The 569,419-nt window shown below is 38.8% G+C and overlaps 36 protein-coding genes, 5 long non-coding RNA genes, 1 other non-coding gene and 4 pseudogenes across 66 annotated transcripts in view; 22 read left to right on the top strand and 24 right to left on the bottom strand.

Annotated features, from left to right (window-relative positions):
* Positions 1-2,849, bottom strand: part of LOC144660296 (uncharacterized) — a 10,142-nt pseudogene extending 7,293 nt beyond the window's left edge. The window contains exons 1-3 of the transcript XR_013572076.1: positions 2,724-2,849; positions 1,698-1,845; positions 686-906 (exon numbers count right to left, since the gene is read on the bottom strand). The product of XR_013572076.1 is annotated as an uncharacterized LOC144660296 (transcript). The remainder of the gene's footprint in view (positions 1-685; positions 907-1,697; positions 1,846-2,723) is intronic.
* Positions 2,850-3,242: 393 nt separating this feature from the next.
* On the bottom strand, positions 3,243-8,594 carry LOC144661361 (uncharacterized). Its single transcript, XM_078522088.1, has 4 exons — positions 8,475-8,594; positions 6,468-6,627; positions 5,269-5,489; positions 3,243-4,142 (listed from the first exon to the last, which is right to left on the bottom strand). The coding sequence occupies exons 1-4, from the start codon at positions 8,475-8,477 to the stop codon at positions 3,528-3,530; spliced, it is 999 nt and encodes a 332-aa protein (XP_078378214.1). The 5' UTR covers positions 8,478-8,594; the 3' UTR covers positions 3,243-3,527.
* Positions 8,595-10,082: 1,488 nt separating this feature from the next.
* Positions 10,083-21,409, bottom strand: LOC144659784 (uncharacterized). Of its 3 annotated transcripts, none has more exons than XM_078520294.1 (7): positions 21,093-21,409; positions 14,816-15,070; positions 14,276-14,388; positions 13,743-13,892; positions 13,449-13,644; positions 12,806-12,907; positions 10,083-12,572 (listed from the first exon to the last, which is right to left on the bottom strand). In XM_078520294.1, the coding sequence occupies exons 2-7, from the start codon at positions 15,065-15,067 to the stop codon at positions 11,319-11,321; spliced, it is 2,067 nt and encodes a 688-aa protein (XP_078376420.1). In that variant the 5' UTR covers positions 15,068-15,070; positions 21,093-21,409; the 3' UTR covers positions 10,083-11,318. The 3 variants fall into 3 exon arrangements, with proteins under 3 accessions (XP_078376420.1, XP_078376419.1, XP_078376418.1); XM_078520293.1 differs by lacking the exon at positions 21,093-21,409 and adding an exon at positions 17,635-17,976; XM_078520292.1 differs by lacking the exon at positions 21,093-21,409 and adding an exon at positions 16,427-16,577.
* Positions 21,410-24,546: 3,137 nt separating this feature from the next.
* On the bottom strand, positions 24,547-34,417 carry LOC144659396 (uncharacterized). Its single transcript, XM_078519806.1, is given in 4 exon segments — positions 24,547-26,686; positions 27,586-27,690; positions 27,692-31,741; positions 34,254-34,417. Coding segments are annotated over 3 exon segments (4,917 nt in total). The 5' UTR covers positions 31,691-31,741; positions 34,254-34,417; the 3' UTR covers positions 24,547-25,873.
* A 1,056-nt stretch (positions 34,418-35,473) lies between these two features.
* Positions 35,474-46,060, top strand: LOC144660297 (uncharacterized). The gene is made up of 9 exons (XM_078520904.1): positions 35,474-36,162; positions 38,193-38,314; positions 39,643-39,851; positions 41,376-41,476; positions 42,247-42,314; positions 42,971-43,125; positions 43,245-43,317; positions 44,255-44,374; positions 44,613-46,060. The coding sequence occupies exons 1-8, from the start codon at positions 35,698-35,700 to the stop codon at positions 44,367-44,369; spliced, it is 1,308 nt and encodes a 435-aa protein (XP_078377030.1). The 5' UTR covers positions 35,474-35,697; the 3' UTR covers positions 44,370-44,374; positions 44,613-46,060.
* A 2,316-nt stretch (positions 46,061-48,376) lies between these two features.
* On the bottom strand, positions 48,377-52,111 carry LOC144660291 (small ubiquitin-related modifier 1-like). Its single transcript, XM_078520899.1, has 5 exons — positions 52,015-52,111; positions 51,871-51,918; positions 51,282-51,359; positions 49,675-49,746; positions 48,377-48,792 (listed from the first exon to the last, which is right to left on the bottom strand). The coding sequence occupies exons 1-5, from the start codon at positions 52,081-52,083 to the stop codon at positions 48,733-48,735; spliced, it is 327 nt and encodes a 108-aa protein (XP_078377025.1). The 5' UTR covers positions 52,084-52,111; the 3' UTR covers positions 48,377-48,732.
* A 48-nt stretch (positions 52,112-52,159) lies between these two features.
* LOC144660370 (tRNA N(3)-cytidine methyltransferase METTL6-like) lies at positions 52,160-56,981 on the top strand. The gene is made up of 5 exons (XM_078520974.1): positions 52,160-52,375; positions 53,232-53,363; positions 54,096-54,266; positions 55,074-55,215; positions 55,776-56,981. The coding sequence occupies exons 1-5, from the start codon at positions 52,160-52,162 to the stop codon at positions 55,922-55,924; spliced, it is 810 nt and encodes a 269-aa protein (XP_078377100.1). The 3' UTR covers positions 55,925-56,981.
* A 29,904-nt stretch (positions 56,982-86,885) lies between these two features.
* On the top strand, positions 86,886-107,269 carry LOC144660294 (helicase POLQ-like). Its single transcript, XM_078520900.1, has 18 exons — positions 86,886-87,663; positions 92,055-92,233; positions 92,926-93,054; positions 93,991-94,062; positions 94,740-94,812; positions 95,285-95,382; positions 96,602-96,712; positions 97,055-97,203; positions 98,094-98,330; positions 98,790-98,931; positions 99,337-99,441; positions 101,658-101,859; positions 102,650-102,807; positions 103,646-103,744; positions 104,322-104,498; positions 104,963-105,076; positions 105,210-105,344; positions 106,733-107,269. The coding sequence occupies exons 1-18, from the start codon at positions 86,988-86,990 to the stop codon at positions 106,826-106,828; spliced, it is 2,952 nt and encodes a 983-aa protein (XP_078377026.1). The 5' UTR covers positions 86,886-86,987; the 3' UTR covers positions 106,829-107,269.
* Positions 107,270-107,452: 183 nt separating this feature from the next.
* LOC144660299 (uncharacterized) lies at positions 107,453-108,802 on the top strand. The gene has a single exon (XM_078520906.1). The coding sequence runs from the start codon at positions 107,612-107,614 to the stop codon at positions 108,572-108,574; it is 963 nt and encodes a 320-aa protein (XP_078377032.1). The 5' UTR covers positions 107,453-107,611; the 3' UTR covers positions 108,575-108,802.
* Positions 108,803-109,508: 706 nt separating this feature from the next.
* LOC144659394 (cilia- and flagella-associated protein 69-like) lies at positions 109,509-130,715 on the bottom strand. The gene is made up of 33 exons (XM_078519804.1): positions 130,608-130,715; positions 130,470-130,535; positions 129,816-129,881; positions 128,863-128,972; positions 128,223-128,299; positions 126,639-126,740; positions 126,255-126,328; positions 125,011-125,083; positions 124,797-124,878; positions 124,121-124,181; positions 123,139-123,173; positions 122,902-122,967; positions 122,458-122,518; positions 121,938-121,986; positions 120,007-120,050; positions 119,709-119,786; positions 119,206-119,316; positions 118,530-118,635; positions 117,363-117,527; positions 116,622-116,737; positions 115,732-115,850; positions 115,570-115,651; positions 114,730-114,795; positions 113,848-113,974; positions 113,455-113,592; positions 113,294-113,370; positions 112,811-112,945; positions 112,196-112,258; positions 111,917-112,003; positions 111,394-111,458; positions 111,052-111,091; positions 110,487-110,594; positions 109,509-109,814 (listed from the first exon to the last, which is right to left on the bottom strand). Exons 1-33 carry the CDS (start codon positions 130,692-130,694, stop codon positions 109,812-109,814), a joined length of 2,739 nt encoding a protein of 912 aa, XP_078375930.1. The 5' UTR covers positions 130,695-130,715; the 3' UTR covers positions 109,509-109,811.
* A 2,127-nt stretch (positions 130,716-132,842) lies between these two features.
* Positions 132,843-138,079, bottom strand: LOC144659642 (uncharacterized). Of its 2 annotated transcripts, XM_078520130.1 has the most exons (3): positions 136,145-138,079; positions 135,317-135,482; positions 132,843-133,596 (listed from the first exon to the last, which is right to left on the bottom strand). In XM_078520130.1, exons 2-3 carry the CDS (start codon positions 135,463-135,465, stop codon positions 133,335-133,337), a joined length of 411 nt encoding a protein of 136 aa, XP_078376256.1. In that variant the 5' UTR covers positions 135,466-135,482; positions 136,145-138,079; the 3' UTR covers positions 132,843-133,334. The 2 variants fall into 2 exon arrangements, with proteins under 2 accessions (XP_078376256.1, XP_078376255.1); XM_078520129.1 differs by having other exon boundaries at positions 135,317-138,079.
* Positions 138,080-138,360: 281 nt separating this feature from the next.
* LOC144659624 (rap guanine nucleotide exchange factor 4-like) lies at positions 138,361-162,141 on the bottom strand. Of its 2 annotated transcripts, none has more exons than XM_078520095.1 (36): positions 161,944-162,141; positions 159,673-159,724; positions 159,013-159,103; positions 158,176-158,264; positions 157,880-157,950; positions 157,018-157,093; positions 156,875-156,938; positions 156,130-156,194; positions 155,429-155,660; positions 154,491-154,665; positions 153,181-153,295; positions 152,754-152,814; positions 151,226-151,302; positions 150,807-150,874; positions 149,630-149,708; positions 149,034-149,152; positions 148,352-148,443; positions 148,163-148,241; positions 147,283-147,366; positions 146,181-146,262; positions 145,821-145,903; positions 145,060-145,105; positions 144,736-144,820; positions 143,803-143,949; positions 143,330-143,427; positions 142,750-142,875; positions 142,493-142,579; positions 141,522-141,613; positions 141,049-141,139; positions 140,617-140,667; positions 140,357-140,396; positions 140,222-140,269; positions 139,582-139,646; positions 139,033-139,087; positions 138,759-138,813; positions 138,361-138,549 (listed from the first exon to the last, which is right to left on the bottom strand). In XM_078520095.1, the coding sequence occupies exons 1-36, from the start codon at positions 161,976-161,978 to the stop codon at positions 138,477-138,479; spliced, it is 3,048 nt and encodes a 1,015-aa protein (XP_078376221.1). In that variant the 5' UTR covers positions 161,979-162,141; the 3' UTR covers positions 138,361-138,476. The 2 variants fall into 2 exon arrangements, with proteins under 2 accessions (XP_078376221.1, XP_078376222.1); XM_078520096.1 differs by having other exon boundaries at positions 153,211-153,295.
* Positions 162,142-169,234: 7,093 nt separating this feature from the next.
* On the bottom strand, positions 169,235-175,578 carry LOC144660788 (ras-related protein Rab-18-B-like). Its single transcript, XM_078521513.1, has 8 exons — positions 175,352-175,578; positions 174,969-175,024; positions 173,780-173,841; positions 172,152-172,224; positions 171,559-171,677; positions 170,983-171,054; positions 170,816-170,869; positions 169,235-170,280 (listed from the first exon to the last, which is right to left on the bottom strand). The coding sequence occupies exons 1-8, from the start codon at positions 175,417-175,419 to the stop codon at positions 170,167-170,169; spliced, it is 618 nt and encodes a 205-aa protein (XP_078377639.1). The 5' UTR covers positions 175,420-175,578; the 3' UTR covers positions 169,235-170,166.
* A 1,398-nt stretch (positions 175,579-176,976) lies between these two features.
* Positions 176,977-184,448, bottom strand: LOC144660787 (uncharacterized; annotated as a pseudogene). Its single transcript, XR_013572160.1, has 2 exons — positions 183,603-184,448; positions 176,977-183,368 (listed from the first exon to the last, which is right to left on the bottom strand). The product of XR_013572160.1 is annotated as an uncharacterized LOC144660787 (transcript).
* A 922-nt stretch (positions 184,449-185,370) lies between these two features.
* On the top strand, positions 185,371-186,761 carry LOC144660786 (uncharacterized). Its single transcript, XR_013572159.1, has 2 exons — positions 185,371-185,594; positions 186,378-186,761. It is a non-coding gene; the product is annotated as an uncharacterized LOC144660786 (long non-coding RNA).
* Positions 186,762-187,730: 969 nt separating this feature from the next.
* On the bottom strand, positions 187,731-199,173 carry LOC144659633 (aspartyl aminopeptidase-like). 2 transcript variants are annotated; one of them, XM_078520108.1, is made up of 17 exons: positions 199,140-199,173; positions 196,560-196,638; positions 196,100-196,188; positions 195,766-195,879; positions 194,964-195,089; positions 194,399-194,523; positions 193,705-193,804; positions 193,177-193,284; positions 192,453-192,530; positions 191,879-191,959; positions 191,176-191,245; positions 190,806-190,893; positions 190,387-190,426; positions 189,405-189,506; positions 188,849-188,930; positions 188,266-188,351; positions 187,731-188,136 (listed from the first exon to the last, which is right to left on the bottom strand). In XM_078520108.1, exons 1-17 carry the CDS (start codon positions 199,149-199,151, stop codon positions 188,083-188,085), a joined length of 1,434 nt encoding a protein of 477 aa, XP_078376234.1. In that variant the 5' UTR covers positions 199,152-199,173; the 3' UTR covers positions 187,731-188,082. The 2 variants fall into 2 exon arrangements, with proteins under 2 accessions (XP_078376234.1, XP_078376235.1); XM_078520109.1 differs by lacking the exons at positions 187,731-188,136; positions 188,266-188,351; positions 188,849-188,930; positions 189,405-189,506 and adding an exon at positions 189,515-189,940 and having other exon boundaries at positions 190,381-190,426.
* A 915-nt stretch (positions 199,174-200,088) lies between these two features.
* On the bottom strand, positions 200,089-205,723 carry LOC144660667 (MICAL-like protein 2). The gene is made up of 5 exons (XM_078521350.1): positions 205,191-205,723; positions 202,635-202,683; positions 202,303-202,447; positions 201,623-201,661; positions 200,089-201,194 (listed from the first exon to the last, which is right to left on the bottom strand). Exons 1-5 carry the CDS (start codon positions 205,364-205,366, stop codon positions 201,028-201,030), a joined length of 576 nt encoding a protein of 191 aa, XP_078377476.1. The 5' UTR covers positions 205,367-205,723; the 3' UTR covers positions 200,089-201,027.
* A 2,527-nt stretch (positions 205,724-208,250) lies between these two features.
* On the bottom strand, positions 208,251-217,234 carry LOC144659637 (uncharacterized). 3 transcript variants are annotated; one of them, XM_078520118.1, is made up of 5 exons: positions 217,034-217,234; positions 212,579-213,147; positions 211,579-211,826; positions 210,521-210,598; positions 208,251-209,325 (listed from the first exon to the last, which is right to left on the bottom strand). In XM_078520118.1, exons 2-5 carry the CDS (start codon positions 213,064-213,066, stop codon positions 209,009-209,011), a joined length of 1,131 nt encoding a protein of 376 aa, XP_078376244.1. In that variant the 5' UTR covers positions 213,067-213,147; positions 217,034-217,234; the 3' UTR covers positions 208,251-209,008. The 3 variants fall into 3 exon arrangements, with proteins under 3 accessions (XP_078376244.1, XP_078376243.1, XP_078376242.1); XM_078520117.1 differs by lacking the exon at positions 217,034-217,234 and adding an exon at positions 213,927-214,053 and having other exon boundaries at positions 210,521-210,595; XM_078520116.1 differs by lacking the exon at positions 217,034-217,234 and adding an exon at positions 213,927-214,049.
* An 8,208-nt stretch (positions 217,235-225,442) lies between these two features.
* LOC144659623 (uncharacterized) lies at positions 225,443-254,951 on the bottom strand. 2 transcript variants are annotated; one of them, XM_078520094.1, is made up of 10 exons: positions 254,879-254,951; positions 241,402-241,976; positions 238,269-238,516; positions 236,633-237,018; positions 231,572-232,329; positions 230,897-231,146; positions 228,416-229,219; positions 227,829-227,865; positions 226,856-226,942; positions 225,443-225,862 (listed from the first exon to the last, which is right to left on the bottom strand). In XM_078520094.1, the coding sequence occupies exons 2-10, from the start codon at positions 241,893-241,895 to the stop codon at positions 225,576-225,578; spliced, it is 3,351 nt and encodes a 1,116-aa protein (XP_078376220.1). In that variant the 5' UTR covers positions 241,896-241,976; positions 254,879-254,951; the 3' UTR covers positions 225,443-225,575. The 2 variants fall into 2 exon arrangements, with proteins under 2 accessions (XP_078376220.1, XP_078376219.1); XM_078520093.1 differs by having other exon boundaries at positions 254,794-254,945.
* LOC144659419 (uncharacterized) lies at positions 243,614-246,470 on the top strand. The gene is made up of 4 exons (XM_078519845.1): positions 243,614-244,118; positions 244,390-244,769; positions 245,172-245,370; positions 246,239-246,470. The coding sequence occupies exons 1-4, from the start codon at positions 243,839-243,841 to the stop codon at positions 246,346-246,348; spliced, it is 969 nt and encodes a 322-aa protein (XP_078375971.1). The 5' UTR covers positions 243,614-243,838; the 3' UTR covers positions 246,349-246,470.
* Positions 251,823-253,402, top strand: LOC144661059 (uncharacterized). Its single transcript, XM_078521767.1, has 2 exons — positions 251,823-253,220; positions 253,304-253,402. Exons 1-2 carry the CDS (start codon positions 251,823-251,825, stop codon positions 253,400-253,402), a joined length of 1,497 nt encoding a protein of 498 aa, XP_078377893.1.
* Positions 254,952-261,673: 6,722 nt separating the features above from the next.
* Positions 261,674-272,889, bottom strand: LOC144659635 (gamma-aminobutyric acid receptor subunit rho-1-like). 2 transcript variants are annotated; one of them, XM_078520112.1, is made up of 9 exons: positions 272,678-272,889; positions 267,910-268,036; positions 267,370-267,458; positions 266,257-266,324; positions 265,316-265,542; positions 264,918-265,000; positions 264,362-264,493; positions 263,209-263,528; positions 261,674-262,123 (listed from the first exon to the last, which is right to left on the bottom strand). In XM_078520112.1, the coding sequence occupies exons 2-9, from the start codon at positions 268,002-268,004 to the stop codon at positions 261,842-261,844; spliced, it is 1,296 nt and encodes a 431-aa protein (XP_078376238.1). In that variant the 5' UTR covers positions 268,005-268,036; positions 272,678-272,889; the 3' UTR covers positions 261,674-261,841. The 2 variants fall into 2 exon arrangements, with proteins under 2 accessions (XP_078376238.1, XP_078376239.1); XM_078520113.1 differs by lacking the exon at positions 272,678-272,889 and adding an exon at positions 268,256-268,463.
* A 2,184-nt stretch (positions 272,890-275,073) lies between these two features.
* On the bottom strand, positions 275,074-312,559 carry LOC144659638 (uncharacterized). 2 transcript variants are annotated; one of them, XM_078520122.1, is made up of 2 exons: positions 312,464-312,559; positions 275,074-276,449 (listed from the first exon to the last, which is right to left on the bottom strand). In XM_078520122.1, the coding sequence occupies exon 2, from the start codon at positions 276,446-276,448 to the stop codon at positions 275,408-275,410; it is 1,041 nt and encodes a 346-aa protein (XP_078376248.1). In that variant the 5' UTR covers position 276,449; positions 312,464-312,559; the 3' UTR covers positions 275,074-275,407. The 2 variants fall into 2 exon arrangements, with proteins under 2 accessions (XP_078376248.1, XP_078376247.1); XM_078520121.1 differs by lacking the exon at positions 312,464-312,559 and adding an exon at positions 279,026-279,165.
* LOC144661503 (uncharacterized) lies at positions 307,041-310,520 on the top strand. The gene is made up of 3 exons (XR_013572294.1): positions 307,041-307,305; positions 309,260-309,532; positions 310,386-310,520. It is a non-coding gene; the product is annotated as an uncharacterized LOC144661503 (long non-coding RNA).
* Positions 312,560-322,896: 10,337 nt separating the features above from the next.
* Positions 322,897-331,715, top strand: LOC144659884 (uncharacterized). Of its 2 annotated transcripts, none has more exons than XR_013571983.1 (3): positions 322,897-322,992; positions 330,297-330,537; positions 331,322-331,715. It is a non-coding gene; the product is annotated as an uncharacterized LOC144659884 (long non-coding RNA). The 2 variants fall into 2 exon arrangements; XR_013571982.1 differs by having other exon boundaries at positions 330,297-330,543.
* Trnas-gcu (transfer RNA serine (anticodon GCU)) lies at positions 328,754-328,826 on the top strand. Its single transcript has one exon. It is a non-coding gene; the product is annotated as a tRNA-Ser (tRNA).
* A 1,970-nt stretch (positions 331,716-333,685) lies between the features above and the next one.
* On the top strand, positions 333,686-353,303 carry LOC144659626 (beta-lactamase-like protein 2). Of its 2 annotated transcripts, none has more exons than XM_078520099.1 (12): positions 333,686-333,978; positions 338,025-338,435; positions 341,707-341,847; positions 342,343-342,486; positions 343,545-343,666; positions 344,143-344,295; positions 344,849-344,977; positions 348,737-348,839; positions 349,744-349,822; positions 350,655-350,792; positions 351,305-351,408; positions 352,062-353,302. In XM_078520099.1, exons 1-12 carry the CDS (start codon positions 333,892-333,894, stop codon positions 352,404-352,406), a joined length of 1,956 nt encoding a protein of 651 aa, XP_078376225.1. In that variant the 5' UTR covers positions 333,686-333,891; the 3' UTR covers positions 352,407-353,302. The 2 variants fall into 2 exon arrangements, with proteins under 2 accessions (XP_078376225.1, XP_078376224.1); XM_078520098.1 differs by lacking the exon at positions 333,686-333,978 and adding an exon at positions 336,402-336,497 and having other exon boundaries at positions 352,062-353,303.
* Positions 353,304-356,566: 3,263 nt separating this feature from the next.
* On the top strand, positions 356,567-372,474 carry LOC144659628 (putative beta-lactamase-like 1). Of its 2 annotated transcripts, none has more exons than XM_078520101.1 (12): positions 356,567-356,711; positions 362,720-363,084; positions 365,182-365,319; positions 365,708-365,851; positions 366,373-366,494; positions 367,409-367,561; positions 368,216-368,350; positions 368,980-369,097; positions 369,287-369,362; positions 369,940-370,080; positions 370,674-370,786; positions 371,004-372,474. In XM_078520101.1, the coding sequence occupies exons 2-12, from the start codon at positions 362,749-362,751 to the stop codon at positions 371,352-371,354; spliced, it is 1,827 nt and encodes a 608-aa protein (XP_078376227.1). In that variant the 5' UTR covers positions 356,567-356,711; positions 362,720-362,748; the 3' UTR covers positions 371,355-372,474. The 2 variants fall into 2 exon arrangements, with proteins under 2 accessions (XP_078376227.1, XP_078376226.1); XM_078520100.1 differs by lacking the exon at positions 356,567-356,711 and adding an exon at positions 359,167-359,367.
* Positions 372,475-378,603: 6,129 nt separating this feature from the next.
* Positions 378,604-394,563, bottom strand: LOC144659636 (uncharacterized). Of its 2 annotated transcripts, none has more exons than XM_078520114.1 (8): positions 394,276-394,563; positions 387,911-387,999; positions 385,102-385,263; positions 383,886-384,229; positions 382,545-382,794; positions 381,853-382,023; positions 381,153-381,323; positions 378,604-378,813 (listed from the first exon to the last, which is right to left on the bottom strand). In XM_078520114.1, exons 1-8 carry the CDS (start codon positions 394,323-394,325, stop codon positions 378,770-378,772), a joined length of 1,281 nt encoding a protein of 426 aa, XP_078376240.1. In that variant the 5' UTR covers positions 394,326-394,563; the 3' UTR covers positions 378,604-378,769. The 2 variants fall into 2 exon arrangements, with proteins under 2 accessions (XP_078376240.1, XP_078376241.1); XM_078520115.1 differs by lacking the exon at positions 394,276-394,563 and adding an exon at positions 388,804-388,858.
* Positions 394,564-402,918: 8,355 nt separating this feature from the next.
* Positions 402,919-413,674, top strand: LOC144659625 (zygotic DNA replication licensing factor mcm6-B-like). Its single transcript, XM_078520097.1, has 22 exons — positions 402,919-403,032; positions 403,712-403,855; positions 403,998-404,108; positions 404,191-404,353; positions 404,508-404,647; positions 405,025-405,137; positions 405,379-405,442; positions 405,597-405,678; positions 406,254-406,404; positions 407,038-407,179; positions 407,646-407,787; positions 408,291-408,398; positions 408,595-408,675; positions 409,045-409,119; positions 409,231-409,311; positions 409,425-409,472; positions 409,666-409,729; positions 409,817-409,911; positions 410,001-410,109; positions 410,535-410,726; positions 412,262-412,404; positions 413,161-413,674. Exons 1-22 carry the CDS (start codon positions 402,941-402,943, stop codon positions 413,275-413,277), a joined length of 2,457 nt encoding a protein of 818 aa, XP_078376223.1. The 5' UTR covers positions 402,919-402,940; the 3' UTR covers positions 413,278-413,674.
* Positions 413,675-414,756: 1,082 nt separating this feature from the next.
* On the bottom strand, positions 414,757-416,429 carry LOC144659644 (uncharacterized). The gene is made up of 2 exons (XR_013571938.1): positions 416,225-416,429; positions 414,757-415,322 (listed from the first exon to the last, which is right to left on the bottom strand). It is a non-coding gene; the product is annotated as an uncharacterized LOC144659644 (long non-coding RNA).
* A 225-nt stretch (positions 416,430-416,654) lies between these two features.
* Positions 416,655-420,239, top strand: LOC144659629 (uncharacterized). The gene is made up of 2 exons (XM_078520102.1): positions 416,655-417,990; positions 418,659-420,239. Exons 1-2 carry the CDS (start codon positions 416,934-416,936, stop codon positions 419,294-419,296), a joined length of 1,695 nt encoding a protein of 564 aa, XP_078376228.1. The 5' UTR covers positions 416,655-416,933; the 3' UTR covers positions 419,297-420,239.
* Positions 420,240-421,742: 1,503 nt separating this feature from the next.
* Positions 421,743-441,661, bottom strand: LOC144659630 (transcription factor CP2-like). 3 transcript variants are annotated; one of them, XM_078520106.1, is made up of 20 exons: positions 441,358-441,661; positions 438,867-438,959; positions 438,594-438,646; positions 438,518-438,551; positions 435,915-436,003; positions 435,687-435,757; positions 434,649-434,754; positions 434,096-434,202; positions 433,821-433,860; positions 432,557-432,666; positions 432,099-432,167; positions 430,734-430,775; positions 429,924-429,973; positions 429,293-429,470; positions 428,054-428,147; positions 427,488-427,578; positions 426,917-427,087; positions 424,866-424,905; positions 424,564-424,615; positions 421,743-423,239 (listed from the first exon to the last, which is right to left on the bottom strand). In XM_078520106.1, exons 1-20 carry the CDS (start codon positions 441,480-441,482, stop codon positions 423,205-423,207), a joined length of 1,650 nt encoding a protein of 549 aa, XP_078376232.1. In that variant the 5' UTR covers positions 441,483-441,661; the 3' UTR covers positions 421,743-423,204. The 3 variants fall into 3 exon arrangements, with proteins under 3 accessions (XP_078376232.1, XP_078376230.1, XP_078376231.1); XM_078520104.1 differs by having other exon boundaries at positions 438,518-438,646; XM_078520105.1 differs by having other exon boundaries at positions 421,743-423,236; positions 438,518-438,646.
* Positions 441,662-446,553: 4,892 nt separating this feature from the next.
* On the top strand, positions 446,554-451,244 carry LOC144659634 (thiamine transporter 2-like). The gene is made up of 3 exons (XM_078520111.1): positions 446,554-447,649; positions 449,781-449,922; positions 450,882-451,244. The coding sequence occupies exons 1-3, from the start codon at positions 446,616-446,618 to the stop codon at positions 451,104-451,106; spliced, it is 1,401 nt and encodes a 466-aa protein (XP_078376237.1). The 5' UTR covers positions 446,554-446,615; the 3' UTR covers positions 451,107-451,244.
* A 9,950-nt stretch (positions 451,245-461,194) lies between these two features.
* LOC144659641 (cilia- and flagella-associated protein 410-like) lies at positions 461,195-489,287 on the bottom strand. Of its 4 annotated transcripts, none has more exons than XM_078520125.1 (10): positions 489,139-489,287; positions 488,998-489,016; positions 488,749-488,795; positions 488,587-488,624; positions 464,044-464,229; positions 463,219-463,322; positions 462,997-463,054; positions 462,599-462,650; positions 462,331-462,454; positions 461,195-461,958 (listed from the first exon to the last, which is right to left on the bottom strand). In XM_078520125.1, exons 1-10 carry the CDS (start codon positions 489,216-489,218, stop codon positions 461,788-461,790), a joined length of 879 nt encoding a protein of 292 aa, XP_078376251.1. In that variant the 5' UTR covers positions 489,219-489,287; the 3' UTR covers positions 461,195-461,787. The 4 variants fall into 4 exon arrangements, with proteins under 4 accessions (XP_078376251.1, XP_078376254.1, XP_078376252.1 ...); XM_078520128.1 differs by having other exon boundaries at positions 462,599-462,647; XM_078520126.1 differs by lacking the exons at positions 461,195-461,958; positions 462,331-462,454; positions 462,599-462,650; ... (1 more) ...; positions 463,219-463,322; positions 464,044-464,229 and adding exons at positions 483,905-484,668; positions 485,005-485,128; positions 485,274-485,325; ... (1 more) ...; positions 485,891-485,994; positions 486,714-486,899.
* Positions 475,345-482,500, top strand: LOC144659631 (uncharacterized; annotated as a pseudogene). Its single transcript, XR_013571937.1, has 2 exons — positions 475,345-475,689; positions 481,072-482,500. The product of XR_013571937.1 is annotated as an uncharacterized LOC144659631 (transcript).
* Positions 482,401-483,757, top strand: LOC144659640 (uncharacterized). Its single transcript, XM_078520124.1, has one exon. The coding sequence runs from the start codon at positions 482,520-482,522 to the stop codon at positions 483,543-483,545; it is 1,026 nt and encodes a 341-aa protein (XP_078376250.1). The 5' UTR covers positions 482,401-482,519; the 3' UTR covers positions 483,546-483,757.
* A 146-nt stretch (positions 489,288-489,433) lies between the features above and the next one.
* LOC144659639 (ataxin-7-like protein 3) lies at positions 489,434-498,298 on the top strand. Its single transcript, XM_078520123.1, has 17 exons — positions 489,434-489,755; positions 490,888-491,015; positions 491,248-491,261; positions 491,658-491,826; positions 492,049-492,140; positions 492,273-492,295; positions 492,663-492,702; positions 492,976-493,043; positions 493,489-493,528; positions 493,708-493,733; positions 494,037-494,080; positions 494,367-494,428; positions 495,298-495,343; positions 495,446-495,474; positions 495,746-495,800; positions 497,188-497,243; positions 497,788-498,298. The coding sequence occupies exons 1-17, from the start codon at positions 489,693-489,695 to the stop codon at positions 497,856-497,858; spliced, it is 1,026 nt and encodes a 341-aa protein (XP_078376249.1). The 5' UTR covers positions 489,434-489,692; the 3' UTR covers positions 497,859-498,298.
* An 834-nt stretch (positions 498,299-499,132) lies between these two features.
* Positions 499,133-501,963, bottom strand: LOC144660013 (uncharacterized). Its single transcript, XM_078520555.1, has 3 exons — positions 501,716-501,963; positions 501,193-501,297; positions 499,133-499,777 (listed from the first exon to the last, which is right to left on the bottom strand). Exons 1-3 carry the CDS (start codon positions 501,746-501,748, stop codon positions 499,676-499,678), a joined length of 240 nt encoding a protein of 79 aa, XP_078376681.1. The 5' UTR covers positions 501,749-501,963; the 3' UTR covers positions 499,133-499,675.
* Positions 501,964-504,602: 2,639 nt separating this feature from the next.
* Positions 504,603-520,165, top strand: LOC144659632 (WD repeat-containing protein 37-like). The gene is made up of 15 exons (XM_078520107.1): positions 504,603-504,915; positions 507,962-508,084; positions 509,321-509,379; positions 509,557-509,698; positions 510,394-510,465; positions 510,829-510,873; positions 512,640-512,695; positions 513,584-513,641; positions 514,758-514,832; positions 515,417-515,533; positions 516,860-517,001; positions 517,466-517,535; positions 518,054-518,118; positions 518,228-518,342; positions 519,502-520,165. Exons 1-15 carry the CDS (start codon positions 504,696-504,698, stop codon positions 519,628-519,630), a joined length of 1,488 nt encoding a protein of 495 aa, XP_078376233.1. The 5' UTR covers positions 504,603-504,695; the 3' UTR covers positions 519,631-520,165.
* A 904-nt stretch (positions 520,166-521,069) lies between these two features.
* On the bottom strand, positions 521,070-549,141 carry LOC144661585 (IQ calmodulin-binding motif-containing protein 1-like). Its single transcript, XM_078522386.1, has 13 exons — positions 548,795-549,141; positions 547,392-547,484; positions 546,285-546,481; positions 545,207-545,300; positions 544,762-544,861; positions 544,352-544,447; positions 542,883-542,960; positions 542,008-542,116; positions 527,034-527,435; positions 523,117-523,239; positions 522,682-522,726; positions 522,147-522,258; positions 521,070-521,445 (listed from the first exon to the last, which is right to left on the bottom strand). The coding sequence occupies exons 1-13, from the start codon at positions 548,907-548,909 to the stop codon at positions 521,231-521,233; spliced, it is 1,779 nt and encodes a 592-aa protein (XP_078378512.1). The 5' UTR covers positions 548,910-549,141; the 3' UTR covers positions 521,070-521,230.
* LOC144661582 (IQ calmodulin-binding motif-containing protein 1-like) lies at positions 528,469-535,874 on the bottom strand. The gene is given in 8 exon segments (XM_078522385.1): positions 528,469-528,528; positions 529,158-529,252; positions 529,576-529,675; positions 530,054-530,147; positions 531,143-531,254; positions 531,256-531,337; positions 532,296-532,388; positions 535,533-535,874. Coding segments are annotated over 8 exon segments (708 nt in total). The 5' UTR covers positions 535,648-535,874; the 3' UTR covers positions 528,469-528,511.
* LOC144661583 (chromobox protein homolog 5-like) lies at positions 535,963-539,306 on the top strand (annotated as a pseudogene). Its single transcript, XR_013572313.1, has 2 exons — positions 535,963-536,369; positions 539,069-539,306. The product of XR_013572313.1 is annotated as a chromobox protein homolog 5-like (transcript).
* A 107-nt stretch (positions 549,142-549,248) lies between the features above and the next one.
* LOC144659616 (chromobox protein homolog 5-like) lies at positions 549,249-553,521 on the top strand. Its single transcript, XM_078520086.1, has 3 exons — positions 549,249-549,649; positions 550,995-551,210; positions 552,794-553,521. Exons 1-3 carry the CDS (start codon positions 549,333-549,335, stop codon positions 552,918-552,920), a joined length of 660 nt encoding a protein of 219 aa, XP_078376212.1. The 5' UTR covers positions 549,249-549,332; the 3' UTR covers positions 552,921-553,521.
* A 3,865-nt stretch (positions 553,522-557,386) lies between these two features.
* LOC144659645 (mitochondrial import receptor subunit TOM7 homolog) lies at positions 557,387-560,328 on the bottom strand. Its single transcript, XM_078520131.1, has 3 exons — positions 560,123-560,328; positions 559,941-559,989; positions 557,387-557,618 (listed from the first exon to the last, which is right to left on the bottom strand). Exons 1-3 carry the CDS (start codon positions 560,223-560,225, stop codon positions 557,603-557,605), a joined length of 168 nt encoding a protein of 55 aa, XP_078376257.1. The 5' UTR covers positions 560,226-560,328; the 3' UTR covers positions 557,387-557,602.
* Positions 560,329-563,713: 3,385 nt separating this feature from the next.
* The window catches only part of LOC144659943 (uncharacterized), a 10,867-nt gene continuing 5,161 nt past the window's right edge, over positions 563,714-569,419 (top strand). The window contains exon 1 of one of the 2 annotated variants that reach the window (XR_013571995.1): positions 563,714-563,813. This is a non-coding gene — a long non-coding RNA (uncharacterized LOC144659943). Of the gene's footprint in view, positions 563,814-568,971; positions 569,103-569,419 lie in introns of those variants that run through there. The other variant, XR_013571996.1, reaches the window with a different exon arrangement.

Raw genomic sequence — 569,419 nt, 5'->3', positions numbered from 1 at the left:
GAGCAGGACTTGCATGCACTTGCGTTGACTTGCGTACACTTTAGTCGAGATCTGTTTTGCACGTAAGTCAACGCAAGTTTTTTCACCGTTAGGCCACCTAACGCAAACCAACGCAAGTCTTGCTTTTACTTCAAGCACTGAATTGCAGCGCACGAGTAACCTTGATAGTCCGTTTGGCCAGCCAACGCAAGCCTGTACGCAAGTTCAACTGGCGACTCCTTGCATCCACTTGCGTTACCGTTTGGCCAGGGCTTAACTCCTCCGGATTCAATACAATACACTTGATTTCTTTACAATCAGCTTTGGCTCTTTCTGAAGTCACTGAAAAATCTTGCAATTCAAGATTCTTCCAAAGGGTCTTGCTAAACAGCAGGCTACTGATCTGATTCGTCCCCAGTCGTCTCTTCTGCGTGTTCAGCAGTCGACTCAAGACGGACTCAAAAGACGACTGAGGGATACTGATGATTTGGTAAACTGACGTTGACAGACGTAGCTGTCAAAACGTGTTTTCAAAACTAGGAAGTGTCCTTCTTAAAATCCAAAATTGAGGTTCCAAGATGGTAGATTTTGAAATCGATGACGTCATAGACTGTGGGGTAACTCTCCTTCTTTTTCCTCTCCCTCCCCCACGAAACCCACAAAATCTAATACAGTGGTTTAATTTCAGAAGCTCGTATGTACTTACATGTGGGCTCAGTAGATTTCGTTGGAGGCAGTAGATGTACTCCATTTGTCGCTTTGTTACGTCATCGTCTACTCTGCCCGAAGTGTTTAACACCGGAAACTGAATGATAAGATGCAATCGAGCACTTCCTGTTGTGACGAACCTGCTTGGTTTGATGAGAGCTTGAGTGTTGTAAAGCCTTCGTTTGATGACCTTGGTTGCTGTGTTGTTTGAAGGTCTCCCTAGAAATAATCCATTTTAGTTTGATAATTGAAACATTTGTTAAAAGTCATAGTTACTCTTTTTATCTTTATTAAAAACACGCCTTTAGTAAAAACGCGCCTTCCAGTACGCCTCGAAAAAAGCTATTCAATCGACTGTTAAAACTGTTTGTGTGTTTGTAATAGTATGGTATTTTCGAAGCTTGGTTCAAAAACCTCATTCAAAATGGTCTGATCGTTCATGGTAAAATTCAACCAACCGACGTAGCTTACGCCGCCTTTTCCCGCCCTTGACACGGTTGCAGGCTTTTGTTTTGAGTTCTGATTGGATCATTGCGTTAGTTGTGATTGGTCAGATATTTTAATGACAGCAATAAGAACTCGCTCTAAGAGTGAAACTAATATATTTTGGGTGATTATTTCGTGGTTGTAATCCTTAAGTATCTCGCTGCCGTGACATTGAAGTTTATGTTGAAAAAAAGGTTGACCTCAAAAAAGGGTTGTAATGGAAATGGTCACTGTAGCGTGCATAGCAGGCGCCTGTGTAGTTTTACGCGCGTATTTGGAAAAAGCGAAAGACGCGAGACGGCCACGCGAGGGAAAATATAAAGAAGGCGCCTTCTCACTTTTTCCCTCGCGTAGCCGTACGCGTCTCGCGCCTTTCGTGTTTCCCAAACGCGCGCTTTAAAGCTATACAGGCGCCTGCTACGCAAGCTATGATCACTGCTACATATGAAACTTCACAGTCCCTATACTCATGACATGCATGAGAGGAACAAAAGGGTCCGAGTATGAAAATGACGCAATCTTACCTTCAAGCGTTCGTTTCGAAACATTATGTTCATCCAGTGAACATTTTGAAACAGAATGCCTCAACCAGTCGAAGAGCAGAAGAAGTGATATTATTCCCAACAGAAGTGAAACACGAGGTCTGGTTCTCACACATCGCAATGGTCTGTACTGAAAAGAAAAGAACGATTTGGAAGTCCTTGGGTTATACAGGAATATCTTGAAAGTCTTTGAGTGGCCGTTTTTATGCTAGAGACGATAAAGTCGTCTAGACTTGCTAAACGTCTAGGACGTTAAAGGTGTCTGTTAAAAAACGGGAGGCATTTAGTAGACGGCTTTTCAGAATAAAATAAATAAAAATTAAAAAAAAGACTGGGTTCTTCACTCGGAGGACACTGGACAAGAAGATGTTGAAGCCATCAGACGTTAAAGGCGTCTGTCTTATTTACCGTTTTTATACTAGACAGCTTTAACGTCTCAGACGACTTTAACGTTTCTAGCATAAAAAAAAACGTATAAAAACGGCCTTGCGATCTTCGAAAGGGTTTGGGCCAATTTTGAAATTTTCGCAGGTCATCGGGCAATCTTCGGAAATCTCAACTCGGACTAATTTCGCTCCCAACAAGGAAAATGGAACGAAAAATGTCCCCTGTACTCCCTGTGGAAACCAGGGGACATGTTATTATGTTACATGTATGTTTCTCGCACATTGCATTCCTTTGCAGGTATTAGCTGAGGAAAGTGCATCGATTTAACCTGCCATCAGGTGTCTTTTTTTTCGCCGCGGGAGAAAAGAAGAAAAAGAACGCCTGGTTGCAGGTTACATCGATTTTGTCACATTGGCTTAAAGAAACATTACTTTATATTATTTTGATATATATATTTTTGTTTTTCATATCAGCTATTTTTTTCAATGCTTATGCGTTGAATAGCCAGTAAAAATCTTCATGGCAGGGTTTGCCGGGTGATATATTTATTACATTCTATGGTAAATAATTATTCATCTTGGTATAAGCAATTAGTTTGGTCGAATCAACAAAAGCACATACCTTTCGTAAAACTTGCATTCTGTCCGACCACAGTCATCATTCATTGTGTTCAATTGACCTTCTCCTCGCCTCCATCCATAGTTGATGACTGATAAATAAACTCCAAAATATGGTCTCCCCGAAAATCACGAATTTCGTTTATAAATGTTCGATCAAGATCAAAACACGGACTGGTTTTAACGGTTGGTGAAGTTTTGCGGGTTGTTTCATTGTGTGCTTGTTTGTGTTCCGTTTGACTGATTTAAGTCCAGATAAAATTCCTTATTCGTAAAGAAAATAAAAAAAAAACATGATCCTTAAATTAAGCCGCTGTTCTTCTCTGAAGAGTCGGTCAAAAAAATATCAAGAAAAAAGAGCCGAATTGCCAATAAACTTGAAAATTTAAAGAAAAGAATTAGCGAAGAACGTAAAGTGGCTAAATCAAAGGCAGAAGTTGACTTTCTAACAGCAAACTGGTCATGCTCATTTAACTTTATTAACTTTATCTTCAATTAACCTGAAGATTTCAGTTCTAATATTACAAGTAAATTATCTTAAGGGTTAGGGTTTTTGTAAGCTGGAACGCGCCTTTTTACCCAAAAGCTATAAAATGATCATGCAACAAGGTGCGGCATAAATGTGTTGCTGTTACAGCGTAAACTCAATGTCCTTAATTTAGAGCAGGCCTGGATAGGCGCTATATAAATATTTATTATTATTATTATTATTATTATTATTATTATTATTATTATTATTATTATTTATTTAATTTCTGGTTGGAAATCGACATATTTACTGTATATTACTAAGCCACAACTGATTTCATTACAAATCAGAAAACCGTGGCCTGGGAAAGCCTTGTGTGATATTAAGATAGTTATAAAGTCGTTGACCTTGAATTGTTCGTTCCTTCATGTTTCTTGTCTTGCTGCAGTGATTGTGGACAATATGAAGAATTCTACATGGATTCTTTATTCTAAATCCGCCGTAATTTTGAAAGTAAAAAAACAAAACTCTTTCAATGCCCAAAATGTTCGGTCGATAGTCGATCTTGTCTAACAATTGAGAGGGAACTGGCACGAGAAGCCTGAACAGAAATGCATCATGGGAGCCCATGTATCTTGCCTTCGGGCCACAGAAATCTCTGGCATTACACAGACGGACGTTTTCGGGAGATTCATGCCTGGTCAATGCGTACATTGTTTTCTTGTTCAAAATGCTTTCGTCCAGTTGCTCAAATCCCTTATCCACATAACAATCTGCATTCATTATCATTACGTTTCTATGCAACAACTTGTTCGAGGCGTACTGGAAGGCGTCTTTGTAGCGCATGCGTCGACCGAGGAAATGAAAATTTAATTTCCAGTCCTCGCGCAAATAATGGGTCTTGATAATGTCAGGATCCTTGTCGTTTTCAAAGAGAATATGAATTCTTTCAACCTGGAAAAGAGTTAACAAAAGTTGGCTTAGGTACATGTTGTAGTTTAAAATGAATTTCAAGTTAAACTGTTTTCAAATTAGTTTGATTTGAATTTTTCTTTGTTCAAGGATTATACTAATAAATCCAGAACTAAGGGAGGCCAGGAGCCCATAACCTGGAGCGTGCAACTTCCGTTTATTTGTGCAACGACATTTTCACAAGTAATGCTATTTTTATATTGTTATAAAAACCACAGGCCATAACATCAAATGGGATCATTTTGAAATCCTTGCGTCAGGCAAAACTGACCTCCACTGCAAGATTAAAGAGACCTTATACATTCATGAACTACAACCTTCTTTAAATGCCAATGTCGGCAGTGAGAGGTTGTTACTTTATTAACCTAATGTGAATATTAAGTTACTGCAGAAGATCAATTGTCTCAGTCTCGGTTCCAGACCCCTTTTATAACAATATATAAGTAGTTGCCAAAAATTTTAACGGTCATACTTTTGAAAATGTATGTAGCTTAGCATACGAAACGTCAAGTTTATAAAAATGCGATTTTTCATAATGTTTATCACCGCTGTTTGTGTTATATTTTTAATCAAGTTACGATGGCCTAAAACCAAGAGTCTATATAATGCTATTTTGTAGCTAAGACTTTCCCGCGAAAATTGCTACTTCCGAAGAAGTCAGCCATTAATTTGCGAGGAAATACTGAAATTGTTGCTTAACATGCAGTCAGAACACTCTTCGCAAGTATCCGCTATGTTAACTTCCCAGGTGGACGAAGTGCTGTAGTAACGTATCAACAGTCTATTACAAAAAGAAGCCAATTCCCGGGAAAATACGACATTACAATCGACAACTGACGCACACAGCTTAAAGAAACATGTTGATATGTTTAACATACCTTAAGTAATAATGAAAATAGGCTGTATAATAAGTGGTAACCAACAACTGAATAAGTCAATGCAGTAACTAAGATAACAGATTCGGGTGTGTGTGTGTGTGTGTGTGTGTGTGTGTGTGTGTATTGTGTGTGTGTGGGGGGGGGGGGGGGGAGGAAGGCCTTGTACACTCATTCGTCAGTCCCACCAGCCTCAAAATGCTGTTAATGTTCAGACTTAGATGTGTACTTACGTGCGGACTCAGTAGATTTCGTTGGAGGCAGTAGATGTACTCCATTTGTCGCTTTGTTACGTCATCGTCTGCTTTACTGGAAGTGTTTATCACCGGAAACTGAATGATAAGATGCAATCGAGCACTTCCTGTTGTGACGTGCCTGTTTGGTTTGTTGAGAGCTTGAGTTTCATATAGTCGTCGTTTGTTGACCTCAATGGTTGTTTTGTTTGAAGGTCTCCCTAGAAATAATACATTTTAGTGTGATTATGAAAAAATTGTCGATAGCTATGACTAATTTTTATCTTCTTTTTTAAATAATTAAAAAATTAGAGAGACTTCGCCTTGTATATAAATCCAATCTTGGCCAAGGAAAAACATGGTACTCAATAAAGTGGAGCTGTAAAGTGTTACTGTGAGCTTTTAAGTTGCGTCACGGTTTTCTGTTGCTGTCAATAAACAAAGCCAAAGCAGCTCTATCTGTCAAGCAAGGGAAAGCGCGTAAACGAGGTTACCCTTGGTTTCTTTCCTTGAAATCGACCTGCTAGCCGACACAGGGTTTTTGATCGAAGTTCACAATAAGGTCGATTTCAAGGAAAGAAACCAAGGGTAACATAGCTTATGCGCTTTCCCTTGCTCGACACGGGTTGCACGATTTCGCTTCGACTTCTGATTGGACCACTGCGTTATTTATGTTATTGTGATCGGTCAGATATAACTGCTTTGACTTTAGTTAATGACAGCAACAGAAATCCGTGACGCAACTTAAAAGCGTACATTTTGGAAATACAATTTTTAGCTGACATATTTTAGATGGTCATTTTGCGTTGTAATGGTAAAGTATTTTGCTGCTTTGACATTGGACAGACTGTTCTAACTTCGTGTTGAATAAAAGGTAAGCTCATAAAAGACACTGGTTTGTACGACACCCTTCAAAGTAACATGCTCCTTGGGCAGGATTTGTTATACATATCGTGTTTGCAAACAATTTATTTTGTCTTTCTAGGCCCTTCAAACAGTTTTTTTTTTCAATATTTGTCATACCCCCTCCAAAAAATAGTGGCCCGTCCCTTAAGATGTAGCCGAATACAAGTAAAAATACATCAGCTGGCCCTAGGAATAATCGCTGTTAAACACACAGGGCTTCCCTGTCTCCATGATATACGTAAGAGGCATAAGGGTCACAAAAGGTTCTGGGTGCTCAAATGAATCAATCTTACCTTCGAGCATTCGCGTTGAAATATTATCAATATGTTCATCCGGTGAATAGGTTTGCTTTAGAATAAAATGCCTCAACCAGTCACAGAGCAGCAAAAGAGATACAATTCCCAACAGTAGTGCAACACGAGATTTGGTTCCCACACATCGCAATGGTCTGTACTGGATGGAAGAAAATATAGAGTAATGACAATCACATAGAGCAGTTTTCAATTGAGTGTCGTAAAACCAAAACCAAAGTAATTACTCCGGCCAATCACAAAGGACACAGACAAACCAGTGAACCAATCAAAACTCGAAGCAAATACATGTAGCCGGCACGAAGCGCGGGAAAACGTGCGCGAGCGAGTCACGATTGGTTTTGGTTTTAGTTCTGATTGGCTAAGAAAGTGGCGCGAGATTTTCAAGCCAATCACTAAGCGTAGCAATGCAAAACCAAAGCAAACGCAATTAACTTTCGACACTCAAGTGAAAACCGCTCTAACCCAGACAAAACACGCCTTAAATAGGCAATCGAAGCAAGTTTTCGTTGATGTGTCTTGGCTACCATATTTTTGGCAATGGTACATGAGCTCGTATACCATTGCCTGTTAACCAATCAAAACTCAGGAATTGCAATATATGCCAATACACCATTGCTAGTTTTTAATAACGCAAGATGACGGATAATAATACCTTTCTGACCATATATGGGCATCTTGACAATTTGATGATAACAATCGTTAGTAGAAACTCAACTGTGTTCTATTGAAAATCCGCGAATCTGATTGGTTCTCCCACTGTTTTTTCTTTTCGCTGATAGAAAACAATCGCGCGCTCGTTGCTCATTTAAAGATTAATTTTTCTTCATTTTTGGCTTGTAAGTACGTAAAATTGTAAGTTTGGACTACAGTCCTTTAAGAGTTTCTACTAAAACAATTAGACTACTTGTCCTCGTTTTCTATGAGCGATAGTCAACTGATTTGCTCATAAAAAACTCGGGCTCGTAGTCTAATTGTTAATTATCAGTGATTTATGCATCTCAGCTTTTACGCTGCATGCTTCTCGCCACCCTATATCACCATAGGACTACCAAGCATAATACTTTCTTCTTTTTATATAAGAACGTCCAATTTTCGGCCGAGGCTGAACGTTCTTAACTTTTTCGAAGATTTGAGCCTAAAATACAAAGCGGTATTGCAGTAAATTCTTCCTTTACCGATATGTACATGTTTCACGTCACCAGTGAGTGATGACGATGTTGGTTACAGGTCAGGATTTGAATAAAGATTCATTCATTAGTACATATATTTGTCACTCACAACAAATAGCAAAAAATATATAAAATTCGTTTTTAACCAAATTTCAGCCTTGGGTACGTTCTTAGGATGTTCTTAAATTTTGGTCTTTTTTCACCCTTGACGTTCTTATGAAAAAGATTCTTATAAAAAAAGAGTGTATTTGCATATTATGACACTTTTAAAATATGAGTTTGTATTAAAAAAAAATTACTAAACAATGTCTGGTGTTGTTTTCGATTATTACCTTCGCGCCTAGTCAAAATATGCTACCATGTATTATGTGACTAGTGTAATCAAAGATTAGAGGAGTGTGTAATTCGACTGACTTGAGGTCGTTGCGCCCGGAATCCTACCCTGAGGGTCTGAATGGGGTTTACCGACTTGTGACAAAGGGCGAAAAATATAGCTGACAACCGAAAAAGTAGATTAATCTTAACTGACTACCGACACGAGGACCCTTCAATTCATACCCGACTAGCGACAAAGGGGGAGAAATGTAACTGATAACTGACAAAGTAATTAAATTTCAACTGACTACCGACATGTGGACCCTCTTACCCCATTTAGACCCTCTAGGATGTATTATATAAAAGTAAGGAAGTAGAATACGCGAGCCTCCAGCATTCGACTCTCTTCGGCAATTGCTCGAATTTTACCACAAAAACTCATTCTGTCGTCCTCGCGGTTCGATAATGTAACAAAATTTATGTGAAATAAAATCGCACATACCATTTTTCTTGAAGAACTTAGGCCACGATCACATTAATCCGGATAAACTTGAAAACGCATCTTTTTTACCTCCAGTTTGGCCAAACGTCTACCCTTAAACGGCGTTAGTCATGTGATCTCTGGTACATTTCTTTCGCTTGTCTCTAAGCAACGTGAAATCACCAAATTCTGCGTTTTGTGAATTTCAACTTTTTATTTGGAATTGATAAAATAGAAATACGTATTTTTTGATCGACTTTTTACCCTCGGCGTCGACGAAAACCTGAAACGCCCTCATTTGAATTTAGTGCGTGCTCGATTAATGTACGCATGCTCTACCATTCATCTAGGGCCGATGCCGCGTTCCGTTCAATCTTGTCCCCAGAGGCCGCGATCCTTCTGGTGTGCGCCAGGGATCGGGACCTCGTGGCTATTCTGAAAAGCCGCCATTGCGCCACAAAGGCGTCTGAATATGATTGACTGTTGAAAAACTTGTTTGTTTTACCACAATCTCCGGCGCACGCCCACAATCAAACCCTGGTTCCGGTTTGGATTCGTTCAGAGCCGTTGAGTTTCCCGACCGCTGGTCAAGGGGAACGCAGGTTCTGGGGACGAGATTGCGTTCCGTTTTCAAATTTACCGGTATCCGGATTAGTGTAGACTGTCCACAGCCTCTCGACTTTTCAACGCAAAAAAGCAAAAGGAAGCGAGCGCGAAGCGCGAGCGCGCGGAGGGAGGGGGGCGGGAAGCGAGCGAAGCGAGCAATTTTCGCTCCCCGCCCCCCACCCCCTTGCTTCTTCCGTTTTGCGCTGGCGTCCAGTTTTCTCGCCGTTCTCACCGCGCGCTCATCGATCGAAAAAACACGAAAAAATAGAGGGCTGTGGACAGTCTAGATTAGTGTGGACGGTGAAATTATTGAAAACGATACGAAAATGATAGTGTGTGGACGGAAAACATTTTTATTCATTTTCGGGATTTATCCGGATTAGTGTGGACGGGGCCTTAGCAGCTCCGAAAAATCACATCCCACTTTTAAATTGCCGCCATGATACGTGAAAAACATTTTAGCCCCACATTAGCGCGGTCGGCACTGGGCACCGGGTTGAAAAATACACCTAGGAGGAAAGGGCAAATGCAATTACTGACGTTTGAATGAATGAATTAGTCAGAAATTACTATTCTGCCGGCACGATTGAGAGGTTCGCGGGTTGTTATGGGATGTCTAGGTATATATAGGTTTTGGCGGGAGATTTAGGTCATTCTTCGTCGTCAGTCCTCGTCTTCGCTTGCTTTTCTTTTTCTTTAAAGTGTTGTTTGTTCAGCTTTTGTAATTAATACTTAGAACGAACTGTTGTTTTTTGCTAGATTCAAGATTGTAATCAAGATGCATTTTGCATCAGATGACTGTATTAGGATACATTTTGCATCAGATGACTGACTGACGCATCCTCAATAAACTCTTTACATTGAATGTCTCGTGTTAGTGTAGTCAGAATGCTAATTTTGTACGGGACTGTTCTGGTTACGCCTCCGGGGCTCCCCCTACCACCTCGTGCGGAAAAATCACAAAATTGCCCTCTGTTAGAACCATCAAAATCAAGCAACTTCAACAATCACAGGGAACCAACCTTTACTAACTCTGTGCAGAGACTTATTTTGTTATAATTAATATATCTGTTCTATACATGGTAAATATTTGTTGGTAATATAATTTTAATTATAATATTGCTATATCCTGTTTCATGAAATGAAAATTTTCTCATTTCTAAGAATTGCAAAATTTGGAAACTCGTTTGGAACGATTTTTTTACTTTCACTTTCGCTGACAAGCCACATTTATTAATAAGACTAGAGCAGTCAACCATGTCGATCGTCATTTCTCGCTGTTAAACTCGGCGAAAACGGCTACAGAAAGATATTAAACAGAACTAGACTACAGTAAGACTGAATACACTACAGGTATAAACGATAGTGTATTTGTGCGCTCAATCTTGGTGCGCTATAAATGATTGCATGGATCTAATGGAAAAAATTCTACTTTAACTTCAAAAAGTTGTAAATAAAGTGACTAAAAAACTTCGCCTGTTGTTTTTTCTGAATTTTTATCCCTCATGGAAGGCTTCTGGAGATTGTTTCAATGGGCGAGTTCTTACTCAACCGTTGAACTCACTACTATAGCGTACTGACCGTTGAGTTTAAACTTTCTCAAAAGTGCCCCAGGGTCCTCCAAGGACTAGCCTACGAACAGGCTCTCTTAAAATCGGCCAGCGGCGCGAGCCGAAAAAAATCCTGAGACGTGCGAGCGCGTTCTTCCTACCCAGACCGCGCTCGGCTAACATAGCCTGCGTAGCTGGCAGTTTTGTTTGGCCACTCGCAGCTTCGCCGCTTGCTTGTGTGCGCTTTTTAAAAACCCCAACCAAACCGCCAGCTACGCAGGCTAGGCTAGCACTGCTCGTCGACTGCTGTACCCCAGTAGGAAGGCTCGTTCCCGGGTTACCTAGGAGAGATGATACACTGTTAAAGGACCACAGGTGAGGCTTAAAACACTTTTACCATTTTTCTTATTCACATTTTTGAAGAAAACTGTTGAAATGCTTTTGATCGAATTTTAGATCCATACAAACTCATAATTATTTTAGCACTCTGATAGTACACTTTGGTTACCTGTGAAAATAATTAAGTACAATCTATTGACCATTGAATCTTTAACGTTCTGAGTGACTTAGCTTCTTTCATTTGATAACAATAGTGAGCTCGCGGGCTTGTAAATTGGATCATATATATTGAAGGTTACCTTCACAATTTGATTTTGATAAAACGTCCTTCCTCTATATTTGATTAAATTTTTTATGTTTCTTTTCAGTTTCATTGATCTTCTTCATCTGTCGTTTTGTCGCCACGTACTTCCAACATCGAACGAGTCAATCGTGTTCCCGAAGACGATTCGCTTAAGGTTCGGAAGTGTTCGACATCTACGCTCGGATCCGACTGCGATCGGGTAATTGAATAAAAGTCTGTTAAAGGAGACATCGGTGAAGTTCGGTAATCTCCGGTGGAGATCGAGGGGAAGATCATTCGTCCACTTTCGCTGGAATCATGTTGTAATTCTTGCCATCTAGCAACATCCTCTGTTAATCTTGAAGGAGCCTCCACGAGCGACTCTTCCTCGGGGGGTTCGATCGATACCCCCTCGGTAGGCCCCCGCTCTTTTCGCCGAAAAGCCATTTTGTGACTTGGCGACGATTTGCCCCGAAACTTTGTGGTTGAGTGTCTGGCTTTCCCTCTCACTGAGCTGACCAGCTTTTCCGCGGGCTCACCATCGGGTTCCTTTCTTGGAGACATTTTCTTTCTCTCTTTGGATGAAACAACTTTTCTACTTCGCTTAGATCGCATCTTCTTTGTATCAGCCACTCGTTTCTGTCGTGATGTCTTTGATTGTAAAGACCTTTGTTCTCCTACGTCACTTCCGCTTTTAACTGAAGGCGGATTAAAGGAAACTTTTTTAGCCGGCGGGCCCCCGGGTTCGAATTGAGAAACGCTCGCGAAAGGCACAACCCGAGGTTCCTTGTAGGCCTGGGAAAGGGTCTGTACTACGTCACGATCACGTGACGTATAGGTATGTGGTAGTTTCCAGGAGAATGAAGGCTCGGTTACTTCACCTTTGTCCTTATAAGGAGTAAAAGGAGTGATAGGCACTATTCGATAGTACTCTTCGGGAGCTGGGGAGAGCTGCACAGTTTTAACCGGAGGCGACTGGGAACGTTCCACGTGCCTCCTGTCGCTCTCCTGTTCATCAGCGGACGACTCAAATTCTGATTCGTCCGTCGGAACATCAACTGCAGATTCCTCTTTTTCTTCCTCGCCTTCCTCTTCACTTGTGTCATCGCGGCGTTCACCGGAAGGGCCTGGGCCTGAGAAGTAGGCAAAATCAGGGGATTTGACGGGGCTTGTTGGCGCTGATACAAACCTGTACCCCTCTGTGCTGGAAGCCCCGGGTGAGAAAATTGATTCCCAGTGCATAGCGGACTCAGAAGGCAAATACTCTCCTTTATATGCACCTGACTTCACGGCTCTGCGAAGTACATCCCACATTCTTTGAGAACTCACTTTCCTTGAAACCTGCAAGAAATGCACAAGGGGGAGTGAACTTCTAATAGGTGTCATTTGTGATGATTGGCAGTTTAACGTATTCTAAACTAATGCTAGCCTGCGAGGAGCTTTCTCCCCTTAACTCTGGGACAATGTATATTTACCATGTTAAACATTGCACTACATATTTAACATAGTGTTTTCCACTGGTGGTTTGGCATTTTGGAACAATGGGAGTTTTCTGAAAATGATTTAAGTCTAACCTTCTTTTCTTTTGTTATAGACTCAGGTTTCTTTTCACCCTCCTCTTGTTCCTCTTCATCGACAGGATGCAAACGTTTCCTCCTGCCCAGTGTTCGGTAGATCTGTATGAAAATAATAAAAAGCAAGCAAGAGTGCAGCATTTGAGTTAGATTGCTGTCGTAAAATCATGTCCACAGTAAATAACATTTGGCCAATCACAGTAAATGAAAGCGCGGAAACACGTGCAGCCCCCACCAAGAGCGGAGCCAAGCGCGGGAAAACATGCAACCTGCGCCAAGCGCGGGAAAACGTTCTTTTCCCGCTAAGCACGGGAAAACATGCAACCCCCAAGTGCCAGCAAAACATACAACCCCCACAAAGCGCGCGAAAACGTGTAGGTAGGTTGGTAGGTAGGTAAAAGTGTGCACGCCAAATCACGATATTGATACTGGTTTTGCTCTGACTGGTTAAAGAGAAAAACAGTTTGTTCTGATTGGTTAAAGATTCCTTCAATAAAGCTGCTCTAACATAACTTCATAACAGGTTCACGACAATTTCTGGCAGCACTGGGCGCAGATAATCAAAGAGAGAAATAGGAAACGAAAAGGCCTGCAAAACAAAGAAAAGAAATACGCAGAAAGAAAATACAAAATTAGTTCCCACCTCTTGATGGCTGATGATATTTCGACAGAGAAACACTTCTCGAGTAAAATCAATTCCTTGCGCACTTAATTCTGCAAGAGCCAGAAACACATCGCCGATAGAAGACCGTCGAGAATAGCTGTCATAGCGACAGATGTGCAAGTTAAGCGTCTGCTGTGCCAAGTCTAACTGGGACAGCGGAAACTCGTACACTTCCCTGGGGAAAAAGAGTAAGATATTTCGTGAATACGCTTTTTTGTTTTCCAGAAGTCTCAAACATGATACGGGTGAAAGGTCGGCTCGTTCATCACATACCTGAAACTGACGTTAATTGTAGTTTCGTAAGGTTCAAAAGTATGGCTCTGTAGATTCAGCGGTAGGAGATGAACATCAACGTATGTACTTGTGGCTTCTCGGTCCATGGGAATGTCCTCGGCTCTGATTAGCCGCACGATCAACATAGAACTGCAAAATAGAACATTTCGAATTAAATCACGTGGGGGTTTCCGGCGAGAGGGGTGCTACCTTTTCCTTTCTACCTTCTTTTTCTCTCCTCTCAAGGAGGGTACCGCTATTTGGGGCGTCACGCAAGGCCTTCGAGAACATTGCGTGACGTTCCAAGTAACCGCTGCGAAGGAGAATGCCTGCGCGTCGAACACATCCAATCTCGGTCCCGTTTTCAAAGTGGAGTTGAATAGAAAAAGCCGTCAAATTGGGAATGTTCGGATGTACCACCAAGTTTTCCGAACTAACATTATAAGAGAAATGTAAGACAATCAATAAGGAGAGTTAATATTTTGACCTTGGGAATGAAAATGCTATTTGATTTACAAAGGCATCTTTCTTACCGGTGTTGATCGTATCTTAGAGCAAAGTAGAGTCTTCCTAAGTCCAAATGATCATCGCTTTGTGATTCCTCTTCCTCCTCATCGGAGAATAATTCATCTGATGACAGTAAACTCTACAAAAGGAAAACAACGATATGTGAAATTTGATAGAAGTCTAGCTGAAATAAGATCAGTCAGTCAGTCAATCAGTCAGTTAGCTAGATCAGTAAGTCATTTTGTTTGTCTGACAGTCGATCATTCAGTCAGACAGACAGAAGATGGGTCAGCCAGTCAGTCAGCCAGCCAGCCAGCCAGTAAGTCAGTCAATTAGTCAGTCATAAGTCAGCCAGTCAGTCAGTCAGTCAGCCAGTCAGTCAGTCAGTCAGTCAGTCAGTCAGTCAGTCAGTCAGTCAGTCAGTCAGTCAGTCAGCCAGTCAGTCAGTCAGTCAGTTAGTCAGTCAGTTAGTCAGTCAGTCAGTCAGTCAGTCAGTCAGTCAGTCAGTGGGTGGGTCGAAAGGAAAAACTGCAGTGACTGCAGTGAGTCAGTGAAAGGTCTCGTACCCTTGGGAAGTCAGGTCGTGGCTGTACAGGAGTGATGGTAATTTTCGGCATAGTCTCCTGTGCATAAGCCGTGGCCACTTTCTTCCGAGCATTCTCAGCTTCCTCGTCCAGATATTTGTACGGAACCCCCTCACGGTCTCCTTCATCTTCCTTCTTCTTCTTCCTCGATAGTGTCCAGGAAGTAGCCACGTACACACCCAGTGCTACCAGGCAAAGTAGGAGCACCGTGATAATGACCTCTAGCTTCTCCATAATCTGCAATAGTAACAAAAACGCATACCGTAAAATTCCGGTCAAAGCCCTGAGCTTATACAACTTCGTAAGCTGAGTGGCTAATCTCCGGGAGGGCTTATAAGCGGAATAAAAACACGTTTCGAAACGAGCCACGGGAGTGTTGATCAAAATACGTTTTAAAGTTAAAAACGCATAATAACGCAACATTTAGCCCTGTTTAGTACTGTCATCCGGCACAGGGGGGCTTATATTCGGGGGCTTATAATCGGATTTATTTTTTTGTTTCCAGGTAGATGGGCCTATAACCGGGGGGCATATAAGCAGGGGGGGGGGGGGGCTTATAACCGGAATTTTACGGTTTAAACAATTTGCAATCAACGCATCAAGGTGGCGCGGGTGCCTCGCATTTCACGCGCGCGTCCTTTGATCCGCGCTCGAAGACTACTCTATCCACCGGAGTTATAAAGCATCATCGAAGGATAATAAATCCGTGCCCGGCAGGGTTGTTTTTCACGTGACCCTACCTTGGCATATCCTGAATTGTGCAAGTGATAAAGCGAGGCCGGGAACAGCTTGCGCTACGATCGACTGACAGCGTATCGCGATCGAGGATTGCGTGTTGCGTGTCGCGTGTGTCGTGTTTTCACGTTTCAGTGCCTCACAAAAATGACAAAAATAGAAATTTTGTGGATGATTGCATTTTGTGTAGTTGCGCGATTACTTGCAGAAATTTAGGAATACAATATATCCTGAACGGACTGTTAAGAAACCTTATAAAATCTAACGGTTCTGTGTGACATTTGAAATTTATAGTATTTAACCTTTCATGGACTTTCATAGGATTTAACACCCTGTTTAGGAAATGAGGTTGTATTATAGCATTTGTAATTAATTATTATTATCATTATTTGGAATAGTCAAAGGGGAATTCGAATGGTTTCAAATAATCGAATGTAACCAGAACTATTTTCTGTAATTGTTGTTAGATCATTTTTTTACTGAATTTCCCACGCGAGTTGCTTAAAACGACACACGTATGCACTGTAAAGTTTCTAGACTTGACTAGACTAATATTCGTCTTATTTAATAGATCAAATATTTAACTTCAAAGATTACTTCCCCATTTTCCGGTCATCATTAAATAAATGTCATATGCCTACCAAGTTGGAAAAATTTAATCCCGATTATTGATTTTCCTTGTGCGAAAACATCGTCCTCATGAAAACCCGAAGAATAATTCTTTATGTTCAGTCAGATCGCTCGACCGTGGAATCAACAAACAACAAGAACTGAACCGGCGCGTGGGTCCGTAGGCTTTAGCTACTGTTTATATTAATTTTTTTGCAAACGTAATGGTGAAAAAGAGCAGTTATTTACCTCCATGCTTAATCATCCCGACTTGAAGATCTTTCACCTTGAAAATGTATACTTAAAAGCAGCAATTTGGAGAGCAATCAGCGGACATCTTTCCTTTCTATTTTTAATTTTCAACCCGACGCGACACACGACCTTCTCTATAGCAAAGCCTAACGCTACGCACAGTACGACGCTACTTATAAATTGCTATGGAAACGTCAACCAAAATTACCCGCATGTCAAGGAGATATCACCTTACTAAATACCATCACGCTTCACTGGGTTCACCAAATTACTGATAACCAAGGCTAAAATGTGCTTTGTAAATTTATTTCGTAAGTTGCCGTGAAAGTGCCGAGAAACCATTATTTTCCATTGATCTTCTTCTAAAAAATTATCGTCGCGTGTCTAAAAATTTATACTTAAAGTTGCCATAAAAGCAAAACATCAATTATCTCTATCGTTCATGCGTGCAGGCGTCTGACAGACACTTTAAATAACCATGCTAATGTAAATTGAGATATCTACACCCGAGTATGGAATCTTCATGAGTTAACATTTAAAAAGCAAGATCTGTGCTCTATCAATTTCAACTGCGGATTGCTTTATGAACAAGAAAAATAATTCACTTAAATTGACGAAAAAAAAGTACACTGGAAACTTGAACAGAAATCAAATTATAAATGCTGAATACTGGGTTTTATGTCACGATGTCAGTTGTAATATAAAACACCAATAAACGAATTTAAAGAGCTGTTTATAATACTGGGGGTTTGAAATAAAACGAAAAACATAACACTGGCCTTATTTTTCATTGCAAATTCAAGATCTACATGTATTTCGATAGTGAAGTTCTATTCCTTAGACAGCCAAGGTGCGTGACTCTTTCGACAGAAAGTTGAACAACTGCCATCTCACTAGTTTGACAAATTTGTACATTTAAATGATTTATCCACTGATTTTATTTCCTCACAAGAGCTCAAGTACTGTCTGTTATGCTTCCTTCTTTAATAACTGCACATAAACTTGAAAGTTGGCCGTCCCGTTTGAAACAACCTCATCGCTTCAAAAAATTTAAAGCGTGTTGTTTTGACCTTTAAAGCTTTTCACTGAGAAGAGCTGTATTTACGTTTCTTACAGGCAAGTAGAGATATGAAATTAATATAAACAACGCCGAAACCAGGGAACCTGAAAGCAAAATAGCATACAACAACAAACGCTAAACTTACCTTTTTCGAGCAAGTGAACAGAAAAGTGCGTTTACAGCAGGCGAAGCCATTGTGCGCGTTCGCGGCCGGATTTTCTCTGTGGTCACAAATGTCAAAATATCGATGAAGTAAAGAAATCCGTCTTAAAACTTCATCTGGGATAAAACTTATTACACCGAGGGTAAAACAGAAAGCTTCTTTCTCAAACGCTGTCTTTCCATTGCTAACATTTCATTTCAATTATTGCGGAGAAGTTGACTAAATTTAGCAACTCATATGGCAATTATTTCAAGGCATCTTGCCCTCGAAATTAAGATCAACTGCCATTTCACACATACCGTACTACCCCAGCCCATATTGATTTCATGATTCCGGAGGCGTCGGTGATGAATGAAAGATAAGTGAGCATTTTATAACGCCCAGGCACTAACAGAGATTCCACGCATTTCACAATGACCTCTGTTAGTTCGAAAGGCGAGTTCAGCGGCACTAGATACTCAATTTTTCCCGTCGGATCGTCTTTTTAAGAGTTTTGTTTGTTTGTTCAATTTTTGTTGGCTTATTTCTTCTTTTTGAAGCATTTTGTTGGTTTGCCTTTTAAAAGCATTTGTTAGCTTAAATCTTCTTTTTTGAGGCATTTTCCTGGCTTAGTTGTCAAACAATTTTGATAGTTATTCCTACAAACGTTTATCATTTTCGCAATGCTTAGATTGTTATGTAGTATTTCCAAAGCTAAACGTTACAATTCCTTTTCAGTTTCCTTTTGAAGAGGAAATATTTCGAAAGTGCTCCGGTGTTATCATCATACGGCGTGTCTTGAAGCTGGCAGATCTTCTCGCTACATACCATACCGAAATGAGAAAAGATTTGAGTACGAGATTCAATAAACGCCAGAGATCTAGAGCAGCGTCAGTAAGCCGATTAATTTGGGAGAGGTTTTTTATTGATCGGCTTTGTAGCTACTAGTGAATTCTAACTTAATGATAATCTGTCTTTCTGTAGCTTTTAATAATGGCTCAGCGACGCGGGGTAAGGGGCTGAAATTAAGATAATTTTCATGTTGTTTACCTCAGTCTACACTACGGCAGTCGACTTGGGTCCGTTTGGCAAGAGACCATGTTGTTTTCGCCTGTCGGTAGACTTTTGGTGCAAAGTAATATGAAGTATCTAGTAAGTGGTGACCGACGACATTCCTGATAAGCTTGGATAAATTCTGCCCGCATAATTCGGCAGCGCATATCTACCACTTTCGAGCAGAATTTGAGTAAGATTTTGGTACAATTTGGAAAAATCAGTAACACAAAAAATATGCGAAAAATTAAAAAAAGGAAAAGTTGAAATTTTTGCGAGCATTGCCGGCAGGCAGAATACGCCATTTACGAGCAGAATTTATCTAAGCCCGGCTTAAACCAGACAACTCTGGGGGTAGTCCTCGACATGTTTTGTTTTTTACTGGACAATTAAACAAATTTTTTTTTTCAACTGCCTTTTTCGAAAACTTCCCCAAAACGGTGTCTGTTGAAGAAACTAACCAATCAGAATCGTGACTCCCTTGCACGCGTTTTTCCCGCGCTTCGCGCCGGCTTCACATTTTTAAAAAAAAAAAAAAAATCAAAATAATAAACCCAAACCACCTAACCGTCCATTTATTGCTTCGGGTTTTGGGATTCACTGCACATCGGTACATCTGTCAAGGGAATTCTTTGGTGTAACAACGCTCAGTTGAAAATATCTATTATATCGGCGAATTTAGTAGAATGATGAACAGATGTTGCAACCAGTAATTAACCAGTTCAGCTTGAATTAATTTTCATGAGCACACGGACGCGAAAGATAAAACTTTTATTCCCTTGAGCGTTATTTGGACTTGCGCCGAGGCCTATATTTCCCCATCTATGTTATATAATGCATTCAGGACGGCCTGCTTTTTGAATGCCGGAGATTAATCAAAATTGTATTTGTAAGGACATTTTATTTTAAGAGCAGAAACGTGGGATGATAAAACATGAAAAAAAAATCATACAGGAACTTAATTGCATCATTTTCTTAGCGCGAGAAATTTTTCGAGAGATTTGTGAAAAGTACTTCAGAACTGCGTGATCAAAATGACGGTTAATGGCATTTCGGATATTACAGGCAAGTGTAAACCAGTCGAGAGCAAAAAAAAAAAAAATATCACGAAAATCCCCATTATACTAGTTAGGTCAATAGTATTACATATTGGCTTAACCATATCGTAGGCGTTTTTTCGCGAGTAAAGCAAATGTTGAATTAGACTTCCCTCGGTGACGCGTTTTTATGCACTGACGCAAATAACTCTTGTGACAACATTGGTCTCAAAAACTATAGCAGATGTTAACTTTACTGATTCTTTCCTGTCAGAGAAAATAAAAGCAAGCGATGACAAAACAAGTAGTTTTCTCTCCATGTAATATTTTTTTTGTTGTTTTCTCTTAATATATAAGTTTTCTTTAGTCAACGCAGGGGCCAAAAAAAAATTTAAAAAAAATGCACTGACCTGCGTTTTCAAGTGATCTTCGCGACAAAGAAAATCACTTAAAAAATTAAGATATCTACAGCGGAGAAATGCTAAGTATTTTGTTTTCTTTTGATTGATATTGGCAGAAGAACAGTTCTTATTAATAGTTATTGGGTTATAAATGGCTTTACGCGAGTTTAAAAGAATTCTCGACGGTTCTCCAGGGGGTGGAATATAAAAAATGCGTTATTGTGTTGTCTTTGAAGCATAACGAATGAAATGTAAATGAGTATAACAATTGGAAGACAGATATGACTGAATGACAGAAGACCGGTGGATCTCTATACGCGTATTGCAATGAAAAAATAAAACAAAATATTCACTTCATTAGGGGAATCGAAAGATCAGCAATTCTTAACGCCTTCTAATAGTGCAGATAACACCTTAAAGACAAAAAGAGTTCATTACCCACTCAGATTGCTTCATTGCTTTTCAAACTGAAATCGATCATCGATTAAATTCTTTAAATATAATTTGTGGATTTTCAAAATTGCCTAGAAATTTCTTGGCGCGCAAACAACCAGAGAAAGAGTTTTCTAAACAAAAATTCAATGGCGAAGCAAGTGATTTATTGACATCTTCAGTCACACTCACCATTCAAACAATTCAATGAATGAACGAAGAGTCGATTTAATAACTTCTGAACAGTACAATATAGTTAATCCTGTATTTCGACGGTAAAATATTCGCAACATTTTTGGCAGCAAAGAGTTACAAATGGGAAAATTTCATTCGGGGGGAGACAAGATTAATACCGTCGAAAATTACAGAGAAAACCGGCTTTGTAGCTAGAACGTAAATTTTGTTTGCATAAGTTTGAATAATAAACTTTGAAAAGAAAGAAATGTCCAATTGTCGTTGAACTTTCGCTTCGTACACAATAACACCGCTTTGTACAAAATATATATTCGGCATGAAAGACAAAAAAAATTGAACTTACCTTTATTTTTTAAATTTTTCTTTTGTCCATCTCTCGCTTGAGTCGTGTGACTTCTCGAAGTTTCCGCTTCAGTCAGCTGTGCGATTGAGCTTCGGCGGGCTGTTGACTGATTCACCCACTCGCCGGAAAAGTCGAATTCAACGAGGAAATGACCTTACCGCTTTAGTAAATATTTCACTTCATAACTGGACACAAAACGCCAACAATTTTTCTGCTTAAAAACGCTGAATTGCAGCCCTTTTCCCGAGAGCGAGGGACAAAATTTAAAGCGGTTTCGCTTCATTTGATTTTGGCCCTGAGTCGTTAACGGTCAAATGTTCAGCTGGAATTATGTTGTTGACGATAATATATTCTTTTGTCTGCACTTGAGCATTGTTCACATTTTGTTTAATCTCGTGCGATATCGGGCGGAGACCAAGCGTGAAGCCATTGTTTACGTCCACGAGTCGAGGCAAGACGAGAAATCAGCTGTTTGAAAGTCAGTCTTGAAATTTTAATAAACGCCGAGTGAAACGACATCAAAATTTTCAGCCGCGAGCCGCGCCCTTGATTTATTTTTCAAAAAAATTGAAGAAATTGCTGTTTTCTAAGTGTGAATTTTTCGCAAACTTCTCAATTATTCAGTTGTGGTCCACATGTAATAGATATCAAGAAGAGTACATAGATTAAAAGTTAGCAGTAATTTAAAAGTAACACCAGTTTCTATAGCGGACAAGTGTGCGAAAAAATAAAGAAGAATTGAAGTGGTTTTGACACATCAAAAATTCAGTCGATTTGTTTTACATTGAAAGTAGGTATAAAATCCGAGTGAAATCCCAATCAAAAGTAATATTTTAAATCGCCTTTTCTTTGTATCTTATATTCTTGATCCTGTCACTTTATTACCACATATTGAAGAGATTTTTCCGGTATAAATTACACGCGTTTCCCTTCAAATTTGAATTTTCTTTTATCGTGTTGTTGTGATATTAGTTCGATCAAGGGCCGGCAAACCTGCGCAACTGGTGGCTGCGACACGCTTGAGCCCGCGACAAGCCGGCCGCTGGCGCGCGGATTATTCTTTATGCCATGCGCTTAGGAAATTAAGGTGGAAAGCAATCTCGTTCCCAGAGCCTGCGTTCCCTTTGAGATTGGGTAGACAGTTGTGAAAAAGATACATAGAGAGGTGGAACAAATGAAAAGGAAACTTGCCATTTTTATACGATTAAACTTTTATACAAACAAAAAATAGATTAAATAATGAATATATGAAGTCATATAATTGAATTAGAACTGCGGGTGAAGAATAAATGAAGAGAAGATCTTTGCAGTTATGAACAGTGGAGCGCAGTGGAGCGCTTGGTTAGAGCGCTGCACCGGTATCGCAGAGGTCAGGGTTCGAGTCCCGGCAAGCCTGATTTTTTCAGGCCTTCTTTTCACAACTGCTTAAGTTGTGTTCATAACTGCGTAGATCTTCTCTTTATTAAAAAAATAGATTGAAAGTAACACGTAACACCGAACTGCTTAGCTGTCTTGTTAGCTTAATAATCCACTCATCACACGTTATGCAAGTTAAATTAAAACCTTTTCAGCGGCCTGTTCCTCACTGGATTTTTTGAAAGTAAATAAAACACTGAGCTATTTTCAGTGAAAGTTGAGGGATGCAGTCTAACTGTCTTACTAGGGACTTTAAGATACCTGGACGGCTGACCTCGAGGACGGTAGAATTTCGCGAGGAGGACTGGGCTGATGTCGACGTTCTTGGCGGGAACTTCCAACGTTAAGAGCCGGCGTGTGTGAACGGAGGACGGCTTCGTTAGTGGATCAATAATTCCTTAGACCAAAACATTCGAAGAAAAACATTTGGCGCTTTTACCTCAAAGTGTGGGACCAGAGAGCACTATTTTCATTCACAGGGTACAAATTCCAAGTGAAATTTTTGTAGAAACACAAGCAAGAAAGTTCATGATTTCACGCACGTGGCTTCGCCATCAGCGTATATATATATTTGCAACCGTAAATAAAACTTGACTTCACAACTTTTTATCAGTACCAAACCAAGAATACCATAAAGGACCACCTAACAAAGAAGCAGAATTAAAAAAATAATGAGATTTTTAAACGAAATCATACAAAAAGCACTCCCGTTCACTGGTGGACGGCAAAACTCTACTTCTCACGTCCTCGACAACAGCTGGACGGAGCTGGGCAATGTGCGTGGAGCGGGCATGCGCAATATAGGCTACACGCGAAAAATTACTTCCGGTCAGCCGTCCTCGAGGTCAGCCGTCCAGGTATCTTAAAGTCCCTACTCGCTTTCAAAAACCTCGAAGAAATGAAAACTTCTACAATATGAAATATTTACTTACAGTATTATCATTAGCAAAAGTGCAAACGAAAGTTATTTTTCCGAGTTATTTTTAAGCGAGGTTCACGATTGTAGTTTACAGACAGTAAAATAATTCATTTCGTAAGCACTTCAAAACCAGTTGACTGCGGCAGATTAGAACGGTCTTTCTATGATTGTCGACAGTTATTATGTTTCTTGTAAGCTTCTTTATTGGTAGAAATCTCGTGCAGCATGCTATATGTTCCAAGAGCAAACACATTGTTTTTCATCCAATCAGAAGTAAGACCAAACCCCATCACGTGGCATGGATAACGCGCATTTTCCCGCGCGTGGCGCAGGTTCAATGCTTAACTTCTACTTAAAATTATTTCTCTCCCCCGCCCCATTTTTTAATAAAAAAAAAAAAAAATAAAAAAAATTCCAAAACCCCAAATAATCCCCCCAACTGTATTCTCATTACTTCTATTGGCTCATTCATTTATATTTGTTGTGATGGTTAGACGTATGTATGTAGATGAGCAATAAATTCGCTTTCTGCCGGTAATAAATTGGTCTTGCGACGATCAACTTGGAAACCGCTCTACTCTGCTTGTCAGCATTTGCAGAATCTATTTAAATGTCAGTTACAAAAATAAATGATTAAACTAAAACTACTCTGCTATAGACTACTAAATAAAAACAAAATATGAAATATACTCTTTTTTTTCTTCAAATATAATTGGTGTTGATTTCTCGGTGAGGTTTGAAACCTCGCAAGATCGAGAAAGTGAAAAAACAAAATCACTCGATAAAAACACGATATAATAATATAAACACGCATACGCATTTTAAGATTGCAGATAAATTTGTATTGCAGCTTTGTGTAACTTGGTATGATACTGGGATTGATTTATATAGTCTCGATATATTCGAGACACACACTAAAAATAGATACTTTTTTTAGGGTTTTTTTTTAAAGAAATATTTCCCCGAAGTTCACCATACTTGCTCGAGAAACTCTTTACTTCTTGGAAAATATAACGGACGAATAGGTGAACCTTGTATACTATAATTGATATTGCAATACTGTATGTTTTTATAGCCATGAAATAAAGCTTGTTGTTGCTGCGATAGTCTTTTTTTGCATGACTAAATGACTATTGAAATGATAACCTGTGTACTCTGGTTTTTGCGTTCTATGAGTGCTTAAAAATTATTATCCAATTTGTTCTTATCAAACAAAAGATATTTTCTTTTCGTCCAATCACAACACACTAATAACGTACACGATTTTTCCCGCGTTAGACTGTAACGCCATTTTGGCGCGAATTCTATATAGTTACACGCGGCTTCGCATGAAAGATCTGGGACCTCACGCGAGCTTAACAGCACTTCGCACGAAAAACGTGAGAAAAAAAAACTGGTTTGCAGTTAGCCCGTGCTTGCCACTGGTTGCTGTGGTTTATAAATTGACATATTCTACCTAACGGAAGTGCTCCTAAGAATAACCTAATGTATTATGCGCGAAATTCTGCTTGGTATCAAAATAGTAACTTTAGTTGCCCGCAACGTTTCCTTTTTGATAATTTTGTGAGAAAGAAATGCTTCGGAATCTGTGGTTTCTTTATCATTGACAAACTCTGAACTGGATTCTCTTCCTTTCGTATCTGTTGTATAATAATTTTTTCGCGTTTCTTATTTTATTATTTGGCATTTCTATCGAAAGTGATTTAATTAGCGACATTCTTGATAAATGTGACCAAATTCTGCCTGAAAATTTCTAATACAGCCGGTACAAACGGCCGAAAATGACGAACTCTTCTCGCATTTCTCCGACAGAAATTATCCACTACCGATTAAATGTTTTTCGCGCACCAAAGTGCACTTTTTGCTGCCACTTTAATTGTCTCTGCGACTGCTATGTATGTTACTTTAAATTTTTTATATGGGTTACTTTTATAAATCTTTTTTTTTATCTTACTTAATTATTTTACTTTAAAATATCTTTACTTTACTATTTAAAATGTTCTGAATGTAAAAAAATTTTAAACTTACTTTGTAACTAAGTAGGCTTGGAAAAATTCTGCTTGTAAATTTGCTTATTCCGGTTGCCGGCAGTACTCGGTAAACATTGCCTAGTTTTCTTGAATTCTGTATACTGACTGTTGTCAGTCTCCTATTCTGCTCGGTAAAATGTCAACATTATTCGTCCTCATTAGCCAAATTATTGTTGTTTGTTTGTTCGTTTGATTGCCGTTTTTTTGCTTATTATGTTTGAATTTTGTTTAAAATTCTGCCGGCAGAATTTCTCCAAGCCAATCACATGGACGATTACGTGACTAACGTGACGACTAGCATCACACGCGTCACGAACACACAGGCGTGACTCGTGTGATGCTTGCACTTGGAGTGACATTGTCACGCTAGTCACACAAACGTCCTCACTACGAAAGGGTTACTTTCAATACTCAGTTTATTTCCACGTGACAGTCTTCATGCTGTCCAGAGCCTTGTCGTAAGGAACCTTCTTTTCCTGCGCTGTCACGTACATCTTCTCCTCTATTTTCATAATTCCCAGCTCAGCAACGGCTACAGAAACGGGTCCTTTCTTTCCTTTAGGCTCGCATCCTTTCTCAAAAGTAATTTTAGTACCAGATAACCTCCCCTTGATGTGTTTAGGCAATGCAATCGAGGCTCCTCTGGCCATCTTTATTCCTCTGGGGCCCACCTCTGTTATGACCCCTTGAATGGGCCTGCGTAGGTAAACATGGAACTCGCCCAGTTCTTGATCCCACAGCCATTTCCGTATAACCGGTTTTGTAGGCAGTACTTTGTCTAGAAGCTCAGCCCATTGCTCGCCAAACTCGCCTACGCTTTTGACATCGTCGACAGCTCGTGTTCGTTCGCCGTCGGACTGGGCTCGGATAACTTCGGGATCCCGCGATTCAGGTTCGTAAAATGGCGGTTCTTCCGTATCGACATCTGGTTCTAGCTCCAGTAACGGGACATCCACGTTACCCAATGAGACATCGACTTGTGTGGGGTTGTTAAATTGTCCATTTAGACTACCCTCTAGGACTCTCAAGCAGTGCAGTAAGCCAGTCCAGTCACATGCCCTGACAGCCGAACGCCAGAGAGGAAGCTGAAGGATGAATGAAAACGAAAACGCAGAGTAATGGATGTAACCTTCTAGTACAAGCAGCAGGTTTGTTCCATTACACTCCATGCTGTTGATGTCCCATAGTTTCCACTCGTCACGATTCTCAGGCGGCGAATAAAACGTATCCTGCAGAAAATAAAGAAAAAAAATGTACCACTTTCCTTATTCAGTCAGAGGTTCGCTATTTACCATTCATTCTCTTCCAAAAATTCATAAAAGAATAGACCTTGTCACGGTTTTGGACGCCATCTTGACGGGTAGGCAACGCCGTTAGAATTTACAGTGTTTGTATGTGTCCATATACGTAACAGCAAAGAAGTAATCCGTTAAAGCGTCATTGCTTGTGGGTAGTAAGATTTGTATACATGTATCCTTAGGGCACTGACTAACTTTGCGAAGTTTGGAAGTATTTTCACTAATAAAACATGATAAAAAAAGCACTTTTCAAGTGTCCGTTAATGATTTCAAAGTGTCCGTTGTCCGTCTTAGAGAGGTGTCCGTCTTATAGGGAGTTTTGTTACAGTAAAATGACTGAAAAACAACAGGGACCATCGCCAGGTGTCCGTTAAGAGAGAGTTGACTGTAGACAAATGTGCCGAAAATTCAGATTATTTACAAATTACAATCCTTTCCTTAATATCTTACTTTACGATTCAAGAGTTGTCCAGAATTCAATTTTTGTAAAAATTATCTGCCATCGGATTCCAACACAAACACTGTAAAATCTGACGGCGTTGCCCATCCGTTAAGATGGCGTCCAAAACCGTGAAAGATTTATAAGGAAGCACAGAAGAATCGCGATAGAGTGTTTTTGTCTCAAAACTATCGGTCTATCGGTCTGCCCTTAAAAATCTGATTTGTTTTAACATCAAATTTACGCGGGACAACTATCACTTGATATTTCCTCGTTGAAAACACTCTACCGTTTAAATAGTCGATGATGACACAACTGATCAAGTTCACTGATTCGCAATTGGCGATGAAAGGCTTCTACTAATTCTCATTTTCATGCAAATTCTTCTTACCCATTCATCAGCTACATAGTACGGAGGTGGAGCAGGAGTAACGGCTCTGCCAATGTCATAGAACTCTGTCGGCTCTGTCTGTTCGGCGGCCTCCAGGTTACTGGCAGGAGTCTTTGAATGAGATCCTCGGCGATTCGTCCAAGGGAGGCTGGTCTTCAGATCTGGGCTCCGCTGTAGCCTGAGGAAGCGAGGGAGGGGTGGTCACGGTTGGCTCACTTCTGCCCACGTCTAAAACGACGTCCGTTACCTCACTGTATGGGGGAGGGGGGACGGGAGGCACACCATAAGGTCCCATGATATTAGGAAACAGATCATCATACGCAGGAGGAGGGGGAAGGGGAGCCGAAGTACTAAGCCCTGCCTCAGGCATGACCTCTGGGGGTGGTGGAGCTGTAGGTATTTCAAGGTGAGACCATACTGACGGGGAGACCCCGCGGTCAGCTTTTTGCGCTTCGTAGACGTTCGATACCAGTCTTTTCCACTGTGCGCGCCCTTTGGACCAGGAGTTAATCATGTAGTTTTCTTGAACCAGTTTTGCTTCTAACGCCAGCAGCTGTTGGCGGAATGTCCTTCTTTGGTTTTCCACGGGTGTTCTTCGATTTCTCAGGTACATTGACACAATAAAGGCTACAAGAACAACGACTAGACAACCGCCAAGGAAAATGACAAGGGGAACCATGGAATCTGGATCATTTAGCGTCTTAGCCACGAGAGCCGATGCTGCCGCCACACCCCCGCAGATAAACGTCACAGCTCGCCAGATGACTAGCACCAGGGAATTGGATAAATGGAAGCCAAAAATCCTTTTAAAAACCAACGTGAAAATGATCGCTCCAACGTTCGCTAGGAGTAGAATGGTCAGCACGACCATTGGTTTTGCCTGGGCTAAAACAACGACTCCGACCATTAAAGCTTTGGCAAAATTCAGAAAAATGTTATACACGGGTGAAAATTTCAGATCCTGGTTTGGGTGCTCTACATCACCATATTTGGTTCCAAATATGATGGCAGTTGTCGAGTACCATACCAATCCCAGCAACCCTAGCAAGGCGATTGATTTGTGGCTCCCTTCCCAGCATTCCATGCTGGGGTCTTCATAGAGAACAGCGGGCAAGCAGTCACTTGAATAATTCGCGCCCGCAGTGGTATTGATCGCAGGGCAGTCGTTCGACTTGCAGGCTACAAATGTCAAGAAACTTTCCACAATCGTCACAAACATAGTGTTGGCGAACAGGGACAGAAAGAGGGTCCAACCCACGTGCTTTGCGCATGATCCCTTGGGCTGATATTCCAGGACGCTTTCCAAGATCACGGGCGCGCCGCAGCAGAAGAACCATATCACGAATATACAAAATGTCAGCCAGAGCTTCACGTTGAACGAGGCAAAGTTCAACAGCAGGTATTGTGAGGCAGTGTTGAGGGTGTCGGCGCCAGGCATGGGGATGTCACTCAGGATAAACACCAACGCTAGCAGCTGGAGAAACTCCACGATTTCAAACACAATCACGTGAACGTTTGTCCAATTGAAGCGAATGTAGTCGTAGGGCGTTGGTTGAATTAAGAGTCCCTCGTCCCGCTCTTGTCTATTGTGCACGGGATCTTTATTCTTGAGCAAAACAACTACCATCATGACCAAAGCCATGAGCAGAACGATGGCAAAAGCTCCGATTACAATCGTCAGGGTGCTCGGTTCCAATTTTCCACTGATGTAAAACGGAATGAGGAAGGGAAATGCCATGAAAATCACGTACAAGATAGCTGTCATAAAAATGGCGCAGTCCTTTGAACACAAGAACTTCATGATTGTCAGGAACAAGTCAGCTGGCATTAGGAGGCCAAACAGCAGGGCTGTGAAGAGGAAGCGCACACTTTCCCAGCTAAACACACAGCGAAGGAGCTCCACAAGGTCTTCTAAAATCATTGGCGGGTATTTCCTGACAGACTCGCGCACAGCTCTCCAACTCTGTTTGAATACAATGTCTCTTGTTATGTCGGTGATCAGAAATGGCGCACGATACACAAAAATCAAGACCAGCAAGATTTGACATATGGTGATGAAATCGTACAGGTATTCCTTACAGGAATTAAACACTATATTCCTACGGTCATACCAGCGTCGGCAAAGGTTCTTCAGCAACGAGGGCCCACGGTATATCAGAGCCAGGTTCAGCAGTATGAGCAGTGAGAGTACAAATCTTCCACTCGGGAGACATTTGATCAGCGCTTGTTGTGTTTCCTTGCGAGTGCGGGTTTTGAGGCCGCATTCCTCACTCCACAGCGGTACTTTAGGAATGGTGTACTTTTCAATGGCGCGAATCTGCTCAGACACGTGACTCTCGTACCGGATCATCTCATTTCTAAATTTCGAGAGGTTGTTGTTATGAGTGGACACATTGGGGTGGAGTAAAAAATTCAACTCACATCTATACAGGCGGAGAAGTTTGTTGACGCGCTTCTTCTCCCACCATTTTACCATGTTTATCAGATGACTGAATCCTTCTTCAAGTTCGTACTTTCTCACCTTGCCACGAATCCATTCTAATTCCTCTAAGTATTCTTCACTGACCACCGTAAGATGTTCCCTGAGTTTTGACTCTTGCAACCGATTTTTTAAACATGTTGAAAAAATACCCTCCATTTCTCTTCGCGCTTGGAAGCGTTTTTCCAAAATGTCTGGGACCCACTGCATGTAGTGCCTTAGAATGCGGTTCTTTTTATGTTCCTCGTCCTCTAGTAAATGGACCCAGCTCTGAATGGGCCTGAGGCACATCAACACCACAAACAAGATAATGAAGAAGATATCCACAACCAACATGGCGGCTTCAAAGTACACTGTAATAGCAAACTCCATAAAAAAGTTCCCGGTTTGGATAAGCTTGGACAAAAGTTTAGGGAAGCGAAACATTGTTATTAATAGAATGAAACAAAGAAAAATGGCTGGTATGTCAACCAACAAAAATGCAACGTTTTTACAAATGGACTTTCGAATCTTCCAAGATCTTTCCTCCCTGGGCCTTGAATAATACTTTCTGACATCGCAAATTAAAGGGTAGATCCTCCAAATGGTTACTATGACAACCACACATAACAGGAAGCAGCCAAAGTCAATCAAAAGCATTCCCAGCTGGCAGACACAGTTTTGTCGAATTTTCCACTGATCACTTTTCCAGTCTCTGATGAAGTTAGGAACTCTCCATAAAGTTACAAACACAATCAGCACACAGAGAATGCAGGGAATATCCACAAAAATCAACAGCACTTGCTCGGCAATTTTTTCACGTACCTTCCATTGGGTCTTTTTTACATGGTAAAGTTCGTAGATCAAAAATGGTGCTCTCCATGTAATGATCGCTAGAGCAAATAGAAGCAGGCAAACAAAGTCAACAAAAATGAGTGCAAATTCTGGAAAAACTTCAAATCTCCACCAATTCCATTTTTCGTCATCTTTTTTCAACTCTTTCACTCTCTTGCCCAGAAATGGAGCACGCCATGTTATCATGACTAATAGGCCAATCAAAATGCAGGGGATATCAACCAAGAGCTGTAAAAACTGTATAATACAAACTTTTCTCCAGCCAAAGTCCTGCCACTTATAATCTTTCTTCCGGAGTTTCTTTACAAAAATGCAACATCTCCATGAGAAGAAACAAATAATAGCCAATGGTACACAGAGGATGTCGCAGATGAGGCGAAAAAAATTCTTCCCGATTATTGCATGGAGCTGAAAAGCGGCAAAGCCATAGATTCCATGATCTTCACTTTTTAAATCTTCCATGTCAACTTCTTCTTTGATTTCACGGATGACTGGTATTAGAATAAAACCGCCGGTGAACAAGATCATAAACAACGCCATGAGAATAAATGGAATGTCAACGAGAAAAAATATGAAATGGATGAAACCGACGCATCTCCATTTCCACCATTCGTCCATGTCAATGAACTGAAGCACCATATAAGGCAATCGGATGATGGTCAGACAGGCAAGGACGTTGAATATTAATCCAAACAAATCTGCTAACCGTTTGGCGACAAAGAGTGCAAAAACACCCAGGCTCCAACATGTTTTCTGAACAACATAAGCTATGCAATCCACGATTTCAGACATCTTGGGAAAAGTATTGAGTTTCCAAGATTAACCAGTGTTGTTTAAATGCACCTGTGTTTATGAGAAATAAATAAATATATCAGCATAACCTAATGTTATGTATTATGCTGCTATGTTGATGGCAGGTATGCAAGATTTCTTTTAAATATTTTTGTATACTTAAATGACATGAAATTGAAGGTAATATGCAAAATGCATAAATCTGAAATGTGCTGAGCAGTATGCTCAAATCAAGGGGCCAAAAGGCAGGGGGGGGGGGGTAGTGAGTTAATGTGGCGGCCACTTTTGGGGGAATTTCCCCTGGGGGGGGGGTACTTGACCTATGTTTGGGTATAGTGGTGCCGCTGGGGGTTTGAAACCCTGACCCTGTTTAGGACAATAAAAACTTAGAATACCTACCCTGTGTAGGACAACACCCCCTATTTTAAGATCCTATTTAGAACAAAGGAAAACATTGACAACCATTTACGCTTAATTTTGATTGCGTCCCATACACGATGTTCGACGCATTGGAATGCGAACACCGATCCCAGCAAATAAAAATATGCTTTTCATTGAAGCGAAAGCTAAGACAATGTAAATACTCGACGACAGTCTTGCAGCCATACCCTGTCTAGGAAAGGTTCAGGCCCTTCAGGACAAAGGAGGTTAAAATTATATACCCTGTTTAGGGCCGGAGTCGTCAAAAAACCATACCCTATCCAGCGGCACGTCCCTGTATAGGCCCTATAGGGGAGTGCCCCCACCCGGGGAATTTCCATATGAATGGGGCGGGGATGCTCATCATCTTGCTTAGGTTAAGACGTGTAAATTTTGGATGTTTGGTCTCACTAAGGATGTTCCAGGAAAAAGCCAATAATTTTAGCTTTCAAGGTCTCCTTTAGGGGTTCTTTTCAAAATATTTGACGAGCATCCCTGCCCCTTTCACATGGAAGTCCCCTCGGGTGCCACTGTACTCACTTTGCCCCCCACACTCCCAAATCAATTGGTATGGGCCTGCAGGTTTTTGGCATAAGCTATGTTAAGGCAGCCATTTTGCTGCACCATGACCTGACTTATTCCCAGTTGACTCTTACGGAAGAATTTTAAGATGTGAGTTGGTCTTGAACAAATCTGAAAAATTTTTCTCCTATGGGAAATGAAGTTTTTTCTACTACAAACAATTTTGTAACTCCAATGCGTATTGGCCAAGTCTTGCTTTTAAAAATGAGGTTGAATAGGCCATTTCCGATATATTAATATTCTAACTTGGCTCTGAGGCTTGGGGGAATAAAACAAAAGAAATGATTTATTCATCAATCAACCTCAATGTGATATCTTTTGTTTTATTCCCCCAAGCCTCGAAGCCAAGTTAGAATTTTAATATATCGGAAATGGCCAATTATAAGGGTCTCGGCCGGAATCTCAAATTTTGAATCTCCATCTAGGAGTCTCAGAATTGTGCTATAAATGTCCAATGGAAGCTGAACGTTTAAAATTAAAGCTTTTTGTTCATCTTATAGTCAAACTGAGCCAATCTATTGCAAAGGACAAGTCAAGTGAGTTGTAAGACAAAATTTGAATGTGAAGAAAGTGCTCAATTTATCACAAGTTTTTTGGTTTCTTGTGTCTATATATTTTGATTTATTTTTGGTTTTGGAAAATATAGCTGAAACGTTTTGAGTTATGAAGGTTAGCTGAGATTACGAAGCTTTACGAGTCTCGGCTTGGAAATCGATTTAACCGTAAAGTCTCGGTCTCAAATTTTTAAACAAGGGTCTCGCCTCGCGAAGTCTTGGATTGACCCCCGGGGGGGACTCGCATATGAAAGTGACGGGGATGCTCGTCGTCTCGCTTAGGGGTGTAAATTTCGGACTTTTGGTCTCGCTTAGGGTGTTCCGGGAAAAAACGCCCAAAACGCCAATATTTTTAGCCAAAATGGTCTCGTTTAGGGTTACACACGAAGAAATATACAAATATAAACTCCATTCTTAGTTTTTTGGTATCTTTTAGGGGTCAAGAAAGGCTTGAGCCACACCCAGATTGGTCTCTTTTAGGGGTTCTTTTCAAAATTTCTGACGAGCATCCCCGTCCGTTTCATATGGGAGTCCCCCCCCCCCCCGGGGATTGACCATTCTATTCCCCTAACAAGGGGCGGGGTTGGCAGATAAATAGCAAGCTCTTATAACCTAAAATCAATGATATGTAAACCACTAATCAAACAAAATAAACTATTCATAAATTTTGCTGTCTAAAATCCTCAGGTCGCCAAATAATGCAGGAGGATTTTCACATATAAGGACGTGTAAAGTAATGGCCGTATTTCTAAGAAATAAACAAGTAATATCTTGCGTGATAAATGTCAAATGAATTCAAACATTCTTCAGAAATCGCCTTGTTGTCTATCTTATTTCTCGTGTTGGTATCATGCACTTGTTACGATTGAACTGCAATTCCCTCACATTTTCAAAGCTCTTTTCAGACTTTTCGTGAAATTGTTCACGTAGTTCAGTGTAAAATCACCTGCACTATCGAATCCCGCACTCCACAGCAAACATTACTTCACAACTTCAAGCTTACTTACCTCAAATATATGCTTCTCTCGTGAGGATAAAAGAAATCCAAATTGTAGAGAAACCTTTTGCCTCCAACCAAACCGGAAAATCAACGATATTTGACTAACTGGGCCTGAACAGAAAGCGGAAAATTTTGCAATTGCAGCTGGGCGAGCACTGAGCTCAAGGACGAGCTCAAGTATTCTATTTTGTTAATTTTGGAACGATGCCGCTGACCGGTAAAGGCCCCTACTCAATTTCCGGTCCCAATCGTCCCAAAGGAGTCCCCAAAGGATCAAAGGATCACAGAGCAGAGAAGCTAGAAGAACTGTAGCCTGTTCCAGGCGTTCGGTTAGTTGGGAAGCGCGAAAAACGGCGCGAAAAACGCGTTTCTTGCGCCGCTTCCCAACTAACCGAACGCCTGGAACAGGCTAGAAGAACTGTGGAAACTCATCTACCCGGGGGGGGGGGGGGACATTTTTGCTCCTTTTGGCAATGTGTTTCCGGTGTGATCCTAAGATAGGGTACCTAAATTATATCAGCTAAAATAAACACCCAGGTAAACGAAAAATAGAAATAAAGTAAAGCGGTTTTATAAAGATTAGTGTTTTACCGTGCATGCGCGGTTGGCGGTTACAGTATTTGGGTCGTCACGGAACGCTTCTCCTCTCCTTGAATAGGGTGTCATTTCAACCTCGTTCCCAGGGCTTTTTCCTTGGTAATTTGGGAACGAGGTTGGGTGTCATTTTTCGGTTTAATTTTGGGCCTCAAAACGGGTATCAATTTGCGGCAGACCCCAATCCGAAATTTATAGGAGTACCATCCCCCCCCCCCCCCCCGGGCTCATCTAAAATAATACCAGGAATTTAGCTGTAAAATATGCTTGGTTACATTTCTTCTATCGGTAGTTTAAGCAAACAAAAATCACAGTCATTGTTTGGAAATCATCGGTTTTGTTTAGTCATAAAACTCCATTTTCAACCGGTTTCAAGCGTCAATCACGCAAGTGTAAAACTGTATCCGTTGGAAACTGTTGTCCCCTACAGGGTGCATGCAAAGAAATGGAAAAAAGAAAACTAGTGTTTGTCCTTCGGGCGATTTACAGATCAAGCTTTACCGGTGGCGTGTTTTTCTTCCAATTGCATTAGTCCCTCTACCCCAAAGTATTGCTTTTGTTCCGCTCCTACCCCTCCATGGAAATTCCGTCATTTGTCGCAAGCTTTTCGTCAGCTTGCTGTATTCGAAATCGAGACAGACGTGAGCTCAACTTACACAAGCATGCAATCGCATCGTACGTTAAGATCTTTACATCTGCCCTCAAAATAAGGGAATTTAGCGGCTTTCACAATTCGTAAATTTATTTTCACCGGAAACGGCTTTTATTCTCCACTTCGAGCCTCACTTGCATGTTTGTTCGCCATGTTGATGTCACATGGATCAGCCAGGCGGCCGTGATGGCCGCTGTTGTTGCGAATGAAACGAAACAGTTTTAGAGCCGTGTTCGAGAGAACGTGGACAAAAATCTCCCAAATGGTTATGACTACGGATTTACCGTGCAGCGGAAACATGGATCAGAACCAATTCAAATCCGATGCGCCTTTTGTCGGAAATAAGTCGCCGCCGAGCGCTGGAAGCTCAAGATCGGAACGGCAGTTTACCCGCGTTTTGCGATCGAAATCTTCAACTGCTGTGAAGAATAGCAATAGCAACAGCGAGATACAGAAGGAACAGCTTCAGCCAAGCGCTAGTGGCCCGCTAACGAAGTCACCGGAGCCAGAAATCGCTCAGGATGGCAGCAATCATAAAACGGACGCTTTCGGCCAAGTGACACACTTACGTCAGCTTTTGTTACTGCATTTGGAGCTTATTCAGCAACAACAAGAAGAGTTACAGAAAAAGGAGCGAGAGATTAATCAGCTAAAATTAGACAAGGAACAGGTAGGAACATGTTTTGGACGATTTATTGCATTGTATCTGAGTTTTGCTTTCTTATTATTTTTCGCATTGCATAAAACACCCAAACAGGGATGCATAAATTTATTTTTGGAGAGGTCAGCGGCAGCCATGAAAATTTCAAACATGGCGCCCATTATAAGTCACGTGGAATAAATGATTTGTTAATCTTCGAAAATTAGCATATGGCGAGCGAAATTTGTTGCACGGAAACTGTGTTTGGAAGAGGCATTTTCTATTGAATTTATTCAGTATTTATAAGCTCTTAGAATATAAAATAGAAATTCTACTTTGTTCCTATCATTTCGACCACATGTTGTAGTTTAAATAAAATCTGTAATTTTATACAGTAATATTTGGAACAAAACTTGCTGTATTAAAAGCACTATATTTTAATGAAAAAGTCACTGTCACCAGGCAATGCTTTGTATCCTGGATGATGGAAAAAGAACAAATTGGTCTGAAAACAATAAATGATCTTGAACTTCCAATGTTATATTGTGCCCCGACCTATCTGACTTCGCAATTTGTCAAAAGGCAACAAATATCAAGCAGAACCACAAGAAATTCACAACAACTGAATATTCCCCTGTGCAAAACCACTGCTGGCCAGAAGTCATTTTATTACAGAATAGTAAAGCTATGGAACTCTTTAGACAAAGACTTAAAACTATGCAAGAGTCATACAATTTTTAAGAAAGCTCTGAAGACAAAGCTTCTCAGCGAGTTTTTAAATTAATTTTTTTTTTCTTATTTCCTTTATTTTTCTTTCTATTTCTTTTTATTTTGTTTTTATAATATATAACTAGTGTACACATTTTAAATTTTACATTTTATTCAACTTCATGTATTGTTCACTGAAAAACCTCTTTAGGAGTGTTCAATAAAATTTTATCTTATCTTATCTTATAATACATTCTGTGTCAACTTTGCTTTTAACATGCTTTCTGTGGGTTGCATGGTGGCCTTAGTACCCCCACAGGCTTACCATCCTATGTTTGTGAGGACACAGCATGCCCATATGAATATTCAAATTTCTTCACTAATTGCTATTGTTTATATATTTAAGCTTTCTAAAATTGGCTTTTACGACTCGTATTTGTAATAAAATAAAGTAGAAACATTTTCGCATTGTTTAGGTTTGTTTTTATGCCGTTTTCTTGGCGATTTGTAGAGCGCGAGAGATGTTTTGGGAGTTTAAATTTTCGACTTGTGTACTGAATACAAATATTTACACAAGGCATGCAACTTCCACATCGAAATATCCGGTACCGCCTCTGGAATGTAGGCGAAAAATCAAATTTCCTTGACTCGCTTTTATCAGAGATCCTGGTCCTCGAAAGAACAGTCTTCGAACTATAGTCTGGCCTAATTTGAGTGTGATCAGTTTGCCCCGTTGCTCTTTTAAACAAGCTGGAATATCAAATTAGGTCGTAAATTTGCCGATTTACAATGATCTGTACCACCTCTTTGGACAATTTGTGCAATATTCGCTGAAATTGGTCAAAATTACTACCTATGCTCTCCCCAGAAAGCAAAACTTGTTTCACTGCAAAAGTCCTCTGGGGTACCCCAAAGAAATATTGCTCGGAAATCACGACGTCAAAGCTGAAGACAACGTGAACTGGAAATTTAATTTGCACCTCGATTTCTTATTTTTTGTATTATATAAAAGTTTTCTGACACTCAGATTCGATAGTTTGCTCAACAAAATTCAAGTTCCCAGGCTGTGTTCTCGCTGGGGACCAATGTGAACAAACTTTTTTCGCAAGTACCCATGCTGTAATTTGGGCATGGTGCCTGTGCTGGAGTACAAGATCGAGAGCTTTTACTCAGGCACTTAAGGGTACTTTGATTTTCTGTGTCTGAACAACGTACTATTTTTTGCCGGTGCTCAGGTATCAGTGCTTGGGCCCTAAGTGTGAACACGGCTTTGCAGTTAACTCCTGTTTAAGGAATCCCAAGGTGATATTACTTCTGCACATTTGTACAATTCATGGTTTTAATTTTTGCAGATGGAATCTCGGATGCACCGTTTAGAGAGAAGAATGGCTGTCAAGAGAAGGAGAGATGTCAATGAGGGTTATGATGAAGTTCTTGAAGAAAAACAGGATGTAAAATCAGCGACACCTAAAAAGTAAGCGTATCAAACAGCAGGTCACACTACAGGTTAAGTTTTTAAGGTGATTTGTCAGAAATAAAAGTTGTTGAATGACTTCTGTTCTCCACCAAACAGTTTTTTGTAAAATACAATAAAAAAGATAGGTCACAATGCTCGCAACAAAGATATGATGGGCCAATCTTACCCCATTTACAGTGTATGCCTGTTCTGGTACTAATCACATGCGTTATTTTGTCGGTCCTCATTAAATTTTGCGGTAAATCTTAAGTGTCTTTTGAGCTGGCTAGAATTGAGAGTGCAATTAAAAGAGATGTCAGATTGTTAACTTAGGTGTCTTTGTTTTGATGTGTACTCGCATGATCGAAAACATAATTTATTTTAAAGAAAACCCCCAGAAAATAAGATGTAGTCACAGGGATCCATATACACAGTCGTCCGGTCGTCCGAGACAACTAAAAAATCGTACGGACGACCAAAACATTACGAAAACTCGTCCGCTGGACGACTTAAGTTTGACTTAATGAAATAAAAAACATTTATTAAATTTTCTTTTGAGTTACTTGCGTTCTGACCACTTGTCGTTCATTCGTAACTTTTAGAAAACAGAGAATAATTTGCAACTTTCTGTCACGATAAAATCATATTTTTGGCCGCCATCTTGGATGATGCGGTATTTTCCATGAATGAAATCATTGCAGGCTCAATTTTCAAGCTGCCAACTGCTGATATTTTGTACTGCAGCTGCATCCGTGAAAACATGAGGCGATCGCATCAGCTGATGTTGTGATCAAAATGCACTGTTTATCTTGGTGTGACACCGCCAGGAAAGAAAAAAGTAATGTTAATGCTTCAGAAAAGCAAACCAATAAGACAAGAAGGGCGAAAGCGTTCTTTTCTTCCGCTTTCATTTGTGCCTGCATCGTCCACTTCCACCAGCTCCACATCACAAGCCGCTTGGGGGCACGATGTTTAGTGAAATTTTATAGGTCAGCAGCCAAAGTAGACATTAGTAGAAAGTCTCATTAACAAATACTTGAGCATCAAACTTTATTATAACTGACACGTTGTCTCATAAATTTCATGACAATTGTATACAGTGTTACATGTAATAACCATAATAAAGTCAACTTTTCATTAACTTGTTGTACGGTCACCATTCTTCACTTTTGAACGGGCAAGTAAAATTTTGCCAGGGCAAGTATGTCGTCTTAAATACTTGCCCGGCTGACGACTTGGAGAAAAAATGAATATGGATCCCTGTAGTCATGTTCTGTTTTCTAATCTATACCGAGATTATTTGTTATTCTAAATTCTGTTTTACTGAATGTCTTGTATTTTTACAGTCGTCGTCTGTCAGTGGAGCAAATGATGCGAGCCAAAAGAGTTCCAGCAACTTCTGCAGTGACCATGACATCACACATGTGTGAAGATGTCAGCTACGACACTCACATACGAACAGAGAAGCTTTACCTGCATGGCGACTTGCCTGATCTTTTGAATAAAACTGTTGAGAGAGTGATGACTGTTGATAATGCTCAAACACATGTGCAAGGTAACAAAATAACTAATGCCACCTTACAAGGGGATTAGTTTAGAAATCAACTGTTGTGCCATTTAACCGTGCAAGTAAAAACATTGACAGAGATTTTTCAATTTTTTTTTCTATATAAGCACTGGTAGAAATTTATTTTTCTCCATCAGACATGGGCAGTGTATTAGCTGTCTTCTAATAAATGTTCATAGAGCAGGTTTCAATTGAGTGTCGTAAAACCAAAACCAAAGTAATTACTCCGGCCAATCACAAAGGACACAGACAAACCAGTGAACCAATCAAAACTCCAAGCAAATACATGTAGCCGGCACGAAGCGCGGGAAAATGTGCGCGAGCGAGTCACGATTGGTTTTGGTTTTAGTTCTGATTGGCTGAGAAAGTGGCGCGAGATTTTTAAGCCAATCACTAAGCGTAGCAATGCAAAACCAAAGCAAACGCAATTTACTTTCGACACTCAAGTGAAAACCGCTCTAACCAAGTTTAAAGTAATCATTTGCAGATAAAGGACTGAGCCATTTAGAACGTGAGGAAAAATGGAGGAGCCACAAAAAACTATGTCACGGGAATAGTAATTGCCTTAGAATTTATTGCAGTTTTCAGAGAAATGCGAACTCTGGAATTCAAAATCCAACTAACAATTGCATTTTTCACTGCCGTTAATCATAATTATGGTGACAGCCAACGAACCATGAAAAACAGAAACAAACAAAATGGATCGAAAACTACCAAATGAATCACAACTGACAGACTTGACCTTTTGACCCGAATGAAGTGAACTTCTGTTTCCCAAAAGGTCCGCTAAGATGATTGACGGCAGCAAAAAGCGTAAACTGTTGGTTGAGAATAGAATTTCAGAGTTTGCATTTCACTGAAAACCGCAATAATGAGCCAGTTTTTGTATAACTCTAGTTTTTCAAGATTCAGACTTAACACTGTAGTCAGTGCCGAAAGATGTTTGTAAAAATAAACAATTATTGGGTGTCATGTCTCTGGATGATTTATTACATGAATAATTATTAATTTAAAATGTGTTGTTACGTGTATCAACTGAAGTACTGTAGTTTTAAAAGTTTTAAAGCAAATATTTTCTTAACAAAATAGCACTACATGTACATTTACATTGTACTTTTATCATGATTTGTGCAACCCTATAATGCTGTTGAGTTAGTGTATTTTAGCTGATGTGAAGCTTATAAATTACATTTTATAAATTACATATTTCAAATGCCTGCCAGATAGAAACTGCACTCACTGTCCAAAGCTAGTTTGGTAATTTAAAGCGTTGTTATTACCAATGACAAGCAGAAATAAATAATTCAAAATACAATAAACAATACCCACTAAAGTACACAATGGTTGCCTAAATGCCATGAACAATCCCCAATGAAATTGAGTTTGACGTAAAATTCTGTAGTTTTGAAGCAGCTATAAGTTTTGCGGATCTAATTATGTCCTCGTGACTATATCCTCTTTACCCCCAGAGTCTCAGAAGCAATTTATTGAAATGCCAATATTAATTTTTAGTTCCCACATGGCAAATAAATGAAATAGCTGCAGCCGTTAAGCCAGCAAGCACAAAGTCAGTAAAAACATCAGGTGTTGCGTCCTGCCATGAGAACATTGAGGTATGATTCAGTTTTGCTCTTGAATTTGTTAGCTGTTAAAGTAACAGGAAGTGGTCATAACAAGCTTTCTCCAAACAGACATGATTCTGTGTACAGGGTTGGGGGCTGGGAGGGGAGGTATGCAAGCTAACAATATATCTGATGACACTAATGGACAAAACCTATTTACTTGAAAATTTAAGATGAGACTTGAATATTCTGTTTGCATGGAACTTGTACTGCTAAGTAAAGTGGTTTAAAGTTTTCTCAGTTTATACACCCAATAGAGCCAAGACATCATATTTTAAGGTGGGGGATCAAGGGGGGGGGGGGGGGGTTGCATGTGCATATAGAGACCACCTTTTCAGATGTTGAATAGTGGGTCCTGCCTGCGTACAAAGATTGTACGCAGATTGAAAATCAGGAAATTCAGTGAAAATTATTTTCTGGTTAGGAAAATGTCGGAGATAGTGTGCAAGATCTATTTCAAAATATTTTTTGTTTTTGATGAACATGTACTGTACGCAAAGACGTTGCCAGAGTACAGACAACTCCCTCTATAACAGACACCTTCAGGCCACATTTTGGTGTCCATAATGTAGGATGTCTGTAGTAGCGGGAGCTTTTTTCAGTAGTTCTTATTTGCCGGGACTTCAAATCCTGTCCGTAATAACAAGGTGTCTGTAATAGTGAGGTGTCTGCAAGGCGGGAGTTGACTGTATTCATGTAAAACTTCAGATAGATGTATATTTCAAAGGCTTAGTTTTTTTTTACTGGTTCATGTTTAACAGAGTACTGATGATGACGTATTTGCTAAACGGCACATGAAACAGGAATTGGAGGAGAAGAGGAGAAAACGGTAAGAAAAAAGAATTTTTTATTCAGCTTTGAACTGAGAAACTTTGAAGCATCAGTGTGCAAAAATGTTAGTGTCTTCTAGCCTGTGGCAAGTGGATTTTGTGGTTGGGCTACAATCTTGGACAAAACTGTTGAAACACTTAGCAAATTTCCACTTATTTAGGTAACAGAGTTCAGTTTTGCAACCCTCCCCCCATTTCAATGTTGTTAATGCTGTAGTGTTTTCAAAACAAAGCCTGTCGAACCACAAGAAACCCCAAGAAACAACATTGAGTAGAGGGAGAGGGGGATAAAATATTTTTACCCACTTGCAGGTTAGGACATTAACTGAAAAACGTGTGAAGTGTGTTTGTTTTATTTAGTATTTTCCAAGATTGTAGCGGACTAGGCCAGTAAAAATGACTTTTGGGCTAGTACATCCTGGCTACAGCTTGCCTGAAGGGCAAACTCTTTGCATCCTGAAGCATCCATCTACTCTCACTTTATTTTATTTTCATTCAGCCATCTTTGATATTATTTTTTTTAGCAGCTATTGACTTTGTCAAAAACGTCTGTGAGATTTGCCTAAAAGAGGCACCTACTGTCAGATTTCAAGCCTTTATCTATTTTGCTGGTATTTTAGTCAAAATAACTAATTAGCCATTTGTTATTATCCAGATGGGACATACAACACATGCGTGCAATTCAGGCGCATCAAAGTCTTGAAAAGAAACATAAAGATCGAGAGGAAGCAAGACTGAAAGGGAAAAGGTCTGGATGTACAGACCAGGATGCAAAAGATATAGAATCCTTCCTTCCACCTCCTGAAGATGGTAGGGAATAACAAAGCTTATATAGACTTGGTTTTTCTTGTTTTTTTTTTTTTCATCCAGGTTAATAAATAAATGTATAATACTCATACTTATCCCATTGTTAAAATGTTTTGTTGTAGTAATGGCAGTAGAGGTTTCCGATACAGTCCCAGTAGTAGCTTTTGGATTTCCCGTTCCACTGTTTCAAGACAGGTAAGTTGCAGATCAAAAACTACCTTAAATTATGTTTTGATGCCCTCTTGAGCTCAAGTTATTTTGCATTGACAATCATGCAAACTTTGATCCTTGCAATTTTGCACTGTGATATGTTAATAACTGAGACACAAACATTATGCTTTGGTCAAGTTTTGGAAGTAACGACTCTTGTTACTTTCCGATTTAGTGGCGTTGTCTTATCGCCACTTTTGGCAGGTAATAATAATTTTTTTTTTTGGGGGGGGGGGGGGTGGGGGTCACTACTTTTGGGTAGCTAAAACGCATACCAAATGTGGGCTGTTCCATCTTAACAAAGGAAAATGTATTCAATAATAATATGTAGAAAATGGAAAGGATAAATCCTGTTGAAAAGAATAAGGGTTACATCAAAACATAGTAATATATTGCCTGTGGAAAAAAGGGCCATCTGAAACAAATTAATATCATTTTGATTGATTCTCACACACACTACTGGGAGCCATGCCAAGCCCATCAATGCAAAAAACAAACAAAAAACAAAAAACTAACACTGGCCTTAAGTCATGCCAAGCAATGGCGGATGGCAAAAAACAAACTGAACCTTACACTGAGCCATGTGACCTTGTACCCCCCCACACACTTGAACCGAGACTCCCAGCAGTGTGTGAGAAAAATGTTTTCTGCTTCATTTGTTCCTCAGCCAATAAAAAAACTGCACTACTCATACAAAGTCAAGTTACTTTTCAGGTTGATACTTTTTTTTTTTTTTTTTTTTTTTTTTGGGGGGGGGGGGTGGTCCTTTAGGGGGTGTTACTTTCAGAACTTAATGGTAGTTTGTATTCAAGTTTTCAGCCGTAGTATAAAGATGACAAATAAATAGCTAAAGTAAAAAAAAACATTGCAATTGATATTGCTTTTCTTTTTCATTTCAATTAACTGTTTTTCTTGTGTACAGGGAATTTGAGATCCCATGGTTTAGTCTCGACAAGAGAGAACTCATTGAGAGGAAAGGGAAAGTTAAACCTGGAAGGGGTCGAGGGAAAACTCGCGGCAGACGGAAGGCCTATTAGAAAGGGTGAGATCAGCTGGCTTTGTTCTTTTTGTTGTAGTTTCATAACAATACTCCATTGTATAAGCCTTGTTTTTTATATGTTTATTTTTACTCTTGCCCCGCCTCGATTAGTTTTGTAACTAGTAGCGGTGGCAAGCACTTTTGTAAATTCTATACTAAAAAAAAAAAACGTTGAAGTTGAAAATTGTGGTTTAATGTGAGTATGTAATTGTCACCTGTCACTCTTCTCTTATTCTTGCAGGAAGAAATTTTGTGCTTGATGCTAGAATCCTGGCTTAACAGTGGATAGAGGCAATTTTAATTTTTTTTTTTAATGCTTGTGGAAGATGCTACTAAGAAAACTAATAATTAATTTACAGAAGTGAAAACTATTTTAATTTTTAAAAGCAGATTTTACACCAGTTAGCCATGAAGATATGTCAAGTTTTAAATTCAACTGCATGAATAGGGACATCCCAAAGGCCTGTTCATGGCATGTTGTATTTTTTTTAATGCCTCAGTTAAAATTAGTTTTGCCTTAGCTTAACACGGGTAAAGATTTTATCTTTGTCATACTAAAACCCTCCTTGTTGTAAATGGACATCCAGTCTTGAAGTTCAACAGTTTTTTTAGCTTTTGTGAATAGATGCTAATGTTAAAGGGGTTATGTCACGCAATTTTAGGCAATTTCGGCACTGACAAACTGTTCATAGAGTTAACTGAAATATCACAATAACAGCTTAAAACTGTGGAATAACTCAAAAGAAACACATAAAGAGCATAGAGGGGCACGGATGGGCAAAATTCGAGAAGGTTAATAAAAACGGATTGCGTTAAGTAAACTTGAAAAAAATTTGTTATCTCAATTTTTATGAAAGTGTAATTTACAATGCTCGAAGAACATACTCGTTTGTTATGTGGCCCTGATTTTGCCAATAAAAGACTTTGCTCTGCCAATTTAAAGTTTAGAGCACTTAATTGATGAAAATAAATAGAATTGCCTAAAATACCGACCTTAGCCTGCGTAGCAAGGGTTCCAGTGCGAGCGGAGTTTCTGTGTGTAGATTCTGGCGAAAAGCGAAAGATTCTGGCCACGCGAGAATTGGGGCGAGAGAACTTCGCTTGCACAGGAACGCTTGCTACGCAGGCTATACTGACCTAGTCCCTTTAATTGAACAATATTTCATACAATTTGTGATGTTGTACCCACGTTAAACAGGCTATTTAACTGTCAAGACCTTGATGTTATGCACAAACTCTTCTCACTGGTCGTCATGACACACTTCAAGATTTTGGTGTTTTCTTGTAATAATATTGATGGTTTACTACATTCTTGTAACCTGCAACATGACTTTATAGTGATATTTTAAAGGAGAATTGTGTTTGATCACTCAAGGCTTGAAGGGTTAAGGAAAATCGATGTTGTGTTAAGTTATTTACATTATGCATAATTTTGTGATGTAAACACTCCAATGCAAACTTTTTATTCAGGAGGGAGGGGGTAGGAAGTGGCACCAAGAGGAGAGGGTTAGAAAAATATTGTACAGATCCTGGGAGAGAGCTAAGTCCGTTTTGTCTAAATTTGTTCACAGCTTTCAACTAACACAGAGGTTAGGAGTAACTATCTTTAGAAATCCCAGTAACTCATTCTGTGAAATTGTGAATACAATCTGATTTGATAAAATAAAAAAAGAAAAGAAAACTTGACAATGTTGCATATTTCATCTTTACTTGTGAAATCACAATTGTCAACAACTTGAGCAGCTTGATCCTTGAAAGGGGGCAAGGGGGAGGGGTACTCCCCAAAAAACTGTGATTTGCCTTCATCTCACCTGTCATGTCATCTGTTTTTCATCTTTCAAAGGTGAAGAGCATAAGCCATCAATGGAATGAGTGAGCGAAGTCAGTCATTTTGATACCTCATTACCATTCGATAGAATGACTTGACTTAACTCACTCCATTCTGATATCAAACCGCAATTAATGATAATTATTTATGCATTTAACAGTAAAGATGCCGACAGAAAGGTCCTTTTTTCGCATTCAGGACATGTCAATCGGAAACAATTTATTCTCCAACCTCATTCCCAGGGTCTCTCTTCCAGGGAACGAGGTTGGGATCAAAGGTTATTACACTTTATTCTGGTGGTAAAAAAAAATCACTAAAAAGCCTGAGAGCACAAGCTATCAGTGACCCATTCATGCAACTTCCATGAAAAAAGAAAAAAAAGACATTCAGAGGCAAATGAAGTGAGATTGTGACTTGCCATGTGACGTGTCGGCACACTGGAAAAACACAAGTTCCTCAGCGCATTTTTGTTTTGCGTCACGTCATCTGTTTTTCATCTTTTTGAGACGAGCAGAAACGGAAAGCGCTCAGGCGCATCTTTCTCTCAAATTTCATCGGCTGCCCAAAAATAACGCTTTTTGCTGCCCGGTACATACCGGTATAAAATGTGTGTTGACAGAAAAGTAATTGAAAACCCAATTCAGCGCATCCCAGACAGTAAAAACATATTCAAAGGTTACACTTAAGTTTGGTGGTGAAAAAATTGAATTTGCGCTACGAAGCCAGATAGCACAAAGCATCTGTGAACTATTGATGCAACTCACATGAAAAAAAATTCAAAGGCAAATGAAGTGAGACTGTTACATTATTGAACGCTTATTTAAAGAAAAGAAGGAAAGGATGGCACTTCATCGAATTACCATGAGGTTGCTTGAAGAGCCTTTGATTTAATCTTGATCAAACCACTAGAAGCAGGCAGACTTGCATGATTTTGAAACACATGGAAATACTGTAAAATTCCGGTTATAAGCCCCCCCCCCGCTTATAAGCCCATCATCCTGGAAACAAAAAAATACATCCGATTTTAAGCCCCCCCGGATATAAGCCCCCCTCTACCGGACGACAGTACTAAATAGGGCTAAATGTTGCTTTATTATGCGTTTTTAACTAAAAAACGTATTTCCATCAACACTCCCGTGGCTCATTTCGAAACGTATATTTCATTCCGCTTATAAGCCCTCCCGGATATAACCCCCTTCGCTTATAAGCCCACTGAAAACCCCTTACGAAGTTGTATAAGCCCAGGGCTTATAACCGGAATTCTACGGTATATGAATTAGGGTAAAACTCAATGTTAATCTTTTTCTAAAGCTTTCACAAAAACTGTGATTTTTTAAAATTCGTAGATTTTTTTTTAGTATTTTTTCAGGGCTGCAATTGATCAGTGCACTACACAATCCCAAAATTTCATGTTCATTGAAAACTTTTAAGGTTGTTTATATTAATTTTAAAATGTAGTAAACATTGAAGTGATGTCATACTTTTGGACAATTTTGTGCTCTGGAATTCCTATTGTTTTAAGCTTAGCACAACATCAAATTCTTGTGCACTAGGCATGAATTGACCATGCTTGGTTGCCCTCCAAAAACGTTCTGAAATGTGAAAAGTTTTCAAGAAAACAACGGAAAAACTGTAACGCACCAGCTTTTCAAGTTTGGTCTTGGCTTGGATGGAAAGAAAATGCTTGTTGTCTTAAATGCTTCTTTTAAGTCACAAAAGAGAAAGTATAATTGCGGTACCTTTTAGTGAAATTAAATAAAGATTGTGTTGCAGTCACCTTCAGAAATGTGTTACTTCTACTCATTGTTTCTGCTATATTGAGAACTTTATATTTTGGAAAGAACTCGGAGGGTGGTGATTCACTTTTGTTATGTTTAACTTGACTTCTGTTCATGTGACATTTATTTCTGTAGTTAGTTCCCAGTCTCATTCGGCTCTATTGCCTAATGACATTTTAAAAGCAATGACGTCATCGCTTAAAAATCATTCAAACAACAAAAAATAGAATAGAGGCAAAGTCATTCAGTGAAATTTGACCAACACACATCTGGGGTACCAGGCTTCTATAGTTTTAAGCTGTGTTCTGTAAAATAATAATGCCCAATAGATTTCCATTTTGCATATACAATGGTTATATAAAGAATGACACTGTACGGATCAAAGAAAATTAAAGTGGATCATTTAAAAGTACATCTTTAATGGGATCAGCTGGACTTTACAAACAATGCACTGATAATTTTATTTTACTGAAAACTAAACAATAAGTTGAATCAAAATGACTGGACGGGAGAAAATGCCATAAACTATTCACACAATAATAGTAATACTACGTCCTTTGTGCACAGTAGCGATACAAACAAATATAAAATGCCCTGTTTCTCCACAAAGGCTTCTTATAAAAGCAATGATTTGCATATACAGAATAATCTAAGGAGCCTACGTCAAACAAAACACAATATATGATATCCTTTGTTTCAAAGGAGAACATAATAAACTAAGATGGATGTAAACGTTTATAGATCTGGAATAAAATTCATCGGCCTCCTGTCTGCTCTTGATACACTTCAATTACATCATCATCTTCCATTTCAAGCTAAAAAGGAAACGTAAATTGATTTATTTACAAAATTAATCCTCCATTTCTATGTTCTCTTGAACATTCCTATAGTGATCATCGGAGTGAGTAGCTTTGAAAAGAGCTGATGTTGTTGACTAACGTTTCGACAACATGAGTGGAAGTCATCTTCAGAGTCAACTGAAAAGTTGTTGTCAGTCGATAATGTTATAAGTCTGGTCCGTTGAAGCTGATTGGTCAGTTTTGCCATGATGTTATTGGCTGTAAAACTCATGTCAAGTTTGTCAACAGTAATCGGTCAGTTTAGATCCATCTACTGTTAGTCAAAAGTCGTTCTGTTTGTGGTACATTTGTCGGTTTTGTTTACTTTGTGAATAAGATGTTTGTTAGGTGCTAATAGTTGTTGATATCTGTTGATAGGCGTTTGTCCTAGGTTTTGTACCAGCTTTCCAGAGTCTGTCGGCAAAACTGACTAATCAGCTTCAACAGACCAGACAAATATCATAACTGACTGACAACAACTTTTTACTTGACTATGAAGATGAATTCTGCTAAGGTTGTTGAAATGTCAGTCACCAACAACAGTTCTTTTCAGAACTACTCTCACCTGGACGATCACACTATACAAATTTACTGATACTCCTGGGTTCAAACCATTTACTATATTTATACTCTGACACAGGTCATAGCCATGTAATCTTATTTTTAAGATGAAGATAAAACCCAAGTCACAGGTGAGGGTTCTATCAACCAAATGCAAAGGAGCGATGATGTTAAGACAACATTTTTTGAGTGTGCATAAAAAAAAAAGTTCATGAATATTGTTAATGTAATATCTATTCTATGACAAAGATACCAGTGAGAATATTAGAAAAGGCAAATTATTTGTTTATTACTTACATCTTTTGGTGTTTGGTCATCATTTATTCTTTGTCCGTCAAAGAGGAATCGAAGTGAATTAAGAGGAACACCCTACATGTTAAAAAGGTCAATACTTTAACATGGATTTATATAATAACAGTGGAGTTACCTGTGTTTTACTAACTTTGGTGTGTTGATACCAGAAATAATTATTTTACTTTGTGGCATTAGATCAAGTTAAGGTACAGGTATCTAGATGTTTTGGAAAGTTGTTGTGATTTTAAACCTGACGAAACACTGCTAAAAACTTCAAACATTTTTCAAACACAAGATTGATTCGACGGTAATGGAAATGTCGTATAGCGCATTTCTCAAAGCTCAATGTGCTTCACAATTACCTTATTATAGGAAATTAACGCTTCATGAAATTAACATGATTTTCAAAAATTTGCGTTAATTTAAGTCGCGTTAATTTTTGTTAATGTTAATTTCCGCGCTGTTAATTAAGTGAAGCGTTAATTTCCATGACCTTAATTTCCACTATTTTGGCCCCAATTTCTCGATACAGTCTAGACATCTTGACTCTTAGGAAAAGGCATAATTTCATCAGGGCGGAAATCTGCCGGATCGCTAAAACTGTGAAGAACGCTCGAGGTGGTCGGATTCCTTTGTATAATTTAAAGCAAACTAGTTGTTCCTGTTGTCTCAACAAGTTCTTTTTTCCTTTGTGTTTGTCGCGTAATTTCCTTCATTTTGAAATGTTACCCCCTCTTTCGCGTTAATTTCCTTTATTTGGAAGTAATTTTCCCTTCAATTCGCGTTGATTTAAGTCGGATTAATTAACACAAGTTACCTTAATTAACACAAGCGTTAATTTCCTATAATAAGGTAAAGTCACGAGATGGGACTGGACATCAGCATATCAGGTGCCTTTGGCAGCTGCTATCCGTCCATGTATATGATCTCACCCCACCACCCCCCAACCCATTACTTCAGACAAAGTCCAGATCACAACACCAGGAAACTACGTCCCCTACTCTTTGCGATAAGTGTGCGGGTTCTTTAATGTCCCCTGCTGACCATAACACTGAAGATGCAGGAGACAGGAACCTACAGATTATCGTCCTTATTCAAGAAGACTAGAACATCTAACCATTTGCAGATGTCATTCGGAGCATGTTCTGCTAAGTTATTTTAAGACCCTGAGTGTTGGTCCAGACTGGGAGTCAACCCTTGACCTCCCGCATGACAGTCTGAAGCTCTACCAACTGAGCTAACCGGTCGGCAGTTCAACTTCTACCTGTGGTTTAATTAATTTGGGAGTAATTTTATAAATACCACCTTCTATTTACTCTTTGTATCAATGTGTGGTTCCAGAAAGTATCCATACCCTTTCCATGGTGGGTCATTGTAAATTCTGAGGTGTTTCTGGGGGGTGGTCTTAAAGACCAAAAATGTTAAAGGAAAGTTTGAACCTAAACTGGAATTTCCAGATGGAAAGAGTTGTCAAACCAATAAACCCTCTGTGGGGGGAGTGTGGATATTTTCTGGAACATCACAATTACAAGAATAAATCACAAAAACAGTAGCTAATGATAATATCAAATGACACTGGCGATTTCAATCTGTCAAATCACGACTTTTACCTGGCGATCGCAGTAGGCCTGTTTGAGTTTTTTTAATTGTGTGGTTTTCTTGATCTTGAAATGTACTTCGGTGTTGTCCTGTGTTGCGAGAAGAGAAAATCGATGAGTAAATGCAGTTTGAAAACATCAGCAAAACTGAAAGCCGGACAAATCACAGATCAGACAAAGCACGTGCAGCATTTCCCGCCATTAACATAATACCCGCACAGAAAGTCAACAAAACAGCAGCGAAATCGAAACATTTCGAGAAAAAAACGAAAAATGTTGGCCACAAGCCGCGAAATATGCGTCACATTTCCAGGAAAAGGCAAGATTACGAAAGAGTAACTGCCTCTTTGAAGAAGGCGAAGAAAAGGGTTTGAAAATCTATGCTAACTATTTCGCTCTGGATGCGGTCTCAAGCTTTTCTTGGGTCCAAAATCTTCTATGACGCTTAAGTTCTATCGAATTAAAATTGTTTTGCGATTTACCAAAGGCATCACAAAGAACTTCTTACTGGAAAGGTTGAAATGTAAATTCCTTCTCGAGAGCATGAAATAAAGCCGCGATTTGGACGCTGAGCACGCAACGACGAAATCAATGAGCTTACCTGACCCATCACTTTCAAGTTGATGTGCTCCGACTCAGGTTTCACCTCCTAATAAGAAAATCAATTTATGCAACTCATAAGAGGTTCAAGTAGAGCAGAGAGTGAAGAAAAAGTTATATCACAACGAGGAATTTGTTTAATTACCTTGTTTTCCTCCGACATTTTGACTTTCCTTTCGAGAGTACAAGCAAAAGAGAGCCTGCAAGGTATCATGGGATACTAACTTCCGATTCGCAAAGGCTTGTGGGAAATATTTTTCTTGGTCAGCGGTTGTTATCATTAGTACATAATGGCGGACGAAGTCAGCTTTCGTGTTCTCAGCGAAGATGAAACGAAAAAACTTGACGACAATAGCAAAATTGTGTCGGATTTCAAGCAGAATAAGTTAGAGAAAGACGCTCAAAAGAACTGGGATTTATTTTATAAGAGAAACACCACAAACTTCTTCAAGGACAGGCACTGGACTACTGCAGAATTTAAAGAGTTGTTGTTTGACAGGAATGAAGTAAGTTTATTTAGCTAAACAAAGAGATTATGTCTACTCACGGATCAATGACTGAAAATTTGAAGTCTCTATAGTTTGGCCAATGTGTACCCAGAGCTGATGCCCCCCGCCCCCTCCCCCCTAGTCTCATCCCCTGTGCCCGCATTTCATTTGGTCAGCATAAACGCACCAATAAATTATGTGGACTCAGGACAAGTCTGATACTGACCAAAAGGAGTCTGGGCTCTAGTGATGAGTTTAAACACCCCCTTGAAAAGCAGTTGTTCCGGTGTGCAAGAGTAACATGGGCTATGGGTGTGAGATTGTGGTTTGACCAAAACCTGTACACACACACACTGAGCCAATTGCCTGTAGAAGTGCAGTCATGGACAGCAGCTGTTTTTCCTCATGAGGATTAATGCTAAAGCCACGGGAAAGGGTCTCGTAAAAATTCATTGACTTCTTGTCATGAAATGCTGTTTACTTCCAAAGGTAGCCCTTAAGTCTCCTTTGCAGCTGTTGTTTGGGCTCATCACACAATGCTCCCTCCCCCACCAACGGCTTCTTAAACCCAAACCGCATTCCTTTCTATAGTTAAGCAGCTTCAAATTTGCAGACTGCACTGATCAAAAGTTTTAGCTTATCGCGACCCTAGTGTGGGAAAAGTCATTGAATTTGACACGCACTGGACATCAAAATAAGGGATCAGATTTAATGAAACAAACATTAAATCCTCTGAATCCTCTTAATGTCCTCTGTCCTTGTGCCCTTGGGTTTACATCTAAAGTAAACAGCACTACAAAATTGATGATTTTTAATGAGACATGTTCACCTGACTATGCAGTAATCTAACAAATCTGTTGTATATTCCATCAAGCCAGAGTCACCAAAAGTCTTACTGGAGGCTGGATGTGGTGTGGGAAATCTTTTCTATCCACTGCTTGAGGAAATCCCAAACCTCTTTATTCATGCCTGTGATTTCTCAAAAAGAGCTGTTCAGTTTGTAAAGGTAGGTTGATTGCCTGTGGAAACTATGAGTAATGTATCTCTAAACATAGAAAAATAGAATGTGTTATGTGCTATGTATGAATAAAGATAGCTTTTACCACTAGCACTACCACTACTGCTGCCACTTGGTCTATGGGTGAAATCTTTTCCAAGATTCCTTTCTTTTAATTCCCATTACAGACTTGCCTGTGATCTTAGATTATTATTATCTTAAAATTAAAAGAATTGAGTCATAGTAGCGTACCGCTCACAGGGGTTTCATTAAGGGCCAGCCACTGGGCAAACCTTGTTCCCAGTGTCTTTCTCTCCCCGCCCCCCAGAGTGAAAAAAGAGAGGGGGTGGGGAGAGGGAGACCCTGGGAACGAGGTTGCCACAGGGCAAATTGACCAGCTGTGAACCATCCTCAGTTTTCCAAAGAGGGTCAGGCTTTGCTGATACTTTGCCTGGGTGCAAAACCCTGATGCCCACCTGCTCCAGATCTTATTGAATCCCCTGCAGTCTGATGTATCAAATTTTACCATGACTTTCTGCCAAAAGTTGCAAATTTTCCAAGGTTCACTTCTCTTTAAATTACTATAAGAGACTTGAGACAAAGAAAACAAGACTGATTATATACTTTGAAGTTTGATATATCAAAGGTGGACTGATGGAAGAGGTGGGTAGCAACATGTCAACTCAGGAGAAGAACTGGAGGAAAATGATTTTATACATTTTTTATTTGTTTTCTGTGTAGGAACATCCTGCTTTCAGTGAAGAAAAAGTGAATGCTTTTCAATGTGATTTAACAGTGGACACCTTAGAGTCACATATACCACAATGTAGTGTGGACATTGCAACTTTGGTCTTTGTCCTTTCTGCTATCCATCCTGACAAAATGGTGGCTGTTCTTCAACATATTATAAAGGTAAGCAGAGCCAGACATACATTTTTTCTTTTTTTTTTTTACGGTGGTGAGGGGTGGTGGGTGGGCTGTGGCACTCCTTTTTTCTTCCGAGCCAAATTTAGCCAAAACCAAAAATCCCAAATTTATGTTTTATTATCATAACCAATTGAAGGGCTCGGTGCAAAAACGGCGGGAGTGATTTTTGTCAAAAATGAATCTTGCCAAAACAACTCCAAAATGGCGTGCGGGTTTGTTTACATAAGTGAAACATTGTTATGGATTTATTTTCGCCGGCTTCTGTTCCGTTTCTGAGAATTAACATATGCAAAAACCTAGGATTTTCTAGTCTGCATCTTAAATAGCTTCTTTGTTTTAATAGAACAAAGGAATAGCCAAGCTTTCATTTTTGGTCACAAATGTTCCCAGAATGTGTAATGTGTATTTCTGTTCCTCCACCCCTCTCCGCCAAAAAGGTGCAATGAGTTGAATCTGAATTAAATATAAGTAGTTACTAAAAAAAATGATGGAGTTAAGTAGTTATAATGTGAGCAAAGCAAGTTACAGAATCTATATCATTGTAAAAATATAGTTAAATAAATATTTAAATATCTTGTTCATTGAATAATCAAATGGCAGCCTTGTTTCCAGGCTGTAATATAGGTGGATTAAATTAACAAATGCCCAAATCAAAGGTTACAATAAGTATACAGTATATTGATCAGTGTATAGTTTATCGATCAACAGTACATCGATCATCTTTGCAGTGATCTTTGTATGATACATGTATGTGAAATAACTATCAGTATCAACTTTTCTTTTCCATATCAGGTTCTCAAGCCAGGTGGATTATTGTTCTTCCGTGATTATGGACTGTATGACCATGCAATGTTGAGATTTAATCCTGCAAATAAACTTTCAGACAACTTTTATGTTCGACAAGATGGGACCAGAGCTTATTACTTTTCAAAAGGCGAGTTGGGCCAACTTGATTTTCTATCTTTCTTCTGACCAAAATGGGTCCTTCTTCATTCTGTTTTCCATCCATTACAGATAACATTAGTTCAAAGAGTTGTTCTCCAATAGAACAAACATATTAGCATGGAAATCACAAGCAAAATTTTATACTAATTACTCAAAGATATCCAAGATTGACATGATTATTTTAGGTAATTCTATTTATTTTAGTTAATTAAGAGCTCTATACTTAAAATTGGCAGAGCAAAAGTCTTTCACTGGCAAAATCACGGCCACATAAGAAACAACTACAATGATTTTTGAGCATTATAAATGACACTTTCATTCAAATTGAGATAAACTTGAAAAAAGTCGGCCCGACGTTTTTCAAGTTTACCAGAACCCAATCCATTTTAATCTTCTCAAATTTTGCCCATCCATGCCCCTCTTAGGCCTTTAGATAATTGTTAAGACTCTGGTATTGGAGAAAAGAAAATCAAGTTTGAGATACCAAGAAGTTTCTGATTTTTTAAAGTTATTCATTTATTATATTGTATTTTATTTCCTTTGTTTCAGATCTTGTGGAGACACTATTTCATCAAGCTGGATTTCAAACAATAGTCAATGAATATGCACACAGGAGAACTGTAAATAAAAAGGAAGGAGTTGATGTTCCAAGGATATTTGTGCAAGCTAAATTTATGAAACCAGAAAACACCTCCTAATTTTAATCTCGCCAATTCACGTCTGAACATTTGGGGAATGCGAAAAAACTTCCAGGAGAGGCCCATCAAGTAGCTTTCCATCAGAGTCAGTGGAGAAGAATCACTGAGGTCCTGTGTGCCTCCTCCTCCTTCTAACCATCATCATCATCATCATCATCATCATCATTTATTAGCCACTTTAACATTGAAATATTACAGTAGTACTAATTATGGTAAGGCGAGGAGACCTCCAAGAAACCACCAGGTTTAAATGGGAGGCCACCTCAGTTATCAATTTGTTAGAAATTAAGTTTTGGATGCGTGGCTAGGTCCATTTAGACTCAATTCAGGAACTATAAGAATAAATGATGATAATGATGATAATGACTATGACGATGCCAAGCCGATAATTAACTAAGTCGGCAGCAGTAAGTTGAAGACCTGTAGTGATTGTTGCCATGGAGACCTCATCAACAGCAGAATTCAATATCTTCGAGGAACTCATAACACTGTTTGTGCACTAAATCTCTACTCAGAGTTTTTTTTTTTCACTTTATTGTAGTACTTCCAAAAGGTATAATGTATTTTATAGCTATCTCAGTAGCCGTTGGTGTTTTTAATCAGTGTCACTGGATAGTCGCTTAGGCTGTCCCCTTTTTTTCTTTGATACAGATAACCGTCGTCCAACTGACTTCTATTTTTTGTGTTCCCCCCCCCCCCAAAAAAAAAAAAAAAATCATGGATAATGTATCTTAGAATTTACAGCCTGTGTCCCCCATTAGCTGTATAGCTAAAAACACTGACACGTAAATAAAGTTTTCATTCATTCATTCATTCTTTTATGGCTGGCAGATCACAAAGAAGCGTTGGTGGTTCGTCTTTGATTCGCTTTTCTCAGCTGAGTTTAACCACAACATCGGTCTTTTCTTCGTCAATTGCCGCCATGTTGATTTTGTACCCGAGGGGGGCCTCCCAAATGAAAGGGGTGGGGACGCACGTTGTCTCGCTTAGGGGTGTAAATTTTGGATTTCTGGCAAAATGCCAATATTTTTAGCCGTCAAGGTCTCGTTTAGAGTAACACACGATAAAATATACAAATATAAATATAAAAATTGGTATCTTTTAGGGTTCCAAGAAAGATTGAGCCATGGCCAGGTGGTCTATTTTAGAGGGTTTTTTCAAAATTTCCGATGAGCTTTCCCCCCTTTCATATGGGAGTCTCCCCCCCCCCCCCCCCCCCCCCGCGAGATTTTGTAACCACAACTCGTTGTTTCCAGCCTACGCAATGATGTTTGGGTACCTGGCCTCCTAGTTCCAGTAGATTGCCCCTAATTTTTAAGGATCTTTTTTTAATCTCACCGATCGATCCAGAATTAGAAAACGCATTCGACGGCCTTACATTAGTATTCTAGACGCAAACTTGTCTTATTTTTTAGACAAGTTTGCGTCTCTTTACGCAAGATAGTACAGTGTGACCAATGCCGTTAAAAATATTTATAAAAAACTAGCCATGGTATATTGCAATTCCTGAGTTTTGGTTGGTTTACAGCCCGTGGTTTATGAGCTCATTGTTGAAGTATATTTTAAGTCATGTTGAAATATATTAACTGTGACATTAAAATAGGTTTCGCTTTTGGAATACTTTAATAATATTATGGTTCTCTCGTGCACGCGGAAATATTTAGTCTCAAATATATATTTATCCTCATAATGTAGCTTAGGACCTAGTAGCTTTACAATTCTTTTCTGCTGCTTAAAGTAATTGGATCAAATTCATTCTAGTTTCGAAGCATTCTGTTCAGCAACTGAAGTGATTGGTACCAAACATTCTGATTTCGGGATAACGTTTAAAGATAGTTTTAGTTGAGCGAAAGTTAAACGTTCAGTTTGGGTGACAACTCACTTAAATTTTACTCTGAACTCGGCGCACGTTTTCATCTATCAAAGATACCGCTATTTCAATCTATAGTTTTTGCGAACCTCAAAGGAATGTAGCTTTTGACCAATCACAGCGCAGTATAGATTTAATGCGAGCGTACTTAATCGCCAGTTTTTTTATGTAAGTTCCAAGGGCGGATCCGGGATGTATCTTAGGAGGGGATGCACTACTAAGAAATGGTTTAAAAAGGGGGGGGGGGGGGAAAAAGGGGGGGGGGGATTTTTTTTTTCACATTTTCCCTCCCCCCCCCCATAAAAAACCGCCAAATAAATAACTATCGAACCTTTAAAAAAAAAAGAGAGCCTAAGGTGTCCCCCGCGACCTTAACTGACTGATGACGTAAAAAATTTTAAAAGCGAATACTAAGACGCAGATCATCTCAAGGAGGGATGCACACCCCCTGCAAATAGGCCTTTCTCGATTATGCTAGTAAAACTGGCATTTAATGCTACTAGAAATTCTCGCATAAAGCCAAAAAAATGCTAAAATAATGCCTGATTTCTTTAAAAAATGCCACTTGAATTCCAAAAAATGCTTTGTTTTATTTCAAACAAAACATACAAACTCTTGCATTATATGCTCATATCGACAACAGGTGATACTTAATAATTGTTTCTTTATAAAAAAAATTAAAAAATAAAAAAAAAAAAAAAAAATATTTAAAAAAAAAATAAAAACACACACACAGAAGTAACACAACACAAGTACACAAGTAACATAACGCACAAAAGTCGAAACGGACAGAAAACAATCAAATTAAGTAATCAAAATTGTGAAACTTTAGGATTATTTATTCTTCTGAGTTCTAAGTGCTGAAATCTGGATCACAGTCATGAAAAATGACAGAAAATGCTATCAATTCTTTTTTAAGAAAAAAGCGAAACAAATGCTCGTTTTCCCAAAAAATGCCGAAAAAAATGCTAGCATAATCGAGAAAGGCCTACCTGCAAAATCCCCCTAGATCCGTCCCTGAGTTCAAGAGTTACTGCTGGTAACGGCTAAGTAAAGGAGAGCGGACGGTTGGTAACGGCTTGGAAAGAAGAGTTGTCTGTCGGCAACGGTTGAGTACGAGCTAAAGAATACAAGACGTTAAAGACTGACTGAGCTAATTCCCCCAGTTGCAGCACTTTTGCCTTGCACAATCATATACCATGTTGACTACAAATATGGTACGTGTACGAGTCAGCGAAAGAACAACCAGGGAGCTCATATACAGTTGGATTTTCCCTAAGTTTTTTAGATGTTTGAACGGTGTTTGTTAGGTGTTTGTTAGATGAACTTGTCTTTGTGGAAAGATCGTAGGGGACAATTACTCCCTTTTGATATACAGTAGCTTGGAATTTATAATGCTGATTAATGATTCAAGTACATGCTTTTCTCGCGACATTGATCGAATTCTCCCTTATTGCTTCTTATTGAATACAAAAAAGTCTTAACAAAATATTCTGATTAAACAAAGCACGTTTAGAAGCTGCAATGAATGTTAATCGCCTATAAAACGAAGTCTCAAAGGACACGCCGATCATTTTGCTGTTGTTCATCGTTGTTTGATGTGAACTGAGCTGAGTCCTTCATCTTCTTCCATGTGCTCCCGCTTCTGGTAAGCCAACGTTTCGTTTTCTATTTTCTTTTTAAGAGTTGTTTCTTCGTCTAGTTTTTATAGCTTTTTTAGCTTAACGTTTTGTTTAGCTTTTGTTTCAATTTGGGCGCTTTAACGGTTAACCATTCTGCTGTGAAATGTTTCATGGCGTGATTATCGGTGACGCTATAAAGAAATCGTTGTTCAATCAGCTAGTTTAGATGTTGAAATACTCATTGAATCAGAGATAAAATTTTTCTTCGCGAGCAATCCATTTGATTAGAGTGTTTCCGTTACGAATGGCTGTTGGGTAAATGTTTACAATGCTACTACACATGATACTTTTTCGTTCGTAGTTCACTTGCTTTCAAGTGCTGCAGTGCACATTTCTCTTCCTTGAAAAGGTCGGTCTAGAATTTCCGCGTTGGAAAGAATATAGATCCTGTGTTCAATTTCTTAAAAATGTGTCTAAACAACGCCAGTCATTCCCATAACTTGAACATTTTTTTCCCGCAGGCTGAACAAGACTTTCTATTAAACAGCGAGCAAGGTGTAATGCAATTGACCTGAATTGACTGAAGTAGGCGTGCCTTCACGAAACATTCCTTTGTTCCGAGTTCACACTGGTAAATTTGCTTACAACTCCCTACAACATCTCGTTTCGTTGGATTTCGGGTAAAGGGAAAATAGTTTGCCATTGATTTGTTTAAATATAGAATTTAAAAACTAAAACGGTACTTTGGAAGTCGGTTTCTTTGAAATTCTATCATATGCACGGTTTCTACCGTTTTGAGGTTGATAAGTCAGTTACGCTACAGTAAAAACCCGCGTGTAAGACCTAGGGATTTGAGACCTTCTGGCGAATTTGCTTTTTTTCCCCACACCTGTTTTGCCCTCTGGTGGTTCTTCCGCGGGTTTTCGTTTACGGCGGTTCTTCAACAAACTAAGAAAAGATAATTATATCTTGATGTTCCAGCGAACTGTCCAAATTCTTAGAAATAAGATTTCTATCGATATCAGTGAATAATAGTAAAAAGTGCTGCTTTATGAAGTCACTACAAGGTGCCTCTATAATAGTTTTCTAGTGAACTTCTGAGAAATTGATCAAGTAAACTACCCAAGAGAAAATAAAGAGTTCAATATTTTTTTATATATTGATACTGCAGCTCTAACTTTTTGTTCTTCAGGTTAAAGAACACAGACACAGAAATGTTAAATGATGGTACAATACAGCCATTTTGGATTACAGTGTAAAGCTCTTGGACTTCGGCGCAAGTGCAGTTCACTATAAGTGCTAACTGCATCAAGGTTTTGTTATTTCTTCTGTCGTTTACCCGACAAAGGTTCAGTTTCAGTCCAAGAGTGCTCATTTAAATCTGATACATTTTCGACTGTCTTCTAAAGAAAATAGTTAGCTTTAGGGCATTCTTCTAGTACTGAAGTTCAACTGACCATCAAATTATTAGAAATCACATAGAAGCTCATAGAAATAGTAAAGCAATCTGTATTGACAATTTTCTACTACGACCGTAAAATTGAAAGAGGTTAACATCCAGTTCATCATCTTCATCGAAACTTTAATCTATTGTTATTTCTAACGACTTACTATTAGAGAACTATTCGAATGATGTATTGGTCGGTAAATCAAATGGTAAATGATATTCCCGCTTTCTTTCTTGAGCACAGATATTTTGAAAGAAGTGCAGCTATTTTGGATCGCAGTGTGTGGCTCTTGGACTCTAACGGCAGTTGACACTTACAAACATCTTATTTCAGGTAATTATATATATAACTGGGTACGTCAAAGTTTTATTTCTTAGACTATGTTATGTACGGTTTCAGTAGGGCCGTAGCCAGACTTTTGGCAAGCGAAGCAAGATCTACGATCACCAAGCACGAACTGGTAGAGGGGTCTGGGGGCTTGGTCCCGCAAGATCTGAAGCTCTAGACTGCATTCAGCATTTTCATACTAGAATTTCTTCGAAAGTATCTCGTTCAATTGGGAATATTTTCCCAACTAAACGGTTTGTTTTTAATTGGGTTCTAGACGGGCAAGCCTCGTCTTGCCTCTTCTACCTACGCCCTGAAGAATCATCAAAACTCGTGCCACAATGAATCTTGAAAATTAAAAAGAAAATTCTATAGTAGGACGTTTGCATGTCTTGATCTAATACCAGCTTCTCCGAACTAACACCAAGAGAAGTGTATGACAATCACAATTACTATTTTGGGAATCAACGTAAAAATGTCGAACATTATTCTTTTTATAATTTAAAGAATTGCATCCTATATTCAAAGGCGTATTTATCAGTAGAACAGAATCATACACAGAAATTAGCTTAATTTAATAACGTTTCCGCCTTTTCCCTCCAGGTTGACCAGCTTACAGATAACATGTTAGGAGATAGTGCAGCCATTTTGTTATCATGTTGTAGTCTACTATGGACTCTGGCGCGAGTTGGCTATTGGTCACAATTGGAAATATCTCATTTCAAGATAAGTTTTTCGTTTTTTCTGCTTTTGTTTTGTTGTTTGTCATGTTTTTATTTTGTTGTTTATCATTTAAGAGTTTTAGCCATAGAGTGCTCATAACCTAATGTCTTCCTACCATATAAATTGATTGCCAAGTATCTCAAAATAAAATCATTAACGGTAGAGTATTGCTTTGCCATCGGAAATTCTCTCAACTAACATTGAAAGATATGTGAACAATTGAGTGCAAAACATTTTTTTTTCTCAAGACGCAGACGAGAACACACGAGAATAAAAATTAATTAAAAATAAAAAACGCACACGAAAACTTAACAGAATCCGGGTATCCCGGGAAAATTTAATTCTGCTTGCTGTTATCGCAAGCACTTGCATTGCTTAATTTTCTTACTTGCGGCTCGTTTTGTTGACATTTATTCTCAGAGGAGGCCTGAAGTGTTCATAAATCTTTTATAGAAGTGAAGAACTCCAACATCAATTTTTTAAAAAGGCGCCCCCCCCCCCCCCCCCCAAAAAAAAAAACCTTAGGGGCAACAACACGCCCACCAAACCATCACAAAAATGCATTCTCACTAAAAATGCATACATGATCTTAAGCGCCACGCTTACGTGTCACCCTTGCTGCTACCGAAGGACGCAGTCGACCCAACTTGGCAAGATAGCGTGGTTAAGAGAGTCTCCCTGTGAATGCAATATTAAAAAGTTTACACCGGCGAGATTGATCGATGGATGTTGGAAAGAATCTAGGACCACGACCGAAATACCCGCTTCGTTCCAGATTTCAATATTTCCACTGATACACTTAGTAAACTGGTACACATTTCCATTAGACCCCACCCAAACAACATCAACATACATACTGGAATTGAGATCCAAAAGCATGGACCGCCACCGATACGTCAGTTGACCGCTGTGGGAAAAGACCTCTTGCCGGGACAGTGAGGATTGAAATCAGCCAATCACAGCCGACCATTGTACTTTGTATGTTGACACGTCAGATTACCACCTCATCGCCTGAGGTATAGCAGTAAGCAGTCGAAACTTCACGATCTACATCTCAAGTGACTTCATCGCGAGATAAACGATAATACCTTATTGTTATTATTATTATTATTATTATTATTATTATTATTATTATTATAGTACCTTACCACTATGAACAACAATAAAGTTTTTCACGAAACTCTAACTTGTTGGCTCTCAATACTTAAGGCCTATTAAGGATCATGCCGCCCTCGGTATTCTATGGCTAGCCCAACGCCGCTGAAAATCGTTTACTGTAAACCAGTAAACCATTTATCAGTCAAATACAAATGACGTCAATTGCATAATATGTTGCCATGGCAACGTCAAAAGAAGGGTCAAAGATACCCTATTTTGGCGTTTAAGGTTAATAACATAACTAAAACGCTGTGAAAGTTTTGTCTTTTTTATCATATTTAAATGCAAAAATATAAATCTTAAATTTCAAGAACCATTTTAACAAGTTGTAAGTGGGTCAAGAGTCACCTGAAATTTTTGAAATAGAAACGTAGCTCTGAACCCTCCCCAAAGATTTTTTAAAATTCGCGATACTGTTTCCTTTGACAGAAAAATATCAAAACAAGAACTTTCAGCGACAATTTTTACAGTACAAGTTTTACAAGTTTTAAAGTACTTCCCGGTTTGGCAATGGGTAACTTAAAGTTCTGTCTGTCCTGGTATAAACCCTCTGAGTTCATTCAATTTCAAACGAGATTTTGGATGGGATTTTAGAAAGCGTTGCGAAATGAGCTGATACTCGAAACAACTTGTTAACACTACACTGTACTGAATTATCAAAATACACATTTCATTTGGGGACGTCTAAGCGTGAAAAAACAAAAGATAGATAATTTCAGGCAAATTTTGGGAAATTAAAACGAATTTCACCTGAAAACACCTTCGTTGGTGAATGAAAGTGAATAAAACATGCATCGAGCTTTCACTAACTGCACTTGTTTTATTATTTCATTTTCGTATTGCAAAGTTTTTTAAAGATCTGTGTGGATATGCCAGAAGGGGGGGGGGGGTTGACCGGATATTTTATTTTTTTGGTGGGGGGGGGGGGGGGGGGGGGGGGGGGTGATACTGTTAGAATTTAGCTTTCACCCGCTCCCATCTGCTAAGAAAAAATAACAAACATATGTTAAATTTTTTCTCAAATTCTACATACAATAGACCAAGAGAAAATAAACTTTGCATTGCTTGTTTTCCATGAAATCTGAGGGCGTACGACTTTTTTCTAGACAGCGAAGGTATGGAGTAACTGATCTTACATACAGTTCGTTATTTTTGAGAGTCAACGCGAAACCAACAATTCTATTGTTTATTGACCCATAAACGGGATCAATGCACTTCTAAGAATTTGACTAAACAGGTAAAAATATCGTAAGTTTATGATATTTTCTTTTTTTCCAGGTTGATCTCAGATAATTTGTAGCCATGGAGTACAGCCATTTTGAATTGCAGTGGTTAGCTTCTGGACGTATGGCCGCACTAGTTGACATTGGAAACAGATTCATGCAAGATAAGTTCATTATATTATATCTTGTCTTTTTGTTCTTGCTTTACCTTAGAATGTTTCAGTCTAAGAGTGATCAAAATCTTAAATCCCCTTACCGTATAGATATATTGTCAAGTATCTTGTAATGAAAATTCATTAACTAGGATTAAGATTGACAAGAAATAAAATACAAACAGTGGCCAAGGAACAAGAGTATTTAGGAAAGATTGTCTTGATATACTGTACTAGGAAAAAGTTATAAAGTTACAAGAGTTATATAAAGCAATCTGTAAGGTTCGTGAAATAAATGAAATGTTCTTCGTAGTGTACAAGCAATTAAAGCTATTATTTCTGTGGTCTGAAAGAAAAATAATCCGGGTTTAAACAACGGGATTCTAACCCATCGTGACCTCTACGAAACCGGTGCGTTGCTCTGCCAACTGAGTTATGAAGCTTTTTTACTCGAGTTGTTTAATTAATTTGAAAATGTCAAATATTATTCGCATGGTCAGTAAAACATTAAAGTGCCATTCGTGTGTCATATTACAGTAAACGGGAATTAAAAAATAGTTCCAAAACGTTCTACTAAACAAAGGAAAATAGACTAAGTAAATGATCTTTCCTTTTTTCTCCAGGTTGAACGCAGCGAGATATTTTGAAAAACTGTGCAGCCAATTTGGATTGTGGTGATAAGCTCTTGGACTCGAGCACAAGTTGACTTTGAAACACCTAATGTAAGTTATTAAGTTTATTATCATATTTTGTCTTTTCGTTCTGGTTCTGTCCTATGCCATGAAAAGAAACAATGGAATTCGAACCCATACCTTCCGCGACACCGCTGCGTCGCTCTACCGTGAACGTTTTTTTGTTTTTGTTTTTTTTCCTTGTTTTTTTTTTCTTTGTCCTTTTGGAGCCGATACATTAATGTATATTTAAAATTACCGCTTCGCGAATTAATATTTCGAATTCGTAAATTTAAAACTGAAAAACAGCATTTGCATGGTCAGCAAAATATTATAGTGCTGTTTGTATGTCGTATTGTTCGGGTAAACATAAACAAGAACCCGCCTAAAATCGTTCGACATTCGAGTTAACAAAGGAAAATAGCCTAAGGGAATGATGTTTTCTTACAGTTTTTCTTATATCTCCAGGTTGAAGGCAGTTGTTTGAAAGAATGTGCAGCAATTTTGGATTGTAGTGATCGTGATTAGCTCCTGGATTCTGCCGAATGATGACATTGGAAACATCAGAGATAAGTTCATCATAGTTATCTTGTCTTTTTGTCCTGTCGTTTACCATTAAAAGTTTCAGTCCAAGAGTGATCGAAATCTAATATCTTCTTTCCATATCGATAAATTGTCAATTACCGTAGAATTCCGGTTATAAGCCCTGGGCTTATACAACTTCGTAAGGGTTTTTGGGTGGGCTTATAAGCGGAGGGGCTTATATTCGGGAGGGCTTATAAGCGGAAGGAAAAAAACGTTTCGAAACGAGCCTCGGGAGTGTTGATCGAAATACGTTTTTAAGTTAAAAACGCACAAAAAAGCAACATTTAGCCCTGTTCAGTACTGTCATCCCGTAGAGGGGGGCTTATATCCGGGGGGGGGGGGCTTATAACCGGATGTATTTTTTTGTTTCCAGGTTGATGGGCCTATAACCGGGGGGCTTATAAGCGGGGGGGCTTATAACCGGAATTTTACGGTATCTCATGAAGGAAACCGATTGTTTTGAGGTGCATGCAACAAAAGTGATATCAGTTGTAAGTAGGCTAAGGGTCGAGAATTAAAATTTCGAGTTGGTTAATTTTGAGATCAACGTGAAACTGTCAAATAATGTTTTCTTCTAAATATCAGTGCAAAATTTATGTTCGTTACACGTATTGATTAATATACCACAACCAACTGACGTTTTCGTAAAAATTCGACTGAACATGAAACTGCACCGAGATAAGTGGTCGCAATAAAATTCTTGATTACCTACTTTAAGGGAATAAGTAGAAGTTTACAAATAAGAAGAAAGTGGTGGTGTTTCCCTGAAAACAATTTGTGCAAAAAAGTTGTGACAAAAATTAAGTTAATGGTGACGATTAATTCCAATTTATACCCTGTTTAATACAGTGATATTCTTAAATCTTTACAAGAGGCCGCAAAACAAATCAGTTTTGAGGCGTTAGTAACTAAAATTTACAGTAAATAATACTTATTTTGCTTTCCAAAAATCTAGTATCGAGATAAGAAAAGTTTATTTTCTGTTTAAAATATTTCTTCATTATTCAAAAGAGGTTAAGACAAAAAACGATGATATCGAGGGGATATTGTTTTGATGTAGTTCTAAATTGTCAGGTCAAACCTTTAGCTGGTCAATATGGTAATTTAATAGTATGGAGAATTGATATTTAAGATCACTGAGTACTGAAAGGAAAAAGCCTGCCGGTTGCGTACGTTTAGTTTGATTGCAGGGCATAGAGTAGGAAGATGAACGCAATGCAATAGTATTCTTCATCGCTTGCAATTCAATTTATTCTAATTTGAAACTTGCATCATTGAGTAGAATAAGTTCACTATGATAGATCTGCAACATTGAGCAAACAATCCAAAAGAAATACAAACGTAAACATTCCATCAAATATAACTTCAAGTCCAAAAGTGATCAAAAGCTAATATCTCTTTAACTTATCGATACACTGTCATGTAAATTCTAAAAAAACCTAGCAACATTAAATGAGACATTTCGGGCAGTTAGCAATCAAGCGAAATTGTTAAATATAGAGTTGCTTCTAACTTTTATACCGAATTTACAGTACTTATATATATTTGTGTTTCGCATTTGATTGATAAATTAGAAATTAACCTTTTCATCAATAGTCGGCTAAGGGAAAGTTCATTTAATATGATAGGGGGAGGGTAGGGTAGAGGCGTGGCATGAAGACGCGTCATCCAAGCCCTCCCCCCCCCCACACACACACACACTACTGAAATTCCAGGGGGCCCCATTCCCTGAATAGCACATGCAATCACAATCTCCACAATCCAAAACATTGCCCACGATATAGTAAACAGAAGTTTTAGTTACAAATTAAAATCATCAAGCACCTTGAAACATGTTTTACAACTGAGATCGATACCTAATTGCAGATATATAGTTCAGGAGGGCCGAAAGCCTTCATGAATGATTCAAACACTTACACCTAAAAACTGGGCAAATAATGAACTGAATAGGAAAATCAGTTCTTTACATCGCTTCATTAGTTATAAATACAAAATACTAGGTGGTCTTTTTGGTTGGGATACAGCTGCTGCTGAAGAAAGGAAAAGAATGGAGAGAAAAAAAATATGAAGAAGAAAAACGTCAAACACTGCAGAAAGATATGGGGAAAGAGCAGGCATGCAAAATCAATGGTAAAGACCTTGCAAAATGCAGTCTTGTCAGCAGACCTAACCACAAATTGTACGGTAAAAAGTAAAGATGACAAGAATCAATCTCCACCCAAGGTTTCACATCAAGACCCTGGAATATCTCATCGAAACAGATGTGATAGACGACATTCAGCAAACCACAGAATACTCAGACTTGCTATGGGCAAGGAAACCGTGGTAAATGGCACAAAAAGACAATTAGACGATATCACTGATCAAGAGTCACACTCCTGAAAATGACGCTGGTGATGCCAATGATGTAAATGTCAAAAGATCAGGAGGATGTCATTGAAACTTCTGTTAGAAATGATTAAATAAAACGTCAAAGATCAACTTTCAAATATATTTCTTGTATTTAGGTTATGGACTGGAAATTTGTAAGTTATGATTATAGAAGAAAAAAAAATTAAGTGTGAATATCAAAAGAAAAAAATTCTACACCCCCTTGAGGCCAAATAAATTTCCACACCCCCCCCCCAATATATATGCGTATCCCCCTCAAGGTCTTCATATCTCTCCCACCCACCCCCTCCCTCCACTTTTCATATTAAATGAACTTTTCATTCACGATATTTTTTTTTTTACAAAATGCTAGTCATTGGTTTGAAGAAATTTTCAATTCAAGCGTGGGAAAATAGATAAACATGCTTATGCTTCATTTGTGAAACCAATTATTTTCTTAAAGAGAAAGGCGAACTTGACAAAAGATGAACATAGTTACAAACCATTTGCATGGGAGTATTGTTGATTTTTTTTGAGTGTCAACGTTAATTTCCGTGCCGTTAATTAAGTGGAGCGTTAATATCTCAGTGACGTTAGTTTCCATTATTTTGGCCCCAATTTCTCGTTACAGTTCAGATGTTCTTGACTCCAAGGAAAAGCATAATCTTATCTGTCACCATCATTGATACTGTGAAGAACGCTCAAAGTGGGAAAAGTACCACGAACATTGTTTTCGTTTAAGATTATACGCCTACAACTGTTGAAATAAACTTTTTCCTGTTGTGTACGTCGCGTTAATTTCCTTCATTTTGGAATGTTACCCCCTCTTTCGCGTTAATTTTCTTTATTGGGAAGTAATTTTTTCTTCAATTTGCGTTAATTTAAGACGCTTAATTTCAAATACCTTAATTAACAAGAGCGTTACATTTCCTATAATAAGGTATACAACAATGCTGACTAAAAGTGCAAGAAATTAATAACGGAAAAAGAACTTTCAGCTTTTCTAAACTAGATTTTCTGATTACAATAGGCTAGTAGCTTATATTGATAGTAAAATGCAAATATTAAGGCGAGATGTAAAGTCTATTTTCCCCTTACAGTGTCAATATACAGTAGCCAAAAACAGGTTATTAGACAATTTTCAGTTTTATCAAATATGAGGAAATATGTAAATCGCAAAAACGTACTAGTCAAATATGACGTACTTACTGAACAATACTTGCGTTCAATCATGTACATAAGTCATTAACTGGGAAATATTTTACTGATGTAGGATTAAATTCATTAATCTAAGATTTGATTAATATTCAGAAAATATGGCAAATACAATAATATGGAGAATTGCTATTATATAAGGGTAAGATTTGTACTGATTGGAAAGCAACCGCGCTAAGTTTTGTCTGTTATGTGATCAGACTTGTGAAAATTTGTTTGAGTGAGTTGAAAGGCGTAGAGTAGGTAGAATAACTCAATACATCCACATTGAAACTCTATAGTCTTGTTTATCGCTTGTAACTTATGTGTGTGCAATGTTGTTTAAACTTCTAATATATATTGTTTTTTAAACAATTTCAAGTAATCTTCCGCCTGATTTTTATCCAAACTTTGTTTCTGGCCTCTAAAAAAGGAGGAATTAGATTTTGATCACTCTAACTTGGGTATAGAAATTGTTATCTTTCTTCACAACAAAATTATGTACTTTTCAGTAAAAAAAAAACATCAGTTTTCCTAAAGGTTGAAGCCAAAAGTCGTATTTTTCAATTATGAAAGCAGACAAGAGCAAAAATGAAACGAAATTTTACGAAAAAACACAGCAGGACAATCGCCCGATTTGTAGGTTACATTTAAGTTTAATTCGTACACTACTTACCTTTTTTCTCTGTTATATGTTAATATATTGCTAATGTTTTGATCCTCCTTGCAGGTACTCAGAGAGTGAACAATCAAGAAAATGAACAACAACACGCGCCTGAGTGAATTAACGAGAAGTAGAAGAGCATTTGCAAACGTATTTTTATTCATGGAGGGACTGTTTACTTCTCATTGTATAATTCCAGCAATAATAATGATGCAAACACTGACTGTAAAAAAAGGATCGTTTTAAATTTTTGACATGTACCTTATAGAAATAGTTTAATATTTTTATTACTTGTCAATGTAAAAAACAAAGAAGAAGATGGAAAAATAAACAGAAATATAATTTAATGATAGCGAAATGAAATGTTATTTTTTACATTAAAAAAGGTTAGCTACAAGCAACTGATTAATATGGCTTTGTAAACGTTACGCCGTTACGGAGAAAATAGTTTATTGTACACTGAGTCATCCTTAATCCTCATTGTTATTAGTAATCACCACACAATAAATGAGTCAATATAAATAAAGTCAACTACACGAATGTAAAGAAGATACTAAGAGCAGATTAAAGGCTTGACCCAAATGCTCTAAAATTTTTTTCCATAGAGTGATTTCACTAAACCCGTGAAATAGTTATTACACTTTTTGATAATATTAGACACTTATTCCATTGTTTTCTTTTGTTTATTTTTGACCATTAGTACTGACTGGTAGATAGTGTTTCACGGGTTAAAGAAATCACTCTAACGTTACATAACTAAGACACACACAAAAAAGGATATAAAATATGCCACTTCACTTGAAAGGTGAATGCGGTGAAACTTGTGTCGCTGTCCATTACTTTTACATTTCAATTTTATTTACTCCCATGAGCAATTCCCTCTTGCTCATAGAAGGTTTAACCAGAAGGGATATATATGTTGTGGTTTAAATTTATCTTTGGTTTAAAATTTTTCAAACAAGTTTTATTTTTATTTTTCATTGTCTCATATTCATTATCATATCTAAAACAAAGGGAAGTAAAAATCAAACTGCTTTGAAAAAATTAAACAAGGAAAAATAAACCACAAATATACACCCACTGTGGGAGAAAGTATTGCTCCATCTGAAAATCTAGCGATTAAAGAAAAATAACTCTCGCCCGCAATCTTCCACGTTACCTGGAATGAGGATTATAAAGGGGGGGGGGGGGGGGGTTACTCCTGTCCACAATTCTTACTTTCCCCGAGGAGGAAAGTTTAACTTCCATCAACAATCTTCATTCTACAAGAGGAAAAAAAATGTGGGAGGACCTTTAAGTCCAACAATCCTCCACTATCCCAGAGGAATCGACAAAGGAAAGAAGTGTAACACCGCAATCTCAAATTTTTGAAATGTAATAGGAGTAAAATCGTTCCCAACCTCTGAGACTGTGAAGGACTTTGGATTGGAGTAGAACACACTCCCCCCATCCTTTCTTCTAAGCGAATGGAGGACTGTGGATGAAGTTTAAATTCCAACACTTTTCTCTCGTGGAATAACTGGATAAGAGGAAAATTATCTCTTCTAATCATCACTTCCAGGAGGGTGGATGATTGTGTAATGAGTTGTTACTTTAATTAACATTCGTCTCCCTGTGAGCCTTAAAGGGGATGAAAATGATAGACAGAATAATCAACCACTCCCACAAAGAAAGTATATATCTACAGATGTTAAACCTTCTAAAAAAGAGACTGATTGCCATATGGAGTAAACAAAATTCAAATGCAAAAGAAAAAAATGAAAAAAGCCAATATCACAAAAGACACCATTGTTTCACATTTGTGTTACTTGAATATATGAATAAATTAACCAGGGAAGGGTGAGTGGGAGTACCTCCCCCTCGCTCTCTCCTTCTCCGAGTGGAGGGGGAGAAGGGTGAGTGGGAGTACCTCCCCCTCGCTCTCTCCTTCTCCGAGTGGAGGGGGAGAAGGGTGAGTGGGAGTACCTCCCCCTCGCTCTCTCCTTCTCCGAGTGGAGGGGGAGAAGGGTGAGTGGGAGTACCTCCCCCTCGCTCTCTCCTTCTCCGAGTGGAGGGGGAGAAGGGTGAGTGGGAGTACCTCCCCCTCGCTCTCTCCTTCTCCGAGTGGAGGGGGAGAAGGGTGAGTGGGAGTACCTCCCCCTCGCTCTCTCCTTCTCCGAGTGGAGGGGGAGAAGGGTGAGTGGGAGTACCTCCCCCTCGCTCTCTCCTTCTCCGAGTGGAGGGGGAGAAGGGTGAGTGGGAGTACCTCCCCCTCGCTCTCTCCTTCTCCGAGTGGAGGGGGAGAAGGGTGAGTGGGAGTACCTCCCCCTCGCTCTCTCCTTCTCCGAGTGGAGGGGGAGAAGGGTGAGTGGGAGTACCTCCCCCTCGCTCTCTCCTTCTCCGAGTGGAGGGGGAGAAGGGTGAGTGGGAGTACCTCCCCCTCGCTCTCTCCTTCTCCGAGTGGAGGGGGAGAAGGGTGAGTGGGAGTACCTCCCCCTCGCTCTCTCCTTCTCCGAGTGGAGGGGGAGAAGGGTGAGTGGGAGTACCTCCCCCTCGCTCTCTCCTTCTCCGAGTGGAGGGGGAGAAGGGTGAGTGGGAGTACCTCCCCCTCGCTCTCTCCTTCTCCGAGTGGAGGGGGAGAAGGGTGAGTGGGAGTACCTCCCCCTCGCTCTCTCCTTCTCCGAGTGGAGGGGGAGAAGGGTGAGTGGGAGTACCTCCCCCTCGCTCTCTCCTTCTCCGAGTGGAGGGGGAGAAGGGTGAGTGGGAGTACCTCCCCCTCGCTCTCTCCTTCTCCGAGTGGAGGGGGAGAAGGGTGAGTGGGAGTACCTCCCCCTCGCTCTCTCCTTCTCCGAGTGGAGGGGGAGAAGGGTGAGTGGGAGTACCTCCCCCTCGCTCTCTCCTTCTCCGAGTGGAGGGGGAGAAGGGTGAGTGGGAGTACCTCCCCCTCGCTCTCTCCTTCTCCGAGTGGAGGGGGAGAAGGGTGAGTGGGAGTACCTCCCCCTCGCTCTCTCCTTCTCCGAGTGGAGGGGGAGAAGGGTGAGTGGGAGTACCTCCCCCTCGCTCTCTCCTTCTCCGAGTGGAGGGGGAGAAGGGTGAGTGGGAGTACCTCCCCCTCGCTCTCTCCTTCTCCGAGTGGAGGGGGAGAAGGGTGAGTGGGAGTACCTCCCCCTCGCTCTCTCCTTCTCCGAGTGGAGGGGGAGAAGGGTGAGTGGGAGCCGTTGTTCCTCCCACCATTTTCTTTTAAGTTTCTCAAATGTAGTAATCGAGAAACATTTTTTAAAATACTAAAGAATAACACTACGACACAATGTTTTGACGGAGCTCTCTTTTTAGAATGCTTGACCATTTTGTTCTTATTCTATGTTAAATTATGAGTTTTTTTTTTTTAGTAGGAAGGTTTGAAGAGCGTTTCATGGGTATTCCTTTATTTGCTCCTTTCACCTTCTTTTCACTAGTTAAATTTTAAATTCTTCTTTAATTTTTTATTGCCTTAATCAACTGAAAACCAGTTTTTCGTCTTGATTAGTTGTTGTCCTTTGTAGATTCCGCCATTTAGAGTGCTTGGTAAATAAGCAAAAGTATTCAACCCTGACAAATAACAGTTACTTCTTTTATTCTAAAATCTTGATACGTTCTTCATGCTCCATTGTGTAAGTTTGTGATGCTTCTCTATTCATTTCCTTGCAAAATCCCTCTCATCTTTGCGTTCCTATATCAAGGACAATTTTGACATATTAGAAGGCGTGTTTTTTAAAGTAGTAAATTATTATAACTGATAAATAGAAAACTTAAACTGCAAAACTGACAAATTTGGATGTTTCTTGTTTTTTTTTTTAACAAAAAAATTAAGGTTACAAATGTTTGAAGTAAATTGCGCTGGTGTAACTCGCATCGAGCTCTTCTTTCCATTCAAAATACTGTTAAACAATCTAATATCCTGTAAAAAAATTTAACTGGACTCAAATAATTGTCGCTTTTTAACGAAAGAGCGTTTGGTATTAAACTGCACCTAACTTTTGACTTGACTTGAATTGACTTTTAAAGAAAAACTCAGGCATATTAATGTCAATTTCTAAACTAGCTTTTGTGGTGAACGTTTTGAAAACATATATCAAGCTACTTTCTACTGAGATTTTTATAATGGCGCATAAAAATAACATCAGTTTTAAATTCTTATACAAGTGAGCTCATGAATCAAAATCGTTCTCAGGATCGCTAGAATTAAAATAAGCAAAACGTTCGTGACGAGTAAGGATAATTTGTATGGTTGAGGCAAAGTCATACTTTCTAAAAATACAAAAACGTATATACTGAAAGGAATCCACTCGGAAGTCGAGTAATATTTATTAAAGTTGGACAAAAATCAAGTACCAGAATAATTTAAATCCTATTACGTCATTTCCTACCCTTAAAAGGTAAAGATGTAAATTATTATCCATGATAACACCAAAATAATCCTTATCAGAGTCTGAGAAAATAAATTTCAAAGTTCACAAGGTATAGGCAAAATCTCACGTGTAGCCATTTTGTAAATTCGTCTTAAGCGATTCAGTGGAATTAAGCGGAACTTCGAAACTTGTTTTCGATGTTTGGTGTTGTTAGAAAAGATTTCTTTTGATAAGATATTTGACGCAGTAACAAAAAGGTTGGCAATAAGGTGGAAAAAATTCTGGTACAACAATTTCTTATCAGAGTCTGAGAAAATGATATTCAAAGTTCACAAGCTATGGGCAAAAACTCATATCTTTTAAGCGATTCATGGGAATTTAGTGGAACTTCGAAATTTGTTTTCGATGTTTGGTGTTGTTAAAAAAGATTTCTTTCGATAAGATATTTTTGAAGCAGTAACACAAAAGCTTGCTATATTGTAAATAGTTTTGGAACATAATTTTGTCCAATAACTACTCGAAGTCCTGGCGGATTTCCTCTAAAATTTGATACCACAAAATGTGTCATTTTAAACAGAATAACTGTTGGACTATTAAAAATGTTTCTCAAGGTATGATAACAGTTAAGAGAAATTAAAGTTTTTCGCCGGACAATAGTGTTTCTCGAAAATAAACTCCCTTCTATTTATGTTTTCCAAAAATGTTTTGTGGTGCCTACAAAGGTGGATTACTGTAGTGTTCAAAATTGTCCGTTATCAACTTTCATTTGATAAACAGGATATACAAAACAACAATCTTGTGTTTAGGTATAATTGTATTCTCAGCCTATGGAGTTTTAAATTTTTATCCTAACTGAGCCTAATCGCTCAAAGTGTTTTAAACATTGGTTATCATTTGACAGAATAATTTTTGTTCAACATTTTTTGACTTTGAGATGTGTTAAATAAGCAAACAAACAAACGATTTGTAACGACAGAATAAAAACAGAAAACAGATTATTTGTAAATTTCAGTCAAAGTTATGTGATTTTTTTGATATTTACTTTATTTATTGCTAAACAAAACGAATTTACACATCCAGTTTCCAAATTAAAGATCTGAAAAGGATAAACGTACCGACGGCAAATGCTCTGGACTGAGCTGTAAGTCGAACTCTGAATTTTTTTTCTGCCATCAAAAACCTAAAAATACGAAGTCCTAAAATTTATCTCCGCTACAATTTCTACTTAATAATAAGAATTAGCTAAAAAACGCCTTCCGAACGTATGATTAATTTCGGTTCAGCCCTTTCATACGCAAATCATTTTTATAAGAAAGTTACAAATTCTGTCGTTTTCAAACAAGCAAGTTGGTCTCACACATTTCGACACATTGAGCATGCATTGAGCGCCTGTATGAGTTCCTTTGATTGAATTCTTGAATTCAGAACAATCGCAAAACCTTGTTTTTGCAAACAATTTTCAAAGACTTTCCTGAACAAGTTAGTTCAGTTTTGTTTTTGTTCTTGGTTTGGTTCGCACAATAGAAACGTCACACGCATGGCCCTCAAATGTTAAATGTTTCAAATCCTAGCTCAAAATATTTATTCTCCTGACTGATTGTTATACATTTATTTCAATGTGATTTGTGAGATTTTGGTAAAACAACAAGACAATTATTCGATCTTCCTGGTGCTTATTACCTCACCAGATTTGGTAGAAAAGTTAACTGAAGATTTACTGTTAATAGAGCAGTTTTCAATTGAGTGTCATAAAACCAAAACCAAAGTAATTACTCTGGCCAATCACAAAGGACACAGACAATCCAGTGAACCAATCAAAACTTGAAGAAAATACATGTAGCCGGCACGAAGCGCGGGAAAACGTGCGCGAGCGAGTCACGATTGGTTTTGGTTTTACTCCTGATTGGCTGAGAAAATGGCGCGAGATTTTTAAGCCAATCACTAAGCGTAGTAATGCAAAACCAAAGCAAACGCAGATTACTTTCGACACTCAAGTGAAAACCGCTCTAACGATACTATTTGTACAAGATATAAAAAAACAACGATACTTTTATTTTCTCTTACTTTTGGTTTTGAAATATATCCTTCTAAAAACGAACGACCAAAAGTCTTGATTAGTCAAAGTATCGAGGTGTCTGTAATATTTCATATTTGTTGTTCAACAAATTTTCAGCAATCTGTAAGTGACGAGTTGACATTCAATGCAATTGTACAGTCCAGGGACTTTTTAAAGCACTGTTGCAGTTTTAAATCATACATTTTGAGTTACAAGGAATAGGTTGAAATGAGATTTTTTCCGTTTGAATTTCCTTAAAACTCGTTTGGTCGAAGATATCAGGCTCTAGCTCTAAGTCTTAAAATTTTTTCTCTTGTTCGTTTATCAATCAATTCGTCATTCGACTATAAACATTCAAATTATTCAAAGAAATGTGAACATAATATTCAGCAGTGTCATGTCGAGGCCCGAAAATCATGAGCTGGATCTTAGCCACTTCCGAATCTACAGGTTGCCTTACTATTCTCTTAGTGTTGGTTCTGCCAGTAATTTGGTGATAATCTAGACAATACTCTCCAGTAATGATATTCTTTACGCAATACTGTACAACTATTGCTTTTCAATATGAGAAAGAGTACATTCTTATAATTCCCCACCAAAACTGCACAGAAGAAGGAAGAAAACTATGCACTTATCGTCAAAAAACGAAGTTGCCAACAGTCAACTTGCTTCAGAATCCAACAGCTATACCAATGTTGCTTTGAACCATAATGGTTGCACTTCGGAACCCTTGCATTCTCTTTTACTTGCATCCCTGTTCCACCTGGAGAAACAAAGGAAACGTCAATATAACTTACGCTATTTGTTTTTTTCATTGAGCATATTTGCTGTGTTGGTTAAATCTGGTAATTTAAAAAATACGCTAGGTATTGACCTCGAACAAACGTGCTCTGACCGTGTCTCATTAATCAGAGAGAAGTTATCAATTAGGCGTTTTTAAAAATACAAGACTGTATTTTAGTTTGTTTTCTCTTCTTTTGGCATCCTTTTAGTCTGCCTGTATCATCAGATCAGTTTTTTATTAAGTTTTGCCAAATACTCGCTAATATATATATTAGTTCTATGGATCTAAATGATCCAACCATCGAACGATCACTTTACCTGAAATTGTAATTGTTTGTAACGCGAAGAGGCCGGCGAGAATGGAATAACAACGCCCCATTTTCTTGCTGATTCATTGGCACCAACACTGAACATGACCGCTCCGTATGCAAATTCCTTTGGAAGCACTTCTACTGCTCTGCTAAACGTGAAATAAAAAACACAAGAAAACATTAAGGTATTTGTATTCTAAACCAGTCAAAAGTTGTTATTTCTCAGGTCTGGGACGGAAAAAAGACGTCAAAGGAGTTTGGTTTGACGCAAGCTTACTGCCAAGTATAGAAAACTGAAAACTACCCTCAAATTCGATACGATACAAATTGCAAACGAGAAACAGTCCGCGCTTGGCCTAACAGTATAAAACAATGACTACTCACGGTTAAAACGTGTTGGAAACTCAGTATTTTAACATTTACGCTTCAACAATTTCCGCGGCGTGGCCGACGCGTAACTTCACTGCTAGGCTATATTAGACCGTTTTAAAGGCAAAACTTAAAGGCTATCGTAATTTCGAAAACTAAAGCTACATAAAAACTAAAGAAATAACACTGAAACAAAGAAGGGAAGTTATGTGGACTTATCTGAAAGAAACAGACGCAGGAAGATGTTCGTCAGTTGCTTCACACAACAGCGATGAACCAACACTAAAATTATGGGTGTGTTCGGAACGCTAAAACTCTTATACCACATTAATATTCATTCGAATATACCACGAGAAAATTGTGCTTGCACAAAATCTTTTTTGAAATGTTTAACATTTTTGTGTATTGGATGTAAGTTCAACAATGCCGAGCGAAAGCTCGAACTCCAATCTTTACCGCAGAATGCTTTTTTTTTCTTTTGTTTTAAAGGCTCGATTACACGAGCAATTTTTATATGAGAATTTTTATTTGCTCGTGTATACGAAATAAATGGCCAATTTTTATATGACAAATACATTTGTTTTGACAAACTGGCGTGTTAGCTTTTATGTGGCAAATAAAAGTTGTCACATACGAAAATTCCTCGAGTAGAGGCTCGTCTCATTATTAAAATGTGGCAAATATCTGAATATTGCATCAGCTAGCTTGCGAATGCAGACATATTTCCGGCTGTCGTTTCTGATGGAACGAAAATGGAATGGCCTAAAAGCTATTGATTTCGTGATGGAAAATTAAAGAAAAAGAACCCGCTTACACGGGGTCTTTTCAGTTGGTCATCCATCCAAGTATCAACCCCACCGAACAGGGCTTAGCTTCGGCGATCGGACGAGAACCGGTGCCTTCCTTGTGATATCTGGATGAGACAAATAGCCAAGAGTCGTGCAAATAGAGAACGATAAGAGAGCCGATTTACGCACTCTTTCTAGCCTAGGCTTTGGTAGATTGTTCTCCTAAAAGTGGCATATTATGCTACTAGCAGTGCTCAAAATTTTGCCAAATTATGCAAAAATTATGCCTGAATTCCCAAATTATGCTTATGATTTGCGAAATTATGGTCACAAAATGACGTAGATTCTGTACATAGAGGTGCGCAATAACGACACCAAATTATGATGTTTTTCAAATAAACTGTTGTTGCAAATTTATTTGTGTTTTATGGCAGTTTGTCACGGCCGTCAGCTGTGCAAATTAGCTGCTCGCATCTCTGAACCGTTTGTAAAATGCCTCCAACGACTTAACAATCACAATTGTATAGCTAAAACACGCATTGCAAGAACAAACTACCTAAATTTCATTTATTTCTGTAGAAAGTACACCATATTTACTAAATTTTATGAATTTATGCTCCAAAAAGTGCTAAAAATTGCTAATTATGCCGTGGCAGTGCTCGTTTCACAAATTATGCTTTTTAGCTCCAATTATGCCAAAAATTATGCTAGCACAATCTACCAAAGCCTATTCTAGCCCTTTGTCTCGTCTGGGACTAATACCACAAGCTGAGGATTCAAAGGCAGCGGTATGTTTTCTTTTATGACAAATAAAACATATCGTAACGTCAATTCTCACAAGGCCATTATGTCTTTACCCGTTACGCGTCTTACTTCAACAACAAGAACATTGAGAAGCTTGAGAAGCTTAAAATCGGGCGCTTTGCCTTGAAAGGCAGGGTTCAGTACAGCAGAAACCACGAAGCAGTTACTTAAGTTAAGCACTCAGTCCGACTGTGTTTGTGTAAGTCACAGGGCTTGCATGAGCTGTATTAGTGTGCATAATATAATATCTAGAACGTTGTCGAGATTGCATTATTACTTAAAGACATGATGGTTTCAATTTATAAATGTATCTCACACAATACAAATAAACGATTGAAGTAGACGAATAGACAATGTAAAGTTTTAAGACTTAGCAAAGTGCAGTGTATTGGTAATACTGTAAGGTGCGGTTTCACCTGAAGGTCGTGTGCTTTTCGGTATTTTCCAGGCATTGCACTTTGATGGGACAGTACTACAACTGCATGTTTACCGGGGAACTACTATTGTCAAGAAAATGATCACAACTTGTTGATGAATGATTGAACATTTGTTTCATACCATTACTGTAATAGCAATTGATGAAGGCTTTTAGTCCTGAACCAAAGTATAAGGACTGGGAAATACTGAAACCCATTATCAGCCACCTTAAACGGAAATATCTTGTTGGTGTTTCAAGGAATCCAAGGAAACTTCACTCATCCCATGTATCTATGTATTGCGGTATTTTGTAATTTTTTGAGTGAGTTTTGGGGATGTTTGGCAGGTGATAGTTTTTTTAAAAGAATTAGTAAAATTTAGACAACTAAGAAATATTGAAAATTTAATGTGAATTTAACATTGGAATTTAAAGTTAGAAATTGGCAGACGGACACCAAACAGCCCCGTGACATCCTGGAGTGTTTTTGCATGGGGGTCAACTGTGTGATGATGTTTCCATTTTTTTCTTCAATCCCCACTGATAAAGAACTGTTGTTGGTGTTATGTTGGTGTTATCACATGTCAAGCCTTTAACAAGGTATGAAAGAACACAAGGATTTAAATTATTCTGGTGCTCAATTTTTGTGTAACTAAAATTAATGTTACTCAAATTCCTGATGGATTCTGTCTTAAACTGTTACGAGCTTAGTATTTCCAAATTATTGCATGTCAATGTAAGGCAAGACAAGACATGCCTTGGTTCTTATGTAATTCTCTTAAAAACACATAAGATATTGACTATAATTTTGTCTGTGCTATGGCAATTCACAGTGGGGTGGTCTTGATGTGTCTTTAACTTGTAGACTGGACTGGACTAGTAAAACGCGGACTAGTAAAACGCGGACTTGTAAAACGCCTCTAGACACTTCGAATTCCTTGGCCACAATCATCTTACGGCTCTCTTCAATACATAATGTCTCAAAAAAACAGTAACCTCAGAAAGAAGTCAGAAGCAAATAAGGTCGAAAGACCGAATTTGAACATATAACGGCAAATGTTCTAATGTCACGAACGTAGGAGTCGTGTAGGCCCGTCACCTTTATTTACCACATACTGCCCCCAAATTAAAACAGTACCCTCAGAAAGAAGTCAGAAGCAAATAAGGTCGAAAGACCGAATTTAAACATTTAACGGCAAATATTCTAATGTCACGAACGTAGGAGTCGTGTAGGCCCGTCACCTTTATTTACGATTGACTGTTGATTTCTGGACGGGCCCCGTTCTACCTCGTGCGAGCAATAAAAACGACTGCACTCAACAGACGTCAAGTAGTGGAAAGAAAGAAACATATGCACACAACTCATAGCATCAATCCCGTTGTTTTAGTAGGGGTTTGCAGAACGAACATGTGCTATACTGCAAAAACATCTCCACGCTAAAACAGACCATAGAGTGCTCAAAAAAGCTAGAAATATGCCGTCGAAGAAACACACAAGAGCTTCAAACACAAATTGTTTCGCTCGCTAAACCGTTTAGTTTTATCCGATTTACAAGCGCTTGTTTTACAAGTCCGCGCTCTACAAGTCCGTGCTTAACAAGCCCTCGTTTTACAAGTCCGCGTTTTACAAGTCCGCGTTTTACTAGTCCGCGTTTTACTAGTCCGCCTTTTACAAGTCCGCGTTTTACCTGAGTCCGCGTTTTACTAGTCCGCGTTTTACAAGTCCGCGTTTTACTAGTCCGCGTTATACTAGTCCGCGTTTTACAATTCCGCGTTTTACTAGTCCGCGTTTTACTAGTCCAGTCCAGTCCTCAAAATACAGTATGCCAAAACTCCCCGCCCTCTAAAGATAAGTCCTTGACGGTTCTTGTCGTTTTTCGGTGCCTATATATTCATCTTCGGCATCTTTCTCATCCACCTCTCGTTCTGTCCTGTGTCTGTCATCACACGAAAGAAAAGCTGATTCTCAAAAAATCTGCCACAAAAGGAAATTGACAAAAACAATATGAAAACCATATATCGAAAGTTTCTTATTCTAAAATTTTATCATACGTCTTAATTCAGAGCTACAAAGAAGTTCCTCCTTTTGAGTTATTGATACTGTTCTTACAGTACCTCTTTCCACTAGCGAAATTTTACAAAATTCCTTCGCGGCGAAAAGGTAGCGCGAATCCAGAACAGACTCCAATCGAGAGTGGGTTAATTCTAGATTACTATTAATTAACTATTACAACATTCATTTTTAAAATAGTTTCCCAAGCCGACTAAGCTAACTAAACGTCGAGTGTATCTTTCAGTAAACAAAACATGCCGTTGTGACGCCGGAAATCCAGCTCACGCATACTATACCCCGTGACTCACGCAAACCTCCGACTTACGTGCTACTACAGTCATTCCTTTCTAAACATTTTTTTTTGACCACCACCGTACCTTTCTACCCAAAAAACTCATGAAACCGCCCGGTTTTAACCTGTTTTAACCTTTCAAAAATTAGAGCGTTCGAAACTAAATAAGATCCGTAATCACAAACAACATACAGCCGTTTACCAGCACTCTTTAAAACTCCTGAAACCCTTCAAAATCAGGCAAAATAAATCTTTGAAATAACCTTTATCAAAGTTTCTAATTTTTTATTCAGTTCTATAAAATGCCTTTCATACACTACTGTCAAACAAAAATCTCAATTTCCTCAAAGTTTCAAGACAAAAGAATAACAAATACTCGTGCACAATGTAATTTGATTAAGCCAATATTATCACGTCTAAAAATACTTCAAGCAATTCAGTGAAAACCCGTTTTTTTTTTCGTATCAACGAAAACCACTTTCGAATAATCAATACATGAAAATAACAATAAGATCAAAAGGAAGAAAGGAACCTTTCTAATTATTTGAAGACTTTCAAAGCCGTGATATTATGCATCCAATCCGCGATAAAATTTAATTACAACAAAATCCAAGTTCTCATTTTGAATTCCATTTTTTTCAGTTGATACCTTTATCCAACTTGTGAAAAATTCCATTCAAGTTCCTATTAATACTGTACATTCCCAATGTTTTGCTCAGGTCTTCAGAAGCGTCTTACTAACCAAATCTAAAATAATTCCAAAACATGCTGTACAAACATTCTACTCTTTGTGACAAACGACTTGACGACCAATTGTTCAGAAATGAAAATCGACACAGTTCTTGCTAAATAAAAAAAAAGTTTTACGGCGGAGTCAGGCTCAAAAAATATACCGCAAGATCACACCCCCATTCATAGTCAGAAACCAGCAAACCATCTAGTTTGCTAAAAAAAAAACACTGCGTGACATCAATGACGTTACCTTTTTCATTTACAAAAATAACTTTAACTTGTCAAAGTAAGTGCAATTTCACAATGGTGAATATCAGTACAGTATGGGGCCCAGTTCTCGGCCACTTTGTGTTTAACGCGTTTTTTCACACTCCAGTTGAATCAAAAGAAAAAGGTATTTCCTTCAAACGATAGACTGATTCATGTGCTTTAAGTATCTTGAGTTTGATCGTTCAATTCGATATAGAAAGCTCACACGTCGAGTTTACGCGGAGGTAGGTGAATTTGCATTCCCAAAAAAGTTGTTTGTTTACGGCTCCAAATTCATGGATGTAGTTAAATTCGTATTTTATCCAAAAGCCCCCACCATACGAGCTAATTTTTGGCATGTGAAACGTAGAATAATTCAGCTTTCTGCTTTAGTTAACTTTCGTTGAACCGTTGTATTTTTTGGTCTTAATTTACTTAGAAATTTTTTCTTGCGACGTTTGCGTATTTGCCAGTTCTCGGCCACCCTGCTCGCTATCACAGCTTATGCATCAGTCAATTGAAACCCCGGCCCCCCGACCCCCGGGACTTACCGGGGAATTTAACATTTACCAAGTGTTAAAACCCGGCTTATTTCCCCAACCTAGGGGCCTAGACGTCTGTTAAAAACCCCGCATAGCGGGGGCATCCGAATCGACTTTCAGGAAAAAAAACGAACAAAAATCTTGATTTCGTGGCCGAAGTTGAAATATCTTTTTCTTTCATTTATTGCCCATGTATAGTTACGAGGTCGGAAAGAAACCTGATGTAGTTTTTTTCCGCCAAAAACTTATAAAAAAAATTGTTTTTCGTGGTCAGGGACACAAAGTTGTCAAATTTAAAACCCGAAATTAGCCATTATGAACACGCCTGCCGGAAGACCCATAATATCGGAGTGTGATTGCCCTACAGAACGTATTTCAGCTTTTGTTGACCATCTACTTAAGCCGATAGCACAGCGACAAGCTTCGTGCGACAGACTTTAATAACTTCATTGAGAAGATTACAGTGCCATGCCCAAACAGCCTAAAAAAAGCTTTCCTTTTCTCATTAACACTGTATGCGAAGCATACGGAGAATTTCATCAAGGAAACCCTCCCGTACAGGGCATTTGCCATAGAAGAGGCAAGATCTTGCTAGGGGGAACTGGGGGCATGCCCTTCAGAAAATTTTAAGGTATTTCTTGAGAGAAATAAATCTTTTTTAACTTGGGATCATTTCCCCAACAAAAAAATTTGTTATTAAAATTGGGTTAAAATCTAGACGAGGTAAGTGCCTCGTCTTGCCTCTGGCTAGCTACGGCCCTGCCGTACTCGGTAAGAGAGTTGCTCAGTGTGATCTTTCAAGAAAGCTCGTTCCAATTCAATGGAAAAGATTATCTTTAAGCACATCAAACAGCCATGGGCACGACAATCGCCGCAGTTTCCGCTGTCATCTTCACGGCCAAAATAGAAAACGAAATACTCAGACAAGTAGCAATAAGCCTATCCTTTGGAAACGATTTATTGACGACGGACGCAAGAAGTGACAAAATAGAAGAATTTCTTCTAAAGGTGAACAGCTTTCACCCTATGATATGATTCACGGCTGAAATCTCAGAAACAGAAACTACTTTCTTGGAGACGATAGTGTACAAAGATGGCAGATTTCAAGTACAATGAGTCTATTTTTATCGTGTGAACATATTAAATACAAACCCAGGCGTCGCGAAAGGTTTTAAATATCAAGGAAGAAGCGTGGAGACTTTTCAGAAGGGATTCCTCAGAACGAACATTTTGAGAAAAACATTTAGTCCGTTATGTTAAATCCCGGCTGCCGTCCCCGCTTTAAGTGATCGCGTGCTGTTAAATCACCGCTCCATGGCCCCGGTCTACTGACATTTTGTTAAAACCACCGCCCACCGGGGCCAACGCGCCGTTAAAAGTGCGTTAAATCCCGGCTTTCGACGCGTTAAATCCCCGCTAAGTCCCGGGGGTCGGGGGGCCGGGGTTTCAATTGACTAATGCATTAGCGCTTGGTTTTTAATATAATTTCATCTGCTGCTGCCAGAATGAAAGAAATAAATGTTTTAAAAATAAAGTTCAATCTTATCTCTAAGTTTTGAGCTGACTCTTGTCTTGTCTATTATTTCTACAACACCTAAATCTTTCAAGACCTTTTCACTGCAAAATAAACCATCTAAATGCACGGGTCACACAATGCGGTTTTGCCAGAACCTGCACATAGGCAACTAGGCGCGTTAAAATCCTTCTTTTCTAAAGTAAAACAAAGCATCATAAAAATAATTTGGGATCGATATAGTATAAATAGGTTTACAGAGTGATTTTATGACTGTGAAAATTAATTGAGCATTTTTTACAGATAATTACGGACAAGCTTTTTAGTGGCCGAGAACTGGGCCAAGGTTGCCGAGAACTGGGCCCACAAATGGAGCTTTAATTTTTATTATTGCTCGGGCAAATTAATTTTTGACCGGTCGATAGCTTTACACCAAAAAGCTGAATAATGTAGCTAGCTCTGGGAGAAATTTCAAGTTCCTGCAGTTCTTCTGAGGTAAGAAATACAAGTTTACGTCAAAAGTGGCCGAGAACTGGGCCAAGGTGGCCGAGAACTGGGCCCACAAATGGAGCTTTTATTTTTATTATTGCTCGGGCAAATTAATTTTTGACCGGTCGATAGCTTTACAACAAAAAGCTGAATAATGTAGCTAGCTCTGGGAGAAATTTCAAGTTCCTGCGGTTCTTCTGAGGTAAGAAATACAAGTTTACGTCAAAAGTGGCCGAGAACTGGGCCAAGGTGGCCGAGAACTGGGCCCACAAATGGAGCTTTTATTTTTATTATTGCTCGGGCAAATTAATTTTTGACCGGTCGATAGCTTTACACCAAAAAGCTGAATAATATAGCTAGCTCTGGGAGAAATTTTAAGTTCCTGCGATTCTTCTGAGGTAAGAAATACAAATTTACGTCAAAAGTGGCCGAGAACTGGGCCCCATACTGTACTTTGCCCCGTAAGCTTTTTTCTCTGTCCTTCCGCCGAAGCAAAAAAACACAACCTGATTACACATTAACCCAAAAGTCGACCAAGTGTGCCTGCAACGATTTCCTGTCAAAACTAAAATGAAAATCATTGCGGTATGCGTCACCCGTAGCGGTTTTGTAGCAACCCCGAGCTATCCCCGTCTTTTTGGCCGCGCCAGGAGACTACGCTCTAGGACGACCAAAGGGTAAACCTTAAATCGGCCACGCCCGATTAATTATGGTTGATTTCCACTGACGGGTAATATAATTTTTTATGTGCGTGAACAAAATTAAAGACAATGTATGAACTACTTGCGTACACGTTTGCGCAAGTCGTTCATACATTGCGTCAGTGGAAATCCACCTTTAATCTCAATTTTTTGACCTCTTGCTATCAAAAGAAAAATCTTTTAATTATATTTTTTCTGTCTATGCGCAATTCTCATCCCACGAAAACGAAAAAAGTTTCATTTTTGATTTACAATTGGGAATTTTTTGATGTTTAAACTATTTTTATTTTAAATTTCCCATTTTCAGTTTTCCCATTTAAATTTCCTTTTCCCGGCCCCAAACCACTCCATTCCCCATTCCCAATTTCTCATTTCCCCCATTCCTCCTTTTAATCTTAACATCCGATCCTCCCCGGCGGGCCTGGTAAAGATGATGGTGAAAGACTGTCTAGGGCCCGGTGGGGTTAAGATTTGAGCGCCTGACCAGAAAACATGGCGGCCCTCAGACTTCATTGCGCGCAAATTATGAAGAGGGATTTTCAAAAGCTGTAAACGACAGAAAATCATATGATGGGTATTAACCTTAGAAGAAATGAATACTGTCAAAAGGGAAGCGTATTTCCTGCCAATGAACGACCAGAAACGGCGACGCGAAGGTGCACCATCTGTGAAAAAGGTCAACTTCAGACGCAATAGCAACTGCGTGTTGACAGCAGAAGCAGACCATGCAAAAGGCAACGAAAATCAGAAAACCTCTGGTTTGAAAGTAAAAAGAAGTAGGAGGTCAAAACGAAGGAGTTCGCTAAGCAGCTGTAGCGAAAGTGAAGCGGGTGGCGATGGAAAAAATCGCGAATCCTCGAAACATGGCAAACAGCCCAATGAAAAATTATGCGAGAAGTCTTTGACTGGTGTGGTTGTTTCAGAGCGAAAGACCTACTGTAGTACTCCTGTCAGAAGAGGAAATGACATACCAGATTGTGTTGCCCACGTTTCGGCGAGTATTCAGGTTGAGCAGGCGTTTGAACGACAAAACTCGCCCTTTGGAGCTGGAATAAGAAGTATAGTGGAGAACTCCAGCTTTTTTGGCGACGATAGTGCTTTAGCTGACTTAAATCTAAGTGAAATCATTACTTCGTCAGCTGCATCCGTTCCTGCTCAACGTGATAATTGTACTAGTTCTATGAAAGAAGAATCAAGTCAGTTTTATTGTTTGCCACTTCAAGTCAAAGAGCTGATACAGAAGTACAAAGGAATAGAAAGTTTGTATGGTAAGAGTTGAAAGGCTTGTTGTCTGGTAGTTTTCAATAGGGACCTTCAGATGAGTACGAGTATGACTTTCGAATTTCAATCCAGTTATGTTTCCAGAGCCCTTACTCCTCCATAGCTGTTGCTGACCCAGATTGGTGCGAAATGTGATAATCGAAAGCAGAAGTACTAGATTTGAATAGCGGTACCTGTACTCAATCTCGTACTCATACTCCAATCTGAAGGTCCCTAATGTGTACGAGAGGCACTGCCAGGTAGTCCGGCGGCATAGCTGAAAAATTGTGTCATTTTTGTTACCAATCTCATATTTTGCAGATCAATAGAGATATGCATGGTGATAAACTTCTGCTATAGAACCACTCTCAGTTCTTACCGTATTGCCCATAAATGGCTTTCAAGTATTTCCTCGCTGAGACCCCCCGCGAAGATATACGTCATCTTTTAGTAACTCAGGAATGACTCAATCATTTGCGCAAAAAAGTGATTTTCACAAACTTTCGTATTAATTTAAACATTTACTTCTAAAAAAATAAATTTTGTTGTAGTAATGAGCATCCATACAAACAAATACAAAAACTAGTGGATAATTATGCGTGCAAAAATTGAATGCAAATTTGTTACTTGCTGTTGATTGTCTTCCCTTGCCCGTGTTTGGCAATATTATTTTCCCAGTGGCATATTAGCACAGGCAAAAGGGAAAATTGTTAACCGGATTTTCAGTGACCAGCTGGTATTACTGGGTCGTTATTTAAACTTTTAAGCTCAGCTATGTCTTCCAGTAAAAAAAAAATATGAAGAGATCATCAGACCAAAATGCTGAAGCAAATGCGTATTTTGCCAAGAACATACAAGCGAGAATAGTGAAGCCCAGCAAACTCGAAACGGAGCAACTGTGGTGCTGAATATTTCACCCTTGAAAAGGATTTGCAGAGTTTTATGAGACTAAAGAACTTCACATGTAATTAGCAGAGCCAGATGCAGAAGAGAGAATTGCTGAGACGCGTTGGAGGCACAATGCCTCATGGGCTAAGTCATTCCACGTACCATATTGCAAGAACTTAATTTTGCGAAAATGGAAAGGACATATTTCGATACGCCGGACTTATATTATTCGCACTTCGGCCGAAAAATACGTTAAAACATAAAAATACAATAAAAATCTTTAAAAAGTAATTTTTCGCGGGTCACGGGATCTTTAATTTCGCGATTTTCGAAAACCGCGAAAATCAGGTCCTGCGAACATTCGTAAAAATAAAGTAGTAAAATACTTAAAGTCTTTATTTTAACGAGGGTAGCACTAAAATAGCATAAAAAAATGCCAACAAACCAGTGTCCCTCTAAAATTATTTACAATGAAATATAAAAAATACACTAGAATTCAAATTGAAAATTACTACCAAATTGAAAACGCTGGATTAGAAAAGAAAGCTAAGTGTAGGAAATGCATCGCAGCAACCAGATAATATTGAAAAGCGCACAAAATGTGGTATTGCTAGTACGACTGTAGGACAGAAAATCTGTTTCTTTTAGTGGGGACAAGCCACTTAGGGGAAACGAATATTTCATGCAAGCACCACAGAGCTAGTACTCCTCAAGTGTTAAAAGTGTACAAGCTCTCTACTGCCTTTTTTTAGATTGCACTGATTCCAAGGCGATGATAAGTCACACTATAACTGTTATTGGCATAGCCGTAGAGTACGTAAGTCCGGGACAAACTGTGGTTATTGCTTGCGATCAGCCGCTCTTTGCTTTAGCAAAAACAGTCGAGTGGGCTCAGAAGGATCGTACATGGGAAGATAAGCTGGGAGTCATGCTTGGTGGTTTCCACATCTAGTAGGCGGCACTAAAGGCTTTCGGGACCTCGCTCGCTGGCAGTGGATGAGTTGAAGTTTTGTCACAAGCTTAGATCACTACAGCAGGAAGAGAGCGGCTTCTCAACTGTGCACATATTACGCGCACTAGGTACACTCACAACGAAACTGCAGCAAGTTTGTTTTTTCTTCAGAAACAGGAATGCAGGAAGTATGTGACATCTGTTCAAAAGGGAGAAGAAGCTGATTCAATTTCCACGTGGAGAAGTAAGAAAGAAACCACCATCCCTATACAATTTGAACTCATCAATGAGGACGGCGGGGCGATAGGCCTGACAGAGAATCCAAGTGTGTTGCTAAGGTGGATGGTATCTGGAACCTGAACTAGCGAGGTTGGTCCTCAGTTAGTGATGAAGACAAGCACCCACATGCTGCCCCATCACAAGTACTTTCAATGCATGCAAGTAAAACAAGGTTCAAGGATCAATACTGAAATAGAGGGGCTGGGCAATATTTTGAGGAGACCAGTCAATTTGAGCTAGGAAAGGAACAGCTGAAATTCAAGTCCCGTTCCGAACAGATTGTCTATTATTTTCCAGAGGCGGTATTGGTTGCCAGAATCGCGGAGGCAACCTCGATAATCAACATCTTTATCTGATAGAGGAACCAAGGTATCGCACCCAAAAGAATGGGACTGGACGTTCAGAGAGGAAAAATGGCGACCGATCATGGTGCACACTGCCTGACGCTGCAATGTCCTGTCAAGAGCTCATCCTATGTGGTTGCAAGACCAGCTGTAGCAACAATAGATGCAAGTGCTGTAGAGCTAATTTGCCTTGCACTTCACTGTGTCTGTGGGTATGTCATGGAATATGTTAAGATAATAGTTTCAAGACAGCATTTTGATCTAGAAAGACACAATATCTATAGCTATGTGTATGTCACTCAGCAGTTATCAAGGTTGCCATATTAACACATGGCAAATTTCAACATTGTACCTCTAAAGAGAAGTGTTAAACACAACCGCACATGTACAACACAACAACAAAACACAACACTTAATTAGCACCCGAAATTAAATTTAAATTTCAATACAAGAAGAATGAAAATAAATTAAGTGCATGGCTGCCCCAAAAAACCACCATTGGCTAATGAGATTGGGCGGTCATCCTTAGTGTTTAATACAATAAGTTCTAAAATCAGTGTGTCGGGTACTTAGGACTCACATAACAAAATACAGCAACACACAGACACACAGACAAAGAATAAGAAGTTTACTTATTATAATTAAGTGAAAATAAGCTGGAAAATGGAGTATAATTATGGACAGATTAACTAACAGAAGAAAGGAATTAAAGTGTGAATGATGAGTGTTTTGTTGTTCAATTTCCTGATCTGAACTTGCAAACAATGCATGACTTGCATAAAATAAGATTCGGTTACCATGGCGATGGCATTTTATTCCGTTGTACATCCCGGCAGGGCCGCTTCTGACCATCCCTATACGCCGACATATCCATATCTCCCGTTAAACATGAAGAAAATCGCTTTCCACATGTAGCTTATTTAAATGCAGTTTCCATGGAAACAGCGTCTCTGTCGAGGTGGTTCTATAGCTTAAAATGTTAACTTCGATAGTCTCTCTCTGTGTGCCAAATTTCAGGCTGGTAACAAGAAGTGCACAATTCAGCCGAAATTTTTAGCTATGCCGCCGGACTAAGGCCTGGCTCATCTCCAGTTATTTCTTTTGTACAAATATGTTTTACAGAAAAAGGGGGTGAAATGCGACTGCACAAAGCAGGGATGATCAGTGATATGATCGTGCTTGCACTTTCCGCTGTAATATACAATAGGACAAAAAAGGATGGCTGAAGAGAAGTCAGCTGCCTGCAGGGTTAATGCTGACACATACACAAATAAATCGACGGCAGCTCTGCGCGATAAAATGACATATCTTTGTGATTTTTGAGATGGCAATGTTGCACAGCTAGTTGGAAGAAATTCTATGTCGGGTGGAAGGCATATGTGGAAGGCAATCTATGTTGGGTGGGAGGCATGGAAGGGAGAGAGAGAGAGGGGGGGGGGGGGGTTTCAAACCAAAAAGAACCTTCTGTAGGAGGGGTATGGATATGTTCTTAAACAACTTATATTACAAACTGACTGTTTTAAGCTATTCAAAACAATTACCTGCCTTTTTACCTTCAATCAGCTCCCTTTGACATTGAATTAGTATTAGATCGGAGATGAATTAAGATAACCAATAATTTATCACAGAAAAAAATATGAATGCCTATATGAGCAACTCAATTCAGTGGCAGCAATGTCAATTTCAATTTAAGAACCAATCAGTGGCCTGAAAAGTGAGGCGGCAAATCACAGAGTATTGACATCTGTCTCATAAGCAAAACAGTAAGAGGATTGTGCCACCTTCTGTGATGAAAAATCTACCTAATTCAAGTACCTTGGAGCCAGGGATTCACCTTTCATATGCATAAACCTTTTTTAGAAACCTATTAGCTCAGAAGGTAATGAATCATGCTATCAGAGTTATAACCCTCCAAACATGTTTTCTTTTCCTGTAGAGTGGCAGACAGACTGCCTAAATCTGTCAGCTATCAAGGAGAGAAGAAACTTGATTTACTCTCTTCCAACAAGTGGAGGCAAAACATTGGTCGCAGAAATTCTTATCTTCAAAGAGCTGCTGCTACAAGAAAAGGATGTCTTGTTTATCCTTCCATTTGTGTCCATTGTACAGGAAAAGGTAATGGGCATTTTTTGTCTTCAGTTGATTACTGGTGAATTGATAGGAAAACCTGATAAAATGCTGTTGGTAGGGGAAGAGGAGGGTAGGTTAGGGAAGCCTTTAATGGACTAGCATCCCATCTAAGAGAACCCTTGGCCCTGGTTGTTCAAAGGGCGGATAACGCTATCCACCGGATAAATCACTATCCAGTGCATAGCATAGTTTGTATTGTCAATACTTATCGATTGAATGGCGATTTTTATAGTTGGTGGATAGCGTTTTCCACCACAAACTGAGCTATAAGCTTAAACCTAACAAGTCACCTTGGCTTGTAAAAAAGACTTAAGCCTTGAGTTGGCTGTTTCTCAGCAGTTTAGACAAAGATGCTATGTCACAGACTACCCATCTTGAAAAAACTGGACATTTTTTCAAGTTTGTAATCTGTTTTAATCTTTCTCTTTTGAAACCATCCTTGTTTAGTTTCAGCTATTTGTTACTCTGTTGGTGTATTTCTACAATAGAAAACTATTATTTTGAGGTTTCCGTCAGTTTGAAAGTAATCAGAAAAATGAAATACTGTAACATAGCTCCTTTAAAAGTGGAGCTGGAAGAGCTCCCAAGCCTTAAAAAAAAAAACAAATGAAATGATTTGTCCCAAAAAGCCGCAAACTAATGTGCGTTTTGATGATTAATTCACTGTTATTAAACAGGTTAAATCTTTGACTCAATTTGCTGTCGAGCTGGGCTTCTTAGTAGAGGAGTATGCTGCTAGCCGAGGACAAATTCCACCACGCAACAGACGCAAGAAGAAATCTGTGTATATTGCAACAATAGAAAAGGTTGGAACAGGATTGTTTTTTGTTTTTGATATTTAAATCTTGTGAACAATAGATGAGCTTGGGGTTGGTGCATCAAGGTTGATGGAACTGAGCAAAATTCTGGCATAGCAAGGAGGTATCCTCGGCAACCAAAAGGGAGGAATCCATAACAACTAAATAGGATGAGAGAGGTGGGGGCAAATATTGTAGCGGTGAGCCGGCAGAATATTACTGAAGGGATAAGTGACGATACTTATGCTATTTATCAGATTTTAATACTGAAACAGAAGTTTTATCCTTTTAATGAAGCTGACTGACGTGAAAAAAGTAAACTGTACCATTTATATAGTAACAAAATGAGGGATTGAGGGTAAAATATAATTTGACTTATACAGAGAAGACTTTAAAGTCTTGAGTGGCACACTTGTTTAATCATAGGTGTTACTATAACAACCCTCCAAGTTAAGACCATTTTAGTCGCCATGGCGACTAAAATTTTGGAGCTGGCAACTAGATTTGAACCAAGGTCGCCAGCCTGGCGACTAAAATTGAGAGGAATGATTGAAAGGATCAGCTTAATTTGGTGACTAAGGTGTTTCACTGGCGACCAAAACTTGAGTAGTTGGTGGCCAAATGGCCACTAAGGAAAAAAAATAAACTTGGAGGGTTGTATAAAAACCAGGGCTTGGGACTTAAGTTTTAACTAACTGGTTTATTGGCAGGTTAGTACCATGTCAGATTTTACTAGCCAAAAGTAATTTTTCACTAGTCAGATATATTGATTTCTATCAAGAAGTTTTAATTTTTCTGAGTTTTTCACAAGCCAAAGTGGCTTGTAAGAATGCTAAACCTTGTAGCCAAAACATAAATTTAAGAAGTCTTTGGCTAGTTGGCTACCCTTTATCTCGAGCCCTGATAACACATGTTATTGTAATAACGGATGTGTATTCTCAACAGGCAAATGCACTGGTTAACAGCCTCATTGGAGAAAACAGAATTTCAACATTGGGACTTGTGGTGGTAGATGAGGTATCACACTCAACAATTTTTTCTATAGACTTGCTGTCTGCTAACAGAATCTCCAGCTCTGAACATCTGTTGTCAGCTAGAGAATAATAATTTTATTGTGATGTTCACTGCCATTTGTTACCTAATATGTAGAAAGCGAGATACCTAGATACTCTGATTAGCACCAATAAAATAATCATTTTTGAATTATTTTTTTTTGTGGAAAGTTCATGACAATGATTAGATTTAGCATCCTTGTTCCAAATAAGCTGCCCCATTTTGAATGTGTACTTTTTGTTAATAAGTGCCCCTGTTCTATCTCTCATCCAGGAAGTGCCCGCACTACTTTGTTTTATTTACAATGCCATCTACAGTGTACGTTCAGCCATAGTCCATGATCTTTCATCCGAATTGCTCCCATATGAAAGAACTGGTCTTATTCTAAGTACCTTCACTGTTTTTTTCCTTGTGATGGCAAATTTTGTCCTCAATGAAAGACCTCTCTTTCATTTTACACATTCAGTTGTTTACATCAAAAAAGAAATACAGTAAGCTCTGTCTCCAATACATGCCCTCTCTTGAGCTGTCTATATAAAAGAAGTTCCCTAGGCACTAAATCAAATCATTTGCTAGTTGCATGTCGTTACTATAGTCAGTGTTCCCTCGTCTAACATGGTTTGTTTGTTGTATCTGTCCAGCTGCATATGTTAGGAGAAGCAGGAAGGGGTGCTACATTAGAGATGTGTTTGGCCAAGCTCATGTTTGTCTCTTGTAAGTACTGTCGCACAATGCATTAGATCATTTATGAATAGTATGTGTTTCAGCAATCTAAGGAGAGGCTGTGAATGCAGTTCAGGTTGTTTCTTCATTTTTTTCACAACAAAAAGAATTACTCTGCCTGGGACAGTCTGGCATGTTGACAAAAATAGTGGTGTTAATTTATATTTAATACCAGTTACAAACAGTGCTTTTTGGGTGCAGCCTATAGGTAGCATTGCGAACCCTCGTACTATAGATAATTAATAAATTAATTTAAAATGGGGGAGGGGGGGGGGGTGCTCAATAATGGAGCTTTTAGGGTGTTAAAGAATATGTCTAAGTCATTTATTTCAGTGTAGGATTTTTATATTGACTTCTTTATGGTCTTTACTACACATTGTACTCTTTTAAAAGGTGCTGCTGGAAAAGCAGTCAGTTTGTGTAAATTTGATTTTTGTTGTAGTGATGTTTTTTGCATTTTCAGCCACTACTCAGATAATTGGAATGAGTGCCACTTTAAGCAACATTGCAGACTTAAAGACATTTTTAAAGGCTGAAGTGTATTCAAATGATTTCAGACCGGTAGGTGTACAGTTTTATTAGGTCCTGAAATTATAATAAGCAGACACACTTGGGAACAGACTTAGGAGGGGTGTTTAGAGGAGGCTAAAAATGTACATCAGTATATCTGTGTTAAAACATACTTGTTTGGCCTTGACCAGTATCAGTGTCTACTAAGGGGGGTCTGAGTGTCTGTTTGCCTTTGGAGGAAATGACTAAGCATTTGTTTGTGGTCAGGACCACAACTTATTGTTCTTATTCTAGTGCCTTTTGGAATGAAATTTTCAACTGGCTGCAACAGTGTGTCACTGGAATTAGTGTTGATTTGTCAGAAGTAGTCAATGTTATACTTGGTTTGCCTGATCTCGAGGAACATTTTATGGCTGTAAACCACATAGTTCTTGTGGCAAAACAAACAATTGTACTTTGTAGGAAGAGATCTACTAATCCCAGTTTGAATGTCTTCCATGCTCTACTAAGGAAAACTATTAAAATAGAAGAATTTATTGCTAAGCAGAAAAATAAATTGCACCTCCATTTAGTTAAATGGGAAAATTTTTTAGATAAACTTATTTAAAGTAAATGTATGCAACGTCTGCCATTTTTCGTTTTTTTTTTGAATTTATTTTTTTTTGTTTTTTTTGTTTGTTTTGTTTTTGTTATTTTTGTTATTTTTTTGTTATTTATTTATTTATTTATTTATTTATTTTTTTTAGCATAACTGTTTCCAGAGTAATTGTAGTAGTATTTCAAAATTAAAAATTGTAACTGTAGTGCACCCGCAACTATGTATTTTTTCAAAGTGTAATTGTACTTCAAACTTCTGTATCTGTATCTATATCTGTGCTTGTAACTGTATATTTAATTTAATAAAGTATTAAATTATAAAAAAAAAAAAAAAAAGGACCACAACTACTCAGACAAGTGACTGATTAGAACAGGTGTCCCATTATGGGACTAGATGTTGGTCAGTGGAGATTTAACTGCAATTATCGAGAGTCAGTCAATGTTTTATTCATCGGACTTATGGTTGATAAGCTCAAAAATGGTAAGCCTTCTTTAGGGCCCTTTCCGAGTTATACTTTGTAAGGAGTTTTGAGATGGCTTATTGTACAAGAAGAGAACTTATCTTGGAGGATGGGGTTTTACTATTCCAAATTTCCTTCAATGTATGACATCACCCTCCTGAGTTGCAAAACCATGATGTCTTTGGCTTATTGTTTAATTTGTTTTTATTCAGGTTGAACTGAAGGAATTTGTGAAAGTGGGTCATGATATTTACAAAGTTCCTAAACCAACAGATCCCGAGGAAGAATCTGGCAGAGTTGTCAGGAGAATTAATAACAAGCCGGTAAGAGAATTGGCTAGGGCGCTCAAGATAAGTTGTGGTGTTAGTTCAGTTTAACCTGAAGAAGTCTTTGATTTAGAAATAAGTTCACCTAAATAGTAAGAGAGCCTGAGAAGCTGCAGTCTTTCTCAAGTTATACTGTTGTAGTAATTATATTTCTTAAGGTTTTGTTGAACTGTTGCTGAACTGCAATTTTGGCATGAAACGTTTATCCATGTTTTTTTACTATTGTACACATTGAACAGATGAAAACTATAAAATTCATGTTTAAGCAGACTATTTTAAGTCAGTTCAAATTGAGATGATGTGTGAAAGTAATGTAAGGGCCATTTCTTTCCTTTTCAGGGCCAAAACAAAGAACTGCTGATGCGGGATCCAGATCAGTTATTAGCTCTGGTTTTGGAGGTTATTCCACAGCACTCCTGCCTAGTTTTTTGTTCTACCAAGAAGAACTGTCAAACCTTGGCATTACTGCTCGTCAATTTTATGCCCAGGTAAAGCATATATAATTTAACTAATCCTCATAACACAGGGCTAGAAACAGGTCTTGTCCAGACGCCTGTGACAGGTTGATTTTTCTTGTTGCGCAAATAACTTTTTATTCTGACTTTCCCTATAGGCAAGGATACAGGCAAGCCGTCTGTTGAACGAAATTATAATTCTGCCGAGCAAGCACAATTTTTGTCTGAAGATCAAACTGTAATTCATGTTTTTGAGTTTTGTTTTAACGGAAGAAACAAAAAAAAACAACAAAAATGTTTAAAAAATAACTAGAGGAAACATAGTTTTCTATTCAAGAACCTCACTTCTTTCATATGGTGAAGGTAATTTTGTAGCACTCTAGGGATCAGTCAATAGTGTCTTTACAGATCCAAATCCAATAAGAGATACTATTATTTAATATGAGCTGTTTCAGAAAAAAACACCCACCCTTGCATACGTCAACAAAGCATTTCGCGTGACTGTGCGATTCAGAACATTCTTAAGGAAATTTCAACAACTTTGCAACGAAATAGAGTTAAATAATAGCTGTACAATGTTCACTGATTTAAGTTAAGTCGGAAGCCCGGAAATATTTTGGAAATTATGATTGTGCAGATACTAAAAAACTCCCAACAAGAAACCGTTTCAGAATCTTTAATAGTTAAGCTTCAACGTTTAGCTCGGGGCTTTTCCACGGCTAAAACTCACTGTAACGTACTGAAGTGATATATTTTTTCACCTAGTTAAACATTTTTTGACTTACAGAAACAGTCCTGCCCATGCATAAGCCACACCTTTTTCCTCAAAAATCGGGGTGCGGCTAATACATGGACTTTTACGCTACTTATTGTCTGTATATGAAAACATTTTTCACCACTGTCATATTTTTGTATTCCTCTAGAGAATTGTGTCAAGTGAAAGCCATGGAGAGACATCAGCTAATGAAGGCGCTGTACAATGAAGCTTGTGGCCTTTGCCCTGTGTTAAAACAGACCATTCCTTTTGGCATTGCGTACCATCACAGTGGGCTGACAATGGACGAGCGGAAGCTTATTGAAGATGGCTACAGTCAGGGCGTGCTTTGCCTTCTGACTTGTACTTCTACTTTGGCAGCGGGGGTTAATTTACCGGCAAAGAGGTTTGTAGCCTGCCTGCATGGCAGTGAGGGAAAGGCGAGTTAAAGAGGCACTTCTGAGTGAGTGTGAACTGCAAGAGAAGAGAGCAATACGTTTTTTTTCTGTTTACAAAGGCGACATAACGCGCCATTGTTAGCCTGCATGCTAAGATGTTTGGCTTTTTTTTATTAAGTCTGTTCAGCTCTAGCTGGTTTACATGCGGGTTCCCTATCCAGGCCGAATTGGAATTTACACATGTTTTTTAGGGGAGAAAAATTGAAAAACCCGAAGAAAAACCTCCGGACCAAGGCGAGAACCAACAACAGACTCAACCCAAATATGGCACCTGGCCGGAATCGAATCCTGGCCACATTTGTGGGAGGCAAGTGTTCTTACCACTGCGCCACCCCACTCCACGTGTAGAATGTTTTAATTTACTTGTAATGCGACCTTAGTAGTAACACTGATATTTTTCTATTCAGGGTCATTATCCGTGCACCGTATGTGGGAAGATCAGTACTCAGTAAGAGTCAGTACAAACAGATGATCGGCAGAGCAGGACGAGCCGGTATTGATACATCAGGAGAAAGTATTCTTATTATCAAAGATGCTGACAAGCCGAAGGTAAGAACTGTGCTGCAGTTCTTGCCTACGTTTATTATTCTCACCTACAAAAGCATGTCTTTAAAACCACAAATGTTTTGTTGTAAGATCAGGTCCAACCGTTTACATTTTCTGATGCCATCTCATGAAAACAAGTCTCTTCTCGCGGGAAATGAGAGGCATCACGCGAGGAACGTGACACATTTCGCACGAGACGGGACGAGGCGTGGCTTGTGAGATATGAGACGCATTGCGAGAACCCGACACGTCTCGATAGAAACGAGGATCTTGAAAGAAACGTGATGCGTTTCAGAGAAACGCGACGGTTTCGAGAAGCTAGGCATCTCGCGAGAGACAAGAAGCATCACCGTGTCCTGCGAGCGGCCGGTACTGTTCTTGGCTAATCTGATTTGTTTGACTCCGCAGATCCAGCACCTGTTTTCAGGCCCCTTGGAGAGCTGTTGCAGTAGTTTGTTGATTGACAACGGCAAAGGATTACGAGCGATGCTCCTCACACTTATTGGACTAAAAGTGAGTACATTTAGAGAAAGGACACTGATCGTAACACTATATTCTCTCAAACAGATTATAGAAGGTGCATAAGGAACAGTAAAGAGAATTTAGACTGTGACGCGATAACGCACAAATCATTCTGTAACATAGATGAGTGATTATCCGTAAATGAAAACGAACGGTTAAGATTTAAAACGGTTCTAAACCCTTGAAAGGTTACACTCACAAGTTGATTTTTGCTCTGTCTTAAAGGGACTGTTTCACGGCTAACTTAAGTTTATTTTTTTACGTTGTGCCAAATACTCGTTATGAAGCTTAATGTTTGCAAAGAAATTACTTTTATGGATCTAAATGACGAAACCGTAACTTCACTACAAACAAATGTGACTCCCGGGTCGTATAATTAAAAGTTACAAGCAAACGTGATTTACTTTGAAAACTGTTCAGCCCAACAGTATTTCAAAAACACATCAGTATTGCAATCCGTTTCAAACTTCGTCACTTCTGGTCATCCGTACCTTTTTATGTATTTGCTGTGTTATTGAAATGTTCCTTTACTGTCAAAGAGGTTATTTTTATATTTCACCGAATTTGATGGTTATTTCCCGTGCTTAAATTTGGCTAAAATCCTTGACACAGTCCCTTTAGCACAAATCGAATGCAAATTACATTTGGAATAACATATCTTTGTGCGTCCCAAAGCCAAGTTGTCATAATTTTATAGCGTTAGGGACTGGTCAAAAAGTACAGGGGGGGGGGGGGGGTGGGCCGGAGCAGAAAGGGGGTGGGTTATCAGTTTTTGAGCCCTCAAAAAGGGGTGGGTTATGAAATTTTGATCTACACGTAGGGGGTGGGTCATCTTATTTATACACTAACTTTAAACTGTTATAGTTCCAAGAACAGCTGTATTCATCAGTATATAAAATTGATAAATTTTTCTGTGTGAGCATTTTTTAATAAATTTTTAGCGGTTTCAGGCATGCCCCCTGACCCCCCTTGATGGTTTGTGATCATAACGTCAGGTTTGCCTGTCTCTCTTCAACCTGCAAAGATTCGCGCTGGGCTTCAAGCCTTTTAATACTAGTAAACTCAATTATTTTGCAAATATGAATGATGGACAGTGGTTGTAGTTTCTGTTATCCATTTCTGTGTAAAAATATGAACTCTTCAATAGTTGTTTATGAAATAATATAACATACTGTTTCAGGTTTCGCATGTTTGTGTCTAAAATTTCCCATGGACTTTACACAGAAATATGTGGAAAACTTACAACAGACTAGTATAAGAAGTGATAAATTCATTCTTCTTTGCTGTGTTAAGAAAAGGGTAAAGACGTACATGGAACAGCAGTGTCCATCAGGGAAAATCAGGGTGTTATATGTAGGGAATTGCACTTTAAAAACTTATGCCAAATCAAAAACCTCCAACCCTTAACGGATAATAAAGAAACGATTGGTTCCTTAGCAAAAGGGGTGGGTCATGTAATTTTTAACCCCCTACCAGGGGTGGGTCAATCAGTTTTGAGCCAGGAGGAAGGGGTGGGTCACAAATTTTCGAACCATCACTTTTCCAATTGCTCCGGCCCACCCCCCCCCCCCCCCCCCCCCCCCCCTGGTACTTATTGACCAGTCCCTTAAATAAGGATTTGATGTCGTCTTCGGGGCCGTAGCCAGGCTTTTGACATAGACGAGGCAAAAGTTTTGAGTGTCAAAGGCACAAGCCATTAGCGAGGTCTGGAAAGAAAATTTTGAAATGTAGAAGCTCTGGGACAACGTTTTAAGCCTTTTTCACGAGGTATTTCTTTAGAAAAATCAATCAGGTTCAACTGGGGATTATTTTCCCACCTAAACGTTTTTTTAACTTGGCTTAAAATCTAGACGAGACAAGCGCCTCGTCTTGCCTCTTGCTAGTTACGGCCCTGGGCCCGGTTGCATAAAAATACTTAAGATTACGGGCGATTTTCTGCAACAGCTCTCTGCGTTCCGGTGAATGATTTCAAAGCGTTTTGGTTTTTCCAGTGCTCTTTAGTACATTTTCTCCCGATTTATCCTTATAAGCACGAGAGAAAACCCCTCAGAGCACAGGGAATGGCTGCAGAAAATCTCACGTAATCTTAAGTATTTTTATGCAACCGGGCCCTGGTCTTGTGATCGAATTAGATCATTATAAGATCTCTGTAAGGTGCCCTATCATAGAATTAACAGTAAACATTAAGCCATACGTTCTTTTGGCAGCTTTGCACGACAAGTGAAGAACTTAGGCAGTTTATGCAGAACACATTACTGGCCGTGCAATCGAAGTCGCAGTCAGTAGACATCATCGAACAGATGGAGGCATCACTGGACTCTCTGCAAAAGCTGGGACATGTTAATATTTCTGGCCCTACTGAGAGCAGAAAGATAGAAGTCACTCATCTTGGACGGGCTACTTTTAAAGGTTTGGACAAACAAGCAAAAGCCAAGTATTTTAATGAACGGGTCCGTAATTAAAGTTAAAGAAGTGATCGTCATATTCTTCCAGGTTCGAGTCTGATAACTTTAAAAACGAAAAACAACAACAAGAAAATTAATTGACGATGACAAGTAACCTCGAAGGGGAAGCTATGAATTTGAATTTTTGTTTTCCGCCATTAACTGAAGCATTCAGTTTGCCTTTCGTAGTCGGAACTACCTTACAGCTGAATATAGTTGAGTATCTAAAGGCAACGTTTCCGGATTGAAACATGGAAAATTCAATGTCCTGGTTAACGTTCCATAAAAACGAACAGTAAGCTAGGTTTTGCAATGGAAAGCTAAGAAATTACCGTGTACCCAGATGTACAACGTACGCCCAGTGCCACTGCACTGAGTTCAGTCTACAGGTTTAAACTTGGTTGAACCGAAACATTAGGGACCTTCAGATTTGAGTGTAGGTACGACTTTTCAAACCTAGTCTTATGCTTTCGATTATCACATTTCGCACCAATCTCATACCTATAGTCTACTTTTCCACTGGTCAGCAACAGGGAGGAGTGAGGGCCCTGGGAACGGAACTGGATCTGAATTCGAAAGTCGTGCTCGTTCTCCGATCTGTAGGTCCCTATTACTAATTGGAGTACAAGACCGCCTTTCAAACTTTTTATTTTTTGTGCTTATATTTTTTTTACTTCAAATAGTCTTGGCCTCAAAATGTTTGACTGTACACATGTACTCTTATATCGTTGTTAAAATATCTTTCATCGTGGTAGGGTGCATTGATGTCGATAGCAGTCCCATGATCTACAGCGAGCTTGCAAGAGCGCAGGAGAACCTTGTTCTGGCTAATGAACTGCATCTGCTCTATCTGGTGACACCGCTGGACTTGAGGGATTCGATTGAGCCTGAGTGGATGACTTACTACAGACAGGTACCTCTCTCCTCCGCAGAGGTCTCTTTCGTGTTTCGGGCTGGGAAATAGGGAGAGGAACAGGGAGAGGTGAAAAGTAAGCGCGCGGAGCCTGGAGAGAATCGAAACGAAAAAAAAGCGCGCGGGGCACACTCCTTCGCCCTTCCCGTCGTCCCCCGCGCTCCCCCTATTTTTCATTTTTCGTGTTTTCGCCTTCCTCCCCCCGTGTTTTTTCGTGTTCCCCCACGAAAGAGGCCTCTGCAGAGGAGAGAGAGACAGGTACACAAATGAATTATATACACTGGCTTTAGAATGTTTTTTGGAAGAACAGATGCTGTCATCTTGTTGTCTTTCTAAACCGTCCCAGCACTCCTAACGCTAAAGCTTAAGCACGAGAAACGTTTGCGTTTTAAAAATACCTTTCGCAATACAGTCAACTCTCGTCTTGCAGACACCCCGCTATTGCGGACACTTGCTATTACGGACAAAATCCAGATCCCCGGCAAAAGAGGTTTGACTGGAAATGACTCCCGCTATTATGGACTCTCGCTAAAACGGACACTAAACGACGCCCCGAGCGTGTCCGCTATAACGAGAGTTGACTGTATATTTGGCAGCTTTTTATTTTTCAGTAATTTACTTTTCTAATATTTTAATTGTTATAAAATCAAAATGTTACTGCAAAAGGTCAGCATCGAGTGCAAATTCCGCAGACGTATTTTAGGATATTGAAGTCAATGTCTTGTGTGCAAGCGGCAACTTATTCCTCTCCGCAATGTCAGTTTGAGTTAGAGTTAAATGTACCTTTCTTTTCAGGCATGAATTGTTTAGTGGTTATGACTTTCATATTTCATGTCAGGTGTCAGCATTACGCGACTCAGAGCAGAAAGTAGCTGAGCTGTTGGGTGCAACAGAAGGGTTTTTATCCATGAGAGCAACTGGACAGCGAAGCAAAAAGGTAACTGGCCTATCTGGAGTGGTTATCGTTCTGAGTTGTCCGATTTGGTTCCTCCATTTACCTCACCTTTTCGCTCCCACCCAGTAAAGAGTAAACTCTCCTCCTCAAATACTAATAATCTCACTCTCTATTACCCTTTTCTTCTAATGGGTCCCTTCTCTAAAAAGCGTGCTCTTTAATGCATCCCCTCTCTTAAAGGCCCTTTTTTAAATAACCCCTCCCCCCTCAACAAACCCCTCTAATGGTGCACTCTCAATTAAGCTCCTTTCTAAAAAACGCCCTCCCCCACTAGCTTTCTTATCATTCAATATACTGTAATAAGCCCCTCTCTAGTAACTCCCGGTCTATTAAATCAGCTCGCAAATGGGTCCATTCTCCATGAACACCCCTCTCAATTTCGTTCCCTCTATTATAAGACCTCTCCCTAAAAACACCTCATAGAAAAAGTGTCCCCTCTAAACAAGTCATTATCCCGAAAGCTCGTTCTTCTCCAAAAAGCCTCCTTATGAACAGTCAAATGAACTCTATTCAAGTAGACACCACTGACCGTGAACGTTTTTGTTGCGCTGTATTTTAGGACAGCAGTGTGGAAGCTACAGTAAGGCGGTTTTATTTGACTCTCATCCTGTACAAGTTGTTGAAAGAGAACACGGTATGGGATGTAGCGGGAGTGTTTAACGTGACACGAGGATTTGTGCAGAATCTATTGACTTCAGCTTCTTCGTTCGCTTCGTGCATGGTGCACTTTACTGGGGTACGTTTGTACAAGTGTACGATCGAGTACTAAATAAGAGTATTTATAAACGCAAGTATATAGTAGGTAAAATCGAAGAAAACGTAATGGTACAAAAGTCCTTTCTTAGTTCTAGTTGGAAGACATGGCGCACAACAGAAAATCTTCAAATCTGGCTCTGAAAACTGATCTGGAATTTTTTGAAACTATGATGCATAAATTCAGTTAAGCAGTAGAACCCTTCAGAAACACTGAACTTATTCCTCACTGGAAGAAGAAAGCTGTTGCTCAATTTACCCTTTTTCTCAAACCTCCCGATATTTTCCCTTCCCTCAGTCGAACACTGCAAATTTTGCCCTCATTTCTCGAACCAATATTTTCGTTTCCCTTGGATGTCGGGAATTGGGATTCGGATTTCCAAGCCGTGATCACGGCTTGGGCGTTGGTGCAAAGTTTTTGACTCGCTCTCGTTTTTTTCCCTTCAGGAGCTGCACGAATTCTGGGGCGTGAATCTGTTGTTAGAAGCCATGGTGAAGAAACTTTCCTACACGGCAAGCTTGGAGCTTGTTCCTCTAATGGAGGTCCCTGGTGTTAAACAAGCGAGTATTGCATTTCTTTCACTGACTGTTACAATGTGCTCCCTCTTGAGTCACGCCTACATCCATTCATGCAAAAGCTGAATGTAATCCCCCATTTATGATTATGTTTATTAATTCGCTTATTTTCCTACAGGCTCGTGCGCGCCAGTTACTCAAAGCAGGCTACAAAAGCCTTAGCAGCCTGGCCTGGGCCGATGCTAATTCACTAGTGACGCAGATTGAACACCTTTCAAGGCGCCAGGCTCATCAGATAGTTTCTGCAGCCAAGGTAAAACTAGTTTATATTGATAACTTAACTTTCTATTTTCCAAGATCTTTTCCATTGAAACTAACATATGTGGTCGTGTTTTTAGGTATTCATTCATTTCTGTAAATCTTTCCAGATGCAAATTTTTTTTTCAGGCTTGCACAGAGAACTAATTATGCGACTGCTTGCTACCGAACACAGCTACATCGCGTAGATTTGTTCTGTAACATATTTTTGTAGCATAAGTTTGTAAAAACATTTGAACCTCTCATTGCCATAGGCAGCGGAGCAGGGGGGGAGGGGACAGGGGGCTGTAGCCCCCCCCAAAACAAAAATTTGGGGTGCTCAGCCCCCCCCCCCCCCCCCCACATTTTAGTGCCAAAAGTATCGTTAGCGCAGCGTGAAATTGACAATCTTTAAAATGCAGGGCTAATCAAACAGCTAGGAACTCATTTTGTCAAACAAAAAAAAAAAACCCCTCCAAAAAAAACAACCCAAAAACCACCATAAAGATCGTCTGAACTGCTAAGTTATGCATTGTCACAAATCAATTATGAATACACCGGACACTGTTCGACATTTTGGAAAATTTTAGTAGGGGGACGCGCCCCCGGGGAATATGCGCTCCGCTTGGAGTACGATCTGGAGTACGATGCCCCCCCCCCCCCCCACGTTTCAAACGCTCCGCCGCCTCTTGTTACGGACATCTCTATATTATGGTCAGTTCCTGCATTTCGTCCCAGAGAAACCTCAATTCACATAACCTCTACTTCTGTAATACTGACAACTCTATAAAACAGACACTCGGCGCGGCCCTTTTGGTGTCAGTATTAAAGAGGTTTGACTGTATCGTCTTGCAAGCTTTAAGATATTTTTGAAGTCTATCACTGCAGTGAATGTTTCAGAACTTTTTGCAAAAATTATGTTATCAGATTTTCCCATAATGTAAACAGCACTTCGCGCCATGTTTGCATTCCTATCAAAGTGGCCGTAAAAGAACCGCTAATTGGTCTGCCTTGATTTAAAACTAAATTCTCATAACTAAATTAAACATAAGTGTACGATAACAAGTATGGAGAATTTATAATTTAAGCTTGGCACTGTAGGAGTGGGCCGACCGGACGACTCGGAGTTCGAGCCCTGACCGAGGTCACTGCATTGTGTCCCCTCTTGGGCAAGACTCTTTACTCTCACAGTGCCTCTCTCCACCCAGGTGTATAAATGGGTACCGGCGAATTTAATGCCGGGGGGTAACCCTGCGATGGACTAGCATCCCATCCAGGGGGAATAGAAATACTGCTAGTAGCTTCATGCTACTGAAACCGGGATAAGCTCCAGTTTGATGGGCCCGGCACTAGGCTCATATGCAGACTTTTTTTTACTGAGGGAGTTCATGTCTTTTTTTAAAGATGCTTTTAGAAGAGAAAGCTGATGCTTTGAGAGAAGAAGCTGAAGAGATGACAACTGCGCCTGAACTACACACAGCAGAACAAACAGAAAAATAATTATTTAACTGCAGAATTGTTTACATTTATTGCACTGCCTAAAGAAAATGAGATGGCAGTGTGTCCATATAATTGTGTACGTACCATTTTAATTAACTTGCCTGACATGGTGAACTTGACATTTGTCTACCCGAAGGAAATTATTGAATATCAAGAATATAAATTATTTCGAGATTGCAAATAACACGTCGTAGTAAACTTCATTAGCTTTTTGTAGTCTCATTTTGTTTTGTTAGCAAAGTAGTGCTTGTGTTTGGGTTGTTAATTCGTGTCCTTAACAATATACTCAAATTCCTGCTCAACTAGTAGCTTGAGGAACAATTGATAAACACACTAAATATGTCTGTGGCCTCCAAAACAATGGAGGCTAGACAATTGATCGTATGGAACACCAAATAATTACCTGCGCTTGTTAGAATGATATTTAAAAAATATATTTAATGTAAACAAAAGTGATGTACAAAGTTGTACAAAAATGCTTACAAGCTGAGCACAGCATCGAAATAAATTGGATTTTGTTTAATGGATTTGAAATTTTAATCTATTAAAGCTATTATGCCGCTAAAAGGTAAAAGAGAAGAAATTGTTTACAAAGAGCTAAATAGTTAATTAAACACCAGGCTTATTGCAGCTTTGCTGTTAAAATCGCAGGTGTGTAGACTGAATTCCCCGTGGACTGATTTTTTGTACAGTAGACTATTTATTTCATTAGTTTAAGCCCTTAATTGGTTTTAATTAAACCAGTGGTGTGCCGACACGATTGACTTGCTCATAGCACACAAGATGTCGAGATATCCGCACCGAGCTTTTGCGGAAAGAAACAAGAGAGTGCAAATGCAAAACTGTATCGAAGACAAGTTTCTGAAACAAAAACTCGACGCTTTTTCACGAGAAAGGCTGTACATTGACAGGGAGCTGCGAAGGATCTCCTTGGCAAAGGAGAGTTTGATGGAAAGCCTTGATCGGTACACAGCGCCTCCTAGTTTGGCGAACAAGCGCTTGAGCCTGCCGTGTTTGATAGAGGGAAGTAGGAATGGTACTAACACGAGCTCAATCAGCGCCCCTAGGAGGCATACAGTTGATTCTGCCCAAGACCTACACACAGTAGCCGAGCACAAGCGCAAGCTTAAGCCACTGAGCTTTGTTCAAGGCCCAACTCCCCGCCTCAAAGAAGGGATTCCAGTCGCCGAGCACAAGCCACTGAGCAGTCAAGACCCAACTACCAGTGTCACAGAAGGGACTTCAGTAGCCGAGCACAAGCACAAGGTAAAGCCACTGAGCAGTCAAGACCCAACCCTCGACATCACAGAACGGACTCCAAAGAAGAGCCCTTGCGGGGAACGAAAAAGCCATTTGCAAAGACCACGGAGTGCTTTCCGAGCAACAAGCCTGGAAAATCAACAGGACGTCCCTGTAATCCGTGTCACTAGCCCAGTAACAGCTTCCTTGATTCAATCAGGTCAAAACAGGTTTACTAATGAGAGACCAGCACTGAACTCGCGCCGGTCCAACATAGATGAGACACTGCTACATCTTCCAAAGTTGCCCGCTAGTCCCGCGAAACGCGAGGTGAATCCCCTGATCCCGCGAAATATCTACGCGGGTCACGCGAGCCCGCGGGATGGAATGCTTGCGACAAACCTGAAAAGCAAGTTCCGTCAGATCGGATCGGTTGTTATGGCGACGGCGATTTTACGAGCTGCGCATGAAAAGAAGAAAACAACTGGCAAAGAAAGAGATAAGTGATCGTTAAGGCTGGTGTCAAAAATTAAATAAAAGCTTATTGACTGAGTTGGAGGGCTGAACGGGCACATATTTGGCTCTTGATCATGGCGTTCGGAACGAACTTTAGTGTATACAGCTAATTCGAGAAAGGTTGTCGGGAAAAAGCACAAAAGTGCACGCGACAAGACTGAGAGGTGGTCTGGGTATTCACTTGAATTTTGCATATTGGCCTAGAGGAAGTGTACAAGTTTTTATACCATGCCATAGAAAATACAACCAATCAGAATACAGGAAAGCCGTTGTATATTCGACGGTATTCAATCCAACCTTCCCATCGTGCGCTGCGATTGCATTCTCGACGAGATTTAGTAAGCGTATTTTCTATGGCATGGTATAAAATAGTTACACAACACTTTCTCGTGGTATACTATGGAATATCCCACTTGTCACTTGTATTTTCTTGCTATACACACTCGCCTAAAGGCTCGTGTGTATACCGAGAAAATACAAGTGACTCGTGGGATATTCCATAGTATACCACTCGAAAGCGTTGCATAACTAGTATGTATTTTTGCATGTGAAGATTTTGTTTTTCCTCTCTGGAGGCCTTTTTCTGTAGCTTTACTTTTACTGTCGCATGTCTTTGAGTATCGAAAATTCTTCTTAAATTCAGCGCAGCTAAAAGTACCTTGTTTTCACATGTCTGAAGAGAAAGAAAACGCGCAAATACGCGTTTGTCATGTCGCCATCTTATTAGTATTCCGCACATGCAGTAGCTCACTACTTCTACCCATACTACCTTTCGGTCTTGTCGCGTTGCACTTTTGTGCTTTTTTCCGACAACCATTCTCGAATTAGCTGTATATCATTTACTGTCAGATGCTATTCAACAGACAGGGAAATTGATGGAAAAGGCAGTGCGCTACATACAGAAGAAAACAACAGGAACACCTAGTCTTCACTACTTGTTTTTAATTTGTACAATATAAATTACATTACAAAGACGTTAACTGCGACACGTTGCATCTTTACAGCGAAGTTTGGCTCAACAGTGGTCGAGAACACCCTCTAGAATGATCTTTATGTACATGTAATATGTAAAACGCTTATAAAAAAAAACTTTCGCAATCCTGATGGCGGAAAAACTAAACTTATTTACAATCTACACTTGTCAATTATATACAATTGTGGATTATGTTCATAATGCTTCCTAATTTCCATGACATGCAAGCCATTGTTGAGGTCGATTCTCTGGCATTCACTGTAAAAGAAAATAGATAATTTTTGTCATAAAAAAATTGCCATTATAAAATTAAAGGTACACGTCCCCAAGACTCGTTGCCAGTCGCCCCCGAGGTGGTTTTGACTAGAACGCATTGCATCACTTTTTCTTCGCCCCTTCCAGCCTGCCCGGCAACCTCCATATCATTTCTCCCCAGTCTTTCCTCGCCTTATAGAGCGAATAAGTAGGGACTGGGAACGAGTCTGACACGTCCCCCCTTCCACGTTTAAACTGACTGTGGGACTTGTGGGACATGTTTGCTGCGTAAATATAAGAGATTTTTATCGACAAAAATAATCCAGATAAAATTGAAAACGTAACACTTTTTCTTCGGTTGGGCGTTCCGTACACGCCAAAACGGCGTTTTTGGCTACCTAAAGCGGATGTTTTTGAAAAAAAAACGCTGACTTCGCAAAGTTGAATTAAGGGAGGGTTGAAGTTATATGCACGCTCAATCATACATTTAAGCGTTTTTGGGGCCGATCTGAGGCCAAACCGAGGGCCGCTTGTTTGTCAGTAGTTTTTACTGTTTGCCGTTACCCTCTTTTAATAAAGTTGATTGAAGTTGATTGATTGAAACCAGACTGGGAAAAGTTGCAAATCGCATTCCTTATAGCTGTACTCGCATGATCTAAAGGTCTAAATACCTACCGCTAGAACAAGAGTCTTTTTGTCCTCGTCGGTTGCCGTCGTATCTATGATCGTTCTTGTTATTTCAAGTGGTGTACTTTCGATTTCCACTCGTCTGCCACAGAACGTCTACGAACAAAGACATCAACACATACATATTAAAGAAACAGTGTCACCATGTTTTTAGTGCTACTTTAAAATGCAATGAAGGTGTTGGTATTAATTGAAAATCCATTAATAGTGGCCTCTGGCCTTGTTAATACGTACTGTACTAGTCTTGAAAATTGTTTAAAAGTGATTTGGCTACGGATAGATTGACAGTAGTGGCCTAAAACTTGAAAAAGTCGGGCCGACGTTTCAAGTTAAACAACGTTAGCCCGAGGAAAGCGACGACCCCCAAAACTGCAAAACTAGACAGTAACGACCTGACTGTTTTCGTTTTAACGGAACATAAATTAAAATACTAAAAAAAGCGATAAACGTTGTGCTTTTCATTAGACCGCCCTTCCGTAGAAGTCATTTTTCCACATAAATAGTCAGTGTGTAGACTTACTAGTGACTAAAAGGAAATTACTAGTTAACTTACCGTTGCGTTAAGATCTTCTTGTAATGTGTCATGATGTGTCCTACAAGTAGACGAAAAATCAGCGGAAACGGTCAACATGTGTTTTTACAAAAGCAACACTCAGGGAGAAAAGAAGGATCGTTATTCGCTTTCGCTAGAAGCATATCACCTAGTTGATATGCTTCTGCCTTTGCTTACTGGTTGTCCTTTTCCAATCAGAAACAAACACGAACACATCAAGTGCTTGTGACGTCACGTTACCTAGCAACGTCCTTGAGGAAAGTCGCGAGCGCAGTCAATGTTCGGTCAAAAATATTTCTATTTTTTGATTATGACAAGCAGTTATATAAAAATATTACCTACCCAGTAAATAGTCTTTCTTCAAGCCTTGAAGCGTCAATGGCGCTTAACTGCTTCCGTTTTGTCGCCTGCAAATATTTAAGAGATAACAAAATAAGACAACTGAGCCCACAAAATGCAACTTTATAACAAGTATAGAAGGAGCCAAAGCCTTAACAAAATTACAACAAATTAGGCTACGGACGCACCGGACACTGTTAAAGACATATTGGGAAATTTGAGTAGGGGATGCCCATCCAGGGGGAGGGCGTATGCGTTTGCCTTGGAGTGCGATGCCCACCTCCCTACAGTTTCAAACCACTCCGCTGCCTCTGACACAATAGTGGAATAACAAAATGGGTAACCACACTAACGGATGAGTGTAAGCCCAGAGAATTCACTTCGCCTGTGAAAGCAACGTACTGCTCGTGTAGCTGTGGGTTAGACCAATAAAATATCGCGCAAGGGCGTTGCACCAGTCTGTAAGGAAAGGTAGTACAGACATTGAATATGGATCTAAAAACACGCCACGATAACCAGCACTCACCGTGAGAACTGTGTAGTCGGATGTTCTGTCGACATAATCACAAAAATCTTTGAATGCCTTTTCCTCCTGCCGGTGATTTTCCTTAATCTGTTATAAGAACAAGACACAGTTCAGAGTCCAAATAAAACCAACATGATCTCTCTTACTGCGCCCACAAAAAGCGAACTGGACAAGGATTAGGTCAAACCTCACAACACCCCTACTTTCACACTAAACATCAAACAACAAATTCCCCCAACCCCCTCCCCTCAAAACATTAATATCCTAACTAGTACTCACAGACTCGTAATACTCTTCTTCTTCGATAAGTTCCTGATTTCGCTGAGCTTGCAACAGCTGATTCTGGAAAAAGAAATGAAAAGAAAAACATATTCAATCATTTGTAACCGAATACGATTAAGACAACTTTTACGTATTGCACACAACATGTAAAACAACCGAATAACCCTTCTGACGTAGGTTTTCGTGTGGATATAGTCGAACCCTTGTATCGAGCATTTGGCATTCGATTAATTGTTTACTTAACTGGGAAGTAAAGTTAGGGTGCGTATTTGTAAACCCTCTTTCTTAATTGGAAGGCGTGGTGGCCGAATGATTAGTGCGCCGGACGCTGGATCGAGTGGTCCGGGTTTGAGACCTGCTGGCCGGGGCATTGTGTTGTGTTCTTGGGCAAGACACTACTCTCATAGTGCCTCTCTCCATCCAGGTGTTTAAATGGGTACTGCGAATTTTTTGCTGGCGGTTATCCTGAAATGGACTAGCACCCGACCCAGGGGGAATTAGAAATACTCTTATACGCTAAATACGACAGAAACTGGGACCAGCTCCGGCCTGATGAGTCACTTCACTTAACAGCAGGCCGTTTCTGCTTTCCCTCCCCTCCCTAAGACTGACCTGAGCAGCTGACACTCCTGCAGCTCTATCGTTCAGTATTCTGCTGATCTCCATCATGTTGTCGACATCTGGAGACACAGGTCTGATGTTCTCCTGTTCAAGTTCGACCTTAATCTCCTGCCACACTTCCAGCATCTAAACATTGAATACAAAAATCATCAAAATACAAAAATACAAAAACTAATTGGCTTTAGAAATCGAGAGAGGTTCGAATTATCGAGAGTTCGAGTTATCAAGGGTAAAATAAGTAAGAATGACCTAATGGGGAATTTAAAAAAGATTCGAGTTAGCGGAAGGTTCGAGTTATCGGGATTCAACTATAGCTAGTGATAGCACTTTGAGGTCTTTAAGTGGAGGCCAAATTGGATTAAAGAGAAACACTTTAAAGTGCTGTGTCCTAATTCGATCTTTGCAGCCTCTATTCATATCGTCACGCAGCCCAAAGAAGCGCGACCTTAACTGTAATGGTCACGCTTTCCTCACCTTAAAGTCGAGATATTTTTCAATGACAGCCACCGTGACATAATCCAGAGTTGATAAACCAGGAACTGCGTTAAAACCTGCAAAGAACATCAAAAAAGAACATTTAAGAAAACTTTTCATAAGTTAAACTAAACCGGGTCATAAAAGCAGTATCAGCTTACCAAGTTTACAAAACATGGAGTATATTTTAGCTCTCATATTTTCAGACACGTCCACGATCGCCTGGCTAGGCCGGTCAGCGGGTAGCGGGATGACACCTTGGCGCTCCTGAACTGTCCCCATGAGAGGCCGCTTGAGGTCTGCAAAGAGTGCAAAATAAACTATCAAATACAAAACCTCATGGATGTATGCTGTTTAGTCCTCAAAAGTTCGTGCAGTTAAAGGGATATCGGCAGCCCCAAGACGGTTGTTAGACCTAAGTGGTGTCTGGGGTTGACCAAAAAAGATAAATCTGCCTAATGGCCCACAACTTCTGGAATTTACCTCCAACTCCGATTTTTGTAGAATAAAGTGACTAGGAGTATTGCTACTCCCCCTGGATGGGTAGTAGTTACCTGTAATTTTGCCAGTTTTATCGCGTGGCACACCCATGTTGGACTCTTCTTTTTTCCACAACTCCACCAACAGTTTGCCGGCTGTAATCTGTTTTGCCCCGCGCCACGCCTGCACATGCGCCAGAGCCTGTCGAACAATAATTCAAGAAAGTGTTCAATAAGTGTTCTTGGAGTGAAACAGACGTTTCGGGAAAACCTTTTCATCAGTGTAAATGTGATGTCTTAAAAGGAACGCTTGATCATACGTTAAATGTCTTGCGTGCGCGTCGTTTAAAAATAAACAGAGCGCGAGATTGCGCGCGCGCTCAGCGCACATGACAAAAATTTAAATGATGATCAGAATATTAGTCTGAGAATACAAATATGAATTTAGAATTTTAAGTCAATGTTCATGCCTCTAGGGGCTAGTGTCTTGTTAAGTCTTGTAACTTAAGTTTCTCTAATCCTAGCCAAGCAATGTTGGTTCCTAGTGAAACAATGTTGGTATCCTCAGGGGCCTTTTCTAACAATAAATGCCATTACCAAAAATCAAGAGATGTTTTTACAGAAGCAAATCAAACCTTTCTAGCAATGAATGCCATTACCACAAACAAGAAATGCTATTTCCCAGAAACAAAAAAACAATAATTCAAGAAAACCCGGTATTAAAGAACACGTGCTTTGCAAGAGCCTTGATCTGAGATTTTTGATGTTTGTGCTGTTCGTTGTGTGATTTTGTGGTGTTCGCTAGGTGTGATGTATGTAGGATGTTTGTTAAATGTAAGTGATGCTCGTTATCTGCACGTTGGTATCTGCGATGTTCGATAAAGAGAAACCTAACGCAGAGGTAATGAAAATACTTCATCGGTGGTGCTAGTTCGTAGACACGGAATTATCTCCTACCTTAGCATTTTCACACAGATCCACCAAACAGCCCAACACAAGATTCTGCATTGTAAGCGGACATATCTGCAGTAGACAATAACATCAAGTTGTTATTTACAGACAGCTGATACAACAAATTACAGTGAAACCTAATTAATTTAACGAGCCTCTGTTCAGTTATAACGAAGAAATCTTGAAGAAACAGCTCGGTATTTTACTCGCTTTTCTTTCGCTTCTCGTTCGGCGAACTAGGGGAAACGAGAGACTGCTTGTAGTCCAACATCAAAAGTCTGTAATTTGTTAACGGAAAAACATCTCAATCTAACATTCGGGCAAGGTTGCACAGGGACGTTCCCTTGGATTTACCGACGTTTTAGCAGTGTAAAGGTAGCCTCAAAGTATGCATGGCCTTCAAAATTGGAAGACAGATTTCACCAAAAAATACACCATAGCACAGTCCTCATATCTCCCGGGATTCCGCTGCAAGATAGTTTCGTAACAGTAGAACCGACTTTTTTATTCCCTCGCAAAACCGATGGGCGCGCACAAGTTTAAAAATCCAGTAACAGGAAGTTTAGACTTTTGAAAAACGTCACACAGCACTACGTAACAAACGAGAAAAGCGCGTGCATAATCAGCTCGTGCATTCTTAGCCAATCAAAGACCAAGTTTATCTGGGAAGCGGAGAAGTCAAAGAAATCACGTGCCGATAAATTTGTACGTGTGGCTCTTTGATTGGCTGAGACGTTTGGGAAGCCAACAGAAAGATGAAAAAACTTCAATCACAAACAATAGTGACTGACATCTAGTGGTTCGGTGCGTTCAACTGCGAGGAGTTTGTATGTTACGGCAACTTACCTCTAATAAATCCATGAGATGAAACACTCCATCGTTCTCAAGAAAAAGCTGTTCGGTCAGATAACATCCGAGCACAGCAGACCTAGAAGAAAAACAAAGACAAAGGCAATAAGACAACAGCGATTGCTTCAATAAACCAAAAGGAATTAATGAGTTCCTTACCACACACAGTCTACAGCGGACAGTAGCAGCTGATGATGTCCTAGCGGGCTGTTGATCTTGTGAGGATCCCTTTTCAGATATTCAACTAACACCTGCACTCCTTGGGCACCAAACAGCTCCTACAACAAGAAAAAAGAATTGACATGTCTATTCTACTCTACTGTACCTTATTGTAACTTATTTTCGCGAAAATGCAACGGGCATATTTCGCGGGACTTAATTTTCGAGATTTGGCCAAAAATACGTTTAAATGCGCGCGTAAAAATACATCGAAAACATTAAAAATAAACTTTCTCGGGTCTTTAGTTTCGGGCGTTTTTGAAAATCGAGACAATAAAGTAACAATAAGGTAGGTTTTGGGGACAACCGCAAGACCATATACATGTATACTTAGTTTGTTACACGGAACTGTGCTGCTGTAAGTTACCATTTTTTTAATGAACTGGCAACAAAAATGCGTGCTCGCTGATCGAGAGCTTGCAGACCAAAATCTGGATCAAATTTTCCATTTTGATAATTATTAGCTCAATAGATTAATTTAGTTAGGTATTTTTATATTTTATTTTTATTTTTTAGCATAGTGATTGTAAAGCGCTATGAAAGATTAGCTAAATAGCGCTATAGAAATGATGATGATGATTATTATTATTATTATTATTATTATTATTTGATTCACTATTTTCAATATTATCATTAAAATAAATCGAGCACTTTTGCCCATTGTCTAGACTCGCATAGGCCGTATAGACAAGACGATATGAAATGTCTAAAACTGCGCAGTAAAACTACACACGTCTCTTGTGGTTCCACTTGGGTTTTGAAATGTCTCTAATTGTGTAAACCATGGAAAAATGCACAGCCCATTTGTTGACTGCGCTACAGTAGTTTACCTTTCTGTGCGTGTCTCCTTCACACAGGGAAGACACAATAAACAACATGTCACACTGCATCTCAACATCTATGCCGTCATTCTCATCTGGGCTGGTGCTGGCATTCAAAAGTATTCCTACAAAATATACAATACATAAATACTGCAATTATCCTGCCGACATATTTAGGTTGCCAGTGGGACTAATCTGAAAGAATAAAGTGTCAAACGTCCTACATGTACAAATTTTGCTCATTGTGGCCAAGAAACCTTACTCTCAACTTTACTGATTTCAATGCTTGATAGGGGCAGTATAATGGGCACTCAAGAAACTTCGGGAAGACTGCGCACAAGAATTTTGGGACTGTCTCGTAATAATCGTGAACTGTGATTGTTGGTTGATCATATTTCACATGGTTATCAGAACAATCCTAGAAAGCTGACGGCTGAAAGCTGGTGCTTAGTCCCCCCCGTAGTTTCTGGAGAGCTGTGGGTAGAGTTTTTCGGGGATACCCAAATTAAATTTAATTTACTAGGAGGTACATGCATAGCCTAAGTCTCCTTCACAGCCGCTATTTGGGTCATCACGTATCGCCTCTACCTGGTGACGACCCCAAAAACGGCTGCAAAAAAAAGGAGTAGTATAACATATGAGTGATGGACTAGCATCTCATCCAGTGGAAGAAGCATTTACAAACTTCTAGTCGCTTTATGTCAAAGAAGCTGTAAAGAGACTTTGCTACACACAAATCACAGAACTTACCAACAATCTGATTAATGGCTCCTTGATCAACAAGATCCTGATTCAAGCCATCATCCCCCACAGACACCATACTTCTGATAAGCCGCAAACAAAATCGCATCTGAGCTCGCTTGTTCCCCCGACCACCAGAGCCATGGAAACTGTTGCCATGACCACCATAATCAGCTATAGGAAAAAGAAAAAGAAAAGAACAAAAAATTGTTTGTGAATGACAAGGAATTCGAAACGATAAATGAATTAACAGGGAAAAGTTATTCAAGCAGTTGAAAACTGCAAGCCAAAGTCAAAACAGAATTTGTTCATTTGACATTATGAGCTGTGAACTAATTTTAAAAATATTAAAATGAACTTCTACATCAAATTTGACACTGCAGCAAGATTCTTGCTACTTAAATATGAGAATATGGGCGAATAAAAAGGTAAAAAGGTAAAGCCTGCTGTCGAGCCAAGTGGCTCATCAGGCCGGAGCTTATCCCGGTTTCTGTAGCATTAAGTGTCTTGCCTAAGAACACAACGCAGTGCCCCGGCCAGGTCTCGAACCCGGACCGCTTGATCCGAAGTCCAGCGCACTAACCATTAGGCCACCGCGCCTCCCACATATGAGCGAATAACTTGGATTAAACACTTTTTCAAGTTTTGTCCCTATTGTAATCCATTTCCATCCTCGCCATCGTTAGTCATCCTCACGTCCTAATCGGTCGACTGTCATTTGTCAATTACATTTCTACAAAATCAAGCCAATATATTTGTGAGGGGGCGAATAGCGGTACATAAATCCGCCGATCTGTTCAACTTTTCGGCCAAATCCGTCAATCCGCCACTATTTTCATTCAAATCCGAATCTGCATCACTTGAAAACTTTGTGTGGGATAGTTTCACTGCATCGGACAGAAGATGTTGTTTTTATGCCAATTTAAGAGAACACCGTTCAATTGCTTGCTTTAGGGACAAAAGTGATCCGAACTTAGATTAGTATCCACAATCTGAACTTCCTGACATGAAGAGTCCGCGATCTGCTGCATTTTTCAAAATCAGCGAATCCACCCAATATTTTGCAAAATCCATAATCCATGCACTTTTTAAGGCCAAATCCGACCTATGTACCCAGCTCTTTTTGGGTTCCTATATGATCTACATGTAGGTGTTTATTAAAACAGACGTTCATACCTTGTCCTACACACCACTCCAGCAGCATCAGAAGTCTGGTGTTACTCTGACAGGTCATGTAATCTTCCAAGCACAGCGGTGCAACAGTACTCAGTGTGTCTAGTGCCTGTACAACAAAACAAATCACAGGAAAATACTTAATCACTTGCCAGTAGCTTCCATACTAAGATGCTTTCTTTCATCAAATATGTGGTTATTGTTCATCATGGTGTAAGTTAGATAGATAGGAAAGATCAATGTTTTTTATCGTTTGTCTCATGATGGGATTTGCTTTGAGGTGTAGAGCGTGACGTTTCAACTGCAATACTGCTAGTCTTTGTAGCTTCATTGGTAAAGACTAGCAGTATTGCAGTTCACACCTGATCCACACCTCAAAGCGATTCCATTGTGAGACAAACGAATAAACGCTCTCCTTTCCTTAGCCTCTTACGCAGACGTTCGTTCTGCTCATCATGCAACCTTTTGGAGGAAAGATTCTGTGACAAGCCAAAAGAACGTCTGCATAGGAGGCTAACCTTCGCTCTTCCCTATGCATTTTTGTGTCTCCTCAGTTAAGGTTGATGGAAAACAAGGAATTTTTCGCAACCACTCAAACATTTATACACATTAAGGACTGAGGATTGAATGTGGCAAAAAAACTGGTCAGGAATCATTTGCAAGGGAGTAGTTGTTTTACCTGTAATTGCAGCTCTTCAAACTGTGCTGGAGACCACTCAAGTGTGGAGGTGTTGTCATTTGCTCGTACAAAAGAAAACAGTGACAGAAGAACCCGACCCTCAGAAAAAATCTGTTGAAATAAGAGAAACTTGCATGATTATACTAGTACTACAATGTTTTCAAAAGGTATACTGTGAAATATCCCACAAGACAATTATTATTAATATGCCAAGCATCCAATTCAAGTCATCTAAGGGGAGCAGGAGTGAAAACAGACTGAGAGCACTCATCTCCCACCAAGGTGGCCTGTGTTAAAATCCAGATGTGGCATCATAACTATGTGGGTTGAGTTTGTGGTTGGTTCTCGTTCTTGCTCCGAGGGATTTTCTTTGAGTTCTCCAGTTTTCCTCCCTCCACAAAAACCAACACTTCTAAATTCCAATTCGATCGGGAATCTGAGGGCCACAGATTTGTGCAACCCTTCGTTAATAAGTATTATAAAAGACATTACAATGTAAGTACCTGATAGCTGGCAGAATCTCCAGTCAGCAACACTAAAATGCTCATCAATAGTTTCTTGAACTCAAAGTCCTCATGGGTCTACCAGAAAACAACACAATTAAAATAAGATAATCATTATTTTGCTATGCACAATTTCATCTTGATACAACAAACTTTATAAACAGTGACAAAAAATTGGTTTGTAATAATGAAGTTATTTTACAAGACAACATTCTAACAATGGTGTTTTTTATATTTACACTTTCTTGACCTAAACAAACAATTCATTCATTGTTAGGCAGTACGATAATTTGCTTACCTGGTACAGTTTAAGATTCCTCACAAGTTCATTATGGCTCTTAACTAAAATAAATAAACAAGTAAATGCTTGCAACTGAATCCTACATAAGTACAGTACTGCTCAAAAGTAAGTTACCACTCTCTTGCAAAATGAGATGAATGCGGCTAAACATGAATTAAATTTATCAGAATAGTTCCAAACTGATCAGGTGGTGCCATTCAATAAGCAATAAAGTTAATATAACTTATCAGACATTACAGGTAGCAGTATTTTGGCAAGACTGTACAGGGTCTCAAAGGGGGGCTCCCTGGAGCCTTGGAGCCCTGAAATTTCTGCTTTGGACCCCGGAGCCCGATCATTTTTCTGACTGGAGCCCTGATCCTTTTTTGGCTGTGGAACCTGGAGCGCAAAGAAATTTTCTGCGGATCCCAGAGCCCAGCGTTTTGAAATTTGATCATTCGCGATCCCAGATTTAATTTTTTCCTGTTTTATGACTGCATTTTGTTTGTTTGTAAATGAGCCATTCGTCCTGCGTATTACACAAGAAGATTCTCCCATTCGGAAACTGCAGTCCCTTTGTGTGTCTATCGTAGTACTAAATTTGATTACGCCAAAACTTGTAGCCACCTCTTGGAAACCATGATTCAAGGTCAGATACTTCTTGACGTTAACTCACGTTTTAACATCACACTCGAGCAATGGCAGGCCTTGTCTGCCCCCAGTTTAATTAAACAGGCGGTTGCAGCAAGCAGATCAGCTTCTTTTAACCCGCTTGATGCACTCATCTCAGATTTAAGCAAAACAACAGCACACGAACAGCAAGGCCAACTTCACCTAGCTTTGACCAAAGATCAACGCCACGTGAAAGATGCCAAGATGATACCTCGAGTTTCGGTCTCATAGAGCATAGAAATCTGATCCGCTCCATGGCCTTAGTAATATTCAAGTTCAGGAAATATTTAATCCACTTTTAATAGTTGGAGACATGAGAACCGGCTTCTTGGGTTTAAAAAACTCATGAAAACTGGTCGGAATTGCGGACGTTTTAATTTGCGGACTCGATTCTGCGTTGTAAAATAATTTTTAGTGCATGCATAGTGGAGCCCGGAGCCCAAAAGCAGATGATATGGAGCCCTGGAGCCCTGACATTTTCATCTTGGAGCCCTGGAGCCCTGCATTTTTTAGCCCGGAGCCCTGGAGCCCTGAACCCCTTTGAGGCCCTGACTGTAGGTCAAGTCAAAATTCAAAAGATGAGTTACCGTACATGTAAAATGTACCCTGATACTAGACACAAAACTGTCCATTAATAAGAGATTTGTTATCCCACATTTCCTATTCCTGTTAAAAATCCTAACTTTCCACTGTTTGTTAATGTTTTGTGCCATTGATCAGAAGAAATAAGGGGACGACACAAAACCTGGTAAATGTTCTTGTGGGGCACAAAATTAATATAAAGAGATATATCTGTACTAGTCTTACACAATATTTGTACTCCACTAACCAAATTTGGATCAGAATACCTTGAAATGTACAACTCTATTTTAAAAAAGTTAGAACAACAGTGCACATAATTTTTTTGAAATCCAAACTAGCACATCACTAAGTTTCCTGCAAGTATCCAAATTTATTGTTGCCAAAGGTACACAATTGCATGCATATATAATACTCTCCTTGCATGATTCATTAAAGGACACGGTAAAGTACACAAATAAGTACTTAAAGGGGCTACGTCACGGACAACACAATTGTGTCATAACCTGTCTTGATCTTCATCAGTCGAAACTACATGTATCCTTGGTTACTTGTGCGTCTTTATAACTCCTTTGTTGTTTTTCTATGTTAGACAACTGTTATTTCTTCAATTTGAAAGTAGTCAAAAAAATGACTTTAAATATGGTGACATTGCTTCTTTAAACATAGAGTAAAACACATTTGGGACTGATTCCTACCCTCAGTGAAGGTTGCCAGTAAAACAATCAGCTTGGTCAAACCAGTTTCCTACAAGGAAAACAATTATAATATTTAAAACAGTACAGGATCTGGACCATAAAAGGGCTACAATACACAACAGCTCCTGGCACCCAACAAATACATTGTGTATAAACTTATACATCACTTGAGTTACCACCATATAAAGTGTGTTTCGATTCTTGTTTAGAACCATCCTCAGTCAACACATTTATGAATGAAGTGATATGCTGTGAATCCTGGCCACTGAAAAAAAATTCAGTGGCCCAGGTGCAACTCGAACCCATGACCTTCGGGTTGCATGACCACTGCTCTACCATCTGAGCCACAGAGTCCTGATGGGAACATGTCATGGCTCTGTAGCTCAGATGGTAGAGCAGTCGTTGCAGTGTGTATATATATGTGGTCTCCTGTTTCTTGTGATAATTATGAAGTTTTTGTGAGATTAACAAGATGAAAGCACAAACTACATGTAACTTTTGAATTGAACTGTATACTTACCATAAATGGAGAGGTTGGACAGAGAGACACAACCAGCGAGGCAATTACCAGCAAATCATTTCTGCAATGAAAGCAGTACAGTCACTCAAACTTGTTATCAACAAAGCAAAATAATTAATCTATGTTTAACTTTAACCAAGTAGACACTTTTTTTGCATTTCCACAGAAACTCTGTGTACATGTATATCTTATACAGAGATCAAGTGTTACAGTAATAAAATTCTTAATTTTCCTATCCAGAAAACAACATAAAAACTCTATTGGGGTACTGCACAGTTTATGAACGTTTAGCTTTCATTTCAACGGGACACGCAATATGGTTCCATTCTCAGACTTACAAGTAAGAACTGTGTTTAGGAATTCACTCTTGGTTTGAATTTTGGGACTGAATCAAAAGAATTCTGTTTCAATCATTTACATGACTTTTTTTGTACATGTACATACCTCAGCTGTTTATCAGCAAGGCTGTAACCTTCTTTGATCTGTCTGACAAAAGCATCTCTCAAAGCACTGCAACAATATTCAAATGCAAAGTGAATCATCTTGAGTTACATTTGCAAATTGCAATAGGTACCAAACAGAAACTACTGAGTACTATTTTGTAATCAAGAAAAGAGCACCATGATGAGAGACCACCCTGTAATTTGACTTACACTAAAATAATTTTGGTGTGAAACCTACCTTACACACTCTTTACAGTTCAGCTGATTAGCAACCTAAAGAAAAAAAATGTTTGTAGTGTTGAGAAACAAATGTAGCATGTAAATTGTACAAGAAAGGGGCAGTACAGCAGGGTACTCGGGATTCCAAGTGACAGGGATGATCAAATAGGGGCAAAAATCAAGACCCAAAAAAATCCTGAGGGCTTCCAACATAACCCAAAAAAATCCCAAGATCAAAAATTGACCCCTAGAAAATCAACAGCTAAACACGTTTGTTTGTACTTTATTTGCAGAACTACGCAGCCAAAGCACTACGGTAACCATGAATCTTCAGTTTGTTTTAAATACCCACAAACATCCCTACTTAAATCCAAAAAAATACTTGTCAAATTTTCCTATCCAAAAATATCCCAGAATCGAAAATTTCAAACCCCCCAAAAATCCTTCATCATCCCTGTCACTTAAAATCCTAAGTACCCCCCCCCCCCTGGGCCGTACAGTTACTTTATTACCAAAACAAGATAAATGTACAGTCTAACCAACATTTTACAAATTGGCCACTACACTACAATAACCACTTTTGTTGTTGAGACCACACACACGCTGATCCATACATTTACTCTGACTTGCTTAAGCCTTGCAACAATGTTTTTGACCACCTCTCAACATTTGCACCTATGTTGTCTCTACGGCACAGAGTAAATCAAAGGGTATTGTTTTCTGTATCTGGCTGTGGTCCTGCATAGGCAGTGCCTCTCTTCATCCAAGAGAATATAAATGGGTACCTGTTAACTGTCAGCTAAGGGCAATCTAACAAAACAGATGGGAGGTACATGTATCCTGCAATGGATGCATTTCATTCAGGGGAGTTCTAAGCAATTAACTTCTGGCCGTTTCGTGCTATGAGGATGAGTTCCAGCATTGCACCATTTTTGTTCGAGTGAAGACTTTCATGTACATGTAACCTTGCTTTACCTCTCCACCCTCTTTTTTCACCTCACCTCTTGTTTAGAACCAAACTCCAGTAAATTCCAGAGAATCTCCACAGTTCGGAAAACAATCCTGTGTAGCAAAATAAGAAAGCAAAAATTAAGGACGGGCAATTATATTTTTGTGCGGAAAAGGGGTTAATGGATGCTGTTCTCTTACTTTTTTTTGTTTATAATGCCCAACCCCCATAAAACTATACGGTTTATCACTGTGCACAATAGAGATGAAAATAGATAATTTTCCATTTTATGTGTAAAATATGTTGTTTCACCATATATGCCAATTATATTGAGATGTTTGAAATAGATGCCCCAGATCACACAATTTCAGTGCATGGGGCTGGAATAGGGGTGGTGAATGTTCCTTCAAAAAATGCGTGTCTGGAAAAATTTTAGCAAATTTCAGGGGTCTCCTCGTCTCGAATGTTTCTTTGACATCTTCTCGGAGTCTCAATTTCTTTTGCCACGCTAAAAAAGTCTTGGGCTCGCAGAAAAGATATCAGTCTCGCTGTCTCCCAAAGTCTCGCATTTACCATTCAACACCCCTTGTAATGAGTTCCCTTTGTTCAGTAAACAGTCTCGCAGTATATATTATAACCAGGAAAGTATGTCCGTGAACAGTAACAGTCATTTATTTTTGTTATCTACCATTTGTTAATAAGTAACTTATTTTTTTGTTAGTTATTACCTGGCGGAGGGGTCTGGGATATTGATCCCACTGCACAACAAACCAGCTGCACTTACTGACAGCATGTCATCACAGTTCAGTGCTACAAAAAAATAATAAACCACAGTTTAGACTGAGCATAGTAAGGGTGCTACACATCCAGCCATCTACATAGAAACTGAGGATCTTCTGTGCTCCTAGCGTCTAACAATCCATTAAACAGTCTTATTAATACCTGATGTTGAATAGCACTGCAGTACTTTCATGATTTCAAGTCGTACACGCAGGTCTTCAACTTGTTCTAAACTCTGTGAATGTAAGAAAATTATGGAATGAGTATACTTGTACAATTTACTGATCAAATAATGACAAGTAATAATGATCTAACACAAGCTCCCTTCATTGAGCAGATTGTATTTCATTGGACTGATGAAACAGCCCCAATGACTGTCATTCAAAAATGCAGACTAGACCTTTTCTTGTTAGTTGTGAAACACTATGTTTACACATGCAAGATTTTCTTAAAGAATCCTAACATCTCTGAACTTAAGGTGGCTCCATAGGGTTCTTGACCGCGCGAAGAATGGGTACGAGCTTGAAATGCCGGCAAATCAAAACAAACATGGCAGCTTCACGCGAGCGTGAAATTTTCGGCGAGAAAACACGAGACTTGCTTCCTGCCAATGAAACAACACCCGTGCTTTCCTGTGTTGAGCAGATAAAAGACTTTACAACACCCTAAAAAGGTGTTTACAACGTCCGCGGTGCTTCTGGCCGCTTTTATAAAGTTCGTACGATTGAAAGCAAAAGAGAAAATAAAGAATAGTCTCCGCGATTGTAAGATACTTCGAGCAGAATTTCAGAGATTCTGCTACATAAAGGATTAAGGTATGTCTCTAACTAACCTTTGGGTTAAGAGATATTCGCACAAAAACCGACAACAACGGGGAACGCTCGTCTTTACACATCAACTTGTATGGTTCGAAAGTTCGCGCATGCTCAAATAGCGATCTTGGACAATTTCTATTCTGATGACTGCTTTTATTTAACTAGTTTAAAAAATAACGCGAAAATGATCTCTTGATGGGTATCACTTGTGCGCGCGCCGTAATATCTCAAAACCCTATGGAGCCACCTTAAATCCAAATTATAAATGCAATGGGAAACTGAAAATTGTTCTTTGACTTGACTTGATAACGACTTCTGTGATAATGACAGTCCCATTTAGTAGTGTAAATAATGTAACTATGTAAGTCAATTATCATGAATTATATTGTAAGTACAAATAATCACATTGTTAGTGTATGTAATAATAAAAGTAGTAGTCTATTATATTATAAGTAAGAGTATCGTGTATGTAAGTAACTATATTGTAAGTACTTAATAACATTTGCCTTGTAAACCTTAATGTGTGTTAAATCAATAATAAAAAATGACACAAACTTTTCACATGCCTTAACAGAAACTAAAGTTTCTTACCTCAACAAGGGCTCTGGCAACTCCACTTCTTTCCACTAAAGCTCTGTTGTAAGATGCTAATGATGCTTGGTAACCTATAAAATGTTAAATAAATATGGTAATATATAACCAGATATTAGGATAGAAGAGTTCTACACGTAGAACTTCTCAAGATTTCATAAACAGAGATAAAATATATACCGGTATATTTTATTAACAAAATATGGTGAATAGGCTAAAAGACATGTACATCAACTGTAATATTGCTGTAATGCAGTCACTTTTCTTTTCTTTTCAAGAGTTTGTCATGGGGTGCAAAAAATTGGGAAATTGTGCAGCATTTTTTAGGGGAAATTATATTGTGTCATTTATCCCAACTGGCACTCAGTGCACGTTAAAGTTTACCTTCAAAACCTTTGCTGTCTGGTGACTGTTCAGTGTAAAATCTTATCAGTGATTCTCCTAACTGTAGTTGAACAGTAATTTTGTTCACCTTCATAGTGTGACCTGCAGAAACAAGTTCAGTAATAATAAAAATAGAACAGTCATTATTTTTCAAAAACTGTACCTTAAAAATAATTTTTTAATATATATTTGTTATTTATGGCTGTGTTCTACAACAGGGCTCAAAAGAAAAGTGTCATCTAGTCCTGCAGGACAATTACTAGACAGTAAGTAAAGATTTTTCTGACAGGCAAGTAACTGAAAAGTTACTTTAAGAAGCTTTTCATCCTCACTTGCCTGATGAGGAAGCCAGGGGCCCAGGCAAGACACCTGCCCACAAAATAGTAAACTAATACAAGCCTAGGCAAGCAAATTAAAATTCAAGAGCTGCTTGTCTGAAGGCATTCTCGTTCCCAGAGCCTCCGTTTCTTTTGGTCACGTGGTCGGCGAAACGAAGGGCTCTGGTAACACTGACTACCGGATGTCGTAAAATCCACGACATCCGGTAGCGCATGCCCTCTGCATAAATGTTCGTCTGCGCCTGCTCAGTAAAAGAAAGGGGAAAGCTGGGGCTGACTGAGACGAGAATAGAAGAAAGCAAATTTTGAAAGCTGGTTTTGGCAATTCAAGTTGTTGATATTTTAACTTACACAATTCGATTCATTTGGAACTGATTGAATTGCATGGCTGATAGATGTGTTGATGTTGTTGTGTCGTCTCTACACGCAATATTATCTGACGACAGATAGAAAAGTTAGAATCCAGAGGAATTGGAGTTATAGTGTACATGGAGTTGTGGATATCATCAGCTGATAACATTCCGACGGTTGATGATACTGTGAAATTTACTTATGGCCATGCGGAGGTATTGTAGAAAATTCAGAACCAAAAAAGCCGCTGATCGACGAGGTATCATTCTATTGAGCAGCGGTAAGAAATATCACATTGAATTTCAAAGTCTTCATGTAGTCATGAACTCCATTTAGTGTGTATATCTTGTATAAGCTAAGTTGATGATGCAAATGTTTGCAATATTTTTAATGCAATAAAAAGTACAACCAAGTTACACCTTGCAAGAGATGTACTTGTCATTCGTTCATAAACGAAGGTCTGCTTCGTGAATACATTATTCCAACAAACTCCCAGTGTTATTCGGTATTTTTCCGGTAACATTTTCAAACTTTCCGCTGCATCTTCAATTGTTTCGATGACCGGAAGTATAACCAAAATTGCGTAGAAGCGTTTCGTTTTTTTACCTAATTACGCATGCAGTTTTTATCAGCCAATCAAAAAAACCATATTTTTTACCGTTACCAGGGCCACTACGTCATGTCATTTAAAAAAAATACGCGTGGCCCTGGGGAAGAGGATGGTCTGAAGGGCAAGCTGGAATTTACTTTTTAAAGCCTTGGACATAGAAAAAAAAAAACAAAGCAATTTAACTACTCATGCACTTTTCACTGCTGTTATGGTGTATTCTAAATCTTTTGGCAACCTTTCAAAGAAAAAGAAAAGATCATACATGTAGTTTACAGTTTGACGTACCTAACTCAGTAAGAAGGTTTATGATAGAATCAGCATGGGTGGAGTCATCTGAAGTTCTTTCCTTTAAGAATGGCTTCCTGTAAATTTAAGAAAGTAATCAACATTTGTTTTCAGTCGTCCCCAATTCAAATCCTCTGTCACGTTTTGCATATAGCCAACTGGTCTGCCTCCTCCCAGTTGGGATTTTTAATCATATTATATTCATTTAGAATATTTGTTTCCTCTGTTTCAGTGGCACGCCTGCAAACTAGCTAACTCGAAGCTAAGTGCATGACCACTATAAACAAAAATGTAAATGTGAAAAAAAAATTTTTAAAAAAAAAAAAAAATTTTTTCAACAAAAATTTTTTTGGGCCCCCCCCCAGAACACAGTGTATGAAAGCCTTTTCTCAACCCACTATTCCATACACTAACATCCTTGCAGAACACCGACATCTACTTTATGTAGGCAGGTCAGCAAGTCCTGTAGAGTGGTTTTCTTACAATTATGTCTTTAAATCATTTCTTTTCAGCTGATTTCCAAACCATTATTTCATGCCAGTTTTAAGCACCCCCCCCCCCCCGACTGTGATATGTGAAAAGGCTGTTTCAAGTATTTTACGACAGATACATGTAAACATACAAGTCATTAGATACTCACCCACAAACTTTAATCAAGTCACATAAAGGTTTCTCATATTGAGGGTTTGTCTCAAGTCTTTCTCTACAAACAGTGATCATGTCGCACACCAAGTCAACATCTTTCATGAGCTGTTATTGGATTGTGTTAAGTCATATCTTACTTGAGTTATTTTGGAAATTACATCTTACATTTTTATAAGTAGAACATATGTACACTAACGAACACTGTCAGTACTACAGAAGCTGGCAATAAAAACAGCGTCATATTTTTTTATGTACATTATTTTGCAACTGTAACCGACTTTTACTTTAAAGGCCAGCTGCATATGGTACAATTTAACGCAATATTAAAAAATTAATGTTTCAGCTCAGTTTTGTTCCCAGATGTCAAAATCAGATAGTATTTCACAAGTTTGGGCAGTAATAACATCTGACTTTAGTCTTGTTGAATACTGTATGGCTTAAGTTTAGTTGCCCACCTCGTTGTCAGCTATATATAAGCATCTGGGCCCAGTTGTTTAAAGGGTGGATAACGTCATCCAGGGATGTCGCTAAGGGCAGGTTGCTGGCTAATTTTACCAGCTGAAAGAGAACTAACAACCGACTAAAAATATCACATGAAAACAAAGACTTAGGTAACTTTTGGAGCTGCATACTTTACCAGCTGGGCTTGTTGATTAGCCAGCCAAGCGATTTCTTAGCTACATCCCTGGCTATCCACTGAATATATAGTTGTCCAGTGGATAACTTACTGTCATACAAAGCTTCCTTCTGGTTCTTTGCTATACACCAGATAGTGATTTATCCGGTGGATAGTGTTATCCACCCTTTGAACAACTTGGGCCAGGTGATACTGTACAGTCTACATCACAGTACATCTGTTTATATGTACATGCATGGATGAAAGGTACAATTTGACAATTTGCAGGCATGAATCTGTGAATGTTTTTTTTTTTTTCAATCAAAGGATACAAATCCATGACAGAAGTACTTGGTAAGCCTGTGGATGGCTCGTACATGGCGATCTACCAGTTCTTTCTAATGATGAACAAATAGATTAACAGTTACAAGTTAATTTTTATTTACTCTCCATGGATATAATACAACATTCTATTCTATTATAATACTCTATATACGTCACCATGCAGTATAATAAAGATGATTGATACAATCAACCATAATGACCATTTAGATCCTGTGACTTGTGCGAGGCAAGCACTCTATGTGCACTAGCAAACTCTAGATTCAATCGCTTGCAAATCAAATCGCCCACTGTGCACCAAGTTTCAGACATTTGAACATACAATAAGGAGCTTTATACGAAAGAAACCCATTTTAGACTGAAAATCACTGTACAACTGGTCATGTACTTTTTCAAAGTATAATTTCCAATCAAGAAGGAATTAGAAATATAATATAAACGAGATATACTATAAAAGGACAGACTTCCATGCACAGTTGAAGATGTACGGTAGAAACAACAAGCTTAGCTTAGGGTTTAAACTAAGTTTATACAGCGAGCAGTTTGAATAGACAATCAGTATTCTAACTTACAACCATAAAAAGCTTAAACTATAAAATACACATATATATCTGATGGTTATAAAATACTAATCCAAGACTTACCGAGTGCTTGTCTGTCAGAAGTTTGTGTGTTTTGAGTACGCTGACTGGAACAAGTTTGCCAGAATGCTGCGGGAAAAAACACGTTACCTCGCGATTCTTTCCACTAAGATAACTACCTTGCATCAAATACTTTCTTACCTTCCCTTCAGGCTTAAAATTTTCAAGATCTTCGTCTGTTATAACGTTATTTACGACGGGAATTTGCCGCGCTGTGGCAGCCGCCATTTTGATTTTCACTTGTCTGCTCGTTTCGCACGGTTGCCTAGCAACCATGGCGATTCACTTTTAGTGGCGGTAGGAACGTCATGTATGGGGAACTATTATGTCCCCAATATATAATTAGCATTCTCTAGTGTCTTGATGTACTCTATATACTCTACTCGCTTGATGTACTCTGATTGCTTTATGTACTCTACTCGCTTTATGTACTCTAGGTGCTTGATGTATACTAGGTGCTTGATATACTCTGGTTGCTTTATGTACTCTAACCGCTGACCAAGGAACCTGAAGACTCTTTTCTTTTCTTATGAAATTCTGCAATAATATCTAGGCTATTTTTTTACCAAGATATTCGGTATTTTTTTTGGCCAAAATTTCCAGGTATAGGGTAATTTCTCGTACAGTGAATATCTCCCTTGAGAATTGTACTCTTGTTTTCGCTTTAACACAAGGACAGTGCTGAATCACAGGGAGCCCATACAAGCGGCGTGACTGTACGTATGTTCGAAATATAAAGAAATGTATGGGAATTTTGAAAGGGTCTTATTATCGTGAACGTATTTAGAGTAATGTCTATGTTAAAGGTCAAAATAAACGTAAACTTACCCCAGCTGATGTCTTTTGTCGTTATGAAGCCTCAGAATGCCGAATTTGGGCGATTTGAAGGGTTTTGCGTTGAATGTTACTTCACGTTATAAGAAGAGAACAAGCTTGTTCTCTTCTTATAACGTGAAGTATATCCTTTTCTCGACCCCCACCCCCGCGATCCCAAACAATCGCACTTCCCTCTCTCTCGCTCGCGCTTCGCGCTCGAACTTCCCTTCTCCCTCCCCTTCGGACGCCGGTCACGCAGGCTACGACATATAGAGTTTCTCTTTTGCAAGGGTAAAGCTTGCAGGCTATATCCACTGACGGAGAACTGGGGAAAACGCACACAGGACTGGGTGTTCAAAGCACGAAAAGATGTAAGGAGGCTCTGTTCGATGGGGTTAGGTTTTACTTAAATTGACTGAAAGCAGGAGCCATAATCGATTGTGGATCCTGCTGAAAGCTGTTACCCCTATTATTTGATTTCAATCATCCTAAAATTGATTTGTTATACCCTATTCCTATAATTATTTAAAAGATTACCCCTTATCCCTAAAATAAATAAATATATTTAGTAATCTCTTATCCCTCGTACACTAAGCCAAGCGCCACCTCCCCCGGGGGGAGGGCGCTACCCCTACTTATATTTCTCAAAATATGTCTTTTACGTGGTTGACCTCTCCTAGTAGCGTTTTTGGGAGAGGAGTTTCGTTGAAAGTCCTTCACCACATTATTTCGCCAAGTACGATCCTGATCGAATGAACGTGAAAAGATCACGAGACTGAATGTCTTGATAAACCAGTTTTATGCTGCGCTAACGATCCTTTCGGCACTGAAATGTGGGGGGCTGAGCCTCTGAAAGTTTTTGTTTGGGGGGAGGCTACAACCCCCCTTGTTCCCCCTGCTCCACCGCCTATGGGAGGTATCCGCATTATGAAGCAACCCTTCAACATGTCGAAGGTTCCGTTAGGAGTGACTCGTTTGAATACTGAATATTGCAGGCTAGCGGGTTTACACTGAATCCTAGAGTCACTCTGGGGTTGACACCAGATGGCCCAAAATTGAGGGGAAACAGTAAAAACGTAATTTATTCGGTAAGTTACAGTAGATCTTAGTAGGGTACGGTAAATCTTTATTTAAACATGCTTGCCCTATAAACTATATAACTAAAAGAAAGCTGATTTCAAAAAGGGCAGGTGGTTACAATAAGAAGATTAAAACTCACTGCTTTCAAATAGTAATAGAGATTGCACAACAACGTAAATAATAGAGGGATTTAATATTAATAACTATAACAGATATAGGCAAAAACGATAAAAAAACACTTTGAAAATCGATATATATACATACATACATACATACATACATACATACTTTATTTAACGTGGAAAGTACACACTTACTGTGCGCGGGCCCGTTGTTTAGTATTACAAGTATTTACATCAAAACAAAGGGTATAAGTTACATAGACTATTTTAAGGTTAAAAAAAAAAAAAAAAACAAACAAAAAAAAAAAAACACCATCTAGCTAAAAGATTCCTAAAAAATAAGGGGGGGGGGGGAATATGATTTAAATTTAAACATATTAAAGGCCGTTTAACGGATCGTTTTGGAGGGATATCTGTCCGAAAAGCCTATATATCGATAAATACCTTCCTTACATATTCGAATAAACTTTGGAGATAAAAGCTGACGTTCTCCATCTTTAGTGAAATGTCTGAAATATCAGATGCTTATGCCTGTCAAGGTCTTGGGTAAGAACAAAAACGATTCTTTTACTTTCATAAACCCAAACAGATCTACACGATGTAGAAAAACAGAACAGTGACAATCCAAGTCTTTTTAATGAAGTTTCCTCGTAAACACCAGGCCGTAGCCAAACTTTTGACATAGACGAAGTAAACTGTTGTGAGTGTTGAAGGCACACTTAAGCTGTTAGCGGGGTTTGGAAGAAAATTTTGAAATCTAGAAGCTCTGGGACACTATATTTTTCAGCATTTTTCCTGAGGTCTTTCTTCATTAAAATCAATCAGGTCCAGCTCGAATAAATAAATATTATTAACCGTTAATTGTTTGCTGAACTTGCGGACATTGTTCGTTCTCTTCCTCGTCCTCTAGGTCGTCTTCAACGTCAGTCGGGGCATCCAAGTGCGGGCAAGTTGCTATCGTCTCTTGCTTCTGTTTGTCCATCTTCCTCTTGTTGTTCTTTACTCTATTTCTGTTCTTTCGTTTCTTCTTCCTTTTCATTCGCTTCTTGTTCTCCTTGAAATCCTGAAATATGCATCCCATTGAAGACTGGTCACAAAGCTCTTTTAACTGCCTGTAGAGAAAATGAAACGGGTTTTAGTATTTTCTCTTGACTGGCCACAAATTAATGCCAGAAAACCAGAAGTTCGTACATTCCCAAACAAATTGGCTATTTGTATCGAGTTAAGGTAATTACTAGGCATTTAGAATTAAACTAAGCTATGCCAGTGTTGATATCGAGTTTGTCACGGCCGTCAGCTGTCCAAATTAGCTGCTCGCATCTCTACCGTTTGTATGCCTCCAACGACTTAACAATCACAATTGTTGCCGCTTGCGCATCCTTTTCATTTTTTCTGTGGTCACCATTTTCTCATTTTTGTTTTGCTCCAAGTGCTTTGCTATTTGCCGTGGCGTGCTCGTTTCACATTTGCTTTTTGCTCCATTCCTTCTGCACAATCTATAAAAGCCTACATGCAGTGGTTGTACAATTTGTCCCTTTCTGCTCCAGCCACAATGTCAAAGCTTTCTTACATTTGAATATTTGACGGCAAACCGGGAACATTTCTTGCATAGGAATTTAAATCAAACACCGGAGGGTGTGTTCGGAAGACAACAAAAATTTCTAAGACAAAGGGAAATCACTTTAATATAGCGAAGTGTTTTCCTTCCCTTGTAAGGTGTAGCTAAGGGCTTTACACTACCAAGTCTAGGGCTTTCCACAAGTTGCTCGGCCTTTTTCCTTCTCCCTTTTTCTCCTTCCACTTTTTTCCTCTCACTTTTCCCTCTCCCTTCCTCTCCTCCTTTCCACTTTCCTCTTTCTTCACATCCTCCACCCCTCCACTCCCTCTCTCCCTCCCTTCTCTCCTCTCTTCTCTCCCCACCTACTCTTTTCTTCTCTCTTCACTACACCCTTCCTTCTTTCCACGGGTCATCCCCTCTTCCCTCCCACTTCTTGTCGTGTCCCCTCTGTCCTTCTTCCGCGCGCCGAGCACTTCTATTCGCCTCCCCACTTCCTCCCCGCTGAGCACACTCCTTCCCCCCCAATCTCTACCCCATCCGCCGCCCCCCTCCATCCTTTCCCTTTTTCTTCATCTCGCTGTCGCTCTCCTCCCCCTGGCGGTGCTCCTCCGCCCCTCCCCCCAACCCTTCGGGCTCCCGGTCTCCCTCGTCCCGCTCTTCATCTCCTCTCCCATTCCCCTCCCCCGCCCTCCCGCTCCCCCCTCCCCTCCGCCTCCCCCCTCCCTCCCCCCTCCCCCTCCCTCCTCCCCCCCGTCTCCGCGGTATCTTTCCCCCCGCTCCAGCTTTCCTTCCCTCCCTCCTCCTCCCCCTCACCTTCTCCACTCTCTCACTGTCACTCCGCCCCGCTTCAGACGTGCGGGTCGCGTCACGCATGTTCGAATTCAACCGTCTAACGCGTCGCCAGGGTGACCGCGGACGGACGCAGGTCACAATCCTGGCTGGGACATCGCTGGCGCGGCCCGGCTCGGCGGATCCCCGGTAGTCCCCCCCCACTTGATGGATTGAACCTCGGGGTACTCGTACGTCATTGATGTTCTCGGTCCTGTTAAACCCCATTTCTCCCTGTGATTGCATCGTGAACCTATTTTGAACTTTGAAGGCAGGGATGGCACGACGCACTTTTGATGAGCAACTTTTGAGAACTTTGGATACGGGCAACTTTTGGGAACTCTCGAGCAACTTGTGGAAAGCCCTAACCAAGTCCATAGTCAAGACTATCCTGTAAGAAATTTTTAACTGAATTTTAAAAAGACGTTTTCCCTCATATTTTATACCTTTTATTCCTGCCACTGAAAATGTTTTTCAGAAGAGATCTATCTGACGCTCGTTTTTCTTTTCGGTTGTTGTTTTCGGCTGTAGAGTATCCCAGGAACACCAAGGCTAAAACGAGGCACAGGAATCCCACACAAATCACGTGATTCATGGCAGTTGTGATCTAAACTAAACAAGTAAAAATCATAAGAATTTCAGTTTTCTGACCCTGTTAGCTCCTAGACGAAAGTTGTCATGGGCACTGTCGACGTACTGGTGGTAAAGTTGAACAGTTATTGCCTTTTTCTCCAGATTAGGACAAAGGAGAAATGATACTGTGACAACTCACAAAAGACCTTCATTGTATCGCCATTGCCTGCATTTATGTCTGAATTTCTCGAAGTCTGTTCATCTATTATTTTAATAAAAGTCGCGCGACTCGTGGCAATCAAGTGTAATTTATTTCCTTCCATGGTCACAAGAAAGTGTTTTTCACGGTCTCTAGTTCTATTAACGATGCAGAAACTAAAGAAAACAACATACAGCGCTATTGCATTCTCTGCGTGGATTTGAATATGAATGTCGTTTCTGTACATGTCCACTATGTCTGTAGTGATATATATTATAAACGTTACAATTTGTAAATAGAACCGTTTTGAGGAAAAATGCCTTCTAAAAACCAGTTTCTGATTTCGCTTTCCCTTGAATTAGATAACATCTAAGAAGATGTCATCGCGCGTGGTGAGCAATGATTCCTTTATGCTACGGCTTAGAAAAGCCTGATATATTTGACTCATATTGGAGATACAATAGACTGGCAGCTTAAACTGTGTTACTCAACTCATTTTTACCTGTTTGTGCCCGTATTTAGTGGATATATCTTCCCCCTCAGATTGAAGTTACAAGGGAAGCCTCGTGTGGTTTATTCTTTCAGTTCAGTTCTAACTTGCAGCTGATTAGAATTTTCACCCGCGTATTTAATAATTAATACATAACGTTAAAGGTCGAATCACTGGGCAAATGAAAATCAAAGTAAAAGATCTATCTAAACAAAAATTTTTGGGTTCAAAATTTTAAAACGTAACAGAACAGGTGGATATGCCAGTATCGCTCTGTAGATCTATAGATTGCATGTAAATACGTATTTTTTTCCGAATGATCATAGGCTCCAAATTCTGGCAACTTCCGTATACCAAATCAAATATATAGCCTTTACATCAGTGATTTGAGTTACTTATCTGACTAATTGAGTTGATTTCCAGGAGATATACTAAATTCCTCATTACACGTATAGTTCTTCTGCCATTCAAGCCAAAGACTTTTTTGCTTTAAACTAAAAACAAGATGTTTTGGTAAACGGACGTTTAATCCAAAACAAGTTCTCCCGAATTTTGAAAGTGTCGTGGTTCTTCCCTTTGAAATAAAATACTCCTTTATAAAATCTGGCATCACATTTTTGAAAAGTACGAAAATAACTGCTGTACAGTTAATCATTATCCATTAAGGTTTGATTTGTGTTCAGGTATGATTCTGAATTGTATTCAAAGAGTAGATACGTTTACGATAAACACCTGAAGATGTTTTGATTATTTTCAAGATAAGCCGTTTTAAGAGCTTAAGCAATTAAAGGCAAGTCTGTATTTTTCAGAGACACTGACCTATTGCGCCTATAGCGCTGTATAGCTCCGTGATAAATAAATTATGCAAACAAATCATGCGCTGCGTAGAAAAATAACCTCAGAACAATTAAACCCAATTTAAAGACTTTTAAAATGGAGACAAACAACTCTTTTTCACATCGCTCATCTCATAAATGAACGTAAGCTCTTCGTATTAAAAATAAAAACGAATAAAAACATAAGACATGGCTAGAAATTAAAGGGCGTGTAAATAAATAAGAGTAGAAAAGTGTAACGTTCTCTTCAGGCAAACAGAGCCCCAGGAATCGAACTGAAAGAGCCATGGAAATTTTCCTAGATTTATGAAACAAAACCTCGCGAGTAATGCTTTCACGTTTATTTATTTTCTCAACACAGCAAATTAAAGCGTGGCGTGGAATACCCAGGGATATATAAATGTGCTTAAAGATAAAATAGCGGAAGGGATTGGGGTTTTCATGTGCATATCAAATAAAAAGGTGCAAGAAATAAACCATAATGTGTCCTTTTTTGGCAGCTGTCAGTATTAAGTCATTTACAGAGCTTTCATCGTAGATTAAGATGAACAAAAATCCCAGGGGGTCGAAAAAGAACTTAAAATATTTTTTTTGAGACTGTATTTTTTGGCGAGGGGAGGGGGGGGGGGGAATGTTAACTGTCACAGTCGGACTCTCTCTCTGTATTTAATCATTTTTCAATTATATCTCCTTCTCCATAAATAATAAATAAATAATAATGAATATATACAAATACATCGATTATAGTAATGTTGATAAATATATACCTGTTAACTTCATTTTACTTTTGAATATAATTTGTCTCTTCTTTTAATTATTTGAATAAGTTTAAGAAACCTTCAATATCATATATAACTTTTTTAAAAATAAGCCTCAATATGGCCTGCGAACACAGCCCTGGTGAACAGTGGTCAAACGCACTGCGCGCGCGCATTTCCCGCCAAAACTGCCTGAACGTCTCAAAAAGTTAAGGTTTGTACGCCGCGTATCCACAGAGAATTTAATAATTTTTATCCACGTAGTTTATCGGCTCGTAATTTGGTTTGCCACTGCCCTTACTGAACGTTTTCTTACAAAAAAATTGCACATTTTCACTTCGAACTCTAACAAACTTTAATGTTTTTTTTTTTTTTTTTTTTTTTTTCATTTTTTCCTTAAATTTTTTTTAAAAAAAAAAAAAAAAAAAACATATTTTAAAAACCCCGGGGGCCAAAAAAACAGCGAGAGCGCAGACGGACTGGAATTCATCTTTAAGGAAAAAAAAATCCAAAGTGGCATTGGATTTTCGCATTTGACCGCTGTGAGCACTGACCAGTTTTGTTGTCTCGCGAAAGCGGCCAAACTGGTCGGGAGCGATGACAGACAGATCAACGTTATAATGTATACAACATATACATGGATAAACTGAATGAACCAAAAAACTACAAAATATTTAAGGGAACTGGGAATTTGTCATAAACAGTTTAGGCTTTCTGTCAGATGACTGTTGGCCTTCATCACCATTTTCTTCATGTTTTTCTTGGCTCTATTCTGTGAGAGAGCTGGGTAAGAGCGCGCTGGTTGTCGATCACGTGTAAGTTTCTGTGGAATAATTTTTAAAATAAATGTAGCATTAACCCGATGTGGCTTTTATCTAGCTCTCAGAAATATGTTACATTGTTGCACGTGTAGTTGTTGACCTACTGTATTGATTAGTTGAGAAGTTTGGAGAACTAACGAAACAGTTGCACGTAATATTGGCCAAGAAGATTGTTAAACATATCGAGGGTTTGTCATCATATTTATCATACCTCACAAAAATGGTGATTTCTTGAGCCATTTTCACTTGAGATGGAGGTTCAGCCTCTGATAAGACAAGAGCAAGAAAAGATTTTGATTGAACTTCCCGTTAAATAGGGCATTAATGATAAAAATCATAAAAATACAGTAAGCTCGAACATAACGCCGTCATGTCGGTTAGATCTAAATAGGAACGTCCAGGAAAATAATCATAAAATTGAATCCAAGAGGGCGACGGTAAGAATCTTCTATTCAAGGCGTAAGATTTAAAGCTAATCTACTTACTGAAAGGTTCCCTGCGACAGTACTGGATGAGTCGAATTGTGGAGGAGATCATTCGCTGAAAATCAAAAACTCCATTAGTATTACTTTTATGGGTTGCAGCATATACCATGAAGATATAAGTGCTTTTTTATTTGTAGTTAGGCACTAACGGATTTCAAAAAGAACAGTAAACAACAGTTAAATGATAAAATGTGAACGATATCGCAAATAGCGAAGCGCGCGAGCTCTAAAAATAGAATGCAAATGAATATAACCGCCACGAGGCTCAGAAAACATCAGCGTGTTCGAAAGAAAAGAAGGAATCTAGGCGAAGTTTTCGTTTACTAAAAGTCTTTTAGGAATACCGGCTGCTTTCGAAAGTCTTTTCCATTTGGAAAATCGTCCGCCATTTAGGTTTGTTTGTCCGAGTCTTGTCTGAGTTATGACGTCACTCGCGCGCTTCGCTATTCGGATCATTGATCCGCACCCGTTTCAAATGTTTTCAGACAAGTGAAAATGAGCTAGTCAGGTCACTGGTTAAGAAACATTAAATGAAAGAAATAAACTTACCATTTTCTCAAAATTCACCAGATTATCAAATTGTGTTTTGTTTCCTATATCTGTAAATGTCATGTCTATATATGAAAAAAAAAAGAAAATAGTCATATCTTCTAGCTGAGAAAAAAAATCCATCCAATTTAAAATCGTGTCCAGCCTACAAAGAAGAAAATAATAAAGATTCTTCAGTTAAATTCAACGAACATAACACATATGACACAGCAAGCACCGCCAAAAGAATCAAACAACTGCACGACAAAAAGGCGCGGAAGGTGCGTCCAATAGACCATATTCGTATCTCGTTTGGCTGGACTGCTTGCATGGGGCTCATGCGGGGGAATATCATTACAACTTCATGTCATTTGCATTTGAAAATCTCCCGCATTGCCTCCATTGCAGCTGCTCCAGTCCGATCCGAGAATCGAATAAGGCCTATTCAGGTCACTGAAAGGCTTGGGATGATAAGGCCAAAATAGCTTTTGCTTATAGTTTGTCTCCACATGTTCTTGGCTCAGGGGAGCCGAAACAAGAGAAGACGCCTTAAGAAAAACCGAGAATACGCTTTACTATATGTGTGATCTATTTGTGAGAAATCGCTATAACAACATTTATATATCTCTAGCTGTGAACAGGTCGTCTAAGATGAACATACCTTTCATCAGTAGTGGCATAAATGGTAAGATGGGAGGTTTCATTTTTCCTGCAAAAAAAGGTAAAACGATTAATCGTCAAAGCTTCCAGTCTCATAATAGCAAGGAAAACGTTGTTCAATTGACAGTGAACTCACCAGCTAAAAGTCGATAAACGCGATGGTTTCTGGATGGCTCCTAAAAATAAAGTGTAGTTTGCGTATTAACATTATCCTTAAACACGCCCTTTCTTAAAAAATCTTATGAATTTTTCAAAAAAAAAAAAAATAACAGGAGAGTTTAAATTTTTAGTCACGCGCGGATACATACGCATGTACAGCTGTCGTCTCTTTGATTGGCTGAAAGCTTGTTTCCCAAAACCAACAGCATGTCAAAAGAAAGCAAAAAGATTTCTTACCAAGGTAGTTTCAAACTCCTCATAGATTTTCCTGAACTTGCCTGGTAATTTCTAAACAGAAAAAAATAGTTTTCATACAACTAAAACAACAACAGCAACGAGCAATAACGAGGGATTGGAAAGGAAGATAATGAGCGCTTTTGAGCTTTTTGTTCTGTCCTTCCTCAGTCTCTCCACCCTCCCCTCTGTCTCGAAGCGCCTATAGCTATCGGACACAAAACGAGAGATAGCGAATTTCATTTCTCGTTAACGTTCTTTACTTATTTTGACCACTTGATCGTCCCATGGATCTGACCAGTAGATAGTGTTTTCTGCGGCTTATTTTGTGTTATTTGCGGTTGCCTTTTTAGATTTGGTGAATGTGTGCTTAGTCCACGTGAGGGAGTTGAGAGTGAAGTTGGATCGTGCTCTGCCCCTCCTCCAAGCACTCACCTCCCATGTTTGTGATAAGCGGCTCACTACAACACTATTGAGTCCCATAACAATAGCAAAGAACGAATACCAGTTATGGTATTCCTTACAGCTGTAACATAAACAGAAAACTACAATCAGTAAAAAATCCTGCCACGACAGAGCTACACATATTATGTACTTCTGGTCAAGTGTAATAAAGTCATGTTCTATGATATATGTATATTAGATGGCTATTTAATATCAGGGGCTTGAACTGTAGATGAGCTGAGAGCTCAATAACAATTTGTTTTGCAATAGAAAGGCGAAGCATAAAAATTTCCAACCACTAACATTCCAAAAGAAAACCGTGTGCATTTTTTTTATTACAGAACTCTTTTTCTCTACAGCTTTCCAAAAACATATAAATAATAAAAAAACAGTGAACACGAACGACCCAGCATGCAATGAATTTCCTGTCTGAAAAACGATCTATCAAGCCAAAAGATACTTACTGCGCGGCAATTTTGATGAACTTTTTCAACAAATAAACTCTTTTGTTAAGTTGCTGTGTAAGTAGAATCTGTGTTTCGACCCACAACTGCACCTGAAAAACGAAGGCAGCTGAAAATAACTATCTATTATTCAAAAATTGAACAAAAAGAGTAACCTGAGTAACTAAACGCTTTCTTCTCCCACTCAAAACTTTCTCTTCTCAACAGTTGTCTTAAATTCGACCTGAAAAATTCCAAACTGATGACGTAGCTGTACAAAGATCCGTGTAGTGTCTCTGATTGGTCGTTTTATGGATTTGAATTCTCGCGCGCAAGGATCCACCAATCAGAGACGGATCTCTGACGTGCTGCGTCATAAGTATTGAATATTTTAGTTTACGAAAATCTGCCAAACGGACTGAAAACTTCCTTAATAGTTGACCAAGTAGGCTGGTATACGTAACGAGTACGACTTTCGATGCGAGACTTTCCAGAAAACGGTGCGTGTGTAATTTTGGTGGGAAAAGGGGTGTAAAATGCGAAAATGCTGAAAAATTGGAAAATTATTTCGAAGCTAAAACAAGTTGTAGCAAAAGGTGAGAATGCTCATACCTTCACGATAACGCAATTAATAGCATAGCTTTTCCCTCAGGCAACTCAACTACGTCCATTTGCGTTGCTCACTAGAGACACAACACGAATCTCTGTAGACTTACGTCTTCAGTATGGGATTTTTCATGTCGAATTTCGGACGTCTCTCGAACAAGAGAGGAATTTTGCGCGTGAAGAGGGAACGTCGAGGATAATTTTTGATTGACTGTCGTCTGAGCGCTATCATTGGTCGAAAAGAGGTCACATGACATGTTCAAGCCAATCAAAATACATTTGCTATTGCTTTAATCTATAGTAGAACAGAGCCGAAGCAATAGTAAAATCGCTACTCGCTGGCAGCAAATAAATACCTCGTGTAAAGTACCACTGAAGTGTCTCACCTCATTGAACCGTTTGAGTAGCAAATCAAGGTTCGCTGTTATCTGGTTGAAGTTCTCTTTCCCAAAAATGTTAAAAATAAATTCGTGCTGCAAAAAATATATCATAGAAGAGATTTAGCATGAAATAAAGTCTGGTCAAACATTTCCCTGCGCCAAATTTATCAGCGTTTTGTCAGGCCTTGCCCCTACAAGATGCCGGAAAGCTTTAATACTCCTGAAACTACATCGCAAAACAATACGAAACGTCAGATACTTACAATATTTACGGCATTAAAGAGCTCGTAGTCATACTGTGAAATGTAATACGCGAGCTCTTTGGAACTTGCTGACTCCAGGAATGTGAGATTACTGCTTGTTGGTCCTTCTTGATCAGGAGTGGGGGTCTGGGACAGAAATGGAACATAAAAGTTTATTTTGAGCATTAAAAAAAAAACCGAGAACATAAAAACGCGGGGAAGGTTATTTAAAAGTTAAAAATTTCTTTAACTTTTTTCTCCCATTATAAAGCTAAAATATCCCCTCAGCTTACAGAGACGACAACGTTTCAACAGATATGCTTGTGATACAGTTTGTGTTGTTTTACAAACAGCCAGACATGCAGCTTATGAGCATAAATTCTTACCGCTTCCAGAGTAATAAAATTGTGTTAACTTTCAGCTGCTTTTCTTGGCCCCTCAGCCAATCAAAGAGTCGCACGTGTAATGTATCTGCACGTGGCTCCTTTGACATCCCCGCCTCTCGGACTAACTTGAATTTCGATTGGCCGAGGAATGGGAAACCATCAAAAAGATATAGTAGCAACTGTAAAGTCGTCTTTGATTGGCTTAAATGTCTTACCAATGAGTCCAAGTGTTCTCGTGGCGCGATGAAGAGTCTTCCGTTAACACTTAATCCTGTCGTGACACAAATTTCGTGTGGCTTGAATGGGACGCGCTCTGAGAAAACGAACATAAAATCAAAACGTACTTTTGATTTTTTCTTCTAAAATGGCGTGAATGTTACATACCGTACAAAGTGTTTTCATAGTACAACAGAATCATCTACTAAATGCTATGAGGGTTGGCCCAATGACCAAAAACGAGCTTATTTACATACTGACAAGTTTGTGTTTAGAGGTAGAAGCTTGTGGGGCAAACGTGAAGCTAAGCAGCTAGCTATAAATTCTGAAGTTCGGGACAACCTGTAACAAATCTAGTTTAAGGCAGGAAACAGAGCTGGCACCCGGGATCTCCAGCAGAGATTACAAGACAAGGTCTCTTCTTAGCTACCCAGCTTCTTAGCATAATTTTATGTACTTTGTTATTACAAACCTCCCGAAGATTTAACCTCACACAGAACGCAGTCATCGCCCAACAGTACACGTTCTTCCGCGGTATTAACAATGGTCTGAGCTGTAGCGTTATATGGTAATGCTACTGTGGTATATGTGTGATCAGCACAGAACACACGGAAAATATCTGAAATAAGAATACAGTGAAATGATTAGCAACCAGTGGAAGCCACAGGCTACCCAAGTGTATGTGGTGTATGTGTGATCAGCACAAAACACACGGAAAATATCTGAAACAAGAATACAGTAAAATGATTAGCAACCAGTGAAAACTAGACTACGAGCAGTCCCTATTTTTTCGCAGAGTGCGCGGTCATTTATTTTTTCGGCGAATGCTCGACGGACTCTGCGAAAAAATAGGGACTGCTCGTAGTCTAGTGAAAACCCCAAAACGCCCAAGTGTACATTGTGAAGGTGGCGGTGTAAATGCAGTAGGCTAGTAAACGTTGTTTGTTTTCGTTGATTACGAGATCTAAACTTCAAATTGGCGGAGAAACAGCTTGTTATTGGCAAAATAACTACCACATAAGCAGTTTCTCACTGCTGCCGGTTTACAAGAGGAGCCTGAAGAGGTAAAATGGGAACTGAGATTTGGGCAAATTTTCACTGGGGAAAAAGGATTTGGGTCACTGGGACTGAAAATCGCAAACAAAAACACAATGGAACGTTAACTTGGATTTGGAAAAGTTTGGGAAAACAATGAGGTGGGAAATGGGATTTAGGCAAAAAAAGGATCCTCTTACGAGGCAACTGAATGACCATTATAATAGGAAAATTTCGTTTTATCTAAAAAACAGTACTAGATATTTCTACCGCTAATTAACTACTCGTTTTCTAAACTATATACCGCCAAAAATAAATTCTGGAAGGCTGCCAATAATATCTTGGGAACTAGGGTGATGAATGCACTTACTTTGGTCGGTTCCTCGGATTGATTTATACTCCGTTAGGCCCTGTGTAATATCGGCGAGCCCCATGCGCCGATGTTGAGAACGGCCCTGTGTAATTAGAATATTTTTTGGTTTGTTTTAGTGTAACGGTCTTTACTTCAATTGCGCTAAGTTAACGTAAGCAAGAGGGCAAAGCTGGTTTGTCGACATTTTAGTCCCCAGAGCAAATTCCGTCCCCGCTCCGGGGTCCAGCGCACTAACGACAAGGCCACCGCGCCTTCCACCATTTGTAGAATAAGTCATTGGCCCACTGCTCCTGTCAACAGTTAAAATGATTATTGAGTTACCTTTGGAGCAGTCAAAGAACCATCTGTAACTACATCATCGGGAAATCTGAGGAGCAGCAAACGAAAAGTCAGTTTTATAAACTCACCGATCATTTGAATGTGAATGCAACGAAGCCTCTGTGAGTAGCGAGATTTTAGTTGACTTTGATAAATATCATTGTAAAATTCATTAATAATGCATGAGGGTGCAAACCAATCCCAGCACAGTATTCAGATCACATGTACACAACTGTAAACCCCAATACAAATCAGACAAAAGAATTAACTTTTGATACAAACTCCTGTTCAGCTAATTAGTATTCATTAACTTTTGATACAGATCTCTACTGATTCGCATAACAATACTTTACATTCAATTTGTTGTTTTCATTTCACAAGTAGAATAAAATATTCGCGTCCGATCTGTATGGCCGTTTACAATGGCTCGCCTAGCGGCTCGCCATTGTAAACGCCCATACAGATCTCCCGCTCATATTTTATCTACTACTAAACGGATTACAAAAACATAAAGACATGAAAAGTAGATAGCTAGGTTTGTAATTAAACCGTGATCCTTTTTAAAGTCCAAACTGAACTCTAGCCTCGCCTCTGCTGAAAGGCCTGGTAATGAAGCAGACAACTGTAAAACAAACTATATATAAACCCCATCCTTGTCCCCAGAGCCCACGATATTTCTGGAACGGAAGCGGTTTAAAGCCTCTCTTCTTTCAAAGCTAGGCACGCGTATTGTAGCGTTACCGGCCCTTGGACTGTGGGAGTACCTTTCATGAAGCTTGAGTATTGCTGTCCTAAGTAGAAAAAACTCATTAAGTAGCTCATCCTGTTCCAACGATCTCATCAGTTTCTGTAAGGAAACAAAAATACCCCGATTCAAAATGTTTCCCATGTTGGCAATGATTCCAGATTTATCTAGTCTGTTGTGACAAGAATGCTGAGTAGCTTGTTTCATGCCATGATTACTAACTGAAGAAAAATCTTTCCCACTCTATTTTTCCAAGCTTATACCATACCAATATTTATTTTCACTGGTATTTTTTTTAAGTTGTTTTAAGTTATTTTGCACTTAGCACTGTTATTTTATTTTCTGTAAGGTTGCTTTGTCGCAATATTTGTATCCTCACCTCAACAAACATGCAAATACTTTTTTCTTCCAAAAATAGATTTCCCGCCAAATAACACCAGCGAAGCGCCATTTGGACGACTCTGAAAAACAACAACTATTCATAAGACGAAATTGTTTGCCGAGTCTTCTAACCCTACAACAGCCTGCGTGGCCGGCGTTCAAAGGGGAAGGAGAAGGGGAGTTTGAGCGCGAAGCGCGAGGTGCGAGGAAAGAGCGAATTAACTCCCCTTCTCCTTCCCCTTTGAACGCCGGCCACGCAGGCTAGCTCTACAAGGGGGCAAGTTAAAGCAAATCCTGTGCTGTGATGAGGTTATCTTGCCCGCTGTGTCCCAAAAGAAAATGATGTTATTTATGAAACTATGTTCTATGAAAGCATAGACCATCGCAACGACTTTAAAAAAAAACAAATCAAGAAAACTTTAAAAAATCTGGAGTCATAAATTTGTTCAGTATCTTTAGGGCAGCCTGTCATGGTTCGCCGTAAAGTTTCAATGTTATTGCAGAAAAAGCAAATCGACTACATTTTCAAGTAGCATAGTCTACATTCTTATAGACTACAGAAATCGAGGCATTAAGGGAAATACTTGGCCGCTGTGAAATAATTTGACTATCGAATCGAATGCTTTTATGGCGTAACTTCTATAGTCTATTGAAAAATGTGGCCGATTTATTAAATTTACCAACACTGAATTTAGGTTAAGCATGAGGCCATTTCCAAGTTAATTCTTTCCAAAAAAAAAAAATCATGCCCTTTTTAAGTTAATTCTTGCCTCGAATTCAAAACGAGGCTCGATGCCAGTAAAAGACCTGTCATACGAGAAAGAGCAGGTTCATTTCCCTGGAAATAAAATAGGCCAATTCCGATCGATATATAAAATTCTAACTTGGCTCCGAGGCTTGGGGGAATAAAACCAAAAAAAATTGATTTATTCATCAAACTCGACGTGATATCTTTTGTTTTATTCTCCCGAGCCGATTGGGGCCAGGCTAGAATTTTAATATATCGGAATTGGCCTATTGAGTTGCATATAAAGGATGTTTAATGTGATCTAAAACAGAGGGAAAAGTGAACCCAGGAATGGTCCATTACTCCATGTCACCTTTTCTTGATAACCACTTTGTGTTCAGTGGTAATATTTCTGTTCTCGTCTTGGCCAATGATCAAAGAGTTTGTTCTGTCATAAGTAAGCCAATGCTAAGGAGAATAACGTTTTTCATCTAGGTTTTTTCCCATACACCATACTTCCTTGAAACAAACAGGCTCAAAATATGAATTCCCCTTACTAATTGGCAGCTACGTATACTCGCTTGACAATGAGCTGATACTGTGCGGAGAAACTACAAGTCGATCACAGTTGGGAATAAAAGTGTTTTTCAGTTATCTCAAGAAATTATCCCACTCCATTGTCTTTTCTCAGACGTGCGTTTTTTCCTTTAAGTTCGTCGAGAATGAGCGGGCAAAATAAAAAAAAAAACAGAAGCGCGAGAGCAAGATATAAACAAAGTGATCGGGCGCGAATGGAAGGGTTGCTCATTTGTGTTACGCTAAAATTCAATAAGGAAGTGGTCGTAATATTAACGAGGTGTACATAACGCGGTGTTTGGTAATATCTGTACATCCCAAAATAATTGCCCTTCTGGCAGAGGAGGGAGGCCTTGCCGGGAAGGACTCCCGGCACCCCCAGGGGAACTCCCATATAAAAAGGACAAGGGTGCTGGTCCTCTCGGTTCGGGAGGGTAAATTGCGAAAATATTTGTAGCTGTCGAAGCCTCGTTTAGATTTGCACGTGAAGAAATGAAAAACGCCGTCATATGTACTGTGTTGGCTATCTGACTGATAAGACAGAAAAATCTTGAGCCACACCCAGATTGGTCTCCTATAGGGGTTTAATTCAATTTTCGGACGAGCAACCCTGTCGCTCATATGGGAGTCCTTCAATGGTAATTTATCGTGACATTGCGAGTATATAAAAAGGATATTTGGAGAGCAGCTCGCGGCATAACGAGTCTGTAGTCATGAATATTGGAAAGGCAACCAGGAAGTCGTTTAAGAATTGATCTGAAAAAAAAAAAAAACACGTCAGCGTAAAAGAACAACTCAAAACAACAGTAAAAAAATTTGATAAAATATAATAAGCAATTCAGAAAAAATATAGATATTGTCTTTACCGTCGAAGTTATTTGTGTTATCCACTCTCGTTTCTAAAAGATATTCCACCATTTTTTCTGGAGTGCCAGCCATAACAGAGTATCTGAAACAACTGTCATTTCATTGTCATTTGTTAGCTACAGTTTATATGAAGACAATTTTAATTTTTTTAAGCCTCGTTCATATTCTTATCGTGCATACTGCTCTAAAGTCAAGCCCGTTCGTGGCTTCTGTAGAAAACTCGCTGGCCAAATGGTTAGCGCGTAGATCTCCGGTTCGAACGTTCCGGGTTCGAGTCCGGCTAACTGAGGACATCTTGTTGTGTTCTTGGGCAAGATGATACTTAACTTTCGCAGTGCTCACTCCACCCAGAAAAAGAGCAAAAAAGTGCTGCAGTATATAGTGGCTACAGAAACTGAGATAAGGCTCCGACCTTATGAGCCACTTGGCTCCACAGCAGGCATTTGTTTTACCTCTGCATGGAATGCTAGTCCGTAGCAAGTTATCTACTCCCCTTCCAGCATTTTCCAACGACTTCTCCATGCACTAACCAGGAGGCCAGCATAAATCGGGTATAAATTGAACTATCCTATGGCTTCGCAGTTTGTACATAATCATAGGGGGAAACCGAGATTATGGGTTAAAATCCGTTTCAATTGAATTATACAATGGGATTTTGAGGGCAACTTAAATAACACTCACTTCTGCGTTTGAGACGCTCGGAGTCCTTCGTTTGCAAATATGGAAGCAATGTTCATCTTTTCTAAGACAAGAACGTCTTGACCATGTTCTTTAAGACGAACTGTGTTCGTGTCAACGTCCTAAGAAAAGAGCGTGAATTAAATTAATAAAGCTTGCGTGCAAGCAAGCAGAATAGCAAGCAGAATTGAATGGATCAATTTAAGTTTATTTGATCATGCATCTGGTCACTTATAAATTGGTCAGTCGGTCTTTTTGTCGATTATTCCCGTCCGTCGGACAGTCAGTCGTTTCTCGGTCGGTGGCCGTTCGTTCGTTCGTTCGTTCATTCATTCATACTTTGTTTTGGTCGGTCGGTCGGTCGGTCGGTCGGTTGGTCGATTGTTTGTTCGACTCGCTTCGCGACGCATATCGGTTCCCATCGTTCGCCGATTCTCCTAAGAGAGGGCGACTTGGTGCAAGTCTAGGTCGTTCGGGTAGTTCAGTAGTCGGTTGTTCGACGTTCGTTTGATCGGTTGGTGGTTTGTTCGTTCGTTCGGTCGTTCGTTCGGTTGGTCAGTTGGGGACAATCAGTCATTACTCCAAGCAATTTTTCCTACCCTGAGGATTCTGTTAAAATCTTCCTTTCCTATCCGCAAGAAATGACAATTGTCCTGAGAAGTTTCTATTGTGGCCGTCCTGTAGAAAACATTTTCAACTGCTCAACTACTTCTGTCATGACTTTAGGATGACAATATTTGAAGAAGTTATTATCGTGCGGCCAGTTATGTACTCTCGGATTGGATGACATCAACAAGGTAAGCCTTTTACTAATAGCTGGTAATAGTTAAAACCTAAACCTATCATCAATTCAAGATTTCGTACTTTTCTTGCAAGTTCCGTTCAGCTATGGGATAGGTTATATCAGTAAGGCTACAATCTTTTTCAAAAAGACTTGACACGGTGGCATCTATTTGCGTGACATGGGAGTGCGCGTGACATTTATTTCCTTCCACCCTCCTCTCCCCCGCACAATGTTGAACTTTGAAGGAATGTTCACTGAAACTTTTTTACGCAACATTGGGATGGGGAGGGGTGGAAAAGGAAGAAGGATCTGTTATATTAGTCTGGACTATACTAGTTATACAACACTTTCTCGTGGTATACTATGGAATATCCCACGAGTCACTTGTATTTTCCCTCCTCGGTATACACACGAGCCTTTAGGCGAGTGTGTATACCAAGAACAATACAAGTGACAAGTGGAGATATTCCATAGTATACCACGAGAAAGTGTTGTATAACTATTTTATACCATGCCATATCAAAAATTCACGCTTACTAAATTTCGTCGAGAATACAGTCGCAGCGCACTATGGGAAGGTTGGGTTGAATACCGTCGAATATACAACGGCTTTCCTGTATTCTGATTGGCTGTATTTTCTATGGCATGGTATAAAAAGGGTTACGAAATAGAGGGTATCCAATTTTGAAGGAGTTTTTGGAGGGGGGGGGGGGAGATGAAAAATATTGAAAAAAATTGTTTGCAGGGCCTGGAAAGACAAAATAAATTGTTTGCAAACACGATATGTATAACAAAAATAGTAAGAATTTCGAAAAAAAAAAAAAAAAAAAAAGTTTGCAGAGGAAAATTTGTCATCACCCCCCCCCCCTCCAAGAAAATAATGGTCCGTCCCTAAGGAGAGTAGATAATAAGATATATACAAGATATATACGAGATAAACGACCTAAAATAAGATAATGGCTTCTGATAATGAATGTACGTTAAACTCTTACCTTAGAGCGTTATTGACAAGAGCAAGTTTTCCAAAGTCATCTCCCTCGTTCAGCTGGCATACCACGCCCTTACGATTGATAAAAATACAGGCAAATATGGTGAGCGCAGTGGAAAATTATCCAAAAAGATATTGCGAGCAATGAGGATTTATAGCACACTCTTTTTAAAAATTGTCCCTTTCAAAAGTGCTTTTGTATCGTCCTTCTAACTACGCACTCCATTTCCGCATAAAAAAGAACTAAAATTTGTTGCATGAAATTGTCTCCACTGTTATTTTCGTGTTAGATACAAATCCTTCATATGAATGATCTCTAATATCTTTCACACATTCAAATGCTTATATCGTAAGAAAAAACAAGCGCGCTCCTTGAGCTCCCACAATAGAATAAGGGCCGCGGGCATTAAATTAAAACGTTACCTTTCCATGAACCACTACATTCACAGAGCCCTTTAGGATAATGAACCATGACATGCCTTCTTCCCCTTCGTTAAACACTGCAAGAAAAAAGGGAAAAAGAAAGGAAATGAAAGAGAAGAGGAGGGAAGAGAGAGAACAAAACAGAACAGAGAAGAGAAAAGAAGTGAAGAGGAGAAACAAGAGAAGAGAAAAGAGAAGAGAAGAGAAGAGAAGAGAAGAGAAGAGAAGAGAAGAGAAGAGAAGAGAAGAGAAGAGAAGAGAAGAGAAGAGAGAAGAGATGAGAAGAGAAGAGAAGAGAAGAGAAGACAAGAGAAGAGAAGAGAAGAGAAGAGAAAGAAGAGAAAAGAAGAGAAGAGAAGAGAAGAGAAGAGAAGAGAGAAGAGAGAAGAGATGAGATGAGATGAGAAGAGAAGAGAAGAGAAGAGAAGAGAAGAGAAGAGAAGAGAAGAGAAGAGAAGAGAAGAGAAAGAAGAGAAGAGAAGACAAGAGAAGAGAAGAGAAGAGAAGAGAAGAGAAGAGAAGAGAAGAGAAGAGACAAGAGAAAAGAGATGAGAAGAGAAGAGAAGAGAAGAGAAGAGAAGAGAAGACAAGAGAAGAGAAGACAAGAGAAAGAAGAGAAGAGAAGAGAAGAGAAGAGAAGAGAAGAGAGAAGAGAGAAGAGATGAGATGAGAAGAGAAGAGAAGAGAAGAGAAAAGAGATGAGAAGAGAAGAGAAGAGAGAAGAGATGAGATGAGAAGAGAAGAGAAGAGAAGAGAAAAGAGATGAGAAGAGAAGAGAAGAGAAGAGAGAAGAGATGAGATGAGAAGAGAAGAGAAGAGAAGAGAAAAGAGATGAGAAGAGAAGAGAGGAGAGAGAAGAGATGAGATGAGAAGAGAAGAGAAGAGAAGAGATGAGAAGAGAAGAGAAGAGAAGAGAAGAGAGAAGAGATGAGAAGAGAAGAGAAGAGAAGAGAAGAGAAGAGAAAAGAAGAGAAGAGAAGAGAAGAGAAGAGAAGAGAGAAGAGATGAGAAGAGAAGAGAAGAGAAGAGAAGAGAAGAGAAGAGAGAAGAGATGAGAAGAGAAGAGAAGAGAAGAGAGAAGAGATGAGAAGAGAAGAAAAGAGAAGAGAAGAGAAGAGAAGAGAAGAGAAGAGAAGAGAAGAGAAGAGAAGAGAAGAGAAGAGAAGAGAAAAGAAGTCAAGATAAGAAAAATCGAAGAGAAGAAATGAGGGGAAAAAAGAGAAAGGAAGGTAAGGGAAGAAAATAATTTATTTGTTTGTTTTTTACGTCAGCAGAAACAAGGTTCTAGTGTGGACAGAGAAAATGAGGACTTTCAAACTGTACTAACGACACAATTAACCGATACTGAACAGTGTCAGTATTTTTTAAAAATCAAAGAGATCTGCTGCAGCCCTTTTGCACGCGTGTAATGTCTGACGACAGCTCGTCTTCACAGAGATGCGTCTTGGGAGATGTCTATGAAAAAGGCTTAAGTCACTGGCTACCTGCCTCCACAGTCAAAGTATATCATTTCTTTCAGGATACTTACTCACAGTTCCTTTTCTGTCATGGGATTCTAAGACAAAAGCAGAAGCTAGTTCTTTTTTAACCTGAAGACAAAGAAAAAAAGTTATCATAATTTAACTTGCCAGTAAATTTTTTCTTCCCGTTCCCACCCTTCTAGTGCTATAGACATTGTGAAAGGAAGGCAACAGCTGACTCTTACAGAATGCTGTTCATCTCCCTAGTAGGGTGATATACTACTTATTTTTGTCACTGTATTTAGAAAATGATTTGCTTAGTAAGATAAAATTTTTAGACATCAACTGGCAAAACCAAGCTCTTGGTATGTGTCTACTTCCTACGTAAGTTGGTTACGGATAGAGCCGCATCGGAAACATGTTTTGCCGTTTACAAAGTATTTTGCGGTTTCTTAACACACTATCTTGCCTATTATGAAAATTAAATACACTCACTAATGAGCTGGTGTTATCAGGAATGCTCACCATAGTCGAAAGATGCTGAAAAGCCTTTATGTGCACAAGTTCATCATAAATTAACGACAAATCATCCTGAGTTCTCTCATTGGAACTGAAATGCAAAGATAACAACAATCTTAGCCCGGGTGGTTGGACACTTGTCACGTGATGCGATATCATTCTACTAAAATCGGTAGATATCGCAGAATATTATTTAAAAAAAGACATATCCAATTACGATCCTATAGTTTGGCAAATTTAGCAAGGACAGATTTTTTTTAGACGGCTTAATAGAAGAATACATGCTTTTCATTTGCTGGCCACGTGCAGTGAAAGAAACTTGAATGAACTGAGTTCAAGGAACGTTACATTCGCGCGACTAAGCGTTGTAGACAGAAACATAGCCAAATTTTTGCCATAGCTAGTTTCTTTTGCGGAATAACCGAGGAAATAAAAATCTACACTGAGAAATCAATGCAGCGATCAGAATAAAAACGCTCTTAACTTTAAAGGCCAGGCCAAACGAAGACAAAAGTGGACGCAAATTTTCAGGACTCAAGTGCACTTGCGTTGAATTGCGATCACTTTGGTCAAGATCAAATTTGCACGCAAGTCAAGGCAAGTTTTTTCATAGCCTGCGTAGCTGGCGGGAGTCGAGTGCGAGTGCTTGCTTCGAGCGGGCGAAACGAAGCCGCGATCCGCGAGCGGCGCAGCTCGACTCCTCCCCAATTCCCTCGCGGCTCCGCGGTTCCCTCTCTTTGCCGTTCGCCGGCCCGTCTAAAAGCAAGCACTCGCACTCGAATCCCGCCAGCTACGCAGGCAAGTTTTTTCACGGTTTGGCCAATGGCCACCCAAAGCAAGTCAACGCAAGTCTTGCTATTTACTTTGAGTATATTGACGCAAGTTCAACCTGCGACTTCTTGCGTCCACTTACGTTACCGTTTGGCCAGGCTTTACAACAGAATATTTTTTTCGTAATTACCGTGTTTCGCCCCCGGCGTTTATTTGACTTCTGCAGTTTATTCGAGCCTGGAGTTTAGCTTGGTTTCATACATTATTTTTGACAGACTTACTCTATTTCCATTACAACTACAGCTTTTTATCCCTCAAATGAATTGTTGAGGGGTTTTAATTTCAACTCTTCCTTTGAAACCCGGCATTTATTCCAGATCCGGCGTTTACTTAAGAAATAATACGGTTTTTAGAGAATTATCCCTTTTTTCGGACAGCACAATAAGCTCCTTGCTTTGTTAGTCGATAAAGTATTCACCCTCTTGTTGTACTTTATAGCTTAGCTGTAAACTCACGGTTTTCGCAGCGCCATTCTGAGCTGAGCATCGGGCCCAGACCTACTGAGCATGATCAATACATCAACAAGGTCCTCTTCACTGTATGTCTCGTCCCCAGGCTTCTGACCTTTATTCGCATCGACTGCAAACTGATAAAGGGTGTCTGTGTCTTTGAATTCGCATTCATGGTCCACTGTGAATGAAACAGAAAAATACCTAAATCTAATAAATTAAGAAAACAATCAGGAAGGACCTTTGTTCCCTCAAAAACGCGAGCTAACTGCCGTTTAACGTTTGTACACGGAAGTGAACGTATTAAATTTCTCGTTCCAGTTTTTGAAGAATTTATTAAGAATTGATTGGGAAAGTTGAAATTGGCTAATTCTGATGGCTTCATTCAATGATTAGAGGAAAGATCAATGATTTAACTGAAGGCTGTTTGTCATAGGTGGTGTTTCAACAGAGGTAGCTGAGGGAATGAGATGGAATTGTGAGAAAATAATGGTTCAACCTGCGACGTAGCGCAGCTCCATCTTAATTACTTAAATATACAACATCTTTCACAGAATGGTCATTACTGTCAATATGACAATATGTCCAAAATACAGAAAAATAAGCAGCAATCATAGATAAGGTTCTAGAAATTGAAAACCAAACATCATGAATTTGAGCGCCTAAGTTGCCCTCCCCTCCCTCCCCACGGATAGGGGTCGCAACTGATGCGCGGGGTGGGGGGGGGGGGGGTACGAGAGCCGGCTTGCCTTCTCTTTGAAACTGTAGCTGATTCTTGCCGTCAGAACAAAACATAACGGAAACAAATAAAAAGGAATGTCGTTTTCATTTAAGAAGCCGTTAGTGTAAGCGTTAGATGACGACCCTGAAATATCGGCTACAGAGCGGCACACCTTACCCCTCCTCCGAGAAAATGTTTTTCGCACTTAGGTACCAGTTCTTACCGTGAATGATTACACCCGCTTCCAGGAGCGCCTGTAGCATAGCATTAGCGTGAAAACGGCCATGAACTATTGGACTGACCTTTGTCAGCCAATCTACTGCTTCTGATCCAATAAAGCTCCTACTCATTAAAACATTATCATGCTTTCGATCACGCATGAGTCTTGGGGATTGATGAAGAAGCATTTTGTTGCGTAGGACCAGGCCGGCCTCCATCAAGGCTTCAGTGGGATACTGTAGGGGAAACAAGATTCTTGTTACGGATAGAGAAAAACAACAACAACAACAGCAGCAGCACGACAACAGCAATGACAGCAACCGGCAATGCAAAAGATCTTATGCATGTTTACGTAAGACTGGCTAGTGGTCGCTAGTTTCACCACCAAGCCTCGCATTTGAAGTGCAAACAAATAAATTTTATCATGAAAAAATTCCCAAAGCAGCATGTGCAGATGAAAATAATAACCACATGAAAACTGCATGAAGGTGCACGTGGCAGAGGGTCGAGAATAATTCGCGCAAACCAGGCTTGATGGTGAATTTTGAGCATGTGACGTTATCATACTAGAGGCAGCAGTTACAGAGGCCTATAACAAAAACAACAACAGTTACAACAAATTCTATAACACATACGACACAACAACAACAACAGAAACGAAGACTGTCATATACTTCGTATATGATGGCATGGTCGTCAACTTACGGCAATCATAGCAAAGAAGTGTTTTTCGTCTGAACTGTTATCATCAGGAGGCTTGCCATTCTTTTCTAAAGTAAAATTAAAACACGATTTAATTCTGAAAATAGTCTATTAAAGATAGTTAAGTATTATCACTCTTGAGCGATTTTCACTTGAGGAACGAAAGTATTACGCTTAGTAAAAGAAGACAAAATCAAAAGTTGAAAGAAGTAAAACCGAAAACAATCGTGACTTTGTTGCACACGTTTTCCCGCGCTTCGCACTGGCTACATGTAGTTGCTCTTTGTGTGATACGCAGTGGCCTAAAGGGTACCAGAATCATCGTGTTGTCAAGAAATAAAATACAAAACGCGCAACAAACATAACACATGGACTATGCATGGTTTGGTTAAGTTTAGTTTATTTTCTTTCTTCTTTTTTCTTTAACCCATGCGTAGTCCACTCGGTGTTATGTTTGTTGCCGCTGTTTGTATTGTATTTCTTGTCACGAAATGGCCAAGGAAGAAGATGTTTTCGTCGAGTTTTGTTCTTGGGCAGGACACTTTACTCTCACAGTGCCTCACTCCGTCCAGGAGTATAGACGTGTACTAGCGAATTGTCAAGACTAGGTTTCTTGCGACGGACTAACAACTTATCCAGACAAGGATAAGGAGGGAGATTTGAAACTGAAAGGGAATTTTTGATACTAGGCAGGACTACGTCCCGGGAAATTTATTCTTGCAAGGCAAAGCGATGCTTAAAACCTTACCTTGTGTTCCAAGGAAGGAAGACGTCGGACTGGCTATAATATCCTCTAGATATCGCTTGTTACGCTGGAAAAAGAAAGTTTGCCATAATAGTTAGTCTTTTTTCTTCATGCCGGTTGTGTAAGGCTTAAAGACTTCTACCTACCTCCCAAATGGTACGGAAATATTTCTTCTCCACTAACAGCAACTCACAAAATTCGCTGGTAATAACTGTGGCGTGCCTTAAGGAGAAAAAGAAATAAAATCAGTGAAAAAACTTGTTAAGTTAAAACTGGACTATAAAAATAGCAGTTTTTTATAAAAACTCCACAGTGCTCATATAGTTTTCACGTAGTTAAAGAGATTGGGTATATGATCTTTGAGGATCATTCAGTCAGGCTTTTTATTTCGTTCCCAGGCTCTGTGTTGAGTCCGCACCAAAATTGATTTATTCAATTAAAGGCTTCCTTAAACGAGAAAACACTGTAGCGGAAACAATTTTCCCAAAATTCTTTTCTTGAACGCATATGGAAGAAAAAACTTTGCCGCAAAGGTTTGTGTATCTGACAAAATTTAGATTTTTTTGGGAAACAAAATTGGCCGTTTTTATACTAGAGACGAGTTACCCGTCTAGACGAGCTTCGGCAAAAATTTGTTGCTCGTCAGGTAACGCGTCTCTAGTATAAAGACGGGCACAAGACGAGTTACCCGTCTAGACGAGCTACTTTTCGAAATTCGTCTTGAAAGACGGACAACGAAAGGAAGCTCGTCTAGACGGGTAACGCGTCTTGTGCCCGTCTTTATACTAGAGACGCATAACCAGACGAGCAACAAAATTTTTGCCGAACTGGCTCGTCTAGACTGGTAACCCGTCTCTAGTATAAAAACGGCCATTTCAGAGCTTTATGTCGATGCTATCAACTCAATCATTTTATTTGCGATCCATTCTACTTTGTCGGTGGGGAGGTAGATGGGTATTTTTAGTGTCAATGATAGGCGCATGACACCCTGAACACGTGATTTTATACCTTGGTGAATCGTCTAGGACTGACTCGCCGAATACCTTTCCAGGTCCCAGACTGCAAATGGTTTCAGCATCCTAGCAAAAAATCAAAAACTGTGAATCACTTCGGTAAAAAACATCGCCAAACAGTAAAAAACATACGTTAGTCCGGCCTGTGCATATTTAGTTCTGGTCCTGCTGGTTGCTGATTCACGCGCGAGACGTAGAAACACTGCTGCGGCGCGCAAATTACAATAAACCACAATTCTAGACAGCAATCGCTACCTATCTCTCTAACCAGGTGTTTTTGTGAATCCATACCTCAGATTTTCCTGTTTTGGAGACTTTAACATCAAGCGTCCCAGTTAGCACTGCATACCAGTAGCAACCAATATCACCCTGACGAAACACTGGGAAAGAAAAATAAAGATGGAAAAATACATAAAACGACTGACCAAGGAGTGTTTTTCAGGATAGTCTAGGCCTGTTACTGGGCCAGGCTTCTTTCGTTTGACTGTAATTACTTAGTCTAAATACTGAAACGCATTACTTTTTTTTGTCTTACTAAGAGCGTCTCAGTTCATTTGACTGTCATTGTCATTTCACTCGGTTGCTTTGCCCCCTTTCTTTAGTCAGATTAAAAAACTCGTTCCGTGTGCTCTTACAAAACAAGCAAACATGATTCTTTAACAAACAATCAGAGCCAATGCCAGTCATAACCTTGGCTTTTCAATAAGCGCGCCGTCCTGCGCTTTGTACCGGTTGTACGTTTTCCCGCGTTTGGTATACGTACGGGTTTCTTGTTCTCTGCGCTTGGCAGCGGTTGCATTTTTCCCGCACTTGGCACTTGTTGCACGTTTTCCCGCGCTTGGCACTAGTTGGATGGTTTTCCGCGCTTGGCACTAGTTGCATGTTTTCCCGCGCTTGGCACTAGTTGCATGTTTTCCCCCGCTTGGCACACTTGTTACGTGTTTTCCCGCGCTTGGCACAGATTTCACGTAATAAACGAATGGCTTTGTTTACGCTTAACGACAGCCATAAGTAAAAAGCCGCTATAAACGTTATTAAGTTGTTGCGACAGTTTAGGGTTCAGTGCTAAGTTCTTGCAATTTGTATTTTTTAGATAACGAATTGTTAAATTATGGTAGCTAGACTTACATGTTATTCCCTCCTCCAAGTCCTGATAACATGCATAATAACAGATCTGCAGAAGAACTGTGCAGTGAAATTGCTCCAGTGCCTTCAGGTCCTGTGAGGAAATAGGCAAAGTGTCAAAAGTGACCGTCATACCGTCACACAACTCTGTGATGACAACCGCAAGAATTTAGCTCGTGTCTCTATCCAACGAACATCTTTCTTACTTTCTACTAAGTATTCATTTCATTTTTTAAACATAAACTTCTGATAATTTTTTCACACATTCTCGCTCATCAAAACTCATTCTGGCAGTCTGCGTGAAATTGTTACATGGCCTAGCTCCCATAACTCTACTGTAGTTTAGTGGCTATCCAGTGCGGGCTATAGGTGCCGAATGTCATTTGTTCGACTCCTGTTGGGAGAACTCAGAATTTCTTAATTAAAGTTATTGTTTATTAGAGTTGTTTCGTTTATTTTCTGCTTAGATTGGTTGTTGTTTGGTTTAGAAAGCTCAGTAAAATTCTGAGCAAACAGATTGGAGCAATTGACTTTTCGGTCAGTCAATCAGTCTGTTGTCAAATAAGATGTTAGTCATGACCGAATTAAGCGTAAGGCGAAAATATGTTGAAAGAAGCCCTCAATCGGGCAAAGATCTGAAAGATCAAATCATACTCCTCATACCTTCAGTCTGGAATAAATAATATCCAGATCTTCTCCTGTTCTGTCTGTAGGTCTAGAAGAAAACACACGAGGTGATACTGATACTTATTTTTATTGTTTCTTATTTTTGCGGTCACTTAATTTCCCGAAAATGGAACGGGCATATTTCGCGGGACCAAGAGAGGACGAGGGGACTTAATTTTCGCGATTTCGCCAAATATTACGTAGTTAACAAAAAAAATACAATAGAAAACGTTTGAAATAAATTTTCGCGGGTCTTTAATTTCGCGAGTTTTTGAAAGTCGCGGAAATTGCGAAAATTATGTCCCGCGAAAATAAGTAAGAATAAGGTAGGTGATTGCATGTGTAACATGAATCTGGACAACAAGTTAATTAATTAACAAGTTAAAAATCATTTATCGAGTAAATATGTCTATCTTATGGGAGGCAAAGCTGCCTAGTCAGTGTGCTGGACCCCAAGTGCTGGAGTCATTGTGTTGTGATCTTAGGAATGGCATTTTTACACTGCGGTTCTTCTCTCCACCTGTAGGCGAAGGCTTAGAGATAACTCTGTGTGGAGCTAGCGTCCCGTCCCGGGTAAAGTCGAAAAACGCCTATTCGTTTCAAGGTCCTGAAACCGGAAGAAAGCACTGGCCTGCTGGGTCACTAGGCTTAAACACAGACTTTTTTCTTTTTAACGGTAGCTAAGGGACGGACCATTATTTTTTTGGAGGGGGAGGGGGGATGAAAAATATTGAAAAAAATTGTTTGCAGGGCCTGGAAAGACAAAATAAATTGTTTGCAAACACGATATGTATAACAAAAAATAGTAAGAATTTCGAAAAAAAAAATGTTTGCAGAGGTGCATAAACTAAAAAAAAAAGTTTGCAGAGGAAAATTTGTCATCCCCCCCCCCCCTTCCAAGAAAATAATGGTCCGTCCCTAAGTCATAGCTTGGGTTTGGGCGGCCTGTGGTTTAAACAGTAATATTTTTTATTCGACTTCAATTTGCACCTTTTCCTTTTATTTTGTGATTTACTTTGCCAGCAATATAAATTGATTGTTTTTTTTGAGAGATTTACTGTGAATCCTGAGTAATTTCACAGACGGTGAGTGTTTTCTATGTCTCTTCATTGTGATAACAAGTTAAACAAGAGATATTTAGCGTACAACGAACCTGTCATGTAATTTGCACAAATTAGCCACGGCCTATTGTTGTTAGTTTCCATACCTTTGTAACTCGGTTAGTCCCAGGCGTTAGTACAATGAAAAAAGTCGGTCAAACTCTACTCGATCACAGCGTTCCTTCACAGAGGTATTATAAATTATGCTTTTTTTCTCGCAACACGTTGAATAAGCCAGTTAAAACACAACACAAGTAACTATCAAAGTAAGCTCAACATTTATCATTTTGGCACATAGCCACTTATTGTTTTCTCGACAAACAACGAATTTCAATTGTCGTTTACAAGATCAATAATGTGACACTACAGTACTGGCTCAGTAGCCCTTCTGGTGCCAAACCGATATATTGAAGTGTTGCCTTGTGTTTCTTACAATATTTTTAAAACTAAAAATTGTCTTTTGGTTGTAATTCCTTTGCACAAAAGTTTAATCTGTCATTTAGAACAAACAAACAAAAATGCAATATACCTTAAACCGCCGCCTGAATCAATTGCTTAAATGGACCATGACAGTTCGTTCAAGAGACACAAAATAAAATTAAATATTCAAGTAAAATTTTGATGATAAATCCCTTTTTGACCTAAGCATGAAGGGTCCATGAATACTCTCGGTTGAAATAGACCTTAGCCTTCTTGCTGAGACCACAAAGATGCAATCACTAAACCTACTACTCTTCATACGAAATTTAAAGTCATTCGACAATTTGGAAGAAATTCAGTCGGTCATTATCGAGTTGGATTAACCGGCATGCGTGAATAACATGCGTTTTTTCGTGTTATAACGATCATAGCAAACTTCAATGGAAGACGCGAACGATTTATCAGACAACATTTCCTTAATTGTCACAAATTGAATTTCGCACATTTCTTTGCATGACTCCGTTTTGTAACAGCTTTCTGTCTGGACTGATCATGAATTCTTTCGAACTACAACAATTAGTTTAACTTTGGCAACTCAGTATTGCATCGGTTTAACAAGAGAAAATTTGCACTATCCACGGCACGATCCACAGCAACGATACTTATGGCTAATGGCCCGTCAAGGAAATGTTGTTATTGCTATGCAGAAGAATTAGCGAAATAGAATATATTAGAACTTTTTACCTACCTCTTTTCAAGGCAAGAAATCCATTCGGCGACCATAGCCAACGCAATGAGAAAACACGCACTCTCTTTCGCTCGGGTCGTTTTTGCAATAATTGTTGCTTTCAATTCATGATATGCAAAAATATCAAACTTTTCCGCTATTAAAGTACCAAAGCGAAATAGACAAAGTGTGAATTTAAAGGCCGCGTATTTGGAAGATTGACCAATCAAATGGATAGATATTGACAGGGTCACAAAGATCATAAGATACGCCGAGCAAGGCAGAATCCTTACAAAAGAACACAATATATGGCGGACAGTTTTGAATTCTAACCTTCATAAATACTGGAATTTTTTGTATCCTTGTTACAGCAACTTTATTTTATAAACCTTTCATCAGACATCAAATTGTTGTTAATTATTTTAACATTAGTTGGTCACGCTAGCTTTTGACTAATCAAGCGTGAAAAGCCCTCATTTGTGTAGCGGAACACGCAGAATAAGCACGCGAACGACAGAAATCAACAAAGAAGAAAAGATGATAGGAACCTGCTCTTTTTCCTTCATCGTTCAAGCGTTTATTTCGCACAGCCATTTCACGGCAATCCCGGGCGATATACATGACTATTTTGCGTGATCCGCGCGAATAAGCCGTGCGGCGCCCCGTTATTCGTGACCGATTCGTTATACAGGCCGTACCGTACTGGGGGTCTTTTAGGGACGGACCATTATTTTCTTGGGAGGTGGGAATGAAAAATTTTCGTCTGCAAACTTTTTTTTTTTTGGTTAAACACCTCTGCAAACATTTTTTCGAAATTATTACTATTTTTTATTATACATATTGTTTTTGCAAACAATTTATTTTGTCTTTCCAGGCCCTGCAAACAATTTTTTTCAATATTTTTCATCCCCCCCCCCCCCCCCCCCCTAGGCCTTTCTCGATTATGCTAGTAAAACTGGCATTTAATGCTACTAGAAATTCTCGCAAAAAGCCAAAAAATGCTAAAATAATGCCTGATTTCCTTAAAAAATGCTTTATTTTATTTCAAACAAAACGTACAAACTTTTACATTATATGCTCATATCAACAACAGGTGATACTTAATAATTGTTTGTTTATAAAAAAAAATAAAAAAAAAATATTTATTTTTTTAAAAATAAAAAAAAATAAAAAAAAACACACACAAGTAACACAACACAAATGCACAAGTAACACAACGCACAAACAGTCGAAACAGACAGAAAACAATCAAATTATGTAATCAAAATTGAGAAACTTTAGGATTATTTATCCTTCTGAGTTCTGAGTGCTGAAAATCTGGATCACAGTCATGAAAAGTGACAGAAAATGCTAGCAATTCTTTTTTGAAGAAAAACCGAAAAAAATGCTCGTTTTCCCAAAAAATGCCGAAAAAGGTTAGCATAATCGAGAAAGGCCTACCCCCCCCCCCCCCCCCTCCAAAAAAATAATGGTCCGTCCCTTACAATACGGATTGAGCGCGGCGCCGGAGTTTCGTACAGAAAAGGTTAAGTGCTCGGATATTATTTGAAACTTTACTCGGTCCAATACCCAGAATACCGTAAAATTCCCTGTTCCGGTTTGATTTTGCGTGTGCGCCGGGGATTGTGGTAAAACGAACAAGTTTTCAACAGCCAATCAGATTCAGACGCCTTTGTGGCGGGCTCGAGCGGGCTTTCAGATTAGCCCAGAGGTTCCGATCCCTGGTGCAGGCCACAGGGATCGCGGTTCCATCGCACTGCCTTAAGGGAATTTCTGTGTTTTCTTCCTCCACCCCCCCCCCCCCCCCCCACAAAAACAACAACAACAACAACAATCATTTCGAAATTCCAATAGTTTCGGAGCAAAGAACCCACATGCGGCTAAGTGACTTTTTTTCTTATGTAGTTTAATATTTCATTTTGTTCATAACACTACCATTACATTTATTTTTGTTTTATTGGTTGATTGTTTGATTGATTGATTTATTCGTTCGTTCGTTCGTTCGTTCGTTCGTTCGTTTGTTCGTTCGCTCGCTCGTTCTTTCGTTCGTTTATTCATTTTTTATTTATTTACCGACAGAATGATATAGTTTTCCAAATGCGACACGTATTTTGTCAAGAGAGTATATCGTAAAAGCCATGTCTATTGATCCCCTTTCTTTTCCCCTCTGTACTGCTTTCCCCTACTATGAAACTTTAACTTTTAAATAACCTCTTAAATACGCCTCCCCCAGTTTTCCAAAGATGATAATGAACCGAAAAAAAAAATTAAGTAACTATAAATAATTTTAGACGATGTTCTGTCAATCAATCACACGTTTTAATGCTTCTTTTTCGGGGCTTACCGAGCATACATCTCGGCCGCCGTCTTGAATCCGTCTTGTACTCAGCAATCAGTTCAGCGTACATTCAAAGTTAGCATATCGCACACTGCAGCTAGCACTTGACCAACCAGCCAAATGGAATTGATCAGTAGCGCTACAAAAGACAGGTGTGCTGTAAAAAGGCTGAGGATTATCTCCAATATCTCGTGCAACTCGTGACGGAAAGATGAGTTGAAGGTGAACTTGATACAGGTAAACAGTATGGCTGCAACAAGAACACAAGCTGCCACGAAGAGAACAACTGAACGGTCGATGTTTAGGTCTTGCTGTACTGCGTGACCAATAGTGTTGGTATAGGACCATTCCAAACTGGAAGTCACAGTTTCCGTCGCTTGGTTCACGCAAGTGTGGTAGGTATGCATCACTGCATCCAGGCAACTGATGTTAGAAGGCGTCACATGAGCCATGATGGGTTCACTGAATAACAAAAGAAATGCGTTGACTTTTCATGCTCTCTCAAAATTATATTCTTTTTAACCCTTAATATGCTAAGTCCGGATTATTCTGGGATTTGGAGGAATGGACATTCAACCATTTCTGACGTCACCAATTTACAGGTCAGCAGATTTTTGTGATGTGCAACTTGTAGAGTTTGGATAGATCTTTCCACAGGAGTGTCCATCTTGAACATTGACTGCATTCCGACAGAGCTAATCAAAAAAACGTGATCAGTTTTTGGTGAAAAATTGGTGCTAAAACAGGCCAATATACCCGCACTTGATCATGGTCTCCTTTCCAAGGTTTTCCATTGATTTAGATCAAAACTTTTCAGGCCAGTAGAAGGCGTGCACAGAGTAAAAGATAGAGAGAATAAGAAAGCAGCGAAAAACGAAAAGGAAATTAAAGGAGCGAGGAAAAAAATCGGAACGGTTCAGCAAAAAACAAAAGTCCAAATTTTGGCTTATGCGCATGCGCCAAGGTAAAATATTGTACATTTTTACATGGAAATTTCACCAAAAACTTACTGCAGTGTCAGAAAGTGCATTTCTAGCAAAGTTTAGAGAAATTTAAAACCGTAGAGCCAAGAAAATCGATTAACGGTTAAAAAAAACGGCGTTTTTTTGGAGTAATTTCAGCATATTAAGGGTTAAAATCTCAGCCTCGGGATTATTCTTAAAATATTCTTAAAAATCCGCAACTTTCAGCCTCGATATTCTTATAAACTGTATTCTTATAAAATAGAAAGAGTAGAGTTTCTGAAAAATGGCGCGTCCGGGTGCGGTAGAGATTTTTGGTGCCTAGTCTAGAATATAGGGTTAAAAATGCAGCTGAACGTGGTCTGATATAGCCAGGGTAAAGGTTTAATTAAGAGTCCAAGCGGCACACCCCAACTGAAATTTCACAAGAACACTTGAAAAGAGGATGTCGCTAAGGATGCAAAAACAAGCGACTTCAGTACATGTGGTTTCAGGAGTAAACAGCAGAAAACTTAAACTGCATGTATGAAACACTTTGGCTATAAATTGTTAGCTCGATCTCCCGATCACGTTTAATGCTACTCAGCTTTAACACATTTATACTGAGGGGGGGCCCAAACCCCCAAGCTAACTGAAAGGAATTGTTATTTAGTTTTCAGTTTTATATAACAGGTTTGTCAGGCGCTGGTGTTATATTTATCTTTCACTGAAGAGGTATTTAACCAAGTTTGCCTGTGACAGGTGGAAAGTGTAGCTAACAAAAAAGTGAGTATGCTGGGAAAAAAGACGTTATTATAACCATCGTACGGATCAATTTAGGTTTCTGGGAAACTGCTCACCTACCCCTCCCCAAACCTAACATTTTGCCCAAAGCGATAAGTAAGGGTTAATGTTAGGTTTGGGGAGGGGGTAGGTGAGCAGTTTCCCAGAAACCTAAATTGATCCCATCTTACTTCTAACCGTGCCAAAATTTACCAAAATTTTTAAATGTGTAGCCCGGCTATACCCAGGCATATGACTAAAAAATTATATTATTTTGGAAATGAGTTTCAATTGTACTGTTATTAAAATGCATCGTATGAATCTCGAGTAAAAATGTACTCTTCGTGATTCGTGAATTGGCACATTTTTGGCGCGAAATGTAAGTGACGTGCAAGACCTGTTTGTTTTCGCGTGAAAGGAGATCGATAGATAACTACGAGTCACAATTTACCATAATTGTGATCCGTGAAACAAAAATCGCTCTTTCATTTTGTGAATGTACGTGGTCAGGATGGGATCTCATCATCCAATCAGGTCTTTTGCAATCATGAAATGAGCTGGCCGGAGAGAGAAATCGATTGAGTGGCGCCGGGCGTTGTTTGTTCACACAAAAAAGTCATCTTTCTTACAAAACCGAATGATTTCTGTATCATCTCCCTACATTGTCAGCTCTTGCTAGAAGTTTTTTTTTTGAAGTTTATGAAACTAGACTGTGGGGGACACAGAAAATGTCCGTCATGAAGAGCGTACATTGATCTAAGGAAGCCGCATGCAGGGACCATCAGCATAGTCCGTAGTAAGACCCTAATAATAGATGTCCACTGGGTTTCACTATATAGCCCCATACCTTATGATCTTGAGTCGGAGTCGCAGGCGGTAGTGTTAATCCAGTGGTCCGTGGGAAGCCCGCAGCAGAAGCGTCGTTCTGTTACACGCAACTGAAACATCAACTCAAGTACCAGCCGCGGGAACTCGTTATGGGCGAAACCTTCGCCAAATAGCTGTCATTTTCATTTTTATCAGTGCTGTTTGCCTTTCTTTGTCTAAAATGTCGAAAAGAAATTGGCTTAAACCCAAATATATTTTCATTTTTAAAAGACTAGCGACGAAAAAAAGGCCGAGTTTTCCTCCGCACGCATACACTAAAAGCAACTGATGTCTATATAGAACATACTGTGCTTTAAAAACCAATTTCAAACTGGAGTCAGCGCTCTCTAATTCTGACTGAATCATTTGTACTGTGCTAAAATATTAATAAAATATCTTATTTAGCCTCAGCAAACACTAACATCATAGATACTATTCAATTTTATTTGACGGAAAAAAGCCTGAAAAGTATTCAAATGCTGGTGTCAGTCGCAGGTTTTTCGACCTTTCGATCACACAGGAATTAGGGAAACATTCAAACTCATTTTATATAATCCCGTAATGCGTCCTGGGAAAATCAACCCTTTTAAATCCCTGCGAAAAAACTTGCCAACTTAATGTATGTTTGACCATTCAAATGAACGCTAATCTCACTATTTTCAAAAATCGACATTTGTGATCGATGGTTTGTGGAAGTTTTGAGCCGAAAGCCAACTAACCCTTCATGCACATAATAGGACCATTCTAACTACAAAGTAATTTTTTTTTTTTTTTTTTTTCACTGCGCTCATTTGTCCATCATAATATAATATGGATAACCAGCAAAAAAAAAAAAAAATAGCAAAAATTTTTGGACAATTCTGTCCAAGGGGAAAAGGCGCAATGAGGTTAACCCTATGTGTAGCATCAACCCGTGAAACAAGGCCAGACCACAACACCAGGAACTCCGTGCCCTAATATTTGCGATAAGTTGTCTGGGTTCTTTAACGTCCCCTGCTGACCATATAACACTAAAGATGCAGGAGACGGGGCCTACGGTTTATCGTCCTTATCCGAGAAGACTAGAACATCTAACAATTTGCAGATGTCATTACAAAGGCAGCACGTTCTCCCCAGTTATTTTAAGACAACACGTGTTGGTACGGCAGTGGGAGTCGAACCCGAGACCTCCTGCACAACAGTCCGGCGCTCTTACAACTGAGCTAACCGGTCGGCGATAAAAAAGGGCGTATAAAATGTGAAATTGTCAGACAATGAATTATGTGTTTTTGCTTCGTCTCCGATTATTTAGCTGCGCCATACAATAAGAGAATTCTACCGTTTAATACAGCCCCTATATCTTTTTTGACCATCACGGGACTACAGAATAAACGCTTGAGCCAAAAATATCCCATTTATTTAATCACCAGCTAGCTACAATAACAACACTTTGGCAAAATTTTAAGAGCGACATAAAAACAAAGAACAAGATTCATGGTAATTAATTATAACTGCCCATTCTGTTTAATTTATTTAATGAAAACTGTCAATTAAACTGAAGAGAAAACATATTTAGCATCAATGAAAATAAGTTAAATTAGGGATAGTGAGAATGACAAAAGTCATTTCAGACAAGACGACTCGATGAAAAACAAAATTCTCCCAAGAAGAATTATAGAAATATTTAAAAATGGTTAGGAGAATTTCAATACTGACCTCGCGAGCTTTATTAAGGATGATTATATTAAAATAGAGATAGTGCAGTCTATTTAAATGATCCACCTTGCTGTTTGCTTGTGTTATTAAATTTTTTGACATCTGGTTTGTTAAGTAAATTACAAGTTTCAATTACAAGTTGTTAAGTAAATTACATTTTTCCAAGGATTTTTCTCTTTTTCTTTCTTTCTTTCTTCTTCTTCTTCAGTATTTTACTAGGGCAAACAAGTTTTATGGTAGAGAACTTATCTCCAAGAATCAAGTGAGCCTGCGATTTTCATTAGAGGTTGCTAAGCAACAGACTCATCCTTGTGGTAACAGGCTAACTTTAAAACTTTGGACTGTTTCGATTTTGTTTTTATTTTTGGCTTCCATTATAAACAGAGCTCTGCAAACAAAACTCAAAACATACAATATTTTTTTTGTGTTTCGTTTCACAATAAGTCTCACTCTTGCACTATATTTTTTGGTGAGCCAATAAAGTGAGTCAAAATACAAAGGACCAGAAAAAAAAAATTATGGATCAATAGTTGTTTCTGGGAAACTGCCCACCTACCCCTCCCCAGACCTAACATTTTGCCCAAAGAAATAAGTCAGTGTTAATGTTAGGTTAGGGGAGGGGTAGGTGGGCAGTTTCCCAGAAACGAACCCCTTCTATGCTTCTGACAGCGAGAATACACACTAAACATTAATGTCTTATAAAAGATTTATTATCCAACATTTCTCTTTCTTGAAATCCTTTTAACCGTGTTTGCACTCCCACACAGTCAAGAGGAATAAGAGTACTACACATAGACCTGATAAACTTGGCTCCCTCAGAACAAATATTTTCAGACATTTGTACTCCTTTTGCACGTTATTTGTTCTCTAATGAGTGGAGATGGACACTACTTTCCCATACCATTTTAAACCTACTGTTCTTTTTTTCACATAATCAGTGACTGATCCTATTTTGTAGTAAAATTTTGCTTTGTTTTCCGGGCTAAAATGGGCCTAAATGCCGAAATAGCATTACTGAATTTCCTTTTGTACTCAAGACCAGAAGAAATGTAGGTGACTGCTTGCAAACAACTAAAAGACATGGCTATTTTTGAAAAGTCATATATTGGTAGTATTTGTACCAGATTTACTTTAGAGTTGTGAACATTATTTTGGTAAATCCAGTACAACAAAGATGTTAATTACAATAAACTTGGTTGCTGCTCTGGAAAACAGCACAAATAATTTTCAGATTTTTTCTTAACTCTGAACAAACCACAATAGAGCATTTTCATTCAAGCCATACTGGTTTACTAAAACAAATTTTAAGATTATTTTTGCATAAAAATAGAGTTCAATTCCTGGAGCAATGGCTTGGTAGACCAACATGGCCGCTGCTCCTTTTTTTGGAACACCAATATGGCTGCTGTGATGCCATATGAAAATGCTTTAAACATGTACCAGTAATTAGAAAATTATAGAAAATTATGTGGGTATTTTTTATAAGGATTGAATTCGCTTGAAGCATGTACTTATTTCCCTGATTACATGTAAATTTCCACAGTTAAAGGCGGTGGGTTGGAAAATCCTAAAAAAATCCTATATTATTTTACAACATTACGATAAATATAATTTCAGTTGTCATGTAAGAGCACACATTCCACTGCAGCCCGAGATGACCTGTGACCCTGCTTCTGTGAGTGTTACCCCTCCTGTGGCACCGTCTTTCTCCCATAAACCAGGTGTTTGGATTATCTGCACATTTGGCAATGAAAACAAAAATCAGTGATGTTATTAATGTCAAGAAAGAGAAGTCAAGTAAAGCACTGATTCCTCACTTGAGTAAATGAAGGAAGACTGGGCATCAGCTGGGAGGTCTATTTCAGAAGTTCAAGCCTAAGCAGGTTTCACTGTAGCCTTGACACAGTCGTTTGTGGGGGCTACTGTGGGGAGGAGTGAAACACGATCGCCCCTAAAAACGACTGCGTGGGAGGCCAGTTTCACTGGTGTGCCCTCCACCCTGTCACTAGCTGAATTTGTTCCCAGTCGTCCCGAGTTCGATTCTTCTGAGTCACACTTTGTATATAGCCAACTGGTCTGCTAATTGGGATTTGAAGTATGTTATGTTCATTTAAAATATTTGTTTCCTCTGTTTCAGTGGCATGCCTGCTAACTAGCTATATCAAAGCTATGTGCATGAACACTATAAACAACAGTTATTTTTTTTACACTGCATGAATATTTTCTGGAACAACATATTGCATTACATTGAAATGTAGTTGAGGTCTACCTTTTCCACAAGTTCTTCAAATGCAAGCTGTACCCCTTCTCGTGTCCTAGCACTGTAGGAGTAAGTGACAGCAATTAGATAAAAAAATCAATAAAAGGGAAAAAATAAAAGTTATAAATAATTATTTCTCTGCCCATTCATTAATCTGGTAATTTATCTTTACTCCTTGCTTCAATAAATAACATGGAATGCCTCCTTGCAAACTGTAATCCCTGTTTTCTGTCAACTTCACGGCCTTCCTAAAATTACAACAGGGAAATCCTAACTAAGGCTGCATCCAAATACTTGTACAAAAAAAGTCACCTTGGGCTAGCCTAGTATATAATTAAATGAAGGACTACTCTTGCACTTGTTTTGCTATATAAACCCAGCGACACAGACAGGACTGAAACGGATGCTGGTCAATGCTATTTAAACAAGAGTTAACCAGGGGCAACACTCTGCCCTAGCCACTTAGTGCGCACTAAAGACAAACAGGGCCTATGATCATTTTGATGATCATTTAAGTCTGGACCATGTTAGTCACGTCCGTTTGACAAGTATGTGACTTGAAGGCCAACACTTCAGCCTGTAAAACAGCAATTAGCACAAGACATAAGAGTTCAGAGCAACCAACTTTCTTGATCCTAAGAAAACCGCAAGGCACAGTGAGGACAAAGTGTCAAAACAAAGACCCAGGTCGCGTTCAAACCTGAAACTCTCCAATAAAATATCAAAACAGTACTTATTAGGCTTAGGTTTACCTTATCTATTTTGTTGCCGACAAGCATTTTTATGATGTCTTTTTTTGTTGAATACGTTTCCACTTCATTGAGCCATTCCTCCAGTTTATCAAAGGTTTCTCTGCTACTTGTATCATACACTAAATAAAAAAAAGAACAGGAAAAATTCAGAGCATTAAATGTAAACCTGATTATTTCTAACTGAGAAATGAACAACACTTCACTTCCCAATATCGAGAAATTTACCACAACTGACACCCTGTATAGAATCAACTTTATTTTAAGAGGGTTGTACATAACAGTCTTTCGACTGACAAACCTGTTGCCCTCGGATTCCAGATCGAATTGGAATTTAGAAGTGTTGGTTTTTGTGGAGGGAGGAAAGCTGGAGAACCCGAAGAAAAACCCTCGGAGCAAGGACGAGAACCAACAACAACTCAACCCACATATGATGCCCGGTTAGGGAATCGAACCCTGGCGACATTGGTTCATTGTGCCATCCCTACTTCCCCAAAGCAGGGATAGCAGGTGAGAAGGGAGATATTGTCATGGCACAGCTCAGAAAGAATAAGATTATTGACAATATAATTAGAAAATTTGCCAAATTGTATTACCTAAAATAACTCCTTGTGCACCTCTGTAGTAGCTTGGAGTTAATGTCCTGAACCGCTCCTGCCCAGCTGTGTCCTAAAAAGTCAACAAAATTGAAGGACTAGTGAACAAATTGTAAAAACTTTGACTACGGTATGTAATATAAGATACATGTAAATATTATACAAAAAGACAAAAAAAAAAATCCAAAATCCAAAAGAAGTCTGGTTGTTAGGTTGTAGCTTAGCTAGACAAAAAAAAATCGATGGATTTGTTAAAACTATGATTTCTTGAATGAAGATGAAGTGTTCAACCTGACACAAGCATGGGACAAAGAAAAAATCTGAGTCCCCAACGGGAATTGAACTTATGGCCTCCCAGATAATGGTTGGGCGCTCTAACCAACTGAGCTACAAGAGACTCGTTGTGAGCTGGGCCATTTACTAAGTTGATATGTGATTTCTTGCTGAAAATTTTAAGTGTACAGGTACACTGTGTATGCGGAATTTGTCAAATGTTATAACATTGCCTTTGATGTTAACTTAAGGTCGCGCAGGACCCTTGAGATCATTATATATGTATTTATTTAAAGAGTATGCACGAACTGCGACGAGTGAAGCCGACAACAAACAAAATATTCATGACAATGTTTTTCTTAAAGTTCTTTGTACAAGTAGTTACACGGTATTGTTCTCAGCTTTGCGTACCGTGCGCTGAAACAAAGCAAATTATCATAATTAGATTCACAGCTGCGAATATAGCACACGTCGGTTGTAAACATTGACTCGGAAGGTCTTCGGAAGCGGAAAATCCTGCAATTTTGTGTCCAAGTTTTCTCCGCCGATATAGAATTTCAGGAGTTGATTCGCGAGGAACATGAACTTGGTGCACTCTTTTGTGTTATGACAAGAGCGAATTTTGAAATTTCGTTCTCAAAATGAAGAAAGCACGTTTCAAAGTTTAGTTTTCACATTTTTACTCTCTTAGAAGCAGATAACTTCTAGCAGTTTTTGAAATCGAAAATTTTGTTCTTGTCATAACACAAAAGAGGTTATGATTCATCACTAGGTTATATAATCATTTAATTTGGTGCGCTGTTGTAGCCAAAAACTTGGACACAAAATCGCATTATCTGCAGTTAAACTTTTAAGAGCCGGTAACATTACAGTAAACGGTCATCTCACAGTTAAGGGCAATCACTATGTAATTCCATCATCCCTTAATATCCTTGATAAATTTCAGGGGAATCGATGTTCAAAATGTAGCGAATTAAAGCTTTACAAGATAGCACCCCGTCAAGAAATTTGGTTAATGAATTTATTAATGAGCAAGGGTCCTGCGCGACCTTAAATGACAGTTTACCCAACCAGTTATATAAATTATCCTCATGCAAACTACTTCAGTACCGGTATATCAGTGAACTGTACTGTGCACTTAAAGTTTAATAAATAAATTTTATGAGTTTAAAGAACATTGAATGCAGGCCGGCTTAAAATTGTAATTTTTTTTGAAGAAGTAACTGAATACTTATAGCCATTTCAGAGATTAGATTATTATAGTGAATATTCTTGGATAAAGTTCCACTTCAATACAACACCCAATTCTTTTGAAAGTACTTGTAACAATATTAACAACAGAAAACAGTTCTTACCCAGATCGCTAATTTTGCCTTGTTTCCATCTACAGTCAGTGTTTTTACTTTGAAGTCAACACCTACAAGTCAGGTAAAATTCCACTTGTTATTTAACCTCCAATCAACTTTTATTACCAACCAGTCACTCAGTGTTCATTGAAATTTTGTGAGCATTAGCCCTAAAACATTCCCATCTGGCCTTGTTTACTAGCCTTTCTTAGTATAGCAATGGTGATCTTAGCGATGGTCGTGGGCTTGAATCCTGCCAAGGTCAAAATAATTTTTCTTTGTCTTGTGTGGTCCCCAAAAATATGCAGTACAGAAAAATGGCACAGTGATAATAATTGTGAGCATTGTGGTAAAAAAGGAGAAAAGAGGAGTACCTCCAGATGATGGTATAATACCATCATCTGGAGGTACTCCTCTTTCCATTTTTTCCCAAAAAATTTTCCTATGGGATTTTCCATTTGATTTTTCACCCAACAAAATTCTCTACACAAAAGGAAAGCAGTCCAGAGTACAACATGGGATTTTACCTTGGTCACTGGTTTAGAATTGTCTGGTTTCAGAAAATACCCACATACCCAACCCCACACAGAAGGTCACTGGAAATTCAGAGGGGGAGGAGTGTTTCTTCCGAAGGAAGAAAGGGGTTCACACAAAGCCCCTTTCTAGACCAGTCTGGAAAACATGTATGTTACACTGAAGATCTTCGGCATGGAGCTCGATAATTTACGCCAACTTCTGGCGTATTTCATAGGGATTTGGCGTAAAACTTTGGCGTATCAAATACGAACTTTCCAGTGTGGTTTCTAGAGGTTCAGAAGAAACATAAAAAAATCAAAAGCAATGACAAAGCACTACAATCCCCAGCTTTGTTCAAGCAGCAAATAATTCTTCGAGACTGAATTAAGATGGCAGATATGATACTTACAGTTGAACCTCACTAATTGGAACTCAGTTATTTGGAATTCCCCGTTATTTTGAACTAAATCCCATTTCCCTTGGATTTTCCCTTCAGTCATTTACTATCAGCTATTTCAAAGTATTTTTTGTTTCCCCTGACATTCTCAGACTCCCACTGATATCTCGACTTCATTCCAACATAGAGAAGACATATGGAGTTCTCTTTAAGGAAATATTCAATTTAGTTTGCCTTGGGATGATAAGATTATCTTCTTCTTTACTACATGAAATGAAACCTTACCTATAGTCGCTCCAATGTCAGGATCAAATGTGTCATCTGTGAATCTCAGAAGCAGGCTACATTTACATGTAAAACGTTATAAATATTAGCCTGATTTAATTGTAATACTTTCGTAATTACATGTATGCACATCCAGTACTGCCAGAGACATAAAGCTCAACTGGTTCACAGCAAAATTATGTCGTCATAATTCATGTACATGATTATATAGTAGAGATGCGGCTGTAAACCCACTGGATAAATACAAAACGACCTTCATTGATTTTCCAACTTATGTTCCTGTTTCTCTGGTAACAGTTACGTTAAAAATAGTTTGTAACAGTTAAAAGTCAGTGGCAAAAGTCTACAAGCGATTTATTTCACAACGTAAGCTTATATTTTACCTGGATTTTCCTACGCCACTTTCTCCAATAATCAAGATCTTTAGTGTGGTAAGAACATCGTTGTCCATCCTTCGTGTAAAGCTGGATCTTTTTAGCAGCTTTTGAACTCCTCAACGGTTAATTTCTTGCTGAATTCGACCGAAATTTCAGCTAAATTTGATCATTTCGTCATTGTTATTTTCTTCGGAAGACACGTCTTTACATTTGCGCGAGAGACCGCTGACAAGTGCACAAAGCATCATGGGTTGTCACACGCATCACAGGCCCGCAGTGCGTGTAGAGAGTAAGGGAGCGTGAGCCATTCTCGTTTGTTTGTAATTTCAATGGACATCCTGAAGTTTTCGTCGAAGACAGAAAAAAGACTAACTGTCATGACAGGTAGTGCTTCTTAGCTTTTTGCAACCCCTGAAGAAGGTTAGTTATGATTAACCAGAATATTGGCAATAAAATTAGTCTTTTTGGTTGTCCGATTAGCCTTACATTTGGGTTTGCGTTAGTCTATATTGCTGATCCTGATGTACGCAAAGATCCGGCATCACCTTGCTGCTGTTTGGCCAAGTGGTCCTTGCTACCTTTTTACTTTTACGTATTGTTGGACCGTAGATCTTCTCAGATCCGATATGCTGCGTTTTCTTAAAGCATTGCGTTTTTTTAAAGCATTGCGCTTAAATATTTGGATATGATTTGCTGTGGCCATCCACATTTTATTTTGCTTTGCGAGACACCATCGTGACACATTGTGTTTTCTTGCTCCCCGAAAACACGTGATGTGACAATGCATGATTCGGGGGACAAGTGAGTTCAAAGTACGGCTTAATATAGTATACGGGTAATTGTGCAATTTATCTGCGCCGGCTCTCGACTGAGCTGGCTTCATTTAATTAGATTTGCTACACCGTGCTGACGAGTCGCAAAGAGGACAAAATAGCTGTCCACGGTTGCAACCCTACTTTATCGGTTCAAGTCGTGTTGGTGTCTCGCAAAGTCTGCTTTTTTAGACGAAGTATCAGCCTTGCTGTATTGTTTGACTTTTGAATCAAGGCTATTTCTGATCTGGTAATGTAATAAAACTTTTAAATATTCCAAACTGAAGCATATCAGTCGCATCGAGCTCCAGGGTTCCGAGTTCCCCAAAAACAGGACACAGGGCTTCACAGAAAACATTTTTAGGACTCCAGTCTCTGCTGCAGCAAAATCGGGCGGCCAAGTAGCAAAACGATGGACAAGTTATTAGGGGAAGGGCCATTAGAAAAGTGATTGGGGAGAGAAGGGGGAAAGGTATTTTCATCCCCAGAGCTGCCTGTTGCTCTTAGCCGTTGGAACCTGGAGCACGAGGAACAAGTGGCTCTGAAGACATTTTGACATGATTTTCAACAAACAGAATATAAAATCTAGCCAATTAAAACACCCATTGTAAAATCCCTCAATACAAAAAAATTTGAAGCGGCTGATTTGATTGGCTAGAATTTGACATTTTTTGTTAAAAAACTAGCCTACGGCCCCGCCTGCTGAGGGTCAGGTTGGCTCTGGGGACAACAATGGGGGTGAGGCGAGAGAAAATTGGGGGCATGAATCTGTATGTCTCGTCTGTCGGCTGTGCGAGATTTCCTTTTGGGTAAACAAGGTATAGCAATCTGCACGGTTTTTTTAATTACAACACATCAGCAAGCTAAAGCCCTATTTACACCAATTACTAATTACATTACGATATTGACCCTAGCTACAATACTATATTCATGTTGATTACAATTCGGTCCTTACACTATCTTTTAAACAATTTAAAATACAACACTTGTATTGCTTACAATACGCAGGGCCGTAACCAGACATTTGCCTAAAACGAGGCAAGATCTTGCTAGGGGGGTTTTGGGTGCATGCCCTTCAGAAAACTTTGAAACCTAGAAGCTCTGAAACTCTTTTTTCAACATTTTTCATAAGGTATCTCTTGAGAAAAATAAATCTTGATCAACGTCAGATTATTTTCCCAACAAAACGTATGTTGTTTTTAATTTTGGGTTAAAATCAAGACGAGGCAAGTGCCTCGTCTTGCCTCTTGCTAGTTACGGCTCTGCTGAATACGGCATTTACATTACTAACAATACTAAGTTTTTTAATTTCTTTATATTTTTAATAATACGTTAAAGAGGCAGTATCACGAAAATCTCTTCGAAAAGTCAAAGTCAAAAGAAATATTCACATTAAAGAAAACTTTAAAATAATGGTCTAGCTTTGTTAAAAATGACTATAACAGTCCACTAAAGTAACAAAAGATGTATTATCATGAGTTATACAGGCATGAGGTTTAAAACGAAATTTGAAAACGTCTGGCAGACGTTTTCAAACTCTGCCCATGTGTCATGGACAAATCGTTAAAAACTAAATACATTTTGCTCTCCCTTGAAATATTCATATGATATCTTCACCTTGGTGTTCTCTTTGCATCTTGTGAATGAGTGAAGCTATTGAGACATAATTTTAGCTTCGTTATGGCGAAAATGCATCAAAATCGCCATAATGATACTGCTCCTTTAAATACATTACATTGTGTAACAGTAACGTAACGTTCTTTTCGCCTATCTAATTAAAAATGTACATTATATTATAAACAGCAATTATATTTCCATTAAAACTAATTGTATATACTGCTTAAATTTTTCCCTCTGGTGTCATCTTGTCTTCGCTTCCCGTTTAAGGATTTCGAAATAAAACAAGACAAAACATCTGATCTCTTCATTACCCTCCCTGCCTCGTCCTCAGGCGCCGGTCGGCCGGACGGCAAAGGCGTTAAGGCGGGAAAACAGGGAGCGCGGGGGTTGATGGTTAGGGAGCGAGCCGTTTTCCTATTTCACGCTGTCCTGCTTCCTCATTCACTGATTTTAAAAGCAAAATTGCTGGCAAATGCCTGACAGGCAGAAGCGAGGCTTTGCAAGCTGGAGTACACGAGGAAAGGTAAAGCAATCGCGTGATCGTACGTCAAATGTTTATAAATGGCTGAAGTGCTGCATCTATAACTGCCCGCCACACATCATAAAATGTATAGATTTATAATGGCGGCCTATTTCAGTTGATTTAGCTTCTCGTTTTCAATCTTAAGTTGCACTTTCGTCTGAAGAATGTTTTACCCAAACTTCTTTCTTGTAAGTGTTTTTTCGGGACACCTTCGTTTATATGAATTTCTTCTAATATTCCTCGCCTCTTCCAATACTTCTTCCCTGAGCCAGCTTAAGCTTTAGAGTAACTAGTTCATGGAAAAATCATAAACACAACACAAGCTTTAGCCTGCGTGGTAGGCAGGAAAAGGGGAAGAAGGAGGGAAAGCCCTGCCCCTGCGATCGCGTTTCGCGCTTCTCGTTTTCTCCTCTCTCTACCATTTGAACGCCTGCAACACAAGCTACACAAGGAGATCCTTTGTCACTACGTCAGCTACTTTCTATTTAAGGATTGATCGATTTAAATTGATTTAAGCTTGTACAAACCCTTTTACGGCAGACCGCAAATTATTTTATTGGACAGGTCACGTGATTTCAGTAAAATGTTTTCTATCTTTCGCAATTTGCACGAAAATTTAACGCTTATTCTTAGATATTTTGAGACATATGTGGTCCATTCCTAGCCACAAAGATTCGTTTCGCTGTTCGATTGATCCCTAAAAGTAGAACTTTACCGACTACTTATCGACACTTCTAGCAATGACTGAAACAATATAGCAAGGTTTGTGATCCAACCAGGACAATTTACAATTTTAGCAACAAAATGTTATAGCACACATACAAAAGTTGGCATTCCTTTTAGCCACTCATACAGACCACAGCTGCCACAAAATAATTTCCAAACTTTTATTGAGTATATTAACGACATAACTTGTTATCCATGCAAGATCCAACATCAGGGTCGAACCCCACCTTATGGCCATCTGTATAATTAAAGCAACTCGCAAATGCAGATAGTCTCTGTGCTTCCTTAAATTGGTGTCCGTATTAGCGGGATTCAATCTCGTCCCCAGGGTCTTCTCGGCGACGAGTTTTCAAAAGCGGTCTTGTCGTGGATATTCTCCGCGCCCAGCCGGCACTGCCCGCCCAGCCGCCATTTTGAAAGCGGAGTAGACCCTGGGAACGAGGTTGAGCGAGGCTTTGATGACAGTATTTTCTACTGAGCACACAGCCACAAACTTGAATCCTAACAACTTGAACATTAACGTACTTGCTTTGAGGTGAATATAGTTATTGGGATTACACAGTCAAAGAATTGTGCAAGTTACACTACGAACATTACGATGTTTCTTTCTTCCAACCGGCGGATGTCCACATTACACCCAATCAGGTCCGAGCTTTTCCAGGCGAATGGTAAGTGCACAATCATAGCACTCTTTTGCTTGCTGCAGGTCACTCAGGTCACTATGTAGGGCGCCTAGATTACTGTAAGTAGTTGCGACAGCAACATGGTCAGGTCCGAGCTTTTCCAGGCGTATGGTAAGTGCATGATCATAGCACTCTTTTGCCTGCTCCAGGTCACCCAGCTTACTGTGTAGAACGCCTAGATTATTGTAAGTAGTTGCGACATCAACATGGTCAGGTCCGAGCTTTTCCAGGCCTATGGTAAGTGCACGATCATAGCACTCTTTTGCTTGCTCCAGGTCACCCAAGTCACTATGTAGAACGCCTAGATTATTGTAAGTAGGTGCGACATCAACATGGTCAGGTCCGAGCTTTTCTAGACGTATGGTAAGTGCACGTTCAAAACACTCTTTTGCCTGCTCCAGGTCATCCAGCTTTCGGTGGAGATTGCCCAGATTATTGTAAGTAGTTGCGACATCAACATGGTCAGGTCCGAGCTTTTCCAGGCCTATGGTAAGTGCACGATCATAGCACTCTTTTGCCTGCTCCAGGTCACCCAGGTCACTATGTAGGGTGCCTAGATTATTGTAAGTAGTTGCGACATCAACATGGTCAGGTCCGAGCTTTTCCAGGCGTACGGTAAGTGCACGATCATAGCACTCTTTTGCCTGCTCCAGGTCATCCAGCTTTCGGTGGAGATTGCCCAGATTATTGTAAGTAGTTGCGACATCAACATGGTCAGGTCCGAGCTTTTCCAGGCCTATGGTAAGTGCACGATCATAGCACTCTTTTGCCTGCTCCAGGTCACCCAGGTCACTATGTAGAACGCCTAGATTATTGTAAGTAGTTGCGACAGCAACATGGTCAGGTCCGAGCTTTTCCAGGCCTATGGTAAGTGCACGATCATAGCACTCTTTTGCCTGCTCCAGGTCACCCAGGTCACTATGTAGGGTGCCTAGATTATTGTAAGTAGTTGCGACATCAACATGGTCAGGTCCGAGCTTTTCCAGGCGTATGGTAAGTGCACGATCATAGCACTCTTTTGCCTGCTCCAGGTCATCCAGCTTTCGGTGGAGATTGCCCCCAGATTATTGTAAGTAGTTGCGACATCAACATGGTCAGGTCCGAGCTTTTCCAGGCCTATGGTAAGTGCACGATCATAGCACTCTTTTGCCTGCTCCAGGTCATCCAGGTCACTATGTAGGGTGCCTAGATTATTGTAAGTAGTTGCGACATCAACATGGTCAGGTCCGAGCTTTTCTAGAAGAATGGTAAGAACACGTTCATAACACTCTTTTGCCTGCTCCAGGTCACCCAGGTCACTATGTAGAATGCCTAGATTATTGTAAGTAGTTGCGACATCAACATGGTCAGGTCCGAGCTTTTTCAGACGAATGGATAGCTCATATTCGAAGTGCTCTCTCGCCTGATGAAACTCACCCAAGTCACGATGGATATCGCCTATGTAAAAGTGGGCGTCCGCCATATCTTCGTCATTATAATCCTCGCTACATTGAACTGATTCTAATGCATGGTCAAAGTACGTCATTGCTGCGTCGAATGCACAGTGTCTTTGACACATTTCGCCAAGTTTTTGGAAGTAACGGGGATAATGCTGAACATTTGTTACACAGCTTTGGGCATCTTGAGAAAGAGCTTGTTTACGAAGCAGATTTTTAATTCGTATTATCAAGGTTTCTAGATGAGAAACAATGTGCTTGCTGTTTACAAAAGAATCTAAGTCGTTCCAATCGACTGATGAGTTATCCTCTATGAACTGGTTGAATGATCTAATGGCTGTATTTACGGATTGAAGTTGTTGACTCATCGGACGATCTTCAATCAACGAATTAATGACATTGTGCACAACCTGATGTACTCGAATGAAGACACCACTCTCCTCTTCTTCAAATAACAACAGTGAGCATCTTTGAATCCTCATACTAATCAGCTCTTTATCTTTAATTTCTTTATCTACGTTGGTGATGTAATTGATCACGATGTCTTGGCGTAACGGTTGTAATGCACACAGAGAGAGGAAGCTGAACGCGTGATCAATGACTTTGTCGGATGAAATCGCCTTTTCTACGGCAAGTGTTATTGCTGCGGTCATCGATTTCTGGTAGCTTGGGTTGGTCTCAGCAAGAATGGTCTCAGTGGTACCTCGTTGGCCTTTGTTAAGCTTCTCTAAGTAGTCGCTCCAGCCAAAATCTGAAGTATTTTTGTTCTGCCGAACCTGTCTGACATAGGTGGCTGCGCTGGCTAAGGCAAGCGGTTGGTGGTCCAACGCCTGCGCAACTTGTTTTTCCATCTCGCTGTCAGTGATACCAGAAAGCATCGCTAATAATTTTCTGGCATCACGAGGATCCATACCTGTACTAACTGAGATGTGTTGAATGGAAGAGCTTGTCAAAGGGATAGACGTCGTGTCTTGTGTTGTTATTAGCAATTGGCCCCTTCCAGACTGCGGCAAATTAACGTGCACACGTGATATGCTTGTAACGTTGTCGACTACCAGTAGCCACGACGTGTAAATCTCGATTTTTGTGCTAATTAACGTCTTCAGGTTGGTGATCTTCTCCTCTGTTGTCAAATCCTTGGAGCTAATGGTATTTGTAACTGCATATTCCGGAGACTTAAGATATCGTGCGAAAGAGATGTACGATTCCAGAAGTGTAGCCGGGCTTTCAGCATTGAGAGTCATTACAAATGACGAAGCAAACGGAATTTTTTGGACTTCATCGTAGAATTGCTTAGCTACGAGGCTGGCCAACTGAGATTTTCCACTTCCTGGATTTCCTGAGATGTACAGGTAACTTAGGCTGTTTTCATTAGCGCTTTTCAGCTGTTTGAGCTGTTTTGTAATTTCAGCCACTTCACAATCGCGTTCGGCGACGTCGTGTGAAGGTTTAGGAGGGAGAATACAAAAAGAGGAAATTTCATTGTGTAACTGATCTTCAAGGACCTGTCGTTGCTCTTCTTTTTCTTGAAGTTTCTTTTCTTTACCTTCAATCTCCTTCCCTTTTTCTTGAAGGTCCTCCTTCTCTTGACTCTGTTTCAGATCATCAACTTTTTTCAAGACACCTCTTAACTCCTCCGTGGGAAAGCTTCTCTGATTACTGATCTGTTGAATTTTTAAGCTAGAAAGTCCGAGTCCTTGAAATGCAGTATGAACTTTACCAATGGCAAGTTGAAAGTCTGGGTCCGAAAGATGGCCTTTTGGCATGTGAGCAAATTCTTCATTACGAAACTTTCTGAGATTATCAACATTGGATTTGACCACTGGATTAAGACTGTGGATACAATCGGAAAAAAGGATGGCGTAAAACAGCATGGTGCAATCCCATTCTGCCCTATCTCCGTTAATCATGGTAGCTAAGAGATGGGCATTTCTTCTCTGGTTCCGGGGAGACTCCCCATTGTAGAAGTCCATTCCATTGCGTGGCTCATCTTTCCATTCTCCTAATGTTGTCTTGAAACGATTGTCCCATTCTTGTTTGAAGATTGTTCGCAGACCCTCGGCTAGTACATCGGTGGTGACGTAACAAATCCGGTTGTAGTTCAGTTGTTCTTCAGAGTATTCCATTGCAGCAGCCATACTCAGCCTTCTATGTTTGACTTCAGTAAATTAAAAAAAGGAAAACTTTCTCATTAGCCAGTTACAAATTTTTTGTGAGTGTTTTCTTAATCAGTCGGGGGAACAAGTTTCAGTTGATGGCGACATCACTTCTCCGAGAAGTCACTGAGCCCGCGGTTTTCGTCCCAGAAGTTGCTAAGCAACATGACGAATTTATACGCGCGACGGCTTTTGGAGTACTCGTTAGCACTCGCGCAAGTTTTTGATTGGATGAAATAATTCGCAAATTCTTTGAGTGCTTCAACGAAGATTTGACAAAACTGGCACTTATTACCCCGACTGTAGTTGCTAGAAAGAGTTTTCTATACTTTATTATTTTAACCTTCCTGTTTATTTTCCAACAATAATTATTACAATTCGACATTTCGACGTATTTTAACTCAACGTCATAGCTAGTGCTAGTGCCATTTTTGGAATGTGAAGTAATGTAACTCATTCGTGAGTCTGTTTGTACGTTAAAACTTGGTTTACATTCTTTGATTAGAAGCATTTTGTAAATGAAGCCCTCAAAATTGTGTTTTGGAGGTCTATGAGCACTGAAATTCATTTCATGTTCCTTCTGATGTGTTCTCCTAGCCTGCAAGCAAGTTCTCTTGACTTCTGGGGCTTTTAAGGTCATCAATCGGATAATTGACTAGCCTGCTTCAGGCGTTCGGTAAGTTGGGGGGGAGCGCAAAAAATGGAATTAGCGTGAAGAACGGCGACACTTTTTCCCTTATTTTTCGCTCTCCGTTTCTCGCGCTGCTCCAAAACTAACCGAACGCCTGGAACAGGCTAGTAATTGACGGTAACGGTAACGATGTTTGTTACGCAATTATCTTTTATTTCTGAATTATTTACTTGAAAACAGTCATCCAGTCATCGGTAACTTCTTTCGACTACCGGGATTCAAATCCCCCGCCCTTGAAGCTCAATAGATTCCATAAAAACAGTCGAAGCACAACAAAAACTACCACCAGGGTAATCTCAGATTATTTTTTGCCCTTTATTTTGGTTGTTCCTCGCAGTGAACTGCAGAAAAACCCTCCAACGTACAACCATTATGTTTTTAAGTGCGCGTTGTCGACAAAATCACCCTCAGACGGGTAGGGGCATTGCGATATTGCCAGTACGCACACAGTACACTGTGGGGAGGAAACCAAGCGACACTGTCCAAGTAGATTTGTCACAATATTTTAAGTGACTATTTATGTACAAAATTACTCTCAATTGAAGGAAACTCGCCAAAATCGCTCAAACCGGTCTGAGGAGGTGGCTTACAACAAAGAATACAAAAGCTTTTCAATTCGTACCTCCTAAAACAAAAACTGTTTCGTTCCCACATAACCTCTCTTCTGGCTGTCAACGTTAGCTTCGGCTGAACCCTCGGCTGCCTGTGCTGAAAGCAACTTTTGTAACTGAATATGAATTGTACCCATGATCAACATTAATTTTAATTTCTCCTAGAACTGTCTTTCGAAATCGATCATGTCACGCAGGCCAAGAGAATACAGGAATTGATCAAAAAAGAGATAATCCAGAAATTTACTGCTATAACTGACATGAGATTTAGCAAAACAAGGCCTTTTGTTATCCATAGCGTCAGTGGATACTTGAATCTTCTTTGAACCTTTGACATTTCGGTATTAATTCCAAAGTCCATAAACAAAGATGAAATTTCTGCCTCAGAAACTTTAACGGAATACTTTTTATTAGAAGCAAGCAGAAAAGCCTTGTTATTGCTAGCTGCACAGGATTATGGCGTTCCAACACCGCCAAAACTCAAACTCTGCCATTTATTTCGTGATAATTTGTGAGCCCAGGAAAGATTGTTGGATGTGAAAAATCATTGTAGTGCTTTGCGTGTCTTGTTCGAAGTTAATACGAACAAAAAAAAAATTGAACTGAGGTCATTGGAGTTGAATTTCTTGTTCTAGAATGTTCTTTTTCCTCGAGAAAGTGCAACTAAAATTAAAAACCTTTTTATTTCAAACTGAAAGCTGTTGTTTAGTCTCCCCACCGCCTCCCCATCCTAGTTTGATACGGCCGTGGAACGAGAGGTTTAAATTAAACTCCAGTGAAATCCAGCCTCGAGCTCGTGAACCGAAGAGGCGAGAGCCGAAAAGAAAAACTCACTTAGGGACTGTAGGTTTTATTTTGTTCTCGTGGATTTGGGAATCGATTTTCCCTGAGTTAAAATCAGAAAAACGGGATGCAAAACATCTCTGGGACCGCTGGACATGTCTGCCACAAACGTCACATGCCATTTCTCTGTATCATTGGAAACGTTACAGTCAACGCGCTTCACGCATGAACGCACAACTTCAAACATTCATAAAATATTTCATTCACCGATTTCATTTTCAGTTAATGAAATCATTCTTCGAAACTTCTATCGAACAATTGTAAATCAAATTGAAAGTATTTAAAAGCCCATGGTAAAATTGAAAATAAGACATCTGACGTTATGGCAATTGATAATTCTTTTTAAATAATTTCGGCTGTGTGCTGTTTTTTTTTTTTTCGCGCGGGAACAAATTACATGTAAATGAGTGACTGTGCCGCATTCCCGGCCGCATTCACGCAGAACTTTTATGCGGTCGTTCGTTTGAATTGTTCTTTTCCAAGCTATTGTGCACTTGAATCGACAAACTAAATCCTGTGCCGCTCTCTTCTTCTACAACACACTTTTGAAAATGCAGTTTCTCCTCTTGGATGGCGCTTACTGGAATTCCCATTCGAACAAACAAAATTTTGAGGCAACAATTCTCCTACTTCGGAGACGATGTCGTGTCTAATTTCTTTGAGCATTTTGCTTAGAAAAGTTGCTGTTCGTTCGACAAACGCAAGAGCGAGGTCATTGCTCTTTATCTTTACTAGAATTTCCGACATTTTCAATTTCTCGGTCGCTTCCGCGCAAAATTTACAAATGAATGATTCGATCATTCGAAACGTGATCTTTATCTTTCAATCTTGCGGTGAAGGCATGTCAATCAAATTGAATCATGAAATGTTCACGTGAATATTGGAACCTTACGTCGCCGAGCGTTCATGCGTGAAGCGCGTTGACTGTAAGTTGACAACCAGGATCGAGAGATCATCGCACCAGACAAGTTCAAAATACATGCAAAAATTCATCAAGGAGAAAGGAACACTGAAGGAATACCATTCAGGAACAAGAATCATGACTGGGGAAATAAACAAAATGTTTGCCGAAGGCTGAAAACAGCATCATCCAAAACAGAATAATTCTCAGGTACCCGGCCATATGCTTATCAGCCACATCTTGAGCGCATTTCAGATTTCCTTCTTTGTGGTAAGGGACCTTGGTGGCGGCACATTGCGACACAACAAAGACCGAGACGGGTAAATGTTTCGGAAAACAGTTAATATAGGAGGCAACACCAATCGCTTCTAAAGTACTTAAATGTACTTTAAATTAAAAATGTATAAAAACTTATGCTTTTCTTTGATGAAATACATTTTACGCATTGCGTACGCCTGGGTCAATACACTGTCAATAGTTAGATTTTTGCGACTCTGTCCTGCAAATTCTGTTTAGTTTGCTTGAAAATCCTGCAACAGAAAACAGCAATCAATGTAAATTATACTCACTGTTTCGAAATCTTCAGGAAGAATCACTCAGCAAGGTAGCAAACGTTATAACGACTCCTTTGCAAGAACAACAAGCAGGAATTCGAATCACTCCCATACAGCCCGTGTTTATCACGTGATGTGTGGCTATTTTGAAATCATTACAAATGACAGCTGATCTGCGTTGACCCGTTAAACTCTTTTAAACAATCCAAAGGTGTTTAATTCTTGTAAACAATTTTATTTAAGGGTTTTACGCGGCGTCATCATGTTTAGTCTTTGCTCATGATTTGCTGGCTGTGTTGTGAATGCTGTGTCATGAGGTTTTGCGTAACTCAAGTGAGCGTGACTCAAGTTTGCGTGATAGAAAAAACTCACGCGATGCCTGGGCACTTTCTTTTCAAAGCTAGTCTGACTGCATCCGTGAGGAAATAGGAGACCACTGCACGCAGGCTATTTAAATCCCAGAGCCAAAAAAATTACCCAAGTAATTTCGCGGGTATTGCGGCTTTTGCGGTTATGCGCGACCTTATCTTGCCATCCTATAATAACAGAGCATCGCCAAGCCCATTGCCAGCCATCCTCGTACCCAGGGTCTTCGTTCCCTTTGACCCGCGGTCAGGAAACGTTCTTCAAGCCTGCGCAGAAGGGACGAAGACTCGAGGTACGAGAATGATTGCCAGCTAGCTACAACTATCTATATGAGTACGCGATTTAGGAATAATAGCCTCCCTCTTTCTTTCCCTCTCTTTTCTGCCCTTCTCCTGAAAATGCAGTAAACATAAGCGAGTCCCATGGGGGAAAGCTTCAATTGTAAAACAGAAAAACACAAAACTCTAGTTAGCAGAATTTGCTCATTTATTTCAATGTATGTCTACTAATTCACAAGTTGTCTGATTCCATCGTCTATTCAAGCATTCCGTCACAAAGAAGCGTTGCGTGACGATCAAATAACGATTGCGAAGGGAACCATGGTCTACGACTGATGTACACGAATTTTCATATCGATTTTTCTCTTGGGAACCTCTAGTAAATTTATTCTGTGCCTTGACAAGTCGTTTTTTTTTTTTACTGTGTAAGTTTTGTTACTTTCCGCTGTTCAACAGCACGACGAACTATCTAAATAGAAAAGAAACACTGTTTAACAGTCTTAATAGTGAAACTCATAAAGGGCCGTTCGTTTGATTCTAGTCAGCTCCTGTCACGGACTCTAGCACTGAAGGAAGTGTCTCGAAGTAATTCTGTGAAGAAAATAGAAAGAAACAGGGATTTGTCAGCTCCGCAACCTTCTATGACAAGAATTCAGCATAAGAGTAGCTTCTTCTAAGCTCGTAACTCGGCTTGACAGTGAAGGAGTTTGAAGTTTTTACCTTGAAAAGTTGAGTCTCTTGGTGAATGATAGAAGAGCAGCACATCTCACGGATGGAGTGCATAGCGAGCTGGGGGCCGCCGATATCTGAAAACAGAATAAACAAAAAAGAATATCAACATACCACCCTTGTTTCTTCAGTTCTAGTATTAAATGATAATTTAAGGGAATCCGGCGAAATTCATCGAGTGCACAAAGTCTCTGAACTTGATCACGAGTTTCCTTTTAGATGACATGGACATCAGTTGTTATTACGCTTCAACGTGAGTAACAATAAAAATTGAAAAAAAGACGTGAAAAAATACCGTCGGTAAGGAGGGTTAACGAGAAAGCTTTATCAGGTCCTCTCTCGAGGAAACAAGGCAATTTTACGCTTTTAAAGGTATTCATCGATTACATTTACTTATTATTGTTTCTAGTTTGTGAAAATGCGTTACCATACAAAATTACAGCGCTCATACATTACAAAGTCTACTTTTTTATGTACCCCAATTGATGTGTGATTTTTATAAGCCCACCTCTACTGGAGCTATGCGAAGGAAAACGTTTACTTAACCACGCACAACATAAACAAAATTACATACCTAGAGTTAAAAGACCAAGCTTGGCAGACAGTATTGGTCCAATAGTCGATCCGCAAGGTGAATCATTACGTACACAAAACTCCTGAAATATAGGAATACTACAAAACATAAACAAACAAACAAACAAATGAATAAACACAAATAATAAAAAAGAGAAAATAACGTTGGTTCACACGACAGCGCAGCGAAAACGATCAATTAAATGCATGCGTAAATTAAACGCACGCTTTCTCCTCTCCTGCGCGAGTGTTTTCTGTCTCTCCTCTCCTAGACAAGGACGTTTCCCCTTATTTACACACGCCCGTTTTTCCTTGTCTGTATACACACGCCTCATTCCTTTCGCAACACATGCCTCACTTCTCTCCAACATTCGCGACACAAGAAAACCTCCGACAACATACGCGCGTCATTTCTCCTACACGCGCGAATCTCTCCTCTCCTACACTGGCGCGTCACCTCTGTCCACGCGCGCGTCACCTCTGTCCACGCCACTACTACTTCACTGTACGCGCGCAAACTATCTATAAACCAAGTTAGTTATCAAACCTAGTTCTACCTGTATTGGCACGTCGCCCTTCTCTGCAATCAGCCTTACTACACTTGAAGACACTGCTGTTGTGGCATATCGTTGATTGCTGTTAATCTTTATTACTGGACCCTGTCAGGAATTGAGAATCAATCATTAAGAACGTACAACATTGGTCCTTTACAAGTACAATCAAATGGGACAGAACTGAGAGTCCGTATTTAAAAGATTTATGAATACTGGTTCCTATTGGACCAAGGCAACTGTACACAATATAGAGGTGTCCGTATTATGGAGGTGTCGGTAAGGACAGGTTAGACAGTATCATATCAATAAAAAAGAAATCTTCCATTTCCTGCAAAACACTTCTTCAACCTTGCGTACGCGCTTGCCTAAATCCCCCGCGGTTTCGTAAATTGTATATTGCTCGTGGGCCCTCGACGAACTTAGAGACGTGTAACAAAGCGGGGTCTCTGAACTGGTGTTACACGTTCAATAAGCAAGCTTTCAGTTGTTAAGTTGTCCCGGCCCATCTAGTTCCATTCTGTTTTCAAATGTGTCAAATACCGTATTTATTCGATTAAGCGCCCAACCTCGAATAAGCGCCCACCTCGAATAAGCGCCCACCCTGAAGGTAGGAAAAGTTAATAAGCGCCCAGCCTCGAATAAGCGCCCACCCCCACCCCCTAAAAAATTGACGTGCACGAGAGGAGTAAAATGAGAGGTGTGAAATTGACTAAGTACTACCAAAAGACTACCCCGGAGACCAAGCTTTCTCAATAATTTACAGAAACTTTCAAGGATCAGTAAAAATTTGGCTTTTGGACATCTTCATGTTCTGTTATAATTTACTTTTTTCTTGCAAAATAAGCGTACTGCTCGCTAAAAATTGTGAAAATTTAATAAGCGCCCAGCCTCCAATTAGCGCCCACCTCGAATAAGCGCCCACTCTCAAGGTCCAAAAATTTAATAAGCGCCCAGGGCGCTTAAACGAATAAATACGGTAAGTCACCTTGTGGAGAGCGGGTTTATGATTTTCTTCATGTTTATCCCTGAAGATGAAAAAAATAAAAAAATAAAAAATAATACTTAAAATAGCTTAGAAAAACAAACAAATAAACAAAAAAGATTTTTTTGTGTGTTCATTAAGTTTTCCCAAAAATGGTGATTTCAAGCACCCAATAGTTTGCGAACAATCATTTTTCACAACTGAATACTGATCAGCATGCTCAGATGTTTACATGATTGTACAGTAGTTCCTTTCAAGGGCAACGTACACACCATCGTGGTCTAGCAGGTCTAGGGACAAAGTCGATGGCTAGGGAACTAATCGGGTGTGCGGATATTCAGTGTACATGTACAATTTGCAATCTTCATTGACACACATATATAAGAAAAGCTGTTGCAAGTTCAGGAGAACAGTGTACATACGAATAGCTTGGATGAACTGCATGGGCCTGGTCTGCACTGAGAAGAAATGATTTGGGAATTGCTTCTTCAAAACTAGTCGAGGTCCCACCTTCATTGTGGAAAACAATTAACATTCACATTATTAATACTTGACTCAAAAAAACCCCGGAGAAAAAACCCTCAAAGCAAGGACGAGAACCAACAACAAACTCAACCCAAATGTAGCCTGTTCCAGGCTCTTGGTACTGAGTTGGGGACTGGAACAGGCTAACCCACATGTGACACTGAGCCTGGTATTTGAACCTGGGTCACATTGTGGGAGGCAAGTACACTCGCCACTGCACCATCCCTGCTTTCATTTGAAGCACAATCCAAACTTGATGTTACTGACCTACTGACAAGCGGCGTAAGACATGCTCTGTTAGCATGGAGCCTGCACCTTGTGCACTCACTGAACCAACCTGTTGTGAAGACAGTTTACTCAAGGTCAGCTTTCTTTGTAAAGAAGCTGTTACCTTCTAATAGAAGAAACCTTGTGATATTCTATAATAAAATTGAACGCTAAAAAATAAGAACGACGTTTCGACCGTTCGACGGTCATTTTCAAGTTAGGTGTTTGAATAAAATTACATGTGTAAATATAGTAAAAGCGCTAAAATATGTACATACAAACAATAGACAATAAGAATAAAAAGGCTAAAAAAGGCTAAAATATAACTTTGTGCGAATGGCATGCATAGTTGTAAAAGATATAATTAAAAACGTAAAGCAAGCGAATAAGACGACGAGAATAAGAACATTAAAATACCAAAAAATATCTAAACAAATAATTTCACGCGGAGCGAGTCACTCTGTTTGTTAAGTTTCGGTTTCAGAAGTCTAATAAAAAGCATTTCAAAAATCAAACAGTCAAGCTTGCTTTGGCACTTCCTTGTGATATTCATTGACTAATTTAAAGTGTGTTTAGTATAAAGCAGAGGGTGACTAGAGGTGGAACACACAATCTGATTTGCTACAGAGGCCCTTAAACTATCTATCACTGGCAGTACCAAAAACAAACAAAAATAGATAGACACATGTTATTTAAACAATACCTCCTCATTGTCATACAAAGCTATAACACGAATGTTAGGATCTGATGCCAAAGATGGACCTTCCAGAGACTGAACAAGACCCTATAAGTAAAAATAATAAAATTTCTATCAAGTGGATTTTACTGGTGAAATAAAGCATGAAGGGCAACCCCCAAAAAATTGTCAACCATAACTTAATATATTTACATGTTTGGATTATTAGCCAATCAGCAGGACCAGCTGTCAGTGTGTTAAATCTCACCATATTATGAGACTATAGTAAAAATGTAAGTTGAAAACTTAAGTCTGACATGCTCACTGGACAATTTCTACTTGCCCAAAAGGACTGAGGCTCAAATGGATAAGGGGGCAAGTGCTAAATTTGATCCCTTTGGCATGTACATTGTACCTTGTACACTGTTGGGACGATCTGATAAAATGTGGCAGGGGGGGGGGGAGAAAACCTGTGATGGACTACCTCACATCCTGCATCAGCAACTAATCTTTACAATCAATTCTTGCTTTAGATATCACAGTTGAGTAGAGGTCTGATAAGCTGCACGGCACACGTAATAACCTAGAATGTACACTCTACCTCAAGAGCACAGAAACAGCTGACTTGATTGTCCAGTCGAGGCGAGAAAATAAACTCTTCCAGTGCACCTCCCAAGGTCTACAAAAATACAAAACATGCAGCAAGGAAAATGATTATGGAAAGAAAAATTTTTATTTATTTTTGTGTAAATCTTGTAACCTTTTGCAAATAAAATATTTATTTTTTTGTACATTTTGTAACCAAGGCCCTATTCTCCCAGAGGAGACTTTCAGATGACATTTTGTAACCAAGGCCCTTTTTCATGAGTTTCTCCTTCCCTTCCAGTGTACTGGAAAAAGATACTGTCAAATTCCCGATTCCCTCTATGGTGCACGCCTGCAGGGAACCATGGTAATTGTATTCATCAAACCATGTGCAAGACTTAGCAACAATGAATACAACTACCGTGATTCCCTGCAGGCACGCGCCATAGGGGGAATCGTTCATTATCGGGCAACTATATAACAAAGTGCTAGGGATAATGACGGTTGTATGCCAGACTAGAATCCCATCTGGCTGGAGGGGGGGATATTCATTTCAAGTTACAGTTCATTCTACAAAACTGGAAGAACTACTAAGCTCAATCATTAAACACCAATGGCTACATCTTCTATACAAAATATCAAGGGGCATTGTCTCGATTTGACTATAATTTCTACTCATTGTAAACGGTAAGACTCGAGTAATCAACACATCTGTCTATAAACATTGTACATGTACTTACGGCAGGTTGGGTGTCTGCCAGGTGCAGATCAAAGTCCAAGATGTTTTGTTTCTCACAGCTGATCTCCTCTGTTAATAATTTCATCAACACCGACTGGTGACAGTCACTCTAAAGGCATAAAGAAATACCCTTCAATCTCCAAGTGATATCTTAATGATGAATGAATGCTTCAAACTTGCTCTTGTGAGGATGAGCCCTTCCCCCCCCCCACAAAGTTGAGCTTTTCAGTCCCTGCCCCCCCCCCCTCTCCCATTGAAAATTATGCTCTAGCTGTTATGCTTACATGTTGGACAGTCATTTTCAATACATTACATTTATTGCAGGTCGTTTGGAAGATTGCATTCAGCTGGCCAGGTAGCTAAATTTTAGAAGCTGTTTTTTTTAGCATTAGCTTTTTGTCAGAGCTGCAGAAAGAACTGTTATCCTTTTACTGCTTTGTTGTAGGGTTAACACATGAAACAGTTTCTTACCTATTATCTTTGTTTGGCTGAAAGTTATTTTTAACATGTGAAGCAAAACAAGACTCACCCTACATTTGGTTTCCTTTGATTTCTTGTCACTGCTATCCTCAGCTGCTGTTGATTTATTTACCAACTCTTCATACACACAAGTTGATAAGATGGGAGCACTGACAAGCAAATAATGTACAAAAGATAATGATATACACAAGCAAAAATCTGAGATTAAAATCTAGCTTGGGCTTTGCAGATCTCTGCACTAAAATCTGTTGTTAACCCCATCCCCACCTCCCACTAAAATTACAATAAAATAACGCTGTATATTAACTCCAAAAAAATTAATATAAATGTACATGATAAGGAGAATGGTGAAAATAAAATTTATTTTATTTAATGAAGAAGCGTTCTCAAGTTGAATACTCGGAAGGTAAATATGTTGTGAGAATTAATTCCCCTCATATGAAAGATTGCAGTCCGATTCTGGGGTAATTTCAGTAGTATGTTTCCTGAGGAGAAGGGGTAACCCTTTTTATACTCCAACTCGTAAAATTCCTACCCTTTTATATACCTCCACCCTGAAAAAGGTACCCCCTCTTGAATAGAGCCTCCCCATATGGCACCGTCTATAAGGAGTATTACCGGTACCTGGGTACATCTGCACTACATGTGTACATAGGGTAGCCTGGATAATTTAAATTAACATGCTACTAATTTCTACACAGATTGATGATGTCATATATAATTTTGGTCAGACTGGAACTCACATGTGGGTTTCTTTATTTGGTGAAAACTTGTCATTAATGTCACGCTGCAGATGGATGGCCAAGTGTGGCACTCGCATGATTGGTCGGTTGACATGAACCAGGTGGTGCTCCAGTTTGTCACCTTTCTGTTAAATTAAACCAAGAAAAAAGAAACTATCAGTTATTAATAATTTATATTATTAATAACTGATAGTTTAATAATTTATATTGTGGCATGGATACCAAACAGTGGATGTTGATACCAAGACACTCTGGAAATGGCAGGGGTATTTTGCAGAAGGCAGAACGCAGAATGCAGAATGATAGAATGGCGGAATGACGTAACGGCAATAGTAAAATGCCCTTACCAACAAATAAAAGCTAACCGCAAGAAAACCCGAAGTGAATGTTAACTTCAAGAAAACGGAAATGAAAGCAAATCACTGACCATCATTCTGTGTTCTGTGTTCTGCAAAATACCCCAGGCCTGCAGCTCTGGAAATGCCATTATTAGGAGCTCACTGGCTCTCTTTTGTTATTTAAACATCTCAGCAACTGTAACAAACATAATCACGGTGTATAATACCTTGATCATAACTCTGCCTGCAAATGTTAAATCCCTGTCAAACCATGTTGCCCAGATTCCTCCTCCGTAACATTCCACGCCAACCTGCTGGTAGCCATTGCTGTTCTTCTTTGAATTGGGTTTCACCTTTCACAGATCAAACAGCAAATAAATTTCAACAACTTTAAGACAAATTACATTCTAATTGTAACAATGTGTAGCTTAAAAACATATTTTGTTTGGGATGTGGTAACTCAATCACTGTTTGTGTAGTTAACACAGCCTGTCATCTAACAAGTTCTGAGCACTGATTTTTTTTCAAAATTACGTGCAATGTTGCTGATATTTTAAAATACAAGCAGGTTTCCTATTTCTCAGAAAAAATTCACATCATCCTAAAACAAAGCATTGTAATAAGACAGGTGCTTCCATATCACCTGCTTTTTTTGTGAAAAAGAAACCAAAGGTAAAAAAAAACTTTTCTAAAGCAAAGGCAAAGTAATTTTATTAAAAGTAAACATGGTAAAAAGTTTCTTCAGCTAACTGACTAATTTTATTAGTATTTAACAAAATGCTATACAACATAAAATATTATAGGACCAATACTTTTTATGCAGTAACATCACTACATATATCTGTATCTACAAAACAAAATTTTATGTCAAAAAATTAAAAGTTAATAATCTACTACACAGATTAATTAAAATATGATACTGTAGTGGTTCATGTACATGTACATGTACCTACAGGTATGTATTGTTAAGTGATCTCTGTGTGCTTCATTTATAATAAGTAACATGCACACGTGCATCTCATAGCATACCTTGAGACATGGACTGTCTGTGTGTGCACCAATAATACTGAAGCCATTACCAGGGGTATACTTTCCACCAACGGCAAATGCAATGATTGTTGATTGGTTTCTGGTCACAAAATACTGAAGATGTAGAGAAAAAAAAATCAAGAAAACATGCACGCTGTGAAGTTGAAATAGAAGTGAACCAGAATATATATGGCATTATTTTGCATTATTTGTTGAAAGTATTATAATATTATAAAACCAATTTTGCGCAAAAAAATTGAAATTCGCAACTGGCTGGTGGCAGGGGACAGACCCTGATTGTGCTGTTAATAAAAGCAGAAATCTTACTTCACACCTTATCAGAAGGTTTAATATTCCAGTGATCTCTTTCTTTAAGCTCCTTGAATCCTGCTAAAGTCAGCACCTTTTTGCACTCGTTCACAACTGAAACAAAATAATGTGAACACAAATGAAAAATGTCTCATCTAGACATCAGGGACAAGTAGTTTCTTTTGATGGGCAAGGAACTTTTCATGAACACTTGCTTGATCTGCAAGGACCCAGTGGAGACAAGTCATGTTATGACTACATTATGATTTTAAAGCAAAAACGTCAACTAAGGTTAGCAAGCACAGTGTAACTGCCCTCAGCAAGCCAAATAAGGGTTGCTTGCCCAAATGCCTAGCTGGAACTAAGGTTTTCCTCAGGCCCTGACTTGTAGGGCACATTGTAGAAGAGATTATCTTAGCAGTATGCTCATGATCTGTTTCACATCATTGATAAAAAGACTATGTACAGATCAATATATACAGTACCATGATATGGAGAAGGCCCATTGTTTACAAAATCAACAAACTTCCTTGCAGCTGATTTTACTACTTCAAGAGAGGAAACCTGCAATTAAACGACACAAATACATGTGCATGACACTCATAACCACCACAAGAATCAACCCGGGATCAACTTAAATTTTACTGCTGTTGTAAGCAGGCACCCGGCACTTTTAATTAATAGTAAATAAGCGACCTCCCATAATTAAAACAGTTGAACATGGTCACAAGATTTTGTTTAGGAGAAGCACATTGTTTAACATGTAGGAGCAAGGGACAGGGATGCTTACCCAGGAATAAATGGGTGGAAACTCTACTGGAGAGAGGAGTTTCCAGTGACTTTCCTTAGGGTGGGTATCGATTTTCCCTGATACCACACAATGCTAGAATGACGCAAGCAGTTCAGAAGGAAGATAAACCACGAATGATCTCAGTGCATTCAGATGGCACATAGTGGGGCCTTACTGGAAAACAGAAGCTCTTATTATCAAACACACATTTGAAGGTAGGTATAAATAAGAAAGGGGTGCTTATTGGACGGAGGGTACCAAATAAAATCATCACTGTTTCAAGTCAATTTATAAGAATGCATTTATCAGTGTAAATCCCATGGGGATTAGATAGATTATTATTAGGAGTCAGGGGGTGTGGAGGGGAGTGCAAGCAAGAGGCTGGGGATGTCTGGGATGATCCCCAAGTCAATCACTTGATTGTGAGAAGCAGCCCTGGAGTGGAGAAATTTGACTTTGACCGAATAAGGCCTGGTACCAAACTTCAGACATAGTTACTTAGCCTCTTCTCGCAACTCAAAGGAAAGGTAAGTTTTCATCATTTTGGTTTTATGGCCATTTTATCTGACACTTCAAACTGCCATCTGGACAGAAACCAAACTTTTTTTGAGTTAGTTTTTTCTTCTAGGAATGTTTATGGGTTACTGAACTTCTGATCTGTTAACAGATATCTGTGTTATAAGTAGATTTAAGATGTTTTGCCTAAGTGTGGGGCTTTTTTGATTGAAATTTGTCAAATCTCCACCCCTGGCCCTTGCCCACCCTCCCCCCTCCCTGTGGGATTTACACTCATAGGTGCATAAACCGATGAAGTCCTGTGACTGTGTCTGTATTTTGCCATGTACGTAATTGTGAAACGAGAAAGACCCTTTTTTCAAACTTGTTTTGGCTGATTTGGGGGAGAAATTTTTAAATATTTGATACATTTTTGTGGATGAATTGGCGGAGCTCTGTTTTCTGTTCCATTTTGGAGGTTGAGAAGAGGTATTATGATGCAACATTTTTCAGAGATTCCAACCCCACTCGATTTGATCGGGAGTCTCCCGATTTGATGCGTTGCCTCCCGCACTCCCGATTTTTACAGGACGTAACAAGTCGATAATTTCGATAGTCGATAAAATTCGATCGGTGTCGATCGAATTCAATACTAATCAATCGACAGATATCGGAAATCGATAAAAGTCAATCACACAATTTCTTGTGATTATCGACTTTGATCGATTTAAATCAATTTTGATCGACTGCGATCGACAAGTATCGGAAATACAAAAAACTGTGGCAAGACTACAGTTGCCGCGCACATCCTAATGAAGCAGGATTGGTTATGCCAAGACTTTATTTTACCGTTTTAACACTGTAATTGGAAGCACGAATAAACCTGAAAAAACAAAAAGAAACTTACCCTTTTCTTTATTAAACTTAATTGCTATACGGACGGAATAATACACTTCCATATAAAATTTGTTCGAGCTGTTACTGGTTTCGATAGTGCTCGATATTTGTCGATAATCGTCAATCGACAAGTTTAATTTGTCGATAAAAGTCGATAATCAGTTGAAAATCTTGTGATTATCGACTTTTATCGATAAATTAAACTTGTCGATTGACGATTATCGACAAATATCGAGCACTATCGACTTATCGACTACGTTTCCGATGATCGACTTTGATCGACTTGTTACGTCCTGATTTTTATCAGATTCTCCCGATTTATCATGAAATTCTGAAAACAAGAGAAAAATTGCTTATTTATCTTTAGTACTTTTTTGCAATCTGATCGAGTGTAACAAAAGTAAAGAAAAACAACAAAAGTTTTTGTGAAAAGAATAAAGACCTTATAGAAAAACTCCTGAAAGAAATGATGTCAAAATGCCGGAAATGTCACTTGAGAGAACCTAAATGTGCAAAAATTTCCCGGTGGAACATGCCCCCAGACCGCTCTCACCTTTAGCGCTAAAAATACTCGCTAATTTCCTTCAAAAAGGGTTGGAATCTCTGATTTTTGGTCTCCTGGATTTCGACTATTTTTTTAGGTTGGTATCTCTGCATTGAAACAATTGAAACAATTTAACTTAAGATTTATTTTCCGCTGCCGGTAACTCGAGACCAATCGAAGCGCGCATCGAATTTCAAGCAATATTCTTCTGCTATCCAACGTCAAAACGTATTCTTTTTCAGTACTAAGCCTTAAGATGAGTGTTTGCTACTCAAACATTAAAATAAGACTATCGATTGAGGATTCGATTGAAAGTGCGATGGAGAAAAAAACACTTACCTGAGCGGCCATTTTGATTTCTCAGCTATGTAACCTTGCCTCTAGAATCCAATCCCTCCCGGGTGCGGTAGATAGCTTGCGAAGTTTTCACTTTCGAATTCATTTTCACTTTCATTCATATACCTCCCAAGTAAAATGAAACTGAAAGTGGATGAAACGCTAATGTTGCGGATAACAATGAATTGTGTGGATAACGGTGCCAAACAGCCCATTACGAGTGTTGTAAGGGGGAATCTGTCAGACCCAGAGTTTTGCCAAAAGCATCGATCCTATAATCACAGGCGTGGATCCAGAAAATTCAGAGGGGGCTGAAGAATTTGTGTAAAAAAATGATCTTTTTGTGGAGATGCTGCTAACAGTATTCTGATTGCAAAAAAACCCACTCGAAAGACGGTTGATTACAAAAAATTTCTTTAAAATATTCATTCCCCCCCCCCCCCCCCCTTCTAAACCACACAACTGAGCCTTGTAATTCCGGAGCTCTTTTAATATTGGTTTCTAGGTCGATCGCCAGTATGTCTTCTTTGTTAAAGACATAATCCGGTTTTCTAGAGACACCATCTGTTTTTTATAACCGGGAGAAATAATCGGCATAAGTTTTTTGTTTCATTTACACTTTGTATTTCCCCTTTCTTACATCACTGTTCTTACTGCCCAGGTGTATTTCGCTTTGTGGGGCTTCGTAAGGACTCGTTAACTTCTTCACTAGACTCTAGACATGATTTCTGGCAAGAGTATGTATACGCATCCCCGTGCTACATTCGTTATCAAAGTCTGTTCATAGTTTATGGCAGTTTAAAGGTTTCTCACGATCACGATCACGCTCATGCACGTTCATGTTCACGTCCACGCTCACGCATGTCAGTGACGGTAATATTCGGCGCTCAAAAACACTAAAGTTGGAAATCCTAAAGAGCAGGAAATAAATCATGAAACGACGAAATCGACGTTTAAAAATCATGTTTATTTTACAACAATATCTGATATACGAAAAAATCTGTGTAACAAAACAAAACGGTGGTCTCATCACAACCATGCATGGCATGGATAGATCGACTATCTTTCTCTTACCACTTTTAAATAAAAGTGATGTATATGTTGAAACACATACTGATAAATTCGCTATTAAAATAGGTTGTCGCCTCTTACTGATCAGTGCCAGTAGTTGACAACTGTATATACTGAACTACACTCTTTTTTGCCTTTTTTTTTATTTATAAGAACGTCGAGGCTGAAAAAAGGCCAAAATTTAAGAACATCCTAAGAACGTGCCCAAGGCTGAAATTTGGTTGAGAACAAATTTTATTTTCCTATGCGACTGGAAATGAATACATCTACATTCAAATTCTGATCATGACCAGTAACTGAATCAACATTGTCATCACTTATTGTTGACGTGGACATGTACATTTAGTGTTAGGAACGAATTTACTACAATACCACTTTAATTTTTTTTTTTAAAAAAAGAACATTTTAAGAACATTTTACCTTATTATAGGAAATTAACGATACATGTTATTAACGCGAATTTCAAAAGTTTCCGTTAATTTTATTGATGTAAACACGTTTACTATAAGCATTTAACCAGAACTTTTCCTTAAATTCGCGTTAATTTTATTACGCGTTAATTTTGTTCGCGTTGTTACAATGCTTCTTTATATTACCATAATTAAGGTAGGCTCAAATCTTCGAAAAAGTTAAGAACGTTCAGCCTCGGCCGAAAATTAGACGTTCGAATTCTTAAATAAACTATTCTTCTTTTTCTGTACAGAATCGAATATATAACATGCACAAAAGCCCCTTCAAAGTGCCTAATGGAAGCATTCAGTCTTTAGTGATCAACTTAAGATGTTTTACGATCACTTGTTTTATTTGCCGCCGAAGATTTTTAGATGTGGTTTTCTTGCTGCAATTCTTCTATCTTAGTTTCCGTCGGGGCTGTTTTACTCACGGGACTCATCTCTCCAGAGCTGTGGCGATTTTTTCGTTTTTCACAAAGCTCGGTGAAGTTATTTTCATCTCTCAAGACATCAAAAAGAGTTCTCCTGGTTTGACCTGAAAATAAGCAAATAAACTATTCATCACAAACGGTAAAATCTCGCTCATTAAATACACCGACAACTCTAAGGGCAGCAGCGAGTGTGAAAACTTCAGATGCGTTTTTACTTGCTCGACGTCGCAACTCAACATTTGAGGTTCTCTAGGGGGTTAGTTCATCAATAACAATTTCTCATCGGATATATACGCGTGGCCGTATTTTCTGGCTGTATGCCGGTTTAAGGTTTGCGGCTAGATGAGTAAGTGTGCAAGTGATCTTAAAATAGACTATTCCGGTAATTGCCTTGGGTAAGCTATCTTGTAAGCGGTGGTTTGGCGGTTTAAGCTTAATCCTTGCTTTTATGATCTCTTTGCACTGATATGGAGTGTTTGGGGGGTGCCAAACATTTCTAGTTGGGCGTTAAATGACTTTGGAGGGCACGTACCCGTTCCTGTCGGAGAAGTGGCAGCTGGACTTGTTGGAGCTGTATAAGAAAGATAACACAACATCTTACACTCTGTATTTTTTACTATCTTACACTCTGTTTGTTAGAATGAATGCATGTATAAACACACGTAGTCTTCGAGCCGTCTTTGTATCCTGCTAGGGTCCAGCGAACAAGCGTGAGCGAAAACTGTGCGCGAAATGTCGCCTTTTTACTCGCGCGAGGTTCTAATCGCGCCGCTATTTCGCTCGCTGTTTGCTCAACGTCGTTGGAAACCACTTTGATTGGTTGGGGCGTTCCAGTCTAGATGCTGATTGGTTATGTTTTTCACAGGTGAAGAGAGCTATACGCGAAGCTGATTGGACGTATCGCTTTTCTCACATGTGAAATATAGGGCAAACATTATTGCACACAGGGCAAAATAACCCTAACCCTCGCAATCTACATACGCATGTAAAGTTAATCCTTCAATAATGTACGCTTTAAAAGTCATCTCTACACGACCTAAATGCATTACCCGGGTCCAAAGTTGGACAAAAAATGATAACCACCCTCCGCAACCTTGAAAGTCGATATTCTTGAAAGTCTAAATTCTTCCAATAGAAACTAAAGCTAATATGTAGTAAACAGGTGGGAGAATTTTTAAGTTGATATAAAACCTCAAAAGGGTCAAAACTCACCAGAAGAAGACCGTTTGTTCATTCGTTTGTAAAGCATTGACACATACGTCATCACACTCATTTCGTCAACGTATTTCATCGATACCAGGTCTTGCGCGTCCAAAAGGGCTGGAACTTTGAGTCTTTCTTCCGCGATTTTGAAAGCCTAACGTATAAAAGACATAAAACAGATCAGAATATCCCAAGAATGACAAAGAGCTAATCCCATCTAATATCTCCTCACAATTTTGATGGATCGTCAAGCCGTCAGGTGATGAGAAAACAGGAGATGATCAACTTTCCGTACTACAAAAGTCTATCACCAGGAAAGGAAGACGTAAAAATCCACTCACCAATTCATTGTTTTTCACAGCATCCTCCTTAGACAGGTCATCAAATTCACTGCAACATTAAAAAAGCCAACAATCTTAAAAAGTATGGGGTGATTTACTTCTGCTGTCGTGTTTCCTACTTGGCTTTAAATTTCCTTATTATATGATATCAGGGGCAGATCTAAAAAATTCAGAAAGGTAGGTCGAAAACATTTCGGTGAGGCAGCAACCTTGCCCCAAACCCACAAAAACCTCTCAAGAGACTGTTTGTTCCACTTTTTTAAAAACAAGTCCAAGGAAAAAAGGGGGCGCCCCCCTCTGTCCCCCGCTAAATCCGCACATGGGAACAATAATATTACAAATTTCTTGGTGTTACTAGTCCCGACGGGACCAACGTCCTCCTAAACTTTCATTACTTTCTCAACTCCATTTCCGACCAACCGGTTAATTTTGATAACACATTCAAATTCAAAGAAAAAAAATGGAACAAGTTTTAATTGTAAAACCCTTTGCGTAAAAAAGAAATCATCGAATTTCAAACTTACCGTAATACTACTTATTTCTTTTCGCGATCTTTGGATTGGGTGGGGGGGAGGGTATTAACAAATTTTAAGAACAGAACTTAGAAAAGAAAAGATGACTAAAGTTTCACAAAAATAATAGTGACAATCAAAAGTAAACATGGTGGACAAAAGCGAAAAGTTGTCGGCGGTTTTCTTGTTCGGTTCATCGTAATGCTTTCCCATCTAGGGAAGGGGGGAGGGGGCTTAAAGGAAAGAAGGGGGGCTTAAATTAATCGGGACGGCTGCAAAAAAACACCATTGGAGGATGAAACTCAGACGAGTTTCGTATTGATATCAATGACACTTTATTGCTCTCGTCCCTAGCTGATGGGTACGCGCTAATGAATATATAATCTTAAATGTCGAAATGACAAATTAACATTCCAACCTGATTTAATCAATCATCGTGTTCTACTTTCGGACTTGATTTGACAGTTCAATAACAATAACAGTTCGATATGACAACGAGTAGGTGCTGACCACAAAGATCGCAGCCTCTGGAGACTAAGCCTGCGAACGCAGACGTATTTCCGGCTGTCGCTCGGAACTGAAAAGTCTGCGTTCTCAGGCTCAGCTGCGGACGAGAATTTGCGCACATTCATTCCGCCGCGCAGTATTTTGACAGCGGATCACGAGAATTTGCGCACATTCATTCCGCCGCGCAGTATTTTGACAGCGGATCAACAACAAACTACTGACGTCACTCTAAACGTTTGTTCGCAAAAATGGAGATTTTTGTTTCATTATATTTCCTTAACTGATAAGGCGATATTAATATTGGCTCCGTTTCAATAGATCATTCCTGCTCACGCATGCTAAAAACCAGACACTAGGAAACAAGGCCGCTCGATGGCCCAAAAAACCTGTAGCTATAGCTTAGTTATGATTTAAGTAAGTTTCCTCGGATCGCCTGTTTTTCGACAATTCAGTATGCTCGTTGCAAGGACCCAAGCACTAAAAGAATATATATAAGGTAGTTTTTAGTTTCACCCTGACCTCATCAACTTTTGATCACATCTGATGTTGTTTATGACCTGTCTGAGGGGTTTTTAAGCTACATTTCAGCGAGTTTTGTTCCGATCAGTTCGCTAGCTCATGTTTATCTTGTGCTTTAAATATTTTAAACCGTGAAAACAGAAAATCGCTGAAATGCGGCTTAAAGGCTAAACAATATCCGCTAATGGACAATATATCAAAGATGTAATACTGCTCTATAATTTTTTTTATCCCCCCTGGACATCTCTTGATATGATTTTAGTGATAAAATTCCATTAGTACAAATATAATCCTTTTTTTTTCGTCTAGAATAGTAAACAACTGCGAACCTATGTGTGTGTCCTCTGATATCATATACAGAAGCCGTAACTTATGCATCGCGACTGTTTCTAACAATTGTTTTTTTTTTTTCAACAGAGAAATAAACTCCGCTTTGTTACGTGCCCAAAACAAAACGTCTCGTTTCGCTTCGTGACCCCTGAAAAGGCCGCTTTGTGAGATATTTATTACTAACACGTTTCGGTTCAATGGATGCTTTATATCCCCGATATTTCGTTCTGCTGCTTAGATGTTACATTAAATTGCATAATAGAATATAGCAATAGTTAGTATATTGTGTCCCTCAAAAATAAATACCAATTTCACTTGGAAATTGTTAGTAACGAATATATATCTTTTAAGTCAAGGAACAGATCACCCAAGTTTTATCGAGTTTTAACTTTTAATATCGCCCGTTATTGTCTACGACGAAATTTAAAGTCAAAATAAACAAAATCGCTATTGAAGCGAATAAGTGGAACAATAAAAAGGTGCTTCGTATAGCCACCGCACGGCCGAACCATGAAATGTTGTTTTTAGGCGAGTGAGCAAATTTTAGTCTCGAATCTGCGTTGAAAAGCATTGTTATCAATTGAGCGGTTCCGATATTTGTTTAGGTAGATGTTGTTCGCGGTTATCAACAAGCACTTTGACTTCACCACAGGACAAGACTAAGCTTAATGCGATTTTAAATACTTACAGGAGTTCAGGACTGAATCGGTGCAGAAGTGCGCAAAATGCGAGCCCGTCTCTCCATGAGGATGTCAGGTCGCAGACATTCACGTCTTTATAGCCTTCTGTTTGTTGTTTACACCACTCTAAGAGCGCTTCTTTCCCTTTCAAACTCCGTTGTCTCGAGATCTGCTTCGTAGACATTATGCTTACCCTCACAAAACAGGGAATACAGTGAAAAAAAATCTGAAGTTTAGTTTGCTCTGTCGCGCTGTCGGCGTGTTGCGTTGCGTTTTGAGAATAATTCGCTTTCGACTGGCTTCCTTATGGAAATGTAACGGAAGTTTGTCATACGCAGGTCTCTTCACATCCCTGAAGTGCGGTTAAAATGATGAAAAATGCGGTTTCCAGCTTGGTCTCCCGCGGCTTAAGTATTATAAACCGCACACGCGTTTTCAAAAGAGCTCTATCATAGTTCATGGAGGTCAGAAAAAGTCATTTATCTCGATCATCATCTTGATCAACCAGGGATGACAGTTAGCAACTTTTGAAGAGACCGCCGCGAATTGTCATGTTGTAGATCCATAAGTTGGTTTCCTCGGGTTAGAGTTTCAAAATGAAAGTTTGCTAACTATGCTGAATGTGCTACAGTTGCAAACACGCAAAATACTGTGCCATAGTAGATATTTGTAAGGACATGATTCAATTTGCCTTTCAAAACCTGTTAATATTGGTAATAGATCCTTTCACCATATTTTTAACATCTGCCTGGAAACTGATGTGACAGATCACTAGGGTGGAAGAATTTGCCGGCTCTGATACAAGATTGTAACTTGGAAAAACTGATTTTTTATGTCGTTATGTCCATGTTGTTATGTTGTTATTTGTGTAAACTAAGCTTTACCAGCAATTTGTCAAACACTCAAGAAGTATTAGTAGTAGTAGTGGAAAAACATGTGTGCGCTTGTCTCCCGGGGGGGGGGGGGGTACTCCGGCTTGTAAATGACGGGGATGATCGAATGGAGGCAAAACTCAGGACCCAAAAATCCATTACCCAAAAAATCCCTGGACCAAAAATAACCCCTAAAAATCCCTTGTCAAATTACTCCTAAATTGCCAGGAGGGGCAATAACATAACACAGAGAACGCTTGTTTTGTTTATACATCATACCATAAATACGCCAAGGCCGCGCCAAGGCACTTTAGTTTTTTTTAATACCCAAAAAAATCCTCTATCTAAATCAAGTCACCCAAAAAAACTTGCCAAATTTTCCAACCCAAAAAAATCTCGGAATCGAAAATTTCAAACCCCAAAAATCCTTCGATCATCCCCGTCATTAACAAGCCGGAGTATTCCCCCTGGGGCTTGTCTGTCGCCCTGTAATGTGCGTCGAAGTGTGCGAAAAAAAGCTGTCATCATGTACTCGTATTTCTGATATTGCTTGCTAAATTAAGCAAAACAACTACGAAATTGATAGCCTGCAGAAAGCTCTCGGCCGCTTTCGGGAGCAATGAGAGGTCGAAGAAATTTTAAGGCAAACCGCCAAGATGTTTACTTGTAGCTTTCGACACTAGTGGCTTGAGGTGAATAAAACACGTGTTTAACGACAGGTTAATTGACTATGAAGGCAATAAAGATAAAAGCCCAGAGGCACAAAAGACCATAAAACGGTTCCTAGAGTCTACAGTAGCTAGAGCTATTTTTTAAGGTCGTCCACGAGGTACGGAGAGTCATGCATAAATAAAACATATTTGACAGTCCACGAACACTTAACGTTTCTCCATATCCCGGGAGCAATATGTTGTCATGTATCCTGGTAGGTGAGGAAATTGCCGATCTGGGACTCATTAACAAAAAACTAGCCTGGGCAAGCACTTCGTTATTATTTTCTACAGCCCTGCATACGAAACTGCCTGCGATCGTGCCAAGTTTTTCGCGCTCATATTTTCCCTTAACGTGACTTGGCGCGCGAAGAAAAAAAAGACTTCAATAAAGATAAAAGCCCAGAGGCACAAAACGGTTCCTACGGCCTACTGTAGTTAGACCTATTTTCTCAGGTCGTCCACGAGGCAGTGACGAGGTACAGAGAGTCATAAATGAAACATATTTGACGGTCCACGAACGCTTAACATTACTCCACGCTCCGGGACTGATAATTTGTGAGTCAATACCCTAATACGTGAGGAAATTGCCGATCTGGGACTGATTAACTAGAAACTAGCCCGGGCAAGCATTTAGCAATTATTTTCTAGAGCCCTGCATAAGTAAGTGGCTGCGATCGTGCCAGGTTTTTCGCGCTCATATTTTCTCTTAACGTGACCGGGCCCGCGCGAAAACAGACTTCCACGAGCATTCGACATTACCATTAATGACAACAAAAAAATTCTTAATCATATAAGAACCTCCAAGAAAATAACAAGTTACTATAGTAAAAGTATAAAAATCTATAAAAAAAAATTCCCTTAATTTTAGCTTTTAGCGCTTATAGCTCAAAAACGAGCTTGGTAGCATATGAAGGTTCAACTTTCTGCAAAATAAAAACAATCCACGTAAGGGGTTTTACGTTTAGACCGGTCAGAGCCACCTCAAATATTCGAAAATTCACTGCCACTCCCCAAGCCTACTCTTTGACTGGCCCTATTTCCTCTCATTCCGCCGCGACCGATATAAAAGCTTTGGGGAAATCACCGTAGACAGAGAAGTCTGGGTAGATTTATAATTACAAACGAGAGCACTGAATAACCTCAATTTGGCGCAAAAATAAGACGAGCATTTGTCTGAAAAGCGAGCAGTTTTCCTAGAGCGAAACTCGCGGAAAAATGTCAGTGTGAGCTTCGAATAAAAGATAATCTCCAAGCACAAATGAAAATAAATATCTCTAAATATCTTGAAGCCAAATAGAGGCTATCGTGTTTGTTTGTTTGTTATTTGGGAAACCTGAACCAAGCTGCCAAATGTCAAAGTACTGAACTCTTTTAAAAATCTTGTTACTTTATTCAGGGGAACATCGTATTGAGGATATCTTTGGATGTACTCCTTTTGGATGTAAATTGCGTTAAAGACAGATAGCAAATGAACAAACATAAGTGAGACCCTTCTTTATATCTTTATTTCACAACAGTCTAGTAAGATGACTTCTCAGCTACATTTACAGTGAAATTCAAAGCTGAAAAATCAAATGTTTACAAACAACGTGGGGGAGAATTCTGAATTTTAAATAAGACAGAGATAAACAATAACCTAAACGGAAGATATCATATAAGTTTAAACCAATATAAAAGTCACGTGTCACTAAAAAAAAATCTGAAGATACAAGAAGAAACATTAAATTTTTTAAGTGTCTTTCAATGTTTCACTAAATCTATAGTTAGTGAATAAACAATATATTATACCTAGCTAATGGTTACCTGTGAGAAAGATACACCCAATAAGCTACCTTTTCCATCTAAACCAAACGACGGCATTTTAATTTGTCCATAGGTGAATATTATATTACAACAACTACCTTAGGCATGGCGGGAAAATCAGTTTACTCCTATAATTGTGAATCAATTGTTACGAAGAGAAAGGTTTTTAACACATTTTGATCGTTAAGCTATTTCAATTTGTACATTTCATACATTTCAAACTGTATTCTTCAACCGTGTCACAACTAAAAATAGACAAGTCGACTGGGCCGGCAGAACTTTGTAAGGCACAGTTTAAAGTGGTTTAATAACAGGCGACCTACTTTTAATAAAATCCTTGATTGATTTTACATCTAAATTTTGTTTCTGTCGTTGAAATCAGTAAACACCATGTTGTGTACAAATTACCCCAGTAAGGACGATATCGCATGCATCACTTCAAGCATTGAATTGTCTAATCACGTGCTCAATAGGCGCCCTGCAAATTGGGCAAGGGTCCCCCCTTTGTTTCAAGACCTGTGCACAGGCCCAGCAGCAGCAACAGTGTCCTGTGTCACCGTGTATGAGCGTGGCATTTTTAGGTTGTTCCATGCAGATGATACACTTGGAGTTGTCATCTGTGATTTCAGGAAAAGCCAATGTGTTGCCTTTCTCTGTCACAAAGGATGGAGTAGCGTCACCAGCTGAGGTGGGTGTCAAGCGATCTCTTGCACTCCAAGCGCTCTCTACTGGCTGGCGGGTGGGGTTGAAAAGGCCTGTATTAGAAGAATTAAAATTGGAAAAAAAAAAAAAAAAAAAAAAAAAAAAAAAACAAAAAAAACCCTCTAATATTTCATTATAATTAAAAGATGGAATGGGCATCTTGTAGAATGTAACATGTTAACACTAAACAGGCTCCCAACTGAACCACTGGTGAAGGGCAAAGCCCGAAATGTTTGGGTTTAAATTTGAATTTGGCACTATAAAAAAATAACGTATTTCTCCAATCATTATAATCAATCTCGTCCCCAGAGGCTGCGATCCTTCTGGTCTGCGCCAGGGATCGGCACGTCTGGGCTATTCTGAAAGCCTGACACAAAGGCATCTGAATCTGATTGGCTGTTGAAAACTTGTTCGTTTAACCACAATCTCCAGCGCACGCGCACAATCAAACCGGAACCAGGATTTCGGTTTTGATTCGTCCAGAGCCTTTGAGTTTCCCGACAGCTGGTCAAGGGAAACGCAGGCTCTGGGAACAGGATTGTTATTATAACAAACAAGTGTCACGCAACGTACGAAGATTCATCCCAACTGAAGTCCCTTGTGGTACATAGTGGCATATACATGCATAGCATACGCTCTATACACGTTGTTCTACCACAAGGAAGAGTTACATGTATACATTTTAAAAAGCCCTCTTCCCGCATCCAATATGTCACGTTCTGTTATTCGCACCCCCCCCCCCCCAAACGTTACACTATAATCTGTCTATCTTGTTGAGGAGCAAATGCTTGGGAGTTTACAATTGCAATAGCTTTGCACGTTTTCACTAAATTTAAAATGAACTTTGTAAAGTTTAGCTCGCAGTTTTCTGGACAATATTAAGTTTACCAGCTTGTTTCAATAATAATGCTCCCTTATAACCCTCTTTCATTCTCATCCAACGGAGTGATAAATACATGTTATAATCCAGATTCCTAGGCACGCATTGTGTGCATAGAGCAGTAGCTGCTAAACTTTAATTTTACTTAACTTCTCTTCACTTCACATGCCACTGTTAATTCAAGTACCAACAGGCAAATTAGGCGAATGGAGGCCCTAGTCATATTGTGACATATTGTGACCCTGAGAAAAGTCTTGCTGTCAATCATAAGTCTGTCAATTCTGAATATGTATGAAAAACACTTAAGATTCCATCCGTGCATGAGAAGGCCTTGTGTAAAGTGCATAGTATACAGGTAATGTATGTACCTGAACTCATAGCACCAAATCCCCGGCTCCCGTGGTTTCTGCCAGTGACTCCTGGTGATGGACCAGTTTGATCGGCTGCTAAATTAACACAAACAAAAACAAACATAACATACCATGAGTTTAAAAATAAATAAATGAATCATCCTTGTAGAGCCACTAACCGCATTTGCTGAATTTAAAACTTTACCACAACCACAACATGATAAATTTTTGCATTAAATAGAAACTCGGAAAAAAAAATCCGAGCTCCAGATGGGATTTGAATCCACGACCCTCTGTGATCTAGTTGGATGCAGCCACAAACACCTTTACAAACATTCAGCCGAGGACATTACAGTCAACTTCAGCCTTGAAGTCCTGGGCCAGGTTGTTCGAAAGACGATTAACGCTAACCCAGGATTAAAAGATGATCAATATTTTCATTTCTCTTGTTTTAAAGGGTTTCCCAAACTAATATTTTGTTAAGTTTGAGATGGGTCCATGTCAAAACTGTGGGACAGAAAATATTAACAGAAAACCTCAACGAAATTATATAAAATTGAAATCAAATTTCACGCTAATCCTGGATTAGCTTAATCATGCTTTGAACAACCGGGCCCTGGTGAATAAGAATTACTGAAAATAACTCCCACTACTATGGACTTTCTCTGTTAGACACCAAATTGTGGTCCCAAAGGTGTCCTATAAGTGGGGGTTGACTGTATGTAAGTAAAAAAATACTTGTCTTGGTCTGCTGCGGGAGGCGAGGTGACCAAATGGTTGGTGTGCAGGACTGCGGATTGAGCAGTCCAGGTTCGAGCCCTGGCCAGAGTCACTGTGTTGTGTTCTTGGACATGAAACTTTACTCTCATAGTGCCTTTATCCATTGAGGTGTATAAATGGGTACCAGTGACATAATGCTGGGGGGGGGGGGGGGTACCCTGCGACGGACCAGCATCCCATTCAGGGGGGAGTAGAAATATTCCAAACTGCTTAATGCTACCAAAACTGGGATAAACTCGGGCATTATGGGCTGTACGGCTCTAGGCTCCCCTTATGTCTGCTGCAGTGAATCTTACCTTCAATTGTTGAGCTCATGCAAGCGTGGCACAAATCATATTCACAAGTTTGGCAATGCCATGGCTTGTTATCTGTTGGATTGTTATGAACTGAACCACAGTTATCACATCTCCAGCCTCCGTTGAACTGCGCATACACATAATGTGAGTCAGCTCTGTACATTGGGTGGATATGAAGTGGAGTGGTGTGCGGCTTAAAGCAGTCATGACACACATCAAATTCGCAATCTGAGCAGTGATGGGCAAATCTGAAAGAGTTCAAACAAAAATTTACATACAGTGTACAGCAATAATTCATTAGTGTTCCTTTTGCAAATAGTGTTGGCAGAGAAATGAAAAAAACTCTGTGCAAAAAAAACAACTTTGAAATTGTTTTGCAGGATAGCAGCCTTAATGGTTGGCATGAGCAGTGACTGGACAGGGAATTGAGGAGTCGGAATTTGAGTCCTGGTTGACGTCCTTTTCACTGTGCTGTGTTCTTGGGCAAGACACATAACTCTCACAGTGCCTCTCTGCATCACAATGTTGGGGTTTATATTAACTGGGCTGAACTTACATTCCATCCAGGAAAATTTGACAATACCCTTTAGTCACTTTAAAGTTTATAATTATGGTATTTTTCTTCCCCTTGGCCCTTTTTATTTCTCTTAGCTGGGGGGGGGGGGGGAGATTCCCAGTCCTAGAAAAAAATTCCTCTCCCCAGAGTCCTTCGTTTCTCGTGCCAAAAAGGTTCAATGGTGTTTTAACAAAAAAAAAAAATTATATTATATTCATTTATTTATTATTTCTCTTGAATAAATAATAGAAAACCATGCAATAAGCATTTATTGCATGGCTACCTTTACGTGTATGTAATTGTAAGTAATGTACGTGTTTTTATGTGTATCAATAAAGTGTGTTTATCTTCAAAAAAAAAAAAAAAAAAAAAATGGCTACCTTTACTCCCATTTAAATATCATTGCAAGAAAGGATTCTGAAAAACAAGCAAGTTATCACCTACTTTTCATATGGTCTGTTTGAATTGCCACAGATGTCACACACCCAGTTGCCGCCTGTTTGTGAATAGATAAGCGAGGTATCCACAAGTTTCAGCACATGGACATGAACTGGATGCTGCTTCGGTTCAAAGCAATTGCGGCAAATTTCAAAGTTGCCGCAGGTAGCACAGTGGTACGAGAACCTTTGCCTTAGAGTGTCACTTGTGTTCTTGCAGACAGCACACCTCCAAATACCATTCTGATTTTGATAAAGAAGTCTGCTTGTTTCCATATAATGCAGAGGATGCTGATGTGCCAAATTGTTTTGCTGAAGTTGCACGTGTACACATGAATAACACAGGTCAAAGGAGCATAATCTGCAGTGAAAAGGATATGACGTAGCGTCGTTCTCTGCATTGCAATTGTCGCATTTCCATCTACCTCCAAATGCCTGATACACTGTCAATGGATTAACCTGCTGCAACTCATGCTCGTGAAGTGGAGTAAGCATCTTATCATGCGACTTGCCAAGCTGCGTTAAATAATTATTGTCGTACTTAAGTGTGGCCCATTGGTCTGGCTCTCTCCATGCCTGTGGGTGCAAACACAAAAAAGAATTACAACTATTTACACTGTCAATTTAATTTTAAAATCTGAGATGAGAAGAAAGAAACTCATTAACTGGATGATACTTGTTAATCTTAATGCAACACCACTTGAACATCCTTTTAAAAATATCCTTGCTTTTTGCTTAGATAAGACTGTACAAATCTGTAGTATTTACATGTAACTTTTCACAGTAGGTACATGCACACATTGTGGAGAAAATGTTTGTAATACTGGCAGGAGGCACAACAAAATAACTCACTCAAATTATACAAGAAAATTTACACCAATAAAAAAAACGTAAGTTGATTTATTTATTTTGTAATAGGGCTGATGCCCTTTATTAAATAAATTCACTACAAGTTGATATCTAGTACATTAAGAACTTAATAAACCTAGACAAATTTTCATACACTGTTAACAATGTGTATACTTACATGTATATACAGGTAATAATGATCTGAGTGACAATGGCAAATAATGCTTGAACACATATTGTCATATAATTTCAGACTGAGTTCAAGATTTGTTTTATTGAAAAAACTACATATTAAACACAATCCCTGTGTGATATATATCAAGCAGCTGTAGAACATAGGCAGTTTCTACTAAGAACTTAAGACTACTTGCTCTTGCTTCCTTGAAAAAAAGTGATCAGATATACCTTGTTCACTAATTTGCTAGTAAAAAAAACTAGCTTAGCATGTTGTATTCTTGTTGATATACCCAGGGTAACACACAATAAATCACAGCAACAATTCTCACCTCGGGAACTGGATTTAAAACCTCCATGATCACAGAAGCTTAAGACCAGCAAATGTTTAAGAGGTAATAAAATTTGCAATAAATGTATTTTCTTTGATCACTACAGTATATCAACTCGTAATAAATGTGGACCAGTATACTCTGTACATTTAAAATGTTACACCAGCAAAGTACAGCAGCTTAGAGATCAGTTCAGAATAAGAGAGGTCTTTCCTTGAGGTGAATAACATATGTGAAAGGATTCTGTAGGCCTTAATTTTACCAGTAACGATCTTGACATTTTAAAGAACATTGATCGATAAAAAACTGAAATATTTGTTTCAGTGGATGCATGGTATACTGTTTCAGTTCTTGAAATAACTTGTGATAAAGGTTCATTAATAATTTATAGAAACTTTTGAAATAAACAGGAAGTAGGTTTCATGAAAATTGGTCATTTTTACAATGCGGACTGATAAAATTAGAAGGGTTATTTGCCAAAGACTGATATTATACAACCCGTCATCAAGCTAAAACCTTTCTGTGCTCTTGTTCGCTCTTTGTATGGGTCACTGGTTATTTTCCCAAAATTATGTAAAGATAATTAATTTATACCAGTATTGTCTAACTTCTAAGGTGAGTCTAAAAGCAATTATCTGTCTGATGTTACTCTGCCCCTCGGTGAAAACAGGATGGATGCATTTTTGGACAAAATACATGTACTATAAATCAATCTGGTGAATAGTCCATCCATGTAATGTAATGGAAATAATCATATAATTTATGTAGGCCATCTGAACTTGTTATGTTTTGTCAAAAGCAACACATGATAAATTACTCTGAGAGATTGTGAAACAAAGAGGCAGTGAACACAAATGAATAATAAAAGCTAAAAATTTAAATATCTCATTTGTTTGTTTTGATAACTCAACCTGGGTGGCTATAGGATAATGTTACTCAGAAAAATTTATCTACACTTACATCATTTCAATTTCACTTTGAGATGGGCCAATGCCCTGAGATAAATTAACTTTTTTTAGGTGATAAAGGTCAAGCAACTAGATTTCTTTAACATTTTCAATAAGCACTTCTAAAGAACTTTGGATAGTAAGGTTGTTATACCCAGCACAAAATAATAGTATGCATTACATGTTGTACTATTAATGTCTTATTATTTTCCTGACATAACACATCCAACATTTGGTTTTCAAACTCAATCGAACTCAATCCTTTGATTAAGTTTGACTATGGTCAAATCAATGAGGTATTGATCCCTTTTAAGAGCCACTGAGTTGATGTAAAAACACCCATATTGCCAAAATCGAACCAAATTAAAAAACGATCGATGGTAATCAATGAAAATCAATGATCATCAGTGAAAATCGATCAAATTAAAAATCACAAAATTTTTCATCATCGATTGGTCATTAATTTCCAATATCAATCGATTAACTGACATCGATTGTTATCAATTGATATCAATTTTCAATAATTATAGGTTCCATGGATTGGTCAGGCCTAGAATTAATGGCTCCCTGGGAATCATGTTGATTTTGCAGTTTTCAGCAAAATTGCACTCCCAGTTACTTCCTGAATTGTAGCATGGATTCCTTCCGATAGCAGTGTATGTATTACCAGCATAGGCCTGCGTACGAGCAATTTTTTGCAAGGGGGGGCTGTGAACCATTTGCCCAAAAATTCTCGCAAGTTGTCCAAATTTTTATGAAACAGTCGAAAAGAAACGAGGGTCATACGATGCACTAACATAGGCCTACATATGAAGGTAAATTATTCTTACATATGAATCTATCATATGAGCTCACAAAACACGTCAAACGAAATAGCTGTCTCTGCCATTTCGACCAGGGCTAAATCCGCAACTTTTTGGCAACTTTTCATATTTTGAGCAGCTTGTTGCATTTTGAGCAATTTCTAGATCTCCGAAGATTGCCCGAGTGTTGTCCAAAGGCAATACGAACATTTACGAAGACTAACGAAGTTTGCCGAACATTTTCGTGGAACATCCAAAGACATTTCGCCGGACTTTCGACTAATTCCCCATTAAAACATCACACAATTTGTCAGCAAACAAAATTTGTCCCTTCACGTGCCAGGCAAACATTGTCGCGTGTGAATTTAATTAACTGGATTAACCATGCGGCCCGACTTCACATTAAAATAGAAAATATCTCTCTCTTTGAAAAAAAACAAAACATAAAAACTTCTTCAAAAACTGGCTTTGCCCAAATTTTCCTTGCTGCCCAAAAAATCTGAGTTACCCAAAATTTGGGGGGGCTGCAGCCCCCCAGCCTCCCCAGGCCCGTACGCCTATGATTACCAGACTCAAAATTCTTTATTTTTAATTTTACCGTAACTCAATGTTTGATTTATGAACTCAATTATTTTGAACGATGACATTCCAATTGGTTCAATTTGTTTTAGAAATTGCATTTACAACAAATGTTTTGTGTTCAATTTCATTATTTTTTTGATGGTGGAACAAAACCAATCGATCGTCATTTGATTAAGTTTGATTGTGTTCGATTTGATACAAATTTTGTTTAAATTATTTTATTCAATGTGTTATATCGGCTTTTTTTAACAGTTCAATGTTTCATGCCGAGTATATTATAATAGTTTCAGTGATGGTTTCAGTAATATTGCAAAAAATAATCACGAAAAAGGGCTTCATTCCAATATTTTTTCTACCAATCAGAATAAATATCGTTAAAAAAGTGAAAATTTATTGCAATTTCATATATTTATAATTATTGCAAATCTAGTCACTCACTAAGCATAGCCCTTTAAGTTCCAACCTACCCAAATATCACAAAAATCACAAATCGACAGTTTAAGACCCGTTCGACGTAATAAAATGTCAAATACAAACCAGTGGCTACCCGATTGAGTAAGCGAGTGTAAACTGCACTGTAAACTGAGAAGCGAAATAATTATTGCTTGAATACCTCGGTTTAATTTCTTTCAGTTTGCATCGCTTGCTCAGCAAAAGAAAGTGAGGTTTAAATTAAGCTAAACTATGCATTTTCTTAGAACTTCCGGAAGCGCGAAATGCTTCGTCAGGGCTCGATCCGCCAAAACGAAACATAACCGCCATCTTGAAAGCTTACCTGGTAATAATGCAAGAAACATTGCTTTCCTGTATATTCTGTAGTCTCTCTAAAGGCAAAAGCGATGTAAGTGGTTTTTAAACGCGAAGCCTACATACCGTGTACGGTAAGTGCTTCAAGCAATGATTCAGAAAGAGGGAACTCTATAAACTGCGTAAGCAAGAGATTACGGCAACAACGCGGGGAACCCCCCCTGGATCACGGACGATGCCGTGCAGTCCGGCATGAACGAAAAAGGAATGTAAGGGAGGGGTGGTTTGGCAGGAACAGCGAGGAAAATGTTGTACGGTTTGTTTTATCGCCTTTAGGTAAAGTTTCAATCATATATGTTTATTCCGTTAATGTTTTATATATAATAAACAGCAAGACGCAGACAGGGACATTCTGTGTTCATTGAGTTGTGTCAGAAACCCATAAGGGTTGAAACGTGTAACTCCCTATGATTCGCATTGTACAAAGCGTTTGCACATTCGTTTACACTAAGTACCATATTTGGAAAATCACGAGAAACATTTAACCAATCAAAATTACTATATTTGGATTAAATTCAGAGCGCGCGCGAGCTCGCGCTCGATGGCGTAAACTTGTCAGTTTGAACAAGCTTGGTCGAATAGAGTTAAATTTGGTTAAATGCTCCTGTTTCATCTTCTTGAAGTAGTCTGGAGAGCTTTGATTCGATACACTTATCGTATTTCTTTAGTTTCTGTAAGAAATTTAAGTCTTAATTAAAGCAACTTACAACAAAACCAAAAATAATGTTGCGTGTGTCATTACGTGTAAGCATTCGCGTACAAATTTTTTGTGTTTCCAAATATGGTACTTAGCAAAATGAATATTCAAACGCTGTGCGCGCGCGTTACACGTTTTAACCCTTATGGGTTTCTGGTTGTGTCTTATTTTCCTCCCCTCCCCCGCATCACTTGTAAGTCGTAATTTATGCGGAATGACGTTTAGTGTCAACACTGCGTAGTTGGCGAAGACACGTAGGGTATTTTCCCCGGCCAGGTATTTTCCCTTTGCGGCAATTTCCGCTTTCCGCCGCGCACAATCATGTTTATCAACATCCAGCCATATCTTTGAACAAAAATTATAACACAATTTAAAAATTGTATATAACGCGTTTCGTTTGGAATTTTTACTACTACAAAGCTATTATTTATAAACTCTCGAATTGATTGGGTTATACTAGACCCTTTCTAGTGACTGGGGAAATATTAATAAATGGAAAGCAAGTCACTCACTTGGCATGTTCCGTAAACTTGTGATAACTGGTTAAAGGTCGTAAGGGACGGACCATTAGAAAAGTGATGGGGGGGGGGGGGTGGGGGAAAAAACCAAAAAAAAATTCATGCAAGCCAAAATGGCAAGAAAAAAAAATCGTGCAAAGGGTAAGGCAAAGAAAAAAAATTCGTGCAGAAGGAAAGGTCCTATTAATACCTGAAAATACCTGTCATCATTTAACACTTGATGAGATCTATTTTGCGACGAAATATATGGTGGAGAACGCTGAAAATAGCATTTCCGAGCCTAAAAATTTTAAAATTTTCTGGGGGAGCATGCCCCCACACCCCCCTAGATGGATTGTGATCATAACATTCCCTTTGCTCGTCTCTCTCTGGCCTGCGTAGATTGCTTACCAGTTAACTCATTTCTCAAACAGATTGCAAACATGAATGGTACGATCTACAGTAGTCTTAGTTTCTGTTGTCAATTCCGGTCAAATAGGATTTCTGCAGTAATTATTTATGAATTTCTATTACGTATTGTTTCAGTTTTGCATATGTTTATGTCTAAGGGCGCATTCGTTTGGGAATATTCCGGAATAAGAATGTATTCCGGAATATATTCCCGCTATTCTGCTCCTAGGAGCAGAATAGCCGGAATGGAAAGCCAAACGAACACTAAGTCGCATTATTCCAATTATTCTTATTCTGGATTGATCCCAAACGAACGCACCCTTAGTTTTCCCACGGACTTTACACAGAAATATATGAAAAACACAAATCTATTATACAAAATGATCGAGAAATTCATCCTGCTTTGGTGTGTTAAGAAGCGAAAGAAGATGTGTAAGAAACTACATATAGAATTACAGTGTTAGGATCGCACTTTAAAAACTGATATCACTTCAGAAACCTCTAATCCATTACAGACAATCAAAAAGGCTTTTTCCTTATTAACTATTTTTTGTAGAAAGGGGTGGATCATGTAATTTCCAACCCTCGACCAGGGTTTGTGTTTTGAGCTAGAAGGAAGGGGTGGGTCTCCACTTTTCCAATTGCACCGCCCTTTGACCCCCCGCCCCCCCCCCCCCCTTCGGTACTTATTGCCAGTCCCTAAAGGATGAAGTCAATGAACAACAGCAGTTTTAAAATATTTAAAAAATAATCAACAAAGCAACATTGTCCAAAAACATGGTATAAAGTAACAAAACATGGCATTTGTGTGAAGAAAAAAACATTTGTCTAAAAAAAAATTCGAGCAGAGGGTTTCACCCGAAAAAAAAATTCCTGCACAAGAAATGGACAGAAAAAAAAATTCGTGCAAGCCGAAAATTCCCCACCCCCCCCCATCACTTTTCTAATGGTCCGTCCCTAAAAGACAACAAAATATTTTCGCTAATCAAATGAATTAACTCGAGCCAAAAAAGCCGTCTGCTCTCGCAGGCTGGGAATCGTGCAGTAACCTTTTAATGTAAGTTTTCTAGAATTTTTTTCCGGTGAATTTTCCCGCGGACTTCCACTTTTGTAGAACCTGTTCTCTCTTCGCTTCTCGTTTTGCCCTCTCCTTCCCCTTTGAACGTCTATCACACAGACTGACTCATATGACCGACCATGACCGACACCCAAAGCCGCGCAGGAAAAACCTAGCTCTTGCACAGGCATCCCAAACTCACGATTCGAGAAATCGATTGAATAAACGATTTATGTAAGCATATGAATGATTTATGCGAGCTTATGGATGATTTATGTGAGCTTTTTAAATGATTTATGTAAGCATATGAGTGATTTATTTAAGCGCATCAAGTGGGACGTGACTGCTTGAACCCGGGTGGGGGGGGGGGGGGACTCGCATATGAAAGTGACGGGGATGCTCGTCGTCTCGCTTAGGGGTGTAAATTTCGGAATTTTGGTCTCGCTTAGGGTGTTCCGGGAAAAACACCCAAAACGCCAATATTTTTAGCCATAATGGTCTCGTTTAGGGCTACACACGAAGAAATATACAAATATAAACTGATCCATTCTTAGTTTTTTGGTATCTTTTAGGGGTCAAGAAAAGCTTGAGCCACACCCAGATTGGTCTCTTTAAGGGGTTCTTTTGAAAATTTCCGACGAGCATCCCCGTCCGTTTCATGTGGAAGTCTAGTCCTCCCCCCCCCCGGGTGCTTGAGGTGCGCGGCGTTGTGTTACAATTTAGGCCGTTGGAGATTTGAGCGCTCTACAAGACTTTGTATGGAGTTTAAAATAACGTGGAATAAAAGCACTCGACGAAATAATATTTTACCGTCTTTTCAATAAAATAATGAAAATGTACTCACCTTTCTCGATTTCTGTTGAAAGGTGAGTACATTTTCTTTATTTTATTGAAAAGAAGGTAAAATTTTATTTCGTCGAGCCAAGAGAAAATATTTTCTCTTGGTCGAGCGCTTTTATTCCACGTTATTTTAAACTTCCATACAAAGTCTTATAGACAGTGTGTAGAGCGCTCAAATCTCCAACCGCGCACTTCAAGCAGTCACGTCCCACTCGATGCGCTTAAATAAATCATTTATGCGCTTACATGAATCGTTTATTTGATTGATTTCTTGAATCGTGAGTTTAGGACGCCTGTGGCTCTTGCACCCAGGGTGCGGTAAATAAAAGGGTGTTATCCGTGAAAAATTAGCATGTGACACGTGAAAACGTGATCGTGAACTGTAAGTCTAGTTAAGATGAGTACAAGTGATCTGCCGCTCGGCAATTATCTTTGCTCGGTATGGATGGCCTGATACTCGACACAAAATATTGGATAGCGATATTTTGACAATTTTGGAAAATATCGATACTTGCTGAAAATGTTTTATTAGGAACAGACCATTATTTTCGTGGAGCCGGGCGGAGGGTAGCCTGCGAATACATTCGCAGGCTAGGCGGAGGGTATGAAAAATTTTCCTCTGCAAACTTTTTTTTAGTTTATAAACCTTTGCAAACATTTTTTTTTTTCAAAATTCCACCTATGTTTTGTCATACATATCGTGAACGAAAACAATCATAGATTTTGTCTTTTCAAGCGCGCTAGCCCTGCAAACATTTTTTCAATATTTTTCATAGCCCCTCTAAAACATAATGGTCCGTCCCTTACGCAATGTACTATTAAATATATTATTTTTATTTCTTTTGCTAATTTACACTTTGCTTACTGCCCTCTCTTCTCCCCGCACCCCCACTCGGTGCTTTTTAATGCGCCACCCCTCACCAGAATGACCGGTCTGTGCCTGCTAGGCGAGAGAAGACAGTCGGACAAGGGGCCCGGGTTGACAATCAGAAGAAATAAGAGAAGAAAATAGAGATAAAGACACTTATAGTTTTCGGTATAATTATGATCATATTAAGCTTACCTCAACTCGTTTTATACAGCTATTTCTCAATTGATGCTGTTTTTGCTTTTCATAGCTCTTGTATTTATTATATTTTTGATATTATTTAGCTTTCGCACGTACGTATTTTAACTACTAGCGCACTAGCTTCTAAGGAGGTGCGGGTACATGGCTTCATGTTAAGCACGCTGGACTCCGGATGGCCTGCTCCACGTGTTTGGTTATTTGCGTTGAGCGAACGCGAGAGCGAAATTGGCCAGAAGAACGGTGGGTGGAGAAAAATTGCGAGAGGTTTGGAGCGTCTCTCTGACTCGTTCCTTGCGCTGCTCACTAAACAGCCGAACGCCTGGAGCAGGCCTGGAATTCGGATCTAGAATTTCGTTACGTTCTAGCTATGCTTGTGTTTAATGTTGCATTCAAGATTGCCTTAGAGGTCAGCCTTGACCAAATTGTACATAAACTCGTTTTAAACTAATATGCCGCCATATCTATTTCTTGTCCAGAATTTTGTGATACCAGGTGTCTCCTGAGCTCAGACTGAAATTAAGTCTAGTTTCTTTTATTTATTTTATTTTAAATGTACTAACTATTATAGCGGATGCCTCGTAATCCACTTAGCGCAAATTTACTGTTTGTTACACTCTAATAAAGTCACTGTTTTTCAGTCTGCCAGTCAGCAATGATGATGATGATGATGATGACAGTGGTATTGTTGTTGTTGTTGAAAATGATGATGATGATGACGGTAGCCGAAGTTGTAATTGTTTATGAGCACGTGCGAGTTCTTTGTTCTCTAAGGTGCTATATACTGGATAAACAAACCACTGAAATGTTTAAAAAACAAGTCAAGTTGTTTGTCAGACTGACTCTCTAGTTTAATTCTCTGCCTGGTTATCTGTCCACAACAATCAGTGTACCTGACTGCCTTGTAAATGTTTTACATTCTGATAAACCCCTGATTTAACTAAACCATCTATTCTACCCTCATACAAAATAAACCAAAACTATCCAATAAAAGAAATTAAAAACCACAAATGCAACAACAAAAGCTATCCTTGCTACGACTTTAACGTCGTGTGAGTCAATTTCCTTGTCTTGAGATGGTGATTTTTCTTGGTTTACTTCTTGACATGGAAATTGCATCTGTGCTTCCTCTAACGAGTACAAATAGCCTCTGTAGGTCGAGTATTCACTTGTTAAATCAGTGTAAGTCGAGTTCTTTCGGAAGGAACGTTGCCTTGAGCTGAGAAATGCTTCTCTTCAGAATAAAAACCCCCCAGACATAATTAAATTAGAACTTACAATAACTTATGCCCACACATAAATAGGCATATACTCACATGTATATCATTTAAAGACGTAAACGCATATTTTGTATATGTTTAGGCCTTTCATCCACATGTAAACGACATTAACGAACATCTCCCCCCCCCCCCCTTAAATTCATATTAAATGCATGCACAACTACAGTCAACTCTTGCCTTGCGGACACCTCGCTATTACGGACACCCAGTTATTACGGACAGAAGTTGAAGTCCCGGCGAATAAAAATTACTGAAAATAACTCTCGCTACCACGGACTTTCTCTATTATGGACACCAAATGGTAGTCCCGAAGGTGTCCGTTATAAAGGGAGTTGACTATATATTAAAAATATAATTATATTTGTATATTTCTTCGTGTGCAGTATAATGTGGCCATTATGTCAAAATTATGTTTTGGCCACTTCTAAAGGGCGTTTTTTAGTGGTTTTCCGTATCTGGTGTTTCACACCTTAGTCCATGTGTTATGCGCAAGGTTCCCAGTTGTAATTAGGATACATTTTGCATCAGACGACTGACTGACGCATCCTCAATAAACTCTTCACATTCAATGTCTTTTGTTAGTTTCAGGCAGTAAAAACCCGCGAGTAAAAACCTGCATTTTCCAAAGTTGGCCTAAACAGGTTCTTATTAATGGTAATTAGCATAAATTTAGGGTATTTAGGTTCTTAAAAGGTTTTACTTTATGAAGAAAAATTTACATTGTTGCTAATAAAGTTTTTAGTGGTATTCAGCCTTTTCCTTACACGAAGTTTGCATACCATTTTATTTATATTTATGTGATTGTATCAATTATAATATCTTATAATTTTCAACTTTGGCATTAACATTGCAACTGGAGTGATAAGGCTCCTAGGTGTCTCCAAAGAGGATCCAGAATGTCAACTTATCTTAATTCCCTAAAAGTAAACATTTTCAATCGATTTTACAAAATAAGAACCTGTTTCCAAATTTTAGGCTAAAGAGGTTCTTAAAAAGACGGTGTCTAAAAATGTCAAGCTGGTTTTTAAAAATTAGGTTCTTACTCGCGGGTTTTTACTGTAGTCAGATTATAACATAACACCAAATGCAAATTATCTTAGCCGCAAGTCCACGTGTAGCCATACCTACCCCCCAAAGAAAATGGTGTTTGTTTCGGGGAACGGGACTCCGAGTGTTAGCATCCAGGACTTCTCGGATCAATAAAAGGTTGGTAACCTATGTGTTGTGGCACCAAAAGTATAGTGACGATCTGCTTTTTTTACAATGGCATTTATTGCTATTCCGTTGTGACTATACAACCTGTACTCTCCAAGTCTCACTCACACGCCCGTTACAAGAAAACGTACACGTAGCATGCGAGTCCATTACGCGTACTTCAATCGTGATATAACTGTCTTCCACATGCTTGTGCACACAAGCACCGTTTTGTTAGAGTATAAAAAGACGACTTTATTTGTAAGTGATTTGGTTTTATTTCGTCAAAGTCCACTTATCCTATAGCTCATGATTTTGGCGGGGTAGTAAATAGGAAGTTTTTGTCGCATCGCATTAGAACAAACATAGCGGCCGATGCGGTCAAATAGCTCCATTTACCTGGAAAGAGGATGATCCTTGCGTAAGGATCATCCTCCTTTCATGTAAAATAGGGGGTGTTTACATGATACCGGTGCGACTTTCATTCCGGTGCAAATGAAAAAAGTCACACCGTGTTTACATAAACCGTTTTTAATGGGGTGTGAGTTTTATACTGCCGTAAAAAGGAATATGAAACGAACAGTCATAAGCTGAGGCATACCGCGTTTACATGACACCGGAATGAGTTTTCGTACCGGAATGCAAATCTCGCTCCGGTACGGTCTCGGGGTGAACTCGCTCCGGTATGACATTTTTGTGGAGGTATCATGTAAATGAATACAGAGCCACAAGAGGGGACCGGGGTGAACTCGCACTAGTATGAAGGTCGCCCTGGTATCATGTAAGCGCCCCCTTTGATGGGTGTAGTCGTTTTACTGCAATTTACTAAAGCTCAAGAATTTTTTTGTGGGAGGCGCGGTGGCCTAACGGTTAGCGCGCTGGACTCCGGATCGAACGGTCCGGGTTCGAGACCTGGCCGGGCTCATTGTGTTGTGTTCTTGGGCAAGACACTTTACTCTCATAGTGCCTCTCTTCACCCAGGTGTATAAATGGGTACCGGCGAATTTACTGCTGGGGGTAACCCTGCGATGGACTAGCATCCCATCCAGTTGGGGGGGGGGGGGTAGAAATACTCCTAGTCGCTTCATGCTATGGAAACCGGGATAAGCTCTGGCCTGATGGGCCACTAGGCTCGTATGCACACTTTACCAAGAACTTTTCACTTTCCGTTGGGATCCGATGGATAGGAGGCTTTTCAGATCCGATCTTTAACGACAAAATAAAGTTACGTTGATTAAACATATAAACAGTTCAAGCATGCAGAGTATCCATGGTTCAAGCCTAACAGTGTGATTATAAAAACACTCTTCCTGCTCCTGAGCAGTATACGTATACGTATAACCGCGACAAGTCAGTCAATTACAATCTACTATTTCTAACTTTTATATCATTTTCCTATTTACCTAACTAAGACCATTTACACGAAAGCTAAATAATAAAAAAAAAACACCTGTGAAAGATGGTCTTGTTAGTCATGGTCCACCAAACAAAATGTTTCCGCTAGATCTTTACGATTTACAAAAGGATGACACAAGGCGCAATGTAAAACTTGGAAAGTTGCACCCGAGCCTTTTTCACGTTTCCATTTCAACAGCATTTTACAAGCCTTTTCAGAGTATTTCTCATTCTCTTTATGAATTGCATACAGCTTTGCTTCATCATTGTCCAATAGCCGACGTCCAAGCTCCTTCCATTCCTCGACGATTTCCATTGCCAATCCTTGCAGGTCATCATCTTCAGGTGTGCCTTCTTTAACTGTAACCCAGAGAACACAATATAATCCTACGTTACAAAATTTGAGTTGATATAATGATTTGCTCAGGAGGTCAAAGATTGAGGTACAGCAAGAGATTTCATACTTTTCTTGGCGTGAAATGTCATACGTGAAACGACTGGGTTTTTTTTTCACTCGCGAAACCTGATCTAGCATAATTATTGCGTTGGTAGTTAGAAGAACGCAACCTATTCATTGTACGAAGAAATTGAGTTTTGTAGTCTCGATTAGCCCTCCTCCCCCCGCGACGCATTTTTGCGAGGCAATTCTTTTACGAGCAATACTGCGGCCTCAGCTGCCTGCAATATATCCAATAATGCTGTGAGCCGAAGTTATTATCTATCATAAATATTGGCCCTCCTAAAACCCTATTTTTCACTCTCTGCATCACTTCGACGATTTCCGTCGCTTCCACACTGATCAGATGTTTTGGTTCATAGCTGCAATCGTCGATATATTGCAGAGGGAGAACAATAGGATCTACGAGGGTCAGTAATTATTAAATCTACGTAAATTACATAATTAATTACATTAAAATACTTATATAGTTAAATCATAGTATTAACAATAAAAGAAAAAAGCCTGCTATCCATGAATGCCGCGTGTTTAATTTACGAGAATATTAATAACAACCAGAAAAGAAACCGCCACAGCCGGATTTAAAGCGAGTGAGAGTTTGTGCTTTTCGGTAAACTTTTCCACAGCACCGCGCCACTATAGCTGAATCTGTTTTTTAGAACATTTGTGCGGGGTACAGGAACAGCTTTTTTGCCCTCGCCGTCCCTTAATGAATAGGTTGGTATTTCACTACTGTCAGTGAGCATAGTCTTTTTGCTCTGAGGGTTGCATGTGAGAGACGGCCAGAACTGGACTGTACTATTTACCGTTGGGAATGAACCTGTTATAACTGCCGCTCTTCAATTGTGAAGTGCTGTTGCTCGTTAAGTTTGGATTCTTATAATTAGAAATGTTACCTGCAAGGTGCTCAAGCGTAAGTTTAGGGCGTTTTGCACTGGAACACGATGGTGATTCTGGTTCACTCTTTCGCTTTACACATGACTCTAAAATGAAAAAGGAAAAAGGCGTGGTCTAAGACACAACTAACATAATTTACATGCAGAAAACTGAATGAGAAATGAACAGGTTATTAAAAATATAGCAACAACAGCAGCAGCAACTACAACAATATTTAAAGTCACTCAAGTAAAATGAATTACTATTCACCCCAAATACCTTATTCGTCCTTGGACCTTCAGTCATTCAACAAAAGTTGCGTTATATTGTAGCATGACATCCACAGCGCGATGTACGCTACTCGTGATGGATTTCTGTGTTTTCCATCAACTATAATTTCTCTCTTTCGGTTATACTTTGTATTGCCTTATTCTTACTAAATTTCGCGATGTTTGCGTTTACACAAAAGTTCAGCATTTTAAACCTTGAGAGTTGATAACGAAAATGTGTTGAATGTTATATTTCTCAATTAAACGCCGGGTACCGAATAAACGCCTGGTCTCCAAAGTGGAGTTGAGAATAGGCCTCTCAGGTATGCACACTATACAGAAACTGTCTGACCGCTATTAGGTTACAAGTCAGTTTTAGGCAGAAAAGGATAATACTTGTACTCATGCAGAATTTGAAGATCATTAATTTGCCACAGTGATGTACCATTTTCTATGTAAAATAGTGGATTTTAAAAGTTCAGTTTTCAAAATGAGACCGATTGAAAACGTCAATATTATTGGTTTCGCTAGTTTGCACTAAAGTAAAGTAAAACTCTTCACCACTCGCTTTCTTCGACCGTTTGCATAAAATATCAAAACGCCTTGCCGTTTTTGTTGTTTGTTTTTACCGTGGCATGGAATAATATAGCAGCTACAACAAACGAATTTCTTGATAATTCGATAATTTGACCAGTTGTGACTAAAACGAAAAGTCCATTCTTACCTTCTGGGTTCCAAGAAACCATTTCTTGTTTTTCACTCTGAAATAAAACAACAAAAAGTACCAATGGATTTCGTACGCCATTTGCTAACAAAGTCTTTCTTTCTGGTTATGGTTCTAACTCTATGGATAATAATGTTTTCAGGCTTTCTATGGAACTACCTGATTTGAAAGATAAATCACGTACGTATGATTCATCCAATAGGTGCTTGACCATAAAACCATTCCCATTACAATCAGTGAAAGCACACAGCTAACCTTGACCGTGAACATAAGCGACACAAACATAATGAATTTATCGCCCGGATTTAACGATTTTTTTGGAAAAGCAAGCGGCGAAGACTGCCCTTTTACATAAACTATAGTTATAGCGGAAAAGGGTAATTTGTTACCTAACTTCTTTCTTAGAGAAGTTTACAGCAAAAATGAGACAAATGCCAATTTCACAATGCTTGATGTTGACTGCCATTGGCTCCTAGTTTATAACTTTACTAACTAACCGACTGACTGACTTTCAGAAATTGCCAAAATCAAAGTTTGAAAGCTAAAATAATAAACTTCCTGCTTATGAAAGTGGAAAGGATCTTTACCTTAGTTTCACGGACCAGCAACCACTGCTCCAATCCACAAATTTTCATTGGTTCATAGCCGAAATCCATTGGGCAAACCATTTGTTCTTCGGGAAGTAATGAGAGAAGATGCAGGCAGTCATCATGACTGCAGCAAACCGATTTATGCTTGGCACATGGGTCAGTGCAGTTCAAGCAGTGAACACATGCCACACACAGTTCATACTGTAAGTTACGTAGGCAGGATAACTCACGTTTCATGTCTTTTAAGGTATCTTCAAAAAAGACACGAACTGCACGTGCCATTGTCGCCGAAGTTGTGGTTGGAGGAGCTGAAGCAGCCTTTCGTTTCAATATGACCTTGATAAACCTGTTTCTGCAAATAAGTATCAGATCAAAAATGACTTGCTTTCCAATGAAGAGCCTTGCTCCATTTTGGTACAAGTTGGGAGCTTTTTTAGGAGCGCCCTCAGAACACCACTTTATGCATCTCGCCAAAAGCTGAGCAAAGAACCCGTAAGGTACAAAGCCATCAGGGAAGTGTAGATACAAAGGGCAAGGATCACAATCAGATGGCTTTATCTCATACAGGACAGAAGGGGATGATCTAAGCTGGGATGGTACAAAGTATATTTCTTCATGTTCGCCATCCGCTGCCGGAAGGAAGGAAAATTTGACAATTAAACCACAGAGCTCCATCATGTTTAAAATGTCCTCTTTGGAAAGGCCTTTCTGAATGAGATCTGCAAAAACATGATCGACAAGAGCCATCCTGAGGATGCCACTTTCCTCAAGCTCCTGCCAGCAGTCTGAGTACAGGGAAGTCTGAACAAAAAGATAAAAAAAATTGTTAGAAAGTAATGTTCCTTTAAGTTGGCTTCGTAGTTTTTTCCGGGCGCACTCGTCCACGACAAACTTTGCGTCGTAACTTTATCGGCTTATGAGGTTTGCGAAGTTTTTCGAGCATTTTATAATGTTTACAGAACTATTGATTTTTTTTTCACGGTTTGCACGATTGACAATCGGCTAGGCACTAGCATTGGGAGGGCTCCTCACAGAAATTTCATTTCGTGACTTTTTTCGTCAACAAACGTCAAGTATAGAAATTTTAATAGAATGCTACAGTTGAATTTAAATGACCTTAATATTTCCGCAGTTCTGCTCCAACGATTTTCCTGAAACTTGGCTATGGTTTGAATTAAGTCAATATATAAGCTGATTTCAGAAGTTTAGTAGAAATATATCAGCAATTTTTTTTTGAGGATATGATTTTGTTCAAAGGGGGGGGGGGGGTCCAGTTAAACGCCAATAACAATAGAACGCAACGTTAACTAACATGGACGAGTAGTACGCCCGGAATAACTAAGGAGCCGCAGTAACAAAAACGTAAAAACGTGAAAGGGTTTAGTTTTCCTCCTGATTGACTGATCCCCCTCCCCACCTTGCTTGTTGCAAGACTTTTTGTTTTTAAACCAGTAGGCGATTTGCATTGACATTATTTAGCTGTGGGCAACAACCGAAATTCTTCAGGTACATTACTTGCCAAAAATTTCGGACATTAAAAGTGTCCTTTCTTGGGCGTTGCGATCACATGTATTCAAGGACTACCGTATTTATTCGATTAAGCGCCCAACCTCGAATAAGCGCTCACCCTGAAGGCAGGAAAAGTTAATAAGTGCCCAGCCTCGAATAAGCGCCCACCCACCTCCTCCAAGAAACTTAAGACCACAAGAGGAGTCTCAATGAGATTGAAATCGACTTAGTATTACCAACAGACTTCCCCGAAGACCGAGTTTGTTAGTATTTTACAGAAAGCTTCAGTGAATAGTTAAAATTCTGCTTTGGTGCATAATCAAGGTTTGTTATTATTTGTTGTTTTGTTGCAAACTAAACTTGCTACGTGCTGAAAATGGTGAAAATTATATAAGCGCCCACCTCGAATAAGCGCCCACTCCCAAACTCTATAAATTTAATAAGCGCCCAGGGCGCTTAATCGAATAAATACGGTATGTACATGATATAACTAGAACTCGGAATAGGCTTTATTCGTTCTTTTTTATCACTGAAAAGGAATTTTTTTTTGTATTTATGAAAGACATAATGCAAATAAATGCCGATTCATGCCCACTGGCTTGTTGGTTTGTAGGACCGTCTCCAAAATAACCCCGATGTGATAAGGTTTAAAGATGACAGGAATAGTGGAAGCTGTCACTAAGAAATTAGAACCAGAATATCCTTTTGAAGATATTTTCACAGATCATCGTTTGCAAGTAATGTAGTCCTTTCATTCCAGTCTACTTGTAAATGTACGTTTGACCTTTCAGAACAGTAGGTTGTCACAGAGCGAAAAGCCCATTTTTTTTTTTATTTATGAAAAAGAAAAAAGAAAAGAAAGCAGAATATATTACATGGAGTGTCGCTATTTATTTATTTATTTATTTATTTATATTTACAAAAAAGAAAAGAAAAGCAGAATATATTACATGGAATGTTGCTATTTACCACTTCGTCGAAAGGTCGCACGGTAATCAGTTGTTTGAAAAGATCGATCAGCCACTGAGCCTGTAAAACTACAGTACGGCCATGCTTCACAATCACACCAAGGTCATGATAGAAATTCAACAAGGTTGACAATTCCTCTTCGTCGTCTATACGGCAAACTCGTTTGGTGACTGTTAGGAGTTGGTCAAGGTCCATGTGATAGATTTTCAGTGCCACCAGTTCTTCAACAACTTTCTCGAAGTTGACCCACCTAAGGAAGACATCAGGTAATAAGAAATTGGTTTGCAAAGAGTCAGCTAACAATATTTGTGTTAGTTGTAAGCATTATGGTAAACTTATGTAAACACAAGATGTTACTGAATATTGGCGTCATTGAATGAAAAACTTTGATGCGCAAAATCCAATCAGGCATGCAATTGATAGCCTACTTGCGTCAAGGTTGTTTAGGTCAGTCAAAACGCAATTCATTATTTTTGGTTTTAATTCTTACCTAACAGTTCACTTTGTAGGAGTGCTGTGATTATTGAAAAGTTAATAAACCGAGGCAAAGGTCCCTAAAACCTGTCAAACACTTGTGTTGGCACTGAGCATTGCACTACAGCAACATCATTAAATCGTTCTAAAGCATCTACAGGCCCTACTTGACATCTGAATTGGTTATTAACGGCAATATACCTGATCGGTACCTCTTCACCCATGTATGGTTCCTGGTTAAACACCTCCATGATCTTATTCTGCAGTGATTGAACCCCATAGTCACTCAATGACCCTGTGTTATCAACAGCAAAAAATGGCCTAATAACATGCTTCTCATATGTCTTTCGTAAAATACTCTTCTTGATGCACTTCTCCATTTCCATGATGTCTTCAAACGGTTTATCAGCATGTGTACCTACAATAAAGACTGGAGGACGGAGGTAGGGCGGATTCCCCTTCTGATCATCTCCTTCATCTGCTGTGGACCGAATACAGTGAATTGATACCAGCCAGGACAATAAATTGTCCAAATTTGTCTGATTGATTGGGTTTTCCATGACGATATCAAGAGTCCCCTGCCTAGCACAAGGCTCTGCTCGGGCGCTCAGATCTTTGCTAAGGTTATGTACCAAAACGTAAACAGCTCGCAGGGAAAGGAATATGGAATGTGATGCGTAATAAAGGTGTTGCCCAGCAAAATCCCACACAGATAAAATGAATTCTTTGGCTTTGATGTCATCTTCTAATTTCAGACCCTGTAAGTACTGCTCAACCATTTCCATGACATCATCTGACAAAGATGCAGTTGTATCAATTCTTGACAGAACATTTTGATCTAGTGACATGCTCCTTTGTGGCACATTTCTGCAGGGAGCATCAATCACTGTTTTGTTTACCTGGTTTGAATCTGGTATTGAGACACCTACGGTAGGTTGCTGGAGACCTCCATCTTTAACCTATGAAGGAGGAAAAAATCTGAGCACAGTTTATGTAAACATGAAGATAAACTTATTAACCTAATGAAAAAACCTACATACATCAATCATTCATTTGTTTACTTAAGTCGGTATATAGGCAGCATAAAGGTTAAGCTGATGTGGACCTGCGGTTAATTAAAAATTACAAAATAGATATTAAAAATCTTAAAAAACTGAACCTAATAAACCTAATAATTACAAAAACGTATAAAATTTTTTTAAAAATATGACTACAAGTTAAATTAAAATTCCTAAAAATATTTATAATTTGTTAAATCCTTAGTGTAAATAGAAATTTTGTCAATAACTCTGACAGATTTTCTGTCTCTTTTAAAGATTGGATCAGATTAGGCACAGTGAAATACTTGTTAGAGAGTTCATTGTGTAAAATGAATAGTGTGCGCCCGGAGTATCTAATCGAACAAAATCGAACCAAAATTCAATTGAACTCAATCGAACACCAATCCTTCGATTGCGTTCGCTAATCGAACATCTATTTTGCTGTGAGTTCAGTCGATTATCGAACCAATCATGGGGAACAAAATCGAACGCAATCGAACTCAATCCGATTCGATTTTGTTTGGAATCCATCTCTTGATGCCTGAAATTAAGTAAATCGCACAGCAGTAATCATAACCAACCTTTAAAAACGTCCCAAAAATATCAAATTGTGGTGGTTGGGTCAAGAACCGGATATGGAAATACTTCAGACTTGTTGGACTGGCTAGCCGACCATGGCCTCGATCTCATGCAAAACAAAATAGCGGCATAATGCGATCGCAGAAACATTTCATGCTTGGAGCAATGGCTGAAGCGTGTGTCCGAAGTTAAAATGATGCCGAAAATGGCATGGAAAATATTACAGGGTTATCATTCAGGGAGGCAAATACTTAGCATGAATCAATTCATGAGGCGAAATTTTGCTTGTCCTGCATCTTTTGAAACGCTTATATTTCGGTAGTTATGGGTGCGATTAAGGTCAAATTTTACAGAGACCTAAAGAAATGATGAAAGATTATGAATGTCATCTTTCATTTGGTAGGTTGCATTTAACGGCGGTGATATAGCCTCGTAAGTGACAAATTGGGAGAAACATGATTTTGTGGCAGAGTTTGCGGATCGACTAGGAGACAGCACACTTTGATCTTGTCAAAAACTAATCAGTCAACACCTCCACCGGTCATAACAGAAGCGGATTTTTAAATTTAAAGTTTGCCAGCAAGTTATGATGGTTTAAATGCGCAAATTTGAATTTAATGCATTCTACCTCTTTCTAAAAGCGTTTTTTAAAATTCCGCTTCTGTTATGACACACTACAGTATTCCTAGTTTACCTCTCTGCAGTGGCAGGTCATGAAGTTCTGTATCCACGCTGAAATCTCTGCCACAAAATTGTCGGAAAAGTGCAAACTTTGAGATTTCCGAAGGTGTCCTGACCAAAACACGATTTCCACAGGAGAGATGAAATTATGGTAATTATGCGTTTTCAAAAAAGACACGGTTTATCAATATTATTGTGATAACTCTGAGTTGTAGAAATATTCAAATTTTTTTGACTGAATATAAGCCTTAATTAAAAACTAGCAATGGTATATTGCAATTCCTTAGTTTTGATTGGTTAACAGGCAATGGTATATGAGCTCATATACCGCAAATACAGTAGCCAATACGCGTCCAAAATATAGTAGCCGATATGCGTCAACGAAAACAGCTGGGGAGCTCAAATATTGCAATTCTTTGGGCGTTTTTAATAAAACAATTATTCCACTTGCGCTTGTTGGATATGAGATCGTCATAGCCAACTCGGCCCTTCACGCCTCGTTGGCTATCTACCATCTCATATCCAACGCGCGCTCGTGGAATAATTGTTAAATAGACTTCCTACGATCTATATAAACGTATAATTAAGCTAAGTGTGTAAATTGGTTAAAATTCCTAAAGAGTTCTAACTTTTTTCTTTGTTTTAGAAATCAGGGAAACATGGATATTTTTCAGAGCCCATACGTCACTTTTGAGTAAACTTTTTGTTCACAATCCGTGCCACACGCGAATACATCAAATCACGCGCACGCGCTCATATTTTTATCCAGACATAAATATCTCGTAAAGTTGTCGATGCCAGTCGTTGCACTTCGTGCATACGCTTTTAATAAATGCATAATGATGAGCCTAAAGTGTCCCCCACGACCTTAAGGCCCCGTCCACACTGACCCGGGTAAATTTGAAAACGCATCTTTTTTTCTCCGGTTAGGCCAACCGTCCACACTGAAACGGCGTTTTCGGTCACCGAAAACGGAGCTTTTTAAAAACGCTCACCAATGAGCGTTTGGACTTGGAGCGTGAAATAGTGTATTTTTATATTTTATTGTAAATAATTTTAGAGGGCCACTGGTTTGTTAGTATTTTTTATGTTATTTTAGTGCTACCCTCGTTAAATAAAGACTTTACTTTTACTTTTACTTACTAATGAAGCGTATCGTTTTCAAATTTACCCGGGTTAATGTGGACGGAAAACATTTTACGCGGCGTTTTCAAATTTCTCCGGGTCAGTGTGGACGGGGCCTAAGTCAGGCACCGAACGTTGCATACCGAGTGGAAATCGAGCAAGTAGATTCGTAGCTTTGAAAGACATAAGACATTATTTATTTATATACGAAGAGCTTAGGAGCCGTAGCTCGTTAAAAAGCTCTCGTGAAATGAAAAAGGTTTAAAGGTCGAAAGGTAAACAAGCGTGTTTTAATGTAATACGGTTACACCTGAAATTACAAATTGTCAGCATTTCATGTGAAGAGAGCGGGTAGAACAAGAATCAAAATTGTTTTATTGCGTCTTTGAATTTGTGATATATTGTTATTCGCAGAAATCTTAGACGTTTTGACGAGGAAACCATTGTTTGCGTATTGTGACCATGAATGATTATGAATTTGCCTGTATTTTTGAAGTACTTTGTGGGATTTTAAATGAAGTGAAAGTATTTTTAGAAGTCTGTGCAGTTTTAGAATTAGTTAGTCCCAAAGACAGTTATCACAGGAGCCGCATGAGAATCATAATCAACCTCGTTCCTAGAGTCTCTCTCTCCCTCAGCCCCCCAGGGCGAGAGAAGAACGAGGTTGAATCGTAATTGCCTAATCCGGCGTTCAAGAATTCGACAAAAATAATTCACACAGAGACCTCAAATTCAACAGAGGTCGCAAAGAGACTGATCCCTTGTGTCCTTGGCAAAAAGAGAAAACGAAAAAAAAAGTGCTTGGAACGCTGCCTCCTCGTGGTCATGATCATATGTATGGTCAAATGCCGCCAGCCTCAATACCCACAACAAACATTCGAATGCAATTCATAATCCCTGATTACTCCTAGTTTGTAGAAGAGAACCAAACGACAGTTACATGCTGAAATGCATTATTAATTAGCCCTAAATCGGACCACTACTCACCAATTTAAGAGCCAAAGAGGCAAGACCATCGCCCGCTCAAGATATCCTAACTGGAAACAAGTGTTAGTCACTTTCAACTCTTTTCCTTTGGAAACAATCTTCTTAAAAAGCGAATCTCTTCTAGCTTCTTCTCCCACATCAACACTAAAGCCTAGTTTTCACTAGCGACGCAAAGCACAAGCGCAAGCCGAGCATAAGCGCAAGCACGAGAAAAGGAAAAAAAAATGACCCTTGTGCTTGTGCTTGCCGCCACAAGCACAAGCATCACAATTCAATGCGGCTGTTTTTTTGCTCGCGTCGAGGCCGTTTTCACAGTGAAATAAGAGCCGTTATCTGTGCGCCTGCTTGCGCTTGTGCTTGCGTCGCAAGTAAAAACCAAGCTTAAAACGACATTCTTGATAGCCTTTTACACAGTTCACGTAATTTCGATACATGCAGTCTCTTCCCGGGTCTCCTGGATGTCGCTTCGGGTTGTTAATGCTCTCAAAATTTCTTTTCAGGTACTGAAAGCTAGCAGTAATTCGACCTTGAACAGTAAAAATTTTCCCCCACCACGTGTGAGTGTCAAACAAACAGGAGTTCGGTAATCGAACGTTCGATTATGTTCGATTGACTAAATTTTACTGTGAGTTTGAATAATTATGTTCGATTACCGAACCCAATCGAACGATTGGTGTTCAATTGGGTTTCGATTACCGAGCGTTCGATTAGATACACCGGGTGTGCGCGCACAAAAAGAATTAACAAAGAGAGTGCAGTTAAATCATCAAATTATTGCAGTAAGTGATACGTCAATCCTAGGCTTCAAAGGCAAGATGACAGCATGCGAGCTTGAACATTTATTTTTTACCTGCTCCAAATCCATGTCATCACTGGTCTTTGGGCCTTCATCCTCCAATTCTTTCAATTCTATGGCAATTATCTTTGCTAGATCTTCATTAAACTCAGACACATCAAGTTTCTTCTGTTCTGTACACTGCCAGTTCTTGACTTGGTCAACCTCCACTTCACACTTGGATGGGTCAACTTTGACTCCTGGAGTACTTTCTTCATCAGGGTCAAAAGGGATGCCAAGAAGGGATTTCTTCAAGCTTGTTTTCCCTGCACGGCCTTGGCCAAGTAACATAACACGACCACGGTAAACTTGCACACTTCCGTTCTGCAGTGCTTTTTGATAAGCAGCCTCGGCTCTATGGCCTTGGGCTTGAATCTCTTGTGGTACTGATGTCAACTCCACTTAGTAGACCAAGAAATCAGATGCGAAGTGAGAACAAACATTTCACAGTATTTCACAATTATAACTTTAGGAGACTGGTTTAGCCAAAATTGCAACAAAATCAGTACTGGTATCGGGGGGGGGGGGGGGCGGGGGGACTCCCATATCAAAGGACGGGGATGCTCGTCGTCTCGCTTAGGGGTGTAAATTTCGGATTTTGGTCTCGCTTAGGGTGTTCTGGGCAAACTGTCATTATTTTTAGCCGTCAAGGTCTCGTTTAGGGTTGCACGCAAAGAAATAACCAAAAAGAAAGAATTTTTATTCGTTATATTTACTCGATTTATATAAACAAAGTCTCCCAGACCCAGATTGGTCTCTTTTAGGGGTAAAATTCAAAATTTCCGACGAGCATCCCCGTCCCTTCTATATGAAAGTCCCCCTCCCGGGGACTCAGGTATGAGGTTTCCACAACGCGTTTTTTTATTTACAATGACAGAGAAATCATCATCATCATTTTATGCCACTTAGAAATAGAGTGCAGGAGATTTTACTGGAAGTGAGGTTTGAATGAGGTGTGAGGACTAATCTCACACAGATTTATTGAAATACAATTGGGCTGATAGAGAGGGAATCTTTGTCAAATTTGGAGAGGCAAAAAATAATTATGTATAACCAATGTTAATCATAAAAATACCTTGAAAACTAAGTGATCGGTATTAATCCATGGATAAGGCTGATTAATACCTACGTTCTCGATATTGATCTGTTACTTGTATCATTTCGTTTATAAACAACATATGTAATTTGCTGCCAACTTATAGTACGTATACATCCTATAACTTGCTTTTGATAAAATTGTTTGAAAGAGAGAACTTCCTAAACTCATTTCAGATGCAGCCAATGTCTGGTTTTGTGGAAATTTAATCGTTTTAATGGTCGGAACTTTTATGCGATCAAACAAACTCTCAATTTCATAACAAAGACTTCCATAATTCGGTGGAGGAAAATACAAACTCCAAGTAGGTGGTTGAAAGTTGAACATTAATTTAATATTTATCAACGGAAGACTGCAAAATGGTCTGATTAAAAATGTTAGGCATGGCCCAGTGAAACTGTTTGAGACACCTTAATTCTAGGCCTGGTATTTCTATTGCAGAATTTAGTTTTCACGACCAACTTTTATATCTTTTATAAATTCAGTAGCAACATTCAGCTGAGAACATTTCAAAATAAAATTCTTGTCTAAATTGTTTGCTGCAGTGAGTCTTACCTTTAATTGATTCCCTCATGCAATAACGACACAAATCATATTCACAAGTTTGGCAATGCCACGGCTTGTTATCTGTGGGACTGTTATGAATTGTTCCACAGCAATCACACTTCCAACCTCCATTGAACTGTGCATATATGTAATGCGAGTCTGCTCTGTACAGTGGATGGATATGTCGGAAAGTGGTGTGTGGCTTAAAGCAGTCATGACACACATCGAATTCGCATTCTGAGCAATGATGGGAGAATCTGAAAGAGATCAAGCAAAAGTTACATACATCAAGAATTCATTAGTATTCCTTTGTAAAATTAGTGTTGGAAGTAAAATTGTGGCAGAGAAATCAAAAGAAATTTGTAAAAATAAACTCTGGAATTGTTGGGAGGGACAGTAGCCTAGCTTATGGCTGGAACACTGGACAGGGAATTGAGGTGTCCGGGTTTGGGTCCTGGCAAAATTTAAAAATCCTCTTCACTGTGATGTGTTCTCGGGCAAGACAGTTAACTCAACTCACAGTGCCTCTGATCTCTCCATCCAGCTGGATTATAAATGCAAAGTGAAATTATTAGGGCAAAACATGTCATAAACCTAATTAACATAACATTAATGCTGAGATTTAATTAACTGGAGGGATAAACTAACATCCCATCCAAGCCCAAGGGGAGTAACAAATACTCTTTAGTCACTTTATAGTATGGGAAGTGGAGTACATGTAATTAGTGCCATCAGGCTGGTAATTAATCCATTATCAATTTATTCTAGGCCTGTAAACAGACTCTCATTAATTTTTGGCTTTGTGGTGAAAATCAAAGCTCCTGCCAATTGAAAGTAGTCCTAATTTACACCAAGGCAACAAAGTGCTGCTGTCACCTACAGAACAGAACAGTGTTGCCAATGATAAGAAAGTAAAATAATTTTCTAAGCCCACCATTGTGATGGATTACCTACACTGACATGGCCGTCTGAAAATGTATCCTCTACAGGATAATTATACATGTAGTGTGACAATGAGTTACTTTTCTGAAATAATCATGGAAGAAAACTGCTGTTGTCAGTCTTAATTAATTGACTAAACTACATGTAACAAATTATTAAATTATTGTCACAAGAAATCCTTCGAGGAACTACAATGAAATGTTAATTTATATTATTTTGGCATTCAAATGGCTCATTAATAATTACATGTAAATATGTATACCAAATGATATTTACTTTATCAATTTCTCTTGAAATTATTAAAAGAAAACCATGCAATAACCATTTATTACTCGGCTGCCCTTAGGCCTATTTTAACCATATTACATATACAGTAGAATACAGGAAACTTGAACTCAGATAACTCCAACTCCCCCACTAACTCGACAAAGTCCTATTTCCACTTGGTTTTGTCCCCACTTTTCAGTCATTTTTTCGATTATCTTGCTTGATAATAAAAGTAAAAATAGTAAGAGTAGTGGACAATGAAGGCAAGTGCTCTCTTACTGAATTTTTGTTAACTCTCGAGGGACTGTTTTAATTTCTCAAGGGAATATTTTAATTTCTCAAGGGAATACTTTTTGCTGCGGGTGATCAAATTGCCACTCAATAGGAATGCGTCAGCACTTCCGATCCTGAAATGTTATCTATTGAAAGTGAGATTAAAATAAAGTTCAGTTGCCTTTTGCTGGTTGTGTCCTGTTTTTTTGATTTATTAAGTGTTTGTTATCTATGAAAAGCAATTTCTCGATGGCCTCAAAAAAAAAAAAAAGAAAAAGGTACAAGGCAGGCAATTTTGATGGCCTGTCCGTGTCGAGACTACAGTCTATAATTTTTCCATTTTCATGCGTTGCTTTTCAAAGATCTCTGCCATTAATCGATTGAATCTCTTAGCTTTAACATACTGAAAATTAGCTGCTGCAAATCTTCATTGTCAGAGGATATTGGCCAATGGGATTTTCTATTGTTACATAATGTAGTGACTCACAGAGATTCTTTAGGCCTGTCACAAAATCCAAAAGTACATCTGCGTGGGAGGCTTTCATAATAACGTCTATTTAAAAACTTGTTTGTCTAAGCAGAAATTTGCAGCAAGCTGGTAATCACGGAAACACTGTCAATAGTCTGTTTTATGTACTTACTATACTGGCCTTTGCTCGTTAAGCTTATAAAAGGATGAGGTCTACTAATGAAGACATTTTTTTTCAACTGTACCGCAATGTGGTCAATGTGCCTCTGATGAAATGTAAATAAATAGACAAAGGTGAAACTTGAGACGATATCGACAGACGCTTGGTTTATGGCTAAGCAGGCAGGAATTTGACAAGGGAAAAATCCCAGCCAGCTGATAATCAGGGAAATCAATCAACTGATAACCTTTCTTTTGGAGCAAAGTGGCAGTCAAACTTTAAGATCGGTTTTAACCTGTTGATTTGATGCATCACAAATCACTTTCAATATTATCATTTCCCCTACTCATACCTCATGCAAAATAGTAGGAGCCCTGGGTACGGTGGTGAATAGTCCTTTAAAAAATGTTCAGGGTCGTCTCGGAGTCTCGATTTCTTTTGCAAGGCTAAAAAGATTTCAGGCTCGCGGAAAAGATATCAGTCTCTGACCTTCTCGCATTTTCCATTCGACACCCCTAGCAGGTACCTCAAAAAGATCTTCATATCACTCAAATTCCCTGCCAACCCAAACTAAATTTAGTTTCCCTTGATCATAATTAACCCCAATAACTCAAATTCTGGTTTTTGCATCTAGCCACAGATGCCCATCCACTGTAATAATCCTATACAGCTCTTCTTGTCATGTAATCAGATTTAAACGCTTATTAATAAACAACAGCGACTTGATTTAAATTAGTGCAACGAACGGAACAGCTGAGGACACGTATTTGACAGTCATGTCCCAATAAATAATGAGTCATTACATTCACTCACAGTACTGTATTACTGTATCAATGAATCAGTTAACAATCAATTATTAACATGCCAAATTGAATATTCAATTGGCCCCCTGTAACTTAACCCCCAGTGCAGCTGCTTACTCAAACTGTTTTTCGTTTCCCTTCAGACTTTGAGTTACCGGGGTTCTACTGTATATCTGAGTCAAAGAATAATCTATGGCCTTGTCAAAAAAAGCAAGTAATATCACCTACCGGTACTTTTTAAACGGTCTGTTTGAATTGCCACAGATGTCACACACCCAGTTGCCGCCTGTTTCTGCATAGATAAGCAAGGTATCTGCCAGTTTCAGTTCATGGATGTGAAGTGGATGCTGCTTTGGTTCAAAGCAGTTGCGGCAAATATCAAAGTTGCGGCAGGTAGCACAGTGGTACGAGAACGTTTGCCTAAGGGTGTCACTTTTGTTCTTGCAAACAGCACACCTCCAAATACCATTCTGATTTTGATAAAGAAGTCTGCTTGTTTCTAAATAAACCAGCGGATGTCCGTGTGCCAGATTGATATGCTGAAGTTGCATGTGTACACATGAATAACACAGGTCAAAGGAGCATAATCCACAGTGGAAAGGAAATGACGTAGCATCGTTCTCTGCATTGCAATGTTCGCATTTCCAACAGCCTCCTGACACCTGGTACACCGTCAATGGATTAACCTGCTGCAACTCATGCTCGTGAAGTGGAGTAAGCATCTTACCACGCAACTTTTCAAGCTGTGTAACATAATCATCTTTATACTTATGGGTGGCCCATTTGTCTAGCTCACCTCAAGCCTGTGGGGGCAAATGAACAAAAGTCAGTCAGTCAGTAAGGAAGGAAGGTAATTAATTAATAAGTAATTAAGTTATTAAGTTCATGTAAGCAAGCAAGCAAGTAAGTAAGAAAGTATGTACATGTATGTAAGTAAGTAGAGCAGTTTTGCGTTACTACGCTTAGTGATTGGTTAAAAACTCTTGCGTCACTTTCTCAGCCAAATCGAAAGTAAAACCAAAACCAATTGTGTCTCCCTCACACACGTTTTCCCACACTTTGTGTCCGCTACATGTATTTTGCTTCAAGTTATGGTTAATGGTTCACTGGATTGTCTGTGTCCTTTGTGATTGGCCAGAGTGATTACTGGTTTTGGTTCTGGTTTTGGTTTTAAGACACTCAAGCGAAAACTGCTCTATAACGAAGTTAGTAAGATTGATAAATAAAGACAAAGTGACTAAATTTCTCTGACGACTCATCACGACAAAATATAAATAACACATACCGTATTTTTTCGATTAAACGCCGGACCCCGATTAAACGCCGGCCTCGTATAAACGCCGGGTCAAAATTGCTAGTTTTTAAATAAACGCCGGGGGCGTTTGTTCGAGGTCCCGGCGTTTATTTGAGGTCAAGCTAACAAGTAAATATATTCTGTTTGTCACAAATCTCGATTGCAACATAAACTATCCAATTCGTAATAGTGCACCTTTGGAAAACGATCACCTTTGGATACCCAGGGACACTTTTTCGGGGCAGAACGAAGAGAAAAATCGTCCCGCCTTGACAAACTGCCCCTTGGTCTTGAAGATCGGTAACAATTAATCAATCTGAAAAATTGGCAGAAAATTGCAGTCCGTTAATAAACGCCGGGCCCCGATTAAACGCCGGCTTCAAATAAACGCCGGGTTCACGAAGCCAAGTTTGAAATAAACGCCGGGGGCGTTTATTTGAGAAAATACGGTACATGCTTTTATGTTGTACACAGAGAACCCAAACACTGTATTAGCTATTTTATGTGTTCATGTGTCTTTTTTAGTCATAATTTGGAAGTGATTTGAATCAGAGCAAAGATGGTTTACCTCAAGTTCAAATATTATCTTGCCTGCCGCTTCGTAAATACGACGCACGGCACAGGGTGACTACAAAACGAAGAACGAAGACCGAAGACCCAAAAACGAAGACCTAATTAATTTAAGGCCTTTCAAAGTTCAGACAGTTAAAACTTGGATAAAGTGTTTTTTTTTTTTCGACGCTATCACACGCAAAAACAGCGGGGTCTTCGTTTTGTAGAATAGGCCGGGTGAAACTACAAAACGAAGACCCCCGCTCAAAACGCTTTTTCAGACGCCAAAAGACGCGAAACCGACGGGGTCTTCGTTTTGTAGAATAGGGCGGGTAAAATTTAAATTGGCAAATCCAATCTACATATGAGTATAATAAATTTTATAACCTTTTCAATAGTTTCCAACCTTTCAAAAGAAATCAAGCATATTTTAACCCGATAATAAAATGAATTCGGACATCTCGGTAAATAATTATAAACAATGAAATAAATGAAAAATATACTCTTTATGTATTGAGCCTACAGTTTCTGTCTTTTTTTTTAACAGAAGATAAAGAGCAACTAATAAAAACTAAAAATGCCATGGATGGGATTTCCAAAAAGAAAGGTGCACCAACATCAGCTTCAACCCAAAAAGAGAAGCCTGGCAAACAGTCTGGGAAAAAAACCTCTAAAACATCAACCAAACAACAAAACCAACCTGGTGCAAAAAAAAGAGAGGAGGAAAACCAAGAGAAATCTACCACACCCAAAGGAAAAACAAAAGAGCAAAAAGAGGCTGATGCAAAGAAAAAAGAGGAGGAAAAAAAAGAGAGGGTAATGAAAAAGAAAGCACTTGATGAAAGAGACCTAAATATTTTAAGCCAGTTAACACAGCTAAACAAGTCAGTTGTGGTCATTGACGAGCCTGAGAGAGACCGAGAAGAGAAAGAAAAGGAGCTTCAGAGGAAAAAGCAAGAACTGGAAAGAAGGGAGAAAGAAGTGTCGAGAAAAGAAAAAAGAAAAAATGATGATTTACTGTTTAACAAGTTGGAAAGCATGGCAGCAGGGCAATCAGTCATGGAAGACGAAGATGTTGATGAGAGTGATGAAGATTTTGGTAAGTGTAGACCTTTCCATTTACTTAACGACAACTAGTTCAATCTACAACAATATTAACACATTGGCATCAGCAATCCATTTTTAATTGATTCCCTTAAACTTCCCACAAGTTTTTTTGCCTTCCCACATAATCAAGTCACATGAAAACCTAAAGTACGATTTTGCCTTGACATTAATAAAGTTATCTGACAATTACTTAAATTCCCTTAAAAGGCCGCATTTGAATGATAAAAATGTAAATAAATGTGTTTTTGTGTTCATATTTATAGACCTTGACGACAGTGGTGTTGACCTAACAGGGAGCATTGATATACAAGAGGCAACACGCTTCATAAGAGCAATCCCTAGTACATCAACATGTGCAGAGTCATCTGACAGGCCAACTGTTGGAATGAAAAGACCAAGGCCGACACTGTCACGTGTTGGTTCAATAGGAAACAAGTGCCCCAGGAAACGGAATCAAAGTACTGGTAGCCCAGACTGTCCCCGGTGTGAACAGCTCCTTGCCGAGATTGAGGAGCTTAAGGAATCCAATGCCTTACTCACCGAGCACCTCAATCAGTGCAGGGTGCAAGCAGCAAATGCCACAATTCAATCTGGTGCCCCCAAACCAGGAAAAGTTTCCAAAGAAGTTGCAGAGAACCATCAAGTAAGACTATTTTTTATATGACTATTTTTCAAAAATGAAAAACTTCTTTCAGTTTAAAACAAGGCATGTTTTGATCATTCTATGATTATCATCAGTTGTGAGTTTGTTTACAACTGCAATTTGAATTTGTACTAATATAACAATGGGGTAACATTTCAAATGTGATGCATTTTAAGTCACTGTACTAGCTACAATATGCCATTGTTGGTACAAATTCATGTTCTAAATGCATGTAAACAAACTCACAACTGATGATTGTTGAAGGATTGAAACATGTCTAGTTTTAAACTGAAACTAGTTGTTCATGTAGCCAAAAAAATTGATTTGCATATGAGCGAGTGTGATTAATTCTAAGTTAATTACCAAATTAATTAATTGCAAAACATTATTCAATACTTGCAGATGATAGAACTGTCTCCAGGGAGGCGCGTTTATGTCTATGACAGCCATCTGACAAAGGCCCATTCCAGAAAAACGCCATCGGCAACTGCATGTTTTTTAATAAGTTGCTTCTACAAAGACACTGATTTAATTGGAAAGAGCCTGACTGGAAGAAATGGCAAGGAGTGCCTTGACAGAGACATCCTGGAGAGTATTTTGAGTAAGAGTTATTACACACTTAAATGTATATCAATCTTCATATATTTTTCTTTAAATTATATTACATGTATAAGTCTGTAGGAAAACTTGACAATAATTATTATTCCATGAACACTGTTGAATATGAGATGGAAGATAGCCAACAAGGCACATACACTGTTCCTCTGAGTTGACTATAACTATCTCATATCATATTGCAACAAGTGCAATTAAGTGGAATAATTGTATTAAAAACACTCAAAGAATTATGATATTTGAGCTCCCTTACTGTTGTCACTGACGCGTTGTGTTCCATGAATATGAGCGCATATGCAGTACTGCATGGCCTATATAATTCAAAAGTCAGAAATTGCAATATGCTATGACTAGCTTTTAACAAAAAAGCATGAAAGCAGTTATTGCAGCATAAAATAACAAGCTGCAACTCAATGAAATCACTGTAATAACCGCTTCGATACCATTGTATATAATAGTAATAACAATTTCCTTTTTTCATTGGGATAAATCTATTGGCATTATAAAATGCTGGTATTGACAGATTCCAGTCATAAATAAAATCTAAGATTCAGATCAGTTATTATTATGGAGTTGTTTAGTCAATGTTCTTGAAGAGAATAATCCAATGACTTTCAACAAGTACAAGAAGGATATCAGCTGGAAGCTAGGAGAGAGCCCACAGCCCAATTCTTTACTAAGAGAATGGACATGAATACTGTGATTTTCGAATAGAATTTTTTAAATTTATGGTTAACAAATGTAAAATTTCTGGTAACATGCACATCTCCACCCTTAAATCAATTAGCCCATAGAGTGAAGGAAATTACTTTCAAAGACTTAAACATGCATATATGTGTTTCTTTAATTTCTAGGTTTTACAAGAAAAAAATTTCCTGAGGCATCTGAAAGCAACCTCAGGATTTCTTTAAGGAACAAGATTACTTCCCTTGAAACTAAAGCAAGGAGAAAAACAGCTGTGTAGATTTACCATACTTTACAATTATATTTTTACTTCTCTATTTGTAATTTTTGATTTAATTTTTACAAAAATCAACAATTGTTATCATTTGTATTTTGGATAAAGTGATATGTAATGAATTTATGGACAAATTTACAAACATGGCAACCTAATAAATAAACAGATTGTATCTTGTTGGCATCTTAGTCATACTGTATTACTTTATGTCCGAGAAGTATACTTGAAGTATACTTCAAGTATACTTTATGTGGAGTATACTTCAACTGTACTTCTTGTGAAGTATACTTCAAGTATACTTTTTAAGTGACCAAAAGTATTGTACTTTAAGTATACTTCTGGTAGTATACTTAAAGTATACTTTAAGTACAAATGAAGTATACTTTTTTGTGTGTTTTACAGCCATTTAAAGTATACTTCAAATATACTGAATTCCTGCAAGGGATAATTATTATAGTAGGCACATCATAATTATGAAGCGGCATACAAGATAATACCGTATTTTGCTCTGATTCAAATCGCTTCCAAAACGACTCAAAAAGACACCGGAACACAGGTAAATATTTTATTAATGAGTATGTTATAGCAAATACAGTGTTTGGGTTTCCTGTGTGTTGTTAAGAGCAAGTAAAGAATGCCAAAGATCAGGTTGTTAGGATTGTTGATGTATCTCATGTGCATTAACGGATTTCAAGCCGATCTTAAAAATAATTTTTAGTACGACACAATTAGAGCAGACAGAGAGCTACAGTGCTCTGTATACAGTTAACTGTTGTAAGTCTCACGCTCGGATTTATGAATCGCAGCGTCTCGCTGCGAGGAGAGTGAGCGAGTATAAACTGTAGACTTTTGTGGCTGCAGTTCAGCCAGATTATGATCAGCGGTTATCTACGCAGCTTAGCGACCGCTCGCACGTTTACTTACCGCCATTTTTGTTTTCGCATCGTGTGGTGCTCTTATAAATATGTATTGGTGAAAGCAAATCGTTTTCCATCGGACCGTGTCATGTGTTGTTAAAGGCCTAAACGGTAAGAAACTGTTCGTTGAACTTTCCGCTCAATGTTGTAAATCATTTTAGTGATGTGCTTAGAACTTTAGCTTATTTCAGTTCGGTTCTTCCCACAGATTGTTATCTCGGGTAATCCACCTCGGGTAATCCACCTCGGGTAATCCAGCTCGGGTAATCCAGTTAATGTTCAAGAATCTACATGTGTAGTACAACCTATCTTACCTGTGAATAAACGTCGTTTTGGGTTTTTTGAAACTCTTCTGGTCGAGTGACTTAGAAGCAGCCACAATAACAATCGTTTTCAGCAGCCGAAATGTCCGGCAAGAAAGATGCGACTCCCGATGAAGCTTCGTCCGTGGCACAAGCAAGTAGCGACGAGAAAGTTCTCGATGATGCACACGAAGAGGACGCAAGGAGGCGCCCAATGACGGAGAAAGGTTACCATTATGTAATGGACGTGAAGATAAACAACTTAAAGTCTAAGAAGCGTGAGCTAGTCCAACGAATGAGAAGTACTCTGCTGGAAAGAGGTCAGTCAGTAGATCTTTCTAAATTTAAGAGAGAGCTAAGTGAAGCTCAAGTCATCTATGGCGAATTTAGAGATATTGTTGGTGGAATTAAGGAGGTTGTCATTCCTGGTGAAAGCATTGAAGAGATTGAAAGAATCTGTGTAGAAACTGAGCAAGAGTGGTCGAAATTTGAAGCTGATATTAGAGCAGAAATAAAACATCTAGAAGCTATTGAGTATCAAAAACTTGAATCTGCCTTCGATGCAGCCAGCTCCAAAGGTTCTAGTCGTGTTTCCTTTAAGGACAGAGACAGTCTCAAATCAAAACGCAGTTCCACCACCAGTGTCAAGTCTGATAAGTTTCAGTTACGAAAGAAAGAAGCTGCTTTAAAGGTCAAGTTGGCTTTTGCAGATGAAGAACGAAAATTGAAACTGGAACAAAAAAAGGTTGAGTTAATGAAGCTAGAACAAGAGCAAAGGTTAGAGGAGCTAAGATTGAAAAGTAAGCTAGCACAAAATCAAGCCAAGCTTAATGTCTGCTTAGCAGAAGAAAGGGAAGAAATTGTTGACCGTGAACAGGACCTGGGCTCTGTTCCTCCAGTTGATAAGGCTAAGGATATGGACAATTTCCTCAAATCCATTCCAGTTACAAGTGACATTGAACAGACTCCTGTTCATCAGAATCCAATCTATTCATCATCTCAAGTTAATGGGGTTCAACTTACACCTAGTCCCCAACAGTACAGTACACCTAATGCCACACCCTTTACACCAGTCTCTATCATCCTAGAGAAATGTATGGATAAGTTAGTGGAAACAAGCAGTAAGTTAGTGGCTGCCACTGTAGAACAGAACCAAGTAAACAGGCAATTAGCTATCACTGGTCAGCTGCCAAAGATTTCAATTCCAGTCTTCAGTGGAGACCCCCTTCAGTATCCTTCCTGGAACAGTTCCTTTGGTACCCTTATTGATTCTAAGCCGATGGATGCTCAAACCAAATTGAACTTCCTAAATCAATACCTCACAGGGAAACCTAAACAAGTTGTTGATCAGTACCTATTGATTGGAACTGAAGATGCTTATCAGTCTGCCAGAAAATTGCTAAAAGAAAGATATGGTAATTGCAATGTTGTTGGCTCGGCATTCCTAAACAAGTTAGAAAATTGGCCAAAAGTTGGTATCAAGGATGCAGAGGCTCTAAGGGATCTTTCCGACTTCCTTGAAAAGATAAAGGCTGCCAGAGAAACTACTCCAAGTCTCGAAGTGTTGGACTTTGCCAGAGAAAATGTTAAGATTCTGTCAAAGCTGCCTGTCCAGCTCCAAAATAAATGGAGAGGAAATGTAAAGAAGTGTAGAGCGCTAAATGGAGATGGGGCCTATCCACCTTTCACCGAGTTTTCTGCATTTGTGAAAGAATGCGCTGAAAGGGCAAACATCCCTGAGCTTGAAGACCTAACAAGAACAAGGGAGACTGTTAAACCCAATGACCATACCAGAAAGTCATTCAAGGACAAGGAAGTACATTCCTTTGCCACTCAAGGATCTGAACAAAACAGGAACTCAAACAACCAGAGTCAAGGCAAGAAAGAAAATTCTCAAACCTGTTTGTTTTGCAAGGAACATCATCACCTAGACAACTGTAAGAAGTTTGCAGAGATGTCCCACAGGGATCGGAAGGACTTTTTCTTTGAGAAATTTCTGTGTTTTGGTTGTGCTTCCAGTAGACAGCACCAAGCAGCATCCTGTAAGAACAAACTTGTATGTCGTGTTTGTTCTAAAACCCATCCAACCTGTCTCCACCTGCAGAAGGACACTGTTGAGGCTACCTCTAACTGTACAAATGTTTGTACAATTCCAGAGCAAGGCAAAGGTTCTGATCATGCCATGATTGTGCCAGTGTGGGTTCGTCACATAAGTAAACCCAGTCAAGAAGTTTTGCATTATGCAGTGTTAGATGACCAGTCGAATGTTAGTTTCGTGTCGCAGAGTCTATGTGAGGAACTAAATTTGCAAGGCTCACCAACGGATTTGCTGCTGACCACAGTGCAAGAGCGAAATGTACATACACCGAGTAGCCGAATTTGTGGACTTGAAGTGTTGGACTTAAAACGGGAGCACAGTGTGAAGTTGCCTATGTTGTCCACGCGGGATGCCATCCCAGCTAGTAGGTCACAGATTCCAAAGGCCAGTGTTGCCCAAGAGTGGGAACATCTACGCCCCATTGCTGACAAGCTAATGCCGTATGATCCTAATGTTGAGATCTCCCTGCTTATTGGAAATAATTGCCCAAGTATCGTCAGGCCCAGAGAAGTTGTCGTGGGAAAAGATGATGATCCCTATGGTCAGAAGTCCCTAATGGGATGGGGAATAGTTGGCAGAGTTTGCAAATCTACAAGTGAAAGTGGCGAGAGTGAAGCAGTGTGTAACAAGATAGTTGCCAGCGAGACACATGAACACTTTACCTTTTCGACCAAGGTAAAGGAAGTTATCAATCCGCAAAAGATTATCCAAGTTCTTGAGTCGGACTTTGTAGAAAGTTCTACGAGGAGCAAATCCTATTCAGTGGAAGACCAAAGGTTTCTCTCAGTTCTGGAGAATGGTATTGTAAAGAGATCAGATGGTCACTATGAGATGCCTTTACCCTTGAAGATGGATAAAGTGTCTTTACCATACAACCGTCAGCTTGCTGTCAAGAGATGGCACCAGTTGTTAGCAAGGTTTAAGAAGAACCCCAAGTTCCTTGAAGATTACCAAGTGTTCATGAAGGATGTGATTGACCTGTGTGCAGAGAGGGTACCAACAGACCGTCTGAATGTTCAGGATGGAAGGGTTAACTATGTGCCGCACACCGGTGTGTACCACCCGAGGAAGAAAGACCAAATTAGAGTGGTTTTTGATTGTTCTGCCCAGTTCGATGGTGTTTCCCTCAACGATTTCTTACTGCAAGGTCCTGACCAAATGAACACTCTGCTTGGAATCCTGTGTAGGTTCAGGCAAGAGAGAGTAGCACTTATGACTGACATAAAGAGTATGTTTCATCAGTTTATGGTGTCAGAAGAGCATAGAGATCTACTGAGGTTCCTGTGGTGGGAAGACGGAGATCCAAGGAAAGGAGTTGTCGAGTACAGAATGAAGGTGCATCTCTTTGGTGCTGGTAGCTCACCTGGCTGTGCAAATTTCGGCCTGAAGAAGGCAGCAGACGATGGTGAAGATGAGTTTGGTAAGGAAGCCGCTGAGTTTATAAGAAGAGATTTCTATGTGGATGACGGGCTTAAATCAGTTCCCACCGTGGAGGAAGCAGTCACCCTGATAAAAGCAAGTCAAGGCATTTGCGCTAAAGCAGGACTTAAGCTGCACAAGGTCATGTCAAACAGGAGAGAAGTTCTCGAAGCAATCCCAATTGAAGAACGTGCTAAGGGTGTGAGAGAGTTGGATTTAAAGGTTGACCCACTTCCCTTGGAGCGTGCCTTAGGAGTGATGTGGTGCGTAGAAAATGACAGTTTCCAGTTTCGAATTGAGCTGGATGGACGCCCATTTACACGCCGGGGAATATTGTCTACAGTGAGTTCCATCTATGACCCCAATGGCTATGTTTCACCAGTAACTTTAAAAGGAAAACAAATCCTTCAACAAATGTGCAGAGACAAACTTGATTGGGACAGCCCGATCCCAGCGAGTCTGCGTCCTAAGTGGGAGATGTGGCTAAAAGATGTTGTGAACTTAGAAAAGCTAGAGATTCAAAGATGCTTTAAGCCAGATAAGTTTGGACAGATTCAGGAGTGTGAAATGCATCACTTCTCAGATGCCAGCCAGGAGGGGTACGGACAGTGTTCTTTTCTCCGCCTTGTTAATGAGGAAGACCAAGCTCACTGTTCTTTTGTCATTGGCAAAGCTCGAGTTGCTCCGATAAAGCAGTTTACCATACCAAGGCTAGAGTTAGCCGCAGCCACCGTTTCAGCGAAGATGAGTGAATTTCTGCGCGAAGAACTCCCCTACACAGATGTCAAAGAGTATTTCTGGACAGATAGTAAAATCGTCCTGGGCTATGTCAACAATGAAGCTAGGAGGTTTCATGTGTATGTTGCTAATCGTGTGCAGCAGATCCGTGATCTCACAAACCCAAGTTCTTGGCAGTATATTGACACAGAAAACAATCCAGCGGATCATGCATCTCGTGGTCTTACAGCTTCGCAGTTGTTGCAAGGTTCCAGTTGGTTAACGGGGCCAGCGTTTCTTTGGAAAGAAGGAGCCTTCCAGCCTCAAGAGAAGAAAGACATTCAAGTTGAAAAGGATGATCCGGAAGTCAAGAAAGGAAATGTCTTCATGTCTCATGTAGAAAGTACAGCTACTTACTGCCCTGATTCGTTCAAGTCAGACCGCTTAGCCCATGTATCAAGCTGGCGGCGTCTTCTGAAGGTTGTTGCTTTATGCCTGCAACTCAAGTCAAAGTTAACAAACAGAAAGGTTAAGTTGAACAATCAAGCAAATGTGAAGTGCGCTAGACCCTTGCCAAGAGCAGCTGTTTCGCTTACAGAATTCCAGTTTGCTGAAAAGGAAGTCCTGAAGATTGTTCAGCGTGAACATTTCTATGAAGAAATTCAAGTACTAGTGAAACTTCAAGTGGTTGGAGAAGTATCAACTAGAGAGTCAGCAAGACAGAGAAATCAAACTATCAAGATGTCCAGTTGTTTGTACCGTCTAGATCCATTCCTAGATGACGATGGTCTTATCAGAGTAGGTGGTCGAATCAAACGAGCCGACCTTCCAGTTGCAACAAAGCATCCAGTAATACTTCCACGGAAGAGTCCAATTACTGACTTGTTAATCAAGTTCTACCACGCCAAGGTGAACCACATGGGACGAGGAATCACCCAAAATGAATTACGCCAGAGAGGTTATTGGGTAGTTGGTGGCTCTTCAGCCGTGTCAAACTGTATATCAAAGTGTGTGACCTGCAGAAAGTTGCGTCGTCCCCTGGAATCTCAGAAGATGGCAGACTTGCCTATTGACCGCGTTGAGCCTTCCCCGCCATTCTCGTACTGTGGTGTCGATTTCTTCGGGCCCTTTCTTATCAAAGAGAGAAGAAGTGAAGTAAAGCGTTATGGTGTCATATTCACCTGCATGGCAAGCAGAAGTATACATTTGGAGACAGCTAACTCCTTGAACACCTCGTCGTTCATCACTGCTCTGAGTCGTTTTCTCCATCGACGTGGTCCAGTGAGACAACTACGTTGTGACCAAGGAACAAACTTTGTGGGGGCACAAAATGAGTTGAAAGCGGCTTTAGAAGAGTTAAACCAAGAGCATTTGCAGGAGTACCTGGTGGAAAATGGCTGCGAATGGATACCATTTCAGATGAATGTACCACATTCAAGTCATATGGGTGGTGTATGGGAGCGCCTCATACGGACAGTTCGTAGTGCATTGGAAACTCTAATTGTCAGTGCTGGCACCCAGCTGGACGACGAAGCGTTCAGAACCCTTATGACAGAGGTAGAGTGTATAGTGAATTCCAGGCCACTAACAGTCAGCAACCTGAATGATCCAGATGCACCAGAACCTCTAACGCCAAATCATCTCCTCACCCTAAAGCAGAAAGTAGTGCTTCCACCCCCTGGCAAATTCCAGCGAGCAGATCTTTATTGTCGCAAATGGTGGCGTAGAGTGCAGTATCTTGCCAATCAATTCTGGGTTAGGTGGCGTCATGAGTTTCTCCAGAACCTGCAGTCCCGTAGTAAGTGGATGCGCCCAACACGAAACCTGATGGTAGGGGACATAGTAATATCCAAGGAAGATGAAGGGCCACGTAACCAGTGGCCACTCGCCAAGGTCGTTGAAGTCTACCCCAGTGAAGATGGTTATGTCAGGAAAGTCAAAATTCTAAAGGCTGACGGAGAGCTTGACAACAAAGGGAGACGACAGAAGCCTCCTTCACTCTTGGACAGACCAATCCATAAATTGGTCCTGTTGTTACCGTGTGATGAGTCTTAGCTGCTTTCCCATGAGAGTAATACAAAGACCGGGGAATTCCCCATCGAGGAGCCAGATGTTCAGTGAGAGAGACTAAGTACAAGTGAACTATAGACATGAACATTCGTTTTTATTTTCAAGTGACTGTTGATTAAGTTTGTTAAGGTTTAATTGTTAGAAAACAATTAGGGGAGCCATGTGGCTGCAGTTCAGCCAGATTATGATCAGCGGTTATCTACGCAGCTTAGCGACCGCTCGCACGTTTACTTACCGCCATTTTTGTTTTCGCATCGTGTGGTGCTCTTATAAATATGTATTGGTGAAAGCAAATCGTTTTCCATCGGACCGTGTCATGTGTTGTTAAAGGCCTAAACGGTAAGAAACTGTTCGTTGAACTTTCCGCTCAATGTTGTAAATCATTTTAGTGATGTGCTTAGAACTTTAGCTTATTTCAGTTGGGTTCTTCCCACAGATTGTTATCTCGGGTAATCCACCTCGGGTAATCCACCTCGGGTAATCCAGCTCGGGTAATCCAGTTAATGTTCAAGAATCTACATGTGTAGTACAACCTATCTTACCTGTGAATAAACGTCGTTTTGGGTTTTTTGAAACTCTTCTGGTCGAGTGACTTAGAAGCAGCCACAACTTTCTCAAAGTCATTCGCTTCTCGTTTCCGGTTTGGTGGTTTTGTATCGTGCTCTGTGAGCTCGACTTTTGGAAAGTCTATAAAAACTGTAGATCGAGTGCGAAATAATTCAGATAATTATTGCTTGAATACTTGTCAGTTTAATTTGTTTCAGTTTGCCTCGCTTGCTCAGCAACAAAGAAGAAAAGAAAGTGAGATTTAAACTTAGCTAAACTCTGCATTTTCTTAGAACTTCCGGAAGCGCATGTTGCTTTCACTGGACTCGAGCAGCTAAAAAGAACATAATAAACCGCCATCTTGAAAACTCAGAAAACTTACCTGCAGGCAATGATGCAAAAAACCATTGCGTTCCTGTACACTGTTGTTAAGTTCTTTACTTGTAAAAGCAGGGAATAAAAATTACCGGTTCTTGACAAAGTGTGAGCAGCGAGTCATCCGAGCCAAGGTTTCTTCTTAAAGCGGTTATCAATCACACGCGACCTTCGGAGCAAAAAGTCTAGAAGCGAAGCCGAAGTGAAGCAAGTTTGAGTTAATACCAGAGTCACCGATTCCTGAAAGCCGGAAGTTGCATGGAAACGAGGTCTAAGGGCCCTGGTTTTGTTCGTCTGCAGCCGGCTAAAATTATGAATTTGAAGTCGGAAAAAGCATTCCTTTCACAAATTAGCCACGAATCTTGATCCCTATAAGTTCATATTTTTTCACAGATTTGCTCCTGGACTATTCCTGTAAGTACAGAAAGAAGAAATTCAAGGTCTGGCAGGCTAGAGAAGAAATTCTAACAGCTAAACGGTAAGATTTTGTTAACGACTTCTCTGGAATCTTGTATAGTCGACTCCCGATAACTCGAACCTTCAAGAAAAATGAAAAAGGTTCAAGTTATCGGGACTCGGGAGCAAATAATCAGAAATAAGGAAAGACTGGTGTTTAATGTTTTACTGTTGCGAACGGGACCTGACATAACCGACGACATCACCATAAACCAGCATAAACGAATCCATCGTAACCGCAGCGTTTTAATGTTAATTACGAGGAACCATGAGACAAACTCGCAGGGTAGAGAGGCTTACAAAAGTCAGAAATCTCAACTAAATTCACATAATCTGAGGTAATAGTACGGTGGCCCTCGTGGTCACCGTTCGAGAACGCCGGCAGCATGCATGCACGAACTAAAATGTGCTACACAGGCAACCCATGCTGGGACACCGAAAGCCCAGCCGTAACATTTACTTTTCATAAGTCTGTATTTTAATCAAATTTGATTATAGTCATTATATATAGTTTAAAGAGGTCGAGTGAAAATGGAACAATATATCATAAATTGGCCGTATATATTGCAACGTAACGTAACGTGAAAAAAAGCAAAGAAGCAGGCGAAGTCCAGGAAAGGCGAGCTTTCAGGTAGGTTTCAAAAGAACAACGTCGGGTTACTGCTGCAGAGTTCATGCGATTTTTTTTTTTCAAAAATAGTCAGTTAATACGCCTTGTAACAACCTTAATCCATGAAAGTTTTCTAAGGTTAAAAGAATCGGTATCAATCTCAACAAGCAAACTGAACGTCTGTAGCACGTCAATAGCGTGGCACAGTTCATATTTTGAGTGGCGTTTCGAGGGCCGCTTTGACTCGTGTACGTTTTTATTTCAAAATAAAATCAATGTTTTGGACTACAGTACCATAGGCGTACGGGCCGGGGGGCTGGGGGGGGGCTGCAGCCCCCCCCCCCCCAAATTTGGGGCAACTCAGATTTTTTGAGCAGCAAGAGAAATTTGGGCAAAGCCAGTTTTTAAAGAAGTTTCCATGTTTTTTTTTTCAAAGAGATATATATTTTATATTCTAACCTGAAGTCGGCGTGGTGAAGCCAGTTAAATTCAAACGAGACAGTGGTTGCCTACCATGTGATGAGTTTCTTGTTATTAGTGAAGGTGGATCATATGTTGATATACATATTTGTAATTTTTTTATTGTTGGGCACCGTACTGTACTGCGCTAGCTGGTGGGGGTATTTCCAATCGTGAATTAATTAGAATCAATTTCGGCATAACTTTCTAGAATCATATCGTAGATTATCGACTGGAGACTCTCACAAGTCTGAGTCATGATCACGTGCTAGGCAACCACTGTCCCGTGTAAATATAACTGCCTTTACCACGGGCTTTTGACGGCGAGATTCTGGAAGCCAAGCAGAAAATGTACGCGAGTTTTTGTTGTGTGCGCGGATTAAGCTACACGACTGTTTCAGAAATGCTGGAGACAATGTACGAGAATGATCTATTTGATATGTTTCCAGAGTTTTTTTTAATGTGGTACATATCCTTGCATTTATACCTGCTACATTGTGTTCGGCAGAACGATCATTCAGTGCTTTGTGCAGACTGAAAACTTACCTCCGCAGCACCTGATGGGACAATAACGCACTTATTAACATTGAAAGGGCATAATGTTATGCCAAGTCCGGCTGTAGTCAACAATGACATAGATCGTAACATTGATAAATGACAAAGACAACTATTTCTTTTGACGTGTTTTATGAGCTCAAATGATAGATTCATATGTAAGGATATTTTCACTTCATATGTAGGCATCGTATGACCCTCGTTTCTTTTCGACTGTTTCGTAAAAATTTGGGCACTTGGCTTGCGAGAATTTTTTGGGCAAAAGGTTCACCGCCCCCTGGCAAAAAATTACCCGTACGCCTATGTACAGTACACTGCTTGTTTTGACTTGGCACGTATTGACAGACATGGTTCGAGTTATCGAGGGTAAAATTATATAGAAAATGATCTGAAGGGAAAGTTAACGAAAATTGGCTCGAGTTAGCGGGAGGTTCGAGTTTTGGGGGTTCGAGTTACCGAAGGTAAAATTAAAGTAAATGTATGACGGAACATGACAAGGGGCGAATCTTTTCTACAAAAGACGTACTGTTCTTAACTGTGTATTTGTTGCTTTGAAGAGGTGATAAGATGTTGGTGAGGTGTTTGGATAATTGATAGGTCGGGGACCCAATGGCGCTTGTGATAGGTCTGAGAGGGACGTCTGCCTTGTGGATTTTAGGAAGCCCCTAAAACGAGGCTGGTATGGGCTTTCTTTTTTGAATTCCCCGTGGTATCTATCTTGGGTCGAACGCACTCCCCAAATCTCTGATTACTTCTAGGAATAGTTTTCACTAACAGTTCTGACTAATCCTTTAAATTTGATTTAGCATGTCGTCCAGTTTTTGATCCTGAGTTTTGCAAGAACACTTTTTATTAACTGTCTGTCTTTTGGCTTATATTTTTTAAAAATTATCCGGAAAATTATCTTGAATGTTCCTGTAAAGGGCTTTTGATCTTCAGACAATTAACATCTCCATAGGGTTTCTTGACCGCGCGAAGAATGGGTACGAAAATGGCGCGAGCTTTAAATGCTGGCAAATCAAATCAAACATGGCGGCTTCATGCGAGCGTGAAATTTTTGGCGACAAAACGCGAGACTTGCTTTCTGCCAATGAAATGACGCCCGTGTCTTCCTGTGTCGAACATATAAAAGAGTCTACAACACCCCAAAGAGGTGTTTACAACGTCTGCGATGCTTCTGGCCGCTTTTGTAAAGTTCGTACGATCGAAAGCAAGGGTCACCAACACTATATGAATATTATAAAATTTAAAAACGATCTCTGACTTAAAAACTTTAAAAATACAAGCTTTCGGCTGTTTGAACTACAGCCTTCGACGGGTAAAATGTACAAAGGTAAAATATGCAGTGTGTGAAGTTGCGAAATAAAAATGCTAATAACTAAGAATATTTGTTAAAAGGAATGCGAAATAAAAATGCTAATAACTAAGAATATTTGTTAAAAAGAATGTTGTACTGTCCAGGTAGAGGACAGGAATATTGTTATCCGCATTGGGAGTTAGCTTCGAATGCCACGCTTCCAACGTTTTTCTTGTTCTAAAGCCGCCTTTGTCAATGACAGATGCATTATCAAAGTCATTCGCGTGATTGTTGGACCAGACGTGATTGGCAATTCTTGAACCTTTTGCCGCGGTTTTTACATTTCTCAGGTGTTCTTTTTTCCTGGTGTTGAAGGCTCTGCCCGTCTCACCAATGTAACACCATGAACACTCAGAACAAGGAATTTTATAGACAACGTTTGTCTGCGATTGACAGACAACATGGGTTTTACTAAAAGCATGGGTTTTACTAAAAGCAGGCCCGCGGCCCGGCGGCCCGCGGTCCACTTCACGGCCCGCGGCCCACTTCTCGGCCCGCGGCCCGCGGCCCACCTATTTTTGTACATAGACCCCTCAAATACTGCTAAAATCTGTTTGAAGTGCCGACAATGGCCCATATTCAACACGAGAGGGAGAATACCACAAGTATTCGCGTGGTGGAGGCTGGATGTTTCTTCCCCGTTTTGCACTTTGATGAAAAATTCGCCAAACTGATTATGAAACTCTTGATGCAACAAGTTTATCTCCAACGGATGGCTCCCCAATCTTTTTTTATCGAAAGGATAGCAACGACACCCGAACGCCTCCATCTTGTTTTGCTTGTTCGTTCTCGCCCCAGTCTCATATTGACGTCCGATCGAATGCCTGGCTACTAAGCTACGAACGTTCTGCAAACGCACGTTCTTGTATTGTAACACAAAAATCCAGACAAAAATCCATGGTAAAAGCCGTGATTAATGAAGAAATATCTGTCAACAAATACCAGAAAAAGACCAGCCATATGTCAAAGTTGGTGTTCATTATATAAAGAGCTGAAATTGTGGGTAAGACTGAAGTATTTTCCTTTTCAATTTTAAGTGAGTTCACGTTCGATTTTCGATGAAGAAGACTCCTGAAGATTCGACTTTGGATTTTCTTTGATTTTAGTTTATAGGTGGGCCGCCGGGCCGCGGGCCGTGAAGTGGGCCGCGGGCCGCGGGCCGTGGGCCGTGGGCCGTGGGCCGCCGGGCCGCGGGCCTGCTTTTAGTTAAACCCTGTAATGTTAATAGTATTGACTTCATAAAGAAGAGTAATTTTTGTTACTATCTTTTTACACTGTCTAAGCTGTACTGTAAAGTAGCTCCTTTTGTAAAGTTAGTGATCTATATTTTGTACTCATCGTAAGGTTGTATGTTTAATGTTGTAAGTATTTGCAAATAAAAAAAAAAAACAGAAAATAACCAAAAACGAAAAAACGACCTTGACAACCCCTCCTTTTTTTTGTTTTTAAAAGTTACTTCTCATCAGATTCAATCCGTTGGGAGATTTTTAAAACTTTTCACCGAAGAAAATTAAAGAAAATTAAGATCAAAGCTACGAAAACACCAAAAATAGGGCTTTTTGGGTAGATGCAGCTAAAAAGCAAAGGCCGTTATTTGAAAAAAATGATTAATGCACAACATATTTTAGTCCTTGTTTTTAACATTTCGGCGGCTTTTATTTAACTAGTTTAAAAAATAACGCGAAAATGATCTCTTGATGAGTATCACTTGTGCGCGCGCCGTAATATCTCAAAACCCTATGAAGCCACCTTAAGGGTATTCAGATGGAATTATATTTTAAACCAAAGGTCTTAGCTGTGATTGCGAGCAGGGTGCGGTTGCCGAGAATAGGCAAATACCAAAATACCATTAAGACCAAAAAAACAACGGTTCAACGAAACGTTAACTTAAGAAAAAAGCTGTATTATTCTAGGTTTCACATGAAAAAAATTGCCTCGATTGGTAGGGGCTTTTGCATAAGATACGGATTTAACTACATCCCATGAATTTTAAGGAACCTTAAACAAACACGTTTTCTGAAAAACAAATTCACCTACCTTCGTGTAAACTCGACGTGTGAGCGTTCTGTGGTGAGTCGAGGGTTCAAACTCAAGATACTTAGAGCACAAGAATCAGTCCATCGTTTGAACGAAATAACTTTTTCTTTTAATTCATTTGGGGCGTGAAAAAACGCGTTGAACACAAAGTGGCCAAGTATAGGACCCGGCCGAGAACTGGGCCCCATACTGTACTCAACAACTCTTGTAAAATGAAATCTTATTTTTTCTTTTTACATTTTCAACTCCTTTACAATTGATCTCATGATCCGTCTATATTATTTTACTTTATCTCTGGAGTGTGTCTCGTCAAGAACTGGCACGTCTCGTTTGTGTCTGATTCTTTCAGTCTGTTTTAATTGTGACTGAGTCTTTCAGTCTGCTGTGATTTGTGTCTGACCATTTGCGGGTTTACGGCATAAGTTTTTCTATCCAGTGAACAAAATTTTAGACTTCAAGTTCTACCAACGAGGAAATGTCAGCAAATTGATAGATTTCAAGGAAGACTTCGATTTGATTTGCGCTTTCTTGATTTCAAAAGGTCTGGCTGAAGAATTCTCTTGAAATCATTTTCTTTTCTTTTACCTTCAATGCATGTGAGTATACCGCTGTCCACTCCTGTGGACAGGGGCCATTTTCACCCTTCCATATCTCATTGTATATTTATGTGTATTGTAGGTAGTGAGAGTATTTTACTAGTTTAACTTACGTATGTACGTATTTTAACTAGCGTACAAGCTTCTAAAAAGGTGCGCGCGCGGTACATGCATGGCGTAATGATAGACACGCTGGACTTCGGATGAAGTTGTTCTACGTGTTTGGTTGGTTGCATCGAGCAGCGCGAAAACGAAATTGAGCATAAGCGTGAATAACGGCCAGTGGAAAAAAATATGCAAGGGGTTTGGAGAGTCTCTCCGACTCGTTTTTTGCGCTGCTTCCAAACCAGCCGAACGCCTGAAGTAGGCTTTACTATCGATCTGGCATTTGGTTACGTTCTAGTTATGCTTGCGTTTTTATTTTTGCTTTCAAGGCTGGTGAAAGTCAGCCTTAATCAAACTGTACGTAAACTCGTTATGACACACTATCTATTTCTTGTCCAAGATCTTGTGATACCTGGTATCTCCTGAGTTCAGTTTGAATTTAAATCTAGTTTATCTTATTTACTCCAATTTAAATGTATTGACTATTATAGCAGATACTTTGTAATCCACTTAGCGCAAATGTACTGTTTGTTACACGCTAATAAAGTCATTGTTTTTCAGTCTGCCAGTCAGCAATGATGATGATGATGATAATGATGATGATGATGATGATGATGGTAATGACGGTGATGTTGTTGTTGTTGAAAATGATAATGATGATGACGGTAACAGTATTTGTAATTGTTTATGTGCACTTGCGAGTTCTTTGGCGGATAAACAAACCACTGAATTGTTCACGAAATAAGTTTGTTTGTCAGACTGGCTCTCAAGTTTAATTCTTTGCCTGATTATCTATCCACATCAATCAGTGTACCTGACTGATTGTAACTGTTTTACGTACTGATAAACCCCTGATGAAACTGTGCCATTTATACTACCCTCATACAAAATAAACTAAAACTATCCAATAAAAGAAATTGAAAACCACAAATGCAACAACAAAAGCTATCCTTGCTACGACTTCAACGTCGTGCGAGTCGATTTCCTTGTCTTGAGGTGGTGATTTTTCTTGGTTTACTTCTTGGCATGGAAATTGCATCTGTGCTTCCTCTAACGAGTACAAATCGCCTCTGTAGGTCGAGTATTCACTTGTTAAATCAGTGTAGGTCGAGCCTCGTAGTTCTTTTGGAAGGAACGGTGCCTTGAGCCGAGAAATGCTTCTCTTCAGATGAAATAAAAACAAAGTTGTAGCTAAATTAGGAATTACAACAACAAAGTGTTCAATTGACATAGCAAGCAAGAACCGGGGATTTCTGATCCGTCGTGATATAACAAAGGACTTAAATTTACTCTTTAGAGATTTTGATTCCGTCGCACTCGCCAGTCAATTGAACTGTACTAGCCATTCTAAAACACCTAACATCCTCACGTCATTTTGTTCCTTGTAAGGATCGATACACTGAGTAAAATCAGTCAAAACCAACTAGGCAATCTTCTCTCCAGATTAATGATAGGTGGAGCAAAGAATATTTTTTACCATCTTACTGCGCCAACCAGCCTGCGTAGCTGCGGTTTTTTCGCGAGACTCTTCTCGAAATTTCTTGTTTGTTCTAGCAAGTATTCAGTTCTTCAACTGTGGGGTATAGGGCACTTGGCTCGGTGTTCCACTCGCCGTTTTTCATTTCTCACAGCATACCCCACTAAGCCTGCATAGGCATTTATTGTGAGAGAAACCTGTCAACTACGCAGGTTATGTGAACAATGCGGCCCCAACAGTACATACTACTCCTCTCCTGTGCTCAGTCAACGATTAGCAAACGTCATAAGATCTAGAAGAGCATTTTGTCCATCATCGGTACCCACCCTCCCTACCCACCATTCCTACTGATCATAGTTTAAAGTCGCAAAAAAACCAATGAAAGTACTCAGTGCGTAGACCACGTCACCTTCTGACTGCACAGCCGTAACCAGACCTTTGCCATAGTCGAGGCAAGATCTTGCTAGAGGGTTTTGCATGGGGGCATGCCCTCCAAAAATGCTTGAAATCGAGAAGCTATGAAACATTTGTTTGGGAGATTTGTTATGATGCCATTTTTTTGAGAAAAATCAATCTTGTTTAACTGGGGATTATTTTCCCTTTTAAACGTACTTTGTTTTTAAGTTTGGGTAAAATTCTAAACGAGGCAAGTGCCTCGTCTTGCGGTTTTCCAGTTAGTGTCCTGGACTGTTAAAATAAAATAAACTGCTACACACCAAGAATAATAAAAATCTAAAGCTAATTAGTGATAAAAGCGCTATTTGAAGTACCTTTGCCCTTCCTTTGTGTATCAGACCAATATACTCCAACATTGTACACAGAACAAAGAAGAAAGATGTCATTAGATAAATGTCGATGGCTTTCACATACGAAACTCTTGGCATGCTGGAATTCACCGCACCCCAGATGGTAGCGATTGTCAGTAGTGTTGTGACACACAGGCCCACCCGTGCGGGGGTGGCTTTGCTATCTACAAACAGCGACATCCAAGCTACAAACACCACCGCTATACAAGGGATGTAGATTTGTATTAAATAGAAACCCATCCTTCGTTTGAACGTGAACGTGGCTTGAAGAACCGAATACTCGCCTGCAGGAGATCAAAAGAAACAGTAAAGTTATCTACTTAAGAAAGATTTTAACTGGTCTGACACTGACTGAAATGGTGAACGTTAACGTTTCAGTCAGTGTCAGACCAGTTATGCCTATCCCTGCCTGAAATTTCAGCAGCTTTCGCTTAATTACCTACTCCTCTAATCAATCGCTTTTGCTAGGCATTAATGATAGTTAACTGACACTAAATGAAGAAAAAAAGGGAGGATTTAGGTAGTTCCGCGTTGTTGTGCCCCGAGCGCGATTGTTCAAAGGGTGGATAACCCTATCCACCGGATAAATTGCGATCCCGTGGACAAGTGATAACATAAAAATTTAAACAATGACACGATCCTCACTGTTAATTTGCCTACCATACCAATTTAAGCAATTGGGGAAAAGAAGCCAGCAGAAAAAATTAAGGGCTACAATGGGACTCGAACCTGTGACCTCCGCGATACCGATGTGGGCGGCTCTATCAACTCGAGCTATGAAGCCACACATTGGGAGCTAGGTCATTCTTGTGGGTTCCGTCTTTCCCATGGAGAAATAGATGACAAAATAAATGAAATTATTTGCACGGCGAAGAGAAACAAGCAATAGCACGATCCTGACACGAACCAACCAATTTAGGCAATCGGGGATGCCTGAAAAATCAGGTTCCATCGGGATTAAGGTATCCACCATTCTAATATTTTCTTTATTTTCTGTCATTTAAAATAAAAGTAAGCTTTTTTAAATAACCTGAATATAAACGGTTGGATAGGAACATATTTGTGACCATGAGAACCAGTGTTTACCCTGTGAGACTCACGATCAGCTCAAACTTACCAGCAACAAACTCGACTCGTTTTACAGCAGTTGTCATATCCTTCATGTAAAACTGCGCCATTTCTTTGTCCAATACCACAACACCAGGCATTGACTTCCAGGCGTAAAGAAGATGTTGGGTTGGGTATGCGTCTAATTCGTAAAATTAAAAGTAAGAATATTTCATACAATGTTGTATAATTTTTACGCTGCGCAATTTTACTCAACGCAGTACCTGCATCTCGTTCTCATTTATTTGCGCAGCCATTTCTCCCGCTCAGGAAGAAAGTCCCTTAATCTTCGCTAGTGTAAAAATAAAACAGCTCTTTGCAAGAATCGAGAACGCGTGCAGAATGTTAAATTAAAATAAACTGACATAAAACACTCCGGATATCGTTTGAGACACTTGCGAAATGTGGAAAGGGATAACTTCTCTCGTGTTCAGTCCCCAATTTTCTTCGCCTTTTCATTTGCATCGCAAATATTTCACGCATATTTCTATCTGATTCTGTCCTCCCCCACCCCTCCCTCTTGCAAAAATCGAGCATACAGGACTGTGTAATCAACTGCCACTCACAGCTCAAAATGTTTAAGGAGCAAGTTTGCTCATCCATGGGAAATGTTCGGAAATCCATGTGGCACCTTGCTTCAAGAGTTGCTCTGTCAAGAAATTATGAGATAATCGTAATTTTAATAAAAATGTTCGCGAAAACGAATTTTAACTTTTAAGTCAGTCAGTGTAAAGCTATCATTCATTATCGTTCTGTTTCCCTTTGGTTTCTTCTGTCATTGTTAAAAAAAGGGCTCATAAATAAACTAGATTTTCGTTATGTCACGTGCTAATAATTTATGGTCACTCGAATGTTATTTTATTTGTTATAAAAGCGAAACGTGTACTGTTTCAGCGAGCTTTATTTAGGATACCGTCAAATGAAACTTCGTCACTTAAAACCACACAGACTGTCCTAAGCTAACCTCGTTCCCCAGTCCACTTCTCCGTTTGCAGAGATATCAAGCTTGTGGTTGGTTGTGAGCACGCTGTGCATGTTGGATTTGATCGCGTCTACAAAGATTGTGTCTGGAACCCAGATGTAGTCCGCTGGATGTTTAGTTCCCATTGTAAGAGTAATCTTCTCTGTCATGTTATGAGAGAGCCTTGTGTCTCGCCAGTGCTGGCGAAAGAACATGTCCAATCCATATTCCTAACGAAATAACAAGACATAACTGATTACAAGAGTATCTATTTTGAGGGTACCTAAACTTCGTGCTAGGATTCGAGCCAGGATTCGAGCCAGGATCTGAGCCAGCATTCGAGCCAGTGTTCGAGCCAGGTTCTGAGCCAGGATCCGAGCCAGGATTCTAGCCAGGATCTGGTTAGCCTTAATAGCGTTCGGTTAGCCTATTAATATTATTAGCTCGGATTTATCTCGAGTATTTTCAGATTTTTGTCATTTTACGCGAGCGATTGATATCTGGGAGGCGCAATGCCCTAATAAATCGTGCCTTGCCGGAATGGAGTCGTTGTGGTGCAAGGTGACGCTGTCAAGGCAACGTGACAAAATTGCTACACTAGGCAAATCTTCAGTTATCGGTTAGTTGCATTCCATCTACCGGGAAAGTGGCAGTGCATATTAAACTTTGCGATTTCTCATCTACAAATACGGCAGATATGTAAGCAGAAAACTTTTCGATAAAAATAAATTTTCACTTGATATAAATAATGACAATGACCAACAGTGTTTAATTATTTAGTCTTAAAAATTGTAAACTGGAAAGGAACTTTAAAACAGCTTTAAAAAATAGATTTTTACTACCTCATATCTGTATCAAATTCGACGCACGCTCAACAAAATTAGGCGTCAGATGGTTAACTCACAATATCTACCTCTTAGACGTCACAGAGGTGAATGACTCACCATATCTACCTCCTTGATACTTCTAAAAGATGCCACCGAGAGGTCAACTTGGACTTCAACTGGACTACCTTGGATAAAACAGAAAGATGAACGCTCTTAGCTTTAAATGTATGTTTATTTTCGTTACTCGACCCCCTGTTTCGACGCATATTGTAATTGGCTCAGTTTTTATGTACAAATTTTATTACAATACTGTGCTTTTGAAACTCGTTTTATTTTTATTCAGTGCGATTAAACACACGACCCTCTCTGGACGTTCAATTTTTCCTTTGCTCAAGAGACATCTTTGCCTAGTTTCTGTACGGCTTTCTGAAAGGCCACGGTCAATTTATTTCGGTGACTTAAACGAAACGACGTCATTCGCATCACGTGACAGAGCCGAAACGAATTGACCGCGCGGCGTAATTTTGGAGGTCTAGAAACTAGGCACGAGACCTTTAAGATTCCGATCCTAAAAATTCCAAACCGATGACGTAGCTCTTCAGAGATCCGTGTAGTGGCTCTGATTGGTTGTTGGGTCTTAACTGGGAATACACCTAGAAGTTCTTTTTGAGTAAGTAGTTTCTTTTTTGCCTAAAAAGTTATTATTGGCCTACTAAGTTTATAAAACCGAAAGAAATACTGGAGGGCTTGAGAAAGAGTTACAGTTAAAATACATTAAAAAAACTCATTAATAATTCATAAAGAAAATACAAAAGAAATTAATGTTTAATGGGTGTCTTTATATCTGATAAAGACACGGCTAAACTTTACGTCCAATTTTCAAGGCCAAAAAAAACCCAAATCTAAATATTAGTGCAAGGATGAGTTGTTCTACATCAGAAGATTTTTAAGCCGTTCAATAAATTCGCAGTTCGTGTTTTATCAAGTCTAAAACACTCGGCTGTGCCTCGTGTTTTAAACTTGATAAAACACTGCTGCTCATTTATTAAACATTACATCATTTATTCAATCTTCATTAAATCCTACATCAAAGCATTGCATTCTGTTCAAAAATTCGGCCTAAAGGCTTACATAGGCTTCCACGTTAAATTGAGGAAGACGTTTAGTGTAAATAACCACGGTAATTAGGGTGTTTTCGTTTTCAAGAAATCGAAATGACGAATTCCGTACCTGTGTAGTTAGGCCTAATCCGAGAATCGTAATTACTTAGAAGATGTTGTAGTCCTTTAGTTAACCTCTCATTGGCAGAAGATTCAGTCCTGTGAATTAATTTAAAATACACAAGATGAGAATTACAAAACTGAATTAAATTGAATTAATAGTTAAAAGTTAAGGTATTGGTCATGTAAAATAAATCTGAGTCATGCATTGACATCCTAAAATTTAGGATCATCTTTTCTGGGGGAGGAGAGTAGAGGGCTGTGAAGTCTGCTAGCTTAGAAACGAAGAATCTTACGAAAGCTAAGGCCTGGTGAAACATTTCATTCCAAACCGAAATATTAGTGAAAACAAGATAGACTCCAGGAAGAATGCGGCACTTTAAACTAGAAATTGTAGAAATTAATTAAAAAGGAAAAATTCTTAATGAAGAGTTGAATGGGGTCGGTGCGCGAAAGAAATTGACTGCTATTTAAAGCTGTCAGTTAAAAATTTGATCGTTGAGCAGGCGACAGTCTCTCGGTGCCAGGCCTAATGCAATCATAGACTTACCTTTGAGAATTCGAATACACTGGATGGTTCAAGGTCACAAGAATCAGTTTCATAATTAGGGCAAGGTTGACTTCGTTCAAGATAGCAAACTCCATATTTGCTTTCACCCAGTTCGTGATTCGTTAGCCTAGAAAAAAAACATTGTTTGTACAGAAAATTCAAAAGTTAATATACTGAGCGGCATTCGTCAGGCTTGTCATTGGACTCTCATACACTCGAAATACTGCATCATGTTTGACTGATTTGAGTTGCACCAATTTTAAAATAGTGAAAAAGCGGTCTGGTTGATTTTATACTCTTCTATCTAGCACTATCTTGGTTTAGGAAAAGATTAAGATGTATCTACCTCTTACAAGTATACTGGAAAGATGTTTCCTCGCTCACACAGACCTTGGAGTCCAACAAAATTGAGTTCAGTGACGTGAGCTTGCTCCATAGTGAACGATATGCAGTGTGTTGACGTGCCGGCTTGTTTGACCACAGAACAGATAAAAGCGAACTTCTCAAAGATTAGCTCATCGTATTAAACTTTTATCACTTTGTACATGTACGAGTAAATAACGATCACGGATACTTTTTTGTGTAGAATGGGATTAAAAAGAAACCGATTTTCATCAGCCTAGAATGGAAATTATAGAGCAATGCTGATGCACTGAGCAAATTTAATTTCACAGACGATTTATTTCCGTACTACGGTCTATTTTGTTAATATCGGTAATGCTTCTGTGTAAAACTGTTTAAAAGTGTACTTAGCTTTGTACCAGAGATTTCTCAAAATGACACAGATTTTTGATAAGTTAGTTCACGTTATTATGTCCTACCTGGCCTGTCAACTTGCCATGTCAACACAGACTGAAATGTTTCACTGAATATTTCTAAGCTTAGTGTAAATAAGTACTTCTGCAATGTAAATTTAATATTATTGCATTGCGGTGAATTACAAGTGTATCACTGACGTTTTAATGGCCAAACAACTCGAAAGAAAATTTTGATCAATGTACACAGATAATTATAAAGACCGTATGAAATGCTGACATTACATTTGAAACAGTATTATGTGTTTATGTACCTTGGCTTTAAAAAGAAGAAAAATAGAAAACTCGTCGTTTAAATATATTTCAGATCCATTTCTACATATTTATCAGTTTTCTTTGAAATGCGAGTGCCCACTTAATTCCATTCATTTGATTAAGCGGGATAAAAGAAGGTCGTCGGGAAATCCAATAAGCGGCGTTTTAAACCAACACTTAGATGGAAACTAGATTAGGAATATTACATCGAAGACAAGGCAAAAGATAAAACTTGCAAAAAAGACTCTCCTTAATAATTAACATTTATATTGTGCTCTCAATTCAATATAGAAAATAGAAAAAGTCTGTAAAAACTTTTTGAAAATACGTAAACTTTATTCTCCTGGAATTGATCCGGGCAAGGCTTAAAATCCATAACGGAATTAAAACCCTTGCGATTTCGCAAAAAAAATTACAAATCACTGGAATATATATCTTCTTGGTTTACGTTATTACGCCCTCCAGGTCTCCCAAAACTCGATCAACTTATCACTACCAAATTAAGTCGATTCGTTAATGTTGTCGGATGATGAAAATAATCTTGTTTTTGATTTTTTTTTTAATGCCAATTTGCTGGCTTGTTTTAACTGGAAGAACTGACTTCGTTACATTTATCCAAATCAGATGTTAGCAATACTGTATGTAAGTTTCCTTAGTAAATGTTCGTGGGTCGCGGTCTCTCCGAGACCTTTTCGTGACTGGTTCAACCCAAAAAAATGTTTTTCCGATAGATTGTGTCTAATTTCCCTCGCCATCTTATTATGTCGCACTAATATATGCTTAGAGTCCATTTGGATAAGTAAGTTGCGCACTAGTGAACCTGATGGCCTTAATAGGGTTGATCCGTGTGCATTACGCACCGGCGTTACTTAATTTTATAACTAGTAATAGTTCTCACTATAAAGCTGCCCCCGCCTTTTTATAATTTGTTTTTTGTCGCCTTTAATTATTAATGCCGATGGACTGCACAATTAGGCTTCTTTTTTACTGTGTCATGCGGAATTTCTTGTTGTGTGACACTGTTGCGTCCTAAAAATATTCATAAGTTCAAGTCGAATTATATTACCTAGCGCGCGGAAATAACACCTAGCGGAAATAACAAATAACACATTATTCGTGATGACAACACACAAGCTTATTTCCGGGCTTATAACATTCAAAATAAACTTACAATAACTTCCAGGCCAAAAAGCCTAAAAAAATCCACGAGTAACAAAATATGGCACATTCAAAGATTCGAGAAAACAACCCACTCTTTGGATCAAATAATCTGACAGTTTGTTAGCGAAACGAATTACGTTGTACCTTGTACTACATGACAAAGTTCACGCGTTTGTTTATTACTCGTTGTAACTTGTAAGATGTATACGATACAACAAACCTCCGAAAGCAAACCTTACAAATGTAACGCTTGGAACATAGGTAGCCGGCACGTAGCCAAGAACACGAAACCAATTGCTCGAAATCTTTCGACGTATTACTAACATTTGCTTCAAATATCACTTAACACAACCAAAGCAGAGAAACCGCTCGAACAAATCTGTGAACACGCGTAGGCCAACACCGGAAAACAAAACGCTGCTAGCAGATGGCGAAGCTCGAAACGCGAAGGTGACCAAACGCGACCTCGTGGTTGAAAGTACCCGACACCACCGTGCGCGCTTGCAAAAATATTACCCGTCACGACCGTGCGCGCCTAGTTTCGTCAAATCGAGAATGCTTCGCCCACTACAGACACATTTCTTACTTTTTCAACAAATATTCATTGTCCTTGTATGTATACACCCGGGGACTCCTAGTGTGCCTCCTCGGGTTTTGGCCTCTGGGCCAAAACCCTGCGGGGGCAAATATCTCGACACACCCTATCTGTACTGTAATATCATGTTACTGGTCGTTGCCATTTCAAATGTTACTACACTGAAGAGGACCGTTACGGTCGAAAGGCCTATGTAGTTTATTAAAATCGTAGCTGTATGGCGATACACAATTTGTTCTTTTTAGTATAATATATGCTTAAAGGGACTCTGTCACGGATTTCACCAGATTATTGAACAGCCAAATTTATATTTGTGTCGCAGGGAACCTAAAAATAATAGTCCATTTTTATTAAAAACTGCTATATTAGAGCACTGAAACTGATAACTGTTAACCTCATTGGTCGGATGGAAACGGATTGCAATTTAAAAAAAGTTAGGCAAACATTTTCAGGTTGTTTCCGTGCGTCTTCGAAATATCGATATTTATAGCGGTAGCTTGATTTCTATCAACAAATTTATTTATTTTTCATCAATATGAATACTGCCTCTGACAGCGCTTGCCATGTAATTACAGCGAAATCGCACAATGGCGCATTTACATAATATAATGGTTTTGTCATTGGAAAGATTTTTGCCGTAGTTTCATTTTTTTAGCTTTAAAACTGCGTGCTTTGGTAAACTGTGCTGTTATTAAAACCTTTATCTATTTCATTTGCCCGTACAAGACAATTTATTTCGTAGTTTAAAGAAGGAATTTATTTTCTCGACAACGAAACTAACAAATAAAGCAAATTGTTATTTCAGATTCATTTATGTTAATGACATTACAAGATAAAGTAACTGTTCCGTGCAAGAGCCGGAAGATTTCATACTCTTCTTCACAGCCGGCTATTATCAGATATAAAAGTGCTACGCGACTCCGCGATAAAGCCTGGTTTTCACTAGCGACGCAAGCACAAGCGCAAGCCCAAACGCAAGCACGCGAACAGGAAAAAAAGACCCATGTGCTTGTGCTTGGCACATGTTCAAGCATAAGCATCAAAATTCAGTGTGTTTGTGCTTTTGCTTGCATTGAACCCGTACTCACAGTAAAATAAGAGCTGTTATGCTTGCGCTTGTGCTTGCGTCGCTAGTGAAAACCAGGCTTAAAAAAGTATTATTTGGCATATGAAAAGCATGCTTGTGTTTTATATATTTGCAATTCAGTACAACGCATGAGTTTGAGTTCATTAAAAAAAGAAGAAACTCAAAAAAGACGAGTATGTGTTATTAAATACATGCCACTCTGGGTTTCTACTTGGTCAAATTTTATTTGTGCATAATTAGGCGAAAAACCCACAAGTGTTGAATACCGTACGCAACAATCAGTAACAGATCTAACCACAGCGAAATAAGACACATTTTCATTATTTTTGCTTACAAAATTACACGCATTTGACGGCGAAACTCGCAGAACTGTGGAGTATTTTGAAGTTCTTCGCGCCTTAATGGCCGCTAAATTTAATCAGATTGGTATTCGAAAACTTGTTCAGTTCTTATTGCATTGCTTGCAGGATTAAAAGTTGTTTTTGAAAGGCGAATAATCCACATGTGTCTCTTTTGTTAATAATATTATAAACAGATGTTTGCCTCTTACAAAGGTATGGCGCAGATTCGAAAACTTGGTTTGAATGACATATATTTCCGACAAATGAGAAAAAGATGAATGAAAACTCAAAAATAAACATATTCCAAGCAGAAAAGCATTAAAATTATACTTTCACTGCTTCACTCACTTTTTTACCACCTTTTCCTACATGATAAAACTTGGCAAAAATAAATCGATTTTGACGGGATAATGTTTTGCCAATAATGCATTTCAGATTTTGTTTTCTGAAGTTCGCGTCAGTGGGTTCATGAATATAGACTTCAATGCGTGCTTAATAAAACATGTATTCCTACCTTTAGTTGGACTAGAAATTCAAAAGCTTCGAAGCCTCCGTGTGTTAACCGAAGTCTTAATTCATTTGCGCATTGCAGTCAATATTCATGGGGAGATATTGTAGAAAATAATGAATAAACATGAAGAGATATTTGTCAGTGAGACGCGAGACGTGATGGGTTTGTCGCCGATCAAAGCAGTTTGTGCATAGAGAGCCGAGTTGCCGGCTTTCACAACTAAAATAGATCAACCCACCATGATTTATTTATTTATTGGGTGAACCGCCATGGGTTTGGTCAGCCCGATTCGTAATTAAGTTTTTGACATTGTAAGGGAGCATATTCCACAGATCTCTCTTGCCAAGCCACCAAGTGTTAAAAATGCTCTCACCGGTTTGCCAATTTTTAAAAAACTAATTAATATATAGATTAAGGGACGGACCATTATTTTCTTGGAGGGGGGGGGGGGATGAAAAATTTTCCTCTGCAAACTTTTTTTTTAGTTTATGCACCGCTGCAAACAATTTTTTCGAAATTCTTACTATTTTTTGTTATACATATCGTGTTTGCAAACAATTTATTTTGTCTTTCCAGGCCCTGCAAACAATTTTTTTCAATATTTTTCATCCCCCCCCCCCTCCAAAAAAATAATGGTCCGTCCCTAAGTCAAGCCTAAAAAGAGGAGCGCCACATTTACATTTTTGCTAGTTCTTAATAGTTTGTGAAAATACCCTCATTGTAATAAACCGTTAACTCCAAACGCAGAAATCCGCTGCCAAACTCCTGCCATTACCCTAGATAGAAAAAGATATAGACCTTGGGCCCGCAATCCAATGGAAAATATTACATGGTCAGCAGTTAACTCAAAGAACACGTGACCTCTCATGAGGTCTAATGAGCCCTAAATCTGAGCTCGCGATATGGTCATGTGATACTTGTCCAAAGATACCTTGTTTTGACACCTATCAATTACCTCCCCAATGTGGGTTGCCATATGACTCCCCTTACCCTCCCCTACAGTCCGTTCGGTCGGTTGTACGCTCACGTGACAACCAGATCTTTTCGGCCTGATGGGCTTACCAAATTTCCTTACCCATGGTGCTCCGCTGCCGCCGATTCGCGCGCCGGAGGTCCGCTTCAGTCTATTGATATGAGTTTAAGGAACAAGAAATGACATTGCGAAGTGGAGTTCTTTGGTGGAATTCCTTTGACCATAGACAGCCGCTTATATTTGAAACCTACACGGATCTTTTCAAATCTTCGTTCCGGTGCAAGGCACGGTTCCAATCTCTCGGTTTTGACATCCTAATAATATTTACGGATTGAGATGAAATTGATGGCGTCATTTTTTCAAAGTTTGATGTCATAATTGCACGTCACTGACATAACGATAAAGATTTTGAAATGTATTTAGGTCCAGTAATACGGGCAATATTTTCTTTTTACTCGCCTTGCAACATTGTTGCATTGCATACACAACATCATTCACTGTTCCTTTTTCAAAATTAAACAAGTGGTTGTGCCATCGTGAAAAGAATAGAACCACCCACATTGCACACCTTTCGGACGCGAAACGAAAATCTGTCCGTTTGCAGTCATGGCAAAGTGTGGAGGTAACTTGCTTAAGTTTTAACAGAACATTCTTAGCAACAATTGTAACACATTTTATCCGTCACAGTCGTAGAGAATGCACAGGTTGTTTGTCAGCTGTTTATCAATCGTTTACATGATTTCTTGTTTAAGAGCTAAGAATGTTCAGGATCTAAGATTGGGGAGCAAGGGTGACGCAGTGGTGAGAGCGCTCGCCTCCCTCCAATGTGGCCCGGATTCGATTCCGGCCCGGTACCATATGTGGGTTGAGTTTGTTGTTGGTTCTCGTCCTTGCTCCGAGGGTTTTTCTCCGGGTTCTCCGGTTTTCACCCTCTCTCAACAAAAACCAACACTTTCAAATTCCAATTCGATCTGGAATCAGTGGGATCAAGAAGGACCACTTAGTGGAAGATTCCTCCGAGAATTCCCATCCCATTAGATGGGTGGGGGTGGGGCAGTCCCACTGAACCTCAAAAAGGAGAAGCCACGAGCCAAGCGGCCCATACTGCCGGAGTTTATCCCGGTTTCCGTAGCATTAAGCGGCTAGGAATATTACTACTCCTCCCTGAATGGGATGCTAGTCCATTGCAGGGTTCCCCCCCCCCCCCCCCCCCCAGCATTATGTCGCCGGTACCCATTTATACACCTGGGTGGAGAGAGGCACTATGAGAGTTAAGTGTCTTGCCCAAGAACACAACACAAGTGACCCCGGCCGGGGCTCGAACTCGGACTTCTCGATCCGGAGTCCGGCGCACTAACCATTAGGCCACGACGCCTCCCATACTGAACCACAAAATATCAGTCTAAAACACCAGAGGATACAAGAGCACTTTACAAGTCGTCGTTTATTTGCTCTTTATTGAAATCTGTACAATTTAGGCAGACCTCTGGCCTTTCCTAGAACATAGAGCATGACTACTTTCTAGACTTGAGCTACTTGAAAATGAGATAATACAATTATGTAAATCAAAAGCCGTGTTCCAGTCATGACTGCTGGCAATTACAATAGCTCTTGATCTTGATTTAATTTTTAACACAACCTTGATTTGATTAATATCTTAACTACATCATTCTTCTCTGAAGGAAACAAAATCCTAAAGTTCGTTTTATATTAATTGTTATCCGTGATCCTTTTTTATTTTTTTCCTTTTGCATGAGTTATCATTTTTTGTCGAGAATAATTTCATGTTGGTCTTCATTTTCGTCTGAACTCTCCACTCTGGGCATTTCCCGTCCCCAAAGCCCGGGCGCTCTAGGGGGTCCGTTTTCAATTTCTCGTCCCCAAAGTCCGGGCGCTCTAGGAGGCCCGTTTTCGATTTCCCGTCCCCAAAGCCCGGGCGCTCTAGGGGGCCTGTTTTCAATTTCCCGTCCCCAAAGCCCGGGCGCTTTAGGGAGTCCGTTTTCAATTTCCCGTCCCCAAAGCCCGGGCGCTTTAGGGAGTCCGTTTTCAATTTCTCTTCCCCAAAGTCCGGGCGCTCTCGGGGATACGTTTTCAATTCCTCGTCCCCAAAGTCCAGGAGCTCTAGGGGGTGCGTTTTCAATTCCTCGTCCCCAAAGTCCGGGCGCTCTAGGGGGTGTGTTTTCAATTCCTCGTCCCCAAAGTCCGGGCGCTCTAGGGGGTCCGTTTTCAATTCCTCTTCCCCAAAGTCCAGGCGCTCTAGGGGGTGTGTTTTCAATTCCTCGTCCCCAAAGTCCGGGCGCTCTAGGGGGTGTGTTTTCAATTCCTCGTCCCCAAAGTCCGGGCGCTCTAGGGGGTCTGTTTTCAATTCCTCGTCCCCAAAGTCCGGGCGCTCTAGGGGGGCGTTTATCGATCTCTCTTTCCCAGAGCCCTGGTGCTCTAGCGTCCACATCTTGTTCTTCATCCTCCGATTCTTCGATGTTCACTTGACGAGAATGTAACTTGTCGTCGTTTGTTTGTGCCAGATCTTCAGATTCGATGGATCGTCCCCAGATCCCTGGCATGTCGTCCTGTCTTTTATTGCCGTTTGATACTAGAATGCGACGTACGAGGTCGTCTTCTGCACTTTCTGCGTCTTCGTCGGCATTTTCCAAGCTTTCAGTTGTTGTCTCGACTTCTCGTTTGTCTTGCGTTTTGAGGAAATGGCCAGTAGCGCCGTCTTCATCAGTGTTTTCAAAGTGTCGAGCGTTACACGACGACAAGAGAACCAACAGCAAAAGGAGCGTGGCTTTAAGAGCAGACATTCTGTGACAAATACATAAAGTACAAAGGGTGTTAGTTACATAATTTGAAACGTAGGTGAATGCAATTTAAAAAACGGGGAAAATGGCGTGGCGTTTGGTAACTTAAGACTAAACTTTGGCACCACAATAAATGTATCTTAATCTCTTTTGGCTTAAATATTGTTGAACTTGTAAGTTTCACACCATTATATATTGCATTCTTGCCATTCAGTATGTAAAGGAAACGTAGAGATGGTTCAAAAAATTCTACACAAGAAGATTATAACTGATAAAATATCACTGAGATTGTGATAGATACAAAACACGTGCGAAATTTGTACAATGAATGTCTTGACAGTCAGAGAAGTCTTGTTCCCTCTGTGATTATCGTTTGCCCTGTCCTAAACTTGTAAATGGTTATCCTCCGAGTTGCCATTGCACAGTTTTATCAACCCAAGCAACGTTAACCTACCTATCGACCTACATACCAAGTTAACCAAATTATTTGATGGTTTGGGCCATTTCATTAAAATGCTTCGTTTCCCACCACCCGACGGACTAGTTTTTTGAAAAAGAATTTTGCGATCAACTGCCCACCCTCATTTTTCATTTGTTTTTTTTTTCATTCTTTAAAGAAGTTATGTTACGATATAATTGGTCATATTTCTAATGTAGAAACTTGCAGATTAAAAGAAACCTCAAAATAATAGTTTTCTAAGGCAGATAAATATCAAAGAAGTAATACTAAAACAAAAATAATCAAAGATGGTTTAGACTGAAGAAGATCACGATGGATTGCGAACGCCAACCGTTGAAAAACTGGCCAATTTTGTCAAGACGCGCAAGTTGGAGTGGATCGTTTAAGCACCCTAAGGTTACTCTGACATCCATTTCGCCATTGTAAGTCTTCAAGCATCTTTGGGAGTCACGAAGTCTCGTTATTAGATTTCAGTGGTAGGCAAGCTGATTTAAGCTACTGCACTTCCATGAATCATTTTATTACTTTTGTTTTAAAGGGACACTGTCACCAGTTTTACTTCAAAAACTCAAGACCCTTGAAGCGATAAACAAGTGATATTATTGTGATGCATGCCATCAGGAACTTTAGATCTAAACTTGAAAAAGTTAATTAGGCTGAGTTTTTCAAGTTTTGTCCTTGTCAACTGAAAAAACACCTAAAAATTATCGTCAGTGGCTCCCTTCTCCCTTCAACGACAATTTACTTTATATCTCCATCTTGATATACTAGGTGCATTTCATGTGCGAGAATACATGTTCCCCAATTTTTGTTCCTTTTTACCGAAAAGCATTAAAATCCCCGTGACAGTGTGTCTTTAAATGGTCAGGATAAAACCAGACAAAGAGAAATTCCGCTCAAAAAACTGACGATGATGGAAGATCGATTATCTTTTTTTATTTTTATCTCGCGGACCGACCCACTTTAACGAAAGAAAGTGAGTGATGGAAAACGGAAAATTTTATTAATTTTATAAAACAGCACTCAAAAATCGATAGGACCCATTTGAAAAGAAAATATAACGCGAGGCGACTGTTTTAATTCTTTTAAATTTTTTGTAATATTCCTGTTGAATAACGCAAAATGACAAATACAAATTTTGTTATTTAATAAGAGATCACATTTTTAAATTGCGAAACATTTTCTTCTTCTTTTTTTTAACCTTGAGAAGAAAACGGCGCCGCGTAAAAAGGATATCCGAAAAATATTTTCCTGTTAAGCAAGCCATTAAAGAACTTAAATATCCTTGTTTCTTACATTTCCTATTTTATTTGTCGTGACTGACTTCCTTTACCAAATGGTGGCTAAATTACAAAATTGCATTTTGGCTCGCTGATTGGGTTTTTGATGACAAGACAAATTTTTTGTTCTTCAGTTGCTTAAGTAGAATGAACTCGAAGACGACTTGCCATCTAAATTTGTCATTTACTTTTATTTTACTTAGATTGATGAAAATATTAACCCAATTATGCCATTGGTTCATTAACATTTTATGAAATTGTTTTATAAATAAACATGATCAAAATTAAAGAAAATTAACTTGCCCAGCAGGGGTTGTGACGACTTGTGTTTAAAATAAATAAATAACCCTCGTATTTTTGAGCGAAAAAAAAAACTATCGCGTGGTGTGAATTTACTTCTGTACTAGCATATAGTTTTATAGCTGCTGAAGTTTCTTCGTTCGATAAAATTTTTCACAGACGGCGGTATTACTTAAAATCCAATAATTAAATTTTACAAATTTGATAGAAATACATGACAATCACGATATATCAAAAAACAAAAACTTCATAAGATATTTTTGATTTAATCACATATTTGCCTTGTGAAAAAGTGAAAAAGCAGTTATCATTCGTTTATGTTCTCTAGCAGGGACAAATTTTAGTCATGTAAAATCTAACATGTTCCTATACGAAAAGGGGAAAAATATTAGAATGGGAGAGGAGTATTACTCATTACTCTGTAACTTTAGAGGCTCATCTACAGATTCTTCTAAAACGACTTCAGTTAAAAATTCAATATACAAATGAAGATATTAACTGGCTTGAAACATTCGACTTCCCTTAGAATGGTGTACTCACCCTGTGAAGATGTTTCTTTTTCAAGAAAGCATAAAGGAATGTTCCTGTTCACTGTGGGTTCTTTTGCGTTAGGGTTGTAAAAAAGTTTGGCAAAAAAGAGCAGCGCATTCTTATTTAATATCCCGCTTGCCACGACAAGCGGAAACGCTCCTGATATATATAAAAAAAACATAAACTGTTTTTCAATTACGCAAATAAAGCGTAGAACAAAAGATAGCAACGAGCGCACGAATGAACAAAACTTTTTCAATTACGTATTAAAAACTTTCCCTGGGGTGTTTTTCTGACGCAGTTATGGTCGGTATTATTTAATAATATTTATACATCTGAAACAGCTGGGAAGATACAAACACTTAAACCATTTAGCACAATATTATGAATCCAACAAATATGGACATTAAAATGTCAAGTAAAAACTGAATCAATATTTGCAACACTTTTACTAAAGGGCGCGTTTTATTGTACTGTCATTTGGTTTATTAAGATTTTTACGCTAGTGGGAGGTTAATAAATAATTTTCATTTTCATGGGAAGCAATTTGATTGTTTTTTTTTCTATCTCAGAAATGAATTTTTTCAGATATTTTCCCCGACATTTCCTGCCGAAAAATGGATACAAAAAAAATTACATAGAACATTTTATATAAAAGGTGAAAGGTTTCAAAAATAAATTGAATGAAGGTTTTTTCTTGCTCAAACTTTGAGGCACGTTGCACTTCTGGTAAAAAAATGAAAGTAATGATTTTATTAAAATACTCTAAAATGACGGTCCTTTTAGAGGACTCGATATAACAAATATCTGTAAGGCACGGCTTAATTACCCCGAAAACATTATAAATAACCAAATTTGTTTAAAGATTACGAAAAAATTGCTAGACACTGTCGAGGAAATACATTGTATGTTGTTTGACAAAGCCGAAGAGAAACACTTTATCCAAATTACAGTTTTATCGTAGAAGGGACGAGAAGGGTTAAAAATATCGTTAAATTTATTGCAAAATAAGTTGATTCAGATTACATAACCAGTCGGAACAGTAAAAAAAGTTGTTTCTTTGTCAACAGTGAACACATTGAATTTTAGATTGTTCTGTTCGAATGGCGAAGAGAAACGTGTTACAGTTTTTGCTAGATGACGATGATAAAATACTTTGTAAGTTATTTGCTAACGTCAGGGAAAATCCACTTTCCGGACTTCGTTTGAAAATTATATTGATTTCTCGCCCACCATCGGCAAAAGAATTTTGAAAAGAAAAAGTCGTCATCCGTTAAAGTTTCAGAAACTTCATTAGTTTAGTTCGTGCTGGTAAACACGTCTTTCTTTGTGAACGTCAATTCATATAATTTTATGAGAAATTTCAGAAACCTTTCTTCGAACAAATTGGAGTACATTTCGTGCTCTAAAGCATTTCGTATCGAGACGAAAACAAAATCCTTTTTTTCTTGATTTCTTACAATTAAGCTAGCAACATTCTTCAACTTTTTTCTTGTTATTTTTCTTTTGAACCATATGGGCTCTCAATATTGCTACATCGGGTAAGTACGCAGAACAGGTTCTGTGTAATTTAAGAGAAATCAATTGAAATAAATTTAATTTGAACTTTTAATCTAAGAAAAATTTTTAAAAGCGTACATGACAGCACTAAACTCTGGCCCCGAAGAAGACCAGCTTTGCTCAGGTTAAAATATAGGCAAGCGCGTACAAATCTTTTGCCGAAGTGCCAGCCTTGTAATTAATTCGGTTTAGTTCATACATGTTACAAGTCATATAGGGAGCATGCAACCAACAACCCATCGAATTCATTCACGACTTGAGACAGTTTTATTGGCTGATATGTTACCATAACAACGTTACACGTATTTTACAGGTTCAGGGACACTAGCATGATCTAGCGAAGAAAGTAACTTACTAAATAGAGTTGAACCTCGAGGATAGCGGCTATCATTTGTAGGAATTCGATCAGAATTGAGTATTTTGGGTTAAAGTAAAAGGTTAGACGATGCCACGTGACCTACGAGGCATTCTTTTAGTCGCGACGACTTGGTATTAGCAATTTACTTATTGCAATATACAACAAAAACCTAAAGAAATGCATATGGCTTTCTGGGGAGGCATTGGGCTTTCCTGTTGTAGTTACCAAGTTGTCTCGAGTTGTGATTCTTCCTATATCGTTCTTGAAATTAAGCGGTAAATTCACTAAAATTAAAGAATGCTTTATTGGCTGAAAAGATGCATTAAGCTGGTCCTCTCAAGAAATATTTTTAAATTAAATTAAACAGAATATTTTGATACTGTAAAAGCAGGAAGCCTCTTCGAGTTTCTAGACTTTACATTATCCAAAAATAGTTCAACCTAGATATATTTTTAGATCTCATGTAGGTAATTTACTTCCGGAAATTCATAAATTACTCTGTGGGGAATTACATGTACAAAAAGATGAATGCAGTGCTATTTTAACCTTAAAAATTAATTAAGATAATTAGTAAACATCCACAGAAAGGCAACGGCTAAGAAAATTCAAGATGAAAAGTGACCGATCGATGTGCAGCACAGAATTACTAACTAGAATTGAATTGATAAAAACCTTTGATAAAAATTGACAAAAAACGTAGAAAGGTTAACTTACAACAGCTAGGAATCGAGGTCTTTGCTTATAAATACTGTTCCCTTATTACAGTTTCAATCTTTTTTTATTTTGAATTTTATTTATGGCTGATATTCCGATATAAATATATTGCCTTAGCTATGGGCGGTCGAAATTCAAGTTCCACGCATGTAGTGGCCATTGGATAATTTGTTTTGCTCTCGAAATTTTTATACTCTCTGATTGTACTCCCCACCTAATATTCACACCCTGACCACACTAACTAAAAAAGTAAAACGTTGACATTCGATAGAAAGCATATTACACATTGAAATGGCATACCTTGAATTGATCGATTGGTAAAATGTTTCCTTTCGTAGGATTTGAAGAGAATGGCATTAGCTCCGGAGTAATCCATTTTTTTATTCTTTTAAAAGGTGAATACCTTAGGCGCCACATATAAGATATCCTGACTGCATCATTACACAACAAGACTAAACAAAATTAATCAGTTGCTTAAAGCAAATCAGTGATAATCTACCTGTGCGATACGATTTGTTGTTGACTAGGCATGCTATCAAGGCCATAGAAACCTACCGTGGAACAGCGTTTTTAATATTGCCTGTGTAGCTATGTAATCTATAGAATTACATAGCTACACAGGCAACATGATTTGTTATAGACTCGGCAAGCTGTCCCCGGTAGATACCTGCTTGTGCATGAACAATATCCCAATATGATTTGTTATTGACTCTCGGGATGCTGCCATACACAGAACCAGCAATACCAATGTGCAGTGTGCGGATAATCGATTGTGCATTTACGTCTGGAAAGGGGGGGGGGGGGAATTATTATACTCAGCATGGCAAATGGGGCTATACAAAGCATGATATTTTGCTTAAACATTAATAATCTTGTTTTGCTCTAGCTCTATGCTTTGATACGTCTTGGGTAGCCCATATTAGTCGTGCAGTATATGTTTGTTCACTTAAGATTACTAATTTTTTTCCTTTGGACATCAAGAAAAAATCGAATTAAAGCCAATTAATCTACTGTGGCCATCAAATACTGCCTTATCTCTGTCCAAGCTATTTGCGAACGGTATACATAACTCATAAAATATTCCGAGTTATTTGTGGCTTATTAATGGTTTTATATCAATAAATATTTAGTAAATGTAGTTGTATGCCGCACATTTCAGCCGAAACTTGAGAATATATTTTACAAAATCAGGCTCGACACTTATTTGAAACTCGGTTTAATACGAAGCTGAACGATTGAAATAAACAAAATAACTGGTCTTCTAGTTCCTCTTATACTGGCGAAAAAACGAATTCTTTCAGAGAATTCGGAAACACATTTTTAATCGCTAATTTCTTTAAATCATAAGATTTTAGAGTTTACCCTCGGTAGGCTCCATGCCCAGCACTACTACATGTACTACTATGGTTGTACATACAGCTAGCAACGTGCTGTTAAAAAATGACTTTTTTGAAAATCTTATCCGAGCATGATTAGAATACGTCTAAACTCGCTAACTGCAAGAAAGTTCGAGAACATGGATGCAGAGGAAAATATTCCAGGCATATATGTAAGTAAAACAATCAATTAAAGAGCAGCTGATCCGGAAGAAAACAATGTACTAGTCAAAGACTAATTTAAATAAAAGCCAACCTTAGAATCAAAAGATGTATACTTACTTTTTTATAAAAATTGATTTGGACTTGACTCAGCAATAACAATTCTCTAGGCCGTTTGGAAACTTTCACGTTGTACAAAAAAGTTAGTGCTAACTCAATGGCAAAAACCAAACTCGAAAGCCCACACCTACTCGAAGGGAAGTCAAAAAATGCAAGAGGATCATTACAAAACGCGACTGAACGGATACAAATAACTTTTGCATCGGGCCGACACTTAAAAAATCGCCACAAGGTTGGTTTGAGATTCTAAACAGAGATATTCCATTTGTTTTTCTGCCGCTTGAAGCTTGATTTATGTAACAGTAAGACAATCAAATGTCTTGAAATCAATTAAAATTCTTCAAGGCGTCGGAAATTAATCAAATTTAATTTGAGTTTGTGCTCGTTGCGGCGGATGTTTCTAAAAGGTAGAAACTTTACTACGCCGTATAAAACCTATTTTCTTTTTCTATTAGAGACAACGCAAATTGGAAATAATTCCTATAAGCCAAATATAAGAAACGGTTTTCCCCGATATCTGTGATGCAGTTGTACCACATTTTCAAAGTATTCTTACCGATATTTACTTCATAGAAGTCGTACACACGTAAAGGAAATAAAAACCGTTATCAGTTTGAGTGAAAAAATATAATATACTTTCAATTTACAAAGTATCTGACTATAATTCCTCAATAATTATATATATCGGCAGTAACAGCAAATAATAAAAGAGAAATAGATAGAAGAAACGGTTAACAATTTTTTTAGAGAAATGTTATTATGTTAAGACGGTTTGCGACCGATTACGGGCGCTACACTAATTCGACAAACGAGTCGGCGAAAGCAAACCGCGCCTCTTACAAAATGATGAATTATCTCAGTTTCCGGCGACAGTTTTTTCCAAAGTGTCACCCTTTAGATCTATAAGGATTCCATTAGACCAAGGTGGGGTTGTTCAAGAGCTGATAAATGTTAGTCCCGGAGACGTAAAGTTAAGCTGCGTTGTTTATAAACTGAAAATTTTAGGTTACACTGACTTTGAGCTAGTCAAAGCAAACAGTGAAGGCCAGAGAAGTAACAGACACCATGGCTCTCCTGGCTACGTTGCGTTTTTAGCTACACGACATGTTCAAAATATATCCGCCTTTATCGCTCATACAGGCTTAGCTAGGCTTTCCCGCGCGTGACACATTGTCGCGCGTGGTGCTTGTCTTGCTTCGAGTTCCAATAAAAAAAAACCCTATCTGATTGATTCATTTTATTGCCTTCTTCTGCTGTGATTGGTCAAACGCCTGAAACGTGCATTTCCGCCCGCCACCCTGAACACCCAGATGTGATTTCATTTGGTGTTGCAATGGTTATAAAGCAGCTTTATAAACTAAATTTTTCAGGTTTGCATGAAACTTGCAAAGCTGAACAATATAGTTGGCATGTCAATGGAAAACTGGCAAGCGCGCGCGTGGTATAACACAATCGACGATGAGAGAATCCAATTAAAACTCATGTCTTTGTAACAGATCATTGCTTATTTCTGATTTTTACTTCAATAGTCATGAAAATGAATTCAGTTAAATATTCCAACCGCCAATAATAAAACAAATATAAAACAAAAGGTAAAATTTGGATGTCAGCAGGCGCTATCAACTAGAAGCAGTCCCTCTATTTCTTAATTTATATCATCGACCAAGAATTAAAAGAATAATTATCGAGAGGAAAACTCACTTTCTATTCCCTACTCGTTCGACAGTGATGATTAAGGAGGTGGACGCGTAGTTTACAGTACATGTATCAAAGCACAACTTAAATCCGTTACAGGAACGTCGAACATTAGAACTGTGATTAACAGAAATGCGAGCAGGCACAGTTTTTTGTGAGCGCAAAAAATTGGCGAAGGTGTAAAACTAAAAACATCTTTGCTCCTACTGCCGTAGAGTACAAGCAACAGAAACAATACCTTATAAACTCCTTATCTTTGTTTAATACCAACTGACCTGCCTTTAAACTACAGAACTCATTAACGGCCGTTTAACATAGAAATATTGGTTTTGTTTCCCTGCATGCTATGCCAAGCAAGAGTACTTAACGATTATCACGCAGATATTTACGGCTTGACGCGCGAGCAACAATAATGAGAACATAAAACGACCACTTAAATTGATGTGAAATGCTTAGTACGGGATTTAACACCGGAAAAATAACTAATAGCGTTAAAGGTTAAAGGAAGTTGTAAAAGATCACAATTAACTTCTACATAAATCATGATCTGAAAGACCCTTAATCTAACATTGTGCTTTGTTCGCGTTTTCGATCAGTGAGTAAGAAAGTTCAATTGTTTTAATTCAAACATAGACTTGTCTTATTATTTCAGATATATGCAGCTAAGTGTTTGAAAACAAACAGATCATGTTTGCATGAAATATTAATAAACGGCAACAAAAAATGGGGTTTTCACCTGTTAACCTTGTTATTCAAGTAATTGACCAAATCCACATATTGAAACCGATCAACTATTTCCGGCTTCTAAAATGCCGCTTAACAAACGGTGAAATACACTTTATACACTTCAGTGATAAGGATACCTAGATGAAATTTTTTTGTTTGTTTTCAAGAAAGCGGATATGAAGAAATTGTTAACAGTTTAGTATATTAATTTAACACAATCAGGCCAAGTTGAAAAACAATTCTGTGTACTATCTAGAGTATTTTTACCGAAAATAAAACTACATGCATATATCTCTAAAGAAAAGAGCTTTGTTTAGCTCTCGTTATACTTCCCGTTGTCTAAAATAAACATAAAGATAAAGCCTATTTACAGTTTTAGGATTATAAATAATTTCAAACAAAGGCTCTCTTACCAGAAGGTTTAGATAGTGAAACTTGAAGAGCAGGGCTTTCGACGGTCTGGTAGATCGTTTCTAAACAGGCATTAGTTCCGTAACAGTTTAGCTGTATTTCCAGCAGGCAGCGCGAATTAAGCGTTCTCTTCGACAGCGTCGAATTTTACGCCTGAATTGACAAGGTGTTTGCCTTCGAAAACGACTCTCTAAGCGTCCTTTGTCTGCTCAATCCACGCCACGTTCGCCAAGATGCTAATACCCTACACTTAACAAAACGCCCCAGCACTTAACAGTTTCAATTAGATAACGATGTGTTTACAGTTCTTTGTGAACGTGTTGTCAATTGAGTACCGTTTCGCTTTCTTTCGTTAAGCGCTGTTGATTGGTGAGATTAAACGAAATGTGTAGCCTTTGTGCTTGTTTCTTTTGATTTATATTCTATTTCTTTTGCCCACGCAGTCTCCTTCACTTTCAGTTTCTCAATAAATTGATTTTTTTCTTCAATCAAGGGATTCAACAGAAATTCTGAAGTCCTCCATTGTTACGACTTACTGAAAAGCTTGAAATTGTCTACTATGCCGTATATAGTCTTGATTTCTTTCTTTATTGACTCGCCGTTTCAGTTTCCTTAATTTATTTGTATGGCCTGCGAGTTGATTGCGCGGTAGAATTAAAAAAGATTTTTTATGCCTGCCTGAATGGGAACTATTAACTTAAAGTTTATAGCACGGATTATAGATCACTTGACGGATAGAAGTATCGGTAAAGAAAACAAAGAAAACGAGTGATAATGTCCGAAGTATGAACTAATTCTTTAGTTACGCAGTATTGACTTTTGAATACATTTCGAATCCCTTGAAAACTCTATAAAATTAAATTCCCAAGTCGTGTTCGATTAAGAAAGGAAAAGGCATTTTAAAATCTGAAAAAATTATATCTTTTAGAAGACGGAATGATAATCTTTCGCGACTGATCCAAGCTTTTTACACAGAAATCCCGATTTCTCGAACTCCTTAAGGCCGAAACGGAAATTGGTTCAAAAAAATCGGGACTTCGAGAAATCGGGAGTAAAATTACAGCGTAAGTAAAGCAAATCCAAGGGAATGGGGAGGTTTGAAAACTCGAAATGCTACTGTACTTATTCGACAACCTCTGGGCTAGAAGGGCCTCTTCGTCCTCTCTGTTAAAACTTTATTGGGGGTGCCGGCATGCAAATGAAAAAAACTGAAATGGATGATCGCAGGACTCTTTGAACCGATCTTAACGTTTTTATTGTTGTTTTAATTAGTGTTTTTGACCGAAATTTAAGTGTTGCTTGTCGGCCTTGTGTTAGTTTTACTTGTCTATTCGGTTCTTCGTTTACCCACACATGACTACAAAGCGTCTTTTCTACAGCTACAGCTTACTTTATTGTTAAAAAAGACCACTCTTACTAGTGTAGGCCAAGTTGTTGAAAGTACTTGAAAATATTTGCTCTTGTTATTAGACCATATGCAAGCGCTGTCTGTCTCGTCTACAAAAATTGATAATGAACGGAGCACGAAGCGGTAAAAAAGGTTTACGAAACAAAAAGACTTGACACCAAGAAATTAGATGTTCCGTTATGAATGTGCTCAGTGGATCATAGATTAAATTTTAAACCACGCAAGCAAAATCCGGATATTTGTTCAGTGGTTTTAACTAGAAGCTGCAAAATACCGCTGTGGCCACAGGCGCATACTGCTGCGACAGAGGGTCCCGATTTTCTTAACATGAAGTGGCTAGGAGTATTGCTATTCCCCCTGGATGGGATGCTAGTCCATCTGTTACCTGGAGCATTTTGTCAGGTCTCCCTAACAAACGGCCTCTACCCATTTATACTTCTGCGTGTATAGAGAGGCACTGCGAGAGTTAGTAGGGACTTTAAGATATCTGGAAAGCTGACCTCGAGGACGGTAGAATTTCGCGAGGAGGACTGGGCCGATGTCGACGTTCTTGGCGGGAACTTCCAACGTTAAGAGCCGGCGTGTGTGAACGGAGGACGGCTTCGTTAGTGGATCAATAATTCCTTAGCCCAAAACATGCGAAGAAAAACATTTGGCGCTTCTAGCCCAAAGTCTGGGACAAGAAAGCACTATTTTCATTCACAGGGTACACATTCCAAGTGAAATTTTTGTTAAAACACATGCAAGAAAGTTCATAATTTCACGCACGTGGCTGCGTCATCAGCGTTTATGCAAAGCACAGTAAATATATTCGCAACCGCAAATAGAACTTGTCTTCTTAACTTTTTATCAGTACCAAACCAAGAATACTATAAAGGACCACCTAACAAAGAAACAGTATTAAAAAATAATGAGATGTTTAAACGAAATCATACAAAAAGCACTCCCGTTCACTGGTGGACGGCAAAACTCTACTTCTCACGTCCTTGACAACAGCTGGACGGAGCTGGACGGCAATGTGCGTGGAGCGGGCATGCGCAATATAGGCTACACGTGAAAAATTACTTCCGGTCAGCCGTCCTCGAGGTCAGCCGTCCAGGTATCTTAAAGTCCCTAGTGTCCTGCCCAAGGACAGCACACGAGCCCGCGCGTCACACTGCGCTCGACCAGCGCAAACCATTAGCTATAGGCCACCGCACCTCAGCCCCGCCCCCCTCCCCCCTCCCCCAAAAAAAGAAAATAAAATAATATTACCAAAAATAAAACCCCTGGAAAATTTGATTTTGATATGCAATTTATTGTACCACGATCATTTTCCAGACTTTGTCATACCAATTAAATCCAAGGTGGTGTATTCTATGTGCTTGGATTCATGATTTTCCACGTCTGATACCGGTAGCGCGGTCGTTAGTATTTTACCTCGCTGGATGCTGGTTATTGTTTTGTTTCGCTATCTGATAAGTTGATTGAAACATTGGCAGTCGTTGCCCGCTTAAGGTCTTTGTAAACCACTTAACAAAAAACAAAAAAACAAACAAACAAACAAAAAAAAAACAAGAGACACTTTTCTCTGGAATCAGACCCTGAAAAAATATATAGCTCTCCTCTAAACACAGCACCAAATTATCCTATGTTAATTACAGTATATAATGATTTCGTCATTGTAACGGCACTCCAGCCTTGTGACCACGTGCACTACGTACGATGACTATAAGAAATCTCCTTTCTTGTAAACTCAGAATAGGCTAACCTTAACCTGTATATGTATCTCAAACAATAGCTTAGGAGTTAAGTGGGTGAACTGTTATTAAAGAAATGAAACCAAATTGATTTTAAGGCTGACACTACAGCAAAAGGGAAGTAGTGTTTTGTTGACTAACTTGGCCAATAAATATAGTCCTGGGCCTGAAGAAGACAAGCTCTGTTGTATTAGTTGAAATATTGGCCAACAAATATCACTATGCCTTCTACCAGTTGATATTTTTAACAAGTTTTAGTTCAATTTAAAACATTTTTTGTTTATTTACAGTATTCTCAATTAGCGCGTACACGGGAGTGGTGATAATGTGACCTCGAATAATGCGATTTATTTTTATATGTAGTACTTTCAGTCTATTTTGCTCATTGACACGCGTTTACGGTTTCCTCTGACGCACGTTTAGCATTAAAGCGACCTTTAAATACATATAGACCATAGAGGTGACCTGTCCGCTTTTATGCAGGAAACGTTTACAGTTAAAATAAGTGGTATACTTTCTGGGACCTTGACAAATGGCACTAAAAAAGTGGAGACCATTTAATAGAAGTTTCTGTAGTACCTTTGCCAAGTTTTCTGATTATTAAAATCCAAATTACCAGCCTTTCGACGTGAAGATATGCAGTTGCCCGCTGATATTGGTATGCGTTGAATTTTTATTTTAGACGCCCAAATTGGGCTGAAATGCTGCCATCATTAATTGCAATTGATCTTTAGAAAAGCAATAAACTAAATTGGGCCAGGGGACTGGTAAGGATTTGCAAAATAATTTCCCTTATTTGGCTGAATTTAACTGGCAAAAACTTAAACTTAAACTTAAAACCATTCTAGATCATTCGATCGACAAGATACTTTTTTGCCTCAATACGCCAAGATCCAGCTGAATGTCAGGTAGTCACTTTATACCGTCTTATCGTTCATCGTTGCTGCTGCGCCCATATTCACCCCCGGTGGTAAGGGATGCCAAGCAGCTTTGAAGCGCGTACTGTCACCGAGCGTTCGACATCAATTCAACTATACGGACGAATTTATTTTTTGTTCAAACCGCGCGAACTTTTGCAAAATTTAATTCCTTAACTGCCATCAACAAAGACAAAAGTGCGAAGCGAATGGTTTTAAGCATGACCACTACGCTCTTTGAAAACTGGTATCAGCTGTTTTCTGATAACATAGGATTGGTTCGTAACCTGAATTTATCAATGTGTAAAAATCATTTCACGAAGAGTATACTCAACGGCAGAAAAAAAAAAGCTGATCGATCAATACAGAAGTCAAGCAAAATTGACATTGAAATCGAAAGTAAAACCTCACCTCTGTGCGTACTTCGCCGCCATTCTCCACAGTATGCACAGGCGTCTCCAACGTTTTCTTCGTTGTTGGGTTAATAATTGGAAAGCTACGCACGCCGGGAAGACTCGAAAAAATGCAAATCTCAAATCCAGGCGAAGTCCACTTGGGAGTAGCCTACGAATAGAATCCCTAGTGGGGTATTGGCTGAATTAAAAATAGACGAGCGGTTTGGGCCGAGAAAAACATCGGAAAGCCGAGCGAGATCTTCCTACCCAAACCGCGCTAGCCGATTTTTTCGGTTTGCTTTATACGCCACCAGAGAGTATGTTCGCAGGCTTACACGCGAAAAAGGGGAAATGCTATGGACTGTGATCCTGTAAGGAAGGAGAGAGGGCAAGGAGGCAAAAGGAATACAGGAGAGAAGGTTCATTGAAAGGATTTTTATATTCAGCTGGGCTGGTGCTCCGAGTCACTTCTGGGCTAGCCTGTTCCAGGCTCTCGGCTAGAAACTGAATGTCGTTTACTTTCCTTTCACTTACCTTTTTGTTGCCGTTGACAAATTGAAACTAGCGCTACTAGTAAATAAGCATTTGTATTGATATAGTTTTGTTTTATCACAAATAAACATACCGGTAAACCTTTAATACATTATGTGCTTTATTTAGTTTTTGTTGATACCTTTGTTTAAAAGAGGGAGATCATTCAGCTTACTGAACTAGAAAGCCTCAGTGTTTTTAGTGTTTCAAATAGTATTCCCCGATGTAAATTGTTTATTGCGTTCTGATAAGACACTTAAGTGTAATACTCCATAATTTTCGAGCTTTTTTAAAAGTTCGCGGACACCGTACCTCACCGATTTCGCTGAAATTTGGCATGCAGTCTTGTTTTAGGGTCCTAACTACCAAATGGATATTAAAAAGTTTCAATTCTTTTTATTTTGGAAAATATCGAGAAGGCCGATTTGAAGCGTCCGTGACGGCCCGCCAACATGGCGGATCGAAGGTGTTCTTGTTAGTTCGACACTGAACCTGCCGTCACAGTTTCTCGATCATACTTGGCATAGTTATAAAGAACTATCTTTCTTCTTTCTATATATCAAAATAGATTTGGCAAATGTTGAGTTTGGATGATCAACGGCTAAGAAGTTCGAAGGTATGTTAACGATGTTTTGAACAGTCTCAAATTTACTACAAAATGAAAGGCTTATAACTCCACTGTTATCTCGATTTAGAACAAGCCATTTACCATGAACAAAGCTTGTTCATTGGTGAATTGATTCCATTAATAAAAAAATTGGGGAAATGTAACCGTTAAGAATAAAAAATTATGGAACCTCTAGTAAATTGGCCATTTCAGCGCCAATTCAGCGGATCAGCTCATTTAACAGCAAATAATCGGGAGAAACATGAAAGGGTTACAGTCGTTTATAATAAGCAGTTTTCAGGTATTCTTTGCTTATCTTAAACAAATACATAATCTTTGCCAAAGATATGGCGATTTTTGAGCGTACGATCGTTTCTCCAAATTTTTATGTCGGCAACTTTATTTTATTTGTTGTCGAGATTATACGCTGTTGTTATTCAAGTATTCGTTTCACAAGAACTTCTGTTGCTCGCATTTCCCAAATCGCTGTGGTTAAGAAATTGCCCATTCCGTAACAGGGTCATTCTTACTTTTTCTTTAAAAATTACTAGGAAAGCAAGAATGCCATAGAACGGTTTTATACAAGTGAAAATACCTGTCAGACATAACTTCAACTGTTTGTGTTATCTGGCTGTTTTCACAAATATGCAAATTTAGGAGTTCTTAAAGACATTTAAAGTGCCTATCTTTAACTATTTCACGCTTAAAGATTCCTCTAAATCTTTTCGCCTACCTTTAGGACAAACAAAGTTTTGTGTCTCCAAGCAGAATGCTCGTTATCAGCAATGAAAGTCGAAGAGATACAGAAGCTCGAGTAAAATTCTAACTGCTGTGAAATGAACATCGTTTGAGCTTGACGTGTATTTATAGATTGCTCATTTAACTGTTGTTATTCAAATATTCGTTTCACAAGAACTTCTGTTGCTCGCATTTCGCAAATCACTGTTTAAGAAATTGCCCATTCCGTAACAGGGTCATTCTTACTTTTTCTTTAAAAATTACTAGGAAAGCAAGAATGCCATAGAACGGTTTTATACTAGTGAAAATACCTGTCAGACATAACTTCAACTGTTTGTGTTATCTGGCTGTTTTCACAAATATGCAAATTTAGGAATTCTTAAAGTGCCTATCTTTAACTATTTCACGCTTAAAGATTCCTCTAAATCTTTTCGCCTACCTTTTGGCCAAACGAAGTTTTGTGTCTCCAGGCAGAATGCTCGTTATCAGCAATGAAAGTCGAAGAGATACAGAAGCTCGAGTAAAATTCTAACTGCTGTGAAATGAACATCGTTTGAGCTTGACGTGTATTTATAGATTGCGCTCGAGCTCCGTTAATTAAGTTTATTCATTTGGCGATCAGATAAAAATCAATGAATGATCAGAGTTATTAAAGTCCATTTCTAAGCACGAGAGACACGGAAGTTTGTTTTTCATAAGCATTTATGCATAGAAATACCGGTTTATTTTTGAGCGGGAAATCTGCATTTATAATAGTTGGGAGTTTGGGGTGTTTTTTTGGTGTTGTTTTTTTTAGGGGGCTCGGGGGGGGGGGAGGGGGGAGGGGGGAGGGGGGTGTGGAAGTGGTGCCTTCGTATCCTCTTTTGTTCTTTTACACAGTGGCCTGAATTTGGAACAGTTCGGGGAATGGATTATCAATTACTCTTCGTTATGCCATGTCACCCCTTAATGTGGGAGCGCCGTGCCTCAATTTACGATAAAAAAATTTATGGCCGCCCGGTCCATTTATGTAGTTCTCCGCCAGGTCTCTCAATAGGCAGGTTACGAGCCTAGTGGCCCATCCAGCCGGAGCTCATACCGGTTTCCGCAACGTGAAGCGACAACGAGTATTTTTTACTCCACCCGGATGGGATGCTATTCCATCGCAGGGTTACCTCCCTTCCCGAAAAGCTAAAGATTGACTGGTAATCATTTTTTAACCTGGGTAAGGAAAGGGACTCTGGGAGTTGAGAGGCTTTCCAAAGAACTTAACGCATTGTCCCCCAAAAGCTCTATCCAGGACTGTTTGGTCCAGAGTCCAGCGCAGTGACCATTGTTAGGCCATCACGCTCCCCAACCGTGTAAGAAAGTGCAAAAATCTGCTTGTATAAGCCCTGGGGTTGTACAGTTTGGTACGAAATGTGGGCTTTTTTTTTTAAAGCGAAATTAAAAAAACTTCTTGTTTTCTGAAAAACGTTTTTATAAACTTATTTGAATTACATTAATGAATTAAAGGGACAGTGTCACCAAGATTTAATAAAATTTAAAACTCTCAAGACGGTAACCTGGTAGGAAAAAAGTGGCCTTAAACTTTGACAGTTGACTTGGAAGAAATATATGGGCCTTGAATTGGGAGGGCTTATGAGAGAAAAGGATAAAAAGGGGAATTTCACAGAATCTGCTCAACAGCGTACTCTCGAACAGCTTTCATTTATCTGCCCACTGACTTTTCTCTCTCCAGGTTTTAGTAAGGCCAGACCGCTATGAGTGGATTTACAATTCATATTAACACTTTTTTGAGATTTTTAAATCCCGGTTCGAGCTTTGGGGGGATATTGCGTTGAGTTCTTCGGAAAGCCTCTGTACTATCATACCGTATCTACTCGAATAAGCGCTGCCCCCGAATAAGCGCCGCCCTCGAATAAGCGCCGCCCCCGGCGCCGCAGTCCCGATGCGGCGCTTATTCAAGGAAATCTGCATGTTTAACTAGAAACAGAACTACAAAGCAACTCTTAAACAAACTTGGACATTTCTTTCCATCAAAAGCGACGTTCTGCAGTTCAAAGTGCTTGTTTTACCGCTCAGTTTTTCTATTGAACATTCTTCAGTACAATCTTCAGCAAGAGACGACTTTTGGCAATCAGGGGACCCTATTTTAATAAATGTAAAGGATTAGATTCTTTGTGGCGTCAAACTTTTTAATAAGCGCCGCCCTCGAATAAGCGCCGCACTGGAGGCGTGAAAAATTTAATAAGCGCCGCGGCGCTTATTCGAGTAATTACGGTAGTCCCTTTCTTCACCTAGCTAGGTCGGCGATAAGGACATACGTGATGTAAGTCATGACGCATCACGAGAGGTGTCCTTATGGAGCTCGAGAGGTTCGACTTTAATAAAAAAAAGTCCGAGATAACAAAAACAGCCAAGTTCTCACCTGCTTTTTTTTGTAAAAATCTGGACGAAAAACATTTGTATCTTTTAACTTTCCCCAAAAAAGAATTGATTCGAAATTCATTTCAAATCAATGAGGAAAACGTGTTAGCTTCACTGTCATGTTGTTCTTGCCGCGAGTAAGCCACGCCTTCTTCGAACACGATAATTACTGATGACACAAACGTAAAGTCATGTTCATTTCAAAATCAGCTCGCATTATGCTTATTAACAGATGAGCTCTTTTGTTCAACATTCAGACCACTGTGTCAGAGATCTAAAGAGGATTCGGAGGCACCACTTCCACCCCCTCCCCCCGCCTTCCTACAACAACACCAAAAAAAAAAAACTCCCAGCTATTATAAATGCAGATTTACCGCTAGAAGCCGAGTATTTTTTAACCGCGTCAGTCAATAATAAACCGGTATTTCTATGCATAAATGCTTCTGAAACAAACTTCCGTGTCTCTCGTGCTTAGAAATGGACTTTAATAACTCTGATCATTCATTGATTTTTATCTGATCGCCAAACATCCTCGGAGACCCAGGGGCAGTTAGTGGGGGCGACGGGCAGCTTATCGGGACAACGGGATTTTCGGGCGAAAGTTTAGCGTAACAGCCCCTGGGCACTTTGTCTTACCGAACCAGTTCCAGAAGCGTTTGAACTCCTTCCTCCTGATTGGCCACAAAAATATTTTTGTGGCCAATCAGCGATGAGGACCGGCCAGGAGACTCTGATGTCTTCTTACACGAAGTTGTTTTCCTCATAGACTCGTCGTGGATGCTCTGCCCATCAATCGGATGCTATTACATGGAGAGTCTCAGAAAAAAATAAGCCTTAGACGACTGCCAGTTCTACACTGTTAGTTGCGCGCTTTTTAATAGTTATTCAAGTAAACAACAATTCTTATTATTTTTCTCGGTCGTTGCCCGACTTCTGGAACTTGGCACGGTCTGGGTACTTCACTGCACGGGCCACGCGTTAGCGAAGATATCGCTGTCGTCACCTATTGTTATGTGTTGCCAGCTTGACAGTTAAAACAAAGGGTTTTTGTTTAATTTGTTGGATATTTAAATAACAAAAACAAAACTTATAAACAAGAGGTGCTCGCGTATAGCTTTAAAATTTTTGGTTTCCTTGCGCTATGCTACATTTAACATATTCCCAGGCCTCGTTGTTTTGTTTTTGTTTTGCTTTTTTTATCTGAGACCCACGTAGCATCATCCGATGGACGGGCTTAACAACAACGACGAGTCTAAGAGGAAAACAACTTCGTGTAAGAAGACGTCAGAGTCGCTCTTCTGGTCAACCTCGCTGATTGGCCACAAAGGAGGAAGGAAGGGAAGGAGTTCAAACGCTTCTGGAACTGGTTCGGTAAGACAAAGTGCCCAGGGGCTGTTACGCTCTATGTTGTAAACTTTCGCCCGAAAATCCCGTTGTCCCGATAAGCTGCACGTCGCCCCCACTAACTGCCCCTGGGTATCCGAGGATGATCGCCAAATGAATAAACTTAATTAACACATTTAAAAGCCCACATTTTGTACCAAACTGTACAACCCCAGGGCTTATACAAGCAGATTTTTGCACTTTCTTTCACGGTTGGGGAGCGTGATGGCCTAATAATTGTCACTGCGCTGGACTCTGGACCAAACAGTCCTGGATAGAGCTTTTGGGGGACAATGCGTTAAGTTCTTTGGAAAGCCTCTCAACTCCCAGAGTCCCTTTCCTTACCCAGGTTAAAAAATGATTGCCAGTCAATCTTTAGCTTTTCGGGAAGGGAGGTAACCCTGCGATGGAATAGCATCCCATCCGGGTGGAGTAAAAAATACTCGTTGTCGCTTCACGTTGCGGAAACCGGTATGAGCTCCGGCTGGATGGGCCACTAGGCTCGTAACCTGCCTATTGAGAGACCTGGCGGAGAACTACATAAATGGACCGGGCGGCCATAAATTTTTTATCGTGAATTGAGGCGCGGCGCCCCCACATTAAGGGGTGACATGGCATAACGAAGAGTAATTGATAATCCATTCCCCGAACGGTTCCAAATTCAGGCCACTGTGTAAAAGAACAAAAGAGGATACCAAGGCACCACTTCCACACCCCCTCCCCTCCCCCCCCCCCCCGAGCCCCTCAAAAAAAAAAAAACAACACCAAAAAACACCCCAAACTCCCAGCTATTATAAATGCAGATTTACCTTTCAAAAATAAACCGGTATTTCTATGCATAAATGCTTCTGCAACAAACTTGGACCGTGTCTCTCGTGCTTAGAAATGGACTTTAATAACTCTGATCATTCATTGATTTTATCTGATCGGCAAATGAATAAACTTAATTAACGGAGCTCGAGCGCAATCTATAAATACACGTCAAGCTCAAACGATGTTCATTTCACAGCAGTTAGAATTGTAATGTAATGTTTAATAGACACTCATTTACTCGAGACACTCATAGACACTCATTTACTCGAGCTTCTGTATCTCTTCGACTTTCATTGCTGATAACGAGCATTCTGCCTGGAGACACAAAACTTCGTTTGGCCAAAAGGTAGGCGAAAAGATTTAGAGGAATCTTTAAGCGTGAAATAGTTAAAGATAGGCACTTTAAGAATTCCTAAATTTGCATATTTGTGAAAACAGCCAGATAACACAAACAGTTGAAGTTATGTCTGACAGGTATTTTCACTAGTATAAAACCGTTCTATGGCATTCTTGCTTTCCTAGTAATTTTTAAAGAAAAAGTAAGAATGACCCTGTTACGGAATGGGCAATTTCTTAAACAGTGATTTGGGAAATGCGAGCAACAGAAGTTCTTGTGAAACGAATACTTGAATAACAACAGCGTATAATCTCGACAACAAATAAAATAAAGTTGCCGACATAAAAATTTGGAGAAACGATCGTACGCTCAAAAATCGCCATATCTTTGGCAAAGATCACGTATCTGTTTAAGATAAGCAAAGAATACCTGAAAACTGCTTATTATAAACGACTGTAACCCTTTCATGTTTCTCCCGATTATTTGCTGTTAAATGAGCAATCTATAAATACACGTCAAGCTCAAACGATGTTCATTTCACAGCAGTTAGAATTTTACTCGAGCTTCTGTATCTCTTCGACTTTCATTGCTGATAACGAGCATTCTGCTTGGAGACACAAAACTTCGTTTGTCCTAAAGGTAGGCGAAAAGATTTAGAGGAATCTTTAAGCGTGAAATAGTTAAAGATAGGCACTTTAAGAATTCCTAAATTTGCATATTTGTGAAAACAGCCAGATAACACAAACAGTTGAATTTTTGTCTGACAGGTATTTTTACTAGTATAAAACCGTTCTATGACATTCATGCTTTCCTAGTAATTTTTAAAGAAAAAGTAAGAATGACCCTGTTACGGAATGGGCAATTTCTTAACCACAGTGATTTGGGAAATGCGAGCAACAGAAGTTCTTGTGAAACGAATATTGAATAACAACAGCGTATAATCTCGACAACAAATAAAATAAAGTTGCCGACATAAAAATTTGGAGAAACGATCGTACGCTCAAAAATCGCCATATCTTTGGCAAAGATCATGTATTTGTTTCAGATAAGCAAAGAATACATGGAAACTGCTTATTATAAACGACTGTAACCCTTTCATGTTTCTCCCGATTATTTGCTGTTAAATGAGCTGATCCGCTGAAATGGCGCTGAAATGGCCAATTTACTAGAGGTTCCATAATTTTTTATTCTTAACGGTTACATTTCCCCAATTTTTTTATTAATGGAATCAATTCACCAATGAACAAGCTTTGTTCATGGTAAATGGCTACTTCTAAATCGAGATAACAGTGGAGTTATTAGCCTTTCATTTTGTAGTAAATTTGAGACTGTTCAAAACATCGTTAACATACCTTCGAACTTCTTGGCCGTTGATCATCCAAACTCAACATTTGCCAAATCTATTTTGATATATAGAAAGAAGAAAGATAGTTCTTTATAACTATGCCAAGTATGATCGAGAAACTGTGACGGCAGGTTCAGTGTCGAACTAACAAGAACACCTTCGATCCGCCATGTTGGCGAGCCGTCACGGACGCTTCAAATCGGCCTTCTCGATATTTTCCAAAATAAAAAGAATTGAAACTTTTTAATATCCATTTGGTAGTTAGGACCCTAAAACAAGACTGCATGCCAAATTTCAGCGAAATCGGTGAGGTACGGTGTCCGACCAAAGTTCGAATCTTATAGAATATGACAATTAAATAATTACTATTCTTTGTAATATTGTAAGAAATGAAAGCGATTTGCTGGGAGGTAAGTTATTACTCTCCAAAAACTATTAAAGCTGAAAGAAAGACAATGTTTTTTTTTTTGTTTTTGTTTGTTTGTTTGTTTGTTTTTAAAAAAAACTAGCTAACTAGCCAACTTTACGAGCTTAGTGCATTTCCAAGGTCAGTAAGGGCGGCTGGAATTTGCTAGGAAGACCTATCGTGATTCGGAAGTCCTGAACATAATCCAGCAGACATAGAAATATACACCAACCAACACGAACTAAACAACCATAAAAACCGCCTAGAATAAAGCTCCGGCCGTGAGCACGGACCCAGTGCCCGTAATTAGCCATGCAGCCAACACAATCACAAATCGCTAATGATCAAGAAAAGGAGGTATGGAACTATACTGCTGTATGTATGTCCACAAGTTGAAACGCCAATCAATTTGAGCAAAGAATGCCCTCTATCTGTTACAGGTCAAAAAATTATGTTTAATAGGTGGACGTGCTCGGTGGAAATGAAAAATCACTTTTTTATTGGCTACGCTTTCTGTATTGGTTAACCACTCACTTCCGACGAAGAGACCCTGAACATGTATTTTGGCTTGAATGAATAAACCCTTATTAATCAACCCGAATATAGAAGTTTTATGCCTCTATATTAAAATATGTAATGAAACTGTATCGATTCTAACATAAAACATTAAACTACGCCATTTACCCTGCTAACGTACTAGAGCTGACCTGTCCGTAAAAGAATGCACACGCTTGTCACGCATGTTACGTCATGCTCATGCTAGTGGTCACGTGCAACGCCATGTTGGTGGTGGTCTTTAAAGGGTTTTTTTGCCAAATGCTTTGGACTTTTATGGAGTATGTTTGCTTTTTGTATGCTCATTTGCAATTGGTTTGACCGCTGTTGACCTGAAGTGTTTTAAGGAGATCTAGATAATTTAAGAATTGCAATCTGCAGTCCGAGTCAGTCTTTAAGTGATAGGCAAGTTTCGTTGGAAGGCGTCACAGGTGAGTCAAAAGCCGTCTGCTTTCACTGTGTTTGGCAAAAGAGTTTACAGTGAGACAAGAAATTTCATTGAATTCATTTGATTAGTTAGTACTGTAAGTTCGCAGCCAATCCATGTTTCTTCATTGCACAAATATCAAGATAGTGCACACCGATGTAGTTCTAAAAATCAGTCGAAAGGGTTTTTAGCATATAATAGTATTAAAGCATATAAGATAGCGTCGAGAACAAACCATCCTTGGCATTTAATTTGTCATATCTTTAAATATTTGTAAATTGTTTCAAAAATTATTTTCAATCGCTGTTCAATTCTATATTGGTGAGCAGTTTTTTTTAAACTAATGGTGGCGAAAAACTCCTGACATGCATTCGGAGAAGGCTGCACACAGGCTAGCATTCAGTCAAAAAACCATCAAGACTATTCATCATAAAGGCACCAAACACTGAAAAACGAAAAGGAATCTACGAGACAAAAGGTTTCTATCTGCAGTAAAAATCGAGTCGGTTAGAATATTACGAGCACTTCATTCGCGAAAAAAACTGAATCTTGTCCATTTGTCGTTTTAATATTTAAAAAAAAAATTTGTGAGTAGAGTAAGGAAAGGACAGGTTTTCAAACAACGCTTAAAGGAGGTACGTCACGGACAATACATCTTGAAAAATTGCCATTTTTTTTAAGTTTGTTGATAGTAATCCGTTTTAATCTGCGTCAGTCGAAACCATCCTTGGTTATTTTTGCGTCTTTATTACTCCTTTGTTGTTTTTCAATGTTAGACAACTATTATTTTGAGGTTTCCTTTAATTTGTAAGTAATCAGAAAAATGACTTAAAATATCGCGACATTGCTCCTCTAACTGAAGTTCAAGGACGTACATCAAAAGTGACTTACAGGCCGAGGTCACTGTTTCCTATCGGAAATTGTTCTTCGCCTAGTTCGCTGTAGACAAAGAAACCGCTTTGGCATGGAAACATGTGTTAATTTGCCGACTAATAAAAGTTGACCCACTTCCTCGGGAATCCTTCAAAGAACCTGCTCACGACATCAAAGGTAACAAGAAAATTTGTAAACTTAAATGTTTTCTCTTCTTATTTGAAGCTTTGGGGTGTATTTCATTGTAAATCAAGTATTGTTAAAAAAGGTTCTTCAAGGTGGCACTTCATCTGTTTGCAATTGACAGCACGCCCAATTTCAAGGAGCTAAATTGAAATCAAACATTAGGCCCATAGGAAACCCAACAATAATCTGTTGTTTTCACTAGTGTTGTAGAGTGTAGTACAGTGTTTGACAAATAACACCGAAGAAACCATCATTTATGTACAGTAAGTTAGAATTTCTAACGATGGCGAGGAACGGGAAATGGATTAAGATATGGATCAACTTCAAAATGCGAGAGGCAAATGTTTCGGCAGGAATTCCACAAAACCCCACGGACACGAAATCTTGTGAATATTTTTCTGTGATTTATGTTATGTAAAAAGAGAGTTGTTCTTCAATGACCAAACTGCATGAGGATTTCACTCTGAATAACTACCTTATTACATGAAATTTTCGCGACACGTTAATTTCGCGATTTTGAGGTGTGCATATTTCGCGACACTAAAATTTCACAATTTTGCGAAGTTTTGTTTTTGTCACTTAAATTCGTTTTTGAGTAGACACAGATCACAGTTCTTGGCAATATTATTTATTAAAGCGACTTTATCAAAGGAACAATAATGTCAAAATTTACAAAAACGCAACGGCGGGACTAAATGTCAACGGTAACAACAGAGCAGTTCTCACAATGTCTACAAGTAGGTCATGCTTGTACATAAATTATTGTTCTTGAGTCAATTGACCGCAACATCCATTTACACTGAAAATTCCTCCCTTCAATGGTACTAAACTCAATCTTTCTTGATTATTGACATAATGCGAGTCACCTAATTTTCGCGTCATGTTATGTTCGCGACACTTATTATTCGCGTCACTTTAATTTCGCGATTTTTTATAAATCGCGAAATTCGCGAAATTAAAGTGTCGCGAAAATTTCATGTAATAAGGTAGACCCTAATTTCGGTTCTGGGCAATCGATGAAATTAAACTGTGAGCTCGAGGCTTATCAGGTATCAAGATCGAATGACAGTTGGCGACGGGCGAAACCCCAAGTCAACTATCAAACCATCACAGTCGACAGAGACTAAGATCACAGTCTGATTATCTTGCATAACCCAGTAGCTGGTCTATTAAACATCACAGCGACAGCGATATCGTTAAAACGGATGTATCATTCTTCTGGTCACCCTGTATATACAGAAAAACCGCCCGCGCACTCTGTGAGGGACTTCTAGCGAATATTAGCAGGTGCCCGTTTAGCCAATCAGATTGTAAGTCGAGGTGGCTCAGTGGGTTATGATAGCTAATCTTGCAATAGGCCACAATTCACACAAACTGTGACGCGTGGCCGGTGTAACAAATGCGGCTACATCTGAGGTCTAAATAATCAGTCAATTCTGTTTGATTAGTCACGGAAAACGTTTCCTGTTTCTTGTTGTAATAACAAAGTTCTTCAATTTTTCTTTGGGAGAAAAGCGACTGTTAAAGATATTCAGTCGCCTAACTATATCAGCCGTCGGGTCGTCCTGCCCCCGTCCCCTCTCGGTTCATCAATGTCGCTGGTCGGTCTGTGCGCGGTCCTCGGCGCACGGCTGTGGTGTGAGGGGGGGGGGGGGGGGGTTATAGGTGCGGGACAAACTTTGTTCGGATAAGAATTGGATAATAATTCTATCGGATTTGCTGATGCAGCAGATTTTTACCTCCATATTTTTGGATTGGATTTCGCCAGATTCTGTCACTCCCTATATTTTCTGGAAAGAAAAGATTTGCGGATGCGAATAATTAACAACTATTCACCGAAGTGGAGGTGGCTACTGGCCATGGCGGGTGGATATTAAATGAGTAAATATCCACCACTAGCCACCTCCTCTTCGGTTAATAGTTGTTTTAGTATATACTCAAACAGTGAGATAATATAGCCCGAAAAGATGACTTTTAACTAGTTTATTACGTTAACGAGTACAGTTTTCGCGTGTGAGTTGCTCGAAGGTGAATAGTTAGTAAATAAACCCCTTCAGGCGGCTGGTATATTGGAGGATAATGCCCGAGGCTGAAAGATTGTCGAAAAATGAACAGTTGGCCGAGAAGCGAAGCTTCGAGGGCAACTGTGAAATTTTGAGGACAATCTTTCAGCCAGGCATTATCCTCCAATACCAGCGAGCCAGAAAGGGGTTTATTTTATAACCCTCCAATTAATTTCTACAACGCGCTTTATCGCCAGTAAATTTATAGGAAAAAACCTACGTAATAAACCCGGTGTAACTGTGGTTGAAACAAATGTAAGTTGATGGTTTACGTGATTTTTTAACTCCGTGATGTCATCAAAAGTTAGAATTGAATAAGATGTCTTCATTCGTTTGTTTTGTGCCTGCCTACAAAATCGGGCGGCAACGGATATCAAATCGGACGGGGTATATTCGCTGATACCCGTCGTCCGATTTTGTACCACGTGATGCGTCTTGACCAATGAGCGCGCGCAAAAAATAATGAGTGGGTTATAATTAACAATTATCCTCGAACGGATTCGCCTGATCTTAGCCGACGAGGCCGTGCCGGGGCTCAGACGATTTCCGCAGATTGGCGGATATGTTTTAATCAACAATTGTCACGCACATTTTGCACATGAGCTTTTGTGCGCGCTTACAGATTTCGGACGATCTTCGCCCTACGAATATCGCAGGATATCTGTTATGTACGGATGACAGATTCGTTAACATTTTGACCATATATGGGCAGCGCGCGCATGTGTTGAATAATAACAAAGGATATTCGGAGTTTGGCGGAGTAGCCAATCAGCGCGCGCCAAAAACGCTATTCATTGTTTGAATATATACTAAGAAAGAATATTTGCAGATCGACGTATTGGCTAATTCGCAATTAGCCCGATCAGAAGCCTTCTCTACTGTCCTGATTTCTTAGGATATCCAGTCACTGACTACCTTAATCGTACCTTTTTGGCACGCTTCGGTGGCATATACCATAAAAGGCTTGTTCACGATATTATAAGTCATCTTTCAGATTACTTTAAAATTGAGGGAAACCTCAAAATAATAGTTTTCTAAAGAAAAAGGAGTAATAAAAACCCGAAAATAACCAAGGATGGTTTCACCTGACGAAGATTAAGACGGATTACGAATGGCAAACTTGAAAAAACTTGCCAATTTTTTTTAAGATGCGTGTTCTGTCACGTAGCTCCTTTAATCTTTTATGTTGGCTCGACTGCGTCTCGCCAGAATATGAACAATGGCTCGCGATCGGCCAAACTCGCCTCATTTGCCGCCAAAGCTAATTGGCGGATTCACGTACCCCTTTCGGCAAGGGCACTGGTGTAATAATGAGAAGCCTTCCGGTGAACATGACGATGGATCTCCGCTACTTCCGAGCCTAACCCAAATAATCTATGCATTATGAACATTCTACAGCTATTTTCCGTACAAATTACAAAAATTACAAATTTTTCTCTACAAATTACAATATTCATAGCAGTCGCCAATGCTAGGGTAGACCAAAATTAAAGTTCCGTATGGCAGTTGCATTTATTAGAATTAACGACTTCTGAAACCCTAGGAAACACATGTTTTTCTTGCGCGCGCCATACGGGAACAGGTCGAAAGGTAATAAGAGTCACCTGCTATAAATAGAAGCGAAGTAAGCCGAGATAGATTTCATCACGGTCTTCAATCTCCATCTTTTGTTCATTTAATTTGTTCATACAATTACACTGTCAAGCACACAGAGTGACGAGGATAAAGAACTGAAAATTAAGGAGTATTGAGTTCATTTACTGTCAATTTCTTACAACCTAAAAATATGTATAACCAGCATAACTGAACCTGAACATTGAAAAACCTGAACATTAATTGAAACTGTACTACCAAAGAACACAGGCCGGCTGAAAGCTATGCTTGACGAAACCCGCAAAGAAACGAATTCTCGGCGGCTGAGCGTTTATTCTGGTCACATTGATGATCTAGAAAATCAAAAGGATTTTTCAGTTTGCGGCCAGCTATCTCAGCAACGATTCGTCCAGTTTGTCTGTCGTCGTCGATGATGCGTTACGATAAAGCTCTACTTCATTACCTTTTCAAAGTGATGGAGTAATACTGGTCTTACTAATGGTTTTTAGGGAGGAAAAGTTGAAACATATTTGTTATAGTCAGTCGAGACTGACAGAAAACTGACTTTTCTTTGTGGAAACAATGTCGCATGTAGCTCGGACGCTGGATGAGTGATAGTTTCGTTACTTTTTACTTTTACTACTCTGCACAGAGAATTGTTAAAATGTACGGCGCATCGTACGCATGAAACAGGGTGTTTGTCCCATGTGGTCTGGCCCGTTTCGCTGACCGAGCGTTAAGCAAACTAAACTGGTTAAAACAAGACTCGGTAAAACAATATACTAAAAAAATCTGTCCTTAGTATCTTTTCACAAGAAATAGCATCTGAGATCGTTTATAACTCGTTTATTCATAAATCATTCTAGCAAACCACTATTTTTATTTACTTTTTTAACAATTTTCCTACCTCATATTTAATTTCTGACGCATTTTATGAATTACAGCCGTTCTACGCCCTAGTCAATGTTACCGTACCAAAATTTACCTAGCAGGCGTAAAACATGGTTCTCACATATAGAAAACTACGGCTTGACTAAATGGCATATTGTTTTTCATTTGCCTGTAAGGAAACGCAATGATGAAATAATGTCAAAACAATGGTCTTTAGAAATGATCACCGTCAAATCCGGACGAATAAAACAAAAACTTACTTGATATTACACTTCAAATCGATTAAAACCGATTAAAACTGATTCAAGAAATTAAAATGAACGAGGATTTTTTGCACGATGCCGAAAGATGAAAACATATTACGTGGTTTTGAACTTCGAACGACCACAATCGATATTACTTTAGTTAGAAATGTAAGGAGAACATTTCTGTAGCAAAAATGCAAACTACAGCGGCCTGCGCGAATCGGATGTCTGTAATGAGGAAATACTCGCACGTAGTTCCTTTAACAAATGCGACGCATTTTCAGATTAATCTTTTGATCAAAAGATAAACTTCTGCAAAACAAACATTATTTTAAGATATAAAGACCTGACTGTCAGCAATTGATTAATCTATCCTTTTTGGATACCTTTTTAACTAAAGGAAAATTACACTCGTTTAGTTTAAAACCCCAAATTTTCCGGTCAAAGATTGCTTAAAAGGTCTTTTGTTATTTCAACCCCCGATTCTTAGTTCTTCTAAATACATTATACATCAAGATCTTGAATGCGGCCATACAACCAGAACTAAATTCAGTGGGCGTTCCTTTTCTCTTATAATCTTCCTAAAGAAATGAATAATTATGATAATAATGAAGGATGTTATACTATATTCAACACATTACACTATTCAATTTTGCCTTATCATGATAGTAGAGTTTAAGTGCACTTAACCGGACCCTCCTTCCGCCCACCTAGTCACTTAGTTAACTTAACTTAACTTGTTAATTTATCTCAAACCAGATACCAAGACTGTTTCATATTTCTAAAACCTAGAGTAAAAACAAAAACATCTCCTCCCAGAATCTAGCATCTTTTCCTCGAGCCATTTCGAGTTATCCTGAATTTCCGCTCATACATTTAAATTACCGCTTTAATTACATCATTCAATTTATTCGTTGAGTCTACAGCTGCCTCTTTAGCGAGCAAATATATTGTTCTTCCCCTGTTTTTTGTCCTCACCTACCCTTTCTCCTCGAACATCGTTCAAAAGCTATTTTTTACCCACGTGTACCTAAGTGGCAATGGCTTTCCGAACAGATGAACAAGGCGGTAAAGCTACAAAGCAGTAAGCTCAAAACATCCCAACAAGGAAAATTCGTCTGGACGACGTTACGAAACTGATAGCGAGTATTGAACACGTCATTTCCAGGTGTTACGCAGTTGGCGGGCGGGCGTTATAAAATTGTGGTGGCAATTGTTATCGACGCAAAACAAACAGATCAGGACACAAGACGGCTGGAGCTATTCAGAGCTCGTAAATCAACTAAGGTTCATTGTAAAACACAAGGTAAATGTTCCCTTCTGTTATTTTAAAGTGATTATATCAATCGAAAAGATGTGCAAGTCACAGTTATGCGATGAAAAAAAAGCCCGGAACAACTTTCAAACTTATTTCACGATCAGAAAATACCTGTTATTAGCATTGACTTGGTCACTGACCGTGCACAAAGAACTTTTTCGTCTCTTTTTTGACGTTTGATATGGGAATTATCTTTGCACTTGAGCATGAAATTATTCACAGAAGCTATAGAAGTTAAAACTGTCCAAAAGCAATCCCGTTGACAAAAGTATTGTCCGACGCAGTTTTATTTACCGCAAAGTTTCGACTGGGACTAAAAAATTGTGTTACGGGTTAATTCTGTTTAAAGAAGAAATTTGGAAATGACAAGATAAGATTTATTTTTTACAAGGTTCGTTGGACTGTGAGCCGGTACGTCATATTGTTCTTACGCTGTAAATTAATTAATTCCATGCGCATAATCCGCTAAACAATGACTAAACGATCTTTTTACTCTTTTTCTTTCAAAGGATTTTCGCTAAATTTCCATTAACAGCCAGTTAAGATTAATATAATGGAAATAAAAAAACAAAGGAATTTTAACACTATTAACTCTTCACAACTTTCGGTTTTGGTCATTTTTTTTTCTGCGTATAAGGTTTAGAGAAGGCGCATCCGCTTATTTTCTAGATTTCGTTCTCAGTATATGGCTTCAATTTTTACATTCTAATAAACTTTAGTAGAAACTCAGCTGTGTTCTATTGAGCAAATCCGTCGAATCTGATTGGTTCGCCCACTGTTTTCTATTCGCTCGATAGAAAACAGTCGCGCGCGCAGGTAGCTTTTTAAGTGGTAAATTTTCTTCATTTTTGTCAGTCCAAAGTGCTACAATATTGTAGCGCTTGTGAAGACTACAATCCTTTAGAAATTTCTACTTAAAGCAGCTAGACTACGCGCCCTCGATTTCTAGTGAGCGATAGTCAACTCGGCTGCGCCTCGTTGACTATTTGCTCAATAGAACACAGCTCGGGTCTCTAGTAGATTCTAATAGACTGTTTCAAATAGATGATACGTTTTTCAAAATTATAGCCACGCAAATAAATCATAACAGAGGAAGAACAACTATGCCTACTCATGTTGATAAACTTATCTCTGTCCGTAATGGCTTTATCTTCCGATTAATCGAAAAGTCTGAAAACTTTAAGGAAAGCATACGATTTTACATTTGATGAATAACTTCGTTTAGTTAATCATCTATCAACTTTATTGGTCTCAAAATTTTACAATAAAGAAAAGGACCAAAAAGGAATTACGCGAACGGGAAAATAGTTACCCATGCGAGGCGCAACCCTAAAAACTAAAAAGAATGGCGATAAAAAAAATTAACAAATATTCCGGGTTTTCCTCGATAGTTTTCACTTCAAAACCTCAAGAGCCTAAAGACATATAGAAACTACGAATAATGGTCCTATTTTGTTAAAAATCACCATGCAAGTGTACTGAAGAGATAAACAAGTGATATTATTGTGATGCCATCAGGAGCTTTAGATCTCAACTTTAAAAAATCAAGCTGATTTTTTTCCAGTTTTGTCCTTGTGGGCTGGAAAAACACCTAAAAATTATTATAGCTCCCTTCTTCCTTCAACTACAATTTATTTTATATCTTTATCTTGATGTACTAGGGGCATTTCGTGTGCAAGAAGACCTATTCGCCAATTTTAGTACTTTTTACCGAAAAGCATTAAAATCCCCTGACAGTGCCCCTTTAAAAAAGTAATCAGGGATACTGGTTCTTGATAGCAGTTGAAAGCCATCGGCCGCCTGACTACATAGAAATTTTCCTTTTGCCCCATTCATGTAATAGCTTTTACTCATACGCGTTGTCACGACATTTGTGAGCTTGTTAGAAGAATCATTTTGTATTTCACTTTTTTTAACTTTATCTTTCCGTTTTTGTCAACAGATACAAAGACTGAGATGGACAGAAGAGTACTTGTTGTATTCGGAATTGTAATATTGTTTACAATCACTGTTCTTTTAACGGACGGTCAGAAAACTCGCCGAAAGAGCCCATGGTCGAGAAGATTTATTCGACAAAGACCAACAAAAGCCATGAGCGGAGGTAGTCAAGCACAAATCAATCCTGCTCAGTCAGCACAAAATAGTCAACAACAACAACAAGATTTTGATAGTCCGGAGGACGCGGAAGATTACTGGAGAATTATTTATGAAAATGGTAAGTCGGAGTGGAGACAAACATTGTCTTTCTTAATAAAAATCGATTTTTTTTAGAAAAAAATCTACACAGCTGCTACAATTATTTATCAGTTTTGCTAAAAGACCTTTTTAGCTACGTATGTAAATTGCCCATTTTAGATCATGTGATGTTCTCCAGAGAACTGTTTCTTTGTCTATCTGAAAATTATTCATTCATTTCCACGTGAATTTGTTTTAAGTTGAAAGAAAGATTTTTCTCAAGGGTGACATCACATGGTCTGAAATGGGACAAAAAACAAACGAAGCTAAAAAGGCCAATTATTTGGTGGAAGAAAAAGTTACACCGGACCATTATTTTTTGGGAGGGGGGGATGAAAAACATTATAAAAAATTGTTTGCAGGGCCTGGAAAGACAAAATAAATTGTTTGCAAACACGATATGTAAAACAAAAAATAGTAAGAATTTCGAAAAAAAATGTTTCAGAGGTGCATAAACTAAAAAAAAAAGTTTGCAGAGGAAAATTTTTCATCCCCCCCCCCCCCCCCTCCAAGAAAATAATGGTCCGTCCCTTACATCGTCAAAAACAAGCCCCTAACACTATTCAAAATGGGTCAACTTTAATTTCAAGTTGCGATCATTTGTTGTTATGGAAACAACTGAATATTGTTGAGTGACGTCATATGCGTCACGTGAGTCACGTTTTACATAGCGTGCTGGTTTAGGTCAAGCCAAGTTTGTACCAGAGTATATAAACGAGCTCGCGTGACTCGCGTTCTGAACAGATTGTCGGGTTTCATAGCGCAGTAACAAAACCACTAAACACGCTCAATGACAATCCATTAACAATACTTCTACTATTTCAATTTCTTAGGTGATATCTCACAACCTTCCGAACCTGGATTTTGACGGAGAGCTGTTAAATTATAAGTGGTTATAAATATATAGTTTTGTAAATGTTTTAAATTTATTGTATTAAATTATAATAATAAAAATCGACTGCTATCGAATTATTTTCCGTCTCTTGGTTTGATTTGAGTATGACAGGAATGGACTGTCATGCACGATACATTTTTTTCTTATCTGCTTATGCCCTCGTGCCGGTGTTTAAGAGGCACCCAACAGACCGTTTCGGTGTATATCTGTTCGGAAGACCTATAATTGCCTACGATTTGAATTTTGGGATTAAAAATTTGATGAAAAAGTGGAGACTTCTTTAGCTTAAACTTTCGTGACATGGGGAACGTAATGCCTGTTGTTTAGGAGAGAGAAAAATGTCGCCGTTTTGGGAACGAAATAGGCCAGCTACGATTTTCGAGAAGGCATCAGCAACTCGTAAAAATGTTTCGTTCTTTAAAATTTTCTGAAGCGTTTTAAAATAAGGCACAAAAAGGACCCTTTATAACGTAAAAATGGTGTTCCAACACCTAAATTAAAGTAAATATTTCCCGTAGGGTTCCCGTGGTGTTTCCAGTGTGAAGTGTGTAATTCTAAATTTATCTTTTTATAACTCAGTTGGACGGATGCATTTATCAACATAGTTTTTGCTTGTTATTTGTATTTTTTCTAGGATCTCAGTACGAACGGGTCAGTTATCGGTGAATTTACGTTCAAAAATTCGACAAGCTAGTGTTCCCACTGTCAGCGAACAACTTCCTCTGATTACACTAGGCAATATTACGTGCGACTTGCCTACCTCGCAATTTTCATAGAAGCAAGCGTTAATTGTACGAATTAAAAGTAAAGTTCTACTTTTCGAAACGAATGAAGCAATGCTGCAACGAATATTTGTGCGATAATCCTTTCTCGCAATGGCGCATCACAATGCAAGACAAGTCGTACGACACATCGTCTAGTGTTACAGCGCTGTAAAAAGTTAAATAAGAAGCGTTTTTAAACATGATAAGGGTAGTAAAACAAATCACTGAGAGGTTAAGCTTCCAACACATTAAGCAAATATTGAGCAATTAATACAGTGGTACTATCAATCTACGGCTAGTTTATTAGAAAAATGCTGGCAAACAAACTTTGATTTCTTCGACATATAGTTTTTACATGCAACTACAGATACGAAGAGAGCACAACTATAAGAAATACCTTTAGCACTGCTTTAAAACATTTTAATAAGCTACTTAAGATATGAACATATCAGCTTGATAGCAAGACCACTGATGAGTTCTCGACCAAAAGAAACAAATAAACATGGTTGTTGAATATCCTTTGTGTTGTGACAAAGCAGAAATGTTATGCATGAGAGAAGCCGATTTAGTTGATCGGAATCCCTCTCTCGCGCGCAATGCGGGGTAAATAAAATAAATGCAGGAAAGACAGGGAATTGGAAGGAAAACTCTACCCAAATACGAGCTGACGAACGAAAGCATGCATGTAGAACAAAAATTAAAAATCAACTGGTAGCAAGCAATATGTAATGACAATACATGTACTCATATTAGAATTAAGAGAAATTATGAGATGTTTATTATACTATACGGTTCTTAATTGTTAATGTTAAATTTTCTTTTACTTTTTCAATTGCACTTTTTTGTTTGCTTTATAAACAACTATATAAAACTAAAATTTAAAATCAGGACAAATAAATAATCTTGTTGAATTGGGAAAGAGAGAAAATATACTAACTAATCTTACAAAAACAATGTTTTTACACGTGAGTGTAAAAACGCAATTTAATCTTTAAAAAAATGATAAATATTTTCCCGCCACTATCTCGCAGTTTATATTTTATACATGTACATGTTTCTATTCAGCTTACAACTTGTCTATGACAAAAGTGCCGTGAAATGAATTTTCAAAGTTTTTGTCGTCGTGGTATACAAATCAAATATGTAAGCTAGCTACGTTTCTCACAGTTGTGGATATTGCCAACAGAGTTTTAAATCTGTACAGTAATTTAAAACGTTAAATGAATAAGTTATTATGAGTATTTCAACTTACCCCAACTTCGTGTATAGTATCGCTCAGGTTGTAGATTAGTTTGAATCGATGAAAAGCTCTAAACAGTTTGTGCCAATTTTTTGAATAAGCTGGTTGATTTTCCTACAAATTTGACTATTTTCTGTTTGCTGACATAACGGGCTCTTGCCATCGTAGAAACCAGCGCAAAACGTCCAATTAGACTATATTTACCCGAGTACGTTTGACGCAAGTTATGAAATTTTTATACTGATGTCTTGTTCGGATAAGCCTTCTGTGGCTATTGTGATAACCTTCAATGCTTAGCTGGATATCAGTAAAGAAGTATTCAAATACAACTGTTGTATTCTTCGAGAACTTCTTTTTGAAGCATCCCTGGTGATAATTACATTTTTTTGCGAATGTTTCTGTCCAAAAATAGTTGCGCTTCGCCAAATAAATTAAATGTGAAGTTGTTATTAATAAAAGTAACTGTTGTTATTCGCATGTTTTTTTTTTGTTTTGCTTTTTTTTGGTCCATTTTTGGCATCTTGTTCGGTGGTTTTGGAACAAATTGCACTATTCTTTTCTTGTATTGTTACAAATTATACAATTAACTATTTAAATACGTAAGTACAACTATAAATCTCCGATAAAAGAAGCAAAATGATTTTTTAGTATTTGAGCGATAGTAAAAACATTGTTTGCTGATAATTTGTCTTGGCGATCTCAAATAATATCTGCATAATCTTTACCTTATCTCATAGTGGGTTGTTCTAATAGCTCTTTAAAAGTAATCGTTATTTATCAAGCGAATATTCACTTCTATTTTTAGGCAGAAATACATTAACCACAGTAAATAGTTCGACCCTTGTACTTAACTATCAATAATAGTAAATAAAGTCAATTTTCTCCTCACAAGATCTGTTTTGCACGTTCACGAAATTATGTTAAGTCCTAGCGTGGTTATGCTAAGTCCCTAGGGGGATATCTATATATAAACCAACACGCGGTATGAGACGAGCAGTAGCGACGCAATCTTGTAAATGATGTTAAGCTAAATCAGGGAAAGAGACGCTAAGTTAACTCAGGGAAGGAGACATAACCTAACACAAGGCTACGACCGGGAAAAGGATCACAAGAATTGTAAGTTTAATATAGTTTAATTTCAGTTTGTATCCGTTCAAGACATTTACGAACAATTACGGCACAAAGCCTCAAACAACTTGTAATTTATCTTTCAGTTTGACTATAATGTAACTCTAATCAGAAGAGATAGTGCACAAATAAATCCTCAGATTTTCCCAAGCTGAAGGTGTCCAGTGCAAGTCCAAAATCAAGCAAACAGGTGATGAGAAAATAGAAAATCATCAACTATGGGATATTGTCTCGATGTAATACTTAAGGTGGCTCCATAGGGTTTTGAGATATTACGGCGCGCGCACAAGTAATACACATCAAAAGATCATTTTCGCGTTATTTTTTAAACTAGTTAAATAAAAGCTGCCGAAATATTAAAAACAAGGACTAAAATATGTTGTGCATTATTCTTTTTTAAAATAACGGCCTTTGTTTTTGAGCTTCATGCATCTACTCAAAAAGTGCTATTTTTTGGTGTTTTTATGGCTTTGATCTTAAATTTCTTTAATTTTCTTCGGTGAAAATTTTTGAAATTCTCCCAACGGATTGAATCTGATGAGAAATAACTTTTAAAAACAAAAAAAGTAGGGGTTGTCCAGGTCGTTTTTGCGTTTTTGGTTATTTTGTGTTTTTTTGACTAAGCAAAAAAACTGGCTTACAGATTTTTTTAAAAAAACGGCAAAAAGGGCAGTTAACAAGGTATCACATCTATGCCAAATTTTAAGGAATTTCACCGAAGGAAACTCTAGTAAATACAAGGGGAAAATTTCTATTTTCGCCCGAATAACAATTACGTCATCAGAATAGAAATTGTCCAAGATCGCTATTTGAGCATGCGCGAACTTTCGAACCATACGAGTTGATGTGTAAAGACGAGCGTTCCCCGTTGTTGTCGGTTTTTGTGCGAATATCTGTTAACCCCAAGGTTAGTTAGAGACATACCTTAATCCTTTATGTAGCAGAATCTCTGAAATTCTGTTCGAAGTATCTCACAATCGCGGAGACTATTCTTTATTTTCTCTTTTGCTTTCGATCGTACGAACTTCACAAAAGCGACCAGAAGCACCGCGGAGGTTGTAAACACCTTTTTAGGGTGTTGTAAACTCTTTTATCTGCTCAACAAAGGAAAGCACGGGTGTTGTTTCATTGGCAGGAAGCAAGTCTCGCGTTTTCTCGCCGAAAATTTCACGCTCGCGTGAAGCCGCCATGTTTGTTTTGATTTGCCGGCATTTCAAGCTCGCCCTTTCGTACCCATTCTTCGCGCGGTCAAGAAACCCTATGGAGCCACCTTAATTCTCAGAAGTAATATTAAAAGAAATGTATGGTATTAGTTAGGAGAAATAATATTTTGAGCCTGGGGCTTCATAAGACGCTGAAAATATTCTTATAATAATATAATAAAACGTGTTACTTTTCTTCTTGTTTTGAGTGATTTTAAAAGAAAAAAAAAATCATGTATATATACTAGTTATGCAACGCTTTCGAGTGGTATACTATGGAATATCCCACGAGTCACTTGTATTTTCTCGGTATACACACGAGCCTTTAGGCGAGTGTGTATACCGAGAAAATACAAGTGACAAGTGGGATATTCCATAGTATACCACGAGAAAGTGTTGTATAACTATTTTATACCATGCCATAGAAAATACGCTTACTAAATTTCGTCGATCGAGAATACAATCGCAGCGCACGATGGGAAGGTTGGGTTGAATACCGTCGAATATACAACGGCTTTCCTGTATTCTGATTGGCTGTATTTTCTATGGCATGGTATAAATCAGTGTATATACGATACTGAATCCAAGGATGAACTTTGCAATACAAAATAAACATTCCGGTCTTCATTATAAAGCACTTTACAAATAGTTTAAAACGTCTTTGTTTTAATTTGACCGATCATTTAAAGCAACTGGCTTTCGTTGGAATAGGCCTTGATGTTTTCAAAATATCAGTTGATATGACCCGGTTCTCTCAAACATTTGATAAATACGCAGGTTTTTGGCTTTTCTTAAATTCTTATGTTAAAATACCAAATAAGGATTATATCATTTTGCAGTAAGAGATGTTTTTTTAATTAAAGTATAGCGCTCTATGGCAAAAAATGCTTTCCTGTCAATTCAGTAAAAAAAAATACTATCTATATCTTGTATAACAAATTGCAAATAGATCAAGATTGATGCATCGATATACATTAAAACTTCCTTTAACGGCGGTTTTCCTATAACGGACACCTCACTGACGTCATGAAAGCTGGCGAGTGCTTGTTAACAATAAGTACAACTTCAGATAATTTTCGTGTATCTGATTATGCCATGTACCCCGCTAGGAGATGTTTGAGAAGATATTTTTGTTATGTCATGCTTTTTGTGGGTTTTTTTTTTATCAATTTTTAGTTTACTTTGAATTAATATTCAGGATTATTATAATTTTCCCTCTTAGTTGTAAAAACAACTGTTAAAGTTGTGATAAGTGTTTTTCTATTTTAGAAAAAAAAACCTTATAAACGTAATTTACAATTTATTTATCTAACAGGTGCCCTGTGAACCCCCCCCCCCCCCCTCTTCGGGCCTGCCTAATGGTTAGTGCGCTGGACTCCGGATTGAGCGGTCCGGGTTCGAGCACTGGCCGGGGCACTGCGTTGTGTTCTTGAGGAAGACACTTTACTCTTCATCCAGGTGTATAAATGGGTACTGGCGAATTTACTGCTGGGGGTAACCCTGCCATGGACTAGCATTCCATCCAGGGGGAAGTAAAACTGCTCCTAGTCGCTTCATGCTACGGAAATCGAATAAGCTCTGGCCTGATGGGCCACTACTGACTCGAACGCAGACTTTACCTACCTTAGTTTTTACGATTTGTGGCTTTAGAATTCAAGCTTCCTATTTCCATGTTTTTCTATTGTTCTTTCTATTGCTTTTTTTATGGGTATAGCTACTATTTTTATTTTCTTCCTTCTTTTATTCTATTTCTCCCTCTGTAAATTGCCTTGTTTCAATGATCGACTTTTCAATAAGGTTAGAGCCATTCACTAGCTATTGCTGCAAAAGTGCAGTGACCAACAGAACCCGAATATTAAAAAAAATCCATGGTAATCGCAGGAAAAATGTACCAAAAAGATTTCCTCGGTCCCAGCCGCTGTGTATTCGCAAGCTTCTCTGATTGTGAACACACAAGAAAAAATTGTAAGATTATTTGTAAAGCGAGACTTGAAATGAGCCCAATCGGATGCAAAGGATTGTAAAGCGTCCATAACTTTAGAGTTCCTTAAACCACTCATGATCAGGAGAAGTTGAGAATACTAAATGAGTTAATTTTAATTTATATATCACTTTTCATTTTAAAATTGACTTTCCAACCAATTATATTGCACTTATCTTAGCATGGCCGCTAACTTTAATGAATTTTTGCATTACGCCTCTTTATCGGCTAAAGTGAGTCAAGCAAAGTATGCATTCATTTAGTTTAACGCCAACTGAGACCGTGAAGCCCAGTTATATTGAAAAACCATCCTCGTACTCTACTTTAATTTTCCTTACTGTTTAGCTCACTATTGTGGACAAAATATTTTGCAGACACTAGTTGTTTTTTCTCGTTCAAAACAGTGTATTTTGGTAATTGTCTCTAAAAATGAAGATAAAATTCGTTTTTAGCCGGCGGCCGCACATCAGAAAAGCGGCGTCTTTGCTTTATTGTTTCTTGATTATTCGCTTTTAGACGATGTTAAAGTACCTTCAGTTTTCAGTTAATGTCACTTTTGTTGAATGTTTGGTTAAACTTTTTTGCCACTTCTCAAGATTGCAAAATTATACCTTTCAAGTAAAGAATTTCACTGTTAAACCTTTTCAAAAAAAATTATTAAATTCGTTCGTGCGATGTAGAGTTATTAAGAACAGATATCAGTCTTTGCTGACGTAGTGTTTTTAGACTGAAATCTGAATTCTGAATCAGTGAAGGTATACTAAAGAGCTTCTTTGTTGTTAAAAAATAGTCCTTTAATAAATTTTTAAATAAATTTATCCAAACCCTACTCCTTATCGTCAAGTAAAACCAAGCCCTAAAATAATGCTGTCGAACTTTAGGTGCATATCCCATCTTCGAGTTTATGTTATAGATCTCATTTCATGAATTTTCTGATGTAATCATCGAGGGCTCTTGTCACTGAACGAACACCTATTTTCATCAGCAAAACATTTGAAGTGAGATAGATCTGAAGATGTTATATGTTTTTATTTTTGAAAGTAACAGGAATTTAAAGGAAATATAAATCGTATCACTTGATTGTGTTACGGAGGACTTATAACTTTGTGAAGGTCAGGATAACATTTAAACCATGAAAAGTTTAAGCTTGAAGATAATAAAAAGTACATTTAATACTTCTACATGCATTTGAATTTTGGAAAATTTCAAGGCTGACCTTTCCTCAACAGATTAGGACATAGATTATATAGACCTCTTACAAATACTGTTTATGTATGTTAACGATATAAAAAATTGTTGAAATAAATTAAATTTTGTACCTCACAAATACTGTGCATGACTCCATTCCATACGGTAAATGTCGTCCTGACACCATTTTAACGGAAAAATGTCTTATTCACTGTAAATTTCTGTCCCTCTTCATTGCTCTCTTCTGAGGTTTTAGAAAAATTCATTTTAATTGCGAATTTTTGGTAAGTGATATCTCTCGAGCTCCGCGATTTACATAATTGAGATTACTCCATTACTTCAGTACGTGAAAAATGCAACGAAAAAAGGAAAGAGAAAGTGTAAGAGATAGGCTGTATTTTGTCCAAAATCACATTTTCCTAGGTGAAAATACATCAATTATAGAATGATAAAAGTTTGAATCTTAAGATAATAAAACTTTTTATGAGAGGCGTGGCATAGGTTACACTCGGTGATAATTTTAAATGTTCTTTGTTTACTAAAGAAAACACATTAATCCAACACGTTTGCCGCCCGATTTCAGCTCATTTTTTTCAGTTTTTTGCTAGTTATCCTTGTCGCGTTAGCTAGCGAAATAAAGAAAAATAAATTTGATTTACTATACTGTGCTATATTCCGCACCTTTCTCTTTTTCTATTAGTTTAAATAAATAAATAAAAAACAATTTTTTAACCATCATTTAGTTTCGTTTGTACTGATATGTGTTGTTAGGTTCAGCAACGATTCCCGACTAAACGGCTTCGTATCTATTTAAACAAAAAATATGTTAGTTTCAGCTTGGTGGTTTTTTTGTTGTTAATCCGCAGTTTTCAAAGATGTTTATTTTTGCGCTGACGAAATGTTTTCCGTTTTTAGTAATTTACTGAATTGAGAAAAGTGCGTCAAAAGTTTAAATATGTGGAGGAGTATTTTCAAAATACTCGTGGAAAGTTTTCAGGACATCACGCAAACCTTGCGTTCACAGAATAGTTTTTACCTGAGGGGCATACAATTCACTTAATTTTCGCATATTTTCTGACATAATGAAGGCAAAATTTAAAATCTGCGCTAACTGAACGCTAAAGGCAAAAAAGCCAGACAGGAACTTTAATAGCCGAAATTGTGCAAACCTCAGTACAACCAATTAATCGAACAAGTTAAAGACACTCAAAAAAGCAAGAAACTGAGTTTCTAGCAAATGCGTGTTCTTTAGATTGTATTTATCATTGCTCAACTCTCTGATCTAATTTTTTAAAGCTTACAGCGTATTTTGGCGGTTAAATCCAGCTACGGACATACTGACATATCTAATGAAACTTTCCGCGGTAGACTTCAAATCCCTGATGCCATAAATCCCCTCGAGCAAAAAGCGAAAAAATCTTTATTGAAGCCATTTTCTCGCTCGTTTTCTACGCTTTGATTATTACTCGGCAATTTTTAAGGGTAGAAGCGACTTCTGGTAGTCTAAATATTCGGGCAGCCGAGGTATAAAGTAGTTTTTTTTTATCAAATGCCGACTGAATAGAATCAGAATAAAAGCCAAATTGAAAACCAAAATTACAAAAAACTGGCTGGTGCGGCTACCTTTACGAAGTGAATGAACAACGAAAAAGACATACAATTAGTACAATTTAATTTTATTCTCATCCTATATTTAGTTTAAACCAGAAGCTCTCTATTTAAAATGTTGGCCTGCGTACAGTGTTTTAATGTAACTATGCTATGTGCAAAGAGTCTGGTAAATGGACTTCAATGAATATTTGCAAGAGAAAGCTTAAATTCAAATGGCGTCACAAAAGGTGTCTTTTTAAAATTTATGAAAAAGCTTTCAAGCTTTTTCAGCGTGAATACGTGCCGGCTATTCACGATTTCGTGCGAGAAACCCCACAGTGAAATGATCAACCATAATGACGAGAAATCACTTAGCAGAGATTGCGCTAGACAGCCGTAATATCTACAGTTTATAGAAATGGAACTAGCAGTAGCTATATAGCTTCCATTTCCACAGTTTTACGCAAACTATACAAGAATGACGACATACCATTCCCGGAAGTTGCTTAAATTTGTTTGGGTACTCTTTTGAAGACGAAACAAAAATAAACAGAGCCGAATTGATACCGAAAATGCACGCTTCCAATTTTTACCATCACGTATTCTAGTCTTCACGAAAGGTCTTCTGTTGGAGGTGGAAAGCAATGAACCGCCAACATTCCCTCACTCTAGAAGCTTCTACAGAAAAATGAAAGGAAATAAAACAGCGTGAGAAATCAAATTATACATAGTATAGTGGAGGCGAAAAATAAAACATTGAAATCATACAAAACTAAAATAGAACCAGATAAGTGCAAGGGATGTCAAGAAGGTAATTATAGGGTGCTCATTGCTGGCCGCGATACCGGCCGAGAGGTTGAGACATTTAAAAGCCAGCAAAACCCTGAATTAAATGACGTGGCTTAAAACACCTTTTGAGCCTACGGACTTTAAAAGGCAACACTGTGTGTGACCATTCAAATAAAAGCTAATGAGCAGTACTTTCATGTTAATCTGTTTAATGTACTGTACAAAGTGGTTCTAACTTTTAAGTCTTGTGAATGAAACCCGCGTGTGGTCATTCAAATGGAAGCAACCCCTGAGCAGTATTTTCATGTGGTCCGGCTTATTAGGTTTAGTCTGTACATGAAACCCTAGCGTGTGTCCATTCAAAAGAAAGCGTTTGAATTTAAGGTAGTTAAAACTTTTTGCTGTGAAACCCTAGTGTGTCACCATTTTTTATTATACTGTAAAGGTGGTTATAACTTTTCCTTCTTGTGGATAAAACCTAGCCTCCCTCGCAGACGTGTGTGGCCATTCAAATGAAAGCAACTGACAGTATTTTAATGTGGTCTGTTCATTTAATCTGTGCATGAAAAGCTGGCATGTGTCTATTCAAGGGAACGCGTTTAAATTCAAAAGAAGTACTTTTATGTGGTTCTGTTTATTATGCTCTACAAAGTGGTTATAGCTGTTAGGTCTGTAGATGAAACCCCCATGTGCAATGATAACCTTTCAAGTGAAATTAAAAGCGACGTACTTTCACTTATACATCACATGGTACTGTTTGTTTTACTATACAAAAGTGGGTGATCAACAATTTTTTGGCCATTAAAATGAACGTGGGCTACTGAGCACTGAGTATTTCCATGTGCTACTTAACTGTCCATTATACTGTACAGTTTGTGGGCAAAACTCTTTGAGTGCCCTTGTGTTTCACAATTCAAATAAATCTTTATACGAACATAGAACGGGTTTGTCTTTCAGCCACTTTTAAAGTATCCAGCAGCAGCAGGCGTATTCTAGACGAGCGAGTATACTGAATATTATAGAGTGTTTTGATTGTAAGGGCGAGTGGAAAAATGGACAAGGGAATTTAAATCGTCCGACCTCTTCAGTCCCGCCCTCTTTGTTTGCCCGCGGTTTTGACGGGATTCAAGTGCTCGCCCACTAAAAACTCCAGCAATGCAGCCACCACTTAAACAAATTAGGTTTTTGGCAGCTGACATAGCCTAACTAAAAGATAAAGGCCTGAAAGCTCTTTATCATTACTGTGAAGTAAGTATTCCTCCGATACTCCTTGTGCGTGGTGGAAGCGGCAAATAAAATTAAACGTGACCTTTTTTTTTACTAAAAATGGAGACAGCCAGTCTTGTTGATATTACCCACGTTCCCAAATTAATGTCCATCATGACGCTAATTATAAGGAACGGTAATTCATTCACGGGTCATTAGAATAGGACTACTTATTCATATTCTCTTTAATCTTCCTAAGTTCTTTTCTGAGTGCCATGCGTTTCTCAGTACTGTTAGTATTGACAATTTAGAGGATTTTTGAGACAATTTCCTTAAGTTGATGATTTTCTTTTAATCTCGTTATCTGCTTCAAGTTGTTGTTTTGTAGACATTTAATTAAATTATCAGCAGAAACAGTTGTTGTTCTTGGAAATATTGCACTAGCTATACTAAATCTTCCTCATACACGCTACATGCAGTCAAAATTCCGTCAAGGCATCGCGTGGTTTTGAGAAGTGGAATAATTAAAAAAAAGTGAAAATGTAGGAGTTTAAAAAAAAAAAAAAAAACTCTGTCTATAATATTAAAGCGTCCGTTTTATGTGGGAGTCCGTAATACAGGATTCAGTTCACTAGTGTATCTTATCGGTCGGTGGGAAAGCCTAGCAGCGCATCGAATGAAATATTTGATAAACGTATATGCATAATTGGAAATAGGTAAAAACGTTTAGCCTGTAATATTCCTTCCTTGACTGAGATTTTAATTGAGAGTATAAAATGAGCTTTGTTTTAAATAGGTTTTAAATCTGTTGATTTTAATTTCAAAATCAGTTTTCACTAACAAGGATTCAGAGATACAATTGATTAATTTGTTTAAATTGAGTATTTTTAAATCTGGTCGAAGAAAGTCGAAAATAGCTTTTTTTAATTTTACAATTTCTAAGAAAGCGAACAAATTGAATAAACAATGCCGTTTTAAAATTCGTGATAGTTCCATCACGAAAAATCTATTGGGTTTGAATTCTATTTAACAGTGAGGATTCGTATAGGTTAAATAAGGTTGCAGTTTGTTTTACGCCTTTATTAGTTGGTGAATAAAAAATCTATCTTTTCTTTAAACAGCTGTTTTAGTTGACAAAACAATTTCACCGGGATACCAATAATTCAAAAACCTAATGGCTCCCTTTAAAACCTTTCTCAATAACAAATGACAAACAACAATTATGTTATTTTAAAAATATCGACAACTTTTCCAGCATGTACGCCCTTACAAGTTCGCAAAAGGGCGGAAATAACCCACAAATGGGTGAATTTTTAAATGATATATTTTCTATCTATAGTGTGAATAAACGAAGCGTGGGGCTTCATTATAAATAAATGGATTTTTCCGAGTATTGGTAATTAGGATTTTCGCGAAGTCATAGTTTGTTGGAGAGCCGATAGAAGCCGATTTAAAAGGTAAGTTGACGATGGAGATCATTATAGTCTTTTCTCTGTGTAATACAGAATTCAGTAGCAAATTAACTAAAACCTAAAATACGTGAATCGTTAAAAAGCCGGTAAAATGTCAATTAGAATCACGATTAAAGGATTAAAACAGCTATTCTTTAGACATATCATAGAAATCTATATTCTTTCTCGAGGACACAAATGCCTCAACAATCTGATTCTGGTTGACAATTATGATATGACTGATTTTCATGGGCTAATTCAGAATATAACCACTCCTGTATGGTCGTTAGATTTGTCTAGCTCCAGTTAACTTTCATGGGGCGGTGTTTTTATCTATATTATGCGACCTTTAAGTCAGGATGAACTCAAAGACGCAATGATTACTGAAATCTTCTAAAATCAGCCAACCATAAGCCTGAATTCTGTCTCCGACAGTGAAATTGATGAACCGGTATTAATATTTGTTATATGACAAATTCAAGTTTTATTCCGAATACATTTTATTTAACCTGGTAAATATATTGACTATATAAATATTTGATCGAGATGTATTGCATGCATGGTTCAAATCTATCGATATTTTGATCAAGGGTGTTTTTTGCCTTGCCTTAGCTGGTGAAGCATAATTTAATACTGGTATTTTCTTTAGATTTAGTACTAACCTCGAATTTGTAATACTAATCAATAGATACATTAATGCAACTAAACCACTCTTTTTTCGTATCCAACAGTTTAAAATAGCATATATTTATGTTTTGTGAGCGAATCTTTGGAACAAAATAGAACAGCTTAAACTGAAAGCACAACAGTCCTTGTGAAACACAAAAGGAACACACAAACATGCTGTAGCAGAAACAATTCTCTTAACTTACAGGCAGTAACTCTTTTAAATAGTTTATGCTTAAAATTTTGAAACATTTCAATGCTTTATCACTGGAAAAGCCATTCTCGTCTATGATCATGATAATATCATTGTAAATGTGGCTGACAATGCTTATTTTAACTAAAAATCTCTAAAAGTATTCATTCACAAAGAAGATTTTTGACGATGCAAATTTCCTTCGGTCATTACAACGAAAAAACTAAAGCCGTTCGAAGCGACAAATCTAATTGGATGCTAGTCGCGCGAAAAGGTCGACTTTATTGCTTTACACCCTTTCCAAAGTGGGAATAGATTTCTTAATTAACTTCACAATAAAGCTGAAGTACTTATCAAATCGTTAACGTTTTGAACATCTCACTTCAGCTCCTCACACCTAAAGACAATTGCTACTAAGTATCTTTTCAAATTTCTTTTCGAGAAGAAAAAATGTGCGTATTCAATATCGTCCATTGCCAAACAAATTGTATCACTTCAGCAAAATGACTACTTTTTTAGCAAGCTCAAAGGTGCTGGCCTAAAAGATTTTCAAAAATCTGTATAAATTAAGTTTCTGCCGCTTTAATCTGAATAAAAACTGGAAGAAGACCCGTGGAACAAACGAAAATTGAACTCAAAAAGCGATCTTCGTTTTGGTTTTCATGAGGGCCATTGTCAATAAGAGTTCATTGTTAACTGCATTTAACGAGTTAGAAGAAAAGCTTCGCACATATGAGCAGAGTCCTTCACAAATTGAAAAAAGATAAATCTTAATTACGAAGAAAAAGAAAACGATTTGCGCGTGCTGGCTGAAATTAACCCCTTTGATCCCAGACCAACATATCAATTATCCTTGCCACTTCTAAACATTCCTCCGCCTTGCTCTTGGCCTTCGGAGTTTTGGACAATGCCCGCATTAAGCAGCTTTTTTATTCTCCGGGTGACTTTTAAGCTCAGCTGTATGTTAAAAAGCCAGAAGGGACATCAAAATTAAACAATCCGCAAAAAATAAAAAAAAGGCAATAAAGAAAATAATAGAGCCAAAGGAAGCAATTCATTAATGCGTCATGCGACATCTGTGAAGTATAATTGTTGTTTACTGCATGATCATGCCGATATCTCGTGATATAGATGATTATAAACGATCCTATTTTGTGGTTTGAATGTTTCAAGGCCCACCGCGTTGAATCATGTCCGGCGATAACCAGCATAGGTTTTGAGCAAGCTCGCGCTGCACTCGCCGAATCAATCTTGTAACTTTGTCGCTCGCGCGTTCGACATGTCGTCCTGATTGGGAAATGTTAAACTTTCAGTTTCAGATTCCTATATTTTTTGTTTTGGCTCTGTGTTAGACTTAGACAGTCGATTGGTGTACAATAATAGCTAGCAACTGAGAAAAACATACACAGAAAGTGCACGAGAGCTGTTATGTGAATTGCACTGAAATCTGTAAAAAAAAATCTTACTGAAATGACTAAAAATTGTAGTTTCGCCAGTTTGAAGAACAGATAGAAGTGATTTCCTTACTTTGATGTTTCCCAGAGACCCCATAGGTTGTATCGATATTAAGTTCCAATTCCGCAAAATTGGATTACATTTTTACGAATTGATGCATGCTGACATAAATCGATATTTTTGTATAAATACTGTTTTTCACCAATGATGCAGTGCACGTAAAGAGAGAAAAGGTTTGGCCGGAGACGTCCTTCCTATCACAGAACTTGCAATAAAAGTAAAGAAGAAATGAACTGGGTACAAAAACTAATTAAAAACTTTTTCATCTGATTCATGAAGTTCGTGATTCTTTATTCATGACAGGGATATTCTCTATGGTCCACCTGAAAACTGCAAATCACGTTTATTCGCGCCGCGAAATCCTCTTATTCTGCCACATGTAATGACAACACAAAATTTGAACCATCGGCAATGCCTTTGCTTAGGGAAATTAGGCCGACTGTTTCGGAAATTATAAAAACATTAACAAGTCAAGAAAAAGACGAAAGCACTCAGGTAGGTCCGTCAGCACATGATAATACATGTCAATGGGGATTTAAAACTGATGGGATTTTACAATTCAACTTACGTACTTCGTGACGGCCACGACTATCACTTATGATAAAGATTTTAACTGAATACTTAGGGGGAGCGTACGAAAACATATTTATACTCTTATTGAGGATGATCGACTGCATGGGAACTTAACAGTTGAAACAAATTGCTCAGAAAAAGGAACTTACATTTTTCGTAAAGCCTCTTTTTAGTTTAACATTTAGTATATGTTTAGAGATTTATTGTAAAATTGCCGACCATCATTTATGGAAGTCCTCCCTATACTGGTACGGTAATGGGTGGACTGTCGCGTAATATATGACTTAAGATGGTATCCACAAGCTTCTCTTTCCTTTCGTCAGTAAGCCTGACAGCTGAACTTGAAATCTATGTGGCAAGTATCAGTCTTTTGCGAAATCTCGCTCATAATTTAAGCCCATTTTTTTTGTGAAATACTGCTTCTTTTATTGTTCCGACTTTTAATAATCGATGTCCGGGCGATTTTTTTTTTTTTTTTTTTTTTTTGGGGGGGGGGGGGAATGGAGTGTTTGGGGCGCATAAAGCGGTACGCCTAAGGTGCTAGAGTTAAATATGATTTAGGATGGATTGTTGGTATTGTTATTAGCCTGTTCCAGGCGTTCGGTTAGTTGGGGAGCGCGAAAAACGGCGAGCGAAAAAAATGAGGGAAGGGGGGGGGCGGGGAGGAGGGCGCCTTAGTCCCCTCCCCATTTTTTTGCTCGCCGTTCCTCGCGCCGCTTCCCAACTAACCGAACGCCTGGAACAGGCTATATTGTTATCAGAGAACTCGATAAATAACTTACTCGCAAGTTGACATTAAGATCCCCAAATGGTTGCTTATACATTTCTAATTGTTAGTTTTTTTTATAACTGTTCGATGTGATAAGAAAATATTTAACATTCTTGGATATATCTCAAGACTTTCAACACCGGGGTCAGTATAAAAGTTATGGCTAACGTAGAAAGAATCCAGCTTACAAAATATTCTTTTACAGCAATAATGCACATGACTCCTTCCAAATGGGCTTATTCTTTTTCACGCACCTCTTTACCCAACTCTTGAAAAATAACAGAAATTAAAACAGCTTAAGGAACCAATGACCTTCATCTTTGGCCACGTATAGCCTTAACGCTATCTACCACACGAAGCGGTTTTGATACAGGAAATATTTCACACTACGCAGTAACACATGAAGCTTATTTCCGATCAACGGTATTTTTTTCAACAGGAAAACTGTCGACACCTCGGACGACAGTTTTCAGACAAATTTCGTGAATTCTTGTGAGCCTAAATAGGTTTCTTTCGAAAGTATAAGGAACAATGGATAGAACGGACTGAAATTTTAACTTTTCGCTCTTAAATTGGCGTGAGTGTGGCTCATAAAATTTGATATTATTGATTCTATAAGGTACGATACTTGGATAAGTCTAATAAGAAGCTTATCGACTGGTCAGTCACGTTAATGAATATGCCGCGAGAGCGGGAGGTCCCATCCATAGAACACTCTTAGCGGATTAAAAAATTCCCAAGGAAATCCTACGCTCGGCCCTCGTTGTAGGCAATGATCATGGATTGGCAATAATAATATGAGTGATGTGCTCTGTGGTCTCATACTCAACCTTGTGGGCATGCAAATTGGAAAAAAATCAGTTTTGTTTTAGAACCACTTGCTTCCCTTAAAAATTCCAGTAAGTGCTAAATTACGCGATAATCTCGCTTGATGCGTCAATTGTAAACAATGTCGCTCTCTGCAAAGTGGGTGACGATATGAGCAGATTTTTCAATTGACATTTTCCAAACCAGCTCTTACAGGGATTAAGAGGTGACCCCAGCGTTTTTAAACTGATAAATTTAAGGTGATCCTGTTGTGAAACCTTTCAAAGGATTTAAACATTTCGTCTTTTTAAAATGCCCGCAACTTCCTGACATGCATATATAAGCTTAAGAAAATCTGCTTAAGATTCCTAAAGCTCATGTTTTAAATAAAATTATCCCCCGTATAACAAAAACCCGTGTGGCAAAATACAAAAGGATTTAAATGCAAAGGAATTCAGAGCAGTTAGCGTATACCGTTCCCTGTACTCTCAACAATTGGAAAGAGACTAGTCGCAGGAATTCCATCGCGTATTTTACATTGAAGGGTTGAATTTTTCCGGAGATTAATATGCCATGTCCTTCTAAGTAGCAGTTCTATTGTATCACAAAGCAATATTGCCGACATGCCTTCTTGGTTTATATAAAGGGCTCAAGCATAAATATGATTATATTTAGTTGTCGACAACTGCTGAAGTTTGGCACCTTATCTCCGGCGTTAAGTTTGTTAATCGCTACAGTTTACAACTTTATACAAGTAAGTTGTTGTTTTTTTTAACTGTCCCTTTCTACGATTTAAAATAGTCCGTCTTCTTAAACTGAAGGCTCCAAACGTTAGATAGTAATTAAATGATGAAATCTTACCGAATAACAAACAAAAACAAAATCTTGGAGCAACTGAAATCAGTCTAACCAAGAAATAAATTGAAATTTATTAATTAATGCATTTAATCGATTTGCCTTTAAGTTAAAAGCCAGTTTGTCGGAAAATTTATTTAAGATCGATTTTCATGATCAATGTGTTAAACCTTCTTTGTTAACAAAAATTGAAGTTGCACCGAGATACGATCCGGGACAGTTCAACAATGAACAGCGAGATCAATATGAACATGTAGTTTTAATATGTTTTCCTATTACATGTTTACCTTTTTGTTATTTTTAGTCCCCCCCCGGACCCAGGTGGGGGGGGGGTGGGGTACTTCCTTACATAACCTATTACCTTACATATATAACCTATTATTGCCGCCGCCTGGTTAGCTCAGTTGGTAGAGCGCCGGACTGCTGTGCGGGAGGTCGTGGGTTCGAACCCCAGACCGGACCAACACTCAGGGTCTTAAAATAACTGAGGAGAATGTGCTGCCTTTGTAATTTCATCTGCAAATGGTTAGACATTCTAGTCTTCTCGGAAAAGGACGATAAACCGTAGGTCCCGTCTCCTGTATATTCAGTCTTATAACAGGGTACGTTAAAAAACCCACACACTATTCGCAAAGAGTAGGGCACGAAGCTCCCGGTGTTGTGGTCTGGCCTTTACAATTGTGTAGTAAAATTACAGTACGTGTAAAGCGCATTTGAACATATACATATGAAAAATGCGCTATATAAATACATTATCATATAAATACATTATCATTATCATTATCATTACCCTGTGGTTATGGTTTCGGAGCCTTTCAACTCTGAACAAAGGTGTGGTTTGTGCATTCTGGTCAGAAAATGGTATTTATTCTTGCATGAATCTATAATTTATCATTGTTTTAATTCATGTCTTGGGCCTGGGAAGTTCGATTCAAAACACCGGGAATTTTAAGTCCTTCTCAATGTTTACGCGAATCGAAACAGTTCTTGGGTAGGATCTGGTTTGAACTAAGGTGGCCATAGTGTAGGTGTTCACCTCCCCCTTCTCCACCCCCCGAGTACGGATACACGTAGGCTAGGAATAAAGTATCGAGTCTGAAGGCAAAATAGCACACGATACAACCCACCAAATGTTCGGGGAGTACCCTGTCGAGATCTTAGCCAATATAATAATAATAATAATAAAGACTTTATTTAAAATGAGGGTAACACTAAATAGCAAAGCTAACAAACCTGTGGCCCTCCCTAAAAATTACACTAGAATATTATAAAAACACTATATACATTGAAAATTGAATACGAATATGCATAATAGTAAACGATATATGAAGCTAAAAAGTTAAAACTATACAATAAAATGATGTAAAAGCTGCTGCTCCGAAAACACCCGATCTCTGAGAGATTCTTTAAAGGGCTTCGGCTGTTCGATTCGCCTTTTTGAGATAGGGAGAGCATTCCAAAGGCGGGTGGCAGAAACAGAAAAAGTGCGCCCGCCTTCTGTCTCCCTTCTGAATTTCGGGCAGCGCAAGTTAAAATAAGCGTAGCGAGTGCTTCTTTTGTTTGCTTGGCTATTTAACACAAGTTGGTCGCTTAAAAAGGTAGGGACGTTTCCATAGATCCGTTTGTGGACTAGCGCGCATTTGTTTATATTACATTGTTCGTGTACTGGGATCCATCCCAGTCTATTAAAAAGTTCCACAGATGATGCACGCGGTTCTGCAAAGAGAATGACTCTGGCTGCGCGCTTCTGTAGTTTAAGAATTCTGTTTAGACATTCTTTGTTGCACACCGACCATACTATGCTACCATAATTTATAATAGGTTGTATTAAGGCGTTATAGTATTGTTTGCGTGATCTGTGCAGTACACGATGGGCACCTTATAACCAATAGATGACGTCATTGATATCTTTCCCATATATTTCTCGTATAGACCTGAGATACCATAATCATGAAGACGTCCATGCCACTCTGCCTATTCCTGTTAGTCCTGTTTCTCTGTTCTCTGTTGCTAAGCAACACCGAGGCGCAGGGTAACAAAAATCGCTGGTGGTGCCGTCGCTTCACTCGAAGAACTAAACAAAACTGCCGTGAAGGAAGAAGGTCCTACAACAACAACAACAACAACAACATCAGAGAGTCAAGAGTTGCTTACTTCTTTAAAGGAAGGCATAGTAAGTGTAAACACATATTTGTGGTTTAAAGGCCGCGCTAAACTAGGAAACACTGTTACGGACGCAAATGTTTCCCAGTTTTGTCACGCGGGAAACGTATCGCAGAAACAAATTTTGCTTCACGGAAACAAAAAAATTTCTTCCTCAAGTCAAAAACAATTTTTTCTTAAGCCAACATATGTTGCCCACTTCAGCCACCATATATAGAAGCAATGTTGAATAGGTAATGCGCATGTGTGACACTTTGTTCCCGGAACATTGTTGCCTAGTTTAGCCACTTGGGGCAGCGATACGTTTTCCTTGCTTCCCGCTAATTTAGCCACCTAGGAAACATGACAAGGAACAATGTTTCCTAGTTTAGCCAGCCCTTAATTGACAACAGACAGTTACAAAAAACCAACTAACGTCAACAACTTTATTATGTGATGCCTTTTAACTTGCTGATGACAATTTGCTATTCTTTTGAGTTTCATGCTAGCCTGCCCTCCAAGTCTCGTCTGCATGTACAAATTAAAGTACAAAAGAATTTGAACTCCAAAATGTGGTCTGGGCCCGGTTTCCGGGTTCCCTGTGATTAAGTGGGATTTTGTGCAACTTCTCTGTGTTCCTAAGGATTTTTACTCACCGGTATTGTGTTTCCCACACTCTTCAATCCATTTTCTGCTGAGTTAACCATGTTAGGGTTCAAGAAGACCTTCAGGAACAGAGGGAATGATTGCTGGAGGGCAATAAACATAAAAGAATAATAAACTAACTCCACGTAAATGTCGTTCTTGTTTCACAGATGAAGCAGTGGGAGATCTAGAGCGAAATCTACTGGGTGATAATCAATGACGAGGAAATACGGCCAGGCCAAAGGACTCTGATGGAATCTAAAGTATTATTTATTTGCAATTCAACAAAATGGTCCAATCACGAGAAATAATTCATTGTATTTTGGTGATTACAGGAGTCCATTACAATATAGACTGGGACTGATCGACCGAGCGACTGGTCTGCGTAGTCAGCAAAGTATAAGAGAGTTCTTAAAAAAAATGTTCTAAAGTAAGATTTTCCGACTTAAGTTTCAATATTGAAACTATAAATTTGTTTTTAAATGCATCTTATATAAGTTAATAAGCGGGCATGTTAGGCCTCTAAAGTATTTATTAAATGCTGCAAATAAAGATTCAAACATATGGCAACGTAAACTGATATTCTCAACCACGCATCTCGAAAGCTCGCTACTTCATGATGTGATTGAAAAGGCGAGGGTATCAATATGGAGGAGAGAATTTCTGAAAACTGTGAATGGATAAAACTACGACAAAAAAAATTGAAAACTAAAAATTTCGTAAGGGTTTTCATGTCGGCTTAACTATTTTCAAGGGACTTAATTTTTGCAATTTTCGCGATTGCAAAATATTGCGAAATTAATTTCCCGCGGAAAAAAGTTATCGCGGAAATAAGCGACGACCCTGCTTGAAAGCTTTTTCTGATTGAGTTGACGTCAGTATTTATAAGTGTAATTTCCTTGCCCTTGCTGCTTCGGTGTTCAGACTCTCATTTTTAAACGAATCGTCATACAACAGAGAGAAAACGAATAGCAAATGTTTTTTTTTTTTTATAGTTTGTTCAATTTTTGTTGTAAAATTTAAGTCTGTAGCGCCGATTCTGAAACCACCTTTTTGATAAGCTGGCTCAATACTTGGAAACTTTTCGCCAAGTTTTGTGTTCCTTTCGTTACGATTTTTCTGCCATTTCGCAAATTTAAGCCCATCAAAATTTGCCTCTCTCATTTTTGCATATTAAGTTCCAACGAAAAAAAGTAGCAGTAGTATTAGCGCAACTGACCGCAACTGGAACGACGAAAAAAAGAAAAATAAATGTGCTTTACTCTGTGTCCAAAGTTGCTCAATTTAACTTTTACCAGTTTTACTACATTGTACTTGCACTGCACTGTTGAAATCGTACAATGTTCTGCTCACAAGACTGGTAACATGGGAAGAGGAAAAAGAGGGACTTGCATCCACAGGAGCTTCTAACAGGATGCTTTATAATTATTAATCATTTTTTTTTTGATAAGCAATGAGCTACGGACACGGCGCATCTTGGCGGAGAAACCGTTATGTAACGCGTCCCGCCCAATATCCCGCGGGATATTTAACAGCTGTCCAGCAGTGTGGAGGTTGTACCCTCTATACCATATTGCTTAAAGCAAAATACCACCGCATGGAAAAAAAATAAGACCGGTATTTTAGTTTTAAAGGAACAACGTCAAAGGGATTTTGCAGGTTTTTGGTCTTTACTGTTCTGAAAATTAGAAGTAGGCACTTTAACCTAAAATCATTATCTTTGACAAAACGAAGATTTATAACCTTAATTTGTAAATAGAAATCAAACCTTGGCTATAAATATTGATTTTTTAGACACGCGCAAAAACTACTTGAAGAGTTAAAGGAACATTGTCACGAGCTTCACTTCAAAACTCCAAGAGCCCAAAAACGTATGAAATCCCTCAAATAGTGGTCCAGATTTGTTAAAATAAAATACTATGCTAGTGTACTGAAGCTATAAACAAGTGATATTATTTTGATGCCATCAGGAACTATATATCTCAACTTGAAAAAGTCAGGCTGATTTTTTCAAGTTCTGCCCTTGTTGCCTGGAAAAAACAGCGTAAACTTACAACGGCTCCCCTCTACCTAAAACAACAATTTATTTTATATCTTCATCTTGATGTTCTAGGCGAATTTCATGTACGAGCTCAGTAGTGCCCCGCCGATTTTAGCAGAAAACTCGCTGTGACAGTGTCCCTTAAAAGCCTTAATTTTTTAGGTTGTAATCCATTTCCATCCTAGCCATCTGCAGCCATATACGCTTGTTAACAGTTTCAGTGCTTTTAATTTAGGTTTCCTTTGAAACAAAGCCCCTTTACAAGCACAATCAAAAGCGTCTGATGGGCAAATGTTATCGACAAGCGTGTATTTACAAAGGAGTGAATAACAGATGTCAAAGCCTATGGGGTCACTAAGATATTTTATGCTATCGATGACAGCCGAAAAAAGTGGAATCATGAATATTACAGACTGTCAACAGCAATGTCAATCTACGCTCGCCCACGCTTGAATATAAGAGCACATACAGTATATAAACAAGTACGGCTCGCGCTAACCGAACGAAGGTATTCTGTGGGGCATTTGATACGGTTGTACATTATACAAGTTCTGGCATCTGTTGATAGTTGAAGTAATAACAGCGATAGCTGCCGAAGTTACTGAGTGACGGACTGGAAAAAAGACCGCGACGGACAGTTCTACGGTTGCTCAAAAATACAAACTCCTGTCTGAGTTGGAGTTTTATATACGCAGTAAGATGTCTGCAGTTGTTTTAGTTCGCGATTCGAGAAGCGGTGAGCATTTTGTGTTGCAGCCAGTGGAGGAAAATGGTTACGTTACAAAGGTTTGTTGTAATTGTATAGTTGCACATGTAACTGTTTAGTTTTTAATTAAAGTATATGAATTTCAGCAAGATGAATTAATTTACGACGCAAACTGAGAGACGTTCGTAGTGTCTACCGCGCGCGTTATTACAAGGCTGGTAAATGTTGAAGTACAAGGTCGCTCGTTTTGGAGTTTAACTGTTACAGAATAGTTTCAATAGCCAACTACTTAGTACCACCTATAAACCATGCTCTTATTCTTTGAAAAAATTGTTTTCATGTCAGTCGGTGGACTGCTGAGATTCAACAATACATTTGCATACATAGGATACAAAATTTTCGCCCTGGTTGAAATGGACTACATTTTGAACACTTTGTCCACCAGCGGACAAAAGATGAAAAAGCCTTGTTAGAGTCAAGATCTGACTTTTGCTTACTCACAAAGATAGTTAGTCCAGTACTAGGCATCCCTTTTTTCAAAGAACCAATTGAAAAACCTCTGACGTATTTGGTATTTCAGTGCTATTTGGGGGACGAGGGCCAAGGCGATGGCTTTTGTTCAGAAGAAGGCATGAACGATGTTTACGTCTGTTACGTCGAGAGTTTTTATATAGTTAAATTACACAGAAGCTAATTCAGCATGCATGAAAGGTCAATTAGTGTGCTTCATTAGCAACTACGTACAGTATGGCCGTCCGACAAACAGTTTTATTGACTTTTAATTAGATTTTCATTTCTTATTAACTTTGATGTACCATAGCAAAAAAAGGTTTAAAGCTAGGTTTAAAGTTTGTTGACATATTACTACACAAAGCGAAGGTATGGATTTACCCTTTTATATCCCCGGAGGTGTCTTGATAAATGTTTAAGGGGTAATCTCGAAACAAATTTACGCTGATTGCGCCAATATCCGCAAAATTTACCCTGAGGGTGCTCTTGTCATTTTAACCAAATTCTCTCCGTTCAGAAATCGGAGAGCAGTGGATTAACATGTCAATGATTCCTTTGGCGGGAAAAAGTCGGCGCGCGCCGTCTCAATTAAAATTCAGGCCTGTCAGAAATGCTCAATCAAAATGATTCTTCCTTTTCCAAATCTTGAGTCAATTTTAGCTATTTAACACACGATAAACTTAAAAAGAATTAACAACTGTTGAAGCAACGAAGCTCCACTCTGGGTTACTGTTTTACTTTTTTTGAGCAGATTAGCAATCAGCAATTAAAAGCCATTCATTTAATTTTGATTGCAGTACTAAAAATGGAAAAAGTACAGTCCATGTTACTACAATTTTCAACAGTGATTGATAAACGGGTCTTTTATATTTGTTTGTGATTGTAATTTCTTCGAAATAAAATTAAGGTTAACTATAAGTCTACTACAAGGCAGAATAGCGATACTTCCAGCCCTTACACACTGTTAGTTAATTAATTAATTAACTAGCCAGCCTCGATAGACTGTGCCTCGCACTGAAATGCAACCACGCAACTTAGTGGGTGGGTTCATTCATTTAATTTTGAAGTATAAAGATAAAATACAATATTCTCGCAAATCTAATTTCTCAAGTGCTAGTCAGACACCTATTGGTTATAGTTCTGTTTCTTTGAACACTAATTAACCCTTAGCTTTATGTGACGTCGCAGCTGCCATGTTGATTGATGATATATTAAGGCAGCTTGTAATGTCTCTCGTTGCCTTTTTTGTTGTGTTGGTTCCAGCAACATAACCACCAGAGACATTTTTGTCATTTGAATCGCTAAGTATTGACTACAGACCATCACCTCTTTTGAACGTATCCCCAGGCCATCATCCAAAAAAACTATTACATGTATTTATTTTTGCTTGCTGACAAGAAGACTGTTTTCTTCTGTCGAATACCAAGTAGTTTTGGCTTTGGTTTGTCATGTCACGTTGGCAGCATTCAATTCATTATCTTCAAGTCATGAATGCCCAAAAGACAATCCGCAAAACGCTGCCAAAAGTCCTGCGGCCGAACAACTTAACGGAACACTTAACACTTGAGCCAAATTACCCCACAAACAAACACCAGTTATTTTTCATTAATTTCTAACATTTCACAAAGCAAGCCGGCGCATTCGCAAGTAATTATGACCTGAAGCAAGAATACAATTCTTCTTGTATTACTTAAAAAAATCTTCCCAGACGTGGGCATTTTGCACATTCTCATTGTAGCGTGTTTGACTATTAGAGTGGGTCTTTTTGTTACGGCACCTGAAACTACGACAAAAATGGTAAAATTTCTATTTGTAATGCACTGGACGATTTCTGTTGTGCAGTCCACATACCTGTACATCGAACAAACAACCGGACAATCTTGTTTACTGCAATCAACTAAACCTGTTTGGGCAATTAGTCTCGTATTTGGTTGTCAAATGTTGGCACATGTCTTCGCGGGAGCAAAATCAGTCAACAGTAAGGCACAGAGAAAAGATGGAGAACGGTCACATAAAAACAACTAAAATCCATGTGGACAAAAACATTGAAAAGAAAACGAAGCCACGGCGAGTTTTTATCGAGTTACTTGTAAGTAAGGGATTTTTAATTTGTTCCTCTTTTGATTATAAACTGATGGTAGATTGAAATTGCCATTTTTGTTACCCTCCCTTTTTTCTCTTTGCTTAGGGTAGCATACAGTTATATAATTAGATCATGATTTTACTAGTCAGTATGATTGAATTAACAGGCCCGGGAGTATGCATGTTGCATCTGTTGCTCAAAGTTCACTCACAAGCCTTGTTTACGCTAAATTATTTTCAAGTCTTTGGCACGTTCATACTGTTTTCACATGCCTTTTCTTTTCATCTTTGCTGCTTTGGGAATTGCACTTTGAAAGCAAGGTTCGAGGGTAAAATTAGCCAGTCTGGAAAAGAGCTATCAGTTTTTTAAAACGATAATAAGATTACTGTGAGTACAATTAACACGAGGGTTACTTTTATACTCTGACGTACTCTTATTTGCAATGAAAATAATCTGAGCTCAGAAACACTTTTGCACGTGCACGCGATGAATGAAAAGCTTGTTGATGTTTCCCAAAGGTCCAAGATTAATGCCTTATTTCCTCTTAGCATATAATAATATCATATTTAATTACTGTCTTTATATGTAACATCTCTAAAAGCAGCGAAGTACAAAAAAGGCTTAGCTGCGGCTTTGTCACTATGTCATATGAAGGAGAAATAAATAAATCCACAGGTATCACAAATTTAGTGGTACGAAGTTCAGGGTTAATTTGTAGTTTGCGTGTCTCACAGTTGGAATTTGACATAAATTTGATTGCTTCAACGGCAAACAACATAACAGGCGTTAAAAAATCATTATAATTACGTCATCTGATCGCTTTTGCTATTGATATTGTTTTTTAAAAGGACCAAAAGGAAGTTGCTAGAAAACGTAAAACTGTTCAGAGCCTCTATATTTTCCAGCGCAAAAGAGCACGAAAGAGCCCCCTCTCGCCTCCCGTTTTGCACTGGCGTCAAATTCTCTGGCGATTCTTTCCCGCTTTTAGTGCACTCTTTTCTTTTTATAAGAATATTGGTTTTCCGGCCCAGGCTGAATATTCTTATTTTTCTATCGATTTAAGGCTGAAATATTCTTGTGAATATTCTCAGATTATAGCGTTGACATTTCCGTTTAAGAATGTATTGAGGGAACAATTACGAGTAAATATCTTCTGGCCGAAATGTTACTGCTTTGTTGTTTTTTAGTTAGTTCTGTCGTTTAGAGAAGAAAATAATTTTAACGGTTTAACTTAAAATATTCTAAAAATTTCACAAATTTCAGTCTCGATAATCTCATAAAATATATTCTTAAAGAATAAAAAGTGTGTAGAGGGCTGTGAACAGCCTAGAAAAACTGATGAAAATTTGTAATTTGCTTGTTTGCCGTATTTTTATTTATTTATTTTTTATTTATTTATTTATTTATTATTGTTGTTTAGCCAAACAAGAAAATTAGGGTTTTATGCATTTATGTTAGAACCGCATTTGTTGCATTCAAAGGGTTTCAATGTAATAATCAAGGCAATGAATACTTTTCCTTCCTTCATTAAAGTCACCAGATAACAAGAAACCAGCAGTCATGATGGCTCGATTACAGTTGCACCCAGACCCCAACACGAACGCCGCAAACAACCAGCTGGCAAAATTCGAGCCGGAATCGCCCCAGTCCCCAGGCGCGGAGTCGCAGATGTCATTTAATGTTTACGAGGCAAGGTTTTCCGGTAGCGATGATACCTGTTTGGGTGCGCTGCCGAACAGTGCAAGCACGATAGGTTTCCTTCCAGATCATCACACCAAGGGCAGCAGAATGGTGCCAGGGTATTCGAGAAAAATACAGCGGCTCTCTGTTTGTTTGGTGCTTTTTATCGCTGTGTCTTTGGTGATGACTGGGTTGTTCGTTTGGAGGACATTTTATTACGATTCTGAGGACAACGCCGTTGAAACGAAAGTTCTTATCAAAGAGGTAGGGTAAAATTTTGAAAATTGCATCTCATCTTAAGCACTTGTTATTGTAAGCTCGCTGTTCCAAAACTTCTTTTAGGGCGGTATCTTTCCCCAATACAGAAGATTTACTGTTTAGTTCTTTATAAAAAATAATCTAAATTTCATGCAAACAACAGTGATAAAGGGTTATATATACGTTATCTTCTGCTGTAACTGATAATAAGTACTTTGCACCTCGCTCCAGCACGCACGTACACACTTTGGAACGTTCTCTCTCGACTCGTCGCTGAAGAATTCGCTTTCCTTGCTTGTCAGCACAACCTAAATTCTCCGTAAACGTTCCGTGAAACTCGGGCGTCACATTCTTCGACGGATTATCATTTGAACTGTCGTTATAACACTGGTAATTTACCAAAAATTGAAACATGTTGAGTGGGTGGATTTGCTGTTAAAGTACGTTTTCGTCATTTAATTGAGGAAGACAGGTGTAGAAAACATCAATTCTAGATAAAACACTTGTAAAGATTCGGAATGAACATCACTCTACAAAAACGAGATCAAATATAGACCTGGACACACCCTTTAAGATCGTTCCCTTGAACTTGTATTTTGTTTGCCCATTTTCGCAGTCTTTTTTGTCCCTTTTATTTCCTGGGTAAAAGGCCAATGGCTTCATTCTTAGTTTTATTATAAAAACACAAGATTAACATATTAAGCGTCTCGTTAAAGACAACTGCAATACAGGGGCGAGATAAAAATGAACTCTGTACATTTCAACTTGCACTAGCACTTTATCTTTAAATACCCAACTTCATGCCAGCTGGTTTGTAAAGAAAACATCGATAGCAAAAAAGGTTCATACATGTAGCTTTGAAGTAATGTTGGACTCATAAAAGGTAAAAATGAGTGCATCTAAGTCATAAAAAAACACATAATTTGCCCTGGTTTTATGTTTAGTGTTAATATTTCTTTTAATGTGTTTAAAAAGCTTATGTTTAGACCGTATGTTTTTCAAAGAAATGTAATTACTAAATAATCGACATTAATTTTCAAAGAGAGTTTAATGCTGATTACACCCAGAGCAGCGAAAAGGTTTTTTTAAAGGCTGCTGTCAATTTCCTTCGCTTATACTTTGCAGGGTGGATTTTTAATGCCAGTTTGATCACAAATTTAAAATAAAAAGCCTATACTATTTACACAGGGCTGCCAGACCGTAAGCAAGCCTTTTGAAAAGCAAATTTGCGAGCGAGGAAGGAAGCGACATTTTTAAATAAAAGTTAATGGACTAGCTGTTCCGCCGTAAAGTTTATTTTCCAAAAAGAAGGGCAAATAATCCATGTATTTTAGCTTGTTATTTATTGGCGAAATAAGAAAATAGAGTATTTTGTTGACTTTTTAAGGTATTATTCGTTATTTGCAACTCGATCTTGAAAGCATTGAAGGTCAATGATAATTTCGTTATTTTCCAAAACCCGATTATGGGTTAAATTCCTGTTTGTTTAGAAATCAACGTTGTCAAAACCTTTGTCTTCAATTGAGATTAAATGCATTCTCTAAGCGGGTCATATACAAACAATACTTAAGAACGTAACTCCATTTATTACAGTACAGTCCGGAAGTAACAGCATCTCGCGACAAACGCCACCGAAATTAAATTCTAAAGTTTGTTTTGTGAACCCCGCTAGGAAACCAATATAAGGCAAGTGGAAAAGCAACAGGCAGCTGTCAAATATGGAACCCATTTCAAAATTAGCACGAAAACATTTTCTCGAGTTTTCTATTTGAAGTATATTTAAATGATGTGCAATGCGGGGATTGTTATTTCATGATTTTGCCAAAAAAACAATGGTTTGTTATCAAAATGGAAAGCAACGGTTTTAGTATTACCTTGATGCAATTATCAGTAATTAAATAAAATATTAGATTAAGAAACATATCAAAGCAAGGTTGGACGAATGAGATCTTAAAAGTGGTGCAACTTACATTTCTTAGTCTTTTATAAAGGTAGACTAAATATTAAAAAAAAAACATTTGATTCTGAGTCCTACCTTCGTTAATAAATATTTGGATAAAAGAATAGTGTTCATACTTCGATTGAGAGAAATTTGCATATTATTATATCTAAAAATTATCAGCTCTCGCCCTGAGGCAACAGTTTGAGACCGCGACAAAGTGTCGGTACGTTCTGTCATAGCCACGGAAAACGCGCGTTTTTGAAAGCAGTTCAATACAAGATCCCTTACATGGCAGCCATTCAGACTAGTCCGCGCAGATGCTCAACGTACATAGGCGGCATTTCGTGTATTGACTCAGTGAGAAGGTTGCGAAAAACAATAGTTTATATTAAGACTAGATTTATAGACTGTAAGGAAACAGAAATGTTACGGTATGCCGAGTAATGATTGGTCTATGTAATAAAAAATAATATTTTTTTATGTTATTAATCAACAAGTAACCACGTGACCTTTAATCTTAAGTTCAAAATGTTGATTCTCCTAATCGGTTGGCATAAACATTTGTTTCTAATGCAAGTCTTGAGAAATTGGTAATATTCAATATCATATCATTTTCTATTTTCTGGTCACCTTGGTCGCCCGTAAGTGGTACTACCTCCATTTTGAGGAACCCATGGAATTGTACATGCGCAAAAATATAAAGTTTTATGCAAAAACATCCAAGTAGGAAACAGTTTGCCAACAATTTCACTTCAGCGGAGTTATTCAAAGATTACCGTGCCGTGCTGATTTTTTTGCGCGTGTAAATGGGGTTTTAAAGGGATGTACAGCTCTGAGTTTTCCGGTTTAACCCTAGCTCTTCAACTTCCGACTTGTTGTCGCCACGTATTGAATATAACTTGATTGATAAGGTTTTCTTTTCGAGAACCTTGTTTCATAGTTTAACATCTCTTCATTTACATAACAATACCATTTTTTATTTTCATACATGCCGTAAAAACTCTTTGAAGCCCTCCCTCTTCCCTTTTAAGCTCCCTTTCTAAGGGGTGAATTAGATGGTACTATTTTGCCTACGATTATCGAATGCAGCACGCCATGACTGACAACACGAATCGCGTCGTGTAAATCAACCCACCACATCCTTCAGTACAACAGACGCGCACGCGTGTAAGTGGTCCTAGGTCATGTGGTAGGCCTGTCGCAAGCTGGTCGCATGCGAGAAAGTAGTACCGTGTAAATTGGCCCTAATAAGCCCCCGTCTAGTAGCTTAAGTTTTCAAATAACCCTGCATTATACCTTTACCAGTTTAAAAGAACGTTGTCACATGTTCCTTAGGGTCCAGTTGTTGCACCGCCCAAAAACGACTGCCCTGTGCGAGCAAAGGCAGTTCCGTTGACCACTCTCCCGAAGAGCATTCAAGATACATTGTCACAAATTGAAGAACATTTGATGAAGGCGAACGCCAAGGATAAAACGGTAAGGCAGAAAAATAAAACTATATCAATATGAAGTCAAAGATCACTTGGTCTTTTCTAGTCTTTTAGTGTCTCCTGACTGCCCTATTTAGGTGGCCATTGGCTTTTAGAATCGTGTTTGGTCCTATTAAAAATAAAATGCTGCATTTGTATCTTTCTTTTCACACAAATCTCAAGAAATGATAGCATTTTTTCCGAGTCCATACCGATACGACTGATTAAATTCTTTCTCTTTTCTCTACCATGCTTAAAATATACCATTTCTTTCCACACATCCTCACTAATCAATAAAACTAACCCTACAGCAGTAGGCCTAGGGTTTGTTCATAGACTGTTCACAGGTCCCCTATTTTTCCGTGAAGTCGTTCAGGAACCAGGATGTCGGCTTGGCGAACTCAACGATCGATCTCTTCGACTTCACGGAAACTGAAATAGGGGACTGTGAATAGTCTACCTTGTTCGTGACTTGGGTATTGTCGTCTAATTTGTCCTTCAGGTCTCCATTATGGCAAACGTTGTTTACATGGACCAGGTGATTTGGGAACGTTCGTTTGGTAAAATGAATCAATCAAATCCAACATCACCAAAACCTTCCAGCAAAACAGTGTTTCCTGTAGCCAGTGTGACCAAAGTTTTAACGGTAAGGAATCAATATTTAACTTCTTCCACACACATGCACCACTGTAACTTTTGTAGGTAATTTAAAGGACACGTCTAGATCTGCAAATCTACTTGGCAATGGTACTAGGGTTTTTTTTTATTGTAAAAAAAATTTTTTTTTTTTTTTTTTTTTTTTTTATTTATTAAAAGAAATGGTTTAAAAATTTCCCCCCCCCTTTTTGGCCAAAGAGGAAAAAAACAAAAAAAACGTGACCCGCTCACCCACGTTTTCCCCCCCTATGTGCCGGCTACATATATTTGTTTTGAGTTTTGATTGGTTCACTGGATTGTCTGTGTCCTTTGTGCTTGGCCAGAGTAATTACTTTGGTTTTGGTTTTACGACACTCAATTGAAAACTGCTCTACCATCGATCAGGCCAAGATCTTAGATAAAAAAAGTACTAAGTGCAAGTGTAGGTTAAGATAGTGAAAAGTACATTGCCTGATGCAGTTCAAGAGAATATGAAGTTATAGTACATACATACGAAATTTTCTTTTAGGAAGCTCATAACGGTTTCTAGCACTTTCCAACTCTTATACTTTGATGGGTCAGTACTACAAATATTTATCAGTTGCTCCTGCAATTATAATATCAAACAAACGTCCAATCATTGTTGAGCAAGTTGTGGTAACCATAGCAACAGTAGAATTTGTTAAAAACGCCTTTGAATTTCGTTTTAAGTGCTTTTATCTCAAAAACGAACTCGGTGACCCCCATTTTTATGATAGAATAATGATCAGCATGTTAAGATACAACTTTCGAGTTAAAAAATCTAACATGGGGTTCAGGGTCACGTTAAATTTTCGAAAAATTCTCACGACTTCGACACTAACTATCGTGTGTATTTCCAAACGTCCGTCTGCTTGCAGGCTACTTAAAAAAGTAATTATAATGAAAAACAATATTATACTGTCGTGATACAATCGCCATTCCTTTCGTCTTTTTAAAACAAAGGAAGCTTCCATTTTTTAAAAGTTATAGCGGCATTTAACCGTTCAGAAGTTAAATTTATAATGTTTCTTCTGCCGTTGTATTCAGGCGTTGATGCTTTACAAGCTTTACCATGAGAAAAAGGTTAAGTCGCTAGATGATCCTTTCAAAAAATATATGCCAAGGTTCTCAATACAGGATCCATTCAACTCACACGAGACCGTACTAAGGTAGGTGTAGCCTGCTGCCAAAATTTAATTCAATGCTGTCATACTGATTAAGGGACTGTCTGACAGACAGACGGACTTACCGACAGACAGACAAACAGATAAACAGACAGAGAGACATGCAGACAAACAGACAGATAGGCAGGCAGGAGGCAGGCAGGCAGGCAGACAGACAGATAGACAGAATTTGTCAAACGGTTGGTTCATCGACAATCAACCGACCGAATGATCGACCTACAAGCTAGCGACCTGTCGACCAACCGACCGAACGAAAAGAATTTATTGACCTATAAAATCAAGAAAAGAATGCCGTAGATTTGTCACAATGTTATATAAACTCTTGTTGCAACATTATTCACGTAGCTTTGAGTTCTGAAAAAGTACTGCATGTTGTAAAGTCGGCTTTAGGCAAATATCTAATTACAGTGCTTTCGTAAAACGGAACTGTTGTTAAACTGTTTTAAACGTTCTTTTTTTAGGGAAATGGTTTCTCACATGTCTGGATTTCCACGAGAAGCGCCATGTTTGTCCAAGAAAGAAGGAAATCTTTGTCCACATAACAACACTGTCATGCTGGAGCGAATAAAGAATCTTACTCTTATTGCTCAACCAGGCAATAAAGTCAGTTACAGGTCTGATATATTCTGTATCTATCTTTTAGTATATAAGGTGTTTTAAACGTTTTTATTTGTAACTGGCCACAATTGCCAAAAACATAGGAAAAGTTTCTCTATCAAGAGAAACGCGCGCACGGTTGCGGTAGAAGATAGAAGTCTCGAGCTGGCATTCAAATCACAGGGGACCCACACAAATGGAGCGACTGTTGATGTTTCAAAATTATAAAGGGATGTATGGGAAACGTTCAAACGTTCCTATTAGCATAGACTATAGCGAGTTATATTTCGCATTTATGCTCAAAATGAACGTTAAGCTACCTCAATTAATTTTGTTGTGCTTTGTCGTCCTTGTAGTTCAAAACAGCGGCTAGTGAATTTTAGCGATTTAGTGGGTTTCTGCGACGCTGTCACCTATACATAATAGACAGCATTGTGTTCAAATTGTAAAATAGACAATTTTGAGAGAACCAATCAGGTTCGAGAATTTGCATTAGGTGATTGTCTACTATAGGTGGCTGTTTACTATACTAAATAGATCATTGACGCCAGTTTTACCTTTGTCATGAAGCAATTTAGGTTTTGGGCTCCTTGGTCAAGGACTGGCCCTCTCTCAAAACACTTCCTATGAGGACTGGATGCAGAAAAACATTTTTGATCCACTGGAGATGAATGATTCGGGATTCAAGTTAACTCCTGAGTGAGTAGCTTGCATTGCAGATAAAAAATAATAAAGTAAGGGAATTTGCTGTAAAGTACCCTGGCGTCTTCGTCCCGTTCCAGAGGATTTTTCTCGCGCGGGGGGATTGCTCTTCGGGCGGCCGAAGGCCGTCGAACCACGAGCGGCAAAGCCCGGGCAAGGAAATTAAAACGAGTGTCACAATTATAGAGACATGACCGACACCGGAAGCCCCGCAATAAAAACCCCTGACACCCAGGGTAGCTGTAAAGTGAAGCAAAAAAATGCACATAAGGAAGCTTTGCTATTGGATTGCCCAGCTTGCGAGCCATTTTTGCGTAGTTTTCTCGTGCACGGGCGCATTTTTTCAAGGTGAATTTGCGAGCGACATTTGAGGGTATATAACACGAATGACATTGCAACAGCTTACTAGCGTTCAGGCCCCCACTCACAAGCGATCTCGATGACATCTTTTTTTCACGCAACCTAGCTTCAGTAGGAGATCCGTTTGGTTTCTCTAATGGATGACATTGTGTGAAAAGTCATGATCCAGGCACAAAACAATTCTAAAGAAATACAGAAAATAATGCTAGTGTTTAATGAAGCGCTTGTTAAGAGGACATATGCACAAATTTCAAAAAAAAGAAAATCTGGCAATAGCCCTGTAAATTTCGCTCTCTCTCCTGGGTAGGTCTCATATGAAAAAATACAGTAACTTTGTTTGGCTAAATTCGATTTGTTTTCGAGACATTCTTCAAAAATACGCTTTCGGAGCTAAATATCCGATTTGTTACTTCGCGTCAAAAAAAACACTCTGAAAAAAAACTATTTATTCGAAAAATAACGGAATTTCTCTCTTATCCTTTTATTTACATTTTTTAATTATAAATTATCGCTTTATTTAAGTTGCAGCGAGCAGAAAGATGTTTTTTCGAAAATTAATTCGCTTTATCTATCGTAATTAACGACGTGAATTTTGATCTATAAATTATTAATTCCACAATCCCTTGAACTTCAACTGAGTAAATAACTTCTACCGGGTGTTCGCTGAAATTAAATCCTGTTTTCCTCATTTACGACAAACTCCCTCGCGAACATCAATTCTACGCCCATTAACTGATTCCACTTGCAACTTTCTTGACCTTCTTAACTGATATTAAACGTTCTTTAACTTAACTTACACAGTAAAAAAATACCGGCCGGCGAATCTTTGCCGCCATAGATTGTCGGCCCTTTCCTCGTATCACACTTTCCGCACTAATCGACAACCACCTGACAAAACACCCTGCTTTTTGTGATGGTGGCACTTTTTATATTAAATAACTCTCATAACTTTTGGGCTAAACTTGTACTTAATTTCATTAGTACCATCGTTCGAAGAGTTGTAAATGGTTGCATCGCTTTTAACTTCCGGGTCATCTTTTCGTCTTCCCCTGCATTTTTTTCCATTCTACCCTTTTCAATTCTTGATAGCTAAGGCAAATTATCACTCTCCCTTATGGATCTCCTAACGGACACCTCTGTTATCCTGTCCTTCCTTTTTTCGTCATTTTTATACTCTAACAGCTGGCTACGTACACGGACCGGACTGCCGTCGAACTACCGACCGACGCCTCTACACGGAAGCGCACTCCTTGTTACACAACGGTTCTAACCGGTCCGAACGGTTCCATAACTTGACCTGCAAAATAGCAGGTCCATTCCATCCCACCGGTTCCAAACGGCCCCGTGTAAACAGAAGGCCTATCCTATCCGTGTAAAGAGGCATATCCTATCCGAAAATCGGACCGAAACCCGGTCAGCAGTAAGATCGGCCGGCACTTCTTTTCAAAACTGAGATTGTCGGCCCTTTGTCATCGGTGTGCAGAATATTTCACACTTCGTAACTCCGGCACAAATCACAACCCCGTACCAGATACACCCTGCGTTTGTATATGTTGAGGCACATAATTCTAAAACTCTAAAAAACTTTTGGGCTGAACATAAAATTTCACTTAGTACTACCTTTGTCTAATGACAGCGCTTTTAACTCCCGGTCTATTCTTCTGCGTTTCGTTATTTTTTTTGTTCCCTTTTCCTTCTTGTTCCGTGACATTTTCGTTGATCCGTCTTCCTTGTAATTTTTATATTCTTTGGGGTCCGGCGTAAACAAGGGAAGGTGCCCCCCCACTTCGGGGAGGGACACGCCTCGCCGTCAGGGAACCAAATGTATATATATTATAAAATTTTTTTTTAAATTTTTCCGGTGTGTTTTTGAGATGAAGCTATAGGGGGTAATTCCATTTTCTTCCTATTTTATTTTTTTTACGAACTTTATTAAAGAAGTTGTCACTGGGTATTCCCCCAAACCTCTGTGCCGTCCGTGGGTCGTGTTTGGTTCCCCTACGGGAAACGTTAACTTGTATTAACAAATCTAAAAACAGCCAAAACGGGGTGACTTTCTAGACGCGGTATCTTTTGATCAAGTTCTTTCTAACTGAATCAGGGCCCTTCCAATTACCTGTAAAGGGATTATCTTCTAACAATCTTTTTTTTGTCCGTTTTCAATGTTTCTCATTTTTTTTTTTCTACTTGGTTCTTTTTTACTACTCATCATTCCATACTTCTTTGACTTTTTCTCTTTTTCCTTTTTTTTAACCCCTTTGTATCCACCCAACTCTTTCCCTCCCCCCCCCCCCCTTTTTCCCCATCCTCCCAACATCGTTTTCACGACATCAACCTCTAATTTTTGTACACACTCTCTCACGGTCCTTCGACGCTCTCTCTCTAGTCCACTGGACCGTTGGACATATGAAACAACAACGCAAAACTCCGCTTCTGTGCTACTGTGTTAAATTCTTTCTCGGTGCAATCTCTGTCCTCTCCCCCTCTCGCCGCCGTCCTTTTATCCTTACTTACTACTTTTCATTTTAACGCGTCAAATTCTTCGCCGGGGCTTAGTTTCGTAGGAGAACCGAAGTAACTCTTTCCCTACTTTCTCGCTTCTCACCCCCTTACCCCCCTCCTCCTATTCTATTTTTACTAAATTTCGCGAATCCATACTTCCAGATGCTTTTTTCGACGCAGCAACAAATCGCATTTTAGCTCCGAAAGCGTCAATTTTGCTGGATTTTAGAATTCGATGAATCGTATTTAGCCAAAAAATATACTTGATTTATTTCTTTGACCTACCCATGGTAAGAGAATGAGCGAAATCCATTTAAGGACTCACGAATATTTTGACCGTAGGAAACCTGTGCTCTTAAGGCCTGGCCAATGGGAACGCAAGTTTTCAACATGTGTCCAATTACGTCTCCGTTTGGCCAGGACTTGCGTGCACTTGCGTTCTTGCGCTGACTTGCGTTCACTTTGTTCGAGATCAATTGCACGCAAGTCAACGCAAGTTTTTCACCGTTTGGCCACCCAACGCAAATCAATGAAAGTCTTGCTGCTTACTTCAAGTAGTAGCATTGAAATGGCTCTTTTTAACAACTTGCGTGCCCGTTTGGCCAGCCAACGCAAGTCAGTACACAATTCAAGTTGCGACTGCTTGCATCCACTTGCGTTACCGTTTGGCCAGGGCTTAACGCGTTGCCGAACAAGGATTGCAACTCAAAAATATCGCCAAGTTTTAAAAGTGGCCTTATTGTTTTAAAACGCTAGTTTTATTGGAAGCACTTTCAAGTAAAGTTGAATAAGTTGTTATTACGTAAATCTTAATTTAAAATGTCTCAAATAATGCCCAACCAAAAGAGGTTCGGAGAAGAACCCGGTTGATTTATTAACTCTTTATTCTAACAGAATCCCCCTGGGATATCTGGGAAACAATTCCCTGGATCCGATTGAATGGGGCTGGGCAAACCCGGCGGGTGGAATGTTCACCTCGCTAGCAGATATCGCAAAGGTAAGGTTAAATAATAGATCTTTGATTTCTAGTTTAAAACATGGCGTAGCATGCGAAGGCACCTTGGGTTAGTCACGAGTCAGTCGGGGGAACAAGCGCCAGTTGACTTCTGCGTTTTCGTCCCAGAAGATTTTACCAGAACTATTATACAGGCACGAGAGTTTTTGGAGTACACGTGAGCGCTTGCGCTAGTTTTGGATTGGATGAAATAATTCGGAAATTCTTCGAGTGCTTCAACGAAGATTTACCAAAAGGGGCACTTATTCCTCTGACTGGAGTGGTGAGGGCACTACTTTTGTCAACTGGTAGCCAGAGGGAGATGGGATTCGATTTAGCGGCCGGGGCGCTTATTTACTTTTGGCAACTCAAGATAGGGTGCTTATTCGAGACAGGGCGTTTATTCGGGAGAGGGCGCTTATTTAATTTTTTGAGAAACAACCAAATGTTTAAAACAAAACTTTAATAAATATTTAAATAACTAACAATAACTGAAACTGTAACAGTAACAAATTGTCGAAGGTCCAGTTACTTTAAAAAAATTGTTTATTTTAGCAGTAGATTTCTACATGTAGGGTATGGTGAATGTTCATGTTTATCTTTCGACGTCAATGACTTAGTAGGGGCAGTTACCACAAAGGGGCGCTTAATAGAATAGGGGCCCTTACAAGAATGGGGGCGCTAATTAGAATGGGAGCGCTTATAGGAATAGGGGCGCTTATTGGCAAAAACCATTCAAAGGGGGGGGGGGCGCTTATTGGAAGCAGGGCGCTAAATCGAATCATTACAGTATGTTAATTTTTTTTTTTTAACGTGTTAACACCCAAGAGCTCTTTTGAACTCGTTAGGATCAATAAACTCTCAACTTAGTATTTATTTTATTGCTAACTGTCACTGCTGTCCCCAGTTGGAGATTAAACTTTTCAATTCGACGGAAGAAGATGATTTTCTCACTCCTGTCATGACAGAAGAGTTTTTCTCGCCAGGTAAGGAATTGCGTTTTATATTCAGTTTGTAAACTTTATTAAGCTATTGTATTGAATGACGAAACCCAAGTTAAGAAAAAGTTATGAAACATGACATTAATAAGAACAAAAACTCTTCTCCACTCTACCCAGTAGAGCAAAAAAAACGCGCGAAACGAGTACAAATATCAAACGCTATTATTTTATCGTGTTTATCTTTATTTAGACACGGTGCTATTGCTCCACGGTACTATGGTTTTTTTTGTGGGGGGGGGGGGGGGAAAAAAAAAAAAAAAAAAATAGGGGAAAAAAAAAAAAAATTAAAAAAAAAAAAAAAAAAAAAAAAAAAAAAAAAAAAAAAAAAAAAAAAAAAAAAAAAAAAAAATATGAAGAAAAAAAAATTTCCTCCCCCCCACCCCTCCAAGAAAATAATGGTCCGTCCCTTACTCCAGGAGACCTGTTTTTCAGGTTATCTGAATATAGTTTCCTTTTATTTTTTCTAACTGCGCGAGAACGCAAAGCACAGTTAAAAATATCTATCTCGGAAAAGAAAATAATTCGCATAATAAATCTCTTAGTTAGACATTTCAGTTTGTAGTATCACTGTACATATTCATCTCGACTCTTCCTGCGTATACAAGCTGGTCAAATACCACACGACTAGTAAAAATATGCAGCAAGGCTACATCCTAAAATGTCTGATATTCCATAAAGTACAGAAAATTAAAATGGTCATCAACTGGTAAATACTACATGTCTCGATGAACCATTAAATTCTCAGAGCCGACATAAAAAAAAAAAGATAAAGTTTAGTGAAGAGAATTAATATCTCGACCTTTTTTTCCCATTTTAGCGTTTATACTGGACGGCAAACAGTTCATGGGATCTCCATGGGAGATGTATCTTATGAATGGTTATCTTGCAAGAATGAAAAATGGCTTCGTCTACGGCTACTCATCAAACCTCTATCTTTTCCCTGACCTGAAATTAGGTGAGCTTTTTCTGTAAATGGCCGTCCCTTTTTTTCTCCGTTTACCGTCGTCCGACCGACCCAAATTTTGGGGTTTTCCAAAAAAAAAAAATGTAATATTAAAAATATCAAAGACTTGCTATTCCAGCTAGCGGTTGCTAGAAAGTCGTGGATGCTCGCAGATTGCAAAAGAGTGCTGGCGGTTGATCTTTTGTTTTACTTTTCTCGGCTTAGTTTAACCACTACATTGGTCTTTTCTTTCTCCGTTGCCACCATGTTGATTTTGTGACCGCGTTTCGTTGTTTCCAGGCTCTTAGCTCCAGCTCGCTCCTGATTTTTTTTTAAGTTTTTTTTTTATCCGACCGACCGACCCAAAATTAGGAAACGCATTCGACAGTAAACGGAGAAAAACGGCCATAAGGTGAGGGTTTGGACCTCGACGAGGCCGTACCTACCCGTATAAAAATGTTTTCAGTAGAACGTTAATTTTCTTTGGGAATTTTTCATAATTTTGATCGATTTCCTTTTTTCAGCATTCAACATCTTCAACACAGGAAGCTTAAAAGGCTGCTGCATGCAAATAGCAAGCAAGCTCTTGACGGCATTTCATGAGGAACTCACAGCACTCGATAAGCAGGTAACAAGATCATTACCAAACAACCAGTTAGAGGGTCACTTACATAAGCATTGCTTCTAATCGAAATGACAGCAAAACATTAGCCCGGCTCCCGAAATCACGCAACGCGCTAAAATAAACAACCCTAAAGCACACGTCACGCGTAAAAAGTACCCAAGGGGGTACTCGGGATTTAAGTGACGGGATTTGTGGGTTTTTTTTTTTTTTTTGGGGGGGGGGGGGGGGGGGGGGAAGCAGGGTGGCTTGATTAAAGTTAGGTTTTTGGAGGTATTTAAAGACACGTGGTAGTGTTATATAATCTACGCCAAGATACGGCTTTACTTCGCTGCTGTTTGTACAAGTGGCCCTTGGATTATTTCAGAGGTACCTTATAGATAATTGCCCCTTTCCGGAAATTTATGGGTCACAATTTGTCGTGGGATTTTTGGGCGGGTTAATTTTTGATCGAGGGTTTTGTTTATTTTGGGGCGTTCGATCATCCCCGTCCCTTAAAATCTCGGGTACCCCCTCCCGGGGACAAAATATAGGGTAATCTACGCTCTAGATCTCTAGAACACTGGATTGTTTGCGTCCCTTGCAATAAGCTAGAGTGATTACTTTAGTTTTTTTTTTACCACACTCAATTTAAAACTTCCTTATCGTTCAATCTGCAGCAACAACCAAGCATTTCAGAACAGATGGCAGCTCCATATTTAGGAGAATTTCTCACGGATGATGTTCCCACAATACGCAGAGTGATCATAAAGTATCAAGATGGAAAGATGTATTTTTTCGTGGACAAAGCTGGTGGCTTTCTTTTAAACCATCTAAGCGGGACGACTTTTGAACTTATTGACCGGAGAAAAGTGAAATGCCTTGTTATAGTAGTGATGGGAATAAACCACGAGAAAGTGCATTTTGACGCGCCTAGCAGTGCTACCAACTGGATTTCTCCCGGATTTACAGTTTTTGGCTTCCATCTTCGAGGCAAAGCACACTTCTACAGGAAACAATTATAAGATCATTGTGTCATCCGTGTTGTGTTGTGCGAACGTGTTCTCGGCTTGTCTTTTATTTTGTTCTTCCGACACGAACTTATAACAATTTTCACATTGTTTGCTGTTGTTCAGCCGACTCTTTTGTTAACTTGGAACCATACGAACCTGGAAGAGACTTCATTCCTTACCGTCAGTGGAAAAGTGGTCAGAAACGCATTAGGAATCCTAACAGAAACCAAAGAAACATTTTTAAATGGAAATGTTGGTACTGAACAGGTCGTAAAGTGTTTTCAGGGTTAATGCCACGGAAGGAGTCCTAATCAAAATAGTCTCAACTACGCTAACTTTTGACGCGCTTTTGCGTTCAACGAAAGCGCACTCATTCTTTTCACGGTCGAGTATTTAATTTTTCCGCAGCTTTTACGTTTAACATTTGCACGGCATATCGCAGTAACTTTATTGCTCTTGCGTTGAGCTGTACATCCGTATCCAAACCAAGAGTCTGGACATATTTTCTCTAACCTGTCTGGTCCATCCTCGCGTCATGTTTTGGCCGAACAGTGCAACCTCGTTCCCAGGGCTTTTCCCTTCTCCACGCAGGTGTATAATAAATAATGGCACGTTGCGGTTGGACTTAAAACAATGCAAGAAAAAATAAACAAATAACATTGTGCTATAAAAACTCGTCAAATATGCTGAGAGTAACCTAGGATGGACTAGCAATCCATCCAAAAATGTATAACAAATAAAAATCCCCTTGGAGGTCCCGGGTTCAAGTCCGTTGACCACTATCTGGATTTGTTCTCGGTTGCCCCGAGCTCAAATCCTCGGTCATGCTTGTAAATAGCCAACTGGTCGCCTCCTGCCAGTTGGGATTTTTAACCATGTTATGTTTATTTAATATATTATATTTGTTTCATATACACGGCCCCACAACTTCTATCTTTAAACACAAACCGTGTATAAATAAAGTTCTTTACCTTTTTTTACCTTTTAGGAGCCGGGAAGCAGTTCTCGCAAGGTATTGCATGAATAGCTCGCTACCCTTCAAGAGAACAATGGAACAAATGACAGAACAAATACCCCTAGCCCCCCAAAATAATAGCAACTGCTATACAAGAGGACCAGTAGAATAACATGCTCACGACAGCTGCTACACTCCCACATAAAAGTAATGTAAAAAATCTCAATTTTAGGTGCCCTCATATTATGATTTTTCTCTTGTTTGTGCGAGACTAAAATTTATATTTGTCCCTAAAGGTGCGACACATCCCACTATGCAACATTTTGTGGCAAGGTGGAACGTGTCGCTGCAAAACATCCCTACTACATTTCATTTTCTTTTGTGTGTACATGTTCTGATTTTGTCACTTCTACATGTCCCTGTGACACGCCCATGCAAAATGTTCCATCGGAGGCACCACTTGTACAAGGTTTATATCCCACGTATTTCGTGCATTTCTGCTGGTTCATTTTGAAGCCCATGAGTCTTCCTAACCATTTAAGTATCATGTCGCATATAAAATACCGTGATAATTACAATTGGGGTAATCTGAAGTTAAACACCTTGGGGTACCAAACATAAGGTGATGCACTCCTGCACCAAAACAGAGTTTGCTGCGTTTAAAGGTACGACTAGCACTGCGGTTCGGTGTAAACTGCCATTTAATTAAGAGTCTTACTAAGTTTCATACTCCGGGCATACTACAGAACCAAAAAAAAAAACTTTTAAAGCTTTTAAATAGCAAATATTGGTAACTGAGACAACGGGCTACTATTTAAGATTGCCTGCTATAAATATTATTACAGGCGTTGCATTGGTAACGGCATTGTCAAATGTTCTGCCGAAATATTAAAAAGGCGACATTTTCTTCACCACATTTATTATACGGTAACTGCAGTACAGTGGTTTACGGTATTCTTTCAGTCCCAAAAAACTACATTCTTGTACTATAAATTAAGGCATGAGAATTGTTACTAGTATTTATTACAATAAAAAGTTTTAAAATCGTTTTGAGTGTTTTGAGTGAATGGCGTGTAAAACATTTTCGGCTTATCCTCTATTTTTTTCAAACCAAAAAAAACAATTTATTTTTAAGTGTCAGCCGTCTTCTGGTCGAGTGGTGTGCCCTTCAGACTAATCGTTTTGTACTTTGGTAGAACCATTCTTAGGGAGGGACCATTATTTTTTTAGGGGGGTTGGGCAATTGTTCTTGGCAAAATATTCTTTTCACCTTCAGGTTGTGCAAGAATTTTTTCCGCCTTAATCCCCCCCCAATATTTTTTCTTATTTTTTTTCTTCGTGGCTCCCCTTGCACGATTTGTTTCAATCAATCAATCAATCAAACAATTAATCAATCAATCAATCAAACTTTATTTATAGAGGGTTACACGTAATAGTTTTACAACTAATAAATTTGTGGCCCTCTCTAATGTACTAAAAAATTAAGAATCTACTATAAACAATAATAATCTGTTTGTTTTCGTAATTGCCCAACAACCCCTTCCCTTAAAAAAATAATGGTCCGTCTGCAAAAGGCAACAGTACAAATTTGCTTCTTGTACACGGAAGGTGTAGGACTTGCCATTCAGGTCGTTTCCGGTCACCCTTTGGAAGAATGTGATGCCGGAATGCAGCGTATCATTCAAGGGGGCCAAGGTTTGATTGGCTGCAGAATAATCCGGTACGACATGGACAAAAAAAACAAAAACGAGACATTAAAGAAGAAATGTCACGATATTTAAAGTCATATTTCTTTTTACTTCCAGCTTAAAGGAAACCACAAAATAATAGTTTTTTACGTAAAAAAAAAAAACAACAAAGGGGTAATAAAAACGCGAACATAACCAAGGATGATTTGAACTTACGAAGATTAAGACGGATTACGAACATCATCAATCCTTATCGCGCCATTGGACGCATAAGGCCTCTACAGTCTCTCTCCAGCGGGAGCGGTCTTGTGCCGCCTTCCGGATCCCATTCCAGGTCAGGTGCAGGGACTTAAGTTCTTTCTCGGCCGACCTTCGCCAGGTTGTTCTAGGCCTTCCCCGTGCTCGCTTTCGGATTACGAACAGCAAACTTGAAAATATTTTTCAAGATGCGTTGTCCGTGGCGTAGCCCCTTTAAGGTGATGTTACACGGGAACGATTTTTCGCGCAACATTTGACTCGGCAACACGTTGAGAGTTTTTGAACCCAAGTCAAAAACTCGCAACGCAAAATGACTAATATTCAGAAAGTTGACTCGTGTAACAGGGTCGCCGTCGATTTTTCGCGCAACACCTTCCCAGAATACTGTTCAACAAGGCCTGGACGCGCGCGCAAAATGTTGCGAGTTGGCGTTGCGCTGAAAATCGTCTCGTGTAACATGCATGTTGCCAAGAGCATTTTGTACGATGTTGCGCGAAAAGTTGACTCGTTTAACATAGCACGAAAAGTTGACGCGGTGTTGACCCAAAAATCGTTGTTGCAAGTTGTCCCGTGTAACATCACCTTTAGATACACAGATAGCCTGCGTGGCCGGCGTTCAAAGGGGAAGGAGAAGGGGAGTTCGAGCGCGAGGTGCGATCAGAGAGCGCCCCTTCTCCTTCCCCTTTGATCATGAACACCGGCCACGCAGGCTAATACACAGATTAAAATCCTCTTAATAGATATGGGTTTTATATGCTCCCTGTATCCGGACAGGGGGTCATTACTCCTCAGGCATGCGTGACGACGGAGAAGTAGATAATTATATGACGATCACGTTTTAATATAAGTAGTAGTAAGCATTTAGAATATAAATAGAAGTAGCGTTAAGCCTTAGCATTGTATGGAAGAACCAAGACAGTGCATGCTAATTTTAGCAACTTAATTAAGGGGCACATCAGTGGCACATTGAGAATGTGATAATATGTGATAACGATTTTATCGCCCGATCAAGTGGGCCGCAGTCAGCTTTGATGTCTATCAATTAACGACATCCCGAAATGTATTTATAACGGTTAATCAGGGTTAAATGAAAATGCGGTACGGCCGTCTATCATCGGCTTCGTAAAATGAGGAAATGAAACGATAAATGGCTTCAATGAAGGTAATAGGAGCATAATGTAAACACATGACTTCTCAGTTGAACACTGCTTCGTGCTAAGAAAACCAGCAGGCTGCCGAAATGACATCAGTGCACATACTGCATATAATTTCACGGTCGTTTCACAAAAGCTTGTTTTGTAATTAATCTTTTCTTGCCCGAAAGCAAATACTACTTCATCACGGTTTATGATTTTATCCCAGCGTGTTGCTGCGGGAGCTGCTGAAAACATCATAACTTTTCTACGAGCCTTTCAGGTAAGTAACTAGTTTAGTAGAGGGGTAAACTATAGACACACGGAATCGCTGTGGTCAATTATGTTAATAGTTTAGGCTACAACTCAACGTAGATTACAAAGTCAGTGCTTTTTAAATCTCCGTAGCGTTTCTTGTTTCGTGATGGTCGCCTGTTGTTATTATCGACCGCTTATAATCAATTTTAGCCTCCTCGATAAGTCAAATGCCTCCCAGGCACTAGCCACCACTGGCAGTCCAATTCACTTGACACTCCAAACATCACATCTAGAGTAAAGAGTTTCGTGTGTAATGGATGTAACCGATGTATACAGTAGCTTTTAATTTCGAACTAACCATCGCTAGGCAGATAGAGCACAATATAGTAGCAAGAAAATTAAGGCGAAATGGGTTATTCAGAAACGACTTTTTTACAGTTGTAGTTAACATTATTAACAGGAAACCGATTTGAATTGGTTAATCGAAAATCCAAGAGATTGTTACAATAGTGCACAAATATCCTTGTGATAATATTGTTTTTGAACGTTTGCCCCGGGCTATTCTAAATTATATATGTAAGCGGTAACCTATTTCCCCCTACCCTTTCCCCCCACCGGACAATTGCTTAGTGGAATGTATGGCAATTTCAATTAGGGGTTCGAAGTTTCACAGTGTTGTCTCGTATCCCTTTCCTGAAGACCTAAGAAGATCCTGGGAATAATTGGTGGTTGCCCCCCTTGCTTGAGATGGTTAGCAAATTGGACTTCCAATAAAGTTAGAGTCCGAGTCCAGGACCAGTCGAGCGGGTTTTTAAATGTTTTGTGTTCCTTGGCGAAACACTTTTCTCTCACAGTGCCTTTCTACACCTTAAAGTATAAATTGGTATTGACGAACTGTGCATGCAACCTGACAGAAAGCTTGGGAGTAATTAACCTGCGATGGACTAGCATCCCATCCAGGGGGGAGTAGCCATACTCCTAGTCACTTGATGAAGACGAATCTTTACACACAAGAAAAAACAGAGAAAGAACCGATTTATTAGACGACAACTCGTTTTAAAATTTAGAGCAATAAAATGTTACTTCATTGTTTTGAATTTGTCAATACTTAATTGTGTTTAGTAGAAATTCTTTGCACTAGTTTCTAAACATTGATTAAATTTAAAGTACCAGTTGGGAGAATTTCATTGGTTCAGCTATCTTATTTCAAAAAACGTAGGACTGACTTTGTAATACAGAGCCTCTCTAGATCTATGGGTATTTCCGAAGAAATCGAAGACGCGAAGATCAGTCACCGCGGAAAAAATGAAGATCTCAGCAAGATTAAAACGAAGATCTGAAATTGACCAAAATTTGCGTGATCAAATTGATCACTCAGATATTAAACTGTAAAAATTCGTAAACACTTCAGGAAATTTCTGTAATTTCTAAATTTTGGCGTTTGACCACATTTCACGACAAAAACGAACGAAGATAAAACGAAGATCTGCTTTAAAAAACGAAGAATTGCAAAAAAATTGCGAAGAACGTGGATACCCATAGAGAGGCTCAATATTTTGAGAATGATTCGAAGGCAATTATTTATAAGATCTTACTTTTTCAGCTTCTTTTTACTTTCCCATTTCACATTTTTGACCTTTTTGCTATATCACCATTTTACTACATGGGTTAATTTGAATTGCTCTTTCACTGGACGCAAAAAAAGAACACTCAAGCCAGTGCAATTTTAATCATACCTGGCCCGGCCCACCTGACAAATGTAGCAATTTAATAACGTACAGTATACAGTATTATTTTCGACCAGACTATGAAACCCTTATCATCAATGCAATAAGAATAAAAAATACAGTGAATCAAACTCGATGATTTTCGTCCACCAAATTTCGTCTATGGTTTTCATCTACAAAACTCTAAAATCGATATAGTATCGATTGTTTAATATCTTCATTTATTGATTATCGAGTTATGAGTTATGAAGTGGCATGCGCAGCTCAAGTAGACTATAGATAAAAGCACCCAATTATCGGAAGTAAAACCAATATACTTCAAACGAAATAAACGAAAGACGATAAAAAGGTCCTAGTTTATAGCCGTTATCATTCCACACGGACATCACTGAGCCCAAGAGCCCTTGAGTTCGCAAACTGCTAGATAACACCACTCAGGAAATTTAAATCAATGTCACAAAGCATTGTCCAAAAGCGTCCAAAGTTTTTTTTCTGAAATTACAAGAAAACTGGTCCTAAAATTGTCTGCCGGTGTCCGATACCCAGCATCGTTCGAAATATATAAATTTGTCCGTAGTTTTATTGGTTTCATTGTGGTTTCTCTCGCGATATAAGCAAGCCTGAGAGGAAATCATGAATAAATTATCCACATAAAGCTAAGCATTGTTCGTGGTTTATTCCTGTTATTGACCCATCTGTTTGACCCTTGGATCGGACCGAGCAGCGCATTTTTACAATTTTCTCTTTTTGTGAGAAGGGCCTGGGTACCGGGTCGAGGTTATGATAATATCGTGCCAGTTAATTTAGACAAACGACACTAAATCCACTCTAGTGTTTTAGCGCGCATTAATAGCTCCTTGCCTAAGCCTTATATATTCGTCAAGAGCTCGGCTAAAATGGCTCTGGAAGGAATTTACTTCAGTTCTCCGCGGCTCCAGAAGCAGTATCGTGCAGGTACATATGATTTGTGTGATCTACATTATGCTCTCACCCTAGGAATGTGACTTCAATTTGCCAATGTTTACAGTTCATTTACTGTAGCACGAGATTTTTTTCATCGATCACGGACAGCTTGTAGACAAAAATCTTGGCTTGATACAGTTCCAAATTGAACACAACGTTCCCAGGTTTCTTCCAAGTAGCATCGATTAACTAATTTGCACCTTTAATCGCTGGGTGGGCGTCCATATTCTGTTTCACCTTCCGTTCTCGTGAGAAGCTCGGTATGCTAATTTGCAATCTTAGAACTTAAAACAAATACTTCCAGCCACAGTTTGCGTTAACATTGTTCGTTAATACTTTTAAGCAGTGTTCGCGGTGTTAAATATGACGCTTATGTCGTACACGTTCAATCGAGGAAAGAAGCAGCGATTACTTAAGTCTAACTGTACGCAGTAACTTAATATTCAAAATGCTACACGCTCGGCTCCATAAAATAACGAAATTGTACAGATTGTGTCGATTGTGCGTAACATCAGATAAGACTATACTTCAAACGAAGCGGCAGCTAAAGACCTCTAAAGTGCCCTCACTTCTGCCTTCCGAAAGCGCTTTTCGAGACACATTCTTATCCGTTTGAAAAAGATCAAGAGCAAATTTTATAGACAGAACAGTTGTGGGCTAATTAATGCATATGCGAAGATAAAGACCTGTTTCTAGGCGATTCAACAAGGAAAAACAAGTAAATTGCACACAAACTGTCACAAAGTTTTTCGAGCAAATTCACGCTAAAGAAATGCGTTGGGCAGTAGAGACAACTGGCAGGAGGGTTTTTATTTTGTAAGGCGCTTGGCTTGTTGTAACATTTCAAATGTTGTTGCCGATTGTTTTTGAAGTTTAAATCGTTCAACTGGAACAAAAGTGCAGTTTATGTACGACCTTAAACAAAAGCGTTTTAGGCGAAAACAAAGACCCGATGACAGACGGAGTACTGTTTATATACTTTTAATTTAGGAGACGTTTACTTTCAGTTGAACTCGAAATGAAAGGTTACGCCGAGCTCCTTTGATCGAGCAAAAATGTTTTGTTCTTGTAAATCTTAACTGGGTTCTGCAGCAGGAAATACAAAAAGGCAAAACATTTATTCTATGTTGATACAACACTGTTAATTCATATTATAAACAAGTGTAATCACGGTTTATATGCGCCTATGTAGACTATGTAGTTAGATGGTTGTGCGGTAATGCGGAATAGTGACGCAGTGTTTGTGCGTCCTTTTTTCCTTCTTTTTTCTCATCAAACTGGATTTTAGCCTGGAGCGAATTCCTGTACAGGCCACAAACGGAATAAGCGAAAATACGAGCATTTTCTCTTTTTTATTTGTCCGTCTAGCGTGAAGTCTAGGAATGCGCTCAATGCGCTGCGGCATGCGATCATTGCGCTATAATAGGGATTGGGTTTTTAATATATTTCTCCGCTCACGGTTAACGTTCTGGAATCGGAAATTAGTAGTGGAATCCCCGAAAATCGAGCCAACAGTCATTTCCCGTGGCAGGGCCGTAGCCATAAAAAAAAAAGTTATGACTCAAGGCAATATCCAGAGTTAAATTCTCTTCCTCGGTATTTACTTTCCCCCTTAAAAAAAGGGAAAATAAAAGAGGCAAGTGCCTTGGTTTGCCTCAAATTAAAGCGGCTACAGCCCTGCTTGGACTTGTTTCACTTAGTTTACCCAGTCGGATGCTACAATTTTAATCCTGATTTCTCGAACCAATAGTCCATTTTACAGTTGCCTGCTAAGTAGCCTGGCCTTTGAATGGTAGCGAGGCTGGAGGTGACCTTGCATTGATACAAACCTCCCTGCGTTATCATGTAAATGCAAACTAGTTAGGATCAGAACAACATGATTTACACAACAAAAGCAGTGAGGTCTGTATCAAAACAAGGTCACCTCCAGCCTCACTTCCATTCAAAGGCCAGGTCACTGAGCAGACAACTGTAAAATGGTCTATTTTCGTTTCACTGGACAGTTCGAGAAATCCAGATTCCACTGTAGTAATTTTCCTACTCTTGAAATCGAAATTCAAACTTACAAGTTATCTGCATTTTGATTTTGAAAGCATTTTGATTTTGAGATGCATGGTATGGGCTTATTCGTATGGTTCGATTTTAGCTTTAAACGGGACAAAAATGGTAAATTTTTACTCATTCCGACTCACTTAAAGTGTATATGACATGACAAATATTTTCTGCTTATTTGAAAGGCCTTTCGAAATACAGAAGAATGGCGTTTTTCTTTTCGAAATATCTTTTTTCGTTTCAGAGATATTGACTATGGCAACAATACTAAGGGTGTCATTTTGTTCCTTTTGTGATGCACATTTGTGGTGCCAAGTTTCAAGAACACTGCTTCAATAGTTTTAGAGATATTGTTTATTCAGTATTTTACCATTTTTTTGAGTCAAATCTTGTGACGTCATCACTGATCTAATTTGCATAATACAAAAACGTCAATATCTCTGAAACGAAAAAAGATATTTCGAAAAGAAAAACGCCATTCTTCAGTATTTCGAAAAGCCTTTCAAAAAAGCAGAAAATATTTTTCATGTCATATACACTTTAAGATCTCCTCATGCTGGCTCAAATGGAAGACAATGCACGAGGCAGCTCAACGAGCCTTTGATTGTCTTGGCGTTATTCAAACTAGCCTGCGAATGGGCTAGCCACGCCTCTTCTTGCTGTTACTTGGTGTATGCAGGGTCTGTCAATTCCACCTTTACTTCATCTTTCTTGTAAGCGTGAGTGATGCTTGCACAAGACTGCATCAGAAACGGAGGCCTTGCATGCAATCTGTGTTCTTTCGGTTCCTTTTTTTTGGAGCGTTTGGTGCATGTGCGTGCGTTTTGAGCTAAGTTTCGGGACGAACTATCCGTCTGGCGGATAACCTGTATAATATAATTTTTGTTGTAAAGTAATTCGTAATTCAGCCGCTCCGGCGGATGCATTGAGCATTAATAAAATCTATCTATCTAACCTGACCGGATATAAATTCAGAGACGGATTAGCCAGCTTGTAAAAGCCGACATTGTCTGCGGCAAAAAATTGACTTCTTAACCGTCTTTGAGATCGGTTGCCGCAGACAATTGTTTAATCCGTCCAAAATGTGTCCTTAGATTAGCTAGTAGGTTAGCATTAGCTTGTAAGCAGGCTCCTGATCCGATCGGCGAGCGAAGCGGGCCGAGAAGAGCCTGGGGGAGATATCCTCGCAGGAGAGCCTGTTCACAGGCTAGGTCAGCATAAACAAGTAAATCTCTTTTATCTTGGAGAATCATCGAAATAGCTCAGAATGCCCACTGCATTTCTCTTTCAGCCACTGGAAGACATTCTCCCCAGGGAATCATGAACACCGCATACGACAATCCTGAACGCCCGCACACCCCTTCGTATGTAGGGAATTACACGTCCTACCATGAGCCCGGACCCCCGCCCTCGTACATATACAAGGAGGACAAACCAAGCAGGAGCCCCCTGCCATCCAGTTCTAGCACAGTCGGGTTTCTGCCTCCTGAGAAGAAGAAAAAGCATGGAGGTCGCTGTGGCAGTTGCCTTGTTCTTGCGTTGCTAGTGCTCTTCATTGCTGTGTCTATTGTGATGATTGCTCTGTATTTCGCGAGGGAATCTCAGGGTGACAAGGGAACCGACAACGGGAAGGATGGCGGGACATCTCCAGGAACGGTAATTTTAAACTCGCTGTTTCATACATAATATGCATATGGGTTATTAACCAAGCGTGAGGTCAAGATGGCTACTTATGGCCTTATGCGTCCTCCTGGGCACTAAGAGGATAATTATACAGAAATTATCTGTTTTATCGTCCTGCACAGTTCTTTAGTGTCTTGATATGGTTTTTAAATTAAGAACGACTCAAACAGGGCGGAAGACGAGAGGGACTTGTCTCTTGCTATATTCTATCCCCGTTCAAACACAGTTGGTCAAAGAATGATTAAGCTAAATGATTAGCGCGTATTTTGATTTCAGTTACGTAGTTCTCATTAAGGTTTTTCGTTTATATTTTTTGGATGTCGACTGATCTTCAGAATGCATAAGCAACAAAAAACACTTTTATACAAGAGAAAATAAAACCTCCGTGATTGAAAAATAGGAAAAAGAAAATATCTGGAAGCAGGGTAGAACCCCGTTTGAATTGTGACTCAAATGCTGTAATTAAAGCTTTCGTTACCAACCACACCTGCACTAAAAAAAGCGATCATGGCCACCTTTGAGAATTACCAACTGGTCTTTTCTTTTACCGTATTTTCTCGTTTAAACGCCGGACCCCGTTTAAACGCCGGGTCAAAAATGCAATTTTTTAAATAAACGCCGGGGGCGTTTGATCGAGGTCCCGGCGTTTATTGGAGGTCCAGGCGTTGCCGTTTATGAACTTAAAACTTTACATCCGTAGCATTTACTTGTTCCCATGTTGTTCATATAGTGTTTCGGTTCTGTTTGTCACAAATCGTGATTGCAACATGCCCTATGCAGCACTGTAACCCTTGGTAATAATCATCTTCGGAGACCCAGGGACAGTTCGTCCGGGCGGGACAAAGGGAAAAATTGTTCCGCTTTGACAAACTGACCCTAGATATCGGAGGATGGGTGATAATAATAACAGAAAACTCCACTTCGTTAATAAACGCCGGGCCCCGATTAAACGCCGGCTTCAAATAAACGCCGGGTCCACCAGACCAAGTTTGAAATAAACGCCGGGGCGTTTAATTGAGAAAATACGGTACTTTTTAAGCTCTCGTAAGTGACCAGTCAACGATTCTAACACATTTACCGTAATATAACATTGCCTTGTAATGTTCCTTTTCTCGTAAACGACCAGTCTGGACACGAACAGTTATTCCCGAAGTGGGCGCTTAATTAAAAGAGCTTCGCATGTTTATGGTTACGAATTTCAAATTTTACATGTAACTCAATTTCCTTTAAATTTTGTGTAATTCGCATGAAAAATTAATTAGTATTGGTAATCAAATGGTGACGAGTGAAATTAGGAAATAATTTCACGCGCATTTTGTCAAAAAGGCTCGGGAAATTATTAGCATTTTGACAAAATGCAAGTGAAATTATTTCCTAATTTCACGAGAATACCATTTGGTTACATTTTAATATCATAGGTGACAAATTACGCTTGCGATCGTAGGTTTTTGACTGGTATATTGCATCGCGAACTCCGAGCTTTGAAAAGTTGAAAGCATACATTTTGCTCAAGTTCGCAAGTTTTTAGTCTTTAAAGAAAACCTTTTTAGAGATTCCTTTTTGCAGTTGACAAAATGTTTCAAAGATGAATAAACTGTCAATTATTTGTCACATTATATATGACCGTAGTTCGTCTTGAATGAACTGAAAACGGTGCCCGTGTAAAACGCTCAAAAATCCGCTCGATGCCATTTATGTCTTGAAGTCTTTTTGACGTTTTGAAATATAAAATATCATCAAAAAAATTATTACATGGCCAAGGCTTGCTGGCTTAGATGAAATTCAAGCGAAAATGTACAAAGTTTAAGCTTTAAAACACCTTTTATTACGGACGCCATCTTGCCGCTAACTACGTTGCCATGGCAATTTTATAATTTCACATGTGAAATTATAAATTAACGTTAAAATTTCGCGCCAAAATTAAAGAGTAATTTGTCACCTATGATATTACAATGATAATTTTGAACAATTCTAATCAAGCAATCCAGCCCAAGCTAAGTAGATACAAGTCTAAAAGTCATTTTGTTAAAAATTATTATTATTAATAAAAAAAAAATTGTGTTTTAACAGAAACAGACCCCAGCTCCACCCACCCACTGCCGTACAATACCGAAGCCAGTAGCTTTCACGACACTGCCAAAACCTGTGCAAGACGAGCTGAGTTCTATGAAGTCTTTCATTGAAGATCAAATGAAATCGGGAGGACCGGTTAGTGCTCTTGTTTTGTCTGTTTTTTGTTGTTACTGTTGTTGGTTGTTGTTTTTCAGTCTAATTGTATTTGTATGAAAGTGGTTTCAAATTTCTGTCGCCCCCTGCACATTACAAACCCATTAGGCCAATCAGGGCTCAACATAAAAAAAAATTGTAACCGTTTAAAAGCGCGGGAAATATCGCGCGGGCCAAATCCTGTGTGTTTTGGGCCTTGCACCTGATTGGCCAAGAAATAAATTTACTCCTGTTAGCGATGCAACTGCTTTACTGACTTAGTGAAAAACCATTTGAGCTAAGTAAAAAAGTGACAGTTAACATAAAAATAGTATTAATAAGACAAATGAATTTACTGTTGCTTCTATCTTAATAATTTTTCCGTTCGTAGAGCGCCGTCACAGCCAACATCGTGTACATGGATAAGGTGATTTGGCGAGGAGAGTTTGGAGTGATGGATAACTCAAAGACACCGAAACAGAAGCCTACAACTAAAACTATATTCCCTATAGCAAGTGTTACGAAGGTTTTAACGGTAAGGGAAATACTATCCTTACCACAAAGACTCTTATATACAACGCATGTCCAAGTCAGTTCAGCTATAACTCTGCAGTTTATTATAGGAGTTCAGTTCAGTTAAGCTAAGAGTTTTGTTAAGTAAAGCCAAGCTAAGCTAAGCTAAACTATGTTAAGGTAAAAGTAAAGTTAAGTATTTTTTAAAAAAATTAGTTTAATTTGGTTAAGTTTACTTAATTTCATAGTTTAGTTTAGTTTAGTTTGTAGTTTAGTTAAGTTAAGTTTAGTTTAGTTTATAATTAGTTTAGTTTAGTTTAGCTTAGCTTAGCTTAGCTTAGCTTAGCTTAGCTTAGCTTAGCTTAGCTTAGCTTAGCTTAGTTAAGTTAAGTTAAGTTAAAATTTAGCTTCAAGGTAGCAAGGTTTAGTCAAGTCATTGTTGAGTTAAGTTAAATAATTTGATTTAACTTCACAAAGGTAGCAATTTCCAGACCAGCACATTTGTACACGGATATTTATTACCTTAACTGTTCAACATTTCAGGTACTCATGCTCTATAAGCTACAGAATGATCGCTTTGTCAGCTCACTTGATGACCCAGTGACTAATTATCAAAGCAATTTTTTTGTCAAAAATCCTTTTGGTGACGACCCAATCACTCTAAGGTAAGGCTTTAGGTCACGCTGTATTACAAATCACTTCACCGGCTGCAGAAACTGAATTTAGGGACGGACCATTATTTTTTTGGAGGGGGGGGGGGATGAAAAATATTGAAAAAAATTGTTTGCAGGGCCTGGAAAGACAAAATAAATTGTTTGCAAACACGATATGTATAACAAAAAATAGTAAGAATTTCGAAAAAAAAATGTTTGCAGAGGTGCATAAACTAAAAATAAAAGTTTGCAGAGGAAAATTTTTCATTCCCCCCCCCCCTCCAAGAAAATAATGGTCCGTCCCTTAAGGTCAATCCTCTGATATAGAACCTGCACTGAGATTTCCATACTCGTTTAGGAGCAACAGCACATTGCTTATAAGCAATAATTCCTTATAATATCATAATGATTATTGCGATTGCCTGCTAAATTCACGTTTCCGACGCCGGATTGTTTCTTATTCTACACTGGGAAATGGTCTATATTTATTTTGCAGATAGAAAACTATTGGTCAATTCAAACCAAGAGAAACAAAGTGATAGCCAAGTCACCATACTTGTTTACCTCTCTGGCAAACTCCAGCCATAAATAGAAGGCCACTGTTTTTCAATTGCGCGCGTGAATCACGGGTGAAGTTATGCGCTGTAAGGAAGCGCAATGCAACACTGAGGAATGAAATCTTTGAATTTTAATTCCAATGATTTCTTGAATTCTGTTTCTGTCTGTATTGTCTGTTAGAAATATTTCGTCCAATTCAGTGGCAAAAACAAAGAACCCAGCGGATTGAAGTCAACTACCGACAAAATCATATCATATATCTCGCATGTTCGGCCTCCCATCTCCTTTCGCGAGGAATCAAACAGCAGCTAAGAGACCTAAGAGTTTGAGAACATTATTTCTAATTTCATTACTTTCTTATTTCCCAGAGAGCTCGCATCGCATCGTTCTGGTCTCCAAAGGGAGGCACCGTGTTATCCTGCCACCAAGACAAATCTCTGTCCCTACTCAAATACCCAAATGATTGAGCGGCTGAGAAATCTAACACTTTTGCGCGAGCCTGGTAAAGAGCCATATTACAGGTAAGAAAGTTGCTAGCATTGTATCCTAGCGATTCGTCATGGTAATAAAGTTATTGTTATTGCCAACGAGGCAGCCGAGCCAAGAGGCGAGGCTGGTTCTACTCGATAGCGGCTTTGACATACCATTAGTGTAGTAGAGCCGTTCCTATAAAAGGTTGGCCGATTGGTTTTGGTTTTATTTCTGATTGACGTGAGTGACGATATTTTTTTTATAATCCACAATCGTGACTCGCTCACACAGATTTTCTCGCACTTCGGCTACATGTATTTGCTTCGAGTTTTGATTGGTTCACTGGATTGTCTGCGTCCTTTGTGATTGGCCAGAGCTACTTTGGTTTTGGTTTTACGACACTAATTGGGGGACAATTGAATGTCGCTCTGCTATAAGATTATGTTTTGTTCTCAGTCGCGCATACAACAGAATCCTCGCATTTAAGCTATCGTTCCCAGCTCTTTTATTCTAAGCCCCCTATGCCAAGAAAAGACTGTTGGAGGTGATAGCCATAACATGTATCATTACATGTCTAGAAACTGTAAAGATTTGAATGGAACTCCTGAGTAGTGCCAGTTGACATCATCTTAAACCCCTTAATGGTATGACGAGCATCTCCAATAAGACTAACAATTTTATGTTGTTGTTTTTTCTCCGCCTAGTAACCTCGGCTTTGCACTGCTCGGTCAGGTACTGGGTGAGAGGTTTGGAAATGCCGCTGGATACGAAGGATGGATCAAGGACAATATATTGTCAACATTTGAAATGGAAGACACATATTTCGATTTGGATAACAGGTGAGCCAGGATCTGTTCTTAAAAAAAATAATTAGACATAACATGTGAAGTCCCAAGAGTGATCCACTATTAATTCTCCTGAGACAGATCAAAACTTAATATAACTGACCAATCATGTTGACAAACTCTACACGGGTCTTACAGCCAATAACATCACGGCTAGACTGACCAATCAGCTTCAACGGAGCAGACTTATAACAACCTCGACTGACGACACTTTTCACTTACAATTTAAAGATGACTTCCGCTAAGGTTGTCGAAACGTAAGTCACTAACAACAGTTCTTTTAAGAACTTATCCCTCAAGGACGATCACACTGTATGAACTACAGAATATAATTGAATGCCTTGAAAAAAACTCTTTTAAACCCTTGCGGGCCTGTTTTTATTCCATGTCGTTTGACGGAGGTAATTAGAGAGGGGTGGCGGCGGACTATCTAAACGCAGAATATAAAAATATAAAGCGAAGAACTTCAACTCAGTCGGGTTTTATGCAGTTTCTTAATTATCCCACCCCCTCAACCCCACCCCACCTCACCCCTCCTCAGGCCTTTGTTAGATGTCTGGCCGGGGGTGTCCACTCAAATTGTTTCAATTTGGGTTATTTATTTTTATTTTGTTCGAATTCAGCATAAGGCAGCGTATTCCCATTGGCTATACAAGCAAAACCGAATTCTCCAATGTTAAAGAATGGGGCTGGCTGAATCCGACTGGAGGAGCTTTCTCCACTGTAGCAGATTTTGCAAAGGTAACAGTGCGTCACACAACGTTTCTGTCCTAACCAGTAACGGAGAAGCGTTGCGTGACTGTCTCCCATGTGCGCCTTTACAGTCTTATCTATTTTACTTTTAAACATATAGTTTATTTCCATTTGCCCGTCAGCAACAAGCAAAATTAACCTGCTAATGGTTGTTTCGTTCTTTTTTCAAACTGTCAGCTGGAGATGGCTCTCTTCAAACTCGACACAAACAAATATCTCTCCAAAGCCCTTGCTGAAGCTCTTTTCGCACCAGGTAAATCATCTCTTAACCGAACGACTGCTGGGCAGGCCATAGACCTCTTCGTCGAAATCCCTAAATTTCTCATACAAACTCTTTCGTTTGTCCCATTTTCAAAAAGGCGGATATTACTATCGTATGGACTTTAAAAGTAATGTAGATCGATATCTCCCAAGTGGTGAATATCTTCGCAAGAGAAACCTGCTCGTAGCAGCGAGTACTCTTCTCCCCAGATTTCACTCGCTGCCACAAAAAAAAACTATAAGGCTTGGGGGACCCCCTCTCCCAACATAAATGGTAAACTATGACAATTTTTGAACAAAGAAATGCAATTTACCCTTTTAAAGGTATCCAACCTTCACATTCACTCATTATTGTTGAGCATCTTGTAAAATGTGTTATCACGCATTAAAAAGTCAACTCTATATCTTTTATATGTACCCCAATTGATATATGATTTGAAATAAGCACCCATATGTTGCGGTACCCGTCATGTGGATTGAACCAGGACTGAACAAGCGCCATCTAGAGGCAATGTTAGAAAAATAATATCTCTGCTTGAATTTCTTTTTCTTTCTCCTTTTTGCTGAAGAGTACATTCTTCGGAACGGAAAAGATGTCATTGGGACACCTTGGGAAATGGTTATTTCCGATGATCTCCTTATCAGAAAGAAGCAAGGCGATGCTTACGGATACAACGCGTTAATTGTACTTTTACCTGAAATGAAACTTGGTAAGTAAGCTACCCTTCTGGTAAAATCTATATCACCCACCATTAAAAAAAAGTAGTAATGTAGTCCTTTCCGTTTTTCGAGCTGGTTTTAGAAGCAGCCTTACTTTATCTAGGCGGATGCCTGTGCATGAACAGGCAAATTGTTTAGGACTCGACTAGACTACGAGCAATCCCTATTTTTTTTCGCAGAGTCCGTCGAGCGTTCGCAGAATCCCGCGGAGCGTGAATTTATTTTTATTTTTTCGCGCTTCGCCTCGCCCCGCCTCGTCTCCAATTTTCTCGCGGTCATTTTTTTTTTTCGCTTCACGATTGACGAAAAAATAGAGACTGCTCGTGCCCTTGTATTCGATTCGAGCAAAGTATCTTGTGGAAACCTATGACATAATGGACTGAAAGCACATACAGGGGGAGGGGGAGGGGGGAGGGGGAGAGTAGCAACAAAAACTACAGTAACAGACTAATATTTACCTGCATTTAATTTAATTTTATAAAGTTTGCATTTTGTAAGTTATCAGTTTAATAAGTTGTATACCGACGTACCTTTCTTTAGTCAGGTAAATTGTCCTTTATATTCTTTCTCCTTGTCTTAACAGCCTTAAATATTTTTTGTACAAACTGCGGAAACCTGCGAACTGCGGTTGGCGCGAAATTCAGCAACACATTCCTTCCTGCTTTCAAAGAAGAATTGTTAGAAGCACGAAAAAAGGTAAGTGTGTTAGTAAGGAGGGATGGAGGGAGGGAGGGAAAGTGGAACAGTTAGCCTTCAATGGAAAAGCATCCCAGTCCCATGGAAAGAGCGAACGCTTGAAACAGGCTAGGTTATCAATGTATTAAACGTGTTGTAAGTAAACTGCTAAATAAAAAAAATCTCTTCACCTTACGCCTCTACTTACCACGCAATTTTTCTCCTTTCTTTTATTTAGGAAATAAGGCCCCCTCCAGATACAAAGCCGTACGTTGGAATTTACAGTGTGGAAGGTCTGGAACCTTTGAAATTTCTCGAAGCCAAAATGAAAGACGACGAGCTAATACTTTCCATCAATGGCGTAGCCGATGCATTTATCTTAAACTATACAAAGCCCTTGACATTCAAAATTGTCGTGCCATCGGTTTTTCCTTGCAGTTCGATCTTCTCGCTTGGGGTGGATAATGACGCTGTAGTTTTTGATAGTCCTTCAAAAGAAGATGGTCTTTGTGATAGATTTACAATGTGGAGTGCGGCGCCAAGTGGAAGGACATACTTTAATAGGGTACGAGATTCCAACTCTGCGTGATAGCATGGCTTGGTGGTGTCTTTACAATGAAACGGAAAGACTCTTGTTTGTGACCTGGAATCGGTCATCATTTGACACCTTCAGCAAGGGAAAAACTCCCAAAAGGGGACACTGACTGAGTAACGTTCCTGGTCACACACAAACAGTTAAGACGGATTCCGCTCAAAGTTCGAGCAAGAAGTGCAAAAATTAATTACCAAAAATCTACTCATAGCACGGTTACATTTTGTATATTGTTTGAAACTTCTCACTGTAATTCATTTCTTAAATTGACCCCGCTATTAATTTCAAAAGCATTCTCGAAAAAGTTAATGTCAAGCCTCGTAAGAAAGGCTTAAAACGCGTGTTGTTTTATTTTGAACTGGCGTGAAACGTCCACATTTTAACTAAAATACGGAGAACTTCAAATTCGTTTTTCTCTCGTGGGGTCAGCTTGAGAGCTAAATTTCGATAGGTTCTTATTAACTGTATTTATACTGTGACCCTGCTATGAGGTCTTTTTGGTAACTTTATTTTTGCTTTTATTGCTCGAATGTTCGACGGAAACTGTCTTAAGTTCAGTTCACCTCCAGTAAAGGGCCGCCTCACGTAAGGGCCATGTATTTAGACGAGGTCCGTGTACATACATCCATCCACGAGCACTACATCATATCGGCATCTGCAGTTTTAAAAAGGGTTTCACCTCACACAATAAAACACAGGTTTGTTCCTTGAGGTTTCCTGGCCTTCGCGGAGGTTCTTCTGTATTTTGCACTCGCGTAGTAATCTTACAATTTGCTTGAAAAGCTTAGTTAGCATAAAAACAATTAGAAATACAAGAACGGCATGTTCAAAAATAAATAACAGATATGTATGATATATAGGCGCGTATATAACGTCAGTGCATTTCAACAGCGTCAATTCGCTTAACAAGGTACGGGTTCTGCACATTTTCTGCCGTCCAAAATAAGGCAGGTTTTTGTATGTTTAGCATTCATCCTTTATATAGCGAAAGACAGACATGAAACTTTATACATATCATATATAATAGTTTAGTTTTCAATCACTTATTATACCTGACCTCTTTGCAAGAGTTTATTTGTTATATTTAAAGGCGAATAAAGATGCATTGCTCTCTAAATTGTTGCCAGATCGATTCATACTTCATAAAATTTGAGGTAGGAAAACCGTGCTATCATGGTCAGTGCATGGTACTTCTATATTCGCGACACCCGATGAGAAACACGAAAACTCAACCCAACCTCGTTTTCCAGGCTCTCTCTTCCTCCCACCGTGTTGGGACGAAACTTTCAAATCAAAATATGAAGTTAAGAAAAATAAAAAAAAAGCCTCTTGAGTAAGAGGAAACAATAAAATAAATAATAATGATGTTGTTGAAGATCGTTGAAGGGTACCGGTCATACTCTTGTTTCGTTCTTCGTCGCAAATCCGGCGTTCAAAACATCCACGCAACGCGTGACTGGAATTAAAAACCGAGGAATAGAAGACTGAAATGAAAATGATGATATCCCATATCTCCCCCCAAAAAACAAAGAGGCTACTGCACAAATTAAACGTGACTTCAAAAAAATTATACCCGAATAAACGTGACATTACATAATCGCACACAATCGTAGATCGCATGCGCGGATTCTGACATCTATTAATTACTTCCCCAGCATTCCTCCGCCCGCCCCCTTCTCCCGCACGAAAGCGTGAAGAAATCGCCTCCGCCAAGGTGCAACAAAACAATGAACAACGAGATTGGAAAATATTTAAGGCTGAACTTTTCATAATGCATGTACCACTGCATGCCGTTCTGAGACGGACAGTCAGGATTAGAAGAACTCCCCTGTAAAATAACTTTCTTTTTCCAGTAATTTTCCTTTGATAAGAATATTTTGAGTGGACGGCTGCAGTCACACATAGCCGGCTTGTAAAATTCCAACTTCAGTCTCCACAGCTTTGCTGTGACTTTTTTTTCTTATAAAGGACAATATATCAAATCGCAAAAAAGTAATTATCGGCCCTTAAATAGACACGTCGATAATTAATGACCATTATAATGACCAAGCACGGATCATTAACTATTGTTAAACTTAACATAAATAGATTGGAATTAAAAAAAAAAACTTGTCGGTATAACAAACGATTTTTGACGACTCAACAACCTCTGACACAATATTTTGTTTATTTCTCGCCGCCTTCACTTAGTAACGAATAGAAAAGATTTCTGAATCGCTGAGAGCCTTTATATTTTTCTGTCACATTTAATAGGTCGTAAATTGCTTACTGACAAATTAAAAGTAGCTTTTGGGGTAGATCTGTATTAACTAAAACAAAAGGCAGCCGCGCATAAAAAAGTTAAAGATTAATCAACATTGAAATTTTTTTAAGGCCTGAGTAAACTTCTCAACTCGGCTTCATCCCAAATGTCAGAATTTCAAAGGATGTAACACCTTTGTATTTGTACAAGGTTTTACTGGCAAAATAAGCTTGGTTTAGCAGACGTGATTCGGATAATGCGATTCATTTGTGAAAAGCAAGACATAGAGTCTGTTTTTATTGTAGCTTGATCCCTTAAAAACTCGACCCACTTAGAGAGCTGCGTAGCCGTCGTGAACTGAATTGACTTTCTCTCAAGAAAAACAAAGATATCATTACGTTGGACAAAGCTTTGAAGGGCTTTATATGCTGATTTCACTCGACGCAATATACCCAAAGAGTAAGTGGTTTGATTTGCATCCAAGACTGAAAGAAAATATTTTAAACGGACTACAATTAGAAGCCCAATGGAAAAAGAAAGATCGAAAAGCGCTCAAGAAATTTACAAGCAATCAAGGAATACATTTGAAACAAATACTTTAAGATTGCCAACACGAGATATGATTGCAAAACGCAGCAAAAGACATTTAGTTCACGATGCAGCTCCACAAACAACGGTCACTGAAAACAGTTCGGCATTTTTAGGCGCAGTAAATCGCCACTATCCTAGAAGAAGGCAGTCCTTGTTAAAACGCCTGTCAGAGTGCAGTCTTTCGCCATGTTCAGAGGAATATACATCTGTGATGCAGGGCTTCAAAGGAACAGAAAGGGAATCCAAATCAACCGTTCATGTCTCGACACCGAGGCGGGCAAGAAATCGTAAAATATCATTTAACGATTTCGGCCAAGAATCAAAATACTCCGCTACGAAACCGGCGACATCGGAGTTAAAAAGCGCTCTAACTTTTCAACCAAGGCCCAGAGGTAACACTCTTCCCGCGAGAATCAGTGACGATAGAATCCCTGCCGAGCCGGGCGCGGGAAAGACCAACTTCACGCCGTCCGCACAAAAGCACGTGCTGGATGTAAAAGTGGCTTGGCAAGGTACAAATGATGATCTTAATTCATCAGTTAAAAAAGAAAGGAAAAGGCATGTAGCCTTATCGGATCTACCACATAGAGAGCTTTCTGGTAATAAACACGAGGAGAAACCAGAGACAAAATTATCAGAGACTTTTCGAAACGAGTTTATATCTGGCAGAAGTGATAATTCTGGTCGGAAGATCATTCCACAACGCAAAAAGGTGGATACAGATTTGCCCAAGATAGAAGAAAAAGTTTTTATTGATCATTCACAGATAAAGCCTAAAGAGACTGAGATTTGTTATGAAAATCGAGGAAAGAGTTTAGCAGCTGATCAAACGGATGACGAAAAACGTTCAATCAAGGAGGAGAATTTTCTAGCGTCCTACCCACTGAGAGTAAGAAGTTATTCTAGTGGGAATTTAACCGAGAGCAATGAAACCCCCAGAGTGAAGGGAAAACTTTCTCATTCAATTTCATGGGAACCTGTGTTCTGCGATCGCCCCACGACAGAGCTTGGCTTGAATCGAAGCAATATTGGTGCGGACTCGAAGAACTTTGAAACGCATTTAACGCAGCCTCCTACAAGAAGACGAACGAGCCAATTTGCAATTACCCGCGCAAATATCCGGCGCGTTGGAAAGGCAGCTCTGGTTGCCACAAGACTTTTGAAAATTCATTATCGAGAAAATGGAGGCAAGAAGGTTATCTCGGAAGAGGAAAAAGAACTCGATAAATTATTCGAGGAAATGAAAGACTGCCGGTACTTGAGGAAAAGTACTTCTGAGATGAAAATATAAAGATCGACTGAAGCAAATATCGTTTCTAATTGTTACGATGATGATACAAGCGCTTGTTACGCACATTGAACTCTATTGCCGGAAATTCGAAAGAAGTCTCTGTTTGATTGTGAATAGAAGAAAAACATGTCAGTAGTAAACGAAAAGCTTAAATGAAATTAATTTTACTGATCATCCAATCAAAAGTTACTCATAAAATACAAATTTATACATTTAAAATGGAAAGAAATATTTCAATGAGGATATTGTAAGCTTCTGACTGGATATTCAAGAGACCCTTATAGGAGCTCATGATATATGGGCTTCTGATCCTTATTAAAGTACTTTCAACATAATAAGCATTGTGACAATTATTGATAAGAAAATTGTTCTTACTTTTTAGCGCAACTTAAAGGCAATTACAATGATTCGTGCTTTTCACTTTTTTCAAGTCCATCGTACGTGATTTGTGGCATCGCTTACCGCTTGAAAGATATACAAAAGTTAATTTACGCCTATGTGCAATAAACGAACATAAGATATTAAAAATCTTCTTGTGTACACAAAGGCGTGAAATATCTTGAAGCCTACGCGCAATATGCTAAAATTTTAAAATGATTCATGTTTCGCACAAAGCTGTTGAATAGCAATTTAAAAATTCCTGTCTTCGTGTATATAAATATATATATAGTTTTGCTCTCGAATCATCCTATGCCAATAGGCTTCAATTTAATACTGAGACATACTGAGGCAGGTCGTCATTTCAATGGGTTCGCGAGCGCGACACGAGCGCGATCACGCGCGACAGCTGATTTCGCCCTTTTTTGCCACGTTCCGCGCGTGGTGATAAAGCCGAGAAACCCTCCAATAGCAGAGTTTTTACCAAAAACAGGATATTTTACAACTAGACAGAAATAAGGCTAATAAATATGGAAAATTTGTACCGCAAACCTGCGGTGCTGGCGCTTTTGTTGTCGCGAGGGCAAGAAGAGAGGCGGCAAAAACAAAGCGGCGGAACCGTGGAAACAACGACACGAGTTTTAACAGTCAAATTGTAGATTATATTAACTAGAACTTCTCACAATCATTAACTTTCACGTTAAATATTAATATTATTGTAAAAAAATAACGATTTTTTAGCTTGTTTCCGAGACAAACTTGAAGCTTAAAGTTTTGTTTTATGTAGCTTCAGTTCCATAACAATCTGTAAACCTGAAAGTTCCAGGCTTACAGATTGTAAGAAGGGAAGGGGAAACTGAGTGCGCAAACAAAAAAGGAAAGTTTCAAACCGGAACTGAGGAGCTACAGCTTTTTCACTATCCCAATTCACCCTTATTCGTTCTCCTTTATTCTTCCTTTTTCGTTTACTTGCCCTCCACAATTGGAGAGCCTCATGGAACAGATTTTCATGACACAAAAGAACCACACGACACAAGAAGGGCGATTTTAATTTTTATTGCAAATATGCCTATTTATTACACAGCTAAGCTTAGAGTGCCATTTATTACAAAAATCAGCCAAAGTTTTATTGCTTTTAAGTGGATTGGCAACTTGGATAAAGTGAAAATGAATGAAGAAGCGTTCTCAAGTAGAATACTCAGAAAAAGATTTTCCGGGAGTCGAACCCATGACCTTCCAGATATTTCCAGGTTCTCGATTCTACTTGAGAACGCTTCTTCATTCATTTTCACTTTATCCAAGTTGCCATTCCACTTAAAATTTATCCACATTCATCATTTCGACATATCGAGCCTTGCAGATATGGCAGGACATGTATCACACATGCCTGACCTAGTATATGACCTCGCTCACCACGAGTCTCTCATAGCTCAGTGGTTAGAGCGTCCAACCGGTATTCTGGAAGGTCATGGGTTCGACTCCCGTTACTGTTCTATACTCCTTTATCCAGTTCAACTGCGGATCTTTTCCTCTGAGATCTCCCAGCAGGATCTTGAATTTGGTCCCCAAGTTTTTGCTGCCCATTAGTCAGTTTACCGCTGTTTGGTGGTGAGCGCGTGTAAACAATTTCTCGAAATAACAGGGGTTTATTTGCATTTTTTCGGACTTCGATCAGATGATTTACCCGGGGGATACTCCCTATAATGGCCTATACGGAGAGGCTCCGCCCGAAAGGGGTACCTTTTTCAGGCTTAAGGTATATGAAAGGGTAGGGATTTTACAAGTTTTGGTATACGAAAGGGTATGGAAATTTGTCATTTAGGTATTTAAAAGGGCCTTTAATTAAAATATTTCGAACAGACCCAATTTACGGCTGTATTATTTTAATGTATTAAGCGCTACGTGAAAATGACAAGAAAACGTCCTGTTCTAAGTCTATGCCATGTCTTTTAGGTATATGAAAGGGGTACCCTTTTTCAGTAAATGGTATACGAAAGGGGTACAATCTCTGTCAAAAATGGTATATAAAAGGGTAAGGGGTCAGAGCTCGGGGCGGAGCCTCCCCGTATAAAACTTTTTGGAGTGCCCCCCCGGGATGATATAATTTTATACCAGCTTGTTAAGAAGTACAAATGAACAGTAGCATGAAATGAATAAAATGATCATATTATTCACAAATTCATTACGTAAAAAATAAGCAAAATCGTGGTGAGTTTTAAACAAATCTCTATAGGCCGAAGCACCAAAAATTAATTTTTCCGTTGGAAGTTTTTTTTAACTGATTCATTGTCTGAAAACAACTTGAAACTTGGAACTTGGTCTGACAATTGAACATCTAGAAGTGACTGCAAGTTACTTACTGTGCTAAGATCAAGACTCAGCCCATCTAATACCCTTGAAGCTTTGCTTTGCTATTTAGGTTTAAGGAGGCTCGATGTAGTTTTTTTAGCCGAAGGGTGGCTGTTTTGAAAATTAAAATTCTCTGGCAAGCCAATGTTCAATTTTTGCCAAAATACACCATAATCATCAAATATGACCAAATTTTAATTTTTTACGGGTCATTTTGTCAGAAAGGTTACCATAGCAACCATTGACCGTTTCTTTTGTTCTCAAACAAGCTTGATTTTCTCGAAATCTAGATTGACTCTTGTTGTTTATTTTTGATATGTTAAAGTTTAGTAGATTGACTAACTCTTGACAAAATTTTAGAAAAATCTGTAAAAGCGTTTTCAAGTAAATAGTCTGACTTACAGGAATATCTTTTGCGCAATGAAACTTGAAAATAGCTTAGTTATATAAATGTGGCTTCAGTACATGAAACACACAGGTCCAATTTCAAGGTGGAAGGGTTCCACGGATTCTCCAATGTACGTTGGAGCAACGTCTATTATTGGTAGGGCGCCCTTGCGTTTAGTGTTGATTTTCATTACCGCTTGGCGACTGGTTGTTTCTTTCTGTTAAGGAAAATAAGAAAATGAAAAAGCGAAAAAAATATAAAACAAACAAACAAACGCGAACGGAAGAGATCGGAGGGGGGGAGGGAGGGATCAAAACTTGACAGTCCACGTTCCAGGTCCACGATCCAGCCAGCCAACACAACTTTTCGTCTTCTACGGTATTCAAACCACAAGCACAACTTGACAAGCTTACTATCATTAAGCCTTGAATACTGACCCTTATTTTCCCATACTGGTAACTGAGGTTAAACACTAGCGACCTTCAGATTTGACTACAAGTACGAGATCGAGTACGAGTACGACTTTGGAATTTCGACACAATTGTATCCCCCAAACTAAAACTCTTTCCTGTTGCTGACTAACACATAAATAAACGTTAGGGATAAGATTGGTGTGATGAGTGATTATAGGAGGCACACGAATTTGGTTTGAAAACTCGTACTCGTACTCAATCTCGTACTCGTAGTCCAATCTGAAAGTCGCTACTATCGTTATTGAGAGACCTTATAGGATAAAAAGTACGAATAAGAAGTTGATATGCAAGTAAATAGGCATTAAGTTTGGTTTAGCCCATGCCTCCTGGTCAAGACATGTGTCAAGTTATCATTCGATTGCCTTATCCAGTTAATCATCGTAATTTTTTTTTTTTCACTCAGGTTTTTCACATGCTATAACCAATTGAAAATAAAAGAGTGGGATTGATTTTAGGCTCGTCAGAAATATGAAGGACCAATTACAAGCTTACGTGTGCTGCTACACTACAGAATATAGAATACAAATGCCTTTTACGCATACTTCTTCTTAGAATATCAACATGTATCAATACATTGTAAAGCAAGATAGAGCAGTTTTCAATTGAGTATCGTAAAACCAAAACCAAAGTAATCACTCTGGCCAATCACAAAGAACACAGACAATCCAGTGAACCAATCAAAACTCGAAGCAAATACATGCAGCCGGCACGAAGCGCGGGAAAACGTGCGAGAGCGAGTCACGATTAATTTTGGTTTTAGTTCTGATTGGCTGAGAAAGTGGCGCGAGATTTTTTAGCCAATCAGTAAGCGTAGTAATGCAAAACCAAAGCAAACGCAATTAACTTTCGACAAAGTGAAAGTGAAAACCGCTCTAACAGGAGAAGAAATGAAAAACATCAAATGCCACGTATTACATAGAAGCTTGGGACTGATACAGTAAAATCCCGATTTTTCGAACCCTTGATTTCTCGAACCTATTGATCGAGAATGAACTGGGACCAAACGTTATCTCCCTTCGATTCGCTTGACTTCGCCGAACTCTGTTATTTTACCCCGAATTTCTCGAACTAATTAATTTTCGTTTTCTTCAGGGATTCGGGAAACAGGGATTCTTTTGTACATAAAAATGTAATCCCTATACAGTGGAAAGATAGATTGGCCATACTGTAGAATTCCGGTTATAAGCCCTGGCCTTTTACAACTTCGTAAGGGGTTTTCGGTGGGCTTATAAGCGGAGGGGCTTATATCCGGGAGGGCTTATAAGCGGAATGAAAAAAACGTTTCGAAACGAACCACGGGAGTGTTGATGGAAATACGTTTTTTTAGTTAAAAACGCATAATAAAGCAACATTTAGCCCTATTTAGTACTGTTGTCCGGTAGAGGGGGGCTTATATCCGGGGGGGCTTATAATCGGATGTATTTTGTTGTTTCCAGGATGATGGGCCTATAACCGGGGGGGCTTATAACCGGAATTTTACGGTATGGTTAATGCGCAGTACTGCAGAACGAGCGGTCCGGGTTCAAGCACTGAACGGGGACACGAACGGGAACCGTTTTCACGAACTCATTGATTTTTCGTTTTCCTGGGGGAACTGGGAAACAGGGTTTCCTCTCTACATAAAGTGTGATACTTGTAAAGTGGAAAGATGTATTGGCCTTATGGTTAATGCGCAGTACTGCGGAACATGCGGTTTGGGTTCTAGCACTGGTCGGGGTCATGTGTTCTTGGAAAGATCATTTGCCTCTTTCCAACCCGCACAGGAGATAGCCCTTCGATGTACTATTGTAGCATCCCATCCAAGGGTAGTAGGAATTCTCATTGCTGATTCAAGCAACAGAACTCGTAGTTAAGCGCCGTAATCCTCCTTCAGCACCCTTTTTATTCAGTATGCATGTGTTGTGGTTTAATTTTTTCTTTGGTTTAAAATTTTTTAAACCAGTTTGATTTTTATTTCCCTTTGTTTCAGATTATGTTAATGAACATAAGACACTGAAAAATAAAAATCGAACTGGTTTGAAAAATTTTAAACCAAAGAAAAAATTAAACCACAACACATGCAAGCGTGGTCGCGCACACATACCTGGGCAGGAGTCTTCATTACATGGGCGGGTGATTACTCCTTCTCCAACGCAATCTTTTCCCCCGTGAGCCGGTGGAGGATTGGTGCAAGTTCTTACGCGATTCTGAGTTCCTCTTCCACACGACACAGAACATACTTCCCAGTCTCTCCATGCGGTCCATTTGCCATCAACTGCGTCAAAAAACAAACAAAGAACAACACTGCAATGTTTGCTACTGCTTGTTTAGTTTTCAATCATTGAAAGAGCATCTTTCAACACCGTCGTTAAACTAAAACCAACAAAACTTGTCTCTTGTTTAGACTGTTTTGTAAACTACTCACAAAATGGACAGTTCATTTGCTGTTTATCACTTAAACACCTTTCTACCTTATTTCACTATGGAAACTTTATTAACAGAAAGGATATTGTAATGAAATCACCCCGAAGTATAAAGTTTGACAGTGTGACGGACAACAACAAAGTAATACAATTATAGTATTGGCTGACTAAAATAATTATTGGGGCTACCGGAGCAAGGCAGCCAGTTGACATAAACATTAAATTAAAATAAATTGCCCAACACGAAATGGCAACTTTACTATTCCGTAAAGCCGCCGTAAAGGTGCCACAAAGGCCGTCTTTACGGAACTTTACGCACCTTTACCCAGACGTAAAGTTGAACTATACGCATGATACATCTGAACTGGCACCAGTGCTTACCTGCACATGGGAACGTGTTGCAAAGACGGGACTCCTCGCTGTTCCCAGGACACGGCTTGCCTCCAAAGGCCGGGTTGGGGTTGTCACACTCCCGGAAGCGATCCTGTTGGCCTCCCCCGCATGTTACTGGGCACTCGCTCCAGTCCCTCCACTCAGACCAGTCGCCATCCACTACAAATTCAAATATCTAGTGTGTGAGGGGGGTTATATAAATTATCATGGGCCATTTTCAATTAAGTTGCAAATCTTCAACTATTAATTCGAGAACATTTGTTTAAAACTTATTGAGAGGTCTAATAAATTACTATAGAATTAAAATACTAGTACTATAGAAGGGAATTAGCGCGCAAAACTGCAAGACCTTATGTCATCTTCTTTATCCAAGCCGGGTTTGAAATCGTACACACACCGTCTTTTTGTTAAACACTGGCTTTGTACACAATATACATAGTACGCAATATTACATTGAGTTTCCTTAAAAATCATCCTTATAACTCTATAGAGCGTTTTCACTCACGTAACCAGTGGCCATATTGGTTTACTAAAACAAAAGATTATTAGCATAAAAATAAAGTTTAATTCCCGGAGGAATGGCTTGATACACCAATATGGCCGCCGTTCCTTTGTTTTGAAACACCAATATGGCTGACGTGACGTCATATGAAAAACGCTCTCTATATAATACGCTTTACCTGGGCACTTGCTGGCTGTCAGATCTTTGACAAATCTTTTGAGCTCTAAGAAGTCTGCCGCCAAGTACACATCGTTGTCAGTTGAGGCGAGTGTCAACAGTTCCAATAAGAGTGGTCCTGGCCCAATACCCAGCAATATCACTCTGACGCCTTTGTCTTTAAGAGGTTGAACCGCTTCCAAAAGGATGTCTGTAGAAAGGGCTCTCTCGTCGACAAGCGTCTGTTTGCCATCGGTCATAACTATAGCAATCTAAAAGTTTCATCGAGATCATATTAGTGTTATTTTAAGGCGGAGGCACACCTGAGGGCCGTTTATCCATCGTTTATATAACTTGGTTTTTATGCGAAAATCTCCTCCGCGTTTTAAGAAATCCAAAAACTCTATGCTCAAAACATGAATCAATGTTTGGAGGTGTTTTGTACATTTTTGGGGCTGTTTGGGAGAAGATAGTTTTTCCTCAAAGTACAGTACAATTTAGAGAATAAAAAATATTGGAGATTTAATGTGATTTTAAAATTATAATTTGAAGTAAAAGAAAATTGGTAAACGGACACCAGACAGTCCCCCTGACAACTTGTAGTGCTCTTGCGTGGGGGTCAACTGTCTGTTGGTGTTTTGAAAAAAATCTTTCTCCAACCCCTTCTTTAAACCCCTAAAAATTCCATTCAAATTCGGGTAAACCTCCACCTTAACAACCAGAAAATCGAAAAGATGTGTAGCCCTTTTATTAAGCTGCACTTGGATCGTGATGAACAGAGGGCGACGCTATGAAGACAGGACGCTTCCGATGCCAACAAGAAGGGGTACCCAAGCTTACGCCGAACTAGAAATAGGTTGATGGCAATTTGTGGACGAAAAAAGGGTGCGGCCAAAGCGCACGTTTCTCCAAAGCCCCGGAAACCTTTTGGGCCTACATAGCCATTTTTAATTATTTGTTTCTTAAAAGCGAAAAAGTATATAGGCCTGAAAATTTGTATGAAGGGAACCTCTGTTCGTATTAAAAATATCATGGAATAAAACAGGTCTGTAAACACAAGGTTTGAGATATTGATATGGCTTTCCAGGTGCGAAAACTTTTCGAGACGTTTGGAAAACGGGCCCCAGGTCAGTCCCAAACGTATATTCCACCTTAGCGATAAAGAAGGGGAGGTTAAAAGAACCCGCACACTTATCGCAAAGAGTAGAGCAAGGAGTTCCCGGTGTCGTGGTCTGGCCGTGTTTCACGGGTTGATGCTTCACATAGGGTTAACCTCATTAAGCCTTTCCCCCTTGGACAGAATTGTCCAAGAACAATTACTATGACTATAACTATGAAAGAAGTAGAGGCGTTCTTTACTTACCTTCGTCACATTTGGTCTCATTCCACCTTTGGCCGAAAACACATCAGTGTTGACCAGTTGCAAGGCTTTGTCTGTGTAGGTGAAACCACGGGAATGAGGAATCCTACGAACTTTTCTTTTAAGATTAGCTGCATTCAACATCGCTCCCGAAAAATCGTCAAACCTCATCTGAACTGAGGGCTTAGTGCTGTATTCCACGACAGCAACATGTGTGCCATCTTCTGATATGTCGAATCCATCTAACATGCTTTCTATAAACTCTAGCAATCTTTTGAAATTCCGTCTGCTGATGCTGCCTGACGTATCCACAATCATGGCAATGTCCACCGGAACAGGGCATCCTTCTGTGTAGGGTCAGATCGAAAAAATAAAGAACAAAATTAACAACAAGAACTCTCTTGATGAAAAAAGAAATTTGTTGAAAAGGCATGTGCAGTGCAAAACAAAAAGAACAGTCGCCTTGAGATAAATCTCGATATTGTGCAAACATGTTTAGGAGAATTTAACTTATGATATATTTATGGGCCAACTAGCCTCCTACGCAGACGTTCTTAGAGCTCGTCACGCGTTTCTCTTCCACGTGACGAGTCCTAAGAACGTCTGCGTAGGAGGCTATGGGCCGACGGGATTTATAAAGAGTACAGATAAATCAAGGTTAAGAAAAATCGTACGTGGCATCATATTTTTGCTCATATTTCTGATACTTTAAATAAACAAGCACAAATATTGAAAATAGAACAAGAATATGTTAGGAATTCCAATTTGGCTAGAAGGCTGCATAGTTAGCTTTTTATTATATAAAGTACGGTCGAGTAGTTGAAGTCGCAAACTAATTCACGCAGCTTGTGGCAGGGTGGAAGATTTTAACCAGGGAACTCCATATGTCAAATCAACCCTATACTACCTGATAATAGATTAGACATCAAAACTCCCTACCCAATCCCAGACTTGCACTTAGAACTGTATCCCTATTAGAGTGTTGTTTTTTTTTGTGGAAAACCATCTGTCAACAACGCTGCCATGATGATTTGATTAACGTTTAGGAAAGCCTCTTTCTCTTCCGAGCTTCTATTCCTATTCTGAACTCTTTGATTTCTATATACCCTATCCCAGACTAAACTGCTTGAAAACCATACCCTTTCACAGCGGCACATACCTACTGTACCTATATAGCTCATATAAGGGAGTGTCCCCCCCGGGACATGAATTTACTTACCTAGGACACGAGGCTTCACACACATCAAAGAACACCCTCCATCCGCTGCACGGGGACAACATTTGTCCTCCTCTGAACATTCTGAATCCGACAAACATTTGTTCTCAATCTTCGAACCACAATTGGATCTGACGTAGGGAATTATCGGACAACTAAAGCTCGCTGGAAATAAAAATCACATGCAACATGTTAGAGTGGATAAAACAAATAATCAATTGTAATAATTAAACATAGGAGACTGATTTGTGTTACAGTCATTCACCCTGAGCGACAACACATGTACATTTTCGGACGAGAACAACAGTAACGCAAATTAGTAACCAAATTTTATAATGATGCTGGTCGTAAGGTGATATAATGCATCTTTGCAACCTTGTTTGATGTGATATAAATGCTTTATTTACCTGTTCAGTTGATGTGATATAAATGCTTTATTTACCTGTTTGATAAATGCTTTATTTACCCTCGTATTTCCTATACCAACCTACCCAACCCCAACCATAGCCTGCCTAGCAGGCGTACAAAGGGGAAGGGGGGTAGTAGGAGGACTGTGAGAATTCGCAGGCTGCCCCAGCCATACAACCGTCTCTCTTTAAACTACTCGTTATAAACAGTTTTTCCATAACATTCATCTCGAAGTATTGACTGGACAAACGCAAAAATCGTAGCAACAGAGAGGGGGTTGAGACAAAGGAAAGTTCTTGAAGGGATTGAATCACTGCGACAGAGGCATCACGGAATGAAAGTCCTGAACAGTTTTGACCATGTTGAAACGTGGAAGCCAATCCTGAACTCCTTCTTCGATCGTGAGGGAGACTATAATAGCCAGTGAAGTATCACAAATGTAAAATTACTTGACAGACCTTGTTACGTTTTTCCCGCCCTTTTTCACATACGTCGTGTAATAGTCACGATTTATTGGCGCGGTTACCGAGCTGAACATGAGAAACAGTCCGCCATATTGTCATTTTAACAAACAGCCTGAAGAAGATCAGTGAAACTGATCGAAACGTCGAATTTTAAATATTCTTTACCTCGGAAAAGATCCCGGAAAACAGTGAATAATTTTAATTTAAAAAAAAAAAGTTGGAAGCAGTAGCATTCTATTGTTAAATCGTTGAATCTCAGATCTCGACCGCCTTTTTAATTTGATAAAAGTTCTTCTTCTTATGTAAAGAGTTGATTTTTCGTTTTGTTTTCTTGTTTTGCCCGAAATTGAACATAATATTGCAGTTTTATTATTCAGGTTACTTTATTTTGGCATGAAAACCAAACTCAACGGTCGATCCACCGTTTATACACCAAAAATTAAACTTTTCTCTGTTCATCGTGTTCTCTGTGTCGCCCTGTAGTCATACTTTTCGCGCCGGGCATGTCAGTTGTAAAAGGACATTTGTCTGCTCCCACTTTATTTTTTCTTAATTTGGAAGAAAGCCTTTCGTCAAAATTAAATGTCAGGGACATTTAAAGCTTCAGAAAATAGCAAAACACACTCAGTCTTCATTTACAGTGTGGAGTGGTGCATTTCACACATTTGACTAGAAGGAATTCTTCAAGTAAGTAGCTCTCTAAGATTTTTGAGTACTTGTAAATGAATCCTTTCACTATCCAACTTGAGGCCTCTCTTGTTGTTAATTTCGTTTAAGCTGGACCTTAATGGAATTTTGCTGTTATATTGCCAAATGTTTGACTTGATACGTGGGTATATCTAACCACTAAGAATTTTTAGCTTCAATTATCAGCCTAAATCTGCGGAAAGTTTCTGTAAGCGCCTTCAAATCCAAACATTCCACACATAATGAACCGCAAGCATCGTGCGAAGCAGTCATGCGAATCTTTCTGATTATTAAAGACACTTCTGAACGGCAAGAAAGAGGACAGCATGTATGTAATGATGAATTTCAACAGTGTTCAGTTAGCTTCAATGTTTCACCCTATGTGGCCAATGTCAGAAGTGATGTGAGACCACCTAGTTTCTCATTTTTGGGCATCTTCATATTTTATCTAAATATCGATAACTGGTTTACTTTGGAATTTACCTTCGACAGAGAGTACATGCATTTTTCATCTATCAGTATGGTGTGATGATTATGTTTAATCGAACAAATTAGCGCCCAATGTAGTGACAACACTAAGCAAATATGAACATTAGTCGAAAGTTATGTAGAACTAAACGGCTCTTACTTCGTGTAGAAGACACAGTTCACCTATAACAATAGAGAACAAAAGGACAAAAGAACGAGGAGTATAATAAAAAAAATAGGTTTGCGAGGCAGTGTTCTATTGTGACGTGATCTGTGCCCCAGGGGGGTACTTGCAGTATACATGACGGGGAGGTCCAACGTATTTTTGGGGGTTGAAAATTTACATCCTCAGTATTTTTTTGGGTCACGAGATATCATGTATTGTTTAAGGTCATAGTCTGTTTGATTGAATAAATCAGTATCGAGGTGCTAGGTCTTGTACGTTTTGGGGTAGAAAATTTTGATGCCAGGTATTTTTTTAGGTGTAAAATTTCAGGCTCATGTATTTTTCTGGGTTCCCAATATGAAGCTCCGTCAGACCCTCCCGTCATGTATACTGCAAGTACCCCCCCCCCCCCCGGGTTCTGTGCTTCTACACGAAGAAGAAGCCAACTAGACACGAAGTCTTTTAGGAGTAAGATCACTCTTTTTATGCCGACAAGTTCAGTTCAGTTCTTCTTTATATTACGACACAGCACGTTCACTAGAAGTTCTTGACTCTGCTTACAGTACATACACAGTTGTTATTGTTACAATGTACAAAAGTAATCAGTAATAATACTTACTATATCCAATGGTAGCTGGTATCTTTGGTAAAATAAACAGGATCGAAGTCAATCCAAAAATCTTCATTAAGAGTGCCATGCTTGAGGCCCTGTTAGGGTAAATTCCGACAAGCGACATTTAAACAGCGACAAAGAAATAAAAACGCGAGGATCGACCACACTTTTACTGAAATATATAGCGACAGCGAAGAATGTTCGAACTGAGGTGGTCATAAATGCAATCAGTCAAATACTCTCGTTCCTTGACCTACCCACAAGTATTTCGCTACAAATAGCACAAGGTGACAGATCCTTATTCGTTATGCATATGGCTGCGGCTGATCAAGAAGTCGTAACTTCAATAAAAGCACAGTTCAACGAAAACAACTTACATAATGAGGTTTTGCATTAAATAGATATAATTCTTGTTTAATTCAGCGATAGCGGGAATATTGCTGCTCTAATCTGGCAACCAACTAACGTATAACACTTTGATTAAAAATAGCAAAGTGTAAGCAAATAGGACAAATAAGCCCACTGTCGAATGTCTTCCCAGCCGAGCAAGATGAAACCCAGCTTTGAAAATATCGTCGATAAATGCTTGACAGCGAACAGCGCAATGATAATGGTGCGTCGAGGTCGAGAAATCGGTGGAAAAATACTTTTAGCAATCGAGAATTTTGGACCAGCTGAACCAATTTTGTCAGTCGAGAAATTTTCATCGGTCAAGGATTAAAAAACAGTTTTAACTTCCTTTATGAAAAGCCCGAGAAGCTCATGCTCTTGTGTATGTACTAAAGTTTAATTATAGTCATGGCGTTCAGTTTTATATTTGTTAAAAAATTATATTAATTTTAACGTCTCTTTCAAAATGCACGAGAAACTACGACCTGCTCTTTGTACTTAGTACCCACCTTGGATGTTGGTTGAATACAGATGATTCTCGTGTCTAGATTGGTACGAATTTGAAGCACTCTTTACTTCTTGTTACTTCTTTAAAACAACGTTTTGAAAGAAGCTCCTGCTCGTTTTAATTGGTCGAGACATTCAAAAAATAACTTCCTTTTTAAAATACCAGCGAAACTCCTGCTCTGTGTACTTAGGTTACTCACGTCTTTTTTAACCTCAGAAAGTCACGCCAGTTTAACCCTGTTTTTAAGACTTATAGATTTAGAAATAGTTTTATTGTCTCTAATGTACTTAAGTTTGGATTTTAATCACTCTTGTATAGTTCTTTAAATATTTTTACATTTTATCGTTAGTTTTTATCGCTTTATAAATGTGTAAATATGACATAATTCAACCTTTTAGGTTGCGAAGTTGTATTAATTAACTATTTATCTATCTATCTATCTTGGTTGAGGAATTAAAATATTTAAGAAGCTTCTGCTCTGTTACTCGCGTCCGTTTTTGGACGAAATGACGAAATTCCGACAGCGACATGCGGACCATTCTTAGTTACGACATGACAAGCTTTGAAATTGAGACCGGAGACATGTATACCTACCCTAACAGGGTCTCATGCTTGCCTTTGCTTTGTCGCCTGACTTTCTGTTGCGACGTATTTTGTTAGATCAAAAAAGATTACGTGGATCTGTAAGATCATGACATGTCAACATATAAAATAACGGACACGCCCATTTGATTCGTATTTGCAATAGTTTAGCGGTGCAAAAACAAATATTAAAAATCTCGCTGTCCGTTTTCGCCGCGCCGTTTGTGGATCTTTCAACGATGGTTGTAAAACCAAAGGAATGCACACGCAACGCATTTTCAAATAAACTATTGTCGCTTCATCCGTGCTATGGATCACTTGTTTTAATTAATTAACTGGTTAATGAAATAATCGTCTTTTTGTGTCTATCAAAAAAGCTTCTACAAAGAATAGTTTGTACTTGTCATTACTCAGTCGCAAGGGCTGTGATTTTGTAATTGTTTAAAATGCGACATTCTGGGGATATCCGGCAAATGTTCATAACGGATGACTGACTATGTGAAAATATGACTTATTCACTAAGTTTGAAAATTCCTCATTGTCAGTTTCATGGCCCATTATGAACAATTATCAGTGAATAATTTAATTTTATTTTTTTTACTTCAATCTGCTTTTTTGTTGTTTTTTGAAATGGAAAACACGCGTATTGCTTTTTTAGCTCAGCAAAAACAAAAGCAGAAAAATACCACCAATACCACCATGAATTGTCACAGTTCCTTTATAACTCCTCTGCAACATGTAGAACCTTTTTACAAAGAATCTTTTGCTCAAAAACTTTATTGTAACGCTTTTGTAACTTTCAGAATTCTCGCTATGTGATGCCAAATTATTTCTGCAGCCAAGTCTCGAGTTATCAACGGGCTCACCTCAAATTAGGCGCACTCGACTCACCTACAATCGCATTATCGAATATCGTCAAAACACACTTCCAAAACACGCAAACATTGAAAAGGCTCCAAAAGACTCGTGTTGTGAAGTGCTGCCCTAAAGTACCGCCTAGTTTAATCCAGTGAACCCTGCCACGTTATAGTAAACATTCTGTTTCGCGGAGTTGTTATGAAAGCACGTTTCCTTCAAGACACGTTGCGTATTGACGTAGCACCGGAAATCTTAGGCCGCTTATCGTCGGCTTACACACGAGTTGATACAACCGCTGCCTTATCACGGCCACAATCTTTTCAAAACGTGAGTTTTTGCTTATCCGTTTTACGCGGTCAACTGAACTATAAGTGACAAACTCCTCCGCAGGAACCCTTGTTTGTGCACCGCGTTATTCAACTAAGTGTCTTATCTCCAATATTGTCCTTTGAGCTATTTGATGTATACATAAAAATGTGGGGTTTTGGCTGCAGCGAGCGAGAACGCCATATAAAGCAGTCCGGGTTAAGCCTGAAGTCAATAGTTTACATAAGTCACTCAAAGTCCGTAGGTTTTCCTCCTTTCAAAATTACGTATGACTGAGAATTAGTCTGTATTGATTCGTATATTATATACATTTAGGTTTTCTTTGCTTGTACCTCAAAAGGCCGCCGGGGCAGGGGAGAACTGGCAAATTACTACCGAGTCGTTATGTTGCTATTCGGCGGGCCTTCTTCAGTTCTTAATTTTAGGACTAAAACCTCAGTATCATGTAAATGGATCGAGTATGACCAAGAGTATGACGCAAACAAGAAACAATAAAAAGGAGTGGCGAAATATAACACACATAGTAAAAACAACTATACAAAAATAGATAAAAATAGGGCAACAAACAGATTCAATTGCATCACGTTTGTTCATGCCATAGGGTTCAATAGTTCGGACTTTCATCTTCAAGATATGACTTTCTGGCTTACTGAATCACGCAAAGGGAGAATCCGTCTAGTGGAATAAGTTGCATAACAGTAATAAAATGGTTAGGATCCCGGGCGGAATCCAATATGAAAGGGACGGAAATGTTCGTCGTCTCGCTAAGGGGTGTAAATTACGGAATTTTCTCTCATTTTAACAGTTCTGTAGAGAACGCCAACAGTCTTACTGTGTTCGCGGTCTAGACCAATCATGCATGAAAAATGGTATCCCTCAGGGGTCAGAAAAAAGCTTGGCCCACACCCTTTAGACGGTTAATTCAAATTTTTCGACTGGCATTCCCGTCCCTTTTAGAATGTTAGCCTCAACCCGAAGCTAGGATTAGAAACTGAGAAAATGTTCAGTAGTGGGCTTAGATGTAATGTTAGGTTTGTCAACTGAACATCGATATTACTCTAAGACGTTAGAGTAATATCAAATGTCCCGTTGGGGGAACTCGGAAAATCTTTTTCTGAGTATTCTTCTTGAGAACGCTTCTTCATTCATTTTCACTTTATCCAAGTTGCCATTCCACTTAACATTTATCCACATTTATCATTTCGACATATTGAGCCTTGCAGCTATGGCAGGACATGTGTCACACATAAGAACCTAGTATATGACCTCGCTCACCACGGGTCTCTCATAGCTCAGTGGTTTGAGCGTCCAACCGGTATTCTGGAAGGTCATGGGTTCGACTCCCGTTGGGGGAACTCTGAAAATCTTTTTCTGAGTATTCTACTTGAGAACGCTTCTTCATTCATTTTCGTTTTATTGCTGGTCCATATTTACTAAGTGTTAGACCTGCTAGCCTCGATCATTAATTAAGTCTCTTATCAACCTTGCACAGCTACATACCATACGATTTTCTCTCAGTATAGGGCCACGCACTTGGTTAATAATATTTATAACCCACCTATTAATTTTTGCGCGCGCTCATTGGACAAAACGGATCACGTGGTGCAAAATTGGGCGACGGGTATCAGCGAATATACCCCGTCCGATTTGATATCCGTCGCCCGATTTTGTTGGCAAGCGAAAAACAGACGAATGAAGTCACCTTATTCAATTTTTAATCACACGTTATCCAATCAACTTACATTTGTTTCAACCACAGTTACGTCGGGTTTTTTACATAGGTTTTTCCTATACATTTACTGGAGATAAAGCGCGTTGTAGAAGTTAATCGGAGGGTTATAAAATAAATAAAACCCTTTCTGGCTTGCTGGTATATTGGAGAAAATGCCCTCGGCTAAAAAATTGTCCTCAAAATTTCACAGTTGCCCTCGAAGCTTCGCTTCTCGGCCAACTGTTCATTTTTCGACAATCTTTTAGCCTCGGGCATTATCCTCCAATATACCAGCCGCCTGAAGGGGTTTATTTACTTTATAACTTTCAGGGCTAATCTTTTTGGGGTGCAAGAAAAATAGACGATAGTACACCGTGGCGAGAAGATATGAATTGTATGTTCAAGTAAGATATTGTTTCTGTCACGAGAAAAATACAATTCCTATTTTTGAGCCAACATGTTCTTGAATTTTTATTATACAGACATAAACTACAGAAGTGTTCAAAGCACAAAGCATTAATATGTAAACTCTTGCACTTCTTCGTTGTTCTAAAAATTCATCAGATTCATTAGGGCTTACAAAATCATCGAAACCATGTCTTCGAAATTTAGATTCGTGATTAAAACGATGTTCGCCAACGTATGCAATGTCATTATCTGCATTACTTCATAAAATTATTTCCTTCATTTAACTACTTATATTATATAATTCATTTATTATCCAGATTTAATTTGTGCTTAAATTTTAGTATTTTTATATACTTTTTTTTTAACTTTTCTTTTGGCTATGCTGTATTTTTTAGGATTTTATTAATTTTTACTTTTATGAGGGCCTCTATAATAACAGTTTTAATTATGAACTTACTTACTTCTACTAATTAATTATATCATATATTTCGTTGAATCATATAATTAATTATATCATATAATTCGTTTTATCATAATTCGTTCGTGCAACTGATTATATGATAGTTTAATATAATGAATCATATGATGTACAATTCGATGTACCATGCACTAATTATATGATATATCGATAAACATCATGGAATTCATCATATCATATAATGAATTGTATGATATAGCAAATATTATCATAAAATTCATTATCTCATATAATTGTACGATAAATGAATTACGATATACGAATTATATGATGTAATTAATCATATGGTATAATTGTGTGTAAGTAATATATAACGACATAGCATAGAATAAGGGAAAATTGTTTAAAACATGAATCTGTAAATTTACAATATATGGTTTCAAAGTTTTGCAAGCCCTATCGAATCATTTGAAATACAAGGTTTTTTTAGGAACATGGTTTCAAATAATTTGAAATAGATGTTATTCGATTTCAAATACCGAGTAGCTTATCACCGAGCTGATGATTATATAAAATAGTATATCAGATAAAACGTAGTCAAAACCGGTTATGGGGGTAGGTTTTGTTAGCCCATGTAGCAAAATGTAAATTAAAGGGAATTGTCAACTATTTGACCCAAACAGAATGCATAATAAACGAGTCGAGTAATTTAACTTGACTATTACTACTCAAGGATCCACTCTTGATTATCGATCTTATATCATTTGTAGAAGCAGCAAATTGGCCTGCTAGAATGGGATCCTGTCCTGAAACCTAACTAGAGTGATCAAGAGATAATTTCTCCTTACTGTATATTAAGTGTTAAACAACGAGTACTTGCCTTGATCATTCACTATTCCTATTTCTATAAAAATATTCATCAACTGGGCCAAAAGAGTCAAAAAGAGTGTTTTTACGATAGCTATACTTGTGTCTTCAAAATCAGGATTCAAAATGTTTTCGTTGAATAGTCAGTCAATACTGGTCAATCGAAGACTGTCACGTTTAGAAATATCAATATGGCCGCTGTGACGTTAGAGGAAACGCCTCTTTTTAAACGATATTTACGCATGGGTTGTTCATTAACAGAAGCAAATGGAATCGATGGTTGAGTAACTTCGACAGTTTACCTAACGTCTTTGAGTATCAGTTCTGTTTCCGTTGGATAATCACTAGTCATTAGTGTATCTGGTCCTAAGGTAGGCTGCAATGGGCCAAGAGAGACCTGCTAACTGCTTTTCCATGTCGTTGCTATGTACAGATATAGAGTAATTGGCTGTGTAAATCAATGGAACTGCACAAGTCTTGAGAATGTAGTTGTAGGCTGCACAGGTCAGTGGCAGCTGTTCTGGGGAAGCTCTCCAAAGACGACTGACTGACTAACTGGATTGATGTTTAAATCAGGATCACTGCACCGCCCGCCAAACTGTGATGAAGTGGTCACGCTGAACACAAGTAAGCGGCAAGTATATCATTGCTGACTTGGTGCGCCGTTTCATTGCTGAAAATAAGGGTAAAAGGGATCGTTTTTAAAGAGACTCTGCTAATATCTTTTTAAAAAACAAATATTGCTGAAAAATACACACAGCTACAGACTTACCTCTCTTTACCTTAAGGTCTTGTTATCGAGATGCAGATCCTGAAAGCTGAAGCAGCAGGAAGGATCAGCTGACCTCTCTGGTGATGGGGAAGGTGATCGTCAGAGTTCGTAGTCTGAAATAGTAGAATCGGCCGGCCTGTCTGGTGGAAGGGAAATGATCCTCAGATTCCGAGGCACAGGGAAGAATCGGCACTGTCTGGTGGCGGAGACGATCATCCGCAGAGCATACGTCTGCAGGATATAGCTTGCTGAAGCAGCAGGAAGAATCAACATGGTTTTCTGGTGACGGGGAGGATGACATTCTGCACTGAGTGCTGTAGTCTGTCGGGTATTTGATGCTGAAGCAACAGGAAGAATCGCTTGTGGCAGGGAAGATGATCCTCAGGGTGCGAAGTCTAGTAAGTCTGCAGGACGTATCATAGTTATTACCGCTTAGTAGATGAGCTGATAGTTGTATGCCATTCTGGTGTAAATTTGCATGAGTTCTTAGCTATAATGTCCAAACAGCGTATCCCTTAAGATGTCATAAACTGCATTGGAGAAATAGTTGGAATGATGCTGATTACGTACGAAGCTGCAAGATATAAAGTGTACTGTCCAACTGCACAATTAAGTTAGTGATATATTGCCAAGACATATTCCATATATAGTCAGGGCACATATGAGATATGCAGCCAGGGAGGAGAGATAAAACGAGTAATACTGAAATAGGGGGAAAAATTGTTAAAATTGGGGCTTTTGTAAACTACAGATCGCAACCGCAAGAATATGCCTGTGTTAATGACGTTTTCAGGCTACAAAAGGTAGTTTATGCGAATTAAGATTACTGTTCTTGGAAAAACTTTAATTAAGCTAGACTGATCAAAGAATGTTTTTCTTCTTACATTTCAAATTAAAAGCTTCGGGGGCCCCGCACAAAAACCCTCAGGATCGCCCCTTAGAAATAATGGATTTACGGCCCATAATGATTCTTGCAAAGATTCACTGTCACCTGTAGGGCCCCTGAATAAACACACATTTGATCCTATGAATATGGCATGTGGATTTGAACAAAAGGTCAAGCCTGATATGGTTTCTATGATGGTTTGCTGACGAGACCAAGGTACATTTGTTTTTTCACATTTTCCATGCACGAGGGCTCCCCGTCTAACTCTCTCGGTGTAGATCTGATGTGGCTATGGACAAATACGAGGTCGTCACAGACTCAAGACGAGCTGCTCGATGCGGTCATCATCACTCAAAACACTGGTAGCTTAGCTGAGTGGGTAAAAAGCTGTTTGTCCGAGAGTTCGTTTTGTACTGCAGTCGGCAGGATGTCAGATGTGGTAACCTGGGTTTGTAGAAAACTTTATGGATACATTAGTAGACATGACAAAAGTACCTTCCAAGAATGTCACTACCATGTCGCAGATACTAAGAGATACACAACTGACACAATTGCAATAACATTGTCATATAAACAAGAAAAACGCAAAAAGCGGCATAATTATTTCCTCGATTTGCCTAGATACAATATACCATCGACTGAAACAAAATGCGAAAACGCTAAAAGAAAAAAAGTTAATGGCAAACACTTCTCTTTAAGTCCTTTGTTGAAAAAATGTTGGCTGTTGATGTAAATCATGATAGCAATTGAAACAATTGCGATTGCATGTTGATCATTACGGAAAAATTACAACCCAATTACATTCCACGCCCTTGCTTTATTAGTTTCATTACACGAAACATCAATTAGTCTCTCAAGGTCAATCTAATACATTCCTTATGATGTTATTTCTGTTGATTTTGTGGTAGATCAAGACAATATTCCCAAATGCAGGTTCTCGAGTTTTTTAATTTTTTTATCTTGATTTGATCTTTGTATTTATTAGAGCAGTTTTCAATTGAGTGTCGTAAAACCAAAACCAAAGTAATTACTCTGGCCAATCACAAAGGACACAGACAATGCAGTGAACCAATCAAAACTCGAAGCAAATACATGTCGCCGGCACGGAGCGCGGGAAAACGTGCGCGAGCGAGTCATGATTGGTTTTGGTTTTAGTTTTGATTGGTTGAGAAAGTGGCGCGAGATTTTTAAGCCAATCACTAAGCGTAGTAATGCAAAACTAAAGCAAACGCAATTTACTTTCAACACTCAAGTGAAAACCGCTCTAATCGAATCTCTCCGCCAAGAATTTGATAGTGCAACAAAACAGTAGTGTCCTATAGTTTATATGTTTTCTTTTCTCTTCTGGCTTGTATAGTAGCCTGCGAAAAGTGCACATAGTACTCACAATCAAGCATCACTCAGTGAAAAGCTTCGTTCTTTGTATGTAGCCTTTCAGTGGCCCAACCGTTCGTTCTTCTCTTCCTGGATTCATTGACGGGCAACACCAAGGAAACCTGTAAAGACTTAACTTCGAGATGAGTTAAACAGAAGCAATATAAACATGACTCAACTTGAGTCGCTCACTTTCGTTTGCCTAGAGGCCGGCGGTTTGCCGTCGGTTAAAGCATCTGACTTCTCTGCTGTTGTACATCAAAGCATGCGCTGATCATGCGCAGATACGAGAAAACTCTTCTGACAAAGACTTAACTCTCAAATTATTTGAAATGGAAAACATTTAAAGCAAGCTAATGAGCTAAATCTACAGAGCAATACTTACCAAGTCTCCTTTGCCTGTAAGAAAAGAAAAGGTGCGTGGAGTGCTGAACAGTCAGGTACAGATGGTCGCACGTGGTTTATTTATCTGTACTTCAAAACGAAATGAAATATTAAATCTGAGTTAATCTTCTTTAAACATAACGATGTGCAGATATAGTAACGTACCTCAGTCTTTAATGGCGTGATGTCGTTCAGATCCAATCTGAAGAATATCCTGGTGTTGCTGAACTGATGGTTAACTTTGTCTTTTCGTTGTTTTTTCAGCAAAAGCAACGCCCAACGAAAAACTAGGTTGTCCCCGAAAATGGACACATATTGTACGATACCACGTTTAACGCCGACGAAAATGGGTGTTGGTGAAATCCACAACTCCACAAGGGCACGAAAGTTGATAACTTGTCCGAGTCATCCCCGAAAATGGACGACCTAAACACTGGAATCAGTCTTTTACGGATACAATTAAAGCGAATTTATTTACAACGTCCCCGAAAATGGACACATATTGTACGGTACCACGTTTTACGCCAACGAAAATGGGCGTCAGTAAAATCCACAAGGGCACCCGTTAGGTTGACAACTCGTCCGAGTCATCCCCGAAAATGGACATATCTGAAAATGGACGACCTCAACACTGGAAAAAGTTCTTTTACGGATACGATCGAAGCGAATTACTGTACTCCGTCCCCGAAAATGGACGCTAGAAAAAAAGCTGAGACAAGCAACCTTTCACAGTTATCAAAAATTTTGCAGTTCTAATATTATCGAGGGGAGGGGGAGTGCTGTACACAGGCTAATAAAACGAGACTGTGAGTCGGTTGTGTGCGAATAAGTTATTATATATTAATTAATTAAAATTGACGCAAAAGTAAAAGGGTTTTTTATTTATTGTAACTATACACAGTACAGATATTCAGTTAATATAAAAGGCTTTTGAACCTGATAGGTCCTGCATGGTAGATGGAACTGATCATGAATTATGCTAAAGCAACATTTACCTCGTGTTAACCGTAAACGTCGTTTCTTTGTTGTGTCTTTGTTAAAAGGAAACGCCAAGAGAAGAACTTTTCTTGTAGGTTGTTAGAATTCGTTGTTCCCGCAAATAAAACACGTTTTACGCCGCCGAAAACTGGCGTACTTAAAAACCCGGCCTGAGATAACGCGAAGTTGACGAAATTAACGGCTCGATCAAATGAAATACGGTTTTCGTATACGCCGCCGAAAACTGGCGTATTAAACGCGAAGTTGACGAAATGAATGGCTCGATCATGCAAGTCATCCCTGAAAATGGACCGCCTATGTTGGCAGCTGAGGTGCTTGATCATGAAAAAAATTCTTGTTGAAGTAAAAAAAATTATCATGTTCTGCGACTCCGAAAATGGACGCTTGGAGAACGGAACCAGCCAACAAAAATGTGACAGGACTGCGTGCAAATTCCTGAAAACGAAGAGCAAATGTTTACAGTATTCAGAAAAAAGGACAACACAAAATAACGACCGAGCGACAAGCTTTTGTGCAACATTTATTTTAATTTTCAAGTTAAGCGCACCAGGAATTACATACAGATATTCAGAAAAAAATGAGCAGCGACCGACAACAAGATCTTAATGTATTCTGTAAACAAAAACAACAACAACAAAACAGTTGTTTAAAAACGCCTCATAATACTAGTCATAAACGTTAGCCCCTACAATGCTTAAAAGACTATTACAATTCTTCTAGGTAAATTACCTTAGATTATTCCACAGGACCTAAAGTAATCCATGAGGGGGTGCGCTCCTAATTTGAAAAAAAGTGCCCTGAGAAACCAAGAATGTTCCTGTGTCTGTAAAACTTGACACTGCTCGTGGAACATACAGGGCTGCTCGGACATTTATATGGGGTTCGCACCGGCTTGCTATCGAGAAAAACGCGATACCAGGCCTTTGTCGTAAATTCTCGGTTAAAGCCGAAAGCCGATCATAGTTCGAAGCGTTCCGAAAGCAACCGAACCGAATCGTTCACCGAGCCGGAGCCGAAGTGAGGCTATGCTGTATGACGCTGGAATGCAACCCGCACTACAGTCCACATTGATTATTTCGCCTTTATTTGTGCGTTCTGAAGTAAACTTAGTATTTTTCTTTTCAAACAACAGACAATTAAGGTTTTGGGTCTTAAAGGAAACAAACATTGTGGTGAGGAGCGCGTGTTGCACTTCCAAAGTCTTACAGCATTCATCCGCGCGCGCTTTCCACGCGCGTCACGCGTGCAGCAAAGACAACAACAGCAAACCAACAACAACCTTCATGTTATCATTTTATAAATATGTTTTTATATTACCTCAAGAACGTCTTTACTATATGCAATTATTCACCGACCTCAGAATGAATAATTGTTTTAGCATGTACCACATCAGTGAATAAAGGTGAACACGGTGAATTAGACATAATTATTTTGCGAAATCTTGGTGATTAACTGAAAATCTTCAAACACGCTTTTTGTGATAGCTTCGCAATGCGGAGAATAAAAGCACCCGAAATCAAACCAATATTCACCAGTGTGGTTCCTACTGGTTTTAAAATTATTTTTTATGCTATCTATACTTTCTTGTCTATCAATTCAGATACAATGAAAAGGGGATGCTTCTTTTCCATATATATGTCCTCGTTATCCCTGCGTGTTTCCAATATGGTATCTCCTTGTTTCACTTGTCCTGATTGTCCTGGCTCGTCGATGTTACGTCTACCTAACTAATTTACTCTATTACTGTGTGCGCGAGGTCGATTTTGGCTCTCCTTTCTCCAAGTCTTATTATCATATACGTAACTTAATTAAGAGGTCTTAACAACTGTTTATCGAGTAAGCTTGTGTGTATCCAGTCTCCAAGTGGCGCTCTAGTTGCTCCGCCGTCAGTGAAGTCTACCAACGCCTACAATTTGTAGACGGTCTAAGCTTCCTGCGCCTGCGATATGCAATGCAAGCGGATTCCTTGAGGAAACTCTTCCCACGAGGCAACGCTAACAAAGAGACATGTATATCCCGTCCGGTTGCTAACACCGCCTGTAAGCGAGAAAAGCCTCTCAAGTGACTTAAAGTAACCCCTTTGCTATTCTCTCAGTCTCTTCACTGTCTAGATAAATGATAAGATCTTCTCATAGGGTGTATCGTGTTAGTGAATTGTACGGTAGATCGCTTTTGGAGACTGCCTACGCAGAAATTTGTAAGCGACATTAACTAGAATGTGTGCTTTGTCCCAGATTCCCCCGCTAACTACTCAAAGCCTTGGCGCTGAACTACTTGACTACACTCCCAAGTGCGAGCCTACACTAATTAGCTACCTGCAACTAGAAAACTGACAACTTAACGGGACAGCAGAAAACAAAACCGCCTCGTTCCCGTGTTAAGCGGTCATTCTCTAGTTCCTAACTTTTGTCAGTAAATAAATTATTTAATCGCTTAATTAGTTGTTTAATTAACTGGATGAACCTTGAACCGAAAAAGACCCGTAATAACAGCGATAATACTGCTATTAAAGGGGGTTGAGTTCCAGTCAATAACAGTGATATTGCTGTCATTGAAAAAAACTTAGATAAGAAAAAAATTATCAAGAAACACTAAGCGGGAGATTGCGCAGAAGCCGAAGTGAAGCCGGTCTTGACGAAATACAGCCGAAGTGTGTCGAAGAAAAGCCGAAACATGAAGCTACTATAGTGCCGAATAATTGGCCGAATGAAATAATCGAAGCCGAATTGTGAAACCCAGGAAAGGAAAAGGGAAGGCCCAAACCCAACCCACCCAGCACTAACGAAACTGTCTATTAAACTAAGCCGAAACAGTCGTATAAGCCGACGGTAGGCCGAATTGTACACCGAACGTTAGCCGATCGAGTGTAAGGTTCACCCAGAGCTCTATTTACCCACCCTTCCCTACCCACAAAGAATTACACTAACCACTACCAAGAAGAACTTGTGTCTTTCGTGGCATGATGACGTTGAGAACATTGGCCGAGAACACTGTACTAACATGGACTGCTAACTTAGGACAGTGGACTGACTGCTTGACGAGGTCGGGAGCCAAACTGAAAAGGACACAGCAAAGAAAAACTATGGGTCAATTTTTACTCCTAAATGAAATATTTGTATGTAACCTTATACTCAATAACACCTGCAGTCTCATTTATAGTATTCAGTTACACACGTTCCCGAAATCATGAAGATGAGACATGCATAATTAAATATAACGTTTGTATTTGGAAATATATTTCCCCAGATCCACACCATTTTGTTGGGTTGTTTAACCTGTTCGTATCTTAAATACGATGGTACGAACATCTCCTTCGAACAGATTTAAAAATAAAGAAAAATATAAGGTGGCATTTGATTATCGACCGGTCATTTAATACAATTTATAAATTCTCACGTCTTTCTTCCACCTGAATTATCAGTTTACGCTTTTTAGTCATTGTTTATCAAAAGTTTCCCAACATATTATAAAGAAGTTGACAGTTACTGTGATAATTACAGAGTTCACTCCATCTATTAAAACTACGGACGAAATAAATAAACAGACAAACGTACCTGACATGAATTAGATGATTATCGGTCTTTAAACCGGAACGGACACATTTCAGCACCATGATCATTTCACGAAGTTTGCTTGAAACACATTTTGTTTTGTTTTGCTTTCAGTGAGTAAACCTTTCGATCGCTAGCCTCTGAAATGAAAAGAGCAAGAAATTGACTTTACTATTTGGCCAAGTACCCGCAAATTCATTGAAATATTTTTGATCCAAAGTTGAGTTCAGCTCTCTCAGAATAAAACAATTCATTTTGCGAAAAAGAACTGGAACTTCTTATTACTTACCATTTTACCGGGCAATATCATTTCTTGTGGTTCTGTAGTAAGAACAGCTACAGCTTTAGAGTTATTTATCCTTGGGCCTCGGCTAAGACGTGAAAGGCTTCGGCGTTTTAGTGTTCAAAATGTAAGCCATTTTCTTCATTCACCCTCAAGAAGAAGCCGAATAACTAATTTAAATTGGGGGCCAACAGTTTTATTGCACACCCTCGACTAAAGACGGTATCTGATTGGTTCATGTCATCAAATACCGCACGGGATTTCACTCTTTACCTACTGCTCTGTTCCTTGGTTCAGTATGCTAATTAATTTTTTTAGCACATTTCTAGAACCGATAGGCACGGTTTTCACGGGCCAACATGAAAGCTTTAACTGTAGAAAACCCTAGCGGATTCTCATGCAAAAGAAATATTATAATCGGTTTTGTTCTTTCTTTCAATCCAGAAAACCTTCTATCACCACGATCTCATTTGCACTCCCCCTTTCCCCTTAGTTTATACAGTGGTAAGCTGAAAAAAGTGAGTTTAACGTATCACCTCGTCATCTTGACATTTCAACAGCAAAAATAACACCCCTTCTGTCGAATTCCCCACCTCTCCCCGCCCACTCCACCCCCAATATCATTTTTCTCCTTATTCATCCGGGATCTTGTTGCTACGAAAATTTCGCGCCAAATTTCTTCACGTGAGACAACTGATCCCAGCGAAGCTCGAACAAGATGGACGTCGCTGATCGCACCACTGGAACTTCGCACGTTCGCGATGACCTCGCAGAGCGATGCCAAAAGTTATTTCAAGACTTTCTCGAAGAGTAAGTGCAATTTCGATTCATTATCTCGAAAGATGTATGCATCTTTTGGCAAATGTGCCGAATCTTGTACATTTCATTCAGCATGAATAATTTCGCCGAACTGCACATGGTTCGATCGATTCATAGACTTCACATTTGTTTTTTTTTTTATGTTATGTCCCTGTTTCTAGGGAATCGAACGCTGTCAGCTTCCCTTTTAGAAATATATAAGCTTTTATACGTTTTCTTTGTTGTCATATCGCTGATTTTGAGGTGAAAATCCATTTTAAATACCGATGCAGTTTCGAAGGACTTTAGCCAAAACAATACAACGACTTTTAAATATTTTTTCATCCGCGAAGTACAAACTATTCGCTGGGTTGATGGTGTTAACTGAATTATTTGCTGGAGTGAAAAAGGGAAACGAAGGTCCTTAAATAGATTGTAAACGTGTATACATTACATTAAGCTTTATATAATTTAGTTTGCTGGTATAATTTACAGATGCTTGCACGGCGAAGGGACTTCAAATTTTTAACTAAAAATCCTTCATATTACAGTCAGCTTTGTATTTTAAGTACCAGCAAAGTTTGGTGATGATGCAAAGAAACTTGCCTAATAAAGAAACGAAAAAAAAATGTCTGACAAATTTTATGTATTATTATCAACAATTAATTAATACCATTAATATCTATCAAAGATTTCAAGTTGATGGAGAAGAGAAGTACCTTCCTGAAGTTCAAGAACTTATCAGACCTGAGCGCAACACATTAACTGTCAGTTATCAAGATGTGGAGTCTTACAATGCTCAGTTATCTACCATTATTCAGGAGGAATATTACAGGTAATAACAACAAAATGTTATTAACAATATTAATAAAATTAGAAAATACTATACAGGGAGAAAAATAATCTTTTTTTTGAAGTAAATCAACTGTTTACTGGGTTGTACTAAAAATTAATCAAATGAATTAATTTTCTTTCAGAGTATTTCCTTATCTGTGCCGAGCTGTGAGAAACTTTGCAAGGGACAGAGGTCAAGTACCCCCTACAAAGGAGTTTTACGTCAGCTTTACAGATCTACCAACAAGACACAAGTAAGACATTAAAAAACATGTGTGCATTGAAATTACTGCAGAAATGTTTCATTTATTTTGTATTTCTCTGATTCTAATCTAGGATTCGAGAGCTTACCAGTCAGAAGATTGGCACTTTACTCAGAATAAGCGGACAAGTTGTACGGACGCACCCTGTCCACCCCGAGCTAGTGACTGGAACATTTATCTGTCTTGACTGTCAGACAGTCATCAAGGATGTAGAACAACAGTTTAAATATACCCAGGTATGTTGATTGATGCTGCACTCCCTACAAGACTTGAGCATGCACATCCAAAACTCGTTTTTGCTCTAATATGATGTCCTTTGTTGAATGCAGATGTTTTTAAAATATGAGTTAAATCAAATCTAAATCCATCACCTTTGTATTTGATTGACAGCCCACAGTGTGCCGCAACCCAGTCTGTCAGAACAGGGCAAGATTTATGCTTGACATCAACAAATCACGCTATGTAGATTTTCAAAAAGTGCGTATACAGGAAACACAAGCAGAATTACCAAGGGGAAGCATTCCTAGAAGGTTTGTTGATATGTGATTCTTTTTCTACCATAAAATAATTAATTATTAATAATATTATTCAAATTGATATCACTGTTGTTTCAGCCGTATCAGTGGTATATATTGCATACTTCTTTGATCCTAAGCTGGTATAGTTTGAGAAAGGGTTGGGGTGGTTTAAAAGGGAGGTCCCAAAATGGGAGTAGAGCCCTGTGGAAAGCTAAGTTTGATTTCAAATGTAATTTGTAGTGATATCTCCATTTTCAGACAAGAATATTCTTTATTCTGAGATGGACTGTCAGATTTTTCCTTCTAGAAGCCTGTCTACTATTCCCCCCCCCCCCCCCCCTGGGCTCTATAATGATTATTAAATATTTCTTTGTTGTTGTTTTCTGTAGTGTGGAGATAATTCTAAGAGCTGAAGCAGTTGAACAAGCTCAAGCCGGGGACAAGTGTGACTTTACTGGAACACTGATTGTTGTTCCTGATGTGGCACAGCTTTCTACACCAGGTAAACATGTAGGAAATTGTTTCTCATTGAAATGTTCCATAATAAATATCTTGCTTGTTTGTAGTGTTATAGCCTTGTAAATCAACAGTAGAAACATACAGAAATATGGATCTGTGAGGATCTGAGAGGTTGAAGTTTTGATTTACAAATTTGGTGGTTAGAATAGGAAATATAGAAAATGCTGCCAGGCACTGGATAAATTAACAAAAGGTGTAGCTTATGGCCTTGTTGCTCTGTTTAGGTGCAAGAGCTGAATCTTCTGGCAGACAGACTTCTGGTGAAGGCTATGAAGCAGAGGGTGTGAGGTAATAGATCTTTGTTCTTTTCTTCAGTTTACATGTACTGCCTAGTAATTTTGGGAGTCTCATTTGAAATCTCAAAATCTCAGGATCTTAACACTAATTGTCTTATAAAATAAGCTTGATCAGCAATTTTAATTCCTTAATCACCTATTTTCAGGGGTCTAAAGGCTCTTGGAGTGCGTGATTTAACCTACAGACTTGCCTTCCTAGCCTGCAGCGTCCAAGCAACAAACCCCAGGGTAAGAACATACGGTAATTTAATTTATAGTTTTGTTTGTAGTGAGATTAGGAAAGTGTATGCCGTTCTTCATTGGCAGAAGGGAGATTTTTTTTTTCACTTGTGTTGGATGATGCAGCTAGTAGCATTGATGTGGTCTGGAGGATCTGGTTTTGAACTGGCAAAACAAATTTGGAGATATTGAGAAATGGAAGATTCTAGTGAATGCAAGGTGTCCATGGCAACCCTGAGAGCGGCAATCAGTAGCACCATCACACTTACAGAATCAGTGAATACTTACTAACCCAAATCTTTACCAAATCCAAATGCTTGCCCTATGAAAGGGTCGGAGGAGTGGGACCAGAAAAGCACGGCTAAACTTGAGCACAAGGCCAAACAGATTACTGCATGTCTGCACACAGCTGGAACAGCAAGCATTTGGTGCGCCCACAAAGGGACCCCAATGTACGTGACTGCCCAGGGCGCCACTCACCAGCATTGGCTGGAGTTTAACCTCACCTAAATTAAATCTAGCCACATATATTAACTAAAAATATATATATATTAATTTGTAATTAATATTTTTCTGCTCTTTAGTTCGGAGGTAAAGACCTTGATGGTGACGACGTCACAGCAGAGACAATAAAAAAACAGATGACAGACCAGGAATGGCAGAAGATATATCAAATGAGCAAAGACAAGAATCTTTACCAGAACTTGATCAACAGCATCTTCCCTACAATTCATGGTCAGTAAATGGATGTGTTAAATATACAACAAATTTAACCTTTACAGTGTACAACAGTGATGTCACCCAAATCTAAAAAATGTAATTTTATAGAAACTATTCTAAAAAAAGTAGGCAGAAAATAGCCAGGGATGTCGCTAAGGGCCGGCTGCCTGCTAATTTCACTGGTTGAAAGAGAATTTAAATCCAGTTGAAATTTCATATGAATTAACAGAGACTTAGGTAAACTTTTAGAGCTGCCAAGGTCAGAAAAAGCCAGCTGGGCTTGTTGATGAGCTGGCTTAGTGTTTTCTTAGTTACATTCCTGTATATTGAGCAGTTTTTCATTACACCTTTGGTTGAGGTCTTTAATGCTAGGCCATCTTTATCACATCCTATTTTCATAATAATGTTCTTCTATAAAAAGGAACCGTCCAGTTGTCCAGGACAAGTAGGTTTTCCTGCCCAGGGAGTAACTTTTCATGCTCACTTTCATAACAGCCAAGGGCCCAGGAAAGTCATCTGTGCACACTAAACAGTAAACTAAGAAAGCATGCAGCTGCCTAGGCAAGCAAAATTTGATAGCTGCTTATCAGAAGGGCAAGCTGGAATTCAATTTTTTTAGCCCTAAAACCCTTTCTTTTTCATTTCCAGGAAATGATGAGGTTAAACGTGGGGTGCTGCTGATGTTGTTCGGTGGAGTTCCCAAAGTCACGATGGAAAAAACTAACCTTAGAGGGGATATCAATGTCTGTATTGTTGGAGATCCAAGCACAGCCAAGAGCCAAATACTCAAGTAAGATACAGAAGTGTAACGACTAACTGACTGACTGACTGACTGACTGATTCTGATGTTGTTCTGTGGAGTTCCCAAAGTCACGATGGAAAAATCTAACTTTAGATCTAGAGGGGATATCAATGTCTGTATTGTTGGAGATCCTAGCACAGCCAAGAGTCTACTCAAGTATGATATAAAAGTTTACTGACTGACTGAATGACTGACTGACAGACTGACTGACTGACTGACTGACTGACTGACTGACTGACTGACTGACTGACTGGTTCCCAGACTGGCTGCCTGACTGGCTGCCTGACTGACTGAAGGACCGACTGACTGACTGGCTGGCTGGCTGACTGACTGGCTGACGGCTGACTGACTGACAGCAGACTGACTGACTGACTGACTTTCTTCTTATTGGTACCCACCCTCACCCCTTAATATGGCATACTTTAACGTCCTTCTTTATGACTCATGTTCCTAGGCATATAGAAGAGTTCAGTGTCAGGGCAGTGTATACTTCAGGGAAGGCCTCTAGTGCCGCAGGTCTAACAGCTGCTGTCGTCAAGGATGAAGAGTCATCAGAGTTCGTCATTGAAGCTGGAGCTTTGATGTTGGCTGACAATGTAAGTTGTTGTTATTTATTAAGAATACAAATGTGTTACTTTTCATTCATGTCAAATCGGATGGTCTGACCAAAAAAAAACATTTAGTGGAAAAGTCATTGCTTTGACCAAAAGTTGCTGTTCTATTTTTACTGCCTGGTTGCAAGCTAACAGTTAGGAGACTTGAGTGGGAGATGAGTAAATGTTACATTGTAGGTGACTCGTGTGTCATCATCATCATCATCATCATCATCATCATTTATTTGCCACTTCAGAATTAAACATACAAATTAACAGAGAAGTGACTACTGAGACTACTGATTGACGGACAATAGACAATGTCTATTGACAATCACCTTACAATTCATTTTATCATCACTTATACAATCAGGAGTATTTTTGTCAAAAGCTCTTGTCTCCCTCCCAAGCCAGTAACTAACTGATTGGATTAACCTATTAGAAGCTAACCGTGGTAGTACCTTAATTGTCACTAAAGAAGATATAACTTTATACTTCGTTTATAGGGAGTTTGTTGTATTGATGAATTTGACAAGATGGATCCCAAGGATCAGGTCGCCATTCATGAAGCTATGGAGCAGCAAACTATTTCAATTACAAAGGCTGGTGTGAAAGTACGTACATAGGATTTGTGAGCATGCTGCAAAAAAAGTTAATCTTAAGTTAAATCCCCCCAAAGACTCTTGCCCTGAACAAATAGACATGTGTCCTCTTGGAAAATCAATTCATCTCCTGTTCAAGGGGCAAACTTGGGATTTTCCTGAAAACGTATGATCAGGTAATGATGTAGTAAATGTGTTACTTTTTCAGGCCTCGCTGAATGCAAGAACTTCCATTCTAGCTGCAGCAAACCCAATTGGTGGCCGATATGACAGAACAAAATCACTTAAGGTAAGTCAGTTAATAATTTACCTCAGTTGAGTGAATTTTGAGTCCAACACATGTTATCTTGGTACACTGGTGTGTCATAAATTACCTGGGAACCAGAAAGTCTTGACTAAAACCATGTTTAATGCATGCGGCTCCAGTAATATTCATACCCACTCTGCCAAAGATAGTTCATTGGAAATGTCACAGGGGAGGGGGATTTCAATTTCTAAAAACTTTCCAGAGGGGTTGGGTGGGGTCATACCAAAACACCTTCTGTGGGAGGGTTTAATGGTTGTTTGATGGAACTTGTCTGCACACAAATATGATAGAAAATAAATAAAAAGTATGAAATTGTTACAAGCTGACAATGTTGCCTTTTTCTTTTTGCAGCACAATCTGAACATGTCAGCTCCTATCATGTCAAGATTTGATCTTTTCTTCATTCTTGTTGATGATTGCAATGAGGTACAAATATCATCATCACAAGTAATCCTGCTTATTTTTAAGTGATCAAAATTTAATTTCTCTTCACAGTTTTGCTAATTTTTTTTTTTGTTGCTTCCCGGCCCCTTGCAGGTAACAGACTATGCCATTGCGCGAAGAATTGTTGATCTACACAGCAGGCTTGGAGAAGCTGTGGAAAGGATTTACAGTGTGGTGAGTTCATGTTCTGTTTATAGGGTGATGTACATTACATCATACATTTCTATGCATACTGCACCTGTAACCTATCCACATGTTGACCAATGTTTATAATATTTTTTTCATAGGATGAGGTACAGAGGTACATAACATTTGCCAGGCAGTTTAAACCCACAGTAAGTTGACATTTTTTTTAAAATTCCAGTTTCCCCTGCATGAAGTAACTAGGATTTGCTACTCCCTGTACATGGGATGCTAGAGTTGGGAAGTCAGCCGTTACATGTCTCGCCCACTAAATCCAACTTAGTTATAAAAAAATTTGGTCATAAATTCATGTGTATTGGTACTGATGCAGATTTCTTTTCATAGATCAGTAAAGATGCACAAGACTTCATTGTTGAACAGTACAAACATCTTCGAGAAAGAGACGCAAGTAAGAACAAAATCAAAAACAAATGTATTGAACAGAAATATTTTTTCTCACTTAGACTGCTTACTAACTTCCCTGTACCACATACAGGTTTGGCAAGATCTGCATGGCGCATCACAGTGCGGCAGTTGGAGAGTATGATCCGTCTCTCAGAGGGCATGGCCAGGCTTTACTGCCAAGATGAGGTTAGTTTACTTGAATAAAGGTTAAATTCTTCATTGTGGTTTTTTATTAAACACATTTTCTTGATGTTGTATATATATTTATACCACAGGTACAACCCAAACATGTCAAAGAAGCATTCCGTCTGTTAAACAAGTCTATTATCAGGGTGGAAACTCCAGACGTACAGTTTGATGAAGATGAAGAGGAGCAGCAAGAAGGTAAGAACTTGGATGGAAGAAATTTTTTTTTTGGTCATATCATTTGCAGGGTGGATGCATGGTGGCCTAATGGTTAGTGCACTGGACCGCGGATCAGGCAGTGTGGGTTCAAGCCCTGGCTGGACCACTGCATTTGTGTTCTTGGGCAAGACACTTTACTCTCAAAGAACCTCTCTCCACCCAGGTGTATTTACTGCTGTGGGGTAACCCTGTGATGGACTAGCATCACATCCAGGGGGGAGTATAAATACTCCTAGTCGCTTTGTGCTGCAGAAACGGGGATAAGCTCCAGCCTGATGGGCCACTGCTATGGGCTGGAACACAGTTTTTACCTTTTTTCTATCTTTTGCATAGTAGTAGTAGTAACTTTATTTAACGAGGGAAATACTTGTTATTAAAAGAAATTTTTTTGTCTGTGTTTGTAGATATGGAAGTGGATGCAGAAAGTGACACCCACCCAAGTGGCATGGTCAATGGTCACACGGACACAGACACTACCAAGACAGACAGTGATCAGAAGGGTAAATCCAAGCTGCGATTGTCATTTGAAGATTATAGGTCAATGGCAAGAACTATTGCAGGACATCTGAGGGCTGAGGAGGACCGTGCGGGTGAAGGTAAGTCATTAACTTAAGCCTCAAAGCAAACTGAAACTTATTTCTCTCAAAAATATCAAATACAAATCAACTATGGTGGTCATGCGAGTACATGAATTGATCACAAAAGAAGGATTGAATGCTTTAAGTCACAAATTTTAAAATTTATCAATTCTCATTGTTGATTTTAGTACATTTTGTGTCAGTTACAAGAATCTAGTTCTTCATTTTTTCAGCTCACACTAGGCGACTCGCAGTGACAGGTCTCTGCGACAAGTCATTCAGTATGTACTACCTCAAAACAAGTCGCTGTGACAAGGCGCTTGTTCGTTGCACACACAGCCAATTTTTAAGAGTGGGAATGTGACTAGTTTTCCAATTCAATATGGCAAAAATAAATGGCGCTCTCTCATTGGTTAATTTATATTTTGTCGCAGAAGTGTGCACAGGCTGCAACAGCACTGCTTTCACTCATTTTGTCAACCAAAATTCTGTCTCACGACAAAGATTGTCCCAAAAATGCACCATGTCACACGAGGCAACATGTTGCAGAAACTTGTCTCCACAACATGTTGCAGGAGCTTGTCGCCTCGTGTGTCCTGACCTTTAATGTTGTAGGAGAAATAAAGTTGAATCCTGATTTCTTGAACCCTTGTTTTCTCAAACCTCCCATTAACCCCAGGGGGGGGGGCTCTCCGGCTGATAAATGACGGGGATGATCGAATGAAGGCAAAATGAACCCAAAAAAATTCCTAAGTCTTCCGACATTACCCAAAAAAATCCCTGGACCAAAAATAACCCTCCCAAAAAATCCCTTGTCAAATTACCCCTTAATTTCCAGGAGGGGCAAAAATATAACACAAAGAAAATGATAAAAAAATTGAACGCTCGTGTTTGTTTATTTATCATACCATAAATTCGCCAAGGCCGCGCCAAGGCACTTTAGTTCGTTTTTACTACCCCAAAAAAATCCCCTATTTAAATCAAGTCACCCCCAAAAAAATACTTGCCAAATTTTCCAACCCAAAAAAATCCTGGACTCGAAAATTTCAAACCCCAAAAAATCCTTCGATCATCCCCGTCATTTACAAGCCGGAGTACCCCCCCCCCCCTGGGCCATTAACTTAAACCAATTACAGTTTTTTCCCCTTGGATTTGCTTCACAACATTAGATATAATTGTGCTTCATAAATCCCTGACCGCAATCAGGATTGTAATAATAATAATAATAATAATAATAATAATAATAATAGACTACGAGTCCCATTTTTCCGGTCCGTCGGCTTGGCTTTTTGGCCTCGGCAGCGAAAATACGTGTGGGGGGAGGAGGCGGGGCAGGCGAGGCGATTTTTTTTCGCTTTTCGCCTTCCCCCCTCCTCCCCCCTTTTCCTTCTCGTCGATCACTCTCGCTCTGTAGTCTATAATAATAATAAAACATTTTTATAGCGCCTATCCAGGTCTGCTCTAGGCGCTTTACAACTCTATAAAAATTCGTTAAAATTAGCGGAATAAATCTTAAATAGCAAAGTTAGCATTCTCTTACACTGTGTTGTTAGGATTCATGGATGATGCTGGTTTACGAAGAAGTGACATTGTGAATTGGTATCTAAAAACTATCGAGAAAGACATTGAAACAGAGGAAGAATTAGCAGAAAAGAAAATTATTTTGGATAAAGTACTGGACAGGCTGATTACACATGTAAGTTGGAATTAATTTCCTTTGATTTTTACTGTTACATTTTTAGACCTGAAAACTACATAACATTCATAAGTAAACAAATTTATCAAAAAGTGGAAGCAAGCCACTTCTGAGACCTGTATATTTTTTTTTAAGTTGTCTTCTTGGGGCTCAAAACAGTAATATCACATGAAGATCCTACTCGTGAAGTAGCTTTCATTTGAATGGTCACACAACAAGTCATATATAGATGTTAGTAAGAATCACCTTGTACAGCATAATAAACAGTAGTACCACATGCAAGTATTGCTCAACAGCTTTCAACAATTTAGTGTAATGGTCGCACCTATATGTAATTATAAGGTTTAGAGTTTTACCCACAGACTCACTGATAAGTTAGAATCACATACCGTAAAATTCTGTTTATAAGCCCCCCCGCTTATAAGCCCACCCGGTTATAGGCCCATCTACCTGGAAACAAAAAAATACATCCGGTTATAAGCCCCCCGGATATAAGCCCCCCTCTGCTAAATGACAGTACTGAACAGGGCTAAATGTTGCTTTATTATGTGTTTTTAACCTAAAAACGTATTTCGATCAACACTCCCATGGCTCGTTTCAAAACATTTTTTTTTATTCCGCTTATAAGCCCTCCTGGATATAAGCCCCTCCGCTTATAAGCCCACCCAAAACCCCTTACGAAGTTGTATAAGCCCAGGGCTTATAACCGGAATTTTACGGTAATTTATTTACATTACTTAACCTTCTTTGTTTCAGGATAATGTTATTATGGCATTGAAGGAATGGGGCTTGGCTGAGGAAGATTATGTGCCAACAGAGGAAGATGACCCGTTTCTTGTTGTCCATCCAAATGTTGTGGTTGATGACTTGTAAACTTTCCGAATAAAAGTACACTCATCAACTTAAACTGTACATAGAATACAAGCTGGCGATCTTAGATGAATGAAGAATCATTGTGTTAATTATTTTAGGCTCTGCTTTCGTGTAAGATCAAACTGAGGACAAAACAAACCCATTAAAAATGACGGCTTGCCCAAACTAGCATTGCGAACGCTAGAATAGAATACATTTAAACTGACACCAAATGGAAAGAGCAAGTGGCATGCATGAAACCAAGTGCAACTGTTACTATAAAACCAATTAAAACAGAAAGTTAACATATTTAATGTATATTCCACTAGTTATGAATCTTTTTTAAAAGGTTAAAGGTGTGAAGCATGGTGATTTGTATACTTCAAAGTGTTCAATAAAAGCATCAGTTTTCGTTATAGTTTGTTATTATATTTGAACAGTGCAAACAACCCTCAAATTTAGTTTGATGCTGCTAGGATTTTACTTCCAGTTTTAAAGCCCTCTACTTCAAACCTTCTTTAGGGTGCTCTATTTTACAACTTTCATTTTATGTTCTTCTTTCACAAGTTTTACTCAAACTGCAAAAAATTGTTTCATGATGCTATGTTTAAGACTGTCTTTAATGACCAGTCGCAAAGCAGCAACGATTCTTATCTGCAGCCATAAGCTTTCTTGTACCCCAAATCCCTTCCAAGAGGGCCTCCCAAGGGGGTTTCTGATGTCGTTTTGCTGCTCGTTTCCAACTCACCTGTCGCCTATTTGGTGAGGAAAACGTTGTCGCTGTCGCAAATATGCACCCTTTCAGTGCTATTTTCTGTCAGCTGTCGGTGCTGTGGAGCAAGATTGTCGCTACAATTTTAGCAATTTTGGAGCAATGTCGCCTCAGTGTCGCCAAAACCCCTTGGAAGGCCTCTTCCAAATAGCCAATTCCCCAAAAAGGTTTTTAAAGAACAAATTTTCATAAATGGCAGAACGGGCGGAAGAGTTTGGGTCGAGTACATGAAAGCGAGGCTAGTGAGGCTTCGGCTTCGAACCAAAACAAAGAAAAGTATGGCGAATTAAAGTAGTATTTGATAATTCTTGAAATACTCATCGGTTAGAAAGCGATTCTTGGCTGTTGATGACTAACATTGGAATCCCTGGTTTGACAACTGCATATATGGTCGTATGGATGCGAAGTCAATTAGTTATTATAATTTATTAAATAAATCACACGTTAAAAGAGAGTATTAGTCAGTGTTTCACTTTCTAAGAGATATTTTTGACTCATGACTTAGGTGGATTTCATTGATCTCGTACACAATTTTATGAAAAATGCCACAAAATGACTGCACAGTTCCACTTGACACTTACAGAACTGTAAGTTACACTGCTTTAGGTTGCTTGAGATATTCTTCTACTTCTACAAAGGCCCCAAATTCTCCTGCAGATGTAATGAGTCGTCATACATTTCTTATAATTCTGGTAAGAAGAATTTGGTTCTTAATCAAGACTATCCTGTTGTTGATCCATTGCTTTATTCTCAAAGCCTCAGATTTCAGATTAAGATTTTTATTATTTCACACTCAATGCAACACCTTGTACAGTCAACTGTCGCTTTGTGGACACCTCACTATTACGGACACCCCGTTATTACGGACAGCAGTTGAAATCCCGGGGTATAAGAATTACTGAAGACAACTCCTGCTTCAACCAACTTTCTCTATTACGACACCAAATTGTGGTCACAAAGATGTCAGTTATAGTGAGAGTTGACTGTAAGTTGACATTTTAAAGAGAATGCAATTGCTAATCTGAGAGGATTGAAAGAGTTAGTGGTAATGAACATAGCATTGTCTTTTTATACAGTCAATCAGCAAGGCCATCAACACTTCTTGTAAGCTTCCTCTTTTCTTGTTTTGACTAAATGTCATTGTCCTTTGGTTTCTCTGTAAGTTAAAGTCATTCTCAAGATGTCATTTTTATCTTCCCTTAAAGCCTTTGACACTTATAATTACAAAACACCAGTGAGTGTTATTCATCAAAGTCCAGCTGTTCCTGTCTTGTTGCAAATAATGTATATCCATCTAAAAAGGGTTAAGGGTTAACAACAAACATCAAGCTGTAAATTTAAAATACTAATTAACAGAACAACAACTTTACAAGTTTGTTTATAACATTATTAGTATTAGAACCTATAAACAATTCTCAGCATGAAAAATAAAGGAATTTAATCATTGCCTCTTTACAAAGCAAACCTATAAATTATCTCTGAATATTGTTGGCCTGACTGCGGAATATCTTGCTGCTTGAAAGTTATTCCAGTTAAGTGAACACTCAATTATGCATCACAAATGCAATATCAGTAATATCTGACGGCATGCCTGTACTTAAAAAGATCAAAGAAAAAAGTACTTGCACCGTTTGGCGCGTGCAGACATGCACATCAAAAATATAAACTTGTTAAGAAAAAAGTAAAATGGTTTACTTTGATTGTGCACACAATGCACACGTGACCATTGATGACCAAGAATTTCAAAATAGTTAAGCACTAACACTGGAAATCAAAGAAGTATTTTATTGATCCATTACAAAAAGTGAAGATCCATCCAGACATTTTATTTTTGGAACGTTTTTCAAGTGGCGGCATTTTTTGCAGGCAGAAGGCCCTATATAACAGGAAAAGGTTGATACGCATGAATGCGAGACCAGACGGCAATATACCCACGTTTACGTCACGTCTTGAGTCTTCTACAATTAAACTATAAAAGAAGCTACTAATTCAAACAAAAGCAGGTATCTCGCAACTTTTTCCTCTCACGGAAAGCTTAAAGGGAAAATTTAACATCAGCTACTAAGAAAATGGTTTTCATTTTCAATCTTACCACCATAAAGTCAACTGACATGCAAGAAAAAAGCTTCATACTTGCTTACACATGACGCAACATTCAGAGAACATTTCAAGCTGTCAGGTTGTTTGAAAGGATACAAATTCCCCCAACTGAGGCTACGAGGCAAGCAAATACAGCCAAGTTTCTTCTTTTTATCTGTGCGAAGTACCTTTGTCTTGCGGAAAACTGTTTATTGAACATCTCCATTTGCTTTTTCTCTGCTTCCGTGAATTGCCCTCTGTCCGCCATATTGGAAATTGCTCAAGCGCGTCTTCACGCTGACCGCGTCGGCAAGAACGACGGCTCATAATGTGACGTCATTTGGACCCAAAGGGCAACATCAAAATGAGGCTATCGCGTGATTTTGCCCGGTCAATACGTTTTGCATTGACGTCAATACTTTTTAAACCAATCAAATGTTAGATTGTATCGATAGTTCGGGTTCTTTCGCTCTTGTTTATTGGTCTATTTCTGTTCTATATTCTGACATCATCTTTACAAAAATAGTGTGTTCCGCTATAAAAGCTCAGTGACTCAGCGAATTTCTTTTATCACGGTCACGAGGAAAAGATAGATTTGGGAGTCATTTCTGCGCTGTTTTGAACCGAAACGTGTTTCTTTCTGGTACGCTAGCTTGTAACACAAGTGTGTATCAAGAATTGTTTCTGCGAGAAGCTATATAGTTGTCTACAAGTTTCGCGAACAAAGAACCGAAGAGAGGACTGAACTGAATTTTACGAGGATTGAACTTTGTCAAAGTTTCGCGATTTCCTACAAGAACTTCAATTGAAAGCAACAATTACAGACATGGCAGTTGGAAAGAAATATTTCGACTCAGCAGCCGTTCTTCAATTTGCAATGGCTTTCTCTTTGCTGAGGCCAGAGATGCAAGGATTCGTCGGACAAAATACCACGCCACCGATGCCTGTGAACATGGGTTATCCACAAAATTTCACCGGAGTGGCTTTCGCTCCAAGTAGCACCAGCAACTTCAATTTTCATCTTGCGGCGAAAGAGGCAGCTGCGGATTATAACAATCCGAACAATCCTCTGAGCGAGTTTCTAGACTGGCACACAGCCGGCCAAAATCAGTTCGATGGAGATGCTGTGGCGATGCTTTTCAATGGAGAGAGTCATGAACCCAGAGAGACGAGGGCTTCTTTCAGCACGGAATTGGAAAGTGGTTACAGTTCGGATGGAGGTCGTTCACCGTCTGCTTTATCCTCTGTGGGAGGCTCTCCTCATCATGAAGCGAGTTTTGGTGAAGTGCAGACCTCTGGCTCTGAAGGCGATTTATTCGGTGCCTCTGGCTTTACCCCAACAGAAGAAGATCTATTGAAGTCATTAGACTTTGAGCTGGAAGATTACATCGATCTCGACTCGATCTACGAAGGGCCACCCCAGAAAAAAGCCTTCTTACCCGAAGAACTGCCCTACTACCCAAATATTAAGACCGAGCCGACAAGCCCAGATGGCACATGTGGCAGAAAGTTTCCTAACTCTCCACAAGAGTTCTTCGCCCCTTCGGATCTCACCCGCAAGAACCCCTTTGAAGAACCATTTAACTTCGACGGCTTCGAAGAGCAATACTACAACCCATTCTCGATCGATTTCACCCCAACAAGCGAGGAACTACAGCATTCAGGATCTGAGACGGACACTGTGTTCGACATTGACTCATTTGCAGATAATTTTGACTTTTCTTCAAATGATCTTCCCTTGGACGTCTTCGATCCTAGGCCGGTGGGACAAACACAAGCAGTTGAAAACAAACATGACAACCTGCTTCCTCTCGGCCAGGAACCATTGCCAATTTTCTCAGAAGCTACTGCAACGAGAAACGATAGCGGATTTCCTTCTACCGGTATGTTTTTCCTTCTTTAGATATTATATTACGAAAAAAAATCCTTGCCACACGTACACACATTCGTTACATAATTACACGTTCAGTTGCAATTGAAGCGCGCGAACAAAGTTCACAAGTTCCGCATTCGTGACTTTGTGTTTTTGATGATCAATTTCGCGCCCTAAGTTTTTTTCTTCTTGTCGTTGCTCGTTTCGTGAGTTTTAAGCTTTAGAATATTTGTTAGTCTTCCTTAGAAACAGTTTCTGTTTATTTGACAAACATCCTTTTCAATTTCGTGACTTGCAGCTGATTAATTAAAACACACTATTGTTGTACCATCGAGCCAATATTCCACTTTCGAGGTGGTTGTTGTTCACTCTGTACCAATTATCGTTTTCGTTCGTCATAGGTGAATATTTTAATACAAATACGTAGATCGCGTGATGTACTTTCAAGCGAGAAAGGAAATCGGGTGTAAGACACTTGGGTAGCTAGCTCGGCTGGGCGTGGTAATTAGAATTTTTGGAAGGGGGCATAATATGTGCAGTAGAATTCCGGTAATGGGAAATTTTACTGTTGAGCAAACACTGTATTCGGTTTTCGTATTCAAACTTATTCTGATTAATTTTGTTGCTGTATAATCCTTACTGTGTAGGCTTATGTGTTATTTTATGTTTTGTTTTTAGAAGTCTCATTAACTCAAGCCATAAGTGGAGACTGGCCGGGAACTTCGCTGCCACTGTTAACCAGTGCAACAATAAAGCAAGAAAAACCAGAAATTGGAAGCATCTCAAGGCCATCAACAAGTACATCTACCAGGTTTACCCACACAAAAGCTCCAAAGGATTTCAAAAATGCAAAGCCAGCCTTCAGGGCTTCTGGAGCATCACGTTTTCCTGCATCGGAAGATGAAATAGTTGACATGAGCATTAGTGAATTTAGCAGCTTTTTGGAAACACTGTCTGAAGCAGAGGCACAGAAGGCCAGGGACATACGCAGAAGGGGAAAGAACAAGGTCGCAGCTCGGTTGTGTCGTAAAAGAAAGATTGAAGTTGTCAGTGACATTGAAGAAGACCTCGAAACTCTGAGAAAGAAGAAGGAAGAGATCATAAAAGAAAGGAAAAAAATCCAGGCTGAAAATGCCTACTACAAGAGCAAAATCAATGAATTACAGGACCACCTTTTCCAAAGTTTGCGAGATGAGACTGGCCGACCACTTTCATCAAAAGAGTATTCCCTTTTCCAAGGTGCTAATGGTAGCATTTATGTCGGGAAAAACATTGACAGTGAATCAAGAAAGAAAAAATCCAGCGGTACGGAGTAAGAAATGTGACATAAAATGAACAGACTTGAATGTTGTTTGTGCACGGATTTGCTGTAGGTCGTCACACTCAAAGAACGTTAAGAACTCCATCTTGTGAAGATGCCAAAATTTGAGTGGAGACACCGAGAACACTTCATATTTTGTGCAGGTCATATAACACTGAAGTATTGTTACCTAGTGTATTTATACAAAAAAACCCCGAAGTCAGAAGTTGTTACTGTACTTCTCAGTGGCAAAAAAGTTAGGTAATGAATTACAATTTTTCCACCATCTGTAAAAAGAAATCCTGTATTTATTTGACTGATAGAGATATTTTTGGAACTGATTTTTCAAGTAATGTTCCAAGCAGTCATCATTGAAAAGTTATGTTGAGAATTTTACATGTCCCAATGTTATAAATAGGTCACTTAAATTTGATGTTCAAGATATAATTTCAAACATGCCTAGAACTCCAAGTTCACGCAAATCATAAGGTTCATAAATAGGTCACTTAAATTTGATGTTCAAGTTATTTTATATAATTCAAACACGCCTAGAACTGCAAGTTCACGCAAATCATAATGTTCATTCATTTTCACATCTTTTATGTACATAAGAAAAGATATCGGTAAACTTTTTTGCTAGGAGAACCTTTTCTGAATGGTGTGGTTTTCTTGTTAAAGATCTGTCTTATGTTAAGAACAAGCAGTATCCAATATATTGGTACAATGTTTGGTAATTTAAAAAAGAAAGTTTCAAAATCTTCTATGTAAAATACTGTAAATAATTTTTGTAAATAAGACATAGGGTAAAATAACATTTGTTTAAAACTTTTTATAACTGTTAAATAGATTTCAAGTTGTTAAAAGGAATTAGAGTCTGTGGTAGTTCCATAGTTTCCATTTTACGAGAAGAAAAACAAAACAGAGAAAAAAAAATCATTAAAAACGATTTTGTAAACAAATATGTGGAGTGTTAACTGGTTCCAGCAACAATGTCATACATGCATGAGAAGGGGACGAGGGAGGCGCGGTGGCCTTATGGTTAGCGTGCTCGACTCTGAGGCTAACGGCCCGGGTTCGAGCCCTGGCCGGGGCGCTGGGTTGTGATCTTGGGCAAGTCACTTTACCTCGTAGTGCCCCTCAATGGGTACCAGCGAATATGCTGCTGGGGGTTACCTGTGATGAACTAGGATCCCATCCAGGGGGAGTAGCAATACTCCTAGTAACTTCATGCTACGTAAACCGGGATAAGCTCCGGCTGTATGGGCCACTTGGCTCGGACACAGACTTACCTTTTGCGAGAAGGGGAGGAATCCCAAACATGTTTTTCCTCCAGCATAAAAGGGAATCCATGTGTAAAATACCGGTAATACCCAATTTTAAAATGAGTAACTATGCATTCTCCACAAAAGAGCTTTCTGCTTACCCTTGTACCGGTAATTACAAGAGGGGCTTAAAGGGGTAACATATGTGAACTGGGAATTGGGTAAATTTTCACTGGGAAATTGGAATTTGGGTCACTGGGAATAATAAACAAACAAATAATAAAATTGGAACTGGGATTTGGAAAATCAGGAAAACAATAGGCTGGGAAATGGAAATAAAAACAAAATACAAAATCAGACAAGATTACAAAACACTCTTAAGGTTGTTGGTTTTTCATCCTTGCTCAAAAGGTTTTTGTGTTTTGCTGCAGCCGCAATGGCTGCAAGCAAACACATTGAGGCTGGTGCCGTGGACCGTGGACCGTAAGGTGTAGGTGTAGTGCGTAACAGGGAGATCTGCGGCATCATCATGAACAGGGCGCTGCGGCGGGCCGCGCGGACGATTAAAGTTCGCGGGACGCGCCCCTCCGTGGATCAGCTCGGGCGCTCGCCGGTCCGGGGCACGGTCCCCCGCGGGCGGGGCGCCGCTCGGCGCGAAACATTTGGGGACATTTGTGCACACGTCGAAAGGCTATCACTCGGGGCGCATTAGACGGTCTCAAGTCAAGGGGATCCCGCTATAGCTGGAGGGAGTTTTGGCGCGCGCTGGCGCCACTGTTTTGGAAACGCCGTGAAAATATGGTCGCGGCACGTGCTCGCGTCCTCGTGCAATTCACAATTTCTAAACTTTAGAAAACGAACGAGTAAAATTGGTCCTTATCGTCTCCGATCTTGTTGTGGACACTGAACGCGAGTGTTCGCGGGGGATGACTGCGATGAAATTCTTTCGCTTTCAAATGACTTTGGTACGTTCAACGCGTCTTTGTCCCGTGCGCGGCGATTATTTATAATTTCTGATATCAGTAAAATTATCAGGATTGAATTAAAAAAGTGACTACAATATAGTGCAATTATTAACTGCACACAAGTGAAGAAATAAAAGACGTTGGATTTCAATCTCGACTCACTTGTCTTTCATCAACATTTCCCTAAGACTTTGCTCTAGCAGAAACACATGGACCCATTGGGGCCCTATTTTTTGGGTGGTGAGGGGGTCTCCACAGCTTTCCTTCTTCCACAAAAAACCAACACCTCTTAATTCCAATTCAATCTGAAAACAGTGATCAAATAGGCACTCCGTGGATGTGCCACAAAATTTACATTTGTTTATTATTTCTATATTAAATATAAAATTATATTAAATACAAAATCAAGTTAATATAAATTTATATTAACTTGATTTTGTTAGGTTATGGTCTGTATTTCTAAGAAATCTTCCTTGGCTAGTAACATTGACTGTAACTGGATTACTGATTAAATGAAAAATTCATTTTTCTTTTGAGTTTTGAACTTTAAATCAAGAACAGGCATAAATTGCTTTTTTAGCATTTTTATGATTGTGACCAGGGCTCGAGACTAACTTTTTTGCTAGCAAGCCTATGGGTTAGTGACAGCTAGACAAAACCAATTTTCTACTAGCCAGAATTCTCAAGTTTAGGTTTGGACAGAGGCACTTTGCTGTCTTCACTGGCTCTGTGGCTCTGTTATCGTTATCTCAAGGGTTGATTTTCAGTTACTTTTTAAAAATTTCAGCTTGTCCACACTCTGATAATTTCATACATGACGACAGTGTACTTGTGAGTTTTGTTCTCTTGGAGTCAATTTAGATCCATGGTTTTCTTTCAATCAAATTCCTTAAATTTTCACTAGCCATTTTGGCTGGTGAAAGCCCAGAACCTACCCACCAAAACTGCATTTCTACTAGCCCGTGGCTAGGTGGCTACTGTTAGTCTCGTGCCCTGAGTGACAAATTTTTTCTTCTTCTGAATTTCATATATTATATTTATTTAATGAAATCAAGGATCTTATATGTGGGTGTTTACTGTATTGTGCCAGGCTACTCCTAACATTAGTCTGAATTAGACATCGTACCTTTGCCTCATACATTTAGTGAGAAATTCTATGAGATTCTGTTTAAAATCAACATTATTTGAATGTAAATGCGATGTACATTGCCTTTGAGGCAAATGAATCTTTGTCTTGACTGAATGTCAACGTAATGCAACTTGGCAAGCTTTCAGCTGAATTCCAAGTTCTATAAAACCATTTCTCTACGGCTCCATATCAGAAAAGCACTTATCCAGGGAAAGCTCTTATTTTCACTTATTTGCATTCTGATTATCTCAGAAAGTTCACCTCCATATGGCACAGAACTTCTTTTGCTTTTCTCTCACAGAGTACAACTGTCCAACTGGGTATACTATACCTCCTACCAAAGATTAACATTGTACATTGCTGCACCAGAACACACCAACCATCTTCTCTTGACCAATGATGTTAAAACAATGTTGCTGATGATGAATCTATGATGGCCACAATCTTTCACAATGTTGGTCCAATATTTGGCATTATACGCATTGCATATATTATGTGTAGCTTGCATCTGGTCTGTGCAGGTTGCTTTCTTGCACCGAATGTCTGCGTATTACATGTATGTCTAGATTCACTTTAAAATGACTTGATAAGTGTTGTCTTCTTCTGAAAACAGAAAGCAAGATTTTAGCAGTTACTATGCAGTGGATTATTCAATGTTAGCAATCGTCTTTATGTTTTCAAGTCTTTGTTAATGTTTCAGCTGAAAATACAGCAAAACAATTTTGTCTGTACTAACATTTTTCCTATGCCCTAAAATGATGTTAGTTTGACAAATCATGTGCACATTAAGTGCAGCAAACAAAAATACATTTTAAGCTCCTGAGTTGTGGCACAATAATACTAGAATGAAAAACTCTGTTTTCACCCACTAAAACAACAGAGCTCATCATCACAAAGATATACTGACTAAAATCCAAATTCTCACAGAGACAAATAGTTATATTTAAGAAAAACAGGAAGAATTTTGCCAATGATCTGGGGTGTTTTCTACAAACCACAGGCAACAAGTGCAAAGTCTTTCCATCTGTAGCTCTCTGCATACATGTACATTTATAAGTGTGGAGTATGTTATTATCAGTCAAGAAAAAGAAAGGCTACACTATTCTCACTGCAAACATAATATTGTAAGACTGTCGTGCAGGAAAGGCTTACCGATTTAGCGTCTGGGGTGCCTATTTTCTTTTCACACCTCAAGGGAGAGCGCTTATTCGAGACAGGGCACTCATTTAATTTTTTTGAGAAACAACCAAATGTTCCAAACAAAACTTTGATAAACATTTAAATAGTTAACAATAACAGAAACAGTAACAATATGTTGAAAATTTGGCTAATTTTAAAAGAATTTTCATTTTAGTAGTAAATATATACATGTACTGTACGGTGAATGTTCATGAATTTATCTAGTCAACGCCGATGACTTCAGTTGGGGCAGTCATCCACAATAGGGATGCTTATTAGAATAGGGGCGCTTATTGGAATAGGGGCGCTTATTGGAATGGGGGCACTTATTAGAATGGGGGCGCTTATTGACAAAAACACATTCCTGGGGAGGGGAGGGGGGCTTATTCTGAAGGAGGGGCTTATTGGAAGGAGGGCGCTAAATTGAATCATTACAGTATTAGGTTCTTCAAATTCCAGATTTCTGTACCTGCGTGTTAGTAGCATGGTGCATTGCAGCCTTTATTTTAAATATCACAATTTCAGTCACCTCATGGTCAGTTCCACGGAGTTCGTTGAAGTCACAGTAGAAGTTTTGCCCCTCCCACCTCCCCTGGTGGCGGTCGATCACTGCTGTATACGACATTTGACATGCCTTTTGCCCTGGCAGTAGCGAGTATCCTCCTATATATAACTTAGCTTCCCATGCCAGGGTAATATAATTGTATACAGTGAGAATGGTTAATTTACTTATTAAGTAAACACATACCTCTGACGAGCTGTACAATAAAATGTCCTTCATCCACAAAATTTCTCACCATCTAAAACAGTGCAAAAGTAAGTAAGCAAATAGCGGTACCGGTAAGTATTTTTAATAACTTCAACCAGTCATCCAAAGGAATATAAGGATGTTAAGTTTTCTACAATTTGCAACAGAAGAAACTCTTCTACAATCTTACAAGCAAATAGAGAAGTAGCCAGCACTTTCAAAATGTCTTAGTAGCAGTAGTATGTCACCAATTCTTGTCGAAATATTTTTAAGGAAACATTTTGGTAATCATTTTTTCTCACCTCATCATCAACCAGTACATATATCCCTGTTGGCCCTTGTCTAAAAGATAATAAACATTAAATAAATAAGTTCATGCAACAATAATAACTTTTTACATGAGTTTTTAAAAATATCAAATTCACTGGTTGCCTGGGTCATTGCATTCTTGGGCAAGACACTTTCACAAAATGAAAACAAAAAGCATGACCTGGACAAGACTCATGACTGTTTAAAAGGGCAGTGTCACCAACATCAGTGCTACTTGAAAATCTAAGGAAGGTGTTGGTATTAATTCCCCCTTCTACTAATAGTGGCCTGGCCTTGCTAAAATAAATAATAACAATAATAATAATAATAATAATAATAATAATAATAATAATAATAATAATAATAATAATAATAATAATTAGAATATAGCCGCTGTATACGCGCGATGGAATTCTAGCGGGCATTATTTTTAATAGAACATAGCTGTAAACTATAGAAGCCGGTACCCCGGATGTGCGAATTGTTTGTCGAATTTCGCTGAACGACTTCGTCTCTATTCTCTTGTTTTGTTGTTTAAATAATGCTTTAAAGCAACAAGTTTTTATCAGACAGTGCCAAAGGAAGCGACAGATGAAGAAAGAATCATTGAAAATTGTTGTTTTTCTTTGGAGTTGAATACGCCACTATTTTGCCATGAACTGCCCGAAATTGATTGGAAATTATTTAGCAAAACAAGCCGGACTCCAGAAACGCTTTGAGGTAAGAAACCTTTTTTTAGCCACAATCTGAAGACAGAACACTCCACTTTTGTTCTTTTTAAATCGAAATAAGAGGCGAATTTAAAAAAACTTGCAGCGAAACGAACGCATGAAAATTTTTCATTTTTAAGAAGGCTTAACCAAACTTGAATGTGTAAATATTTCAACTAGATTTGTCGGCTTTGTGAGAACCTTTTGGTAGTTGGAGAAAAAACTAATATATAAATAGGAAATATGAATGAAATGGTATCTTGGTTTATTAATAAAGAAGTTGCCAAAGAAAAGAATAAACTAAACTTTCACTTTTACCAATGTTGCGTGCGTTTGTAAATGCCGTGAGCGGCCGCGAGACTTGTAAGTTCTGTGCTCTTTTTAATGCTATATTCTAAACCCACTAGAAGATGGTTTTCCTATAGGTCCTATAAGAAAATAATGCACTTTTGAGGTCTAGAAAAGCAGCTGAATGCCCTCGCCTGATGGCTCGGGCATCCACTAGCAGCTTTTATAGACCTCAAGCATGCATTATTTTCTTATAGAACGTGGAAAACCATCTTCTAGTAGGTAAATAAAACGCACACTTATAAAAAAGTTCTAAGGCACTTTACAATTTCAAATAAATAAAAAACTAAAAATAAGGTAAAACTAAAAACTAAAAAGACGAATAAAAACACTTTCGAAATAAATAAATCTTAAGATCCCGCTTAAAAGTATAGTCTACTGCCAGGCTCAGATGGTCGGGAAGGCCGTTCCAAAGTGTCGGCGCACAGACAGAAAAGGATCTATTGCTAAACTTAGAATTGGACCGAGGAAAATTCCGAAATCCCCTGGATGAAGATTGCAATGGCCGTGTTGGGTGACAGCCCATTGAGCACCTTGAATGTTAATAAAAGGATCTTAAACACAATGCGCTGACTAACAGGGAGCCAATGAAGCTTAATCAACAAAGGGGTTACATGATCATACTTCTGTAAATAATATGTACTGCAACTGTCGTAAAAAAAAGGGTATTAAGTTGTGTCGCTACAGACTGGTAGGAAAGAAGTGGCCTAAAATTTGAAAAAGTCGGGCTGATGTATTCAAGTTTGACAGTTTCATTTTCAAGAAAATTTCTTAAAAACCATTGATTATGGTTTATTCACATCTTGGAGAATGAATTTATGCCTTTCTTTTGTTAGTCAAAGGTTTTTTTTTGCTTATCACTGATTGCACCCTCAAAATGCTAGCATAGTTCACAGAAAAACTTAGAAGACTTCTCGTGACATTGTCCCTTCAATCTGTAGCTCACCACAGTTAACAAGTTCACCACCATGTGTTTAAGGACTTACCTGTATATAGCTACAATCTGCTCCACACTGAGGTTACATTTAAGAGCAAGTTTTTTTCTAAGTTCACCAATACTTAAAGCTTCAAGAAACATGGCATAGTATTCTTTCATGCCGGAGTTCTCCTGAGCCGATTCCAGGCAAATGTACATTGTTAAAAGCGGACGAGCAGCCCTGAATAAAACAGACAAAAACAGACAAAAACAACAAGGGAAATTTTCACACAAATAACAGCTAGTTTCAAGATTAAAAAGATTTAAATTGAGACTAAAGACCTAATCCTGTTGTTTAAAATAGGGGGGGGAGGGGGAGGACTGGGTGGCTAGCCCCTCCGCCCACACAAATCCAATTTGTCTTTCTCACATTGCAACGTTTTAGAGGCATGCCCTGGGAAGATTCAAACTTCAAACTAGTCCCTTGGTATGAGACACCCAACCCGACCCCCTCCCCTCTTCAAAAATCCCACATCAACCCCTGCATTTCACAACACAAATCCCAGTGAGAGCTTGAAAAATCATCATAACAAGTTAAATGGACAAAAAATAATGACTTAAGGTAAACACACTATTATTACCTGGCTTGAAATGAGTTATGTAAACGTATACCATCAGCTGGACCCATGATCTGAATCATGTCTTGTTTGGTCAATCTGAGAAGATCCGCTCCTACAATCATTAAAGTTTACATCAACGTTCAAGCCAAGATTTCATGACAAACTATTTAGGCACTTCATTTATATACAGAGCTTCTGCATTAAATAAATTAAAGCCAACTCCCAGGGGGGTACTTGCAGTATACATGACGGGGAGGTCAGACATATTTTTTGGGTTGAAAATTTACACCCTCGGTATTTTTTTGGGTCAAGAGATCTGTCATATATTTTTTTTAATCTTAAAGTCTGTTTTATTGAATAAATCAGTATCGAGGTGCTAGATCTTTACTTTTTGGAGTAGAAAATTTTGATGTCAGGTATTTTTTTGGGTGTAAAATTTCAGGCTCATGTATTTTTTTGGGTTCGCAATATGAAGCTCCGTCGTACCCCCCCCCCCGTCATGTATACTGCAAGTACCCCCCCTGGGAGCCAACTTGACAATATTTTGCACAAAAGCATGCTGCCTGGAGCTGCATTATTTTACCAACCTGTATAATTGGCAAACATGATGAGGTAGTTTTGAAATCTGTTATTCTGCAACCAAAGTCTTGTTTCATCAACAGAGGATTCTGACGTTAATCCCTGAAGGTGTGAAACAATAGTCAATGTAATTAGGTTTGTAAAATTATTTACAAAAGTGGGAAAGCAATCTTCAGATTTTCATGGGTTGGTAATGTTTTGATTACCCATATGTGAGCAGTCATGTACATGTACAGTACATGTATGTCATCTCAAATTACCACTCAAGTATTCAGGGTTTGTACGTACATGTATAGGCTTCCACTACTCTTTTATGAATAATGACTGCATGACTTTTCATGGCTTTTTTTTCAAAAAGTTAAAACTTCTTATAACTTTATGACTTTCTCATAACTTTTTAACTTTTTATGTCTTTGTTGTGACTTTTTATACCAAAATTTGAAATGACTCTGATGTTTGCATGTAACTTTTTTAACTTTTTCAAAACTTCTTTAAAACATTTCATTGACTTTTCATAACTTTCCTCATCTACATGACTGTATAAATGTACGACCTCATAACTTTTTTTTTATACATTTTTCACTTTTTATATTGATTGTATGAATTTCTATAACATTTGGACATTTTTTTACAAATCTTTCATAACTTTTTTCGACTTTCTCATAATTGTAACAGTAAGTAGTTTTATATGCTATTTAATTTTCATAACCTTCCAGGGTCTCCTAGTCAAGATTATGCCTTGGCTAGAAACAAATCACCAATTAAAAACAACTGACTAACTCTATATTAAATGGTTTTCACTGTCTATTGACAGAGCTGTAGTCAGACTCATAACACTTACTGGATTTGTTGGCTTGACAGAATTGGAGTCAGAAGAATCAGAACGTTTCCAATCTCACTCATTGTCTTTTCCAGTTACGCTTATGACCATGTCAGTTATGATCCAGTAAAAACTACAATGTAGATTGAAGGAGTCGCAAGCAAAAGAGGAAAGAACAACTGAAACTAATAACAATGCTGAAGTAGTTCTTAAACTCTCTGAGTACTTCCTTTTATGCTTGCCGCTCAGAAATATAGTTTTCACTAGATCATAAACGACAGAGTCATAAGTGGAATCGGAACTGGGCTTGTCAGTTTGATTTTCCACTGGTCAGAATGAAACACTCTGTGCTTCTGTTTAGGACTCTGTCTTTGGTGAAAACCAGTCTTAAAAAAACAACTCAGTGCAGTGATTAGATCTCACTTACAGTGCAGCGTGTTATCCCTGTTGGAGGTGGACTTGACAACACACTACTGGATGGCGATATAACCTGGAGAGTTGAAGGAGGTGACGTCATCACTTGACAAACTGTTGACGGAGATGATAAGGATCCAGATATGACCTGGTGAGTTGGAGGTGGTGAAGACAATGATCCAGTGACTGATCTGAAAATTATTTTAATAACACACTTGAGATCAAAATAATGCACTGTGAAATGTTTAGGATGTTAGGATGAGATCTTATTATTTTAACATACATATGGCTCAAGTGGCCTGTAGCAACTGTCACTTAACAACATCACTAAACAACTGTCGCTACCCAATGTCACTTAACAACTGTCACTTAATAACCTCACTAAACAACAAAAGTTCTGTAAGCGAGAGTCACAATACATGATGAGTGAGAAACAAGTATGAGATACTGTTCTTTTTTCAAAGCGAGTGTTAAGGTATTGACATGTGTGAAACACAGCACTAGACATCATTATCAAATTGTTCTTTGGCTATCATTAGCTGAAACTGTAATGCTAGCTAACAACAACAACAAATTAAACTTTTTTGCTTGTAAATGATACATTAAAAGTTTATTAAAATTTATTAATTAAAAGGAAAGCTCACCCTGGAGACATCCAACAAGAATTGTTGTCATCTTCTATGATCAGTGGCAGCTGAAAGAAAGGTTAGATAGAAACTGATTTGGTTCATTTAACTCAGAGAGCTCTAAAGACATGCTACTGCAAAGGATAATCCAGCAAGGAAAGTGAGCACTGCAATAATAAATGATTATTATTTTTTCATGAAGGAAATTAGCTCAGAAGAAGATGACTGAAAACACTTTGTTTTTCTGTAATCATAACCCGGGGGGCACTCCCATATATGAGCTATATAGGTATGTGCCGCTGTGAAGGGTAGGGTTTTCAAGCAGTTTAGTCTGGGATAGGGTTAAGAAATCAGAAAGTTTTGGTCTAGAAAAGGGTAGCATTTGCTGGAAAACTGATCTGTGTTATGACGAATTTAGTCCAGAATAGGAATAGAAACTCAGAAGAGAAAGAGGCTTTCCTAAACGTAAAATCATCGCAGCATCGTTGTTGACAGATGGTTTTCCATTAAAACACTGAATATAGTGATACAGTTCTAAAAAATGCAAGTCTGGGATAGGGTAGGGATTTACGGTGTCTAGTCTGGTATAGGGTTGCAAAAATCAGCTGAACATGGTGTGGTATAGGGCAAGGGCTTCAAATTCCCAGCGGCACACCCACACCCAAAAATATACAGGGTGCCCCCCCCCCCCCCCCGGGAATCATCACAACCAGAATAAACCCACCCCAAGTGTAACCAAGTAGTTCCAAACTTCTTCTTGTGATCCTATAACTTTTAAAATTTCAGTGCACTCAATTTATTGTTGTGATATATTCCAACTCAGCTTACTTCAATGAGTTCTGTGTACATCAGTGTGGGTCTCAACTGGTCCTGCAAGCAATCAGTCATCAGATGTACAATGTTAGTTCTGTTGTTCGGTGTTAAGTATCTGTTACTGTGACTTAGCTATGACACCTCTCCTTTATCCCTAAGAGTGTGGGGTACTGGTGGTGGCTGTGATTGGGGAGGGGGGGGGGAGTACATTGTAAATGAGATTGAGATTATGCCAAGGCTGTCAGTAAGAGCATTAACCCATAACCCTAGATATGGCTGAGTTCACTCGATGTTACACTTATTAAAGTGAAGATGTTGATTGGTGTCATCTACTCTTGCATACAGAGCGAATTGGGTGATAACTTATTATAATAATAATAATAATAATAATAATAATAATAATAATAATAATAATAATAATAATAATAATAATAATAATGATAATGATAATGATAATGATAATAATAATAATAATAATAATAATTATAATAAGAATAATAAGAATAATAATAATATTAATAATATTAATATTAAGAATGATAAGAGGAACTTTATTTAAGTGTCTGGTCTTCTAGCTACAATCCTAGACAAAAATCCATGGGACAGTAAAAAAAAAAAACGCTCAGTGACCATTCCCTTTGCATTAAGAACTCATTGTTTAATTTTCCGAGCCCCCCTTTCCCTCCAAAACAATGTTGAGATATTGTCCCACGGTATGATAGATAGAAACCAACATTGAATTGGGGGTGGGGAGGGGGAGGTCAATACAATGTCAATTTTCCGTCAAAATTTTTAAGTGTCCCAGGACTTTTGTCTAGGATTGTAGCCTTAAGCTTACTAATCGGGGACACTGTTTAAATTAAAATATAATATATGTATAAAAAACGATTCTGGTCTATTCACATTAAATTATACTACATTTTCCAACACTCTTTGTATTTACATCTAATTCCTACAATTAAGATACTACTTTAAAATAAGAGAAATACTTCAATGCAATGGCTGCTTAAAAACCTTATGACAGCCCTGAATGCCATTGAGATTTATTTGGGTTGTCAGAATGTTTGGTAGGGCTGTAGTACTGACACTTAAAATTCTTTAAAACTGTTTCCCGATGGGTAGTTCTATGCAAGCCTAAAAGCCTAAACAACAATTCCAGAAAGTATATTGGTTGCAGTAGTTCAGAAATTCCTGTTCGAAGTTCATTAGCATGATCATGAGAGGAGAAACCATGAATCCTGATCAGCTATACAAATTTATAGGGATTAATGACTACTACAAATCATTTTCTGTACAGGGCTTATTGAAAGTCAATTTTGCATGATTTTTGTGAATTCTAATCTAAACCTGCGAAAATCGCCAGGATTATTGTTTTCTCACCAACTCTTCCTTGGTTTTGTGTTCAAGTTTTTGCAATTCAACCTTGAGCTTCCTGTCTGCACCTTTGGACTGAAAATGAGAAAGGAGTATTATTACTAATTATGAGAATATTTAATATTTATTATTTGAAGACCGTGAAACAGAACATTGGATGATGCCATTGTTGTTGTCGTGGATGTGGTCATTGTTATTATCAATGGCATAATCATTGTCTTGTCATTGTTGATGTCACTGTCATTGTTACACTTGTCTTCATATGTCCACAACACACCGAAAGTGTTAACAATCAGTAACAGACTGGCAAAATAAACCAGAACAGAAAACAACTAGGAATGGTTAATGTTGTAAAGGTTGTGGGACTCATTGTCATCTTCATCATCTTATCATCGTTGTCATCATCGGGCGGGGCATTGTTACCATGACATAACCAAGATGAACTCAAGAAGTCAGCAACTCACCTTAAACACCTTGACTTGACAGCCTGCGCTATGGATAGGAACAGCATCTGTCGATGAATTGGGGGAGAAGGAATCCACTTGTAATCTGAATGGAACACCACTCTCACCACCTGCAAAATAATAATTATACGACATGTTACGATGGATGTTACACACGACTTACTGTTCAACAGCTATTGAGGTAGTGATTTTTAACAGCATTTGCTTTGAATTGAGACAGTTGATTTAAAAACAGTGTATCTGGATGCATATGGCTGCTTAACTTTAAATAGGGGTGGTGAATGGTCCTTCAAAAACTGTGTGTCTCACAAAATTTTAGCCAAATTTCAGGGGTCTCGTCGTCGGGAGTTGTTCTTTGACGCCTTCTCGCAATCTTGATTTCTTTTGCAAGATTAAAAACGGTCTCGGGCTCGCAGAAAAGATATCAGTCTCGCCATCTCGCAAAGTCTCGCAAACACCATTCGACACCCCTTTAAATAGGTGTCAGTGACAACCCTTGTATGGCCACATATTTCTGAAGAAAACAAATACTGGAAAAAGTATGTCCATCCATCCATCAATGTAAAACAAAGTCCATCCGTAACTTAATAGGACATGCTTGTCCTTCCTCTTGGAATTATACTGAGGGAATCTGTTTCCACCAACTAGCAAAATAACTTGGTGTCATTTCATTTCAAATAATGAGGTTAAAACAATGGAACTTCAAGCCCAGGGTCGAGATGAGTGGAGGAGAATTGTAGATGCCATATGCTACAGTGCACATACTTGAGGGGCAAAGGAGATAAAGTCTAAAAAGATACTAAGCTGTGCCCAAAATGTAAGAAAGGTAAAACATAACAGAAATTTTAAAAAGAGCTTATTGTGGTTAGCTTAGTTGGTAGAGCGCCGGACTGCTGTGCGGGAGGTCGTGGGTTCGAACCCCAGACCGGACCAACACTCAGGGTCTTAAAATAACTGAGGAGAATGTGCTGCCTTTGTAATTACGTCTGCAAATGGTTAGACATTCTAGTCTTCTCGGAAAAGGACGATAAACCGTAGGTCCCGTCTCCTGTATCTTCAGTCTTATAACAGGGGACGTTAAAGAACCCACACACTATTCGAAAAGAGTAGGGCACGAAGCTCCTGGTGTTGTGGTCTGGCCTTTGAGACGTGAATAAGTAGGTGTACAGTGCATTTGAACATATACACATGAAAAATGCGCTATATAAATTCATTATCATTATCATTATTATCATTATAAAAATCAATAGATTAGTTTCCTTACCACTCTTTCCTTTAGTGAATTCTGAGCTGACACAGTTGATCTGGATAGAAAGTGAGGTAATATGAGAACTTATTTAATGATAGAAATACCATGTCCAACAAAGGAAAACCAAACAAGAATTATATAAAACTCTGGACACTCCCTTCTTCTGGAGATGGACAGATTTTGGACCAGTCGCTCTCTCTACATATAATTGTTATTTGTAAACAGCAATCATGACAATGTTGAATGAAAAAGAAAATTTTATTTTTTAAAAATCTAGAAATATTACTTACAATGACATAAACTTCTGATCCCTTGGTTGGATCCCACTCAAATTCATAACAGTTAAGTAGGCTTCCTTTGCTTCTGATGTTTGAAACACCACTTGACATGGGAACATCTACACAAAAAATTAATATCAAGGGTAAGTATGAAAAGACCCCTGGTAAATAAATCAGTATCAGGTCTGAAAAAATACCGTAAAACCCGCAGATAAGCCGCACCTTAAAGGTTTGTGTTCATTATATAAAATAGCTGAAATTGTGGGTAAGACTGAAGTATAAATTTCCGTTTCAATGTTTAGTGAGTTTACGTTCGATGAAGAAGACACCTGAAGACTCGACTTTGTATTTTTTTTTTCTATATTTTTTTGATATATTACTTTCAAAAAACTTTTTCTAAAATTTGAGTTGCTAAATTCAGGGTTATCTGCGGGTGCGGCTTATCTGCGGGTGTTTATGGTAAGTCATTTACAAGTACATGGTACATCTATAGATACTATAGCTAGTGAACACTGCAGAAAATGTTAAGTGAAATATAAAGAGTAAAGTATTAATTACAGAATACCTATTTCCAGAATTCTGTCAGCAGGCCGGTTGTTCTTCCATTCCTCGTATTTTTCAGATTCTTGGACTTGAAGTTTTCTCTCATAAAAACAGAGCTTTACAACACTCTACAAAGTCAAGAAAACAAGATATGAACATATTGAAATATACAGTAAAGACTTTTCAGAGTGGCTCAATGGATTGTTACATGCCCAGGGGGGTACTTGCAGTATACATGACGGGGAGGTCCGACGTATTTTTTTCGGTTGAAAATTTACACCCTCGGTATTTTTTGGGTCAAGAGATCTGTCATATATTTTTTTAGGTCTTAAAGTCTGTTTTATTGAATAAATCAGTATAGAGGTGCTAGGTCTTGTACTTTTTGGGGTAGAAAATTTTGATGTCAGGTATTTTTTTGGGTGTAAAATATCAGGCTCATGTATTTTTTTGGGTTCGCAATATGAAGCTCCGTCGGACCCCCCGTCATGTATACTGCAAGTACCCCCCTGGGGTTACATGTACTTGACTCAAGTGCATGGACGTACAAATTAAATTGTATTCACTTATATTGGATGGGATGCTAGTTTACAATAATTTACCTCCCTCTCTTCCTCCACCAAAAATGTTGGTCATGCTCCTGGGTCAGGCTACCTACCAAATATTTGCCAGTAAAATAAAAGTTCCTGGGTGGGGAACAGTACTTTGAAAGTAATTGTCTTCTCCAAAACACAACATTACTTTGATCTCGTTATCCAGAGTCCAATGCACTGGCCATTAGCAACTGCACACAAACCACTATTTACTAAATAACAATCTAGATTTAGCCAAGCCTAAAAGCAGCTCAGTGAGGATGGTGCAATAAAGGACACATGTACGCATATAGACGTACAACCAAAATTTTTCAGAACCATGAAATCATCAAATTTTCTAAGGTATGGGGCAAGCATGGAAGCGCTGCTATAACCAGAATAGGGGGAACTAAATTCAGGTATGATTTATACAGATGACAATGACCTTGACATCCTTTCTCCAGTAATGTACTACACAGTAGGTATTTTACCTTTAAACATTGCCCCTCAAACTTTGCTCCTTCTGCTGGGAGACACAACATCTCCAACAAATAAGGCTGCCCTGAAATTAATATCAAAATTAATGTGATTCAAAATTGGATGACCAATCATTTATATGATAATTATATTGATTTCAAACTTATCATTAATAAAAATCTCAAACATACAAGCTCCATTATATTTGGTGACTATTATATACCTAAGTTATTATTGAATACCTTGATTGAGATATGTCAGTGAGTCTTCTTCAATTTTCTTTGTTGGAGAGGTCGCAGCTTTCAAAATGTGAATAAACCCATAGCCCAGACTGAAAAAGGCATAAAAAACTGAACATTGTACATGTACATGTGGCAGACGAATGGCATTCAGTGTGCGAGAACATGTAAATCACATAGTGTTACAGTCACCACATAATAATTATTAGAGTAGCATCTATACAGTGTATTGGCCGATCCGAGGTTGCGCAGGAAACTGGGGCGAGTTTCAAATTTCAAGTAATCGATAATCTGACACCACCACATGAAAGATCGCCTTGAGATTGGTGATTTGACCAAGTTTGATGCTTTCAGGATGCACAGAAACGAAGTTATGGACCTTGAAACATGGTTAAAAATCCATACAAACGTCTCTAATTGAAAGCCAGCGTCCCCCAAAACCATATAAACTCTTAAAATTTTTATCCGTTTTGTGACAGCTGTAAAATCCTGCCAAAGACCCATTATTTGAAAGAAACTAAGTTGAAAATCACTATGTTTGCCCTTTTGAAAGAGTATCACAAAAATCATAAAAAAATTAAGAGTTTATATGGTTTTGGGGGACGCTGTCTCAAAATAAGAGACGTTTGTATGGATATTTAACCATGTTTCAAGGTCCGTAACTTCGTCTGTGTTCATCCTATAAGCGTCAAACTTGGTAAAATAACCAATCTCACCAAGTTCTTTTATGTGGTGGTGTCAGATTATCGATTACTTGAAATTTGAGACTCGCCCCAGTTTCCTGCGCAACCTCGGAACGGCCAATATTGAGCAGAAATCCTTGGGCAATGTGCTTCCAGGTTAATTGTAGGTTCCCCAAGGAAGGTCATTGAGTGGCCAATTATTCCAAGGGGAAGGAAGTTTCAAAAAGCCAATTTTTTTAAAAGGAAAGTATGGAGCTGAAATAAAATTTCCAGATGGTCCAGATGGGAGGAGGTTCAAACCAAATATCCTCCATGGAAGGGTATAATTATGCATGGATGGATATTTTCTGGAACAACACAGTCAAAAAGTGTCCACCAATTATACAGGTCAACTTCAAATTAATGAACTTCAGGTGTATTTAATGAAATAAATGACTGTACTGAATAAACTGTTGTTACTTATTATTGGACCAGCAGATAGGATGACAACAAGGATAAATTTTATCATTACGACTCCACCGCGCTTTAAATGTGTCTTTCTGAAATGGGCAATACCGCTGGAAATTGTAGTCTGAAGGCTCCATTTATTCCTTTGGGTATAAGTTTCGGTAGCTGCCGAAACTGTGTCGCACAACTTCGGTTTTGTTTGTTTCTAAAAAGGTGAGATATTTTGGAAGAAGCCGCCCAAGTGACTTCAAAAGACTGGAACAATAGCGCAATTAACCTACCTTGAGCGAATAGAGTTGTGAACGTATCCTTTTGTCGTTAAGTTGTGATTGAACTTCCAATAACCACTACAGACATTTTGCAGATTTAAGTCTTTTACGATGTATTTTTCGCTTTTATATTTATTAAAAAATTAAGAGCTTGTTGAGAGCTTGAAAAAGAGATCTTGAACGAGCTATTTTGATCGTTGTAGGCAATTTTAGTTTTGTTTTCGCCGAGCGCGTAGCGGCGGGCTCGATTAACAGAGTTAATTATGCGTATCCAAATACTGACACATGTTGATAGCTCCCAAATCGCTTTTCATAGATTTAAACTCTTCCTTCTGTTGCTGGTATTTAATTCGAAGCGTTTTTAGTGCAAATAAAAGAGATTTTAATCAAGGACAATTCTCTTTAGTCTATCTAAGCTGAGTGATCGCTTAAATAAACACGTGTGCTGTCTTGCATAATGTCACTCGTCTAAATGTCACTATAGTCACGTAAAAACCACGGCCGATCGAATAAAATATCCCAAACAACAAAGGCAAGTGTACAGTGATTAAAGGGTCCTGTTTTATTTGTATGTGGCATTCCTTTTTACACAATTCCTTGCTGTGTTTGCATCGAAAATATTTTCAATCGGTAAAGAGAAAATATACTTTAGTACGCAAGCTTGCTTTGTTTATCTTTGAGCACGTCCACTCGCTCTAAAACTTTTGCAGTTTTTAAGTAAATGAATTACATTTCCATGCATTGAAAGTGAATAGTGATAGAAAATAAAATCAGTCAAGCAGATAAATTTCCCAGGAGATATTTTTCAATCTGTTAACAAAAGAAATACTTCTCACCTACATCAAAGATGTTGCGCTCTTCACGATCTTCGGAAGCTTGTCGGCTTGTCGGTAAATACATCGGAATGAATAGGCAATGAGTTTAAACAATCGCTTGAATATATGAATGCTTAATAACCTCAAAATTTGAGGTACACATTTAAAGCGCTGTGAAGTTGTCATGTAATTTATGTGGCTGAGTAAGATACATGTTAAGTGTCTGTCACCTTGAATAGAACTTGATACCATACGCAGGATGACCAACAAATTGCATTGTGTTCTTATTCAGCAAATACATGTACAATAATGATTTCTCTGTCTTTTCTTTGAAGCTAAATATGTTATTTATAACTTAAATATGCTAGTTTCACTGTAAATTGTTACCCTACCTTGTCGACTGTACGTTCCTGGCAGGTGAAATTTGCGACGACTGAGATGGAGACATGCCACAAGCCATTAACGTTTCCTGCTTTGTTTGTAAAGTAGAGTTCAAAGAAGTAACTGAAGAAGACACTACTCTAAATAAATATGATGCAAAAAAAGAAAATGATCATCAGTCAGTATCTTGAAAAGGAATTACACCCACTTTCAGTGTTACCTGCATAGCTATCTTTCTTCATCCATCTTTTGACATTGTCTTTTGACATGCTGTTTGAAATACCCCCCCCCCCCTCCCTCCAGCCATGTGAGTCTTTTGAACAACCCATAACCTTCCCTTATTGAGCTGCAAGTACTTACTCTGTTACAGTCGATGAATCAGGACCAATTGTGTCCATATTCTGATGAACACCTGGTGGCTCGTCCTTGAAAATGGGCAAGTTGAGGACATCGCTTCAATGAATAAGAAATTGAAAGTATGAGCAATAAAATATATATAACAGGCTTCACAAATGTCAATTATAGGCTACCTACACTTGTATGCAACATATAGCAGCACATTTCAGTGCAATTGTTTGTTGGCATTTCTTCTCCTGGGGAGAGGGGTTGGATAGGAAATGATGGTAGCCGGTCATAAGGCCCCCAAGATAAAACGCCCCTGAGACATAACGCCCCCTATAAGACATGACGCCCCCTATTGTGATTTATATATTCAGAGAAAGATCAGAGAAGAGAAGGATCTGAGGATGTAATAAAATTAATGATATGAACTACTGTAGTTTACTGGCCTCTTTGCGTTGCAATTCATCCGTTAATGGCAATTGTGATTCTTCTGTTTTTGTTACTCGATCGGTATCGCTTGATCCATGTGAGCAACGAGTAGTACTTACCTTTTTACGGTGCGATTCCATTGTTAAACATTATGTAGCATTCGCTAGTTTTACTAGGTTACACTTAGTTTTCTCACTCTTTTTTACAATTACGAGGCAAGGATAAAAAGGTAATGAAAAGAGAAAACAACAAAAATAGGAAAGTACAAGAACCTTGGATTGGTCGAACCCGCTCATTATAAACTCGGTTTTTACGATCGAAAACTGTAAAATTATGTTTCTGCTATCGTTATCATAAAATTACAAATAAAAGTTGCTTTCTTACAATGGGGGCGTCATGTCTTATAGGGGGCGTTATGTCTCGGGGGCGTTTTACCTTGGGGGCGTTATGACCGCAATTCAGAAATGATGTTACATTCACTTCAAGAACTAGCCAAATTTGTTTTTATGGAAAATATCCATACCCCTCCCAAGGAAGGCCTTTTGGTTTGAAACTTCCACCTCTGTGGAATTCCAGTCTAGCTTCATACTTAAAAACTTTCAATTGGCTTTTGAAACTGCCTTCTCCCCCATCAGAATTTCAAACTACCTTCCTTGGGGCAGGTATGTTTTTTTTCCTAGAACTGTACTGCCTGTGCTTACATACACACTTGGTACATACTATAACTATATACAGTGGAACCCCGATATAACGATCTTCGATATAACGATGAATATTCTATGTCCCGGCAAATTTTACAGTAAAATCAATGTATGGGACGGAACCCCGATATAACAATCTTTGATATAATGATATTCCCGATATAACGAAACAAATTTAGCAGACCGAACGTAAAATCTTTCCCGATATAACGATATTATCAGTACGCAGTCACAAAACATCGAATTTAATGCAATAACATTACAGTAATCGAGTAATCTCTAACGTTTCTGTAAACAGATTTGCACGATGATATACGAAAATGATACTGTGTCCTAAGCCTCTTTATCAACTTTACCCTCCTAATCCTCCTAAAGTTACATGCACTAAAAAGTACTTGTTAGGTTTACCCCGATATAACAATATTTTCGGTTATTTTACGGCCATATCGTTATATCGGGAGTTTCGATATAACGATTCTTTGATATAACGATATAATTTTACTGCTCCCTTGGCATATGGTTATATCGGGGTTCCACTATATTGTTGATGGTCAAGAGTAATTTTTGATTGAGTGTCATAAAACCAAAACCAAAATCAATTACAAAGAACACAGGCAATCCAGTGAACCAATCAAAACTCAAAGCAAATACATGAAGCTGTCACAAAGTGTGGGAAAACATAAGCAAGTGAGTCATGATTGGTTTTTGTTTTCCTTCAGATTGGTTCAGAAAGTGGCACAATTTTTTTAACCAAATTATCTCTGAGTAATGCAAAACCAAAGCAATCACGAATTACTTTTGACACCCAAGTGAAAATCGCTCTAATGTGACAGGTCATGTCATTAACATTTGATGGTATGTTATTTTAATATCCTGGGTACCATAACTATGTCGTAAACCTAAATTCGTTTTAAACATTCTTTATAATAAACGTATTTACATGTACAATAATATTACTGAATTTATTTAAAATTTATTCATAGTTTAAAGAGTTGAGTTTTAGATTTAAATAAAGAAGACGATTTACAGTTGTAAAACGGATGTTAACACAAACGACACACAATTTTACGCTTGCACTGAGATTTTAATGTCCTAAATTTCGTGACCAGATATATTATGTAAACAATAGTTTTGTCTTCTATGCATATGCTTCCAAACTAAATCCACTAAGAAGCTTTTATTTTCGAATGCAAAATACGCATTCCCGAATCAAAAAACAATAAAGATAAACAACCCTTTCTAAATTGAAAACAAAATATTTAGCTAAGTGTCGATTGCAGTATGATCAAGCAACTCATATTTTCACGCCAACCTCTTGGAGAAATAAAACAAGCATACTGTTTTTCTTCTTCATTAATAAATAAAGATTGTGTCCATACCTCATGTTGTATGCTCCCTCGGCTCCATATTCATTGCCCAAGCCAGAGAGATTTAACAACTCCGAGGCGAGACCACCATCAAGACCTCCGTCCATGTCATCAATACGCCAACTTGTGCTCGCCATCACGGTAATTTTTCACGCCATTTGGTCTCAAGAACGCATCAATTTGAAACTATCGATACCATGTGGGCCTGTATGACCCGTACACGATCAAATGGACAAGATATCTTGGCATCAAATGAGACAATAAAGCTGAAAATTTAGCAGAATGACAGGTCAACACGCTTGAAAGCAACTTGCACATGTTCCACAAGTGTTGTGGAGACTGGGACGAGACTTCGTCGCGATCCCGCCAAGCCACAGGACAACCACACAAATGCACGCAATAAAAAAATACATAGGCACGCATAGCGTGCTAGCGGCACTATTAGGGGAAATTCTGACAAGCGACACGGCGTTTAAACAGCCACATGGAAGAACTAAAATGGCGACGAACGACAAGACTTTTATTGAAATAGCGACAGCGAAGGAAGAATTAAATAAGAGCACTATGGTGAATCTCTCGGTTTCTTAAATGTTCGACGGCGAACCTGAGTAGTCACAAATCCCCTGCGTCATTAGCATGGAGGGCATGCTTTAAATACAAATAGTCAAAAATTTTCTTTGCTTGTCCTACTTACTAGTATTTTGCTACAAAAAGTACAAGGTGACAGATTCTTATCAAGAAGTTATAAATTCAATAAAAAAGTTGAAAAGAACAAACTCAGGCTAAACTTATGAGGGTTTGCATTAGAGCGTGAGAGCGGGAGTGTTGCTGTTATTATCACTGAGCTGGCAACCAACTAACGTACATCATCTTGATTGAGCATAGCAAAGTATAAGGAAATATGACAAATAAGCCCAGATATCATTTCAGCCGAGCGAGATGAAATCCACCTTTGCAAAAATTGACAGTGAACGCCTGAAACAGTGGACAGCAGTCCAAAAATAATCGCCCGTCGACTCGAGAAATCGGTGGAGAAATGTTTTGCGATCGAGAACTTTTGATCAGTTGATAACACGTCGTTTTTTAATTACTCAAATAATTAAAATTTGAAAAACTTCTGCTCTGTGTACTTAGTTCAGACTTCAGAGTCACGTCGTTTTTTATTTGGTCGAAAAATTTAAAACCCGAGAAACTTCTACTTTGTGTACCTAATTTAGTCACGTCTTTTTTAATTGGTCGAGACATTAATAACATTAACTGCCAGTTTTAAAATACCGTAGAAATTTTTGCTCTGTGTACCTTGGTTACTCACGTCTATTGTGTTCTAAGGCTTAAGTTAGACACGTCGTGTTTTTATCTGCAAAATAATAGAATTAATCTTAACGGTTCTTTCAAAATGCACGAGAAACTCCTGCTCCGTTTACTTAGTTCAGAGTCACGTCATTTTTTAAATGGTCGAAAACTCCTTCTCGTTTATAATTGGTCGTGATGTTAAAAATGAACTGCCTTATTAAAATACAGGGGCACCCAGCAGACAGTTTTGGTGTAAATTCGGATAATCACGGTATTTCGGTCCCTACAATTTTCTGAAGTTTGAAAGTTCAGCTAGCGTATCCGAAAAGATACACTTTTAGCACAAAAATGACACTTATAACGTAAAAACGATGTTCCGACACCTATAGTAAAATTTTCTCTTTGGGTGCCCCTGAAGATACCAGAGAAACTCCTGCTCTGTGTACCTAGGTTACTCACGCATTTTTTTAATTGGTTGAGAGATTAAAATATCTGAGAAACTTCTTCTCTGTTACTCGCGTCCGTCTTTAGACGAAATGACAAAATTACGACAGTGACATGCGGACCATTTCATTTCTAGGAATGTGTGCAATCAATCTGGTAAAGACTGAGACTGTAATAGATTAGGTAGTTAGTTTACATGTAATTTTTCTGTTATTATTGATAACGGGATAAAATTGAATGAGTGCCCTAGATCTAAAAAGGTTAAGTACTTCTTTTTTATTGTGCCACTCTTCATCTTCACCCGGGGGGGGGGGGGGTACTCAACAAAGTTTTGTACGGGGAGGCTCCGCCCCGAGCTCCTACCCCTTACCCTTTTATATACCATTTTGCCAGAAATTGTACCCCTTTCGTATACCCTTTCATGAAAAAAGGTACCCCTTTCATATACCTGAAAGTCATGGCATAGACTTAAAACACAACGTTTTCTTTTCATTTTCAAGTAGCGCTTCATAAACTGAAATTATACAGCCATAAGTTGCATCTGCTCGAAATATTTTTATTAAAAGGCCCTTTCAAAAACCTAAATGACTGATTTCCATACCCTTTCGTATACCTAAACCTGTGAAATCCCTACCCTTTCATATACCTGAAGCCTGAAAAAGGTACCCCTTTCGGGCGGAGCCTCCCCGTATAGGCCATTATAGGGAGTACCCCCTCCCCCCCCCCGGGCATCTTCACTAGCGAAGCGCACGACTCAGACAAGACACAGACAAACAAACAGAAATGGCGGACGATTTTCCTAAAACACTTTCTAAAACAGCCGGTATTTCTAAACACTTTCAAAAAACGAAATTTTCGCCTAGATTCCTTCTATTTCTCTCAGAACACGCTGATATTTTCTGAGCCTCGAGGGGGTTATATTGGGCATTCTATTTCATTAGACCTCGCACGCTTTTTGCAATTGGTTCACTTTATCACTCGTAATCTGGACTCGGCAAAGCACTACAAGGGGTGTTTTTCACATTTCTGGCAATTTGGTGGTTTGCATTGGTTTTCTAGGCTTTCCATAAGCTAAAATTCGCAAAGGGGTTTTTGAAAAATTTGACTTAAGATTGTTGTTGTTTTTGTTGTTGTTCCTGAGAACTGACCAGGGAACTGATCTAAGGAAAACTCTGCTGAAAACTATTGGAATGTGTTTTATTTTATCGTGGGTGGTTTGGTGGCTCCCCTGTTACTATTTTTGTTGTACTTTCTGGGCGACCTTTCTCAAGCATTTCTGTTTACTTGTATTGCAGGGAGTATTGTTGCAGTTAGTGCCAAAACTAAAATATTCCAAAAGCTATGCGCACTGTGCTGCAAGAGTTGCAAATGTGAACGCACCGGGGAACGCACGTGTGATTGTTCAGATGAGTGCATTTGTGAGCGCACCGCCCTAGCCCCAAAGGAAATTTTACAGGTGTGTTATATCGTATTCACGGCTTGTGTTTTGGTAGGGGCTGTTTCAATTTCCTTTTTCTTTACCCTACCTACCACGGACAAGACGTCATCTCAGGAAGAGTCAGGCAATAAAAACGAGGAATACCAAATTTTGGGGTTTTTGACTGGCACGACCTCTGGCATTTTTTGTCTTCTTTCGCCTTACTCATGGGTGCATTTGTTATCATGTTTATAAGTGCTGAATCAGTGCAAAGTAATGTGAATTCGGGGAGGGTATGTGCAGGAACAACACAAGAGAATGCAGCTGAAATTAATAAGAATGAAAGGGATGGTGGAAATAAACGCCGTCGTGCTGAAAAAAAAAGGGGCGGTGGAGTACAGCTCCATGTAGGACGGTAGGACCAGTTTAATTAAACAGGGTTCACCACTTGCTGTGAGTATGTAGCCTGTTAAACAATTCTGGGTAACTTAGTAGCATCATATATAGTAAGCATTTGAAATGCAATAATAGTTGTAAAAGTTTAGTGTAAAAAGGGTGTATTTATTGTACTTTTTTTTACATAGCTAAAGAATACAGCTTTGCCAGAAAGCACAACTTATGTTTTGTAGCTTATTGAGGGACTGTAAACCACTAAACCATCAAGCCGGATCGTATTTGCATGAAAAGCCAGCTTTAGGGTATAATTCAGTTATAATTTCACAATATAACATTAGCTTTATTATGTAATTACAGTAATTAATTAGTAATTATTGAAGATGAATTTCCATTTTCAGTTATTATAAGGTACACCAAGTTGATTTTGTCACTTTTTTTTTGCAGCATCATACTGTTGGCGGATTTTCATTTATGCATAACTTAGTTTATAAAATAATAAAAGCTTGTAGATCAATTTATTTTCAGTTCAACGCCTCGTAAATAAAACAATTCACATAATCACACAAATTTCTGTACACGTATTTGATCTCCACAAGATACCGATAACTCCTTATTGCTCCCTCGGCTCCATATTCATTGCCCAAGCCAGAGAGATTAATTGAACAACTCCGAGGCGAGACCACCATCAAGACCTCCGTCCATGTCATCAATACGCCAACTTGTGCTCGCCATCACGGTAATTTTTCACGCCATTTGGTCTCAAGAACGCATCAATTTGAAACTATCGATATCATGTGGGCCTGTATGACCCGTACACGATCAAATGGACAAGATATCTTGGCATCAAATGTGACAATAAAGCTGAAAATTTAGCAGAATGACAGGTCAACACGCTTGAAAGCAACTTGCACATGTTCCACAAGTGTTGTGGAGACTGGGACGAGACTTCGTCGCGATCCCGCCAAGCCACAGGTAGTCCAGTCCCTGAACTCTTTCTTCCGCGCACCCTTTATTACGGTGGCCCACAACTGTCACGGCAAAAGAAAAAGACTCGCGGCAAAAAGAAAAATCTCGCGGCAAAAAGAAAAACCTCGCGGCAAAAAAAAAAAAAAACCTCACGGCAAAAAGAAAAAACCTCGCGGCAAAAAGAAAAACCTCACGGACACCTCAAGTGTCCGTTGTCCGTCTTATTAGAGAGGTGTCCGTTTTATAGGGAGTTTGGTTACAGTAAAATGACTGAAAAACGGCAGGGACCATCACCAGGTGTCCGTCTTATGAAGGTGTCCGTCTTATAGAGGTGTCCGTTAAGAGAGAGTTGAGGTTTTTCTTTTTGCCGTGAGGTTTTTCTTTTTGCCGCGAGGTTTTTCTTTTTGCCGTGAGGTTTTTCTTTTTGCCGCGAGGTTTTTCTTTTTGCCGTGAGGCTTTTTTTTTGCCGCGAGTCTTTTTCTTTTGCCGTGACAGTTGTGGGCCACCGTACTACTTTATAGACACCGCGGCAGAACGTCTACGCGGTGTCCCAGAGCCCTCCGTTTCGCCGACCACGTGACCAAAAGAAACGGAGGCTCTGTCCCCACTCCTACCTCCCTTCACCTCCCTTTCTTATTTTCCAAAGCGCAGTTTGACGTCATTTATCCGGAAATGAATTGTCCTCGTGATTCTCGAGTATGCAAAGGCCGGCGCTGCAACACCAGTTTACCCCCCATTTAAAAAGAGTACAAAAATGGAATTTTGGATCAAAGCTACTTTACTTCTTTGTTCATATGGGTTCTTCAAGGAAATGAAACCCTCAGAACCCTTTCTGACGCCGTATTTAAAAGGACCACCTATGAATCTCACAGAAGAGCAACTGGACAACCAGATCTACCCTGTGTGGACGTACTCTTATCTTGTAACACTATTCGTTGTGTTTTTAGTGACAGACGTCTTGAGATACAAGCCGGTAATAATAACTGAAGGTTTAGCTTATTTAACAACAAGAATACTTCTGATTTGGGCGAGTGGGGTTTTAGCTATGCAATTCATGCAGTTCGCCTATGGGGTAGCCACTGGCGCCGAGGTAGCGTACTATTCTTACATTTATGCAGTTGTCGACAAGGATCGCTATCAGATAGTGACAAGCTATACGAGAGCTGCAGTCCTTTTAGGAAGAATGCTATCTGGAGTGATCGGGCAGCTTCTAATATCTCTCAAAGTGACCGACTACCTTACTCTAAATTACATCTCCCTTGGAAGTGTATCAATCTCCTGTATTCTCACGCTCCTTCTACCAAAGGCTTCTGGGAACGTTTTTGGAACCAGAATGGAAGAGTGCGAGCCAATTGTTCAGCAGCAACATAATGGATTATTTTCTTCCTGGAAAAGAACAATGTTTGCCATGTTTCATGATTTCAAGCTGTGTTATTCTGACAAACAGCTACTACGGTGGTCCCTGTGGTGGGCCTTTGCAACATGTGGGGAATTTCAAGTTGAAAATTATGTGCAGAATTTGTGGGACATTATCTACCCCTCACACAAACACAAAATTTATAATGGGGGTGTCACTGCAATCTCACACCTGACAGGGTCTTTAGTGGCTATTGCACTGGCATATGTGAAGATTAACTGGTCTTTGTTTGGAGAGTTGTGCCTTGGTGTCGTGTCAGTGGCAGATGCATTCTTTTTGTTCCTAAGTGCACAGACCAGCAGTATTTGGATGGCATATCTTATGTACATCCTATTCCGTACGGCATACACTTTTCTCATAACAGTAGCAAGGTACGTACATTGTAATCAGTTATGGCGCAAGTCATGACTTTTTTACGGTTAAAGTGTATATGAGGTAAAAAATGATTGCTGCTTATTTTGACGGCTTTTCAAAAAAGAAGAATGGCATAATTTTTTCCATTTTTAAATATCTTTTTAAGTTTTAGAGCTATTTACATTTTTGTATTAAGCAAATGAGGGAAGTGATGACGATATCAATCATTTCACAAAAAGATAAAATAATAAATCAAGAGTTTCTCAAGAAATATTAGAGCGATGTTCTTCACAAGACACACGATGCCACCCATTGTGCCATTGCCATGGCAATGGTTTTGCCCAACTGACATTTCCCAGTTTTTGAGTAACTCCCAAGAAGCAGTGATGAGAGTTAAGGTAATATGGGCACCATGTGTGTTCCAAGTGAGATCCTCTGTCACACTTTGAAGGGGTGCATATGGGCTATTTGGTTTATAGCTGAAAGAGCTTGGATCCAAGAGTGTTGCCATAGTAACATCATAATACAAGTCATCATGTGTCCTGTGTGATGTACATTTCTGGTGCCAAGTTTGAAGAACACTGCTCTAATATTTCTAGAGAAACTCTTGATCCAGTGTTTTATCTTTTTGGGGAACAATTTTTGATAACATCACCAACTTTCCCCATTTGCATAATACAAAAATGGTATTTGATTAATAAAGTGCAATTATATTTTACTTCAATTGCAATTTAATCAAGTACCAGTAAAAAACGTTCCAAGGCGAAATGCTCCAATAAAGCTCCCCTTGCTATCCATGTGATACTTGGCCGAGAATGGTGTGTGAACGAAGATGATGTCATTTTCCTGAAGTAAGAAAACGCCTCCATGATATTTGGTGTTGTACTTCCGATGGGCGCTTATAACACTCCCCAAACTTTCCATCACCTTAACTTTATTTTATATGTGGGTGCTGTGACCCATCTGTATGGTAGAGCCATCATAGTAGTATATTTGGCTGTATATGTAGTATTATTAAATTCTCAACCTCGGATATTGCATTTCTGGCTTTCTGATTGGTTTACTGAATCCCGGTTATCAGCTCATATACCTATGTTTGACCTTATTTGGGAAATGAGTGCGGCAAGTGCCGCTCAGCATAAAATTTTTCTGCGGGAAGGGACAGTTCCATCAGAAAAATGGCTGAAAACAGCAAATTTGGCGAGCTTTATGAGCAAGAAATAATCAGCGGTGCCTACAAAAATCACAGAAATGCCATAGTAAATTTAACTACGCAAAACAAAAGGATAGATGCGAAAAGTTTAATTAATAATACTTTAAACACACAACAAGAGCGAGTGAATAAAGTAGAAAAGCAGCAAATAATTTACAAAAGAACGGCAAACTGACACAGTTTCATTCAGTGTACGTCATAAAACTAGGCTCAGCACTTCAGTAAAGTTTTTTACCTTTCAATCTTGGTTTTGTCCTTTTATACTTCGATAAACCTGTTCCACTTTGAGCTCAATTTCGCTTCAAATAATATAGCAGTCTTGATGACAGCCGTGGAGCCGTAAAGAAGTACAATGTAAACACTTCGTTTGACTTGCACAAGACTTGTAGTTTCCAGAAACGCTTTTGCTTCGGATCTTCTTGTAAATCTAAACTGTTGTCACAATTACCAGGATATTTAGGAGGGGATTGTTTGAGGAAAATCTTGGGAAGAAACTCTCTTGCTCGCTTTCCTCATATGTTTCATTCAACTCAAGAAGTGAACACCACGCCAGAAATTTTCGCGCCTCCTCATACTATCACTCATACTATCACAAATGTCCAGTCGATTTAAACTTGAGAAGAATTTAATAAAACAATTATTCCATTCGCCCTTTTTGGATACCAGTCGTTATAGCCAACTCGTATCCAACGCGGGCTCGTGGAATAATTGTTAAGTAGCCTTTTCTTTTGACCTCAATGTGTACGGTTGGTGAGTTGTACACGATGCTGCCTTCCACGTGCTTGATTTCCCAGTTGGGAATTCTGTGTCTTCCGGAAACTGCAAAAGGAATCACAAATGGACTTTACTTAGGATGCCTTGTAATGCTTCTTTTGACTGGGTGAAGAGAAAAACGTTGGATAATGACAAATAATTTAATTTTTTGTTACATTTAGCCTGCAGATTGCCAAACATGTAGAAATGACCAGGTTTGCCTTGGTGTTTGGAATAAATATGTTTGCTGCACTGCTACTTCAAACAATTCTGACAAGCATCGTGGTGGATGAACGAGGGCTAAACCTTCCAGTTAAAACACAGGTAATAATGCCTAACATTAAACTCTGATCTGGGGGACTGTTATTCATGTAGGCAGGTCGGTTTTTGAGAAGTTTAAGGTGGCTCAAACCTATTTATTTACGTGATGGTTGCATTTTTGAATCGCGCTTTTTGGCAGGAAAGATTTTACCGATTTCTTCGAATTTTTGCGTCCTGAATGAAAAAATAATGTTCGAATTTACAGAAAATGGCATGGTCAGTCCTGATTGTTATGAAACTTCCTGATACAAAACTTAAGAGCTCTGAGGCCTATTTGCTAAAGTTTAGAAGAAATCTGTAGTCGGGTTTTAAATTTATGGACATTTTTAGTAAAAACAAGATTTTGAAAATATGTTCAAATCTCAAAAGTTTTTATTCCGACTGAAAATCTAACATTTTTCATTCAGGACGCAAAAATTCGAAGAAATCTTTCTTGCCAAAAACCGCGATTCAAAAATGCAACCATCATGTAAATAAATAGGTTTGGGCCACCTTAAGACATAGTCATTAGACTGGGATAAACTCAATAGAAATGGTTTAATTAAGTCATAATGAATCAATCAATATAGGAACTTAGATTGTCTTAGGATGTCCAAGGTTAAACTGGGTTCCTACATGGACAAATCCGCAAAAGGGTTTTCAAGGTTTTTATTTTGTATTTTTCTGGTCCATAAAACAGACCAATGCCAGTTTCTCTTTTACCCTTTCAGAGCCCTCTCTCTATTGTCCAAAAGCATGCCCCGCCCAAATGTCTGGAGACTCCACCTCCCAACCACTTCATCAGCAAGTACTCATTGATACAAAATAAACCAGTTCAAGAAATTTTTAATTCCATTAGAAAAATATAATCATGGAGAATTTGGGTTCTGGACCGATGTGTTTAGACCTATCTTTAACCAATGGTCAGTGATCTGTATAAGAACAGTGATAAGAAAGTTAAACTGAATCATTTTTCTTTCCAGTTTGTCATATATGGAAGCTACTTTTTCATCATTGGAGCTGTGTTCCTGGCTAGAGCTGTGTTTCATATGACCAGAGTGGGATGGCAGCGATGCTGGCAACAGCGATATAGAATAGAAAACCAACCTCTGCCAGTTATGGCGGACATAAATGAAGGGGAAGCTAGTGAACCTGTTGGACTAAATACTGATGTTTTAACAGATGAGCAAGTAGACAATAAACAGTAATAAATTCCTGATTCCTGATATGAAAATTATATTGTAGAGTCTAGTCAGATGATAGTAAGGTGCAAGGCTGCTGCTGGTACTTTTTTGTATGAGAATATGTACTTATGTTATCTCCTTATCAGGCAATACTTTCTGCATTGGCTTTAGTCCGGTCAGTTAGCACAAAAATCGTGACAAACTGCGTAAAAGCACCAAATTTGGCACAGTTATTCCTTTTGACATACCAAACGAATCTAGAAGGGGTGCCACGTGATTAAGCTTTCCGGGGGGGGGGAGGACGCCCATAACATTTGCATAATGCCTTAACGCTAACATGAAAGCAAGGCTGTAGTATTCAATGTGTTTATTACGCACCCATTATGACGAATTACTTTGTGAAACAGCTAAAACACATTAAGCAGACTCAGTGAAGAGTTTGTGACAATAAATGAGGCATTTGCCTTGATCACGTGGCATTCCCATGAATCTTTGCGTGCTTACTCAAATTTTACTAAAGACGTTTTTTACTGAGTCTGAAGCACATCGTTTTCGAAATTTTCCCTCAGAATTAGTAACGACATAGTTATTTATTGTTCTGTTTCTAAAGACTTGAGTTCTGGCAGCCTCCAGAACAGCCACAGAGTTCAGTGCACGGAAGGCTAGCCTTGAAGCATTTGCAGCGACCACTTGAACAACCTGTCCTGCATCCACACTTCAGTAATTCAGAACAAGCTTTAGCGGCTTCTGGAAGTATGGTCCAGCGGGGTCTCCATCTGTCGTTATCCATTTTCCAACCAAAGTCTGTCGGGGAAGGGACAACTTGTTGTTCATCAAGAGACGTCCAAATGCTCGCCTGGTAAATAGCTCTGTTGGAATGGTTCAAAAGGGAATCCTAACAAACAAAGAGATATCATTTTACATTAATCGACTAGAATACTTAAGTGTAATGATAACCAAAAATGCACAGTAAAGGAAATTTCTAAGTGGATCAACACCAGAAAGGATCAGTTAAGGACAATAATTTCTCCTAAATTCTTTCAGCATTGACTGAACAGGGGATAGAGCTAACGGTTGTGTAAGCCAAAAGATGGGTTTTTACCTCTGTCGGGGGGATGTTTTCCAGTGCCCTATTCTTTTTGGTAAAGAGTTCTCGTCGAGCCGTGTTTACATCAGTGGCGAGGCTGGTCCTGTCATAAAGTACCACCACAAAGCGTTGCAGGACTTTAAACAGAGGGGAGTCGATCTCCAGTGGATTAAAGGGATTGTCATTCACATAAAGGAAAGCCTCTGTTACCTCTGGGTACGCATTCCAGGCCTCCCAAGCAGATTTCTTCCCTTTTCCCAGAAATGCAGACGTTGTGTCGCACCCCGTAAACGCGTGGAAAAATGGAAGCGCTCGGTATTTCTCTTCACCCAAATAATCGCGAATGCTGTTAACTGAAAGCAGCTGGAAAGTCTTTCCCATCCCAAAGGCGACCCAAAAGGTTGATCCAGGCCACCTTGAAGACAACATATGGAACTGTGCAATAAGAATTACGACAACGTCCGTGTCTACAGTGCAAACTAAGACACTTCTCCCTCCTTTAGCCAAAGCATCTTTAACGTGTACAAGAATCCGCGTGTCTGCTTCTTCATGATTGCAGCTCTGCATTTGTTGTCTGGGACAACTGGAGATGACATTTTCACCTAGAATGAACAAATAGACAAGATACACATAGTACGAAAACCCGTTCATCAGAACTTGAAATAGTTCATACATAAAAGGGGTGTTTGGACGGTGAATACATTGAAGGCCCACTTTAAGATAGTTCAGTTAGCGAGTTACCTGAAGTTATGTAGACAAACTTGTCATCTGGAAAGGAAGCTGTTTCAACTTGTTTGGTTAAGAAGTCGAACAATTCTTTCTTGTTGGAGGAATCTTCAAGAAACGCCTGCCAATTCTGAGGTAATTTAACATGCCCAGCAACCTTTCGCCTCACACCTTTCCCTCTCTTCTCACGAGTAGCATCTTTAAGACTTGCTGAGCGATATTCATCCCATACAACGTCAATTCTTTTGGTGCTCTTAAGTTGGTTTTCCAGGAAAGGCAAGAATGTGGAATCTGCATATTGTGAAAACGTCGAGACGGACGAAACCGGTAGCGCATGCACGATAGCTGCTCCATCAAAAACTTTCACGTCATAAGATGCCGGTGCAGGTGGTGATACTCTGTTGACGCATTTAATCAAATCAGACTTTTTCCCGAATCGAAGGTTTCCAAACTCTGACAATGAAGGCGGATACGGCTGATTTTCATGCTTGAAGAACTCTTCAAGATCTCCGTCGCGCTGTTGGCTGGCAATGTACAGGCGACTAAATAGATAACGATCACTTGCTACCGCTGTCAACTTCAAGGACGCTTTTGAGATTTGCTTCGGCTGTTGACGCTTGAACAGTGGCAAGGAATTCTTCGAAATCGTATCGTGAATAGACACAGTTCTCTCCTTAATGACTTATTTCACGTACTTCTCGTACTGTCGTAATCCAATTTCCTGGACTGTGTGCACAGTAGCCACAACCGACGCATCTGCACAATTGCGCGTGTCAAGGGCAAGCAATTCAGGGCAGTCATCCTGGAAAGGGTTTCCCATTTCAGAGATTGTATTGACAAGATTCTTTACATGACTTTGAAAAACCTTCTGTGTAGAAAGTCCTTGTTCGTGGTGTTCGTTCTTTTCATCAACACCTGGATCACCTTTTAACTGACTTTCGAATTCTTCCAACAATCTAGCGGTTTCCGGTCCGGCCACCATCCATCTTCTAAACGCTACTGGACTTTCTGTTAGACCCACGGCTCCACCTGACCCTTTAACACTTGCGTTATGTTGCTCGTGTGCCTGATCGATTGGGATGCTTGAAAACTTGTTCAAAGATTTAGAAATAACCCAGCATTTCTTGAGGTCGTCTTGAACGGCACCTGGCAAGCACTTCATGTCTCTTATGTGAATGGGTAGCCACCTTGCGTAATTGGTGTGATCTAGCGCAAAGAACCAGGGAGCAAGGGATTCCAAGGCTTCTACATACAGAGAGAAGTTGTTCTCACGATGTGCTTTCACGAATGCCAGTACCGTGAGTTCCATTTGCATGATCAGGAACCAGAACTTGTATGTTGGACTGTTCTTAATCATTCCATCGTGCCACTTTTGGAACTCCTCGTCGTCGTGTTGACCGTCGAGTTTTGCAAAGGCAACATGCTGCAATTTGTGCAAAGCCACTGCTGTTATCTGGTGTGCACGCCTGGTTTTTGTCAAGTGCGCTACCCTGAGAAAGGAATCCGATGTACCGGTGGATGCTATTCCTGCCTCAGCTAGTGCTGTAGTCCAACCAGATGCAGCCAAAAGATCTCCGCACAAGGACCAAAGAGCCATCTCAATGTGGAGGCCACCTAGCATCACAACGTGTAAATTTTCTCCGTGTGTAGAAGGCCATTTCCACTGTACAAATTTTGCGATGGCGAACAGAGGCTGATCACAAACAGTGACAGGTATTTGACCAGGGTTTAGAAGCTCTGTTGCCTTCTTCATCACAAACATACCATGTTTCAGCATGGCAACTGTGGCGGCTTTTTCGTCAAACAATGGCAACAAGCTACCCAAGCAAGGCAAAGGATTGGACACAACTATAACAGATGCGTGATAGGCAGCCCATGACAGATAAATGCCTTTTGTTAGCTCTTCATGAAGATGTTGTTCACAGTGCTTCAACCAACAAGTTTCCTGTGCAATGGCAGTGGACAGCTGATTGCTGCTTGGGCTTTCCACACTAGCCCGACCAGTAGGAGGCACGTTAACTTCTGATGTCTTTACAGAGACGGGAGGAACTGATGAATACTCGTCAGGAAGTGTGATATCTCTTGAAGTGGTCCTGCTGGCGCAAAGTCTCACTCCCTGCACTTCTTGTTGGCTAACTTCTGAATCTTGCTTCGGGAACTGGAACAGACTTATTCCAGTCCCATGAAATGACCCTTGCGCTGTTTTTGATGAAGGGTTATGGTCTATATTGTCAATGGCCCCAACGGTGAACAAGCCTCTTTGTAGAGAGAGAGGACAAACTACTCCAACAGACTTGAAATGATCGCAAACGGATGTAGCTAAACTGTTCATAATCTCGTCAACCCTGTGGTAACTCACACTTAAACCGAGTTGGTATAGCTGATTGACAATCTTCTTACTCCTTGTTTGGGCGTGTAAGCTCATCCCAAGGTAAGGTAGCAACGGAGGCTCCCTATCTTGACAATGGCGATTTTCCTTCGTGGTGGATTTTTTGATCTTTTTCATGTTGAAGAGAATCAGCTGCGCAATTGTTAAACAAGCTTGTGATTCCTCTGACTCCTGGCTGTCGATGTTTGGACCATTAAGTAACATGGAAACTAAGCACACTAAACTGGGAGGCACTGATTTTGACTGGCACTCGGAATTAAATTCGCCAGTGAAATGGAATCCAGTCGTTTGGAAAACATCATTACGGATGCATTTAGCAACATTTACAAGATTGAATGCCTCTTCTTCGCAGTTGCGCTTTTTTAGGGCATCTTTCAAAAGCTCTTCTATTCCTTGATTGAATACGAGAACAGTGTTTTTTCCATCGGACTGTTCCTGTATCTCGCCGTGGTAATGTTCAATGATTCGATTTTTTAAGCGGATTTTGTTGACAGACTTTTCAACATGAAGGCTACGGAGACGTGAAAAATAGAGCTCATGGAGACTGGAAAGTTTAAACAAAGGAGTTCCACTTTCAGCTGAACCTTCCATAAACGAAATTAACTCAGCAAACGTACGTGCTTCTGCTGCACTGTCATCATTAGTAATGGTTTCAGTTTCACTGCAGCTTCTAACACTATAGGCCGTGTATTTGCGTTTAAATGCAAGCATGCACTTTGAGTGATATTTGGCTTCTATTGCAACCATATCCCCTGCTGCCAATTTGGCTATCAACTGAGAATCCTGCATTTGAACGGCCATTTCTCTAACGTCTCTGTCTACTTCAAGGGTCAAAACCTGGTGAAGGTCGTTTCCCTGTTCTCCACAAAAGAAACATTCATTCTGTTCTAAAACCTGCCTTTTGACTTTTTTTGCCTGCCAAGATGAATCCGAGGTACTTTTTCTTTTGAGTTTCTTTTGAGCCCTTTCTAGCTTCGAATTTGCAAATTTCAGGTGACATGATTTATGCCAGACTGCCCTATTAGTGCAAAGTTCTTCAATTGATGTATCCTCCTTTAATTTTAATTCCACTGGTAAGGCGCCCAGATTCCTAAATTCGACAACGTTATTTAAAAAAGACAGATATGCCTCCTTCCCCGCACCATCTTGAAGATTATCCAGTGGACATTTAAGAGGTTCGGGTTTGTGTTCGGCTTGGCAGATTAAACACAATTCCCAATTCATTGCCTTAAAGTTAAAATAAACAACCCTTATTAGCGTTTGTAAGTAAAAAAAGTCAGACGTATCCCTAGTAGTATAAAGAATCATTTGCAGCCAATTCTCGCGTATATATCTTAAATATTATTTAAAATACTATTAGTGTAGGAAAACTTTGCTTTTAAAGAGCCTTCGACTACGTAAATCACAGTCGTAAAAAAGTATTTTTGCTGTATCCGTTATCATGTCTATGAGTTTGAAAACCACTCAACTGGAAATACTTAACAGTTCAGTGATTTTAATTATTTACGCTTGACTGATTTGTGCCACATGTAAAGATAAATTTTGAATGAAATTTAACTAATACAGAACTTTTCACTTAAATTAATCTTCTTAAACCATAAGCGTACTTAAGATATTGCTTGCTTGAAGTATATTTTTATTATGACTTGTGATTTCTCGGGGTTTTTTTCATTCATAAAGCTCAGCCATCTTGTCATTTGTTGAAAAGCGCCACACATGAACAAATGGAGAAATAAATAATAAAACTCCACCTTCCCAAACACAACTTAAATTCTTTTACAAGTCACATTAGATTCTAGCGAAAGTATTTTAACTTGAAAACAGTGTTTAATTTGAATTTAATTTCTGGTTATACTTACAGTTTACATAGCGAACCTCCGTGACGGCTGCAGTGACCTTCCCTGTCCCCTGACTACGCTTTGAAGGCGGGAAGTAAAGCGCATGTTGTATGGAAAAACCGCTGACTATTAATTAGCATTTATTGTTTATTGAATCACAAAAGTGATGAAATGTAGAGATTTTTATTTTGTTACTAACTTACAAATGGATGTGAATTTCATACGATTGGTTTACTGAATATTTTTCGTTAAAACATCACAATAAGTGAAAAGTTGGGGAAAATCCTATCGAAAAAGGCTTAATGATGAGTAAAAACCTGCCGTTTTGTACTATATCGGGCATTAAGTTTTCAATGCTGGGCAAAGATTTATCGATTTTGTTTCATTTTTGCTTTAACTTTACTTATACGAACGGTTTAAGCCATCCTGAATTTTTACAAAGCGAAATCTTTTGTTGCTTATGGTCATAACATGCCGAAATATGGTCTTGTTTACAAAAACTCCCCTCCCCTCCCCCCCTGGGGGAAATTTTTGTGGCACCCCTTCTTAAATGATTTGTAATATCCCTAACTACATTTGTGCCAAGTTTGGCGCTTTTACGCCCTTTGTCACGATTTCCGTAAATTTTCAACCTAACTGACCGGACTACTTGTCAATTTACTAGGAAATAAATTAAATGTACAATGCATTGGACCAACAGTGGATTCCCTGTACATCAGTGACAGCTCCCTTGTAAAAATTTTACCGCGATCGCGCCGCGAATCGCGGCGCGTTTTTTGGCCGCCGCGATTGAGCTTGGATCGCGCCGCGATTCGTGCCGCGATTCGCGCCGCGTTTTTGGCCGCCGCGATTGGCGCGATCGCGACATTCGCGGCGCGATCGCAACTATCGCGGCGCGTTCGCGTTCATTTACAATCGCGTCACGCACGATCGCGTCGCGATGACAACAAATCGCGGCGCGATCGCGTCAGTCGCGGCGCGATCGCGACATTCGCGGCGCGATCGCGGCAATCGCGGCAATCGCGGTAAAATTTTTACAAGGGAGAATATTTGTAGTACCTTTAAGAGGTGACAAAAATGTACTTGATATTATGAAGGGTGCTCTGAGCTTCAACGTTTTCCATTTTTCCATTTAGTTCAATTTTAAAAGCCAAGTGAGCTAAGAAACCAGAAAGAAGCAAAATAAAAATAATGGGAGATTAAATGTGATTATACAATAACAAGAGGTTGGATGTGATTGTCGAGGTACAGTACTTGCAAGCGTATAGAGCAGTTTTCAATTGAGTGTCGTAAAACCAAAACCAAAGTAATTACTCTGGCCAATCACAAACGACACAGACAATGCAGTGAACCAATCAAAACTCGAAGCAAATACATGTAGCCGGCACAAAGCGCGGGAAAACGTGCGCGAGCGAGTCATGATTGGTTTTGGTTTTAGTTCTGAGTGTTGGCTGAGAAAGTGGCGCGAGATTTTTAAGCCAATCACTAAGCGTAGCAATGCAAAACCAAAGCAAACGCAATTAACTTTCGACACTCAAGTGAAAACCGCTCTAAGTGAATTTAAACCACCCAAACAATGCAAGAGACTAAGTACCTTTCAGGGATAACTCCTTTTATTTATTTATTTTTTCAGCATTCCCTCATTTTTTTGTGAAAGTCCTCTCTCTCTTTTTGATTTGCTATTTGTAATTCCAAGAAGTTGACATCCCTTGTTACTTTAAGATCAAGCAGGCCAAAGGGGCCAATACCAGTACTTTTGGGCAATCATTTTTAACCATTCTATCTAAAGAGGATGTGTGGCACTGATGGTATAGTCTAGATTCCTAAGTTCTAGTTATTTCTCTCCTTGTTCATGAAAATAGTAAGTAATTCTTTGGTATTTGCTGTAATTTAAATTTAATTATTTAACTGTAACAATTTAAATTATTAAATTTTACCAAGCTGTATTTGTATGCACCAACCATTTTAGGAAATGCTACATTAAATAATACAAATTTAATTTTTCAGTTTTTGAGTGATAATGCTCAGAAATGGGCTGCTTCTTTGAGAGAAATAGTTACTTTTAAACTTATGGGGAGGAAATAGGAGAAGAGTACAGGGGATTATGGAAATGACTCGTTTCATTACCGACTCAATTAATATGCTTCAGTGTAGGACAGAGACATGAGCCTCCCAAGAGGAGTGGAGACTGACAAAAAGAGCTCCATGCCATTGCAACATTTTCCATTAAACATGGTTGTAGTGCATTCAACTTTGTGCCTAGAGACCACTCCCATCAACAATTTCTTTTGTCAATTTTTAATTATTTGGCAATCATGCTGCTCAACATTTTCTTCATCTATAGTCTGCGGAAGCAGACAGGTCTCCGCCTGTTGTTTTGGTGATATACTCCCATACTCCCAAACATTATGCTGGAAAACGAATACACTACCAGAAATTTAGAAAATAGCAGACAAATAAGTTAATAAATTAATATAAGTTAAGGCAAATAGATAAATAAAAAAGAATAAATAAATAAGGGATACATATTTCACAGAGAAAAACAACTGAGTATCCATAGTCTAGACAGTTTCTACCTTGCCCCATAAAACAAAACATCTCGAAATACAGATACGATAATATTTGTCAAAATCAATACAAAAATATTTTTGGTAAGCACAAATTAGGAAAATATATCACAACACAAACAAATTGAGGTACAAAAATAATAAAATAGATAGGCTTGGAAAGGTACGAAAATAGAAAAAACATAAAACAACAGACAATACCGGGGTATGTCTGAATACGAAAATATAATTTAATAAAATCACTGAATTTCTATACTATAGACTTACACCTCCCACTGAGCTCATTGTCTGCACAAGCAGACAGGTCTCCACCTGTTGTTTTGGTGTCATATACTCGCAAAATACTTGAAAGCTAATACCAAAAACTCAGAAAATAGCAGACAAATAAGAAAATAAATTAATACAAGCTCAAGCAAATAAATATAACATAAATAAATAACGGATACATACTTCACAGAGAAGAACAACTGAATATCCATAGTAGACGGTACCCCTAAAAATTAAAATTTTGTTGAAGTTGCTCATTGTTTGGATATTTAACAATTTTAGATAACGAGCCCGAGCTTTCTATGAGCAAATAGCCAACGAGGCGCAGCCTCGTTGACTATCGCTCATAGAAAACAAGGGCGAGTAGTCTAATTGTTTTAGTAGAGACTCTAAAGGATTGCAGTCCAAAACCTACAATATTGTGCATTTTGAAGACAAAAATCAAGAAAATTTACCGCTAAAAGAACTACGCGCAAAAGGAAATTTTACAGTTGTGTTATATGGTATCCACAGCTTGTGTTTTGGCAGGGGCTGTTTCAATTTCCTTGCCCTTACTACCACGGACAAGACGTCATCTCAGGAAGAGTCAGGCAATAAAAACGAGGAATACCAAATTTTGGGGGTTTTGACAGGCACGACCTCTGGCATTTTTTGTCTTCTTTCGCCTTACTCATGGGTGCATTTGTTATCATGTTTATAAGGGCTGAATCAGTGCAAAGTAATGTGAATTCGGGGAGGGTATGTGCAGGAACAACACAAGAGAATGCAGCTGAAATTAATAAGAATGAAAGGAATGGTGGAAATAAACGCCGCCGTGCTGGAAAAAAAAAAGGGGCGGTGGACATGGAAGTCACAGTAGAAACGAAAGGGGCGGTATAAAATGATAGGAATGGTGGAATTTAGAACAGTGGTACGAGGGTCTGGATTGGTCAAAATTGGTTTAAGTATTGTATATTCTGTTTAAGACGTTAGATGTAAAGATACATTGTTTAAGACGAAAAGGGTGAAATCACTGCCCGGCTAAGACAAAAATAAAGGCCTAAAACCATACCATATTGGGACGCCAAATAAAGGAGTACAGCTCCATGTAGGACCAGTTTAAACAGAGTTTACCACTTGCTGTAAGTATGTAGCGTGTTAAACAATTCAATGCGTGTTACAATTAGTTCAGTGCTGGGTAACTTAGTAGCATCATATATAGTAAGCATTTGAAATGCAATAATACTGAGTTGTAAAAGTTTAGTGTAAAAAGGGTGTATTTATTGTAGTTTTTCTTTACATAGCTTTACCTATAAAGAATACAGCTTTGCCAGAAAGCACAACTTATGTTTTGTAGCTTATTGAGGGACTGTAAACCATCAAGGATCATATTTGTATGAAAAGCCAGCTTTAGGGTATAATTCAGTTATAATTTCACAATATAACATTAGCTTTATTATGTAATTACAGTAATTAATTAGTAATTATTAAAGATGAATTTCCATTTTCAGTTATTATAAGGTACACCAAGTTGATTTTGTCACTTTTTTTGCAGTATCATACTGTTGACGGATTTCCATTTATGCAAAGTAGTTTATAAAATAATAAAAGCTTGTAGTTCAATTGATTTTCAGTTCAACGCCTCGTAAATAAAACAATTCACATAATCACACAAATTTCTGTACACGTATTTGATCTCCACAAGATACCGAAAACTTAAACTGGAAGATGCCTGGTTGGAACACGATCTGTCCTCTTGCTGTTGCATGTTGCAGCTTTGAACAGAAACCGATGGTTTTCTGCTTTGAATTAATTTAGTCATTCACGGTAAACGAAGCTGCCCAACAGCTCCCTAGTCCGCTAATGCTTCTTTCTCCTCTAGTTGTGGATTTCTGTCTTGACACTCGTTTTCCGTTTCGTCAAGGTCTTGTAGTTGTTGGTCAATTTCTTGTCGAAGAGTTAGAAGGCTTGTGCGGTCTAGTTCTTGAACCAAAGTTAGAACTGCGGACAGAATGTTCTGATTCTGAAAAAAAAAAGATTTCACTTGTTAAACAAGTTTCAAATGTTTTGATCCATGTTTTCTGCTTGCGTTTCTCAGGACCTATTCAAACTTCTTACACTGTATAAGTTTACGCCTGTGAATGCAAAATTCAAACCCCCCCCCCCCCCCCCCCCCCCCTATCCTGCCGACATAAATATATGTATGTAAACGTGTATTTTGGTAAACACTCTCCAAAGTAGAGAACCATCTCCATAGTATGAGTATTTTCATTTCAAAGACAAATAAACAGATCCACAAGTTCAAATGTTAGTACTGATTCGCGACTTTTTTGCATGCGTTTACGTTTAAGTGTGGACAGAGAATATTTTGCAATTATTTCAAGAACCTACTCACCCGAGAGCTGGAAGAAGCAGTTCCAGTTGCTTTCTTATGGACATTCATTGATGTCATAGCTGTAGTAGTATTGGCCTGATCTTCTAACAACAAAGGCTTTAGTCCTAACTGGGCCCGAAGCTTACTGTAATAAAAACAAACAACGGACAACAAGCAATGAGTAAAAGATCTAGTGAAACCCTGAAAAACAGAGTATATCAAAGTTATGGTGATACCCAGTGTTCACAAACTTCACCCAGGAATTGAAATAAATATATGAAATACTTACTTGGTTTCGTCGACTAAATTGCTTTGCGTTGATTCAGGATTTTCATTTTCTGCTGAAAAGAAATATTTTTTTCCACAGTTATTAATACAATGTTCTATAATTTACAAATCAAATTCAAATACTTTTGTAAAATTTATAAGTTATGAAAAAAAACACTTTTAACAGGAGAGGTGTGGTAGGCTGATGGTTGAGGCCTTCCAAGGGGTTTTGGCGACAGGCGACATGCTGCCCGTCGCATTTTCAACTCTCTTCTCGGTGTTTGGATATCCCGATGAAACAGTCTCTTGTGTTTGATAATTACTACTTGTAGTTTAAATTCAATTGAACTCTATTATCCAAGAGAGACAGAGGCCTGCCTGCCTACACCCAAGGTAAATAAAAGTGTTATTACGCCCTACCTGCAGAGCTTTGTGGATTATCATCCTTTGTTGCAGCACCATCAATTTTTAGTATATTCTACAAAATAATAAAAGATTTCAATTAATTAGATTTTTTTATTAAGAATAACACACAGTAATTTGAAAAAAAAACTGCACTTTAGTAACAAGAGCACAGTTATATAATTTTGAGAATAAGTAGACTAAGCTAGAAACACGGCTGATTAGAGTAACTCAAGATACCTTATCTACTGTGGCAGTTAAGTCTAAATGAACAGGAGTATCTTCTGGAATAGGGATGTCCATTCCTTCTTTTGATGCATCTAAAACCTCTGCTTCCTCGACAACTAGGCAAAAAAGTGATATTTTTTATTTCAATTTCACTATAACTAAGTGGCAAATTATATCCTTTTGTGTGTGAATCTAATATTAATAATTACATCATTATTTGCATTACTTAAGGCTTGTCCTTATTGTTTGTCCTTGGCCAAAAAAACTCGTGCAAAGAGGTTACGAATGGAGAGTTGTACAGGATCTTATTTGAGTAATATTTATATACTGGTAATTATGTCAACAGAAATTGCCATTAATTTTTTGAGCTGAAAAATGTCTACAAAGTAGCCCGGGGGGTGGGGGGCACTCCCACATATATGAGCTATATGTATGTGCCACTGCAAAGAGTATGGATTTCAAGCCAACTAATCTGGGATAAGGTATAGAAATCTAAAATCTAAAATAGGGTATAATTTGCCGAGAAATTGTGTGGTATGAATAATTAAGTGCAGTTCTAATAGGAATAAAAACTCAGAAGAGAAAAAGGTTAAAGTAAAAAAAATAAAGAAAATCTTTGCGATAGGGTAAAGATTTTTGTCTCTGTCTAGTATTGGGTTGCAAAATCAGCTGAACATGGTCTAGTATAGGGTTAGGGTTTTGGAGTCCTTGCGGCACACCCCACCCAAAATTATGCAAACTACTTCTCCCGGGCAAACTAGCTGGTGTTCACAGACAGTTCAAAGTAAGTCATGTAACGGACAAGTTTGCATGTAGTCATGTAACAACTTGCCTCACCTACTGTATCCAGCTTAGTAAGTTTGGGTAAATTCTTCAGAACAGTCATTCTGTACTTCTCTGTATCGGCACAAGGATTATCAGAGAGCCACAGGACTCTTAACTTGGGGAGGTTCTTTAAACAGCCTATCTCGTTAATATCTCTTATGCTGTTCTTCCTAAGATAGAGTTCTCTTAATCTGGGACCTGATGGTGCAAAATGGAGAAACACACAAAGAGAAACAAAAAACAGCACAAATGATCTTGTCATTGCATCTATTTTTTAAATGGTATTTAATCTTTTACTTTGGTGAGTGGATTCACATCTGTGCATGACATGGCTCTACAGACATGTGCGTGGTAACATCTGCTCCGTAAAAACTAAAATCTTAATTCAAGACGTTTTGTCTTACCTCAGCACCAGAACTTACAATAGCTGACGTAACTTTGCAGCTATTGTTCTGGTGCTGAGGTGAGACGAAACGTCTTAAAATAATTAAGATTTTAGTTTTTATGGAGTGAAAAATGCTCAAGCACTGTTTATGTTTATGTCAGGGTTTTTTTATCACCAGTCACTTAAAGCCACAAGCTACATCTGTTGGTAGCCTGATTCTTGCAATAGACAGTTGAAAGGATTGAGAGAAAGCAATCGAAGACCATCCGAGAATCAAGGTTCAAACTCAGTCTAGGTGACAACAACAATATAAAACAAACATATTTGATACTGTACAACAGGGATCACTCATCACCCATGGTGCATTCCATGTACAGGCCACGCCAAAGATACACCAAGTTTTTTTTTATAAATCTACCCCAAGGTTTTTTTATTATTCGTGCCTAAAATACATCATCTGTACGCCAGTTAAGACCTGCCAACTATGATTGTACGCCAGTACGCTGCGCAATTTTGATATCCACATTGAAGATCTTTGGCGTAACCTATCACTTACAACTGAAAATCACCATCACACAAAATTTCCACTAAGAGTGTGACAAAGGGCACTTGTTGTGCAAGCAGCAAAATTACCATTTCTTGTGTCAAAAATCACCTAGTGTGATGCTCAAGGTGAATATTTTTTAGCACAATTTGATATATCCAACTGTCATTGCCTGCTTTATAATACTGTAAAACGGTTGTTAGTAATCCACGTAACGGCGGAACGCGGAACGGTGGAACGGCGGAACGAGAAACGGCGTAACGAGATTTTTTTTCCATTTTTTTAGTTTTTTTTTTTTTAACAAACTAACCAACAAACAAACATTAAATATATCTCACAAAATAAAGGGCATGTATATCTTCTTTATCCTTCGAGGTCAATCTAGAGCCAGGATGTCGAGTTTATTTCGAGTTAGGATTTCAAGGAGAAGCGCGGCGGCCGGGCTTCGGACTTCAATGCTCGCACCGATCGATCATGATCGAGACAATGAAACGAACAAAGTCAAAGCAAGTCAACAAAGCCGTTGACAAAAAAAAATAGAAGGGCCTGAAAAGTTACTGATTTCGTAAGAGAAAAAAAAAACAGAAATGAAAAGCCCACAACAAGGGGTATTTTCAGTTGGTCACCCATCCAAGTGCTAACCCCGCTCAACAGGGCTTAACTTCGGCGATCGGACGAAAACCGATGCTTTCCTTGTGGTACATGGTATCAGTGTCAGACGAGACAAAGGGTTATAAGAATCATGCAAATAGTGAAAAAGAATACCTTGTTTAAATGGATCTTATGGACAATTTGGCACTTTCCTGCTTAAACTGGACTTAACTTTTATGAGTATATCTTGTATATTGTAAATTTTAACACGACCACATCAGCTATGCTGTAAATTTATCGTGTCTAAATAAAAGATATTATTATTATTATTATTATTATTACTCTTATTATTATTATTATTATTATTATTATTATTATTATTATTATTATTGTTATTATTATTATTATGAGCTGATTTACGCGCTTTCTGATGCCACATGGAAAGCAACGGTTCTTGTCTGTTGGGCAGGAATAGTACCCAGTACTTGGATGGATTTTTTAATTCTGTTACTTTGTTAGGTGGTCCTTTATGGTATTCTTGGTTTGGTACTGATAAAATGTAACTTTTCAGTCTTTTCAGGCCCTTCTATTTTTTTGTCAACGGCTTTGTTGACTTGCTTCGACTTTGTACGTTTCATTGTCTCGGTCATGATCGGCGCGAGCAAGTCCGAAGGCCGGTCGCGCTTCTCCTTGAAAGCCTAACTCGAAATAAACTCGACATCCTGGCTCTAGATTGACCTCGAAGGATAAAGAAGATATACATGCCCTTTATTTTGTGAGATAAATTTAATGTTTGTTTGTTGGTTAGTTTGTTAAAAAAAAAAAACTAAAAAAAAAAATGGAAAAAAAATCTTGTTACGCCGTTTCTCGTTCCGCCGTTACGCCGTTTCTCGTTCCGCCGTTACGCCGTTCCGCGTTCCGCCGTTACGTGGATTACTAACAACCCTGTAAAACTCCGGTTATAAGCCTTGGACTTATACAACTTCGCAAGGGGTTTTGAGTGGGCTTATAAGCAGAGGGGCTTATATCCGAGAGGGCTTATACGCAGAATAGAAAAAACGTTTCGGAACGAGCTACGGGAGTGTTGATCGAAATACGTTTTAAAGTTAAAAACGCATAATAAAGCAACATTTAGCCCTGTTCAGTACTGTCAACCGGCAGAGGGGGACTTATATCCGGAGGGGGGGGGGGGGGCTTATAATCGGATGTATTTTTTTTGGCTTTTGAAACTGCACTCTCCCCCCTCAGAATTTCTAACGACCTTCCTTGGGGCAGGTATGTTTTTTTCCTGGAACTGTACTGCCACAATGTGCTTACAAATACATACTTGGTACATACTATAACTATATATTGTTGATGGTCAAGAGTAATTTTTGATTGAGTGTCATAAAACCAAAACCAAAATCAAGTACAAAGAACACAGGCAATCCAGTGAACCAATCAAAACTCGAAGCAAATACATGAAGCTGTCACAAAGTGTGGGAAAACATAAGCAAGTGAGTCGTGATTGGTTTTTGTTTTCCTTCAGATTGGTTCAGAAAGTGGCACAATTTTTTTAACCAAATTATCTCGGAGTAATCAGGGTTGTCAAAATAAGCCGGCAACCGGTGCATTTCGCCGGCTATTCTGAATACTGCGCCAGCTACTCTGAACCTTCAAACATAGGTCAGTTCTGAGCATGATATTGGAGAAATAAAATGAAATAAAATTGTTAAGTAAATAACTTGTTTGAACCTAAATTGGATCGCAGGAAATAAATAATATTTACCGTAGTTTCTTGGTTATAAGGTGCACTCGGACCCAAACGTGGTAACTTTGTCATGCTAAGTTTCAAAACTGAACATTTTCCCAAAACACTCAGTTATAAGATGCACCATGAGTTCGGGAGTATAAAAGATGCAGTCGTCAATTAAAGGACAGTTCTCTTTACAGAATTTGAATGTTTAAAAGTTGCTCATTCTCCGTGGCACAATTTTCGAGTAAAGAGGTAAGATTTCTTACTAATATAAGACGTAAATTCGCTCATCCTTTCATCAATCGTGCTTCAAACTTGACTGCTTAGTAACCTGGCAGATGTGTAGTTTCCAGTGACCGTCTGAGTGACCACTGAGTTTGTAAGAAATTTGTTCAAATTATGCACCAAAATATCGCAAATTATAAAGCGGTAAAATTCTGCATGCGCGATTGCCAGTTTTATCCGCTAGACATAACGTTACTTCCGTTACAGTATTTAGTTTTTGATAAGTTTTTATTCCCACTAGGTTTATACATTTTTAAAAGGACAACTTGATAAAAGTAACTTTGATGAAAGAAGTCTTTAGGAAAAGGAACGAAAAGGTTTTTTTATTGCCTCCCTGACCTTTTTGATGTGTCATTTTTATGAACACTGAATTTAAGAATGACTTATTGGAAAAGGCCGGTTTTTACGCAAGTCTCATTACGTTCGTTTTTTAGGGATAGAAGTTGTAAGCGCTGTTGAAACAATGGTGACTGTTATACACGACTTCAGTTATCACTATCTTATTAAAGTACATTCCAGAACTATAACACCATAATAAGAGTGGGGAAACCATCTACACACTGTTTGCCCAAATTAGCCCCATATTGCATCTCTGGGAATCTTTTTTTAAAAATTTTTCCTAAAGTGGGGGGGGGGGGGGCAACCCCTCCCATACTCTCCCCAAACGATGTGCAGTGTGCATCATGTCAAGCTGCTTTGCGACTCCACGCAAACCCCAGCCGCCTACTTTTTGGGTGGAACCTGCTACTCAAAAACCTGCTGACAACCCTGACTAATGCAAAACCAAAGCAATCACGAATTACTTTTGACACCCAAGTGAAAATCGCTCTAATGTGACAGGTCATGTCATTAACATTTGATGGTATGTTATTTTAATATCCTGGGTACCATAACTATGTCATAAAACCTACATTCGTTTTAAACATTCTTTAATTATAATAAACGTATTTACAAGTATGTCCTAAATTTCATGACCACATATATTATGTAAACAATCGTTATGTGTTCTATCATGTGTTCTATGCATGTGCTTGTATCGAGATGCCCCATGATTGTCATGTGATTACTTTATTGTTACGCAATGGGCTTCCCTGTTGTGCGACATTAGGGTTGGCGATCTCATTAAAACGAATCAGTTCTAATGTCCACAATCTCCTGAGTCTTTACAAGCCTTCAGTACACAAATCGTTACATGGTGGCAGCGGTGGGATCGAACTTTCGTCTAGATACCTTAGTGGAACATTGTTAAAGAATGGCGACATCACATTTGCCGCCACCTCCGTCGCTTGAAATTCACGATGCAAACGCGGCCGAGAAATGGAAGAAATTCGAACTAGCGTGGAGAAACTATGCTTTAGCTACAGAGCTGAGCGAGAAGGACGAGAAAATCCAAGTTGCCACTCTACTAACAGTGATAGGCGAGGAGGCTCGAGAAGTGTATTCAACGTTTACAGATTGGGCGCGCGCGGGCGACAAAGAGAAAATTGAGCCAGTCTTGACGAAGTTCGCCACGTACTGCAAACCGCAACAAAATGTACCCTTCGAGCGTTACAGATTCAACCGCAGGGTGCAAGAACCTGGAGAATCCTACGATCAATACAGAACGGCACTACGCAAGCTAGCCGAGGGTTGTAGCTTCGATACAATTACGCCAGAAGAACTTCTTCGAGATCGTCTGGTATTTGGAATAAGAGATGCAAAGGTTCGAAGACAGCTGTTACGCGAAACGAATCTAACACTGAAGAAAACAGACGAGATTTGCCGCACATCAGAGAGCACAGCCGAGCAGATGAAAGTTGTCGAAGAAAATCCTGAAACAAAGCAAGTGAACGCCGTAAATCATCCGAGCAAGAGAGAACCTCGTGCAAGCGGCGAAAGAAATGGTTTCAGGTTTCAGTCAGCACAAAAAGACAACAACGCCGCTGCAAAGGAATGCGGGAACTGTGGAAAAGCACACGACTTGAAGAGGAGGGAAAGCTGTCCAGCATTTAGAAGAAGATGTGCTAAGTGTGGAAAATACAATCATTTCGCAGCCATGTGCATGGGCGGAGCGTGGGCCGATAGAAACAAAATTAGCCAAACAGCAAGAGTTGTTGACCTCGAGGAAACCGAAGAGCTCTGCGGCATTGGCGCTTCCGCAGGCTCACTTGAGTGAGGTGTGGGTGTGGCCACTTGTGTGGGTGTGGCCTGGTTCTGTTCCCCTGGGACTGTTAGGGTCAGGTCAGGGTCCACCTGCTGGTTATCCTTGTTTGGGGCTTCATCTGACATGATCAGTTGACGGCAGTTCCGTCTGTAAACAGAATCGCCGATCTGCACTTTATAGCTGACGAGGAAACCGAAGACACCGAGTGTGACGAAATTTATTGCATCTCCGATATCGCTGCAATACAGCTCGATGATTCTCAGCTAGTAACTCTCAAGCTGAAGTCAGGGAACTTTTTACGTTTCCAACCAGACACAGGCGCTCAATGCAACGTCATTCCTGTACACCTTTACAAGAAAGCGACCAAAGACGTCACCCTCGAGCATGTGAAGCAATATCAGACAGCGATCGTAGCGTATGGTGGCTCGAAAATTCCTGTAGTAGGCGAAGTTCAAATTCACGTCTGTCGTGGTGACTACCAGGGCTTTCTCGACTGTAAACTGGTAGACAGTACCGAAATACGGCCGCTCTTGGGAAGAAAAGCATGTATTGAAATGAAGATTATCAAGTACATGGACAATGATGAACTACGTAAACCAAACACTGGGAGTTTCCCTGTTTACACTTTAGACAGCACAAAAGGCGAGGTAACAAACCAATCTCCCCTCTCCAAAGAAGACCTCCTCCGAAAGTATCCCAAAGTCTTCAGAGAAAATGTTGGCCAGATGGAAGGTGAATATCGCATCAGAATTGACAGTGAAGCAGACCCAGTGCAGAATGCACCCCACCGGGTGCCAGTGGCATTGAGAGACAAGCTCAAGGAGACATTAGATGACCTTCAGCAGCAAGACATCATCACAGCCGTGACAACCCCTACAGCCTGGATTAACTCAATGGTTGTAGTACCCAAGGCAAATGGCAAGTTACGAATTTGCCTGGATCCGAAGGACCTGAATCGAGCAATCCTTCGCGAACATTACCCCCTCCCCACCATTGAGGACGTCGCTACACGCCTTCACGGGGCTAAAGTTTTCACAAAGTTAGATGTTCGCAGTGGATTCTGGCATGTTGTGTTAGACGAGAAGTCATCATACCTTACCACATTCCAAACACCTTTTGGACGTTTCCGGTGGAAAAGAATGCCTTTTGGAATCAGCTCGGCCCCAGAAGTATTCCAGCGACGAATGCATGAACTTATTGAAGGTCTGCAGGGTGTGGAGGTCATCGCAGATGACTTTGTGGTTGTTGGATTTGGACACACCCATCTGGAAGCCGTTCACGACCATGACCAGAGCCTTATGGCATTTCTACAGCGTTGCGAAGCCCAAGGAGTCGTCCTTAACACAGAGAAGTTTACCCTCAGGCAGAAAGAGGTGCCGTTCATTGGGCACATAGCCACAGATGAAGGTTTGCGCGTAGACCCATCCAAAGTCAGAGCCATAATTGAGATGCCTGCTCCCACAGACAAAGCTGGAGTACAGAGGCTGTTAGGTCTAGCACAATACCTAAGCAAGTTTTTGCCGCATCTCTCCGATATAACCAAGCCACTGCGAGAGCTGACTCAAAACGACGTGGTTTGGCTATGGGAAAGTCCCCAACAGACAGCGTTGGACACATTAAAGAAAGCCGTCACCACTACACCGGTGCTTCGGTACTACAATTTGAAGGAAGAAGTCACAATTCAGTGTGATGCTTCGCAATCTGGATTAGGAGCAGCGTTGACACAAAACGGTCAGCCAGTGGCTTACGCATCTCGGGCACTTACACCTGCAGAAACTAGGTATGCCCAAATTGAGAAAGAGATGTTAGCAATCGTGTTTGCCTGTAACAAGTTCGAGGCATACATATTTGGCCGTGACATGGTTACGATCGAAACTGACCACAAGCCATTGGAGAACATTGCACTCAAACCTCTCCATTCAGCAACTAAACGTTTGCAACGCATGCTGATGCAAACACAGAAGTACAACCTGAGAATCAACTACAAGAAAGGAAAAGAGATGTTCTTAGCAGACACCCTTAGTCGAGCATACCTCCCTGAAGTCAATTCCTGTCACTTCTCACAAGAGCTAGAGGACATCGACCACAGAATCTTACTCCCTGTAAGCAAAGCACGATGGCAGCAAATCAAACATGCGTCAGCGGACGATCCAGTGTTACAGCAACTACGCCAGACCATACAGAATGGTTGGCCAGGTACCCGGAAGGAAACCCCAGAATGTCTGTACCCATATTTCGACTTTCGTGATGAATTGACAGTCCAGGGGGATCTCGTTTTCAAAGGGCAGCAGTTGGTTGTTCCAGCAGCTTTACGGAAGGAACTCATGGCTGTCACACATGCCTCTCACATAGGCATAGAAGGTTGCATCCGGAGAGCTCGAGATACCCTCTACTGGCCTCGTATGGCTACAGAACTAAAGGAGTATGTATCCAAGTGTGATGTCTGCCTCGCACATCGAAGTGCTCCTGGCAAAGAACCTCTACTGCCACATGAAATGGTGGCGCGACCATGGTCAAAGTTGGCTGCAGATCTCTGTGAACTGGACGGCCGTACATTGTTAGTAATTACAGACTACTACAGCAACTTCATTGAAGTAGCCCGCATTAACTCCGTGACATCCAGAAGTGTTATTAAAGAGATGAAAGAAGTTTTCGCAAGATATGGTATCCCCGATGTCCTTGTTACGGACAACGGTGCACAATTTGCATCAGCTGAATTCGCAGCCTTCGCAGAAACCTGGTCTTTTGAGCACAACACATCGTCGCCTCGCTACCCACAATCCAATGGAAAGGCTGAGAATGCTGTTCAGACGGTCAAGCGCCTCTTCAAAAAGTGCAAAGCATCCGGTCAGTCTGAGTACCTTGCCCTACTTGATTGGCGAAATACACCAACGGAAGGTGTTGGAACCAGTCCAGCACAACGCCTCTTCGGTCGCCGTTGCAAGACCTTGTTGCCGGTGTCCGGTACATTGCTTCAGCCACGACACTCGACAGAAGGAGAAACCAGAGCCATGATGGGCATGAAGCGTCGGCAGCAGCATTTCTACAACAGCCACACTAAGCCACTCCAGCCAATCGCAACTGGACAATCTGTGCGTATGCGACTGCCAGGGAACACCACATGGACGGCAGGCACCTGTGTCGGTGAGGCTGGTCCGCGAAGCTATAAAGTGCAGATCGGCGATTCTGTTTACAGACGGAACCGCCGTCAACTGATCATGTCAGATGAAGCCCCAAACAAGGATAACCAGCAGGTGGACCCTGACCTGACCCTAACAGTCCCAGGGGAACAGAACCAGGCCACACCCACACAAGTGGCCACACCCACACCTCACTCAAGTGAGCCTGCGGAAGCGCCAATGCCGCAGAGCTCTTCGGCCCTTCCCAGCCCCCGCAGGTCCAGCCGGAGCTGTCACCCCCCATCTTGGATGAATGATTATGTTACACCTTGATTTAGATGCAGATGGGAACATTTAGCATTTATTGATTAGCAACAATGACATTGAGCATTTATTGATTAGCAGCTATGACATGGAACATGGGACACTGATTAGCAGCAATGACATTGAGCATTGGACTATATTTAGGGAATGTCGAAATATTGTGTTTTGTTCTTCATTTTTGTATAAGAGGAAGGGTGTATCGAGATGCCCCATGATTGTCATGTGATTACTTTATTGTTACGCAATGGGCTTCCCTGTTGTGCGACATTAGGGTTGGCGATCTCATTAAAACGAATCAGTTCTAATGTCCACAATCTCCTGAGTCTTTACAAGCCTTCAGTACACAAATCGTTACAGTGCTTCCAAACTTAATCCAGTAAGAAGCTTTTATTTCTAAATGCAAAATACACATTCCTTAATCAAAAAACAAAAAAGATAAACAGCACTTTCTAAACTGAAAACAAAATGTTTAATTAAAGTGTCGATTGCAGTATGATCAAGCAACTCATATTTTCACGCCTATCTCTTGGAGAAATAAAACAAGCATACTGTTTTCTTCTTCATTAATTAACAAAGATTATTTCCATACCTCATGTTGTATGCTCCCTCGGCTCCATATTCATTGCCCAAGCCAGAGAGATTTAACAACTCCGAGGCCAGACCACCATCAAGACCTCCGTCCATGTCATCAATACGCCAACTTGTGCTCGCCATCACGGTAATTTTTCACGCCATTTGGTCTCAAGAACGCATCAATTTGAAACTATCGATACCATGTGGGCCTGTATGACCTATACACGATCAAATGGACAAGATATCTTGGCAACAAATGAGACAATAAAGCTGAAAATTTAGCAGAATGACAGGTCAACACGCTTGAAAGCAACTTGCACATATTCCACAAGTGTTGTGGAGACTGGGACGAGACTTCGTCGCGATCCCGCCAAGCCACAGGGATACCACGCTCACGCGCGTATCAAATAGCACAAAGTCTCGAGGCTCGACCGCGGTCAAACGACAGAAATTTGCAAAAAAAAAAAAACGGAGGGAGGAGTACTCACGGCAAAGATACGGTTCTAATTTTCACTGCTTAAAGTTCAATACTTTATCACTCCTGATGATTTAATAAATTTTTTTGAAGCTTTACTCAAAAAAATGTTCTATAATTTAAGTGTTTGAAAACAGGGAAATGTAGACTTGTCAATTGTCGGCGCCATTTGTCAAAGTAATTTGGCTCGGATGCAGAGCATTTAAAAAGTAAAATTACTTGTTTATTTGAGGGAATGGAATTATCTTTACACTCAGCAACTATTTTATCTACCTTTGTTCATACTTCCACTTTAATAGGAAATAAATTTCCAAAAAATAGAAAGAAAAACTGCCTGATTCGTTTGTGCGCCGGGCAGGAGCCAGGAGTCCATTAATAGAAGCCCATTACCCGCGAAAGTTACTGTTTCCGATGAAGTCAGCTACTACTTTGCGAGGAAATACTGAAATAATCGCTTGGCTCACAGTGTCAGAGGCAAGTATTACTTGAATTGTTAATTAAACAAAGCAAGTGAAGTAAAGCCTTCTCTGTGTCTGCAGTGTCTGTGTATGCATGTATACAATCTTGACACACAAAAGCAGCATACACCTAATTAAAGAAATGTTGACCCTGTGAAAAGCATAAACCATGAACAATAACATGCACTGATTGAGATTCTGGGTATACAGCGCTGGTAAGCTTAGTAATATTCCATTTATTGATAATCAAGATATTTCTTTCTTTGGAGCATAATTTATGCAACCTGTGAACAGTCCTAGTGAACAGTCGTATCGTTCATGGTTTATGCTTTTTATAGGTCAACGTTTTTCAGTGGGGTGAACTAAAACTACATCCACGCGATAAAGATACCACGACAGATAAGTCTGAACTGATCAGCGTCGAAGAACTAATCACATTCAAACAATCACTCGTTATTTATCACTGACAATACCATAGACTTAGCAACCGATTCTGTCAACAGTCTTACATTGCGAATTAGAAGAGCGTGTAGTTTGGCATATTATTGTGCGATGACCAATTAGAGGCTGCAGAGTACAAAAATGAAGTTTCTTATCATTTTCTGTTGCCGATTGTTCCGCCTTTGTATTTGCATTTCAATTGGCTAAACACAAATCAACACCAGTGACTATTGGTAGCAACACAAGCATTTTAGAAATGTTTAAAGGCGTCTCCCGTTGAGCAGAAATAAAGAGCGCATCAAGATAGATCTGCACGAGCACGAAGACCAGATTCGCGTTTCAAGATGTTTTTTATCCTTTTGTTCTCAGTTTCATTCACATGGTTTTCTACAACTCGCGGAGAGCTTCAAGCAGTCTGCTCGTCAGGCATGACTGTTTTGAAAAACCATAATGCGTCTACACCGATAAAACTCACGGGTAGACTTTCTAATGACACGAACCTGCACGGCTTTTGCGTTTTGAAGATGGACAAACCAGACACTAGCTTTTTACAAGTGCGAGCTAAGAGGAATGACAACTCCACTGGTGAGGATATGTTAACGTTTTGATAATGTAAGAATATATATTGTTGAGTCTGTGTTCGAGCCTAGTGACCCATCAGGCTACTAGGCTCGAAAAAATGTGAAAGTTTCGTTGCAATGTGCTTTTCTCTGAGCAATTTTTGCGTAGTTTAATTTTGGAAGTTTTGGAGAGCTGCCGCTTTCTGGTGCAATTTTTCTGTTCAGCACTTTGTAAATACTTCCCAAGAGACCTCCCTTGATCATAATGGTCAAGTACCTGTTAGAGATAAATTCCGACAGGGGACACGGCTCTAAAACGGCGACATGAAGGTACTGAAATGACAACGAATGACGAGACCACTGCTGTGGATTTACGACAGCGACAGCGACAAAGATAAAAGCAAAGTGGCCAGCGACATTGGCTTTTTTAATCAGACATGATCGATTGATATTGTCATGCTCAAGAAAAAGCGAGGGAAATCAGACAAAAAATTAGGTGGGGACAAGTAAACTAGGTTTCTGTACTGAAGTTAGAGTAAGACGTTTTGCGACGAAATCACAACCAATTTCCCAAGCCTATTAATATATTCTTTTTTCTGTTTATGAATAAATGTTACGCTTCAACGTATCATATATCATTTGATAGAGCATAACATTTGATAGAAAATAAAGGCTCCAGTGATTTGAAATTGCTGACTTGAAACAAACCCAAAATTTGGTGCCTTGAAAGCACGTACACTATTCTATTTGCGTGTTTTTCGGACAGTGCACAGCTTTAAAAGTATTGTCGTTTATCGCAATCCTTCAAAGAAACCAGTCGATCGAGACCGGACGAATCGCCCGAGGTGTTCTTCAGTCTAGTGGTCAAACCAATCGCTAAACTGGGTGATTAAGTTTGATGTTATCTCGAACCAGTGCTAGTCAAAGCAATTTTAATTGCTAAATATTTTCAAGTATATGAGCAGTTTTATCCCAGTTTCATTACTAATTTATATACGTTTGCCTTAATGAATAGCAACAAGTCTTTTCCATTTATTCAGATAATTATTTGTTTAGGCCACGCGAAAGTTAGTTTCGAAAATTGCCCTTTGTCAGTCGTCTTGGCCTAGGAATATTGAGCCGCAGTGGCCGCGCCACAACTCATCATAGGTGCGGCAGACTAGCCATAAATTAAATTGTTTTCGACATTTCATTATCAACAAGTTATGAAAATTTCTTTGACATTTAGTATCTATTAAAAGGGTTCCTAAAGAGGACTAATAGGTTTTGGGTTGCAATGTACCGAGGTTGAATCAGCGACTCAGAAGCTAGTGGGAGTCTCCAGGAAGCGCATATTTGATAGCTAGTAGCCGAGTATTTATTTGAAATTGCAAAATCATTCTACAACTTTGATCAACTTTCTGTCGGCGTGTTTCTCACTGGGGAATAAAACGTGCAGAGATTGCATCGGCTGGTCAGGAGTACTGATCATATTAGAAAGCGAATTTGTGATCTAATTTGATATTCCAGCTGGTTGTCCACTATTAATAACGACAACCGGGAGCCCTGACGAATGCGAATCGAGGAAATGATTTTTGTCGGTGAAATTACAGAGGCAGTGAAGTACCAGATCCTAAAGTTCTATGCCTTGTGTAAGGGCGCGTTTTTATTCACAATTCTGGAATGAGAATGGTCAAAATATGAAATGCGCGCGTTTTTCTATTCCTATTCTGGAATGGACAGAACGCCATTCTGCTCCCAGGGGCAGAATGAACATAATGTTGCGAATGAAATTCAAGATGGCGGACGGCATAGCCCGCGATTCGAGGGATGTGTCTCCTCTCTTTTGTGAATAGCACTACCATAAAATTCGATAAATACATTACATACTCCATACTTTCTTTCTCATCTTTATTAAGTAGAAAAAATTGCTGCGATAATGGCTGCAATATTCAAGCCCGGTGGGGGCCCCCCCGGGTATTCAAGTCTCAGTCTCGGATTTTCAAACAAGGGTCTCGCGTCTTCGCTAGTCTCGGATTTCACCACGATTCGTGACCTCTACTGTTTGAGCTTCATCCGCCACGGAAAGGTCAGTATACATTGTGGTGCAATAAAGGAGACAGTTTCATTAAACCCTCTGAGGCATATAATCTGTGAGCTTGCGTTGAACGTCATGAGAACCTTGCAAAATTGCGACATAAAAAGGTTGAAAATTCAAACGGGGAAACATAAGTACCCTCCCCCCCCCCTCCCCTTCGCCCTAACAAGGCCTCAGAAACAGCCTTTTTATCGCTGACCTGCCAGCTCTTCACAGTGCCGAAAGAGATGTTCCACGATTTGATCTGTGTAGTACTTCTCGATAAACGCCGAATTTCGAGCGCGTGTTTAATTTTAAGATATGAAGTGAAGTGAAAGTGAAAAAGTGAAAGACTGTACTTTATTTAATGAGGGTGACCCGTGACAGTAACTTAAGTTACTGATAAACTTGGTGCCCTCAGCTTAAAATAATTAGAATGCTAAAAATATATTATTTACAATAAAATGCTAAAATATGATATTATTTACAATAAAATACTTAATTAAGTTACTATTAAAAATGGTTACAAATAATAAAACTGGACTTACAATTACAAACATACTACGACTAATCATAATAAGAGTAAATTAAAGGGAAAAAAATTAAAAAATTCCATTAGTTTTCTGAGAGTTAAAAATAGTATTACATAATTTAGCCTTAAACGATTTAACGGACTTCTCTGCCAGCAAGCTCTCGCTTAGAGCTTGCTGGCAGGCTATTATACGCGTTTACCGGTGTGCATAAAAATATAGCTATGAAGTCCAAATCGTGGCCGTTAAAACATAGCTGGAACCACATTTCCTCCGCTATAGTGCCTTTAATTCTATTTCTGGTAGAAGTAAACCCGTCTTAGGGTATGAGTCTGATTAAAAATTCCTTTCGGATCAACGCAGCCTGGGCGGCAAACTTAGAAGCGAGTCCCTACTGCAACGGTAGAAATCTACTGCTCCCGCGGTCCCGTAATGATCTAATGATTAGTTTCAGTGAGCAGATGCTGCTGCAGTCCTGTAGAACAGTAGTTGATAAAAAATTAAGATTAAGTGAGTAAACCTCGCTCCCAAAAATTTTTATTGCCAATCCTGTGCGGAGACAACTTGAAGAGATATTAAATTTAGATACCTAGTTTAGTTTTTGTCCTTAAAAGGTTTTCGAAGAAACTCAGCTTACGAGAAAAACAATTTCATATTCTTTGGCTTTAATACGTGCCCCCGAATAAACGTCACAGTCGCTAAAACAGAGTTTAGAAGATTTATTTGTGGTCTCTATCGCAATCAAAACTAGCAACGGCTGATGTGGCCTCCTCCCTAAATTTTGTAGTACTTTTTTTTTGTTGTTGTAAGGGACCGGTCATTATTTATCGCCTGGGGTAAGTGATCCACCTTTGGGGTGGTTCACTTGAATTATAGATGAACAGAAGGGGGGATCAGTCGTAACTGAGAGCCCAAAAGGGGGGATCATTGAAAATTATGGGAGGAATCAGATGCAGGACAACTCAAATCTGTTTGGATAATGAAAGTTTGAGAGCACACAAAATACACTGTGGAATGTGTACATTTCAATTTATATCTAGAACGTTACGTTTTGTGTTAAACACTTTTATATTTTTCCTTTAAAAACGTGCTTAGCTAATATTCATCTTTGAACATGACAGGTGAATTCTAAATTGTGAACCCATGATAACTGAAACATTGTGAAATAGCATGTTTGTTTAAAGGAGCAATGTCACGGCAGTCTACGTAATTTTTTTGATTACTTTCAAACGGAAGGAAACCTCAAAATAATAATTTTCTAACATAAAAAACAACAACAAAGGAGTAATAAAAATGCGAAAATAACCGAGGTTGGTTTCGACTGACGAAGATTAGGACGGATTACAAACAACAAACTTGCCAATTTTTTCAATATGGGGATTGCGTTGTCCGCGACGTAGCTGCTTTAAACATGAAGCATTTGGCGCCTCTCCTAGAGATTGGTCCGGCTCTTGTAAACCTATAGTAGCGGACTGAGGTTCCGGGTACAGGGTTCTCAGGTTTCGGGTACTAAATAGGCGAACTTATCGCCTTCGAATGCAACTCTTTATTATGCCTGAAATGAACTTGGGTTCATTTCAGGGTTCGATTTCATGGGTTCGATTCCCGTCGGGGACTCAGATTTTTTCTTTGTCCATGCTCGTGTCATGTTGAATACTTCATCTTCAGAACTTATTAATGTTTTGGTACACTCCGTATTTCTCACTCTTTAGGAAAACTATTCGTTTTGTTTGACGGCTCCTCTAGATCTATGTTTAGCATGTTTAGCGCCCATCGCATTTGCTGTTCAGTGTTCAAGCAGCTAGTTCCTGAACCCAGATTACTTGCGACGAAACAGAGTCGTTAATCTGTTGGCTATGCTGTTACAAAAAATCTTCAATTTCATGGAGTGTTGGTTTGGCAGAAGATATTTTTGTCAGGGCTCCATAACCGGTAACTGAATATGCAATGGGTGCAAAGACATCAAGGGGGGGGGGGGGGGGATCACGAAAGTGATCAATAGTATTGAGGGGGGGATCACTTCATGGAATAACGTTTAAAGGGGGGATCACCTAAATTTCACCATGTTTATCCCAAAATCCTCCGCTCCCCCCCCCCCCCCCCCAGGCGATAAATAATGACCGGTCCCTAAATATGCAAAATTTTAATACTTTAGATCTGCAGCTATCGAGCTATCAAATGACTGATATCGCATATCATCAGGATCAGAATAGCGTTTTTGACTGTATTCTTCGAATCTATTTTGTGAATTAAAAATTTTAGACTGGTTTGATTGTTTTCGACTTCTCAGGAAGAGCTACGGTTCAGAATGTAGATAGATCGTGGATAAATCGCATCATGCCAATTTGGCTCATACAATTTGCGAAACAAAATGCATGAAAGAAAAGAAAAGATGCATACAATGCAACGCAGAATTCAGACGTATTTTAATTTGCCTTCTTGATTGGTGTCTGGTTTCTGCAGACCTGCATGTAATGCTAACTTTTTACCATGTATATAGGTTTTTTATTTCATATTTTCTGGCGATAAAACAAGACATTTCGAAATTCTGTGCCGTGTACCTTATGGTCCTTGTGCGTTAAAATTAAGGTCCTTAGTTGTCTAAACTATTTCTCCAAACAAGTCTGTTCCAGGCATTTGTTTCTGTCAGTTGGAAGGTAGCGCAAAGAACAGTAAGTGTTGAAAAAGGCCCCAACACCTCTTTTTGTTTTCACTAGCTTTTCCTCGCGCTTAACTCCCTCAGGCTGAGCTACTACAAAACGCTTTCATCTGTTTCATTAATATTCTATTATAAGCCCTGCACTTTCGTTTCTTCCTCTAGGTTTCCTGCACATTTTTCTGCATGAAGCGGGTGGATCATCAATGCTTGGTCATGTGGACGTTTCAAAGCCTGCCCCTGCCTGGAACACACTGACCGTTAGTCTTCCACGCTCAGTCCAAACCTCTCAGGAAAAGTACATGTCAGTTACGGGAACAAGTGGTGTGTCTTTTGCAGTTGAAGTAACTCAAACTCCATCAGAAATTTCGTTGAATACACCACAGACTGTTAATCTCGAGAAGGACAGTGTGATCGTGTTCCAGTTCAGTCCGCCTAAAGGTATCTCAGATACACAACTTGACATAACTGTCACTTCCCAGTCAAATGTACCAGCTTATTTGAAGGTCTCGCAAATCTATCAAGATGTCCATGAAAACATAGAAGTTGTTGATTACAAGCCAAGGAGTCACTTCGTCTTTCCTTTGCAAAGAAGGGACGTATTACCCTGTCCAAAGCTTCTGTCCCGCCTTTAACTGACTCCACCTCTAGCTGGTACGTTGGAATAGCACTCAAGGACGCAACAGGCACTTTAAAAACCAATGAATCAAAATACGTTGCTCTTGAACTGTCGCAGTCATTTGATTACAGTTATGCAACACCAATTTGTACTTTATTTTTTGTATCACTAGCGGGAGGTGTATTGGTGTCGTTCATTGCAATGTGGCTTTTTAAAGAATCTCTTGTAGTAACAAATACACCTAATGCAACAGTTATTGCTAACAAAAATAATGAGCTCCAGGACTTTCCACCTGGTAATCAGGGCAATAATAATCGTGACTCAAAAAAATTTAAAAGATTTGGGAGATTCATTTTGGCAATGCTGAAGGTAGCATACAACTACTGGTTTTCTGGTGGTCCAAAAACCTACTCTTATATTACGGGCATTGCGGGTTTCGTATTAATGATCGGTGCTGGTCAGTATGTCATTGAAAACTGGTACGTAATGATACAAGAGGGTGATAGAGATAGCTGTTATTACAATGACTTTTGCTATAGAGTTAGCAGCCATGATATTCCATTTAACCTAATGATAAGTAACTTAGCTTACATAATCCATGGTTTTATTTTAACTGTCTGTCTTTGGTACATGGAAACAGAGCTGTATCTGTACTGTAAAAATCTTGAGAGTTTTCCCACTCGAGGAACACACGATGAACGAAAAGACATCTTGCCAGATCATGTCATGATATGCCCCAATATCACTCTACACTATCTAGAGGGGGGTGTTCGATATATGCCCCAATATCACTCTACACTATCTAGAGGGGGGTGTTCGAAAGCATACTTTTGGAGATGAAGAAAAGAAGTCTTTAAAGGCACAGGCACGGAAAAGTAAGTATTCCTTTTCCATCGGGTATTCATTTGCTTGGGCGCTGTTGTTCGAGGGATTGTTTTCTACACTATACCATTTGTGCCCAAGTAGGTACACGTTCCAGTTTGATTCTGCATTTATGTTTGTAATTGCAGGTTTAGTTGTTCTGTTGTTGTATAATGGAATTGAATTGAATGAGTGCCCTAACTCCGACGGAGTAAAATCCCCAGTAGGTGCTTTAAATTTTTTCCTTTTTTTCATAGTGCCACTTTTCATCTTCAATTATTTTGGTTCACTCTATCACTCAGAATCAGGGCTAAGCAAAGCATTGCAAGGGGTGTTTTTCACATTTTTGATAATTTGGTGGTTCGCGTTGGTTTTCTGGGCTTTCCATAAGCTTAAAATTCGTAATGGGGTTTTTCCAAAATTTGAAAATTTGGAAAAATTTAAAAATTTGTTTAAAGACTGCTGTTCTTTTTTTTGTTGTTGTAGAAAACCTAAGGAAAACTCTGCTGAAAATTACTGGAATGTGTTTTATTTCATCATGGGTGGTTTGGTTGCTCCCCTGTTAATATTTTTGTGGTACTTTCTGAGAGACCTTTCTCAAGCGTTTCTGTTTACTTGTATTGCAGAGAGTATTGTTGCAGTAAGTGCCAAAACTAAAATACTGCAAAAGCTATTCGCACTGTGCTGCAAGGGTTGCAAATGTGAACGCACGTGTAATTGTTCAGATAAGTGCACTTGTGAGCGCACGGCAGTTACCCGTAAGGAAATTTTACAGGTCTTTTATATCGTAATCACGGCTTGTGTTTTGGCAGGGGCTGTTTCCATTTTCCTTGCCCTACCTACCACGGACAAGACGTCATCTCCGGAAGAGTCGCGTAATAACAACGAGGAATGCCAAATTTTTGGGTTTTTCGATTGGCACGACCTCTGGCATTTTTTGTCTTCTTTCGCCTTACTCATGGGTGCATTTGTTATCATGTTTATAAGTGCTGAATCAGTGCAAAGTAATGTGAATTCGGGGAGGGTATGTGCAGGAACAACACAAGAGAATGCAGCTGAAATTAATGAGAATGAAAGGGATGGTGGAAATAAACGCCGTGCAGGAAAAAAAGGGGCGATGGACATGGAAGACACAGTAGAAACGAAAGGGGTGGTATAAAATGATAGGAATGGTGGAATTGAGAACAGTGGTATGGGGGTCTGGATTGGTCAAAATTGGTTGGAGTATTGTATATCCTGTTTAAGACATTAGGCCATGTAAAGATACACTGTTTAAGATGAAAAAGAGGGAAATTACTGCCCGGCTAAGACAAAAATAAAGCCCTAAAACCATACCATATTGGGACGCCAAATAAAGGAGTACAGCTCCATGTAGGACCAGTTTAAACAGGGTTTACCACTTGCTGTGAGTATGTAGCGTGTTAAACAATTCAATGCGTGTTACAATTAGTTCAGTGCTGGGTAACTTAGTAGCATCATATATAGTAAGCATTTGAAATGCAATAATAGTTGTAAAAGTTTAGTGTAAAAAGGGTGTATTTATTGTAGTTTTTCTTTACATAGCTTTACCTATAAAGAATACAGCTTTGCCAGAAAGCACAACTTATGTTTTGTAGCTTATTGAGGGACTGTAAACCATCAAGGATCGTATTTGTATGAAAAGCCAGCTTTAGGGTATAATTCAGTTATAATTTCACAATATAACATTAGCTTTATTATGTAATTACAGTAATTAATTAGTAATTATTGAAGATGAATTTCCACTTTCAGTTATTATAAGGTACACCAAGTTGATTTTGTCACTTTTTTTGCAGTATCATACTGTTGACGGATTTCCATTTATGCATAGTAGTTTATAAAATAATAAAAGCTTGTAGTTCAATTGATTTTCAGTTCAACGCCTCGTAAATGAAACAATTCACATAATCACACAAATTTCTGTACACGTATTTGATCTCCACAAGATACCGATAACTTAAACTGAAAGATGCCTGGTTGGAACACGATCTGTCCTCTTGCTGTTGTATGTTGCAGCTTTGAACAGAAACCGATGGTTTTCTGCTTTAAATTAATTTAGTCATTCACGGTAAACGAAGCTGCCCAATAGCTCCCTAGTCTGCTAATGCCTCTTTCTCCTCTTGTTGTGGATTTCTATCTTGTGACTCGTTTTCCGTTTCGTCAAGATCTTGTAGTTGTTGGTCAATTTCTTGTCGAAGAGTTAGAAGGCTTGTGCGGTCTAGTTCTTGAACCAGTGTTAGAACTGCAGACAGAATGTTCTGATTCTGAAAAAAAAAAGATTTCACTTGTTAAACAAGTTTCAAATGTTTTGATCCATGTTTTCCGCTTGCGTTTCTCAGGACCCATTCACACTTCTTACACTGTATAAGTTTACGCCTGTGAATGCAAAATTCAAAGACATAAACATATGCATGTAAACGTGTATTTTGGTTAACACTCTCCAAAGTAGAGAACCATCTCCATAGTATGAGTATTTTCATTTCACAGACAAATAAACAGATCCACAAGTTCAAATGTTAGTAATCCGCGTCTTTTTTGCATGCGTTTACGTTTAAGTGTGGACAAAGAATATTTTGCAATTATTTCAAGAACCTACTCACCCGAGAGCTAGAAGAAGCAGTTTCAGTTGCTTTCTTATGGACATTCGTTGATGTCATAGCTGTAGTAGTATTGGCCTGATCTTCTAACAGCAAAGGCTTTAGTCCTAACTGGGCCCGAAGCTTACTGTAATAAAAACAAACAACGGACAACAAGCAATGAGTAAAAGATATAGTGAAACCCTGAAAAAACAGAGTATATCAAAGTTATGGTGATACCCAGTGTTCACAAACTTCACTCAGGAATTGAAATAAATATATGAAATACTTACTTGGTTTCGTCGACTAAATTGCTTTGCGTTGATTCAGGATTTTCATTTTCTGCTGAAAATAAATATTTTTTTCCACAGTTATTAATACAATGTTCTATAATTTACAAATCAAATTCAAATACTTTTGTAAAATTTATAAGTTATGAAAAAAAAAAACTTTTAACAGGGGAGGTGTGGTAGGCTGATGGTTGAGGCCTTCCAAGGGGTTTTGGCGACAGGCGACAAGCTGCCCGTCGCATTTTCAACTCTCTTCTCGGTGTTTGGATATCCCGATGAAACAGTCTCTTGTGTTTGATAATTACTACTTGTAGTTTTAAGTCATGATAATCAATTGAACTCTATTATCCAAGAGAGACAGAGGCCTGCCTGCCTACACCCAAGGTAAATAATAGTGTTATCACGCCCTACCTGCAGAGCTTTGTGGATTATCATCCTTTGTTGCAGCACCATCAATTTTTAGTGTATTCTACAAAATAATAAAAGATTTCAATTAATAAGATTTTTTATTAAGAATAACACACAGTAATAAAACTGCACTTTAGTAACAAGAGCACAGTTATATAATTTTGAGAAATAAGTAGACTAAGCAGAACACTGATTAGAGTTACTCAAGATACCTTATCTACTGTGGCGGTTAAGTCTAAATGAACAGGAGTATCTTCTGGAATAGGGATGTCCATTCCTTCTTTTGATGCATCTAAAACCTCTGCTTCCTCGACAACTAGGCAAAAAAGTGATATTTTTTATTTCAATTTCACTTAGCTAAGTGGCAAATTATATCCTTTTCTGTGTGAATCTAATATTAAAAATTACATCATTATTTGCATTACTTAAGGCTTGTCCTTATTGTTTGTCCTTGGCCAAAAAAACTCGTGCAAAGAGGTTACGAATGGAGAGTTGTACAGGATCTTATTTGAGTAATATTTATATACTGGTAATTATGTCAACAGAAATTGCCATTAATTTTTTGAGCTGAAAAATGTCTACAAAGTAGCCCGGGGGGTGGGGGCACTCCCACATATATGAGCTATATGTATGTGCCACTGCAAAGAGTATGGATTTCAAGCCAACTAATCTGGGATAAGGTATAGAAATCTAAAATCTAAAATAGGGTATAATTTGCCGAGAAATTGTGTGGTATGAATAATTAAGTGCAGTTCTAATAGGAATAAAAACTCAGAAGAGAAAAAGGTTAAAGTAAAAAAAATAAAGAAAATCTTTGCGATAGGGTAAAGATTTTTGTCTCTGTCTAGTATTGGGTTGCAAAATCAGCTGAACATGGTCTAGTATAGGGTTAGGGTTTTGGAGTCCTTGCGGCACACCCCACCCAAAATTATGCAAACTACTTCTCCCGGGCAAACTAGCTGGTGTTCACAGACAGTTCAAAGTAAGTCATGTAATGGACAAGTTTGCATGTAGTCATGTAACAACTTGCCTCACCTACTGTATCCAGCTTAGTAAGTTTGGGTAAATTCTTCAGAACAGTCATTCTGTACTTCTCTGTATCGGCACAAGGATTATCAGAGAGCCACAGGACTCTTAACTTGGGGAGGTTCTTTAAACAGCCTATCTCGTTAATATCTCTTATGCTGTTCTTCCTAAGATAGAGTTCTCTTAGTCTGGGACCTGATGGTGCAAAATGGAGAAACACAAAGAGAAACAAAAAACAGCACAAATGATCTTGTCATTGCATCTATTTTTTAAATGGTATTTAATCTTTTACTTTGGTGAGTGGATTCACATCTGTGCATGACATGGCTCTACAGACATGTGCGTGGTAACATCTGCTCAGTAAAAACTAAAATCTTAATTCAAGACGTTTTGTCTTACCTCAGCACCAGAACTTACAATAGCTGACGTAACTTTGCAGCTATTGTTCTGGTGCTGAGGTGAGACGAAACATCTTAAATTAAGATTTTAGTTTTTATGGAGTGAAAAATGCTCAAGCACTGTTTATGTCTACGTCAGGGTTTTTTTATCACCAGTCACTTAAAGCCACAAGCTACATCTGTTGGTAGCCTGATTCTTGCAGTAGACAGTTGAAAGGATTGAGAGAAAGCAATCGAAGACCATCTGAGAATCAAGGTTCAAACTCAGTCTAGGTGACAACATTAATATAAAACAAACATATTTGATACTGTACAACAGGGATCACTCATCACCCAGGGTGCATTCCATGTACAGGCCACGCCAAAGATACACCAAGTTTGTTTTATAAATCTACCCCAAGGTTTTTTTATTATTCATGCCTAAAATACGTCATCTGTACGCCAGTTAAGACCTGTAAACTACGATTGTACACCAGTACGCTGCGCAATTTTGATATCCACATTGAAAATCACCATCACACAAAATTTCCACTAAGAGTGTGACAAAGGGCACTTGTTGTGCAAGCAGCAAAATTACCATTTCTTGTGTCGAAAATCACCTAGTGTGATGCTTAAGGTGAATATTTTTTAGCACAATTTGATATATCCAACTGTCATTGCCTGCTTTATAATACTATAAAATTCCGGCTATAAGCCTTGGACTTATACAACTTCGCAAGGGGTTTTGAGTGGGCTTATAAGCGGAGGGGCTTATATCCGCTTATATCACGTCAGCGCAACCCGCCTCTGGAACAATGTTGACATCTCTATTCGTAATGCTGCATCGCACAAACAGTTTACAGGAAAACTACACCAAACGCTACTAAAACAAAATGCTGGACTAGAACATTTTAAAATCAGTAGCACTTTTTAGCTCTTAGTGTATTAAATTAAGTTTAAATTTTTATCATTTAGTTAGGTTTATATAGAACATTTTAAAATCAGCAACATTTTTTAACATTTTTTAGTTCTCATTGTATTGAATTAAGTTTAAATTTTTATCACTGTCTTAAGTATATAACATGTAGTTAGGTTTATAATATGTAGTTAAGTATGTATTATGTAATTAATTAGGGAGGGCCATATTGCAAACTACTGGGCCACCAGTAAATTATGTTACCCTCGTTAAATAAAGTCTTTATTATTATTATTATTATTATTATTATCCGGGAGGGCTTATACGCAGAATAGAAAAAACGTTTCGGAACGAGCTATGGGAGTGTTGATCGAAATATGTTTTAAAGTTAAAAACGCATAATAAAGCAACATTTAGCCCTGTTCAGTACTGTCAACCGGCAGAGGGGGGCTTATATCCGGGAGGGGCTTATAATCGGATGTATTTTTATTGTTTCGAGGTAGATGGGCCTATAACCGGGGGGGGGGGGCTTATCAGCGGAGGGGGCTTCTAAGTGGAATTTTAACGAAAACAAAATCAAGAATGGTACAATGTGCAAAGTCCTTTAAGCTGGTTATGTTGTTAACACTGCAAAACAAAACAAAAATAATAAGAAATAAAAAGAAAATATCAAAGAGAATCTTAAGTATACTGTATCAGAAGGTGCAGACAAACCACAAATAAATGGATACAAAATCTAACAGAGACCAACCTGAGGCTAAGAACTTCAACATTTGGCATTTGCCGCAAAACTGAAATCTGTAAAGCAACGTATCGTAAAACTTAGTGAAAAACTGTAATCAAACTTAAAAAATTGCAGAAATTTTGTTCCGTAGCGACAAGTACAAATTGTAGAAATAGAACACAATTTTTGCAATTTTCAAGTTCGATAAATTCACATAAATGCAGAACAACAACATAATTTAGTAACAGTGCCTTAAAGAAAAATTACTTAACTTACATCATTCAGATCGCTTCCCCTGTGAAGAAAAGAGAACATTAAAAATATGAAACTATGACAACTAGAATTTTGGCGTCATTCTTGATCTACTAAGTTCCTATACCACGATATAAACTTTTGGAAAAAATGTCACTAACTCACCAAAAATTTAGATTTTTTACATTTTCCAGAGAGGATGCTCGTGCCCTTGACAGGATCTGCTGTTCTGATAATCTCGACATGTTGTATTTGAGATATTTTAACCGTTCGTTCCTCTTGTTTTGCTCATATTCTGCTGCAGCTTTCCGCCATTTTTTGAGGTCTACAGAGGCATTCCGCTGACCAAGAGTTTTGATTTTCGGAACTTCTCGTAGGTCTTTCGGAAGTCACGAAAAATACCGAACTTTTCCGAATTTTCCCGTATTGTTTCAATCCCTTGTAACCTGGCCAAAGTTTCTGTTCTGCGCTGTTTTGGGTGTTTTTCTCGCAAAATGATCAGCCATGTGATAGCAGTTCAAAGCGACGGGCTCTCAAAATGTAGCTTTGTTCTCAAACGCACTGTTTTCTAGGGGCTCAGCTAACGAGAGGAGCAAAAGAAATAGATTTAGCCGTAAAAAAACTACAAGCTTTATTTATATTTTCACGAACATCGCTTGACGGAAACTATGGCGAGCTCGTGCCGGCTGTGATTTTCTGCCAAGCGACAAAAGTTAGTTATGAGCAGCGTGCAGGATACTGGAAGTTCACCTTCTGAAGTGGACAGTTTAGACCTGGATGAAGTAAGTTGTACAGCCCTGTTCTAAAAAAAATCTTTCTTTTCGAAAATTCAAAATAATGTTGCCCTTTTTACCAGTTCATAGAAACAAATCTTACGTAAGCTTACCACATCAAACTTGCATTAGCTTGTCAAATTTTAGATAATAATCCTATTATTGCTGTTAAGCATTTATCGTATTCCAGATCATAATGTACAAAATGCAATTAACTTGAAGTTCAATTATGTACACATTTTGTCAAAACTGTGTACATTGGACTGCGATTTAGAAAAGTCATTTCCAGGAACTTTAAGAAGAAACAGACAGTATTTGAATATTATTAGGGGCGAATTAGACCATGTTATTTTGCCTACGATTGTTGCATGCGACACACTTACGCCATGACTGCAACACAAATGACGACAGATGCGTGCACGTGTAAATGGTCGTAATTCATGTCCCAGGCCTCTTTTAAGCTTTTTGCATGTGAGAAAGTTGTACCATGTAAATTGGCCCTTAGAGGGCTGGAAAATGATGAATTTAACAGTTTCCAGGTCAGTGAAACCAATATCTTTTCTACAAATTTAAAACTTTCTTTGCTTTTAGTATCTCAAAAAAATAAAGAAGGCATGGCCTGCCTGTTAAATTTTGCATGCATTTTAGAGGACCATTTGCCATACATTACATTTCTTAAAAGAGTGAATAATTCCCTACTTTGGACCCTATGAAACACTGTTATACAAAAGGGAAAGAAGATGAAGCTGACAAAAATGATGATGATGATGATAATGATGATGCCCCCCATGATGATGATGATGATGACAATGAATTACCTACTTGGTGGATTAAATTCATCTTTTGCACAAAAGAACCCTGCCTTACAGCCACCTTATTTAAGGTGGTTTTAGGCAGGGTTCTTGTGTTGTCTCCTGAACAACTTTTTTGCAAATTTAATTGATGTGTCCAGGCATTTACAACCAGATTGTAATGGTGGCTTGATATATGGTAGAGGTGGTTTTACTGTCACAAATCTGCCATCTGAGAAGTATCAAAAACCAAAAGCAGGGACCTGTGCTAATTTTGTAATTTATGGTATTGTTACATAAAAATATACCACAGAAAAAACCCTAATAAAATGTTCTTCTTTGCCCTAAAGGATTCCAGTGGTGAATTTGGTATTGTGTGTGAGCTCATCGATGAGGCCATTGTCAGCCTTTGTTTTGACATCCATCGCTCCATCAAGCATGGAGTGTATAGTGTCCTTGAGCAATCAGATGAAAAAATGTAAGTATCCAATGCAAACAAATTACAAGAATAAGGGACATGGTCCACTACAAGATACTGTCATCTACAGCCAAATTCTCAGAAAATTATGTTATGTTTAACAAGCAGGCGTGCTTTATCAAGTGTAAAAAACATGAGGCACGGCTAAGTGTTAAATTTAAATATTTTTATCACCAGCTGAAAATTAAATAGTTTTTATTTCTTCTTTTTTTCATGTCCTTTCTGTGACCAGAATGAAACAATATGGTGAGTGTCTTCATTATAACTTATAAATTTTTCCCAATTTTTGGCTCCTTCTTCGTGTAGAAGCACAGAACACGTCACAATAGAATACTGCATCGCAAACCTTTTGTTTTTATTATATTTCTCGTTCTTTTGTCCTTTCGTTCTCTATTGTTATAGGTGAACTGTGTCTTCTACACGGAGTAAGAGCCATTTTTTGCCCATTTGGGCATCCATCCTTTCACCTTCTCTTTTCCCACATATTTACTCCCAAGTTCCCACCCCCTACGACCCCCCCTCCCCCGGCCCCCACCTCCACATCCCCCAGGTGTTGTAATAGATCTTATACAATTTGCCTTATTTCACGGTACAGTTCTTGCATCTCAAGCTAAATCATTTTCATTTGAATTGTTACTTCAGAAGTGGTGGACTGCGATGGTCTGGATGTGTTTGGTCAGGTGCCATTGAAGAAACAAGTTGAGTGCATTTGTCCTAGCTGCCAGCGAAACATGGCTGCCAATAGATTTGCTCCTCATTTAGAGAAATGCCTGGGAATGGGACGAAACAGCAGCCGATTGGCCAGTCGAAGGTTATTTACTAGACGTACATATAATTTCTTTAAATTTCATTATTTATTTTAATATGTATCCATTTTTAAGGTCAGAAAAGTGGCAAAGAAATTTGTTGAGAGTACAAGGAGATATCAACTTGAAGTACATGTAGCAACAAAAAAAGTTTGTAATGAGAGAATTTTAGTGTTCAAATATTTTAAACTTAGTGGTTGAACAGTTTTTTTTTTCTATATTGCCAGGCTTGCTACCACAGGCAAACTAATTGATGGGGATGATGATGATGATAACTTCTTTGATGACGACTGGACGTGGAACTCAGACAGAAAGCCAGGTTAGCTACTTTTTACTGATTTCGTAATGCAAGTGTCTAAACTCTATTTCTAGCAAAAAAAATGCATTAAGGTTGTGCTAATAGGTGCATTTTAAGGGTAGCTAACCATATATTCCCATCTTTTTCTCTCAGGCAAGAAGAACAAAAGAGACAGGGTAAGTTGTCAATTTAAGGTGGCTCCGTAGTTATTTCAGGCGCACTCGTCCATGTCAAACTTTGCGTTATAACTTGTTCGGCTTTGACTGAAGAAACACTTCATTGACGTGATGAAACTTTTTTCCGGACTCCCCCGGACAAAACAAAATTTTGGTCGGACATCACCAAAAACAAAACTAGTTAATTTTTGTTCATTGTTGCCGTTAAATGACTTACGATCAAAACATTGTCAAGACATCATGTCTGACCACACTTGGGATTTCGTCGGACATGAGCAAATTTTGGTTGGCCAATGTCCGACGACCGACTGTTATTTGCAGACCTGCAGAGTATTCTTGGAATGCATGAATTCATTTCTTTTTGCAGGGAAATTCACCAAGGAGAGCTAAAGCCCCAAGAAAAAATGGTATGTAATATATACATTGTATGCGAGTGATTTTAGTAAGTCCATTATTTTACTATTTGCAATCAGATATGATGATATGCAACCATGATATGCAACCAGCCTGTATATATGTATAGTTTAGTTCACAGGTTTGTGTAAACTAAATTAGTACACTAGTAAGGTAAGCAAATGAATACACATAATCAATACCACATATTGTGAACTGCACAGGTTCCAGTCAGTTATTATTTTCAAGTAATAGTTTTGTTATTAGTTTCAATTATTTCCTTTCAGGTGAAGCTGGTACTCCACGTCCTGGGACACCCAGCTCTGTTCACAGTGGAGAGTTCCCAGCAACAAGGGTAACAATGAGTTCATTCTAGAGTTTTTACATTGTACTTCAATTAAATAATAATTAACCATTAGACTATGAGCCGGAGTTTTCTATGAGTGAATGGTCAACGAGGCGCAGCCAAGTTGACTATCACTCATAGAAAACAAGGGCGAGTAGTCTAATGTTTTAGTAGAAACTCTAAAGAATTTCAGTCCAAAACGTAGAATAGAAAACAATAGGAGAACCAATCAAAATTGTGGATTTCCAATAGAACACAGCTGAGTTTCTACTAATTATTATTGTTATTAATAATTAACATATTTTCTAGGAATTGAATACATTTCATGTAAGACAATCCTCCCTCCACATTCAGTTTATTTTTCTAGCCCATTAGGCAAACAGTGAATTAGTGTCGTAACGAAATTATGGTGGATAATGTTTGGGTTTTAATGAAATAATATGGTTGTTTTTAGACTGGACTTACCATGGCTGCATTTGAACCTCTTGGAAATGGTATGTAAATTTATGGCACTATAGGGGAAGGTTGAGCTGGGATGGGAGATTGGGAGGAGAAGATGGGGGAAGGGAGGGGAGTTGGACTAGTCAAGGGTGGATGGGCTTAGAATGGCACACTACTCTTAATTCCCTCTGTATTAAACTGGATCTAATATTGTTTTCATGGTGTCTTTCAGAGGAGAAAAAGGCCCTCCTTTCACAGGTATGTTACATTTCCCAAGGTTTATTTTACACTTTTTGCTCTAATAATAATTGTTCCCCTTTCTAGAATATTTTCTGTCATTAGAACATTGCTCAAGTATATAGTACGACTTGTTATTTATACCCACTAAACCATAACTGGTGATGATATCTTCTTGTATTGTGAGATTCTGATTTAAATTTGGATCATTCAGTACTTCTCAAACAACACCAAACAAAATACCCTGCCAGTTATTTCATTTTGCTTGCTTGTATCAGCTGTCTTAGTCTTACTTACTATGTTGGCTTTATTTGTTATATCTAGACGTGTGGTGTGATATCAGAACATACATCACGGATGTGTACAAGGTAAAACTACTGATAAAAATTATTGTTACTAGAACTGGTACATCTTAACTCTGACTAAATCTGACTTGTGTCGTGAGATTCTAGAACTGTTTATCTGTTACATATGGAACCTTGCAAATAACTATTTAAAACTCTTGACAAAGTGCAGTTTTTGAACATGACCTAGCTTCTTGTTTCTCTCTAGTAAACTTTTTCACTATTATTCTGAGGTTTTGTCATCCACATTTACTTACTATTTTATGCTGCTGTACCTTGTTATAATTTGTGAGTTGTAATGTTTTGTTAGATCTCATCGATGTCCTCAGCACTCCGACGAGCAAAGGCAATCTGTCAGGCTGTTACTTTTAGGTACTAGTATATATTTCAATATTGGTTATTTCACCTGCTATGTTGCAAATAAAGTGTATTATTATACATTGCAGTCACTAGCTGTCTTCTCATTGGCTAAGAGCCTACAGCTAATTCTGGGAATTCGCGCAGATTATTCCCTAATCTGTAGGATGTGCACGCAATGCATGATTTCCAAGAGCAATGTGTCAGGCATCTGGCGGCGAAGGAAATTCACAGTTCATCGATTCACTTCTTCAAACGAGAAATAGTTTGACCAAAGTTCAAAAATTGCTGACAATAAAGTCTCGGAAAACACAAAATGTCTAACAAAAATTGGGAAGGAACTAGCTGGAATTAGCACGAGTTTTGAAACAGGTTGAAATTGTTTGTCTTTACTTCCTTTTCCAGAAAAACAATGTATAATAAAACAATTATTAGATTGGGTTTATGTGATATTCGGAATAATCAAGGTCTTTGCAAGTGTTATCGGCCTCAGCCTTCAGCTTCGGCTGATAACACTTACCTCGACCTTGATTATTCCGAATATCACAAAAACCTCATCCAATAATTGTTTATTCTACCCAAGTGTAGAAATGGGTACTGGCAAATTAACTGCTGAGGGGTTACCCTGTGAAGACTAGCATCCAATTCAGGGGGAAGTAGAAATACTCCTAGTCGTTTCATGCTATGGAAAACGCCCTCATCACGATGATGGGCCACTAGGCCTGAAGGCAGACTTTGCCTTACTTACTGAACCCTCAGCTCAAACCATTGAGCGAGTTTAGTTTTTTAACAAGTTTGAGTACAATTTCCAGTTCGTGTTTAAGGACTACAATAAAAATATTTCATTATTTTGAAAGTTTCATTTTTATTAATATATTTGTCAGGCTATGCAGAAGTTGACCCACCTGTACCAAGGATACGACCTGATGGGTAAGAAATTCGTTCAGAAGTTTAACATTATGATCGTTTTTAGGCCGTGTCGTCTTATATTTCTATTGAGTTCAAAAAAATGATTTTATTTTTGTTTTTTAGAAGTTCTTTGGAACCTGATGATGTAATCGGTAAGTACTGAAAAATTTGAATGTGTTTTCTTGTATTGATAGGTTGTACAGTACTGTTGTAGTTTCTGAATGCCTGTCGCAAAAACTATGTTTAAAGTATTTGCTGCTGCTATGAGAAGTTTGATGAATTAAACCAATTAAAAGTAGAAACAAAATCAAAACATGCAAGTGCATTGAAAAGTCACGTAATTCACGTAAAAATCTCGTAAGACGAGTCGCTGTAAAAATTACACGAGCCAATTCACTAAAGTAAGGAACTCTTTACCTTTAGATGTCGATAGCTATGAAGATGGTGATGGACAAGCCTTGAGGGATACTCTCAACAGGTGAGAAATCCAGTTTTATCCATCAAAACAATCAAGATTTATTACTTTTATTAGAAAATGTTCAGTCCCTCGTCGTTAATGTAAGTACAGTGACATAATGGGCTTGGAAAGTGCTTAGCTCTCACAGCTCCTCTCTCTCCCCCCAGGAGTATAATTTATGAGTAGCGCTAAGTTGTTGGAACAAGCTGACAATTAATACATAACTGTGAGTAACTTAATGGACTAGCATCTCATCCAGGACAATTAGCAACATCCCTGGTTAATAGTAGTGAAATAATGGCAAAGCACTAGCTACGTATATGGCGGAGGGGGCAGTGGCGCGGGAGCCCGGGAGAAAAAGGGGCGGGAAGTGGGAGAAGGTAGGGCGGGAAGCAGGATTCCTAAGGTGGCGAGAACAAGGCGGGAGAAAACAAGTAAAATTTCGCAACATTTCGTTATATATTTCGCAATAGATATGGGACAAAGAGGAGAAAACGGCTACAAAAAGGGGCGAGAAGCGGGAGGTTCAGAACAGACATAAGTTTGTTGACTCCAGAACTGTCTGTTTCTTTGGAGAAGTACATTAAAAATAAAACAGGGGTCCTTGTTTTAGACTATGTTGGCTCTTCGACGGAGAAGGAACTTAGGGCGCTTTCCATTTGTCAGAACTGGCCGGCCAGACTGACAAATTTAAGACCAGAATTCCGTTGTTATAGTCAGATTTGTCCTGTCATGTCAGTCAATACATAAATACCGCATTTGTTCGATTTAGCGCCCTGGGCGCTTATTAAATTTTTGGACCATGAGGGTGGGCGCTTATTCGAGGCTGGGCGCTTAATAAATTTTCACCATTTTTAGCAAGTACATGTAGTACGTTTATTTTGCAAGAAAACAATGTATAATAACTAAACGTGAAGGTGTACGAAAGCTGAATTTTAAATGTTCATTGAAAGTTTCAGTAAAAAAAACTAAAAAACCTCGGTCTTCGGGATAGTCTCTCAGTAGTTCCTAGTCAATTTTAATCTCAACTTCAACAATAATCAAAATTCCTCTTGTGCCCTCATTTTAGGGGGGTGGGGGTGGGCGCTTATTCGAGGCTGGGCGCTTATTAACTTTTCCTACCTACAGGGTGGGCGCTTATTCAAGGTTGGGCGCTTAATCGAATAAGTACGGTATTATACATTGTTATGATGGAAAAGGCCCATTTAACATTCAAAACTATCAGCCCGGTCGGCCACTTCTAACAAATAGAAAGCGCCCTTAGATATCGGGCTGTCCTCCCTTCTTTTGCAAATATTGTGAGAAGATGGACAGAGAGGAAGTCCCTCTACATAAAGTGCTTTTTTAGTGTTCCTTTTTCGTAACAAACAAACAAACAAACAAAAATCCAAGTTTCTTTTTTTGGCAGGCTGTCATGGGAAGAAGAATCCAATGTATCAACTGGAGATGACAATTCGCCAGCCGGTAAGTATTAAATTTTATTTCCTATTTTAAATTATGAAAAAAAATAGAAAAAGAAAAAAAAAAAAAAAAAAAGATAAAAAAATATGAACCTTGGAAAAATAAATTTACATGTAAACCACAAATATACATGAAAAGGCACTGGTATATTGTTTGGCTAGAGGACAGGAGTGAACACTTAAAGATTATTAGCAACTATACATCAGGTTAAATGAAACCCGGCTGGGCTTTAGGGTTCCACTTTGCCATCGTCAGCCCTTGATTTGGAGCAAAGGAAATTACGAATGACAGAAAACCCACACTTAGGAAGTGAGGACGATTATAACGATGGCGAGTATGGAAATTGATTGTGAAATGGACAAACTTCAAGTTCTTCAAGGAAGTTTTTTAAGGTTTTTTCGTTAGGCAATGAGGGCAGACTAGTCTATTGGCTTGTTCAAACAACCAAGTTGCAAATGCCATCCTTGTCAAGATTTCTATTAAACAACATTTACAAAGTATCATTTTAATAATTTAAAAACGCAACTTTCTTCTCTTTCTTCTTCAGCATTTGGAAGCGTTCCACTTGTAAAAAAGAAAAGAAAGAAAAAGGCGAAACACAAGAGGCGTCCAAGATGAACAGAAGAATTTCTCGGATATTTCTCAGTTCAATAAAACCACCGTGTTTTATGACAAGCGTCTTTTCATGGCACGAGCGAGGGCCAAAAGTATGAAACTTTAGTTCAACTGGTTTCCCATTCAGCCGACCTTTGGACAATATGAACAGGTTTTTCATCATCATTATTTGCTCCGAATGAAGACCATCTTCTTCCAATATTCCCTCGCGGTACTGCTTTGACTGGCGGAAAATTGTGCATTTTCACAGCTAAAAAAACGCAGACTTAGAAATAGTTGTTCTCTGTCGGTGGTGACGCAGAATTTTCCGGCTGGGTTTGGGAATTAGCAGCGACTTGTGTTAGTGCCAGTTTTGGGAAAAAAGCTTTAAAAATGATAAAAAGGACATAGCATTCACTTTTCCCAAAATTTCATGCCTCGTTTCTTCTGTTTCACATGTTGGCAATAAACCACCCTCCTCCTGTTGCAAGAACTTTAAGTAATAAAGGGATCGACACCGCTAAACTTGAAATTGTTTGTAATGTTAATTTCAGCCTAAATAAGATAATTTAAACTCAAGAAAATGAGTCGCTGTATAAGTTATGAATACTGTTATTGCCTCCGTGAGTGCAAGTTATTTGAACTTCTGTAAAATAAACTTACGAACGGTATGTGCAACCTGTTCAACTCGTGTTTTATTTCATAGCATAAGATACAATGTTAAGTGTCTCGTGATGTTCAGTAAGCCTCTAATTGCAACTTGTTCACTAACGCATTAACTGTATGGCAAATTGCACGAAATATTTTGGTGTTCCGTATTTTATTCTGATATAAAAATAAAAAAAAAAAATAATAAACCCTAAAAAAAAAACCAACCCAAAAAGGTGTTCTTATACGCGGGTTTTTACTTAGTTCAGATGCTGAAATGTGAAGGGAATTGTTACAGCGACATGTAGAGATATGTAGCTAACAAAATCACATTTTACACACACAAGTAAATGTAGCCGGGACGTGTCGCTGCAGCATGTCCTGTTACATTTTCTTCTGCGTGTACTTGTGATCTTAGGCCTACTCTGGGACCCAATCGCCGTACTTTGGGGCTTCTTATTTTCAAACCCGGGCGTTGGTGCCTTTTAGGCTTTTGTGACCGCTGTACAGTTGTGGTTGCATGTACAGGGAATCATCATGGTACACCTGATTGTTACAGAAAATAATATATATTTAGAGCGACTTTGGGCGCTTTAGGCGTTTTCCGGTAGGCCTGATCTTGCAGGGTCCATGCGGCATGTCCGTTGCACGATGCCTCTTAGCCTGCGAGAGGCTCTCCGCGCAGGCTACATGCCCCTTTGTGTATCCCTTTAAGCAGCTAAATGCAACTAAAAAGACATCGACAGACACCGTGAATTCCCTTGCTCAGCTTTTTTTTTATTTAACGGATGTTTTAAAACCCTAACGCTGATTGACAAACACTCGCTGATCTGCAAAGTCCCCCCCCCCCCCTAGTTTATCAAAAACTGAACATAGAGAAAGCATTAAATAGTACGAAAAAACAGACGTGATCAACTCCACTCGACATACAGAAACAACCAACCACATTTTTCAGAAATAAATGGAGACCAGTGAATGTTTGCACTGAAAAGAGCTCAGAGCGAATATGATCGAGTTTCATTCCGTTTCAGTTCAGATATTGAGTTAATTTCGCTCATTTATTCGCAGTACGTTGACGCCCTTCCGTACGCGAACTGCTTGCAAGCAGAGCCAATTTTACTCTTGAGCTTCTATGCACTGAAATTTAACGTAAAGGTGGCTCTTCTCGCAACGCAGTCTTTCCGGCGTTGTTGTTATTTCTTGGAGGAATCTGTTTTCACTGGTTTCTTTTTTATTGCTCCTTTCTTCGTTGATTTTTCTGGTGCTTGTCCAATCCTTTCTCCCTGGCATTTCGGCTGAAAACGAAATTCAGAAGGCATTAGGGATTCTTTAGGAAAATTATCTAGCAATGTACAAGGCTAATTTAGCTTCCCCTGCTTTCACTGAGAAAAAGTTGTGTAAGAAGTCAATCAGACTAGCTTACAGTAAAGTTTGCGGATTTCCACTTTCTATATCAATTTAATTCATTGAAATTATGATTTTTAGCAAGCGAAAGGGAGTGGGTATGCGCGCGCCGCGAAAAAAAAAACCGACAAAACAAACCGACCCCAGCCCCACTCCCCCGCCCTTTATTTCCTTACCAGCTTCCTAGCCTCCCTCACTAACATCTTGCCACCCACCTCCCGCCCCCCTCGTCAATTGCATCCCCTGAATAACATTCCTGTTCCCCGAAACGGTTTGATATCATATAAGCGTAAACGATAAGCTAGGCACTGACATATTCCAAAGTCATTATTTGCAAGTTTAAATAAAACTAGCTAACTTCAAGCGTTGACTATAATCTGAGATTAGTTTTACTGATAATCCTCACGGTATACTTTAAACAATTTAGGCGGGCGGGAATCGTGACTGCTTTGATAAACCTCCAATCTGCAGTTGAACATACAGGCTTCGTTTATTGCCACTATATACAGTTGCTTTATTTATACCCGCGCGAAAAAGACTAAAAGCGATATTCATTTTCGTGAACAATATACGAGCGTTGGTAAATTTAGAGGGATCGATCGTTCAAAAGACTGACACCCCAGCCACGCTTTCCAATGTTTGAGAACGTCTTAAGGTAAGGATTTTTGCTAATTAAAAGATTAACTCAAAGAATAGAAGTAGTTAGCCCAGAATTAGGCTCAAATGATTTATTTTGCGAATAGTTACACAAGGTGATCTGAGCATAGCTTTAACTTATGCAATGTAAATGAACTTTAGTCAAGTAATTTCAAACTTAATTCAAGTGTCCACCTGTAGTGTCAACCAACTGTCATTTTATTGAAACAAGCCGATATTGGTTTTTGCATAATCCAAATACTGAAAAGCTTTTAAAATTTGTGTTTTCTTCCGTACATTTCCTGCCGCCGTCGTTTTTTAATGCAAATTTGGAAATTGCGCAAATGCACTTTTTTTTGACATTCTACTGTCGCGGAAAATGCAACAAGTTCAGTTGCTTAGTTTTCGTATAGTTTTTCAGGTAATTTATAAACTGGTTAGCCTTGTTTTCTATGCATATCGCGTCTTTCAAGATTACAGCTAAGCGGCACCATAAAAAAGCGACATCTCTTTTGCCTCTCCTCTAAGATTTAGCGGAAATTTCTAGATCTTGCACATCAGAACGTTTTTCCTTAGGCAGGGTGTCAGATATGTTATCAGACTTGCTGTGTGTTGGTGCGTTGATATTGGAACAACTAGTAGCTAAAAGTACTCTTATATTAAAATTTACCTGAAAACAAACTCGGCATACTGTTGAATCTGTCATTACTCCATGAAAATCCCCTCTGCCACACGCTTTGCAATAATTTGTTCCACAGTACTTGCATTTGAATATCTGAAATAAACCGAGAAAATTGGACATTATAGTAAGCCAAACTAAAAAAGGTTGATGATCTTGCAGCTGTGCTACAACTCCTCGCGTGCCTTGGATGCGACAATTACAACTAATACATCATTGTACTCCTTTTCCTTTTCCGCTACATTGCTCTTCAAAAATCTCACGACGATGCGCGCTTTGAACGTTAAAGAATTTGTAGCAACCATCTGGCTGGAAATCTCTACGGATTCTATAAAAGGACGCAGTTCAAGTTATCTGCCGGTTATTTACTTTTTGTAAAATTGCGTAAAGAAAGTTCTCTGCCGCTCCAGGCTGCTACAAGCTTGGTTAATCTGAATATCCATAAACAAAATTTGCTACTTAGGGGTAGGAAACAGTGTTGGGACGTTTGAAAGTTTGCTGATCTTATACGTACCATGTTATTTTCGCGGCATCCCCAGCGACACATGACTGAAAGAAAGCGTTGATATCTTCAAGACCTTTTGTAGATGTAATTATGTCTTTTTGAGAAGTTAAACACGAAGCAAAACCATGCCACGGAATTGTTGATCGGGCTTAACACACTAACAAGGCAATTCATTCATTGAATAAGCGTGTTAAAGATGTTTTGCGCAATCCGATGGTCGCCGGTAGACGGACAGAACTGCTTTTAGCTTGTTTGTATACCTCACTGAGTTATAATATTAGCGGATTTTACTTCATTGACGGTTTGTTTACAGTTGCTGATTGTAATGCAAATCTTTGTTACTTTGTCATTTCTCGGTTGTCCGTCAAAAATTATAAAGCCCGTAATGGTCTCCTGCAGTTCTAGTGAAAGCCTTGAGCTCTGTTATTGTAAATAAGCGGGGTTTTTTGTCTTCAGGTTTTCTGGCTTCGTAGACACTCCGGCAGCCGTAGTCTTAGCATGCGTAGCAGGCGTCTATGTAGTTTTTAGCGTGTTTAAAAGAGTGCGCGTGGCCCTCTCGGGCCTTTCGCGTTTCTCCCATACGCGCGCTATCAAACGGCGCCTGCTACGAAGGCTACCGTAGTCTAATTAAATGTGGTAGAACTGGCCAAATGAAAACCTGTAGTTTAAAAGCATGCTCCCAATTGGACGATTAAATTGTCTTTGTTGATGACTAAGATCAAAATTCTTTTTCATGGAACACTAAAACTATTTTTTTAACTGTTACTTTTTCTAGGTTTGGTGGAGTGAGTAAGATAAATTTTATGCACGCAAAACGAGAAATAATCGAGCAGGTCCCTGAAGTGAGTAAGGGAAAGGTAGGCTCGCCCTTGCCACGGCAATCTGCTGGAAAGCATGCAACAGAAGGCTAGACAGTAGTTCATATAGAGAGTCTAGATTATCTTTGCTTTATATCAATTTGTTGTAGTACTGGGACTCTAGAGTAAATAGAAAACAATAACGTCAACAGCTAATCGAGGCGGACATTGGGGTTGCGGTATTTGCCAGTTTTTCATGCGGTATTTGTGGTAATTTTAATTTTGAATTGCGGTATTCTCCAAACCTGCGGGATGCGTTTTCTTAGCGTTTTGGTCGATGATTTTTAGTATAAGATCTTATCCTTCGCATTTTCCGACCATTTTTAGCCGCTTCTGGTCGTTTCGGAAGCAAGCTGAAACAACCTAGTTATGTTAAACATTTTTTATCTACAATTTGACTGTTTTAACAACCAGTTTAAAGTCGTGTCAGTGTTTTCACGGCACCGCTCGTTTTTGCCTCGCTTTTTGCTCTCACACGGTGGTCAACAATTCCGCCAGCTATGCAAGCTTTCTACGAAACTGCGGTATTTTCCGAATTTTTTCCGTTATTTCGATATCCATTTGCAACAAAATTTGTTTTGAACCATTTTCAACCTGCTGCCGAGCCATGAGCAAGCAGGAAGCAGGGAGTATAAAAATTAAGCCCCCCCCCCCCCCCCTAATGTCCCCCTCTTTATTCCGGTAAGGGACTGGTCAATAGTTCGGGGGGTGGGCCGGGCGGGTGGTGGCCGTGCCCCTCTTCTGGTCCCCCTGGGGCCCCGCTTTCGGTTGGGGTGAGTTGCCAGTCTCGTCTATCCCACATCTCAACAATGTCGTTATCATCATGTCACGCCAGCGGAATCTCATGTGGGCAGGGAGTGCTCCCTCTGGGGGTCAGGGACCCCCGGAATTTGGGCCTCTTCCGCATCTCTCACGGATCTGTCTTGGCAGTAGTCGTGGTCCCCCCGTGATTCATTCCACCCTTGGGCTCACTTCCCCCCCCTTCCGCCCCCCCCCCCCTGTCTTATTGCCAGTCCCTAAAAGGACTGTATCACAGTAAAGCGCGCCGGGAAACATGCGGGGAACATGAGTTTCTCTCTTCTACTTTCACCTATTTTTGCGCTTAGAAAAAAAAAAATAAAGAACGCTTTGTCACAAGCAAGACAGGCCCTCAATCCCTCCACATCCAAATAGCATATATTCGACGCAGAAGAGCGAATTGGTGTTTTCTACTTCTCATTTCGTCGTCAAACCTCTTCTCATGGCTCGCAGATTTATTTGTTAGCTACAATTTATACCAAGCCTAATTTACATCCAAAACCTGGTGATTTCAAAAGATTATGTAACAGAATGAGCAGGTTACAGTGACGTCTTTGAAGGTAAAAACTGTCAACAAATACAGTCGAAGCTCTCGTAAGCGGACACCCTCAGGACGCGAAAAAAGTTTCCGTAACTAGAGCTGGCCGCTTTCGAGAATGGTTCTCGTAAGCGGCCACTAGAGGTGTGGGGGATAGATGGCCGCTTACGGGAGCTTGCTCAGCCAACAATAAATACAGTACCGTATTGGAAATACAAAAAAAAAAACACTGAAATACCGGTATGGTACTGTAATTACTGTAAAATCATTATAACGAACGGCGATGTGAAGTTGTTTGATAAAAGCAAAGATGCAGAGGTTGTTAATAGGATCAGCTTTCTTTGGAATGTCCGCTTAAGGGAGCTTAAAAACAAAGAAAAAGTCTAAGTCGTAATCTCTGAAAGTGTCCGCGGCCGCTTACGGGAATGTCCGCTTACGAGAATGTTAAAAAACAGAGTTTGTATGGGAGTTTGTTAAAACGGGCTTTCAAACAAGGTGGCCGTAAGTAGAGCTGTCCGCTTACGAGAGTGTCCGTTAAGAGAAAAGAAAAAAAAACCCCCCACAACGCCCCGGCGAGGGAGCTTCGACTGTAATTATTTTTGACGATTTTTGACAGTGTTTGACCTGCTATTGGACCTGCTATGTTGCCTGCTATGGGTCCTTCGCAACGCGCGCCTCTTTTGGTCAGCGGTTCACTTTTGAAACCACTGCTGAATCTTGGAAGTTTGCCCGTTTCATCTTCTTTGCCCGCCAGGAATAGATTTGTTTTGTACCATTTCCAACCTGCTGCCGAGCCATGAGCAAGCAGCAAGCAGGGAGTATAAAAATTAAGGCCAAACGACTGTCCATACGGCGTACACGCTCGCCAAACAGAATGGGCTCCGAGGCAATTCGCCATGAAGCTTTTGACCAAGATCGCGAGAGCTCCCTTCCACCAGAACTTCGCTCAAGATTGTGGACACTGTTTGCCCAAATAGAACGGGAATTTGAGTGTGTACACGCCGAAAACCTTGCTTGTAAGTGATCTAAGTTAGTTTCTTTTGATTAAATTGCGTTAATTGGATTTCCCCTAAATAGATATAGATGGCTAAATTTTCAGCCTCCAAAAGTCGACGACAGTTCTGCAGCCATTGATTTCGATCGGACATAAATTTTACTTTTCTTTCGTCTGTTCTTCTCATAGTTTGCATCCTGGAACCATTCAATTCATTTTTCATGAAAATGAAACACATATAGTATGCAAATGAAATGCCAACTACGGTTACTTTATAACTTTAGATTTCTTTTAATTTGGATTTCTAAATATTTACAGCACAAACACTGTTTTCTTTTGTAAGGAATGGAAAAGCTATTGTTTTAAATAGTCCAACTTTGAGTTGATCAATGCAAGATTTGTATGGTTACAGCATATAAACGACGAATAAGCGAAAAACTTACGCGTTTACAGTGACATCGAATACATGTAGTGAAAGGTGTTACTCAAAGAACACATATCAAAATTTACTGTGTTCTTTGGGTCACCGGGTGTTAAGATGGAGGAATTGTTTTTGTAATGCATAATTAATTTTTGGTGGCAAAACAAATAATTTACATGAACGTGTCAGGCACCGCCTGTGAACGTGTAAAGTGCGTTACAAATTTCATGTAAATTAACCCTCAATTTGCTGCCCGAAGATACGAAATCTCAAATATCATGAACAAATTGTGTTGCTGCAAAATGTACTTTTGATTCACCTTGACTAATGACATACAGATGTAGTGAACACCAAAGTTGAATGTAATGAACTACAATCTTGGACAAAACTGTTGAAACACTGAGGAAATTTCCACTAATTTAGCTAACAAAGTTCAGTTTTAAAAAAACCCCCTCCCCATTTTCATGTTGTTAATGCTGTAGTGTTTTCAAAACAAAGCCTGTCGAACCCAAAACCTCAAGAAACAACATTGAGTAGGGGGAGAGGGGGATAAAATCTTTTTACCTGCTTGAAAGTCAGGATATTTGTGAAAAATGTGTGAAATGTGTTTGTTTAACTAGTTTTGTCCAAGATTGTAGGCACATGTTTTGCTGACTATAAAGGACAAGGTGGTCATTTCAGAAATGCCAAACTAAAAAAGTTGAAATCTAGGAGATCATCAATTTTGCATTTATGTACCTCTTGACAATTCCAAGGAGTAAGAAAATAAAGCTCCACTGATTCATGCGCAAAAATGCATCAAATATCTAAAACTCAGACAAAATAAGTACGATATCACCTACCGTATTTATTTATGCCGTGGCATTTATTACATTTTTCGTGATTTGAGTGCAGCGTTTATTTGAGGGTGACCTTTATATGAGGGCTGCGTTTCTTTAAAATTCAATTTATTTCTTGCTAATAATAGTATGGTAACTGAACGTTTGAATTTTAAAAACTAGAAAAATGTTTTAATGCTTGTCTGAATAGACATATTCAATATCTTATTGTTACAATCAAGGAAAATATCTTTGAGGCTTGCTCAAACTTGATTTTTACTAGATTTGCTTTTTGACTCTATTATTGGAATAAACGCCGCATCATGATGTGGCGTTCATTTGAGGGCGGCGTCTATTAATATTTCTGCCCTAATGTGTGGTGTTTATTCGAGGGAGGCGATTAATCAAATAAATAAGGTATTTCAAGCACTCTCCTTCCAGAAACATGGTGACCCATGCAGGAGACTGGGAGATTTAGTCTCTATCTGGGATACAGCCGGATAATTTAGTAGAGTTGGTACAGATGTAATATTCATGTTTTGCAATTTAAAGCGACAAGTTATTATAAATCTATCATGCCCAGAAACTAGTCATGTCTTGAAACAGTGAAAGAACACTGGAAGTTCATTAAATCTGATTATGAGTTATTGATTAATAAGTGATAGACCTGACCACATGTTTAGATGTGGTTTATCAGTATAATAGTAACACTACAAAGGTTTTGTAAGAATACAAGAAGTCAGTTTGTGAATTGCTTAGTACAAACTTTCGGATTCAATAACCAATAGTTACTAAGTAATTCACAATAGTTACTAAGTAATTCACAAATTGAGAATTAAGCCACAAATTCCCATATGGCTTACCATGTGCACAGTACAATAGAAAATAGATAGTGATGGTACACCAATCATGTATATGTTGCACATGGCTTATTTATTTGTCTTTGGTCTAACAGGGCTGCCACAGCTCAGGAAATGGTGGGGGAAAATAAAATTCTTGAAGGTCAGGGTTAAGTCAGGGAATTTTATTTTGAGTCAGGGAAAATTGACAAAAGAAAAGTCCTGAAGGGACAATAGCGAAGCGGGCGAGTGAGGTCACAACTCAGACAAGACTCAGACAAACAAACCGAAATGGCAGACGATTTTCCTAAAACACTTTCTAAAGCAGCTGGTATTCCTAAAACACTTTAAGGAAAAAAAAAACTTCGCCAAGATTCCTTCTATTTCTCTCAGAACACGCTGATGTTTTTGAGCCTTGCGGCGGTTATATTCATTTGCATTCTATTTTTAGTCCTTGCGCGCTTGGCTATGGAAATAACACCACTGATTTAATTTCATTGAATGCTGGAAGCAATATTTCAGGTCAATGTGATCTCAGCTTTCGGAAGCAGAGAGTGGAGGGCACTGCTATATCTGACATAATTTTTGTATTTATTTGGTCAGGGATATTTTATTTTTATAACAGTTCGATTTTTAATTTTCATTGTCTCAAATTCATTGACATAATGAAACAAAGGAAAATTAAAATCAAACTGGTTTGAAAATTTTTTTCAACTTAAGATAAATTGGAGGCACAACATAATAATTAGATATAAAACAATAATAATATATACAGTGGAACCTTGATATAACGAAGGGCCAAGGGGCTGGCAAAATATGCTCGCTATAACAAGGTTTCATTATATCGAGGTTCTTTTCCATATATTTTACTATTACTGGGTCGAAGAATATTGTTCATTATATTGAGGACTTCGCTATATAGAGGTTCCTTAAGTCGTGGTTTCACTTTATTTAATATTTGATTTCAATTTTACTTCTATGCGTCTACAGTGCAAGAAAGAGTTGAAGCTTTGAATGAAAAGTTGGACCTTCTAAGTGGAGGAGAAAAGCTTACAGATGGTGAACTATCAGCTGAAGGTGGCCCTACTAAACCTGGATATGGCAAAAAACCATGTAAGCTTATTGTTAGCAGATTTCAAATATAGATGACATCTCTCAGATAATAGGCACACTATGATTGGTTAATTTTATAGGTTACATTTTACAGTATGGTCCTGCTTGCTAATTGAGCTTGACTTGAAATGTTTTCCTTTCTCAAAGTGAGAGATGCAATAAATATCTTGTTAATCATATTTTGTTGGCCAGTACTTTAAAGGGGCTAGGTCACGGTGTTTTAGGTAATTCTATTTATTTCCGTTAATTAAGAGCTCTGAACTTCAAATTGGCAGAGCAAAAGTCTTCATTGGCAAAATCACAGCCACATAACAAACAAAGATGATTTTTGAGCATTTGTAAATAACAAATACCTCCATACAAATTGAGATAAACTTGAAAAATGTCGGGCCAATGTTTTTCAAGTTTACCTGAGTGCAATCCGTTTTAATCATCTCAAATTTTTCCCATCATTTTTTACCTTTCTGTGTTTCATTTGTGTTCTTTTAATATAGCCATTATTGTGATATTTTAGTTAATTCTATGACCAGTTGGTCGGTGCCGAAATTGCCTAAAATTGCGTGATTTAGCCCCTTTAAGATATGGAGTGCAATCCTCATTGTAGTGCTTGGGCCATGAATTTATATGTTGAGAAAATGCAGTCTGTATCTTAAAGTATGAATCTTAAACTTTAATAATAAGAAGTGTGCATTGTGAAATCTACGGTAGGTTAAGAAGTTCCTGCTTATTGAGAAAAACTTATTTTAACCTACAGTTACTTATGCCTGACATATGCAATTAAGACAGTACCGTTGCTTGTGAAAAGCAATCATATGTTTTGAATTCATCAACCTAGACTGTTCACAGTCCGCTATTTTTCTTTGAAGTTGCAGGGATCAATCGCTGAGTTTGACGGACCGCCATCTAGTTTCCTGAACGTGAGCTAAAACTGGGAGGGTCCAAAATGCCCATGGGTAGGGGTGCGGAGGCGGAAAAAATAGGAACCCAACCCTATTTTTTCTGCTCTCCCACCATTCATGCTATTAATATCCCGCACCCCTACCCACAGGCATTTTGCACTCTCCCCAGTTTTCGCTCGCATTCAGGAAAGAAGTCGGTCCAAATGAGTCAGTCAAACTCAATGTTCATCTCTAGGACTTTGAACACAGAAAAATAGTCAGAGGACTGAACAATCTATCATCAATTTCAGCACTTTTCTATCATCAACCCTTATCGCTTGTTATTTGCTACTTACAGCTGCAAGTCAGTTGATGTCTCAGAAGCTAAAAACTACCTACAAAGCTTCCACCAGTAAGGTAACTGGCAAACAAGATTTTTAGATTAGGTCAAGGGAGGGGGGGGGGGTGAGATTGAAAATCGTTGTTAGTCTATCAGCTTAGTCTTCAAGAGAAAACAGATATCTAACTGTTGGTAACGCATTTTAGTATAAAAGGAGTGAAGTGTTGTTGATTTAGTTTGTTTTAATGTTTCAGATTGTCTCAAGTTTTAAGACTCCTAACCAAGCATCTAGTATAGAATGTCACAGGGTAAGAAACTATGCTGGACATAGAGATGGTGTATGGGAGGTGTCCTGTGCAAGACACACAACAACCATGATTGGGACAGCGTCAGCTGGTGAGTTAATTAAATTTTACTTCCATGTCTGCCAAAGTAAACAAACATTGGCAAAATAATCCAGACTGAAAGTACTAGACAAAAGCTTTCATTTGAATGGTCACACACAAGGGGTTTATCTACAGACTTTGCATTTGAGTGTAGTGGTCCATTAGGCTGGAGCTTATCCCGATTTCTGTGGCATGAAGCCACTAGGAGTATTTCTACTCCCCCCTGGATGGGATGCTATTCCATCGCAGGGTTACCCCCAGCATTAGTTTGCTGGTACCCATTTTACACCTGGGTTGAGAGAAGCACTCTGAGAATAAGGTGTCTTGCCCAAAAAACAACACAATGCCCCCAGCCAGGGTTTGAACCCGGACTGATGGATCTGGGGTACAGCGTGCTAACCGTTAGGCCACCATGCCTCCCACCAGCAACCTTGTACAGAATGATAAACAGTTCCTCATGGAAGTACTGCTCAATAACGTTCATATGAATGGTCACACAGTTGGGGTATCATCCACTATCCTGCATTTGAATGGCCTGCATTTGAATGGCCACGTAATTCAGTCCAAGGACTGCTAAGTGTAATAGTTTTTTAATAAACGATACTTCTTCTTCTTCTTCTCATGTACTGGGGTTTCATCCACAGACTTCAAAGTAAGACAATAAATTAATGTAGCTTTGATTTTAAAGCATTTTGATTCTTGCAGATCGTTCTGCCAGACTTTGGGATGTAGAAACAGGGCAGTGTCTTCTAAAATACTTGGGTCATAATGGATCAGGTATCTACAAGTTATTTTTAATTAACTCAATCATAATTTGCACTATTTATTAACATACACAATTTAATTAACATAAATTATTTTAATTTTTGTGTCAGTTGTACCTCTTTAATTTCGAACCAAAACAATGGCAAGAAAGGGTCATGCAATCAGACATTTGTTGACCGATGGGAAGAACTGCTCTGGAAAAATATTTTCTCAGTCACTCTACAAGGAAAATCAACTGCACTTTCATCTGGATACTGGTTATGGCCTGGAACTGGAGATTCTCACAAACTGGCCTACCAGTTAATATCTTTTTTATTATTATGTAAGTTAATTAATTATATGTTAACACTTTGTTGATTGTTGTTAAATTTGCAGTTAACTCCATAAGATTCCACCCAACTGATGCAATAATTTGTACAGGTAATTGTTTTGCTATGATTTGGTTAATGATTTTGGTTCTCAATTATTATACCTGTGTAGTTGGACTGCCCATTGTAATGATCCAATTTTGTGCACCCCTTCAATATTTGAATATATTTAAAATTTATTTTTTAGGAAATAGGCACCCTATCCCAATTACTCCCCATTTTCTGATTCAATAAAATAAATAAGAACACCTTTTACAATAATTACAGTGCGAATACTCGAACCGGGACAGTTGGAACAAAGTTAACCAATCACAACGTTAACTGAGAACAAAGGATGGCGACCTTTTTCGTTAATGGACCAATGACGTTCAAGAACGCAAACAATAGATTTACAACAAAATTTGAAAACTCAACAACGTTGCAAATAGTTGCGGACCTCTCAGGAAACTCGCCTTGTTTTTGATTGGTTAGTTTCGATCCTTTATTTTCAAGAGGTCGTAGTTAGAGTTTGTAATACAAGAATTATGTAACCCTCTTCGCGAAAAGTTTACGAATCAAACCACGAACCATGGATTTTTTTTTCACGGCCAGGAGTTGTGAATTGAAGATTCCACACTGTGTTCACTCTTGTTTGAAAAAGTTTCACCTCGGGAGTGAAAATGAAGACCATGAAATTAAAATCACGCTCCGTCTGTTGCCTTAAAAATTGATGCGAGTCACTCACTCAGCCAATGTTAAACAAATTGCGTTTACACCTTGATATGACTTTGAAATTCACGAAAACAGAATACTAATATCGTTGGTGAATGCCGTATGACTGTCCGCAAGTGATCATATTTACAATTTCTCGTCACGATTTGAGACCATGTGAAATGTAAACATCGGGTCGAATTGTAATGTTGTCACGGACTCATTTTCTGCTATCTGCTGTTACAACTTTGAGGTAAATTCGCACTTTTCGTGAAAGAAGAATTTGTTTCGTTTTTCCAATGAGTCTTCAATCTTTCTGTGGTTTTATAAAATTACCACAGGCTAAAGTTACTGAAACGTTTATGGGAGAAAATTCATTTCAAGCGGCAAATTAAAGCAAAATTGCCATTATAAAATATGCACGGTCAGTTGTCGCTGTGGCGGCATCCCAAATCTTATTTCTCTTGTCTTTCGTCAGAAACAAAAAATAATCACAACAAACACGAGAATGTAAAAAAGAGTGAAAACAACTGACTTTTCAAACATGAAATCTCGAACGTTTGTATTCATTTTCTGCTCACAATACGCAACATGAGACGGAATAGGCATTGGAGACGTCCCTTGAAACAATTCCATCCCGTTTGCGCTTCTTCGCTTGTCGTGAATAAAAGTGTCCTTCGTTATTCTTTACTGTGCTATCACCAAAGAAGAGCGATATAATTTTATCAGAAAATTTCTTCAGAAGAATTTTTCACCCTGTGAATGCAGACTTTTGATTACGGTTAAAAATAAAACGAGCGCTAAAATTTGGTGCAGTCAGTAAAAATTTAGGATCGAAATTAACCAATCAAATACGAGTCAAGTTTCCTGAGAGGTCCGCAACTGTTTCAAACGTTGACTGTTTAAATTTTGTTGTAAATCTATTGTTTGCGTTCTTGGACGTCATTGGTCTATTTCTAAAAAAGGTCGCCATCCTTTGTTCTCAATTAACGTTGTGATTGGATAACTTTGTTACAACTGTCCCGGTTCGAGTATTCGCACTGTAAAGCTGTTATCTTCTTGTTACCATCTCTCAAAATATTTAGAGTAAGGGATATGCTGCATTTTTATTTTTTTTGAACAATGTAGGATCAGGGGATGGCACATGTCACATATGGAGAGCTTTAGACTCAAATCCTGAGCAGGTAAGATAATGACCCAGGGGGGGTACTCCGACTTGTAAATGAGGGGGATGATCGAATGAAGGCAAAACTCAGGACCCAAAAAAATCCCTAAGTCTTCCGACATTACCCAAAAAAATCCCTGGACCAAAAATAACCCCTAAAAAAATCCTTTGTCAAATCACCCCTAAATTGCCAGGAGGGGCAATAACGCTTGTGTTTGTTTATTCATCATTCCATAAATACGCCAAGGCCGTGCCAAATCACTTTAGTTTGTTTTTAATACCCGAAAAGATCCCCTATTTGAATCAAGTCACCCAAAGAAATACTTGCCAAATCTTCTTACCCAAAAAAATCCCAGAATCGAAAATTTCAAACCCAAAAAAATCCTTCGATCATCCCCGTCATTTACAAGCCGGAGTACCCCCCTGGGGATAATGACAATAGGCAAAACAAGCAATGTTTTGTACATCACCAGAATACGAAGCATAGGTACCTCAAGTACACTAGAGGGCCCGAAGGAGACAAGTAATAAGAGAAATAAGAAGTATCTTATCTCAAAAGATACTGTGGTACTGTTATGACAAAACACATTGGATGCAAAACAATGTGTCAAATCTTTGTTGACAAGTTCAGTGTTCATGAAGTACTGGTATTTCATGAGGTTTTTACATTAGGTACAGTTTTAGAGCAGATTATCAAGTTTGGTACTTTATATTGTACAAACACAAAAAAATACATCAGCAAACCGGCAGCTACAATGTAACACTGAAGACCACTTACAGTGATATACAAATAACTAAAAAAGTTTATTATTAAGTTTTGACTTTTTTACAACTTTCCAAACTGCTCTATTGTCAGAGATATGCTCAGCTTGTTCTTACTAATTTTGTTTTGTATAATGTTTTGTAGCGCTCCCATCCAGGCTCAGCAGATGAAGCAGATAACATAACAGATGAAGAGCTTGAAGGTAAAATAATGTCACCTTGATTGTACCAATCAGGTGTGAACCTTGGTACAGCCTAAGACAGTGATCAGTAGGGCTGTCAATAAGTTTTTAAGCAGCCATTATGCCGAAGTTATCACCCATAGCATTTTTCTCGTAAAGTGCACCTAACCCCCGAAACAATACTTTCAAAATTGATTGTACATGAGTTAGAGAGTTGAATGGTTAAATATTTCTTCATCTCAATGTTGCGTTTTTAAGTTATGAAGGTTTATTTTTCCAATATGTTAATAAGTATGACGTCTACCCAGGCTTTTAAGCATACTTGTTTTGCTTATATCATTATTTACTCGCCATTACCAGACACCAAATTTACAATACAAATTGTGGAAATTGCGAGTATTATGATAATGCTTTTTAAATACTGCTTACAAGTGTGAACCAGTCAAAATCTGTATATTGAATGAAGACTGGGTAGACGTCATACTCATTAACATATTGGAAAAATAAACCTTCATAACTTAAAAACGCAACATTGAGATGAAGAAATATTTAACCATTCAACTCTCTAACTCATGTACAATCAATTTTGAAAGTATTGTTTCGGGGGTTAGGTGCACTTTAATGCGAGTATAATATAACACAAACCCAACAACTTCACCCGTAACTGCAAGGTTCAGGGGTTATGGGATATGGCCTTTAAAGACAGCCCTGGTGATCTACTGGTTAGAGGAGATCAAGAGATACGTGAGGAGGTGTATACTCACACAGTGCTTATTTCAACCTCAGTGTATTTTTAGTGCTTCTCGTAACATTTTGAGGCAACCTGGCAATTATTAGAGAGTGCATCTGGCAGTGTAGTGTGAATTTCAGTCATTTTCTCCTGTTGCTGACCCCTGGAAAAAAATTTCTTAGGACTAAGTGACCAGAGAAGACAGCTTAATTTAGGGCCACTGGCAACATTTTTGAAAACCAGGATAAAAGAAGATGACAGTGCTACTTTAATAAATGCGATGTTTTGATTAAAGCTTTTACTTAATATGTTATTATTCAGATCTTCACGCTTTTCAGGCTGATTATTCTAGTTAAAAATTTGCTGACATAATGCTAGATAATATTGACGTTCTTATGTACTTGTAGGTCTTGATAATCCAGATACGGGAACTCCAGCACTCATATTAAAGTCCCCAATATGTGAACTAAATGGACATGAAAGTATGTATCAAGCCTCAACATGCTTTGTATTCTTTAGTATCATTAACTTTTTCTAGCCACTCATACATTTCAAAGGCACTGTGTCACGGAATTTAAACAAACTTAGGCATGGGATATGGCCATACAATTCAGTGAAATTATAGAACTAACCGCTTGAAACAGTGAAGGAACATTTCAATAACACAGCAAATACAAAAGAAGGGATGGATGGCCAAAAGTGAAAAGGATTTTAGATGGCTTTTTGAGAAGCTTGTAGGCTGAACAGTTTTTAAAGTCAATCTTGGCTGTTTGTAGCCTCCCACGCAGTCGTTCTTAGGGGCGATCGTGTTTCACTCCTCCCCACTAGGAGTGAACCACGATCGCCCCTAAGAACGACTGCGTGGGAGGCTAGGCTGTTTGTAACTTTAAATTATGCCCAGGAGACACATTTGGTTGAAATGAAGCTATAGTTTTGTCATTTAGATCCATAGAAGTTATTTCTTTACAAGCATTTTTAAAAGTTTCATAGTGAGTATTTGGCAAAACATAAAAAAATTAACTCAATTTACTCAGTCGTGACACAGTCCCCTAAATGTGCATTCCAGGTGCTGTTATAGCAGCTGATTGGTTCACCTCTGGGAAGCAGATTGTCACGGCATCTTGGGATCGAAGCGCTAAACTGTGGGATGTGGAAACGGCTGAACAAGTTCATCGATTGACTGGTAACAGTTTTAGATCAAAATCTTTTTTCTCCTTACAGTATCAATATATATCAAGTGGGAAGGTGATGACAATAAACCGAATCAACAAGTAGGAGATATTGTCTTGGTGTAAAACCAAATTCTTGAAACTTACAGTAACCCATTGACGCCTGGCGATTTTTGAAAACGGGAATTTTTTGGACAGTCAGATATATACTAGTTATGCAACACTTTCGAGTGGTATACTATGGAATATCCCACGAGTCACTTGTATTTTCTCGGTATACACACGAGCCTTTAGGCGAGTGTGTAGACGAAGAAAATACAAGTGACAAGTGGGATATTCCATAGTATACCACGAGAAAGTGTTGTGTAACTATTTTATACCATGCCATAGAAAATACGCTTACTAAATTTCGTCGAGAATACCATCGCAGCGCACGATGAGAAGGTTGGGTTGAATACCGTTGAATATACAACGGCTTTCCTGTATTCTGATTGGCTGTATTTTCTATGGCATGGTATAAAACATCATATAAGCTTAATCTGCTCCAAACTACTCAAAACAGCATTTGCAACATGAAAGTATCATATGACCGGCATATGAGTCATATGAGTCTGAAATTGGCCTAGCTGCACATTCACAGCGATATTACAAACTTATTACTAACCCGAGGTGGCCTCCCCCATAAGCCTTGTGGTTTCTTGGAGGTCTCCTCGCCCTATCTTTTTATGTTATTTGTATTTGTAATTCTGAAGTGGCAAATAAATAAAATGATGATGATGATGATATGCCTTTCTTTCCACTAGCATCACATTTTACGGCATTTTTGTTTGGGCATGCACACAAACCAAAATTTTGAGAAGCTTAATGTAAGGATTTTTGTCACTTTTCCTTTTTCTTCTTCTTTTTTTATCTTTTTGCTTCAGTTGTTGGCCTTCCACTGGGCTTCCTTGCAGTTTAAGAATTACCGAGAAAGCATCATCCGAACAGGAAATTCTTGCCATTGAGTAGCCAGGGCTGGTTGAGGCAAATTTTCCTCCGAGTTTTTTACTTAAATCTCTAAGCATTTTCATGTGAATTTCAAGCTCAATTACCCCAGTCACTTTGATCTGGGTATCATTGGAAAGATCTTTTCCTCCTGCAGAGATTGAGCTGAAGTGAGGCCTTTTTTGGTCAAAGATGATGACGTCAGAGGTGGGACAAAGGACAACGTTTAACACGGCCTTTTTGGCCAATGGGTTGAAACGAATGTATGGTATTCATACAGCAGAGTTCAATACAGGTTTTAGGAACCCTGTATTCTACTGAAGAAAACAATATTTTATTTTCCTTTCCTTTTCCAGGCCATGACCAGGAACTGACACATACCTGTACCCACCCCACTCAGCAGCTAATTGTCACCTCTTCCACTGACACAACATTCCGTCTGTGGGACTTCAGAACTCCTTCCATTCACTCAGTCAACGTGTTCCAGGGACATTCTGAGTAAGACTTCTGTACCTGTCACTTGTGCGATGTTCAAGATTTTCTGCTAGTTGCTCAGTTTAACAGGGTTGCCACAGGTCAGGAAATGGTCAGGGAAAAATAAAATTCTTCAAGGTCAGGGAAACGTCAGGGAATTTTTTTTGGAGCCAGGGAAAATTGACATATTGACCAAATGTCAGGGAAATTAAAATTATATCACCGCTGACGTAATACCATTGAAGGCTGGAAGAAATATTTCAGCTCAGTGGGATCTCAATCATATCTGACATTTTGCATTTTGTGGTCAGGGAAATTTGATTTTTATCGGGAAAAGTCAAGGAATTTTGAAAACTGATGTCTGTGGCAGCCATGTTTACATGTAATAGATGATAAGTTGCCTTGCAAACTTTGTCCCTCAACCTTCAGATTCAAAGTGGTAGCTTCACTGATGTCTGTTGTTTGTTTACTTGTTTGTTTGTTTACAGCACGGTGAGATCGACTGCTTTCACAACAAAAGACATTGTTGTAAGTGGAAGTGACGACAGAACTGTGAAGGTTAGTAGCATTTCTATTGTGGAGGCTGGGGCCGGAGAATTGAATGAAGGGAATAGAGGGCTGGTGTGTAGGGGATTGGGAGCTGGGGTGTGGTCATTGGGGGCTGGGATACTGGGTATTTGGGGTAGGGGTGTAGGCGGAGGATAGGGGGTTGGGGCCGATCTGAATGCCGGTCATAATGCCCCCAAGACAAAACGCCCCTAACGTAACGCCGACATAACATAAAACATTTCTGAACATTTTACAAATGAGTTGAAAGTTGGGTTCTTTTACCCCCTCAAAACTGTGGTAAGCCACCTTAAAAGGGAGAAATATACAGCCAGTTTTGTTTCTTGAGGGAAGTTATTTTCGTACGTGAATTAAGGGGACGTTTTGACCGGTTACCGATCTGAATAGGAGACAAAAGGCGGGCAGCAAGATAACCGTGGTTATTGCAAATGAAAAGCAACACTCAATAAGACTTTTTGCCAACTTTGATTTCCTCGCTTTAATTCGTTTTAATTAATCTCTTTGTTTAGGTTTGGGATCTAAAGAACATGCGCTCTCCGCTAACAACAATTAGTACAGACTCTTCTGTCAACAGGTAAGGCAGTTCTAAATGGATAATAGATACGACAGACATTTACTTTGACTTTTCCAAAAGTATACGGTGATACACTGCAGTAAAAGTTATGTTACAATTCTCTCCCCAGACTCTCCGTGTCACCAGTCAATAATGTGATCGCCCTTCCTCACGACAACAGACATATTCGATTGTTTGATATCAGTGGTGTGAGACTTGCTCGACTGCCTCGCAGAAACGGCCAGGTACGTGACGCTTTGGAAACTCTCCTTGTCTACTCCATCCGAGTTATACATCTTCATTGGTAAAAACAAAAAAAGGAAAAAAAAAACGTGTATCGTGGCTACATGTAGTTCGCGTTTAATTTACCCGCGCTTAGCACTGGTTGCATGTTTTCCTGCGATCTGGCGCTGGTTTCCCGCGCTTGGCACTGGTTGCTTGTTTTCCTGCGCTTGGCATTGGTTACATTTTTAGTTCCATGTTTTCCCGCGCTTGGTACGGATTGCATGTTTTCCCGCGCTTAGCACAGGTTTTATGTTTTCCCGCGCTTGACACAGGTTGCGTTTTCCCGCCCTCGATACTGGTTTTATGTTTTCCCGCGATTGGCACAGGTTTAATGTTTTCCCGAGCTTGGCACCGGTTGCATGTTTTCCCGCGCTTGGCACAGGTTTTATGTTTTCCCGAGCTTGGCATAGGTTTTATGTTTTCCCGCGCTTGGCACAGGTTTTATGTTTTCCCGCGATTGGCACAGGTTTAACATGTTTTCCCGCGCTTGGCACCGGTTGCATGTTTTCCCGCGCTTGACACAGGTTTTATGTTTTCCCGCGATTGGCACCGGTTGCATGTTTTCCCGAGCTTGGCACAAGTTTTATGTTTTCATGAGCTTTGCACTTGTTGCATGTTTTCCCGCGCTTGAGACAGGTTTTATGTTTTCCAGCGATTGGCACCGGTTGCATGTTTTCCCGAGCTTGGCACCGGTTGCATGTTTTCCCGCGCTTGGCACAAGTTTTATGTTTTCACGAGCTTTGCACTTGTTGCATGTTTTCCCGCACTTGGCAATGACTGCAGGTATCGCTGCGCTTGGCACTGACTGTAGGTATTGCCGCGCTTGGCACAGGTTGCATGTTTTCCGTGCTTAGCACGGGTCGCATATTTCCCGCGCTTGGTATTGCTTAGAATTCTGATTGGCACATTTCGTTTTATGCGTTTCTTTTAATTGACTAGATGTGATGTCATGAGAAAAAGCATTTCTCACTATCCAACGGCATTCAACAACACAACACATTTCGTTACTATCTATAATAGTGATCCCCTGCTTGGACGACGCTTCTTCGGCTCGTCACTTTTGTCTTTCCTCCATTGATCCTTCAGCAGACTGAAATGTTGTATCGTTCGTATTTCCAGGGTCATCAACGTATGGTTTGCTGCACAGCATGGGGAGAAGAAAACAGCATCAAGGCTTGCAACCTGTTTTCGTGTGGATTTGACAGACGAGTGCTTGGATGGCAAGTCAGGGAAGAGAAGGACAAGTGATCCGTTTAGAATACGAGAGAGAAGCCTGTACTAGGGTTGTCACGCAACGCTTTGCCTTACTTGTCGTCACGCAATGTTACCCTCTAGTGGAGGGAAGCGTTACGTGACCGTAAGTTAACAATGCGCAGATTTAAGGTCCTGTACATCGTCTTTATAAATACTAAGAAATTGGTTAAATTTTAAAGAAAAGAACTCTTGTTTTCGCTTTAAAATGCTGGAGTCCAGTGTACAGTCGTGGCTTAATTTATTAAAAATAATGACATTTGTAAGAGTGGTTTTTCACCTGCCTGTACTGGCTACAGGTTTTGTTATAGTTAAGGTTGTTTTTTTACAACTTATGTAAAATATACATTTATTGTTGGGCTCTCGGCATTATCAATAATTTATATATAAATTAAATTTGTCTACAGAAGCTCTTGTATAAAATCAATGTAATTTGAAGAAACGAAATATAATCAATACTTGGTTTTTCCTTGTGTATTGAATACGTTTGCAAGCAGAGTGATGAGATTAAATAAAATCGTCAACTAAGGGATACTGTCTTGATCAATGTTGTAGTACCAAAGTTTTAAACCATTGTTATAAGAATCTGCAGGCTAGTAAAGGTAGGTTAAGTCTGCATACGAGCCTAGTGGCCCGTCAGGCCGAAGCTTATTCCGGTTTCCGTAGCATGAAGCGACTAGGAGTATTTCTACTCCCCCCTGGATGGGATGCTGGTCCATCGCAGGGTTACCCCCCAGCATTATTTCGACGGTACCCGTACCAGGGTGGAGAGAGGCACTATGAGAGTAAAGTGTCTCGATCCGGAGTCCAGCGCTCTACCTGTAAGGCCACCGCGCCTCCCTCTTCGGGCTAGAAAGGAGATTTAAATAGGGCTGATTTACGCCGCCCTTCCTCCCCGAAAAATGGCTGTTAGAGAGGCGACGTTTGAAGCTCGAGCTGAAGCAGTGTTCGAACAAATCATTATCCAAAGCTGACAAATTGTTAGAGCCATTTCCCAAAAAAGTGTCAGACAAATCACGTGGGCACCGTGAAACTGCAGGGGTAGCTATAATTCAAATAACCGAAGAAATGAGAGTTTAGGTCCATTCTTCTCCTTCTCAAGAGATGCCAGCTGTATTAAATGTTTGAGATTTTGGCTGTAAAAATTTCATACTGATGACGTAGCTTTTCACTATAGTGCCATCTACTTTGGTTTTTAATTTCTCAGCGTAATAATTGGTTTAAAAAAAATCGAGCCACTTTTTCAACCAACCAGAAGCAAACCAAAAACCAATCGTGGCTCGCTCGCACACGTTTTCCCAGCAATTCCCGCTAGCTTCATGAATTTACTTCGAGTTTTGATTGGCTCACTGGATTGTCTGTGTGCTTTGTGATTGGCCAGAGTGACACTGGTGCAAGAGTGAATTGGCGAAACACCACATGCTAGGACACTTGACTAAAACAAAAATACACGATTTTATTGATAATATATGTTATTTACATTTCCGTTACGGTCGTCGCACAACGCGTCTAGTCCTCTATTTCCTGTATTGCGTGACCACCCACGCAACGGTCGCGAAAGAGAACGTAGAGCAAAAATATTATTAATTTTACATTTTCAGAAATTCAATTGTTCATTGTCTCGAGCTTCTTGATTCTCTCTCGCCCCAGTCCCGTCCACTTCCTCTTCATCCCATAATTTTTTCCACCAAGGTAGTTTGAGTTTACGCATTTCCTCATTGTGACACTGCTGTGCTCTGGCTATCACGGGCGCGGATCTTGATGTGAAGGAGTCAAGCACGTCAGGAGAAATTTCATGAAGCTTAGGGGCAGCTGGAAAAATGGAAACAAATACAAACACTTAGTTTTCTGGCTTGGAAGTGATGTGATTCTGGCGTGGAAGTCCGCCTTTTTGTCTGGTGTGAGAAGTGTAATTCAGTCGCTTAAGTTTCGGTGGTCCATTATGTCTCTAAGGGATTTTCCTTAAGGTATTCCTGGAGGCTTAAGAAGCGATTTTTTGTCCCCTATCACTGAGGTCAAAATAGGACAAACTGGAGATCCTGAACTGTCAAAATCGTCTGCCGTGGAAAATGTTTCAGTAAACCGCAATATTACACTTTGAGCTGTTTGTTGTGGTAATTTCCCGCAAAATTACATACATAAAGGGGGCATCAATTAATTAAGGTTCATTATTTACAGTAGAATCGCGGTTTTTTCTTTAAACTTGCGATTTCTCAAACCAATTTTCGTTTCCCTTGGATAGTGCTTCTCTGTAAATTTACCACCGATTTTTCAAACATCTCAATTTCTCGAACCAATTTTCGTTTCCCTTGGATAGTGCTTCTCTGTAAATTTACCACCGATTTTTCAAACATCTCAATTTCTCGAACCAATTTTCGTTTCCCTTGGATAGTGCTTCTCTAAATTTACCACCGATTTTTCAAACATCTCAATTTCTCGAACCAATTTTCGTTTCCCCTGGAGGTCAGAGAAATCGGCATTCTACTGTACTTAATTTTTTTGTGGCACCTCACCTAACAGCTGATCAGTGTCCACGTTTAGTCTGGCCAGCAGTGCATCTCTCCTCTGCTCACTCTTTCTTATCTTCATGTTAGACAACACGTGATTGGCAAGCAGTGAAAAGGCCTGGGTGAGAAAATAGAACGATTTAAACTTTAGTGTTAAAATTAGTTTGCGTTTTGCATTACTTCAGTGTCAAACTTAATGATTGGCTTGAAAAACTCGTGCCACTTTATAAGCCAATCAGAAGTAAAACCAAAACCAAATATGACTCGCTCACATACGCTTTTCCGTGCTTTGTACGGGGCTACAGATATTTACTTTTAGTTGTGATTGGTTTACTGGATTGTCTGTGTCCTTTGTGGCTGGCTGGAGTGATTACTTTGGATTTTGTTTTACGAGAATCTGTCGAAAACTGCTCTAAAATTGTGTCGTCAATGTCAGTGACTCTTTACTAAAGATTTAGCCGGAGAGCTCAGAGTCTACTTGAACTGCAGGGTGCCTGCACAAGCAAGGTTGTGGGTGTGTCCATTTTATAAAAATTAATACCTTCTCGTGTAGTTCTTTGAGTTCCTCTTGAGTTCTGTGCTTCGGCTAAGGATAGCAACAAAAAGAGATTTACAAACAATACCCCAAGTATTTGCTTAAAACTTTAGACATAGTTCCGTGCCAAATACCGAGTTGCCCGTATTGTAATCCGTTTTCATCCTCGCCATCGTTACGGTCTTCCTAATGTGTTGCTGTCATTCGTGCAAATTATACTTACTGTTTTACAAACCCTTTTTGCTGGGTTTTTCTAAGACCTACATGTAGATCTGTTTTACATCTTCTCAAAACCTTGCTAAAAGTTTTATACACTTCTTCAGTTTATTTTAAAGATCAGTTAAGCAAAATTGACAGACAAAATATATTCGCAATGTCTTTAGCCAGTTTAGGTGTTGAGCAAAAGTATAAAGTAGAACGTTGTAAGAGATGCAAACATACCGGGTTCATCTGTCGACGTTCTGCAATCATGTTCTGTAGTTCAGCTCTTCTGGCATCAGTCAAACCAGGTACTACAGGATAAGGGCTTTTACTGTCTGCCTTACGCTGCTGATATCGGCGGAACTACAGAAAACAAATCGGCAAAGTTAGAATTCGATTACTGAAGTATTCAGGGTGGTAATACTAGTATACGTTTTACATGTAAAAAAAGTTCCTGCTGTTAGAACATTTCAGTCATTTCAGTCTGTTACACTCTTTTTATTTTATAAGAATCTAGTTTATAAGAATATCGAGGCTGAAATTTGCGTATTTTTAAGAATATTTTAAGAATAAACCCGAGGCTGAGATTTTGAAAAGAATATAGTTTTTAGTTGAAACAGAATCAGGTATTTTCATTTCAGTCACTTTATCTCTGCGAGGAATGCTTTGTTTAAAGCCAAAACGGCCAGGCTGCAACGAAAAGCAATGGTACATGTGCACAATGTAACATGATACAGATCTGGACACCAAACACTTGTAATTGATTACCCAATACTTGCTAAAACGGAAATGTCAAACGGAATTTGCTAAGAATGTTCATAAGAATATTTTCAGCCTAAAATCGGCAGAAAAATAAGAATATTCAGCCTGGGTCGGGAAAAGTGTATTCTTATAAAAAAAAAAGAGTGTAGAACATTTTGAAAAAAGTACTCCAAATGGTTTGTTCACACGAACAGCGCGCTTATTTGGGCTCGTGGATTAAAGAACGAGTTATATCCATGTGTGGCCCGCCTGTTACTGCTCATGCATTCAAGAACGAAGTACATTCATGTGTAGCGCGCTAGTTTCAGCCCATGGATTGAAGAGCCGAATTTCACTATGTCCAAGGTTTTATCGACTTTAATACTTTGTGAAACGATCTAACTATTTCGGGGAACGAAATGACTATTTTGTAGAACGACTGAACTGACTATACTTTCCCGGCATAACAAATCGAACCCAATCGAACTAAATTTCAATCGAACTCAATCGAACTTAATCGAACTCAATTCATGGATTGAGTTCGATTGAGTTCGGCAATCGAACGAAATCGAACTCACCGAAAAGAAAAAAATCAATCGAACCAATCGAACGTTCGATTTTCGAACTCGTGATTTGTGGAAAACAGGCGTTGAAAATCCATAACCAGATCTTGGAAGCGCGAGTTACTTCAGCCCAGAGTGTAGCGCACGTGTTTTTCGTAAACGAAGAAATACTGCAGAAATGGCTTCAGATGCGATGTGGATTGTAAGCTTCAAATGTGTAGTAAAAGGCTACCAGGAATGCCACTTTGACGTAAAGGATGGCGAAGTTTTCAAGGTTTGAAAGAAAATAGGCGAGAAAGGCCGTGCATTCCGAATTGAAACGAGCGCATCTTGACACTCAAAATAAATTTAATTTTAATTTTGACCTGAGGAGAAAATAATTTCACTTTGATTTACTATTTGTCCTTTCTATCATGGCAGTAATTATAAGATGCTTCCATACATCCTACATACTGACGCTCGTTCACCTCTTACTCTCTTGGTCACTGTTAATTGTCCAAGATAAATTTGAAAGAATCATTATATCGTTAGTAAGATCATAGTTAATATAGGGAAATGGTTAGGAAGCCCGGAAAACATCAAAGGAGCAAACAAACAGGCCAAGAATTATGTTGGAAGGTCCACGACCCTGCACATCTTTTGTTTTGCGCTCACACACTATGCATGAATTACGTAATCGCAATGTTTTTATTGGTTAGTTACTGAACACACGAACCACTATTGTATTTTGTCAGGTTTTGTGCAGGGTCACCCCCAAAATACGAACAAAAAATGCAACAAAAACTTGTCGGATTCTAACCATTTCCCTCTATTAACTATGGTAAGATATTTATCATAATATCCATCTACTGTACGCCGTTGCCTGTGCGCGGTTAGTTGTTGTATTTTTGACTAAAAGTAACCCATCGAGTTGTCTTTCCGCAATTGCAAGTTAGCTAAAAAGGAAAGAGTACAACGATTTCGGAATACGCCCGTGGGTATAATGATAGCTTTGTTCTGTTCTGTTTTTTTTTTCTCTTAACTGCCGTGGACAGTTTATAAATGGGTTTCTATTATTGAATAAATTGTAAAAAATTTAAAGCACGAGAAAAACCTGCTTTGATGACCCAGAACGATCCGTTCTCAGAAGACTTTCTTTCTTTGTTGGTTACAGGCAATAACTATGAACAATCAGATGGATTGAGTCGAGAGGAGCGGGGTTGGATCGAACTCCATCTGTGTTCGATTTCGTTCGATTGCCGACTCAATCGAACTCAATCCACGGTTGAGTTCGATTGAGTTCGATTGTGTTCGATTTTCGAACGTTCGATTAACTATGCCGGGATACTTTGCAGGCCCGGCCAGGGGTTTTGGGTATACGGTATCTTGGGTGTTTTTAACCAAGGTATTCAGTATCTTTTTGCTGAAATACGGGTATTAAGTATTTTGTTTTCCTAAGCGTAATGCTTTTTTAATTATTTTTTTAAGTGTCTTATCCTCAGTGCTAGTGTCACTTTTAAAAAAATCATGAAAGATCTTCAGTTATTGCGTCACTAAATCCGCATGCGAGTGTATGCTGCGGGTGGTCATGAATGGTGGTTTTGACTTTGTCAAATCTGTTAATTAGGGAAGGACCATTAATTTTTTTTGGAAATGGGGAAGGGAACAAAAATCCTGAAAAAAGTTGTTTGCAAGAGCAAAAAGGCTCAAGTAAATTGTTGCAGACATGAGAAGGAGAAAATTGATAGTTTGATGACAATTGATAGTCAGCCATTTATACATCATGATATATGATCAACAGCACTCTTTTTGATGCCAGAACGCTGGAAATTGCATTTCCGATCTTCTATATTTCAAATTCTCTGGGGGAGAATGCCCCCACACCCCCCTAGGCTGAAAGGGGCCTTACGGCCCCTTCTATAGTCACACCAACTTATTCCCAATTGTAAGCTGCTTATAAAAATGTCATTGAAAAACCGGAATTACTTGTTTGTGTAACTGTAAGACACCCTGGTCAAAAGAGGTGAGTGCTGGTCACATGAAACACGTTGCAGACAAAAAAAGAGGAAAAGGAACTGTTTTGTTTTAAATTCTAAACATAAATAAACAAACAAGGCCACTATCTGGACACACAAAAAAATTGTCTGCCGGAAGTCACAGCCCAAAAGAACTGTTTACACAGACAACAACACATAAAAAATTGTTTGTCTTAAAAAAAAAATTGGATCCCTCCCCTCCAAACAAATCATTGTCCGTCCCCTAGTTACACCAGCCTTTGTTATCAGATTTAATAATTTTAGGTATTTGGTATCAACGTTTTTTGCAGTTTTCAGGTATTTTGGTATCCCAGGGGAAAAAAATTGTATATATAACCATGGAACGAAATGACCGAGCACCGTTAGTTACGATCTCTCATAAAACTGTCCGTGCAGTCTGAAATCTACTGTAAGTGGCTTTTGTTTGGCTTTAATATGCAACTTACATTCATAGGTCAAGATAGGTATAAAGACTTTTAGACAAAGAAGACTTTGCCATACACACAAATGAATAAAACTTGAAGATGAAGTGTTCAACATGACACGAGCATGGGACAAAGAAAAAATCTGAGTCCCCGACGGGAATCTAACCCATGGCCTCCCAGATACCGGTTGGGCGCTCTAACCAACTGAGCTACGAGAGACTCGTTGTGAGCTGGGCCATTTACTAAGTTGATATGTGACACGCGTCCTGCATACTGCTAGGATCAGCAATGTCGAAATCATCAAGTTTGTTGTAAATAAATAATAAAGATGGTAATTTTGTTGTTGTTGTCAAACTAAAATTATTTCAAGGAAAACTACCTTGTTAAGTACGAAGGACTAACCCTGTACATACCTGTCTCTGTATTGTAACAGCAGCTCTCTCGCGAGTAACTTCATTATGTCGTTCACGATATTTCCTTCGTCCCATCATACCGCGAAATGTCGCTTGTATTTTACTAGCTGCGTTCACTTGGTTTTCTGCCATAAACAAATTCACCTCTCTGGCGGGAACGCCCTCTAACAGCTTAAGCTGTTTTTGCATGGATGATCTGAATTCGTTGATTCTCTTCTGCTCGATAGCCAGCTTGTGTTCCTCATGCCGTTTTTCTTTGTGCCTTGTTCGCTCCTTGTCCAAGCGACGTTGTCTGAATTTTCGTTGAAGTAAGATGATTCCTAACTCGGCCTGCTTGAGGCTGTGTCTCTGTTTGGAGCCACGGTAGAATGCTTGGATGACTGTCGCTGCACGAGAAAGTCTCTAAAATGGAAAAGAAACCTTAATGGGACTGTGTCACGGATTTTGGCAAATTTAAGGCATGGGAAATGACCATCAAATTCGGTGAAATTTTAAAATAACCGCTTAAAACAGTGAAGGAACATTTCAATAACACACCAAATTCAAAAGAAGGTACGGATTGCCAAAAGCGACGAAGATTGAAACGGATTGCGATATGGGTTTTGAAACATTGTTGGGCTGAACAGTTTTTAAAGTTAGCCTCGTTGCTTGATTTTTAAATTATAACGCCAGGGAAACATATTTGGTTATAATGAAGCTATGATTTTGTCATTTAGATTCTTGGAAAACATAAAGTTTCATAGCAAGTATTTGGCAAAACTTAATAAAATAAACTTAACTCAGCTGTGACATAGTCCCTGACCTGGGATGAATCAATTAAAATAAAAAAATAAAAAAGCAAAATAAAGTAACTTTTGGCCTTACGTACCACTTGTTCTGCCTGTGCAATTGTTCCAGCTTCCAGTAATGAAAGTCTCTTCACATCATTGTCAAACCTCGAGCCTTCCATTTGCTGAGGTAAGCCTTCAAACCCCTGAAAAAACACATAATTTTATTTATCTCTCTGTAGAATACTATCCTGTTTATCAGCAGTCTTTTAACTTAAAGCTGAACAATTACTCTTGCTCGATATTATTGTTATTTATTTTCTGGAACTTATTTATTCAGAAATTTAAGACCGGGAAAATTTATTTTAAACGTTTTTATTGTCTTTTTTGTGTATTACGTATTTGGCCAAGTCCCGCGAATTATGCCCGTTCAATTTTTCAAAATTGACTTCCCTCGAAAATAAGAAAAATAAGGTATTAGCTATAAAAGCTACTCTTCAATCCAATTGAGGATAAATAAAGGTGGTGTGATTGTGTGCTAACAGGAGACGAACAAGCTTGTAAACCACTCACATACAATCCTCTTGTGTTCAGTCCATGTGGATTATTGATTGAAGTAAACAAGCATCGCAATCTATTCCTAAAATATAACCTGTATCTTTAGACAGAAAATTTCTACAAGTGGTGGGTGGATATTAGTTGCTGTCAGAATTAGACGAATTGACGCCCTGTTTAAAAAAAAAAAAAAATCTTCATACCCCCAGTACTCTCAAGCACACTCATACAATGCAGGCAAAGTCTTTAAATTTTCTTGCAAATGGTGTCAGGAATTGCAAGAAAATTTGAAGGTGTTGTCTGCATTGTTTGGGTGTGCAATTTTTTAGATCATCCCTTTAATTAATCAAATTTGTCTATATTCAATTTATACATGCACAGGGGTAACAGATCATCCTGATTACTCCTCTCTCACATAACCACCAACACCCATAAGCAGTTGTGGGCGATGAGATGCTGTTGCATTCAGTGACAACACACTTGGCTATCATCCAATTGAGGGGCTCAGTGAAAAAAGGGCAGTTTCCTAGTGATTTTTGGCTTAAATTGAACATTGCCAAAACAGCTCCAAATTTCACATGCAAGTTTTTGAGATATAACGTATGTAAAAAGATTGGTTTTATCCTGGCAGTGTCTTTAGGAATTTTTTGATAAAATAGAAACAAAAGAAACGTTTTGCTTGTCAGCACAATGAAACAACGTGAATTTTAACCAAAAATCACTACAGCCCTTTTTCACTGAGCCCCTAAATAAAACCTGCACTTAACACCTGGGAGAAGGATAGAAAATCCCTGACTCTTACCTTCCGATTGAAGATTCTTCTGATGCTGATATCTTGAAAAAATTTCATCCAAAATGCTGTACAGGACATTTGGTTCCAATTTTTCCATAGCTTGTCTAGAAAGAACATAGATGTATTACTTGCATTATAGTGTGATCAAACCACTCAATAATTATTTAAGACTGATCATAAGTATTAACTAAACTGTTATAATATGAGAGACAGCCTAAATGGTAATTAAATATATAGTTTGCTGAACTCAGACTGGATCAAGTAATTTGGGTTCAAGCCCTGGCCATCAAGGGGGGGGGGGGGGAATACTCATAGTCACTTAATGCGTCAGAGACCAAGATAAGCTCTAGCAAGACAGGACACATTGGCCCAAAGCAGACTAAACCAATTAATGATTGTGTTAGACACACAAAAAAATTTTTCTTACCTGTTTGTTTTAAAAATATTCTCCAAAATCAGCAAAATAAAGAGTGACGCTTCAACATCTTCGGACATCAGAATCTGCACAAAACGCTTTGACTGCAATACTGCAAAGGAAAATGATTTGAAGTTGAATCCGATTTAAAACAAAAATTTACTCTGAAGCTGAAAACCTAACCTAACCTGCAGACACAACCTTTTGAATTTGTTAAAGCGAGCTTCCGTTTCCTGAGTGGTCTGTTAATTGAGCAGCGTTTGTGTTTTATAAAAAACAAACAACAACAACAACAAGCATTTTTGACGGCAGTTCTAACTTTTCCTTTTTCACAAAAATTTAATCTTTTTGACAGTAAGCAGATTCTTTAGAATCCATTTTTAACATACTATTGTTAGAAGAGACCTGCCTTGTATGTTTTATCTACCTATAATATATTTCAATGTGCTAATAATCATTTATTTAATATTATGAGAACTGTGGCAAATACCATTGTAAGTAAGGAAGACATGGAAGCTGTACAGCCATTCCAAAGAGTTCACTGTTGTCTTGAAGCTTTGAAAATGTTTGTTTTTATCAGTCATCTGTTTGAAGGGTGAAATGTAGCAACTTCAATAAATTACAACAAGTAATAAGTAACCAGTAGGCATTACCCTGAGTGAGCAATGTTTTGTTTAAGCATTGAACAAATATAGGAAGCAATTAACATTAATAATATGAGCTTTATGAAAGTGTTGCTTTGAATATACAATCATAATAATTTATAAACTTAACTTCAAAGTTGACTGAAGGTTTAAATGGAGAATGAAATCAAATTTCCATTGACTGGACAATTGCATTTGAAATGGTGGGTTCCAGCAAGCATAAACCTTATGCAAAAATGGTTGTCATTCATTTCTGTTGTTTTGTCAAGTTTCTTAAAAGGCTGATGGTGGAACGTAAATATGTATATATGAAATATTATGCTATTTTGAGAAGTTTCAGTGTTTTGAATAAAATGGCTGCAAAGTTATGTCTCATTCAAATGTAAGAGATTTGTATGGAAATAGTCACCCTGGCCTGCCTAGCCTTGTTTTCATGTTTTTGGCAATATAAATGCCCCTGTAACTTCCCATTAGATGGAAGCATAGCCTTTAAACTTCGTACACTGATTTACTTTGACTTAATCTTTAAGTAGTTAAAGTAATTTAATTTCGTTGACAATGATTTTTCTTGGAGCCGAAAATTAACAGCCGCCATATTTGCATTGGGTCAATTAACGTTGTGGATTAAAGTTATCTTCGGTTTAAAATTTTTCAAACCTGCAGACCTCAAGTGTGCATTATTTTCTTTTAGAACATGGAAAACCATATTCTAGTGGGAGAATAAACAAGGACAAATATTGTGTTCGAAATGGTGCGTTACCTGTGATCTCACAGGTGTCTTGTGAATACAAGCATTAATACTTTCAATGTCTTTATTGGGAGAAAAGTTTGATTGGTTTTGACTGCAGTGCAGTTTTGATCTTACGTGTGTGTGTTTTTGTAGTATTTGCTCGCAGCCTTTTACATGTACCGGTAATAAATCATCAAAATCTTACATCTCTAGCTTTGACAGTAAAGTCAAGCAACTTGGCTGCCAAAGTCAAGACATTGTCTACCACATCAGGGAGAAAGGTCTCTTCATATTCTTTCACTTCTGGCAATTTGAGACAAACAGCTCTGACACAAAATTGTTCCCAGCTTGGTTGCAGTATTCCAACCTCCAGCTATAGCAGCAAAGTCTTGTTTTAATGCTGCAGAGAAAAGTTGAAAATGTGTCACAAGTTGAGTTAGAGGGCTTTCATTTATAAGTGCATGGGGGGAGGGGGTGGCAAGATTGTGGGGGGTATGTTATTTTGGGAAGCTAAATGGGGGGGGGGGTTACAGCAAATTATGGGCAAAAACAAATAAACAATAAAGAAACAGGATGAAGTATAGGAGGGATGTAACATTTTGCCTACTAAGGAAGGGGGGTTGGGTAATAGTTGAAAGCCACTCCAAGTGATCTTGCCAGTACCCCCCTGCACTAATAAATGAAAGCCCTTAAATCATCTGACTGAGAGCCTGATAACATGAGCTGGCCTGGGCTGGCCTGGGCTGGCAGCGTTAGCAGGACTGGCCTATTTTGGTGAGATGACTTCCAGCCTGCTATTATATGAGCCGAGCTAGCCTGGAATGCACTAGATTTAAATTTAGCAAGAATGATTTTAGGGTAAAGAACGAGTTGGATGATGCCGATGACCTTTTTCCAGCAATTTGGTGTGGTTTTTTTTCAGCTACATGAGCAGCTTTGCCGCTACATCCTTTTTAGACAAAGTATATTGACTTTTGTGGTCAGCAGTGACAGCACTCTGAAGGGAAATTAAATTAATGAGCACTGGCCTGGTAAGCTGGGCTGGCCCCATGAATGTAATTACATGAAAATTTTTCAGCCCAGCTAGCCTGGATCCCAGCAACAGGATACCAGGATCTCACCCAACTGGGCTGGATGGCTGTCATGTAATAACATGTTTAGCCATCCTGGCTAACTGCAGCTAACTTTACGATGGATTAAAGAGAAAATCATTCTAAAATGCAATTCATTTTTGTCACATAGTCTCGTTTCAGGAAAAGCCATACTGACCCGGCAATGGAGCATGAATGTAAGTATGGCTCATGTATATTAATCAACATTACACAACGGTGTTGCAAACATGTTCCTTGTAACATTACCTAAATTACAAACATGGATAACATCATACGTCCACAAGTCATTTCTGATAATAGTTCCCAGGCTGCTCCGAGGCGGACCCAGGTCAAGGATGTCTGCAACCAATGTAACAAATAAATCAATAATTAATTTTATTGTTACAGTGGAAATCTGTTAACACCGCCACCAGTGGGCCATGAAAATGTGGTTGGGGACAGTTGTACGTTCAACTTATGACACTAGTAGTTGTAGTTGTTTTAATTTTAAATGGTAACCAGGCAGGGCTGTAAATAACAGTTGGTCATCAGCCGACCAAAATTTGCTCATGTCTGATGAAATCCCAAGTGTGGTCAGACACGATGTCCAGACAATTTTTTGATCGTAAATCATTTTATGGCAACAATGAATAAAAATCTGTCCGACTACAATTTTGTTTTGTCTGACCAAAATTTTGCATCCCTGCATCCCTGCCAGGGGTTTCAAAATGTTTTGAAGTAGGCATCAGCAACTGGAAGAGTAAATAATCAATGATAAATGGAAAAATAAATTTCCTTGTGCTGCGTGGCACTTGTAAAAGTACAAAAATATATAATAAAATTCTCACTAAATGAGTTTAAAGTGCCTTAAAAAAGTTAAAAGTTCCAGACGTTTCGGGCTTAGCCCTTCATCAGTGGAAAGTCAGGATTTCAGTTCAAAGAAGAGTAGGCCACTGTGACAATACCAAGCTGGCTTGTCAAAAGCTAATTGCTACGACCAGAGTAACCGGCGACATATAATCAAGTAGCCAGTTGATCTCCAGTAGCTGCCGGCTTGTTTTGAAAACCCTGGTGGCAACACAGGTAAAATAGTATTACTGGTATACCCATGTACATGTACCTCACCTCTCATGATACAAATTATGGTATTTTTTTATTTTTTGCACATGAAGTTTTAAACAGATTGCCCGGTCAGAAAACTATGCCAATCGTATTCACAAGGTGGAGGGGGTGGTGTTAGTCGGAGCAAGGTAAGTACAAACAACTTCGCCAATTTTCAAAGTGGAGATAACAATGCAACCCATTCAACCCTAGAAAATTAATTGAATTAGTTCTATTGTACATTCACCCCTCCTTGACCCAGGAGGGTTTAAAGAGGCAGCATCGCCAACATTTAGAGCTACTTATAATTGGAAATCCACCAACCATCGCCTGGCCTTGCTAAAATGAAATGTATTGTTCTTGTCTTAAAAAATTTTAGAAACTGGTGTGACTACAGACTGGTAGGAAAGAAGTGGCTAAAATCTTGAAAAGTCGGGCTGACATTGTCATGTTTGACAGTTTTACTTGGCAGAAAATTTCTTAAGGCCGATTAGCAATAGTAATTGGACTGAGTGGAGTACAATTCAGGAAGTAATCGGGTGAGTAATTTCAATTTGAAATTAGGAGCACGATTACTCTTTGAATTGTATGACACAAGGTCCAATTACTAATTAATCGTATCAATAACAAAATTCGAGGTTAGGAAGTCTTTCAGAATCTTTTTTAGTAGTAATAATAATAATAATAATAATAATAACAGTTCTTAGCACGCACTTTACATACGTCTCAGTGCGTTTACATTTGAAATTTAAAAGTAAAAATATAAAAACCCGATTTAAATTACAATCAGATAAAAATACGCTAAGGATAACCTAATTTAATTACAATTGATAAAAAATAAAAATAAAAATGACAATAAAAACATGGCGAACTTGTTAAAAATATATCGACCTAAATAAATATGTCTTTAAAAGTGTTTTAAAAGTGGAGACTGAAGGGGCATTCTTTACTGTTGTTGGTAGTGTGTTCCAAAGTCTCAGCGCAGCAATGGAAAAGGCCCGATCTCCGTATGTAGAGGTGGCCGATCTTGGAAATTTAAGCAAATTTTGCAAGGCCGAGCGTAGACAACGTGATGGCACGTATTGGTCAAGAAGATCTACAATGTATGACGGAGCATAGCCATTCATAGCTTTATAGGTAAACAACAAGATCTTAAACGAAAGGCGTTCGCTAACAGGCAGCCAGTGTAATTGTTGTAGAATAGGGCTTATGTGATCTGTGCGCTTTGCCTTAACCACCAATCTCGCAGCAGTGTTCTGAATGCGTTGTAACTTTTGAAGTTCAGTAGAGGGCAAGCCGGACAATAGACTATTGCAATAGTCCAACTTGGTTAGTGTGAAAAAGTCAATGGTAAAATCAACTGGTTGTGCAAACAGTGGGAAAACAGCAATAAAGGACCCATTTATATGCGTGTGATTGACCCTCGGATGGCGCAGGTGTCCAATTACAGGTATTCAATTTGAAGTTGCTCAATCTACCTGTAATTGGACACCCAATGATCTCACGCCAATTAAGCAACAAATAGGCGCGTACAGAACCAATCAAAATCGAGAATTTTGTTATAGATACGATTAATATATTTACATGGTACGATTTTGTTGCATGCGAAGTGCTTGCAACATGCTTACGACAGGTCCACGACATGAATTGTGTCGTGTAAATCAAACCTAAACTCGCTTACGACTTTCGTAGACATGTCGTAAGATTGTCGTATGCGACAAAAGCGTACTTTGTAAATCAAACCTACAACTCGCTTACGACTTTCATAGACATGTCGTGAGATTGTCGTATGCGACAAAAGTGTACTTTGTAAATCAAACCTACAACTTGCTTACGACTTTCGTGACATTCGTAAGATTTCGTATGCGACAAAAGTGTACTTTGTAAATAAACCTACAACTCGTTACACTCTCGTAGACATGTCGTAAGATTGTCGATCGAAAAATGTACTTGTAATCAAACCTACATCGCTTACACTTTCTAACATGTCGTAAGATTGTCGTATGCGACAAAAGTGTACTTTGTAAATCAACTAATCCTTACGACTTTCGTAGACATGTCGTAAGATTGTTGTATGCAGCAAAAGCGTACTTTGTAAATCGGCTTTCAGAAACCACTAATCATGTTTTTTTATTTGCATCTTGGAGAATGAATTTATGCCTTTTCTGTGTTCAAAGTTTGTTTTTGTTGATCTGTGAATGCACGTACCCAGCTTATAATTCTAGCATTAACACAAAACTTAGAAGACTTCTCGTGACACTGTCGCTTTAATTCAATTATAGAGGAAATGCAAGGTGGGCTTTAGTCTTATCTGATTAATAATTAAGCTTATACAATTTCAGCTACATGTACTTGTTGGTCGATTCCAAACAGGTTACGGTACAAATTTAAGTTGTAGATTACCTTTCAACTGTAACAGTAAAACAGTTACATTACTGTCATCTGTTTCCGCTACTTCAGCTGCAAGATGAAGGGCGCGTTGACGAGCTTCTTCGACTGTGTGTTCATCGTTTGCCATTGATATCACAGCTTATCGTTCGCAAACACGAAACTTTCTCTCGCCAAACACATTGATTTCCGGACCAATAGGCTGCAATTCTCTTCCTGTTTAGCCTGCGAACAGGCTTTCTGCTACTGTTTAGCGTTCAAAACATGGCTGAATGAGGGCAGTGTAGTTGAAATAAATTAAAAGAAAATCCCGGATCACTTCTTTTCAAAATGGCCGCCATGTTAGTGTCAGCTAATTGAAAGGAGGCTACAGATTGACCAATGACAGCACTTCTACTTAGCTGCACTCAGTAAGTTAACTAATCAGAACGCGTGTTAGAAATTTGGCCTGCGCGGGAAGGTCGTTGAGTTTCTCGAAATCCCTGATCGATCGCCGAAGCAACGTGCTGGGTAAAATTCTCCAAACGGCCATAACATGGGAAAGAAAAAACCCTCATCAAAAAGCGCTCTGGATGGAGTGATAGCAGATATACCTCCAACACCAGAGAATGAAAATGGAACCACGGAAGAAGAGGAGTACGAGGTGGAAAAAGTCGTCGACAAGCGTTTTCACAAGGGTAAGGTCGAATACCTTCTAAAATGGAAGGGATATGGTTCGGATGAGAATACTTGGGAGCCGGAGGACAGTCTTGACTGCCCGGAATTGCTTCAAGAATACGAGAGGAATAGGGCAAAGGAGAAAAAACCAGTCGAGGTGAAAAAAGAGAAGAAGGAAAAGAGAAAAGAGCCCAGGTAACTTATGTTTGCCTTAAAATCATGTTTACGAGTTCGATTCGTTCACATGTTCACGTGGATTTATAATTTGATGACCAGGATTTTCTTAAATCTCTGCATGATCTCTAGTTCTTTTATTGCATGTTGCATAAAAAGTTCCGCTCCAATAGTTGTCAAAAAGTTGGAAAGCATTTGTTGAATAAGGAAAGAATTTGTCTATGTACCGGGGCCGGAGTCTTGTGTCAGATTTGCTCTACAAGATTGCTTTCACGGATAATTTTAAGTTATAAGCTTACTAGGTTTAAATTAAAATTTATGTCGAGTTCACCCTTGCTTTATTTGAAAATTTCTCAACGTGTAATATTTTAGTATGTGAAAGCTTGTAAACGTATTTTATGTGAAGGGTGACATAGTTGTACTATCTCTCCTTTGCCTTCCAGAAGAAAGGCAAAAACATAATTTTGAAAACCAATAATTCCTTGATTTTCTTCAGTTTCGTGTTAAAAGCTCCAAACCTTTCAAGTTCATACTTGCTGTATCAGGAGCTTAATATTTTTTAAAAAATGTTTTATATAAAGTAGTGGGGTAAAAGCGACAACCAACATGACCCTGATAGTCAGGTCGGTTAGCGTAATAATCGTTACCGGCGTGATAAAAGCACTAAGTTTTGCATGCGGCCTCCTTTCTATACCTTATTTAAGTTAATCCGTGGCTCCATCCGAATTATTTTATTTTTTCTTGAAATTTAAACAAGAACGTTTTTAACTCATTTGCATATATTTATAAAAGCTGTTCCGCAATGTCCTTTCGTAAGCGATCGATTAGATTTTGTGATAAAAGCCCCAATTTTTGCATGCAGCCTCTTTTCGATACTTGTTTTAAGTTTATCCGTAGCTCCATCCAAATTTTTTTATTTTTCTTGAAATTTGAACAAGAGCGTTATTAGCTCATTTGCATAAATTCATAAAAATTGTTCCGCAATGTTCCCTTTCGTAAGCGGTCAATTGGATTTTCAGGGGTGTCCGTCGCTTTTTTGTACAGGCATTTATTAGAGTACCCGATACTAATTTATTACCCATAAGGCAAATTGAAGAGAAAACCACGCGATTTCCAGGTTCCCTTACCCTAGCATCCCACGCAGTCGTTTTTACTGACAAAAGAAAAATATGCGGCGGCTTAACGCTTGAAAAAATTATCTGTAATATCCTAGACAGGGGTGGATCTAGTGGCGTTGGATTGGGTGGCTAGCCACCCCTTTGAACCAAAAAGATAACATAAAACATGAAAAATATAAGGAGAGTGAAACTCGATAAGGTGTAGAAATCGTTGTTCTGCTAAAATAAAGTCCGGTGAAGGGATATTTTGCTCGGCGTCAGTACAAGTGTCCTAAACTGAACGCCCGTCTTGTGCGTTAAAGCAAAGCATTGTCCGTCGGTGGCATCTTCTCAGTGAACGTTCTTAAGACAGAAAAGTTAAATCCTTGTTTGGTTAAGGGGCAAGGACGAACTCTCTTTGTCATAAACGATAATAACCAGCCGTTCAGTTTTTCGGAAGTGCTCACATTCTGCATCAAGGGACTCAATCGGATGGGAGGTTAAACAGGCAAGTGTTTCTGTTTCCTCTTTAAATGCCTGCCCTTTCTCCTAAAACTGGATGTGGTGTTACAACCAGACATAGCGTGGACCAATGGCAGAGAGCTTTCTAGGTGCAGATGGAGGAATTGTAACTGGTGGTATACTTCTTTAAGCATATTCCGCATCCCTCGGTGGCCACAAACTACAAGCGCATAATTACCATAATAAACATTTTAGAATACTGCATCTAAAAATTAAAATGCTAGGGAAAACTTAAGCAATGTCTTCAATTTATATATATTTTTGCAACATTTAAGCATAAAACTGCAAATTACTTACGGAGTAGAGAAATATTTCCTTCCACTTTCATTGTATCAATTCAAAATGGCGTGGAAGCGGTGCTTGAGAGTTTGTACGTGGTCAAAATGTTTAGCAAATTTTGCAAATTGCAGGAAAAAGTTCAGGTGGAGCCACGGATAAAATTATTTAATAGTCTTTAAAGAATCATTCTGCAAAGTTTGGTGCTTTTATCAACCGTGTAACGATTTCTCCAAAAATTTGCGCTAGCGACCTGACTATGAATACTGGCGACACAGGAACATTTTAACAGCAACAAGCGACATCATTACAGCACTGAGACGCGAAGGGACACAATGCGGCAGCAACACAATAGTGAGAAAAAGGACAGCGACATTAATTTTGCAGCTGTTGACTAGGCTTAACTTTTAGAACTGCAGTAGTACATTTTTAGTTGTACTTTTGGTACATTATATTCTCGTGTGGGTGGTCTGGGTTCTAGCCTGCTCAGAGCACTTGGAGTCATCAATTAACTGTAAGGGCAACCAGACAGTTTAAGTTATATTTACAGTTGAATCCCGATAACTCAAACCTTCAAGGGAAATTGAAAAAGGTTCGAGTTAGCAGGAGTTCGAGTTATTGAGGGTAAAATTTGAAAGAAAATGACCTGGAGGGGAATCGAAAAAGGCTCGAGTTAGCGGGAGGTTTGAGTTATTGAGGGTTCGAGTTATCGGGATTCAACTAGTAGTCATCTTTTACAGTGTAGTATAAATTAAATTGCTCTGAATTATGTTACTGACTGTGTACATGTATGCTCCATGAACTAATCAAACTTTCTCTTTTCAGTGAAAAGACCGAAAGCAAAACCAAGAAAAGAAAAGTTGTAGAAACAATGATAATGACAAGTCACGATTAGATCAGGTGAATGACACAAGCGAAGGTAAAGACGACGACGATCTTAGTAAGGAAGATGATGTTGATCCTCTTGCTGAAGGTTGGGAAGCCTCCACTATTCTTGGAGCTACAGATGTCGAGGGACAGGTTCATTTCCTTATACAGTGGTAAGTGGGATGTTAATGTCGATACCAGGGCTGTCATTAAGAGCCCTCAACACCTGTTACAGCTGAGTTCATTTGATGTTACGGGCGAAGATTTCGATTGATGTTATGCTACAAACTGATAGGCTATGGGTGATAACTTCAATGTAAGGCCTGGTTCACACTAGCGACATAACGACATAACAACATGGACATAACGACACAAAGAAAAGTTCAGTTCTTCCTTATGTCGTTATGCTTATGTCATTATGTTCCAACTATGTCGTTATGTTATGTTGTTCATACTGGTGACATAAAACATAATGTGAGGTGTTTTTTGCATTTGCGTGACCTTGCCGTTATGTCGCTAGTGTGAACAAGGCCTAACAGCTGCTTAAAAACGTAATGACAGCCCTGGGTACAAAGCCTGTTTGGCAGGAGGCATTTGGGTGGTGCTGTCATTAGACGGTGGGTAAAATTAGTGGTTTCTAAATACTGTTAATTTCTGGTTATAGGCCCTGAACTTATACATTAGGGGTTTTGAATCGCCAGTTTGCAAGAATCCGCGATCTTGAGCGAAGAGTAGAAGAGTAATCCAGGATGATTTAGTCCTCTACATTCCAGGCAAAAATGTCGACCAGGCTATCGATTAAATGCATACCGTAAAATTCAGGTTATAAGCCCTGGGCTTAAACAACTTCGTAAGGGGTTTTGGGTGCGCTTATAAGCGGAAGGGATTATATCCAGGAGGGCTTATACGTGTAAGTGGAATAGAAAAAACGTTGTGAAATGAGCCACGGGAGTGTCGATCGAAATACGTTTTTATGTTAAAAACGCATGAAAAACAGCATTTAGCCCTGTTCAGTACTGTCATCCGGCAGAGTGGGGCTTATAACTTGGGGGTTTTAACTGGAATTTTATGGTTTCCATGATGACTGATAATTAAGGGCCTGATTCATGCATGAGCTTAGCTAGCCTGGTTAGCTGAGATGACTTCCAGCCTGGTATTACATGAGCCAAGCCAGCCTTGAAAGGACTAGATTTGACACAAAGGACGGGTTAAATTTACTGTAGCACAAATAATTTTGGCACAAAGAATAAGTTGGATTATATTGATGACCTTTTCACAGCAATTTGATGTTTTATTTTTTACACTTATGCAGCTACATGTATGAGTTGCTTTGCCTCTATATCCTAATATTTAGAAAGGAAAATATTGATTTTTTTGGTCAGCAGTGTGCTCCGAAGACAAATTTAATGCTGGCCTGGTGAATGTGATTATTTTCAGCCCGGCTATCCTGATACTAGAATCTCAGCTAGCCTGGCTGGCCCAGTTGTCATGTAATCGTTTCTGACTATGCTTTGGAACAAAATAACCATGGAACGAAATGACCGAGCACCGTTAGTTACGATCTCTCATAAAACTGTCCGTGCAGTCTGAAATCTACTGTAAGTGGCTTTTGTTTGGCTTTAATATGCAACTTACATTCATAGGTCAAGATAGGTATAAAGACTTTTAGACAAAGAAGACTTTGCCATACACACAAATGAATAAAACTTGAAGATGAAGTGTTCAACATGACATGAGCATGGGACAAAGAAAAAATCTGAGTCCCCGACGGGAATCTAACCCATGGCCTCCCAGATACCGGTTGAGCGCTCTAACCAACTGAGCTACGAGAGACTCGTTGTGAGCTGGGCCATTTATTAAGTTGATATGTGACACGCGTCCTGCATACTGCTAGGATCAGCAATGTCGAAATCATCAAGTTTGTTGTAAATAAATAATAAAGATGGTAATTTTGTTGTTGTTGTCAAACTAAAATTATTTCAAGGAAAACTAGCTTGTTAAGTACGAAGGACTAACCCTGTACATACCTGTCTCTGTATTGTAACAGCAGCTCTCTCGCGAGTAACTTCATTATGTCGTTCACGATATTTCCTTCGTCCCATCATACCGCGAAATGTCGCTTGTATTTTACTAGCTGCGTTCACTTGGTTTTCTGCCATAAACAAATTCACCTCTCTGGCGGGAACGCCCTCTAACAGCTTAAGCTGTTTTTGCATAGATGATCTGAATTCGTTGATTCTCTTCTGCTCGATAGCCAGCTTGTGTTCCTCATGCCGTTTTTCTTTGTGCCTTGTTCGCTCCTTGTCCAAGCGACGTTGTCTGAATTTTCGTTGAAGTAAGATGATTCCTAACTCGGCCTGCTTGAGGCTGTGTCTCTGTTTGGAGCCACGGTAGAATGCTTGGATGATTGTTGCTGCACGAGAAAGTCTCTAAAATGGAAAAGAAACCTTAATGGGACTGTGTCACGGATTTTGGCAAATTTAAGGCATGGGAAATGACCATCAAATTCGGTGAAATTTAAAAATAACTGCTTAAAACAGTGAAGGAACATTTCAATAACACACCAAATTCAAAAGAAGGTACGGATTGCCAAAAGCGACGAAGATTGAAACGGATTGCGATATGGGTTTTGAAACATTGTTGGGCTGAACAGTTTTTAAAGTTAGCCTCGTTTGCTTGTATTTTTAAATTATAACGCCAGGGAAACATATTTGGTTATAATGAAGCTATGATTTTGTCATTTAGATTCTTGGAAAACATAAAGTTTCATAGCAAGTATTTGGCAAAACTTAATAAAATAAACTTAACTCAGCTGTGACATAGTCCCTGACCTGGGATGAATCAATTAAAATAAAAAAATAAAAAAGCAAAATAAAGTAACTTTTGGCCTTACGTACCACTTGTTCTGCCTGTGCAATTGTTCCAGCTTCCAGTAATGACACAAGTCTCTTCACATCATTGTCAAACCCTCGAGCCTTCCATTTGCTGAGGTAAGCCTTCAAACCCCTGAAAAACACACCATAATTTTATTTATCTCTCTGTAGAATACTATCCTCAGGGCTCAAAATAACGGCCGGTCAACGGACAATGTCCGTCCAAAATGACGATTTGTCCGGACAAAATTTTGGTTCGGCGGTCATTTTGACCGGTCACGTACACGGCTTTCTCGCTAATCTCTTGGCAGTCTTGAAGAAAGAGAACTTTTAAAAGAGGGCATCTTATAGGAAGCTCGATGAACAAGTAAATACTCAATATTTTGACCGGTCAAAAACGAGACATGACCGAGCAAAAATTGATTTGGCCGGTCAACATGACCGGTCAGTGTCCAAAAATTATTTTGAGCCCTGATCCTTTTTATCAGCAGTCTTTTAACTTACAAGCTGAACAACTTACATCTTGCTCGGAAATACCTTATTGTTATTTATTTTCTGGAACTTATTTATTCAGAAATTTAAGACCCGGGAAAATTTATTTTAAACGTTTTTATTGTCTTTTTTGTGTTAATAACGTATTTTTGGCCAAGTCCCGCGAATTATGCCCGTTCAATTTTTGCAAAATTGACTTCCCTCGAAAATAAGAAACAATAAGGTATTAGCTATAAAAGCTACTCTTCAATCCAATTGAGGATAAATAAAGGTGGTGTGATTGTGTGCTAACAGGAGACGAACAAGCTTGTAAACCACTCACAGTACAAGTTCCCTTTTGTGTTCAGTCCATGTGGATTATTAATTGAAGTAAACAAGCATCGCAATCTATTCCTGAAAATACTAACCTGTATCTTTTAGAAAGCAAAATTTCTACAAGTGGTGGGTGGATATTAGTTGCTGTCAGAATTAGACGAATTGAAGCCCTGTTTAAAACAACAACAAAACAAATCTTCATTACCCCCAGTACTTTCAAGCACACTCAAACAGTGGAACCCCGATATAACGATCTTCGATATAACGATATTCCCGATATAACGATGGGAATCTAGCGGACCGAACGTAAAATCTTTCCCGATATAACGATATTATCAGTACTCAGTCACAATTTAAGCAAAACATTGAATTTAACACAATAACCTTACAGTAATCGAGTAATCGCTTTGTAAAATTAAATACGAAAATGATACTGTGTTCTAAGCCTCTTTATCAACTTTATCCTCTTTATCCTCCTTGTCATTCAATAGTTCTCTAAGTTCAGTATCTTTGATTAACGATATTTTCGGTTATTTTACGGCCATATCGTTATATCGGGAGTTTCGATATAACGATACCTCGATATAACGAGGTATCGTTATAATTTTACTGCTCCCTTGACATGTCGTTATATCGGGGTTCCACTGTACAATGTTGGCAAAGTCTTCAAATTTTCTTGCAAATGGTGTCAGGAATTGCAGGAAAATTTGAAGGTGTTGTCTGCATTTTTTAAGTGTGCAATTTTTTTGGATCAATCCCTTTAATTAATCAAATTTGTCTATATTCAATTTATACATGCACAGGGGTAACAGATCAGCCATGATAACATGTACTCCTCTCTCACATAACACACTCACATTTTTAAATCAAACCTTAAAAAGTGGATGAAGATTCATTAATTACATGCCACAGTACCAGATGTTATAGATATTTCGGATTTTAAATTTTAGATTGTTAATTATTTACGAAATAGTTTTTTAATTTTTTAGGTTGTTAATTATTTACTTAATAGATATTTTAATTTTTTAAATTTTAAATTGCTCATTATTTACGCAATAGAAATTTTTAAATTTTAGATTGTAATTTTAGTTAGGGGACCTAAATAGGGATAACCTCGTGGTCCTCCTTTTCAGATACAATTTGTGTGTGTTTGAATAAAGTATTATCAGGCTTAAATAACGACCAACACCCATACGCAGTTGTGGGCGATGAGATGCTGTTGTATTCAGTGGCAACACACTTGGCTATCATCCAATTGAGGGGCTCAGTAAAAAAAAGGGCAGTTTCCTAGTGATTTTTGGCTTAAATTGAACATTGCCAAAACAGCTCCAAATTTCGCATGCAAGTTTTTGAGATATAACGTATGTAAAAAGATTGGTTTTATCCTGGCAGTGTCTAGGAACTTTAAGATAAAATAGAAACAAAAGAAACCTTTTGCTTGTCAGCACAATGAAACAACGTGCAATTTTAGCCAAAAATCACTACAGCCCTTTTTCACTGAGCCCTAAATAAAACCTGCACTTAACACCTGGGAGCAGGATAGAAAATCCCTGACTCTTACCTTCCGATTGAAGATTCCTCTGATGCTGATATCTTGAAAACAATTTCATCCAAAATGCTGTACAGGACATTTGGTTCCAATTTTTCCATAGCTTGTCTAGAAAGATGTATTACTTGCATTATAGTGTGATCAAACCACTCAATAATTATTTAAGACTGATCATAAGTATTAACTAAACTGTTATAATATGAGAGACAGCCTAAATGGTAATATATAGTTTGCTGAACTCAGACTGGATCAAGTAATTTGGGTTCAAGCCCTGGCCATCAAAGGGGGGGGGGGGGGAGAAATACTCATAGTCACTTAATGCGTCAGAGACCAAGATAAGCTCTAGCAAGACAGGACACATTGGCCCAAAGCAGACTAAACCAATTAATGATTGTGTTTGACACACAAAAAAAATTTCTTACCTGTTTGTTTTAAAAATATTCTCCAAAATCAGCAAAATAAAGAGTGACGCTTCAACATCTTCCGACATCAGAATCTGCACAAAACGCTTTGACTGCAATACTGCAAAGGAAAAAGATTTGAAGTTGAATCCGATTTAAAACAAAAATTTACTCTGAAGCTGAAAACCTAACCTAACCTGCAAACACAACCTTTTGAATTTGTTAAAGCGAGCTTCCGTTTCCTGAGTGGTCTGTTAACAACAACAACAACAAGCATTTCTGACAGCAGTTCTAACTTTTCCTTTTTCATAAAAATTTTAACTTTTTGACAGTAAGCAGATTCTTTAGAATCCATTTTTAACTTACTATTGTTAGAAGAGATTGTCTTGTATGTTTTATCTACCTATAATATATTTCAATGTGCTAATAATCATTTATTTAATATTATGAGAACTGTGGCAAATACCATTGTAAGTAAGGAAGACATGGAAGGTGTACAGCCATTCCAAAGAGTTCACTGTTGTCTTGAAGCTTTGAAAATGTTTGTTTTTATCAGTCATCTGTTTGAAGGGTGAAATGTAGCAACTTCAATAAATTACAACAAGTAATAAGTAACCAGTAGGCATTACCCTGAGTGAGCAATGTTTTGTTTAAGCATTGAACAAATATAGGAAGCCAATTAACATTAATAATATGAGCTTTATGAAAGTGTTGCTTTGAATATACAATCATAATAATTTTTAAACTTAACTTCAAAGTTGACTGAAGGTTTAAATGGAGAATGAAATCAAATTTCCATTGACTGGACAATTGCATTTGAAATGGTGGGTTCCAGCAATCAAGCATAAACCTTATGCAAAAATGGTTGTCATTCATTTCTGTTGTTTTGTCAAGGCTGATGGTGGAACGTAAATATATATATATGAAATATTATGCTATTTTGAGAAGTTTCAGTGTTTTGAATAAAATGGCTGCAAAGTTATGTCTCATTCAAATGTAAGAGATTTGTATGGAAATAGTCACCCTGGCCTGCCTAGCCTTGTTTTCATGCTTTTGGCAATATAAATGCCCCTGTAACTTCCCATTAGATGGAAGCATAGCCTTTAAACTTCGTACACTGATTTACTTTGACTTAATCTTTAAGTAGTTAAAGTAATTTAATCTCGTTGACAAATGATTTTTCTTGGAGCCCAAAATTAACAGCCGCCATATTTGCATTGGGTCAATTAACGTTGTGGATTAACGTTATCTTCGGTTTAAAATTTTTCAAACCTGCAGACCTCAAGTGTGCATTATTTTCTTTTAGAACATGGAAAACCATATTCTAGTGGGAGAATAAACAAGGACAAATATTGTGTTCGAAATGGTGCGTTACCTGCGATCTCACAGGTGTCTTGTGAATACAAGCATTAATACTTTCAATGTCTTTATTGGGAGAAAAGTTTGATTGGTTTTGACTGCAGTGCAGTTTTGATCTTACGTGTGTGTGTTTTTGTAGTATTTGCTTGCAGCCTTTTACATGTAATAAATCATCAAAATCTTACATCTCTAGCTTTGACAGTAAAGTCAAGCAACTTGGCTGCCAAAGTCAAGACATTGTCTACCACATCAGGGAGAAAGGTCTCTTCATATTCTTTCACTTCTGGCAATTTGAGACCAACACAGCTCTGACACAAAATCGTCCCCAGCTTGGTCGCAGTATTCCATCCTCCAGCTATAGCAGCAAAGTCTTGCTTTAATGCTGCAGAGAAAAGTTAAAGATGCGTTACAAGTTGAGTTAAATTATCTGACTGAGAGCCTAATTACATGAGCTGGGCTGACCCAGTTAGCGGGGCTGGCTTAGTTTGCCGAGATGACATGTGCATGTGCCAAGCTAGCCTGGAATGGACTAGATTTGGCATGAACGAAAGATTAAATTAACCTTGTAGAAAGAATGATTTTAGGGTAAAGAACGAGTTGGATGATGCCTATGACCAATTTCCAGCAATTTGATGTGTTTTTTTTCTACACTCATGTAGCTTTATAAGCAGCTTTGCTGCTACATTCTATTTAGAAAAAAGCATATTGCTTTTGTTTTCAGCAGTGACAGCATTCTGAACGGGAATTTAATGAGCACTGGTCTGGTAAGCTGGACTGGCCCCATGAATGTAATTACATGGAAAATTTTCAGCCAAGTTAGGTGGGATCCCAGCAACAGGATACCAGGATCTCAGCTAACTGGGCTGGCTGGTTGTCATGTAATCACAAAATTAATTTTCATTGCATTCCAATTGCATTCCATTCTTATTGAAAGGTGTGGTAAGTTTTGCGGTAAATAAGACTCAACTTTGATCAGAATTGTTTTCCTTGCAGTATTGCGGTCTAAGCGTTTTGTGCAGATTCTGATGTCCGAAGATGTTGAAGCATCTATCTTTATTTTGCTGATTTTGGACAATATTTTTAAAACAAACAGTTTAGAAAATAGATTCATCGATATGTTGAGATCTCAGCAAAACCAAGCTATCCTGGCTAGCTAGCTAACTTAACGATGGATTAAACTAGCTAACTTAACGATGGATTAAACTAGCTAACTTAATGATGGATTAAATTGAAAATCATTCTAAAAAATGCATAACACAACAGCATTGTAAACATGTTCCTTGTGCAATTACCTAAATTACAAACATGGATAACATCGTATGTCCACAAGTCATTTCTGATAATAGTTCCCAGGCTGCTCCGAGGTGGACCCAGATCAAGGATGTCTGCAACCAATGTAACAAATAAATCAATATTATCACAGAGTGGAAAAATGTTAACATCACCACCATTGGGCCAAGAAAATGTGGTTGGGGGATAGTTGCATGTTCAACTTATGATACTTTAATTCCAGTAGTAGTTGCTTTAATTTTGAATGGCAACACAGGTATAATAATATTATACCTGTGTTGCCAATTATATTAATTAGGACTTTCTAATGACTTTCTTAATTTTGCAAAACAAAAATTCTTCAAGCATCTTCTTGATTGTCTTTCGGCGTTCCACATTGGGCAAAAAAAAAAAAAAAATGAAAAAAATGAAGCTGGAGAAAAAGCTTGCGGGTTTGTAGCTGTAGGTAGCCATGTATCTTGTGCAGTTTGCAGTTGTTGCACTTTCAGATTAAACATGAAACGACCTATACCTGCCAACTTTTTCTGGGTCAAAGGCGTGAGATTTTTATCCTGAGAGTGCCAGGATTTCCGAAGACGATACGACAATGTCCGAAGTTTTCCGAAGACGTCCGAAGTATTCCGAAGACGTTCCGAACATCTCCCGATCCCAGTGCGTGGACGTGTTTTGCTAAACACGACCTCGTTCCCAATGCTTTTTTTCGTCAAAACTCTGTCATTTCGGGGAAGGTATCGCCATTTACTCATTTTACATGGAGTTTTATTTCACACACTGGTTTGAGATTACATTTTTTGGAAAATGTGTCGTTTTTGGTTGCAATAACTCACATTTTTCGACTAGGCGTGAGAAATTGGTTCGTACACTGTAAGCGTGAGTTGGCGTGAGATCGAAGTTTTCAACTCGTAGGCGTGAGACTCACGCCCAAGGCGTGAGAGTTGGCAGGTATATATGATATGACCCCAGGTAGGCAGGTTACCCCACCTTAATTAAACAATTCATAACAAAACATGACACTGGCTGGGAAGGTTACCCTACATGGCAGACCAGGCAATCTGCCTTGGCAGGTTAACCTACCCATCGTCTAAATGTGATCAAGATAAAATGAGAAATCAAGCTTATATGGAAAGGCAGATAACCCCATCCAGGCTGTAGGGAGTGCAGTGTGAGGCAGGTTACCACATCATGTAACTGGTTCTATTGTGCATACTCTTATCACCCGTCCGAAAGACGCAAAATTAGTAAGCCCCAGGAGGATTAATAGACGAAATACAAAGTAAGCTTATCTGATTCACCTTAAAAAATTTCAGCTTCTTGTTGGTCGATTCCAAACAGGCAACGGTACAAATTAAAGTTGGAAAAAAATTGAAAATATAATTAATAAACTGTTGAATATTTTGCAGGATACCTTTCAACTGTAATAGTAAAACAGTCACATTACTGTCATCCGTTTCCGCTACTTCAGCTGCAAGATGAAGGGCGCGTTGACGAGCTTCTTCGACTGTGTATTCGTCGTTTTCCATTGATATCACAGCAAATCATTTGCAAACACGAAACGTTCTCTCGCCAAACACATTATTTTGCCGGACCAATATGGTCACTTTAGGGTCTTACTGCAATTCTCTTCCTGTTTAGCCTGCAAACAGGCTTTCTACTACTGTTTAGCGTTCAAAACATGGCTGAATGAGGGCAGTGTAGTTGAAATAAATTAAAGAAGAATCCCGGATCACTACTTTTCAAAATGGCCGCCATGTTAGTGTCAGCTAATTGAAAGAGGGCTACAAATTGACCAATGACAGCACTTCTACTTAGCTGCACTCAGTAAATCGACCAATCAGAAACCGTGTTAGAAATTTGGCCTGCGCGGGAAGGTCGTTGAGTTTCTCGAAATCCCTGATCGATCGCCGAAGCAACGTGCTGGGTAAAATTCTCCAAACGGCCGTAACATGGGAAAGAAAAAACCCTCATCAAAAAGCGCTCTGGATGGAGTGATAGCAGATATACCTCCAACACCAGAGAATGAAAATGGAACCACGGAAGAAGAGGAGTACGAGGTGGAAAAAGTCGTCGACAAGCGTTTTCACAAAGGTAAGGTCGAATACCTTCTAAAATGGAAGGGATATGGTTCGGATGACAATACTTGGGAGCCGGAGGACAGTCTTGAATGCCCGGAATTGCTTCAAGAATACGAGAGGAATAGGGCAAAGGAGAAAAAACCAGTTGAGGTGAAAAAAGAGAAGAAGGAAAAGAGAAAAGAGCCCAGGTAACTTATGTTTGCCTTAAAATTAAATCATGTTTACGAGTTCGATTCGTTCACATGTTCACGTGGATTTATAATTTGATGACCAGGATTTTCTTAAATCTCTGCATGATCTCTAGTTCTTTTATTGCATGTTGCATAAAAAGTTCCGCTCCAATAGTTGTCAAAAAGTTGGAAAGCATTTGTTGAATAAGGATAGAATTTGTCCATGTACCGGGGCCGGAGTCTTGTGTCAGATTTGCTCTACAAGATTGCTTTCACGGATAATTTTAAGTTATAAGCTTACTAGGTTTAAATTAAAATTTATGTCGAGTTCACCCTTGCTTTATTTGAAAATTTCTCAACGTGTAATATTTTAGTATGTGAAAGCTTGTAAACGTATTTTATGTGAAGGGTGACATAGTTGTACTATCTCTCCTTTGCCTTCCAGAAGAAAGGCAAAAACATAATTTTGAAAACCAATAATTCCTTGATTTTCTTCAGTTTCGTGTTAAAAGCTCCAAACCTTTCAAGTTCATACTTGCTGTATCAGGAGCTTAATATTTTTTAAAAAATGTTTTATATAAAGTAGTGTTTACTGTCAGTGATTTAATAGTACTTGTACATAAAAAAGCTCATGGCCTTCCAAGGGGTAAAAGCGACAACCAACATGACCCTGAATACTGGCGACACAGGAACATTTTAACAGCAACAAGCGACATCATTACAGCACTGAGACGCGACAGGGACACAATGCGGCAGCAACACAATAGTGAGAAAAAAGACAGCGACATTAATTTTGCAGCTGTTGACTAGGCAACATCGGTTCTCAGAAACATGCGACATTGCGACTTGACTACCCCCCTTGGAAGGCCTCGCAAATTTGGAAGCCGTCCCCAGGTTACCAGGCTCTTTTTCAGAGCTTAAGTTCCTGAAGTCTTAACTTTTAGAACTGCAGTAGCTACATTTTTAGTTGTACTTTTGGTACATTGGATTCTTGATGTGGCTGGTCTGGGTTCTAGCCTGCTCAGAGCACTTGGAGTCATCAATTAACTGTAAGGGCAACCAGACAGTTTTAGTTATATTTACAGTTGAATCCCGATAACTGAAACCTTCAAGGGAAATTGAAAAAGGTTCGAGTTAGCGGGAGTTCAAGTTATTGAGGGTAAAATTTGAAAGAAAATGACCTGGAGGGGAATCAAAAAAGGTTGAGTTAGCGGGACTGAGGTTTGAGTTATTAAGGGTATGAGTTATCGGGATTCAACTAGTAGTCATCTTTTATAGTGTAGTATAAATTAGATTGCTCTGAATTATGTTACTGACTGTGTACATGTATGCGCCATGAACTAATCAAACATTCTCTTTTCAGTGAAAAGACTGAAAGCAAAACCAAGAAAAGAAAAGTTGTAGAAACCAATGATAATGACAAGTCACGATTAGATCAGGTGAATGACACAAGCGAAGGTAAAGACGACGACGATCTTAGTAAGGAAGATGATGTTGATCCTCTTGCTGAAGGTTGGGAAGCCTCCACTATTCTTGGAGCTACAGATGTCGAGGGACAGGTTCATTTCCTTATACAGTGGTAAGTGGGATGTTAATGTCGATACCAGGGCTGTCATTAAGAGCCCGCAACACCTGTTACAGCTGAGTTCATTTGATGTTACGGGCGAAGATTTCGATTGATGTTATGCTACAGACTGATAGGCTATGGGTGATAACTTCAATGTAACCAGCTGCTTAAAAACGTAATGACAGCCCTGGGTACAAAGCCTGTTTGGCAGGAGGCATTAGGGTGGTGCTGTCATTAGATGGTGGGTGAAATTAGTGGTTTTCTAAATACTGTTTATTTCTGGTTATAGGCCCTGGACTTATACATTAGGGTTTTTTTTTTGCCAGTTTGCAAGGATCCGCGATCGTGAGCAAAGAGTAGAAGAGTTATCCAGGATGATTTAGTCCTCTACATTCCAGGCAAAAATGTCATCCGGGCTATCGATTAAATGCATACCGTAAAATTCAGGTTATAAGACCTGGGCTTAAACAACTTCGTAAGGGGTTTTGGGTGCGCTTATAAGCGGAAGGGATTATATCCAGGAGGGCTTATACGTGTAAGTGGAATAGAAAAAACGTTGTGAAATGAGCCACGGGAGTGTCGATCGAAATACGTTTTTATGTTAAAAACGCATAAAAAACAACATTTAGCCCTGTTCAGTTCTGTCATCCGGCAGAGTGGGGCTTATAAGTGAGGGGTTTTAACCGGAATTTTATGGTTTCCATGATGACTGATAATTAAGGGCCTGATTCATGCATAAGCTTAGCTAGCCTGGTTAGCTGAGATGACTTCCAGCCTGGTATTACATGAGCCAAGCCATCCTTGAAAGGACTAGATTTGACACAAAGGACGGGTTAAATTTACTGTAGCACAAATAATTTTGGCACAAAGAATAAGTTGGATTATGTTGATGACCTTTTCACAGCAATTTGATGTTTTATTTTTTACACTTATGCAGCTACATGTATATGAGTTGCTTTGCCTCTATATCCTAATATTTAGAAAGGAAAATATTGATTTTTTTGGTCAGCAGTGTGCTCCGAAGACAAATTTAATGCTGGCCTGGTGAATGTGATTATTTTCAGCCCGGCTATCCTGATACTAGAATCTCAGCTAGCCAGGCTGGCCCAGTTGTCGTGTAATCGTTTATTATATAATAACCTGAATTCTACGCGCATTGTGATTGGTTGTTACTTATGATCTATCAGAGTACAGACGCATAGATGACGTCACGCGGTGGTGTGACTCGCGCGCGTGATCAGAGTTCATAGTCCAAATCAGAGTTTTATTATACAAAACAAAAAGATTCAATTTTGCCGTGGGTCTGTTCAGTTATAGATCACAGAAGACGTCAAAATGTGGTAAGAACAACAGTGACCCACTCGCCTTCGGCTCGTGGGCCACTTTTTTTGTTCTTACCACATTTTGACGTCATCTGTGATCTATAACTGAACAGATGCACGGCAAAATGGAATCTAACAAATAGACATGCCATGATCTCAGCAAAATTGGGCCTGCCGGGCTCATGTAATCAGGCCCTTACTTGAGCGACCAAGCCTAAACAAAACAAATTTGTACAAACATTTAGCTACTCTTGGCTTCTTCTTGTCTTGCAGGAAACACACAGACAGAGCGGACTTGATACCGTCCACTGTCGCTAATGTCAAATGGCCACAGATAGTTATTAAGTTTTACGAAGACAGGGTAACATGGACCCAAAATAATGAAAATGGAGAAAGCTGAGGGAATTTTTCTGATGACTTTTTAGTTAACACGTAGCACTTAGCACTTGTTCAGGGATAATGGGTCATCCGATCTTGTAAAAAGGTTTTACTACAACAGTCTGAAAGCTGTATGCAAGGCATGCAAGTAATTAGTTTGACTGTTTCAGTATCTCTCCCTCCATTTGTGTTTTATTACATTTTATCTGTAACAGAAGGCAATGTTTGGTTAAAACTTTATTTGAAAGTCTGTAAGTGGGCAATTTGTCCTTTGCTTGACAAAGCTTGTCACTGACATCACACCACACTACTGACAGTCACATCCTGTTATATACTCATGTAAAGTGTACGCAATGCTAAGATGTAAGATCTATGTTTACTGGAACAATATAAGGAAGCATATAACCACAAAATGTTTTGGTGTAACAGTGTTAGTGTATGCCCACATGGTATGAGAGGCACAAATGTTCAAGAAGCAGTAACTGACAGTGATAAAATCCTTTATCGTCAGAGACATGAATCAACAACCTTTGCCACTCTTTACGATGTCTTATTAACAACATTATCCACAGAGGTTATGAAAATAAGGAGCTATCATCTCCAGAGTAATGTCTCGATCAAAAGTGAAATTCTCACAGGGAGAGTTAAAGATAGTGTGTGGGACAGTGCGAGACAGTTAAGAAAATTTTGAAGCTACTGTAAGTTAAACTATCTTAGTAAATTATGACAGGCAGTCAAGTATAAAAGGGAACTCATCCATCCATTCTCATCTACAGATGTTTATTGACAGTCTGTGTTGAAAACAGGCTGTCTCTTTTTTTACCTCTGTTGATGATAAAATTAGTTAACTTTTTCTTAGAAGTTTCTTCAGACCTGTTAGAATATTTTGTTGAGAATTTTACTGGATTTTAAACAACTTACAGACCTTTCAGTCCTTAAAGTGTATATGACATGAAAAATATTTTCGCTTATTTGAAAGGCCTTTTGAAATACAGAAGAATGGCATTTTTCTTTTCGAAATATCTTTTTTCGTTTCAGAGATATTGACGTTTTTGTATTATGCAAATTAGATCAGTGATGACGTCATAAGATTTTACTCGAAAAAATGGTATAATACTGAATAATTGAAGCAGTGTTCTTGAAACTTGGCGCCACAAATGTGCATCACAACAGGAACAAAATGACACTCTCAGTATTGTTGCCATAGCAACTCTTTCAGCTCCAGTCTCTCTCTGTCAAAAAGACAAATATCCCCATATGTGACCTCTAAAGTGAGACAACGGGTCCTGCTTAGAACAGACATAGTTCCCATATTGCCTTAATTCCCACCATCGGTTTGGCTACGCTGGATGGTTCTTGGTTAAGACAAAAACTGGGAATTTCAGTTTTTATTGAGACAGCACCAGCGGCAAAACTGTTGTCATCCTAAGAGTGACATTTTGTTTCTTTTGTGATGCACATTTGTGGTGTCAAGTTTCAAGAACACTGCTTTAATAGTTTTAGAGATAATGTTTATTCAGTATTTTACCATTTTTTAGAGTCAATTCTTATGACGTCATCACTGGCCTAATTTGCATAATACAAAAACGTCAATATCTCTGAAACGAAAAAAGATATTTCAAAAAGAAAAACGCCATTCTACTGAATTTTGAAAGGCCTTTCAAATAAGCAGGAAATATTTTTCATGTCATATACACTTTAAACATGGATGAGTAAAAGAGTTTTTTAACTTTGCATATTGCATCTGGAAAGATGTGAAATGCATTATTCTGCCTTCCCTTTTACAGTAAAGCTAACATCTTTTAATGACAGTGTTACATATTGTGTGACATCCCAGAACTGTTGAAGTTGTGTAGAACTGTCCTGAGGGACGACCTGAAGATAAAATATCAAATATTGTATAGTCCACCGTGCCAAGTTGGGAATATGTTTAACCTTGTACTCACAATAATGATTGTTGTAGCTTAGTTTTAGAACATTGCAGATTATTTTTATTATTGGAATGTAGACGCATGTAGTTTCTGATCTAGTTGACTCTATGTACAGTATTTTCCCTTCAGTAAGCAAAGATACCTACAGTAGTTGCTCTGTTGTATTCATACTCTTCCCTTATGTAATTTAATTTCTATTTTCTTGATGCAATTTAAAAAAGAAAAACAAAGCACCCAATGCATTGTTGAGAGATATAAGCATGCAGGAATTTTTAAGAACCCGAGAAGTGCATAGAGAAGCACGAGGTGCAGCCGAGTGCTTCTCGCACTTCTCGAGTGTTCTTAAAAATTCCCAAGTGATTTTTATAACTCAACAATGGATGGGGAGAAAGTTTTTTATTGTTTTTTTATAAAATGTTAAGAAATTGCGCACATTCAAACTCATGATGTAAGCCGTGTGCATTATAACTTGATAAAGCACGGGCGTGACGTAAGCCGTGTTCTTTATGGAGCTACCGTATAATTTATTATGAAGTCCAACTGACCAATCAAAGCATGCGCAATTCCTTGAACATTTTATAAAATCTATGCTTCATGTTGTTTGAAAAAGTAGAATTTACAGTATACAATTATATCACATGACTGATGTGAGTCAAGCAAATGTAAACTATGTACATGAAAAGTACATTTTTTTAGCACAGGAAACTCATTACAGAGTACTACAGGGATGCCAGAGCCCTTGTAGGGTTTTGTTTAAGGTTAACAACTATTAGAAAGACAACGAAAACAAAACACTCATTGCTTAATAATTTTAAGCATGTTAGGTATCTTTGCTTGTTGAAAGTTCACCGACTCCTAATGTATATGTGTAAAATAAACTTGATTCTTTGCATGGTTTGTTGGTCATTTTTTAGTGCAAATCAATAAAGAACAGTACTGTAGTAAACACATATTAGTCATCGCCTCCATTTAAGCCTCCATATTCTAGCGGTCTTACATTTGAGAGAGAGCAAGAGGATCATGAAAGCTTGGGATGTCAAACAGAAAATGTACAACTGTACAATAATAAGCCTCCTAATGGAGAGCTCATCTTTAAATTAAATGTTGTATTTTGTGTCTTCAGTATACTCAGAGACTTGTGATGTTTGTACAACTTTAGAATGTGTTTTGTTTCACTTATGTCAGGGTTTCTACTGGTCATGGAAAACCTGGAAAGTCACAGAATCTTAGAATTTCATTTTCCAGGCCTGGTAAGTCATTGAATTTAAATGTGGGTCTTGGAAAAAATAGGCAGGTTATTTTTGTGAAGAAATGGGTAAAAAATGTACCCGAATAAAGAAAATTTTTGAAAACAAATTTTCCAAGAAAAATGTTTAAATTAAGGTCATGGAAAACATTAAAAAGTCATTTTTTTCCCAAAAAGGGTGTGGTATAGGTTCACGGAATTTCAAAAGCTCGAAAAGGTATTTAACATGGTATTCTTGTTTGCACCTGAGTTAATTGTGGCCGCTGAAAAATCTGAAACATTACATGCTGTGTCTTGAAGTCATGACATCGTGTTTTAGTTCTTCAGCTGCTACCTCCCCCTGAACATTAGCCTCCCACGCAGTCGCGACTGCGTGGGAGGCTACCTGAACATGGGCAAACCAAAAAATGCCCAGGGGTTATTATTTGAATTTTATGGCACAACCAAATGATTGGGAGGTAAATTTTACAACAAATTCGTAAAATTTGTTGTTGTAAAATGCCATAAAATTCTGCTTATAAACCCTTTGCTCTCTCCTAAGCAGAGGTGGAGAGAGTTCGCTCTCATTTTGTACGTCAGCGGTTATCTCCCAAAGAACCTCTGCGGAGGAAAGAAAGCCTGGGCTAAAACAACTTCATAAGAGATTTAAGATGGGCTTATAAATTGGGGGGGGGGGGGGGTTGCAGGGCTGCAAATTACAGTCATACATTGGCCGACCAAAATTGGCTCATGTCCAATGAAATCCCAAGTGGTCCGGACAAAATCTTTTGTTATTAAATCATTTTATGGCAATAATGAATAAAATTCAACCTTTTGTTGTTGGTGATGTCCGGCCAACCCTCCAAGTTTATTTTTTCCTTAGTGGCCATTTGGCCACCAACTGCTCAAGTTTGGTCGCCAGTGAAAACTTTTAGTCGCCAAATTTAGCTCACGCTTTCAATCCTTCTTGTCAATTTTAGTCGCCAGGCTGGCGACTTCAGTTCCAATTTAGTCGCCAGCTCCAAAATTTTAGTCGCCATGGCGACTAAAATGGTCTTAACTTGGAGGGTTGTTTTTTTGTCCGACCATGATGGTGTCTTAGTAGGACATAGGTCCTTTCAAGTGAAAAAAATTATTTGCAGCCCTGGGTTGTTATATTGGGGAGGCGGGGATGAAACAGGAGAGACTTTGCACAGGATTTAGCAGTCTTCTGTAAAACTGCAAAAAATTATTTGGGGAGACAGGGCCCAGTGATTTATCCAGTGGACAGCATCATCAACTCTTTATGAAACTGGGGCCACAAGACTGGGAATTCCAGGACAGGCAACAATGAAACAACAAAGAAACATTTAATTGATTTCCATGTTATGTTTGGAAATAATTTTTATAGTACAGTTCAATGTATTCTGTTCTGTCCACTGCAATAGCCTCCTGAACTTTGTTTGTAAAATTCACACATCATAGCAGCAAAGTTTATCAGTGCTTCTTTCACTTGATGAATGATGGCAATAAATTCTACAGCAAAGCTTTTGATGGAAATGACTTGTTTTAGGCCCAAAGAAGACTGAAAATAAAAATGGAAAACTATGTTAATCAAGATTCCTTGGTCGCCAGAATGTCATACGTTTTACATTCAGTTCAAAATAATTTGTTTAAATATTGTGTGGTTAAAGAGAATATCTATACCCACCCCACCCCTTGGTCACCAAAATGTCATACTTCATTCTGTTCAGAAATAATTCGTTAATATAATTTGTGTGGTTCCAGAAAATATCCATACCCAACCACAAAGGTCATTGGAAATAACAAGTGGATGGGGGTCTCCAAATACGTCTTTAATGGAATTCTCAAGGGGTAAAGAGATTTTTATCGATCATCCATTCAGGACGTTACAAATCGATCGAAATCGATCATCGAAAACCTAATCGATTAATTGATATTACTCGATAGTATTCGATACTGATCAATCGATTAGTTAAAATAATCGATAAAAATCGATAATCACATGATTTGGTATCGGAGTATCGATTTTGATCGATTACTAGAGCGAAACTTAAATTCATTGGCATCTCGGAATGAAAAAGACGATCCGAATCAAACGAAATATAACCACGGTGTCTTACCATGACCGCCGGTTCTTGATTGGATAACCCAGTGTTATATGGAGCAATGAAAGCTGGAAGATGGCACGAAACAGACGTACAAAAATGTTACACTTAGGGATCGAACCTGTAACACGCGGTTTAAGCGGAAAATTCTTCCATCAAAGCAAGTCTCGGAATATCACGTGAAAACCGAAGAATGGTGGAATCCGTGGAATAAACCCAGTAAACCGAATAAATAATTGCAAGAATATTGAAGTATATTGTTTCCGAGCATAACTGTATTGTGCGTGGATGCTCTCTATATTTGTGGGTTTGTAGAGATGTTTAATTTTTAGACAAGCGCGAATCTCTTGCACAATAACATACGCCAGGACAAGAAACTTGTTCATTTCGCAATCCGCACGGTCAAACTGTTTAAAGAAGACTGGCACTAGTATTTCCGCTGGCCACTATTGTGAATAATAATAATAATAATAATAATAATAATAATAAAAGATTTATATAGCGCCATATCCATGGCTCATGGCGCTTTACAGTAAAAATATTATTAAAAAGTGAAATTTACTTAAAAAATTTACATCAATGATAAAAGGAAATACCTACTAACAAATAAAATAGCTAAGCTGTAAAAATGGAAATAAAATCTAAGAATCATTAAAACCTTCATTAAAACCGTATGCAGTATGGGCTCGTAGAACATGGCGGACGAAGGTTCGAAAGAACTTCGAAGGAAAGAAGACGATGAATTAGATGAACTGCTTGATAGTAACTTATTTCCTTTATTAGAGTGAATTCGTGTAACCCGTTTTTTATATGCTAATGGGCCGTGTAATATTTTAATGAGCTGTACAAGAAAACAGAAAATTGCAGACAAATCGTAAGTATTTGCATGTGGAAGTCAGGTTAAAATTCAAGCATTTACCAATATGTAAAAACCAAGACAGATAACAGGGCTTAAAAATTATAATGCCTTGAATTGTCTTGCGATTTTAGATAAACATTTTATATTCAACATCGCGTAAAGAAAAACAAATTAAACTTGATTCTGCGCGCGCAATCCAATGGGGAGCTTTAGCAAATCACGATGACAAACAACTTTTGTTTAGCAAACAAAAGGTTTAATAAGCAGGAAAATAGCTGTGCATGTGTTCTATTACTCCTTGGCAAATTTATTTCTCGTCTTCTGAAAAACAACAACGTGAAATGACTAAATCCTGCGTATTTTGAACCAGATCGCTAATTTTTCAATTTAGGTTGAACATGTTCTTCAAGTGCTGAAAAAAAAGACACTTCCTGTTTATACTTATTTTCTGTATAACTATTAAAGTGATTTCTTTGAGGTCTTCTGACCACTCGTGTATTTTATTTATTGTACACAAACATTAGAATATTATACGACTCATTAACATATAAAAAACGGGTTACACGAATTCACTCTATTGCGTTGCCTTCAGTAGATTTTCTGTCCGTTTGCAGAGTTGATGGAACATGAACGTACTTATTGTGGGTTTGAGATGTTCAATATTTTTCTAAGTAATCGATATTTTCAATAGCAATTGATAAAAATCGATAGAAACCGATAGAAATCGAACTCTAATTAGAAATCGAATCGAAATCGATAATCACAACAACTTTTGCTATCGATTTTCGATATTAATCAATTAATTAGTATCGAAAATTATCGAATTTTATCGATTTTTTAAGTATCGAAATTATCGATTTGTAACGTCCCGTCCATTGCATCATGTCAGATCAGTTTACCGTACGTCGTCAGTTCTCACCTTAGCAAAGTTGGTTCAGGCATTCCAGGTTCACCACCTTGTTTTAATCCTGCAGAGGGAAGAAATTTTTGACATTTCAGTACCTACAAATATATACGGTGCAGGTTACAACAGGGTAAATTTAATATTTGGTTCGTATTCTTGTTGAGTTGCATGCACGTGTGATAATGTCTTCGCCTTACCAAGATAGATAATCAGCGGGAGGAATCCCCAATGGAATGCTGTCTTACTAAATTTAATGACAGTCTGGATGCGTTTCTTCGTTTCTGGCCTCATCTTGACCATTTTGCACAAGCAAAATTATTTTGCAACGTTCTGGCAAGAGATAGAGCGTCGCCGGTGAATCGTGTTTAACGATACAAAATGGCGGATTTTACCCAGAAACCATTTCGCATCCAGGTGAAGGTGCGCGGCTGCTAAGCCAAATACCACAGGAATCCCAGACTCTCACCTGGAAGAACTCGACGCCACATGCAGCCAATTTTCGGACATTTCAGCCGGAGATCAAATGGACAGGTCCGTTTCGGTTCGGTCCGACCAGTATATTTGAAAGCAAGTTGTTCGTTTTCAACCTGTACTAGAGATTATGTGGGACGATTAAATGCAGAGGCCACACAACGTTAGGAAGACTATGGCACAATTCTTTGCCGGATCTCACGTAGCTTGGAGATGCATGTACTAGAACTCACTCGAGGTGTATAAAACAGTAATTTTAAATGCAGGCTAGTACGACGACACTTGTATTGGACAATTTATATCGGCCAAATCCAATAAAATTGTCCAATACAAAGTGTCGTCTTGCTACCCGTGCATTTAAAATTAGAAATTTTGGCTTTCAAATATAGACCAAAAATAAACAAAATAGATTACCTCATAACAAGTGAAATATTTTAAACAAATTTGCCCAATATTTCGGTTTGCGACACAAACCTTTCTTGCGGGCTGAATGGAAAACAAAAGCGGTTGTCAGAAAGTGAGCACAATGCATGTTTTGTTAGAGCGAAGATCGAGAGTCCTATCGGGAAAAAAGCTCTCCTCTGTAGAGGCTCCTTCAGTGGAGAGGGGGAAGGGCAAAAAAAAAAAATGAAAAATCGGGGAAGCAAAAAATCAAAAATCTGAGGAGTGTACCCCGCGCACTTTCATTTCCCTTTTCTCCAGGCTCCAACGCTTTCTTTTCACTTATCCTCATTAAGGTTTCCCGGCCCTGACGAAAACTGAAAAGGGACCTCTGCGGAGGAGAGAAGGAAAGAAGGTTGTTTATGTCCGTGCCACACGCATCTCGTGTGTGAGGCGCGTGTCAAAATGGCTGGAAAACGATCCACCGTCGTTCCGATCCGAAGTAGATGCGCGCGTCGCGCTCGCGCTTTTTTGCCCCGCGCGTCAAACACGCAAATCCCACGTGCCCTCAGACAGATTTATAAACGTAAAAAGGTGAATTAAAGTTGTCGCATCCGATTATAAACAATCGACTTGGAGCGAGTCTTGTCCGTATAAGGCTGCAGAAGAAGCTAAGAACTAAACCGCCAGAAAATCCCTCAGAAATAAAAATTTATTGACTTACAGCTTGTTTCTCACAGTTGAGGTTATTTTTTGTACTAAGGTTTTAAAAACATTGATCGAAAAGCTCTTGGTCCTCTTTATGGCGGTTTTCAGTCAGTCACCACGACTCCAAAAAAACCTGACGTTAACAAGTTATGATTATAAAACAAACCTCCCGACATAACAAATAATTTGGCCATTTCTCCAGTAAACTAAACATTGAGTCGGAACTTTCACATGTACTGATAAAGAACTGATCTAGAATGACGTGGGATGTATAACGTTTTTGCTGACCTACAAAAATTATATTGAATGCGACAAATAATTTAAAACAGAAATCCCTCGTTACGGATTTAATAAATCCGTGACTAAACTTAAATGATGTTTTCAGGCCGGTTTTAGTAATTCTAGTTTCAAGTTTGCTAACTTATCCAATTAATCTAAATGTTATTTTTTGATGTTTAATAATGGTGAGTCAATGGTGCGGCTTGTTCGAGATTCTGGTGAAAGCCTTACAGCATTTTATATCGCCAAAATCAGTGTGGGTTGACTTCAAAAACAATAAATATAACAGTTAAGAAAGTTAAAAATATTTATGAGATGAATTGCCACAGCAGTTTTCTCGTAGAAACGAAAAACTGCAGATATCAAAAGCAGGAATTTTGGCGGTCGCGCGGGAAAAAAAAGTTGATCGGTGTTAGATGTATAATGGTAGATTTCCACTGACGCGTAATTTTTTACGTGCGTTTACGTGCGTGAAAAAATTTACAGACAATGTATGAACGACTTGCGTAAACGTGCATGCATTTTTTCACGCACGTAAATGCACGTAAAAAATTACGCGTCAGTGGAAATCCACCTAAAGGTGTTTCCACTACGCGTTTTGGTGGATTTCCACTGACGCGTAATTTTTACGTGCGTAAAAATTAGAGACAATGTATGAACGGCTTGCGTACACGTTTACGCAGGCCGTCATACATCTCTAATTTTTTTCACGCACGTAAAAATTTACGCGTCAGTGGAAATCCACCATTAGTCACACTTTACGTTGATTCAAACGCAAGAGTTTCTTTTCTATTAAATGCTCTGAAATCTTATGAAATTTAGTCTACTCTTAATTTTTAGTTGACCATTTGTTTTGTTTTCGGACTCCAATTTTAATAACAGCTTTATCTTGTTTATATTATATCAGTTAAAAGATGAATAACTTTTCCTGAGAAACTTCACGTCAAACGATTAAAAACGATACGAAAGAAAGGTTTATCGTTCATTGAAACATTATTAGTCTTTAGGTATCGGAATGAGTTAGTGTCCACTGAGATTAATCGATTTTATACTTATGAATTTCGTGTAAAAAAAAAGAACAACCGAATCATCACTACACCTCATTACCATTCGGTAAAAACTGCTTCCTTTTTGTTCAAAATTATGCTCTATTCAGGCGTCAGACGCCTACAGTGGGTTGAAGGTCGCCGTAACGCGCAATAGTTTTTATTTCAACACGATGCCTGTGGCGAAAACAAAAATTGCCACTTTTAATTTGAATTTTGTTGTGACTTTGTCGGCAAGAACTGAAAAGAAATGTTCAATCAGAGTTCTGCTTCAAAACAGGAGCGATAAATGATATTCTTTATATACAGTACAAGCAGCAAAGTTTGATTAAAACCTGACCATAACATAAACGAGAAATATTCGTGCAAACGATGTCGTTCGTTTTATTGGCAATAACTTCCATTAATTTGTAAGTGTAAGGCTTTGGGGCAAAAACCTTAATTTCGTTTTGTTAATATTATTTTTAAATAACATCCGTAATGCGTGTGTAGAAAAGTTCTTCACTTAAGGCGACAAAACCTATTCAACGAACTTAATCAATTAATTGAAACTGCTCTACAACATTTGTTTTTACTTGAACATGACTTAGTAGTCATTTGCGACAATTTCATACAACCTCCAATCTTAAGGGTCGATCTATTTTGTTTGATGAAACAAAATAGCCGGAATTTCGCGCATATGAGATGTAACAAACAAAGATCTTGTACTATCTGCCAGTGTAACTTCCTCATGCGTAGGAACTACTTCGCTCAAACAATCAGGCCTCGCAAGGAACAATAGTGTACGAGGAAATCAAACCTCAACAATATGCGTGCATTAAACATCGACGGAAGTGAAGCCATTAGGGGCATGTTAACAAGGACAGCTGACGCGGCTAATTTGTTTACTTTTTTGAAATCAAAGAAAGATTTTAACTGGCGGTAAACATTGAGCCAAGCTTCATTCACTGCTCACAGACGTCTCGGTATCGCAAAGATTCAAACGCTTCTAACAGCTAAAAAGGTAAGCGTTTGTAGCTAAGTTTAAACCAATTTTCTGTTTTTGGCAAGTTTTTCGTATCTCGTTAATTGTAAGCTTGCTTTTGAGTAACGTAGTTTAATTGGGTTCTTTGTTGAAGAAAGCCCCTTACAACTCGGCTAACAGTACAAATATAGTCAAACTTCTTATACTCAGTTTAATTGTACAGATGCCATTTTACAGTTGAATCTATATATTTTGTCCCAAGCTACAAAGAAGGGGACTACAATTCAACAAATAACGTAACAATTAAAATTCGTCCCACTTAAGTTCCCCGCCGATCTGGCCCTTTGCTGTGTAGCATGCGGCAAAATAAGTTACATATTTCCCAATGTATGTTGGTTTAGTTTAACTATAACTACGTCTTCAATAAACTGCGTAAAAAAACTCACGTATATCACAGTAAAAATGCCGATAGGTTTTTTTAAAAACTTTCTTCCTTATTTTCAATTTTTGTTTTTGACTGCTTCGGCGACAAATATCAAAACCAACTGCTCGCTTTATTAAAGTTTGATAAACATTCTCTTTCGAATTTATACAAATATATATTTATTTTGTCTTAACTACCAAGCTGTTCGGGGCAGTAAAGACTATGAATTTTTATTTTAATCAATGTGAAATTCATTGTAGAACTAAACGCAACGTGAAAATGTTCTTTGATAACGGCGAAGGTTCGACTAATATTGTTTGAACTGCCTTGAATTAACAAGACGTTGATAACATACGTTTCGACAAATTTATTTCTCAAGTTCACACTTAAATCAAGAAGTATCGTCAGTCGTTTTTTATTATTAAATAACGTTTATAGGATAAATCAGTAAAACCTTTGCCAATTCGCTTCTATCTATTTTAATTTTCAAACCGAGGAAAACCATTTGACGTGATCCAAAAGCCATTTTAATGCGTTGTGAATTTCATGTAGCTCTTTGCTCAGCCTTGATCGTTTTTTTGTAACGTTTTAATTACTGCAAAATGCAAAAAAGAGAATTGCTCTAAATTGTTATCATCTTTGTGATAATAACCTTGCTATTGATGTCTTTACTTTAAATTTCATCGTCGTCTTTATGTTATGTCAGTCCCGCAAACTGCAGGAGTTTTCTTTAATTGAACAAGTGTCAAAATTCATCCTACATATGTCCATCTCCAGGGGATGTTTTTTAGATCGAAAGGGCTTATTCAAAAAGAAATTTATTTCAAAACCATTGAAGGAGAATATTTGATGTTAATAAGTTTCCGTTCAGTTCCACTAACCGGCTTTTGCCGAAGAAAGGTAAAACATCGAGCCAAAACCACTAGTCCTTTAACGTGAAATAAAACAAACTTTTCAAATACTGTAGCTGTAGAATATCATTTAAAACAAACTCTTGTCATTTATATCAGTTATGTTTTCTAAAATAAAAGTAAACTTAAGAAAACGGACATAAGGTTTGGCCTGTCACATTTTGTTTATATTACTGTGCTTCAAATGTAGCGAAAACAACCTTTCAAAATGTCGGGCAAGACATTTCTGCCTTCGTTGTTGGGGTAAAAAAACAAGCCATAACGAACCAGGTCGGTCCAAATTATTCGTCTACATAAATCAAACGCTTTTGACACAAACTGTAGCTAATATTCATATTTCGTTGTAGATTCATGTTCCACTGGTAAATATAAGTGTAAAGCCATTAGCAAATCAAAGCACGACTTATGAATTATAATAAAATAAATTCAATTCCTGATCTGAATAATTTTCAACGAAATCGAAAAAAAAAAAAAAAATGGATACAAGCAAAGAATGTTGGTGCGTCGAAATTTTCCAGTTATTCAATTATGTTCTTGCTTATTGCCACATTTAGTAGATAACAGCTACAGATAGTTTATCTTCCTGAAATTTATGGTTGCTTTTTAAAAAGTGAGACTTTAAAAATTTGAGACTAAAATAAAACATTGTTACTTCGCATTTAAATCTGACGACAAGGTTAAGAATCCAACAAAATTCACCTTGAAAAGCACGGACAAAGCGCGGAAGCGTCTCATTGATCAAATCTTTCTCTAATCCGATGGGCTATTGTTCAAAACAAATGATCTCAAGTGCAGTGAAAAGCTATTGACTAAGATTGCCAACGGAACTTTCTCACTCGTGTATACCTTTCAATTCTTAGCTTTTCAATAAGGATCATGACATTGGCCATTGTATACAATAGTATTTCCGTCTTATCAATTCGAAGAAAGTTGCTTCGATGCATTAAATCGACCTGGGTGAATTTTTTATTTTAAATCTGGGCGATGCCAAATTTAGCAATTCGGACCACCCAATATTTAGCGACTATTTAATTATAAGAAGTTTTAAGAAATTTCTTTGATTTTAAGATTGATTTTGGTGATCTCGACTGAAACTGCTAAAGCTATTTTTTTAATTAGTTTAATTCAGCGTGAATTTAAATTAACAATTTTTCAAGAAATCGCTGCATTTGTTGAATTAAACTGTTGCTAAAAATAGTACTCAAATGGGATAAACATTAAACGTAACAGAAAAGGATTTGGAATAACGCTTAAAACTAATATTAGTCAGTTAAAATATCCAAACTGGCTAATGTACAGCTTGCGACATAAACACGTGTTTGAATAAACTCAAGTAGCAGAAGATCCGGTCAAAAGGTTTGCTTTGTTCATGTTTGTTTGGATAAGTTCGAAAAATGTTTCAACATTTTTACTGCTTCTTTAAAATTCAGTATAAAGTTTCATCAAAATAATGTCCTCTTTTTCAGGCTACTTATGTCGCGTGTCATATGATGATATGATTTTTCCTTTTTCTCACTTGCATAATTTTCTTGTCTTAAACATGTTTTATCTTTCCGTGACAAATTATATAAATTAGTGTTTAATGTTATTAATTATTATTGAGCTACTGATTGGGTGCCAGGGGATACATCAAGCTAGAAAATTTTCACTAGTTGAATAAATTCTTCACAAATTTCACCTGCATTTTATTGTTAGGTAGAATTTCACTAGCTACACATTCAACCCTGATAGAACGAGCAAGCTCGGTGACATCCGGTACAATTCGTTATAAACTATATGTTTCACGGGATCATGAGATGGGGCTGTTACTGGAAATTTAAGTTGGGAGATTCTTCATTTCAGGGAGGTTCTTTGTAATTACCTTATTCTTACTAATTTTCGCGGGTACAAATTTTCGCAATTTTAAAATAATCGCGAAATTTAATACGCGCGAAAAAAAAAAAAAACGCGAAATTTAAACACGCGAAAATTAATACCATTTTTGTATCAAGGCAATACAAATTTCAAATGTCTGGAACTGCAACTATCCCTTCTTGAAAAAATCTTTCCATCTTGTTTTCCACTAGCACCCTTCCTCTGATTACCGTTTTCTTTAGCTTGTAAATCGGCCAAAACCTCTTTAGTACAGTCACCGGCTAAAGTTTCCGTTTGCAGGCACCTTGTAGTTAAATTGAACCAGACCTTTGTATATTTCCAGTAGTTCTTTAGTCATCAACGACTGATTCAGAAAACAATGACAAAATCGCAAAATTTGATACACTTTTGTTCTAATTTTTCTTGCAATCTCTAAAATTAATACTCGCAAAATTCGGCTACCGGATTTTCGCGAAATTAAGTATGCGGGAAAATTAGTAAGAATGAAGTATACCGGGAGATTCGGTAACGTTATGCCGGGATGTTCGTTATACTGGCAGATTCTTTGTACCAAGAGAATCCTAATACGAGTTATGCCAGGGAATTGAATTTCCTTAACTTTATATGTTGAGCTGCAACCGCTATTCATTGTTACATCTTAGGTTCGTTAGGTATCGGTTACACTTATGTTTAAAGAGCACTCGCTTGAACACCACGGAAGGCAACGAGAATCTTCAAGCTTTCTTCTTTAATGGTCAGCAAACAACAGACTAGCAAACCAACAAGCTAAGTAACTACTTTCTACAATGAGCAATCTTTTGGAACGACAGCCAAGCCTTAGCCAAGTGGCTAAAAACAAAGTACTCGAATGCACATCCCAAGCGTAAGCAGCTGACTTCCTAAGGCAAGCAAAGATTAACCAATCGAAACTAGAAAAATACGCCTATTTTAAGGCAAAGTTAACCTTGGTTCTAATTAAGGAAAGTTGTAGCCAAGGTTGCAAGAAAGACAAAAACATGTTCACAGATGAGGTGTTTTTGTAAACGTAGAGTTTCTGAGCAAACAGGAAAGGTGTGTCGGCTAACCTCAGCTTGCCAAAAACGACCTTTGATCAAAAAGTCGAATAAAAGTATTTGGTTTCTTAATGAACTTGAAGTATTTGGCTTCTTAACACTTATAAAGAGTGTGAGAAAAGTACTGATACTTATTTTTACATTTTTTTGTCCAAACTGCCTCCCTGTTGCAAATCGTTGATCAATTTATCTGATTTCCCATACTAGTTCCAAGGGTTTGGCTGGCTATCGATATTTTCGTTATTAAGTAAAATAAGCAATTACAAGTGAGAGACCAAGAGTGACCATGACTAATGGTGCGAAACAATGCAGAGGCGGACGCCAGAAGCGGTGATCCAGATAATTGAATCGCCTATATGGCCCCAGGGGGGTCTTGCTTTCATGACGGGGGGACCGACGGAGCTTCATATGCCCCAAATACATGAGCCTGAAATTTTACACCCCAATCCTGGCACAAATTTCTACCCCAAAATACACCGCACCTCGATCTGATTTTTCTCAACACTTGTCCTAAATACATGACAGATCTCTTCCCAAACCGAGGGTGTAACAACCCAAAATCGCGGACCTCCCCGTCATGTTCTCGTACCCCCCCCCCCCCCTGGGATATGAGCCTTAACTACATCATTTTATTACCGCAATATACTCATTTGTGGTCCAATTAAAATTCTAATTAATCTTAAAAATATTCTTCGCCATTCTGTCAGAAATTTGTGACTGCTTTCACGACATTTGCCCGTCAAAATAACAGACGAAATAAATTGCGGAGTCTTGACGCGTCGAAAATTTAGGAGCTTTTATTTGACGAGTCTGTTTTTTAAAGCTACATACAAGGAAATCTCATAATTGGTATTTTTGAACGTTTACCCTTATCATTTTAATTAAATAATTAATCTAACTTTTCTTTAAACAGAGCCACGTAGTCTGAAAGTATTGTCGAGATAAGTGCATTTTTTCGAGCCCTCCGGCTGTAAAAAATATCTATTTTAACACCGTTATCATTAGTGTTACTAATTTTCTGGATCTTTGCGCGGTGTTAGCGTCGCATAAGTTTGGCTTGTGAAAGGTAAGTGAACTGGGAAGGATCTACTACAGTAAAACCTAAATCAGGGTCAAATTGCGATCTCAAGAAAAATTAAAATACCATATGAGATTCACGCCAAAGAATACATTTAGAAAACGTTGCCTTAACAAAAAGTAGTCTTGTGGGATGTTATAACTGATCGAAAAGGTTACTGCCAATTTTTATTCGCAATACGCGGTAGTATTTTCAGTTTAATTCACAAAAAGACAATGTTTCAACCGACCTTTGCTGCGATTTTTCATGTCTTATTTTTCTATTTCAACTTTTTCTCTAAGATAAACTTGGAAGGCCACTCGAAT

The sequence above is a fragment of the Oculina patagonica genome, chromosome 7 (genome assembly GCF_052425735.1).
Source record: "Oculina patagonica isolate OP01 chromosome 7, crgOcupat, whole genome shotgun sequence".
NCBI lineage: Eukaryota > Metazoa > Cnidaria > Anthozoa > Scleractinia > Oculinidae > Oculina > Oculina patagonica.
This window is presented reverse-complemented; position numbering and strand designations above follow the sequence as displayed.

Coding starts and splice junctions, on each gene's coding strand:
- LOC144659637 (XM_078520116.1), bottom strand. CDS start 213,953: ATGGAGGTTTTAAATCCAGTTCCCGAG. Junction 213,148..213,926: donor TTTTAAATCCAGTTCCCGAG/GTGAGAATTGTT, acceptor TTGCACCCACAG/GCATGGAGAGAGCCAGACCA. Junction 209,326..210,520: donor ATTTGGTGCTATGAGTTCAG/GTACATACATTA, acceptor CTTCTAATACAG/GCCTTTTCAACCCCACCCGC.
- LOC144659634 (XM_078520111.1), top strand. CDS start 446,616: ATGGAATTTTGGATCAAAGCTACTTTACTTCTTTGTTCATATGGGTTC. Junction 447,650..449,780: donor TTTCTCATAACAGTAGCAAG/GTACGTACATTG, acceptor TGTTACATTTAG/CCTGCAGATTGCCAAACATG. Junction 449,923..450,881: donor ACCTTCCAGTTAAAACACAG/GTAATAATGCCT, acceptor TTTTCTTTCCAG/TTTGTCATATATGGAAGCTA.
- LOC144661585 (XM_078522386.1), bottom strand. CDS start 548,909: ATGGAAAACGACGAATACACAGTCGAAGAAGCTCGTCAACGCGCCCTT. Junction 544,448..544,761: donor AATATTTTTAAAACAAACAG/GTAAGAAATTTT, acceptor ACATCTTTCTAG/ACAAGCTATGGAAAAATTGG. Junction 522,727..523,116: donor AACGTCGACAGATGAACCCG/GTATGTTTGCAT, acceptor TGCTATCCTTAG/CCGAAGCACAGAACTCAAGA.
- LOC144661059 (XM_078521767.1), top strand. CDS start 251,823: ATGAGTGAATTTCTGCGCGAAGAACTCCCCTACACAGATGTCAAAGAG. Junction 253,221..253,303: donor GGATACCATTTCAGATGAAT/GTACCACATTCA, acceptor TCTAATTGTCAG/TGCTGGCACCCAGCTGGACG.
- LOC144660013 (XM_078520555.1), bottom strand. CDS start 501,748: ATGTGTCGCTGGGGATGCCGCGAAAATAACATG. Junction 501,298..501,715: donor GATGCCGCGAAAATAACATG/GTACGTATAAGA, acceptor GGTTTATTTCAG/ATATTCAAATGCAAGTACTG. Junction 499,778..501,192: donor TATGCCGAGTTTGTTTTCAG/GTAAATTTTAAT, acceptor TTTCGTTTTCAG/CCGAAATGCCAGGGAGAAAG.
- LOC144659642 (XM_078520129.1), bottom strand. CDS start 135,465: ATGAATCACGTGATTTGTGTGGGATTCCTGTGCCTCGTTTTAGCCTTG. Junction 133,597..135,316: donor TTCAGTGGCAGGAATAAAAG/GTATAAAATATG, acceptor TTTTCTCTACAG/GCAGTTAAAAGAGCTTTGTG.
- LOC144659630 (XM_078520104.1), bottom strand. CDS start 441,482: ATGGCGAGCACAAGTTGGCGTATTGATGACATGGACGGAGGTCTTGAT. Junction 427,088..427,487: donor CATAACTCATTTCAAGCCAG/GTAATAATAGTG, acceptor TGTTTTATTCAG/GGCTGCTCGTCCGCTTTTAA. Junction 424,906..426,916: donor CAGATTGTAGCTATATACAG/GTAAGTCCTTAA, acceptor ATTATCTTTTAG/ACAAGGGCCAACAGGGATAT.
- LOC144659629 (XM_078520102.1), top strand. CDS start 416,934: ATGGCAGTTGGAAAGAAATATTTCGACTCAGCAGCCGTTCTTCAATTT. Junction 417,991..418,658: donor TAGCGGATTTCCTTCTACCG/GTATGTTTTTCC, acceptor TTTTGTTTTTAG/AAGTCTCATTAACTCAAGCC.
- LOC144660291 (XM_078520899.1), bottom strand. CDS start 52,083: ATGATACCTTGCAGGCTCTCTTTTGCTTGTACTCTCGAAAGGAAAGTC. Junction 51,919..52,014: donor AAATGTCGGAGGAAAACAAG/GTAATTAAACAA, acceptor TTTTCTTATTAG/GAGGTGAAACCTGAGTCGGA. Junction 51,360..51,870: donor ACTTGAAAGTGATGGGTCAG/GTAAGCTCATTG, acceptor CTCGCAACACAG/GACAACACCGAAGTACATTT.
- LOC144660294 (XM_078520900.1), top strand. CDS start 86,988: ATGAATACTGTCAAAAGGGAAGCGTATTTCCTGCCAATGAACGACCAG. Junction 96,713..97,054: donor GGAGAATTAATAACAAGCCG/GTAAGAGAATTG, acceptor TTTCCTTTTCAG/GGCCAAAACAAAGAACTGCT. Junction 98,331..98,789: donor GTTAATTTACCGGCAAAGAG/GTTTGTAGCCTG, acceptor TTTTCTATTCAG/GGTCATTATCCGTGCACCGT.
- LOC144659623 (XM_078520094.1), bottom strand. CDS start 241,895: ATGCTTACTCCACTTCACGAGCATGAGTTGCAGCAGGTTAATCCATTG. Junction 231,147..231,571: donor GGTGAAGAGGTACCGATCAG/GTATATTGCCGT, acceptor TGTCTTCCTTAG/GTGGGTCAACTTCGAGAAAG. Junction 229,220..230,896: donor TGCGACCTTTCGACGAAGTG/GTAAATAGCAAC, acceptor CTTTTTGTTCAG/ACTTCCCTGTACTCAGACTG.
- LOC144659626 (XM_078520098.1), top strand. CDS start 336,405: ATGGAGAACGGTCACATAAAAACAACTAAAATCCATGTGGACAAAAAC. Junction 343,667..344,142: donor TCACACGAGACCGTACTAAG/GTAGGTGTAGCC, acceptor TTCTTTTTTTAG/GGAAATGGTTTCTCACATGT. Junction 348,840..349,743: donor CGCTAGCAGATATCGCAAAG/GTAAGGTTAAAT, acceptor TGCTGTCCCCAG/TTGGAGATTAAACTTTTCAA.
- LOC144660299 (XM_078520906.1), top strand. CDS start 107,612: ATGTCGAGATATCCGCACCGAGCTTTTGCGGAAAGAAACAAGAGAGTG.
- LOC144659394 (XM_078519804.1), bottom strand. CDS start 130,694: ATGGCGGCTGCCACAGCGCGGCAAATTCCCGTCGTAAATAACGTTATA. Junction 128,300..128,862: donor GACTTGATTAAAGTTTGTGG/GTGAGTATCTAA, acceptor TTAAATTTACAG/GAAGCCATTCTTAAAGGAAA. Junction 125,084..126,254: donor TTGCCAGAGCCCTTGTTGAG/GTAAGAAACTTT, acceptor TTACATTCACAG/AGTTTAGAACAAGTTGAAGA.
- LOC144660788 (XM_078521513.1), bottom strand. CDS start 175,419: ATGGACAACGATGTTCTTACCACACTAAAGATCTTGATTATTGGAGAA. Junction 172,225..173,779: donor AGGCAAAATTAGCGATCTGG/GTAAGAACTGTT, acceptor TTGACTTTTTAG/GACACAGCTGGGCAGGAGCG. Junction 171,678..172,151: donor TGCACAAGGAGTTATTTTAG/GTAATACAATTT, acceptor TTTTTTATTTAG/TGTATGATACAAGTAGCAGA.
- LOC144659645 (XM_078520131.1), bottom strand. CDS start 560,225: ATGGTCAAGATGAGGCCAGAAACGAAGAAACGCATCCAGACTGTCATT. Junction 559,990..560,122: donor CCCGCTGATTATCTATCTTG/GTAAGGCGAAGA, acceptor TTCCCTCTGCAG/GATTAAAACAAGGTGGTGAA.
- LOC144659628 (XM_078520100.1), top strand. CDS start 359,310: ATGGCTCTGGAAGGAATTTACTTCAGTTCTCCGCGGCTCCAGAAGCAG. Junction 365,320..365,707: donor AAATGAAATCGGGAGGACCG/GTTAGTGCTCTT, acceptor TTCCGTTCGTAG/AGCGCCGTCACAGCCAACAT. Junction 369,363..369,939: donor TGAAGCTCTTTTCGCACCAG/GTAAATCATCTC, acceptor TTTTTGCTGAAG/AGTACATTCTTCGGAACGGA.
- LOC144660667 (XM_078521350.1), bottom strand. CDS start 205,366: ATGTCTACGAAGCAGATCTCGAGACAACGGAGTTTGAAAGGGAAAGAA. Junction 202,448..202,634: donor CTGTGAAAAACAATGAATTG/GTGAGTGGATTT, acceptor TTTATACGTTAG/GCTTTCAAAATCGCGGAAGA. Junction 201,662..202,302: donor GAACAAACGGTCTTCTTCTG/GTGAGTTTTGAC, acceptor TTTCTTATACAG/CTCCAACAAGTCCAGCTGCC.
- LOC144659635 (XM_078520112.1), bottom strand. CDS start 268,004: ATGGAGTTTGCTATCTTGAACGAAGTCAACCTTGCCCTAATTATGAAA. Junction 264,494..264,917: donor CTCCTTAAACATTTTGAGCT/GTGAGTGGCAGT, acceptor TTTACGAATTAG/ACGCATACCCAACCCAACAT. Junction 262,124..263,208: donor TACACAAAGGAAGGGCAAAG/GTACTTCAAATA, acceptor TTTCATCTGAAG/AGAAGCATTTCTCGGCTCAA.
- LOC144659639 (XM_078520123.1), top strand. CDS start 489,693: ATGAGCAGCGTGCAGGATACTGGAAGTTCACCTTCTGAAGTGGACAGT. Junction 493,044..493,488: donor GAGAGTTCCCAGCAACAAGG/GTAACAATGAGT, acceptor GGTTGTTTTTAG/ACTGGACTTACCATGGCTGC. Junction 493,734..494,036: donor AAAAGGCCCTCCTTTCACAG/GTATGTTACATT, acceptor TGTTATATCTAG/ACGTGTGGTGTGATATCAGA.
- LOC144659633 (XM_078520108.1), bottom strand. Junction 191,246..191,878: donor CTTTGTATGACAATGAGGAG/GTATTGTTTAAA, acceptor TCTTCACAACAG/GTTGGTTCAGTGAGTGCACA. Junction 188,931..189,404: donor AGGGCGACGTGCCAATACAG/GTAGAACTAGGT, acceptor CCTATATTTCAG/GAGTTTTGTGTACGTAATGA.
- LOC144659636 (XM_078520114.1), bottom strand. CDS start 394,325: ATGACTAGTGATTATCCAACGGAAACAGAACTGATACTCAAAGACGTT. Junction 385,264..387,910: donor ACCAGCTACCATTGGATATA/GTAAGTATTATT, acceptor TTTTATTTCCAG/CGAGCTTTAGTTGTCCGATA. Junction 381,324..381,852: donor CAACACGTTCCCATGTGCAG/GTAAGCACTGGT, acceptor TTTTTGACGCAG/TTGATGGCAAATGGACCGCA.
- LOC144659616 (XM_078520086.1), top strand. CDS start 549,333: ATGGGAAAGAAAAAACCCTCATCAAAAAGCGCTCTGGATGGAGTGATA. Junction 549,650..550,994: donor GAAAAGAGAAAAGAGCCCAG/GTAACTTATGTT, acceptor TTCTCTTTTCAG/TGAAAAGACTGAAAGCAAAA. Junction 551,211..552,793: donor GTTCATTTCCTTATACAGTG/GTAAGTGGGATG, acceptor CTTGTCTTGCAG/GAAACACACAGACAGAGCGG.
- LOC144659624 (XM_078520095.1), bottom strand. CDS start 161,978: ATGGTCGCCGAATGGATTTCTTGCCTTGAAAAGAG. Junction 159,725..161,943: donor ATTTCTTGCCTTGAAAAGAG/GTAGGTAAAAAG, acceptor GTTTTCTTCTAG/ACCTACAGACAGAACAGGAG. Junction 146,263..147,282: donor AAAGTGGTTATCAAGAAAAG/GTGACATGGAGT, acceptor GTTGTTTTTCAG/AGTCGTCCAAATGGCGCTTC.
- LOC144660370 (XM_078520974.1), top strand. CDS start 52,160: ATGGCGGACGAAGTCAGCTTTCGTGTTCTCAGCGAAGATGAAACGAAA. Junction 54,267..55,073: donor TTCTTCAACATATTATAAAG/GTAAGCAGAGCC, acceptor TTTCCATATCAG/GTTCTCAAGCCAGGTGGATT. Junction 55,216..55,775: donor AGCTTATTACTTTTCAAAAG/GCGAGTTGGGCC, acceptor CCTTTGTTTCAG/ATCTTGTGGAGACACTATTT.
- LOC144659419 (XM_078519845.1), top strand. CDS start 243,839: ATGAAAAAGAAAGCACTTGATGAAAGAGACCTAAATATTTTAAGCCAG. Junction 244,770..245,171: donor AAGTTGCAGAGAACCATCAA/GTAAGACTATTT, acceptor CAATACTTGCAG/ATGATAGAACTGTCTCCAGG. Junction 245,371..246,238: donor CATCCTGGAGAGTATTTTGA/GTAAGAGTTATT, acceptor TTTAATTTCTAG/GTTTTACAAGAAAAAAATTT.
- LOC144659632 (XM_078520107.1), top strand. CDS start 504,696: ATGAGCAAGCAGCAAGCAGGGAGTATAAAAATTAAGGCCAAACGACTG. Junction 510,466..510,828: donor CTTGGGTCATAATGGATCAG/GTATCTACAAGT, acceptor TTAAATTTGCAG/TTAACTCCATAAGATTCCAC. Junction 517,536..518,053: donor GTGACGACAGAACTGTGAAG/GTTAGTAGCATT, acceptor CTCTTTGTTTAG/GTTTGGGATCTAAAGAACAT.
- LOC144659625 (XM_078520097.1), top strand. CDS start 402,941: ATGGACGTCGCTGATCGCACCACTGGAACTTCGCACGTTCGCGATGAC. Junction 405,138..405,378: donor GGCACAGCTTTCTACACCAG/GTAAACATGTAG, acceptor TGCTCTGTTTAG/GTGCAAGAGCTGAATCTTCT. Junction 409,912..410,000: donor GGCTTTACTGCCAAGATGAG/GTTAGTTTACTT, acceptor TTTATACCACAG/GTACAACCCAAACATGTCAA.
- LOC144661361 (XM_078522088.1), bottom strand. Junction 5,490..6,467: donor TTCAACGCGAATGCTCGAAG/GTAAGATTGATT, acceptor TATTATTTCTAG/GGAGACCTTCAAACAAAACA. Junction 4,143..5,268: donor GAAATCTACTGAGTCCGCAC/GTAAGTACACAT, acceptor ACTCTTTTCCAG/GTTGAAAGAATTCATATTCT.
- LOC144659640 (XM_078520124.1), top strand. CDS start 482,520: ATGTTTGTAATTGCAGGTTTAGTTGTTCTGTTGTTGTATAATGGAATT.
- LOC144659784 (XM_078520292.1), bottom strand. Junction 14,389..14,815: donor CACGACCTGACTTCCCAAGG/GTACGAGACCTT, acceptor TTCCTTTTGTAG/AGTTTACTGTCATCAGATGA. Junction 13,645..13,742: donor ACAATTAACGTCAGTTTCAG/GTATGTGATGAA, acceptor CTTTTTCCCCAG/GGAAGTGTACGAGTTTCCGC.
- LOC144659638 (XM_078520122.1), bottom strand. CDS start 276,448: ATGTCTGCTCTTAAAGCCACGCTCCTTTTGCTGTTGGTTCTCTTGTCG.
- LOC144659641 (XM_078520125.1), bottom strand. CDS start 489,218: ATGTCGAGATTATCAGAACAGCAGATCCTGTCAAGGGCACGAGCATCC. Junction 488,625..488,748: donor GTTGAAGTTCTTAGCCTCAG/GTTGGTCTCTGT, acceptor TTTGTTTTGCAG/TGTTAACAACATAACCAGCT. Junction 462,651..462,996: donor TAATCCACAAAGCTCTGCAG/GTAGGGCGTAAT, acceptor ATTTCTTTTCAG/CAGAAAATGAAAATCCTGAA.
- LOC144660297 (XM_078520904.1), top strand. CDS start 35,698: ATGAAACGAAACAGTTTTAGAGCCGTGTTCGAGAGAACGTGGACAAAA. Junction 42,315..42,970: donor GAGGAGAAGAGGAGAAAACG/GTAAGAAAAAAG, acceptor GTTATTATCCAG/ATGGGACATACAACACATGC. Junction 43,318..44,254: donor GTTCCACTGTTTCAAGACAG/GTAAGTTGCAGA, acceptor TCTTGTGTACAG/GGAATTTGAGATCCCATGGT.